Source organism: Equus quagga, chromosome 2, assembly GCF_021613505.1.
Source record: "Equus quagga isolate Etosha38 chromosome 2, UCLA_HA_Equagga_1.0, whole genome shotgun sequence".
Lineage (NCBI taxonomy): Eukaryota > Metazoa > Chordata > Mammalia > Perissodactyla > Equidae > Equus > Equus quagga.
This window is the reverse complement of record NC_060268.1, coordinates 33148496-33632333: the sequence shown is the minus strand read 5'-3', so window position 1 is coordinate 33632333 and position 483838 is coordinate 33148496. Positions and strand designations below refer to the sequence as shown.

The 483838-nt window shown below is 36.8% G+C and overlaps 3 protein-coding genes and 2 long non-coding RNA genes across 7 annotated transcripts; 4 read left to right on the top strand and 1 right to left on the bottom strand.

The window, feature by feature from the left end:
* Positions 1–358: 358 nt before the first annotated feature.
* DPH6 (diphthamine biosynthesis 6) lies at positions 359–170386 on the top strand. 2 transcript variants are annotated; one of them, XM_046653955.1, is made up of 9 exons: positions 363–524; positions 4095–4189; positions 15639–15832; positions 94688–94761; positions 98270–98388; positions 130659–130720; positions 161164–161258; positions 167556–167643; positions 169113–170386. In XM_046653955.1, the coding sequence occupies exons 1-9, from the start codon at positions 502–504 to the stop codon at positions 169164–169166; spliced, it is 804 nt and encodes a 267-aa protein (XP_046509911.1). In that variant the 5' UTR covers positions 363–501; the 3' UTR covers positions 169167–170386. The 2 variants fall into 2 exon arrangements, with proteins under 2 accessions (XP_046509912.1, XP_046509911.1); XM_046653956.1 differs by lacking the exons at positions 161164–161258; positions 167556–167643; positions 169113–170386 and adding an exon at positions 132972–133067 and having other exon boundaries at positions 359–524.
* LOC124235665 (uncharacterized) lies at positions 120840–197927 on the bottom strand. 2 transcript variants are annotated; one of them, XR_006887539.1, is made up of 7 exons: positions 197798–197927; positions 193966–194203; positions 184258–184320; positions 159935–160078; positions 157208–157962; positions 130564–130755; positions 120840–120967 (listed from the first exon to the last, which is right to left on the bottom strand). It is a non-coding gene; the product is annotated as an uncharacterized LOC124235665 (long non-coding RNA). The 2 variants fall into 2 exon arrangements; XR_006887540.1 differs by lacking the exon at positions 193966–194203 and having other exon boundaries at positions 197798–197921.
* Positions 197928–213480: 15553 nt separating this feature from the next.
* LOC124235664 (uncharacterized) lies at positions 213481–255527 on the top strand. The gene is made up of 5 exons (XR_006887538.1): positions 213481–213612; positions 228555–228746; positions 228876–228938; positions 234887–235004; positions 254563–255527. It is a non-coding gene; the product is annotated as an uncharacterized LOC124235664 (long non-coding RNA).
* Positions 255528–315978: 60451 nt separating this feature from the next.
* On the top strand, positions 315979–387893 carry LOC124235121 (uncharacterized). Its single transcript, XM_046652736.1, has 4 exons — positions 315979–316217; positions 319436–319475; positions 322230–322617; positions 387784–387893. The coding sequence occupies exons 1-4, from the start codon at positions 315979–315981 to the stop codon at positions 387846–387848; spliced, it is 732 nt and encodes a 243-aa protein (XP_046508692.1). The 3' UTR covers positions 387849–387893.
* Positions 387894–469797: 81904 nt separating this feature from the next.
* On the top strand, positions 469798–478980 carry ZNF770 (zinc finger protein 770). Its single transcript, XM_046655136.1, has 2 exons — positions 469798–469909; positions 474412–478980. The coding sequence occupies exon 2, from the start codon at positions 474470–474472 to the stop codon at positions 476549–476551; it is 2082 nt and encodes a 693-aa protein (XP_046511092.1). The 5' UTR covers positions 469798–469909; positions 474412–474469; the 3' UTR covers positions 476552–478980.
* The last annotated feature ends 4858 nt before the right edge of the window (positions 478981–483838 follow it).

Below are 483838 nucleotides of genomic sequence, written 5' to 3'. Positions count from 1 at the left end.
TGGAGGACAGAGGAGATAAGAGATAAAAAAACTAAAGGGTGCATTTAGTTTCTGGGGGGGGGGGGGGGGGGGCGGAGATGAGGAAATTAGGGAACACTTCCTCTCCCTTTGCACGTCCACAAGTGTTTCAACTCGCAGCATAAGCAACTTCGAACATTCTCCTACCAAAACAAATCCAGTGCCACGGTGCTTGGGCTCTTCAAGGCGGCCCTTGCCCTTCCCCCGGCAGCTTCAGTGCCCTCACTTAGGTGGTTAGGCCGTGCCTACACAGCATTCTTTCCGGGCCCGGGATGTCCCTGCCACCGTGACGGGGAGCCGGGTGGGCGGACCCGCCTCAGCCAGCGGTCGGCAGGCAGCCACAAGGCCGCAGCGCTGGGCCGGGGACAGGCTGCGGAGCGAACACCCGGCCGAGGCCCCACGGCGCGCCGCGGGGGGCGTGGCGGCGGCGACCTCTCGGCTCCCGCCGCGCCGGCCGCACGCACGCGCACTGCGCCCAGCAAAATGAGGGTCGCGGCTCTGATCAGGTAATGCGGCGCCGGGGCCGCTTTCCTCCTCTCCTGTCGGCCTCCTGTCCCTTCCTCGGAGGGGCGGGAGCTGCCGCCGGCGTCGGCGCCAAAGCGAGGGTGTGTGCAGCCGCGTGTCGGGGGTCGGCGGCTCCTCGCGGCCACAGGAAGAGGCGGAGCTTTCGGGCTTGGCCCGACTCGTCCGCTGTCCTGGGCTCGCGCTTCTCCTCTCTGCCTGTCGCCGCCACTCTGGTCTTCTGGCCCTCATATTTGGGGTCACATTGGATTCACCTGGGGAACTTTAAAAACTGCTGATGCCTGGGCCTCACGCCAGAGCGCTGGTGTAATTCCTCGGACGCGGCCCGGGGTCGGATTCTTAAAAGTTGTAGTGGGCAGTGACGTTTGAGAGCCACAGCTTGACTCTCCTTACTCAGGGCCAAGTCAGCCCCCCCCTTTTCCTCCTCGCTTTCTCCGTCCTCTTCTGTAGTTTGTTCCCTTCAGTCTTTCTGCTCGGTCGTCCGGGTCCTGTCTTCCTCCCTAGGCTGATACTAGCCCCGTCCCCTCCCGCGAAGGACCATCTCTCCCTCACCTGCCGTCCCAGGAGTGTCCGGATTGGTTAAGACATGGATGGGGTTTACCTTTGTGCTCAAGGACGGAGATGGAAATGTACCGCTTTGTTCTAGATCCGGCTGCTGTTGCTTCGAGCAGTTATGGCTTTTAGAGTGATCTTATGGTAACATACTCCATATTCCAAGAGGAGTTTGAAATCTACAGTAACCCATCATATTTAGTTGTCTAAAGTAAGTCCTGTGGCAACCAAAGACAGGCCAATTGAAATGCTTCCATACTCAATCTGTAAACTGAAGCAAAAGGGAACACAATGACGACATTAAAAAATAAATTTAGACTACTTGAATATTTGTTGGATGAGATTTGGATCTGTATAGTGTCTGAGATACATCACAACCATGCATTTTCTTTTCTAAGCCCATTGAAGATTTCATAAACATTTTTGTTCACTTCCCTAGGTAGTTGATGCTGGCTGACAATAGTCTCCTTTTGAGTCCTTTTGAGGACTCGATATAACATTCTAGTCCCTTCTGTAGTTGCTGGAATAATCCAATTTCTTTTACTTCAATGCCAGTTTTAGGAGACGAGACTATAATATCAAAGTCATTATTGTTTTCAGTGAATTTCTTCTCTAAAGTGAATGACTAAGCTTTGACCATTGTGGTCTTCATTTGATCTAGACAGATAAGAGTAAAAAACGTAGTCTAGGAAATGAGTAATTCACATCCACATGCAGTTTGCCAAGAATTTAGCGCTTGAACTGAAGACTCAGAAAACCTGCTGGTGGCCCAGTTGTTAAGGTTGCGTGCTCAGCTTTGGGGGCCTGAGGTTTGGCGGGGTGGGATCTTGGGCGCGATCAGGGCACTGCTCATCAAGCCATGCTGAGGCTGTGTCCCACATAGCACAACTAGAAGGACCTACAACTAGAATATACAACTGTGTTCTGAGGGGCTTTGTGGAAAACAAGAAGAAAAGAAAAGATTGGCAACAGATGTTAGCTCAGGTGCCAGTCTTCAAAAAAAAAGGAATCCTAGAGGAAAGGAGAGAAGAAGATTGATGTAGTCCATTACACTAAATATTCTGTAATGTACATATATTACTTTCATAATGAAAAAGCAAATCACTAATGTTGGAAAATTCTTGAAAAATTGTGAGATATGTCTAAGTGTTGGGAGACATGCTGTTAAGTATGAATACAAAACATATATATGAATATGAATGCGTACATAATACATATATATATACATTTATATGCATATACACTTGAATATATATGAATTTAAACTTAAAACAGTAAATCTATTGGCAGTGTGTGTGTGTATGTGTACTAAAATGAGAGAGGGGATATGTGTGTATGCTTTAGGAAATAAGTGAAATCAAGATTTCACATATCTTTAGACCATAAAGAACATTATTTTCCTAATACACAAAAGATTGAATCATTGAATTTTACAGTTGAATGATACCTTGAGGGTTAGCTAGGCCATTCTCTAATTTTATAATGAAGCGTGTAAACCCAAGCACATTGAGTAACTTAGCTTAGTATCCCAGAGTTGGGAACTAAAATTCTGATCTTATGTAAGACGTCTCACCTAACATGCTTATGTAGTTTGTGATGTTCTAAGAGGTGAGTAAGGTACTCAGCATTACCCAAACTTACTTGACCTTGAAAACCTTTTGTGCTTAAGAGTATTTGTTGGACACTAGTGTTCTACAGAACACAATTTGGGAAATACCATTTTAAAACCATATTTGAAACCTTAGCATATTTTAAAATAAAATATAAGGCAAAGTCCTGATTGTGTATGTATACCTGTTAATCTTTAATATTTTTGATATTCCACAATTAGGGAGATCTTTTTGTCCTGCAGAAACAGAGCAGTGAGGTTCACTAGGGGAAGCTGTGGAAGATGTACTTAGGGGAATATCAGAATCTGAGGAAAGAAAGCATGATATATACCTTTACTTTTCCTCTTGCAGCTTTCCTCCCCTTGAGAAGTTCTGGAATGACAGTTGTTACTGATGGGACTATGGTAGCGGCAGACAAATGTTGGGAGCTCAGAGGGCAAAAGAGCCAGCTCCCAGGATAATCAGTCTCTTAGTTTCTTTGTCTCTGAATAGGTCTAAACATTGCCTGTGGGTACATTTGCAGGTTTTAAGCAAGGATTGGAAAGATGGTTAAACAGGAGGGAAAAAAGGAAGAGAGACAGTGATAAAAGAAAGGAAGAAACATGTATAGTGAGAAGCACTAGCGTATTAAACTAAAAGAACATAGAGGTTGCTGTTTAACCTTGTTATGATGAACTACTACTTGTCTTGACTAAGTGATTTGCCTCTACTTTAGGTGGATTTGGTGACAGCATTTAGAAGTTCCTTTCAATCTGTTTATTAGTTTTATGGCTCAAGCCTTATCCTAGTGAGGGCTGAAAACTTAGTACTGGTAGTACTGATGTTTAACTGTATCAGTGTATTTCAGCATTTTGCTTTCTATCTCTGTAGAATTTCTCCCCCCAAGTATGTCTAACTGTATTATTTGATTGAATCGCAAATCTTAAGTTTGATCCTTTAATTAGTGATGGTGGCCAGTTGTTAGATTTCTTAAAGTGGAACAGAATAGACGTTTTCCTACTTCTTCATAGAGAATTTCACCTAAGGGGTATATGTAATAAATGTTTAACTGGAATGTAAAATTAAATCATTTTTTATTTGCAAAGCACTTTATATATTAAGTAAAGTCACTATCACAAACCAAAGAGTTATTATTTTTTGTTTAGAATGATCTTTGTTATGATGCATATAATTTCAGAAGCTCTTGTGAGCAGCAAGCTTAGACATTCAGATCCATTTGCTCCATTGCTTGTGCTCTGGAAATTACATGTGGTGTTTTGCATTCTAATTATAAAGTAGTACCTCAAATATTCTGAAAAGCTGAAGAAATAATGTGTTCTATTTTGCTATCTAATGATTCTATGTTCAATAATGGTCAGTAGCCTGATATTTATTTGTCTTTTTATTTTTTAGTGGTGGGAAGGACAGCTGTTATAATATGATGCAGTGCATTGCTGCTGGGCATCAGATTGTCGCTTTAGCAAATCTAAGACCAGCTGAAAACCAAGGTAAGTGTATACCTTTTTGGGAAGTTCTCTAAATGACTAAAATTCCAACTTCATAATTGCATTCTATTGTATGCAATATGCAAAGACAAAAAAGAACTAATACATCTTTATCATCTGTTACATGCTAACTTCTATGATACGTGTTTTCGATTATATATCCTTTAATCCTGATAAGAACTCCTAGAGAGTTTTATTAGACAGGGATACTGAGGCTCAGAGTTTTATAAATTTGTCCAAGGTGAAATAGCTGGAACAAACTAGCAGAGCTGAGACTTGAAACCTCTTACTTCAGAGTGCACTGCTGTTGTACCACAGCATGTTTCCAAGTATTGTAGGCAATTCCCAGGTAAGTAAGATACAACCTCTAGGAGCTTGCCAAGTAAGACATATATTGATAAATGATAATATATGAATTTTATTATTAAAAGAATCCATTTTAGCCATCTTAGATGTAAACTGAATATGTCAGACTTGAGAGGCATAAAGAGGTACATTTCCACTTTCTATTTGCCTGTGGTAACAAGGGCAGCCACAAATAATCCACAGACCTCATTTTAGCTACTTTCTCACTTTTCTCCCCACTGAAACGTCCCCAATTAGAACTTACGTATTTCCTCTGTCCATGTCTATGTCCAAACTTCATATTGGATTAAGGGGCCACCCTAATGACCTCATCTTAACTAATTACAACTGCAGTGACCCTATTTCCAAATAAGGTCACATTTTAAGGTACTGGATGTTAGGACTTCAACAAGATTTGGGAGGGACACAATTCAACCTGAACAATATCTTTTTTTTTATTGGGATATAATTGAAATATAACATTGTATTAGTTATAGGTGTACAACATAATGATTTGGTGTATGTATATATTGCAAAATGATTACCACAATAAGTTTAGTTAACATCTATCACCACACATAATTACAATTTTTTTCCCGATTAGAACTTAAAAAAAGAAAAATAGTCACTGATTAGCTTTTTATACTCTTATTATACCCAGATAACTATAGATATTAATTGCTAAATTGTAATAGGGAGACATTAACACTTGTCTAACTTCATTTATTACTACTTCTCCACACGGCTCTTCTTTTTATTTTCCTTTTTTTTAATTTTAGTTTTGTTATTGAAGTAACATTGGATTATAACATTATACAACTTTCAGATGTACATTGTAGTGTATTTCGAATTCTATGTAGATTACGTCATGTTCACCACCCAAACACTAATTACAAGCCATCACCACACACATGTGCCTAATCACCCCTTTGACCCTCCCTCCTCCCCCCTTACCCTCTGATAACAACCAATCCAATCTCTGTCTCTGTGTTTGTTTGTTGTAGTTTTTATCTCTTACTTATGAGTGAGATCATATGGTATTTGACTTTCTCCCTGACTCCTTTCACTTAGCATAATACCCTCAGGGTGCACCCATGTTGTCACAAATGCTTGGATTTCATCATTTCTTATGGCTGAGTAGTATTCCATCGTGTATAAATACCACATCTTCTTTATCCATTAGTCCCTTGATGGGCACCTAGGTTGCTTCCAAATCTTGGCTATTGTGTATAATGCTGCAATGAACATAGGGGTACGTGTATCTTTATGCCTTTGTGTTTTCTTATTCTTTGGATAAATACCCAGCAGTGGAATAGCTGGATCATATTGTAGATCTATTCTTAATTTTCTGAGGAAACTCCATATTGTTTTCCATAGTGGCTGCACCAGTTTACACTCTCACCAGCAGTGTACGAGGGTTCCCTTCTCTCCACATCCTCTCCAACACTTGTTGTTTCCTGTCTTGTTAGTTATAGCTATTCTGACCTGAGTGAGATGATAACTCATGTAGTTTTGATTTGCATTTCCCTGATAGTTAATGATGTTGAGCATCTTTTCATATGCCTGTTGGCCATCTGTATATCTTCTTTGGAGAAATCTCTGTTCAGATCTTTTGCCCATTTTCTAATTGGGTGGTTGGTTTTTCTGTTGTTGAGACGTATGAATTCTTTGTATATTTTGGATATTAACCCCTTATCCGATATGTGGTTTGCAAATATCTTCTCCCAATTGGTAGGTTGTCTTTTTGTTGTTGTTGATTTCCTTTGCTGTGCAGAAGCTTTTTAGTTTGATATAGTCCCATTTGTTTATTTTTTCTTTTGTTTCCCTTGCCTAGTCTGATATGGTACTTGAAGATATACTGCTAAGACTGATGTCAAAGAGTGTGCTGCCTATGTTTTCTTCTAGAAGTTTCATGGTTTTGGGTCTTACATTCAAGTCTTTAATCCATTTTGAGTTGATTTTTGTGCATGGTGTAAGATAATGGTCTAGTTTCATTCTTTTACATGTGGCTGTCCTGGTTTCGCAATACCATTTATTGAAGAGACTCTCCTTTCTCCATTGTAAGCTCTTGATTCTCTTGTCAAAAATTAACTGTCCATATACGTATGGGTTTATTTCTGGGCTCTCAATTCTGTTGCATTGATCTGTGTGTCTGTTTTTGATCCAGTACCATGCTGTCTTGGTTACTATAGTTTTGTAGTATATTTTGAAATTAGGGAGTGTGATACCTCCAGCTTTGTTTTTTCCCCCAGGATTCCTTTGGCTATTTGGGGTTTTTGTTGTTCCACATAAATTTTAGGATTCTTTGTTCTATTTCTGTGAAAAATGTTGTTGAAGATTTGATTGGGATTGCATTGAATCTATAGATTGCTTTAGGAAGTATGGGCATTTTAACTATGTTAATTCTTCCAATCCAAGAGCATTGAATATCTTTCCATTTCTTTGTGTCTCTTCAATTTCTTTCAACAGTGTTTTATAGTTTTCGGTGTACAGATCTTACACCTCTTTGGTTAAGTTTATTCCTAGGTATTTTATTCTTTTGGTTGCAGTTGTAAATGAGATTGTTTTCTTAATTTTTCTCTCCTCTATTTCATTGTTAGTTTATAGAAACACAACTGATTTTTGTATGTTAATTTTGTATCCTGCAACATGACTGTATTTATTTATTATTTCTAAAAGTTTTTTAGTGGATTCTTTAGGGTTTTCTGTGTATAAAGTCAAGTCGTCTGCAAATAGTGACAGTTTCACTTCTTTTTTTCCAATTTGGATCCCTTTTATTTCTTTTTCTTGCCTGATTGCTCTGGCTAGGACTTCCAATACTATGTTAAATAGGAGTGATGACAGTGGCATCCTTGTCTGGTTCCTGTTGTAAGAGGGATAGCTTTCCGTTTTTCTCCATTGAGAATAATATTTGCTGTGGGTTTGTCATATATGGCCTTTATTACATTGGGTGTTTTCCTTCTATACCCATTTTATTTAGAATTTTTATCATAAATGGATGCTGTATCTTGTCAAATGCTTTCTCTGCTTCTATCGAGATGCTCATGTGATTTTTATTCTTCATTTTGTTAAATGTGGTGTATCACGTTGATTGATTTGCAGATGTTGAACCATCTCTGCATCCCTAGAATAAAACCCACTTGATCATGATGTATGATCTTTTTAATGTATTGTTGTATTCGATTGCTAGTATTTTGTTGAGGATTTTTGCATCGATGTTCATCAGTGATAGTGGCCTGTAATTTTCTTTTTTTTATGTTGTCCTTGTCTGGTTTTGGTATCAGAATAATGTTGGCTTCATAGAATGAGTTAAGAAGGCTCCCCTCCTCTTCAGTGTTTTGGAACATGTTGAGAAGGATAGGTATTAAGTCTTCATTGAATGTTTGTTAGAATTCACCAGGGAAGCCATCTGGTCCTGGGCTTTTATTTTTTGGGGTGTTTTTGATTACTATTTTGATCAACTTACTGGTGAATGGTCTATTCAAATTCTCTATTTCTTCTTAATCTGGTTTTGGAAGATTGTATGATTCTAAAAAGTATCCATTTCTTCTAGATTGTCCAATTTGTTGGCGTACAGTTTTTCATAGTATTCTCTTATTATCTTCTGTATTTCTGAGGAGTCCATTGTAATTTCTCCTCTTTCTCTTCTGATTTTATTTATTTGAGCCTTCTCTCTTTTTTTCCTGGTTAGTCTAGTTAAAGGTTTGTCAATTTTGTTTATCTTTTCAAAGAAACAGCTTTTGGTTTCATTGATTTTTTTTCTATTGTTTTTTAGTCTCTATTTCATTTATTTCTGCTCTGATTTTTATTATTTCCTTCCTTCTGCTGCTTTTGGGTTTGTTTTTTTCTTCTTTTTCCAGTTCCTTTAGGTGCACTGTCAGGTTGTTTATTTGAGATTTTTCTTGTTTGTTGAGGTAGGCCTGAATTGCTATAAACTTCCCTCTTAGAACTGCTTTCGCTGTACCCCACAGATTTTGACGTGTTGTATTTTCATTTTCATTTGTCTACAGGAATTTTTTGATTTCTCCTTTGATTTCTTCATTGACCCAATCGTTATGCACTAGCATTTTGTTTAATCTCCACATTTTGGTGCGTTTTCTGAACTTCTTCCTGTAGTTGACTTCTAGTTTCATACCTATGTGGTCAGAAAAGATGCTTGGTATTATTTCGATCTTCTTAAGTTTATTGAGACTTGTTTTGTGGCCTAATATATGATCAATCCTGGAGAATGTTCCATGTGTATTTGAAAAGAATGTATATTCTTTGGTTTTTGGATGGAATGTTTTATATATATCTACTAAGTCCATCTGATGTAATGTGTCGTTTAAGGCCAGTGTTTCCTTATTGATCTTCTGTTTGGATGGTCTCTCCATTGGTGTAAGCAGAGCATTAAAGTCCCCTACTATTATTGTGTTACTGTCTATTTCTCCTTTTATGTCTGTTAATAATTGCTATGTATATATAGGTGCTCCTTTGGTGAGTGCATAGATATTTACAAGTGTTACATGCTCTTGTTGACTTGTTCCCTTTATCATTATGTAGTGTCCTTCTTTGTCTCTTGTACAGTTTTTGTTTTAAAATCTATTTTGTGTGATATAAGTATTGTTACCCCCACTTTCTTTTCTTTGCCATTTGCGTGGACTATCTTTTTCTATCCTTTGACTTTCAGTTTGTGAGTGTCTTTAGGTCTGATGTGTTTTTCTTGTCTGCAGCATATATACGGGTCTTGTTTTTTTATCCAGTCAGCCACCCTGTCTTTTTATTGGAGCATTTAGTCCATTGACATTTCAAGTAGCTATTGATAAAAATGTATTTATTGCCATTTTGTTTTTGTTACTTTTTTTTCTGGGTGTTTTAGTAGTTCTTATCTCTACCTTTCTCCTTCTCTTGCTTTCTTCCCTTGTGATTTGATGGTTTTCTTTAGTAATATGTTTGATTTCTTTCCTCTTACTTATTTGTTTACTTATTATAGGTTTCTGGTTTGTGATTACCATGAGGTTCCTATATAATATTCTATATATAGCAATGTATATTGAGTTGATAGTCTCTTTAGCTTGACCTCTTTCTAAAAGCTCTACTCTTTTACTCCCCTTCTCCCCATTTTATGTTTTTGAAATCATATCTATTCTCTTGTTTTGTGTGTGTCTATCCATTACCCTCTTATCATTGAAATAGGTAATTTTATTACTTTTGTCTTTTACCCTACATACTATCTTCATAGGTGGTTAATCTGCTACCTTTACTGTATTTTGCCCTTGCCAGTGATTTTATTGCTTGTATGGTTTTGTTTTTTGATAATTTTCTTATCCTTATTTGTGTTCTTTCCCACTTAAATAAGTCCCTTCGGCATTTCTTTTAGAACTGGTTTCTTGGTGATAAACTCCTTTAATGTTTGCTTGTCTGGGAAGCTCTTTATCTCTCCTTCAATTTTGAATGATAACCTGGATGGATAGAGTATTCTTGGCTGTAGGTTTTTTCCTCTGAGTACCTTAAATATCTCATGTCACTCTCTTCTAGCCTGTAGGGTTTCGGCTGAGAAGTCCGCTGATAGACTTACGGGCTTTCCTTTGTGTGTCACCTATTACCTTTCTCTTGCCACTTTTAGGATTCTCTTTTTATCTTTAATTTTGGACATTTTAATTATAATGTGTCTTGGTGTGGGCCTGTTGGTGTTCATCTTGTTTAGTGCTCTCTGTGCTCCCTGTACTTGGATGTCTGTCTCCTTCCTTAGGTGAGGAAAGTTTTCAGCTATTATTTTTTCAAATAAATTCTCTGCCCTTTGTCTCTCTCTTCTCCTTCTGGGACACCTACAAAACGAATGTTAGTGCACTTGATATTGTCCCAGAATTCCCTTAAACTGTTCTCATTCTGTGTAATTCTTTTTTCTTTTATCTTTTCAGCTTGGGTGATTTCCTCTAGTCTTTATTCCTGCTCACTGATCCATTCTTCTGTATCATCTACTCTGCTATTGAGTCCCTCTAGTGAATTTTTTATGTCCAGTATTATGTTCTTCATTTCTGATTGATTCTTTTTCATATTTTCCAATTCTTTGTTGACATTCTCACTGTGTTCATCAAGTCTTCTCCCAACATCAGTGAGCATCCTTATGACTTTTTGTTTGAACTCTTTGTGAGGTAGATTGCTTATTTCTGTTTCATTTAGTTCTTTTTCTGGGTTTTTGTCCTATTCCCTTGCTTGGAATATATTCCTTTGCCTCCTCATTATGCCTCTTTCTCTGTGCTTATATCTACATATTATGTGAGTCAGCTGTGTCTCCTCATCTTGGAAAAGTGGTCTTACGTAAGAGATGCTTTTTGAGTCCCAGCAGTGTGCTTCCCTCTCGTCACCAGTCCAGATGATCCAAAAGTGACCCGTTTGTGGGCTACTTGTGTCCTTCTGCTGTGGCGGGGTTTCTCTTACTGCAGGTATCCAGGGAGTCTAGTATTTCCCTCCCTGGCAGGCTCTTTGTAAATTGGGTTCGGGGAGCCCCGGCACCATTGGCTACAAGGTCTAACAGCATGCTTCTGTTGCAGTTTTCCTGATAATTGGGTAGATATCCAGTGTAACTGGTTGTTAGGCTCAGGAGCTTACAGTTGCTGTAGGCCTCAGGCCTGCAGTGCTGTTGTCAGCTCTCTTGGGATTGCAGCTGAGTGGGGCTGGCCCTAAGCATGGGAACACCCAGTTGTTTCAGACTTTGGAAGGTGGGGCTAATCCTCTTTGTGGCTGTTTGTGAAGCACAGGTCTTCTGCCACTGATAAGCCTCACCCCCCACAGGTCCACATATACTGTCAACATAGCCCTGGTCTATGCATACTTCCTGACCCCCTGGAGTATGCCCAGTTGCCCCACTGCAGAGCTCCCACCTCTCCACCAACACCCCTCACAGTTCACCTGGTCTTCACACAGGCCCTGCCCCACAGAGGCAGACACACTCGCCTGCCTGTAGAGGATCAAGGCGCCCAGTCTAGGCAGGCTGACGAGTAGCCTGAGGGCTTGCTGTTGTGTGGGGTCTGTCCCTAGGGTGAGCTGCCTGCCCTGGCTGAACTGGATTAAATCTGTGCTCTAGTGGGTGTGGCAGATCCCTGGGCTCTCAGGCCAGGGGAAGAACTTCAGTGGCGTCTGCCAGCATTGGTGTCAGCATGCCTGTACTAGGTCACAATAATGGCCGCCACCAATGTCTCAATCTCTGGAGAAGTCTCACCCTACACCGAGATGCACCCAGAGCCTACGAGGTGAGTCTCTTTTCACCAAAGGACTGTGCAGCTTTCTTTTTGGAAATTTTAGGTTACTCTTTGACAGAGGTCAATTTGTGGGTTGGCCCTTTAAGAACTGAGTTTTTTCGACTTTCATCAGATAGCTTTTGTGGGGGACTTCCCTTGTGGCAGTTAATAGCCAGTGAAGCCAAATAGCAGGGCACCTTGTCTCAGTTGTGCTGAGTCTGAAGGATGCTTACAGCAGTAATGGGCCCCTGCTAAAATCCCCACTTCTCCAGGGCGGGCTGCGTACCTTAGGGTGGCTCCCACCCAGCTGGCTGTGAAGGTCCGCGGCTCGTGAAGGTGGCTTTTTTCACTCCAGAAGAAATTTCTGCCTCTTCTGCCTCAGGACTGTCCCTTGTTGTGGGGGTTCTTTTTATCAAGTTTTCAGTTTTCTCTCCAGAGTAATGTTTCCAAGAATAGTTGTAACCTGGTTATGTTTGTGGGAGGGGGTGAATTCAGAGTCCGCCTACACTGCCATCTTGACGAGATCTCCACAGGCTCTTTTAGGAAGATCTTTTTATCATCCCCTTCACTCAGTTTCTTTCAAGACTCCATGCTTTGCTCTACTGTTATTTTGGGATGAATTAAACGAGTAGGATATGTGAAAACACTACATAGTTCCTGGCATGAAGTAGGCATCCATAAATTTAGTTGAATCTGAATCTAGCACTAAATATTTTCTTTTTTTTCTTCCTTCCTTTTTTCCTTCCTTCCTTCTTCAAGGCTGCCAGTCTATTGAATTTTTGTTTTTATATCATTTTACAGTTGTTTCCTATTTATTTTATCTTTCATTTTTATCCCCAAATAGATTGCTTGTAAGCTTGAGAGGAGAGGTCCTACCTTCTAGGTTCCTTTAATTGCTCCTCAGCACTTGGGACAACTCTCGGCCTCTGGTAGGCGTTCACTCAGAGTTTACAGGTGGACTGATGAATAATGAACTAACTAGAATTAGCCCTGGAAGAGCCAGCAGTTCTTCTAGTCAGATATTTGGATTTTATTTCCTTCTGTGATTAAGACCGAAGTAATGCTGGAAATGAAGCAGGAAGACATAGATTAGAAATATTTTATAGGAAGAAATAGAACAGGTCCAGTAGAGGGTCACAGGTAAACACACACTCTAGGATTTTGCACTGGGATTCCGATAATGAATAATAACTTTTTAGAAGGAAGGTTTTTTGAAAATGACCTTCTGTTTCTGACTTTAAATAATGAAGAGACTTTATTATCTGACAGTTTGACTAAGGGTGAGTTGGAACTATGCTGTAATTTTTATATTATAATAGAAGAAACAGAATTTACCTGCAGGGTTATGTTTTGTTACCAAAAGAAAGAAATTCCTTTTTCCCTTGTGGGCAGTCAGGCAAGTGGGTTTTTTAAGCTTTCTATCATGAGAGGTCTTGGTAGTTAAAAAGCAGGTGTTTATATAATATATAATACATACCTGATATAATATAATTGTAATTTTCCTCCCTAGAGTTTCTGTCTTGTCTTCAGTGTTTCTCTGTGAATTGTTTACAGTTACTTTGTACTGAGTCATTAATGTGTAATCTTCTATGGGCTCATGGTTCACTGGCAGGGTAGTAAGATGACAAGCAAAGTATATCTTTAAATTATACCTCATTGTGGAATGGAGACATTTATTTAGAACATTGTTAGTTAGAAAAAATTCAGTAGTAAATGGAATTGGAATATTATGTAGTAAAAGCTGGAAAAAAGTGAGCTGAAACTATAGTATTTGTAGCGAAAGAAAATAGATGGCTGTGGGTTGATAGATGGAGAGGGTTTAGCTAATCTTGATTTAAAGTCAGCAGGATGTTGGTGATTATTGAATGATTCACTGATTGACTTTTTTCCCCCTAAACATATTGTAAAAGGAACCTGAAAGAGGAATGACCGGTAGAGATGACTCCAGTACAGAGTGAAGTTGGTTAGAGTGAGTTCAGGGCATGGGGTTTTCAGTGGGTAGTCTGGAAAGGAATTTATCCTCATCAATGGGGATAATGTGAACTTGTCATAAAATTCACAAAACCGTCTCTTTAAATTTGTAGTAGGAACTTTTGTGGCATGTTAATTGAGGTGCTTCAGGCAACAGTGGAGCCTTTTGGTTTTATTTGATCTCATACTATTGTAGCTGTGTAGCTTCCATTAATAAAAGTTGCATTGTGGTTAGGACTAAATGGAGCCTTAAAGGAAAATTGTCTTCTAGGTTTTTGAAGTCAGTAAAATGTTTTAATTATTATACTAACATCAGGAAGTTTCCTGCTAAAAAGCTCAAAGTTCTTTTAAATACATTAATTTGATTGTATCAATATCTGTTAAAACTAATACATTTAAAGATTCAGTCGAAGTTTGAGATGAGGGTAATCTGAAAGGTTTTTTGTTAACTTTGGCTATATCTGTGCTTCCTGCTGGAACCAGGAGTAGATTTATAATAATAATGTGAGTTCCTGGAAGCCAATCTGATCTGTGGGTTCAGAAACCTGATGAGCCAAAAGGTAATGGCATATGGTGATGGCTTTGATTATTGAAGGGGCCCTTACGATATCATTTTTCGTGTCTTTTGATAGGAAACTTCCACATTCATTGGAAAGCCTGGACCTGCTTGACATATATGCATGCATACATACATACATACATATATGTTAAATTGTCTTGTAACCTTTGTTTTTTTAACTTAATAACATATTGTGAACATCTTCCATGTCATTAAGCATTATTCTACCATAGCATTTCCTAGATATCTTCTTTGGAATACAAATACCCCATGAAATATAGGTGTTCTGTGGATAGATAAATTTGAGAGAGAGTTTAACTCTCTCTCCTTATTAGAGCACCTTAAAGCACATCAGCCTAGGAAGAATTGCAGCAAAGACACCTATTTAACATAGTTTATACTCACTTTTTATAGACTTATTTGACCATGAAATCCTTTTTTCACCCAATGCCTATTAATATCTCATGGGATTGCTATTCTGCAGAACATACTTTAGAAAATGCTCTTCAAAATTATGTTAATGGCTGCATAATATTTCATTATATGAATATACTATAATTTTAAATCTATTCTAAATAGTGCTGTGATGAATATCTTTGCAAATAGTTTTATATATATTCATGATTCTTTTTTCTAAAAAGTAAAATTATGAGATCAAAAAGTCTATTCCAATATATTTGTAAGTTCATTTGTATCACCAAAAAGTCTGATGTGATTCATCTGTTTTGATATCTTACTCATATTTTTTTTTGATATTTGTGGAATCTTGTGACAACCGGTGACTGTGTTTCTGATTAGCTGAAGTTATGTTTCTGTACACATCTGTAACTGACCTAACAATATTAAATTTATATATCTTTGTGTGTTTTGTTCAAGTACTGAATATAAAATATATCAAGAACATCTAAATATTTTTCTTACAACTATTTGTCACTTATTGCTAAGCAGATATTTAATTAGGAAAGATTTTCTTCAACTCTAGATGGCTTCATGAATAACCTTGAATGATTTGAAAAAACATTTATGTAATAAAATCTTTAATTGAATAAACTAATCAAAATTTATTGGATACATTACTCTTCTCTTTAAATGTTCATTGTATATAGTTTTAAAAGTTTATATATAATTTTATTTGTAATTAGCGTAGAGGTGACTAGAGCTGATGTGAACTGCATGCAACTATGGAGAAATATGCAACTCATGTTTCATTTCACTTCATTAATGCAGAAAGTTATAGTGTAGTAAGCTTTTAAGTTATGTGTTGACTATTCTCCAAGCAGTATAATCTAGATGTACTTTCAATTTCACTTTTTTCTTCATTCTGTTTTACCTATTATTTCCACTTTAATTCTTGCAGTGGGGTCAGATGAACTGGATAGCTACATGTATCAGACAGTGGGTCATCATGCCATTGATTTGTACGCAGAAGCGATGGCTCTTCCCCTCTATCGCCGCACCATAAGAGGAAGGAGCGTGGATACAAGTCAAGTATATACCAAATGTGAAGGTGACGAGGTTGAAGATCTCTATGAGCTTTTGAAACTTGTTAAGGTACGCAGTGACCAATTACATTTACTAAATTTAGTGTGTAATTTAGTAAATTACATTTACTGAATTTTTTAGTAATAAATAATTTACAACTGCCCAACTAGTCTTTGAAAGGATATTTTGTCCTTTTGGATAGGAAAGAAAACTCTTACTATACCTTTGTATTAAATGGTATTTAAGAATATAACTTTTGGTATAATTTGGCACCCTGGATTGTGAAATAATATTTAATTGTTTTCTTTTCCTTAGGATTTTGGAGCTGATGAGCTTTTCTATCATTTTTTTTAGCAAATACTTTTTGAATGCCTACTATGTGCTTGGTATACAGTTCTAGGCTCTGGGGATAGGACAATGAACAAATTAGTCTTATTCTGTTGGAACTTACTTTCCAGGTAAAGGAAGCAGACAATAAACAAACAAATAAATAATATGCTTGGTGGTGAAGAATGCTATGAAGAAGAATGAAGCAGAGTTAGGCTGATAATGAGTGATGACAGGGGGTGGTCAAGGAAGACCTTTCTGATACGGTGAAATTTAAATAGACCTAAAGAAAGTGAGAAACTGAGCCTTGCTTAAATTTAGTAGAAGAGGTATGAATTAAATACTTAAGTCTCTGCATATAAGAGTTTGGCAGCCATGTGCTCTCGTTAATTTCTCTAGACAGAAAATTTAGGAGAGAAAGTGTGGGTCTCATATATCTAGTAGGTACTATACTCAATAAATGTTAATTAATGGAGATTATTTTATAGTAAGCAATTATCTTTTCTTTCTCATTGATAGCCAACTATTTGAAGAGAATTCAGTATTCTCCTTAAGTATGAATTTTATCCAGTCAGTTACAGTCAGTTCATATAAGGCATATCTAATGAAATAGAGAATTTAAGCCAGTATTTCTTGGAAGGAAGATTTCTGGCCGTTCTTTTACCAAGGGAAATTACATTTCATTTTCTTGTTCTTCAGAGAAGTTCAGCTTTTCAGGAGTTATGTCATGAACGCGTTTCATGAAAATTTGCTAGTCCCAAATAGCTATACTGCATTGCTATACTTTAAATTTGATGCTGATCAAAGCTTAATATCAGTTAAGAATTTTGATTAACAAATATATGAAGCACTTAGATCCTTTTAAAGTTTGCTTCATTAAAATATTTATTATTTTGTATGTCAGAACATTTTCATTTTTGTTTACCCTTTAAAAGGAAGCTGATAGGGGAAGCACTTAAAATAGTTGCATAATTTACTGTTTGGTTTGGATAGCATAAGAAGTAGATACTTTTCAAAGGAAATCACAAGTTTCTGGTTGAAGATCTCAATGAGATCTGGTTTCTTCCCTCTGGGAAGACACATACTAATAACAACTATTTTGATTATCAAACAAGGGAGAAGGCATAAAAGAGTTCCATTTTTAATGGTCATCTTTCCGTACAACTAAGGCAGCTGGGATCTTGATCGTGTTGACTTTGAGGTGTGAAATACTGAATGAAAATTCTGCATGTTCAAAATTTATTTTTCTGGATGCAGAGAAACTGGGTATTAAGTTTTTAGCATAAACCAATATGACAAAATGGTGGGACTCACACTAGAAGTAATTGGATTGCTTAAAAATCACTGATAACTGATAACTTGGGAGAATATGTGATAATAACAGCCTTCCAAGAAAGGGAAAGATAATAAATTACTAATCGATTCAATTAAAAATGGGCAGATTAGTAGTAATTAAGAAGAAATTTCCCTTTCGATCCATGCTGTCTGTGGAGAAATGGATGCTTTGCCATTATCTTTATAGTAACCGTCAGTTATGACATAAATTAATGCTAATGTTAAATCTTGACAACTTCTGCTTTGGAAGTTCGTACATGATAATTATAACTATAGTTGAAAGAGATGTTATCAAGTTGTCTGGGGCTAAATAGTTCCTTCTTTTCCTGTGGAGAAATATTAATTTTACTATAGGATATTTTAAGGACATAAATATCGGAAATGTATTGCTTTTATGGAAGAGATTGTATAACCAGGCTTTTATAGTTAAATCCACTTATGAAACACTGGTATAAAGATTCTGATAGAGGTCCTACATATTCTAATGAATAATTGAGTAATTGTGGAAAAAGACGAATCTAGAAGACCTATCATTCTTCAAGTTAGTCTTTACTTGTTCTAAGAAAAAGATGGAACTGTATTTTTTAATCCTTTGAATATTAATGGAGCATTGAAAGCATTTAGATACATTTTCATTTTCAACATTTATTTATAACATGTTGCAGTTTTGTGACTTTCACACGTAAGTCAGTCTTCTGTTTTTGTAGTTCTTCCCCTGTCCCCAAGTATTAGAGCTAATTTTTGAGTAGGAAATATTCCTTTTTGCGGAGTGTTTAATTAACTAATTGCTGAAAAAAAGCAGGAAAGACTTAGAAGAATTTACAGAGTTAAAAGTTTCCTATTTTGTAGAAGTCATGAAAACTAAGAGAAATGTAATAAACCTTTATATCTCATAGATTACTAGGTGATTTTGACATATGTATGTAGTCTCAAGCTGTTTGCAAAATGCCTAGTTTTCACATAGATAGTCTTTCTTTTATTCTTTAGAATTTCTTTAATGTTGTAATGTCACTTCAGTTCTCATCTGGGTTAGTTTGGTCTATAAATGACCTGTATTATTTCCTGAAAACATAGTAATTTTCAAATTCCACATGTGTTTTCTTTTTAAGTCACATAAGCAATGTCATAGTTACTGAAAGATACATATAAACACCATATCTCTATAGAGAATATATTTAAGGATCAACATATTCTTTCTTTCACCAATGGTTTGGAGCTACTTCTTACTGGATCTGATACCCTCCTCTTTCTTGGGTTTATTCCCTCATTTCAGTGGAGTCCGTCTTTAATAAACTTCATTTGGGAAGGTAATTTCAAATCCTTATATTTTGAAAATGTTCCCATTCTGCCCTCACATTTGATTGATACAGTGGTTAAATTTAAAATTTTAGATTGAAAGTCATTTTTCCTCAAATCATTGAAGGCATTGCTCCGTGGTCCTGTAGCATTTTGCTAATGAGCATTTTGATGCTGATGTGATTTTTGTTCCTTTTTAGCTGACTTGTTTTTCCTCTCTGTTAACTTTTATTATATGTCTTTATGCTTGGTGTACTGAAATGTCACAACAATGTATTGGATATTGAAAGCCGCTTTCCCTACATTCCTTCTGCAACTTCTTATTGAGTAGCAGCTTATCCCTGTCCTCTTTCCACTAATATGGTTCGGGAATGGCCTTAAACTAGATGAAAGCCAGTCATAACATGGCATTCTCTTGGCTATCGTGATTGGATCAGGGAGGTTTTTGTTAACCTACGTTGTACAAATGAAGCCTAGGATGATGGATGGTTAGCAGAAGATAAACTTTTTCTCCTGTACAGAGGGATGTGTGGATGTGAGACCTAGAACTGCTATGGCCTTTTTTGTTTGAGGGAAGAAAACCTCATGTCAGATCTGACACACACAAAATGGCAGAGCGAGTAGATTTGCAGTGTGAGGATGGCTGTGTGCAATCCTCTTCCATTAGTGCTTGATAATTTGTTCTGTCCCCTTTTTCTGATACTCTCGTTGATCAGATGTTAGACCTCCTAGATTGAGTCTTCGTGTCTCTTGTCTTTTCTCACGTTTTCCATCTCTGTGTCTTTTTGTTGTGCATTCTGTGAGATTTCCTTTTTAAATGCACTACTTTCTTGCTGAAACTTTTTTTTATTTTTGCAATCATATTTTCAGTAGCCAAGAACTTACCTGTTTATTGTTACTTTTTGTAATAAGCTGTTTCTCCTTCCATAGATGTAACATCCCTACATCCCTCTTAAAATACAGATTAGAGATTTTAAACATTATTGTTCATTTCCTGACATTAATGTTTTCTTTGCAGTGTTTCTGTCAAGTTTTCTTCTCTTTCATGTTGTAGACTTTTCTCAGTGTCTTGCTTGCTTATTCATATCTACGAATAAAGCAAGAGGAAAGCTGATTGAATGCTTTTGACTTTAGAGTTTTTCTAGTCTCACATCTCACACTTGTTATATTTGGAGTTCAGGATAATATGGCCTAGTTTGATGCCTTTCTTGGCTTTCTTCTCTTCTATGCAAACAGTAGGTCATGGCTTCCTCTTTGATTTATCAGTCATCGTTCCTTCTGCTTTCTGACTCAAGAAATTAATTGAAAATTTTTTTCCATTGGTGTCTCCTCACTGTTCTCTTTGTTTGTTGAAAGTTATATCTTTGTTTTCATTTTAATGGAATCTCTTGATCCAGAAATCGGTGTTAATTTCATTCCAATGGCATTCAATCTTCTTCCCTAAGTTGAATATTGAATTTCAGTTTTCCTCTTCTAATCTCTGATACTTTTCTTCTCTCATATTATTCTTCTCGTTAAGCATTTTATCTTGATGTTGATGACATTAAATTCCTCAATGGACACTTGTGTTGTAATTTGAATACAACAATAGATGAATAATTGTCTTTTTTCTACTTTAAATAGAATATTTACTATTAATAGACTTGTAAATAACTGCTTTTTTTAAACTAGATTTTAATTTAATATTTTTAGAAAACATCAATTGCTACTTTACTCTTTGTCTTGGTTAGAATCCTTTTGATTACAAGGAGCAGAACATCATATTCAAGCTGGTTTAATTAAAAAGAGAATTTGTTCACAACAATCTAAAGATAAGTTTAGCTTCAAGTAGACTAGATATAGGACACAAATTATATAACCAAAGTCATTTTTTCCCCCTATTTGTGTCTCTTGCCTCTTCTTTCCGTTGATTTTATTCTTAGTCTAGACCCTTGTAGTTAAAAGATATCTCCTAAATTACATTCTTCCTGGCTGAAATCTAGTAGGATAAACTCGTCTTCTTAAATAGCTCAAAGGAAAATTCAGTTATGTTTCATTGCCACTCAGTGGCCTGACTTTTATCATCCATGAACCAGTCATTGTTGAGAGAAGCTGATTTCATTTGATTGGGCAGGCCTAGATCATGCACCATTCCTGGAGTGAAAGATGGAGTCATGATTACTGGAACCATGTTTACTGTGGTTCTGTGGGAGGAACAGAACCCACTGTGGGAAGGGTGCATGTTCAGATACAAAGCAGCTTGTTGCTGGTGGGAGGGTGAACTGTGGCAGGGAGGCAAACAGCAACAAGTTTTCTGAAAATAAATAGATGCCAACTGCTTACAGACTTGGGAACCATCCTTGATGGTTCTTTCAATATCTCCCTCTCTCTTCTCTCCTTCCCTCTCTCTTTCCGTTTCTCCCTCATTCCCTCCTTCCCCTCTTCCCTCCTTCTCTTCCTTCCTTCTTATCTTCTTTCAAGAATAGCTGACCACTGGGGCCACAACAGTAAGCTTAGACTCTAGGACCTGTATATTCAGTTGCTTGTGATTTCTCTACCTTGATATCTTATACGTGTGATAAACTCAAGAAGTTCAAAACGTGTTCATTATCTTTCTGCACAACTTGCTCCATTTCCTGTATTTCCCTCTTAGTTAAAAACATCATTTACCCCACCCACCAGCTAAGTCTAACCTGGGCCTCACTACTAGACTTCCACTTTTTCCTTAGTCCCCTCCCACCCCAATCACCACCATTAGATCTCTAGCCTCTGTTGATATTACTTCTGTGACATCTGAAACCTGACCCTTTGACTTCATTTCCACTGTTACCGGTTTTCCGTCTGTATTGTGCAAGAGTCTCCTAATTAGTCAGCTTGCCTTCAGTATAGCTCTGTGCTCCATCCAGCCCTTCTACTACATTGTCATCAGCTGATCTATGTAAATACTTAAATAACCCACTATTAAGATAAAGTCCGGGGCTGGCCCGGTGGCGCAGCGATTATGTTCGCATGTTCTGCTTCTCGGCGGCCACGGGTTCACCGGTTCAGATCCCACGTGTGGACATGGCACCGCTTGGCAAAAGCCATGCTATGGTAGGCATCCCATGTATAAAGTAGAGGAAGATGGGCATGGATGTTAGCTCAGGGCCAGTCTTCCTTAGCAAAAAGAGGAGGATTGGCAGTAGTTAGCACACGGCTAATCTTCCTCAAAAAAAAAAAAAAAAGATAAAATCCAAACACATTAGCCTGATACAAAAGACTCTAAGAAGAGCCCTTGCAATCCCACCTGTCTGACCTTGCCATTCCCACACAAGTTTCTGAGTTCAAGTTATAACGTACTAATTAGGTTTCTAGGAGATTGCTTTTCATATCTGAGTCTCTGCCTGTCCCTTTCTATATCCTTATGTCTTTGTTCTGAAGAACCCCTTCTCATTTCATAGCCTTCTATGAAATTGGTTCTAATTTACCTCCTTCCTGTCTCTTCCTTGGCAGCTTGTCTCTACCTCTGCTGTGCTTCTCAGGAAATTACTAGGATTGTTTATGTGGCTCTCTCTTGCTAGATCGTGAGACCTCAAAGACGTTCTCAGTGCTCTTCATGTTTGTATCTCTAGTGTCCAGCAGTGTTCCTGGCATATGGATGGCTTTTAAAGGATTGTTGAACAAATTAGTCCAAAAGTTAACAAATTATTTTTTGTATAATAATTTAGCTAATGCATGGCAGCCACAACATTGTTACAAAATATGAAGTAAAACCATTGGTAAATTTGTTTTATTTTTGTTTATCCACTTAGAAGCTTAAATGGAATGAGTATCATAGTGAAACTTTTCAAAATAAGGTGCCCTATCAGATTTGGGAATATAACCACTAAGTGTACCAAGAATAATTTCCAGCTGCAAAATATTTTATAAAACTGCTGAGCAGACACTTTTTCAAATTATTTTTGGTGTCTGCATGTTAGAAAACCTGCTTATTATGGTGGAAAATTACTTTGTGCATCTCTTTTCACTTTGGATCTTGGGGAAAAAACCCTAGACTGAGGCAAATCCGAAGTATTTGGAGTGGGAGGAACATGTAAGATGGCCTTAAGATTTTCAGGGAGGACCCAGACATAGTGCTAATTAAACAGGCACATAGCCCTGTGCAGATTGCTCCTGGCTCTTCAGCATTGCACAGCTTGCCTCAAGCCCTGTCAGTTCCCAAGATTTTGGACATTAAACCTGGCCCTCTGGCACAAGAAATGCTTTGCTAGTGTTGATTCTGGACTCCAAATAGGAAGAGCTGGAATTAGCACAGACTAGTGTCATTTTGACTGCAGGTGTGGCTTTACTGAGGCTGCACCATCTCTGGCCCTTTCAGATGATAGATAAAATGAAGCATTCAAGAGAAAATGCATGATGGAAGATGTCTTTATAAATAAAATGTTGAATCGTACTTGTCAGTTATTACAGTTTGGAAACTTACCACAGGTCTAGTCTTCATCTATAGATTCCCCCTAAAGACGGGATTCTCTCATTCTAGCAAACTATCATCCTGTCTCCTCAGCTTCCACCTTTCTCCACTTGGTGTCAGTGATTGTGTGTGTATGTTACACATGCACATATATACTCTTTCTTTTTCTCTTTTGCCTAATTCAGTGCCTCTCCATAAATTCACCAATTGGCTTACTTTTATGTCCTTGTATTCCTTTCTTTTATGAACTATGGATTTCTATCTTATCATCTACTCTGTATATTTTGAAGTGGAATTCTGGAGATGAGTTCAAATTGAAAACTGAGATGCTAAGCTGGCTGTAAGGTTCTGAGGACCTGAATTGGGGGAGTAGCAGTAGGAAAAGTTAAGAACGGACATTGAAGAGGTAGATTGATAGGGCTTGATGGTGATGCTTAAATAAAAAGTGACAGAAAGTCTATGTAAGGTATCTTGTAAACTGACAGTTCCATGGCTAATTTATTGACCTTTTACTAGGCATTGTTGATAATCAGAGAGAATTAGCATAGCTGTATATTACAAATATAGTGAGCCTAGATTTTATAGCACCTTATCTTTGTCGTCTCTTTAATCTGGTATAAGTTGGTATAGAACATGCATCATATCAGTCTGGGTCCATTTAATCATGTTATTCTTTATGGTCCTTTTAATTGAACATTTAACATTTTATTCATAGAATTATATGTTGTACACATCACCTAAAATATATTAACCTTATTTCTTGTCTCTAAATAAAAGCACCTAATGGGGATTCACAGAAGGAAGCAAAATGTATGACATTAGTGTGTTTAACATAAATAATAATGCATGCAGGTGGGATTCAAATTATTGTAGTAATTACATTGAAAAGTTATTTACTGATATTCAAGCAAAATATGTCTTTTTCAGCTTTATTGAGATATAATTGACATACAACAGTAAGTTTAAGGAGTACAACATTTTTACTTAATTCATTTATGTATTACAAAATGACTAACTAAGCATTAGTTAACACCTCCATCCTGTCACTTCATTACCATTTCTTTTTCTGTGGTTAGAACATTAAAGATCTGCTCTCTTAGCAACTTTCAAGTATATAATACAATATTATTATCTATAATCACCATGTTGTACATTAGATTCCCAGAATTTGTTAATCTTATAATTGGAAGCTTATACCCTTTGACCAATATCTCCCGATTTCCCCCACCCCAGCCCCTGGTGACCACCACTCTACTCTCTGTTTCTCCGAGTTTGGCTTTTTTAGATTCCACATGTAAGTGAGATCATAGAGTCTTTCTTTGTCTGACTTATTTCATTTAGCATAATGCCCTCAAAGTTCATCCAAGTTGTTGCAAATGGTAGGATTTCCTTCTTTCTCAAGGCTGAATAATAGCCTATTATAATATTCCATTATCTGTATAATACATATTTTATATATTTTATACATATAAAATATGTATAATATTGCATTATATATAATACATATTATATATAAAATAAATATGTTTTACCTATGTTCTACCTAAACTAGACTATTGTTAGAACTCATTCTTCCCCATATAGTCCATGTCTTTCCTGTATAAGGCTATATTTTAGTCAGAAATAACCTTTCCTCTCCAATTCCTTCTTTTACATAGTATCTTGTTTTTGATATCTTTCTTGATGTGCCCCTACTGAATGTAATATCTCCCTCTCTGGAACCTTCGTATAACATTGTATCTCTCTTATAGTACTTAATCTATCTTCATATACAGAGCTACTAGTTTTCTTTTTTTTTTTTTTTAATATCGTGGTTTTTTGTTTAAAGATTATTAAGTATCTCGAGGGGCGGGGATAGTATTTCATTCTCTTTTTATTTCTTATAGTACTTCATGCAACTTTTGGATGATATAGACATTGTGTTTGACTATACTCCTCTGGAATTCACTTATTCCATCTGTAAAATGTGGATATATATTCCTTGTTGTCTTATTTATCTGTTTGGAGGATAAATGAGAAAATATATGAGAACCTCTTTAGGTTTCTAGAAAGAAAGATTAGTTATTTTTTTTCTTAGCCTACCATCTTCATGTCAGTCTTAAGTCTTGTTTTTCCTTTATTTCTTAGCTTCCAGAATAATCCAGTAAAGCTAAATAAAGGCAGTTCTTTTCACTGAATACAAAGTTCCATTAGTATATTAATATTAAGTAGTAGCTGCAAGTTGGCATTGAGATGGGTGTAATTCCTCTTGACTTTATTAGTACATTAATGCAGAGAAGAAAAAAGAATAATAATCTTTCAAATTGTAAAAGAGATTTTAATGGGGGCAAATTTATATTATATATTGGATTGAATTTATCCTTCTGCATTTGTTGCCTGTAATTTTTGGCTCTCTCTCATCTTTTTCAGACTCTTTCAGTCAGATAATTCAGACTTCCAAGAGACATGTGGAACTAATGTTTTGTATCTAGTTTCCTACATGACTAAACTGAGGCATGGGTTGTTTCAAAAGAAGATAAAGAGGTGAACCCAAAGATGACAAAGGTTCTTATTAAAAGATGCTTTCTTTCCATTAAAAATTATTTTGGCAAGTTCCTTTGGGATTTAACTCTATGTTTATCTTTAAAATCAAAGCAGTGTGTTTTCTATTAACTCATTTGTAAAAAGCCTCAAGCAAGGACTTCGTTGAAGTTACGTGAACTGAGTTTAGAGAATTTAGACTTTTGAAATAGTATGTGAAGAATTAAGAGATTTGAAACATGGCTCATTTTGAATGTTCAGAGGTGGTGGAATGGGGCTATTATGTGCATTCCTGCATCTAAGAGCAATTACCTCTCAAAGCCAGCAGAATTGTACCACACTTATTCTTAGAATCTACAGTACTGGGCCATGTGGTCATTTTGTGTACTTGCACACAGTGGGTGCTCAATGAGCAGTTGTTAAATTAAACTCAGCGAACAAAGTTAAGCCTGTCTAACCTTGACAAAATTCATCTAATGTTGATCCTTGTAGATTTCTATAAAAATTAGAAGAGGTGGAAACTGTGTCTATTTATTCCTCTTCCCTGTGCAGAATTCTTTGCTGCCTACTAAATGATTAGTTCTAGAGACATTGAAATGGCTGATGATCTATTTTAAGACCAGTTCCCTTGTGGATTCTTTTCTATGTGGTGATTTTGCAGACAGGTGAGAAAGGGAGGGAGAATCATCATTTGATAAATAATCCATAGTCTTCCCTTTTTAGCCTTTCACAATTAGCTCCTTTAATAATTTTTATTGGTCTCGTAGTCATTTTTGTGACTTCCTGAACCCTCACCCAAGTTCTGCTCATTCTGAGTGATCATAGGACTTGGAATTGATCACAGAAATCTAATAAGAATCAGGCTAGTGGACTTCAATGCAGGATAATGTGATACTTTAAGACAGGCTTTCTTTTTTTCGTTTTCCTCCCCAAAGCCCCAGTACCTAGTTGTATATTCTAGTTTAAGTCCTTCCAGTTCTTCCAGGAGCTACCACCACAGCATGGCTACTAATAGACGAGTGGCATGGTTCCATGCCCAAGAACTGAACCTGGGCCACAGAAGTGGAGTGCCCTGAACTTTAACCACTAGGCCATCAGGGCTGGCTTAGGATTTCTTAATCTAGAAGGGAGAGGAGTTTTTTAACACAAATTTTGTGCAAATTTTTTGTATGTAAATTTTTCTGGGGAGAAGTCCAAATTTTTATCATAGTCTCACAGTGGTTTGTTTTTTTCAAAAATTTAAGAACTACTGTTTTAACCATCAATTTCAGAAAGCTTTATAGTCTAGGAGTATTCCTGAGTACTCAAGTCAGGAATCAGTTGTCCTCTGAGCCTATAACACCTACTGTGCTGTGTGCTGTGAGGTCAGAGGGGCTTTCTGGGGCTTCCAAAGGGTGAAGAGGAGAGTAGCATGGCAGTAGCACCTGAGAGCAGATGAGGATACCATGCATCTCTCAAGAAAAATATTAAGATCTCAAAGATAATAGAGTGCAAAGTGGCATCTTAAAACTTCAGGTAAGAAGTGATGGGGACCAGAGAAAAGGCAGCAGGCTTGGACCTTATATGTGTTCTGGCTTGTTCTTAATGGGCATTTGGATTTTATATTGAATGAGAGTAGGATAGGGATGCAAAAGGCTTTGTTCCTCGAATGTAGCTTTCTTTTTTTGAATTTCTATTGCATTTATTTACTCTTTGGGGTAGTTATTACATTATGCCTTGTTTTACATAATTATTTGCATATATAATATATCTTCCTTGTTATTTATAACTTCTTGAAGGCAAGGACTTTGTGTTTTTCAACTTTGGATACTCTGTAGCACTCATCATGGTGCTTTTCCGTAAGAGATGCTCACAATTTTTTGGTATGTATTTGCTTTAGGGATGCTTTTGAGGATTTTCACCGTACCACACATTCAATTTTATGACTATCCAAGGGTGAAATTTCTCTCAGGACTTAGTCTTTATAATAGTTTGCCTTATTGTGACTATTGGACAGTTTTTTTTGTATGAACACTGTAAATCATGCAACTTATTTTAGTTTCCTCTTTATATTGATTGTTAGAAAACCCAGAGACGTGATTTTTTTTCAATTATTTTTGTCTTCTTGTAATTTTAACTGCTGTTGTTTATGTAGCATTACCTGCCATGCACTGTTATAAGCTCTATACATTATATTCTGATTTATCCTTACATCAGCCCTGATTTATTATCCCTATTTTGCAGATAAGTAAACTGAGATACAGAGAAGTTAAGTAACTTGTCCAAGGTTATACAACTAGAAAGTGGTAGAACATGTATTCTTAATTACTGCATTCTCCTGCCTCCCAGCATTACATTTGTGTTAATTCATGTAGATGTTACCATATATAGTGCATGTATAAATGAATAAGGCATATGTGAATTAACAGTGAGACAGAGCACAGGCTTGTGATTTGATAACGGGAGGTGGGGTTATTAAGTCAAGGATCAAAGTGATCTATCTGTGTTTGATCTCATCTCATTTTAAAGTTCTCAGATAATTTTAGATCATTGCTACTTAAAGTGTGGTCTGGGGGCTGGTGCTAGTCTATGAAGTGTTTGTTATTGGTCCAAGGTCAGCTCTTTATAGACATTGGAAATAAGCATTTAGAAACTTTTATAGTCATTTGAGAGTAATTTTATATATGTTGAATCTAATAATAAAAAGTTGGCTGTATTTTATCTTTTTTATTTTTTTTTTGTAATTCATTTTACTTGTATTTTACAGAAGTTTCGGTCTTCAAAGATTTGGAAATTTAAAAAAGTGATCTTTAACACAGTTTGAGATACACTATTCTAGGTAACAGCTTTGCAAGTTTTTAAGCTATTGTTTGTTAAAAAAGGAAAGACATGATCTGCAGCTTGAAATTACATTCTGATCTAAACCTGTTTCTGAAGATGAATAGGAATTAGTATATTTGGCTTACTTTGTCAGTTTCTTGGTTCTATGAGAATAGGCCCTAAATTGAATTGACTCTGGAGGAAGCGGGCATTTTTCATTTTTCTTTCTAATACTTAGTACTTTTCTCAAGAATGACACATTTTAATTAAGTTTTTGATCCAAGATAGTAGCATGAGAAACTTGTCCATCATCCATAGTTACAGTCTTCTTCCTTGACTTGTCAAAATAGCTAATAAGGCAATTCAAATTTTTTGTGTTTTCAAATTGTTTACTGGAATAACAGAAAAGTAAAAAAGACGACAACAACAACAACAAAACACTGCTGATGATGCCAGCTTGGTATCATAGATTTTTCCATTTATGGAAAGCAAAGATAGCTTCAATGAAATAATATTTGCAACCTCAGTTTTTAATTTTTTTTTTCTTTTTGAGTGAGTTGGGATGTCTCCTATAATGTAATATGTTGTAACATAGTCTCATGCAAAGTTACCAATGCTAACAGAGTCTTTTCAATGTGCGCACAATTACCATCTCCTCTTTAAAATAATCTCTTTTTGGTGATCCTGTAAGGTAGTATTTGATGAGGAATCCCTTGCTATTTTTGAATGTTTAAAAGCTGGCCTCCAAATAGAGAAATGGGCTCAGGATATGAACAGGCATTTCACAGAAAAAGAAATTCAAATGGCCAAAAATATTCAGCCTCACTAAGTCAAAAATGGAGCTATCGCTTTGGCAGGATTAAGAAATGATACTGGTTTTGGAGAAATGAATACCCTTATGTGCTGCTAGCAGCCCTATAAATGGGTTGAGCCTTTCGGAGGGTAATTTGGTAGAACTCATCCGACACAAAAAATACCCTCTCTATTTACCAAGCACTTCCATTTTGAGGAATTTATTCTAAGGAAATAAAGATGTACTGGAAGGTTTAGAAATGGCTCACAAATTAAATTATGATGTATCCATACAGTGGAATACTGTATAGCATCAAAAATGAAGTTGCAGAAATACCTTTCTATATATTGTCAAGAGAAGGAAGTTGATTACCAAATACTCTGTATGGTATAATTTCATTTTCATAAATATATTTATACAAATATATGCATAGAAAAAGATCTGAAGGATATATTTTAAGTCTGTATGTGGAAAGTATTAAGAGTGTATAATTTTTGTACATTTGAGTTTTTAAATGTTTTTCCTCTACTGAACATGCATTGCTTTTGAAGTTTCTTTGTTGAAAATTTGGCCTCCATTTTAAAATGCACAGAATGGATAGGAGGAAAGGAAACTTGATAATCAACAGGATGTCGCCATTCCCCAGGTCCTTTTCTGAGGGTTCACCAGGAGCCTGTTTTTCTTTCAGAGCTGGTTCTTGAAAGCTGTGTTTGAGTTTTTGGTTTTTTCTTTCCTGTGACAAATGCCTATCATTTTCTAAACAAGAAAGCCAATGTCCCAGTTAGGTGTGTGGAGTTCTTTTCATTCACTCGCAGCCCTGTTGTGTTAATACTGAATAAGCAGAGACAGCCTGACTGGTGGTGAAAGATGGTAAGCCAGCCTCAGGGCTTTTTCTGGTCAACCCTAAACCTCTGATTGCCACGTTTTCCTAATTTCCCATTTCCAGGGCATCACTAGAGTGACCTTGCTTGCTGAATATGATGCTCTGAATCTCCAAGATTTTCACATGCGTTTGGAAGTGGGCAGTCAGGCGATTGTTTACAGGGCTCCAAATGGACTGTGCACTCACAGCAAGTTTGATAAACACACATTTCCTCCTTTTATCAGTGAGATTGCAGAATGTGAAGTATGAGTTTCCAGTTTTACTCATTCCCCTCAACCCTTTTCCTGTTTAAAAACTTAGACATACTAATTGGATGCTGATCTGTCCCTGTTTTTTATTCTGCTTACTGATAGTTGACGGCTTATTCCAATACTTACCTAGGCAAGGTTTGGCAGTTCTTCAAAAATAAACTTTCTATGTATTCAACTTAAAGGAGATTCATCCCAAGGAATGTAATGTGAGCACTAATTAACAGTAATGACTGCTAATCACTTTGCTTTTTATACTCCTTTAGGAGCACTGCTATTATCCAATGTAGTTAAGTAAAATGATTGTATATGAATCAACAGTGCTGCATCCTTTTAGCAGCTATTGCTCACAATCAAGCTTTGCATAAATTAAAGTTAACTAAAATTGGTTTTAATGCTACATTTCTTTCTATAATAGTAAACTAAAATATCTAGTTAAATATCCTGAATATTAAAAAGACATTTCCTGATTTTTTTTGCAGTCATCCTTCTGGTAGACGAGAAGCAATATTGCAAATAAATTTTCTCACAGTTCAGGACATTTTCTCTTAGATTTCTTCAAAATTACATGTGACATACTTTTCATAGTCACAGCAGCACTTTCTGTTGTAAGCATTTTATCAGATCAATGAAAAACAATAGACTTGTGTTTAATTTTTCTGAATTTGTGCATTTACTTGCTAGAGGATCTTACAGTTTCTTTAAATTATATAGTCCATTTATATAAACTCGGCTCATAGGATTGTGCATTCAGTGTTGGTAAAAGGGTTGTTTTATTATGTTTAGTGTATTATTAGACTATTATAAAAGCTTTCTGTTTATTTAAATGCGTTCAACATACCTACAAACTGCCTTGCCTCAGGAGGAGACTGAGCAAAACTCATAAATTAATAATTTAAGGAAGCAATACTCAAGTAGCATTTTGGTTAAGCTAATAAGTTAAAGCCTTACAGTCAGTGCTGGCCACTTTAACAATGCTTTACTTTTGACTTTTATTGGCTGAAAATAACTTGTTAAACTGGGGCTTTTGTAATAAAATGAAATCTACATACCATCTGAAGTCCCTTCCCTTCTTTTTGATTTATAAGTAGGTTGATGTATTATTGAAGAAGTTTTAACACTTTCACAGTTCTGCACTTTGATTTCAGAGAAGGTGCTAATCTCTCTGGAAGTCTGAGAGTGACAAAATGACTTGTATACTGTTTTTCTAGGGAATTTGGGATTCTTTATTAGATGCCGTAGTTTTATGATGATACCTGTATTGCTGTTGATTTATCTAACATGTGATGTGGTGTTGTGATTTGATCTGCATTAATGGAGGATCCTCCTTTCTCATATTATCTCTGGTTGCCTGGTCATGGTGTTATAATTCTTATAGGTAACGTTAGTGTTTCTACAGAGGGTCAGCAATTCAGGGCATTATTTTTAAATTACCAAAATAAAAGAATTTAATTTTCTTTTCACTTTTGTATTATTTGTAGTGTTAAAAATTTAGATTTTTGGTGAATAAACAAGTGGAAAAAATTAAGTGGCAGTGTCATAAGGAGCTTTATATTTTATATACTAGTCTTATTGTAATACATTGCAAATGTATTTTAAAAAAAACTTTGGCACTGTACTTAATTGAATTTAGTTTCAAAGAATTGTAACAGGAATGCTGTGAGAGAACAGAAAATATATAGAAGCTTAATTGAATGCTATCCATATGTAATTCTAAGATTCGTGAATATTGTTGTATGTAACTTATTTTATATGCCAGTACTGTTGCACAATAGCACAAAATGCATGTCAATGAGGAAAAACTTAATTTCTTTATTTTGCTTTGAGTTTGAGTTTTTATGTGTAATAAAATTACATTTAAAAAAGGTGAGGATTCTGATTTCGATCCATATTTTTATTTGTTTTTTTGCAGTGTGTTTACTTTCATGTGAGAGTGATTGATCTATAGCTGTCATTTTACTTAAAGAGGGGACAAATGAAATTGGCCTTTTAGACAAAAGTATGCAAACAGACTGCATTCTTTCTGTTGATAGAATTATGGAAGGATTGCATGAGGCGCCACATTCATTTTCCTATTGATTGTGCAAAGGATTCTGCAATGAGGTGCTGTTTCCATTGGATAAGAAGGTGCTATGATTAGTTACCTTTCTCATGAAAGCACTACAAAGGGAAATGCAAAATGTGTGCAGTGCAGTGTTCTCAATTTGACAGTTGTTTTTGTTAACTTTTTTGCCCCATTGAAGTCCAGCCTATTTTAGAAAAACATACATTTGGTTTTTTCCCTTATATTAGGCTTAGTAGATTTCCATGCATTTGACCCTTTGAGGAAATTACACGTTATAGACAGTTTTTCTAGGCTTCTATTGTAAAGCTTCAAAGCTAATACAACAGTGCCCTCTATAGTCTTTTAGTGAATAGTAGATAAATATAGATCATTTGGAATATTCAGGTAAGAAGCAGGATATTTAAATTTAATTTTTGCTCAGACAAGAGACTCCTTTTTCCTAAGTCCACATTCTTGTTTTTCACTAGCGGCTTTACTTTAAACAAAGGGAACAAAAGACCATTCTGAGTTTTCATTTAGAATTATTGGCTACCTCTTGTTGTTACCCCGTGGTAAATCTCAAGTTTTATCAGACATTCATCAGAGTAATTTGAGATAGAAGGAATCTTACAAGCTGTACTGTCTCTTTATGAAATATCTTTTTGAAGTTGAGTTCCAATAGGAGTATTTTTTAAAATAATTTAGTTCCTTTGTACTCATTTTTTTCTATTTAATTAGAGCCTGAGTGGGCTGTCTAGAACTTAACTTTTACTTGTTCCTGAACTGGATAACCAGGCTTTATACATGATGTTACTTACATTCAAACCAAGGTAGTTACACAATGACTAAAGTATTTGTCATTCATTAGCATTGATTTACATCGTAGATTTCCTTTCCTCCTGTTTATGGGTGCCTGTTTGATTATATGTTGATAGCAAGATTTTTAATTGCAAAACACAACTTTATGTGAAGTTATTAGATGGTGATAAAAGCAGGCATCATATTTAGCTATAATTAGAAGAGAAAAATTCCGTGAGCTAAGTTTATTTTGCTTCTGAAAGTGGTTTGGTAAAGAGAGCATGGGTCCAAATCCTAGCTTCTCCATGTATTCACTGTGTAATTTTGAACACATTTCCTAACCTCTGAGCTTGCTTTCTCATCTGCAAAATGGGATTAAAAATAGTTTATCTTTTGAGGTTTTTGTAAGTGATTAGAGATAATGTATATTAATTGGCCAAGTCATTATAGATGCTCAAATGGTAACTTTATTCTAAGAATCACAGTGTGAAGGTAAATGGTGTTGTTTTGTGTTAGGGAAGTTTTAATATAAATCTAGAACACATTTAATACACTTTAGATTTTAAAAAATTTCCTGTCTCATAACTTCTGATGATTTATGTGAATCAGAAAGCTGCCATGGCATTCCTTGATAATGTGAACTGACAAAGTGAAATGAGCATTTCCTACAGACTTCTCCAAACTTCTTAATAGGCCGTGTTTATAAACTTTAGTTTAGTAGACATTTACCCACAAAGCCAATATTTGGCAAATGTGAAAACAGACGATAAATGAAACTAAAAAAAAGTCTTTTGTTTTTTTCACTTAGGATACTTTTCATTTACCTATGTTCTTAGTAGTAATCTAGAGCCCTTATTCATATTTTGCTTTCTCCACCCAGCTACAAGAAAGACTGGTGTGTAAAAATAGATGAATGTGGAGCTTTTCTAGTCAAAGTGGAGATGTCCTTTGAGGGAACAAAATTTAAAAGCCACTTGGTACTGTACTGCATATGTATGTGTGTGTGTATGCACACACACACACACACACACACTCTTTTTGTTTTGTACAAAGGCTTTGTTCTACATTTGTTTGAATTCACAGTGTCTAATTCTTTATGTGGCACATGAAGGTACTCAAATAATATATACTGAATACAAAATTTTTTGAACATCAGGCCTTCTCTTATTGTTATATAATATTTGAGATACCATATGTATTAAAATGTACAGTTTAATGGGGCAACATAATATTACAGTAGTTGCTTCTCTGGGAACCATCTAACACAAGCATGCTTCCAGTGTAATTTATCAATTTGTTCTTTAAAAGTCTAACAAATTGTTGTAACTAAATGTAATAATGGGAAATGAATGAAAAAAATTCAGAACTTGTCTTTGAGATGATTAAAAGCTGCTGTATTTCACAATGATGAATTTAGCTAAAGATTCAGGCATTTCAAATGACCCAATGATAAAAATAATCTTGCACAAAGAAATTCTGAATTGAATTTTTTCAACTTTCAGTAAAGCAGTTTTTCTCGTAAAGTTCTTATTTGTGCATCATATTGATTTTGAATAACCTTGAACTTAATATTGTAATAAACGACATTGTTTTTAGTATATTATTTGGGTTAAAATTGAGAACTGCAAAACTATCTTTTTTATCATTATAAAGAAGGAACCAATGTTTTAAGCTGATAGAATGCAAATGAACAAGCTCTTAATAAACCAAATATGGTAGTTCTTTTTAAAGTAATGACCAGTTGCAGTAAGAAACATGTTTAGAGTTAAATTCTGGTTTACAAGACTGACAAGATGCTGTCTACCCAAAAAAATATGAATAAGGTATTTTTTCTTTGCAATGAAAGTACAAAATTAAGAATCCGCTTAATTAAAATAATGATAAATGTAGATTACATTACTGAAGACAGTGAAATACAGCTGCTCTGTCTAGTGAGAGCCTGCATAATTTACCAAGACTGTGCAAAGAAGCAATGGAGCAGCCACTGCAGACTGTTAGAGGAAATGTCCTGTTTATTCTACATACATTTCTTTTTTTAATTAAAATGTCAATGATAATTTTATAGCAGTCCTCCAAAAAAAAATCCTTCTTTGAATTTCTTCAAGGTGGTAGAATATGAGACGAGATCATTAATGCTACTGAATGAAACAGATTAAACCTGAGGAAAAAATAGCATTTTATTATTTTTTATTAATTCAGTTTTCTTTATTATGAGTTAACATTGAAGTATATGATGCTATACCTGTTTTTTCACATGAGTCTTGTGGGAGAGAAATCTGGCAAAATCTTTGAATGTACATTTTATTTAAAAACCTTTTGGAGCCACAAGCAAGATTTGGGTAGAGTCATAAGTAGCGTTGTTTACAAATAAAGATGTGGCTGTGTGTACTGTGGAATTCTCAAAGTGGGGCAGACAGGATTAGCTGAGTGGTACTTCCTGCTCAACTGTATCACTGGGTTGTGATGAGAAATGATGCATTGCATATGTCAGTGTCTAGAGACCAAAAAGAGGTTGAGAACCCCAGTTACACTGTATGTTTTCATCTTTAATGATGACCAATGATATATTCATAATTACATGTATATATTTAGGAAAACCAATATTGCATGTAACAAGAAGTGCTGGTTTTTGTTTGTTTGTTTTTTTGCCTATGAGGGATACGTGGGGACTCTGGAGTCAGAGTAGTGTGGGTTCTAGGCTCTACCACATGCTAACTGTATGACCTTGGTTTACTTAACTTCTCTGCATCATGGCTTTCACATGTGTAAAGTGGGGCTAGTGATAGTATCTATATCATAGGGTTTTTGTGAGTATTTAATGGGATAATCCATGTAAAGACACCTCAATATATGTTAACTTACATTTAACTTAATATATTTTTATTATTAATCACTAGATATAACATTTCTCTTGCATTGGAGCAGTAGAGCACCAACTTAATAAGATCATTATTATCTGTTGATCTGGTTCTTAGATAAGTTAACCATGCCCTTCTGTGTTTTCAGATATACTGTGGTAGAAATTCTGCTGCTCTTTATTTTGTCTTTAATTGTCTTTTCTCCTAGCGCTTCATGTATCAGTTGCTTTAGCATTGGTGAAAATGATGTCACAGCTTGTGCATTTCTATATGTCTTTTTGGACTATGCTTTAGCTTGATACTGGCTAGAATTAATTGAATATTTTCCAAGGTTCAGTTTTTTCTAAAGGGTCTTTCAGGTGTCCACCTACTAAAAGTTCTTAACTAGGAAAGCTTTGTAGGCAGAAAATGAACACATCACTAAAGATTTGAAAAGTTTGTATGAGAAAACAATAGGAGCAGGAACTTCAGATGATTTTATTTTGTATGCTTTTTTCCTTAGCTTCAATAAAATGGTAAATGCAAGAGGTGCAAAGATAAGAAGTCAGGCACTGCATAACCATATTCATAATATTTACACATACCATATGAGTTGTAGAATGTTAGCATACATTTATTTTTTTCTCTTGGTTTGTTCCAGACTTAGCTGCTGGAGATGTAGATGATTAAGGGACAATGCTCGTCTCTAGGACTTAGTGCTTTGAGTTTTAAGGAAGAAAGTTACTGCTATATATTCATCAAAATTATTATTTATGATGAATTCTTTGCTCTTTTAAAAATATTTCATGTTATTTGTAGTGTGCTTCTTTGTTCCATGACTTGGCATTCATTCCTCCTTGTCTGGCCATCGTCACTGCGTTTTTCCTAAGAATCCTGTGGTCTTTAAGGCTCAGTGTTGCTCTATCTGTGCCTGTTTGGGAATTATACTTATGATTCTTAATTTAGCTTAATTTTGATTAAGACGTTGAAATAATTTTTCAGTTTATTCTTAACCAATTTAGTCTTAGAATCTTTAGGTTTCTTTCCTGTCTTGGTCCTCGCCAATAGAGAGCAATTACATATTAACATAGTTTTTCAGTGCTTCCACCACGGTACTACCATAAGGTGTTTGCCAAAGTGAAGTATGATTTAGTACTAAAATTATATCAGACTTCCAACTCACTGTATCCTGAGGTCATTAATTAGACAATATTTACTTTCCTATTTTGAATTAGTTGCTTTGGAAAGCCAGAAGCCTCCTCCCAACCCCCTATTTATGGACATCTTCACATTTATTTCAGATATTCTTTAGGGCTATCATAGACTAGATTCTGTTGGAGACTAGGTAATAGTATGTACTTTAATTCTGGGTTAATATCAAAGGGCCTTGTTTTCAGATGGAGTTCTTGAGCATTTATACTTACGTAGAAATTTTATCTTCAGCTTTGAGTCGTCTGATTTCTCCTTCATGCTATTGTGCATATAGTTTCTTCTCTCATTGTTACTTCTGTATGTATTTTAGACAAAACAATGCTATATAATAGGTAAAACTAATCTAGTTTGTGGAGATTTTACATAGTTATAAGATGGCAAACTTATGTTGATGCTGTCTGCTTTATGTTTAATTCATAATTACTGATTCCCTACTGTGTGTAAAATCGCTACATTTACTGAATTCCCTGTATTATATAATGGATTTACCCCATGTATTTATTGACTTGGAATCAATTGATGAGTCAAGCAATCTGAAATGGAAATGATTATGAAGCATTTACAACCAAGAAAAAGTACGGGGAAATATAGTAAGTTACAACTTACTGTTACTAATTAACATAGTAGCTAAAGTATTGTTCTATAAAAAACATAGCTTGTCGATTATACACATATTTGAGTATATATACTTTTTGTTATCTGGACGGTTTAAAGATGTGTTTTAACTGTGTTTGGCAAAAGAAAAGAAAAAAGCTGTCTTTATAGCTATCAACTTTGTAGAAAATAAAATGAGGACCTATAAATTTTGTTTTGTTATGTTTTGATAATAAGTTGTTTCTTTTCTTATATTCAACCCAGGAATTGGAATAAGCCTCCTAAAACTGTGTTGTTATAATTTATTTTCTTAACTTATTTACTGTAACTATTTCATACTTTTGCATAGTAAAAATAACATTGGCATTAATGATATCCCCTTTGCTTTCTGTGTCTAGTTACTAAATTCTAGTAGATCTGACTTTTCTGCATTCTTTTATTTTACTTTTTGTTGTTTTCACATTTAAACTGTCTGTTTTTTTCATCTGTCTTCTACCTCTCCAGTAGTTGGAAGAGCTTCTTCCGAGCAGCTTCTTCTCTTCATGCAGACAAACCCACTTTCTTTCTTGAATGGAATAGCTTCATTGTAACCTTATAGGGTTCTCACCCTTGTTCTTCATGCCTTGTTTTTAATCTAAATTATTACTTAATTTTCTTTGATACTTACAACAATTGTGTTTTTTAAGTTAAAGAAAATACATAAAAGTATTAAAAAATGAAGTTCTTACAATTCAGTCATTCAGAGTTAACATTTTGACATATTTCCACATGCATATATTTAACACACATACATAGATGTATACACACATGTATGTCTATGTATAATCATTTGTATATAACTTTGTAGACTGCTTTTTTTAACTTAGGACATCAGGAGCATTTTTCCCTGCCGTTAAAATCTCTGTATGAACATAATTTAATGGCTACTTAATATTCCATCATGTGACTGTGTAATAGTTTCCTTAATGATTCCCTAATTTTGTAAATTAAGTTGAATCTAATTTTTACTATAAATAATAGCACTTTGATGTGGGTACATCAATTATTGTCTACATTTTAAAAAGTTAATTCCTTAGCATAGATTTCCAGACGTGGAATTAATGAATCAAAGTATATGATTATTTCTAAGGCCATAGATGCATATTGCCTAGTTGATTTCCATAAATAGTATACCTGTTTATGCATGCATTATTTATATTTTGAAATTCTAAGTCTTTGTTTAGTGTATCTGAAACCTTAACTTGGAATTCTATTTTTACATTTCCTGGCATTTGGTGAATACAAGCTGGGAGTAGCATTCTGCCCATCTTTGAATGTGTTTTATTCTTGGAACAAAACCAAAGAGATGTGTGTTAGGGCAGCTCAGTCATGTAATGCAAGGCATAGGGTGATATTTTTCCACCATTATTGTGAAAAGTCAGTTTTCAGTGATTTAACAGGGCTATATTCAATAGGCAACCAGCTGCAAAGTGGGATGCATTTTAGTATATGGTATACTAGTAATGTGCCATGCATTTGAATTCATATACAGATATAGACACATATATGTTATTTTTTAAGCAGTTATAGATATAATGCTAATTATGACACTTTTTTTCTGACAGGTCCTATTTTCTGACTAGCTACTCTGTTCTCCTCCTGGATATCAGCTGGTTTATTTTCTATTGGCATCAATGAGTTTCACAGTATTTGGAAATGATTTCTAATTTTTTCTCATTAAATAAATGATGATAGAATATTGGATTAATCATAGTACATTAATCATTTTAGGTATATATTTTTCATGTCAAACATAATCTTTTAGATGTATTTCTCACTTTACAAATTATTGCTGCAGGTTGAAGCCCTTACTTCATGTCCACTAAATAGCCCATTAAGATATCCATAAATATCTATGGTTTCCTTTTTTTTTCTTTTTTTAAAGAACTTGTGTTATTAATATTGGCTATTTTTATTGTGTCATTATAAACAAGCAAATCTATAGTGCTATTGTTAGCAGATTTAGTATAATAATAACAATGATAACAATAGTACTATAATAATAGTAAGTTCATTTGTAAGAATAAAACAAATACTGTTTATTTTATGATGATTATTACTAAATCATTATTTCAACTTTAGAAAAAGAATATTAGATCACCTTTTTAGTATTGTAGCTACCTTTTGCTGTTGGTCTCTACTTTCTCAGAACTAATTCTTTCCATGTTTACTTGTATTGTTTAATACAGTTAGGGAATACAGGATTCTGTGACATATTTTGCTTTTTAATGCTTATTTCTTGGTGGTTTCTTGTTATTGATATGAAAAGCATTCCACCACACTGGCGTGGGCACTTCCGTGTGAGAGGGAGTAGGTGCGAGGGGGTATTGCTGCTCTTCGCCGAGCTGCTGGGTTCTCACTTTGTTTCTTCCCCCTTCAGCTCCAAACACAGCTCCATAAACACACTGTTTACACTTTTATGGGTCCATTCTCTCCCTGTTGTTTTCCTCTCCTTCTATCATTCCTTTCTGTCTTCGTCTTTCATCTCTCACGTGTATCTGTGCATGCATGTACATATATAGAAGTGAATTTTCAAGTGTTAAAAACAAAGGTTGCAGGATCTAGATCTAATTTAATTGCTTAAGTTTTACTTACATTTTCTTCCTGGTTTCTCTTTCATTATTGAAATTGTGGTCATCTGTAATATTTATGTGTTTTTATGAGTACAAGCTTTTGTGTCCTTCACTGTTTTATATCTCTCAATGAAGAATAAATGGTGGAACTAGAAAAACTTTTAGACAAGAGTTTCTCAGACTTCATGCAGATGAGTCGTCTGGCCATCTTATTGAAACTTCAGGTTCTGATTCAGTTGGTCTGGGTCGAGCCTGAGATTGTTCTAACACATGCTCAGGTGATGCCAATGTTGCTGGTCTGAGCCCATGCTTTGAGTAGTGAGGTTTTAGACGCTGGTTTCCTGCTGAGAGTATCATTTATTTAGAAAAGGAATATTTGAGTTTAAAAGTTAATTTTTTTACACATTAGCCAGAAAAGCCTGATATCTACAAGGATGAGGGGGTACATTTTCTTTTAAAACATAATTTACCGTGTTTCTACACTTGTTCCCCAATTTAGGCAGTTGTAAATCACAGTGATTTAAAAGATCCGTGAGTCTTGGATCTTCTGTGATGGTCTCATATACAGCTTCCCTAATTTAGTTTGCTACTTAATGTAAAGTAATGATGACATGTATCGAAGTTTATTTTTGGTGATTAGATTTTATGGTATATCATCTCCCATTGATATTGGAAAACTTTTCTGCTGGGAGTTTTTGGGGGGGTTGCGCATTGGGAGCTGGGATGGAGGCTCTAGGGTACATGAGAATTTGGTTACTGCAGAGAAATACTTTTATTCTTTCCTATCCCTATGGTTATCACTAGGACAATCATGGACAACTGGATTGAAATGAATTACCTGTTGAAAGTGAGAAAATCACCCGATACATATGCCAGAGTTGTTCCCATATGCTTTTAAATAAGATGTCTTTTATATGAAGAGATCCACACAGTTTCCTATACAAAAATGGGCGGCTTCTAGCAATAAAGACATATCAGAACCCACAGCAGGGTGATTAGAAGATGGGATGATTTAGAAAGGAGATGATATGGCCCAGTTTTGCAGGTTGGCCCATTATTTGCAGTCCAGTAGTCAAATGTGACCACCATCAAAACACCTGCATTTTTAAAGCTAGTAATTATAAAGTATCTTAGTTTACAACATTGTTGAAGAAAAATGATCAAATTACCTAATGTGCTTGGTTTCTGAGGAGGCAGAAGCCACTTACTTTGTTAGAAACTCAAAGAAAGAAAGATGGGAAGCCTTTCCCTTAGCAGTAAGCACTGTGCTTGAAAATTAATTGTATTTTATGGCAAAAAAAAAAATTCATCCAGTGTGGATTTTGCTTTTTCAAACCTTTTCAAACATTATTTTAGATCTAGGTACAAAATTTAAGTTATATTTCCAATCTTATTTGTCTATGTACTTTCAGTGAATATAGATTGCCCTTTCTTTAGTCAGCTTACATTTAAAAAGCTTATGTTTTACCATAATACAGTAGAATTATTTGTAGTAATGTTACAAGTCTCTAAACTGCATGAGCATTATCCTGCTGTTTTATTGTTTTATAATGTAAAAGTAAATGCAAGCATTAAGAAATGTGCAGTGCTGTCAGGCTCCTTCAGGATTTAAGAAAATTGCCTCAACTATTGAAGAACTGAAAATAATCTTTCAGGTCGCAAAGAGCAGTTGTTATAATAGTGCCTAGCATTTTGCTTTCTTTTTACTCTAACCATAGTGGTGATTTGAGTCAATGCTGAAGAAACTCCGATTTTATTTGATTTCAACAAACTGCTATTGCCTTATAAGGATTACATATAAAACAGCATGGTTAAAAACTAGGAAGAAAATAGAGGACTTGTCCTAAACTCTGCACAAGCTTACACCATAAATCTGTTTCTCGTAATAATAAAAATTTTGCAGCCTAACTTCTTGATTCGATTTGTGAATCTGATATAATAGGCACAAAGAGTATGTGTTAATCACAAAACTGTGAAATTATGTCGTACTGCGAGCTTTTCAGGAAAATGAAACAAACATACAAACAAAATCTTAAAGCCATACCTTCCAGAAAAGTTCTCATGAAGCATTTTGGATTTTTAAAATGTAAGGAAGGAGGTATTCCTTATGGTTTTAGCCTTTTGTCCTATCTGTTTTAAAATATTTCCATTTAAATGCAGATTTTGATTTTCCATCTGGGACTAGGTAGAAGCCATTCTATTATACTACTAAAAGAATAATCCACTTTAACACAACATTTCTCCCTAAAGGGATGGTCTTTTCTAGTCATAAGGTATTATTTTTCTCAGAATGATATTAACATTCATGATGTAGCGATTTTATCTTGATTTGAAAGATGTTTTGTTCTGGCAGTAAAAGGGATTAGGAGAATGTCCTTTGTATCCTGTTGCTAAAAAAATAGCCTTACCTTGCTCAAGATTTGGTATTAATAATTTCGAAGTGTTTCAGGCTGAGTGTATGATTTATATTTTTATAACATAAAATCTTTAATCCCAGTGAAATGGAAATTGCCAGATTCATTTAATTGAATTCTTAAACATTGGGTTATACAAATATATATTTTTTGAATGGATCAAGTAGCATGTTTGAAAATTTCTGAACGTGTTATAACATTTTTTTGCTTTCATTTTCTTTATTGGCTTGTAAAGAAGCCTTTTGAGTACATAAGAAAAGTGTTAGAGGAACTAGTTACTGCATTCAGTGGCATAGATGTGTTGATTTTGCCTCACCTTCTAAATTTATTAAAACTTTAAGATAAAGAGGGATTACATTAATTAAATGGAATGTCTTAGACAGAAGAAGAAAGGCTCTGAAGGCCTCTCTGCTATTTGTTGGGCAAAGTCTTGGCGTGCAGAATGTAGCTATCCAAGGCTTAAAGCGCGTTGGGACCCTGTGTGGGATGCCAGCGCTGTGCCCCTAGGCGCGCTGTCATTCAGCCGGCAGATTAATTAACCAGAGGCTGCAGAGCGTCTTGCTTTCAGTCAGCCCATTCTTGAGGCAGAAAATACAAGGTTTTTAAAACCTTGAACATTCAAAAAGTTTTTTCTCTTAACAAAATCAGAGTGTGTAGTGACACTTTTTCTGAGAATAATTTTGCTTACACATATACAAATATATATATATTTTCTCTTTGTACAAGTGAGTGATTTTAATGGATTAAAAACTTTAAAATCCATCCAGAGCATGACATGCATAGTCCCCAAAGAGAAGATTTTTCTAGTGTCACTGTGCATCCTTAAAACTTCCTAATTAATGATTTATTAAATCACACTGGGTAGTGAGCTCTTAATTACAATGAGGAGTTATGAGGTTTCGACAGAATCAACTTTAAAAAAATACGTTTATGTATCTGACTGATCACAAACTATGCTCATTCAAGTTTTCATTAAATCCAGTGTTGGTGGTATAGTGGTGAGCATAGCTGCTTTCCAAATTTTCATTAAGATCACTTTTTATCTTCAGCAAGGACATTTCCATTCATACAGACATGGAAAGTATTTTGAGATGAATGAAGATTTTTATACTCCAGTGATTTGTTTAAACAACACAGTTTTAAAAAATAACTTTGAACATGTCTGTATATTCATCTTTAGAAATAAGTACATTAAATTTGCTTGTTTTCTCTTTGCAGTTTAGCTTGTTTTATACTTACATTAAGCAATCTTAATAGCTTGTGAATAAAATATTGATAACTGATTATTTTCTAAATATAGAGCAAGGTCTGTGTTGTTAAGATAATGTTTTATTTGTGCCTTAAAATTGTGCAAGAACAAGGAGATAGCTAAATGCAAAAAAGACATGTTTTCATTTTAATGTTGTTAGCAGTGTAGAATACAACTCCACTCCCCACCCCCTACCTTTTTTACCTGACGCTGTCAATTTTTTAGCGTTCTCACTGGAATTTATTTTGTTGTAGTAAATAAAAGACAAGTCATTATTAAACAGATTTTGCTGTTAATTCAATGTATGATTACCCTTTGCCATAGGTACTTTTAAGGGCTTTTATCCAAAATAAAATTCATTAAAAATGCAATTAAAAAATCCATTGTTAATGACTGCTTGAGTGAGTGGCTCATAATTGGCTCATTACAATAAAAAAGCAACTGTTTAAAAATCTTGACAATGAGATACAGTACAGAGTGAGCACTTCATTGTAAGGCCCTATGTGATTGCAGGATCCTGGAGGTGAAGCAGAGAAGCGTGCAAATCTGAGACTCCAGCACAACTTTCTCTTTTACACCAGTACAGTGAGTTCAGGTCATGACCTAGCATGGGCTGTCGAAGTCGGAGCCCCTCTTATTTACAGTGTCCCATGCTGAAGAGTAAACTTAGGTAATATATCCCACTTAAATGCTAGCACTCAGACTCCTCTTTGTTTCCTTTCCCCAGAAATCTTTTCAGTTGACTTAGATTACAAAGTTGTAATCAGGAAATCTTTAGTTCTGTTGGGGCTAAACTAACAAAGACAATATTGTCATACAAGCCATCATTATTACCTGCCCTTTTGTTAATGCAGGAAAGCATGTAAATAGCTCTTTTTCAAGCTCCAGAATTTTTGTTTAAGCATTCCTAGAGATTTGTTTTTTGTTCTAGTAGTTTGATGATTTAGTATTTATATTAAATTATTTTTATTTAATTGATTTTAATTCATTTTATTTTTAGGCCCTAAATCCTAAGTAGGATAAAAATATAAACTTGGTGATGCAGGAAGAAAAGTAAACTGTACTTGATAAGATTTTCCTTAACAAATCAAAGTTTTATTTCTCTTTTTGTGTCTTGTACTTGACATTCTATGGTTTTAAGAAAGAACTTTGCAATGTTAAACGTCAGCTGTTCTCTGCAGGGTATAAAACTTTAAAATACTGCCAAGTGTAAATAAGAATGGTCATTAAATCTCTGCTTAGAGTTCCATCTATAAGGCAAAAATCCTAAGTTCCAACAGTAGTTTAAAGGGCTTCTTTAATGAGCCCTATATTTCTAAAATGCTTTTCCTGTTTGAGGCTAGAAAAACAGTAAAAGTTTTAAAGACTGACGACTCCTGCTTTTGTTTAGTCTACAACAGCAATATTAATGTTGCTTTTGTGTTCTGGTGAGTGACTTAGGTGTAATTTTTCATTACACGTATTAAAAGTTGAATTATTTTGAACTCTGAACTTTAGACCAGCCCATCTGTGAACCTTAGCGTATAAGCAAGACAGTAACTTCAGGATCAGAATCACTCAAGACCACTCACATTATTAAATGCAATCAAAGAATGTTGATATTAGAATTTAATATAAATTAGGAAAAACTCTTGGTGAGATACTCAACAGTTTTTAAAGAAATAAGACACATTTAATTGCCTTCATTGTAGCTTAAGTAACCAAGCTGCTTGGATATTTCATCATTACTCTGCTCTGTGCTGCTTTGCATTCCTCTCATCACCTTATTTTGTAACCTTTACATTTTTTTCTCAATAGAATTAAGGCAAAATGGCTGCAGAGGAAACAACCATTTAAAACATATTGGAAATCACATTGCTTTCTGGTTGAATTTTTCTTTAAAAATCTAATGAATGCGGTTTACTTTACTTTTATAAGCAAAACATCAATGCATTTCCCACACTTGAGGCTCAGTGAGACGACCCCAGTCCACCTCACACGTGTATTCAGTTGGGCATGGAAACTGATGCCGTTGTGATTTCTAAATGTAATTTAGTAAACCATTTGGTAAATGTCATGACTGTACCAAAATATTTTTTACATCTAGGAATTAGTGTAGTGGGGAAAACTATTGAGACTCTCCCTTCAGTGTTTGATTCATGGGGAAATTTTGTAATATTTACAATTTGATGTCTATTCATGATCAAGTCTGGTGGCTTGGAGACAGGTCTAACATTTATGACTTCTTTTTTGTCTTCGTGTATTTTATTATTTGCTCAAAGATTGCTTGTGTAGATGGTAGAGATCTTTGTTCACTGGCACTTCAAGAAAGAGAGTCTATATTTGTATTAATATTTGAACAAAAATATCCTCTGCTTTTTGTTACATTTTTAGGCATTTCATAGGCAACTAATGATTAGTTAAGATTATGTCTTCTAGGATGTATTAATTTATCTTCCCATATTCAGGGCACATTGATTCTGAATATTAAAGAAGAGCTACATATATTCATTTATCAAATGTGTTCTGAGCGATACTTTGTTCTGAGTACTAGACACAAATATCAATAAGAGAATGTCCCAGCACTCTAAGAGCTCATGGTCTAGATTACTAATGATAGTACAATATTATATTGTAATAATAGAGTTATTTTTTTTTTAACAAATGTTATGGGAATATAGAAGGAGAAGAGAGAGATTAGCTTTTACCTGGGAAAGGGGCAGGAAGGGCAGTTGGGAAAATACAGATGAGTAGTGAATGATTCATCAAGAGGAGAAGATGAACAATGACTTCCCAAACTGAGAGATTCCATGTGGAGCATGGGATGTGACAAAGTGTAGCACATGCTTCTCAAAGTTAGGTGATTAGAGGATATGTATAAGTAATGACAGGAGTAAGAGTAAGAAGGTAATTTGGGAGCAGGTTGTCAAGAGCCTTGGGTGCCTTACTGAAGAGTTGGGAGACCCCATTGTGTAGGTAATGGACAGTCAGTGAAGTTTTATAAGTTAAGAAGCAAAATGGCTAGATTTGTAGGTTGTAGTGGTGTAGAGGAAACATAGGGAGAGGAGAGATGGAGGATAGGTCTTTTGAGTATATTGAGATTAAGGTATCTCAAAATAGGAGGAAGCGAAACTAAATGGGGAAAAATCAAGACTGGAGAAGTTGATGATAGTGTATATACCATCAGCATATAATTAGTAATCAAAGTCATGTGAGTAAATATGCTCACCCAGGGATGAAGTGTTGCATAGTGGGAAAGAACTTCAGCTCTGATACCTGGTTTCCAAGCTGCCACTTGCTAGCTACGTGGACTTTGGGCAAGTTACTTTACCTCTCTGTGCCTCAGTTTCCTTTACCATAAAATGGAAATAAAAACTGCCTACCTTATAGAGTTGCTGTGAGGATTGAATGAGTTAAACAGTGTTACTTTTTATTATTATTTGTTATACTATTATTTAGAATTGAGATTAGTTTTTTTTTTTTTCATAAAGTGTTTTGATAAGGAGGAAGAAATGGCTAATCAGTAGAAGGAAAGAGTTTTGTAAGTTGAGTGAGATTGGGATGTGTTTATAAACTAAGAAAAAGCAGCCAATAGAGAAGTTATTGAAGGTACAAGTGGTTGAATAAGATCCAAGAAGATAGAGAAATGCTGGTGTGAAGAGCACAGGTTGGTGGATTAGCTCTGGGCGGAAAACTATAGATGTCCTTAGAAAGGAGAAACAGAATGTTAAAGGACTATCCATCCAACAGCTGCTATTTTTCTCTGTGACCTTAGAGGCAAGACCATCTACCTCAAATGGGTGGAGATGATGGAAGTAATTAAGGGATTTGAGAAGAATTTTAAATATTTGAAATGATCTCCTAGGAGAAAAGAAAAGGGGACTGACTGAGGATTCCCAAACTGCCCAGATCCCTTGTTGGTTGTAAATCAGAAATCTGAAGAGGAGACAGTCATTAAAATTTAACTTCAGTTAAATTGAAGAGAAAATTACAGACGTTTGGTAGTAAGATCACTTTTTAGGAAGTTACTTGCTTATATCAAAGGTAAGTAATAGTGTATTTTATTATGGAATATATAAATAAAACATTCCAGAAATCGTTGTAGACAACAAGTGCTAAATAAAATTTCTATGAGAATAACCTTCCATACTTCAGAAGGGAGAATTCAACATTAATATGAATTTAAATGAATACAGCTGCTCAAAGACTGTATTTTTCTGGGCAACAAACAACAGATGCTGCAGTCACTTTGTGATGGTCGTTTAACCGTATCAGTGATGAAAGAATCACATGCCAAAATAGTCCTCCCACACTAGATTCTAGTTCTTAGAATCAAGTGAATAGTCCTCCCACTCTAGTATTAGTAATGATGTTAAGCAGAAATAGGTGCCTAGACTGTCTACTTAAATGAATTAAAAACAAAATGAGATATCCACAAGTAAGTTAAATAAATGTCTGCATTACAACATAGTGTTGCAATTTTACTTTATTACATAAGTTGCTTCTAGAGTTATTCCAACTAGCTTTTTTATTTTTCAAATATTCTGTTGAAATGTGTATCCTATATTTAATTTATAAAGCAGTTTTTCCATTTTTGGAATTGAGAATAATCTTTAAAATACTATCACTTAGTTTATATTAATTTATATTACAAAAGATTAATAAATAGTCCAATGTCCACAACTTACTGTTCTTTAACTGTTGAACCATGAAGTACTTATAGTTTGGATTCATCAATAGAAAACAAATAAAACTCTGAATGGGGGATAATTTGTCAATAGGGGAACACTGATTGGAAATAGTAATGTAGAGATTCTGGTGGTATTTTGTTTTGTTTCCTCTCATGCTGGTAACTAACCAGAATATCATTTAATGCTTAATTTTTCTTTTTTAACTTTTGATTGAGGAAAATTTCAAAGATGTATAAAAGTAGAGAGAATAGCATTATGAATCTTCATGTAGCTATCTCCCAACTTCAATAATTTTCAACCCATGGAATGCTTCATTCAAACTGTACAGATTTGGGGCCACCCCCTTGTCCTAGTGGTTAAAGTTCTGTGCACTCCACTTTGGAAGCCCACGTTTTATGGGTTCAGATCCCGGGTGCAGACCTACTCCGCTCATCAGCCATGCTGTGGAGGCATTCTACATATAAAGTAGAGGAGGATTGGCACAGTTATTAGCTCAGGGCTAATCTTTCTCAAGCAAAAATGGAGGTGGATTGGCAACAGATGTTAGCTTAGGGCAACTCTTCCTCACACACACACACACAAAGTGTACAGATTCTTGTGATGTCTTGGTGCTGATATAATAATTAGCTATATCTTAATTAGAAATATCGAAAAGCCCAGAGTAGCATTTAAAATTAGGCATCAATTTGCATACACAGACTTTGAAGGAATAAGTTTTCCCTCCATACTCTAAATGAGTATTTTAAAGCCATTGTTTTTATTGTTTTCCATTTAGGAAAATTAAAACATCATAATTCTAGGTTATTTATCAAATGAGCGATTAAAGTCAAGAATATCTACCACCTATGTGCTAAGGATTGAATTATCTTGGGATTGCTAAACTTAAATTGGATGAGTTAAGATCTAGCTTGAGAGTGTCATTAAGCCCTGGAATGGTCCTTCTACTAGGAAAGGATTAGCAAAACTGAGAACTATTTTAAGATACAGCCACTCTTAAAAGTATATGAACAAAATTAAAATTAGAATGGCTTCCTACTTTTTCTGTAGAAGATAAATGTAATAACCTGAGTTTCTGAAGTTTCTTTTTTTTTTTTAAAGATGGGCACCTGAGCTAACAACTCTGGCCAATCTTTTTTTTTTCTGCTTTATCTCCCCAAATACTCCCTGGTACAGAGTTATATATCTTAGTTGCAGGTCTTTCTAGCTGTGGCATATGGGATGCCGCCTCAACGTGGCATGACAAGTGGTGCCATGTCTGCGCCCAGGATCCGAACCAGCGAAGCCCCGAGCCACTGCAGCGGAGCGCACAAACTTAACCACTCGGCCACGGGGCCGGCCCCTCTGAAGTTTCTTAATGAAGGCACATAAATATGATCAGAATTTTATTTTAAGGTTAACTTTTCAGGAACTCATTTACTCTATTTGTTTGAAAAAACAAAGAAAGAAACAACTGGGTTCACTTTCCAGTACTCAAATTAACTCAATGGTTCTAAATTTTTTTCTCTGTGTAGAACAGATACTGTGCTTTTGTTTTCCATGAGGAAGTTGAAGGGAAGTTGTAATATGCAACTAAATTTTCAATGGTTTTCATCTTTTATGTGAAACTTGGTAAAGATAACCTAGGCAAAGTTACACTTGTCAGAATTTTAGAGGGCTAATTGAGTTTTTGATTAAGCTAAACATTAATGCTAACAAGAAGGCTCCTCTGGCTTTCATGAGCGTCACTTTGCTCAAAAGTAAAGAAACAAGATATTAATAAGAGGCATGGTTTTCAACAGAAAGTACCAGAAATGTCAAAGTTTCTAATCTTTTTCCATATTTTGGATTATTATTATTATTATTATTAATCATCATTATGGGATTAGAGGAAATATCTTTTGCAAAGAGAATGGGCAATGAGACAAGAGAAAAAAGAGAACAAATAAGTGGATAATCTTCTGAATGGAGAAATTCATACAATACATAATCAAACTAAGCCCCATTTTATTTAATGTTAAAAATTAATTATCATGAAAAGGGGGTACGTGTTAAAACCTACTGGCTTGCAGTTTATTCCTAATAGAAACAAAATGCTAGAAGATATGAGGTTTGACTGGTCATGGTGCCTTGCGCATATTTGGGTACCCCAATTTTTTTGTTAAATGAATAAGTAAATGCCAGTGAACAAACCAGTGGGAGTTTAGTCGTTGGTGAGGTGAACAAGTATGTACTAAAATAACCAAAACTGCTTATAGAACGATAGATTGAGTTATTGTTTAAATCATGACAAGATACCCAAGTCAATAGGTACTTGTTCATAAAAATAGCCCTAGCCCTCTCATTCTCCTTGAGCACCAGATTAAATTGCCATCAGATGCAGTCCTCAGAAAAGGTAGTGAATATCAAATTAAATTGATTGGATCATATTGACCTCCTTGTTAGTATGCTGAGAACATTTGCAAAGTGGAGAGTATAGCCATCAATGACCCATTCATTGACTGTAACAATACGATTCAACTTATGGAAAGTGTAAGGTTCAAGACTGAGAATAGGAAGCTTCTGATCAAGGGAGAGCCCATCACTGTCTTCCCAGGGTATAATCCATCAGCATCATATGGAATGATTACATACTGATTATGTTGTGGCATACACTGATATATTCATTATTCTGGAAAAATAGAGGGCTTAAAGGATAGGACCAAAGTATTCATCATAGTCACGATAAGAGTGAATCTAGAAAAATATGACAACTTCCTTAAAATTATTAGCTTCGCGTCTTATCAACTTCTTGACTTCTTTGCACAGTAGAAAGCAAGCCACATCATTACAGTTTGTAACCTTGTTGACACCTTGAAGACTGAATGGTCCCTTTAGCAAGCTAGTTGTTATGGGTGTGTAAGCTGCCAGGAATATCATTCCTGATCTATTGACATTACTGCAGCTATTGGCAGGGTTCTTCCAAAGTTAAATGGGAAGCTTGCCAGCATGACACCTCTGTACCTATGCCCACCAGACAAACCTGCAAAACATAGTGGCCAGAAAATTGTAAGCAAGCATCTGCTAGACCCATGAACCTTTGATTTCCCCTTGGTGCTGTGACTCATATTCCCTTTAATGCTTAAACAAGTTCACTTATTGTATGACCGTGATTTTGGCCATGACAACCATGCAGTTGACATTAGGGGCTTGGGGCCTCTATCCCTATAGCAATAGCCAGGGGACCATCTCTCTTAACTCTTCCCTCTTTATCTTCCTTCTCCCTGCACAACACACAGTGGAAGAATTCCTATTTCATACCTAAACCTTTTACCAGATTTCCATAGGAGTGGGGTAAGGGACAGAGATATTTCTATATTCTGTGCCATTAATAAAATTTGCACTTGACCCCAATTTGGTAGGTTGGGACAGAGAACGTACAAACATCAGCCTAATATGCATTTGTAACCAGAAAGGCAAATCAAGTCTTATAATCATGAGATAAAGAACTTGGGGGGAAAAGGGGAAGAAAGGGAGGAAAGGAGGGAGAGAGGGAGGACCCACCTTTGTGTAAGTTCGGAAAGTCCTGCCCTTAGACTATTTCATTTGGTTTTCATCATAGCATCTCAAGTAAAGTTTTGTCAAGAGCAAAGGGAATTGGAAAGGAGTATGAGAAAGATGAACAAGTTGATTCTATATTTGGTATTCTAGAACTGGCGAGAGACAAATTTAGTAAAATAGAAAAATATAGAGTCACTGTCTTAAGGAACAGCAAACTAATGGAACTTGCTACCCAACATTGTGGGAATAGCTAAATAAATTATCCCATTAAATAGGATATTTTGTGCAGCCTTAAAGTAAGTGCTAAAGCCTCTATATTAACATGTAAAAGCATATAACAAGATAGAAAGTTACATATATACTTTGACAACATCTATGTAAAAACAACTATTTGAGTAGAGACTCAAAGAGAATGTGACAAAAATGTAATAACTTGGCCTGCATTAGGCAGAGTGGTAAATTATAATGCTAGACTTAGCAGTGTGAAAAAAATTATGACCTATTAGGTAGTGTCTGTTGTTTGGAATTATGTAGAAATCGTTAAGGATCATCTTGTTTACAACTCCGCAGTAGAATGGCCCAGTCTCATCACCAATAAACCTGTACTTCATTCCAATGAAGCCGTTTTTCAACTGTACTTCCTGGGAAGTCGGGAGTATGGAGTGGGATAAGGGGAATGAGTAGAAGATTCCTGGATAACCTTAACCCTATGCTTTGATAACCACATGACAACCTGTGCAAAAATCTGTTTCTTATAGAGGATTCTTTAATTCTTTCCCAAGAAGCAATTTCATTTTTAAAACTAAGAGTAGGAAGGAAAGGGTGAATGAGGGATAGGGAAGAGAGAAACTAGTACCCATGTAAGCTCATGACTTTGCTGTTAAAAATGAGGGACCTGAGACTGAGAGGGTTTTTTGTTGGTTAGTTGATTGGTTTTTAAACATTTTATCATTCTAGATGTATTTGGAACAAGCTTTTCTGAGAGCTTACAAACATCCAGGAGCATGGTTAGAAAGACATTTGAGGTAGTATTAGGGCATGGGTTTAACTCCTGAACCCAGGATGTCTAAACTCAACAAAGAGAAGGTGCTAACTATTAAGATGTGATCTTGCGTGATACTGTGCTTGAGTCTTGTGTCTGCTTATCCTATAGAAAGTGAAGAAGCTAGTTTGCAGAGTGATGAACTAATGTTGCATAGGCTTCCTTCTAGTATTGAAAAAAGAAAAGCACAGGTCCATAACAGTCAGCAATAAAGAATATCATTTTAACAGATGGCATTCTTTGGGTCTTTTATCTTCAATTCCTGTGGTATTTGGTGTTTCTAAACTGTTGTACTCATATTGTTTTTACACTTTTGAGCAATTTTAATAGAATAGCAATTGTTTTTAAATACCTGATACTTTCAGTAAGTGATTTTGGAGTGACATTGAATACTGTTAACTAAGTTTGAATTAGATTCGTTTGTACTTTGGTTTTGTTGCTTTTAACTATAATTTTGAATGATCCTTTTCTCTCCATTTTATTGAAAGTTGATTGAAATTTTGATATATTGACAGATATAGTATTCTTTTTCTTTTTCCCCCCACCCTCCCAGAATATAGAGACTGATTAAAAGAGGGTTTTTTGTTTGTTTGTTTGTGTTTGTTTTACTAGCAGTTAACCATGTTATGGAGTGCTGCTTTCTCAACTTCTGACTGTGGATATAGTTATGAAAAACTAGGAGTACCCGCCCTAGGGCGAGGAAACTTGCTGTGTGAAAAAGGAACACATTTTTGAGGACAGAGTTGATTCCAGCTCTGCTAGCTAACTCTGTATCTTGGTATCAATGATAATCTCCAAAATGTGTAAATAGTTGGAAATTCACTCTTGAACAGCATCAAAAATAAAAATTTCAGGATAAAGAAAGGCTCACTAATATCTATTTCTTGCTTCCATGATATTATTTTATAGTTTGTTCTATTTTTTTTCATTCATTTGCTTATACTGAGTCCTTATTGTGTAACAAGTGCTATGCTTGCTGCTAGGAGTATAATAGTGAGCATCTGCTTAGAGTCTAGTAATTAATGTCTATGTTAGTTACTAATTTATGTTAGTTACTAATTAATTACATAATTAGTTATTAGTGTCTACAGACATTAATCAAATAAACCATCTAAAGCATAAAATTGCAGCTATGTCAAGTGCTACAAAGGAGAAGTACAAGAGGCCATGAGAAGGAATTTAAACTGGTCAAAGATTAGGAAAGGCTTTCTTGAAAAGAGGCTTAAGCGTAAGAGCTTTCTCCAGTTGGACGCTATCTGAGTAAGTGCTGGAAAGGAAGCACGTTTCCATCCCAGAGATGCATGTGGGCAAAGGCCCCTAGCAGGCAGGAGAGCATCCTGGTGAGTGGTGTTAGGCTGAGAGAAAGCCAGTGTGGCTGCAGGACCCAGAGGGAAAGAGACTGGAGAAGCAGGTAGATTTGGTAGCAGTTATATAGGTTGTTTTATTTGTACGTATTCATCAAGCTGTTCTCTTTGGTACAGTTTTCTATGTGTGTATTCTACTTCAATAAAAAAGTTTACTTAAAATTTTTTTGAGTGCACTTCAGTGAATAGTTTAAGGCTCCACTTTAAATAAAAGTGCTCTTTATATGAAAGAGCACTGTTCTACAAAATATATCACATTTTGTTTCTACAATATCATTCTACTGTTGATGGTCATTTGGGCTATTTCCAGTTTGGGGCTTTTACAAAGTGCTGCTATGAATACTTTTGTGTATGTCTTTTAGTGTGTGTATGTCCCCATTTCTGTTAGGAATGTATATAGAAGTCAGAGTGCTAAGTTACAGGGTGTGCGTGTGTTCAGCTTTATTAGATACTATCATATAGTTTTCCAAAGTGGTTATACCAATTTATGCTCCCACCAGCAATGTATGAGAGTTCCAGTTGCTCCACATTTTTGCCAGCACTTGGCATTGACAGTGTTTCAAAAAAATAAATGTTAGTCATTCTGGTGAAATATAATGTTACACATTATGGTTTTAATTTGCATTTATCTGCTGAGACTGAAAATTTTTCTTGTGTTTTTTGGCCGTTTTTTGGGGGTCAGATAGTGCCTTGTCAAGTCTGTTGCCCATTTTTCTGTTTGATTCTCTCTCATATTGATTTAGGACTTCTTTATATTTTTGATACAAGTCCTTTGTCTGATACATGTTTTGCAAATATCTTTTATTCTGTGGTAGAAAAACGTCTTGTACTCTTTGGATTGAAAAAACAATTCAAATTATCAATTTTTTCCTTTTTGACTAGATAAGGTATTTTTATGCCTTATTTAAGGAATCTTTCCCTATCCCAAAGTCATAAAGGTGATATTCTCCTATATTCTTTTTTAGAAGGTATTGTTTACTTACACATTTAAATATACACTTGAAATTGACTTGTATATAGTATGAACTAGGGGTAAAGGTTCATTTTTTTACCCAAAGTGATATCCATTTGTCCCAGTGTTATATATTGAAAAGACCTCACTATACCACATTATCATCTTTGTCCTAAATCAGGTGACCATATATGTGTAGATCTGGTTCTGAATTCTCTATTTTCTTCCATTAGTTCATTAGAACACTTTTTAAACTATTTGCAGCTTTATAATGAGTCTTGCTATCTGGTAGTGTAATTTCTCAAAACTTGTTTTTTAAGAATGCCATGGCTGTTTTCAGCTATTTTATTTAATTAATTAATTTATTTATTTAAAGATTGGCACCTGAACTGACATCTGTTGCCTATCTTCTTTTTTTTCTTTTTCTTCTCCCCAAAGCCCCCTAGTACATAGTTGTATATTCTAATTGTAGCTCCTTCTAGTTCTGCTATGTGGGACACTGCCTGAGCATGGCTTGATGAGTGGTGCTGTCCACGCCCAGGATCTGAACCAGTGAAACCCTGGGCCGAAGAAGCGGAGTGCGCAAATGTAACCACTCAGCCATGGGGCCGGCCCCAATGTTTTCAGCTATTTTAGAATCAAGTTCCCAGTTTCTGCAAAAATAATCTGCTGGGATTTTGATTGGGATTATGCTGAATCTATAGATTAATTTGAGAACTGGAATCATTAAAATTTTGAGTCTTGATTCATGAATATAGTACATCCCTCCATTTATTTGGGTCTTCTTTAATTCCTTTCAATAATGTTTTGAAGTTTGCTGTGTAGAAGTCATGCAGATATTTCTTTAGATTTATATCTGAGTGTTTTTTGATGCTAGTGCCAGTGGGTATTAGTTTCCTGGAGCTGCCGTAACAGTGTACCATAGAGAGGGTGGCTTAAACAACACAAGTTTAGGAGGCTAGAAGTTCAAGATCAAGGTGTCAGGGTTGGTTCGTTCCGAGGCCTCTCCTTGGCTTATAGGTAACCCTCTTCAGCCTCTCTTTACATGGTCTTCCTTCTATGTCTGTGAGTATGTCTGTGTCCTAATCTCTTCTTATAAGGACACCAGTTATGTTGATTAGGGCCCACCCATATGACCTCATTTTACTTTGATTACCTCTTTGAAGTCCCTGTCTCCAAATACAGTCACATTCTGAGGTACTGGGGGTTAGGGCTTCAATATAAGAATTTTGGGGAGATACAATTCAGCCTATAACACAGCGACATCAAATTGTTTGTTGCTGACATATAGAAATAAAAATTTATTTTTCTTTTGAGGAAGATTAGCCCTGAGCTCACATCTGCTGCCAATCCTCCTCCTTTTTTTGCTGAGGAAGACTGACCCTGAGCTAACATCTGTGCCCATCTTCCTCTACTTTATACATGGGATGCCTACCACATCATGGCCTGCCAAGTGGTGCCATGTCCACACCCAGGATCTGAACCGGCGAACCCCAGGCCACTGTGGAACGTGTGAACCTAACCGCTGCACCACTGGGCTGGCCCCTAGAAATAAAATTTTAATTTTGGATATTGGTATTATATATGGTGACCTTGCTAAAATCTCTTATTAATTCTAATTGTGTTTCTGTTAATTGTTTTGGATATTCTACATACACAATCACATCACCTGTGAATAATGACTGTTGTGTTCCTGATCTCGGAGTAAAAGCCTTTAGTATTTCACCATTAAGCAAGATACAGTACTTGCTGTGGGCTTTTTATCAGATTAACATAGCTGTCTTTCTATTGCTCATTTGCTAAGAGCTTTCTTGTTTAATTAAACTAACTTTGAAATTCATAGACCGTTTGAATTTTAATTGTTGCTATAATAGAGAAAAGTTGATAGGATTTATTGATGGATAGTTTTGATATAGAGAATAGTAGAAGAGAGGAGTTTTTGGTTCATGGGAAATTGAAGTTTTGTGGTGTTTCCTACTTTCTGTGAAATTTGAAAGGAATGATATGGAGGAAACTCTGAAAGTTAGTTTGAAGTGTATTTCTTTAAAAAAGTTAAAAACTCAGCTATTTCTAAAGCTCCAGATATTTATAATCATCAACACTTGAGTATTTTAGCACAATTTTTGTTTCTCTAGTTTTTGCCAAATAGGTATCCAATGTTGTTATCAAATTTATTTTCAGTTAATGGAATAACTTCTGTGGTTTCTTGGCTTTGGTATTTTGAAGGTTGGTGCTCCAAAATAGTGAGCGTGTGCAAAAGGTTAAACTGCATTGCACAAATTGTTATCATTTAGAGCCATCTGGAAATCATTAAAAAGTATGCCACAGACTTTACTTTGGGTCATTCAGATAGATGGATGACAAGGAGTAGTCATAATGGTAGTACTAATAATAGTAGTAAGAGTAATAATAACTAAAGGTAATATTTTTTGATCAATTAAAATTTGCCTGTTTCTGTGCAGGTACTGTTCTAAGTGAGTTATGTATATTAATGCAGTCCTTACAATAACTCTCATAATACTATTATATCCTGCCTTTTTACAGGTAAGGAGACTGAGGCACAGAAAGTTAAGTAACTTACTCCAGGTCACAGAACTAGTAAATGGTGAAATTGTGATACAAACCCTGGCAGTTGGCTCCAGAGCATTCTCTAGAAGGCTATGTTATGTTATTTTATTCTGGCGTAGAAATCTTTAATTTTAATCGAAACTTAAAATAGATGTATAATAGTACATTTTAATCTCAGACTCAAAAAATACTGCAGGAGCAACAAAAATGTTTTTAAAATGCTCCCACATGAACTTCGAGTTCTCCACATTATGACTTCATTCTTTGCCCCTGTTGATGTGCTAGGGATGTAATTCCTCTCCCTCCTGTTCTTCCTAAACCGTTTAGTGTAACTTCACCCCAACACTCCCCTTCCTACAGCAAACCACTGCACATTCTCTTGAAAGCAACAAAGCTGTCCTGAAGTGAAATCAGACATAATGAAGAATCTTGGTCTTCAGTTTCCATAGGAATAAAACAGAGTTGAATTATTTAATCTCTAAAATTCAAGAATGGCTAAACTTAACCTTTAAGACTCTTTTAAAAATACCTGTAATGACCCTTCAGAATGTCCCATTCTACTTGCTCTTCTTTCTCCCTTTAAACCTTTTTTTAACGCATTGCGTACATGAATGAGATAAAAGCTTTTTTGTTGTTTTAAATCCAATTATTTTTGTTATTGTTATATCATTATTAAAATTTTAACTAATGCTTTCTACTCTTTTTCATTGTAAGCATATGTATGGGTATATTATTAGTTTAGTAAGTTAGCCTGGGAGTCTAACCGTCATTTAAAATAGATTTGTGAAGCATGATTCCTTTGTGGGTTGAGGTTGGCATACACACTTCACACAACACACACACATTTGATATTTGTGGCTGTTTAATTCATTTATTTAGAAATAGTAAATGAGCCAATTATCTTTGTTTTGTCTATGACTATAATTTCAATTTCTAACCAAGGAGAACCATCTCAAATATGTTTTATTTTGATTGCAGATGAGAGAATGTTGGTGGATCAGTATGAATCCACTACTCTTGGATAAAAAACTTAAAGTTAGTGACCTTCTTATGGTAGGAAATAGAACCATCTTTTTTTTAAGTGTTAAAGATAGCACTAAAAATCAGATCAAAGTGGTTTACACATTTGGATCTATTTTTGTAAAGTTCTGTTTTGTATCTAGTCAACCAAAATAGTGGAATTTGTTATTCATTTCTTTCTATATGTTTGTTCTGATGTTTTAGTGTAGTGATTATAAGCCCAAACTCGGGAGCCAACCTGTCAGGGTTCAGATCCTGGTGCCATATGACACTAGTAGTTATATGTTCTTGAGCAAGTTACTTAATCCCTCTGTGCTTCACTTTTCTTATTTGTAAAATCAAAAATAAAAGAACATACTTTATGATTAAATAAGATAATACATGTAAAACTCTAAGCAGAGAGCGTGCAGTTAATTTAACATCTCAATGATTGTTAGCAATGCTTTCAAACTTAAAAATCTCAGTCAGTGTTGGCCAGTGGAAATAATCCTTTTCAAGAGAAAAATGTTTCTGAATCTTAGGAAATCTTATTCCTATAGATTACTATTACTGATAATGAGCGAGGGAAATTGTATGAATTACCTTCTAGCACCCATATGATAAATAACTTTCATTTGTTAATTGGCAGATATTCTCATGTCTGAATGAAAAACTTGAATAACATAGTAGGTGAATTAATTATCTTCCTTCATTGACTTCATGTTTGATGTTGACCATGGCAGGTTAGATGATTAATTGACATACCACTGAGGAAGTGGTTATAGGAAGAACTTGAAAGAAGTTGGTTTAGGACACTAATTTCAGTAACAGTCTATTTTGTAGAAACTTTTCCTTTCCCTGCGAATCCAGTCATTTCACTTTTAGCAAAGCCAGGTGGTCAGCTAACCTTATGGTGTTCTTGTTTACTCTGCGCCAGGCACTGTGTGTAGCTATCCATTAGTTTTCTCTTCCCTAGTGTTGTACAGCCTTTTATCTGTCTTCAGTCTTCCATTCTTTAAAATAAATATATATATATCTATCTTTAAATTCCCAAAGCAAGCTGAGATGGCACAGCGTGTTTAAGCAATGTGGATTTCGTCAGACATCACATTCTTCCAGATATATTTTTCCAAGTGGAAAGATGGCTCAACATTTTCTATTATTATTTTAGATGAAATGTTCTGCAATATGTTGTTGACATTGTACTGAAGTAAATACTGTATGCTCAAGTCTCTCAGGGACCCTCATGAAAATGAGATGCATGTCCCAGGAGGCTATCTCAGAAAAGAGAAATTCTAAATCAAATAGCATGAATGAAGAGGCACACAAGAATTTATTATGAGAAAATATTCTTTTGTATAATACTGGACCTAAAGAAAATGAAATGTTGGCACAACAGATTGCTAACGTTATGTGGCTCTATGTGGTCACGTACACATAATAATTCATAATTTTTTTTCCTTTTTTTGGTCAAAAAGACTGAAGATATTTTGTTTTACAGTAATGGAGCATAGTTCATTTATTAACTAAATGCCGCATTCATTTGATCTACGACAAATTTCTGTTTATGACTGACAATTCAGGCTGTCTTCTTTTCTGTTATTTTGGTTTTGTTTTTCTTTAAGAGGACTAAAGGGGAGCCACACAAATTTCAGACTTTACTGTTAGTGAAGTGCAGATTAACCCAAGAATAGAGGTGTAGTTGAAAAAGGACTAGTGAGCCTGGAATAGATTTAGCCCAAATAAGGAGATAATGCTCAGTCTTCTTTTAACCTTGAGTGTTTTCTTTAAGTTTGGGTGCCCCTTCCTCACGAAGGACATTCCTTTTGGGCTTATGCATTTCCAATAGTTTTGTCTGTTTGTTTGCCAAAAATAGTTTTTCTTTTCACCACTTTTTAAAAGTAATCATTATTAGGTTTTGTAATTCAGAAATATATTAAAAACATCTTGTAATCCCATAACCCAGAAAACCCTTGTTGACACACTAAAAAAAAAAAAGTGCATTATTAGACAAATAGAACTGCACATGAAGGTGTAGAATTTGTTTTCCATCCTCTCAAAGCAAAACATTGAATAGTTTTTATATATTGCCCCAGAAAAATTATTTTTATATTTGATATTTTATTATGTAGACAATAGGAATCTTGTTCTGTGTACACTGCTCTATGCTTAAGGATTTTTCCCCCCACTTAATATGTTAAGGAGATCTTTCCAAATATTTGCTCTTGAGTAGATATTTTTGATGACTATTCAGAGAAATTTAAACATGAGAAAGATCTAAGTCCTTTCCTGCAACATCTTAGAGAATAAGTTTTGGTTGTAATTCTAGTTAATATTTATTAAATGAGTAATACTCTTTTTATGTAATATATTAGTTGTGTCTCTAGTTACAAGTGATAGAAACCAAGTTAAGCTAGTTTAAGCCAGAAGAAAAATGCTTTAAGGGCAGAAGGGAGTCTCATGAAACTAGGGGTAGGGATTGGGGCACTTTCAAAACTCTTATTTCTCATTTCTGCTTCTCTTTGTTTATCTACTCTGTTTTTTCCAAGTAGACTAGTTTTCTCAGATCCTCACATCATGTGGTAGAAAACATGGCTGCTCATCGTTTCCAAGGTTATAACTGTCTTTCAAGAGTCCATTTTAGCCTGAGATTGAAACCTCTTAGTTCCAATTTCAAATTTCTGAGAAACAAACTATATCCTTGCTTGGAGAGCCCACTGTTGAATCAATTAGTTATTGCCATGGGGACCAAATCATCTTGTAAAACATAGCTGTGGTTACCACAGAGATGGTAGGTGGGAGTTTTGCATAAAAGAGATACTGGACAACTAAGTATATCTTTACCACATTCATTGACTGAAATTACAAGCTGCTAGGTGATTTTATAGCTTGCTATACACAAAGTTGCACCATCAACTTCTATTTTTAGGGAATCTAGTAAAATTCAAGTCTCATTTTTTCTGAATTACAGCATCTTTGGCCCTCAGCTAGATTTCTGAATTCCATTTTCCTGATTATAATTTCCTTTCCTCATCATTTTTATCTGTTTTATAGCCCCATAGGACTTTATTTTACATAAGGTACAATTTATTCCTTTTTTTTCTCTTCAAACTGATAATTTAATTACTCAACTTACTTAGTGATTTGTGGTCTCCTAAACTCAAGAACCGTTTGAAGAAGGACAGTGGGTACCGGGAAGGGCCCCGGACTAAGAAGCAGGAGTCTGAGTGTGAATTTTGAATTCACGACCTACTCATCATAGCGCTTGAATCTAAATATAGCTATACTATAGTAAACTGTCAGGTTCATCACAGGCGTGTTGTGAGAAGGATAAACTAAGATAATGTATATGAAATTACTTCATAAATTCAGAAATATTCCATCCAAACAGGTTATTATTAGACTTTTGACTTTGACACAGAGAGAGTGAAGCATGGGAAAAGGAAGTCTTGCCTTGCCAACTGATCAAAGATTGATGAGGGCACGTGATTTGGTAGAAAAGCAAAAGATAGTTGAAAAGAACAAATGGCCACATTTATGATATGTATAAATGAGAAATTAGATTAGCTGTTAAAGATTGCTTATATCTGAAGATAATCCATGCTGATATATTGAGTGGAGAGTGAACCATAAAATAAACTTATCTTTGTTATGATCTGGTTTTCTAATGGAATTGACAAAAGACAGTAAGACTGTTTAGTTACTTTGACATAATAACGTATTGTGACACATGAATTGTGTAGGAATGATTTAAATGTTAATAAGACAACACAAAAAATCTCAATCCCCTTCACCAAGAATTCCTACTTCCAACCTTTGGATGTGTTCCCTGTGAGTCATCCAATCCCCATTCCCCTCACTACCACCCATGGAACTTTTTGGCTCTACTACTTACTAGCTATGTGACCTTGGACAAGTTATTTAACCTCTCTGTGCCTCGGCTTTCTCTTCTTTAAAACTGAGATAATAGTAATACCCACCACAGAAGATTGTTGTGAAAATTAAATTACATTAATACATGTTAAGTGTTTAGACTAGTGTCTGGTATGTGGCAAATGGCCAATAAATGTTAAAATAATAATTTTATTGTTTTTTCATTAATGACATTTTCATTATTTTGTTACTTTGTAGAAACTTCTGAAATTTTGTTAAGTGTAAGAAATGGTTACTTGCATTAAGTTTCTACAAATGATATCTTCTTTCTCTTTTTGAATTTTTTTATTATAAAAAATTTCAAACATACGTAAAAATAGAAAGAAGAGTGTAAATATTCCAATTACTCATCACCTATTGCATTTGGCAGCCTCTAAGATGGCCCCCAGTGATCTCTGCTTCCTAGTGCCCATGGCAGTTTGTAATCTCCCCTTGCTTATGGTCTGGACCTAAAGACTTACTTCTAACCAACAGAATACAGCCAAAGCAATGGGTTGTCACTTCAAGACTAAGTTACAAAAAGATTGTTTTTTATCTTGGTTGCTTCCTTTCCTCCTCTCTTGGTGAATCTCTCTGAAGGAAGTCAGCTGCCGTGTTGTGATCTGCTCCATGAGGCCCATGTGGCAGGGAACTGAAGAAATGCCTCTGGCTAATGGTCAGTGAGAAACTGACACCCTCAGTTCAACAGTCCACAAGAAACTGAATCTACCAGCAACCATGTAAGTGAGCTTGGAAGCGGATCTTGCCCCAGTTGAATCTTCAGATGAGATCACAGTCCTGGCTGACAGCATGGCTGCAGTTTAATGAGAGATCTTACACCAGAGATCCAGTTAAGCAGCACTTGGATTTCTAAAACACAAAATCCATGAAATAATAAATATTTGTGGTGTTAAGCATTAAGTTTTGGGGTAATTTTTTATGCAGCAATAGATAACTAATGCAATCAGCTTTAAAAATTATCAAGATTTTACCAAATTTGTTTCATCTGTATCTCCCTACCCCTTATTCCTTGTTGATTGGTTGTTTTTTATAGCTTTATTGAGGCATAGTTTTCAGCATGCTATAAAATTCACCCATTCTAAGTGTGTAATTCAATGATTTTAGTAACTTTATAGAATTGTGCAATCACTGCTGCAATTCAACTTTAGAAGATTTCTGCCCCAACCAATTTCTCTGTGCCATTTGCAGTCAATCCTTGCTCCCATACATCAACTCCAGGCAACCACTAATCTGCTTTCTATCTCTATTAATTTGCCTCTTCTGAACATTTCATATACATTAAATAATCTAATATGTAGTCTTCTACATCTGTTTTATTTCACTTAGCATAATGTTTTTTCAGTTCATTCATATCGTACATGGATTAGTATTTCATTTCTTTTTATTGCTGAATAGTATTCCATTATACAAGTATGTCTCATTTTGCTTATCCCTTGACCAATTAATGGAAAATTGAATTGTCTTCCATTTTTGGCTAGTTGATAGAATACTGCTGTGAACATTCACATACAAGTTTTATGTACATGTGTTTTCATTTCTCATTCATAGACACCAGGAATGGAATTGCTGAGTCATATGATAAATGCATGCTTACCTTTTTAAGAAACTGCCAAACTGTTTTCAAACATGATTGCACTATTTTAATTCTCACTTGCAATGAATGAGAGTTTCAGTTTGTCTGCATTCTCACCACCACTTGTTATTACCCGTCCTTTTGATGGTAGATATTTTATGAGTATTTATTGGAATCTCATTGTGGTTTTAATTTTCTGAGCATCATTTTATGTGCTTATTAGCCATTCATATATTTCTTTGGTAGAATATTTATTGAAATCTTTTGCTCACTTTTTAGTTCAGTTGTTTGTATTTTTATCATTCAGTTGTAAGAATTCTTTATATATTCTGTATCCAAGTCTTTTATCAGATATATGATTTACAAATATTTTCTCTCAGTCCATGGCTTATCTTTTTATCTTCTTAATGGTGTTTTTTGAAGTGCAAAATTTTTAAATATGAATAAGTCTGATTTGTCAGTTTTTTTCTTTTATGAATTATGCTTTTGGTGTTGTTTTTAAGCTGTGGCCATTCAGATTTTCTTCTATGTTTTCTTCTATGTGTTTTATAGTTTCAGCTCTTTAAGTTTGTGATATAATATATTTTTAGTTATTTTTTTGTATATGGTGTGAGGTAAGGATCCAAATTATTTTGCATATGGATATCCATTGGTCTCAGTACCATTTGTTGAAAAACTGTCTTTCCTCCATTGAATTACCTTGGTAAGTTTGTCAAAAATCAATTGGCCATAAATGTAAAGTTTTATTTCTAGACTCTCAATTCTGTTTCATTTACCTATATGCGTATTATTACTGCTTTACCATTATCTCGATTGTTCTGGTTTTGTAGTAAATTTAGAGTGTTCATTAACCAGATAGTGCTCCCTCTTGTGTCCTCTCTGCACAGTCTTACCCTCAATCAGGAATGTGTAGCTAACTTGGGCCCTCTCTGGTATCTCCTACATATTTGTGTGTAGAGCTTATCAATTAATTCTATGCTATCTCATTTTCGGGGTCTCCCTGTTAAATATCTGGCTAGTCCGGAAGTCCACTGCCTAACCCAACCAGGACTGCAGCCTCAAGCTGTCTGAGCCACTGGTCTTCTCACTTCATTTGCCAGGGAGATCACAGTTGTTAACTGACAATGCTGCTTGGTGTGGGGGTTTTCCATGTCCCACTCCAAATCTAGTCAGCTTTCTCTGGCAGTAAAACTGCTGGTTTTCACAGCTTGCCCTGCCTTGCTATGGGAATAGCCCCAGGCTAGAAAGCCACAGACTTCCAAAGTTCAGTAAGTTTTCATATATAACCACTTCTTAATTGGTATATACCTTTGGTCAGTTTCCAGATCCCCAAAAGAGTTCTTTTTGATAGTTTGTCCAGATTTATCATTGCTTTTAGGGGGACAGGATTTGCTGATAGTAAATCCTCCATACTGGAAGTCCTGCTTATTTTCTCTTTTTTAACATTTTCTTATTTAATTTTTCCTTTTCAAAAAGTATTAAACATTTAAAAAGAAGGCAAAGTATCATAATGGCCTGCATGTATGTGTTAGACAGCTTCAACATCGATGAAACTATAACCCATCTTTTTCATTTGTGTACCCACTTACTTCCCTTCCTCCGTTATTATTTTGAAGCAAATACCAGTCATCATACATCATTTGTAAATATTTTACAAATATTTCTATCTCTAAGAAATAAGGTTTTCTTTTTAAATATAATGGTAATACCATAATCACATATTAAAATAATTCATAATAATTTCTTAATTCATTATATATCCAGTCAGTATTCAAATTTCTAGTTGTTTCATAAATCTTACATTTTTTACTTTGTTTTGTTTTTACACTTGTTTTGTTTAAATAAGGATCCAAATAGGTTTTATGCGTTGTAATTGGTTGACACATCTTTTAAGTCTCTTATAATCTATGTTTTCTCTCTCTGCCTTCTTTGTTGAATGAGCTAGGTCACTTGCCCAGTAGAGTTTCCCACAGATTGACAAAATCCGCAGTGTAGTGCAATATGTTCCTTTATTCTCTGTGATTTCCTGTAAATTGAGATTTGCATCTAAAGCTGTGCTGTCCAGTATGATAGCTACTACCACATGCCATTATATAAATTTGTTTTAATTAATTAAAACTAAGTAAAGTTTAAAAAATTACTTCCTCAGTCTCGCTAGCCACATTTCAAATGCTGAATGGTCACATGTGGCTAGTAGTTACCTTATTGGACAGTGCAGAGAGAACATTTTCATCATTGCTGAAAGTTCTGTTGGACAGTCCTGATCTAGAAGTTTCATCAAATTAAGGTTTGAATTTTTTTTTAAGAATACCTCACAAATGATTTTATGTTCTTCCATCAGGAGACATATAATATCTAATTATCTCTCTCTTTTCTGTGATGTTGGCAGCTGTTGGTGATTGTTGCTTAGATTTGTTATTTAAAAGGAGGTTGCAAAATGATGATATTAATGATTCTATCATTCCTGCTTCATTTATTAGTTGAAATAGTCTATAAAGAGATAGTTCCCTTCACCTATTATTTGCTTTCCCAGCAGTTACCCACTAATACAGTTCGTATAGACAAAACGGGACAAATTCTTAACTTATTAGGAAATAATATTTTCTTAAAGACAATGCCCAATTTTAACTATAAGGTGGTTTAAATTCTCTTGTTAAATTATTTTAATAGAATTCTTAAGTTAAATATTAGCATGCTATATGTAAAAATGATAGTGCTTGTTTTAAACATTAACGTTTTGTTTAAGAATAAAAATATTAAACTACTATAGGTTTTACAGGCATCCTATGCAAAATCCCAAAATTGCATTTGCTATTTATGTAGTTGATATTGGATGGAAACCTACACAGCCTTTAGATTTAATTGTTGTGGTTGTTTGTTGGTACCTCATTGCTGCAGAATAATTTTAGTTTATTAAATCATAGGAAGCTTGTTTATGCCAAATTCACTTTTAAATATAAGTCATCATCAGTTCTCTGTTGGAGGTGCTCCTTACATAGGGTTTCCTGAAAGAATTGTCTGGAGGCAAGTGTTCTGTGAATATTTTAGCTTTTAAAATGAGAAACCACAAAATGCCTATATGTTTGGCTGCAAATCATTATCTACCAGATATTAGATTTTTTAGCCAATGTTGTTATAAAATCTTCTTGTTGATTTGAACCCACCTTAGGAGCAAAATTTGATTTTTACAATAAAGTCAGAAAGCTATTTAAGATGAACTTTCAGTTTGTTTTCTTCAAAGTTTAATATGATTTGTGTCAGTCATCGCATACCAAAATAAATTTTATCATTAGAATAATTCTTTTGAAGAGTAACATTTTCACTCTTCTGGAAAATACATTTGAAAATATAGTAAATTGTATTTAGAATCCAATAATAAGTACCTTATTTTAATAAATGACATTATTCTTATTTTTCCTTTTAGTTACTTTTAGAGGATGGGCCGAGTGTTGTAATTATAGAGAGTCTCAACTAAAGCTTTTGATAATTTTCTTTTCAATTAGAATCATTAATATCTATAAATCACTGTGCTTTTTATTTAAACAAGCTGTTAACCCATTTGCATAGATTTGAAGTTGTGGAGCTTTCAGAAGGACAGTGTTGTGACCATTAATGTGAAACATGCGGAGGTCAAAGGGAGCATGCATTAACAAACTCTGTGGTATGAGAAGAGACCAGAAAGCCCTGGGGATTGCTTGAAGCAGCTACATTAAGTCACCTCTTGGTGACCAGTTTGAATTTCATCTTGTAACCCTAAGATAATTTTTCAGCTGCTCTTTGGTGAACTCTGAAATGTGTAGAAGTCTTGGAAAAGCGTTAACCTAGTTTTAGGCAGTGCTAGTCCTTGATGGACTCCCATCATCAAAGCATTTCCTGAAAGGTATACATTGCTGCGCGTAGCAGTTAGGAAAACAAAACCACTTCCTCTGCACTTCAGATAATTCTTGACTAAAGCAGTGATTTCAGAGGGTTTGTATTAAGCTTTTCAATGTGCTGAAAATCAATACTTGAAGATACAATGATCCTATATCCGTAAGTGGGTAGTAAGTCTGAAATTCTGTTGGGTAACTTTAATTTATACGAGTCTCTGATATTTAGCCGCTTATATTTGTCTAGAATTGGCCAATTCTCTGCCTGTCTCAGGTTTACTTACTGAAAAGTTGCAGTTGATAAAGAGGAATGAGAATCTTGTCACAGTTGAATATATTATCTGATCATAGTAGAAGAGAAGAATAAAGATGATGGGGTATTAATTTGAAATTTTCTTTGTCAGAGGGTTTGGGACTCTTGTTCTGTTCTATAAATGGATTTTTCATAGCTGCTGCCCATTATGTCTTTCAAGGATAATTTTCTATTCTTTTCAAATTTAGTTTCTTTCTTGCAGTTGTTTCCGATATATTAGTGTATAAGATAGCCGTCTTCTATAGTTAAAGCAATCTTAATTAGAAATCTGAGAATGCTTTGAAAATCATAATATACTCTGAAAGTTTAAGGGTTTGTCAGCCTCTATCTAATAATTGAAGGAACTTTTAAGTCTTCTTATTAAAATAATCAGGCCCCTGATAATATGTATTATTTTAATTGGTAATATTACAAATGACTATTGGTGCTCATTGTTACACGTTAAAAATGATCTGCTTTCTCTCAGTTAATTTAGGATCTTGCTGTAGTTTTAGATTACCCCAGATTAAAAAAAAAAAATTGGTGAAATTGCATCGTTTTAGACACTAGGTAGAACTATATGGACAAATGATCTTGAATTCATATACACCTTTCCTTAACAAACCATTAAATATCTAGTTTACTTGGTATGATTTTTGAAGTATCCTACAAGTAGTATTGATGATGGTAAGCTCTTTTTTCAATAAAATCTCTCTGAAAAATCTAGTTTTAAGAATTCCACTTTCCTAATCCATTGCATACTTTTGTTATTTTTATGTGAGTTTGTTTATATATGCGTGTGTGTGTGTGTTTGTAGACGTGTATGGATAAAATATCTTTAGGCTTTTCTCTAAATTACATTTTTTCCTTTAAAATTTTAGAGTAAGTTGAATGTTGAATTTAGTATTTCTTTCCAGACAGACATCCTTACAGTGGTAAGCAGTTCTGTTTAGTTATAGGCTTATCAGTAACCTTTACACATAATGTGATATTGTCTGAATGTCTTATTTTGTTCGGCTTTCCTTGGCACTGATGAAGCCTAAGGCTGCTGTTTCTTTGAGTTACTGATAATTTTTTATCTGATTAACTGACACATTTAGTTGAAATCAGACACAGCCCTTAGGCTGGGCATGGATTTAATTTAAAAAGTATCAAAGGTTTGCTCTGTGTGCTATTTAATCATCATGTTTATCAGGCAAAGAAAAATTACCGGAAGGACCATAGGGAGAGGGTTATCTTAAGGAGCAGTAGCTTGGGAAATTGATAATAGTTACAAGGTAATTTACTACTAACTTTTACATTCATTAATATAACATTTCCCACTAATAATTACAGTGCATGTAATATACTAATTAAATTGAAAACATTATCACTAATTTTCTTTTTGCTGAACCCTAAGATGGCTAGATAGGAAGTGAGAATGTGAAATTGAAGAAAACTCATGTAGTCACACCAATTTAAACAATTGGTTAGCTGGCCAGTTAAAATATTTTGGAGAGAGAAAATGAAACTACTATGAATGTTCAGAAAAACTCATTTCAGGCTGTGTCAAGGAAATGAAATTTCTAAATGAATGAAATCACTATGTACTGTAAGTTTATAAAATATTACACTGGTCTGACATGTAAAAGTAATACATCTACCAGGAACTGATGTATCACTACTATCCATGTGTATGATGGCACCACTCTAATGAATGAACGTACTGGGCTGATGGAGTACACTGATGCTATGAGGCCTTTGCAGTACCTTTGTTTGTTATATAGCTCTTAACACTTCGTGGTATGATTCATTTTTTACTTGGAAAAATATTTCATGTAGTATAACAAAGCACAGTAACTCCACGTTAATATTTAAGAGAAAATGTACCCCCACAAAGATCCCTTAACAAAACAACCAAAATAATCTAAAAAAGGATTTATTTAAAATTTTATGTAATTTAAACAGTAAATGTTATACTTTGATATATAGTCGTTGTATAACTGTATATTTTAATCTAGCAGTAGGCCTCCAGGGATTTTTCCCCACTTTCATTAATGATATTCATAGGGTATAAAAAAACTAAAATAATATAATCATTTCAGCTTGTATGAAAAATAAAACCTATAATTAAGAAGTTGTATCTTTGTAGATATAATAAAGTTTTGTGCCAACTCTAAATGTCTTTTGTCACAGTTCAAAAATATATTCATTTTTATTTTATTTCGTTTGGTTTAGTTTTTGAAAGTCTTGTGTTCATTTTTAGAACAGGAAAGTTTACTAGTTTCCATGGAAAGAAAAAGTTATAAAAAATGAAAAGCTTTATTAACTGGAAATCTGCATAGTCTTTGCTGCCTATCTTTCATAGATTATTTTTCTTAATACTTAGTCTTCTATAACTGTTTTATAATGAATGTTGTGAAAAGTAAATAGATGCCTTGGGATTTCTCTATAATATACATTGTTACCAGCAAGTGGAATTCAATCTAAAGTCAGTCTGTCTTGTACCTGATTAATCATAGGACGTTGTTTTAAAGAAGTTTCACCTCTGAGTAATCCCATAGGGTAGATCTCGAAGACTCTGTAATCACACACTTTTAGTGTAATTTATTGTTTCTTCTGTACAATGAATATAATGTAGTAGCAATAAACTGAAATCATCAAGTAGAAAAAGTAGAATCTTTGCTTCTATGTCGACTTTTAGAAAAATTAAGGTTTTTTAGGTTGTGTTTAAATTATAGTATTCTCGTTTTCTTGTATTTCAGAATTAGAGATCATTCCTAGCGTTTATTTACACTAATTTCTTTGAAACGCTTTAGAAAAAGTGAGGCTGTGTTTTTTTGTTTGATTTAACTAAGTAGGACCGAGTCACAATGTACCTTCTCAGATCGTCTGTTATTCCATCATCCATCCTAACTTTAGACGTGGCACGTTAATTACTAATCTCAACAGCTCAGTATCAGAATGATAGACGTGTAAAGAAGTCTAAACCTCTTATTTACCACTGAGGGAACTGAGATCCAGAGAAGTTAGGAATCTTGGCTAAAGACCCATAGTTAGTGATTATCAAAAATATATACCCTGTAAGATTCTATTTCTATCATGGGAACTCAATCAGTAAGGAATATTTCTTACTTTTGTAAATTATCCAATGGTTTTTATAATTTAAAATGAATATATAATTTTAAAACTTTTTATTAAAAACTAATAAGCCTTATCTTCTCACAAATTTTTCCTTTTCATTTCTTTTGTACCCGTTATAGCCACTTACAGTGATGTTTTGACGTTTTGTTTCATTAAAATTTATTTTGTTCTTTTCATTTACTGTTTTGTATTATTAATTCTCTATTCATACATCTTTCTTCTAGCTACATGTAAGCTTCTTGAGGGCAGAGACTGTGGCTTATATTGCTTTTTAATCTTCTTCCCAGTTTTTTCCTTTTGTTTATGTTATTACTATTATTTTTGCTCTACCACTCATCCCTCTTCTTAACTGTCTTTTTTATCCAGCCTTTTTACATTAATTTCAGGTTCCTCTGGTGCTTTGTGTCCAGAAATTAATAATATTAGAATGTTAACATAATACAAGTCTGGCAAAATACAAAATGCTTCAAAATAACGTTAAAATTCCCTTTCTAAAGAACAACAACAACATGAGGAAAGTTTGCTTTTCTGTAACTGACCACAGAATATCAAAGACTTGACCTAAGAGTTGCATAATTCAGCTTAATCAATGTGTCCCCAATAGTATTGCATTCTGTTTAATTGTAACCTGATGTCATCTTAGTCAATGCTCTGTCTGGAAAGACCTTGGCTAGTTTGGAATACTGGCTCCTATTAGGTTCTCCAGTTTTATGATTTCTGAGGGCCTTTGATTGCAGAGAGAGTTCAGAGAATCTAAACATTGATGTCTGTAGCTTACTAAATCGTTACGGATCTTTAGGTGTATTTCTAGATCCAGCCTACTGCTATCATGTGACCCTGAAACTAGAAAATCGCACTAGCGATTTCCTGGATGTATGTGCAGTTTCATATATGGAAAGAAGACCTATAAAATAAAAGACCATTTCTATGTTTTGTTTACCTCTCACTCTGTCCTATTTCTATTCTATGCAATATTTAATGTTGGCAGCTGGAACCAGAATAACTGTGCATTTGGATTAAATATACTTTACTATGTCTGCTGATTCAGTGCTTCATTATCCAGATACAGGGGTGAAGCCTGAAGGAAAGAATCCAGAATGGTGGTAGCTATTTTAAGCCTTTTTTTCAATTTTCCCAAGTGTGATAGTTTGCAGGTAGGATGAGGGGCAGTTTTCTATCTCTTCCCTTCATAGATAGGACAGGGCCATTATGTCCCAACTCTTGCTATCAAGCATATTCTGAATGAGGACATTCAGGCATTTACTACTTTTCAGTGCAGTTATGGAGCTGATATTCATTAATTAGATAATTCTGATTTATTGATAACTAATAGTAAACATGAAAAAATTTTAAATTATTTTCATTATTTTCATTTATATAATGTTCCAGTATGGTTTGAAAGAAACACTATTTGGCTGGTGTGAACATTTTTTTTCTTAGGAATGCTACAATGAAGATGATCTACCAAGAAAAATTGGCAAATAGATCTGTATTTTGACTTAATTAGCCTAACCATGTGCAGGCCATCGAGAGGTTAACCTTAAAAGAATTCTGAAAAGTACAGTCTCTGCCTTGAAACTTTGATGTTATGGCTGTTGGCGTTTTTTTATTTGAGTTTATCAAGGGCAAAGAAGAGTTAAGAATGTAACTGGTCTTCAGTATTTTCTTCTCCTTTGTGCAATTCCGTATGTTTATGTGGCAACATTCTGCTAGAGTTTTAAACCTAGTGACTCTCTAGTTGTAACAGCACTTCAGGCAATAATATGTAGATCAGGGCTAATTGGAACTTTTCCCTTGAATTTTTCTGCTCTGAGAGCAGAAAAATTAACTTGGTTTAGAAATCAGTTTCCTGCCAAATTTGCTAAGGGCAAGGATTTAGAGGATTTTGCTGTTGACATTGCTGTTAATTTTATTTGTTTATTGAATAGGCAATGCATTCACCTGGGTCAAAATTCAATGTTCGTGGGGACCTCTGATTTGTAGCTAAGTTGGACAGAAGTTATGGATAACCTGGGAACCTACTTCTTGCAATTGGTGTCTGAAGTTGGGGGTGACAGGCAGTCCTGTGAGACTGAGATGTTACTGTGGGATCTGACGCTATCTCCAGGTGGATAGTGTCAGAATTGAGTTAATTGTGGGATACTCAGCTGGTGTTGCAGAATTGCTTCGTGGGGGAAATCCCCTACACATCTGATGTCAGAAATGTAGTGAGTGTGGTGACAGTGTTGAGAGTAAAGGAGAAACAGGAGAAACTGAGTTTTTCCTAACACAGTAATTATGTTATTTCTGATCTAGGCTTTTATTTTTATTTTCTTAATGAAAGGAACACATAACTGGTTGTTGGAAGACCTGAGTCCTTTTCCTGGTCATGATACCTTTCATTAATTTTGTGAACTTATGTAAATCACAGCACTTGCTCCATTTTCTACGCTGGCACCATGACTTTTTCTTTCCCAGGATTGTTACCAGACTTTACAAAAAAATGAGACAATTCCTGTTTGTTTAGTAATCTATGTGTCATTTATTAATTAGCATATACAAATATGGATTCTCTTGCTACCCCTGACTCTTGGCAAAGTATTCTATAATTTGAAACCGAGCATCTTAAAGACTGCTCCTCCTAGGTTTCCATTTTGGGTATAGTCAGTCAGGTTGCTTCTTTCAGTTTCCAGATTAGTACCTAAGAGAATCAGAAGAAAAGAAAATTTTAAATAGAGCTGGCAGCCCTCAATTCTTAACCATTTTTGTGGTAATGCTGAAAACCATCAAATTTCATGATATAGTACTATGTCTTCTTAATTAAGGTTGATGTATTCTAGAAAGGCTTTGCTAGACAGTAAGCTCCATGATGTCTGCCTGTGTGTTATGCTATATGGAATGCATATAGGAACTCAAATGTTTATTGAATAAGTGAATTGAATAAGTGAGTGAGTGAAAAAAGTTAGGCTGTTAGAATTTGTCTCTTGGTGATTTTTAGACATTTTAGTTTGGTAAGTAATTTTTTCCTCTTCTTTTTTAAGTTTTCTTAAATGACTATGTCCTGTTAAGGATATTGTACTCTTCCAGGCCCTCTTTGCCTTCATATCCATTCTTTGCCCCTTCCAGGCACTGCTTGGTATCCCAAGGGGACTTAGTGGACTTAAATATCCTTGCTCCCATTAATTGGCTTTTCCTTGGATTTGGTGAGTGGAAGCCACTGGGGAGACTGAAGATCAGAAGGAAGGGAGAAACTCTGGTTCTTTCCTTTTTCTGTTTCTGGGTAGAGTCTGCTGTGGCTGACTGGCCTCTTGCTTCAGCTCCCATTGGGCAGGTCCACTGAGATTCTAGCTTCTGCCAGGGTACTTGGTTCCTGGGCTCTAGAAAACTCCTCCTTTATCCCTTCAGCCTATGGATAGTAACTACTTTCTGCTCTTGCTGGTCCCTGGTTATCTCACTGTGCTCTTTTTTTAGCTTCTCAGTTTGTCACCTGTGTTATCAATTCCCTGCACTTCCCTTTAAATTCTTAGAGTGGTTTCTGTTTTTCTAGTTGGACTTTGACTGGTATAGTCATTGAAGTCCTAATCTTATAAAGTATAGCTTTAATATTGCTAAATAATAAATTAAATAGCCATCCCTTTACATTTATTATTTCAGGGTCCATAGAAATGACTGAATTCTTCTCATGCATTTTTTTGATGATTTGAGTATAAGACATTATATGGGTGCTATGTAGTTGCTAACAGAATCTAACAGAACTTAGAACACGTATGTAAAATAACCTATGTAAAGTGCTTCAAGAAGTGTACAGAGTAAGAGGAATAAAGGGTTTAAAGGACGGATCAGATGTGGCTTCATAGGTTGTGAAGAATGAGTAGGATTGTACTTGGTGGAGATTGGGCCAGAGAACGGGTAGAAAATTGCAATAAGAACAAATAAGAATAAGAACAAAGGTATGGAGATGGGAATTAGTGTATTTAGCCTAAATAGTAGATAGGTATATAAAGGATTTATGAAAATAAATGTAGACTAGAGAGAGAAATTTATTTGGGCAGACGGGGAAGTGTGAAGGGATTGATTTTAGGAAAATAAATCTGTTAGTTGGATCGATTGGAGGGAGAAGAAATTAGAGGTGGAGAGAGCAGTGATGGCTCCACTGATATTATTCTGGGGAGAGCTGAGAGGATCTGAACTAGGAATACTGTAGTGAAACGCCTAATTTGCTGTACGTAGTGAGTAGATAGGGAGAGTCGTTGTATCTCAGCATGTATCTGGCTCCAAGTCAGCACCCATAAAGAGTGGAGAGTCTAATGTAAGTTACTTGTACATTTTGAGCCTGGATGATGTTAGTGACAAAAATAGAGAAATGAGGAAATAAATAGTATTTGCATTGCCCTTTATTATTATTGAGCACTTTCCACTGTTATACTAGTTGCCTCACACAATACTATGAACTAGATGTTATTATTTGTGTTTTATAAAGAAGCTGTGCTCATGAGAGTTAAGAGATTTGTACCAGATTTTGTTATTGGGTATGTTGTAAAGCTGAGTATTTTAACTCAGGTCTTCCCTTTCCCTGGTTTTCTTTTTGAAATAATTAACTACATTAACTTTGTTGATTACATATAAAATCAAATATTCTTTTTCCATAAATCACAGGTTCTATAGTAATTATGATAAGTTTAACTTTGGACATGTTTTTAAAAGAAGGTTATAAACTTTTTAAAAAGTTTTTTTCTGAGAGTACAACTGTTGTTTACAATTGAGGTACAGGTAATAGGTTTTCTTTTGTTTTGCTATTTGGAGGACACCCATGGTTTAAGAGATTATGAAGCTAGATACATTTTCTCATGGCTGTGTCATTCTTGAACTGGAAGTGTTTCTGTATTTTAGTAGAAGTAAGACTAAACTGGGAAATGGCATATCAGATTCTATCACGGTGCCATCAACATGTTTTATGAACTTGTAGAACTAAACATGATGCATTCTGCCTTGGTTCTACATTCCCTTCTAGCAATTGCACCATCCCTCTTTACAACAAATTTTTCTGTAATTTTTATTTATATTTTATTTCTCTTTGCCCATTTTCTTATCCTGCTTCAGTTTGTTTCCCTTCAACACCAATTTTTTATAACTTCTCATGTGAAGGTCAGTAACAGCCAAATCCCATGGACGTGTTTTGTTCTTTTTCACCCCAATCTTTCCTTTCTTTGACCTCTTTGTAATACTTGGTACTACAGACTTTCCTTCTTTTAAAAACTTGTTTGACCTTAGCTTCTGTGCTATCTCTCCCTCTTAGTTTTCCATCTGTCTGTCCTTAGTTTTCTTTCATGACCCTTCTGTTTCTGCCCACTTTATAAATGTTATGGTTCCTCATGGCTTCATTCTTCACCCTCTTCTTTCAGTCTACATTTCCTTGCTATTTGATCTCATCTGTTCTCATGGCTTCAGTCACCATTGAGGTGCATATTAACGTCACCCAATTATACTTTTTTTGAGCTCCATACCCAACTGTCTACTGGACAGCTCTCATTGAATGACCAAAGACACATAAGGCTTTATGTCCAAAGTAGTACTCATTATATTCCTCCCCACATTTGTGTATTTCTTATGAAATCAATACCATTGCTCTCCGTCAAATGACCAAGCCCAAAACTAAATAGCATTCTGGTTCATTTCTCAGCTGCATGCCACCAAAATCTGTCAGTCGTTCCTTATATCACAAATCTGCCTTCCCCTTGTCATCATCATAACCACTGCCTTAGTTTGGTCCTTCATAATTTCTCATTTAGATTTCTTTAGGGTTTCCTAAGTAGTTGTTCTGCTTCTAACTTTGTATTTTCATGTTCAGTACTCCTGCATAATCTTTTAAAAATGTAAATCCAATTGTACAACAGTGTTAATGTACTTAACACTCCATGCTTATCAATTGGAAGATTTACTGTTGTTAAAATGTCCATACTACCCAAACTGATTTACAGATTCAATGCAATCATATCAAGATTCCAATGGCAATTTTGATAGAAATAGAAAAAAATCCTAAAATTTGTATGGACCAACAAAAGACCCCAAATAGTTGAAACAATCTTAAGAAAGAAGAACAAAGCTCAAGGCATCACACTTTTTGTTTCAAACTATATGACAAAGCCATAGTAATTGAAACAGTATGATATTGGCATAAAAACGGACACATAGATCAGTGGAACAAAATAAAGAGCCCAGAAATAAACCCATTCATTTATGGTCAATTAATTTTCAACAAGGGAGCCAAGAATCTACAATGAAGAAAGCATGATGTCTTAAATAAATGGTGTTGGGAAAACTAGTTAGCCACATGCAAAAGAATGAAACTGCACCCCTATTTTACACCTTATATAAAAATCAACTGAAAATGGATTAAAGACTTGAATATAAGATCTGAAACTGTAAAACTCCTAGAAGAAGACATAGGGGGTAAACTCTTTGGTATTGGCCTTGGCAATGGTGTTTTGGATTTGACACCAAGCAAAGGCAACAAAAACAAAAATAACCAAGTGGGACTGCATCAAACTAAAAAGCTTCTGTACAGCCTTGGAAACCATCAACAAATGAAAAAGCATCCTACAGAATGGGAGAAAATATTTGCAAACCACATATATTATAAGGATTTAATATCCAAAATACATAAGGAACTCATATACAACTCAATAGCAAAAAAAAAACCCGATTAAAAAATGAGCATAGAACCTGAATAGACATTTTTCCAAAGAAGACATACAAATGGCCAACAGGTACATGAAAAGGTGCTCAAAATCAGGGGAAAATTATCAGGGATATCAAAACCACAATGAGATATCACCTCACATCTGTTAGGATGTGTATTATCAAAAAGACAAGAGATAACAAATGCTAGCAAGGATATGGAGAAAAGGGAACCCTTGTGCACTTTTGACAGAACTGCAAACTGGTAAAGCTGCTATGGAAAACAGTGTGGAATAGAAACTAAAAATAGAGCTATCATATCCAGCAATTCAACTTCTGGGTATATATCCAAAGGAAGCGAAATCATTATCTCAAAGAGATATATGTACTCTCATGTTCATTACAGCATTATTCACAAGCCAAAGTGTGGAAGCAACCTAAGTGTCCATTGACAGATGAATGGGTAAAGAAAATGTGGTATATATATATATATATACAATGTAGTATTATTTAGCCTTAAAAAAGAAGACATCCTGCCATTTGCAAAAACATTGATGAACTTAGAAGGCATCATACTAAGTGAAATAAGCCAGACAGAGAAAGATAAATACTGCATGGTATCACTTATTTGTAGAACCTAAAAAAAAAAAAGAAAAAATTGAATTCATAGAAGCAGAGAGTGGAAATGTTGTTCCCAAGGGCTGTGGGATGTGGGAAATAGGGAGAGGTTGGTAAAGGGGCATAAACTTTCAGTTATAAGATGAATAAGATCTGAAGATTTCATGTTTAACATGGCGACTATAGTTGATAATACTGTATTGTATAATTGAAATGTGCTTTGAGAGTAGAATTTAGATGTTCTCACCAAGAAAAAGGTAAATATGTGAGGAGATGGATGTGCTAATTAACTTGATAGTGAGAATTCCTTCACAACGTATACATATATCAAATCATACCATTGCACATTTTAAATATCTTACAATTTTGTCAATTATACCTCAATAAAGCTGGAATAATTTTAAATACATATAAAAATAATAATCCCCGTTTATATAAGTTGCATTTTAAAAGTCATCTCAAACTAGTGCGAGGAAGTTTCCTTGGGAGCTTGAACAATGAGATCAGAAAGCAGCTTTTAAACAGATTAAACGCTTGCTCAGATTAAACGTTTGCTCCGAACTGATGTTTCCAAATGAAAACGTCTTAATTGTTGCTTTATTTTCCCGACAAGGATTAGCAATTTAATCCTTTGTTTGTTTATTTTGCTGTTGTTAAAGAGTTTCACAGAAGTCTCCAAATGTCTCCGTATCTTTTTAGCAGGAAGAATGTTCTTGGGAAGCTCAAGGAAAACAGCAACTGTAGTTCTAGACTTCTGTTCGGTGTCGTATGTAGGTTGAATTTGATCTAGGGTGACCAGCAATCTCAGAGTTTCTCCACTGAGTTTCGGGTGTGCTATGTAGCAAAGAGCTGATTTATTAAAACTAGGAGTGTCATACTGTGGCAACTAAGATGGAGATTCAAAAGTAAAATAATACATCCCGTTAGTTTTAAATGGAAATAAATGACAAATGATTATGTTTTTCTACAATTTCTTTGTCATTTAATATTCAGCCTTAACAACTTTTTCCCTATTTAATTGAGAAAGCTCACAAAGGGAGACAATAATGCTGCAAATTAGTGACCTAATATTCTGTCATGAGCTCACTGTTTAATGGAAGAACTCCAGATGGTGATCATTTTCCATTTTAGAAATGTTTTATACTGATGATGCTAAGAAAAACAAAAGCCTTTTTAACAAGTCAAATAAAATTTTTAGTCAGATGCGAATATATCACTCGGGAATTTTAAGTCTTACTTTCAGAATTATTTTATTTAAAATAGTATTCATTTCTGTGTTTATTTTTATTAACTTGGACTTGCGTAATTCTACAGAAGTGAAAAATTAAAAGTGTAAGAAAAAAGCATCTATGCTTTACTGGCCATATAAATTTCTTGTTTAGTTATCCAGGCCTTAGAACATGGTTGGCATTCACAAATGTTTCTTATTTAATAATGTCATGTTGCCAAAAGTCCAAATATCGCCACTCAGAGCTATAATGCAAGTGTGCTTCTTTAATGAATGGTTCATATTAAAAATGTTAGAATGGCTTTCGGATGAAAAACACTTTAAATTCAGCAAATCATTTTTTTCTCAACAGGCAGGAACTCATTAACGGAATAATACTGGTAACTGAAGCATTTTTCAAAGAAAATAATATCCTCGATAAATGTAAGCTGCATATCTTCTCATCTTTAGAATAAGTAGGCCTAGTTTTCATTTGTAAAAAAGACAGCTTATTTTCAATTTATCTTGTTGGCTTTGTGAACCAGCTTCGCAGTGTGGAGACAAGTGAATATTGAGTGAACAAATCTAATTTCTAGATTTCTACCTTTAAATCCTCCTTCTAAACTTGTAATTATCACTATTACCATATGGCTGAAGCTTTCATCATCCCATTCTCTGTACTGGGTGCCTTTTAGCTGTGATATGGTAGAGCTTTGCATGTGAATGAGACGACCACATCGGGTACTTTTCATAGTAGAAATCCATTTGTATCCTTGTCTCTCTATGTTCCTGGTACTGTTTGTTGATAGTACTGTCAAATCCAGTTGATTCTGGCTCCTAATGACCCTGTTTAAAACAAAATGAAACCCTGCCCAGTCTTTTGCACCTTCAGTCACTATATCAGACAATGCTCTGCTGCTATTCATAGAGTTTTCATGGCCAGTTTTCTTGGAAGTGGGTGACCAGATCCTTCCTAGTCTGTCTTAGTCTTGAAGCTCCAGTGAAACCTGTCCACCGTGGGTGACCCTCCTGGTATTTGAAATACTGGTGGCATAGCTTTCAGCATCACAGCAACATGTAGTCGCCACAGTGTGACAATTGACAGATGGGTGCTATGGTTCTCTAACTGGAAAGCAAACCTGGGCCACAGCGGTGAGATCACTGAATCTTAACCGCTAGAACACGGGCTGGCTCCTGATACTTTAGGGTACTGATTTTAAGAGTAGTCATGGGGGCTGGCCCTGTGGCCAAGTGGTTAAGTTTGCGCGCTCCACTTGAGCGACCTGGAGTTTCACTGGTTCAGATTCTGGGCGCAGACATGGCACCACTCATCAGGCCATGTTGAGGTGGAGTCCTACATGCCACAACTAGAGGGACCCACAACTAGAATATGCAACTATGTACTGGGGGGATTTGGGGAGAAAAAGCAGGAAAAAAAACCAGAAGATTGGCAACAGTTGTTAGCTCAGGTGCCAATCTTTGAAAAAAGAAAAAGAGTAGTCAGTAAGACTTTAGGACTAGGTTATAAACTCATATGGGCAGGTCCATGTTCTTACTTCTTTTGTTGATTAGAATAGGACTAATGGCATATTAGGCCCCTATTGATTGGTTGTTGAATATGGAACATTCAACCACACAATCAAATACCAAATGGAGCTAGACAATTTGGATTGTGTAGATTTGTTAGCTGATCAATTATATATATTTCTTTTTAAAGCCAGATTTATTTCTTTGAAAAAAAGTATTTGGTGGGTTTTATACATAAAGAGAATGTAGAACGACAGTAGTAGGAGTGGTATCTATTTTCTTATACTCAAAAAGGGCAAAGAATCAACATTTTTGACTGTTTACTATTTGGAGTATAATTTTTTTAAAAAGTATTGCCTAATATCATCGCCCCAGGCAAGGATTCCTTCCTTTGTCGTGCATTATACTCTGTATAGACTTATGTTACTTATTTTACTTCTTTCTTTACTGGTTCATTCTCCTGCATCCTTCACCACTAGATTTTATTCTTAAGGTCAGCAGCTGTACCATTTTCAAATGTATTTTCCCCTTCCTAGTATAGGGCCTGCCATATAATAAGCCTTTATAAATTACTGTTTAGTAAATATATGAATAATTTGCCTGCCAGTTTACTAGCAAATAGGATAAGAGATGAATACATCTATGCGTAGATGTACTTTTAATAACTTCACCCAGTTGAAAAAGTAATACAAATGTTATAAAAATATTTAAGAAAGTATAAAGTTGGAAATAAAATCATAAAATGAAATATTATTTAGAAATAAGCGTTATTACAGTTTGGTCTATTGCTTGTCCTCTTTCCAGCCTATGGATATTTCAAAAAATATCTGTGTATTTTAATATATAATCAGAAATATTTTTCACTTAATCTTATATTATAAATATATCCTGGTATTGCATATCCTTTGAAAATATGCTGTTTAGTGCCTACTTTGTTATCTCTCTTCTAAATGTACCATGATTTAGTCAGTCATCCTATTATTTGGGATTTTAGGATTTTTCAGTTTTTGTTACAGTTTCATGAAAAATATAAGTACGATGAATATCCTTATACAAGACTTGTATACACATTTACAGTTATTTTTATAGACTAAATTGCTGGAAGTAAAATGTGAAACTGCTGAGTCTAAGAGAATAAACATAATAAAGGTTCTTGATACATATTGCAGAATTACTTTTCAGAAAGGAGGCACTAGTAACAGCCCCATCAGTGGTGTATGAGATTATGCAGTTCCCCGTATCCTTATCATCTTTGAGTGTTAATCAGATTTTAATCAAATTACAGACACATACATTTATTTGACAAAAATAATTCTAGCTTGATTTTCCTTTGTTTTTCTGAAGGTTGAAATTAGTCATTTGTATTTTTTCTCTTAAAAATGCCTATTAATATCTTTTCTCATTTTTACTATTGGGTGTTAATCTGTTCCTTATTAATTTGAAATACAAGGATATTAACAGTTTCTCATGTATGTTACAACGTAGTATTTTTATTTTTTTTTATTTCCTTCATTTTGTTTTGGGTGACTGTTGAAGTATAGAAATACTATAATTTTATGTGGTCAACTTCATTCAATTATAAATATTTATTGAATATTGAATATTGTCCCAGGTACTTTTCTAGAGCCAAGGATATAGTGGGAACAGGACCAAATACCTGCCCTCATATAGCTTGAAGACAGACATTAAAAAAGTAAATAAGTAAATATATGATGTAATTTCAAGTAATGCCATGAAGAAAATAAAGCCAGGGCAAGGAAATAGACAGTGATGTTGAGGAGGTAAGAGGACTATTTTAGAAAAAGAAGTTAGAGAAGGCCTTCTGAGGTATTTGAGCAAAGACCCGAAGGAAGTGAGAGCACAAGCCACAAAAGTATCTAGAGGACATCTGTCATATGCACAGGAAAAGGTAAGCCCGGAGATCCTGAGATGGAAACAGCTTAAATGTTTGAGGAACAGCAAGACGTCTAGTGTGGATCATTGGAGTGAACTGGGAGGGTAGTAGTAGGTGGAAATATCAGAGAAGTTAGCAGGGTCCAGGTCCTATAGAACTTTGCATATATTATCTACAAGAAGCTTGGGTATTAATCTTAAGTACTATGGGAAGCCACTGGAGGATTTTTAATCAGAGAGCTACAAGTTATGGTTTGTTTTTTGAAAGATCACCTTGTTACTCTGTGGAGATAAACTGTAGTGAGGAAGAGTGGACTTAGGGAGACCAGTTAGGAAACTACAGTTTTGCATTGCTTAACAACAGGAATAACTTATGAGAAATGTGTTAAGTGGGTTTGTCATTGTGCAAACATCATAGAATGTACTTATACAAACCTAGACAGTATTGCCTAGTACACACCTAGGCTATATAGTACCAATCTTATGGGACCACTGTCAGATATACAGTCCATTGTTGACTGAAATGTCATTATGCAGCACGTGATTGTATTGTAGTAGTCCATTTGAGAGGTGATGGTGGTTTAGGACTAGACGGGTAATGGTGGAGGAGATGAGAAGTTGTTGGATATTTTTGAAAGATGAAGCTAATAGAACTACTTGATTGGTTGTAGGTCATAAGGGAAAGAGAAACCATGGATGACTCTAAGGTTTTTGGCCGAACAATAATATATATGCAGTGTCATTTCCTAAGATGAGGAGCCATGGAAGGATCTCTGGGTGGGATGGGTGTATGTGCCTGAATCAGAAGTTTTATTTTGAATCTCTTCAAGTCTGAGATACTTTGTAGACACCCAGAGGGGTATTAGAGCAGACGTTTGGATTCTAGATTTCAGGGGAGAAGTGGGGATGATTGACTTTGGGATAATATTAAGAACCATACAACCAAATGAAATCACTGGGGAATGAAGGTAGTTAGAAAAGGGAGGAGAGCCAAAGACTGAGCTCTGTGCACTTTAATTTTTAGAAGTTATGAAGAGGACAAGGAGCCAGTAAGGGAGAATGAGGAACAGCCATTGAGATAGGAGAAAGAAATGAAGTACGATAAGGACAGAGAATTGACCACTGAATTTGGAAAACTTAGTGGTCACTAGTTAGCATGATAAGAGGGATTTTAGTAGACTGATTGGAACCCAAGGTTGCCTGGAGTGAGTTTAAAAGAAAATGAGTGTTGAGGAAATGGAGAAGAATATGTCAACTCTTTTGAAGAGTTTTAGTTTAATAGGGAGAAATAGTGGTAACTGGAAGAGGACATGAGTTGTTGAGAGCCATCATAGCATATTATGTAATGATAAACGTGAACCAGCAGTAAAAGTTGATAGTACAGAAGAAAAAAGTTTCTTTCTTTAGCTGTCCAGATGGATTGGGATCCCGTGCAAAGGGACTCTTAGGAGCAGGGTCAGTTTATCCGTTTTCATAGGAAGAGGCAGAGTCTATGGGTACAGATACTGATACATTGATAGAGTTGATGATCCTTAGTCAAGTAAAAGCCTGAAGGAAGGCTTTTATTTTCTTTCTTTCCTAATGTTTAGAATGATTTTCCCAAGAGCAGGAGAAGTTCACCTGTGTATTCTGTATGGTTGTGCTTCTATTTTTACATTTAAATCCTAGCAATAAAATTTCTGAATTTCTATCATTGTAAGTAGTTAGCAAATTGTTCAATATCATATTTTATATAAAGAATCCTTTCCCATCAATTTTCCCTGCTAGTTTTGTCATATGCCACATTTCTATACACACTTAGGTCCTCTGTGTACATTCTGTTCTGTTCCATTGATTTGACTTCCTGAGTCAGCACCACACTGTTTTAATTACAGCATTTTCATAATATGTCTGAATACCTTTTAGTGCATATCTAATCCTTGTCTTTCAAGTTGGGAGATATTAGTGAACTTCTTAGAATTTTCTGCATTTATATGTTACAAGTCTGCACCGGGCTCTTAAGGCAGAGGATTGTGGTTTGACTGAGCATTTCTTCCCTTTTAATACAAATTGTATTTATTTTGGCAACTGTTCTTTATAATTTTTAGTATAGGCTCCTCCCTAAGGTCATTGTAAGTGAAAATTTATTCTTTCTTTTTAGATTTCTTGCTTTTCCCCCTCCTTCAAATTAGTTTCAGACAGGGAGAATTTGTGAACATAGTTATCTATATTTCTTAGAGTTAGTCTTCATTTGTCTCGAAAATGCAGCTTTGGCAGCCTATGTCCAGGGATTGGTCCTTCTTTGTTAATTTTACTAGTTCTCTGTTAAGACTCAGGTCTGTCTTCATCTAGCAATATTTTCTCCTAATATCCTTGATGATTTATTGTATTTCATTCATTCTTTTTCTCCTTTAGCAAGATTAATTACAGTTACTGGATTTCTGCTCTCTCCCCCTTCACCCTTATTTTATCTCTTTGTACAAAATTTTATCTTTTTTTATTGTTTCTTCTGTGATCTGAGCAAGTGTCTTCATTGTATCTTCCACCTTGCTATTTGTTTTCTTGTGTTATACATTCTGGATCTTTGTAATTTCTCATGCCAAAATTATTTTTGTGATTGTATTTTTCCTTTTAAGAGTCCTTTCTAAAAAGTCTAGTTCTCTTGTTATTTTTGCTTGCCTTTCTTTTCAGACTATTTTCTTTTCTCTTCTTTTATTTCACCCGTTTGTTTAAATTCTATTTTGTGTACATGATAGTTTCTAAAACTTCACTTTTTTTCCTGTGATAAATTTCTTTCCAAAATTATCTTCTCCGTATCTTGGCTCCTCTGTTCTCTCCTCTCTCGCCCTCGATGCAGCAGCTTTTCTTAGACCCAGTGTGGTGGTGTTTTTTTTCTGCTTACCAAAACTGGTATTATGGAGCCATATATATTTTGGGTTTGATAGGCACTAGAATCTGTCCAGGGAAAGACATTGATGCTTTTCATGGCTATTGTCAAGCTTCTAGACCTGAAGTCGCCTTCTACTTCCTGTCTTCTTCTCCAGAAACATTTCAACTGAAGTCTTTTTTATCCTTGTTTTTCTGCTGTAATCTAACTCAGAATTCAAAAGTGTTTAACCTAGGATACTCAAATGCTGAAACGTTGGAGGAGAAATATAGCTTTCCTTCTATGTAGAACTGAATAATTTGTTCAAGAATATTTCCTTTTTTCCCTTGTTAATGTAAATTTTTAGAAATTTCCTATTTCATATTCTTGGTTTAAAACAAATCAAGAAATATAAGGTGTAAAAAGCAAAAAGTGGAAGTCCCTACCCCTATCCCTGTTCTTCGCTCAGTCCTGCTTTCCAGGGTAAGTCATCACCGTTAGCGGTGTACTGTATATCTTTCCAAAGAAGGCTTGTCTTTCTCTCCTTAAGAGGAAAGCTTATTACAACTAAATTCCTTGTATTTTCTTTAAAAGGCAAAAGGCTGGGCTCTGTTTATACATGTACAGCATGTATGTGCATGTGCACGCATACTGACACTCCCTGTTTTGAATAAATCAGCTGTTTGCTACGTAGTCCTAGCCTCAATGGAGAAACATTGCTGAGATTCTTCCACATTAACAATTAAAAATGTATTCTGAGAAGCATGGTTGACCATCTGTATTCAGCCCTTGGATTCTTAAAGTGTTGGTATATTGGCTCTTTCTGAATAAATCCTTGGTATAACTGTCCTTTCATGTACAAGTAGGTGTAATAACGAAGCTGTGTGTGTACCAGTTTGTGTGTGTTTGCTTTTGCAAGTGCCCTCTCTAATTGTCACAATTGGCCATGTACTGATAGGACTAGCTTCTCAGCAGTCTTGCATGTGTGTTTCCTGTTGACAAAGATTGGGGAAAGAGGTGATCCATCTAAGCAACAAATGAGCTTGTGATGTCTGCTTGGCTAATATAGTCATAGTCGATTTTGTAAAAATCTCTTTGCATTCCTTACTTGCAAAACAAAGAAGATAATGATAATCTACCTTAGTGCGTTGTTGAGAACAGTAACTAACATAAATGTTTAATGACATTATGCACTGCTGTTTCTAGTGCTCAGTGATGCTGTTGCTGACTTTCTCATTTCCTGAGTTGAACTTACACATCCATCATTGATAATGGTAATGGCCTAAACTGAGTAGTTTGCACTTGTGTTTAAGAGCCCCTGTGGCTTAGCAATGTGCCAGACTGTTTAGGATCCGGTCTTTGTCTCTGACTTCTCTATTACTGACATTATTATTTTTTTGTTTTTATTTTCTTCGCCTTTTGTCTTAACTGCTTGATTACCTTTTGATCATCTTGATCACAGGAATGTAATTTGATATGTGTTCAACTCTCCAAATTTTCTGAATTGTGTTGAATTTAGCATTATATATTTCTTGATTGATTAATAATATTTATTTCACTGAGGATCCGAAATTCATTCTTTGAAGAATTTGGCAATGATATATATCAAATGTTTTGTTCTTGCTTTCATCAAGTGTGACTGAAGCTTTCCCCTCAGTAATCATAACTCACCTCCTAATTCTGAAATACAGTGGTTCTGTTGAACTTTCTACAGCCTATGTTTCTGTGGATATAAGGAAGAGCACAGGTGTAGTTAGCAGACAGGCTTCAATTTAAAGCTGGTTAGTTTACTGACCAGCTATGTCAACTTTAACGGGTTAATCTCCTTGTTTTTTCACATATGAAATCAGTTTAATAGTATTTTGGAGTAACTGGGATAAGATATATGAAGTACCTATCACAAATCTTGGTATATACTAGGCACTTGGGAATATTGTTACTTTATCCTTCCTTCTTATTCATCGAAATTCTCTCCATGTTTGTGCACACACCATTACTGTATCCTGGTTGTGTCTCTTATTATCATGACCACTCTTTTCCAGTGTTTTCACTGAATTCTCCTACTTCTCCCTCTCCTTACATTTTGCCGTACCCTCGCAGTCTTACACTGAGCCCTCTTCCTACTCTATGTGCTGTTCCTTGAGGTCCTCATTTGCTCCTGTGGCTTCAAGTTCTCCTATATGCTGACAACACCACATCTTTCTCTATACTCTGTTGAGTACCAGAGTATTCAATATAAATAGTCTTATCTGTTTTGGATACCTAGCAAACAAACTGAACACAACATATACAAAGCTAAATAAACTCAGTATTTTCTTTTAAGACATGTATGTCCTTTCTTGGCTAATAGTCACATAAACTAGAATCATTAGTCCCACCCTTTATGTATGCTTCTTGTCTCTGTTCACATGGTTCTCAAGTCCTATTAATTTTATCCCTAAATTGTTTTTGGAATTTGGCCTCTTATCTCCATTCTTCAGTTCTTTCAGACTAGGCTCCTTCTTCTCTTTCTCTACTCTCTAGTCTATCCTTCACACTGTCACCAGGTTTATCTTTCTACTTGTAAATATGATCATATCTTACTTCTTAAGATCCTTAGTGACCCAAGAGAAATGAAAACATATGTTCACACAAAGACATATAGGAAATTTCATAGCAGCTTTATTCATAAGAACCCTAAGTGGAAGCAACCCAAATATCCATCAGCAAGTGAATGGATAAACAAATGTGATATATCCATACAGTGAATTAAAATGGAATAAAAAGGAATGAACTGTGGATATACACAACATGGATCAGTCTCAAAATTATTATACCTCGTGAGAGAAGCTAGAAGCAAAAGGATACATATTGTATGATACTATTTATATAACATTTGAGAAAATGCAAACTAATGTATAATGGCATAAAGCAGATGAGTAGTTGCTGAAACCAGGTGTGAAGAGAGGATTGGGCTGCAGAGAGGCACAAAGGGTCTTTTGGGTATAACTGAAATGATTTGTATCTTGGTTGTGGTGGCAGTTTCACTGGTGTATACATTTGTGAAAACTCATTGAATTGTGCACTTTAAATGGATGTAGTTTACTATATGTGAATTGTACCTCAATAGAGTAGATTAAAAAAAATCCTACAGATAGGGGCTCTCGATTGCCTTCAGGATGCACGCTACATTTCAGAACAGTCTAATCTCAACTTACTTTTCCAGACTTTTTCCCTTTCACTTCTTGATGTGTGCTTCAACTGCAGCTACCACACCCGGATGACTATCACGTATGTGCCAAGCCCCTTATTTTATTGCTTTGGCTCGTGTTCTTCACTCTGTCTGAATTGTTTCCCACTACCATTTTTCCCTTTCTCAACAAAATCAAGTGTGTCCTTGATGATTAAGCCCTAAAGCTACCTGCTCTGTGAAACTTTCCCCAGCTTCTCACTTTCATGTCGTTTTCTCGATTACTTCATTTTGGTGCCCAAACCTCCCAACAGTAAGGATAATCTTATTTATGAAACTGGTACATAGCATGGACATATAAAATATTTTTGGTTGTATGTTTTATCATTAAGTGAACAATTAAAGAATGATGACCATGACAGTTAGCATTATTGTTGAAGGGGGTTACATGGCTGGTTAAGCTTGGTGATATTATTTTGGTGAGCACTGTGGTATAGCTCTCCAGGCTGGAGACTTGATTTTGACAATGTACCAAGAAGTTATCAGTCTCTCTAGTATAGACTAATACAAACCAAGTTCATTTAAGACTAATGTGTAAGCCAGAATGCCAATTCATTAATTTATAATGTATACCATATGTGTTAAATAGATGAGAATGCTTGTTTTGATGGAGTAGCATAATCTTTCTGGGTTTGAAAGTAATAAGGCAACCTAAATTAGAGTCTGAAGGTTGCTTAGTGTGTATGGAATTGGATCAGAGGATGTTGGTTTGAATCTGGCCAAATTTCTGGGTCCCGGGTTCGATATTAACTGTTTTCTGCAGCGCATTCATTTTTATTTCAGGTATGTCACAAGGTGACTTCTTTGGCTCTATATTTATGCTGCCTCAGTATATCTTTTATTCTAGCAGTCATTTTCGCTTGTTTCTCTGCTGACACTACCATTGCTGTTATGTTGCTACTATTGTTAATTTACTTTTTCCCCAAAACAATATGGGGCATGGGTCAATGCTTGAGTTTAGCTTTATATTAGCTTGAGTTTAGAGCAGATTGACTATCTGATAGATCTTTATCTTTTTATTTATTTATTTATTTATTTATTTAGAGGAAGATTAGCCCTGAGCTAACATCCCTGCCCACCTTCCTCTACTTTGTATGTGGAACGCCTACCACAGCATGGCGTGCCAAGCTGTACCATGTCCACACCAGGGATCCAAACCGGTGAACCCTGGGCCGCCAAAGCGGAACCTGTGCACTTAACAGCTGCGCCATGGGCCGGCCCTTATCTTTATCTTTTAAAGGTCTGTTTGGCTTTCTTTGAAGTTAGTATGTTCTGAATGGTTAAGGATTCAACAGAAGTCTTTCTTATCCCTGGGTTATTCAGGATTCACTGCGTTGGAAAAGTTTGTTGTAACAGGACTGCAGAGTTGAATGTCAAGGGTGATGTATTAGTCAAGGTTCTCTAGAGAAACAGAACTAATACAATATATAAATATATATAGAAAGAGATTTGTTATGAGGGATTGGCTCCTCTGATTATGGAGGCTGAGAAGTCTCGTGTTCTGCCATTTGCAGGCTGGAGGCCCGGGAATGCTGGTGGTGTAGTTCCAGTCCAAACCCAAAGGCCCAAGAAATAGGGGAGCCAGTGATGTAAATTCCAGTCCAAGTCCAAAGGCCCAAGAACCGGGAATCCCGATGTCTGAGAGTCATAAGGGGTGGATGTCCCAGTTCAAGCAGAGAGCAAATTCGTCCTTCCTCTGCCGTTTTGTTCTATTCAGACCCTCAACAGATTGGATGATGCCCACTCAGACTGATTAGGGCCATCTTCTTTACTTCGCTTGCCAATTCAAATCCTACTCTCTTCTAGAAACATCCTCACAGAAATAATGTTTTACGAGCTATCTGGACATCCCTTAGCCCAGTCAAGTTGATACATAAAATTAACAATCACAGGTTAGTAGGCTAGTGTTGAGAAGTGATAATGAGCAAGAGGTTACCACCCAGGAATGAAGGGCTTTGTATGTCAAGTTAGGCCTTTATCCCATAATAAGTGATAGTGGTGGTGGTAGTAGTCAGAAGTAGTAATAGAAGAATCAGTAACAGAGTAATTATAGAAGTAGTAGTAATAATGAAGAAGATTATGATACTGTCAGAAGAAAATATTTACTGATGACTTAGTAGGTGCTAGACACTGTTATATATCTGGATTATTGTACTCAGTATCACAATAGCCTTAGAAAACAGGAGTTATTATTATCCTCACTTTATGAATAAGGAAACTGAAACACAGAGAAATTATATAACCTGTTTAAAAATCACAGAGCTAGTAGGTGATAGGGCTGGATTTCTATTGGGTGGTAGTAACTGTGATTGGTGAACAAATTGTTAGTTACATCTATATTTAGATTATGGACTCCCAGATGGAGAAGTCTTGGCTGTTTGTTGTCAGCTCCACCATGTACTGTGATTAGCAGCTTTTCTCAGATCAAGAGTAGGCAGGTACAAGTAGTGGACTCACAATGTCTGACTTTGACTGATTTTTCTAAGTTATTTTGTATATTTTTCAGCAGTGAAACCAAACTGAGTCTTTAGCCTTATCGCCACTTCTTACAAGGGAAGAGGCTTTATACAATTGGACACATTTTGTTTTTTCCCCCTTGAGAAATTTAACTCTCTTTTGTATTATTTCTACAATAATTTGTAAATGTATTTATTTTTACTTGGTTTTTTTTTTTTTTTACTTTTCAGGTCAAATTTTTATATTGCACTTATTTGTTGAAATAAAGATTCTCACATTAAAAAAATTAATGATCTATATTTAGGCCTAGTTTTGAAGAATAGTTAGAATTCAGCAGGGTATATAATTCTACAGCTGATTAAATAGGTATTATCAAATAAAATATAAAAGAGAGAGAAATAGAAGAGGATTCCAGAGAATGTGTGTAGACTAAGAAGAATTAAATAGTAATTATTTTAGGGTTGTGGTGAGCATTAAATGAGAATCATAGAATGTTAGCACATTTTAAATGGATAATAAATGCTAATTATTATTTAACAGTGGCTTGACTTAGTTAAGAAAGAAAAACACCAGTAGCTCTCGTCTTTGTTTCCATGATCTATAGAGAAATGCACACACACACATACATACACATACATATATGGTATTCAGTACTTTATATATTCGAACAGCAGAACTTCAGGTAAACAACTATGTGGTATAAGAATATAAGTGAAATTTTCATCTTTTGATAACACTGTTCGCTACTCTGATCTATGCCATATTTGCATTTAATGAGGAACAGTCTGCCTTGATTTTTTCTAATGAATACAGTGTCTTTTATGAAAAGAAAATGGCTAGGAAGGTTAGAGAAAGGTTATAAGCAAGTGTTCTCACAAAGTTGCTGAAATAGGAAAGTAAAGGAAATAGCTCTTTTCCTGGAAACCTTATCTAATAGAAAGAATCATTTTATTTTTGGGAGGTTTGGGCTGATATTTCTCTATCATTTTTGAAGGGAAATTTTTAAGTTGGCTTTATCTCTGAAGATGAGAGATTCCTGTTGTACATGTTTGTTTATTTATTATGGAATCGTTTTAGGACATACTGGGTTATTTCAGTATGTCTTGAAGCATTACGTTTGTTTTTATGTGGAACATTATTGTTGTTCTTTGTAGGTTTCCAAGTTTGGGAAGACCAGAGTATTAATAATGAAGTCATCTCTCTGAAGTAATTTCTTCTGTACTCCATATGCTAGGATGGATTTTCTTTTTATCCCTATTCAGAGAATTTCTGTTCAATTTGTTATTAGTAATTACCCCCTAGTCACTTTCTTCATATCTATTTTCTAGATAACAATTCCCTAGATTTTACCTGTATTGTGTATTATTCTTCCCTAAGTGTATTATCTTATACTTCTTTACATTAAATCTCATCTTAGAGCTGTCCTTTCAAATCCCCAAGTTGTCCATATCCATCTGTATACTTGATTGATCTTCTTTTCTTTCCTTCTTAATCTATCCTAGCTTTGTATCATCTGCAAACTTGATCATATTTGAATTTACATTCTCCTCCAGGTCATTAATGAGCATGCTGGATAGACTAGTCTTCTTTCCTGTGGGACTCTGTTGGATATATTGCTGGATGTTCTCAGTTGTAACTCTGTTGATAATAATTCATTTCTTCCTTCCCATCATAGAATTTGTTATTCATTGTGCTATACTGTTATCCAGGCAATGGCTCTACCATCTCTGCTTCCTGTATGCTCCTATGTCAATCATTATTTTCTATAATACAGCTAAAAATTATATGTTCCCTTATCTACTTATACCATTGCTTGACTTTTTGAAAAAGCTACTTAATCTGGGAAAATATTATCTTAAATAGAAATTTCTCAAAAGTTTCCATCAAACGTTAGTAAGTCTTTAAAAATATGTTAAGTGAGAAAACATTTTGGAAGTGCTGTCTAAGTCTTTGTCTTCTGCATGAAAAATGATCTCTAGATATTTAGATTTTAAGTAAAAAGAACAATTATTTTCCCCACAGCTAAGAGGATGACTTAAATGTAGGTATTTTTTTCCCGAATGTGAAGTGCATTGTCAGTAAATTACTCTGCTTCAAGTTGGTTTTCTAGATGAGACACAGTTCATTTGTAATTTTCAGAGCAGATGCAGAACCGCATGTTCATTTATTTCTAAAGTTAAATCTTTTCCTTTATTTTCAGGAAAAAGAAGAAGTAGAGGGGATATCAGTAGGTGCCATACTTTCTGACTATCAGCGTGTTCGAGTAGAAAATGTGTAAGAGAGCATTAATTTGTCCTATATTTTAAAATTACATGGATTTAAAAATGTGAATAAATGAAAAATATAATTGTATCCAATAATAAATAGATATGATATTCTGTATGCCCCATGGAACTAACTGGATGTATTTACCTAAGTGGCAAATGTTGTACTTTTACTTTCTATCTTTATACCACACATGGAGAAAACCCTAACTTACCATAGGAAAAATAAATTATTTGTAATAAAAAATTGAGACAAAGATTTTTAAAGTCAAAGTATTGTTGTCAATTTTTCCTTATTTGAATCAGTACACCCTTTTAATCTCTTTTAACTCGTCATTATTTGTAGTAAAAATCAGGAGCTAATAGAAGAATTGCAGTAATATTGTAAAGAAAAAAATAACTTATTAAGGAATCTCCCCTTCTTTGATCCTTGGAATTCTGTTTTTGGCCAAAAATATTCATATGATTGAAATACATATAAGTAAAACCATTCAACTTTCAAAGAATTTTTAGACTGTTGCTGGCCCCATCTTCCTCACCCCCAAAGGATGTAGCACTAGTAAGACATTGTCTATATCTACAGATACCAAAACAGTTAGTGCCACTGATCTATTCAAAACCTGTAACGTCAAATGATACTACTGATTATGTAATGTTGACTTGGCGAAACACCACCGGAATAAATTTATTTTGTATTTTTAATGTATTTGGACAAATAATATATTGTACAACAACTTTACACACAATTATATTAGCAAAAAAATGTGGACTCCAATATTAATCTTGAGCACAACTTGACCTGGAAATAAATAATTTTGCCATTCAAAAGAATAGATGGAAATAAGGGCTGTATTTATGTAATAGTTTCATATTCTTGACAAAGAAACATGTTAGTAGACTTGCAAACTTAAGTTTTACTTTTTATTTAATTTATTTTCTAATTCCACGTTGAATTTAAGGCAGTTAAAAATACGGAATTTTAAAAGTAAATAATGGGAATTCAGGGCAAAGTATAATTAAGTGAAAGGGAATATGATAATCTCATATTTGGGGATATATCGGAATCTCTGGAGAACAGAGAGTGGAGGTAGAAGTCAAAGGTGTATTTTAAAAGAAGTTTTCCTTACATTCTGCCTGTCTACATTTTGAAACAACTGATGTATAGATGGAGATGGATTGCATATCCCTAAGCCATATGTTAGAAATAATAGTATTCTCATCAAGTTTTAGGTCACATGGCTTAATGGGTAGCCAAATTGTAGGTAGGGCCGACATCTATTTGTGAAAGTTAAAAAGTCAAATGAAAATATGCTCCTGATTAGGAGGCTGCCTTATATCATTATGGCAGAAAGGCCCAAAGCATACCCATGGAGAGAGGCAAGATTTTCAACACATGGTTAAAAGGCCCAGATTTAATAGCATAAAGCATATCTGCAACAATTTTATCCTCAAAAATTTTAAAGCAATGTAATTGGGAGTCCACTAGTCTACAAGCTTGGTTTCAAATTAGTTTATCTTCAATTTGTAGTTTGTATTGCATCATTATATTTTCCAAATAAAAAACATTTAATAAATGTCACAAGTTCAAATGCAACAATAATTTACAGAGGAAGTGTATGTGAGCCGTGATATTTTGAACTATTAAAAAATTCAAATAGGTAAAGAAGTTTGACGTAAGTCCAAAAATAGTCAAAAGATTGCAGATATCAAAGCAACAACCAAGAACTTTGCAATAAGGGCCGGGAGGAAGAAATAAATTTTTTTTGGTAAAAAGAAAAAATCTTAGCTAAAAAAAGTGGAGAGACTAGTTTGATTAGTGGGCATTAAACATTGGTGAGAAGACAGCAATAACTGTACTGCTTGTGTTATATGGGTAGTTTCAATTTTGTTATTTTTGTGTTTATTAACTGCATCAATATTCCTTTAGATGTTTTGGGACATTTTAAAAGGAAATTTATATAAAGTAGTCTCTGTAGTAAGTAAAGTTTGGTTTCTTTGAAAGTCAGGGTGTATATACATGAAAAAAATAGTGATTTTTTTTGAGGCCATGTATGAGTAAATAACCAAACATATGGTACATTTACTGAGTATTGGGATTTTCTGTGAGAAAAAGAGATTTATCAGTGTGGCTGGAGTAGTCAGCCAGGCAACCTTACAGACACTAGAGATGATAGATTTGAGAGCTATATTTTTTATTTGAAATCTGGTTTCAGCCACTTACTGTGTGACTTGGATGAGTTACTTGGCTTTGACTACCATTTATTGAATAACTGTTTTATCTAGGCATTGTACTGCATTCTTTATATTACTTTTAATCGATTAATCAATTATGTCCTCCTTGAGAAAGTGACATTTACACAAAAGTATAAAGCAAGAGAAGAAGGTAGGGAGCATGGCTGGTATATTAAGGAAGAGTGGACAGGCCAGGGTGGGTGGGTTGGAGGAAGGGAGAGTGTAGATGAGGTATGAGAACTAACCAGGGTGAGATCTGTGTCCATCTATTGCAAGGACTTTTACTAGGAGTGATGGGGAGCATTTTGGGCAGAGGAATGCCATGATCTGTTTTATGTTTTAAAGGGTCATACTGGCTGCTTTATTGAAAACTGATTTTAAAAAGGCAAGGGTGGAAGCAGGAAGAGAAGTTAGGAGGATATTGACATGAAGAGAGAATGGTGGCTCAGACCAGGGTGTTAGCAGTGGTATTGGTGAGGAGTAATCATATTCTACAGTGTGGTAGATTGCATGAAGAATGTGAAGAAGAGAAGAGTAAAGGATGACTTCATTTTCTAATCTCTTAATCTTCTTAAGAACTTTGAAAGGAAATATTTTTGTCCTTATTTATGAACTAGGAAATTAAAGACCTAGAGCTTAGTTGACTTGCCAAAGTCAAGCAGCTGGTGAGTACAGAGGTAGGTTTCAGACTCAGATTTGTCTTGACTCCAAAACCCATATTCTTTCTACTGAACCATAATATAAAATATATAGTACAATGCCTGCAGCATATTAGGTGCTCAATATATTGTACTTTATGTTCTTATTATTTTCTTTTCACTCAGAGTCAAATCCTTAAAAATTTTCCAAGTTAGTAGATCTAAGAATAGTTCATGTAACCATAGGTATTATAAATTTAATCAAAATATTATTTTATTAGGATAAATTTACTTGCCAATTTTGCATATGCTTCACAAGTTTGATACCCAAGGAAGTTCTAAAAACAAGAATAGTCATCCATTGGCATTTGGAAGCTTTTTTGCATAGATTTCTAAACTTAGAGTCTTACTAAAATTAATATTTGTAATCTGCCTGGAGATTTCATTTTTATCTGTTTATACATAGTTCATGGAAATTAAATATGTTTGTGTTGTATATATAAACTTCATTATGCACAACATGCTTTTTAAAGCATTTTAAATGCTAAAATCCTTGAGAGAAGCATTATGTTTAAAATCAAAGTAATTGGTATAGATCCAAGTATCGCACTAAGATATCATCTGATTTGTTTTCTTTTTCTTTTATAGGTGTAAAAGGCTTCATCTCCAGCCTTTAGCGTACCTGTGGCAGAGAAAGCAAGAAGATTTGCTCCGAGAGATGATATCATCTAACATTCAAGCAATCATCATCAAAGTAGCCGCTTTGGGTATGTAGCCAGACTTTCAAGGGAGCTGTCTGTTACCACAAAGATACTCTGAGTTCACTAATAAGAAATTACAGCAAAAAAAGGAAAAATGATTTAGAATATAAAAATGTGGAGTCACAAGCTGAAGAAATTGAGTAAGGAGAAGTTTTAAAATGGGCTTTTGACCATTTACCAAAGTGATTAATGGTGACCTCATCTTTTTTTTTTTTATTATATATATATAACTGCCTCTAAAACTAGTATTGTATTATGGTCCTTCAATTTAAGTTCTTTTTATAGAATTTGGGATTCAGGTTCATAGGAAACAGAAAATATAGGTTGATTTTTTTTTTTTTTGGAAGCTTCTTAAAATCTTGTTTGGCACAACGCATGATATTTTCCTTGCTTTTTTAAAACATATTTTGAATAATGCTAAAATAGAATGATTGGCTTTGTTTGTGGTATCAGAAATAAGCAGGATAGTGAGTTTTTCTTGTGGATGGCGAGTGAATCATGTTTGAGAGAATGTCATTAGATCAGTTAGCACTGACACAACAGGCAGGTAGTAATCTGATTCAAATATGGATATTACATACAAACTCATTTAATTTATTGTTTTAAATTTTTATAGTTATATTCATTTTCAAGAAACCATAGGGTTTGAGCTCAATACATTTATTTCGTGAACTTGTTATAGTAAATGCCCTGGAGGCTCAGAGTTCTCAAAGCCTAAATCTTGTACCTCATTTGAGAGTGTTTACCTTGCTGATCTCTGAGATAACAAGGTCTCTAGCTGTGGAAGATTATATAGACAAATTCACGTTTTAAACAGCATTAAAACAAAGATCCCATAATATTTCTCTGGGGTAAACACCAAGCTATACTCTCTTCTGTTGAAGTCAAGATGTAGTCTTTAGTGGAAAGCCTTATTTAGAGAACCTGCAGTTGATCTCCTTAGCTGGTAAAAAAAGAAAGACTGAGGTGGTGTTGTGTTCTCATTTTTGAGAAAAGGTTGCTCAGCGACTTTTATGGTTGAAGTTGTTGCTATAGATATATTTGTCATATGAGTTTCTATATAGATCTATACAGAGTATGCTTTCTTGCTTTTTTTCCTCGCTCGCTCTCTTTTTTGGATTTTCTAAGATTGCGTAGTTCTGTAATGAAGTTCATGTGACATCTCACTGGACAGTACACATTTTATCCCTTTAGTACTAGAGAATGGAGTGGATAAGAACCCAGAGAGAACCTGCCTCATTAGAAAGACAGAGCCATAGAATATGACCTTATTGACACCTTTATCGTAGTATGTAATTCATATTGCGTGTCTTTGTGTGTGTGTGTGTGTATGCGTGTGCGCCTCTGTGTAGGGGTTAGAGATGGTGATTAACTGTATTAAACTTTTGGGTAAAGAATAAAACTGAGCTAAGTTGTCCTTGGCATCCCGATGACAAAAGTATAGATCTGATTTTAACATTTACAGCACAGTTTTCTATTAATTACCTATAGGTGTGCAAAGATGAAAGTTATTCTTGAGAACAGTGTTAAACAAAGGCTTATTGAATGGCACATTCCTTCTAGAGACACAGAAACATACAAATGATGCAATATAGGTTTTCAAACTTTTTTCCTCCCATTTAAAATTTTCCGAAAAGGTTTTAAACAAAAAATAGGACAATAGAATCTTTCCATAGGGAAAGGGGATGAGCAAAGTTTGTGGCCCATTAGATTACAGAATGGTCTTATAAATGGGTTGGTTCTACATGGATGTATAGAAATATATTTCTAATAATTGTGTTATATAACCTTGATGTCTTACAGGCATCAGTGAACTCTTGAAATTTTTACGTAACAGCTTACTGTTTAAAGGAGTTTCTGGTTTTTAGACTTATTTAAAGACCCATTTGCACATTGGATTAAGAACAAACTTGCCATTTAGAAATATTTATTTTTAGTTATATGAATATTACATGAAAACAATCTTGCTATATAATATTAAATTTTCGTAGATAAAGAAAAGATTCCATCTATTTTTTGTCCTCCTCTCTCCTGCCAACCCCTCACTTTCCCAGAGATATACACCAGAATGATGACTGCTCAGCTTTCTAGATCACTTTTCTTTTGGTGTGTGTGTATGTATGTGTAGAAATGCTATGATTGTTGTATGGGCTTTTAAATGTGACATGAATGGTGTCTTACTCTGTGCATCGATGGACAACTTGCCTTTTTCACTTCACAGTATGTCTTGGAGACTTTTTCCACATCAATAAATGTAGATCTGCTTCGTGTTTCATTTTGTTTTTAGGTAAACTTATTGAATCATAGCATAAATGCCAAAAAGTACACAGATTCTTAGTGTACAACTTGATGAATTTTCACAAAGTGAACATACTTATATAATCAATACCTAACTCTAGATATAGAACATTAGTAATATCTTCCTAGTCAATACTTGTCCTCCTGAAGGTAACAGCTCTCTTGACACTTAAAACTGTAGATAAGTTTTTCCTGTTTTTGAATTTTATATGAGGGAATCATACAGTATATTCTCTATTGTGTCTGTCTTCTTTGGCTAACATTATATTTATGAGATGCATCCACATTATTGAAAGAAGCAATAGTTTCTTTCTATTTATTATTAAATAATATTAATAAATATAATTAAACAATATTAATAAAATAAATAATTTATTATTAAATAATATTAATAATAATTATTATTAAATGATATTAAAAACTATTAAAAAATAGTTTGTTTATTTCTCATTATAGTACAGTGTTCCACTATAGAAATATACCACAATTTAATTGTCCATCCTATCATTGATGACATGTAGGTAGTTTCCAGTTTGGCACTATTATAAATAGTGCTGCTATGAACATATAGCATCATCTTGTACATTTTCTGACCCAGACCTAGAATATCCATTTCTTCAAGAAGCCTTGATTTCTTTTAATGGGAAATGATATGGTTGTATGTGTGTATGTGTATATCTGATACCTCATGAGTTCATGATATTTTAAAATCAAATTCAGGACTATATCAGAAGCAACGCTAGCTGTGTATAGAGATGTTGTAGTGGAGAAAACCAAAGTAGGACTAAGGTTAAGAATTGTAAAATGTAACTGGAGAGCCTCTTCTGCGGTTATTTCACCTTTACCTGAATGCATAATTGGTATGGTTGTTATGGGTGAACAGGGTATGTTGCCCTTACCGTTTTACAGGGGATGTCTACTAAGTCTGGCCCTTCATCTAGTTTTGACTGGCGATGCTAGATGGGAACCTTTGGAATTGTCCAGGCCCTTCTTAGTAGTAAACACTAAGCAATAAAGAATTCCAGGAGGTCACTAGAAGATCACTGCTCATTTTTAACAGTCCTGTCTCTCTAGTTCCTGGAGGTTAATGATAGATTATCCAGGATTATGCAAGGTAGTTCCTCTGATTGCTCTAGCTGTGCCTGCTAGAAAAAGACTATACAGGAAGTGCAAAAGGACCAGGAGGACTAGTATGCCATGAGAGCCGTGGCCAATGCCTACTTTTCAATTTCAGTTTCAGAGTCTAGCCGTGCACAATTTGTTCTGTTCTCACAGAATGGAACCAATATACATTTACTGTGTTGCCACTGTAATGTTTGAATTCATCATCACAATCCAGTGAGGTAAGACTTGGACTTGAAAAACATTAACACCTAGTTAGTGCATTATATTGGTAAAATCATAAGAATTGCCTCTTCAGAGGAAGAAACTCGGAAGGAGTTAAGGACTATATATATATATATATATATATTTTTTTTTTTTTTTAAAGTTTGGCACCTGACCTAACAACTGTTGCCAATCTTGCTTTTTTTTCTGCTTTTCCTCCCCAAATCCCCTAGGTACATAGTTGTATATTTTAGTTGTGTGTCCTTCTAGTTGTGGTATGTGGGACACCGCCTCAATGTGTCAGTGCCATGTCCCCACCCAGGATCCAAACCAATGAAACCCTGGGCCACGGGGCCCGCCCCAAGGACTATATTATCCATTTGAAAAATAGAGGTTGGCTGACAAATGCAGCTAAAATTCAAGGGCTAGCTCAGTCTTTGAAATTACTGAGAATTATATGGGCTGAAGCAACCATGGTGGGCATTCCTCAAAATGTGAGAATTAAGTTAATATTTCTCACAGACTTCACTAATAAGCGAGAATCTCAGAGACTAACAGGGCTTTTTGGGTTTAGGCAAAACTATATTCCTCATGTAGGAATACTGTTTGTGCCTATTCACAGAGTCGCCATAAAGAAATATAAATTTGAGTGGAGATCTGAGCAAAAACAAGCAAATTGTAATCCATAAGAGAAGGAAAATGAATGAGGTCAGTGCTAGCATTGTCTTAGCTAACTGCCTGGAGGTAATTTCTGCTCAGCACAGGGAAGAGAACCCAAACAGAGCCCAGGCAGTTCCACTGAGTTGAGGAGACAGAGATCAGAATTCAGAGAGGCCAAGCGCTGAGATTCTGTGGGAGAGGATACCAGAGAGAAGGGATTTCGTGGAGAGAAACCTCTGCAGACCTGCAGAAAGCTTCCCTCCAGTCTTGGGCTGAGTATGGGTCTGCATATGTGTGAAAGGGACATGCCTCCTGTTGGGGAAAGAACCATGAAAAAGCAGGATGCCGAGTTTCCAGAGTTCACATAAGACTGGAAATGTCCACATTTCCAGCAGTGGAAAGACCTCATCATACGTGAGATACCAGTAGAGTCCTGCAGCAGGTATCACCTTAGCAGTCACCAGTCTTAGACTAAAGGCTACTGCGAACCTGATCTGGTAAAGTTTGAAAGCAAGCCTCAAAAGGACCAAACTGATTTGAAAGAACTTAACTCATACCAGAACAAAATTCAAAACTATTTAAAGGAGAATACAGTAAAATCCAACACACAATAATATAAAACTCATAATGTCTTACATCTAAATTATCAGACATGTAAAGAAGCAAGAACATTTGATTAATGCTGAGAAAATTGATCAAAATAGACCCTGATTTGGAATTAGCAGGCAAGAACAGCTCTTAGAAATATGCTTAGTATGCTCAAAAAACTAGAGGAAAACATGATTATGATAAGGAAAGAAATAAAAGATGTAAAAAGGCCCAAATACAACTTCAAAAATACATTATGTGAAATGAATAATACCCTGCAATTAGACATTGCAGAAGAGATGAGTGAATTTAAAGACAAATAGAAACTGTCAAAAATGAGGCACAGAGGAAAGAAAGAACTGAAAATAACACATAATCCATGAGCTGTAGGACCATAACAAGTTGGCTAACCTAGGTATATTGTCCCAGGAAAGGGGATGGGGTGAATATTTGAAGAAATAATGGGCAGGAGTTTTTCCCATTTGATGTAAACTATAATCTACAGATCCAAAATGTCAATGAAGCCCAAACAGAAGAAACATGAAGAAAATCACGAAGCACATTATAATGGAATTGCTGAAAACCAGTGGTAAACATAAATCTTAAAAGCAGCCACTGTGAAAAGATTAATTCTATACAGAAAGCAAAGATGAAAACATCAACAGACTTTGCTTCAGAAACTGTGTAGACTGGAATACGATGAAGAGACATGTTTAAATACTGAAAATCAATAAAAGTCACCAAGAATTTTATTCCTGGTAAAAATAAGTTTCTGAATGAAGATCATATAAAGGCATTTTCAGATGTACAGAAGTTGAGGGAGTTCGTTACTTGCAGATCTCCATTACAAGTAATATTAAAGGAAGTTTTTGGACAGGAGGAAAATAATAATGAAATTTGAATCTCACAAGGGGACAAAGAGCAATGTAAGTAATAGAGTAGATAAATTTTAAGTCCATTCTAACTTTTTGAATCACTTTAAAAGATAGATTATATAAAGCAAAAATAATGGCAGTTGTGTTGAGCACATGGGAAGTAAAATATATGGTTAAAGTAGTACACATAACAGAAGACGGGAAAGTACAGTGAAATGAAAGTACAGTGTGTAACAGTCTTAAATTGTACATGATGTAGTATAATGTGATTTGACAGTAGAGTGAAAACTTAAAGATGTAAAATGGAAACCGTAAGGCAACTAATAAAAAGATAAAACAAGTGTATAGGTAATAGGGCAGTAGTGGAAAGCAAAGTGAATATTGTAAAATAATCCAGAAGAAGGCAAGAAAGAGGGGAGGGAGAGTACATAGAACAGCTGTGGGATACAAGTAAAGCTCCATATTATAAATTCCATTTACGTGACATATTTAATGGAGAAGTCTACAGACACAGGGTAATCACTGGTTGCCAGGTGCTGGGATTGAAAGAAGGACTGACTGCAAAGCAGGAAGAGGACATCCTGCAACTTCTCTCATGAACTTTCTGGAGCAGTGGAAATGTTCTCTATCATTGTAATGGTGGTTACATGCCTGTATATATTTACTGAAATTTAAAATTGGTGAGTTTTATTGTAAAACTGATTTTAAAAATGAAAATTAATATAGCAGTGAATAACATTCCCCAAAGACAAGGACTGGCATAGAGCTAGCAAGTAGATTCTGTTAGACCTCTAACCAGAAGCCGTAAGGGACTGCAAATGAGTGTTAACTAGAATAATGCCTATTCTACTCGAAGCTTTATTTAACTTGTTAAGGAACAACATTGGAAAGTACAGTTGAAGATTGGAGCAACCAATTCCCTATCCCTTCAATATATTTTGACCATTGGACACATTTCACTGCTACAAATACACAGAAATGAACAAGAAGTATTTCATGGACATGTTGCATTTGTTAACACCCTCAGAACAGTGGCGTCATTGAAAATTGGAATGGTCAGTTGATGCACTAGTTAATTAAAATGGCAAGTAAAAAAAATTAGAGTCTAGCTTAATCAGTTAAATGATTTTGTACTAACATTGACTGTGAAAGGAAATAATGCCAAGACTCTACTGGGAAAATTTCTAGGATTGGAGCACAGGAATGAGATGATGGGGGACGATGTAAGTATACAACTATATATTTTTTCTATTTCACAAAATTTTTCTTTCGTTTTGCCTGATCTATTGGTCCCAGGCCTGCGTTGAAAGTTATGTGTACCAAGGAAAGTATTATCAATGCACAAAACACAGTATTAATACCACCAAAATTGACAGTGCATATTCTTAAAGACCCTTAGGGGTATGTCATAGCTTCACCCATGTAGACACATTAAGGCCTATGTATAAACACAGGGCCACGTGTCCTGTGATTCTTTATCTGTGAAATCCTGTTGCATCAGCCTGGGAGTGAGTCCAAGGAGAAGTGTTAACAAGACTGCTGTTTTTATTGGCCCTGTGGGTTTATAATACATCTATTGAGCCAGAAAGACCAAGCACAAGGTAAAGGATATGGGTCAAAACAGGTAATAAATGGAAATGGAGGGAATCATAGGAGATGGAAAGGCACTTAAAAGTAGATTACAATTCTATGGAGGGGCAAAATCGTGTGACCTACATGCCAGAGCCTCCACTAGAGAATAATACTCCTAGGTATCCTTTTCAGATCTGATGCCGACTACTTAACGACTGTTGAGAGAAAACTTGGACCTGTTTTCTGCAGGGAAGGGAAGTTGCTGATGTACAAGCTCTACCTAAAGATTCCACCTGGATAATTTGGAGCAACAAAGTTACAGAGTGCAATTTGATAACTCAGTGTAAGGGTAGTTTACTATAGTTACCAGTCAATTATTGGTTTATAGGCTGTGGTTACCATTCTCATAATTTTTCTGATGACTTGACTATTACTAATGAATTATATAGGAGAATTCTGAACAATAGGGCTTTTGCACTCTTTGTGGACATAAATCAAAACAATATGTTGCTGAGGCATCTACCTAGGTATAATGGAAAGCAGATTTCTACTGCCAGCCATAGCTTGATTTAGTCCTTCAAATACAGAATATGTGAATGTAAATAGAATTCATTCAGGGAAATTGGAATATCACCCTTGAGGGAGATAGATTTGAGAGAGATGTAATGAATTGATATCACTGATAACTCTTCTCTGGAGTTATGTAAAGTACATTTAGCAAAACATGTGACACCCAGACAGAGCTATATTTGGTGTAATATACTAATTGACAATCTCATGGGACTTAAATTATTTTTGTATGCAAACCGTTTTCCTAAATTGCACAAATCTCACTAATGTACCATGGTAATGACCCGTGTTGTGGCTTGATTACTATTGCCTCTGCTGTGCCAGATGTTCTTTAGGAATTTTTGGTACTGGTCTTAAGGTTCTACATCAGACCAAAATAATGTTCCTGAAAACCTCATCAGGATGAAAAGGACTTGCTAGTCCAAATAGAGACACTAGAGGGAGCCCTCTTCCAGGAGACTGGCTGCATCTAGAACTGGCCCTGGAGGGACAACAAAGCTTTAAATGATTGAACTAATAGAGTATTTACTTTCATAGAACGTCATATCAGTCAACAGTACAGGAAGAGGGCCTGTATCCTTAACCAGGAAAGACTATTGAATTCTAATCATTATGGAAGTTGCTGTTTTTAAAGATCAATGACCAGGAGTATCAGAAGCCAAGCTAAGGATGCCAATTTATGGGAATACTATGGTTATCCTAGATTATGGTAGGACATTACTGGACAGTGTGGCCTTTAAATTTGTTTTCTAATGGCCCGGGTGCAACAGATGTAAAGGGAATTTGTCTTTTCCATGGTGCTTTGGTTGGTATTGGACAGATAAAGGAACAACACTGTGTTGTCCAGAAGAGAGTGTGTTGCATAGTGACATCTGAAAACCAATGACTGTTAAAACCTGTACTGGGATCTAGTTATGTCCTCAAACCAGATGGAATCGAGAACTTACTGAACAGTAATCTCTATCACTACCCCAATCACTCTGAATGTGAATATGCATGAGAAAAGTTCTTTTTGTTGGGCAAGAAATGGAGAATGGTACTATAATTCTAATCCACTTTTTATGCTAACCTGGGCCAGAGTATGTCCAATGTGAGAGAGAAGGACTTGGAAAGCTGTTTTGATGGTCCTGGACCTCTCCCTGATGTGCTGTGCTGTTTGATTACTTCCGTTCTTTAAATTATCAGTAAAACTTCATATTGATTAAGGTCTCAGATTTATTTGAGTCTGATTCGTCAATCCATTCTTTTAGTTTAGCTCAATTTCTCATTTGTTTTGTACCACATTACATGTGTGGCATTGTGGAGAAAATATGTTTATGTTTCTGCACAATTAGGGCTTTCTGAGCAAATTTTACAGAAACTTGGGACCTAGGCTAAAAGACAAGCATTAAAATTTAATGTATGACTGAATGGCCAGTGAGAACACCAGACAGATTTACTTCTCTGGAGGTATGTGTTTACATTTCAAGGGTCGGGGCATGAGACCAGGACCTTGGAGACATCTCCTAGGTTGTAAAGCTGGAGACACAAATTTTATTCCTCCCTAGAGAGATTTTTTTATATTCCAAAGTGTGAAGACACAAGTCCTTCCCTTTACTTTTCCAAGGAAACTCTCAGAAGGAGGGGAAACAACTGTCTCCTTTTTCCCAAATAAACATGCAGATTTATTTTTTCAGGACTCCCTACCTGCAATAGAGGCAATTACTTGAAAGATTATGTCTCATTCTTATCACCTTGCTCCTGGGGTAAGAGCTGGGGCAGAGAAGAGACAAAATGGTATTATCTGCTTGTTGTATGTAAATAGTAGTAATAATCTGTTCTGCTCCAGGAAACTCCTCTTGGCATTCAGCATATTAATAAATAGAGAGATTAAAAGTTAAGCAACATATGAAACAGTCTCAGAATAAGAATGCTAATACTACCACCACCAATATGATTGCTGAGAACAGTTAAAAAGAATTGTTTACAGGTGCTTTCCTGAATTCACCCTCTTGTTTTTTGAGTTCTATATCTGTTTTGTCTGAGCATATAACTATTATATACTGTACACTATTTTTTAACAGTTTTATGGATATCTAATTAAAATACCATGCAGTTCACTAGTTTAAAATATACAGTTCAGTGTTTTTTCATATATTCACAGGGTTGTGCAATCATCACCACAATCAAATTTTAGAACATCTTTTTATCCCCCAAAAGAATCATGTACCCGTTAGCAATCATTCGTCATTTTCCCCTAATCTTTACCTCCCATCCCACTCCTAAGGCCCACGAAGCTACTTTCCATCTTTATATCTTTATAGATTTGCCTATTCTGGACATTTCATATGAATGGAATCCTACAATATGAGGTCTTTTGTGACTGGCTTCTTTCACTTGGAATAAATATTTTTAAGGTTCATCTTTATGATTTCTTTTTATTGTCATGTAATATTCCATGATTAATTGTCTTTTTATTGTATAGTTTGATTCAATTTCCGAGTACCCTGTTTAGGAATTTTGCATGTATGTTCTTAGGAGCAAGTGACCTATAATTTTCTTTCCTAGTAATGACAGGTGTGGGTAATAAGATACCCTGGCCTTATAAAGCTTAGAAGTGTTTCCTCTTTTTCTATTGTCTGAAATTTTCTGTGAGATTGGTATTAAATCTTTCTTCAGTGTTTTGAAGTACTAATTACTTACGCCACCTGGACATGGAGATTTCTTTTTCGGAAAGTTTTCAATTAGAGATTCAATTGCTTTGTTAGATTAAGACTATTCAGATTTTCTATTTCTTATTTTAGTTTGATAAGTTGTTTTTTCTCAGAGTTTGCCCACTTCTTCTAAGTTTTGAAAATTATAGGTATAAAATAGTTCCTAATATCTTCACATTGTCTTTTTGTTATCTGTAGGACTGGTAGTGATGTCATCTTTTTCATTCCAATTGGTAATTTGTTCTTTTCCTTGCTTTTATCAGTCTTTAAGGGATTTGTCGATTTTGTCTTTTGATTTTGTTCATTTTCTCTATTATATGTTGATTCTCTATTTCTTTAATTTCTGCTGCCATCTTTATTATTCCTTCCTTATACTTTCTTTGGGTTAATTTGCTGTTCATCATTTCTAATCTCTTTTTTATTGAGATATAATTGACGTAACATTTTATTAATTTCAAGTGTACAACATAGGGATTTGATATTTGTATATATTGTGAAATATTTTCTATTTTTTTTTTTTTTGAGGAAGATTAGCCCTGAGCTAACTAATGCCAATCCTCCTCTTTTTGCTGAGGAAGACCCATCTTCCTCTGCTTTATATGTGGGACGCCTACCACAGCATGGCTTTTCCCAAGCAGTGCCATGTCTGCACCCAGGATCCGAACCAGCAAAACCCAGGCCACTAAAAAGCGGAATATATGAACTTAACCGCTGCGCCACCAGGCTGGCCCTCTAATTTCTTGATACATACATATTCACTAAATTTCATGCTTGTTTTCTAATATATGTATTTAAGCTTTAATTTTTCCTCTAATTTCAGCTATAGCTGTATTTTCATTACCACTTATTTCAAAATACTTTCTAATTTACATTGGAATTTCTTCTCTAACCCATGGGTTATTTAGAAATGTATTGCTTAATTTCATGCATTGGTTAATTTCCAAACATGAGGATTTTCTATTTATTTAGTGTAATTGATTTCTGGCTCAATCACATTTTGCTCAGATAACATACTCAGGATTATTTCAATTCTTTGAAATTTTGAGGGAATGCTTTAAAACCTAATATATGGTATAATCAGTAAGTTACTTCTTAAATTTTCTTCTTATTTTATGTCATCAATTGTTCATGATTTATTGCTTTCCTTTATTTTTTACCTTTTGCTATATGGAATATTTTAAAATGTTCTCTGTTGTTCTGAGAAGGATCCATTCTACTAGTAGTTACCTTAATCTTTTCAAAAATATTCTTTAAATATTGATACTAAAAATGCAATAACATCTTTTAAGTCCTTCTTAATCAATATAAGGAATTCAAGGGGCTACACCCATGGACAGGCCAGAAACAAAGTCTTATTTGGGATCCTTAGATCCCAGGGATACAAAGGACTGACTTTTGATTCAAACTGGCTTGCTGTATTTTTTCAGAAATATGTTTAATGTGTTGGGTCTCATATGCACCAGCTTATAAATTGATAATAGAGATGAATAGAAACATTTTCAGGGCAAAATGTTCTGCTCCCCTGAGAGTTAATTTCCATATCGTAGAGGACAGCCTATAGGTGTATAGGTGCAGTACATTTGGGACTGTCACAGCCAAATAAAGACATCTCTACGCCTCTTCTATTTTCCTCTCCATAGACACATATAGCAGGAACCCAGGTCAAGTTTCTAAAACTGTGGTTTTCAACCTTGCTGCACATCTGAGTCACCTAGTTGAGCTTTCAGAAAGCTCTGTGCCCAAGCTGCACCCCAGACCAATTAAGTCAGAATATCTAGGGATGGAACGGAGGCACATCTATTCGTTTAGAGCTCTCCAGGTAATTCCAGTATGAAGCCAATATAAAGCCCAGGTAGACAACTACCTTTGTCTAGTGCACAAGTTATCAAACTACCACTTGCAGGCCACGTCTAGACCACCACCTGAATATATAAATAAAGTTTTAATAAACATAGCCATGCTCTTTTGTTTACATATTGTCTATGGATGCTTTCTTGCTACAATGGAAGAGTTTAGTAATTGCCAAAGAGACCATAGGTACCACAAAGCCTAAAATATTTAGTGTCTGACTTTTTATAGAAAATGTTCAATTCTAGTCTAGAGAGACCTAACAGTTTCACTCTAGCCTGGCAGTTCCACTGTTAGCTGGGTGTCTTTGAGGGGATTTAAGACCTGGAATCCTGCCTTTCTGCCTGGGCCACTGATTTCCTGCATTGAAAAGCTATCTTCGTACAGTTCTTAATTCTAATTTAAAGGAATTTGGATCCTTTGCCTGTACCTGTTGGTGTGTATGTCAGTTACTATCATCCTTTACTTTTCCAATCCATTTCTCCCCCATTTTCTAGTCCCTGAAGTTTGAACCCATATTTTTACTAATTATTGTTAGTTATATATATTGCTTCTCTTTCATAAATGAATTTGACATTTGCATTTAATAGTCTGATTTGCAAAACTTATTTGACACAATTATTTATGTGACTGAGTTTTGGTGCTTGTCACTAATTATTTTATGTTACAACTTCCCTATTCTTGAACTATTTATTTATTTTTCTTAATTCATTCAGGTAGATTGTGTCTTCAATATGTGTCTCAGGAGTTGTATGTATTTAAAGAAAAAAGTTTTTTTTTCCTTTAACTGATTATCTTTCTTTGGCCTTAACATATGAAATTGCACATGTTTATGGATAATTTGAGTTTTCTCCTTTCGTAAATAATTTGCCTGTTTGTTTGTTTTTCTCATATGTTTCATCTGCTGTTTCATTTTCCTGTTTGGCAAAAAAGAAACTTGCTGCATCATAAACCCAGTACACCTTTCTTTCTTATCTCTGCCTCTAAAAATCACTGGAAGTGTCCCATGCAACAGATAGAATGTAGGCAAGACTATTAAGGCCTGTGGTTGTCAATGGAACGGGAGGTAGAAGATATGTTTTTCTTTTTTTGACAAGTTCAGAAAAGACAAGTGTTTAAATTGTGGTTAAATCTGGGGGCTTTTCAGCTTCCTATACTGTACTTGTTAATCTCACATTTTCATTTGCATTAAAGATATTTCAGATAAGATATATGTTTTGGGAAACTAAAGCAATATCACAATTTCTAAATTACAGTGTTTTTAAATGACCCTAAAATGTTTAATTTGAAAGATGCAGGATATGAATTCATAACTGGCATTGATGGTGACTTACAATAATTTTTCTAGGAGGAAATGTTTGTGTTAAACGGTTGAAAACATAATTATAATGATTATTGCACAAAGCCCAGCTTTATAGGGTCTTAAAGAACAAATACTACAAAGAGTTTTAGAGAGTTATTAGGTTGAAAATCACTGATTTTATTTCATTTTATTTTTTGGCTACTGGATAAAGAAAGATCTTATAAGAATGATTTTTCACCTGCCTCAGGCAGGAGTAATTAGATGTAAGCAAATTTAATGGAGCCTGTGTGCTCTGGGGCCATTCAGCTGTGCTTCAATAATTGCATTTTTTTTTAAGTATGCAGGTTGTTTAACATATCAAGTGGCTAAAAAGTTAAAGTACAGGTAGGTTATCTATTTATCGTTTAGGTTAATAATTATATGTACTTTATAAACCAAGCAGTAATGAATGCATTAACAAATAATAGACTCCAGTCAGGAGAAGTGAATGCAGCTGATGGTATGCAGTTATTATATGTGTCCCTAATTCAATAGCGATAGCACAACTTCAAACTATTTCCATCCTTTTTTCCCCTTTATTCCACTTACTTTCACTGGAAAAATTCATGGTTCACTTAAACAACATATATTTGAACAAATAAATATTATATTTTGATAATTTCTTTTTTAATTCAATCTTTACAAATTAACCAAGTTAATTTTGTTCCAAGACCCAGATCCACATTAAAAAATTAATTTTTTCCCTTCCTCCACCACCCATCTCCCAGGTTAGGTATAGCTCTTCTGTTCACAATCTCCTAGGATCTAGCATCGATTCAATCACTGTTTTGATGTTGCCTAAAACTACATAACTGATAAAAACTATAAACCAATATACAGTTAAGATAAAATAGTATCACTAAATTATTCATATTAGGGATAGATTTTATTCGTTATAGAAATCCTTTCAATATTGAATTCTGTTCATATTTAAAATGTGATTTAATTTACTTATAGTTTTTCAAAGACACATCTCTTGTGTAAAGACACCATATTTTGTGTGTATGTAAGTAAAGTAATATGAAATGAATTAACAATTCATCTGTAGTTAAATCTAATATGAAGTTGATAATAGGTCAGTATCAACATGCAGGAAGGCCATTGATGGATCACATCATTCTTTTATGCTGCCCTTTTCATTCTTTAAGAAGTTTATTTCAATGAGCATTTGAATGGCATGCTGATTAAATTTCCAGATGGTACAGAGGTTCTTGGAATTGCTAATATTTTGAGTCATAGAATCAAAATACTGATTTATATTAGTTGGCTGGAACTAGGGATTAAATCTGACCAGTTAAAATGTGAAAGGGGTAAATATAAAGAGTTCTGAATGTTAATTCCTAAAACCAACTTCACTATATAGGATGGATAAGATATTGCTTAACACCAGCACTTGAGAGAAAAATCTTTGAGATTTTATGACATTATGCTTCTATGTGTCAGTGGCACACTGTGGCTGGCAAAGCAGCTGAGGAGGTCTGAGGGGTTGCATTACAGAGTTAATGTGGAATATTGTGTTTTCTTATAGCACCTTCATTTAAGAAGGTTACAGCTATAGTAATTTAAGAAAAATACGGGATAAATAATTGGATCTCAACTCTATGCAAAAGGTATTCATAGAAAAAACCCTGAAAATACAAATGATAATGGATTAGCAGCAGATATCCCCAGAAAGTATTAATATGTAAAGTTTAAATTTTCTTTTTGTGTTTTCTGTATTTCTTACAATGGACAGAAATTGCTTTTTTAAACAGAGAGAAAGACCGCATTAACATGGGACACAGAAACAGCTATAATTCAGTGAGTGGAGAGTGACCAGAACAATAAAAGGACAGCAGCGGTGCCATAGGAGGACTAGTTAAAGGAGCTATATATTTAGGCTGAAGTGAAGGCAGCAGGTTACTGGGCCAAAGAGAATGGGGATTTTTATAGCCATTCACAATATGTGAAAGGCTGCTGGTACTTTCTGTGGCTTCAGAGGACAGTTCTAAGAGCAAGTGGAAGTTACATAGTGAAACAGGTCTTGTTTTGGTGTTGGGACTTTCTAACGTTTGGAACTCTCAAATAGTGTCATTGGAGGTTCCCCAGGCCCTTGTGTGGATTTCTTCAAGCGTCTGCTGCATGGTCTTTCTCATTCCCAGACAATACTGCTTCTTAGTGCTGAGATGGAAGAGATAATCAGTGGTTGTAGAATTTGGCTTTTGGAGGGAAATTCCATCCTTCCCTAATGACTTCTGGTTCTACTCTTGAAGGATGAAGGTTTGCCACCATTGGATAATTTCAGAACAGTATGTCACTGCCTCTGAAGGCAGTTCTATATAGAGAATTTCAGAAGTGGTTTGATTAAGGGCAAATATATATCATTGGAATAAGCATTTATTGTGTAAAGGTGACTACTTTGAAGGCAACAGCCTTCATTTAAATAGATGAAAATCAGTCTTATTACTTTATAACTTGTTAGTTTTCATTATAATCTGATGCTTACATAGAGCACAATGATGAGAAACTTAAACTCAGTTATAGCTTTCAGATTCCATTTAATAGGTAAAACTTTTACTACATGCTTATCTTGCCATTGCCTGTTGGTCTCTTGTTTTCTTCTTAGTTTGGAACACATCTTCCTTCCCTACTATTACTCTGTATCTTGTCTGTAGTGAAATTCTTTTTTTTTTTTTTAATTTGAGGGTGATCTATACTTCTGGAAGAGGTAACCCAGTGTTAGGGAAGAAAAGAGAAATTGTCCCTGAAACTTTGTTTTCATTACTTAGCAAGTTTTACAGGTAATGACAGAAGTTTCTCTTGTGGTCTCTCCTCCCAAAGACTTTGATTATTTATTTTCCCCAATAGTCTCATGTGACCTTGTTAAAAGCTTCATGTAATTCCCAAATAAATTACATTTACTGGTTTACTTCTATCTAGTATTTTATTGACATTTCCAGATAAGTTTAATAGGATGGAGAGAAACAGTGTTCTCTTTATAGACTCAGTGGGTGATTTGACCTTAGCAGGTTAACCTTATCCTGATGTTGAAGCAAGCTATTCTTAATTAGACTCTATCAGTGTCTGAATTATCACCAAGAGAGCCACTGGTCTATAATTCTATAAATCTTCATTTGATTGTTTTTCTTTCCTACAGAAAAGCTACCGTATTAGCAAAATCGCAGCATTTGGAAACAGTTGCTGGTTTTCTGGATTCAATGCATATCCTCTTCTGTAGCTCAGCCATTTCACACTTTATTTCCTTCAGAAACTCTCAGTTGAATACCATCTGGTCATGGTGATTTATTGCTGTGGAATTTCTCAAGTTGCTCTATTATTTCCTCCTAGGAGATTGCTCTCTGTTACTGCCCCACTGATTTTCTCAGAAAGTGCCCTTGGAATAGTCATTTCCCCAGTATCCTGTACAGCGAAGGTCAATGCCAAATAAAGCTGAATGAAACTTCTCTGCTGCTTCTCATCCTCTTCCTTGCTGTCCTCATTGCAACTTCTCATTGAGGGGAGAAACTCAGCAGTTAGTCCAACTACTCATATTAACTGTTTAATTCTCATATTACCTTTGTCTTTTTAATTTTATAATTCTTCCTTTCCCTGTTAATATTTTTGATATGTAATTCAGAAAAAAATATCAAGTGTTAAAAGATGTTCTGAATATTTTCAATGTTTTCATAAAGGTTTATATGTAATTGTTTTCTCTTTTGCCCTTTCCAGTAATGGCCCAGTGCATATATCTCTCATAGCCAGTGTCCATATTATCTGTCTTCCAAGCAGCCTGGATAGTTTTTAAACTCCTTAGTTGCCTCTTGGAAAGTGCTAACAATTTTTTCTTCATATTTTTAGCATATGCTATTTTTTTTGAGGAAGATTAGCCCTGAGCTAATATCTGCCAACAATCTTCCTCTTTTTGCTGAGGAAGATTGGCCCTGAGCTAATATCTGTGCCCATCTTCCTGTATTTTATATGTGAGACCCCTGCCACAGCATGGCTTAAAAAGCAGTGTGTAGGGGCTGGCCCCGTGGCTGAGTGGTTAAGTTTGCGTGCTCTGCTGCAGGCGGCCCAGTGTTTCGTTGGTTCGAATCCTGGGCGCGGACATGGCACTGCTCATCAGACCACGCTGAGGCAGCGTCCCACATGCCACAACTAGAAGAACCCACAACGAAGAATATACAACTATGTACCGGGGGGCTTTGGGGAGAAAAAGGAAATAATAAAATCTTTAAAAAAAAAAAGCAGTGTGTAGGTCCATGGCCTGGATCTGAACTGGCGAACCCTCGGCCACCAGAGTGGAGCTCATGAAGTTAACCACTGCACCGCTGGGCCGACCCCAACATAGGCTCTTTAAAGTCTTACCCTTTGGGTTAATTAACATTAAGAGATGCCCATACTAATTAGAACACAAGCTTTAATTGTGCAGCCTTCCCAACTGCCGAGTTCCACTCCTACATGTACTCACCTGTAGTAATAACTGTATTTTACATTAATCTATTTCCTCTTTTATTACTGCCCAAATAAGCCAAGATAAGGCATATTAATTATTGCTTCTACACATTATGCCCTCCTGTCATTCATGTGGATAATAATGGACATAATTTAAAGCATTCATTGCAATAGCCGTCCTAGAAAAGAATGCTGAACAGTAAAGGTCAAGAGCAATTTGCATTATTCTTTCATATTCTGTGGTTAATGTAACATTTTTTTTACACCTGAACTTTTTTCAAATAATTATTTTGTTAAAAAGAGGTTAATTAATGTGCATTCAAGTATAGTTAATTGCTACTAGAAATATATTTCTACTTTTATACAAAGTACTTTAGTACAGAATTTTTAAACTTATAACTCAAGTATTGAAACATCAAATGTTGAGATTTTTAACATTTCCCAAGTGTGTTATAAATTACCTACCATTTTAAGATGAGGGGAAAAAAAATCAAGATTGAAATATCAAAATCTGAGTACATGCGATATAATCTTTCCTTAAGATTCAGATACAAATACTACTAGTCCCACAACCCGCATCTCTGAATCCAGTGCCTTTTGCTCAGTCTACAGAGGGGAGTAACAGATTGTAACAGCAGAGGAAATAAATACTGATTTTGTTCATTTTCTTGCTAGCACATCTTTTCCTTCACTAGGTGGGGCACGCTGTTCTAAAAATAAATTAGGCTGTAACTGTTTGGTACTGTTATGGATCTGTTCTCTGAATTTTTGAATAGATTAAGATTCTATCTATCCCAAAGTTACTTTGTGTGTGTGTGTGTGTGTGTGTGTGTATTGCCTTCCAAGAAATATATACTGTAATTCTAGAACCTTTCTTTCTACTGTCATCTCAATGAATATCTCCAATTCCCTATATTCTTTAAAAATCAAAAATACACAAAATGTAATATTGATGAGTAAATAAGATCTTATTTTAATGCATGCTATTATAAAAGTTAGCCCTCTGTAGTGACATTTATGGCTGTGTCAGGCAGCTTACACTAAAACAACTTTCATGATAATATGTAATAATTAACTGAAAACTCCTGGAAAGGTAAGTCAATGAGTCTTTTTCTATTTTTCTACTTAATTGTAAGACTATTTAATAACTATACTGTCCAAGCAGACATTTGTGTTTAGTACCTTAATACCTATATCATTCTATATTTGCCATAGTTGGAAAGTGAGACTTCCCCGTCTTAGATGAGGGCCTAACATTAATGCATTAAAACTGCTTGGAGCAAGGATACGTTATAAAATTTGTAGGGCTTGTCCTCCAACAAATTATCTTTCAGATAGGTACTATTGTATTGGTTGATATGTCAAACATATGTAGGTAAATGTATATAAATGTATATAGGTCACAGTTAGTATAAACTCACATAAGAATCAGGTGAGGTATTGCATCTCACAATGCAAGATCTGAGGTATAATCACACTTCTCTGGAGTACTGTACTTCTGTACGTCGTTTTCTAGCAAGTTATTCTTTCACTGGAAAAGTCTTAGGACAGACTTTCCCCTGAATTTGATTCCAGATTCACTCAAGCAAGCAGAATTTAGTTCAAGTTCTGGGTAATTTCAGTTGTCATATTTTCTTTTTCTTTTATTGAGTGATCTTTTCAGTGGAGTTAATAAAGGAGAGGGCAAATGTATTAGTCAGGTTTCTCCAGAAAAATAGGAACAACATGATATAAAAGGAGATGTATTGTGAAGAATTAGCTCTCATGATTATGGAGGCTTGAGAAGTCCCACATCTGCTGTCCGCAAGTTGGAGACTCAGTAAAGTCAGTAGTATAATTCAGTCAAGAGAACTAGGAGAGCCAATGATGTAAATCCCAGTCCAAAGGCAGGAGAAGATGAGATATCCCAGTTTAAGCAGGGAGGTAGGAAAAAAGAAGCAAATTCCTCCTTCCTCTGCCCCTTTTTCTATTCGGGCCCTTAAAAGACTGAATGATGCCCATCCACGTTGGGGAGGGCAATTTACTTCACCGAGACCACTAAGTCAAATGCCAATCTCATCCAGAAACACCCTCACAGACGGACCCAGGAACAATGTTTAATCTGGATGCCCCATGGCCTGCTCAAGTTGACACATAAAATTAACCATCACAGGAAGAAAAGGAAGAAATTAGATGCCAGTGGTCATATAAACATCTTACCAAGAATATGAATGAAGGATTTTAAAATAAAAATGACCAGATCAGATTTGCATTTTGGACAGCTCTCTGACTATGGTGTCTATTAAAGTTTGATGTTCCTCAAAGCTCTTTCCTGTATCTTCTTTTCTCGCTTTACATATTCTCCTTGAGTGATTTTATTTCATGGCTTCTATTTCTATATTGGCATCTCCAGGCCAGACTTCTATGGTGGGCTCTATCTCCATATACCTAACTGCCAATTAGATACCTCTTCTTGAGTGATTCACTGGAACCTCTAACATGTGTCTGAAAAGAAGTTCACCCTTATTTTCCTTCCCAAACTTTCTTGTGTTCTATTATTCTCCATCTGAAGTAAATGGTGTTTGATGCCACCATCTTTTAATTTGACTGAAGTCAGAAGCCTAGGAATCATCCTTGCCCTTCCTCTTTCCTGTGTTCCCCATACCCAGGTCATCAGTAAGTACTGTATGTCCTACCTACTGTATGTTGCTCTGAGATCTGTTCTCTTCCTTCCATACCTATTGCCTTGCCTATTACATCCTCTGTTACTAACTATTGCAGCAGCCCCTTTATTTGCCTTCTGACCTTCAGTCTTGTTTACTGCCAAGGAATTAGACTGAAGCCAGAATGGTCTTTCTAAAAGTCAAATTGGATCATATTATTCCTCTGCTAAGAATTTCTCTATCTTCTCTGTGACCTTACATTCAAGTATAAACTCTTTAAAATGAAACACAAGGCCCTATAGGATCTGGCTTTTGTTTACTTCTTTTAACCTAAACTTTCACCCTTTCAAACACTCCCTACTTATACTGAGCTTCTTTCAGTTTCCAGTACTCATCATGTTGAAAACTAATATGAATGATTGGGAAGATATTTCTAAAATAAATGTTACAAATCCCCCTTTTAAAAAAATTTGTTTGTTTGAAACACATATCTTTCACTTTTTGTCCACTTTTTGCATGTTAATACTGTATAGTATTTTTAAAGGGAGAAAAAACGACCATTTGAGCTGTCACCAGCAAGTATTGATTATCATTAACTGCATAATTATACTTACTATGATTTTTTGGTCATTCATTTCATGAATGCCATGGATCTTCAAAGTGAATCCATAAAGTATCTGAGTCTCCTTTATGTTACTTACGCTGAAGTAAAATATGAGTTCATAGACTTCAGAAAGAAGTTACATGTTGAGATGAGTCCTAACACAACCTCTAAGATAGGTAAGGATTTAGTGGTCTAATTGTAGAAATGGAAAATCTGGAAATTGAAATAAGATTCTTTCCCAAATATCAACTTTCAAAATATGTGAGTTCATTTTTACTTTTCGAGATTGTATAATCAGTCTTTCTTATCTATTCTTTTAAACATAAATTTAGCCATTTTATTTCTAAAATGCTCAATTATAGAATAAGAGTGTGCTCAACTGGAGTCTGGGTACAACAAAAATAGTTATATTTGCCAGCAAAACCATTAGAGCTTTTTCAATGGAATCTACTTGTTATGGTGGCCAGTGAACCTGGTGAAATAAGAAGAGATTATTAGATATGTGTGTGTATGTGTGTTTAACTTTGAAGATACATGGGATGCTCCATTCCTGTCTGCATTGAATTTATCAAGAATTATAGGCAGACTAGAAATTGCTTCTCAGAGTGATTATAACTTTTTTAATATCACCTACTGATTTTACAGTAAAAGTCTAGGCTACAAAAGTTGAGATGAGAACACAATTCATTTTACTTGACTCTGTTAAAAATAGCATTATTAAACATTTTGTGATGTTTCTCTCATGTCATATATTGGGCTGTCGTGAAGAAATAAACCTCCACTTGCTTTCGTGACAGTAGATAATAAATTGATTGATATAATTCAGTTGAGAAGTTGAAAAATGCATTGAAAATAATGGGGCATAACATTCTAGGGTTAACATTTATTCATAGATGATGCAATTAAATAAAACAGGCATTAACTTCAAGGTCAGTCAGTAAAGTAATAAAATTGAATATTTTAATTGAATTGTAATTGCTTCCCATTGATACATGCAAGTAAAGTAAAATAGATGTCAGCTCTGCAAATTATGATTCTTCCTCCTAATTAATTTCTTAATTCTGCATAGAGTTATCCAGTGCCTAGGTCTTGTTGTGGGTTTTTTCATCCATCCAGCTTCCATGAAGAAATGTCTATAAGACATGATTAAATGGTTAGGTGTCAGGATTTACAGTAAATTTTTTCTGCACTTTGGAGAAAATTTTGTTAGCAACTCAAAGTAACTTATTTATATATTTGAGTTAAAATGTACGCTAAATATAACATCATCCTGTGTCTAATGGATCATAATCATCTTCTTGATTAATATTGATATTTCTTGATATTGTTATTTATATCAACATTAATAATGTAACCATCTCAATGATTATAAAGGTTTTCATAGGGGAGAGAGATAACATTGAGACTCATATTCCATAGCTGACTGATTCAGGAGGTAAATTGAACAGACTGTTAGGATTTTGGTGAAGGACAGTTTATGTCCATTCATGATTCAGGCTTTACTAGAAAAGAGGGACCTAAATTGAATGAATCTAAAAGAAACATCTTTTTCAAGGCCTAGGATAAATTGAAGCTTTTAGATAAAGTTGAATTGCATTGAAAAAGACCATGAACCATTGTGGCTTTTTCATAGACTTTTCATAGTCCCTCAAAAGGTTTTAACGTAATGCAGTTTTATATAAAATAAAATGGGAATGATGACATTACAAAGGTTAAGAGAGAGATTTTCAAATTATACTGAAATTGTATTGGGTCTTGATACTGGAGTTTTTTTCAAGAAAGAGAAGATTATGCCTTTTGGACTGGCTGCATTTACCAGTTAAATGGCTTCTGCTTAAAAATGAAAATAGAATGAATGTATAACATGGATTTAAGAATTATTGAGGTATAGTTATATTTTCTTATACTTTAAAATGATTCTATGCAATAGAATCATTTGAGAGCAAATATATTGGTATGTTAGCATCTTTCTTTAGTTGTGCTTAGAAATGTAAATGGATTCTTATTACTAAAATGAGTAAGTTAAACTGAGAAATTATTTATGTTGTCTAAGCTTTGTGTTAAATTTTGGTTCAAACATTGACTTCATTATTTTAAATGTTTCTCTCTAAACCATTTAAAACATAAAAATTTAAAAATAAGTCCATTGATAAATATATTTTATTGATGCTGATCTGAACTTGACCTTCCATTCTCAATTATGAAAGATCTTGAATGTCAAAATTCTCTGTGTATATCACCTGGTTAGAAAATAAAACCAAAATATATGAGATAAAGACTAACATCTTTGGGCTTCATAATTATAGATAAGCTAACAGTTTTTTCTTGTTAAGGTGATCTGTTTCTCCTGATCTTTGTTTTAAAATTATTTGAATAATTGTCCTGTTTCACTCAGAGAAATTAAATATTATAAAGACTGTGCATACAATGCTAAGATGTTTCTAAATGAGACTTGTGAAAAAATATGTGAAGTGTAAGAAAATTAAGTAATCATTCAATATATTTATAAAAGTAAGTTAGAAAGAGTTTTCATTTCCATATAGTTTAATATTTATTGAATCATCAGTGTTCTAGACAGTGAAGAATTTCTTGAGGAAAGTTCTGTATCTGAATGTAGTCTGTAGTAGGATGGATAGTCTTCCTCCCACATCCCTGACGAATATCATCCAATGTGTAAAAGTCTCAACGATTTAGAAGAGATTTCAGAGATCGGGTTGGCTTCAGGCCATTGATTTCTCAAGGATAGTAGCTTGGGATCTCTGGATCTTATCCAAAAAAATATTTTATAAAAACAGTTTTAAATGCACGTCATATGGGCCGTGATCATGAGGTGCCCGATGACTGGTCACTTTCTAATAAACAGAAAAATGGAAGCAAAGACAAACTGCACTTGGACCGAGTAACCAGCAAGATATCAGGAGAAAAGGGCTCGAGTAGTCATTATAAACAAGTATGATGGAACATGTTAGCCTGACACAAGTATCGTATTATATACAGTGTTGATTTTAAAGTAGAAAGATCCATTCAGAAGAATATGTAGTGAATATTGAATCTGGACAAGCAGTTTCGTTATTAAATCAGACATTTTTTGGAAAAGAATTATAGTCTATTTAAATAGTATCATATGAGATAAGAACTCCTAAATCATAGTTCATGCCAAAGCAGCCTAGTGAAATCACCAGAGGTAACCTCTGATAAATTTATAATGTGTCAAGATTGTTTATTTTTCAGGTCCTGCCATTTCCTTGGTTTTACATGTCTGTTGAAATCATATGTTGTTTTGGGTATGTGAAAGATTGTTACTAATTGGTCTGCCCTGTGTGAAATGTTGAAAGCATCAGACCATGAATCAGAGCAGCATCTACCACCCTCATTAAACATGGGACAGCCTCTATTACGAAACTGTGAAGACTCACACAGGCAGCTTATTTCATTATTCACTCTGAGAGGAAAGAAAGAGTGTTTTTTTTATTTATTGTCTTTTGTAGCTATTTTATAGTTTTACAATAATCTCCTGCTGTAGTGACATGATCTATAATATGTTTCAGGGAAATATTTGAAAATCTTCTTTGAAGTTTTAAATTTTGATTTATTTCAATTGTTTTGGCTTCATAGAATTTTCAGTGCTTAGCCCAGTAATAAATAATTGAAAATATTTCTATGAATACGGAAAAATCTTGACATAATCAACTAATTTTTACCAAGGTATACCTGTGTGATGATCACAGATTCATGTGGAAAAACTGTGCCCGGTGTGGCTTATGTTTACATATTTTACTGACTGTCTTATCTAAAGGCAAGCCAAATTACTTTATCCATCACGGAAGGTAGCCGTCTCTGAAATGAGATATAACAGCAGTTCCATACTTTAACAGTTCGGAACTGGGGCCTGATGATTCTACAATGAATTAAAAGACTGCAAGAAAAATGGGAAGATCATCAGTTTGATCTTCCATTGCCTACTTGTATAAAACTATATGCTTTTAAATTCCCTTTCATGCCTTTTAGACAGGCATTTATTTGCTCCCAGATCCTTATAGAGAATACAAAACATAAATTCATAGATTCAATCATGAGAGACTTTTAAAATGATTTTAGTGATGTGTAGCCTAGTGCCTGAATGCTGAGTGTGCTGTACGTGTGTTTTATGACATATATATATATATATATATATATATATATATATATATATATATAAATGAGAATCAAGGAATTGGAAGGGAAGCTAAAAAGTAACTTCCAGCCATGCTGGCTTTATACATTCATGCTTTGAGTTTTCCAAATTTCCACCAGTAATAGATGAATAGATAAAGGAAAAGTATGAAAGACGTAGCTATGCTGGAAAACATTATAAACATTGCTGTGAACTAGAGATGAATAGACATACAAAATAGTACAGGACTGAAGCTGTGGGGCTATGACTCAAAGGGTCAGAAAGCAGGCAAAAGCAGTTGGGAGGTCATAATCTTGTGGAGAAACAGAGACTGAGAGTGCCCCCCTATGAGGGAGAAGCTCAAAGAGAAAAGAAAAATAAAATATCCACTCCATAAAAAGAAATCAATTAGAAAAATAAATCACTTGAAATGAAAAAGCAACAGTAAGGTGTGAAAAGTAAGCAATTAGAAATTTTCGAAATGAAACGTACAGTCTTTTAAAAAACCAAAAAACTCCATGGGTAGAATAAACTCTAGGTGAGCCAAGTAGAAGAGAGAATGAGTGAAGCAGAAAAAAATAACTCACCCAGAAGGCAACAAAGAGAGATAGGTAAAAAACATTGAGAGCAATTTAAAATATGGAGGCCAGACTGGGAAACTGCAATATTTATGTAATAGATCTTTCAGAAAAAAAATAGAAGAAATGGTGGGAAAAGAGTTTTGATGGATAAAATGGCTGAAGATTTTCTAGACTTGAAGAAAGATATGAGTTTTGGAATTGCAAGTGCTTATTAGGTGCATATAAATAAAAGTAAACATATGGGGGACAACCCCATGGCGTAGTGGTTAAGTTCATGTGCTCCACTTCAGCGGCCCGGGATTTGCAGATTCAGATCCCATGTGCAGATCTAGCACTGCTCATCAAGCCATGTTGTGTCAGCATCCCACATAAAACAGAGGAAGATTGGCACAGATGTTAGCTCAGTGACAAGCTTCCTCAAACAAAAAGAGGAAGATTGACAACAGATGTTAGCTCAGGGCCAATCTTCCTCACAAAAAAATGAATAATAATAAAAAAATAAACATACACCTAGACAAATTGTATTAAAATTACAAAGTGTCAAAGGTAAAGTGAAAATTGTACAATCTGTCTAGCATAGAGGAAATAAAGATTCCTCATCTGGGAACCACTGTTAGACTGACAGCATAAATCTCATTAGGGACAACAAATGCCTGAAGAACTAATATATTACAACTAAGCTATTATGTAACAATGAGAATGAGATAGAACAATATGAGACATGGAAAAACTAGGAGAGTTTACCACTCACAGATCTTAAGCAAAAAGGAAAACAAGAATGGACTTCAGTTAGAAATAGATTCAGTTCCAGGAGAAATTAATGAGAAACAATGGTGAGCAATGACATTATAAAATATATTGGTAAGCTTAATTTTTCTTGCCAAAAATGGTAGAACTAAAATTTAACACAATAATAAAAACTGAAACAATGGGGCTTATTTAGTGGCTAGTTAAATTCTCTTGGTCAAAAAGATGCTAAACATAAATTCTTAGATTTATGTTCTAAGATTCATGCATTCTTAAATAATTTATTTAGACAAATACTGTGGTTTTGAATGTTTTAAAAAATTACTAGTGATTTCTGAAAAAGTAGAAATCTGTCTACAATTTCCTAATCAGCAGAGAAAACGAATAGACAAAAATCTTTTTCAATCCAGTATAACACAGAAAATAGCAAAGGAAAAAATATATATAAAGCTTAATGTAACAGAAAATCCACATAAGATGATAGAAACACGTGTAGAGTTACAATGTAAAATATAAAAAATGTAACATGGTTAAATTCAGTTTTTATTGTATGTATTATTTTTAAAATTTTTTATTGTGGTAACATTGATTTATAACATTACATAAACGTCAGGTGTACATCATATTTTGATTTCTATATAGACTACATCGTGTTTGCCACCAAAAGTCTAATTGTCATTCGTCACTGTACAAATGTGCCGCTTTACCCCTTTCACCCCTTCCTCACCTCCCTTCCTCTCTGGTAACCACCAATTTGTTCTTTCTATCTGTGTTAAACTCAATTTTTTAGAGTTGTGTTTGTAAGCTAGGGCAAAATTTTTAAAATCCAATTGTATGTAATTTATAAAAGGCATCTAAAACAAAAGCATACAGAAAATTTGAAATAAATGATAGTAAAATATGTATCAGAAAAATACTAACAAAAGAAAGCTGATGTTGTAATGTTGATAAACAGAATATAAGATAAAAATCATACATGGAGATGAAAGAGTCAGTACTACTTAATAAGGGAATAATCCCATCGAGAAGTTTTAAAAATTGTGAATTTGTATACAAATAACAACATAGCTTTAAAATATATAAAGCAAAACTGATAGAATTGTAAGAAATTATTAAAACTAAATCATAATGGGGGATTTTGCCACTCCTTTATTAGAAACTGATGGTTCACAGAAACTGAATATTAAAGGCCATAGCAGATTTGAACAGCAGAATTAACAATTACAATCATGATTTTGTGTGTTTGGATACAGAATCTTGCTTTCAATAGGTGGAGAACATACTTTCCTAGCACAAATGGAACATTCATAAAATTTGACCATGTTCTAGGTCACAAAGGAAATTTACCAGATTTTGAAGAATTATCTCATAAAGACTACAGTTTTGACCACAGTGCAATCAAATTAAAAAACAACAAAAAATAGTAAAAAATAAACGTTTTGACACTTACTAGAGTAATCCTAAATAACTCAATAAAAATGACAAAATATTGAAAACTGAATGACAATAAAAGTACCACTTTTCAAATCTTCTGGAATGTAGCTAAATTGATACTTAAGTCCTTCTGTTTCAAAAATAAGAAATGTGTAAATATAAATGAATTGTGTTCAAATCAAGAAGCTAGAAATAAGCTATTGAATTAACACAAAGAAAGCAAAAGGAAGGTAATGATAAGTGTAAGAGCAAAATTTGTGAAATTGAAAAGTGGGGAAGACATTGAAAACAACAACAAAAAGCTGCCTCTTCGATGAGACTCCCCAAATTGCCAAATATAACAAGATCTATCAAGAGAAAAGACCAATCACCAATAAAGTATTATGCCTTATGTGAATTCATAAAACATATGGGAAACCCTAAAAAAACACATTTGATAAGCAAAAGACTAAGTGGCCTTGGTTTTGAAGAAGTGTTTCAGTATTATTTTTAAAAAGATGAGTAGTCTATTAGAAAAATGGCCAAAAAATATGAATAATCAATTCATAGTAAAACAAAAGCTGCAAATCTGGCCATAAATTTCTGAAAAACGTGTTCTACCTGAATCATACAAAAGTAAAGATATGCAAATAAAAATACCGATAGATAAATATCATTTTTTCTATCATAATGGCGAAAATTTTAAATTTAATAATATCTAGTATTGGTGAATTGAGGAATACATCTCAGTAGATATGGACAAAGTAGTTATAAAATGTGGTTGTCCATGCTCTAAAACAGCAGAATTAACAAGTCTGAGAAAATGACAAAGAAATCTTAGCGAATGAGGTGTAGATGGAAACATCTTTAACCCAGCTTAGAGAAGCAAGGTAACCTGGTAGTTGAAACCAGGGCTCCACAGCCAGACTGCCTAAATTTGATCCTGATTTTCTCTCTTGGTAGTGGGTGACCTTGGAGAGTCACTGTGAACTTCTCTGTGCCTCAATTTTCTCATCTGTTAAGTGGCGACAATAATAGTCCCTACTCATTGGATTGTTATGAGAATCCAATTAGTTAATATTTGTAGAACACTTATAATGGTGCCTTGCACATAGTAAGTACTATGCAATTTATTTTTTAAGTAAATAAATTTCGTAAGGAAAAATCATTTCTAACAGCCATTGTGTTAATTATCAAAACCTTCTCGATGATCTAAGATTAAAAAAATTATATCACTAGACGTTATAGCCTCTGGAGTTATGGGTTCTGATTAGAGTCCTTTGGTTCTCTACTAACTATCTCTAAGAGTAGATTAAAACAGACTTTTGTATGTCGCACTAGTTTTTCTGAAATATTTTAAAGTAAATTGTAGGTGGCATGACACAGACTCAGATATGGATGGAAACTGCGTGTTTAAGCTGAGGTGTCATATACATCAGTAGGGAAGAGATTCCAAAAATAGTACTTATTATCCATAGTGAGAGATACAATTATAACACTCCATATATGATAGCTGCATGTAAATTCTACATGAATTAAAGATCTAAATGTGGACAGCAAAATTTTAAAACTTTGAAAAGAAAATATAAGAGATTAACATTATGACCTTGGGATAAGAAAGAGTTTATTACAATACAAAGAAAAAAATTTTAATAATAATTCTTTTGACTACTATACAATAAAGCTAATGTTTGTTAAAAGACCCTCCCCCAATAAAAAAAAGTGTAATGACAAGCCACTGATTAGGAAGAGATTTACAATGCTCATAATGATGAAGGATTAGTCGTCGGAATGTATCAAAAACTATGCATCATCAAATGAAAGATAAAATTCAGCATTAAAAATGGGCAAATGATTTTAATATGCAACTTACAGAAGTGAAAGCCTGAATGAAGGGGCAATGAAATATGAAAACATGCTTACTTTTAATAGTGATCAGAAAATGAAAATTAAAGCAAGTATCCAAAACAATTATATATATAAATATCTCAGATTGACAAAGATGAAAAAATCAGACAACACTAAATTATTTTCACATTATGTGAAATGGGAATTCTGTTTCCCTGATGGTGAAAGTACAAATTGGTAATACTACTTTGGAGAGCAATTGGCAATATTATATATATATATTCTCCTCTAGCATAATAATTTCGCATTAAAGCATATTCACTGCAGGATAGGAAGTACTAGTGACAAAACAGAAATTAGAAACAAGCTAGTGGCCAAGTTCCCATCTACTGGAGAATGGATAAGCAAATTCTACGTATGCATATAATAGAATATAATATGACACTAAAACTGGATGGATCAGAGCCACAGTAATCAATATAAGTAAATCTCATTAGCACTGTGAATTGAAAAAAATCTAGTAAAAAGTTATACCATTCATGTAAAAATTTAATATACATGAACAATACCAAATATTGTTTTAGATATAAGCATTTGTAGTAAAATTGTAAAAGCATAGTTGGAAGGTAACATGCCAACTTCAGAAGAGCAGTTATCTATGTAGAAAGGCCAGGGGGAATAGATTATAAGGGGTTGATAAACTGTGAAATTCCGTTATGTCGTTGGTGGTGTTTATTTCTTAAAGAAAAGGTTATGGAGGAAATATGGCAAGATGTTAATCCTTGTTAAATCTGGGTGGTGATGACATGGATGTTTGTCTCAAAATATTTTGTTTACTTATTCATTTTAAACACTGAATTGCAAAGTGATTGACAGGAATAGAGGAACAGAACAAAGTCAACGATTAGTTCATCTATGTGTTCACCCAGCCAATTGAAATTTTAATTTTAGTGACTACACCATGAGAATAAGATCACTGTGAAAGGAAGGGAATTGACTCAGATATTCTACCTAGTGCTGCCAGTCTGAGTTGTTTGCTTTGGGTCTGATGTAATTTAATACACAGTGGCAGAAGACTCCTTACTCTACCTGACTTCCCTTTTGTTACTCTGATATGTGATTATAGGAAATATCATGTTACCAAAACTGCCATCCAACTAGAAGCAGAAAATTATTATTCACTTTGTATAGTTAATAAGCTAAATGATTTAAATCAATAATAAATAGAAATAACTTATTTAAATGAACCTAAGCCAATACCTGTATTAGGAATGTGAATATCCAAACTGAATTCTTTCTTTTCACAGCCAACTTGTGGCATGTGAGTTTTTTTTTCCTGTCAGGTTAGTTTTGGAATATGGGAAGAGTTATTGTCTACACTTGTCCACCCACACCCCATCACCCACATAAGCTCTACTATTATATCAATTGAATATCTTTATCAGACATTATGCGTATGCTATTGGTACAAAAATGATTTTTCAGAGTGTTTCTGTCTTTACTTGGAAAACATGTTGTCACACAGTGGTCACTGGAATGAAATGTCATTTAATTTGATAGTTCAATTATTTATGTCCTAATGCTACTAAGTAAGTTAATTATATAGGCATAACACTCTACCTCTCTTCTATTTTCTACTGTTTTTCTCTAAGTAAGAAGTTTGAAGTTTAGACAAACTAGGGATAAATCAGAAAACTCTCACTGTTGTACATACTTAAAAAAGAAAACCATAATAATTAAAATATGAAAGATTTAAATTTCATATCTTTGAAATGATACTTGTTTTTTCCATTCTAATTACAACTCCTCAAAAATGAAAAAAGAATTGAAATAATGCCTCTGGTAGTTGACACAGTGCAATTGAAATGAATTGGAATGAAACGTTTTTCAGGAGCAAGAAAACCAGTTACCCAGGAGGAATGGGAAAGTCAATACTAGCAAAATACGTTTTACTTTAGGATCAGAGCAATTTAAAATAAATACGTACTGGTTTCCTAGGCAAGGAGGAGCCAAGGGAAGGGGGATGTGTCTTTAAACTTCCAATCTGATAGTTTTCTTAAAAAATTGAACTTTTCTTGGCAGGTTTAGATCCCGATAAGCATCTTGGAAAAACCCTGGATCAAATGGAGCCTTATCTTGTCGAGGTAAAAATTTATACTATTTCTCGAAATATAGGCATCTAAAGGAGGAGAAAAATAGTACCATGATATAATGACTGTAAAATTAATTTTATTTAAAAGAAAACTCAAATACATTCATGATATAGTTTTATGAAAAAATTAAACTTCTAATGGATATAAAAATGTTTGTTTAATTATGAAAATTATTACCAGCTTGTTGACCCGAATAAAAGAGTAAGTAAGCTATACTAAGAGGAAATTGTTCTGTCAGAAAGTTTACTTTCATTAAAATGGGCATTGTATTCTACATAAAAATTCCTCTACTTCTAAGGTATCTTATAGTCTCCGTGATCAGATGCTTCTCCATCAGAAATGTGAGTGGAAACTTCCTTTAGAGATTATTGAATCTAACCTCTTCTTTTTTACCAATTAGGAAATTAACTTGCCCAGTAGTAACAAATTATCCCAAGGTTTCAGGTTACAATTGTTTAACCCTTATCATTGTCAAATCCTAAATTTATTCTGAACACTCAAGACTTACTTATTTTCACTCTCTTCTATTAATTATTGTATTTTATTAGAGTCTGAGGACAAATATTTATAAGTGTGGCAAGGCTAAATTAACTAAAATAGTGTGATTATTAGAGGTTTTTTATTCCACAATCTTGAAGGAAAAAAAATCACTCTACTTCTGTGAAAGAACTGAACTCCACTAATAAGTTATCGTTTTCCCCTCCCATGCTTTTAATCCATCAGCATCATCTCTGGACATGGTTAATACCGTTGCTGTGGTATGAACTGTTAGCAGTTACATTCTTCACTAACTTTATCGGTTTCACATTTTCTTTTAGAGTTATTTGTATGTGATTATTTTATGGTTTATCAATATGTACCAAATGCTTAGAAATCCCTGAAATGTTAATTCCTTCTTTCATTAAGCATTATTAAGCGCCTAATATGTGCCAGGCAAATAGTAAAGATTAGAATAAAGATGAAATGATTATATAAATGTGACAAATTATATTTGATTTCTAGATAATTTCGTGTCATTTGTTTAAGTCTATCTAATGAACACAGTTGCTTTCCTTGCCCCTCCGATAGGACTCTTTCCACTGCAATTCGTTCTATGGCCAACATTATTTCTATGTTCACATGTGTTCACTACCGTCAGACTAAATTTTGCTTCTGCAAAAACGGTGTAGATTAATAACGAAATTAAATTTCTGGGGGTGAAAGAAAGAGAGCTTCAGAAATGAGAGACTGGGACTGAGGCAAAATAGCTTTTTGCAAGCTGCTTCTAAAATTTGAAGTGATGAGTTGAGGTTTCAAGCGTGTAGAGATTCTTTGTAGAAAAGGGAAATAAGCTTTTGGAGTTACCATGATGTTGATTATGAATTAATGCGGGTATTATCACGGGATGTTTAAACACAAAAATGCTGAAGTCATTTTATTCAACTCTTGCAAGTTCCTCAACATGACCTGGAAATCTATTTCTCTAGAAAAATTCTCTACCCATTCTCCACAGTGACTATTTCACTGTTTCTCTGCTCTCCTCAGAGAGTGAGTATCCCGCATACCTCCCTGCTCTGCTCCCCTGTTCTGCATGCATTCTCTCTCCTTCATGCAGGTAATCCAGTCTGCCTGGAGTCTTAACTCAGAGCTGAGTCTGTGAGGTTTTCTTGCTGAAATAAGCCTCCTTTGAGTTGCCATTTTCTTCTTTGCCTCCAAATAGGTGACCCTTCTCATGCTATATTTTATTTTTCTCTTAAATAATGTTTATTATAAAAGTAAGGCATGTAGTATGTAAAAAATAAATTTAAACACTATCAAGTAATGAAAAGTCTTGAGTGACTCCAAGCCTCCAGTTTATCTGTCCTTTCTCAGAGCACTCACTCCTTTCTGTTCGAATTTCTCTCTTCAAAAACATTTTTTGCATATGTAAATATACATTCATGTGTTTATCCACTTTTACCTAAATTGGGGCATGCTATGCACATAATTCTCCATTTTCCATTTTAACACATAGAAATCCAGGTCATTTGTTTCCACAGCATCATTGTGTTCTATTACATGATAATAGATTGACCTATTCTTTGCTGATGAACTTTATTCTTTACTGATTTCTTTCATTTTAAAATATTTTGCTATTACAAATAATGCTAGACTTAACGTTATTTACGTGTATTTTGGGGCATGTATGAGTTTATCTGTAGTATAAAATCCTAGAATGGAAATGCTGAGTCAGAGGTATTATGTATATTTTTAATTTTAACAGATATTGAAGATGTCCGTTTCCAGCTATGGTGGAATAACTTGCATCAACTTTCCCAATACAAACAACCAGAAAGTTATATGAAATTAAAACAACAATAATGTTGGAAGGCGTTAAAGAGTTATAAAAACTGATATAATTTGAGGGGCCAGAATTCCAGTGAGAATGGAAGCCCTGAGCATTGGCTCTTTTCGCTTCAAGGTGTTTTCTAGTTCAAAAATTGTACAGAGATGCTAAGAAGCTGAGGAGAAGACTCCAGCACAGATGCTGACTGGGGCTTTCAGCAGCTTCACAGGGCTAGGGAGACAAAAATTCGATTTCAGGACAAACCAAAGTGGAATGGACCTGGTTAACCCTCCCATTTTTCAAGTGGACTCCTGAATGAGCTATTCATTAGGAGTAAAGGTGAACTAGAAATAGCCCACCCCTTGCAAATACTTATATCCAACTTCAAATCTTATCAATCCTAGACTGAATTAAAGTGATTGGATCCTACTCTTTTTGCCTGTTTTTCTCTGGAGAAAGATAACATGATTCAGAGCCTTAGATTATCTCTAAATTATTCTGTATACAATTTTCAGCAGGCAATCAAAAATTATCAAGCATATTAGGCAGACCTGATGAGATAACTGAAACCAAGAGAAAAACACACAATAGAAACAGCCCCAAAGCATATCCATGTAATCAAATTAACAGATTTAGACTTTTAAAGGGCTATGGCATTGGGTGAGCAGGTGAACTATTTTATGGGAGATTTGGATTCTATGTAAAAGAATCCAATAGAATTCTAGAACTTAAAAATATAATACCTGAAATTAAGAACACAATACATGGGTTTACCAGTCAATTTGATACAGCTGTGAAGACAATTAAAGAATTGGAAGATAGGGTGATATAAAGTATCCAGACTGAAACACAAAGAGAACACGATGGAAAAAAGAGAAAAGAATCTAAGAGATTTAAGGGAGAGAAGTTTATTATACAGGTAATTGGAGTTGCAGGGGTGGAGGAGAGAGGAAAGAACAGAAGCAGTGTTTGAAGAGATTTTGCTATAGGACCTAGCTATGGTTATTTTGCTGATTTTGACAAGTAGCTTCTCAGGATGGTAAAATTGCTCTAAAGAGGAAGAATGAATATTAATGGGCACAATATGCACATTTTATAAATTTTTATTTTATTGTTTTTTTGTGAGGAAGATTGTCACTGAGCTACCGTCTGTGCTGATCTTCCTCTACTTTATGTGGGATGCTGCCACAGTGTGGCTTGATGAGCACTGCTAGGTCTGCCCCTAGGATCCGAACCTGTAAACCCCGGGCCACCAAAGCGGAGTGGGTGAACTTAACCACTATGCCACTAGGCCAGCCCCACAATATGTACATTTTAAACAGGAATTCTTTTTTCCTGATAGTTAGATAAAAGTATGCAAATCAATCTGAGTGTCTTTTTCTCTGGCTTTTGCATAGTCTAGTCTGTGTGTACATGAACTCTCCATAAAATGAGTGCTTAATAAATTTTTATACAGTTAGCAATTTGTTTCTCACCTCATTCACAACAGTTATCTGACACAACCGAGATTTTAACTCACACTAACCAAGTTTTTTGCCTTCTTCTTTTTGCCTTTCATTTTTGCATATGCTCATAAAGGAGACTCAAATCTTTGCCTGATGTACTCAGAATACAGTGATTCTAATAGGAAAGCAAATGAATCATCTGTCAAACTCTGTCTTCTTTCTGCATTTAAAGGTTACGTTTGTTTTTTCTTTGGACTCTATCTTCTGCATCATTGCCTAAGACAAATCAGATTTTAAGGAATGCCTGTGTCTGCTTATCTTTATGCGTAATGTGATTAACCTCATTAAGTGAGATAAGCGATCAACCACATATTCATTTTTCAACTTGTTGGCATAACTCTCATGAATAGTCAGGGGATCCAAAAGAAGGGGAGAAAACAGACAAACTTTGAACTTGTAGGGGTGGGAGAGAAAAGGGTTAGCTAGAGGAACCTGTTTTGTTCACCCGTCTCAAAGCCCCTGGGCCACCTCTTGTGTAATGTTGGTGGACGTGACTTGTTAACTGTAGTAAATCAATTTAGCTAATATATTAATCCTTCAATATATTACTGTATCCAAGAGAATAATGTTTATTTTTAAGATGGCACCTGAGCCAACAACTGTTGCCAATCTTCTTTTTTTTTTCTCCCCAAATCCCCCCCATACATGGTTGCATATTTTAGTTGTGGGTCCTTCTAGTTGTGGCATGTGGGACGCCACTTCAGCATCGCCTGACGAACAGTTCCATGTCCACGCCCAGGATCTGAACCAGGGAAACCCTAGGCTGCCGAAGTGGAGAGCGCAAACTTAACCACTCAGCCATAGGGCCGGCCCCTGAGAATATTTTTTAATTAAGGGAATTTTTGCATATTATAATACTTTCCCTTGCAGAAATTAATACTGTGAAAATTACAGAGAGGTTGGTGGCAGAGGTGGTGGAGAGAATATGATATCGTTGGGCAAGAGTCCTTATCATAGTTCGTTCAGATTTCATAGGCTAAGACGCAGTGTAGGACAGCAACCAGCAAGTTACTTCTGTACCCAGGAGCCCACGTGTGAACCCTGACTCTACTGCTTACCTGAAACCTTGATCTAACCAGTTTCCCGTGTATAAAGTGGAAGTAATAACAATGGAATGATACATAGGGTGTTTAACTCAGTATCTGGCACATTCTAAGTGCTCAATAAATATTAGCAATGTCTGCTATTATGAGTAAAATTCGCCATTACTGAAGAATAATTCTGAAACTTTTCTGCTTTATAAAATACACTGGGTAGATTCCAGTCTCCTGTCTTGAAATGAAGGCATGCCGCAGTTTGGTTTTTTTTTTTCTCCCTGGGAATTGAGCAGGAAAAATGGCTTAGAGGTCTCAGAATGTTGTGTGCACACATTAGCTGAATCCCTCTATTTTTATTATATTACCTCTGCCCTCAGCTGTGTCTCATTTCTCCCAGGTCAGTTCCTCTGTTTCACTTCTGTTCACAGAAGAAACTTCCAGTGTTCAGCCAGGGTGGAGGAGAGGCCGTTGCCAGTCTAGAGGGAAGGGATCTGGGGATCTGACGGCTTAGTAAACAGACTGCCAATCAATCCTTTTTATTTTGGTGCCCTTTTCATTTCTCCTTCGCTTCCAGAGGTACCTGGTGTCACCAGTTCCTCACCCTGTTGCTTTAGAGGAAGGGAGTTATTCTACTGTGTACATTGGGTTGGTCCTTAGTACATCCTACCATTGGCCTAGGGCTAAATTCTACTAAATCAGTTACTTCTGTCACCTCCTGTCTTCTATTCTCCATCTAAGTGAGTTTATGCCTTTTTATGAAATACCTTCCATTAAGCTTTTAGAAGGGAGTGAGAATAGGTGCATGAATTCACTCCACGATCTTTACCAGCAATAGTTACTCCTTAATCAAGAGACTTCTTAAGATCATCTAAGTAAAAATTATCTGCTAGATGGAGGAGTGAAACCATATTGTATAAAAAATTGTTAGCATGTAGATTTGGTTGCTTTTTCCAAGTCTGTTCACATGGAATTGGGAAATCTGACTTCTAGCCTTGAGTCAAAGGTAAGCAGATATGTATTGACTATTTAAGAAATATACCACTCTGATGGATCTTATAAGAGCTAAACAGGAAAAGTGTAATGCAGATTTCAAGCTTAAAGCTCTGTTTCAAGCTCTGTTCTGTATGAATAAACTTGTCTTCCTTATGAGTTTGACAGAAGCACAATTTGCAATCCCAGCTACCTATCATTTAAACAAAAAGCAGAAGAGAAAGAGAATTTCACCAGAGTTGATTTGATGTGGTGGTTGAGAGAGACAGAATTTTTTTTTCTGTTGGGGAAGATTAGCCCTGAGCTAACATCTGTGCCAATCTTCCTCCATGATATATATGCGGGTCACCACCACAGCATGGCTGATGAATGGTGTAGGTCCACACCAAGGGTCTGAACCCACGAACCCAGTTCACCGAAGCAAGTACACAAAACTTAATCATTATGTCATGGGGCTGGCCCCGAGAAAGACAGAATCTTAAGCCTTGTTCTCTGCAGTGCCAACTTTATGGAAAAGAACACCTTTAACTCACCTTGAAAGTTAAGAGAAGGCAGAACATCTTTGACAGGAGATTTAGAATTTTGAACATAACAGAGTTGGAAGGATATATGGAATTTTATGGTTGAGATGTCCAAAGACTTATAAATATAAATTACAAAGTATATTAAAATGTACTCTAAGAAAGTAAAAAATATGTACCACAGGATTTCAAAGAAAAAAATTAGATGTTGTTGAGAGACTTCTGAGTAGGTTCAGAGATAAATTGACAGCCATACTGGGCTTAAAAGATAAGATTTTTGGGGCCAGCCCCATGGCCAAGTGGTTAAGTTCGCGCGCTCCGCTGCAGGCGGCCCAGTGTTTCGTCACTTCAAATCCTGGGCACAGACATGGCACCGCTCATCGAGCCACGCTGAGGCAGTGTCCCACATGCCACAACTAGAAGGACCCACAACTAAGAATATACAATTGTGTACCAGGGGGCTTTGGGAAGAAAAAAGGAAAAAACTAAAATCTTTAAAAAAGAAAGATAAGATTTTTGACTGGCTAGGTTGTTTGGAGTATGTTTTGATTTTGAGTATTGGGAGATGAAAAAGGAAGTTGAAGCCAGATAGCAAGGGACGTTGAATACTGAAGTGAGGTTTTAATTATTAAAGTATGAGAAGTAACTGAAAGTTTTAGAGGAAAGGAGTAAAATTCTAAAAGGTATGCTTTCAGTAATTTGACCTGGCAGTAATGTCCATTGATTGTTGTATTAAAAGAGAAGAGTGACGGTCCTCCATAATTAGTGGCTGTTCCAATATATGACCTTGAATGTGTCCCTCACATTTCTCTGAGTGTGTATGATAGATGAACTCTTCATTGCTGGTGTCATGTGCTACTAATTGAATTAAATAATCAGTATTTGTAAGGACTTCTTATGTGTCCAGTTTTATGCTAACTGCTATAAGCGGTACAAAATAAGTCAAAGATTGGGCATTTTCATGGAATATAGAGTCTAGCAAGTCAGGGTGAGGACTGTAATAACTTGGATCAGATAAAGCCAAACTGATATTTACTATAAATGCAACTGGGAACTAAAAGGTAGAAGATGGCCACATGATCTAGGAAAGCTGAGGATGATATCGTGGAAGGGTTAGCACTTCAACTAATTTGAAGGGTAGGTGAAGTTTACGTGGCTGGTGACAAGAAAGTTAATCAAAATGAATGAAGATTCCTTGGTAAGAAGACACGTAGGGACAATGAAGAACTTGGTTTAAATGAAACTAAGAGCTGGTGTTGGTAGATTAATAAGAAACAGATGTGGTGGGAATGTAGGATCCAATCACAAAGGACCTTGAGAAATGGGCCAGGTGATTTGGGGTAAGAAATAATGAGATATAAAAGGCTCATGAGCAGAGATTAATATTATGAAAAGATATCTCAGAAAATTTAGTCTGGCAGCACTATTCATGGATTGAGAGTAGAAGAAATTGGAAATGAAAAAGAGTCTAAGATGCTGTTATAGGAAACAGATGTGAGGGCTTGGAGTATAAAACTGCTGACAGTAGGAATGGAGAGATGGAACAAAACTGAAATAAAGATTTTGATGGAAAAATGAAAAGAAATTGGTGCCAAATTGCCAGAAGCTGGAAAAGAAAGAATCAAAGATTAGTCCACACATAATGATGAGGAGATTGGAAGCACATATTTTTGCAAAGGAGAGAAGAGTTGAGAAAAAAACATGATAAATTTGATCTTAAATATACTAAGTTTAAAATTATAACATAGAAACCAAAGACATATGTTTTTAAACTATGAGATTGGAGCATAATTGAGTTGTTCAGACTAAAGGCTAAGGTTTGTTATTTATCAGCACATTTTAGTGTCAGGATATGACTTTAAATTCTGGTTTTGTTTAGTTCTAAGCTGCATAACCTTTGCAAATCCATCTAGTTTTCACCCCTGGAAAAGGGAAAAAATAAAATTAGTAGCCATTTTATTGAGTGTGTATACACTCATAATGTGCTATACAGTACACTGGGCTTTTCTTTTAGATGATTTTATTCCTGAAAACAGTTCTACTACATGGCAGGTACTGTTGTCATCTCCATTTTACAGATCAGCAATCTGAGGCTCAGTGAGCTTGCATGAGCTAAGATTGAAAAGCTAGAAAGTGACAGGGCTGGATTTGAACCAAGGATTGTCTGTCTCCAAAGCTGCTGCTCTTCACCAATTATGCAGTGCTGCTTCTACTGTGCCTCCCTCCCATATGTGCCTCCCTACCGTAAGTCCTTTACCAACTCTTACAGTTAAGCTGTGTATTTATTAAGTGCTTCCTAAGTGCCTTACTCTGTGCTAAGTACTTTTTATGCATTGTTTTATTTAATCATCTAACAATCCTATGAGGCTGCTACTATTAATGTTTATATTCCTCAGACGAGGAATCACTTAGACAGTGAGTTATTTTTCCAAAGTCACATAGTTAAATAGCAGAACTGCAATTTATGCAGCAATTCTATCTGATTTCAGAGCCTATATTCTTTTTCATTCTTGAAAGTCATTTTGAGGATTAAATAAGATTATTATATCATTTTCTTAACTTTAAGGCATGAAGCAAATAGCCTTTGATTAGTAGTGATAGTGTTAGTATTAGCAACCTCAGAATAGCATGAAGGTGATGGTTGAAGCTGGGGAGTACATGAACTCTCCGAGGGAATAAATTGATAGAAAAGAACCTATTATGGAGAGAATCATGGGAGATATTTGTAATTTAGAACTAGCAGAAGGGAAAGGAGTCAGAAAAGCATAAAAATCGCTTAGAAAATACAGTAGCATGGAAGCCTGAGGAAAAAAATTCACAAAGATTTGAGACATCAGTGGTATCAAATGCCACATAAAATTTGAAAAGGATAGGTCATTGTACTCTCCCAGCAAACTGCTACTCATGCTGAGATACCAGGAAACAGAACCTCCATCCCTCCAGTTTCCCAATGTAGAAAGCTGGGAATTTTCCTTGAATATCTTTTTTAACTTTCTTCTTCCCTCCATTCACCTAATCACTTATTTCAACCTCCTAAAAATCTCTCTCAAAATATCTTCCCTCTCCTCCCCATCCTCACTCTTAATTCCCCAGTTCAGAAAGTCTCACTTCCTGCCTAGATTCCTCCAGCAACTTCTCAGTTGTTTTTGCTTCTTGACTTACTTCCCTCCAGCCCATAGTCTATTGTGCAGCCAAAATGATGTTTTTAAAAGACGCATGCAGTCAGGTCAGTTTTCTGCTTAAAAACTATCCATGGTGACGTCAGCAACATGGCAGAGTAAGCTGTTCTGTTTGTCTCTCCTGCTTCGAACTACATCTAAATGGACATTCGTTACTCAGCGGAGGACACCCAGCACATCAGGACACCTAAGAGACCTGTGCAGATATACATCTGAAGGTGGTTGGACTACCCCTGGGGAGATGGTGGAGATAGGTGAGCACTCTCCGGCCCCCAGCAGCCATGTACATATGTGTGACTGCTGTCCTGGCTGGAGTGTCCATAGCACCAGTGTGGCACCAAGGGTGGCAGCATGCCGTGGCAACCCTGCTGACAGCAACCCTGAGCCCCCATGTGATCACTTTATTATCTGATGGGAGAGCCCATGGTCCCACCACAGTCCCCAGGAGTGGCCCAGGCTTGGACCCAGTGGGGAGTCCCCACCCACCATGCATAATGGTTGGTGCAACCTAGGAGGAGACAGTGGCAAATCTGCAGGCCCAGGCAAATGAGTTCCCAACTGCTGCGAATGCTCATAATTCTGCTGCGGCCCCAAAAGGGGGAGTGCATCTTGGCAAGACTGTGAGAGCAGACAGCGGCAGCCCTGAGCCTTCATGTGATCACCTACTCATCAGGTGGGGGAGCCCACAATACTGCTGCAGTCCCAGGGAGTGGCTCTGGCTTGGACCCAGTGGGGAGGCCCTGCCCACCAAGTATAACAGCTAATGTGACCAACGAGGAGATGGTGGCAGATCTGTGGGCCTGGGTGAATGAGTTCTCGGCTGCTGTGAACACCCATAGTACCACTTCAGCCCCAACGGAGGGAGCGTGTCTGGGCAGGACCATACAAGCAGGCAGCAGCAGCCTGGAGCCCCTGCATGATCACTTTCCCATTCAGTGGGAGAGCCCTCAGGGCTGCAGCAGTCCCAAGGAGTGGCCCAGGCTTAGACAGGCACAGCTGATAGGGATCACAATGGGCTCAGAAAACACAGCTCCTGCACACCACCCCCATGGTGGCAGGTGTAATTTGTGACCAGATACTATCACATGTGAAGGCACAAATCCACCCCATCAAATAGTATGATGGAGTATATTAATACTCCAGACCAGAAGGAAAAATACAAACACCCAGAAATCAATCCTGAAGGCACAGAAATCTACAATCTAAATGAGGGAGAAATCAAAATAGCTGCCAAAAAAACCCTCAACAAGTTAGAAGAGAACTCAGAAAGACAATTCAAGGAAATCAGGAACAAAATTAGTGAACAAAGGGAATTCTTCACAAAGGAGATTGAAATGATAAAGAAAAAACAATCAGAAATGTTGGAATTGAAAAACACCATGAATAAGATAAAGAAAAATCTGGAGTCCTTAAATAATGGAGCTGATTTTATGGAGAATAGAATTAGGAATTCAGAGGGTAGCAATATAGAAATTCTTCAGGTGGAGAGAGAGAACTAAGACTAAAATGAAATGAAGAAATTCTCTGAGAAGTAGCTGACTCAATTAGGAAATACAAAATGAGGATTATAGGTATTTCAGAGGGAGAAAGGAGCAGAGAGCTTGTTCAAAGAAATAATAGCGGAGAATTTCCCAAACCTGAGCAAGGAGCTGGAGCTACAAGTAAAAGAAGTTAATGTAATTCCTAATTACGTCAATGTAAAAACACCTTCTGCAAGGCATATATTATTAAAACCAGCAAAAGTTGCAGGCTGGCCATGTGGCCAAATGGTTAAGTTCACACACTCCCACTTCAGTGGCCTGAGGTTTCCAGGTTTAGATCCTGGGCATGGACCTGCACACCATTCATCAAGCCATGCAGTGGCAACATTCCACATAGAAGAACTAGAATGACCTAAAAGTTGGATATACAACTATGTACTAGCTTTGAGGAGATAAAAAATGAGGAACATTGGCAACAAATGTTAGCTCAGGACCAATTTTCCTCCGAAAAGAAAATTTAAGAAAAGCTGGTAAAAGTCAGTGACAAAGAAAAAATATTAAGGACAGCAAGGCAGAAGAAAATAATTTACACAGGAGCCCCTACAGGCTTTCAGTGGATTTCTCATCAGAAACTTTCCAAGCTAAGGAGAGTAGAATGATATATTCAAAGTTCTAAAAGACAGAAACTTTTAGCAGAGAATACTTTATCCAGTGAAAATATCCTTCAGATATGATGGAGAAATAAAAACTTTCCCAGATAAACAAAGGCTGATGGCGTTCATCACCACAAAATGCCCCCCTACGAGATAGAATTAAGAAGGCCCTCATACCTAAAAAAAAAAAAGAAAAAAAGAAAAAAGAGTTTACAGAGCCTTGAACAAGGAGATAAATAGGCAGACAAAATCAAAAAATTGCAACTCTCTATCAGAACAGATTAGCAAACAATTATATCATTAAAGATAAAGAGAAGGAAAATATAAAAAATAAATATCACTTCATTTTAAGAACAAACTCACAACACAAAATGGAATAAGTTGTGACAAGAATAATTTAGAAGGAGAAAAGAAAGGGATGTAATCTGCTTAGACTAAGGGAATAAGAGGCTGTCAGAAACTGGACTATCTCATCTATGAGATATTATATACAATCCTCACAGTAACCACTAAACAAAAAATCAGAACGGAGACCCAAGTGATAAATAAGGAAAAACCATCATAGAAAACCACCAAACTGAATTACAAAATACACAGGAAAAGAAACAAGGGAAATACAGAACAACCATAAAACGTGATAAAATGGCAACATTAAGCCCTCATATATAAATGATCACTCTAAATGTAAATGAATTGAATTCCCCAATCAAAAGACACAGAGTGGCTGAATGGGTTAAAAAACAAGATCCAACAATATGCTACCTCCAGGAAACGCATGTCAGCTTTACAGACAAACACAGGCTCAGAGTGAAGGGATGGAAGACAATACTCCAAGCTAATGGCAAACAAAAAAAGCAGGTGTTGACATACTTATATCAGACAAAGTAGACCTCAAGAAAAAAAGGCAATGAGAGGCAAAGAAGGACAGTATGTAATGATAAAAGGGACACTCCCATCAAGAGGACATAACGCTTATAAAATATATATGCGCCTAACACAGGAACAGCAAAGTACGTACAGCAACTATTAATTGATCTAAAAGGAGATATTAACAGCAACACAGTAATAGTAGGGGACCTTAACACCCCACTTTCTTTTTTTTCTTTTTTCTTTTTCTTATTGCACTAACATTGGATTATAACATTATAAAGCTTTCAGATGTACATCGTAATATATTTCAAATTCTGTGTAGATTACATCATGTTCACCACACAAAAATTAAGTGTAGTCCATCACCTCACATGTGAGCCAAATCACCCCTTTTGCTGTTCCCGCTCCCCCCTTGCCCTATGGTAACCACCAGTCCAATCTCCATTGCTGTGTGTTTCTTTGTCATTGTTTTTATCTTCTACTTATGAGTGAGATCATACGGTATTTGACTTTCTCCCTTTGACTTATTTCACTCAGCATAATATCCTCAAGGACCATTCATGTTGTCACAAATGGCCGGATTTCATCATTTCCTATGACTGAGTAGTATTCCATTGTGCATATATACCACATCTTCTTTATCCATTTGTCCCTTGATGGGCACCTAGGTTGCTTCCAAGTCTTACCTATTGTGAATAATGCTGCAGTGAACATAGGATTGCATGTATCTTTATGCATTTGTGTTTTCATGTTCTTTGGATAAATACTCAGTGGATAACTGGATCATATGGTAGATCTATTCTTGATTTTCTGAGGATACTCCATACTGTTTTCCATGGTGGCTGCACCAGTTTGCACTCCCACCAGCAGTGTACGAGGGTTCCCTTCTCTCTGCATCCTCTCCAACACTTATTGTTTCCTGTCTTGTTAATTATAGCCATTCTGACTGGAGTGAGGTGATATGTCATTATAGTTTTGATTTGCATTTCCCTGATAGCTAATGATGTTGAGCATCTTTTCATATGCCTGTTGGCCATCTGTGTATCTTCTTTGGAGAAATCTCTGTTCAGCTCTTTTGCCCATTTTTTAATTGGGTTGTTGATTTTTTTGTTGTTGAGATGTATGAGTTCTTTGTATATTTTGGATATTAACCCTTTATCTGATGTATAGTTTGCAAATATCTTCTCCCAATTGTTAGGTTGTCTTTTTGTTTTGTTGATGATTTCTTTTGCTGTGCAGAAGCTTTTTAGTTTGATGTAGACCCATTTGTTCATTTTTTCTTTTGTTTCCCTTGCACTGTCAGTCTTGGTACTTGAAAATATGCTACTAAGACCAATGTCAGAGAGTGTACTGCCTATGTTTTCTTCTAGAAATTTCATGATTCCGGGTCTTACATTCAAGTCTTTAATCCATTTTGAGTTGATTTTAGTGAAAGATGCAAGCTAATAGTCTATTTTCATTCTTTTGCATGTCACTGTCCAGTTTTCCCAACACTATTTATTGAAGAGACTCTCCTGTCTCCATTGTATGGTCTTGGCTCCATTGTCAAATATTAGCTGTCCATAAATATGTGGGTTTATTTCTGGGCTCTTGATTCTGTTCCATTGATCTGTGTGTCTGGTTTTGTGCCAGAACATGCTGTTTTGGTTACTATGGCTTTGCAATATATTGTGAAATCAGGGAGTGTGATACCTCCAGCTTTGTTCTTTTTTCTCAAGAATCCTTTGACTATTCAGGGTCTTTTGTTTTTCTGTATAAATTTTAGGATTCTTTGTTCAATTTCTGTGGAAAATGTTGTTGAAACTTTGAGAGGGATTTCATTGAATCTATAGATTGCTTTAGGAAGTACGGACATTTTAACTATATTAATTCTTCCAATCCAAGAGCACGGAATATCTTTCCATTTCTTTGTGTCTTCTTCGATTTCTTTCAACACTGTTTTATAGTTTTCAGTGTATAGACCTCTCACCTCTTTGGTTAAGTTTATTCCTAGGTATTTTATTCCTTTAGTTGCAATTGTAAATGGGATTATATTTTTAATTTCTCTTTCTGCTACTTCATTGTTAGTGTACCAAAATGCAACTGATTTTTGTATGTTGATTTTGTATCCTGTGACTGACTGTATTCAATTATTGTTTCTAAAAGTTTTTTAGTGGATTCTTTAGGGTTTTGTATATGTAAAATCATGTCGTCTGCAAAGAGTGACAGTTTCACTTCTTTTTCAATATAGATCCATTTTATTTCTTTTCCTTGCCTAATTGCTCTGGCTAGGGCTTCCAATACTATGTTAAATAAGAGTGGTGACAGTGGGCATCCTTGTCCGGTTCCTGTTGTTAGAGGGATAGCTTTCAGTTTTTCTCCATTGAGAGTGATATTTGCTGTGGGGTTGTCATATATGGCCTTTATTATGTTGAGGTATTTTCTTTCTATACCCATTTTATTTAAAGTTTTTATCATAAATGGGTGCCGTATCTCGTCAAATGCTTTTTCTGCATCTATTGAGATGATCATCTGATTTTTATTCTTTGTTTTGTGAATGTGGTGTATCGCATTGACAGATTGCAGATGTTGAACCATCCCTGCATCCCTGGATTGAAACTCACTTGATCATGATGTATGATCTTTTTAATGTATTGTTGTATTCGATTTGCTAGTATTTTGTTGAGGATTTTTGCATCGATGTTCCTCAGTGATATTGGCCTGTAATTTTCTTTTTTGTGTTGTTCTTGTCTGGTTTTGGTATCAGGATAATGTTTGCTTCACAAAATGAGTTAGGAAGCCTCCCCTCCTCTTCAATTTTTTGGAAGAGTTTGAGAATGATAGATATTAAGTCTTCTTTGAATGTTTGGTTGGATTCACCAGGGAAGCCATCTTGTCCTGGACATTTATTTTTTGGGAGGTTTTTGATTGCTGTTTCAATCTCCTTACTGGTGATTGGTCTATTCAAATTCTCTACTTCTTCTTGGTCCAGTTTTGGATGGTTATATGTTTCTAAGGATTTATCCATTTCTTCTAGATTATCCAAGTTGTTGGCGTACAGTTTTTCATAGTATTCTCTTATTATCTTTTGTATTTCTGAGGTGTCCATTGTAATCTCTCCTCTTTCATTTCTGATTTTATTTATTTGAACCTTCTCTCTTTTTTTCTTGGTGAGTTTGGCTAAGGGCTTGACAATTTTGTTTGTCTTTTCAAAGAACCAGCTCTGGGTTTCATTAATTTTTTCTGTTGTTTTTTTAGTCCCTATTTCGTTTATTTCTGCTCTGATTTTTGTTATTTCCTTCCTTCTGCTGATTTGGGGCTTTGTTTGTTCTTCTTTTTCCAGTATCTTTAGATGCGCTTTTAGATTGTTTATTTGGGAGTTTTCTCCTTTGTTGAGGTAAGCCTGAATTGCTATAAACTTCACTCTTAGAACTGCTTTTGCTGTATGCCATAGATTTTGGCATGTTGTATTTTCATTTTCATTTGTCTCCAGGAATTTTTTGATTTCTCCACTGACCCAGTCATTGTTCAGTAGCATTTTGTTTAATCTCCACATTTTTGTGCCTTTTCTGATTTTCTGCCTGTATTTGATTTCTAGTTTCATACCTATGAGGTCAGAAAAGATGCATGGTATTATTTTGATCTTCTTAAATTTATTGAGACTTGTTTTGAGGCCAGTATGTGATCAGTCCTGGAGAATGTTCCATGTGCATTTGAAAAGAATGTGTATTCTGTGGTTTTTGGATGGAATCTTTTATGTATATCCACTAAGTCCATCTGGTCAAATGTGTCGTTTAAAGCCAATGTTTCCTTATTGTTCTTCTCTTTGGATGATCTATCCATTGGTGTAAGTGGAGTGTTGAAGTCCCCTACTATTATTGTGTTACTGTCTATTTCTCCTTTTTGTTTGTTAATAATTGCTTTATATATTTAGGTGTTCCTATGTTGGGTGCATAGAAATTTACAAGTGTTATATCTTCTTGTTGGATTGTTGCCTTTATCATTATGTAGTGCCCTTCTTTGTCTCTTGTTACAGTTCTTGTTTTAAAGTTTGTTTTCTCTGATATGAGTATTGCTACCCCTACTTTCTTTTCTTTCCATTTGCATGGAATATCTTTTTCCATCATTTCACTTTCAGTTTGTGAGTGTCTTTAGGTCTGAAGTGTGTCTCTTGTATGCAGCATATATATGGGTCTTGTTTTTTTTATCCAATTGTCTACCCTCTGCCTTTTGATTGTAGCATTTAAACCATTGACATTTAAGTAGCTATTGGTAAATATGTATTTATTGCCATTTTATTACTTTTTTTCTGGTTGTTTTAGTAGTTCTCTGTTCCTTTCTTTTTCTCTTGCTCTCTTCCCTTGTAATTGGATGGCTTTCTTTAATAATATGTTTGATTTCTTTTGTCTTACTTATTTGCTTATTTATTATAGGTGTCTGATTTGTGATTACCATGAGGATCCTATATAATATTCTATGTATATAACAGTCTATATTGAGTTGATGACTCTTTAGCTTGACCTCTTTCTAAAAGCTCTACTTTTTCACTCCCCTCCTCCCACATTTTATGTTATTGAAGTCATCTTTAATCTCTTGTTTTGTGTCTGTCCTTTACCCTCTTGCCATTGAAATATGTAATTTTAGTACTTTTGTCTTTTAACTTTCATATTATCTTCACAGATGGTTGATCTGCTACCTTTAGTATATTTTTACCTTTACAAGTGGTTTTATTGCCTGGTTTTTTAGGTGGGTTTTTTAAATAATTTTTTATCCCTATTTGTGTCATCGCTTTCCCACTTAAATAAAGTCCCTTGAGCATTTCTTGTAGAAATGGTTTCTTGGTGATAAACTCATTTAATTTTTGCTTGTCTGGGAAGCTCTTTATCTGTCCTTCCATTCTGAATGACAACCTTGATGGATAGAGTATTCTTGGCTGTAGGTTTTTTTCCTTTTAGCACTTTAAATATGTAATGCTATTTTCTTCTCGCCTGTAGGTGTTCAGCTGAGAAGTCCACTGATAGCCTATGGGCTTTCCTTTGTATGTCACTTGTTGCCTTTCTCTTGCCACTTTTAGGATTCTCTCTTTATCTTTAATTTTGGACATTTTAATTATAATGTGTCTTGGTGTGGGCCTCTTTGGGCTTCTCTTGTTTGGAGCTCTCTGTGCTTCCTGTACTTGGATGTCTGTTTCCCTTCTTAAGTTAGGAAAATTTTCATCTATCATTTCTTCAAATAAATTTTCTGCCCCTTTGTCTCTCTCTTCTCTTTCTTGGACACCTATAATATGAATCTTTGTGTGCTTGATATTGTCCCAGAATAGCCTTAGACTGTTCTCATTCTAATTCTTTTTTCTTTTTCCTGTTCAGCTTGGTTGATTTCCTCTAGTCTTTCGTCTAGCTTGCTGATCCATTCTTCTGTATCATCTACTCTGCTATTAAGTCCCTCTAATGAATTTTTCACCTCCAGTATTGTATTCTTCATTTCTGATTGGTTCTTTTTTATATTTTCCAGTTCTTTGTTGATGAGTTCACTGTGTTCATCCAGTCTTCTCCCAATGTCAGTGAGCATTCTTATGAGTTTTTGTTTAAACTCTTTGTTGGGTAAGTCACTTATTTCTGTTTCATTTAGTTCTTTTTCTGGTGTTTTTCCTGTTCCCTTGCTTGGAATGTATTCTTTTGCCTCCTCATCATGCCTCTTTCTCTGTGCTTTTATCTATTAGGTGAGTTGCCTATGTCTCCTGATCTTGGAGAAGTGGCCTTATGTAAGAGATACCTTTTGAGGCCAAGCATAGTGCTTTCCTCTTGCCACCAGTCCAAATGATCCAAGAATGACCCCTGTGTGGGCTACTTATGTCCTTCTGCTGTGGCAAGGTTGCTCTTAATGCAGGTACCTAGGGAATCTAGTCTTACCTTCCCTGGGCAGCTGTCTGTAAGTCCAGTTTGTGAATCCTCAGCACCATTGGCTACAAGGTCTAACAGCACACTCTTGTTGCAGTTTTCCTGTTAATTGGGTAGCTTACCCAGTGTAGCTGGTTGCTAGGTTCAGGGGCTTACAGTTGCTGTAGGCCTCTGGCCTACAAGGCTGTTGTCAGTTCTACTAAGAGTGCAGCTGAGTGGGGCTGGCCCTAGGCACTGGAGCACTCATTTGTTTCAGGTTTTGGAAGGTGAAGCTGATCCTTTTTATGGCTATTTGTGAAGCACAGGTCTTCTGCCACTGAAAAGCCTCACCCCCCACAGGACCACACACACCATCAACACAGTCCTGATGCATGCACACTTCCCAATCCCCTAGAGCGTACTCTGATGCCACACTGCAGTGGCCCCCACCTCTCCACCAGTGCCCCCGACAGTTCACCTTGTCCTCACAGAGGCCCTGCCCCACAGAGGTGGACACACTCGCCTTCCTGTAGAGGATCAAGGCACCCAGTCAGTGCTGGCGAACAAGTAGCCTGAGGGCTTGTTGTTGGGTGGGGCTGGTCCCAAGGTGGGCTGCCTGCCCTGGCTGAACTGGATTAAATCAACGCCCTTGTGGTTGTGGCAGACCCCTGGGCTAACAGGCCAGGGGAAGAATTTCAATGGCGTCTGCTGGGGTCTGTGTCAGCACACCTGGACTAGGTCACAGTAATGGCCACCACCAATGTTTCAGTCTCTGGAGAGGTCCCTTCTCTCATCGAGATGCACCCAGAGCCCACCAGGTGAGTCTCTTTTCACCAAAGGACTGTCAGTCTTCTCTCTCATGATTTTACATTGCTGAGACAGGTGAGTTTGTGCATGGGCCCATTAAGACCTGGGTCTTTTCAGCTTTTTTCCAGTAGCTTTTCTGGAGGTATTCTGCACTGCAGTTAATAACCAGCGAAGCCAGATAGTAAGACCCTCATCTCAGTTGCACTGAGTCTGAAGAATGCTTATAGCAGTATCAGTCCCCCACTCTGGACCTCACTCCTCCAGGGCGGGCTGTATACCTTAGGGTGGCTCCCGCCTGGCCAGCTGAGAAACCCTGCTGCTCCTGAAGGTGGCTGTTTTTCTCTCCAGAAGAAATTTCTGCCTCTTCTGCCTTAGTCAGGAAGTCCCTTGTTATGAGGGTTCTTTTTATCCAGTTTTCAGTTTTCCAGCCAGGGTAATTTTTCCAAAAATAGTTGTAACCTGGTTGTGTTCATGGGAGGAGATGAGTTCAGAGTCTGCTAATGCTGCCATCTTGACGAGATCCCCCACATCCCACTTTCATCAATGGCTAGATCAACCAGACAGAAAGTCAACAAGGAAATAGTGGAACTAAATGAAAAACTAGACCAGATGGACTTAATAGATCTGTATAGAACACTCCATCCAAAATCAGCAGAATACGCATTCTTCTCAAGTGCACATGAGACAGTCTCAAAGACAGACCATATGTTGGGAAACAAGACAAGCCTCAATAAACTTAAGAAGATTGAAATCATATCAAACATCTTTTCTAACCATAATGCTATGAAACTAGAAATCAACTGCAAGAAAAAAGCTGATAAAGTCACAAACATGTGGAGACTAAAGAGCATGCTACTGAACAATCAATGGATCATTGAAGAAATTAAGGATAAATCAAAAACTGTCTGGAGACAAATGAAAACACACCATACAAATTCATTTGAGATGCAGCAAAAATGGTCCTAAGAGTGAAATTCATTACAATACAGGCTCACCTTGAGAAACAAAAAAATCTCAAATAAACCATCTCAAACTTCCCCTAACAGAATTAGAAAAAGAAGAACAAAGCCCAAAGTCAGCAGGAGGGAAATAATAAGAATTACCACAGAAATAAATTAAATTGAAACAAACAAACAAAAAAAACGGTAGAAAGGATCAATGAAACAAAGAGCTGGTTCTTAAGGAGATAAACAGAATTGACAAAAACCTTATCCAGGCTCACGAAGAAAAACAAGAGAGAATCCTCAAATAAATAAAATTATAAATGAAGGAGGAGAAATTACAGTGGATACCACAGAAGTACGAAGGATTATAAGAGAATACTAAGAAAAATTATGTGCCAACAAATTGGACAATCTGGAAGAAATGGATAAATTCCTAGATTCATACAACCTCCCAAAACTGAACAAAGAAGAAATAGAGAATCTGAATAGATCATTCATAAGTAAAGAGATTGAAATGGTAATCAAAACCCTCCCAAAAAATAAAAGTCCAGGACCAGATGGCTTCTCTGGAGAATTCTGCCAAACATTCAAAGAAGATTTAGTACCTCTCCTTCTCAAACTATTCCAAAAATTTGAAGAAGACAGAACACTTCCTAATACATTTTACAAGGCCAGCATCACCCTCATCCCAAAGCCAGACAAGGAGAAAACAAAGAAGGAAAATTACAGGACAATGTTGCTGATGAACATAGATGCAAAAATTCTCAACAAAATATTGGCAAACTGAATACAGCAATACATCAAAAGGATCACATACCTAATGGTTCAACACCCACAAATCAATCAGTGTGATAAACCACAGTAACAAAATGGAATTAAAACCATGTGATCATCTCAATACATGCTGAGAAAACATTTGACAAGATCCGACATCGATTTATGACAAAAATTCTCCATAAAATGGGTGTAGGAGGAAAGTACCTCAATATAGTAAAGGCTATATATGACAAACACACAGTTACCATCATACTCAACAGGGAAAAACTGAAAGCCATCCCTCTGAGAACAGGAGCAAGACAAGGGTGCCCACTCTCACCACTCTTACTCAACATAGTACTGGAGATTTTGGCCAGAGCAATTAGGCAAGAAAAAGAATAAAAAGAATCCAAACAGGCAATGAAGAAGTGAAATGCTCCTGTTTGCAGACTGCATGATTTTATATATAGAAAACCCTAACGAATCCATTGGAAAACTATTAGAAATAATCAACAACGACAACAAGTTGCAGAGTACAAAATCAACTTTCAAAAATCAGTTGCATTTCTATACTCTAATGATGAACTAACAGAAAGAGAACTCAAGAATACAATCCCATTTACAATCGCAGCAAAAATAATAAAATACCTAGGAATAAATTTAGCCAAGGAGGTAAAAGACCTATACAATGAAAACTATAAGACATTATTGAAAGAAATCCATGATGACGTAAAGAAAGGGAAAGATATTCCATGCTCATGGATTGGAAGAATAAACATAGTCAAAATGTCCATGCTACCAAAAGCAATCGACAGATTCATTTCAATCCCAATCAGAATCCCAATGACATTATTCACAGAAATAGAACAAAAAATCCCAAAACTCATGTGAGGCAACAAAAGACACTGAATAGCTAAAGCAATCCTGAGAAAAAAGGACAAAGTGTGAGGCATCACAATCCCTGACCTCAAAATATACTACAGAGCTATAGTAATCAAAACAGCATGATACTGATACAAAAGCAAACACACAGATCAACAGAAGAGAACTGAAAGCCCAGAAATAAAACCACACATGTATGGACAGCTAATCTTTGACAAAGGAGCTGAGAACATACAATGGAGAAAGGAAAGTCTCTTAAATAAATGGTGTTGGGAAGACTGGACAGCCACATACAAAAGAATGAAAGTTCACCATTATCTTTCGCCATAAACAAAAATTAACTCAAAATGGATTAAAGACTTGAAGGTAAGACCTAAAACCATAAAACTCCTAGAAGAAAATATAGGCAGTACACTCTTTGACATCGGTCTTAGAAGAATCTTTTGGCATACCATGTCTACTTGGGCGAGGAAAACAAAAGAAAAAATAAACAAATGGGACTGATCAGGGTAAAGAGCTTGTGCAAGGCAAAGGAAACCAGGAACACAACAAAAAGACAACCAACCAACTGGGAGAAAATATTTGTAAATCATATATATGACAAGGTGTTAATCTCCAAAATATATAAAGAATTCATACAACTCAACAACAAAAAAGCAAGCAACCTGATCAAAAAATGGGCAGGGGATATGAACAGAGTATTTTTCCAAAGAAGATATACAGATGGCCAACAGGCACATGAAAAGATGTTCAACATTTGTAATCATCAGGGAAATGCAAACCAACACTACAGTGAGGTACCAACTTACACCTGTTAGGATGGCTATAATTACCAAAACAAAAATTAACAAATGTTAGAGAGGATGTGGAGAAAAGGGAACCCTCATTCATTGCTGGTGAGAATGCAAACTGGTGCAGCCACTATAGAAAACAGTATGGAGATTTCTCAAAACATTAAAAATAGAAATACCATACAACCCAGCTATTGCACTACTGAGTATCTATCCAAAGAACTTGAAATCAACAATTCAAAGAGACTTATGCACCCCCATGTTCATTGCATCATTATTCACAATAGCCAAGACGTGGAAGCAACCCAACTGCCCATCGACTGATAAATGCATAAAGAAGATGTGGTATACATACATATATATATACACCCACACATACACAATGGAATACTACTTAGCCATAAAAAAGGACAAAATCATCCCATTTGCAACAACATGGATGGAACTTGGGGGTATTACATTAAGTGAAATAAGCCAGGCAAAGACAAACATGGTATGATTTCACTTATATGTGGAAGGTAAATAAATACACTACCAAAGAGAACAGATTAGTGGTTACCAGAGGAGAAGGGGGTTTGGGAGTGGACAAAAGAGGTAAAGGGGCAAATATATATGGTGACTGGCAAACAATAATATATAACTGGAATTTAACAATGTTATAAACTATTATGGCCTCAATAAAAAATGAAAAAACCTACCCATGAGGGGGCCAGCCTCATGACGCAGCAGTTAAGTTCACATGTTCCAGTTTGGCAGCCAGCATTCACCGGTTTGGATCCTGGTGCAGACCTATGCACCACATGTCAAGCCATGCTGTGGCAGGTGTCCCACATATAAAGTAGAGGAAGATGGGCACCGATGTTAGCTCAGGGCCAATCTTGCTCAGCAAAAAAGAGGAAGATGGTGGCAGATGTTAGCTCAGGGCTAATCTTCCTCAAAAAAAAAAAATTTTTTTAAACACCTATCCATGAGTTCTCATTGACCTTAGGATAATGACTTAGCATGGCTTAAGAACCTCCATAAAATCTGTCCTCATTCTAGTTTTTCAGTTTCATCTCACCACTATTACTCATCTAGTTATGCTCTAGCTGAGCCTGACTTTTTCAATTTCTAGTACCCATCATGTGCTCTCGGACTTAACACATTCTCTTCCTTCTGGAACAGTTTTTCCTCTCTCACTCTTTCCCTCCCTTCCTCTCCTGTTCCTGCCTCTCCTGGTTAATTCATCCTTCAGATCTCAGCTTAAGTTTTACTTACTTTGAGACGCTTCCTTAATTCCTTCCTGTTAGGTCCCCTGCTTTACACTCCTACAGCATCTCATGCATCCACCAGAACAGTCACTAGCCTTTATGATAATTGCTTGTTTAACTTTCTGTCTATGCCTTCTACCTTTCTGTCTATACAGTAATTATATTACTGTATATTCTGTAATACACAGTATATTCTATTACTGTATATTACTGTCTGTTCTGTTTACGCAGAATTTATATGTCTGCTCCCATTGTTATTCCAAGCACTTAAAACAATGCCAGACCTATAGTAGATGTTTAATAACTACTTCTGTAATTCCTATGAATGAATATATGCAGCATGAAAATATTTTGAGTGTTAAGCATATCAGTCATAAAATGAAATTGTGGTGGGTTTTATAAACCTCACAGTTTTCTCTAAATGGTGGGGGAGAGGGTGAAGTGCAATTTCGTTTGGCTTTTTTTTTTCAATTTTAAGATAACTAACAGATAAATGAGGCTAATTTTTAAAAAGAAAAATTTGATTTAATAAGAAATTCTCACAATTCATGGTTATTACAATCTTATAAAGGGATAAAAAATTAAACAAGGAAATCATGATCCCCTTAACCTTCTGAGTTCAATAAACAGTAGCGTTCAAATGGAGTTACTATGAATATGAATATTTATCTATATAAATGTCAGAAAGAAATAGAATCATACAAGCAATTTCCTTTCATTTACTAGGAATTCATTTTTTAAATGTTCGGACTCCAAGGCGTTCTTATAAGCCATGAAATGACCCAAGTCAGCCACATCTGTTCATAATGTTTTTTAAAAAGCTATCATAACAGTAATTAGAAGGAAAAGTAATATTCACCTTCCCTGAAAATTGTCTCCAAAAGACAACATGGCACAATATAGACATATGTGAAGCAAGGAGCCAAAAGTAGAGGATTTTATATCCTCTAATTTTATCCTATATGTAAGGCTAGAAAAAAAGAAGTCAGTAACTTTCTCCTCCCTTTTACTTGGTAATTCTGTTTAGAAGTGGCTTTCTTTCTGGCTGAAATTAGAGCCATCAGTACGTGCCAGTCGGGCCCTTTTCAGGGAGCATGCAAGGGTATCTGGAACGTGAGAGGGCTGCCAATTGGTTATTGAGTACTATGTGCTACACTCTGCTAGGAAGGAACTGTGAGAGAGTCTAAGAAATTTAGAAACTTATAGTCTCATGAGAAACTTTTAAATTCAAGAAGTAAATAGTGATGCAATACAGAAATATGTCACAAGGAAGCATAGAATAGTCCCACAAGCAGTAACAGGAGTGATTTCTATAAGCTGAAGAGAAGGTTTATATTTATGCTTGTGTTTATCACTTTATATTTCACTTTGTAAGATTTAGTCTTTTCTATTTTTTCAACCAGTCAAGATTCTTTTGAATTTTTATTTTACTTTATTTTATCTATTGTATTAGCTTTATGTCTTTGTGTTCCTATGAAGGATGGGACCAAAGGGCTGAAGTCTTTGATTGTCAGTTTACAGAGCTTGATTTTTACTGAGTAGGCAATGGTCAGCCACCAAAAGTTTTTAAGCAGATAAGTGCCATGGTTATATATTGTTAAGGAAATTTAGTATGGTGAAAACATGTAGGGTAGATTGGGAGAGGTGAAAACAAAGCAAGAAGACAAGATGATTTTAATAGTTAAAGTGCAGAGTGATCAGGAAGGATGTTAGAATGGAAGGGAATGTCCACTTTGACTTGTTCACTGTCATATCCATAGTGTATAGGGATCTGGCACTTAGTAACTACTGAGTGAATGTTTGTTGATTCAATAAATGAATTAATGAAAATTTTAAAAATGTAGACTGTGTGGCAGAAGGAAAGGAAAGAGTTAAGTTCTCCAATATTTCAAGCTTGATTGAAATATTGCAAAAATAGGGAATTGACCAGGGAGAGGTTTTGAGGAAAAAATTAAGAACTTTGTTTTATTCATGTTGAATTTAAAACAACAACGCTCCCAAGTCAAACACTCAGTAAGCATTTTGGGGGGGAGTAGTATATGGGAGAGAGGTTGGTGGCTAGAGATTTTGCTTTGACAGCCATTTGCATAGAAGTAATAGAAATAGTAGTGATCATGATTCTCAAAGAAGGGACTATATAGATAAAAGAGCAGAAGGTCAATGGAAGGGAAAATTAATGTAATAGAGAAAAGGTAGCATGTGTTGAGTGCTTCCTGTGCACTAGGCACTGGGTTAAGAGCTTTGTACATACCATCTGTTGTAATCCAGCACCCACATAAGGGTGGGTATTACCTTGGAAAATAAAAATTCATAGAAGTTAAACAATTCATCCCAGATCCTGTGCCCAATAAGGATGTTGGAATTACATCTGTCTATTCCCGCTTTTCTATCTCTGCTGAAACTACTCTCTGCTTGTGAATTTTATCTATCTTTTCCAATAAATTCTTTAACATGTTTATGATAGTTTTTTTTAAAGTCCTTGTCTACTGAGTCCAATATTTTCTTAATGTGTGGTCTGTTTCTATTTTCTGTTTTTCTCTTGATTATAGGTGACATTTTTTACTTTTTGACGTCTCTTAATTTTTTAAAATGTATTTTATGGTAGGTATTGAATAAAAAAGAACAATAGAGACTGAAGTAAATAATATTTACCCAGAAGAGCTGCATCCCTTCCTCTGTCTGACGGCCAGTCTGAGGTTTTTATTCTCTTTAATAATCTCCAGTTGAGCTGGGTCTGGTGTGAGTAGCATTTGTTTCAGTTTGATACTTGTTTTAAATATTTTGAGAGCAGAATAAGAGCTGTCCCTTTATCAGAGCTTGTGATCTATGCTCTAGTAAGTCTAGATATCTCTCTCCCCTGACCCCTTGCCCCCAATTTACAGTTCTGCCACCAGTGTTTTATGCCTTTTCAAGGGCTTACTGCTCTCAGCCTCTCCCTGCCTCCTCCCTGGCTTTCCAAGTCTTGGGAGAAATCCCTCAGTCTTTCTACCCTGTCACCAGCCTTTAGTACAGTGAAATCTCAAGAGAAAAGACTTGATGTGCAGGTGTTCCCAAGGGGACCTCTATCCCCTCTGCTGCCCTGGCCCCAACTTTCGGCAGCTAGCCACTGTGTGCACTTGGTTAAGGCTCTGTGGGAAAGAATTGGCAGGCTATGGAAAAGAGTTGACAGGCTCTATAGACTCCCTCAGTCTCCTCAGGACTCTCCTAAGCCATCACAGAAGTCCACATGTGGCCATACGAGTTTGTCTGCCGTCTACATGCAGTGATAGAAGCCCCTCATCTATGAGGTTTACTTCTCCTCTCTCTGTTCCACTAGGAGAATGGCTGTGGACCTTCGCTCACCTAGGGAAAGCTCACCCTGATCTGTAATTCAGTTCATCCAGACTTCTTTGCATTCTCAGCTCTGTCTGTAAAACAAAAAAAGCATGATTTTGTAGCTTATCTGTCATATTTTTGCTGTTTTGATGAGAATAACTGTCTAATTCCACTTCTTACCTACTACCTGAAACTATTAAATGTATTTTAATCATTAATGAATATTAGCCAGTAAAAAAAGAGACAATGTTAAAAATACTTATTTTTTATTTTTCAATATAGATTGCTATTTTACGTGATTGAGTTATGGAAAGAATCACAATTCAGTGAAAAATTAAACTTTAAAAAAACCGTTACCCATTTAGTATTTTCAGTTACAGTGATACTGATAGAGAAACTTATCGAAGAGAACTACAAGAACTGTATTTGGAGCGGCTAAATGCCAGCATACAATAATTTCAATCTTGAGCTGAAACCCCACACAAACCTGAGACGTGTTAGGAATAAAGTTGCTACTTTCTGTGAACAATGTAGATACTAGTAACCCTGACCTACAGGTTTTAGAAAAGTAAATTGAATATTGTGTAATACAAATATGTCTCAGGAATGAGCACATCTGGATTCTCCACTTACCTAAACTGACCCTTTCTATCACGTGGATACGTCTCATGCTTTTGTGCTGCAAAGATGTTGATTCCTAACAGGGTGCTGTGTCTCAGCAGGAGATTCATTAATGAAAGTGGCTAGCATAGGCTTTGCTTCTTGAGGAGGTTCTCTCAGGACATCAAAGGGCCTTGCAGCTGGCTAACAGTCAGCCAATAAAGAGATGAAGATATCTCTGAGTACTTATGTCTATTAGAACTTGAAGCTAGTAGAGTTTGGAGGGGCTGCAAAAGACATCATGAGGATTCATAGTCAGACTACTTCTTGGTTCGTCAGCCGTAAAAACCACTGGGCTCTTTATACACATTACACATTTCTTGACTTGGAATCTGTGTTTATGCTGGTGAATCAGTAATCGAAGGGAAGAGGAGATCCTGCATATTGTTTATAGAAACATCGTCACTGTTTCCTTATTTTGTGGTGTTGAAATATAGGGTGTGGTATATTTGGTAATCTCCAAGAGACCAAGGACATTGTTTTATTTACTTTGGGATCTTCCTCATGTAGCAAGCAAGGCCTGCCTAGTAATCATTGTTCAACAAATATTCGTTAAAGAACTGATTGGATGAATACTATGAAAATATTTTAAGTGAACTGAAAATACCACTGGACACGTCCAAATTTTAGATTTTGTCGCTGGCAGTCATTTTTTTTTTTATTTTTTGAGGAAGATTAGCCCTGAGCTAACATCTGCCACAAATCCTCCTCCTTTTGCTGAGGAAGACTGGCCCTGAGCTAACATCCATGCCCCTCTTTCTCTACTTTATCTGTGGCATGGCTACCACAGCATGGCTTGTCAATTGGTGCCATGTCCACACCTGGGATCCCAACCGGCGAACCCTCTGCCACCGAAGCGGCACATGCGAACTTAACAGCTGCGCCACCACGCCGGCTCCTGGCAGTCTTTTTATAATGATAATACGTTGGTTTAACATAGCAGTGTACATCATTCTTAGTAGGGACTAGTAGAACTACTTTAGTAGGATAACAGCCTTGCCAACTTTAATAAAAAAAATCCAGTTATTCTTTGGTGGTGGATTACATAAATTATGCAAAGCTTCACTAAAACATTTTCTAACAAATAGAAGCTAATAATTGACAAGTATACTCCCACATAAAAAGACTGACCATAAAGGTGAGATTAGAAGCCTCACTGGTGGAAAATTGCAGGAATGGGAGCCCAGTGAACGAGAGACCAGCAAAGAAGGGGATAGGCACTATCTGGCAGTACAAGGAAACACCCTTGAAATCCACATCCCATTGTTATCCCTAGATTTTTATTGCAAAGCAGATATTAATTTAATTTGGTTTAATATAGTAATCTGTCCCTGTTATCTGCTGCCATAATTCTGCCTTGCTGATTCTCTACTTCATGACCCAATGTGGTGAAAATTCACTTACTTTGCTCTGTGAACTCTTGTAGAAGGTAACCACCCAGTTTTCTTTCCCTCACTTTTCTTGCTCTTTGGCTTTGCAGTGTCATCCATGTTACTACAGATCCTTGGAGAAAACAGTGGAGTTCTTATAGATCCATGTTCTAAATCCCTAAGGGCACATAGTCAATAGTTGAAATGTAATGGATTCAGAATGGTAGCGCAACCATAAAAACAAGCAAACAAATGCATAACCATGCAAGTAAAACTGAAGACTTAGGCCACAGTCCCAGCGCTTGCAGGAACAGAGAACATCGGTGGAATCACTCTTCCTTTGAGCTCTGAGGACTCTGGGCTGGGAGAGGGAAAGCTGTGAAATTCAGAATGAAAGAGATGAAATCATAGTGATGAAGCCTCGACACAGGAGCAGAACGATTCTGACACAGAGTGCTCCCCAGCACTGATTCTAGCCATGTGCCAGCCAAATAGGAGATTATGTTACTCTCACTATCAGAATCATTTAAATCATATAGCTTATATTTAATGCAAATCACAGGGTTTTTACATTTCTTTGCTTGCTTGTTTGTTTTTTAATTTCGGGTTTAACTAGACAACATTGTAAGCTATCCCAACCTTTCTTGGAGTTAGAGTTTTCTAAGGCTAGTCTGCAGCTGTGGAAGTTCGCTAGTTCTCAGTACCCTTGGAACTTTACAGTGATAACAACCTCAAGACTAATAACCATGTTTGTGACTTCTTTTTGTTCACAGGCCTAAGGAAAGGGCTTAGATTGCTTTCTCTGTGTCTCTGAGAAATGTTCTAAACACAACATATTTTTTCCCTTCCACATATAGATCAAAGGTCAAGGGGAAAACACAGTTTGGCTGCATGTATTCTCGTTTACCACTTAATGACTTAGTAACTTTCCTCCTTGGTCTCCCTTTGAATCTAAAGCTAGAGTCATTCCTAAAATTTATTGTTTTCTCATTATACACAAAAATGTTGGGCCCTTACACCTTTTTGTAAGGGTTTTGGAATTATTAAAAATCCTATGCTTTGTGATAACATTTTTCAAATGGCTTTAAATATGTGTTTTAAGCAGAAACATAAAATTGTTTTCCTGTAGATTGCAGTCTATTTTGGAATTAAAGTTTCTAACATGGATGTTTTTAAAGACAAAAGAATACGTGAAGTGAGCATTTTTGCTGTCTAATTTTGTTTCCTGTTTCTTTCTTTTTTTCTTTTTCTTCCTATTTTCAGCTTTCTAGCAAGTATGGAGTCCATATTTGTGGAGAAGGTGGAGAATATGAAACATTCACTTTGGATTGCCCTCTATTTAAGAAGAAAATAATTGTGTAAGATTTCATTTCAGCATTTTCTTCCCTTTCCTTAAATTTAAGTGATGGGAGCAACTTAACATTAAGCTTGAGGCAACTTTTGTGGGGAGAAATAGAACATGTCCTCTAAGTTCACAAACACTCAATTTGTTTAATACCAGTGAAGTCGTCTGAATACCTAAATCAATACCTGACAAGACGAGGCCTTCATAGAAGGCTGTAAACTTTTTAGACACTGCACTTTCGTTTACTTGCTGATTATGGCCTGCAGTAAAACTGGTACCTACACACTGACACTTTTATCCTTTCATGAAGTGTGAATTGCCTGTATTATTTATCTTTCATTACAGCTACATTTGATAAACTGCCACATCAGTAGCCTGTGGGTTCCATTAACTCCATCCTCTTTTTCCTTCTTCTTGGCTTTAACAACTTAGAATGGTAATACTAAACATTTCTCTTCAATTATTTGGGGCTATTTTTACATATAAACTTTGTTTTTAAGTGAATTCAGTTTATGGTGAGTAATGTGGTTTCTTTGCCATAAATTTTTAAAATTAGTGTAGCAAAAAGCAGGAACTTTCTTCAGTTTGTTACATTATTACCCATACCCTAATTTGTGTCGCTCTTCTCATTTCCTAAGAGAGCACTTTATCTGCTTTTCCTAAGCTCTTATGCTTCTTGGAAAAGACTGTCAGAATTATGCTTGATTTCAGAAACCTCATCTGATGAAAGGTTAGACTCCTGTATTGAGTGGACAGCTTCAATATTTTCAATGCTATAAGGTGACTTCTTTGTACATATTAATAATGAGGGAGGGAGCAATCTAAGGAATTTAAGACAACTCTAGGTGGATTTTCTGAAAAATACATTTATCTTGTGAAACATGGCCAAGATATTTTCATTACCATATGCAATAGTCACCCACTCTTGCCTCTTTCATGTTCTTCTAACTTCTTTTCCATTAATAATCATCAACATAATGATTATTTATTTGGCAAGTATTTATCAAGTCTCTGTTATGTCTGAAGCTTTCTAGTGGGCACCACTGATATTCAAGTATAGTTCCTGCCTCCAAAGGGCTGGGAGGAAGACACATCTGCATGTAATTACAGCAAAAGATGGTAAAGGATAAGAGTCATAAGAATAAGTTCATAAATGGGAGGTATTTCTTCTAGTTACGGTGATCACAAAACAATTCATGAGTGAACTGGGCATTAGGTATTACTTCTATGAAATAGTACTCTTTGGCTCTTCAAGAAAAACATTTGCATGCTAGGGTGAAATTATAGTATAATGGGAAGTTTGCAACATATTTACTTATTTAAATGGGACTAACCAAATTAGAAAAAAAAAGCGCAATAAGAGAAAAAAATGCTAAAGAATAGTACTTTTCCATTTACTTGACAACTTGAGATCCTACAATACCCAGAATTCTTCATGGACAACCTGGAATTATAAGACATGGACTGCTTTACACTACATCACCAGAAGGTCTGTGTATCATAGAACTTTAGACCTGAAAAGTGAATCTTTTTCACCTCTTCATTTTGTAGACAAGGGAACCTAAGCCTGACTAAGACAATGACACCTAAGCCTGACTAAGAATCGAGTGAGGGGAATTAGTCATGCTATTAAAGAGAGGGAAGTTAGTGCCAAAATGAGCTGTTCATTTCAACTGAATAGTCATTTATTGAGGCAAATTATGTGGGTGGAACTCTGCAAGCTGCCGCCCTGCTCTGTAGGAGTTCTTCCTGTAAGAACAGACAGGCAAGTCAACGATCTGTGATAAGTGCTAACATACGTGCGTACCTTGAAAACACAAGAGGAAGCACTGTCTTTTCATTCTTACTCATTTATCAGTTCATCACTAATCTAATTCTGATGCTTAAGCATATTCTTTGCTTTTATCTTTATAGGCTCTGCCTCACCTCAGCTTCATGACTTTCTTACTTGATTCCTTTTTTCTATATTGTTTTCCCAATTCTCCTCACTTTGCTAACTCCTTCCCTTCTTAAAGGCTTTGGCTAACATTGGCTCTGGTGCTTGTTTTCATACGTGTACTCCCAGAACACACATTTGGCACTAATAAATGTTAAATATTGTTGAATTAATTTGTCGTTTATTGTTGCTTATTTTTACATATCCTATTTCACTTACTTTTATGTATTCCTTTTTAAGTTTATAACTAGAGGTTTAGGTTGGGGCATATGCTAGTTTAATGGAAAATAGAGTGTTTTTCCATTTCCTAAACTATATACAAAATCTTTCCTCCTCTTTAAAATAGAAAATGTCCTTATCACATTTACCTGATAAGTACTAAATGTGATGATGAGTGAATGTGCATTGCAAATCCTAAAACTGCATGTAAATGAAAGTTATTTAGAGATAGTTTTTCATATGATACAATTAAAAGATAAGTTTAGTCCCTGTAACTGTTTGTTAACAATTGACCATTAATATTACTGGATCATGTAACTTGGAATTCATTTTTTGGACAAATTTAACCATTTTTCCTGTTATATTTGATATAATAGAGGTCTTCCACAATTAGCATACAACTAATTGATTATTAGGAATCCCATTTCAAATGTCTCATTCAAATTTTTTTTATAAAAAGGAGATGACTACCTTTAAGAGGAGAAAAAATAAACTTAAATGTAAAATGATTTGATTATAATTAGAGATTGTTTTCAAAAACACAGATTGAATCTTTTTTTGTATAATGAACTAATTTTGAGAAAATAAGTTTATTATGAGATACATTTTGCCCCAAATTCCAACTGAGGTTTCTAAAATCTTGTAAGAAAGACTGATATAACAGTCTTTGTCTGGAAGTAATGTAAAAAATTTCTAACTAGAACATTTTATAGTTCACTCTGCATGTCAAATTAGCATGTCACTACTCTAGATGCAAATTTTTAGATCAGAAAATGAGGTTTTTTTCTGAGAAGGCTTCATCAAAAGAGTTACAGCCTACCCTTTAAGGAAAGTAGACAATTGTAGATCCTAAAATAAAGAACCTATTTTCTTATTACTTCTTACTTTAAAATATATCTTCTAAAAATATATTTTAGAACTGAACTCCTAATGTCCTGTTAATGAAAATGATCATTTTCTTCTCTCTGTTAATGAACACATTTTTTAAGTGTCAGTATTTAATACAACCCCATATTTCCATTTGAATTTTCAACATTACTACTGCTACAGAGTTACTACATATGGAATGGTTGGAGGGATGGATGGAACAATGGGAAGGAAGGAAAGAAGGAAGAATTAAATTCTGTGATTAAAACACTATGCACTCATTTTTCCCACCTACTCCTCTTTTCTACCCATTTAAGTTATAACTCACCACAGAGCACCATAATGTGGCTTTGGGCAGTGAGGATGAATCAAATATTGCTTATCTGCCTTCTCACATCTATTCTTTATCACCTGGGAATTTATTTAAATTTATGAACTATTTTCCTTGTATTTAAATTATTAGACCCATTAAGTTTTACTTTTATTTTGCTAGAGATGCTATATGGTGTTATTGGTATGTACTCCTGCTTATGTACATGTATACATGTAATATGCATGTATGAAAAAGTATGTATTCATGTCAAGATAGGTAATTGAAAAATTAAGGTGACTGTGGTAGTTTCAATAGTATGTAAATGTGAAGATATTTAACAAAGCTTAACTATATACTTATTGATTTATTCAACAAATGTCTAATGAATACCAGGCAGTGTATTCTGTCCTGAGCCAAGTGTAGGGGGAGTCGGGGATAGGCAGGCAAAGATGAACAAAACTTGACCCTCTCTAAGAAGGAAGACACGCACACAGACACCTCACTATAATATAGTGGATGTGTTATGTAGGGGCTATAAACACATGATCAAAGCACATAAAGGAAAACCTAGAACTGTCAGGGTATCAGGGGAGGCTTCACAAAAATGACATTGGAGATGTCCGAGGATGAGTGTGAGTGCACAGGGAATATGTGTATACATTGTCTTTTTAGAGGAGAAGTAGGAACAAAGACCATGGCTGAGTCTTAAAAGACAATACCAGTTTTTTTTGTTTTGAAGTGAGTGGGTAGGGTCTAAGCTCACACCTCAGGAGCCTGGTGTCAGGGAAGAGAGGCTCAGATCTGACTCAGCTACCCCTTTGAAGTTGTAACTAGGGGTCAGGCTAACACAGCAGTAGAGGGAACATGGGCCAGCTCTGGGCTACAGAGGAGCCTCAATTGTGTGAGAAGTGGTGACCACACTGATTACTTATATTAATAGGGAAAGGGGAGGGGGCAGCCAGTTGGAAAGCATTTTTGCTGTGGCACAATGGGTCTTAATTTTCTGGGTTTCTCTGTGGATGTTTAAGCAGATCCTGCTTTGGGTTTCAGAGAAATCCATGAAGCAGGCAGAAACCAGAGACTCTTGAAAGTTGAGTTTCAGGTGATAGTTTATGAAAGAGAAAAGAAGAACAACAGTGACATTTTTCTGTTTGAAGCTAGAAACTGTTCATTTGAGATCTAGTCTCTTCCAGTTGACTTTGGCTTTGTGTAAGTGAATGAAATGGTGTTAGTCAATTAGAGATTAAGTATTCAATAGAATCCATGAAAATCATCCTCTTCTTCATTTAGTGCTCAAAATGTTCTACATTTTCTCTGGATGACAATCTAGATTCAGAATGCAGTAACTACATCAATTGAGTGGACTATTTGTTGTCAACCTTCTGTTTCTAGGGGGGATAACTGGCATGAGAAGGGAGAGCCTGAAACCCTTTCTACCGACATAGCATTTGGTTCGCATTAATTATAGTTTTGGTGCACTATGTCGTCAAGGATATCAAAACCAAGCTTCCTAGATTAGGCATTAATAAGGCTCAGGGTCATTTTCCAAGGCTGGGATCAGGAACAGAGAGATTGAAATTTAGTGTGAAAGTGAGATCATACACAGGATTTGGAATTTGAATCTGATTGGTGAGCCAAGATAGGACCAGAACAGGCAATTTTAGAGTAAATAGAGAACAAGACTAGGACTAACAAGCCAGAGGGGCAGGTAGTAAAAGCAAGAGGGCCTCCTCTTTACTTTCTCTGTCTCCTCCTCCTCTTCGTTATACCTGGAGGCATCTTCTGGTTGTTGTAGATTGTGAAGGCAGGTTATATCTTTCTATCAGGATCCTTACTCTTTAATGATTCTATTTCTATTATAAATTATTTTTCTTTTAATGTCATAGAAGCCCTTTTTAATGTTATTTTTCCTAAGCACTAATAAGATGCATATTTGCTACTAAAGGATCATGATTGGTAGTTGACTTTTTTTATCATCAGACATTTTTTTTTTCCTCTGTCTCTGATCTTTCAAAGGGGAAAGTAAACAGATTTTGTCCGTGAAAATTTAATATTTGGAGCTGAGTATTTTGAGGCTTCTTCTATTGCCACTAAATAACTTCGCATTACAAAAGTTGACTCAAAAAATATTTTACATTAGTGGCATTCAAATAAAGTAACAATTTCTTTTGCTGTACTACAACAGTTAAAATGCTAACAATGTATTAATATAAACAATGGAACTGGTTCCTGAGGCATTAAAGAGATATGAGGAATTTCTATTTTTAAAATTTCAGTTGGAAGGCAAAACACTATTGCGTTCTTAATAAACAATAAAAAATAATTAGTTATTAGAACTTCACACATAATCTTAGTTATTCATGTGTGCTTTACAGGGTATCTTTGATAAAAGTTGAGTTAATTTACATGTATCCATATGGTGCCAGCAAGCAGTTCATACTGTTTCACCTGAATGTGGTAATTACTATGTCAGACAATCAATTTTAATAGCAATGATATTGCAGTGTGAAGAGTTCATCTAGAGCTTAAAACCATCACCAGCACTGCTTTTGTGAAGGATAATTGAGATTTTGTGTGAAACACTGAGTGAATTACCTCTTAAAAATGAAAAGAATAATGAAGACAAAGCACTATTGTTTAATGGTTAGCCCATACCAAGCAAATTTGTGAAAATGAAATTGAAAACGAGTTTTAAGTCTCAAAACTGTTGAGAGAGCTTTGAGTGAACCTGAAAGTTGAACAGTATGTCCTTATAAAGATGAAAAACTTCTTTACTTTTTCTTGGAAGTTTAGTATCCTTGATCCTTTCCCAATTAGACATTGGATTATTAAAAATAAGTGTTAATCACTACATATTGTATACCAGTGGAAATGAATACAAAACAAGGATTTTTGGTCTCTTCTAGTCACTGGCAGGAATGATTTGCCACAGTTTATGTGGTAGGTAAACACAATATAAAATTTTTGTGTTTCAGGGATTCATCAGAAGTCGTCATACATTCAGCTGATGCATTTGCACCTGTGGCTTATCTGCGCCTGTTAGAATTGCACTTGGAGGACAAGGCAAGTAAATCTAAGATTCAAGTGATTTCAAGAGACAATTGAGATATAAGCGTTGGCTCTGTATATAAATTCTATAACAGATGAAAGGGTAAAAAAATTCATCTTATCATTAGTGATTTTTTTTTCAGATCCTCAGTCAAACTAAGAATTTTGCAAATGTTTATAGTTTTGAGAGCTCTATATGATACAAAAGATGCTACATTTCTGAAGAGTTTGCAGTTCCGTTGAAAAGGGAATCATACATACATTAAACAATGAGAAGACAGAACAGTATGTAACCACATATTAAATCATCTAGTAAAATAAGAATTAGGTTTATTGTGCATAAGCCTTAGAGGAAAGGTTTCAGAATGAATCAGGTATTCATTATACAAAGTTTAAGAGGGGAGGAAAAGGAAAAATAAAAGCTTTTCCAAAAATATCCAAGGGAACAGAAGTACAAATGAAAGATGGAAAGTAAGGCAAAAGTGTGATGAAGAGAGGCTGGCCCCAGGGCCAGAGGTTTAGTTTGCACACTCCACTTGGGCAGCACAGGGCTCCTGGTTTGCATCCTGGGCACGAACCTACACACTGCTCATCAGGCCATGCTGTGGCAGCATCCCACATAGAGGAACTGGAATGACCTACAACTAGGATATACAGCTATGTACTGGGGCTTTGGGGAGGGAAAAAAAAATAGAAGATTGGCAACAGATGTTAACTCAGGGCCAATCTTCCTCACCAAAAAAGCATTAAAAAAAAGTGTGATAAAGAGTTCTATTTTAAATACCTTGATTGTCAAGACAGAGCAGAATGTCAATTTAAAGATGTATTGTGGAATAGGAAAGATCTGGATTAGACCCTTGGATGAAAGATCTGCTCCTTGAGATGTAAAGGATTGGAAAAGGTCTTCTGTATCTTCATTGTTCTATCACCAAGTCTTGAAACATACCCACAGTTATATGTGATAGGGAATTTGAAGAATCGAGAGGGTTAATGAGGATTGGAAAAGGAAGGAAAAGAATGATAACTCTAGAAATCTTATGATGAGAGTTTCCAAAAGTAGAGAATAATTATTGGTGTCATTTCTCCAGAAAAATTAGGATAGGCAAGATTGAAAATAGGTCATTAAATTGGGCTAGAAGATGACTATTGGTGACCTTTAGGCATGAAGCTGGTAACCCTTAAGAGAATGAAGCTGTACTGTGCAAACATCCTTCAGATGCACTGAAAGGAACCCGTTACTTCTAGGTCTCTGCTACTATTGCTGCCATGTGCACACACGGAAAAATCAAAACCGCTGAATTCTTGTTTAGACACGTTGGCCGTTGTGTATTCAGCTCTACCTAAATAGCTCATCATTCACCTTGTTTTGATATTTCATTGGTCTTCACAGTTCATTTGCCCTCTTGCAGAAAAGAATGTTATTTCTTTAAGGTAGGATATTCACTGACACTGAATAAATATGATGTTTCCTTCTTTTTTTTTAGGTCTCCCCAGTGCCTGACAACTACAGAGCATCTCATTGTATACATAATTCTTGAAAAGTATTTTTGAACATTGTTTGCTAAGCTGCCATTTCTATATGGAAAAATTACATAACATTTTCTCAATTATTATGTCCAGCTTTTTCTCGTTACTTTTTTTTATTCTAAAAATGTATATTTTTATCAGAAGTTAATAGAACCTTTGATTAATTGAGGAGATGTGAATGCCTTGTTCGTTAATACTGTCAACTTCCTCAATATTCGTTCTTTCTCTGACTTTTGTTAACACATCTTACCGTGACCTCTATGTGATATGTGCACCTTTTTTCCCCTTTTACTTCATCTCCAATCTTCATTTCTGTAACGTTTCTTGGCCTCCAGCACGATGGTTTATTTTCCTCTTTCTCTCTTTCCTTCTCTCATCTCTGCCAATAATATCATGATGCAGAGGCATTTAAAATTGAGGATGAAAAGACAATCACTTTATTTAGCCAATCAAGTTTATTCTACTGAGTGTTACAAAGTGATTTATCATTTTGTTTTGAATATATTCAATGTAGTAACATCATTGGACAATCAGGAAGAATATTGTTAATTCTTACTGGTTGTTTTAGAACATTAAAAACTGCAATTTTGTGTATTACCTGTACTGACCTTAGACAACTTTATTTTGAAATAGACTTTATTTTTTAGAGCAATTTTGGATTCACAACAAAATTGAGCAGAAAGTACAGAGTTCCCGTATACCCCTTACCCCTACACATGCACAGCCTCCCCCACTGTCAACATCAGGCACCAGAGTGATATATTTGTTACAATCAATGAACCTACATTGACACAGCATCACCCAAACTCCATAGACATTACAGTTCACTCTTGATGTTGTACATTCTATGGATTTTGGCAAATGTATAATGACATGTATCTACCATTATAGTATCATACAGAACAGCTTCATTACCCTAAAAAGTCTTCTGTGCTCTGCCTATTCATCCTTCCTTTCCCTCTCACCCCTGGCAACTACTGATCTTTTTACTGTCTATAGTTTTGCCTTTTCTAGAATGTCATGTAGTTGAAATCATACAGCATGTAGCCTTTTCAAATTTTTTTTCCACCTAGTAATATACATTTAAGCTTCTTCCATGCCTTTTCATGAGTTTTTAAGTGCTGAATAATATTCCGGTGTCTAGATATACCACAGTTTATTTATCCATTCACCTACCAAAGGACATCTCGGTTGCTTCCAAGTTTTGGCAATTATGAATAAAGCTGCTATAAACATCTGTCTGCAGGTTTTTGTGTAGACATATGTTTTCAACTCCTTCGGGTAAATACCAAGGAGTGTGATTGCTGGATAAATATGGTAAAAGTATGTTTAGTTTTATAAGAAACCACCAAAGTGGCTGCACCATTTTTCATTCCCACCAACAATGAATGAGAGTTCCACTCACTCTACCTCATCACCAGCATTTAGTGTTGTCTTTAGTAGTTTGGACTGTTGCCATTCTAGTAGGTGTGTAGTGGTATCTCGTTGTTTTAATTTGCATTTCCGTGATGACATATGATGTAGAGCATCTTTTCATATGCTTATTTGCCATCTCTACATCTTCTTTAATAAAGTATCTGTTCAGATCTTTTGCCCATTTTTTAGTTGAGTTGTTTGTTTTCTTATTATTGAGTTTTAAGAGGTCTTTGTATCTTTTGGTTAATAGTTCTTTGTCGGCTATGTCTTTTGCAAATATTTTCTCCTAGTGTGTAGTTTGTCTTGTCATTCTCTTGGCAGTATCTTTCACAAAGTAGAAGTTTTCATTTTAATGAAGTCCAGCCTATCAGTTATTTCTTTCATGAATTATGCCTTGGGTGTTGTATCTAAAAACTCAAAGCCAAACTGAAGGTCATGTAGATTATCTCATGTGTTATCTTCTAGGAGTTTTATAGTTTTGCATTTTACATTTGGGTCTATGATCCATTTTGAGTTAATTTTTGTAAAGAGGTATAAGGACTGTGTCTGGATTCACTTTTTTGTATGCGGATATCTAACTGTTCTAGCACCATTTGTTGAAAAGACTATCATTTTTTCGTTATTTGCCTTATTCTTTTGTCAAAAATCAGTTAACTATATCTCTGTGAATCTATTTCTCTATTTCTCTTTATTCTGTTCCACTGATCTGTCTACCGTTTTGCCAGTACACAACATCTTAATTACTGTAGCTTTCTAGTATGTCTTGAAGTCAGTAATGTCAGTCTTCCACCTTTGTTCTTCTCCAATATTTTGTTGACTATTCTAAGTCTTTTACCTTTTCATATAAACATTAGCATCAGTTTGTTTATATCCACAAAGTAACTTGTTGAGGTTTTGATTGGGATTGTGTTGAAGCTATAGATCAAGTTAGAAAGAGTTGACATGCTTTTTTTTTTGAGGAAGATTACCCTGAGCTAACTACTGCCAGTCCTCTTCTTTTTTTGCTGAGGAAGCCTGGCCCTGAGCTAACATCCATGCCCATCTTCCTCTACTTTATATGTGGGACTCCTACCACATCATGGTGTGCCAAGAGGTGCCATGTCCGCACCCGGGATCCGAACCAGTGAACCCCGGGCCACCAAAAAGTGGCACATGCGAACTTAACCGCTGCATCACCGGGCCAGCCCCAGAACTGACATCTTAACAATATTGATCTCCATGATCATAGAATATCTCTCCATTTATTTAGTTCCTCTTTGATTTCTTTCATTATAGTTTTGCTTAGACGTCTTTTTTATTGTCATTGTTAGAAGTTAATATGTTAAATGTTGCCTCCTCTTTTTTTTTCCTTTTTTTGCAAATAGCAGGCTTTGAGGTGGCATTCTTAGTGTGGGTCCAGAGGGAAATGGTGAGACTGTTTTACCCAGAAATCCCATTGCATCTCCATAGTTTGGGCAAAGCTTTGGCCAAGTCACCAGCTTTATCCCTGAGCCCACCTGGGTAATAGAGAAGAGGATTCTCTAGAAGGAAAATAAAGTGTGAGATTGCCAAAAGAAAGTTGAATTAATGCTAGAGGGCAAAAGTGACAGATACTCTTCCACGTGTTTTATCAAAATCACATTGTCATTTCAAACTCCTATTAATAAATTAATTAACACTCCGCCCCAAATAATAACGACACCTAGAATGTAGTACCTTGAATGCACTCTGAAAATCTGTATCTGTTCCCTGAATTCCTTTAGTTTCTATTCACTCTATAACACATTTGCAATCTAGCTTGACCTGAATTACCTTGATGAACTGCTGTTGGTCTTTTCTGTCTTCATAATCCTTAATTAATCCCTTCTTTGATAATATTGGCCACCATCTACTTGAAAATTTCCCCTATAATGTTTATATGTCACTGTACCATTCTGACTTTTCTTCTACTGGCTCAAGATTTCTTCTCTCTCCTTCAGTAGCTTCCATGTTTCTCATCTTCAACATGGATAATGCTTTAAGTTCTTTTTAAGGCTTCATGTTTTTATTTTTCAATATTTTCTCTTTCTGAGATTTTGTCTTTTCCCACAAGTTTACGTTTCACCTCTATGCAGATGATTCTCAAGTCACTCTCTTTCTGGTCTTTCTACTAGTATCTACTCTGTCTCTTTAACTCTAGATCCTTATGTCTGACTGGCTACTGGACATGACTGCCAATGTGGATCAAGCTCATTATCTACAAACCTTGAACTCATTTTCCCTCCAAGTGTATGTTTTCCCTGTTTTTGTTATTTAACACAACTGTGTTCCCCTTAGTAACTCAGGCACAGTGTGTTGGCCTCATCTCTTACAGCTGTCTCTCCTTTACCACTGACATTCAGTTAGTTATCTATTCCTTTATATGCTGGTTCTAATACATCTCTTAGACCATTCCACCTCCGTGCCTGTCTCTCTAGTTAAAGTTGTATCTTGCCCAAACTCTTGGAGAAGACACAGCTTCTTTAAGTGGACTCCTTCCTTTCATTCTCTCCACATTCTATTCCACTGTTTCTAGTTTTTGTTTCTCTGCACAAAAATCCAAAATACTGTTAAATTGTTTTCTAAATAAACAAGATGTTTAACCATGAACAGAAGGCCATCTGACATATTATCATAACATCCTTTTTCAGTCTTGCTCTCAGGACTCCTCTACCTATATCCTTTGCTGCAGTAATACGGAACAGTTGACGCTTCCTCACTATGCCTCTGCTTCTCTCCTCCCTTGTCTTAGCTTATTCTATCTCATCTGTCTTCCTTTCTTTTCTTTCTTTAACTATTTACATCCTGCCCATGATGCAAGATTGAACTCAAATACTCTTATACATTTAGCCACACCAGATGAACTGCTGTTACACTTTGTTTCTTCCTTTCTTGTGACAAATAACTTAATCAGCTTTATGTTATAGTTGTTTAAGGACTTATACCTTATTATTTCTACTAAATTGGAAATTTTTTGAAGACTGCTCCTTTTTCATCTCTTCATACCCTCTATAACAGCTATTAGTTCTGCAATAAGATTTTTTAATTTAATTGATTATTTGTTATTTTCATACTCAATTTTTCTTCTTACAGAATTTTATAGACATGTGCTTTCATTTCATGTTGCATACCATTTAATGAAAGTTACTTTCTTGTTTATTTTCTTTTATCTTGTTGTTAGATAAAAATGCTCCAAGCAAACTAGACTATAACATATAGCCTTTAGAGAAGCTGATAATGTAAAATTTATCACTCAGATTTTTACTTTATGTGTGATGACCCTTAAACTTTAATATTGAATAATTAATCTATTTAAATTTTACCTTTAAGTTAAAATCTTAAAATTATTTATGTGAGTATAACACTTATATCAACTAAAAATGGGATCCCAAACAAAGTAACTGAATAATGGAAAGCTCCAGGTTAAAAATGGGGAAATATATTAAAATTTCTTTTGGGGCCCTGACTTTATTGCTTATGGCAAACTTGATGCTAAAATGTACCATACATCACTACAGTGACAGGCTTGAGAAAATGAAAACTACAAAGCTTTACATAAATCAGCCAAAAGATCATATTAAAATGCATAACCTTTAACAGAAGAATCAAGACTTTTACTTGTAACTATTCACAAGCTCTTTTCTTCCTTATGTAGTTGTTTTAGATTTTTCAAACAGCTTTATGGGAAATAATATTTCAAATTAATTGTTGGCAAAGCCATTGTATTCATAAAGAGACAAGGCTCCTGGAAACTTAGCCCCAATTTTACTAACGTACCCTACTATCACTTAGTACTTAATTTTGGTTTTTGTTGAAATAATCTCACAAGTACTAATGTGCCCTATTATCACTTAGCACTTAATTTTGTTTTTTGTTGAAATAATCTCATAGGACAATTATATATTTTATATAATTAGAAAAGCTCACATTCCTAGAAGTTGTAACTTTTAAAGACACCATAGTCTATAGCCCATTCTTGGCTCTTTCATTTTATTTTGCTTTATTTCAAAAATATCATCAGATATCTTAAAAACTTTATAACATTAAATTATCTCTGTACTTTTATTTTTCTCTTCAATTCAACAAATACCTGTGAGTACCTAGTCTGTTTAAAAAACTGTTAGGCATACATGGAATTCACTATAAATAAGGGCAAATTACAGAGTAATTCTAATTCTAACTCTAAATTGAAATTATTACAGGTAATAATTAGTCCTAGCATCATGATTGCAGTCATAGATATCACAAGTCTGAACAGAAGTTATGACCATAATGTTGAGTCAAGGTGAAGAGTGATGTGTAGGATATGATGCTGTTTTCTAAAAAATAGCAGTAGAGGCAGAGAGCTTATATATTTATTTATATGTGAATGAGGATAGTAAAAGTTGGGCATATAATAACCTGACATTGGTTTCTTTAGGAGAAGCTTAATTCTTTATCTCTCTGTTTAATGTATGACTTCTTACAATGAGCATATATTTGTAAATTTAAAAATATTTGATTAAGAAAATTAATTGAGGTGGAGGACAAGGTGTAGTGATTTCCATTGCTAAATAAATATTTAAATGTTATTCTACAACATTTTAGTAGTCTAAATTGAAAGAAACATGCTAGGGCCCTTTAAAACTTTCCATAGAACTCAAGTGAAAACAGTACCCACAACGTGGGTTGAAATCGAATTGATCCTATAGTAAAGTCTAAGCAGAGAATCCTGGGGGGGAAGTCTATACATAATCATGACTAAAAGTATTCAAATGGCAGACCTCTTGAGTGTGTTGTGCATGGGAATTTGCTCTCCCTGCTCATAGCAACATGTGTAAGTTCCAAGATCCCCTCTATGGAGATATACTGCCACTGTCTCTATGCCATGTCGAGAATATTTCCTTACAGAAAGGACAAAGGAAGGAGAAAGATAAAGGATGACTTTTATTCACCAACATTCGGTTCAGCACAACTTTCCTACCTCACGCAACCCTCTCCCCATCTTTGCTCTCAGGCTGAAAAGCAGGAAACTGATTTGGTAAGAGAGAGCAAGGCATTTAGCAGGTTTTTAAACCTAATTCTATAAACCTCAATGATTTAACTTAGGATTCAGATGGATTTTGGCCTTTGGTACCGCTGGGTCACTGCTGCTACAAATGGTCATTGGAACAGATTAATAAATTAAGCATCAGATTCACCCAAATTTAGAGAGCTACTTGACTCATTTCTGTCCCTAATGCATGGATTTCAGTAGTGGCAACAATGCACCACTATGTCAAGAAGTCAGGAATCAAACTAAGCAGTGGAAGAATATTTTTGAACCCAAAATCTGTGGTAGACTTATGTTTGGTGGAAGATAATAAAAATAATGAATCAATTGATTTCCTTCTCTGCTTTCAAACTCTAATTGACTATCTTTTTTTCTTTGATGTGTTTTATGGTCTCCCAGGCAGCCTTTTATTGTTGTTGCTTAAAAAAATAAAGTTTCTGGTTGGTGTTTTCATAAAGCTTTACTTTGGTGATTTCTTATAAAAGAGAAGTGGCATACTATTTATTCATTTAACATATTTATTGAGTGCTTACATCTATATGCCTAGCACTTTTCATACAGTGTGGATACAATAATGAATTGAACATCCAAAACTTATTTCCTTCATGGACCTTTTATTTTATGGAATGATACAGACAAACAATGAAATCAAATATATAAAATAGAAGGAATGGTGGGAAAGTTGTCTCACTGCCCATAGAGATGGGGATTGGATTTTATAGAATAAGCATGACTTGAGAATCCTTGGCTTCTCTGGTGACAGATTTAAACCCAGACTGAGGGTAATAATCATCCTTTTGGTGATATGGCAGATAGTGGTCGTGTGCTGTGAGAGTCTGGAGTAGGGTAGGGAAGGGGTAAAGATCTTGCCAGAAGCCTGTAGATACAGCCAAAGAGTGATTCAGTAAATTGGAAGAGAGATCAAAAGAAAGCATTCAGAATGAAGTATGGAGAGAAACAAAGAGAATACACATTAGAGGTTAGGAGAAATAGAAACAGTGAGAAGGTCTGAGATACATGTAATTAGAGTGTCAGAAAGAGAGGAGAGGGATAATGGGAAAGGTGCAATATTTGAAAAGCTATTGTCAGAGAACTTTCCAAAATTGGTGAAACACACCAAGGTACAGATTCAAGGGGTTTATGAACCACAGATGAAACAAAAAGAGCTACATATTTAGGCACATGATGATAAAACTGCTGGAAGCAAAAGCAAAGAAAAAAATTTGAAAACAGCCAAAATGTGTTAAAAACAGGATGCTTTTAAGGAAGCAACTATTAGAATGAAACCTACTTTTCAACAGAAAAAAAGAAGCCAAAACAATGGATTCATATATTTTGCAGTGCTAAATGAAAATAACTGTCATCCTAGAATTCTATACTCAGCAAAAATATTCTTCAAAAATAAAAGTGAGGGAGCATTAAGGATGACAGTAATGCATTTGTCAAATCTTACTGATGATGCACTCATCGTTTGTCTATTTCACTGTAATTTTTATCCTCAAGAAATAAACAACTATTTAACTCTAGTTAATAATATTCATCTTAAGTCCTTAACATCCCTCAGTATCCTTTGGTGTGGGTCTGCTAGTAATAATTTTCCTTAGTTTTTGTTTGAAAATTTCATAACTTCATTTTAGTTTTATTCCATCATTTTATTAAGGAAAATTTTAAAGGAAAGAGAAATAAAGACCTTCCCAGATAAACAAAAGCTGAGGGGGTTCATCCCCACTAGACTTGCCTTCCTTACCAGTATTGCTAAAGGGAGTTCTTCAAGTTGAAAGAACAAGACACTAGACAGCACAACACTAATGTATATGAAAATGTAAAGCTCTCTAATAAAGGTAAATACATAGACAGATACAGAATCTTGTAATATTATAATGATGGTGTATAAATTACTTTTAATTCTGGTATAGAATTTTACAAATGAAATCATAAAAAACTGCAACTATAAAACTATGTTGAAGTATTCAAAATATGCAAAGATATAATTTGTGACATTGATAACATAAACTGGGAAGGAGAAGTGTAAAGGAGTAGAGTTTTATATGTGATTGATGTTAAGTTGTTTTTATTTTAAAACAGATTGTTGTAAGATGATTTATGTAATTCCCATGGTAACCACAAAGATATTACCTATAGAAGATGCACAAAAGAAAATGAGAAAGGAATCAAAGCATGTCACTACAGAAAAATCAACAAAACACAAAGGACAGGTACAAGAGAGAAAAGAGTGACAAAATAGGACATAAAGAAACAACAAAATTACAATAGTAAGTCCTTCTCTATCAGTAATTACTTTAAATAGATTAAACTCCCCAATCAAAAGACATAAAGTGACTGAATGGATAAAAAAAATAAGATACAACTGTATGTTGTCTACAAGAGATACACTTTAGATATAAAGATATACATAGGCTGAATGTGAAAGGATAGAGAAAGATATTCCATGAAAATGGTAACCAAAAGAGAGCAGGGGTGGCCATACTTATATCAGATAGACTTTAAGTCAAAAGCTGTCACAAGAGATAAAGAAGGACATTATATAATGATAAAAGACTCAATTCACCCGGAAGGTATAACAACTATAAATATATATGCACCTAACAGCAGAGCACCCAAATATATGGGGAAAACATTGACAGAATTGAAGTGAGAAATAGACAGTAACACAATAATGGTAGAGATTTCAATATTCCACTTTCAATAATGTATAGATGAACCAGATCAAAGGCAATCAAGGAAACAGAGGATTTCAACCATATTGTAGACTAATTGGACCTAGTAGACATAAAAATAATATTCCACCAAACAGCAGCATACACATTCTTCTCAAGCACACAAGGAACATTCTCCAGGATAGATCATTTGTTAGGCCACAAAACAAGTTTTAGCAAATTGAAGAGGGTTGAAATCATACCAAGTATCTTTTCCAACCCCAGTGGAGTGAAACTAGAAAACAATAGCAAAAGGAAAACTGGAAAATTCACACATATGTTGAAATTAACACAGTCTTGAACAACCAATGAGTCACAGAAAAAAAATCACAAGAGAAATTAGAAATATCTTGAGACAAATGGAAATGAATACAGATAATGAAAATCAAAACTTACAGGATGCAAAAAAAGCAATACCAAGAGAGAAATTAATAGCGGTAAACACATACATTAGAAACAAGAAAGATAGAAAGATTTCAAATCAACAACTTAACTTTACACCTCAAGGAACTAGAAAAAGGGGAACACGCTAAACCCAAAGTTAACAGAAGGAAAGACATCATAAAGATTAAAGCAGAAATACACAAAATAAAGAATAGAAGAACAATAGAAAAAAAAAACAGAGAAACTTAGTGTTGGATTTTTGAAAAGGTCAACAAAATTTAAAACCTTTAGCTAGACTAAGAAAAAGAGAAGACTCAAGTAACAAAAATAAAAAATGATAGAAAAGACATTGCAACTGTGTATCACAGAAATAAAAATGATCATAAGAGACTATTATGAACAATTGTATGCCAAAACATTGATAACATACAAGAAATGAATAATTTTTTAGAAATATTAAACCTATCAAGACTGAATCATGAAGGAATTTAAAATCTGAGAAGACCTATAAATAGTAAGGAGATTGAATCACTAATCAAAAACTTCTCAACAAAACAAAAAGCCCAGGACCAGATGGCTTCACTGAAGAATTCTACCAACATTCAAAGAATTAATACTAATTCTTCTCAAACTCTTCCAAAAAAGTGTAGAGGAGGGACCACTTCCGAACTCATTTTATGAGGCCAGTATTACCTTGATACCAAATCAGGCAAATATACTACAAGAAAAGAAAACTGCAGTCCAATATCCCTGATAAATGTTGATATAAAAGTTCTTAACAACATACAAGCAAACACAACACAAAATATATTAAAAGAAGTATACATCATGACCAAGTGAGATTTATTCACAGAATGCAACAACAGTGGTTCAGCATATGAAGATCAATCAATATAATATACCACATTAACAGAATGTAGGACAAAACCACATGATTATCTCAATTGATGCAGAAAAAGCATGACAAAATTCAACACCCTACATGATGAAAACACTCAACAAACTAAGAATAGAAGGAAATTACTTCAAATAATAATAAAAACCATAGATGAAAGTCCACAGCTATCATTATACTCAATGGTGAAAAACTGAAAGATTTTCTACTAAGATTAGGAACAAGGCAAGTATGCTCTCTCACCACTTCTATTCAACATAGTTCTAGAAGTCCTAGCCAGAGCAATTAGGCAAGAAGAAGCAAAAAGCCATCCAAATCAGAAAAGAAGAAGCAAAATTTTCTCTGTTGGCAGATGACATAATCTTATATACAGAAAACCTAAGGATTCCACAAAAAAAAAATTGTTAGAACTAATGAAAAAATTCAGCAGTTGCAGGATACAAAATCAACAGACAAAAACCAGTTGCATTTCTATACACTAACAACAAACAATCTGAAAGAGAAATTAAGAAAATAGTCCCACTTACAATAGCCTTAAAAAGAACAAAATCTTTAAGAATAAACTTAACCAAGGAGATGAAAGATTTATACACTGAGAGCTACAAACATTGCTGGAAAAAATTAAAGACACAAATATTGCTGAAAAAAAATTAGAGACAAATAAATGAAAGACATCCCATGTTCATAGTTTGGAAGACTTAATATTGTTAAATTATTCATGCTACCCAGAGCAATCCACAAATTCGATGCAGTATCTATCAAAATCCCAATGGCATTTGTTTTTCAAAAATGGAAACAACCAGCCTAAAGTTCATATGGAATCTCATAGGACCCCAAATAACCAAGGCAATCTTGAAAAAGGAAAACAATGCTGGAGGCTTCACACTTGCTAATTTCAAAACATATTACAAAGCTACAGTAATCTAAAAAGTATGATACTGGCATAAAGACAGACATGTAGACTAATGGAACAGAATAGAGAGCCCAGAAATAAACCCTCATGTATATAGTCAAATGATCTTCGACAACAGTGCCAAGATTACACAATGGGGTAAGGTTGGTATTTTCAACAAATGGTGCTGGGAAAACTGGATATCCACATACGAAAGAATAACATATAAAAGAATAAATATGAACCCTTACTTTATATCATATACAAAAATTAACTCAAAATCAATTAAAGACCTAAACATAAGACCTGAAACTATAAAACTCCTAGTAGAAAACATGAAGGGAAAACCTTCATGACATTGGCTCTGGCAATGATTTCTTGGATATGACACCAAAAGCACAAGCACCAAAGGCAAGATAGACAACTGGCACTACATCAAACTTAAAAACTTCTGCACAGCAATGGAATCAATCAACAGAGTGAAAAAGCAACCTACAGAATGGGAGAAAATATTTGCAAACCATATTAGTATCCAGTGTATTTAAAGAACTCCTACAACTCAACAACAACAATAATCCAGTTTAAAAATGGGCAAAGTTCATGAATAGACATCTCTCCAAAGAAGATCTACAAATGGCAAAAAGGGATATAAAAAGATGCTCAGCATCACTAATTGTCAGGGATATGCAAATAAAAACTACAATGAGATATCGCCTCACTTTCGCTAGAATGGCTACTATTAAAAAAAAAAAAAACATAAAAAATACCAAGTGTTGGCAAGGATGCAGAGGAATTGGAACCCTTGTGCACTCTTGGTGGGAATGTAAAATGGTGCAACCACTGTGGAAAACAGTATGGAGGATCAGTATGTAAAAAAAACAGTATGTAACATAAGCTAGACACAAAAAGACAAATGCTGCATGATTCCACTTATATGAGGTATCTAAAGTACTCAACTCTTAGAAACAGAGAATGTTGGTTGCCAGGTACTGGGGGGAGGAGGAAGAGAGAAGTTGTTCAATGGGTATAGAGTATCAGTTTTGCAAGATGAAAAATTTCCAGACATGTTTTTCACAATAAGGTACGTGTAGTTAATACTACTGTACTATATATTGAAAAATGGTTAAGATGGTAAATTTTATGTTACATTTTTTACCAAAATAAAAAAAAGATAGCTAGAAAATCTTCAAATATGTGGAATAAAGCAATAAATTTCTAAATAATGCATGGCACAAAGAATAAATACCAAAGGAAATTAATGAATTTTGAACAAATAGCTAATGAAAAATTTGACATGTCAAAATTGTGAAATAATGTTAAAGCAGTATTTCCAGTGAAATTTATAGCCTCAAATATATATATATATATCAAGTATATGTATTATATAAGGAGAATAGCTGAAAATCAGTGTTAAGCAATCATTATAACAAGTTGGATAAAGAATAGCAATTTAACCCAAAGAAACAAAGAAAGAAACAATGAAGTTAAAAAAGAAATTCACTAAATAGAATATAAACATAAAATAGAGAAGTCGCCAAAGCCAACAACTGGTTCTTGGAAATGACTAAAGTCGATCAATCCTGGGCAACACTCATTGAGATAAAAAGGACCAAGGCATGAATGATCAGTAACAGAAATCTTAAAAGGAGGACATCGTTATGGTTCCTTCATATGTTAAAAAGATAAGAGAGGATATTGCCAACCACTCTATGCTAGTAAACTTGAAAACTTACATGAAATGGAAGAGTTCCTAGAAAACTTTGAAAGCACAAAAATATGGCAAATCTGAATAGTCCTATATATGTGAAAGAAATTAAATTTATTACTAAAAAGCTTCACACATTTCCAGGCCTAAAGGGCTTCCCATGCAAATTTTACCAAGCATTTAAGGGGAAAATTGCCGATTTTACAGAAACTTTTCAAGAAAACAGAATAGGGGACTCGTTTTATGAGGTTAGTATAAGCAAGATTCTGTTAAGTGTACCCGGCATTTCTACTCAAAACGTTTTGGAAAGGATGACTTACTGCACATCCTTTCTGTGTTACTCTGGAGTGCTGTTGAACAAGCCCACTCAAGGAATATTTAATTCTCTAGAAGAGGAATTTTTATTTTACTTAGAATTTACTGGTTAAGGCCTAGACTCAATGAAGTTAGTAATTAGTATATAGATTTTTGTCCAGTAGGGCTGTGAGTGGTTTCTGTGAATTAGAAAAGATAACCTCAAAAGTTACAATTTTATTGCCCTGTAGGACATTAACTAGTTTTGTATATGTGCCCCTCAGTCTTATTTGAGTTCTTTTATTACATGCATATCTTCTCTCAGATCCTCTTGGACCACCTTTACTCAATGGGTTAAATCAATCTTTACTGATATTTGATACATTTTCAATCCGTATTTGCATTAAACTCATGATACTAATTTTTTTTTAAATATACTTGGAAATAAAATCTGATGATGACATTAAGAAATAGGAAAACTAGTTAATCAATCTCACTCATGAACATAGATTTAAAAATCCTTCACAAAATATTGTCAAGTTATACCTGGGATATATAAACTGAATCCTAGATCATGATCAAGTTGGGTTATTCCAGGGATGCAAGACAGATTTAACATCTGAAAATCAGTCAATAATGTCACCATATTAACAGAATAACAAAGACAAAAACACATGAACACTACAGTAGATGCGGCAAACATCATACTTCACTGTGAAATGATGCAATCTTTCCATTCAAGTTTAAGGGCAAGATGAGGATGCCTGAAATCACCACTTCTGTTCAACCAAAGGGGAAGGCAAGAAAAATAAATGAATAGTTAGGGAAAGGAAGAAATAAAACTATCATTTGCAGATTCTAACTGTATAAATAGAAAATGTAAAACAAATCTATGAAAACATTCTTAGAATTAATACTGACCTTTTGTAATGTTTCTGGGTACAAGGTTAATTTAGAAAAACAACTTTATTTATATATACCAAGAAATAGTTAGAAAGTGAACCAGCTGCCTTCCACTTTCATGTTGAGTAACCTTGAACAAATTTTCTAACCTCTCTTTTCTAAATTTCTTTTTCTATAAAATAGGGATGACAATACTGTATTTTACTGATTCTAAGACATACGTTTTTCCCATATTTTAACATCTTTGAAATTATGATGTGTATTACAGCAGATGTCTTAAATTGATGAATATGATAGCACCTCATATGGTTTCGAAGATCAATGTGTAAATATAATAAATTTAAGGTATTTACAATATGCCTGGCACTTAACAAATGTTCAATAAATGTTAGCTATAATTGTGATTTTGTTCCATTATGTTTTCTAACAAGTTACTGTTTGTATAAACAAAGCTTCTGGTGTTTTATAAATTCATTTTATAGAACTATCTTACAAAAGTTTCATTATTTCTAGTATGTTTTTAGTTCTCTTGGATTTCACAAGAATATATACATATCAATTTAATTTGAATATTTTATATTTCATTTTATTCTTTTCATTTCATTTTTCTAGTACTTTAAGAATAATAATAATTACAGAATAATAGCAACGATAATGATAATAATGAGCATAGTGAAAGCCAACACTGACATAGAACTTACTGTGTACCAGGTACTTATCTAGCCATTTTAAATATGGATGCTTTTGCTTTTCTCTTTTTAATAGCAATAGTTAAGTTATAGCACATCAACTAAATGGAACAGTATACACCCGTTTAAAATATTTATTATACAGGGTATACAGTATTGTTAATTGCATATTACATACCTTTAAATGATAAAGGCACCGTTGTGCCCATAGTATGATTGTAGATGTGTAAAACTTATGCATCTGAAAAAAGGACAAGAAGAAACATAGGAAATGCTTTGTTAGTAAGGAATTCTAGATTTTTTGCTTCTGAACTTTTCTTATTTGTGCTAAAATTAGGTAATAATCTTTTAAAAATACGTTAATGGGGAACCAGCCCAGTGATGCAGCATTAAGTTTGCACGTTCCTATTTGGCGGCCCGGGATTCACAGGTTTGGATCCCAGGTGCGGATCTACACACTGCTTGTCAGGCCATGCTGTGGCAGGTGTCCCACATATAAAGTAGAAGAAGACGGGCACGGATGTTAGCTCAGGACCACTCTTCCTCAGCAAAAAAAAGAGGAGGATTGGCAGCAGATGTTAGCTCAAGGCTAATCTTCCTCAAAAAAATAAATAAATAAAAATATGTTAATGGTTTATAATCTAAGGACACAATCTATACTTACATGTTAAAGGGAGGGGGAAACTTCTCAGTCTATTGCAAATACAGAATTTTTGTGAGAAAACAGAAGAATGCTTATTTTTTTCAGTGCAATGCTTTTATTGTTATATTGGCCTTTTCAGTATATTAAAAGTCGGATGAGGAATTGAAGTCTTTGGAAGCAATAAAGTAGTCGTGGACGGAATAGAAAAAAAGTCTTAATAAGAATTAATGATTAAAGCAGTTCCCCCAAAAAGTAGGTCAGTCTCAAATATTAAAAATTAGCTACTTTTTAGTAATACTAACAGTAATAAACAATAATTTTAATATTTAATAATATCTATTAATTATAAATGGCTATTATAATCATAGAAAATGTTTAAGTTGTTCTGTTATTTGAGTGATAGCATTTTCACAATGAATGTTAGGAGTACTTTGGGTGCCACATTATATCAAGAATTCTATCTTTATTGAGCAAATATCATCTAATATGATGCTTTGCAGCCACGTATTTTGACAGTCTCTGTTGATCCTTTTATGTGTGTGTGTGTGTAAGTTCATGGATTGTTGATACAATTGAAACATAAAAATTTTCTTCTCAAAGTGGCTCTTTTTTCGAATAGTTTACTAAAGGCAAAGGATTAAAGGCACTTTAAAAATAAGATTCTCCACTGTTAAAAGTAATTCCTCTGGATTAGGTCCAAAGATAGTTCAAGTTCATCTTGAAATAAGATAGGAACTGGTATCTGCTTATACTTTTGCACATTCTTTAACTGTGACATAATATGTAAACAAAGAATTTTCCATCTTCTTTGTAACTGAATAAAGTTCAGAAGAGAATTATGGAATCCAGTAACCTATTTTTATTTTGTTTATAATTTAGGCTGTGGTGTGCATGTGGGAAAATATTATACTGTATCTTATCTCATATAATATTTAACTGCTTCTTTTTGTTGATTCAATTTGATATCTATCATTTGGTTATTTATTTGCCTAAATAAGTGAATATCGAATGAAAGAATATAAAATCCTTTGAGAATCTAGCATTTTTTAAACTTCCTTTTAAGCCTCTCCTGAATTATGTTTCCTAAAAGAATGAGGAATAGTAATTGAGTCTCCTGAGAACTTTCAAACATACAGCTTTCACTTAACTGGAGATTTTCTTTCCTTATTCAGGTCAAATATTTATGTATATTTCAAATCTCTGGTTTAGACTTTTGACCCAACCCTAGTTATGAGCTAAGATTCAGTTCCATTGCATATAATGGGGCTTTCAACTTGGAACAAATATTTTTCTAAAGATAGAGAACATTTTTAAATGGATTTAGGATTGGCAATTTACATTTTTCTTTCCAGGCTGGCTTCCCTTTATCATCAGTGGTAATCATAAACTTCTAAAAGAGAAAGCTATCTAATAATAAAACATAGACTTGATGTTTCAAACTTATCTTAATTGATTACTTCAGGTTTAATTACAAGTTGTTTAACCTGCCTTAAACACAGCTGTTATTAAACTTGAAAAGTAATGAATGCCTTATCCGGAAAAAACCTAGGTTAAACAGTTTAGCCCCTTTAATGTTGAGGGACCTCCTATATGCAAAGCTTTCTGCCTCTCATTCTTTTCTCTTAGTAAAATTGTATTTTCTACATGAGAAACAAACGTTGTTAGAGATTGTTTTAAATGTCACATTTCCTAATTTTAGAAATAGAGTACATGGGCATTGCTTTAGCATATTTTTACAGTTTTCCTACTACACTAGATTATAAGCTTGATGAGAGGCAGATCGTTTCTCTCTTATTGACTGCTGACATCATAGTACATGTAACATCATGGAACCTAGCATTTAGTAGGCACACAATAAATATTTGTTGAATTAAGTTGAAATGAATTAGCCAACTCTTTAAATTTGTCAGAGGATGAATGATTGACTTAAAAGCCATCTTTTAAAGTAGTCTAGGCTGTACCCATTCATTGCTACCATAGATAATAGTTATTGGAACATGAGGAGGTATCTATAGAAAATGAGGCAGCAATGTAACTAGAAAGACATCATGCACTTTTGTGTAGTGGGCATAGAAATAGCATCATCATTTTTAGTTTGTGTTCACGTGTAAATATAAGTTAGGAAGATCATTGACAGAAAAAAGTGAACACATTGGAGGTAATTCACTGGGAAGTGCTGAATTGTAAAGTCAAAATCCTTCTGTATTGCTTAATGGAGATTTTTAAATTAAATAATATTGCATATTTAAGAACTTTACCTGATAATGATTCATATGAAAACAACATTCAATTAATTACCAAATATATTTTAAAAATCAAAGCACATACAGATTAGGTGTGGGTTTTGCTTTGGCCATGTATTATATTATTTGCTAAGATAGCCTACATTTTGCTGTATTTCATCAAATTTTGATGTCAACACTGACAAGATAGTTGAGATATCAAGGAATTACTATTTTTTTACATGTTGTCATTATATTGTGGTTATATATATATATGTTTTCGAGGAGTTCTCTACCTTCACTTACTGAAATATATACAGATGAAATGCTATGATATCTGAGATTTCCTTCAACTTAATCACTGTGAGGATAAGGAGAAGTGGGTGAAAGTATAGATGAGAAAGATTAGGCTTGAGCTGATAAATGGTAAAGCCAAGTAGCAGGAATACTAGACTGAGTCGTGTTCTCATTTGACTGTATATGAAGGAAGGAAATCAGGTAACTCATGAATTACTAAAACTCCATTCAACATTAATTGAGAAAAACAGATCTGATGGGCATGAATTAATCATCTTTGACTCTTCCAAAATTTGTTGGTTAGTTTCAAAGGAAAAAGTTCAATATTTTTTCTCAGGTTTATATTATGAAAACCCATATAATGTGAACACTATGTTTTGATATGAAAACCCAATTTGAAAAGCCACTTTGAAACCACTTTGAAAAACTGGGAGAAAAAATGTACTTTATTTTCTATTGTGATATACAAATTTACCTTCAAGGTATATTTTGTGCGTATCTACCTATTTTAAACCAAACTTTATTAGGAATTCAATAGTCTGTTAGGATTAGTTGATGAAAGTTGTTCTTTAAGGTAACCTTAGATAGTATTCATCTTTGAAAAAATGAAGTTTTTTTAGAGCTGAAATTACAGAATCTCAAATAAATATTCTTCTCTATTCCACTTTTAAATTCAAAATTAGAGGACTTTGAAGAATTAAAAATGGACATCTACTGCCTATTTGGTGCCATTTACAGTAATGTAGATCCATTGTATCAATATGCAGTGACAAATTTAACCCAGACTGAACATAAATTTAGTTTCTTACAAGTATGCCCAGTGCTTTAAGTTTGTTCGTTTCTATTACTTTGTCCTACTTTAGACGATGGTATTAGTTTATGTATTAATTAATTTATTTAATCAAACTCATTTATTAATGGTGCTAATATATGACTTCCTAACGCTGGCCTGCCACTGCATGATCAGCCTTTTTTCCTATTGGAATTTTTAAATTTTTTAAGTGATGCTTTTTTACTTTGTCTCTTCTGCCTTTAATAGCTGTAAGATATTTTCCCCTTTTCTTTGAGCAATTCACAGCCTAACTCTATGCTGTTGTAGTGTGATGCTTTTGCTCCTTTGTACAATTGCAATACACCAAGTATTTGTGTGACTGTAGTAGGGCTTCTGTTATTCTACATTGGTCATTGACCACATTGTGTCACCAACATCACCTTGTTTGCCGTATTCAGATACTGCATTTTCCTATTAATGGATAAACTTGCTTTTCCTTTTAGTTTTATCTTGAGTAATGTAAATTGCACTTACCTATTCAATTTCCGCTCTTTTTTAGCTTCCTGATTCGTTTCTTATTCTGCTCACTAGTCTTTTTTCTTAGCATTTGGCAACCTCAGACAAGTTGTTTATAAGTAACTGCTCATGTGAGGTGAACTGTACTGGGGATGACATCCTTGTTCTAATGGAGGAGGAAGACCAAAATGAAACTCTGCCTCCCATCTGGAAATCATTGACTCCCCTTCTACAAAAAAGTGAGTTTATATTTTAATCAGTTGAGTTCTGTTTTTCTCCTTCATTGCTTTGCAGTGTAATTGTATATGAATGCGCACATAATTACAGACTTGTCGGTATTACTTTTTACTTCCTAGTTTTTGCAGAATATTAACAATAATAATAATAATTGCTAATGTTACCGAGCAGTTATTATGAAGTGGCTTCATATGTATTATGTAATTTAATCCTAAACTATCAATTGCGGAATATATTTCTAAGTACTGTCACCGTCACCATTTTGCACAACTGGTAAGTTATAGAGTGGGAATTCAAACATAGGCATCTGACCCCAAGGCCTGAGCAATTTTAACCACTAAGATATATGGCCTTTTAAAAAGTACAATTAAGGCAATGTGTTTGTTCATGATGCCAAAACAACCAGTTGAAAAATGTGAAATTAATAGAAACCAGATCGTTCTTTATTGAGATAAAAAATAATAAAACTGATCAAATTACATTATTTTCCATTTAAATAACTTTGTAGTGCAGGCACAATGTGAAAATTAGTTACCATAAATACCTATTTAAGTGATAATTTCTTTTTCCTCTCTTTTAGCATCTTTGGCTCCTTCTCTTTTTCTTTATACTTCAAATTTATCCTTTTCCCTAGTTTAAACATCAATTTCTTCTGAAAGTACACACACATTCACACACCAAAAAAAATGTTAATGGGAAAGGAAATTGGATTGGTTATCTGGACACAAATTATTTTTATAAATTGGATTGTTTTCAGATTCTTTTAAAATTTAGGAATAGCAATGTATTTTAGAATGCAAAAACTTTAGATTTATGAAGAGTCTTACTACTCTCCAGCCTGTGAGCTGATTCAAACTAATGTAGTGATAGCTTTGTAGGTGACCTGGCATCTGAGGCACAGGTTTTTGGTGCCCTTGTCACATGCTGTCGTCCCAACTCTGATCCCGGCTACAGAAGTGCCAAACGGTTCTGGGCACACTGACAATTTTTTTCCATAAGCTTGGGCTGTGCATGTCTCCATTCTTCCGCCTCAGGGCTTTCTCTGAAGCTGGGGGAGGTTACTCAGCCCTTGTGCCAGGAAAGCCTGGAAGAGTGAGGGAGTTACTGCCACCTGCAGCAACCCTCAACTAATGGGAGACAGGATATTCTGAATAAATGCACCAGCCTGACATCCTTCAGATGAGCAATTCTGAGGCACATTCTACAGAGTTCCTCAGAGAATCCCCAGTAGAATTGATCCTTGGTTGCCCAAATCGTTAACCAACTCAATAGCATGATTGGCTTTTCCTTCCCGTCTCACTCCCTAAGCCTCCTCGCTCTACTTCCTGGGGTTTACCTTCCAAGGAAACCACCTACGTCCAAGTTCTTATTTTAGACTCTCTTTTGAGACAACCTAAACTAAGGCAGGAATTTAGAATTGAATTTTCAGATAACTTACTGAACCCAGTGTTCTTTTGAATCCTGCATTTTAATTTCAAATTTTCAATGGTACTCTTTAGAAATCTTTTTAGCCCTATGTACTCGTTACATAGTAGCATGATTTATCTCTTTCAAGGAGATGAGATGTTTACACATACCTGAAATGTACATTTCAGTGCTCCAAATCTATATTTAAAAGTAAAACCTTTTGAAATCATTTGAAAAACATTTGTTACTTTGTGCTTACCCCCTCTAACTATGCACAGTTCAGTTGTTAAAACCCAATGATAAGAGAAGGAATGTTTTCTTTAACTTGACATTTTATTTTCAGGATATTATTTTTCCCAGGAATTCTATTTTACGGGGCTACATTAGGAAAGTGTTGATTTGATATCTGTCATATGTTCCACTTACTGTTTTCTTCTTCTTTGTTTTTTTTTTTTTTTTTTTGAGTTTCTCTTTCAGGTCAAAAATCATCGTGTTCAGGAAAATCTCCAAGTGGTTACCAGTGGATCAGCGGCATCACAGCCCCCTTCTCTCATTCAGTGAAGAAAGTGTTATAAGGGCAGCTGCTCAAGCCTTTTCTTCTCTCCAAGGTGCTAATTTAGTTAGTACTCAGTGAGCAAGGAAACGGATTTTAAAATTCAGGAAAGGAATTAACAGTTTTATTTATTTTTTTTTATTCTAAGCCTCCTCAAACCTGAATCTATGAATATCTGGTATTAAATGACCTTCAGTGATAAGAATCAACTGATAGTATGCATTTATTTGAAAATTCATCAAGATCAAGGTAGTAGGGAGAAAAAGTAAAACCTGTGGATTTGAATTATCTCTGAAATGTATTCTAAAACTTTATGCAAATAACCGTGGCTCTTTTCTGTAGTCAGGTCTCCTAGATGCACGGATGTATGTATGCTGGCTGTGTTGTCAGCTTCCTAAAGTGCTTTTGTTAACACCATAATTTTAAATTAAGTTTTTCAGAAAGCTGTTCCTGCTGTACATTTTGGCATCTAAGATTAGGTCAGTGGCCATAAATCTCATTTATGTACTTAATGCAAAGGAGATACTGCTGTCTTGGGAATCATGTGAACCAGATCCCTTACTTTGCTCCTCTCACGAGATATTGACATATAAAACAAAATGCTCCCATTTTGGTTTGCATCTTTCTTCATTTAAAACTTTAAGTAAAGAATGTTTATGCAGGGTTCTTTTTCATTCATAAAAATGGAAATCACCCTTAGTGTCTGCATGAGTAGGCCTGTATTCTTGTTCACGAATTCACATGATAGATTGCCCCATAAAATCTTTACGTTTGGCTTGTGCAGCTGAGTTCATGGCTGAATACAGAATGATAAAGAAGCTTTAGCATTTTGTGGAAAGAAAAGAAATCATGCCTTCTAGATGGCCCTTAAGCTAGCTTTTAACTGCCTGGAAATCAGCTAGAAATGTATAATCAAATTTGCCATTAAAGGCACAGTGTTTAGCGTAAATCTTTGGGGCATAATCTGTAAATTAATGCAAAGGGATTCTTTAACATTTATTTGGTTTTCATTACATTTGCATGGAAGTCGGCCAATCTAAACATATTTATTCATTTATTTATTTATTATTTTTTTACCTTTCTATCCATCAGAAGTTAAAATAGAAATGATGGATTGTGTCACTGGCTAGTCCAGCAGTCTATTTCTTTCAACACATTACTGTGTATTTACTGTTTTAGCTATATTATTTTCAATTTCTGGCAAAATAGTCAGTTTTTGATCCTGGGTAGAAAATGTCAGTGCTCACATTTCCTGTGGGGTTTTGGCCTTTTTGTGAAAAGGTAGGGGAGAGCTCAATGAATTATGATGCTGTCATCTGAAGAAACCACAGTGTCTTTCTCTGCCAGATTTTCGCAAGAACAGAGCTGACCATCTGCTCACGTAAGCCTTTCCTTGAGCCCTCCCAGCAGCTCAGTCAGGCTCCTGCCTGTTCCCTCTCACGCTGTGAGAACGGAGCCGACAGAAGTCCTTTTAACCTTCCCTTTCCAAGGTTAATTGATTTAATAACCCCCAAAGAAGATGAATTTTACCAGAGGAACTTAGAAATCTAAATTTAGGAATTTAGAATTTCACAACCCAGCTTAAGTAATATTAAAATTAAGACTGAGTTGCCTCTTAAACAGTTTACTGAGAATACATATGTCTCTTATTAATTTCTTGAAAGCTGACACTCCTCCCATCCTTCACAACTCTATTTCACTATATTTTATAAAATAATAAATATTACCAGATGATAGCATTGGTGTATTATGATCTTAGAAATCAATGCATTCTGAATGTAAATAATAGCTGATATACATTGTAATCATCTGATACTATAGTTTGCCATGCTTTAGTGCTCCTCAATAACCATTAATTTATACTTTCTAGTATCTTTCACTGACCCCTAAGGAGGGATCTTTGCCTGAACTAATGGCATTGTATTCCTACCTATTCGAAACAATTCTTAGAAAAAAGTCTCAATATTAAGGATTGTGGTCTGTGAGGATTTTTCAGTTTAATTTTTTTAGCAATCATTTTGTAGCACTAGTTTCAAATGCTTTTTTAGGATTTAACTTTGATTTATTTTTCTTGATAAATAAATTTAAGTCTTTGTCTCCTCTTATGACTTTTTTCTTTTATCACCTTTTCTTCTTTTGGCCAGCCGCAGCCTAGAATTCCTTCTTTCCATGACATTCATTCAGCAAACATCATTTTAGTACCTATTCTGTGCCAAGTACTGTGCTAGATGGTGGGTTTACTAAAGAGAACGAAATAGCCTTATTTTCTGCACTCACAGGATTTAAAGTCTAGTGGGGATAATACCCATAATTATGCAAAATATATGTGAGAGACAGAGAGAGGAATGCACTTAACCTCATATCTATTTTTGGATTCTGTGTGTCTAGGGAAGTACCAGGTAAAGACAGGAGAAAGAAGGAGGAAAATGCTCCCTGTCTGAGGCAACAAATAGCATTTTGAGGCCTAGAAGCAAGGGAGACTATAATGCCACAGGGGGCCAGAAAATAGTGGCATAAAAAGAAGGCAGAAAATTATTAACGTTAAGTCAACCTACAAGTATGTATTGAGTGTGGATTGTTTGTGGTACTATGTTATGCCATTGAGATACAAAAACAACTAAGGAATAGGTGCTGCCCTCAATGAGCTTACAATCTACTGGCAACAGTATATTCAATTTGCATTAAAGGATTAAGATGGAATTTTTTTGCAGGAAAACTAAGCTTTGTAGACTGTTCAAGGAATTGCACTTTTATTCCATGATGACTCTCCCAGCCACCTTACCTACCTTAGCTACATACAAGGCAGCTACTTGCAAACTGTCCCAGATATGTTTCTACCAAGATATGACATCCTCTACCTTTTCACAACGAGGAAATAAGGAGCTCATTATCATTTTTCGCACATACATTTCCCTAACTTTATCCCAGTGCATGGAGGTTTTGATGGTTCATGTTACAGTGAAGATGCGTGAACTAACCAGAGCAGTATCTTAGGAGAGTTTAAATCAACAAGGTACAGTCATAGCATCACACTTTTGTAGCTGGGAAGGCCTGTAAGAATCATTTGGTCAGGAGTCAGGCAGATAACTAAGGACTGAAGTGGTCCGGGTGTCAGATGGTCAGTTTTGATGTTTACTGTGGCAAAGCAGAGAGTTAAACCAGAGAGCTCAATCTAAAGTTATTCAAAATACTCTATTCACCAAACAAAATATGGATTTAAGATCCCTGAATCAACTCACCTGTCTCATTTCATAGATGAGGAAACTGAGGGCTGAAGAAGTTAGAGATCAAAGTCTCACAGCAAGTTAGCAGCAGAGATGGAACGAGAGACCACGTCTCCTGGTTTTCAGGTCAATGACTCTCCACGCTGTTTAAAAAACCCTCTCCGGAGAGTTTAATCAGGTCTTTTTGGGTAGTAAGATTATATTTGATTTCAGAAAGTCAATTTTAGAATGCTTTCACAAGTGCTGGTTATGACTGCAAAGCAAGAACTAAAATGTATAATGCTTCAAAAACTTACAGCATCTTGAATTATAGTACAAAGCAAATGTGTAACCAATATAAGTTCCAAAAGACAGGAGTGAATGATCAAGACAGCTTCCTTATATGAAATTTAAGACATTTTATAGGGCCTTTGCACTTGCAATTTAGCCTGCCAGGAACGTTCCTCTCCCAGATATTGGCATGGCTCACTTCTTCAAGCCCATGGGGGCATGTCACCTTCTCAGAGAGACCTGCCTTGGCCATTCTATCTATGAATGCCACACACCCACTCTAATACTTCCTCTACTGTTTCTTGTCTAAACTGTCTCATTAACTCTCATCTCTATCTAACATGGGATATATTTTACCTCTTTCAGTTTGTTTATTCTCTGTGTTCTTCAGCTAGAATGTAGGTCCTTGGTAGGGTGGGGTGGAGTGGGGAGGGAGTGGTAAAGATTTGGACACGCTGAAGGTACTCAAAATTATTGAATACTACATAAAACACAGACGTTTCTTCACTTATAAGATCATCTTGCAAATTTTAAAGGCAATTAAAAGTCAAACATGATTTGGAAATTATGTATGTAATTTAGTATTTCCATATATATAATTTTCAAAGGCCAGTTGGCTTCAACAGGTAATCATATTTTGTATTTGATAAAAAGAAATCAATTTTTATAGTGCCTGTTTTCAAGAATAAGGATAAAATTTTTAAGCTATTAAATAGCTGAATTACATGCCTAAAACATAATGTTTTATCACATTTTTATGCATAGATATGAAAAAATTCAGTGGTACACAATAAAAAGGTAAAGATGAGGGGTAGTGAAAGTTTACACATGTTCAATCTTAGATGATACTGACAGTTCTCTAAAGTAGTAGTGTCAAATTCCACTTCCACAAGCAGTATATTATTTTTGCTCCACATCTTGCCAACACTTGATATTTTTGGTCTTTTCAGTTTTGTCTATTCTGGTGGATATATTGTGGTGTCTCGTTGTTTTAATTTGCATTTCTCTAGTTACTAATGAGATTGAATCCCTTTTTATGTATTTACTGGCCATTTTGATCTTCTCTTTTATGAAATGCCTGTTTAAATGTCATGTCTATTTTTGTATTTGGGCTATCTGTTCTTTTTATTGATTTGTAAGAGTTCTTTATGTATTCTATATATGTGACCTTTGTCAAATATGTCTATTGCAGATATCTTTTTCCCATTCCGTAGCTTGCCTTTTCATTCTCTTAATGGTATCTTTTGAACAGAATTTGTTAATTAGTGTAGTGGAATTTTTCACTTTTTCCTTTATATTTAATGCTTTCAATGTCCTATTTAAGAGACCATTTCCAAGCCCAAGGCCATGAAGAAATGTTATGTTATCTTCTAGAAGATTTATTGTTTACCTTTCACATTTAGATCTACAATCCCCCGAGAACTGATTTTTGTGTATGGAGTGAGGTGTGGTTCAGATTTTGTTTTCCATAAGGATATACAATTGAACCATCACCACTGCTTGAAAGGACAATTCTTTCTCCAGTGCTCTGTAGCATTATCTTTCTCATAAATTAAGTATTTATATAACTGTGTCCCTGTTTCCAAATTCTTTATTATGTTCTGTTGGTTGATTTGTCTTTCTTTGTTCTAGTACCACACTATCTGAGTTATAGTAGCTTTTAAGTGTATTTTGATATTCAGTGGAATAAATCCTCCAACTTTTTTTTTCAAAATTATTCGGCTCTTCTTAGCCCTATGCATTTCTATGAAAATGGTAGAATCAGTGTGTCATTTTCAACCAAAAATAGTACTAGAATTTAGATCAGGAGTACATTAAATATGTAAACAAATTAGGGAAGAATTGAGATTTCTGCAATACTGAGACATGAACAAGGTATATACCTCATATTAAAGGTTTTTAAAATTGTTTCTTTATCGAATTGCTTTATTTAACATGTAAAGCACATAGCAAGACATTTGTAAACCAAAGATTAGAGGCAGTAGTAAACTGGGAAGGACAGGCTCTGTCTGTGTGGCCAGTTATTTAATTACAGGTAGTAGAACAATTCTATCAGCACCTTGTTCTCACAGCAGCCTAATCTGCCACCTAACCCAGGCCAAAGGCACAAGTATGTGAATCTGACTCTAACGGGGAGATTCTTAGAGGGGGATTTGGTGCCAGAGATGTCGGCTGAGGTGACCTCACAGGAGAAGGAGCAATTGCATCCAAAAGACAAGTGGCCTGCATGAACTGGCCTGGGGACATGGCTGGAGCTCCTATAATCAGAGCCTGTACTCAGAACCAGGAAAGAAAACATTGTCACCGAGACTGTGGCCATATATTGCAGCTAGCAATAACCAGAAATCTAGAAGCTTATCCATAAACATAAACTGATAACCAAGAATCACCAAAATTAGAGGAAAACCAACACTGGCTCAGAAGATAGACATCACATTCAACACACAAAAATAATTTAACCTTTTGGGAATATGAGTTAATGTAAGAAGCAGAAAAAAACTAATTATTATCATCAGTATCTGATGAATTAGGGAAGATATAGCTAACAATAAAAAGGGCTGCTAGAATAGTGAATCAATTCCAAGATAAAATAAAATAAGATCTTAGTGTTGAGGTGAATAGAAGAAAGAACAGGTCTAAACATCAGCTTAGGGAGCTAGAAGGTTAAGCTGAGGAATTTTTACACAGCCCAGTGCAAAATCACAAAGAGATAGAAAAGTATAGGAGTTTGTTGTATTTGGTGCCCTTATTTCTCTTTGGGGCTTTACAGGTTCCTCAGCTTCATGTGATTGTGTGTATATGTTCAGTCCTTGCTAGAGAGGACATAGGAAATGTTTGAAGTTGTAAAGGGAACTGCTAGACAGCAGTGAGATGAACAGAAGTAACAAAATTAGAAGTCACAGTGAGAGGAAGGAGCGATTTGTATTTAACTAATGTGTACACTTATCTTTATTATATTCTTCATCCTACTTCTGTTAGGTTTAAGGAAAATTAGAGATTTATCTTTCCCTCCAATTCCCCTTATTCCTACAGTTAGCAATTGCTATTTATAGATCTTTCGGAAGATAAAATAACTTTTTACAATACACATACCTCTACCGATTTAGCATTGTCAGACATTCTCTATTGTCTCCTCACTATGAAGAGTGAGGGATTAGCTAAATTTCATTTACTATTTATTATATGCCAGACACTGTATTAACTCATTTATCCTCACAACCACCCTATGAGTTAGATACTATTGTCATCCCCATTTTACAGATGGTGAAACTGGGGTACCTAGAAGTTAACTAGGCCAAGTTTACACAGGTGGTCAGTTGGTGGGATACACATAAGCACACTGGCTCTTAGGCTTCTGCTTTTAACCTCTATCCTATACAATCTCTCCATAGGTCAGTGATACACCTATGTTATAAGTCTGTCACTGAAGGATTAAGTAAAAATTTAGGTATTTTTCTCAAGCTCCTTAGCTATGAAATTTTAAGAGAGAAATTTGTCATATGTTATAAAATAAACTACTTCCAATGGAATTCTAATAGCAATGGTTTCTCAGTGCTGAACCAAAGCAAATACTTACTGGATGGATTCTGGTGCTGCATTTCGATTTTCATTAGTGACGGTGAAAATAATTTCTCAGTGTTGTTAAAGCAATTCGATAGTAGAATAACTTTAGATCATTAATCCTTACTTATAAATAAATTCAAATTGTTTGGTTAAACGATACATAAAAATGAAATAACACCACTTACAGTGAACAATAGGCTTTTGTTAAAGTGTCTAAATATGGCAGTGACTAAAGAGGTCAGTTGGCACCGGCACTGTTTTGGAAAGCTACTGACTTTAAGAACAAAGCGATGCTGACAAAGTCACCTCCACTGTTCAGATTTGGAAGTTTGATGGCAGCCCATGTTCACTCTGTAAACAAAAATATCCCAAGAAAAAAAGGAAACAAAATGTTTTCTCCCTCCTTCCCCATTGGCACATTTTCTTGGCTGTTGTCCCACAAATATGTTCATTGAAACAAAACCAAAAAATGTTTAAAGCCAGATATAAAACCAAGATTCTCTGTAAGGAAGCTGATTTAAAGGCATCTATTGGGAAATGACATGTCTAAACATGTTATACCTTGATAACATCATCCTTAAATAGAATGGTTTTAAATGCCGTATTCAGAACTTGACCTGAACGTTTTTAAAAGTTTTTTTATTCAGGTCATAATAGTTTATAACTTTGTGAAATTTCAGTTGTACACTATTGTTTGTCAGTCACCGTATAAACGTGCCCTTTGACTCCTTGTGCCCACCCTCCAATCCCCTTCTCCTCTGGTAACCACTAAACTGTTCTCTTTGTCCGTGTGTTAGTTTGTCTTCCACATGTGAGTAAAATCATGCTAGGTTTGTCTTTCTCTGGCTTATTTCTCTTAACATAATACCCTCAAGGTCCATCCATTTTGTTGCGAATGGGATGATTTTGTCTTTTTTATGGCTAAGTAGTATTCCATTGTGTGTGTATATATATGTGCAACATCTTCTTTATCAAATCATCAATCAATGGGTACTTGGGTTGCTTCCACATCTTGGGTATAGTGAATAGTGCTGCAATGAACATAGGGGTCCATAAGTTTCTTTGAATTGTTGATCTCAAGTTCTTTGGATAAATACCCAGTAATGGGATAGCGGGGTTCTATGGTATTTCTATTTTCAATTTTTTGAGAAATCTCCATACTGTTTTCTATAGTGGCTGCACCAGTTTGAATTCTCACCAGCAATGAATGAGGGTTCCCTTTTCTCCACATCCTCTCTAACATTTGCTAATTTTTGTTTTGGTAATTATAGCCATCCTAACTGGTGTAAGGTGGTATCTCATTGTAGTGTTGGTTTGCATTTTCCTAATGATTACAAACGTTGAACATCTTTTCATGTGCCTGTTGGCCATCTGTATATCTTCTTTGGAAAAATGTCTGTTCATATCCTCTGCCCCTTTTTTGATAGGGTTGTTTATTTTTTTGTTGTTGAATTGTGTGTCTTTATATATTTTGGAGATTAACCCCTTGTCAGATATATGATTTGCAAATACTTTCTCCAAGTTTGTGGGTTGTCTTTTCCTTTTGTTCCTGGTGTCCTTTGCCTTACAGAAGCTCGTTAGTCTGATGAAGTCCCACTTGTTTATTTTTTCTTTTGTTTCCGTTGCCTGAATAGACACAGTATTCAGTAAGATCCTTCTAAAACGGATGTCAAAGCATGCACTGCTTATATTTTCTTCTAGGAGTTTCATGGTTTTAGGTCTTACCTTCAAGTCTTTGATCCATTTTGAGTTAATTTTTGTGTATGGTGAAAGATAATGGTCTACTTTCATTCTTTTGCATGTGGCTGCCTGGTTTTCCCAACACCATTTATTGAAGAGACTTTCCTTTCTCCATTATATGTTCTTAGCTCCTTTGTTGAAGATTAGCTGTCCATATATGTGTGGTTTTATTTTTGGGCTTTCAATTCTGTTCCATTGATCTGTGTGTCTTTTTTTGTACCAGTACCATGCTGTTTTGATTACTATGGCTTTGTAGTATATTTTGAAGTCAGGGATTGTGATGCCTCCAGCTTTCTTCTTTTTTCTCAGGATTGCTTTAGCTATTTGGCATCTTTTGTTGCCCAATATGAATTTTACGATTCTTTATTCTGTTTCCATGAAGAATGTCATTGGGGTTCTGATTGGGATTGCATTGAATCTGTAGATTGCTTTAGGTAGTATGAACATTTTAAATATATTTACAAAACCATGTGAATGGAATATTTTTCCATTTCTTTATGTCATCATCAATTTCTTTCAATAATGTCTTAAAGTCTTCATTGTGCTTCTTTATTTAACCAATGCTTTACTTCTTTATTTCACCTTCTTGGTTAAATTTATTCCTAGATATTTTATTATTTTGTTGTGATTGTAAATGTGATTGTATCCTTGTGTTCTCTTTCTGTTAGTTCGTTATGAGAGTATAGAAGTGCAACTGATTTTTTTTAAGTTGATTTTGTATCCTGTAACTTCTCTCTAGTTGTTGATTATTTCTAATAGTTTTCCAATGGATTCTTTAGGGTTTTCTGTATATAAAATCATGTCATCTGCAAACAATGAAAGTTTTACTTCTTCATTGCCTATTTGGATTCCTTTTATTTCTTTTTCTTGCCTAATTGCTCTGGCCAAAACCTCCAATACTATGTTGAATAAGAGTGGTGAGAGTGGGCACCTGTATCTTGTTCCTGTTCTCAGAGGCATGGTGTTCAGTTTTTCCCTGTTGAGTGTGATGGTAACTGTGGGTTTGTCATATATGGCCTTTATTATGTTGAGGTACTTTACATCTCTACCCATTTTATTGAGAGTTTTTATCATAAATGGATGTTGGAGCTTGTCAAATGCTTTCTCTGCATCTATTGAGATGATCATGTGGCTTTTATTCCTCATTTTGATTGATTTGCAGATGTTGAACCATCCCTATGTCCCTGTTATAAATCCCACTTGATCATGGTGTATGATCTTTTTAATGTATTGCTGTATTCAATTCACTAGTATTTTGTTGAGGATTTTTGCATCTGCATTCATCAGCAATGTTGGACTGTAATTTTCCTTCTTTGCGTTATCCTTCTCTGGCTTTGGAATCAGGGTGATGTTGGCCTTGTAAAATGTGTTAGGAAGTGTGCCATCTTCTTCAAGTTTTTGGAATAGTTTGAGAAGGATAGGTACTAAATCTTCTTTGGATATTTGTCAAAATTATCCAGAGAAGGCATCTGGTCCTGGACTTTTATTTTTTGGGAGGCTTTTGATTACTGTTTCAATCTCTTTACTTGTCATTGGCCTATTCAGAGTCTCCATTTCCTCTTGATTCAGTTTTGGGAGGTTGTATGAATCTAGGAATTTATCCATTTCTTCTAGATTGTCCAATTTGTTGACATGTAGTTCTTCATAGTATTCTCTTATAATCCATTTTATTTCTGTGGTGTCCATTGTAATTTCTCCTCTTTCATTTATAATTTTATTTATTTGAGGCTTCTCTCTTTTTTTCTTGGTGAGTCTGGCTAAGGGTTTGTCAATTTTGTTTATCTTCTCAAAGAACCAGCTCTTCATTTCATTCATCCTTTCTACTGTTTTTTTTTTTTTTCCTCCCAATTTCATTTATTTCTGCTCTAATTTTTATTATTTCCCTCCTTCTGCTGACTTTGGGCCTTGGCTGTTCTTTTTCTAATTCTGTTAGGTGTAGCTTAAGGTTGCTTATCTGAGATTATTTTTATTAGTTAAGGTGGGCCTGTATGGCTATGAATTTTCCTCTTAGGACCAATTTTGCTGCATTCTATATGAGTTGGTATGGTATATTTTCATTTTCATTTGTCTTCAGATATTTTTCCTTTAATTTCTTCAGTGATCATTTTGTTGTTCAGCAGTATGTTGTTTAGTCTCCACATATTTGTTTCCCAGCTTTTTTCTTGTAGTTGATTTCTAGTTCCACAGCATTATGTTTGGGAAAGAAGCTTGATATGATTTCAATCCTCTTAAATTTATTTAGGCTTGCCTTGTTTCCAAACATATGGTCTATCCTTGAGTATGTTCCATGTGCATTTGAGAAGAATGTGTATTCTGCTGTTTTGGAGTGGAGTATTCTATATATATCTATTAAGTCCACCTGGTTTAGTTTTTTGTTTAAATCAACTATTTCCTTGTTGACTTTCTTTCTGGATGATCTATCCATTGATGTAAGTGGGGTGTTAAGGTACCCTACTATTATCGTCTTGTTATTAATATCTCCTTTTAGGTTTGTTAATAGTTGCTTTATGTACTTTGGTGCTTCTGTGTTGGGTGCATGGATATTTATAAGTGTTATATCTTCTTGGTGGAGTGTCCCTTTTATCATTATATACTACTGCTATTTGTCTCTCATTACCTGTTTTATCTTGAAATCTACTTTGTCTGATATAAGTATGGCAACACCTGCTTTCTTTTGTTTGCCACTAGTTTGGAGTATCATCTTCCATCCCTTCACTCTGAGCCTATGTTTTTTCTTTACAAAACAAAGGCTGAGATGTGTTTCCTGGAGGCAGCATATTGTTGGGTCTTGTTTTTTAGTCCAGCCCACCACTCTGTCGTTTGATTCGAGAATTCAATCCATTTACATTTAGAGTGACTATTGATATATATGGGCTTCATAGTGCCATTTTATCACTAATTTTCTGGTTGTTCTGCATTTCCCTTTTTTCCCATCCTGTGTATTTCGGACTACCAATTCAGTTTGGTAGCTGTCTATGATGATTTTCTCAGTTTTCAGTTTATTTATCATTTGTGTCTCTGTTCTGATTATTTGATTATTGGTTACCATGAGGTTAGTTTAAAAAATCTCATAGATGAGATAATCCATTTTCTGATAGCCTCTTATTCCCTTAGTCTAAGCAGGTCCCACCCCTTACCTCTTCCCCATCTAAGTTATTATGGTCACAACTTATTCTATCTTGTGTTGTGAGTTGTGTTTAAAATGACAAGATTATATTTATTTTTCATGTTTTCCTTCCCTTTATCTTTAATGTTATAATTAGGTGTTTGCTAACTGTTCTGATAGACAGTTGCAATTTTCTGATTTTGTCTACCTATTTATCTCCTTTCTCAATTCTTTATAACTCCCTTTTTTTTTTTGTCAGTCATGAGGGCCTTCTTGAGCATTTCTTGGGGGTGGGGGAGGTCTTGTGACAATAAACTCCCTTAGCTTTTCTTTATCTGGAAAACTTTTGTTTCTTCATTGTATCTGAAGCATATTTTTGCCAGACAGAGTATTTTTGGCTGAAAGTTGTCTTCCAGAATTTTGACTATATCATTCCACTCTCTCCTAGCCTGTAAAGTTTCTGCTGAGAAATCAGCTGAGAGCCTGATGGGGGTTCTTGTGTAAGTTATTTTATTTTGCATTGCTGCCCTTAATGTTTTTTCTTTGTTGTTGACCTTTCCCAGCTTTACTACTATATACCTTAGAGAATATCTTTTTGCATTGATGTAATTGGGAGTTTTATTAGCTTCTTTTACTTGTATTTCCAGCTCCTTCCCCAGGTTTGGGAAGTTCTCAGCTATTATTTCTTTGAACAAGCTTTCTGCTCCATTCTCCTTCTCTTCTCCCTCTTGAAGACCTGTAATCCTTATGTTGCATTTCCTAGTTGAGTTGGATATTTCTCACAGAATTTCTTCATTTCTTTTTAGTCTTCATTCTCTCTGCTCCTTGATCTGAAGCATTTCTATATGTCTGTCCTCCAGACTGCTAGTTCTCTCCTCTATAATATCAGCTCTGTTAGTCAGGGAGTCCATGTTTTTCTTTATCTCATGTGTTGTGTTTTCATCTCCAACATTTCTGATTGGCTTTTCTTTATAGTTTCAATCTCTTTTGTGAAGAATTCCCTCAGTTCATTAATTTTGATCCTGATTTCATTGAACTGTCTTTCTGTATTTTCTTGTAATTCATTGATTTTTTTTTTTTTTTTATGGGAGCTCTTTTGAATTCTCTGTCATTTAGATTATAAATTTCCATGACTTCAGGATTGATTTCTGGGTGCCTGCCATTTTCCTTCTAGTCTGGAGAATTAATATATTTCTTCATACTGTTTGATGACATGGATTTGTGCCTCCACATAGTGATAGTATCTGGTCACAGGTTCCACCTGCTGCCACTGGGTGGGGGTCAAGACCTCTGTATCCTGAGCCATCCCCAATCCCTGGCTCCCTGGCTCACAGCTGCTGCTTTTCTAACGTATGTGTGGGTGCCCTGACCAAGCAGCTAAACTAGAGTGCTGGGAGGGGAGAGGGGCACTTTCTTTTGCCTGTGCAATCCTGGGGTCATTCTCGCTCTGCCCTCCCTATCTGCTCTCCTCATGTGTTAATTTGATGAAGACAACTCTGCAGTAGCTTAGCCACCTCAATGTGGGGCTTTCCCATGGGCTGTGAGGGAGCATGGAGAGCGAAGGTGTTCCCCTGGAAAGCCGCCCCTCCCTTCTCAGCACCATGCATGGTCCCATGCCCTAGGTCACTGCCATTGGGGGAGAGAGAGGAGGTCCTCTTACCTCCTTCCACTTCCTCTGAGGGGTTGAACACAACATCTCCCCATTCAGACGTTTGGCTACATGAGTCTCTCAGATGTCTTTTGAATTGTGTGAGTGTCCTCTGTTGGTTTATGAAGGTCTTTCTCATTGTATCTTATGGAGGAGAGTTTAAGGGAAAAGCTCACTTTGCCATGATGCTGATGTCACCCAGAACTTGATCTTAACTTTTTAAAAATCCAATTTAATTACTTTATGTCTGTACTATATAAGACTTGAGGAGGGAGAGTTTAAAATCCTTCTCAAACTCACCCATGAGCATTGTCTTCATTATTTTTCCTCTATTCTGACATTAACTATGTTTAACTCATATATTTGAGTGAAAATTTTAAAAGTTTCATGAAAATCCATATTTCCCAAAGACATTGATAAATTCATCAGAAAATTATTTCAATTTCTGTAATCAAGTATACATAACCTAAGATTAGCATAATGTTCAGAAGCATATAATATAGTTCAAAACAGAAGAACAAGTTAATAATCAGATAATTTCCTGCCAGTCAAGGATATGTCCCAGAATATATCACGAACACTTTGGAAAATATGGGAGAAAAATCGAGAGACATGGGAGAAAAATCTGAAAGCTCTCACTTTCAAATAAACAGAACAAAAACAAGTGGTGGAAGAGAGGTAATTTTTGAAAATAGAAGAAAACTGTCCTTAGGATTAAAACCCCCACCCAAAATGACACTTGGATGTTATCAGGGTTATGTTCTACCACTCCAAGGAAAAACAGAAATGCAGTAATACAGAAAGGGCAGTGAGAGAAAATGTTAAATAATGGACGTATGACATGACCAAAACTCATTAAGAGATGGTGGCAGTGCACATTGTGAAGCGGGAAGAAATGCGTCTGTTCAGAGTCAACTCTGGATGAATGAAATTATATTGGGAGGATCTCTTTTAGGAAATCCATGCAACTGCCGTTTTACTTACCTTCTTATTAAAGTATGAAAACACAGAAAACAGCACAAGTCAAATATATAAATTAATGAATTTTCAGAAAATGTTCACAGCTGTGTAGCTGCTACCCAGGTCAAGAAATAAAACATCAGGAAGACTTCAGAAGTCCTCCTCTCAGCTTTGTGCCCTTCCCAGTCACTGTTCCTTCCCCTTTTCCTGAACATAAACATCATTCTCACAATTAATATCACAGACAATTAGTTTTGCTTGTTTCTGAACTCTATATAAATGAAAATATTTTGTATTTATTCTTATGTATTCTGTTGTGCGTAGCTTCTTTCACTTTATTTCACTCAACATTATGGTTTTGAAATTCACCCATGTAGTTGTATAAACAGTTTTGTTTTTCCTTCCTTTTTAATTTTTTTCAAAGAGCATTTCATTGTATTGGTATGCTACAATTTATTTATCCATTCTGTGATGGACATTGGGTATTTTATGGCTATTACAAATAATCATGCTATGAACATCCTTGTATGAATCTTTGGTTCAAATATGTTTGCATTTTTATTGAGTAGAATTGCTGTGTTTTCTAAAGTGTTTTAAACAATTTGCACTCCCATCAGCACTGTATTAAAGTTCCATTTGCTCCATAGTCTTACCAACACTTTGTATTGTCAGTTGTTTTAATATTTGCCATCCTAACAAGTGTGTGGTGGTATCTCATTGTATTTCTAATTTGTAGTTTTCTAATCATGTTGTCTAGGCATTTGGACATCCTCTTTTGTAAAGTGCCTGTTTATGTGTCTTGTACATTCTCTTACAAGATTATCTGTCATAGTTTTTAATTAATTGATGAGTCCTTTTACTATTTTAGATGTGAGCCCTTCATCAGATATGTGTGTTGCAATATCATCTTCTGTACCTGGCTTCCCTTTTCATTCTCTTAATAGTATCTTTTGATGAACAATTTATTCCTTTTCTTGTCTTTTGAGGTTAATGCTTTCTGTGTCTCTTTTAAGAAAAATCCTTCCCTACCTCAAGGTCATGAAGACCATGTTATCTTCCAAAAGCTGTATTATTTTATTTTTCACATTCCAAACATGGACTATAAACATTTTGTTAAATTACTATTCAAAAAGCTTTAGTTAATTTATATGCCTATTAAAATGTGCATGAGTGTTCCAGCTTAGTCACATACTTGCCAAAACTTGCCAAAACTGTCTATTATTAATGTCTTTTATTTTTGCCAATATGGTAAGAGAGGTATAGCTTTTTATTGTTATTGAAATTTATGAGGTATTCAAGACATACAAAAATGATCAAAAACGTATTTTTAAAAAACACCCCCAAGTATCCAAAACCCAGATTTTTCTTTTTTAAGTATAGGCTAGTTGAAATCGAGTCTTCTAAACTTGAGACCAAGCACTTTGAGAGTCATGGCCAATTATCTCTTGTTTATAAAGTTAGTCTGAGAACAAATTCTAACAAAGTTACTGGCAAGGCAAATTTTCACAAGTAGATGTCTCAAATCGTTTTGGGAATGAGAGGTTTACATGTGCGTGAATAAGTAAAATTTCTCTTATGAATTAATTTCTAGGATGAAAATGTTTCTAGTGGAAATCCCCCAGTTTAAAACTCTTGGCATTAAAGTGTCATGAACAATGGAGTAATTGGAAGGCTAATGTCTGAAGAATTAGAAAACAACAGAGTGTAACTTGACGCTCCCAGAGTGGCATTCCTTGGCACACTTACCCAGTATAGACTTGTTCAGAAAGAAAAACAGATTGGCCACAGTAATAGATGATCTTCAACTTCTGGGAAACTATGGATAATGATGGGGCCTTTCAGCCCATCTCTTATCTACTACTGTTTGCAGGTAGCTTCAGGTAAGCAGGACACCTGGTATACCCAGCATGGTAGTACAAAGACATCAGTGCCCTCAGAGCATCAGAAGTGGAAGCAACTCCATCCCAAGTAGGCAAGCAAATCAGCCAAGTGTTGCCAGAAAATAGAGCAGGAAACCCTTATAATCTGCACATCCTCCTCAGGGAGTAGCTTTTGGTTGGGAACCCCAAGACCCCTAAGTAGACACATTTTCTGTAATACAAGTGTTCTAATTCAAGATCTCTCTTCAGCTATCAGACACTCGTTAAAGCACAGATGTGAGTGAGGGAAGTTTCTAATTTTCTTTGTTATTTCTAGACCAGGAGAAGTTGTAGAAGGATACTGACATGGGAGCTTTAAGTCCCTTGCCTCATAGAGGTATTCTCCATCTCCTAGGTGGAAATACTGTTGGGTGACATATTTATCAAGGATCACCAAACAAAAAAGAAGGGCAAGAGTTCATGCTCATTTGGGCCAAATCTCTGCTCTTCAGCAGAATTATACTGAAACTTGGAAAAGTAGCAGTCTATTTTTCTTTGAAATATACAAAGAATAAAAATCAAAAATCTTTCCAGTAGTCAAATATTTCATTGCTCTTGCAGCAAGAAGTTCTTTATAAATGGAATTTCATTTTAACACTAAATTGTTAATACTTGCTTAGGAATTTCCTCTTTAACCCTTTGTCTTTGGTTCACTTTTAAGTACGTATTAACTTGCATGTCAAGCTATAACACTTAAGAGTAATTGTCATTCATTTTCTTAGTACTTTAAGAAAGAATATAGCCAATAAATGTGGAATAAGTGAATTTAGTGGCGTGCAAAAGAAATGGATCTGTCAAGAAAAGAAAGACTGTTTGCTGGCACAAGAAGCAAATTGCTTGTTATATTTGTCTTAATTTTTCAGTGTGTAAGAATGAAATAATATTAATTTAGAAAGCAGCTTAAAATGCTCAAATGGAACTCTCTGTGAGTTATTATTTTGTTTTCCAGCTATTTTCTTCTATTCAGAATATGTAATACATATTAAATCCTATTCCTTTTATCTACTTTATTGATGACTAGCTGCTCAGTTACCTTCTAAGCATTCTTTGTCTGTATTCTCAGTTCTAACTGGAGATCCTTAAAGAGGGATACTTTCTCTCAAGTTCCTTAATAATTGAGTTCTATAAAGTCAATAATGATCCCAGGATTAAGTTCATCTCAAGAATTTTACTGACCTTTTCTGTCTTATTAGTACTCTTTAGTCTCATCAGATGTGGTTCTGGCTTCTTGCTTCTTTAGCATGTTAAATCCTTTTGGTTTCTTGGCTTAATGAAGGTTTATCTCATTATTTTCTAGAGCTTTGGAGAAAGTAAGGAATAACAATTTATGAGAACAATCAGCAACCTAAAGAAAAGGGTATTTATCTTAACTTTTCAGTATTTACAATCTGTCATCTAAAGTGGATCTAACTGGGAAGTGTGCAAATCTCAGATCTAGTGTAGGGCACATTAAAAGCAATTTTAGAGATCAAAAATAAGATCAACTTGTTTTAATTGAAATTTGGGTAAAAGTTTCTTTCCTTACTCTGGCTATTGTTCACTAAGGTCTGAGGTATTAAAATCATTGAGATCGCTTATTGGTAGTGTTCAAAAATAAAAGCCAATGGATTGTTTTTTCCATAAAGCAACATTTAAAAATGTATTCATTGATTTAGTCTTACAAACATGAAGTTAACAAATAAAAAACCTGGGTGATTACAGTTGATTGATTTTTTAAAACCTAAAATTTAAAGTCACACTTCATTTTTCATAAAAGGCCAAGTTATGATAGCTTTAAATTCCTTTATAGCCGAAGTCAATACACTAAGACCCACAGACCACAGTCAGCTTGCTCCCATTTTGATACTACTCACAAACTAACAATGATTTTTAAAAATGACCATTTGCAATCATTTTGGTGTCAGGGTATACTGACTTTGAACATGCAAGTGAAATGTTATCCCAAAAGAAGAAAAAAGAGAACTCCGTTCTTCTCATTAGTAGACAGGCATTTTTTTTAATTTTTTCAATTATTATTATTATATTTTAAATTTTAATAAGGCAATTTATTTTCTAAATTTTGTTAAATTTTCTATAATTTATTATGTTCTCTCTAATACTCTCAATTTTACCTCTTGTCCTGCAAAGCCTAAAATGTTTACTGTCTGATCCTTTACAGGAAAAGTGTCCCAACCTCTGCATTATTCCATCAGTAAGTGTTAAAAACACACTAATCTATTATCAAGAATATATTCAATATATATGGAATATATTTTGTGTAAAGCCTACTCAAGATATCTCAATTTTCTTAGCAGAGTTATAATTTTCCTAAATGTATGAATATATCTTTTCTTCTGCAGCTTCTATTAAATCTAAGGAATTGGAATTGAAAGATATCATTTTGGTCCATCTCTATCTGAAAAACATGAAAGATTTCTCAGCTACTAACTCAGCATATGTGACCACGTTCAAGCTCTGCCTGCCTGCAAGGTAGATAGCTATTACTGTCATGTGAAGGCAAAGTTGCCTGAATGCCTGATACCAGGCATTTTTCTGGTTATCTCCTTTAATCCTCATTCCATGTTCATGCTCTGATATCTCTGGTTCTGAAACGTGCTCTTTATCATGCCCTCTTTCATTGGGTTAGTGGTTGTATTATTTTTCCAATTTATGTGGCTTTCATGTTTCTTAATATGGATTATTACCATTTCTTTTATATTCCTCTGTTATGTACCTATTCTTACTATTCCTTAACATCCATTGCCAGTAATCCACAAATGGGGACACATTTGGTGTGTCCCCATTCATGATACGGCTTGAGAAGTAAAGGGATTCTGAGATGTAGGAAGAGGAAAATTAATATCGAGGAGTGACATTGGCAGTGAGGTGAAAAAGGAATGTTCATGAAACTAGTACATTCTTCCTCTTATTCCCTCAACTCGCCTCTATACCTCCAGTGTATGTTCGTTTTCAAAGGGCCTAATTGTGCCTTGTTTTCCTTATTCTTAAAATAAATGTTTTCAGAGGGCCAGCCTGGTGGCGTAGTGGTTAAGTTTGCACATTCTGCTTCGATGGCCCAGGGTTCACAGGTTCAGATCCCAGGTGCAGACCTACAGACTGCTTATCAAGCCAGGCTGTGGAGGCATAGAGGAAGATTGACACAGATGTTAGCTCAGGGACAGTCTTCCTTACAAAAAGAAAAGAAAAGAAATGGTTTTAGACATAATCTTAAACAACTGAATACAAGATTTTTGTTGATTTGCCTACACAAAGCTAACCAAAGAAATTTACTAATATTTAATTATCTCTTCCAATTAGTTTGAAATATGTAAACTTCAAATTAAAAAAAAAGAAGAGGAAAATGGCTTTGATTGTGTGATAGAAAGTGCTTTAAGAAAATTCAAGTAATTTGACTGAAAAGTCAATTTTTATAGGAAGTTTTCTAGAAATTGCTATTCACTTAATTTTGATGCAGAACACTATACTAGAAGCTACATTTTTAAAAAGAAAGAAAGCAAAAAGACTTTTTCCTTGACAAATTTACAGATTCTAATTCTCTAAGAATTAGATAATATAATTTTCCAATAAAACAACCCAAGGCCCATCACAAGTAAATAAGCAGAAAATGCTTTACTGATTAGAGAGTGCTTTAACATTTAGTAAGCAGGAGGTAAAGAACAGTCCGAATATTGTGATATTAACCAGGGAAATTGGTACTTTCTCCAGGATCTTCTACCTTGCCCCAGATCCATTCCAGGTAGCCGTAGCGAGCAGCATCTAACCATGAGCAGACGACCCCTTCTGCCCCAAGAACCAGTGTAGGATAATGACCAAGGATATGAGAAGCTCTTTTCCCATTAGGCAGAAGGGATCAGAAATTCTGCTCTGGTGCGTTACACTTGAGGCGTCAAGCACCTGACATTTGCCACTCATTCCACAATATAGGCCACACTAAGATTACAACTTCCCTCATAGACCTCGGTGACTCTGAAGCCATGTTATTTCTGCTTTGTTCCTCAACTGACCAGCTAGATCCACCTTTCACTTCATATTGCTTCTAGCCTGTTTTCTCAGGCTTTGTCTTGTTTCCCATCTTTTCCTTCCAAGTTCTTATGAATTTCAAGGAATTTTTTTTTATTCTTTAACACTCCTACAGTTTACAATCCATATTGTAGAAACCTCCCCCACTATATGACTCCCTTCAGACAGAAGGAATTGTCAAAGAGGTAGGAAGAGAACCAAGTTCAATTAGGATCATGGAATTCTAGAGAGGGTATCTTTAGAGAGAGAATTAAGGTTCAGTAGCATTCATTGCTGCAGATGAAGACTAAGAAAAGAACATAGGCTTTGATTTACAAAGCCCTCAGCATTGTTTTCCATCCTTTTCTTCCCATTCCTGATCAGATTCCACAACTCTTCTCTGTCTATGGCATGAGTACTCTTTCCACTCCACAGTGAGAAAATCCACTCTATTCCACTGCCTTCAGACTAAGCAATTGTTAAAGAGGTAGAACAAAGACCACCATGAAGTGGGATCATAGAACTCCAAGGATGACTTCCTCAGGAGTGAGTCTTTGGCAATGTTTATTGCTATTTGGGCTTAGGAGTTAATGTGAGGGCTGTAGAGAATAGAAGGAAGGTGAAATGGAGGCAGTATTTCGGGGATAGCAAAGATTTATTTCCCACTGTAGGAGAAAAGAGTCCACAGGAGAAAGATTGGAGATACACGAGAGGGAAAGAGTGAGGGAGGGGGAGAGTTCCCTTCTTATGCTGAAGCAAGATTGGAAAAGCAGAGTCTGAAAGAATTTACTAAAACATTAGTGGAGAGCTAGAATCAAGACAGATGGCTCCCATTTCAGTAGACTAGGAAGTGCTATCAGATTACATTTGTTTAATTGCTCAGTTAATTCAAGTGAATCGACATAGAAATGTATATCCTGGTTCAGGAGAGCTGACTGAACACTTTGACAGCTTTTATCTTTTCTCCCTACCAAAATTCCATTGAAATGACAGAAGAAATATAAAGCAGTAATAAAACCATAGTGACTTTAGAAAGCAGGGAGGGGTGCCATCAGAAGTGCAAATTTCTGGAAGATATAAAATAAGTAGGATAAGATTGATGGCATATCCCAACAAAACTGAACCTGCAACTCCATAGGAATGGAAAGGATCCTCCAAAACAAAAGGAATATGTAAATAAGCCCAAGATTAAAGGCTGCAGGGAACTGAGAGGAATATGCTATGTCTGGTTGACCAGCTAATTACAGGGTGGTACAGCAATTGCACCAGTGCTCTGCTGGAAAAGCAACTGACTCTAATATGTACAGGATAAATCTACAAATTTGGAAATCTGAATGTGAGGTGAGAGAGTCCAAAAGGAGATTTTGTTGGGATAGGGTCTCCCCTGATTAACGGGCCCCGAAAGACAAGGAAGTGTGCTCACGCAGAAAACATGCTGTACACAAGCCAGTCTGACAGTGTGGCCAGCACCATGTAGCCATCTTTGTTCTCAACCAGGTAAACGTTGTCACTTGAAATACAGTCCAGGAAACAATACTCAGTAATCAAGATCCTTGCTTATAAATATGAATAGATAACCAACAACCAAACATGCAAGAATAACCAACACAAGCACAAACAGGCACATCAAACTAAACAAATACAACAAAGTAACCTTTGTGGTAACAAAGTTAATTTGGGAAATAAAGAAACCTTCAAAATTATTTTCTTTAATATCTTTAGTGACATTCAGATTGATAATAGCTTTTAAAAAAAATGCTATGAAAATGAAATGGTTAGTGATTTTTTAAAAAAGTCGCTCAGGCTGAATAGTAGAAAGGGCAGGCCAAAGATGAGTTTAGTGAACTGGAAGGCTGAATGCACTAATTTTCACATAACTCTATGTAAAATGGCAAGGAGGTGAAAAGTGTAAGAATTTGTTGTAGGTAATGTCCTTTATTTTCTCTTTTAGGGTTTGCAGATTCTCAGCTTTGTTACAATTTTTTCTCAATATTTCTTTCCCACTCTTGGCTTTATACCTTCCAAGAAATTCCTTCCTGTTCTTGTATGCTGATTGCCCTCCTCTAATTTTGCAGCATTGCTACAGATAAATTTCTAGATTTGTGTTTCTGTTGTCACTTAAGAAGAATTTGGAGAAGGATGAGAAATGAAAGTTGAGATTCCATCAGTTATCTTGAACCACAACATTGAGAGAAGATCCTTTTCATATTGATTACCTTGTTTTTTGATTTTGGTCTTTTTGTTTTACCTTGTTCCTTTAAATTTGGTTTATTTTTCAGAGTTTTTGTGTAGAAACTATGTTGCCAGAAGAAGTACTTTTCTTGAAAGATTGCCTTGTCCACCAGAGTGACACAGAGATTAGTGGTGGTCTCTGTCATCCCAAAGAGATCCTACATGTTCAGGGTATTTCTCATTGGGCACCTGCTAGCATTGGACCATGTAGTCAGTCTATCAAGGTTAGTAGAAACACTTAATGTTTTCTTGTTTTTGTGGCAGTTGAGTAAATATGTGAGGTAAGTTGACAAGTTGGCTCTTTTTTAACAATAAAGTTTACAATCCAACCATATTCTTTATCACATTAGTGATCCCAGATATGTATGGTGACATCTTTAAAAGGGGGAACTTGATTTACAGGCAAAAGCAATTAAGAAAACCAATTTGATATATTATTTCATCTATAAAAAGTTAATCAAAATACATGCTATGCAGATATTTTGGTAATTAATGGAAAATAAATATAAATTTGTTTTACAGTACAGTTTTAAATGTTTAAAAATAATTCCCAGATCAGTTTCTGCAGTGGAAAACTTCTGGTGGTTCTTATTTGTTGTAGTCTTAGTTTTAGGATAGAAAATGAAGATATTTGTTATTTTTTGGTTATTGATTTTTAGCTTAATTAAATGATGATCAGACGATGTACTCTAGATGATTTTAGTCTCATGCCATTTGTTTAGGCTTGCTTTATGGCCCAGGAAATGATCAGTTTTGGTAAATGATCCATATGCACTTATAAATATTCTGTCATTGTTGAGTGTAGTGTTGTATATATGCCAATTAAGGATGGTTTTTTGAAAGTACCCTTTAGATTTTCTGTATCTTTCCTGATTTTTTTGTTTCCTTTCTTTACCAGTAATTGAGAGAGGTGATTGTATGGCTTTGTCTTTCCCTTTAAGTTTTGTCAATTTTTGCTTCAGATATTTGAAGGTATGTGAAAGCAAATTTAGAATTTTTTTAGCCTTCTAATGGATTTCCTTTTATCCTACATGCACTTTAAAAGTAGAGTAACTGCACCAACTTTTTTGGTTTGTGTTTCCATGGCATATATTTTTCCATCCTTTCTCTATCTTTATATTTAAACAATATCAATTGTAAGTAGCATCTAATTGTATATTTTAATCCAGTTTGAAAATATTTGCCTTTTGATTGAAGCAATTACTTTTAATGTAATTACTCATGTATTTGTGTTTATACTTATCTCTTTTCTGCTTTTCTCACTTGTTTCATGTTCCTTTTTTCCTTATTTACATTATGCAAGGTTAATCAGACTTCTTTCATTATGCTGTCCCCCTCCCTTTATTGGTTTGTTAGTTATACATTCTTTTACAACGTTTTAGTGCATATCCTAAAGAATACATCATACAGTCTGAACTTATTATGACCTAATGTAATTTCATGCATATAAAACTTTTTGGACAATGCTAAAACCTAAGAATATTTTACGTCTGTATAGCACCACCCTTTGCGTTATTATATCAATCATTTTAGTCCTACATGTGTTGCTCCCCACAAGACATCATAATTACTGTTTTGTATAGTCAGTATTCATTTATATTTACCCACGTTTTTGCTCTTCCTCTTGAATTTCTCTGTTTTCATTTGGAATTATTTGGGATCATTGTCCTTTTGCCAGGAGAACTCACTTTGGTATTTATTTTAGTGAGGATATATGCTGGCAACAATTTCACTTGCTTTTTGTTTTCTGCTAATGTCTTTATTCCACCTTCACTTTTGGAGGACATTTTGAAGAGTATAAAATCCTAGGATGACAGTTTTCTTTCAGCAGCTTGAAAATGTCATTCCAGAATCTGTCTTTCATTATTTCCATTGAGAAGTTAGCTATCATTCTTATTTATGTAACTTTGAAGGTAAGGTATATTTTTTTCTGTTTGGCTATTTGGTTATGTTCAAGGGGTTTTTTCTCTTTTAGTTTTGAGCGGTTTCAGTATGATGTGTCTTAGTGTGGTTTTCTTTGCCTTGATGTCTTTCATTTGGAAAGTCTTCGCTGTTAGTTCTTTAATTGTTTCTTTTCCTATTTTTCTCCCCTCTCCCCCTCTAGGGCACCAATTTTTACCAGTCATATTACAGTTACAAAAATTTTAGTATTTCCGTCTCTTGTATTCATCAGATTTCATCCCATTATAGCTCTTTTTATCCAACCTGATAGCTCAAATAAATAGGTCATCTGTTGCTCTCTTTTTTTCTCCTGTACTGTTTTGTATCACGTCTGTTTTTTATTTTTTTCATAATGCCAAATATTATATTTGCTAAACTGTAGTGACTCTAGATAATATTGCCTTGCTCTGTGGATCTGGTTGGACCACAGCATGTTGGCAGATTACCTTATCCTAATTCTAGGACTCAACTGCAGATTTGGTAATGCTCAGTCTACAACTTGTCTGTCTCTGCTTCTCTAGCAGGTGGACACCTGAGTTCCCAATTGAGATCCTGGAATTTTTAATCAGGATCTCTGCCCCTTGGACGTTTCTGAGCTGTAGTTTTGGCCTCCTTGGGACTGTGAGGCAGTGGAAAACCTTGCTCAGTCCTTCATTGGCTTTCTGCCCAGCTTCTTATCCTCCTGTGTTGTGTAATTCAGTAATTCAGCAAATGATTTCTTATTTTTCAGTTCATTTATCTTTTAGAAATGCATACTTTATTGTTTGTACTAAATTTTCTAAAATAATTGCATACATCATAAAGCATATACTTTTAGAATGTAGTAACTTTCCTTATCTGAGCACTTAGGGAAAAAAGGCTTCTTCATATAGTCTGTTTTCCCTGGAACACAACTAGAGTTTGTTGGTTTGTTTTTCTTCTTTTTTATTTTCTTAACCAGGCCTCAGAGTTTGTATCATTAAAGTAGTTATTCTTGTTTGGAATAGTCATAAGATTATAAAATTTAGCGTTGGAAGGAACCTAAGACATCATCTTCTCTTGGCTAACCTCCCACACAGTGCAGAAATGTTTCCTGCAGCATCCTTGGCATATGCTCATCCGGTCTCAATTTGGATATCTTCAGCAAAGGAGCTCATCATTTCCTGAAACAATCCATTCTGTTGGACAACTCTATTTTAAAAATCCTTATGTTGAGCTAAAATATGCCTCTTTGTAACTTATACTCATTTACTCATTGTTTCAAGTTTTCCTTCTGGAATAAGTCAAAACAAGAGAACGTTTCAGATAGCTGTACTTAAAGCAGCTCTAAATGCCATCCCTGCTTTTTATTTTTAATTTAACTTTTCTTGTTTTGCTTTCTTATCCCAAAGCATTGAACATTAATTGCTAAGCTTGGATTATAATCATGAGGAAGGCCATCTATTTGGTAAAGATTAAAAAAATATCTTTACATTATACAAATCCCTCTGATATTTTAAAGCAAAATTATTTTTATAGTTATCTTGAATTACGTTTTTGTATGCAAATAATAAGAAGAAGACTGCCGCCTATTTTCAGAGATGACACTACATAACCATTGTGGCAATGTAGAGAAAACCAATCTTCAGTTTTAGAAATATGTTGAAATCTAGGGGTGTGCATTTTTGTTTTCTTTTCATATTTGTAGACTGTCTTTAAAACTTGTTGTTTGTGAATTAATAATAATGACAATAATGTTATAGCAGCTAATTTTTATTGAGTACTTACTATGTATAATTCATGTATCTTGTCTCTACTTTGAGACTGAATTCTCTGCTCAATAAGAGCTCTCTAATCTCTTATAGTATAATTTATGACCCAAAGAGGACACTCTTAGAGTCAAAGAAGGTACTATTAGTAATTACACTGAGACAATGGGTATAAACTTAAACAGTTCAGGCAGAGCAGGACTTATAGTCGCTCTTCTTTTTCTTTTTTGAGGAAGATTAGCCCTGAGCTAACATCTGCTGCCAATCTTCCTCTTTTTGCTGAGGAAGACTGGCCCTGAGCTAACATCCATGCCCATCTTCCTCCACTTTATATATGGGACACCTGCCACAGTATGGCTTGGCAAGTGGTGCGTAGGTCCGCATCCAGGATCGGAGCTGGCGAACCCCAGGCCGCAGAAGCAGAACATGCGAACTTAACCACTGTGCCACTGGGCTGGCCCCATAATCACTCTTCTTAAAGCTGAATTCTAGGTTATTCTATCAGTTAATACCATTGCCTACAAATTTACATATGTATGCCACAGTGTTTCAAATAGCTCTAAAAGCCATCTTTAAAAGGTTATTATGTTCTGCCCTGCTTATGCTTTAAGCTCCCACTTGAATCCCACCCTCTCCTTCACATTCATGATTGCACAATGTAGTTTGGTAGGCAGAATTTGCTACATTTTTCATAAATTGTCAAAAATGAAAAAAAAATCCGTGGTTCTTGTTCTACCCTTCTTCAGCTAAAATAGGGGAAGCCGTAGGGCTTGGAATGCTAGACGCTATCCCTGACAGTCCCTTATTGGTCTTTAAGGCGTTCCCAAGATGTGGGAAGAGGTGGAGTTTGAAGAGTCAGAGCTGTTGTGTTTATGACTACCAGATTTCCAGACTTAATTAAAGACAGAGCATGGGGAACACCTGGTGCTTCCAAATTATTTTGCAAAAATGACATTTTTGCAAAACAAATCCCATGATCCCTAAAGAATGCCTGTCTTCATTCTAAGCAGTGTTCTCAACCTTGGCTGCACAATCTGGTGGGACTGATATCTGGGTTTCACTCTGATTTAATTGATCTGGGATGAGGCCTGGGTTTGGGACTTTTAAAATTTCCCCAGGTCATTCTAATATATATCTAAGGTTGAAAGCAACTATTCTAAAGTTACACAGGACCAAAAAAAAGGTCGGGGGGGAGACATTTCTAGGTCCAAGATTTGTGATTGCAAGTACTGGCATAAGTAAAGGCATGTAGGAGGACCACATAGACTACAGTATTCACACCTCAAGTTCTAGGAATCACTCTGAAATATCTGGTTAATTCCAAAAGAAACTTTCAGAATTCTGCCGGTCAGATAGAGGGTGGATGGGATTCTTATTTTCCCCCGAAAATATATCTTTTTAGACTCAACCTAACAAAAATCATGTTAAGATCTTCTGTTCATAAAATAAGAACTTGGTGAGTTAGTTCCTTTTTTGCAATATCAAATACTCCAGAAATTGGATCAAAGCAATGATCAGGCAAACTTTGGAAAAATAATGGCTATCTGCTTCCTTTTATTAGTAGAAGAGAAAGATAGAGTATAGAAATAGTTTCTTCCCTCTGCTCTTGCCTTTTTACCCTTTAAAATGGGTTTTAAGGTAGTGACTATTGTGTCTCTAAGGAGGTGAGTTTCACACAACTAATTTTCGTTAGGAGTAGTATTAGATGTTCATCATACAAAGGTGCCTCGTCTTTTTGTGCTCTCTTTTCTAATGTGTGCATGGCCACAGTCAGCCAGACTCCCTGTGCTGCTTCTAGTAGTGCTGAGGAAAATAGTTTTTCACTTTAGTATCAAATACTCTTTTTCTTAATGACTTTACATCATCATTTCCTTTGCTCTATTTTTTTTTAAATGTGTATACAATTTTCTTTCCTGAGTGAGTTATCTCCAAAAGGGTGGCTGCCAAATCATGGTTTTGACCCATTGATTAGATATTTCTGATTCTATCTCCTAGGATAAAACAAATCTCACCTGAGCCAGCAGCTCAGCTCTCATGGCAAACCCTGGTCCACAACTCTGCCAGGAGGCCGTACTGCAATCACACTTCAGTTCTGAGAGTTAATAGTTTCCTCACGCTCCTCCCTCTGTCAAGGATATTTAGCTGAGTTTGAGCATATGACTTCAGTTCATAAAAAGTTTACAAGTGCAGCTGGAATGCTTAGCATTTGATCGTTATATAAATAAGTATTTGAGAACATATGTAAACTTGACAGTGTTAGTACCACATGTTCCAGTAACACAATAATGTACATTGAATGTCCGTTCTCACTTTCGGCTTGTTTATTTTGGCAGTATCTCTTTATCTGCTGAGTTTCAGATAAGCGTGTTTTAACTCTATCCATAGTGTTGATCCTCTTGTTGTTACATTTATTACATTTAGTGTATAGAAGTAAAAATAACATAGACATTAATACATAGAGTCATTTTTTACATGTCTCTATAAAATACAAATATTTCAACTCCTAAATGTTTATAGTATATAGAGAATAAAGAACTCTTCTCTGGGCATATGTATGTACTCTCATCACTATAGGAATTGCCTTTCCAATTATGGCTTGTCCAAGTATTTTCTTTTTCTTTCTGACCACTAGACACTTACATTAAGAGACTTCTGTTTATTGCACAAACTCTTCTGCCTTCCTCCGATCTTCCCCGCCCCCTCACCATAACTGGCTATATCTTGATATGGTAGATGCTATTGGCATTCTAAAGCACAATTTTTTTTCTTTACGGTTTTATTTTGTAATTATTTCAAAATTACAGAAAAATTGCAAGAAGAAGAATAGTACACATAACATTCATATATCTTCTACCCAGATTCACCTGTTGTATACATTTTGCCCCATTCCCTTTTCCTTTATCAGATGGGTGTACCCTCTCACTCTCTCGCTCCCTCTCTTTTTGCATATGTATATTGTGTGTGCATGTATATATATAAACATGTGTATATTTTGCATCTGTTTATGTGAGTGTGTATACATGTGTACACACATTTTTTCTGAACCTTTTGAAAGTTAGTTGCATGGTCTGTGACTCTTAAATACTTTAGTGTGTAGTTTTTCTAAGAATAGGAATATTATCTTACATACAAGTACATTTAAAATTGGTGTGTTTTTCTAATCTTCCGTCTGTATTCCAATTTTGTTAGTTGACCAAATGATATTCTTTATAGAATATCCAGGTCTTACTTTTTGAGTCAGGTTAACATGTTTGGATGTGTTTCCTTCAGGGGTCCATGCTGAGGTAGTTATAGGGTCCTGGGAACCATTGTGGCCCAGTGGTTTCCTGAAGGAGGTAACTTATTCGGATGAAAAATCCAAATATAGTCAAGAATGAAAGCAAATGGTTGAAGCCAGAAACTCAGTTCTAAGCCTCAGTATGAGAAGATATGTAAGGCCCAACAAGGACAATCAATCATGAGACTGGTTGCAAAACGTGGTACAATAGGTGTTAAGCAAGAGGCTTAGAACGAATGCCCTGAGGCTGATGGAGGTCTGTTTTTATGTGAAGACATCTCTATAGCAAGGAAGCAAACTTGACAGCCTGAAAGAGCCAGATTCTGCCTTGCTTGGGCTTTGAGTGATGGAAGACCATGACACGGTTTGGGGCATGGCTTATGTGAGGTGAGAGTTCCCATCAGTGATCCTCTGGAGCAGAACCTGAAATGGCCTTGAGAGACGAGGAGTCCAGGACCTCCAATACTTGCTACCTCTGATTTTGAGGGATGGGGTAGAGAAATAAAAGTAAGTATAGTAAGGATTAGTAGGAAAAAAGGAGTAAAAGGCAAGTGGATAAATGATTTCTGATTTTCAGAGTGGACCTAAGAATCATGCTTCAGGTTTCCAGAAAGGATTCATGACACAGTTTTAGAAGAAAGAAAGTCAACTGAGTTCAGTGCTTGAATTGTTTCCCTTGGTGGGAAATGTGTTCTCTTTATATGTAATACTGTAAAAAATTATTTTAGAAGCACACAGTGTTATAAACTTCAAGCTTGTGTCCAAAAATACAGGAAAACAAGAAAAATGTGCATGAAGTTAAGTAAGAGTAGATCTAATTAGCATTCTTATAGAATGAGCTGGAGATTTACTGGAGATTTACTAAAGGGAAAAATACCAGAACACCAGACTAGCACATCAATCATTTGAAATTGTCTGACAGTCTTGAAGAGGATATCCTGGCTGCAAAAAGCACGTAGCTGTCTTAAGGCTAGGGGCCCAGGTCAGAACATAGTAAGAACAAAAGATGAGCAATTTTGAGAGGAACCAGCTGGCTTAAGGTGATCCAAAGTGCACAGATGTTAAAGGCTTACTGTTCCAACAATACCATTACCTAACACAAGAATAACAGAATAACCATTAAAAAAATTACAAAGCTTGATTTACCATGTTGACCCTTGAGGTCTAACTATATGTATGTTTCTTTTCCATCATGCTAATTTTCTATTTCTATTTTAATGTTATTTCATTTTGTATCTTCTGGTTGATGGCTATAAGAAAGAACAGAATTTCTTATAAAAGTTGAAAAATAAAATGTAACTGATCTTTCTTAGAACTATGTATAAAATTCTGTTGATATGAGATATTTAGTAGGTTTTTTAAAAGGTCTAATCACAATAGCCAAGAATCTAGTAATTTCCGCTATGCTTACATCAAAATTCTCCAAACTCTCAGACAGGTGGTTTTGTGGCAAGTAGAGAAATGTTAGATCTCAAATCAATTACGAACCTTCTGATGTGGTAATTGAGTATAAAAGGGAATAATCTAAACCTTAAGACCTAAGTGGTTTGAGTCATGGGAGTAATCAGGGACTGAAAACAAAAGTGGTTTGGAAAATGTTAATTTAGTTGTTGGGGATATGTTGCAGTTCAAGTCATGAAAAAGAGTTCTACGTTCTTTAAGACTGTGGTCATTGTTTTCTATTCAGTGCTATGGAACACTTTGTGAGTGTAAGGAATGTTCCTGATAATTATTTGGAGGTATTCCATACCCTAGAAAGGAGTCACTGTGTGCCCTTTAAAGGTATTTAAAGTGAAGCACCCACCATGTATGGTAGAATCCACTGCATGCTCCCTGACTGGGAGGTATCCAAGTTATTTATTCAGCAAGTATTAAGTCCTGAATAAAAACCTTTATGCATATCCCTGTAGCATTACTGAGCACATGAGGGGGCCATGTGAAAATTCTCTGCTGCATGCACCATGCCGTGAAAAGAGACTTCCCCATTTGCTCTTATACAACAGTGTGAAAACAATACTATTAAAAGTGCTCCTCTGTGACTAGTTGTCTCCATTTTCAATTCTAGGACATAGTAACTGTATAAATAAGCAGAATTTCAAATTTGATTATCAAACTCTGTAAGTACATCACGTTCATTTGTTATTTGTATTCAGAGACTGTGAGAGTGAGACTCTCTAGCTGCAGCTTGCTTCCTTTTTTATAAAACCATCAAAATAGCTTCATGGAGATTGCTTTGAAGAATGGCTTAAATATACTCTTTTTTTTCTTTCTTCTCAGGTTAGTGTCACTTCAAAAATAAAAATAAAAATAGGCACTCTTATTGGAACTTTAGGAGTAAAGCTGGGTATAAACAGGCTTAGAATATACTTAACTGTGGTAATCCTTCCCAACACACATAGAGATGAATTGATAACCGGATTTGGCATTTCAAATATTTTTTACCCGAGGCAAGGGCTTTAAGGTGTTTTCTTGGTATTAGAGAGTTTAGAGATGAAAAAGGTGCCATTTATTATTTTCTCTTCCTGTCAGCTTAAGACTTCTCTTTGCAATCATGTTTATAATACTGGGCCTATCTGTTCTTAAATGTTTTACCTGTTGAAGAATGTTCCATCAGAGTATGTGCTAAAATCTTAGATTGTGTGTACCCAAGCCGTTAACTGAATAATAAGTCTGATAAAATCAAATAAGGTAACTTATTGGAAGAGGACCTTGGACTTGGAATCAGAAGTAATGAGTTCTAATTAGGAATCCGTGATATAATTTGTATATGATCATGAGCAAATCGCTTAGTGTCTCTTGATTCTCTATTTCCTCATGTGAGATGTGAGCAGTTTTGGCTAGCCTAGATTCCTCCAGTGTGAAATACATTTCATCAGCTACACATCAAATAAATAAGTCATTTCATCATGTTAACCACATTAACTGATCAGTTCATCCAAAATATTTAAACCATTTATAATAAGACTATGAACAATCAGAAAACTACATTGTTATGTCTTGAGAACATTGAATGTTGATACCTGCTCTCTTAATACTGGGATTACTTTGCCAAGTAATGGCAGTTAAAAAGATCTGTCTCTTGAATATGGTAGTAGTATACCATTTTGCTGCAGTATTATCTTCCAGAGTATAATCACTGCTTACCTAATGCCGAGGCCACAGACTATAAATGAAAAAAATCGTTAACTTTCACAATCTCCCTTCTCATGGGACTCAAGGAAGAAAAAGCTGTCCTCCTTTAAAAAGACAACTATATTCCCACTGATTTGAATAATTTTCTATTCACCAAAACTGATAGAATATTTTACTATCAACAGATTTTTTCTGATTGCAAAGACGTGACCTTATAGCATACTTATTGAAAAAAGCATAGGATTTCAAGTCAGGAGATCTCGCTTCAAGAATCTGTTCTATCACGTATTATGTAGATATGATTAGGGTAATTCATTGAACATCTCTGAGCCTCAGTTTCTTTATTTTTAACGAGGCAGTAGTAGTAATACTTGTCTTTGGAGCTGTTGTCTGAATGAGATGAAATAATGAATGTGGATCATAAAGGCTAGTATGCATTATTATTAACATTACTGTTAGAAAAATATTCTGAAATATTTTATATTTAATAAATTGTATTTTTTCCATCTAACTACAGATAGATAACATCATACATTCACAGAAAGTATTATTTGGGTCAGCCTCAGTGGCCTAGTGGTTAAGTTCAGTGTGCTCCACTTCGGCAGCCTGGGATGGGTTCCCAGGCATGGACTGACACTGCTTTGTTAGTGGCCATGCTGTGCTGGTGGCCCACATACTAAAAAAAAAAAAAAAAAAGAGGGAGATTGGCATGGATGTTAGCTCAGGGCAAATCTTCCTCAGCAAAAAAAAAAAAAAAAAGTATTATTAAACTCACATATTAAAGGTAGAAGGAAGGAATGGGAATGGAATGAACGTTTCTTGAGTACTCTGCCACAGCATCAGGAAAAGCCAGACAATAGCTTTATTTTCTAACTCCTACGTAACGTACTTTCTAACTCCTATATAAGAGACAGGGCCTCACCATATTATCACCTCCATAAGAGAAGGGAACTCTGTACCTTTCTGGATGCTATAAACTGTGGAACAAAGAACAGTTGCTCGAAATTGGAGAAACTCTAGGTTTTCCTCCACCACCTCAGTCCTGTACGATTTCTCCAAATTTTATTTTCTTACTATATAAACCATTCGTAAGTATGTGGCTTGCAAGTCTAATGGATGTGGCCCCACCCCAAGCTGTGAACTGATTTGTGTATCAGAAGACTGCTATTCCAATTTGAATCAAGGTGGATTTTTAGCTGAAATGCCATGAGAAAAAAAACTGAGAAAAGAAAAACCTTCTTCATTATGAATATGAGATAATTACTTTTCAAAAATCATTGCAGCCCCAATCCAAGACCGGGCCACAAGGTTTAATTGTGGGTGTGCTATTTACAGATTAATTAGGACATTTAACTTCATTTTTTATACCACAGAATTAATCCCATAAAAATTAGTGATCTCGAAGGAGTCAGTTGTCAACTCTGACAGGATCTCTTTGCCATAATCTATTAAAATGCTGCTTTTATCTTGTCTTGCCTGTGTCATATTTTATGGATTTTTTCATAAACACTGCCTATACTTCATAAATGTCTCAATTTTCTAGTCTATTAACATTACTTCAAAAGCAATTGATAAAAGAGTAGGGCATGCATGAAATAATACACCAATAATGTGAAGTGCTGGAGGCAAGAACAGTGGGTAGGATCTGCACAGCTTGTGAACTGAAACAATGAAAGGATGTTTTATCTACTACAATAAGGAAACAAATGATCATTTTTGATAGTAGGAAAAAGATTGCTAGTAATTGGGCAGATGAAAAATGGGTTACACGAAAAATACGGCATATTTTGAAAATGAAACTGAAATGAGAAAATAAACATCCCCAAGTATTTATTTACATTACGGGGAACCTTTTCCCTTTGGTTACTAAAGATTTGGTATTCAGCTTGATTTCGCTTAGACGTGATAGTCTTATTCTGTCTGTAAACAATATTTCCTTTGTATGCATATATTTAACAAACCTATTAATATGGGTATTTTTATGTATTAACTACAATAAATATTGAATGTTGAGATTAGTTTTTTTAATTTTTATAATTTTAATTTTTGAAATCAGTTGAATTTTTCTTTCCAGGTTTAGATGATATGTCTATAGCATGTTCTTTTGTATTTTTAAAGCACTAACATATGATGTAGGTTGATATAATGAAATGAGAAGCTTATCTGGATTTGTATGACAAATATAATTCACAGAAATGTAAACAAACTGACTTTTCAAAACTTAGTCATTTATTATATATTTAAATCAACCAAATAAAAAACAAAGAAGAGAAAAACATTAAGTAGATATGGAGTTCCTGATTTTTCCTTTCATTTTATTCTCTATATTGCACCACGTGATTTAGCTAAATGAAACCAGATGCTGTTCTAGACATTCATTCTTAAGATATCATGCTTTATAAAATGAATGACCATAGGTCCCATTATGCCTAGACAGTCCTAGTGTTTACCCTTATCAATAACTCCTTTCACTCTCAAAATGTGCTGGCTTGGATGACAAAGTATAAGGTCACCCATTAAACTATGTGGTCAAATGAATGTTAGAAGGAATGTTTTAGTAATACACTTAAGTTTAAATTTCTTTAAACCTATATAGTACTATCTGAAAGAATTAATGTGATTTAGTGTTAAATTCAGAAAAGTTTTTGGTTCTTGAGTCATGTTCTTTTTTTAAGTTGGAAACAAGACCATCTTGTTGTTGCTCAGGTCAAGAATTAATCTCGAATAACTCCATGGTGATTATTCAGTTCTAAGACTTGAAAGTGGATGATTTTTCTCATGTCCTGAGAGGTGGTGATAGAGTAGGTTGTTGAGTTCTATTAGTGGTACTCTGTGAAGCAGGTGATGCAGTTGAATAAAGTACAGGACCCAGCATAACGATACTGTATGTACCTGTGACCTTACAGGGATCAAGGAGATTCTTTAGTCCTCAGATGTTGCAAAGAACATTTGAGAACCCTGGTCCTCAGTACTAACCAAAGGAAGCAGCCACCAGAGTGTTGTGAGGAATATCCAGGCTTACCATGTGGATGAAATACAATAAGCAACATATAGTTTATTAATGTGACCTAATTTCCACGCCTCTCTCAAACTCACTTCTCCTTCAATCTTCCTCACCACAGAAAACATCTTAAATATTCACGCAGTTGCTTAAGCCAAAAACATAGAGATTTTCCATGTTCCCTCTTTCGTTCACTATATGTATCAACAAATTCCGCCACTTCTACTCCTAGAATCCAGTCAGAATCTACCTGCTTGTTTTCATCCCCGCTCTTACAATACAAGTGCAAGCTACCTTCGTCCTTCTCCATGGTTTTGTAATAGCCATATTATCTGATCTCCCCACTTCTCTTCTTGCCTCCTCCCCCACAATTCCTTCTAAACATGGTACTCAAAATGACCTTTTAAGAATGTAAATCTGCAAAAACTGACAAATGAGACTTCATTAAACTGAAAAGCTACTACGCAGCATAGGAAGCAATCCACAGAAAGAAAAGGAAAACAATGGAATGGGAGAAAATATTTGCAAACCATAGATCTGTTAAGGGGTTAATTTCCAAAATATATAAAGAAGTCCTACAACTCAATAGCAAAAAAACTAATAATATGATCTTAAAAATAGTCTAAGAACTTGAATAGACATTTTCCAAAGAAGATATACAAATAGGCACCAGGTATGTGAAAAAATGCTTAGCGTCACTAATCAGTGAAATGCAAATCAAAACCAAAATGAGATATGTCACCTTGCAGCTACTAAGATGGCCATTATCAAAAAAACAAAAGACAAGTGTTGGAGAGAATGTGGAGAAAATAGAACCCTTGTAAACTGTTACTGGGAGTGCAAAATGGTGCAGCTGCTATGGAAAACAGTATGGAGATTCCTCAAAAAATTAAAAATAGAGCTATCATATGATCCAACAAACCTACTTCTGGGTATTTATCCAAAAGAATAAAAATCAGGGTCTTGAAGAGATGTTAGTACTCCTATATTCATTGCAGCACTATTCACAATAGCCAAGGTGTGGAGTCAACCAAAATGTCCATTGACAGATGAATAGATAACAAAAATGTGGTATATACATATAGTGGATTATTATACAGCCCTAAAAAAAGAAGGAAATCCTCCAATATGTGACAACATGGGTGAACCTTGAGGACATTATACTAAGTGAAATAAATCACACAGAGAAGGACAAATACTACATGATTCTACTTATATAAGGTATCTGAAATAGTCAAACTCATTAGAAATAGAATGTTGGTTGCCAGGGGCTCGGGGGAGGGAGAAATGGGCTGTTGCTAATCAACAGATAGAAAGTTTCAATTGTACAAGATGAATAAGTTCTAAAGGTCTGCTGTGCAATATTTTGGCTATAGATAACACTACTGTATTGTACACTTAAAAATCTGTTAAGAAGTTAGATCTCATGTTACGTGGTCTTACCACAATACAATAAAACTAAAAGTTTTTTTTAAAAAAATATAAATCTGATCACATAATTTAGTAGTTTACATTAAAAGTAGGATAAAATCCAAGCTCTTCACTGTAGCCTATGAGCACTACATGATAGAACCCCTGCCTTCCCCATCTCCTACCATTCTCTCCCTTTTCACCGTACTCCAGCCCACTCTCTCTTATTTATGCTCCCCACCCAGCATGCCAAGCTTATTCTCACTTGATGTTGCCTCTGCTTGTCTGGCTCCTCTTTGTCATCAGATTATCTTTTATGGGGCCTTCCCTGACTATCCTATTGAATACTGTTTCAACTCACCCCTCATTCCAGCCCCTATTTTACCCCCTCTAGTTCTAGACCAGCAATGATGACTTGAAGCTAGCTTTGCCAAATATCATCATAGAAGCTAACATTTATTGAGCACTTACTATGTATGTGCCAGAACTATTCTAAGGGTTTTACATGAATTCTACTTCCCACAACAATCCTATGAGATAGATGCTATTATTAATCTCTCTTTTTAGATGAGAAAACCAAAGCACAGAGAAGATAACTCAGTAGGAAGTGGCAGAACCAAAATATGAACCCAGACTTTTCTGGCTCTTTACCACAACACTGTGCTGCTTTTTTTGTAGTTGGGTGAACCATGCCACATAGTCGGGAGAGTCTTTTGGGGATTTGAAGGCCAACATGGGTACAGAAAAGATAAAACCAGGTCAGCACTCGAGGACAAAGACCAGAAGCAGCTTGGTGAATTACCACTACTCAGTATGGACAGAGCAAATGCAGAGCCTGGCACCAGCCAAGATGCAAAGCTGAGTCAACTGGTGAGTTGCCATGTGAGTGCAGGTAGGAGGATGAAAGCAGAGGCAGACATGCAAGCTGCCCACGTACTGAGCTCTTGTTTGTTTGTGTCCCTCATCTCACTGGCTGTTTCTTCTCTGTCTCCTTTGCAGGCTCATCCTCTCTACCTTCTGTGAGTTCAGCTCTAGGCCCTCTTTTCATGCCATACTTCCTTCGTAAGTAATCTCATCCATATGTATGACCTCAGTCACCACCTATGTACACACAAAAAGCTCACAAATTTATATCCTTAGTCTAGAGCATTCCTCAGTGCTCCTGACTTTTATATCTAACTGTATTTTGCCATGTTTTCATAAATGTGTGAAGAGAGATCAAACTTAGGATGCCCAAACTAAAATTCATGATTTATCCCTTAAATCTTGGCCTCTACCAAAGTCCCTAGGTCAGTGGTGGGTAAACACAAAACCTTGATGACATCCTTCAAATCTCCTTTTCCCTTCCCCTCATTTTTCATATCCAAATGTGATAAGACATCAAGTGATCTTCTTTCAAAATATCTCTGGAATCCATTCACTTCTCACCACCTCTGCCCTTACAGTCTGAGTACAAACTCCCATCATCACTCACCCAGACTGTTCTAGCAGCTTCCTCACTGGTCTTGGTATCAACTCTGGCTCTCCAGCCAGAGTGATGTTCTCTTAATAGTGCATATTTGATTGTGTTGACCCCTTTGTTTCTTCTCCAGTACTACTCTTTCCACCTGGTCCACACTTTCAGCTTCCATTCATTCATTCATTCAACTACATTCTACGAGATGAACATACAGCCCGGACCTTAAAATATTTATATTTTAGTGGAGAAGCAGACACTAAATACACAAACAAGTAGAATAATTTCAGATTCGGCTAAGTACTGTGAGGGAAATAAATTAAGACACAGAGATAGAGAATAATTAGGAGAGGTATCCACTTTTAGATTAGATTGTCAAGGATGTCTTTCTCCCAAGGATTAGCTATGTGAAGATCTGGGAAAGAGGCAGGAAGGAGCTAGAGTTGGGGGAGCATAGTGAATGAGAAAGAAAATCTTTGGAGAGATAGGAGTTGGTGATAGGAAGTAAAAGTGGATGGTTTGGCACACACTCTGGAGATAGAGCTAACAGAATTTACCATTGATTGGTAAAAGAAAGGTGGGAATTAAGGATGGTGCCTAGATATTTGGCTTGACCATCAAATGAATGGTAGTCCTCTAAATTGAGATGGAGAAGAGTAGGGAGGGTTTGGTGAGCATAGGGGAAAATCAGGTTTTTCTTTTGGCCAGGGCGGGTTAAATTTACAGTACCTGATAGACATCCAAGTGGCTGTGTGAAGCAGGTAGATGATTGTATGAGTCTGGAACTCAAGGAGAGGTCAGGCCTTAGGTATAAAATTGAAAGTCATAGCATATAGATGGGGTTAAAATCTAGGAACTGAATAAAGTCACCTATAGTGAAAAGATAAAGAAATGAAGCGGAGAGGGATCGAGTCCTGTAGCACTCTTAATAAAATCAGTTAATCTCCTTTTGTGTATTCCTATCTGTTAGAGATAAAAAGAAAACCAAGAAAATGTGGTATCTCGGAAGTGACAGAAGTGCTTAAAGAATGAGGGAATGGGAAAAAAATAAAGAAGAATTGGGTAGTGGAACAAATGCTGCTCTGAATGGAATAAGATGAGGACAGGGAACTTACCTCTGGATTTGGCAAAGTGGGCGTTGTTGAGAACTTAGACAAGACTACATTTAACAGACTGGTAGAGATAAACGCCTGATACCTATTGGTTAAAGTGCAAGTGGGAGAAGAGACAGTGGATATGGACTGCGCTTCCAAGGAGTTTTGCTATGTAGGGGAACAGAAATAGGGCAGTTGCAAATTGGGGTCAAGAGATTATTGTTTTTAAGGTGGAAGTTACTACAGCATATTTTTATGTTAATGGGTATATCCAAATGAAAGGATAAAACCACACATAGGACAGCAAAATAGTAATTTTAGACTCTAAGTCCTTGTATTGGCAAAATGGATGGGAACTTTAATTGGAATGATTAATGTTAAATAGGAGCAGGGATGATTCGATTGTCATCTGAGAGAAGGTGCAGAATGGCTCATCTGTTTGTAGATTTGGCACTAGGAAAATGAAATAAGACGCCAGGATATCAGCTTAGAGAAGATGAGGTATAACATGGTTGTCAGGAGAATGAGGAAGTTAAAATACTAAGGAAATATAGGAGGACTGAGCGACATTAGAGGCCTGTTTGAAATTTGTGATCATAAATTTAATGTGGTATCTGTCTGCATAGTTAGGTGTTTTTCTCCAGAGATAATCAGCAGTTTGGATGGTGGCACCAAGTAGTTGGAGAGTTGCATGTAGTTTTTGGGATTTTAACAAGAAAATACAATAGAGTAGCAAGGGACAAAGAAGTTAAAGGTATGATTAAAGGATCGAGCCCAGAATCTGAGCAGATGAGGAGGGAGATGAGCATGTGAGGGGGAGGTGCGAGTATAGTAAAGAGTCGTGGCATCAATGAGTTGGAAGTCTGAATGAGATTAAAAAATTTTAGAGAGAGGAGACTAGAACAAGTAGGCTCTAAGGTTAGAAGATAGTAGTTAGAAAATGGGATGTTTAAAATCAAAATTTTGGAAGTAATTTGGTTATTGGTGATGACATAGTTGGCCAATGTTTCTCACACTTTTTGGACTGGACCCAGTAAGTAGTATAATTTTCAAAACAACTTAGTATGCCCATATATGTGTGATATGTAACTGAAAGCAATTTTCGTGAAACAATGTTTACCTTGCTTAATGTAATAAACGTATTTTAAAATCTATTCTATGTTGCTTAAAAGAACAAAGCCTGGTTTTAACTCATTAAATCAAATCAAAATTCACTGATTTTTGTGATTACCAATGGACCAAAACTTGCAGTTTGAAAACACAGCTCTGACAACTATGGGAATGGGTAACTGAGGCAGGCTGAGGGAAAAGGTTGTAGGAAATGGAGAATTCAGACACCTGAGAGTCCACAGCGTCAGATGGATTATCTATCTAGCTGTGGAAGCCACCAAGGCTGACAGGAGTAATGGCATGGTGGGAGACGGTGACATAGATGGTAACTTAGTCCGTGAATGAGTGTGGTGCCAAGTCATAGGTGCTTGACGATATCCAGTAGGGGAAGGGTGGTGTAGTCTGGCGGTTTTCCGCTTCTAAGAGGTTGTAGCTTTTAAGGAACTAGAAAGGACACAGCAGCCCCAGCTACTAGGATGTGAAGTGGGAAAGAAAAAAAGAGCCTCTGTTTTGATGGCCTTGGGGGAAGATGTGGGCTTGGAATATAGCCTGGTTTCACTGAGCAAAAAGATGAAAAGAGAGTTGAGAGAAGGGATTGTGGATATGGAGAATTTTTTTGCTGTGGGATTAAGTTTGGGCTTTCTGTGGGGCCCAGGGAAAGGCTATGGGCAGTCGGAGATGGGTGGGAGATGGGGTCAAATGGAAACAACTTGGGAAGCTTGGACTGAGATAACACGGATCTGATTAGTCTCAATGGTAACAGGGAAAGTGGGTGGTCAGTCCATATGAGCCTTCTTCACAGACTTGGTTTCTCAGCTACTTTGTAGAGGTGAGATGGTGGTGTTTCAGTTGAGGAAGAGCGACCTCATTGGGAGCAAGGCAATTCCAAGGACTTCCGTTCAATCCTGAGGTAGCTGATGTAGCAATAGGAGGGGTTTGGGGGCTGTGAGGAGAGGCAGTTTCACTGAGCCCCTTGAACTCACCACGCTCCTTCCTGCAACAGGACATTTGCACATACCTCAGTCTGTGCCTGGAAACTAGCTAACTATCTGTCTTCTCTCAGATCTCTGCACAAGCCTCACATCCTCAGGAAAACTTTTTCTGACTCCCTTGCCTCCCTGACCAGGCTCTTACAGCACCTTGCACTTCACCTTTGAATCTATTTACCACATGTCACGGTTGCCATTTTACACCTATCTGTGGGATTGTTTTGATCAGATTTGACTTCTTTACTAAAATAAGCTCCATTGAAAGGGGCCTATACCTGCTTTTGTTCACTGCTGTATCTCAGGCACAGTGTATGGCATATAGTAGGTGCTCAATCAGAGCTGGCAGATGTTGATGACCAAAAAAAGAGGGTTGACACGGGGGAGGCAGTGCAAAGGGAGCTAAAGAGAACCAACAGGAGACATTGTTGAAATTGCGAGGGAGACATCTTGCTGCAATTAGTGGGGCTCCTTTTGCAGGTCTACAGCTCAATCCTGGTGCACATGACCTAGCTGATCTTGAGCGAGCAATACAGTGAACCTAACGTCTGGAAGCAAAAAACTATTCAAAGACTGTATTAATTGCAACAGCAATCACCAGAGGAAGTGCTGATTTGGGGGACAACAAAACTCTGGAGGCAACTTCAAACATAGCTCCTGTGAGAACCTAGTCCTGACTAAGGAGATAACAACTGTTACAGTTCTATAAGTGTCTGAGGGAGCATGGTGGACCCAGGAGAGAAAAGGTGCTTTTGGGGTGGAATTGGGCAGGAAGGAGGAGAGGAGAAGAGGATAGAAAGTAGCATTGCAACAGTTTGAAGCAGGGAAGCAGTTGGCCATATTTGCAGTAGTGTCAGGAACTGAGGCTCTTTGGGGAATGTGGCCATGCCAAAGATAGTTATTGGGGAAAGGCAGAGTTAGTCAGAGTTGGAGCAAACGACTTAACTAGCTGAGATGTGGGACTCTCTCCCAGCTGAGTAGGACTTGGAGTCTAGAGGCTGGAATGCGAAAGGTTTTATGGAAACTGTGCTCATCTCATGCTAAAAGTGTCACCCAAGACAAAATAAGATAGTAGTACAGAGTTAGGTCCTCTTGGGCAAAAGTCATAACAAATTTGAAGGATTATCTCTAAGGAAGATTTCCTTCTGTTTCCATTGTAATTTCGTGCCAGTCAGGAACACCATTACATTCCTCTCACACCCACCTCTTCTGTGCATTTACAGTGCATACTCTCCATCTGTCTTGTTAAGACCTGTGTGTAAGAAGTGATTTTTTTGCCTTACTGGATCATCATTCAATAGCGGAGTAGGACACCTCTGAGCAATCACTGAGTTTCATCTTTCTGTCACAAAGGAATTCAGTGACTCACCTCTTGCAACTGCATTAACTCCTTCAGGCCAAGAGGCCAATGGCCAGCATTTGGGAGGAAGTAATTTACTAAATGGTGCCCTTGTGGCCAGAAAGGCTTAACACAAATAAAAGAGAGAAACCACAGATTCCATTTTTCCTCTTCAGAGTGTTGGAAACAATTAGGATTAATTATGTGTTTTTGTGTGAAAGTGACGATATGAATTTCAATGGCATATAGAAAAAGGAGATAAGCCTATTTTTTAAGAGAAATAGTTCCAGTTTAGGTGCATTATAGCTAAACAATGTCTTTATGAGATATGAGAAGGAGATAACTAAATTATTCATATTATAATTTTATTTGTATTCTATTCTTTATTTTTTCTGTAAAATGTCCCTATTTGTTATTAAAACTAGCACGTTTTGTAAAGAGATTTATGTTAATTACAAAGAAAGATGCCTTAGTCAGAATAGCAAATTCTATAGTGAATTTCATGGTTTTTTATGTGTGATCTCTATAGTGTAGAATATTTCTTGCTAATGGTTCATGCCATCTATATATCTAGTGATCTTTGAACCCCGCATTCATTATTATGGTTATAACTATACCCAAATGGCAACGTATTATTAAAATATGAGGCACTGATTGAAGAAACTAGATATAATTATGCTTGTAAAGGAAAACAAACCTTCTCAGAGTTTTCAGAAGACAAAATAATACCTTTAAAATGTTAGACTCTGAGTAAACACGTTATGACAGATGACAAATGCCAGGTTTTCTAACAAAGAGGGAGAGAGACTGAACATCATATCAAAGGACGTCTCCAAAAGGTGCTTACTTCAAAAATCTGCACTTCTTTTTCTAAAAGGAAGTTTCTCAGAATTTCCTTTTGATAGACTTGAAATTTTTTATTATCCAGATGAATAAATATAAAATTGTTTTTATTTCAACAGACTCTGAAGTCTTACCAATGGGTAGTGTCATCACTAACTTTGCACTATTAACTTCTGGCCCAGGAGGTCTATTTCTGTGTCGTGAGGCCAGGAGCCTGAAAAAATAACGAAAACGAGTCCCTGTCACAGCTGAACCAGTTCCATGATCATATTAGTCCTACCAGTGCGGGCGGAAACACAGGTATCAAAAACTCTCATATCAAGATGCAAAAATATCATGTCTGTCAAGAGAAACCTAGACTTGGAGGGCTCATCTTAAGCTAGGTGTCTTGCTCACTGACCAAGAGTTGATCGTTGGTCTATTGAACTTCTCTCTAGAAGGGGATATATTCATTATCGGTCAAGACCAGTAGACAATTTATATTTATAGTATTTTTTAATGTACTAATAGCTTAATAACACTGCCAGATGTTTGGAAAGTGTGTTTACTTTGGTTACAACTATAAGGAATATATTTTTTAGCACGATAACCTGTTTTCCTAAATACATTTTTTGTCAAAAAAATTATTTATCTATGAAAATGTGTTTTGGGATTGCCTGAACGTTTAGATGTTTGTACTGATAATTCTTTTAACACTAGCACTCCTTTTAGGGCTCAGTTCTGAAAGCTTTCCTGAGAAGGGCAGAAAGTTCTTATAGGAGGAAGCAAGAAAGCTGGTAATGAATCAAGTATTAAGAGAAAGGAGTGGCAATGGCTAAGGTCAGAAAAAAAAGAGTGAGCAAGGAGACATGAACAAGATTACAAAAAAGAGAACAGTGGTATGTGAGATAAGAAATAAAGAAGCAAAAACTCTCGCAGAAGAAAAGGAAAAATAAGACCTAGAATAAAAATGTATATATTGTAAGAAGTTACCACCCTGACAACATGATTCCCATTAATCTCTACCCAAACACCTTTCTTCATATCTGCCTGGTCATTCATAAGCAGACCAGGCTGAGCTCTCTGCCTTAAGCCCTAAGGTATCACAACATCATCTTTTGTAGCTGAGATGCTAGAGTAAATCCTGGAAAATTGAGAGGGGATGGGAACGTTAAGAGACTACAAGAAAATTTATGCCATTTACCATCTATTAAGTCAGTTTCTCCTTCATAAGAATATCTTATCCAAAAGAGCAGAAAATATGGAAGAAGAACCAAAAATTAAATTATAGGGTTTATACATAAAAACAATTTAAGAGTGTGATACTGTGGCATTTTATCATAACATGAAAGTCTGTAGGCTGTGTTAGAAGATCATGCTTTCCTTGTTATTTTTTACCTGGATTGCTAACCAGTGTTTAACATATTTTTGGTACTTATTGTTGATTGTCTGGTTAGAGGCATGTAGGTTTTTATTTTAAATAAACTATCAAATTGTAAAGACCAAAAAAAAAAAAAAATGGCAGTGAGATTATTTTCTGTAATGCTCCAGCTTTCACTTCTTTGAGGATTAGGTGAATTTTCTGCTAATGCTTTTGGAGCATAGTCCCTTATTGCCTGTGAGTAGCTTACACGGTGGACATTGTTTCTTTTAGACAAAATTGACTTGTGCTGGGAACTTTTAATGTTAACTACGTGAGAAAGGGATGAGTTTAATTATTTATTTTGCCTCCTAAAATCCATTGTAGTTAATTAGTTGGGATTATATGTGCAGCCAGAAAAAAAGGTATCACATAAACCAAAAGTGAAAAATACCCTAACCTTCTAGTAACAAACACTCTGGCATGCACAAAGGGCGGATGCATTAAGTGGTGGAGGGAGGGACGGAAGTGGATAATTATTTGTAGCAATGCTTTTACTGTTGTTCGAATGAGACAGACTAACAGTGGCAGCAGTCATTTTGCTGAATCAAAGTCCATGTTAGTCGCATTATACACTGCCACAAAAGGTTGTTAAGGCTGGCATTAGCATGTACCACTGAGGACATTGGAAGGACTCGATCTGTCACACTAAATCGCCTTCTTGCCCTCAACCATTGAAGTCTCCAGCTCCTCTGACATGTTCTTTCATTAATGGCCTGGCCTTGACAACTGATCCTAATTGCCTCTGAACCGCACTTCATGTATTATTGGTGTCTGCCTGCCCTGGTTCATGTCAACAAGCCACAGCATGCACAGGGTGTGCCCAGTGCCTTTGCTGAAGCCATGCTCACGTTGTCGTATTCCTCTGAGGGGCTTGGGTGTCCCTGGGAGTAAAGTAGAAAGCTAAAGATCTTCCTGTATCTTCTTAGTAGTATTTTAATGTCGATTTGTGCTGTGTACTTATCAAGCTTATATAAGGACTCAGCAAAACGTGAAAGCAATTATGCAACCTTCCCTTCAGCACTGATGTCAATGCTGACTTAAATTTGCCCTTATTTTAGTAACTAGTAAAATGTGTGTTTAATGTAAAATCCTTTTTCAACTTTAGATAGTACAGTTTGCCTTCCTTTTCCCCTGATTATGCATAACAATTTCAATTTCATGTATGATAATAGCCAAAAAAGGGTCTATAATATTGTGTAGTTTCCAGGTAGAAGTATGCATTAGACCAGAATTCCCCAAAAGTAAATTATTAGAGGTTTGAATAGGATATTTTACTCCTAACGCTTCTCAACAGATTTATATTTACTACATTTTCTAGAAGTAGTTAAAATAATCAATTTTAGTGCATTACATATATTTAGAAGTCTTTATTTTCTTCTGACGTTTCAGAAGACACTCATAAAGGACACATTTTACTATCTTATAAGGTGAGTTATTTGCTTACAGCAAAATATTTTAAAACCTAAAACATAACATTTGAAATGTTCAAAATATCTACCTCTTTTTTTTGGACGTGTCCCTGAGATTTAAAATTTACCTCATTCCTATGACAATTTTTTACAATCACATCTCTGAACAATAACACGAGATCCCTTCAATATTTTCATCCTTTTTTATTTATTGAAGGCAGTTTTCTGGTGAGCCTTTTAAGCATGCAAGTTCTACCCGTGATCATAAAAAATAAATCATAGAAGCTCTCCGGTGCTAGGTATCATTTAGCCTAATCTAGACAGTGACATTTGGGCCACTAACAGCATAATCATGGTTATTGCTACAAATTGCTCCATGTTTGAGTTTTAATGTTATAAGTAAATTATGCCACCGGATAAAATATATGTTTCTTTGAGAATTAAACATGTTTATTTCAGCAATGTGGCCATGGAATATCACGTAGACTTTAGGCTTCTTTCATGTAGTAATACTGCCACCTTCTGAAGCACAGCGGGATTGTCCTCAAGGTTAGCAGTCTTACTCTTAAGACTTCTCAGGTGGCCATTTGCAGTGATCCAGCAGAAAAAAAACTGCCAATCAAAAGCACTCAAGTCTAAAAACTGTCCGTTTTTTTTTTTATCATATAAATGATACATTTGATCTTAACTCTTCATTTTAAATAGCTAAAAATGAATAAGGGTATCCAGCAGTCAGTAAAAATGCTATTTACTCCTTGCATTTTCCCACGGAATGCCTTTTATTTTCTGGACTTGAGAACAGTCTTGATTGGTGATCTGTAGTTTCCTGTCAGACGGCTCAATTGATGTAAAGTTAATTCTGCTGTGGAAGTTACACAGCAAGAGCAGTTGCCTCGCAGAAGTGGGGCAGTGGTGGCCACAGCTGGGATTGCGAGAAGGGGGAGGCAAATGTTGTTTTCCTATCATTCAATCAGACAGTATGCCCTTCAGCAGAACAGCAAGCCCTCCTGATTCTTTAGAATTAGTGAGATTAGCATGAACCACATAATGCAGGATGATGGAATTTGTCATAATTTGCATTGTCCTGGAAAAATGCGGGTTGATAGAGCGATGCATCTTGGAGCATGTCATGTCCCACGGGCAGGTCACAGAGGAAGCTTGGCAGAAATAATTTTATATGTGCATCAGTAGCAAATGCATCATAAACAATTTGTCAAAACAAAAGAATATAAATCAGAAGAGGTTAGGAAGGTAGAGAAAGTAGAGTCATTGAGGAAGCATCTCAAAGAACTGGATATGCCATCCTCTGATATTGCATTTTCAGAGAATAAATGAAAATACATAGAATGAGTGACTTCATTCTCCTTTCGGTTTTGAATTCCCAAATCCTTACTATAAGTCGTTCCTTTCTCCATGGTCTATGAGTCAAATCTTGGAAAATACGTGTGTGTTTCTACAAAGTTTATTTATGGAAGCCCCTTACAGAAATTATCAAATACAGCCACATTAGGAAAGGTTTTCTGAGAGATTGCTTCTTCCCTTGATAATATTCCCAAACTGCAGATAGGAGAAGATAATCGGCATGTAGTTGACAAAACAAATATGACAGTGTTACTTATCTGCAGCAGCATTTCTGGAAATGGGCATGTAGAATTCAGACAGGCAAGAAGAGCATGCTTATTTAGCATTGCATTGCAAGAATGAAAGGTCCAATGTCAGGAATTGTCCATGGTTTATTTATGGAGCACCTGACAGTGATGCCCCTGTCTTTGATATTTAGGCATTTCTTCTACCCAAGAACATTAGTACTAGTTTTTGCAGGTTATGTTATTTATCATTTCAATATCTGCTTCTACTCCACAAAGACGTTTTGCAATGTCTCCTTTATTTGTCTTTCTTTATACATTTCAAACAAAAGATTAATACTGGCAGTTCAGTAACACTGATCTTTTATGACAGTTGAACATTTGTGGGTTGAGGGTTTAATAAGAAAAAGTTTTTAAGTAAGGAGTTTAAGGAAAATGAAAAAAATCACTTGTGAGGATCAGGCTTATGATAAAAATATTTCTTCTTACTACAGTGTTAGATAGGAAGAATACTCATTTTCTCAGATGGTTATAATTGTAGAATTAGGTTTTATGAAAACTAAAATTACCTTAGGGCACAGCTCAACATGAATAAATCTTTCAACACCCAGTATCTGGAAACATGATACACATGAAACTAATAATGCCCCACAATTACAAGTAGATCGAGGAGAACTGTGTGAAGTGTTTAAAAAGTATTATTTATAGACGTCTATAACATGAAAGTGACTCTGAATAATTGTTAGTTCAGACCATTTTAAATCATTTGTTGTTTGTCAAATAATAGCCCTCTCTATAAACCTCATAGATTTTTAAACTTGCCCTCCTCTCTGTATTCTTCAAAACTGATTGCTTTCAAACAAACTGTTTCACTAATCAGAGATAATAACTGCTTTATGGTGCCAATTGTCAAAAACTAGGGTTTTTATGGATATTATTTCCCTAATATATCATCTCTTGACTCATAAAAAGGTTTTTTAATGAACCCTGTTTGTGGGTTGTAACATTTCAGCCCAATTTCAGCATTGTGGCTGTAAGTGGATATCCTGTACAATATTTGTTGCATTAAGAGTTGGGATTGTAGGCTCCACTTTTACTGCCTATGCCACATTTTAACTAGTTTTTCCATTGTCTTCTTTTAGATGGATAGGACTGTGGGGAAAAAAAAAAGGCACCTGTTACTTCTGTGAAACTTCTTTCCTCCCACGCAATGTCCTTGCAATGCCAGACAGTCTGCCTTGGTTAGAACTTTTTTAGTCTTTTCCCCTAAACAGCAAAGCCTTAGTACCCTTAGATCATCTTCAGGGGAGAAACCAACAAACGAAAAATTTGTTAGCTTTCTTTGCAGAAGATTATGTTGAATGATGAAAAACTTTTTCAAATAAGTATACATCTCACCACCGACCTTCCAGAATTTTTAATGAAATAAGAGTTTAAATTATACTTTTCATATAAAGTTTTCTGAATTGGATGAACAGGGTAATGTAGTAGCCAGATCAACTTTTTCGGTGTCTTTAAGCTTCATTCTTCTGTTATTCTATCTGGCAACCACTAACCTAGCAATGCTGGTTTGACTCGTGAGGTCTTATGAACAGCTTATTCAGTCATTTGTTCGCTCAGTCAGTATATGTTCCTGCTGTTTCTAATGCCTCTTCTGTGTCCTATGAAGGATACCGTGCAAGAGTTTATTTCCCATAGGGATAGAGAGTGAAGTGAGCACAGAAGGCCCAATCAGCAAATTTAATCACGAGTATTTATTGGGCAAAACACCTCATCCAGAGTTAATGGTATTGCCACTCTGCGAATGAGCCTCAGAAAATAAGAGGTAGCTAAAGGAATTAGCTTATTAACATGCTATCATCACATCTGGGCTGGATCCAGTTCTTGGTGCTTGCCTGAGAAATTCATTGCATTATCAGAGTATCTGGTAATCTTCATGCTAACAGAAGGGTATCCAGGTTCTGGTTCTTTGTCCACCTAGTCTGTGACGCAATCCAAATCACTAAGTTATCTGAGAATAAAATGATGTTTTTTGCCCAGTACAGGTGACTTGAGGAAGTAAACTATACTTGTTTTGCATTCTTTTTTCACTTATCTGTCTTCTTTAATAAACTTAATGCATCGAAGATTATTCATGGTGTTTGGATGCATTTTCCATTTTGCCCTAGCTTCAATAGCTGCCTCTGTTAACTCTATCATTTAGAGTTGTTCTTTAGGATTCTCTATGGTGGACAAGTAGTCTCAAGGGAGAAAATCAAAGAAAAAATGATGATTGAGGGGCTGGCCTGGTGGTATAGTGGTTAAGTTCATGTGCTCCACTTTGGCAGCCCAGGGTTCGGATCCTGGACACAGACCTACACACCACTCATCAAGATGTGCTGTGGTGGCATCCCATGTACAAAATAGAGGAAGACTGGCACAGATGTTAGCTCAGGGACAATCTTCCCCAAGAAAAAAGAGGAAGATTGCCAACAGATGTTACCTCAGGGCCAATCCTCCTCACCAAAAACAAACAAACAAAAAAGATTGAATTAGCCAAGAATGTCATAAAGACAATATAGCTTAAGGAAGCATGTGTCATAGAGATATCTGTTGTAGATATTTCAGAGTAGACAGGTAAATTCCTTGAGCAAATGAGAATGTTAGCTAAACCGCTATCCATGAAATTTAATATTAAGAAGTATTTGTTTCCAAACATAAAGGAAACAGATTGAGTAATTGTTTAATTAATATTTATGAAAATTTTAATTTAAAAGCTATCATTTTAAAGAAAAATATTTGGTTACTCTAAAATATTTGAAGAATTGTTGGTAATGGAAAGTAATTAAAAAGAACTCAAGGCAAGGAACAGAATATGCTTATTTTAAATACAGTTTTATTTTAACCCACCAGAGTAGGTGTCTCTAATACACCTCAATGTACATAAGTTTTGGAGGTTCACCCATTAATTTTCCTTTTACATCTGTCGTAGATTTTCCTCTTTTAATGCAAAAGTTATTGTACTTGTTTCTGGCTCAAACTTACCTTATAAGCTCTGATGTCCTTTACTAGGACTATGGAGGAAAGCAAGTGTTCCTTCTCTCTTCCATTCTTACTTTTCCAACCTCACCATTTCCCCCCTCAAAAAGTAGGGGTCCATTGGCTGTTATAAAATAATTTATATAAAGTATGTATAATTTATATTATAAAATATTTCTGAACTTATGAAACAAATAAAACAATGAATTCTCTCACATTTTTTCTTTTCATTAATTTTTAAACCACTGTTTTTATTACCCAGAAAATTTTTGCAGTGTATTAGTCCATGATGTAGGCAAGGCTCCTTGGAGAATTTCGTGATAAGAATTTAGCCGAATGATAGTCATTTTACCTTAAAAAAATAAGCATCACTTCATTTCCTTCACACACATGGTAATTTTATTCCTCACAGATGATTCAGAGGATTTCTTCTTGCATACATTATATGGGAAATATATTATTTTAAATGTGTGGTAAGATCATACTGTACAACTATTAGGGTGGGATGTCATCAAGCTCTCAAAGTTTCTGAAAGTGCATGGCAGTTAATGAGCGAGAATAGATGATGAAAGAAAACAGCCACTAGTCTGACTGTGGAGGAGAATCAGATCACACTTAAAATGGAAAGCCTCCCTGATGACAGAACAGAACTGTGTCCAGAAAAGAAATAGTGTTCTTATGTCCTGTTGGCTCCTTGGAACTGAATTAAAACTAATGAATTCTAAAATTTATGCTTGATGAAAGAATAAAACATCTGAAATTACTACAGTAAAAGTATAGAGAGCCAAAAGAATCACTAATGTGACTCTTGGAGAACCAGTCCTCCTCGCTATCAATTTATATTACTATGGCATATATCTTACACATAGGTCATCGAAACTAGCTTTCCAAGGCATTCAGAAGTTGTCTGAGACCGTGTGTGCACATCCGAAGGTAAACCATCTTTCTTGCTAGAAATGGTGGCCGTTGTTTTTACTTTCGGTTGAAAGTGTTTTGGCATTGATGACGGGACTCTATAGGATCTTTCCCTGGAGTTGGAGGAGATGGAAGGACCATAGGAGTAATGAGTCATTTAGGAGCACCAAGAGAAGTGGGGTGAGCTGGTAACAGGAAAACACATAAAGCTTGCTTCTGGCTAGGAAAGGGAGGTAATGTGATAGAGTCAAGAGCCAGGAAAAGCAGACATTCCCCCCAAGGCCATATGACTTTTATGAGTGAACACCCAGAATGCAAATGAGAACAATAAGTGAAGGAGCTGGCTCCACTGAATAGCGGGATCATTCTTAACTGCAAGTTAGTTCAGACCTAATAAAGAAACTGGGCAGGGGCCAGAGGCAAAGGCATACGGTCTCAGTATATTCCTCATGCCAAACTAAGTATTTATTACTTAGTTTATTTAATTTATTTAGTCCTCATAGCCATCCATTTAGATGAATAATATTATCCCCATTTTCAGGTATGGAAACTAAGCTTCAGAGAGGTTGTGTAACTTGTCCAGAAGCACACACCTAGTAACCGGTGGAATAAGGGTATGAACCTCAGTTCTTCTCACTTCAAACCTTTGTTCTTATCATACATTATTTTTCAAGTTTGGGAAAGAAGGAACCCAATAAAAAAGTAAAGACTAAACTCTTTTAAAATCTATGTGCAGAAACTGAATCATGCCTTACGAGTAACAAAGGCAAGTAAAGATCTGCAGTATTATTTTTCCATGAGGAGAGAACAGAAGAATTCAGGATTGTCTTGGAGAAGCAAGGACTAGTAAGATGAACTGAATATTATTATACTCTTGAATATCGTCATGTTGTCTAAATCATTACGCATCCTCATGAGAATAATGCCAAAGTTGTTCTTTTACTAATTGAAGACAATATATAAGGAAATTAATTTAAGTGAAAACAAGCAAACAAACAATAAAAAACCAATTTGTTGCATCTCGACCAGAGGTTTTGAAAGGCTGACCTAGGCCACCTGCGATATCTACGATAGATGTCTCTATGGCACATTCCTCCTTAGGCTGTATTGGCTCTATGAGATTCTTGGCTTAGAATCTTTGCCTGACACATACGAGATAGTCAATAAATGTCTTAGGAATGGACAAATGACTGACTGAATGAGTACTTTTCCTACCCAGCCTGGGAATTCATGAATGCCTTTCTAAAAGGGATGACACCTGAACAGTGGGCCAATTTTTTGGAAAGAAGAATGGATATTGAGAGGTCATGACTTTGTTAAAAGCCATGGCAAAGAAAATGAGTTCCCTCCCTTCCAGCTGCCTACTCAGGTCAAAAGGCATGTCTCCTCTCGATCATTTTAAGTGACACTAAAAAATGTATTATGAGCACTTGTTTTCCAAACTAAAAAAAATATATATTTGTGGTCAAAATATGTCAATGCATATTTAAATGACAATATTTAAATAATAGTTTTCAGACAATATCTTTCTTGGGTCTTTAATTTTATGAGCTGTTTGAGGGAATATACCTGATAATTTTGTTTTAGGATGGGTTGATTGTCTAAAGTTTTAAGAGGAAGTAGTGATGAAATTCACCCTTAAGATCTCCTATAAACAAGAGTTTGCTTGAGGGAGCAAGACTTCAGATGCCCTTTGGATTTTTACAGGATAGTTCCCTCAGAATTGTAAATGAAGTGGTTCTAAAGGACAGATAGGCAATTATTTGTCTATTTCAATATTACATTTGAAGAAGCATTCATCAGTAGAAGGTATAGAATTACATGACCCACAAAGAGCTAGAAGAGCTAACAAATTTGCTGTAACATCTGAGAGAACTTGAACTTTTAAAAACTGATTCTTTGCAATGAGAACTATAAATCGAATTGAGAGAATTCATAGGATTTACCTTCTCACTGGACATAACATAAAAGAGAAAAATGACTTTTTACCTTCCCTATTTAACAATGCTTTAGGTTTTATGAAAGCATCTAGATATTTAAATTTGAAATTTGTACCTTTATTTAATATGTTTAAGATATATTGGTAAATAGTTCTCTGTAGCTATGAAAACTTCATATAGACTAATTCAAATTTCATATTTGGATTATTTTACCATTGAGCCTGATGGACACTGTTGTGATGTGCACAACACACAACTCTATGCTGTGGTCTTGGTGATCAGTGCCTTTTTCCTCTCTCTCTACCTTTTAAAAGTCTAGCCATTTTTAAGTTCCAGCTTAAATGACATCTCTTCCGTGATACTTTCATCCCAGCCACCAGCTACAAATGACTTTTGTCCCTCCTAACGTCCAATATCGTTTATTGATAAGACTCTGGTTATCAATTACAGAAGCCTACTTATTTAAGCAAACAGTAGGAAATTTATTATTGTGATGCTGCTCTACTGTCTCATAGAACTGCAAGGGAGGAACTGGCTAGCCTTCAGAAAGTCACTGGGAACTAGCACTAGAACCAGGAACTAAAATCAGGATAATAAGGATAGCAAAGTTTTGTGTCATGTGTGCTTGTCTGCTCAGGCTGCCATAACAAAATACCATAGACTGGGTGGCTGAAACACCAGAAATTTATTTCTTACACTTCTGGAGGCTGGGAAGTTCAAGATCTTGGTGCCAGACAATTTGGTTTCTGGTGAGGTAGCTCTTCCTGGCTTGTAGACAGCTGCCTTCTCATTGTGTCCTGACTTGGCCTTTCCTCAGTGCATGTACATGAAGAGGAAGAGAAAGGGAAGAGAGAGAAATCTCTCTTCCTCTTCTTTAAGGCTTCAACATATTAAGTCAGGGGGAACACAAGTCAGTCCATAGCATCATAGTTCCTAGACGCCAGGCCTTATGAGCACTTTACACATATATTAAATCATTCAATACTCACAAGGGTTCCAGAAAGTAGATACTATTTTATCACCATTTCACAGATGAGGAAAAGAAAGCAGAAGAAGGTTAATTAAGTAATTTGCCAAAGGTCACATGGCTTATAAATGATGAAGCCACGTTGAAACACATCTTTCTGGCTATGTAGTCCATGCCCTTGAACACTGAGCTGAACTGCCCCTCTGGAAGCCAACAAGACTCCCTCTGTCATCTCTGCTTCTGTCTCAGTGTTGGCTCTATCTTGTGTCCTAGCTTCTGCTGCTCCTTCAGTCCACGTAGAAGAATATGGCCAGCCCTCAGCCCCAGAGTTTCCATATTACAATTCTTTCAGTCCCCATCCCATATGTCTGAGCAAAAGAATTCTACTACCAATATGGATCAGCTTTGTCCTGCATGTACGTAACGCTATTGATTACAGAAGTGGAAGAATAATTACTATGTATTACTATAACTGTTTATATGTGTTACTCTAATAGCCAAAATGGGTGAATCCTGCTCTCCTTGTGTTCACTCCTCTTGTTTTACTGTTCTTCTCCCCTGCAGTGGCACCTTGATTCAGATACTTTCCTTTGAAACAAGTTTAATGGTTGAGGGTGTTTTCATCAAATGCTTGTTTTATCTTCTTGTCTAGGGAAATATTTGCAAAGGATGTATTTTCTTCCTACTTTTCCTTGAATTGTGAAAAGAAAGGTATCCATTTGGAAAAAGAAAAACTAGAAAGGATGGATAATGTTTATTTGTGTGTTTGTTGAACTCAATCGACTTCTATTTGAGTCCCTCTATTCTTAAGGGAACTGACTGTGCTTTTGGCAACATAGCAGCTTTCTGGGTAAGAAGTTTGGCTGAACTTTTGTACAGAAGCCGTATTTTTGGCTATCAGTGGCTTCATAGGCATGTTCATACCCTACCTTAACTTTAACCCCTTCTCTGTATCTGATTAGCATTTTGTTACTGAATGAAAGAACAAGGGATTTGTAGTTTGATCGTCTTGGCTTCTGCACCTGCTTCTGCCATTTTACAAGCAATGTGACCTTTGGCAAGTTACTAAACTTCTATGAGTCTGTTTACTGAGCTACAAAATGGAAGTGACCCTTATATCATAAAACTGCAATGAAAATGTATCTAAGTATCTTGTCTGTGTTAGAGGCTGGACAATATTGGCTTTGTTTCCCAGTTTCTTTATTAAGAAAATGTGACCATATAAAAATATGTGGTGGGCTGGATCCTTCCAGGCAGTTACTACTCTCTACACAAACAAGAGCATTTTGAAGGAGCATTTAGTACTTCAGGATATCAAAGGGTATTGGAGAAATAACAGACTTTGCCTAGATGGCCTTATAAAATAGACAAAGTTTCCACTATTGTGGACAAAATGCATTAATTAAGTCCAAAAACTGTATAGAAATAACTACTTAAAAATAGCCATAACTGTATTACATGCATAATAGTATTTGAGGTACAATTTATGAGGGCTGGAAAAAATTTGTAACATTCAGCCCTGTATACTTCTGTGCGGGATTTGGGAACCAAAGCCCAGGTGTTTCTGTTGACCATTGAAATTGTCTTACCTTTAACTTACAATACAAATAACAAAATAGCTGACAAGATTAGCAGAACTGAATCTGCTCTATTCACAATACTGTGTCTCTGAAAATGACTTTCCACTTCAACATAGCACAGACTGAAGATTATAGCAAGTGCTTTCATTTCCATTGTTTCTTTCTATTTCTTATTTTCCCAGTTAGTGCCAATGAACACCATTCTTTTGGTTTCTAAGAGACAGCAGTTCCAGCTCTATGGATTGCATCTTGATTTTCAATATTTCATTTTTAAGAATTTAGAAACATAGCCTTAATATTATAAGAAAAAAACACAGAAAATAAGGCCCTGATATCCTTCAAATAAGTTTATTCTTACTGACTGAAACTCCTAATAAATCTTAACATCTCATTTTGTTCAAAGATTTATGGGGTTGCATAAATTCTCCCTATTCCTATAGATTTAGACAGCCCTTCTAATCAGATATTTTATCCTAGGATCAATCAATAGCTAATAAATTTGGGAGAGTTCATAGGACAGCAGTGAAGAAAAAAAAAGGAGTATGGATCTTAAGAAATTGGAATCATTTAACTTAGAAAGGAATAACTTTAAGAATAACATGTGAAAGGATATTATTTAGGTGATCCTTACAGTATGCTTTCTGCTTTTCTAGGATACAGGGAATTAGTCTGAATAGCAGCAAAGAAGTTAGGGACTGATATTAAGGAGTTATTTTAAATGATCCATCAATACACCTATTTGCTCAGAGATTTATATGATCACTATAAAACCACTAATCTTCCAGGCTTCCAAAATAGGAGGCTCAAGTCATCTTTGAATATTTCATCATCACCTCTGTGTCGAGTTTTCACCAAGTCCCATCACTTTTTCCTTAATAATACCTTTCAGATCTTTCTTTCGTCATCTTTCCTACCATTGCTACAGTATCCTTATCACCTTATGTCTAGACTACTGCTTTTGTCTTCCATCTGGTCTGCTTATCTCCATCTTCTTCCTCCTTCCTAATTCTTCCTGCAACTATGGCTACAACACTATTTTATTATTGTTACTCTACTGTTTAAAGTCCTTCAGTATCCTTTAATGTGCTACATGAAGTTCTAATTATTTTGCCTGGTTTCCATTAGGTTATACTGGTAGCATTAGGATCCTGGTTCAGCATTGACCAAAGAGAACCAGGAGTTCCCATATCCTGTGCCACCATTCACTGCTTGTCCTCATGAGGTTCTCAAGGGAGATGAATACACAAAGAGCAAAGGCAAACGAGAATTTGAGTTATAGAATATTACCAGGATAACTGAAAACTTCAGATTATTCTAGAAAACTGATGAGCAATTGCAGGTTTAGGCCTAAACACAGCTTCTCCATCCTGCAAAGGCCAGATAATGACATAAACAAATCAGCAAGCCTGAGCTAATAAAAACTCCTGGGAAGCTAAGTGCTGGTAGGATCAGGGAAGACGGATAGAGACAGACAGACTGAGAGACAGGCAATAAGTAGGTAAGAATAAGTACCTGCCTTGAGAAGGGCTTATCCCTCAGCCTGATGGGTGAGAAAATGGCAGCAGCAGCAGAGAGAGAAGAGCTAGTTTATCCAAGAAGAAGGCCTAATTCTTTTACAGATCCAGTTTCAAGAGTCGAGGAAAAGCCGGAGAGAGCATCTACCCTTGTGAGCTTTTGGCATGCATGGGTAAAAGTGGCCCAGTTCAGGTCAAAGCATCTCACCCAATCTGATTAGCAGCTCCTCCTTGCCCATTCCCCACAGTTTATGGGGCTTTTGGGAAGGAAGCCCCTGGCAGTCTTATTTTCCACTGTTCTCAGTTTGGTTTTGGTTTTCACTGCACTTTATACTGTCCATGTACATTTCCACTTCCTGGACTGTAACATTTCCTTCATCTCATCTTTCATTTATCCAAATCCTTACAGTCTTTCAAGACTAATTTATGACTGGCCTCTTCATTGAAATCTTCTACTATTGCTTCCCAGAATGATTATAAATTCTTCCGAATATTTGTGATTTTCATAATGATTTCTACCCAGTTTGGCACTTAATTGTCCTCGAGTCATTTTATGTATCTTAGTAAACTGCTTGAGTTCATGAAGCATGTCCTTCTTTTCTTTCAAGCAAAGCTCCTAGAATAGTACCTATTACATTGTAGAAGTACAGAGCTAGAGAACAATTACAAAGGATTATTAGTTGATTAAATATTATCTTTTTGATGCTTAAGCTATGGGTATATGGTACAGTTAAGTAAAATTATAATGAAAGTATGTAGCCTGTTCTACCCGCTTTGGATATTTGATACCAACAAGGAATAATGTTCAAAGTATTCAGCAAGCATTATTGAACAGGCACTCAGCAATCAGAATGGATTCTGACGGGCCAGTACCAAATATATATTAGGCAATTGAAAGTACAAACTCCAACTAGTTCAGAACTAAAATAAACTAAAACTTTAATCCTTGCTTTGCCAGAGATAAACAGTGGTCTGTAGCCATATCTTATATACTGATTTATTATTAGATCTACCTATAAAGCCAATAAAAGTCATTCAAGCTAATTTAACACTTAATCTGACCATGCTTCTTTCCCCCCTCCTGCTACCAGAGCCCTCCTGTGTATATATACTATAGCAGGATTGCCTATTCCATACAGTGTCTATTTCAAATATTTCTATAAGCATCATATTTGGAATGTCATGGTCCACTGTATATAATAAACGTCTCCATTGTCTACTTCCATAACTCTGCAGTTGGTGCAGTAGCAAACACTAGCAAATAGTAGCCCACACCTTTCATGATATAATGAAGTCTTTTCAGATTAATTCTTATATAGAAATTACTTTGGGCCTAGATGTTTTTATATTGCAAGACTTTTGCAAAAATATATTCCATACATGTATGCTGAAGTACTTGTATTCAGAGTCAACCAGTTGAAACCATAAACAAAATTGTTTGACTACAAAAGTAGCCATCTACACTCTTCAACATTAACAAGGCAATTTAGGTGTTTTGTTACAGAGTCAGTCACACGTAAATATTACTCAAAATATTGATAACGCCACAACATAAAAGAGAGACTATGTTTTTTTTTAACTTATCGATTTACTTTTTTTTTTTTTTGGTTTGTTTTTTGTATTAGTTCCATATTTTCCCTGTCAAATGGTGAAAATTAGTATTTTTAAACTGAACTCTAACATATTATGGGGATAAGTGTGTGTGCTTTTAAGGACAATAGATTAGTCTCAATCCAAAAGTAAAAGCTATGTGATTTTTTTAAAAGACAGAGATGTCTGGATGGTGCTAACACCTTCAGAAGCTATTATTACAGTGTAGCAGAGAAAGACTATCTTGCAGATGGAGAGAGTAATGTTAAGATTCCCACCAGACCTTGTCCTTCTATGCCTTTTCCCCCTGTGCAAAGGAATCTGTCAGATCTTATTCCTTTCTTTGAAGAAATGCCTAAAGAATGTCACTTCAGTCTGGCTACACTTAGGCATCATGTGGAAGATTGTGGATGCCTTCAAGAAAAAGAGACACATTCTGAAAAATGTAATTTAATTTAAGGATTATCAAAAGGAAGTTTTTTGGCTTTCTATGACTGGGTTGAAAGTTTACTCCTTTTTTTATAATAATGGTTTTTTACATTTGTATTATGCTTTTTCCTTTTCAAGGCACTTTAGCATTAAATATCTTATTTGACTCTCATTATCTTCAACATTTAATTTAAAGTTATCTTTATATGTTTATAATCAAAAATAGTTCTGAAATTTTGTTTTCTGATCACTATAGCTGTAGCTTATGTTTGGTTATTTTTCTAGTAGCCGTGATGGAGTGTTTTTCACTGTGGACCACAGACAGAAGGACCCAATCTAGAAGGGCATAATTATTTCTCTCAATAATAATTATGAACATTGGAGTATAATATACTTTCATTCAATCATTTCTGAATGTCCAAGAGGATTCTCAAAACTCTGCTTTTCACGATACACTCATAATTTTCCTATGCAAGCCAAATATCTCATCAACGGGGTCTTCTCTGACCCCCAGCAGAGTTAGCTACTCTGCCTTTCTGCCCCCAGAACCCCTTTCACACTGTATTGACATTGGATTGGGAATCCCACTACAATCTTGCCTATGTCGTATTTATCTGTGTTCTCAGTACCTACCTCAGTAAATCTTTGTCGAATTAATACATGCACAAATGAATGTGCATGTTATGCTTTGTCGTGTTAAACTGATACCTCATTGAAAGGCCATTCCACATGATTACTGCTCGGTTCCCACCTATAGAGTCTGAGGGTAAGTTCAGCAACATGATTGGGAAATGCAGGAACTACTAAAGGAATTTCTTTATTAACTACAGTTAGAATTAAAAATAGAAAGCCCCTTGGTTTTTCAAACACTTGTATACCTATATTTCCAGAAGAGAGGTCTAAGAATCAAAGAGTCCATTATGGTTTATTCATGGACACAGGATAATATAGAAGCGATATTAAAGCGTTGTGTCAGGTCAGAGTGGAAACTTTAAATGCTGTTTTAAGCAAAGCTTTGAAAATATTAAAGGGGAAGAGTGGCATTGCCTGTAGTAGAAAAAAGAAAAATTTAGGTGAAATGAATGTCAAATGGAATCTAATTCCTAAGGATCAGATAGTACTGAAGAAAGCAAACAAAACCTCATTCTTTGTTTTTATAAAGCATTTGAGAAACACACTGCATAAATTCTCGAAATAAATTTTGCTCTTTGCTCTAGAGGAAAAAAGAAACTATAATGTTTAAGAAATACTTATTTTAATACTTTGTCCTTCCTTTTGTGCTAAATTTAAAAATGAGGCTTGATCCATATGAGCGAAAAGTCAGCACGGACCAGAAAAAGGTCATTAACAAAATTATAAACTATTATGTTCCATTTAAAATATTTTCTGGGTATTATCCTCCTTTGAATTTAGAGACAATATGGAAGGATCTTCCTGGAGTAAATTTATACCTGTAATATTCCCGGGTACCATAGTCTCACTGGGGTTTTGTGAAGTGTAATGAGACATTTGTGAAATGTCTGAGATCTCTGGATGAAAGGTGATATGTAGATAGAATGTTATTATTAGTTGGTATGATAAACTAGTGAATAAAACATCTTCTTTGGTTATCAAAAGTAATAAGTTCAGGGGGCTGAACCCACGGCCGAGTGGTTAAAGTTCCATGAGCTCTGCTTTGGTGGCCCTGAGTTCTCGGGTTCAGATCCTGGGTACGGACCTTCTGCACTCATCAGCCATGCTGTGGAGGCATCCTACGTACAAAGTAGAGGAAGCCTGGCACAGATGTTAGCTCATGGCTAATCTTGTTCAAGCAAAAAAAAAAAAACGGAGGATTGGCAACAGATGTTAGCTCAGGGTGAATCTTCCTCACACACACACAAAAGTAATCAGTTCAATTGAGATGTATCTCTTCATTAAAAAGTTTTCATGTCTTTTTTCTTTAACGTGTCAAATAGAGACCTTACTTTGGCACTTGATTATCCACATCAAGCTAAAATTTCCCAAGACTCAGATAAATAAAGCATATTCCTTATTCAAAGGTAAATTTTTAATTTTCTAATCATTTGTAAGGGCAAAATTTTGCATGGTTCTCCCATTTTAGTTTTCCACTTTAAGACACGTAGGCATGAGAGTAATCTAGTGGCAGACTCCTAGAAGGTATCTTGGAAAAGATGTCTTTACAGAGTCTGGTAAGAAAACAAAGAGATAATTATACAATTAGGAAGTAAAGAAAATCTTGCATAAATGGCTGTTCATTAAGATTTCTTTAAAAATCGCTTACAAAATATTTCATTAAAGACTCAGGAAAAGTTAGTTAATGTGGATTAAGTGTATTCTGAGTCTAAATTATTAAAATTAGGAATTTTAATGAGATGTGTTTATCCTATGTTTGAAGTGCTTTGAAGAGTACATGAAAAATTTTAATATCACTTCTCAAGTAGGACATTTTAAGGGACTCTAGTAATAAGTGTAACTTAAATCTGTAATGAAATGGAAAAAATGGTACAAATGTATATAAACTTATTGGCTGTTATGGAATCTTGGGTTATAAGTAGTCTCTCTAATACTTTCATTAGTTGTATTACATGAAATACTCAGGACAGTGAACACGGAGAAAAGTACAAGGGTCTTACACAGTCGTTCTCAAGAAGACCCTTTTTCATATGACTCCACCCCATATCACCTTTTAAATAAACGTGAGAGTCACTTCTTTTTCACTACTATAAGTTCATTTAAAACTATTTTTTCCACTAATTTTCTAAATTTACATTCCTACTCCATCCTAAGACTTCAGTTTACCTCAGCATTTCCACTATATATGTAAAGTTTATATCTAATAATTTGGAGAAATCAAATCTATATTTGTGACTATATTAGTGATCAGCGTAGAACTCTTAAATACAGAGGAATTATGCAGCAGCATCTGCGCAAGAGAGTCAACCTGAGAAACAATCATCGTGAAAAGAATTAAGTTCAACTTGAACTAAAAGACGGAGCAAAAAAGGTCTTCAGAGAAGGAGGGGGGAAACCCTTAAAGCCAACAAAGACGTCTAGATAATACTGGATTTCAGATTACCTGAATGCTCCTAGTTCTGCCTGACAGCAACGAGAGTGGTGTGATTACAGGCACCGTGCTCGGAGACGCGCTATTGCTGTGCTGCATCAGGAAGGATAAAATCTCTCTATAAAAGCCAAGTGAACCTGAGTAAGGAACGTATTGGGGGCATCCCATTAAAGAAAAAAACTAAGTCATCTGGATAGGAGATGGGGCAAGAAGGACCTAGGGAGGCAGAGGTGACTTCCAAGAGGAAATGATTTAATAGATTGTAGGCATTAACTTCTGGGAATTTCTTTTCATAAATCAATAGTCAAGACATGAGTAACTGTAAGGATGAGTAGGTGTTAAAATGTTATATAGAAAATATATAAAGTGAAAGCGATGACTTAGAGTTCTTCCAGAAAATTAATGAATATCACTAAGTAACAATTTTGCTGGAATCCTCTACAGATCATATTGATGTCCTGAGGCCCAGTGCATCTGGAAACAGAAAAGGATACTCTGAAGGAATTGAGAGGCTTTCTGAATGGATTGCCTGAGGTCAGAGGCTGAAAAATAAGAACCAGAAGACAACACAGTTGTTATAAAAGAACTCTCCTCTTGAGATAGGGAAGGAGAAAAAAAGGAACTAGGGAAAATAAATGAAAATTAATATCTGAATTTTCATCAGAGCTGACGTGAGTTGTGAAACCATTGGACAAAACTGCTTCATTTATTCAAAAGTCACAGGGGAAAAAATGTTTTATATAAGTGAAGTATTAAGATTACTTATGTTATTAAATATTTTGAATAAAAATCTTTCTAAAATATATTTCACTTTATCCTGCATGTTAAAAGGAATATACAGAAGCAGATTTTATGTGTTCTTAAAGATTGTCACATTATGAACATTAATTATTTTACTCTAGGGTAGTAATTCTCCCTAAGGCTATAGAGGTTCTTAGGACTATTTATCCCTGCTTGGATCTCTAGTATTTGTACTTGCTTTCTGTAGTCGTCATGTCTCCTCCCTGCCTACTAGCTGACCTGCTGTCACTTTGGTATCATCCATGAGCCTGAGTCTAGTGACTCCCTCCCTGCTTCTTTCCAATTTATGGCATCTACCTTATCTTAGGCAGGAAAACCAGACAAGAAGCTTGGTGTAACCATAGCCATAACCGAAGTGAATTTTGAGAAGACATCTGAGGAACTAAGATCATGTGAGCTTAAGCATGTGGCTGTTTTAGGACCGAGATTGGCTGCTCATTGACTTTATTTTGGAGAATAAGGTGGGAAGGAGCTTGCTTTGAGGCTCTGGACTGCATTCTGGATAGTAAACATCGTGACATTACTTATTTCTGTATGTCAGTTAACGTGTTTGAGATTGTGTCTTCACTTTTACAAATATAAAAGGGAGCTGTAGAGCATGTTTCAGAAGCCAATCCTGTGATGCTGTGCTTTATAATTGAAATCTTATTGTCCATTTTATATTACTTGTGAATAAATACTTTCATTAATTACAGGAATGTATTCTTTCTTCATATGATAGGTTATGTGTCAAAGACAATTCTCTTTGTGGGAAGTGTAGTAGACATGCATAGTCATAGTTATATTTGCATCAAAATCTACACTTTGAATAATGTACAGTTAAGCCAATAATTCTCTTCTTTCAGTTCCCCATAAGGCTTTGAGAGAAGTGAGGCAAAAAGTGCTGGTTTTAGGGACTGGCCCCATGGCCTAGTGGTTAAGTTCAGCGCACTCTGTGTCAGCGGTCCAGGTTCATGGGTTCACATCCTGGGGGTGGACCTATACCACTTGTCAGCCATGCTGTGGTGGTGACCCACATATAAAATAGAGGAAGATTGGCACAGCTATTAGCTCAGGGCTAATCTTCCTCAGCAAAAAAAAAAAAAAAATTGTTGGCTTTAAGTAGCCTCTACAAATATATGATGAAAATTAGAATATGCCTAATAGAATTCAAGAGGGGAAAGAGGAGGGATGATCATGTAGGAGGATCTTAAGGAGAAGAAGACTGTGGAGTACGAGAGGCAGTAAACATGTATGGGAAGGAGAAGGGATTTGGAAACTAAAGTAAGTGTAGATGTGTATCTCACAAACTACTGAAAACCGAGGAGTCCTTATGAAACCGTGTAAAAGATAAATGTCCAAGTATTGGGGGGAAAAAAAAAAGAGTGAGCATGTTTCAAAGAAAATTGAGTTCCTATCTCCATAAAGATTTCTTGCTGTATTAACATATGTCTAAGCTTCCCAAGACAGCTTGGGGTAGAAGAAAGGACTTTAACCTCTAAGCCTCGCTCTGTTCTGAAGAGCCTTCTGAACTATAGCAGACACTTAACCCAGACTTTAGTTTTCTCATTGAAAATTGTGAAATGAAAAGTTCATATGATAAAAAATTATATATTATATAATTATATATTTCATTATATAGCTGTATAATGAAAAATTATGAAATGAAAAGTTTAGACCAGATGATTTCTACTATCTTTTCCAACTCTAAAATTCTATGATTTTTTTTTTTTTTTGGAGGAAGATTAGCCCTGAGCTAACTGCTGCCAATCCACCTCTTGTTTGCTGAGGAAGACTGGCCCTGAGCTAACATCCATGCCCATCTTCCTCTACTTTATATACGGGACGCCTACCACAGCATGGCTTTTGTCAAGCAGTGCCATGTTCGCACCCGGGATCAGAACCGGTGAACCCTGGGCTGCCGAGAAGCGGAACATGTGAACTTAACCACTGTGCCACTGGGCCAGCCCCTATGATTTTCTGATGAGTAGGTTTTAAAGTATTGGTTTAGAATATGTACAGCCAACTAATATCACAATCAAAGTGGGTTTTTTTCATGTCCCACACTAGTCTTGACTATCCTGGAGGCTGCTATGCTCATCGTTTCCCTCTAAGAGAAACCATCTTGTTCCTCTCCTTTATAGAGGAAAACAGTTCCAGGCTGCTCCTTGTGCAGGGGATGACCCTCACCCCCAACTCTCGTAGCATCGGTGGCTTTTTGTCCAAGCAAAGCTCAAGGACAGTCATTTCATTAGTCATCCAGTGGCCTTATCAAATGACTTGGCACAAACTAAAAAGCAAGAAGAATAACATCCTGCCCAAAAAGATAAAGGTTGGGCTAGTATCAGGCTGCTAAGGTGAAAAGAATGCATAGCAAGATGTCATAAAATAGGAGGGACCATGGTGTTCCATAAGAAGCTGAAGTTGTAGTTGATGAGAAACCAGAACCCAACAGGGAAAGAAGCTCTATGGAATGGGGGGTTGCATAGCCCTTTGTTGGAGTTCCCTTTATTGCTTGCATTTGTGTTCTAAGGATAACACATTTAAACAGTTTACAGGTGCCATCAGTCAATCAATAGATGCACTGTAATTATAGAAGTAAGAGAGTACACACACAGAAAAAGCTGAGATTAAGAAAATACCTGTTATATTGTTTGAATGCTAGAATGGAGATTCCTGAACAACTGCTGTTGAGGTTCTTGTAACCACCTTCAATCCAGAACAAGATTTTAGTTCCAGTACTCATGAGGCATTTTTCTGAAGTTCCATTTCCTATGGAGTCATGTACTGCATAACAACATTTCAGTCAGCAATGGACTGCATATACGACAGTGGTCCCATAAGATTAGTACCATAGAGGCTAGATGGATAGTAGGCTATACCATCTAAGTTTGTGTAAGTACACTCTAGGATGTGCACACAAGGACAAAATCACCTAACAATGTATTTCTCAGAACATATTCCCGTCTTTAAGTGACACATGACTGTAATGCCCCTTGTATCCCTGAGTGAATCCCCATTTGTTGAACCTGAGTTCCATATAACCCAAAGACCCTACTTAAGAAGTTGTTATACTTTTCAAATAACTCCCACATCTACAAAGTCTTGCAACATTTTGAAGTAACTTAGATCCCATTTCGTGGTTATGGAAACTCAGAGAATATAAGTGACCTTCTGTGGCCTTTCGGCTATAACCTATGTTTTTCAGGCCTATAGGTGAGCAACTGTCTAATCTGGTATATCTCTAACTAGATCCTCTACCCTCTCTGAGAAAAATCCAGCCCTATAATTTTTTCCCAAAGATGTTACGTGTTCCTAAGAAATAGTTGAAGTTTACGTAAACATGAAAAACTAATGCCCTTGGCTATTTATGGAGCTTCTACTCTTTTCTTTCCTTTCCTGGTTTGCTATACTGATGTCATCTTTAGCAGGTGCTACCTGCCCATGTCATTGCTGACACCAAATGAGGGCACTAAATTTTATGCTAATGGTATCCAATCTTTTCCCAAGTCACAAACTCTCTTCTGTGTCATTACCAAACCACAGACACCCAGTCAGTGCTGAGGTAGCTGGCACCACTCCCTCTAATGTCTATCAACAGACTCTTTAATTTTTCTTTATGCTCTCTTTGCATATTTCTTGCCCTAAAATTCAGAAATGATATAGTCAAATTCACCTCTCCTCCATTCTCCCTCCTACCCACCCCCTACACACACACAAACACACACACATACACAAACAAAAGTGCCCATCCACCCTGAACCAAAGTCTTAAACTTCTCTCTTTTCCCTTAGGTCAGGATATGTGTTTTTCCGCTCCCATCTCTAGCCTCCTGACTCCTTCTCTTGTAAATGGATCTCTGGTGGACCCAAACTCCCAGTCCTGCAGACATGCCCGGACATGGCTGAATCCCACAGTGAGCACAGCTCTTGACATCTACTACACCACTAATTAGTAACAGAGCGCCTTTCTGTCATAGCCACACAGCCTCTTTTGTAGATTATTACTTATTTAAATAACTTGCCTTTTATTTATGAATAAACAAAATACTATATTTTAAGTACATTGAGTATCCTGAGAAACTTCTAAGATAAAAATATGTCACTTATGAGAATGGCACTTTACTTCTGTGGTCTTCCTCCCCAAAATCCATAACCTCAGTCTAACCATGAGAAAAACATCAGACAAACCCAAATTGAAGAACAATTTGTAAAATACCTAATGAGTACTTCACAAAACTGTCAAGGTCATCAAAAATAAGGAAAGTCTGAGAAACTGTCACAGTCAAAGGAGCTTAAGGAGACATGATGACAGATGTAATGTGGTGTCCTGGATGGGATCCTGCAACAGAAAAAGGACGTTAGGTAAAAGCTAAAGAAATCCAAATAAAATATGGATTTTACTTAATAATGATGTATCAATATTGGTCCATTAGTTATGACAAAGGTACTATGATAATGTAAGATGTTAACAATGAGGGAAACTGGTTACAGGTTATGCAAGAACTCTCTGTACTACCTTTGCAACATTTCTGTAAATCTAAAATTATCCTAAAATAAAAAATTTATTAAATGTATATATTATGTGTTTACATATACACACACATTAAATATTGTGTGTGTATATTACTTACTTTTTGGGATATGTATTACTGCTTAGTTGGACAAAGATTTTTTAAAAATCCTGATTGATAGGATGAGTGATCCTCATTGCATTCAAATTATTTAGGAGTATCCCCACTCAACTAATAAACTCATTTGGTCAGTTATTTAGCAATAAGCTATGATTTGAAAAGTCAACAAAAAATTTTAATGCAATTTTTACTGAAGCTAATGAGAGTAAATTGGCACGCCAGAATCGTGAAGATACATTCAAATTCTCCAGGATTGTTCCACAAAGTTTGAGCAACTTCTAGTGGCTGGAGAAGAGATGCCTAGATAATGACCAGGGAAAAATATTAGAGACAAAAGCGTTTACCTGTGTAACAGCTTTTTAAAAATATCAGTGATAATACTTGAAGAGGTCTGAGAAGCATTTGAAAGGAATATTTCCGTGCTGGTAACTGTTGAATTTCAGATCATTTCTCATGAAGCCTCCTGTTAGGCATAATCTTTAGCCCTCATTTATCTTCACTTTACTCTATTGATTCCCAAACTGATGGATGGTTGAGGATTTTGAAGTATGGCTTCCGAACAGCAGGTCTGTTTAAATAGATTTGAGGAAGCTCCAGTGCAGGACTAATATGTAACCTTCTTTTCCTTATGTTAATGTTTATTTGTTAAATATCTTGTCATAGTGGATCATTTGGCTGTCACCTCAGGAAGTATGATACTGTCTTGTTTCATATTTCTGTTCCAAAAACCCCCAGTGAGGCAAGAACAATTTTCAACACCTTTTATACCTAGTATTTTCTAGACTCTTGATGCTTCTAGAGTGCAACTGTAAACCATAATTGCAAATTGGGTTGCAAACAAATTTTGCTTAAGGCACAAATCATAAATGAAAGTAATGATCTCTTCAAGATGAAACTTTTCTCTGTCTTTTAAAATGAGAATGAAAGTAGGTCAATGAAATTTAGGATATTTTAGAATATGTACAGTATTGTATTGTTTGCCAGTACCTAATTTACAATTACAGAGCTCCATGAATATTGAAATGATTCAGCTTCCCATTATAAATGTATGTGGCAGTTTGGTTGTTGATCAGTTTATGAAGTTAATGCAAATGGAACTGTCTTCCTGTCAGCATTTGAAATCTATAATGCAGTCATGTTGTATATTCAGGGACAGGCCATTGACAGTCAATTAACAAGTTTGATTGGTATGTCAACTCATTCTTTTGAATTGTTAATAGTATGTTAATAGCATTCATTTCTTTGTGCAGTCCCATTTGCAGCTTCACAGTTACAGCTATTTTTTATAATTCTGACTAACCTAAAATAGTGCCTTAATAATAGATTATTAAACACCTGTCTAGTGTAGCTTAGGGAGGTTTTTCTAGACTGGGAGTTTGCAGTGGATCCCTTTGATATTCAAATCAACAAATGATAGCCTTTTTATTCAAAACGTAAATTCTTTTGATGGTTAGCTTGTTAAGAAATATTCAGCTCTAGTCTGACCTGATCTGGTTTCCCATGGAAAAGATCTGATGCCGTTTGAAGGTTCATAAATGGAATGCCAATGACAATTTGTTGTTGACGTTCTGCCGCCTCAGCCCTCAGATGCTGCTGGTCGATGTGCTGCTGTAGCTTCACCAAATAATCCTCGCAGGTAAATGATCTATGGACTGATCAGATGGTTTCAAAGCAGAGAGGGCTCTTCTGTGGTCTGGATTTTAGGCTTGGAGGGATACTTAAAAAGATGCATCAAAGTTGACAGATGAATCTTCAGGCATCGAATGATGGGAGAAAGCAGAAATGTGGGAATATTTTTAAGTGACTAGCATATTACTTAGAGTTTTGAAAACCTTCAAATGTCGATCAAGTCTGTTCCCCATAGCAGATTTATTTCTACCTTGGTTTTTGTTATGGTTGTTTTGTCTGTGTGCACAGGTTTACTCTCACTTTTCTGGGGAAGTTGATGAGACATTAAACGTATTATTCCCGAATGGTGCTTTGGAATAAGGTTGCGAGTTCATTTGCACAGCCATGTTTTATTCATATAGTTCCTGTACACCAGAATATAAGAATCTGCCATTTCTCCAGCCTAAAAAAATTGTCTTTACCAAGGAAGCAGTAAAAATTTTATTCCTTTTACCTCCTGTTCTTCACTTCTCTTGATGATGCTTTCCACGACCTACTATTTATATTTAATTTCATCGGCAGAAGTTTCTTTATAATATGGGGAAAAAACACCCACCAATGTAGTTCGGATATTTAGTTAATATTTTTCTGTTCTATGCTTCGGTGAATATAGAGGAGCAATTTGCATGTATTTGAGTTTTAGAATTAGATGACACTTGAGAGATTGCAACTCAAATATCCTTAATATACAGATAAGGAAACTGAGGCATATGGTAAGACCTCACAGCTAGTTGGTGCAGACCCAGATCTTTTTATTTCTACCCTGTACACATCCTGCTTGCTGCCTTTAGAAACACATAGAAACTCAATTGAAGGTTGATACAATTATAATGTACATTTCCTAACTGGCATAGAGAGTTGCTCAAGTTTTCCAGCTGTAATATAAAAATCTTTATACTATAGTTTAAGATTAAGAGCTATACTCGACACCAGTAAAAATGTATATATATATATATATAAAGAGTATGTATTTTTTAATATGTAAGCATCTGTAAATCGGAAGGAGAGAAGGAAGGAAATTAACCACCGTCTTTGATGGTTTATTTGTTCATCGCTGCCCTTAGGCAGGACGACAGAACTTATGACCTATCTCAAGATTGCAGGAGGGGAGGAAAAGAAAGAGACATGCAAATATTAATTGATAACAGATTTTATTGTGTCACCTTAAATGATCCTCCAGCAGTATTTTTTTTCAAAGTGTGTTTCATGGATCACTTGTTCCACAAGATACTTGGCCACCAAAAGGTTCTGTATCTAGAGAATCAGGGCATATATGCCCTTCGTGGAGTTTCACATTGTCACAATGCTTGTTGGCAAAGACTGTAAAGTCCTGCAATAAAATACTTGTTTATCTCTATTTAACCCAGGATTTCCAAAAATAATTTGAACACGAAAGCTTTGTTTGTTTATATGTTTGGGTTTTTTTAAAAACCAATGAACATCTTTGCTGGAAATTTGGAGAATGCTTGAACATCCTTGGGCAAATTATTTAATTTTTCCATGGTTCAGTTTGCTCTTCTATATAAATGGAGGTAATAATAGTACCTATTGGCATGAGGATTAAATGGGCTATTATGCGTCAAGCATTTAGAACAGTGTTTGTCACATTGTGTTCTATAAGTATTTGCTATTGGTATTATTTATTGATATTAATATTGTTCATGTTATTATTGAGACCAGTGTCATAGTGTTATTTGCTTCAGTTTACTGGATGTACATATGTAGTAAACTGTGTACAAGGCACTGGGTTGGAGCTAGAGATTTTATGAGTCAATAGGATAAGGTAGAAATAAGGGGAAGCAGACGTGCAAGCTGATAAATTACTGAGCAGAAGGATAAGGGCAGTTACAAAGTTAAGAGCCAAAGCACTACGGCCAACTCTAGGAGACCCCAAAGGTTTTACTTAGTAGCTGATAAGCTACTGGATGTCTCGGAAACTGCCGGAGGAAGAAGTAGGGAAATCCCAGAGGGAGAACACCCTTTTACTTTCTGTGAAAGAGACTAGTGTATCTGGGGAATGAGGATAAATATACGATCTCGGATGTGGCAAGAGCATGTGGCACACTGGCAGGGTAGATTGGAGCCCAAGTATGAAGGACTTTGTATCCAAGCTCAGAAGTTTGAGTTTTAGCCTACAGACGACAAAGCAAATAGAGAATTTTTATGTATGAGAATGACACGATCAGCTTTGTCTTTTAGAAAGAAAACTTGACAGCTGGGGCTGGAAAGATAAGAGAGAAGGGAGGCAGGAAAACATGGTGGGCATCTGGACTGAGGCAGTGGGAATGGGAATGGAGAGGACTACATAGATTAAAGAGACATTTCTGAGGTAGAATTGACAGGAATCCATGACCGATTACTTGGGGGAGGGGGAATACAAAAATGGAGGAATGAAGGATGTGTAAGTTGTGTAAATGGTGATTCAGTTTAGTTTTATAGAGACACTGAGCTTTTCAGAAAGAAACTTCCGTATCTCCCCAGCTTGCTGTCAGTTTTATAACAATGACCCTCTTCTCGAGGGGGACTAATTGGACATATGTTTGGGTTGCTTGATACAACTCATGAAAACTACCGGTAACACAAATCAAAAGTGACTAACTCACTAAATAATTTACTGGAAGTATATATGAAAATAGACATTTAAAAATTAAATGTAAAATGCCATATACAAAGTTAAAAATCATAGTGAAAAGTTGCTTCCTTATCTGCGTGCTCACAAAGTTTTACACATGGCACTGCTAAAACACTTCTAATATGTTTATTATATTTCTTATTTCAATGCTTTCCTCTACTCTTCTTTTCTCCTTTCTCATTCTGAGTTTCTTGGATCCCAGATCTTGTTTATATTTGTGTTTCCAGATCCATCCACAAATGATACACACTAAACGCCTAATGAACAGTTTAGGTATATAATACTTGAAACACCATTCCTCTAATTTCATTTTGAAAATAGAAATTAAAAAAATATTCAGCAATATTAGTTATAAATTATTATATAAGAAATTTTGCTTAATATATTTCTTATTCCTTCAAAACCTTGAGATTATATTGGCCTGGACCTACTACATATATTTAAATGGCCATGTTACATGAACATTAGGGAAAAAGTAAGCCCAAACTCTTAGTTTGAGGTTTATTCAATGTCAGTTTCTCTGATATTTACAACATCTCATGTTGTAGTGGGGCCATTTTAAGTCATCTCATAACAATAAGCCTCTCTTCCCTGTTGTGGGACTCTGTGGGCGTGGTCTCCTGTTTGAAGACACAGGAAGCTCTTGTCTTCTGGAGATGTTGAGCTGCTAGATGATATCTTATCCAATTTTATCAGAAGGTGGTAGGCTGCTCTTCCTGTTACCTCATGCTATGCTCATAAGTGTTTTAATATAATTTTATGCTGTGCCGCCTTTCTCCATTCTCTAACACATCACACAAACTTAAGTGCTAGCAGAAAAGACATTATCAGCCCCAAATTCAGAACGAATATGCTATTTTTAAGTTGTTCTGAATGCCCAAATTGGAGCAGCATATTACTTTCTACTCTCTACTCTATTTAAGCAGTACCCAGATCATAAATCTGTCCTGCAAAGAGACAAGAAGTAAAAAATAACCAATATGAAGACTGTGGAAGGTCTTAGAAGTTTTAATAATTGTTCATTCCACCATAAAGAATTCTACATTAAATAATTTAATCCATGCCTTTCTTACCTCTGGGAATGCAGATTTATACCATGTAACTCTTTTTAGTATTTTTAAATTTCTTTTTATTTTTAGAAAAGGAATTTAAGCTTTGAAAAGGGAATGGGGCCGTGAAAAATTATCTCATTCCCAAACCTCGTTTAATCTAAATGTCCAACTCTTTCGATCTAGGTATTTTCCTCTAGACACAAGTCTTTCCTAATTCCCTGTAATATGCTAGGTTTTCTCCAAGTTGTGGAGTAATTTATTCCACAGGAATCATATGGTTCATAAGAGGCTGCTTTCTGGCTGGGCAAGTTTACAGACTGTAGTTCTCGAAAGTACATAGGCCATTCTGTTGTTCAGTAAAAGGAGCACGTTCCTGAGTTCAGCCACTGTATTAACCTTTGTCTTGATATGGACCACTTCTTCAAGTAATTATAAAATGTTGCAAAGGTCTGGGATTTTGTAATATAGTTCTAAAGTTTCCTCTAGTCCTACTAGCTCCCGTTCTTTATTCATTATTAATGCTGATAACTTTAGCAGGTTTTCATTAGAAATATTATTAGAGCAAGGAAAAAAAAACTATAATGCATAAAGCTTTAAGTATTACTTGCCCTTTAATTATATAACCATTCTTGAGAATTATATCCACAGCTCCTCTTGATTGGGTAAAATTCTAATTTCGTTGGTATATATTGTTTATGTGACAAAACTCTTGCCATTTAAATGTCAAAGATAGTTTGTTACTTGCACAGCATATACTTTCAGTTACACATGGATTTCTAATGGATTTACTTTGTATGTAGGGATTGCACAACAGACAAACTAAGATGTTATGCCCTTTGCACTGTTTACCATCAATTTTATACTGTCATCCACACATTTCCCCTTAAAAATCCTAAAATTTAACTGTGAGACAGTTAAATCGGGTTTCAGGTTTGGGTCTCTGACAGGTGAAGCAAAATGATCTATGCAGCAATCAAACCTGTCCACTTTGACCTTCACCTGGTTTTTTGGGTTTTTTTTTTTTTTTTTGGTGTGGAAGATTGGCCCTGAGCTAACATGTGTTGCCAATCTTCCTCTTTTTGCTTGAGGAAGATTAGCCCTGAGCTAACATCTCTGCCAATCTTCCTCTATTTTGTGTGTGGGACTCCACCACAGCATGGCTTTCACAGTGGTATGTAGGTCTGTGCCTGGGATCTGAACCCGTGAACCCCGGGCTGCCAAAGCAGAGCAAGTGAATTTAACCACTACACACCAGACTGGCCCCCACCTGGTTTTTCTTTCTTGTTTTCATGCACAGTTTTTAGCTTTTATTATTACTGTTTTTTAAACTAGCACAGTGAAAGCAGTTAAAAGAACCAGAAACAGTATGTCAAGGGGGCAAAGAGATACAGTAAAGATTCAGACGTTGCATGCACGCAACTTTATCTTTGGTATGGGAATAATTGCATATTGGAGAAATAGTATCAGATCCACATTCAGGTATTTTCCCTTCTCTCCCAATTGAAGCAGATCTACTGTAGTCCTGAAGTTCCTGTTAATTACTCGGGGCTAAAGAGATTCATTTTCAGTAAGTTAAGAAATCCAGATTTATTTTGTGACTTGGTAGAAGTTACTTGGTGACAAGAAAGTGAGTTCCAGTAATGAAAGCTGGCAGGCCAGGATTTGTGCTCCACTCTGTTGGCGTTTGAAATTACAGCACATCATTCAAACAAAATCAATAATCCAACTTTATGTCTTTTGCTAGGTACAGTGAAAATTTTATTGTTCTGTGATCATTTTATTCTTCCTGGATTAGGTCATGTGCTGTGGCAGTAAGAAGCAGCTCAAGTAGACAGAATAGGCAAGAGCAAAACTTGTGTTTTTACCCACATACCATAATGATCATATAATATACAAGGAAAGATGCTATAAAAGTCAGACTCTTATTTTCTTAAATCATCCCTGTAATACCCTGAATGATATTTAGAGATTCAATTTACCTAAAGAAAGGAATTTTGCCCCTTGATGTGGAATGAGGTTTATAAGCTGTGGTATTCCTTAATTGAGGCAAACAGAACAGCAAGAGATAGCTTGTTTCAACATCAAATTTGCACTCCATGAACAAGAAGAGAAAATCTGGTCATATTCTTGCTCCCTTGATTTAGCTGCTTCTGCATCACTCTTTTTCTAAGGAACAGGAGTATTTTTATAGAAAAGACAGATTGCTCTTAGGGAAGGTCTACACAGCCATAAAAGCCAGGTAATAAATTTATTTTAAAGCATCGGATCCTAAAGTATGTTTGCATAGTAAAGTATGGACCAGGCCAAAATCCAGGCTTAAACATTTTCTCCTTGTTATCACCTCGTTAAGCTCCCCACGTCTGAGCCATGCCTCCTACAGTCACAGGTATGGTGCCACTAATTAAGAAGAAGGGGCTCATTACCGATTCTCATTAACATCAATTGGAGTTTTAAAGCCGAATCCCTGGACTGAAAATTTACCCCCTTAATGTTCAACACAGGTGAACGAATAAAATCGTTTAAATGCCTGTATCATGGGGCAGCGCAAATGTGCTCTCCAAGGATGAACAAATTGCTTACTGCGGTCTGGTGCTAATCCCATTGCTCAGTAAAAGGCAGGCAGAGCTTCGAAAAAAAATACTATTCAAGAGGGAGACACTGACAGGGAAACGGGTGGGATATGGGAACTGGTATGGCAATATACAAATTCTCATCTGAATATGTATCATCTCCAGTAAGGATATATAGATGAACAAAATTGACAAGAGATTGTGCCTGACAATTAAGTGCTCAACCCATATTATCTGAATTAATGAATAAAGAAATAAATGTCCACCAGTATGTTTTAACCTGCTAAGGAAATTTATTTCGCAGATTTTTTTAGCATTTGCTTCAGAATGTCCTAGATCATATTCCTTAAGCTTTCTTCTATGATTGCAATTTCTAATAGATGACACAGGAAGCTTTTGAATTAAGACAATTCAAAATGCTTAATTTCATGAAAAATTAAAATGTGTTGATTTGGTTGATTTGAAAGGGCTGTTCTGCAGTTCACTGAAGTGATAAGCCACATGGAAATAAGTCTTCTTGGAAAATAAAAGCAACCTTCCCCTGCATCCAATAAAGCTTTCTCTCCTTTGTAAACCCAAAGGCTAACAATTTTTAAACTAAATTTCTACTTTCCCTCATTATTTCTCCTTCCTTACCCCAATGTAAACAATGACCCAGAAATATTCATAAGATTAATATTTGCCCCTAAACTATATGTAGATTGGAGAATTTTTTCTAGTTTTATAGACTCTTGAGTTAGATGATAGATACCTTTATAAGTTGTCCATATTTTTCCTGAGTGGGCATGTTGTTCGTATTTAAATCATGTTAACAATATACACCATGATTAGCCTACCCCCAAAAGCGTAGTGCCTGTGATCTAAATTTCTTGAGTCAGATTTCTTAGTGATGCTACTACCTGTCAGCGACAGTTGTAGAATCATAAAACATTGTAGCTAGAAAGGGCCTTCGGAGGCATCTAGTTCAAGCCTCACATTTTACAGATAAGGAAGCTAAACTCCGAATTTAATTGCCTTTCCTGAACTCACGGGCAATGATAGGACCCTGACTAGAGTTCGGTTTCCTGATCCCCATTTTAGTCCTGGGGTTAATAGCTGACTCACCCCAAGTTGAAGTAGTTGAAGTGTGTAGCTTCACTCCCCCGTCTCAGGCTATCTTCTTTCACAATTCCAAAGTTGTTTTAAATTTGTAATTAATCAGAATAACAGAAACCCTTGAGGAAACGTTCTTCTGGATATATGGAAGATCAAATATTTTACTTAAGAGAGGCTGCCTTATAAGCCTTATAACCTTATAAGCGTTAAGTTTTCATCTTTTCACCTGCTTAAAAATTGAAAGACAGCGATAATAGATGCATAAATGCATCATGGGATGAATAAATTGTGTGAGTTAGAGAAGAGAAAATGAATGTGTTCGTGAAAGAGCGAGCACATCAATCAGTGGTTACATGGTGTTTGCACCAGTGTGTCCAGGGGACATCTCACCGATCAATCATTCAGGAAGCTCCCTCCAGCTTTCAGAAGGAGAAAAAGATTTCACACTAAAGTGCTATCGAGAAAGCTTAGCATTTAAGGAGGTCATTCCAGGGACTCTTCCAGTCCCTAGAGGGGAGGAAAAAGTGGGAAGGGGGCAAAATGCCATAGAAAGCCTCTAATTTGGAACTTTTTAAAAATGCTGATTGTACGATGAATCATTCTTATCTCATATCGATTCAAAGGCATTAATTAAACATCGTTCGGTTTATCTCACTCTTACCTGAGCATTAAAAACATTGACATTTGTGTATAGCTTCTGCCTTCAAGGAACTTAAAAGCTAAAAAATATTACTCTTAAAGCTTTCATTGCTGTGCTGAATTATAATCCAATACGACTGTTTGTCTTGAGCATTAAACATACAAACATTTACTGGAAATATTCTGGTTTTATGAATCATTCATCCAATAATTATTGGTCATGTGCAAGACACTACATTAGCTGTTGCCTTGAAGTTACTTATACATTGGTTAGGAAAATAACCAGTTTGTAAATAATTATGATGCAAAATAGAAATGAAATTAGTGAGAGAATGTATAGGCAACATTGTCTATTCCCAAATTTCCAAAGAGATAAAGGGAACCACAGAAATATGAAAAAGTTTGCCCAAGATAATCTCATTATTGAGTTGCAGATCTGGGAATTTGCACCCCAAGTGGCTCAGTTCTCAGGAGTACTCGCTCCTGAAGGTAGTGTACCATTGGCATAGCTAAATAAAGCAGGAAACATATTGAAATATCTTAATAAAATGTTGCCCAGTAGCGAGGAAAGGCAGCTACTGCCAATAAAGTGATTTTGTACGCCGAAAGTAATTCTTGCCACACAGTCCTGATAGCATGACTTCATTTACTGCTTTGGTCATTCTTTCTATGCTGACTTTTCAATTCAAGAAACTGGAGAAATTCTATATAAGGATGACCATCAAAGTGGAATTGTAGAGGAAAACCCAAGCAGCCAAACAATACCTAAGTGTATCCATTCCAACCCGAGAAAACCAGTATCAATCATGATACACAATGGGAACACTACAGCATCTAAGACAGTGTATGGTGTTTAGTAGAGAAGTTGAAAGCATCAACTTGGGGACTGGGCAGGTAGGGTTTGAATTCTGCTTCTGCCATTTGTTAGCTGCATGACCAAAGATTTCCCTTTCTCACAAGAAAAGATGGCAGTGGTTGCTGCTTTCTTTCATTTTCCTCGTTTATCACTCTTAAAACAGAGAACAACCATTTCTTTAAAAACTTGAGCCTTTATCATACTTTGTTTTATATTACAGTTTGCTCTAGGCTCACCTGTTGCCCTGCTTACTTGTAAACTATTTGGGGCAAGAATCTCTTGAATTCTGTTAGTGCCTAAGCACTACCATACCCATAAGAGGCACTGAAAAAGAATGACTACTGATTTGAATTTTATGGATGATGACAAAGAAGCCAACTGCATCTAAGGCCGTGTGAATAAACCATAAATCTTTACCAACCATCCCAATTTGATTAGTATCATAATGGATCAAGAGTAGCATTCAACCTGTAGGTAATCTAATCTCGTGAGTTTTCTCCAACTAACAACAATAATAATAGTTATCATTTACTGAGGGCCAATTATAAATCTGCTGTTTTCCATACATTAACTCACACAGTCTTCATAATCACCCTCCACAGAAGATATTTAATCCCATTTTTTAGTATCATCAAAGTAAGATTTAGAAGGATGTTAACTGGGTGGTCCAAGGTCACACAGCTTGAAAGTAGAAAAAAAAACCTGAATTTTAACTCAGGTCTAACCCTAAAGGCCATGACTTTTCTTATTATTCATATTGTATTCACAACATTATGTGTCTTAAATTGAAAACTTTCCTAATTGTATTTTATTGGAAGTGTGAAATCCACTAGTGAAATTCAGAGGTGAGTAAAAAACATTTATACTGCTTACAAGCAGCATTTCCTTTAAATCTTCCTAAGACTTACTTAATCACTTAACTATTAATTTCGAAATTCTCAGGTCCAGTGTCCTCAATGACTCATTTGATGATTTAATTTGGGTGAACCAACTTGTCATCTACCCATCAATTTTGTCCACTCTGCGCTACAAATAGTGTTTATTAAGAGAATACATTAAATGTGTCACGGAAAGCAGTATGTAAGAACTACAAATTAGGCAAAAGAGAAACTTCTCATGTTTTATTGGCCTTTTTCCGCCAGTGATTGACTCTTGCACACACCTTGAGGGGGCGCTGTCTTAGAATCAGACCTCAAGAGGAAGATTTGTACGCAGGTGATTTATAAGGGCAACGTAGGACAGGAAACAAGGAGGTCTGGCATGGTGCAGCCTCAGGCGAGTGTCGTCGTTCAGGGGACTCTGGAGTATACATTATGCCACAGACTGTCGCAGCCAAGGCAAGGGAACTGGACTTTCCTACCATGTACTAGACAGTCACTGGGAAACTCTCAGGCTCTCTGCTACTTGTGGACCAAGTGGCTCCAGTAGCCCAAGAGGATGTGGCTGTTACACCAAAGGGAGGTGAGTGCACAGAAACAGACACCATTAAAGGGCTTCTGGGCAAGCACTGACATTGTTTGCAACAGGTTGTACCCCAGATACCAGAGATAGAAATAGAGCCTGACTTAAGATCTATGTTTTCCTTGATATCCGTTAAGAATATTTTGATTTCAGGATACAGAAATTGAATAGATCTCACTTCAGATGTAGTTTGATCTGCTGTCCGCACACTATCATGAGGTTCCATCTCTCAGCTGTCCTTCCTCTGGGTTAATTCCATCATGATATGACCTCCTAGCAGCTCCAATCTCTCTCCTCACTGCCATTGCAGTTCCAAGCTTTCTATCTTCATACACCAAGCACAAGTAGAATTGAGGGACTCCATATCTCGATTTTCACAACAAAAATACTGGATTATTTTCATTGATCCAGTTTAGATCACATAGTCAATCCTATTCCAATTGATAAGGCCAATGTGCTCATTGGCTGAAGGCTATGTTACATGCCCATTCCTAAATCTGGCTTAAGTCCATGAGTGGAGTCAATATGATTCAAATGTCATAGTTTGGTCATTCAGAATAATTAATCCTAGAAAAGAAGAAAGAAGAAAGTGCATGCTAGGAACTAGATTAATAAATAGCCACTGGTCATCTGTTCTTACTGTAAATTTGGATTGGCTGTGTTCTAAATGTAACCAATTTCAAGCTGTAGATGTGGCAGTGTTTCAGCCAAGTTGTGAACGCAATTGAAATGAGCAGAATTGGTTTGAGTGGAACGAGAGACAAGGAATTCCAGAAGATAAGCTATGGTAAGTGAAGCATGGGCTATACCACCTGTGTTATCACCACCACCATCACTATTACCTCATCACCACACTCCTGCAAACCACAAACAAAGAAGCCCTACTGCCATACTTGTTCAGTTGGAACAGAGGTTTGCCCTTAATTACAACTTTTTAACTGGATGTCCCAGGAGTTTCTTGTAGGCCCAATCTGGGGCAAGCCAAAAGAGTAAGTCTTAATCACTTAGATGTATGACTATCTTCTAACCAGTCCTTCATTCATTCACTCAATAAATGTTAAGCATCTACTATATACCAGGTACTCTTCTAAATACTAGAAACATAGTGGTGAGCAAAGCATAGTGGGTGCCTGCTGTCAGCATGGGGTTACAGACAAATGAAATAGGAAAACAAATAAATATCTTTAGAGAGTGATAAATACTATGAAGGAAATAAAAGGGAATGAAGTTGAGGTCAGGTAAATGGAACATTCGTCTGAAGAGGTGATGTTTGAGCAAAGACTTGATTGACAAGAAGAAGCCAGCCATGCAAAGATATCTTAGAACTTTAAAGGCAGTGGAAATAGCAAGCACAAAAGCATGAAGTAGGAATAAATTTGGCATGTTAAAAAACAGAGGAAAAAAAACAGTGGCTGGAATGTGCTGAGCGATGAGGGGAGAGGTGGGTGCAGTCAGAGTGGACCTCGGGCCAGATCAGTATATGAGTCCTGAGGGTCTGTCTCTAAGGGCTATTGGTGTTCAGCTGGAGATGTATTTCAAATTCCTACTGTCTTCATTCTTCAACTCTGTTCCCAAGTCACTGGAGTATTCCACAAAACCCTCATGAAGTCTCAATGGTTCCTTCTGTACAACACTAGCATCTTTATCTTTTATTGATTTTATATTAGAATATTTTTACTTTTTTATGTTAGAAACTGTACAAGCTTATAAAATCCAAGAATTTTAAAATTCTTTTTAACAACAAAAAAACCTTATCTTGTGCATACCATTTTGTACCTACCCCCCTTAATGAAATACCATGGACACTATTTCATGTCTGTACATGTACCACCCCCTTCATTCTTTTTCTTGGTTGCATGATTTTTCATTAATGAGTGTATGGTCACTTATTTCACCAATTGTCTATTGATGGACATCTAGGTTATTTACAGTTCTTTGCTATTGTAAACATTTCTGCAGTTGAACGTTCTTGTACAAATGTCTTTACTTTCTTGTGCAAGCATTTATGTAAGATGAATTCCCCATAATGACATTGCTGAGTGGAAGTATGAGAATTAAGATAAATATTGCCAGACTGCCTATGAAAATGTTGTACCATACTCCTCTCACACTTGGCCAATACTATAACCTATCAATATTTTTCTTTTTTTTGCAAATCTAATAGAAGAAAAATGTCAAAGAAGTTCTTATTTTAGTCATCTACACACTCTCAGATTATTCCCCTCATTTCTTACATATTTTTAACTTCAGGTTCTCTGTCAATTCTTGGTGATTACAGTATCCTTCCAGGGTAGACAAGGTAGTCCTTGCAATACCTACCTACTCTTCTGTATCCGTAGACAGTAAATCTCATGGTCATACACTGAGTCTTGTCATTTTGCCAATAACAGCAAGCCCTCTGTAATCTCATTTTGACCATCTCACTCTCTGAATGCCACCTCCTATCTTTCCAGTTCACTCCCTGTTTACTTTGGTTCCACTGGATCCTACAATCATTAATCCTACCATCTCTTAATGCTTCTCAGTCCCATCTTGTCCTCCTTTCTTAGCCCCCTGTCATCCTTCCTTTCTTTGTTTCCCTGGATGGACGTAATGGCCTATCATTATGATCACTCCATGCATTTACCCTCATCTTCCTTGCCCCTTTCTCCCTCCCTTCATTACATTCACCTGACAAAAAAACAACCCTGGTTAAATGCAGTTCACTGCCTACTCTTTACCTGCACCTGGGCACCCAAACATGGATAAAGAAAAACCACAGTCATGCTGACTGGGTCTACTTTAAATCTGTGAGCATTTACTCTAACTGAGCACTTTGTGCTAACCCAGCAATCCTAATATTTTCTCTAATTCATTCACTCTCTGACACTCCTTGATGACTAGTTCACAATTTCTCCTCGCATCCCAGACCTCCAACAATTCCTCCTTCCTCTTGACTCTCTGATGATGACCTTAATTCACAGAGATAATGGAAGCAATCAGAGGAAAATTTCCAACCCGTCCCCCTCCACACTTAATATTCTATCTACATCTGCCTTCCTCCTGTTACTGCAGATGAACTGTCTGTGCATGTGTCCAAGGACAATTTTCAGGCAAGGGAACTTGAAGTCATAAATAGGAATACTGACTATGGAGTAAACTAATCTTTGCATATGGACTAGGCAAGGTAGAGAGTGCCAGACTTGTTGTTCAGCTCTTTTTGTATGTTGACATCACAGTGAACATACTCCAATGATTCTTGTCATCGTGAAAATGGACAGGACTCCATAAGTCATTTGCCTACTCCTTCATTTTACAAGTTGAGACCTAAAGAAGTAAAAATGACATTCCCAAGGACATATATATATCTATATACATATTATATATATATATATTAAGGGAAAATTAGAGGAAAGATGGCAGGCAACATAAAGGTAGCTTCACAATTTTTTTTCTTTTGAACTTAGCAAAAATTAACAAAGAAGCAAAAATTAAACAAGAAAATCTATGACCAATGCTATGATTGTGGAAAGATCAAAATGCGTTATCTAAGTACAGAACAATTTAAATCAAATTGGAATAAGATGGTAGGAATCTACACAGAATTCCTCTTCTAGAGAACATTATAATGAGATAACGTGAATAAAGTTGTTTAAAGAAAACCTCACGGATAGTCTTCCAATATCACCCTAAATTCAAAAGGGTAGAATTTAGGAGTAAAAATACGACAAATAAAAATATGTTGAGGGGCTGGCCCCGTGGCTGAGTAGTTAAGTTTGTGCCCTCTGCTTCGGTGGCCCAGGGTTTCTCTGGTTCGGATCCTGGGCACGGACGTAGCACCACTCATCAGGTCATGCCGAGGTGGCATCCCACATGCCACAACTAGAAGGACCCACAACTAAAATATACAACTATGTGCTGGGGGGCTTTAGGGAAAAGAAGGAAAAATAAAAAATTTAAAAAAAATATGTTGACTGTTCCCTTTAGGAGTACCTGTCCCTTATTGTTTCAGTACAATAACCTGGAGCCCTGACTTGAAGAGCTGCTAAGCTTGGTCATTTCTGTTCTGGGTCCAGGAGGAGAGAAGGAGAGAAATGGGGAATGATATCTAGGGAGCAATTGGCTTGATCAAGACCAGCAAGCAGCAGCAAACAAAGTCAGGGATGCAGGGGAGAAATATGTTGTCAAACCATATAGACCACACAGGAAAATATCTGGGTTATGCCAACATAGGAGAACAAAGTGAAGCCCAGAGTGCTTACCCACATATGAACTCTACTGATGTGTAAGGAGAATGAAGGAGGGGCTCTCAAAACAGAATTCCCTCACTCTTCCTCCCATCCCCTCTGATATCTGAGAGACAAAACAAATAATCTTGAACATTAGCTTATGCGCACTGCATATGTTACAACAGAGAATTTACTGAGTGCCCAGGTGTTTAAGAAAAAAAAAAAGCAAGAGGAATATGCCTACACTATTTTGGAATGAGGGTGGCTTGGATAGAATGGTCCCATTCAGAAATGAGAGCTGTCAAATAAATTTTGCTCCCACCAAAAAGAAAAAAAGGAAGCAAAGAAATGGAACATATAAAATTCAGATAGAGGAGATACTATGGAAGAAAATGCACTTCAAAAATGGTATAAAAATTTTGCAACTGCTTTGCACACTCAAGAAAATTGAAAAGAACTTGCACTTTATGAGATAATAGATCAAATGTGGGAGAAGACAAGGAATAAGTGAAAAGGAGCCTGCTTGAACAAAGGAAAGAAATCAAGAGGAAAATAGCACCACAAGAAGAAAATTTTTGACGTATTGAAAATAGCAAAGAAGGGGCCAGCCCAGTGGTGTAGTGATTAAGTTCTTGCGCTCCACTTCAGTGGCCAGTTCAGTTCAGTGTCAGTTCGGATCCTGGGCACAGACCTAACACAGTTCGTCAAGCTACACTGTGGTGGCATCCCACATAAAATAGAGGAAGATTGGCACAGATGTTAGCTCAGTGACAATCTTCCTCACATACACACACACACACAAAACAGCAGAGGCTCAATAACATGGAAAAGCCAGACAGGATTGTGGAAAGTCACACAAAAATAAGAAGTCATAAAGAGTCAAGTGCTTAAAAATATCAGAGTAGATGTGAAGAAAAATGGAAAGCTAACATATGGTTATAATATGCTGGGAGGAGGGATGGGGAACAGGATAAATGAAACTCACAAAATTTCAAAGAAAAGTCTCCAGGAATGAAAAAAAAAAAAAAAACAAGCTGAATTGATAGATCAAAAAGCTTCAATTTGTTTTAGAAAATGCTTGTAAAGAATGGCCAATATCAAGATATGTTTTCAAGCTTCTAAACTGCAAGGATAAAGGAAGCATTTGGAAACAAGAAGGTCGCTTAAAAGTAGGGAGGAAGACTTAGGGACTCCAATTTTTTGAAATAACAGATGTGAAGTCAATGGAACATTGTCTATAGAATTTTCAGGTTAAAACTATGTGCATCAGCCAAACTGATAGAATATTTAAGAAAAAAGTATATTCTCAAATGTGTAATGACTCAAAAAAAGTGTCACCCATGTCTGATTTCTCAAAATTGTGCTTAAAATAAAACCCAGACTTCTATTTCCAACAGATTCTAGCATTGTCAGATACAGTGAATAAAAATACAGAGTGCCAAGTCAAATTTAAATTTCAGATAAATAACGAATAATCCTTTAGTATAAGTATTGCCCATGCAATATTTGGGATATACTTACACTAGAAAAATATTCCTCCTGTATCTGAAATCACTCTTAAATGTGCATCTTGAATTTCTTGCAACACTAGGCAGTCTGAAAAATATACCAAAACGTACAACTGGAAATGCTGGATTTAAAAAAAAAAAAAAAAACAGACAAAAATAACCTTTAAATTGTATGTCTGTGCTCATAAGAAGGTAAAAGAAATCTCTAGGGGAACAAATGAAGAGGAAATTGGTAAACTGAAGATGAAATGATGGGAATTATTTGCTAATCGTGGTGACCAAAATGCTGGTGTTTGAATGGCCATTTAGGGACAGAAAAGAGTACTTTGGAGCTGCATAAAGTGGAGAGTAGGACCTGAGGTCTCTCTGTAAACCAGCACTCTTAAAGGGCTGTAATCTCCATGAAAGAATGGACTTAAGAAAATATGTTTACTAGCAACAGGAGACAACAAGGAGCTTGTCTGTCTGGGCTTAGGCTCAGAGTAGGAAACAAAACACATTCCCCTAGGCATTCAACCACATAGGTCTTCCCTCAAACAAATTTGGAGTTGAAACTGCATCATCAGTGTGGTCCTGGAAGGCTTAAGCAGATAAATTAATTTCAAGTAATCCCAAATTAGTAAATTGGAAGTGTGGAGCAACTGGCAGAATCAACCAGAAATTCCTCTGAAGAAATGCCTTACAGGAGTTCCACAGATGAAGCCACGCCAAACATGAGTGCACCATCTAAAGTAACAGAATGCCTCCAGAAAAAAGCCACTACAGAGAAGAGTCATCAGGACAATAAATGAATAAACAAAAAAAGAAATACAAAAGAAAACAAACGAAACAGCAGAATTAGAACCCTAGGGACTTTCTATGTTAGAATTATTGGATACGTAACGTGAAGTACTTGAAAAAATAGAGACTACTAAAAGTAAGCAAATTTTTAAAAGAAAAAAATTGAACATTTAGAAATAAAAACTATAATCTTTAAAATTTAAAATTCTGGGAATGGATTAAGCAGAAAATCAGACTCAGCTGAAAGAGAGAATGAATAAACTGGAATATAGAGGGGAAATAATTATCCAGAATGCAGCACAGCAAGCCTAAGTCGTGGATAGTATGAGACGGAGGTTAAATAACGTGAGAGGAGAAAGAGGGTCTAACATATGTCCAGTTGTGCTCTGGAAGAAGAAGATAGGGGAAATGGGGTAAAATTGATGCTCAAAGAGATCATGAGTGAGGAGGTTCTAGAATTGAGGAAAGACTTCTCATGCAGGACAAATTAGAAATCCTCACTTTAACATACAGTGTTTTAAACTCAGAAACAGAGATAACAAGAAGGTCCTAAGAGAATATTCTGCTGAGGAGCATGTGCATTGATCAACCTTCCCAAAGGACCGTTAGCAGCATTTATCCATGACTAAAACGTCCATATCCTTTTGCCCTGTGATCATATTCCTAGGAGTTTACCTCAAGGTGATAAGCTGACAACAAAGATGTTGATCTCTGTATAATTTATAACAACAGTACTTGGGATGCAATTCAAATTTCCAGCAGTAGGAAAGTTAATAAATAAATCATAGCATAATAGTGCCTTGGTATATTATACAGCATTAAAATGGCCAGTATGTATATATCTCTCCACATAAATTGATAAGAGCAGGTCTCCATTCTTATCAATGAATAAAGCAGACAGCAGAACAGCATACATCATATTGTCCCATTCATGTAAAGTTACATATGCATTTATGTTTATATTTAAGCTGTCTTAGTATATTGCCCAATGTGGGTATATATAAATAAAAAGAAGTCTAATGGAACATGGGAATGGTCTAAGAAATTAAAAGTGGTTATCTCTGAGTTTTGGGATTTCAGGGAATTTGGCTTTCCTTACTACACATTTCTACAGTGTTTGATTTTTCTTTTTTCTTAAGAAGCATGTTAAATATACATACACACATAGGGAATATCCCACATTTCTTGATTCTCAAGAAAGTTTTCTTTCCTCTAAACATGAGACCATTTTGATGATGTGCCATTTTGACTGGTTCTAATAGGGCTATCTATACAACCATAATTGTGCCATACTCTTCTTTACCTTTTTTAATGTCTATAGGATCTTTCCTCCATTGCCACTCCCAAATATCAGGTAATTAGTGAATGTGTTCATTTTGGTTATTTTATGTATGCAAAGACTGAGGAAGGGTATTCAGAGGTACAAGGGGAAGAAAAGTACAGAGAAATATGTCAAGAGACCATAGTATTTTAGCTAAAAAAAACAAAACAACTATGACTATGCAAAACTAATATGTTTGATCCAGACTGCGTAAAACTGAATAGATACATGAGCATTTACAACTATTCCTGATATTTCTGTCATTTTTTAAATAAGTCATTTTTATAAAGGTCCAAATTGGGCTAAGAAAATCACAAATAAAATTATTATTGAGGGTAATATAGTTTTTCCAAGACATCAGATAAAATAGAACAATTAATGGTAGTTTTCTTCCTTAATTTTTCTCAAGTATTTACATTTAGGAAAATTTGAATTTTCAAATTGTGCCTCCTCATGTTACATTCTTAGTTTAAAAAAAATCATCGTGGGGTTGGCCCAGTGGCATAGTGGTTAAGTTTGCGCGCTCTGCTTTGGCAGCCTGGGGTTCACAGGTTTGGACTTTGGACGCAGACTTAGCCACGCTCATCAGGCCATGCTGTTTCAGTTTCCCACATAAAATAGAGGGAGATTGGCACAGATGTTAGCTCAGCAACAATCTTCCTCAAGCAAAAAGAGGAAGACTGGCAATCGATGTTATCCCAGGGTCAATTTTCCTCACACACGTATACACACAAATCATATGATAACACCTCAGTGGCAGTGAGCACACTGGCACTGGAACCTTGGTTTCTAAATACCATTCTTCAATAAAAAGAACAAGGACTCCCTGAAGAAATGGCTGACTCTACAGCTGAGGCAGGGAGGATATAAGATAAGCCTGGAGTGCCTTATAATCAGAAAGTGAGGAAGCGCTCAAAAAACAGAAGGATGGAGACATATCAGTAGACAAGGGAGCCATCCTGAATAAGCCCCCAAGGGCCAAAGCTAGAAAAATTTTGGCAAGAAAATCCAAAGTATAAGATAAATATACAAGTCCATACTGATATCGATAATTCCCTACCTTCAAGTATGCACTGGTCTTAGTGATTCTTTTCCAAAGAATAGATTATGAAAATGAAGGAATAGTAATGTCACAATGAACAACTCTGGCAAACACCCACCTAAATCAAATCATCAAGGAACCAAAGATAAGTTATATTCATTGCATGCACCCTATCATATGATGTAATGAGAAGGATGCTTCACCTCTGTGATACTCTTCCAAAAAACCCATAACCTCAGTCTAATTCTGAGTAAACATCACATAAACCCCAATTGAAAGGCATTGTACAAAATGCCTGACCAGTGTTTCCCAAAACTGTCAGGTTTATGGAAAATAGGAAAGAGTAAGAAACTGTCACAACCTTAATCTCCTCAGATTAAGGAGATATGATGACTGAATGCGATGTGGTATCCTGGATGAGATCCTGGAATAAAATGGTGACATTAGTGCAAAGACTGATAAAATCTGAATAAAGCCTGGAGTTTAGTTACTAGTAATGCATCAATGTTGGTATCTTCATTTTGACAAATATACCATGGTAATTTAAGGCGTTAACATTGGAGAAGCCTGTGTGAGGTATATAGAGGAAATCTCTGTATTATCTTTGTAAATTTTCTCTAAATCTAAAATTATTCCAAAATAAAAAATTTCTTTAAAAATAAATTAACTCCACTGCACAACTATCAGAATAACTAAATTCAAAACTCTGACAACACCAAATGCTAGTGAGGATGTGGAGCAACAGGAACTCTCATTTATTATTCATGGGAATGTGAAATGGTACAGCCACTTTGGAAGATAGCTTGGCGGTTCCTTACAAAACTAAACATACTCTTATCACATAATCCAGCAATTGTATTCCTTGGTATTTACCCGAGTGAGTTGAAAACTTACATCCACACAAAAACCTGAACACAAATGTTTATAGCAGCTATGTTCATGGTTGCTAAAAATTATAAGCAACAAAGATATCCTTCTGTGAATGGGTAAATGAATTGTGATACATTCAGACAATGGAATATTTTTCAGCACTCAAAAGAAATGAGCTAATAAGCTACAAAAAGACCTGGATGAACCTTAAATGCACATTGCTAAGTGAAAGAAGGCAATGTGAAAAGGCTACAGAGTGTATCATTCCAACTATAAGACATTCAGGAAAAGGTAAAACTATGAAGACAGTAAAAAGATAAGTGGTTGCCTCCTCCTGGGGAGGGAGGAAGGGAGGAATGAATAGGTGGAGTACAGGGGATTTTTAGGGCAGTGAAACTCTTCTATAAGATACTGTAATGGTAAGTACATGTCATAATACATTTGTCAAAACGCATAGAACATATAATACCAAGAGTGGACTCTAATGTACCCTATAGACTGTAGTTAATGATATATATCAGTACTGTTTCATCAGTTGTAACAAGTGTAACACACTAATTCTAATTGTTAATAGAGGAAAATAGGGAAGAGGACTTGAGGGGGGATGCGGGCACTGTGCACTTTCTCCTCACTTTTTCTGTAAACCTAAAACTGCCTCGTCAAAAGAAAGTCTATTTAAAAAAAATAAAAACAGTCGAAATCTAAAAGAAAAAATTGGTGGTAGATGGAAAGATATGTGTTACAGCAGGTATAGTAAAATGTTAGCAGTGGTGGTGTATATGAATATTCACTGATAACTCTTTTTACTTTGACATTTTTCACAATAAGTGTGGAAAAAAGTCATTGTGGGTAATATTAGGAGAAAGTGTAGCATGATAAGATCAAAATGAGCCTGTGGGACTTAATTCTAACTCCGTTATGGGTTCTCATGATTCTGTACAAAAAAACATAACTTGATTTAACGATCTGAATTACTAATCTGAATTTTGAAAGCTAATCACTCCTGTCTTCAAAATCCAGAGTCTAGATTAAATTTCCTTATTGCTTGAGAAATACAACTAGATATTAACTAGTTAATATTTTTTGAGAAGTACAACTAGTTACTGTTGTTTGAGAAATAGAACTAGATATTAATTGTGTATCTCATCAGCGGAAGAGATGAGCAGTGCTTTGTAGTTTGGTGAACAATACTGATGACATTGTAGTGGAATCTACGCAGCTACTGCTGTGGACTTTGTCAGTGTTCTTGTTATGATTTAACACTGTTTTATTTACCATCCAAAAACATATTTTTTATTACTCGCTACGATACAACAATAACTCCAGTTTTGAATGGTGCGTATTTCTCATTATGAATCTAAATACACAGAATGTTTGCTCTGTTTTCAGTCACTCCACTGTGTAAAAATGGTGTATTAAAAACAGTATGACATATTTGCATATTTATCTGTATTAAAAGCCTCATGAAACAGTTATTGAAGATACACAGCTGTTGCTTTTTAAGTATTTTTTAAAGGAACCGTATCTCCTCTTCTATATAAATTACGTACATTTTCAAATGTATCATCTGAGCCAAATGTGTTGCAAAGCTTTAAACAGGAAAACTTATTCTCAGAGCAGAAAAATGTTAAAGGAGAGGAATATAAATTTTTAGTCATTGTGTCCAAATGATATATTTTTAACCTAAAATGATAAAGTTGTTCCTTTGCCAAGTCAGATATTATACATTGTAAGCAGAAAGTAATTCTGGATGCTCCTACAAATTATGGGCTCATTTCAGCATAGACACTGTTTACCTAGTCTACAGAGCTCATAAAGAGATGCTGCTACATAACAATCAAGTGACAGAAGACAAGACTTCACGTTGTGGCTTAAAAGTGACAATTTCTGTTATAATGTAAAGAACATTTTCCTTTTAAGAGTGTTTCCATATCTTCATGAAAGCCAATAGTAGCATTTTTCTTTTTAATTAAAAAGGAAACTCTATGCCCCTGGAATGCGACCTACTCTCAGTAGTTCCTGGAAAAAAGACCAAAATTGAAAAGCGATTCTATTAAATTTCATTATTTTCTCTAGAATTTTAATACGGACTCTTCTGTTTTTAAGAAAATATGTACTTTTTTTCAACTCTATGACCACATTTAGTTGATTAACATATAATTCAAATGCACACCAGAAGTTACCATTTTAGTATCGAAATTACAGTTTGTTTTTTAAAAAGGCTTTTAAACCTAAATAGTTGAATCAAAGATTTCACATTTCATAGTTCCGTTTCACCATCTTAGCAAAATAAGAGGGTTCTAAGAAGAGAGGATTATCATATATTAAATTCAAAGTTTGCCACTTTGCAGCTCTAATCCTGTTGGAAAAAGATGATTTCTGTCCAACTTAATCAGCAAGAGGTCTTTGTTGCCTTAAGTATTAATTGATTAGGTTCTCATTAAGGTCAAAAGTACACTTGGCTGACCAGAAGCAGCCAATTAGCACATTGGCAGCCATGCTTATTTACATTGACTGAACATAATGGTAGTTATTTGACTGTCAAGTCACAAGGTCACTGAATCTTTTGTGCACTTTGCCCTCAAAAAGGGCAACATTCATTCAGACACCAGGAAACATTCAAAACAAAGATTTAGTTTATTACTTATTGACTTAAATCACTCTTAGAAACAGGTGTTTCATTCTCTTTGGACAAATGATATATCATTTCTTTGTGAAATACTTGAGGTCTGTTTGAAATCCTGTGGTTGATTGTGTCTGAGGATTTTTGTTCAGCAAGCAGCTTACCCTTGAAACTCTAAATAGCCTTTTTAAAGAGCAGACCAAGCCAATGACAATATCTCTTTGTAATATAGACTTTTCTCCTGCTAAGTGATTGCAGCGAGTTGGAACAAGGTGGGCACGCAGGTGCTGAAATGCCTCTGGGGCACCATTCTCAAAGTTGAGGCTTACAACCACATTTGAGTCTCACCTTAATGAGGACATTGGTATGCTTTTTAAATACATTGCTGCTGACATGGGATATTGGATATTTGCTATAGAACAAAAGAGAAATGAAAATTCAAGGTTATTCATGAACCAGTCATCTAAAAGTGCTGCCTATAGTCCCAGTGATTTTTGTCATCATAAATCATTACACCTAAATTATATGGTGGTGATGTAACTGGTTGCATTTGTTAGCATTTCATTTTTTTCTATTTATCCCTTTCTACTTAAATTTAACATCATTATCCCTTACATTTTCTTGTATTGCTTCAAATATCACTGATGATTCCATGAGTTAAATTTTAAGGAGAAGATATTTTTGCTTAGCACATCACTTTTACAATCTGTGCCTCTAGGTCGAACTGGCAACCCAGGCGTCAGCCTAGATTCTTTCCTTTACACTCTGCCCTCCCCAAATACACATCCTCTCAAGCATCACATTCCATCAGTTCTAGTTACTGAATCTCACCAACAGATCCAGGTACCCTCCACTTCAACCCTCTGCCACTGCCTCAGTTCAGCAACTTGTTGTCTCTTGATGAAACTGTTGTAATACCTTTTTACTGGTCTTCCAAATGATTCAGTGGCCCTCTGAAGGAGGTGAAAAGCCAAGCAGATTACTGGCATAGGGCAATCCAGGCAAAAGAAACAGCCAGTGGAAATGTGATCAAGTGGAAGTATCGAAGGTTTGAGGCTTGTTTGAGAAATAGCAAGGAGACTGATGCGGCTAGAGCAAAGTGAGTTTACAAGAGAATGATAATAACAGAAGGCAAGGCCATAGAAGTAAGAGGAGAGGGCCAGTAACTGTGCTGGGCCTCACAGGCCAGGGGAGGGACTTTGGCTTCTACACTGAGTATAATGGGAAGTCATGAGGGTTTTGAGCAGAGGACAGACCTGATATGTCTTATATGTTAAGAGTGTTGCTTGGGCACTGGCTTGAGCACAGACTCTGTCAAGGGTAGAAGCAGATGGTAAGAAAGTAAGAAATTTCTCAATAATCCAGGTGACAAATGATAGTGGCTTAGGTCAGGACGGTAACATTGAATTTGATGAGAAGTGGTTGGATTTTGCATATATTTTGAAGGTATAACTGACTGGATTTCCTGGCAGATAGAAGGTGAGGAGTAAAAAAAAGGATTCAGGGAAGATTCCAAGGTTTGTGGCCTGAGCAACAGAAGAACATAAGAAGGTGAAAATCCTTTCCTATACTCTCTGGCTCCTAATGATCCTATATGTCAATTCTATTCATAAAACTATTTTAACTTTTCTATGTTAACTCTGATAACATAGAAAGTAGAAACCCAACCAACCCAAAAGTTATAACAGCACTCGGTAAATTCGGAATAGCCCTATGTAAATCACTGTACTAGCTGTCGCTTCCGAGGCTAACACCACCTCTAGTATTTACTGGACAACGTAATATCAACATGAGGATACTTGGAACACACAGAAGACTTAGAAGGCCTGGCTCTTGTCTTCTTGAAGCTTATTGTCTGTCTTACCACCTAGGTAAACAGAGATCCAAGTCTCCACCTGGGCTTGGATCTTAGGCACAGGGCCTGGATGTGGAGGTAGGTGCTTTCAGTTAGCCCTGGATCTCTGTGTGATGTAAAGGACAGTCCAGGTGAGAAGTTCCAGGAGAGATGTCTTTGGGGGAAGCGAGACCAAGTATGAAATATTAAGTCTCAAGTCAGGGGGTCAGGCCAACCCTAACAACCAATCAGGAGGAAAAGACCTGCCCCAGGAAATTGTGCATATTTTTTCTGGTTAACTCAGAAGGCATTCTCATACTTCTTTTTTCGTAAGTATTTAGGAAAAGCCTTGCTGTAGCCTTCAAACACTAACGACAGGTCTACTGGGGTGGGGGTGGGGATTAATATATATAAAGAGACATATGAATAAATGTAAACAAGCAAAAAGGTGTGGTATCATAAAAATTCATATCCACAATGAATTCTCTTTATTATGCTTCTTCCTTTTTTATTTTATGGACATAATTACTTCACTGTCGTTTTAGGCATCTACTGTTAACAGCATTTCATTTGATAATTACAAATTTGTTGACCTCTCTTTTTTCTAGATTTAGTTGAATGGAAAGAAAAACTTTGCAATGCAAATAATTGATCATTTCTCTTGCCCCCAAGTGGGTTTGGAACATGCCAAACCTTGAGTCAGTCCTGGACAGAATCATCTAATTCCAGAAAAGTGGAGGAATTCCAGGCGTAATCCTCAGACAGATAAGGACTTGCTGAACATGAGATAGACTATGGCCAACTTTAATTCTTTCCCAAATCAGATTTTCATGAAACATTTTCATTTCTTTGAGTGAGACAAATGAATTTCTCCAATACTTTATACATCCATTGTTAAAATTCAATTCAAAAACAGCTTTAAGGTCAAATATAAGTTATTTTGTTGTTATGTTTAATTTTTGATAATGCTCTTCTTTTCTTTGGCATGAGAACAAATTGCAGTTACTGAAGTCTAAAGATATTAAAGGACTATTTATGCATTCATGTTAGATATCAGGATCAGAGGAGAATACAAAGATTAGAGTGTTAAAGGATGAAGTTTCTGAGACCAGATGGGGCAAGTTAGAAAGGTTTTAAGGAGAAAGTACAATCTTCAATTTTAGATGGAAAGGAAGGGAGATAAAACGTTTTGGCAGGAGCTTAGGCTTTGACTACACAGGATATTATTTTAATTGTCTTCATAATTGAATCTAATAATATGCTTTGCCCTTTAACAGAAAATTATATTTTTCCTATCTCTGTGGGTACACTTCTCTGAGACTAAGCAAACTATTTGTAAAACAAGAATTGAAGAGGGATCGTATTCTTTTAAAGGACTTCTCCCAGCCCTTCCCAGATTGGCTTTGGGCACTCTGCACTGGGTCAGACCCAGCTTGGTAGTATTTCTTTTGCTGCAGAGCATAGACCCATAATGCTGGATTGAACATGTTAGAATCTCATTCTTCCATCTACTCAAGTTGACCTCTAACAAAATTCTGACTGCTTTTCTCTCCAGTGGTCTGCGAAGAGAGTTTTCATTTTAAAGCCTTCCAATTTAATAGAAAGAAAAGGTTACAAAGAAAGTCAAACTCCCCCCTTCCAAAAAAGATAAAAAAAGTCGTCCACAGTTTCCCACTGAATTGGAGCCAAAAACTCTGCCAATTTTGCTCTCATATCTCCAATATGACCCTTCATATGACCAGTGGGGCTTGTTGCATAAGATCTATCTGGGCACCTTCTTAAAAGTGCCATCTTTGTCCATATTTCAAAACACTCACAGATATTTTATCATTAATTAGTATTCATATTATGTCTCAAACAATCTGTTCAAGAATAGGGGAAGTGAACTGGTTGAACAGCTCTCGTGTTTGTCTAGTGATTAATGTGGATGATGTACGTAGAGCTGAAGCCCTTATAAAAGGAGGAGGTGGTCAAACATCGGGTAGGTAACTCCTGGAACATTTAGAAGCTCACCTATTTTGGAGGCTGGACTTCTCCAGAAAAACTATACTTGGCAAACAGGGTGGGGAGACACAGGCCTCTGTAAAAATAGATCCATGCCTCTGATTCACAGCCTCCTGGATTTGCTTTTCATCATGTTAACATGCCACTTAGGAGCTGGCTGGACTCCCTTGTTCAGTGACATATATTTCATAGTGTTTTTTTTAAAAAAAACCATTTGTTCTTTCAACCACAACATGCTTTGCATTTCTCTTTCAAATTTGAGGGTGTATATATAGATTGATCAAAACAATATTTTTAACATTCCAAACAATTTAGAAAGATAGTGGATGGGTGTCAGTTAATCTATTATGCTCCTCTCTTCCTCCTCCCCCTCTTCAGCTGCTAATCTTAGAACTTGTGTGCCAAATTGTGTAAGATATTCTTCCAATAGCTACATGTGTGACTCTTTTGTGAGCTCTACAGACAGTTATGAGGACAGATTTGGAGTTGCATATGGGACTGTCACATGGTTTGATTGCCTTGTCTTCCAGGCACTGAGATTTCTTTTCACTGAGCTTTAATACCGAGGAATTTTCAGTTGTGATAAAAGTTGAACAAAGTCTCTATTAAAGAATTTACACCCCCCAGGAGTGGGGAATAAAAAAGTTTTCACTCGCCACCACTCCGTATTTGGCATCTATATATACTGAACAGTTCATATGTTTACTTTTTCCAAAAGTGAAAAAAATTCAAGGCTTTACCACAGATTTTTTATGAAAATCAAAAGAGAGTTAAGAAACTTTATTATCTTCCTTGCTCTTTTGGAGCAAGTTCTAGTAGATGTCTCAAAAGGAAAAGGAAGCAGATGCTTTGTACAAAGGTCTCACATAATTCATGTCCAATTATAGAGGATGATTCGCAGGAAAATGTGATCTATCAACTGTTAGGAGCCAAAAATCCTATGTCTTTAGTCTCTGAAAAGGTAAGGTACAAATCTATTTTCAACGTTACAGATACATATTCAAAACCCTCTTTCAGAACCCAAACACCACAGCCATTGAACCACAGTGCTACCCTTCAGGGACACACAGCCTTGAAACAAGGTCTTTCTCCTACTAATCTTATTTCAAATGTTTCTTGAGGATAAAGAATGTCCTGGTGATATCTATGTCTAATGAATTAGGACTTAGATTCTGATACTGTAAAAGTGTTAATCGCATATTCTCAAAGCTTTTTTTTTCTTTTAATGCCCAACATGTGTGATTATTCATCCTCATGTTAATTTCATCCTGTAAAACAAATACAGTGGTTAATTATCCAGAGCTGCAACTTTATTTGGTTCAAAGTCTTAATTCAGAAATAATAACAATGGCTATTGTATATTGTTTGCCTGCTCTGAGCCTAAACTCTGTAGAGTAGATATTTTATATACATTACTTCAAATCCTCAAAATAACCCACCAAAGTCGGTAGTATTATTATCTCCTTTTTCCCTGTTGAGGAAGAATTCAGAAATAGCTTGAATGAGGAGAGAAGTGTATTTTCTTGTTTCAGACCTTAATTTCCCTTTCCTGTTTTAGGTTGGAGAAGTCCTGTACCTTGCTCGACAAATTGTACTAGTACTTTGCACAATGGAATTTGTGAGTGGTGGAATACAAACAGAAACTTCCGTGGCCTTAAGCCACACCCTGAAAATTCTGGAGGCTACACATAGCGGTGCCGGACTTCACCACATTCTCATGGCTCACTGTTACCTAACAAGCAGCAAGTTCATTGCAACTGCTCTGGATATCGGGCAGAAGAACTTTTAGAACGCAGAAAAAGGTGCCTACAGTGTATGTTTTATTTCTAGTCTGCAAAAGAGCAATTTATGTAAAGGTTTTCCTCAGAAAAGATCAAGTCTTTCTCAGTGCATTTCATAACTAAATCTGGCATAATAAGGCTTGATTGAGCTGTTATGTTCTGCCTCATAAGTGGCTGTGCACAAGAAAATTGCTTAATGGAAAGTTATAGTCATCACTAACTTTACCCTAATTCTCCAAAGCAGTAATTTAAGAGTTCTTTAAGAGCATCTTACAGCTCTTAGAAAATGTTGAAAAATACTCTGTTTAGAAACATTTCTGGCCATATGTCACAATGTACTTTCTGAGAATAGGGTTTAGCTTTCTGATATTTTGTTCACTTGGGGTTTTACCTTACTTCTTCAAGGACGTTTAAAAAGGGCCTTATCCATCCCTTCTCCTAAAATAAACAGAGATTGGGTTTTTCAGCATGGGATCTGCACCCTGGTTTGGGGTTGTGACTCCTAGTTCTTCCACGGACATCAAAAGCAGTTCCGGAAATATATTGAGTTTAGATATACCATTATTTATATTCCTGTGTCCTCAAAAATTACAGATTTTTTAAATGAGTTATATATTAAGTTAATTATCCAAATTTGCTCTAGGAATAACTTACAAGAATCTGTTATTTGTTAATATTAAAAGCGATAATGGCAATACTGTCACTATTTGCAGATGATATTATTATCTGCCTAGTAAACTCATGAGACACGTGAACAACCAATAAAACTTATAGGAGTCATAGAAAACTTAGAATTTAGTAAGATTTAGAGTTTAGTAAGATTGTTAGGTATAAAGGAAATATGAAAAAAATCTTTCACTTTCTAAACAGCAGTAACCAATTAAAATAAGAAAATGAGGGAAAAAAGACTCCATGCACAGTAGCATCGAAAAACTATAAGGAATTTCAGGACCTCTATAAAGAAAACCATAAATCTTTATGACAGGATGAAGCTTTAAAAAATTGAAAAGGTATACCATGTTCCTGAAGGGAAATGATTTAAAGCTAACTGTTTTTTATAATTTTATTTTTTTTTAATTTCATTTCGTTAGAATCAAGTCTCATAGGGAATGTGCTTAATGCAGTGATTCTAAAGTAGATACGGAAGAACAAAGCAGGTAAAGATAGCCTGGAAACTTTTACCAAAAGAAGAACCTGGAGGAGGAAGAGGGGCATAGAGAAGGAGAGAAGAAAGAATAAGAAAGCTTTACACTGCCAGATATTAAAATATAATGTAAAGATACAATTAAAATTAGGTGGCATTGGTACAGCTTCAGATCATAATTAGTGACTCAAACTTGAAATTTCCCTTGAAATGGTGTGCTTTCATAGTGGTAGAGGTGGGACTGTTTCTTCAGATGCCGCCTGTTGCTGATTTGGCAAACCCTGTTCTGGAGATGCCGTGTTTTCCATGAATGAGCCTGCTCCTTCCCGCACCTGCTAAGAAGGCCGAGTTTGCCAGCAGTCAGCACTAACTGCCTCTTACTTTGGGTATTACACTTGCAATTTCTCTGAATCCAGTAGGCTCTAAGGTTTGCATGTCTGAAAGCCTTTCCTTGCCCCATGGTTCCTGGGGTGGGTAGAACTCCTGTAAAAGTTGCTTTTTTCTGTTAATAAGGAAAATAGTTCCTGGATTTGTGCTTTATTTTAATTTATTTTTGCTGTGGCTGACACATTTGGATTTGAGCTACTTCACAGATTTTTCCCCCAATGTCTTCATTTGGTATTCAATGCAAGCTAAAAATAAGATGATATAAAAATTTAAATTATTTAAGCTAAACTTAAGTTTTAATATAGAGTAAACATATTTATTCAGAATGTATTTCTTCTCACTTATCCACAGATGTGGGTCCCAGTTTGGAAAGAGTTTCACCAAGGAAACCTTGTAGAATATTTTCAGTGGGGCTAAGGGGTGAAATAAATGCCGGGCATCTTTCTAGATCTTGAAAAATAAAGGTAATTTCTAGGCACGCCAACCATACCCACCTTACAACACGTATAATGCAAATTAACACATCAAACAGAAAATTTGAGCGTCCCATTTAGTGGTATTTAGTTTTCTGCTTAGTTAACGTCAATTTAGATACTGCTTATAGTAATATGCTGCAGAATCATTGTATTTCATTATTTTGCTGTTGTAAGAGAATACATTTATAGCAAGAAGAAAATGAGTTTGGGAAAGATCATTTTGCCGAGCTGAAATTTATAGCCAGTATTATAAGGTATGAGGAATGTATCTAGTTTTGCTTTAAAAATGACTTGCTATCAGAAGTTAAATGACCATTTTATAATTTTCTATAAAGTAACAAAAGGTGTTTTTAATTTAATTATACCTAAAAGGATATTTGAGTATATTCTTATTGGAATAATTAGTAATTCGAACATATCACAATAAGCTCTTAGACTCTTTCCAGAAATGTTTTGGTTCTTTGGTTTTCTTTGAAGGTGCTAGGAGAGTACAGACCGACATAATATTATTCAACATGCTGATACTTTTTAGGACTATAATGTTCGTTGTTAAAACTTCACTAAATTGACTTGACAGTTTCAAATTAGGTATCATCTTGTGTTTTTCCTTCTCCATATCTTTTTAATGACAGTGTCATATAGTATGATGGTTTTATGCGTGGTTTTGCTATCTCATTCATCAGAGTAATCAATGGGGAAAGGAGCCATATGGGTTGTAGTCCATTTGTATTGGATAGGACAGATGGCATTATTGATAGATGGAAATATTCCAAATATTTATTGTATAATGATATCACAGGACTCTGACTTCTGAATTTTAATAGTTTCATTTCTACAGTAACTGGCAAATTAGGTAATCTACTCAGTTACCATGTATCCATTTAATCATATCAATGTGTGAATTGTAGCATTAATTACTTTTCAGTTAATACTTTGTTTTACTTAATGGGCATTGCTCTTTGTCTCATTTCTGACCAAGCAATCAGTTTGGTCTTGAGGATTTTAAAGCTGAAAACAATATTTGGAGCAGACAGTAAGCTAAAGATAGGATCCCAGAAGTGAACGAAGTGAAGATTCCGTAACAGTTCTCCCAAATGTCACCTTTGTCCTGTGCGAGGCAGAGAGGGAACGGGTACCCTTAAAGACTCTCTATACATTGGTCGCTTGCAGAAATTTCTATTCCTCAATAGATTTCCTAAAATTATGTTCTAATATAACTGTGGACAGAAGGACATAATGATACGATTCAACTTCTAATTATATTTTATTTTCTCAATTTGAGATTGAGTCATTCGAGGAAGGGTTACTGCTGGTGTAGTAGTTAATGCACTGTTCTCCCAAATGATTGACATCATCCCCAAAATCACATTTGCGCCAGTAGAAATAAATGAAATCCAGTGGGAAAGAGGTCTTCACTTTTTACTGTGTATACTTTTGTATTGTTTAAATGCTTAGTGAATGCATATAGTCACGCCTTACTTTTGCAATTGCAAAGTTAAACATAATAGTTTGAGTCATTTCAAAACTTCTAATACCACTATTTTATGTTTAAAATGCTATCTACCCATATTATTGAAGCCTTACTATGTATTTAATCACTGCTAGGACCTCTCTGATGGTACCTCCAGGTTGCTGACTCTTTTATTTGGAAAGTAATATAATTTCTTTAAGAGTAGTGACCATTTTTTTCCAAACTAAAAATCAAGACATAGTCCAACAGTGTTTTTTTTTCATTTGTGAATTTGTTTCTGTGAACAAATTGCAAAGTCATGAAAACTAAAGGTTTTTACATTTAATTATAAATTTATCAAGTTATCTTCATTATTGACTGACACTACTACATTCCCAGCATCTAGCTCACTGCCTTGCACAGTCAAGAGCTCAGTGTTGATCGTGATACTGATAAACAAAATAGGATAGTGTGCATCCACAGAGACAATTGGAAATATCAAGAGTTTAGTTATATGCTTTCAAAATGATAGTGTGATCCCACTAATCAAAGAGAAACTTTCCACTAAATTTTGATAAGATCAATCTTTTGAAAAAGTTGTTAAAGAAATAGATTATGTAGGATATTGAAAGAGTAAGCTGACCAAGTTTATGTAGTCAAAAATATCTAATAATGTTCAGTGGGCCAAGAGGACAAGGTAACTTAGACCTATCCAGGGGCATCACATTCAAAATAAACTCTCTACTGTATCATTGAGAGCAAAACAGCACTACTTGCATTCCTGCTGCTCTGGCAAATGGACCATACACCCCAAAGATTCCAGATTTCTCCAACACTCTAGCACAATTTCAGAAGCATTGATTAAAATGGCATGGATAACATTCTGATACAAATCTCAAGACTGATAATAAGCCAAGAAAAAGACTAGCACTAATGCAAGCGATACGGAATTCAAAACATTCTACGTATATTTATTGTTTCTTTAAAAAAACTTCAAAGTCTAAGTAATACACAAGTCACTTGTATATCGTATATTATAAAATAAAAGGTCAGTAGGCCTTTTATTTCCTTCCTTTGTGGAATCATATATACGAGTGCTCTCCAATCAAATGTGGGAATGATTTTTACTCTGAACTCTGTATCTACACTTGCATTTAGCCTTCCCTACTCTTTTCTCAGTTTTCTCATTTCTCATCTGTCTGTCTCCCTCCCACTCTCTTTCTCCTTTTGGTACTCTCTCACACACTAAGAGACAGAGAATTAAAGACAGACAGACAATGTCTGTTCCTCTGGAGGACCAAACAGGAAAACTTCCACTCAGGCAACACTGAAATGTAGTTTTGTGGTTATGTAGTTGGTATTTTTAAGAAGGTTTTATCTTAAATTTTGATGGAAAGAAGAAAAATGTCTAGAACTGAGTAGCTTGATTACACTTATAATCAATGAATGACTCTTTTCACAGTATTTTGCTAGAGTTTTTCTCATGAAAGTTCTTATCCAGAGTTTTAAAGATTTTATTTTTATCCTTTTTCTCCCCAAAACCCCCCGGTACATAGTTGTATATTCTTCGTTGTGGATCCTTCTAGTTGTGGCATGTGGGACGCTGCCTCAGTGTGGTTTGATGAGCAGTGCCATGTCCGCGCCCAGGATTGGAACTAACGAAACACTGGGCTGCCTGCAGCGGAGCACGCGAACTTAACCACTCAGCCACGGAGCCAGCCCCGTTATCCAGAGTTTTAGATATGACCCATCTCCTCCCCTGCAAAAAAGATCATACATTCCTAAAAGTAAGACAAGAAGGCTAAACCTCTATTTAATTTGTGTTTCAAGAATTTCATATGGCCTCAAATTATTTAAAGACAAACAAAAGATATTAAAATTGTGTTTTAAATAAGCAAGGACTTTGTGGAAGCAAATTTTCTTTCCAATATTTTAAGAGCACTGGAATATTTATCCAACTAATCTTCTTTAAAGATGTAATGCTCTTACAGAAGAAAGAACACAAAGGTGCTCAATAATAAATTTCTAAATTTAGTCCTGAGTCATTCAGACATTGATGTAATCAAATTTATCAGAAAACAAATTTTTTCCAGGCCACCTACTTAATTTCTGTAGACAGGATGATAATTTCCGAAGACAGGAACTGATCATGCTAGTGAATAAAGAAAAAATTTTTGGCATACTAAGGCACTATATAAGCTGAGGTTCTTGAACAAGAGCAGCTTGTCAACTATGGTGCATTTAAGTACAGGAAAGATTGATGTTTGCCAAATGTCAAATCAGAGAGAAGAAAAATGTTTTCAAGCTTAGGGGATTGCCAACAATGAAAGGGAAAATAAATAAAATTTAGATGCACAATATTGTTATACCTTGTCAAGGAAATGTTAATTGAAGTCAGGCCTCCTTTTTGAAAACATAACGTAAAATTTCTACCAAAAGACTACTCGAAAGTCTGACAATGAACGCAAAAGTGGAATTTTAAAAGGTATAAAGTGATGGCTGACATTAACAAAAATTATGCTGTTGGATTACCAAAATACCATACCCTAGATTTTATTGTCAATCATCTCCTACCGATTAATTAATATAGTCGGTTATGTTCTAAGAGAAGGCTAAGAGTTTTGAAAAATATCGACAGGAACCATGTGGGATTCCATCATGGATTCAATAGTTAAAATATGCAGGTTTCTGTTTGTTTCTTCTGCATTATCAGGTTTATGACATTTATTTGGTAGCTAGATGTTGTTTTGAATGTGCAATGATTTGAGTTATTAAAATACAGCTCGCTTATGATCCGTGTTAAGAACATGCAGCGCATTCAAATAACTAGGTAACATTAGGCCTTTCATCTCAGAGCGGTATGTTTCATTTCCCTAGGGTTGGGACTAAATTGAGATTTTGTATTCATCTGAAGTAATTGTAATGAGAATATTTAACACGGGTCAAATGGAGAATAGTGGCACCCTGGAAGTGCTTAGAAATAATTTGCTTTTTTTGTACTTTGTTCCACAATGGGATTGAAAAGGATTACCACGCCTTGTTTAACGATGTTATATTGTTCTATTTGTGAATCTAATGAAATCTTTGGCAGAAAAGAGCACAAACTGCTCAAATGAATTTCATAAAATAAGAAGGCATCTGAATCAAATAATTATACTTTTGGAACACAGGAGATACTGTTAACAAATCTTTACCCACAGAAAATCAGAGAGAGAGATATATATATATTTTAAAAACCTCTTAATGTTTCCTTTTTATTCCCATAATGGAAAGTGGGGAAAAAATTGTATTTTATTTGCCCACAGACATGGGAAAGAATTACCCAGCAGAGCTTTGTACCTACAACAGATTTTTCCAGACTCCTTTCACCTCGAAGCAGTCTTTTTATTTGAGCACCATAAGTGATTTTCCATCTTTTTCACTGAAGTGCTCAGGTATATTGGCACCACTCTCCCTCTCAGGACATTGACTGTGTTAAAGCCAAGAGGAAATAAATTATTTCTTTGTGCTGGTCGTTTGTGACTGCTAAACTGGATCAGACTGTGAGTAAAACCTGGCCTGTCACTGAATGGCCAGCTACTGAAAACCACGTAAAAATTATATTAGAGTGGATGATATCACATGATCTTAGCAGAAGTTTCTTTGCAAAAGAATGCAGATTTTGATAAAATTCACTGAGCTCTAAATGATATGCAGAAACTGTTTTATCACTAAAACATACCCAGTGATCGCTCAAGGCTAGATTACTCTGTCTCAGAAGAATATGATAAGTTGGGTCAATATAACAGGCTAAAATAATACAACGTTTTCTATGACAATTACAGGCTTTTGCCCTAAGTGGAAATGTATTTATGTTGAGCACACCCAGTTGGGAAACTTGTTTGAACGTTCCTGATAAATCCAGCAATTACTTCAGGAAAGGAAGAAGTGTGCCTTACCCAAGAATTATTAAAGAAGGGCAATCTTCCATTTGGTAAACTCCCTGTGGAAACATGGAACTTCTCCTGTATGACCACCATCCTCGGTCTTCCCGATAGCACTAGGAGTAAATATATTAATACCGCCAGGAATCATTCTTTATGCCTGATGAAGGCCTTTCAAATATGCCTAGAAAACAGCCACTATATTGTACGTAGCACGGACAGCCCACATCAGTATCTGGAACAAGGCAAAGATGCCTAACAATAGCACTACAATTTAAGATTATTGTGGAAGTTCTAGCAATTAGTAAGGCAATGAACCGATATAAGATTTATTAGAAAAAAGGAGAGCAAATTTTCATTTTCGTGAAATGCATAATCACATACAATATAATTTTGATCAAACATACCTAAAATTGCCCAGGGCTTACTCATCCGGTTTCAGAAGTATATGATAAATTGGAATAATGAGAAGGTACTAACATAATATGACTTTTTGTAATTCATTTTCGGACTCCTCCCTTGAGTAAATGTATTTTTAAGTTGAGCACGTTCTAACATGGAGAAACCCAAATGAATCAACTGGAAAACTACTTGAACTAAACAGATTTAATTAAGATGCAGGATATGAAATAAATAATATATTTTTAAATTTTCCATCCATCAATAATATCTTGATTTAGAGATAGGGAAAAGGGAACATAGATTCATGGTAATAATCACAATTACAAAATATCTGGTAATATTCTTAATAAGAATTGCATAAGACTTCTGTCTAGAAGGAATTACAAAGCTTTGCTAAGCAACATACAAGAAGACAAATGTCAAGAATTATGCTTCTGAATGGGAATATTGTAAAGATGGCAATTAATGTACAGGTGTAACGTGAGCACATCAGTGAAAATTCTAGTGGGGTTATTTTAGGAACATGAAGAACTTATTCTAAAATAGTTAGGATTCAGAGTAGCAGAGGACAATTTTTAAAATATTAGTAATGAGAAACATGATCTATTAAATATGAAAATATTTTCTAGCACTGCAATACATATTTAAAATGGTATGACTGCAGCCAGGATCTACACACACATCAGTAAAATGGAACAGATTAACATAAAATGAACCCTAGCACTTTTATGAACCAAATATGACAAAAGTTCCTAATAATGTAGATTAGATTGTAGATAATAATTATGCAGATAGATTATTCAGTGAATGATAGTAAAAGATTTGGCTAGAATTTGGGGAGAAAGAAAGAGTGATATGATGGAATTCAGACACTAAATATAATTTTTGAAGAATTTTAATTACATGGAAATGCTCATAAAATAGAAAAAATATGAAAACATTCATACACTATGAGCCTAGGCTTATAAACTATATGTGTGTGTGTCTGCAAGGAATTATACCAAAATGACATAAATGGTAAAAAAAAAAAGAAAGAAAAAAAGGGAGGGGGAATGTTGGTATGAATGCAGGTGATGTTAATTTTCTTTTCTATACTTTTTTGTAATTCCCAGCTTTTTCCTTCAATTTTGGTGTATTACCTAATCAGGAAAAGAAAAGCTTTGTCTTCGGTTTTTAAAGTAGGAGTCATGTTATCCAAGTCCGTAACAAACATTATATATTTCCTAGCATAAAATACTTACAGACATCCTTCAAGAAGATACAGTTGTGTTCTTGCTGTTTTAGTCTCTAAAATTGAAAGACTTTTATTTTCTTTTCCTTTTGTGATGTACAATTAGAATAAGAAATATAAGCAGGGAGCATACAACAATGCCCACCATATGTTTCCAACACCCAGCATAATGCCTGACACATAGTAGGCATACAATAAATATTTGACTAAAGAAATAACTAATTCATCAATACAAAAATCCCTATATCCCCAAAATATTAATGAACTGTTTCTTTCAAATAATCTTTTTTATGTTAGGCATTTTTTTAGGATACAGTCTAACCAAAAAATGCCAGTCCTGGGGCTGGCCCTGTGGCAGAGTGGTTAAGTTCACGCGCCCTGCTGCAAGCGGCCCAGTGTTTCGTTGGTTCGAATCCTGGGCGCGCACATGGCACTGCTCATCAAGCCACTCTGAGCCAGCGTCCCACATGCCACAACTAGAAGGACCCACAACGAAGAATATACAACTATGTACGGGGGGCTTTGGGGAGAAAAAGGAAAAGATAAAATCTTTAAAAAAGAAACAGCCAATCCTTTGATTATCTAGTATCTAATTTGTAGTAATTAAAAATTTTCCTTTTTCATTTAACCTAAGTGTTGTATAGTAGACTAGGCAAGAATTGAGAAGACCAAAGAAAAATCTTACCACTTTCTGTTTTGCCATGCTAGCCCGAGAATTCTGTAATACTCCTGGAGAACTTTTGGTTTGGAAACCTAACTCCTCTCTTAAAGTATAACACCACGCCATGTATTATTCCAAACCTATCTCCTCTATTCTTTCTCTCTCTGTTTTCTAGAGAATCTCTGGGCATTTGGCATAGGTTCTCCATTTCTTGGGATCTAACATTTCTTTTGGGGAGCAAAGGCTTCTCCCATGGGAGAAACCACTCTACTTCACCTTTCCTTTGAAGAGCTCAGCTTTCAATTCCTAGGGAACCATTTGGCATTAAAACAGCTCCCTGGAATCTACATTGAAGTGACATCACAATGTTGGATCATTACTTTCTCCAAGTCCTGGTTCCCTCATCTTGAGGAATGTATTTTTCTTCTCTTTCTTCTATTGTGTACCCGCTCTCCTCATGGCCCTGTTCTGCTCAGAGAGGCTCTCCTTTACCACTGTCATTTGTATTCAGCCATTGTGCTGAATTACATTCAGACATTGTGTTGTAAGTGAATTTCTCTATTCTTTTTTATGACACAATGACTCTCCAAACAAAAGCTCGGTAATTTGTCATCCATGATTTACATAAAAAAATTAAAAAATAATGCAAAAAAATTCATCTAGAGGTCAAGAAACTTGGGTTCTTAGTCCTTATTGTTTTTCTCTCAGCCACAAGTTACAATGAATTTCTTAAAAAATATTTTAATATTATCTTCTGTCTCAACCAATGTTCTGTCTCAACCATTTATTGAATTCTTACTAATTTCCTGACATTGTGCCAGGTATTTATTTGGGATATAAAAATAATTCAGAGATAGTTCTCATCTCCATGGTACAAGTTGCATTGCTTTCTTCCTGAAACTGTGAGGGAGACAATTATTCTATAACTGAGATGTTGAATCCTGATTTCTGACTGAGCTTCCTAGGCAAAGATTTTTAAAACTGGAGCATTAAATTTTGATATATCATTCTATCAAAAGGACAACAAATTATTTTTAAAATAATTTCTATATTTAAAAATATTTAAAGTGTTATTTTATTAGAATGCCTCTATATTTTTATAATCTCTTCCTGGTTGTCCTTAAGGTAGTGTACTACCTATATTCAACTTCTAAGAATTACTTTTGAGCAGGCAACTTTCTTCCATGACAACTTTTCGAATAAAGATTTGTGATCCTGCATGTTTGCTATTACTTTCAAAACATAGGAAAGTGCACCTTTGATATCCTTCAAGAAAAACTTAACACATTTCATATTTGTTCACCTGAAGAAATTGCTTTTAAAAGAAAGAATAGCCAGATGGCTTCCCAAGATGGAAAGCGCTTCCTGACTTGCACTTGACTCAAAGGGTAGAAGAAGTGAATAATTTTACATGCAAGTTTCTTGGTTTGCTTACAACTTTCTGCTAAGACTTCAGAGACCTTTAAGCAAAGGATTCCACCAATTACATTTGTTGTATGTGTATGTGTGTGTACATTTTTTTCAGAAAGCATATGTTAGTAGGGCTATTAAGCAATTAGCTTCATGCATATAGATAGTTCATTTTGCACCAAACCATATGATGTGATTGGAATTTATAGAAAACCATCTTTCTTGCCAGGAATTGAAGCGAGTTAATTCTCTAGTTTGGAGAAATGTGGTCTTATGGCTGCAATCTGTACCCTTAAAAATTAGGAGCCTAGTATTCACCATTTGCTAGCTTAGAAAAGTACATCAAATATAAAAGTTTTCCCTTTATTAAACACAGAAATTGGAAAAAGAAAACCCAGGTAGAGTACCTGACTCATATTGTATGCTCACTAAATGTTTGTTAACTTACAAGAAAGTGAAACGAGCAGGGGTTGAGATATAAAACATGTGCCATGAGGTCTTCTGTCCTTGTCAGATTTGGCTCTGAGCTTTCTAGCAGTCTATGCGAAAAGAGAAATGCAGTCAGCAGAAGAATCTGTCATGTCAATGAGATAAAAACAAACTGGCTGCTCAGGAGAAGCCCAGCTATTTCTAGAGAGTTAATAACCACTTGCAGAATGAAGGAATGATGCTGAAATCTGAGAAAAATCTCTCCACTTGCATTTTTAGGAGGTCACTTGGCTCTTCATCATCTTCAAAGCAAACAGCAGAGCACTTCCCGTGGCCATTTCCCAGATCAGTGCGCAAGAGCAGTTCAGGAAAACCGCTTTTATGGGAGTGAAACACCGCCCCTGCCTGATAATGTGCCTTAATTCAAAAAATATCCTGAAATATCTAGAACTCCTGAAGTAGAGAGAGATCGATTACACACACTTCAGGCATGTATGCATTTTCCATGTGTAAAATAAGATTCATTGCTGCCTTTTGAAGCTTTAGTTGCACTTTACAAAAGGAATGTGTAACCGTCTTGTCTCATTGTTATAGCAGTCATATCCCTGGCCACAACCATTAATCAATTTCTTTTTCTCTTTTAGGGGGTGGAGATTAAACCAAAAATCCATGGAATGTCTCCTACAGGATGTAAAATTCTACATGATTGGCCTTGTGTAAATATTAAGCAAAACCAGTAAATCAAAATTATCAGATTAACATATTTTAGCAAGCAACATCCGTATGAAAGGAAATGTTGACATTCTTTATGAAAGCTGCTTTTTCCCTTTACTGCTGCCATTTTTATTGTGAATTTCCCTGTTCAGCACTTAGTTCCAATTTTTTAAATGATCCATTTCAACACCAGACAGCAATATTCTTCCAGTCATATGAGTTTTTGGTTGCATTTTATTACATTAAAGATTGCAAAGCTCTACTGTGAATTACAGTATTAACATTCCTTGTATTTTGGAGGACTATGTTCACAAGAATTATTATGACTGGGTCCAGGGATTCTTTGTTTGGGCCTTTGAAGAGAGAAGTCCAATGCACTTTAACCTTTGGTGGTAACTAAGTTATAAGTTCATTGTATAATTTCAAAAAATTTAAAGTACAAAAACAATGGATAACTCATTTAAGAATCCCAAAGAGATGTTGGATTTAAAGGAGGTACGCAGTTGAAGATGGTAATACTTTCAAGTAATAATCAATTTACCTGAAAATAGTTTCCCAGAACTTTGCTTATAACTTAGTTGCTTGAACTCAAAATGCAGTTTTCTTAGAAACAATGCTATAAATTCAAGTCCATCCAATGGATGCTTAAGTGCCAATGCTATCTCCACCCTTTAGAACTTGCTTGCTGGTGGTGTGGAAAAAAAGGCAAGGACACAAATAACTTGGCAAACCTCTTTTCAACACATTGTCAAGTGCCTTATAAAGCAAGCTCAGACATGGCAGAAAGCCACCATCAAATTTCAGAGTCAAAGAATGCATAAATTGTTACAAATTTATTCTAAAGATCAACTACCCAGAATTTGGGAGGTTTGTGCTAATATTTTACTCTCAACGCCTTGTCATTTCTTCTTCTCCCAGCATAAGTACCTCACTATCCACTGCCTCCTCAAAAACGGTTGGGGCAGGGGGCAGGCCGGGTGGCGCAGCAGTTAAGTTCGCACGTTCTGCTACAGCGGCGGCCCGGGGTTCACCAGCCTGGATCCCTGGGGCAAACTATGCACCATGTGTCAAGCCATGCTGTGGCAGGCGTCCCACATATAAAGTAGAGGAAGATGGGCACAGACGTTAGGTCAGGTGCAGCCTTCCTCAGCAAAAGGAGGAGGATTGGCAGCAGATGTTAGCTCAGGGTTAATCTTCCTCAAAAAAAAAAAAAAAAAAAAACGGATGGGGCAGGTAGAAAGCTGTTTCTGCTAAAGAGTATTTGGAACTTTACTGGATTTAAGAACTTTACCCTTTTTACTAAGCTTAGAATCTCTACCAAGGATGCCCCATCACTTAAGTAAATGATTAATATTGGTCTGAAAATGACAAATTGCCAAAGCTTTAGGGATTTTTATCTCTTCACTAGAAGTGGCAGAGTTTCTGACACTATAATCTATTTTCGCTTGTGATAATCTTATTTTCTGATCTATTTAGCATAGCACAGTATTCTTGTTAATGTTTTGAGAATTGTTTTTACTGTTTTACCTTAAAGTTCATGTTTGCATTTAGAGACCAGTTTTTTTCTTCCTGTGGATCCCATTATAAACGTGATTGAGAACCCTACTCTATTAAATGAAGAATACCTCATGGTGTCAATAGTTACATTTCTCTCAGGTCTCCCAATCAAAGTGATATTTAAAACATTTAACATCTACTACAGCACCCACTGCTGGTCCACCAGCCTGCTCACACTTCCAGATTCTTCTGTCTCTCCCTGGCTCCCTCAGAACCAGAGTCCCATGGAGACTGAAGTTCCCACACCTACAAAAGGGACAAGGGGCAGCCAGTCTGCAGGGCTCCCTGTGGGAGCCACTAACAGCACCCAGGAGGCAAGGCTTTGAGAGACTGACTGGCACGGGCATCAGCTAGTCAGAGTTAGAGCAGGTTTCTGGAATCCTGGACATTCGCCCTTTAGTTGCTATGCCAAGCACATCCTGGGTGAGAAGCCAGTGTGGCCAGGGTACTTTTACCAACCTATAGGGGAGTTTTTAAATATTTTGTTAATCTCTGGAGCCTTACCTGTAAATACTGGCTGAGTATCAAACCTGTACACAACCCATCATAAGAAACTGGATGTATAGACTCAAGGCAGTTGTGTGGGGATAAGAGGGCATTTTAGCCTCTATCTGAATGTTTCCTTGTCTCCCTTGCTTGAATCTGACCTTCTTCTGCTTTGAATGTGGGTTCAATGCCTGAAAAATTTTTGGTGTCTGTTTTCCCAAACTTTTGACTTTTTCCTTCTAAGCCTCAGTTTCCTCTTCCGTAAAATGGTTGTATTAATAGTTTGAACATACTGTGGCTGTGAAGTTTAAATGAAATAATAGAAGTGAAATAAAGTTTGCACTGGCCATTAGCGACTTTTCACAAGATCTGAAATTAATGGGTTTTATGATCCTGTATGCAGGTACATAAATGGTGGGTACGTTTGACTACATGAACACATGCTGGGCATTGTGTTAGAACAAAAGGATGACCAGAAAAATAGGTTACTGTTGGATATGAGAAATTTTCATGCTTTCAAACACTATAGGGCTATTGTGTGTTTTGACGACTTGAAGAATTCTGGGGTTGCAGGGGCTAATGTCAGCTTGTGGCTTCTGGGCTTTTATTCCTAATGAGGAGGAAGTATTTTCACTCTCTAGAAAGAAGGAGATCCTTTGTCAAGCTTCAGGTCTCCCTGTACTCATCATATATTATCTTTTCCTTTGACTTTTGCTCAAAACCAGGGAATAGAGCATATCTTAAAAGCACCAATGTCAGGAAACCCCAGGCTCTTTCATTTCTGGGCAACATGAATAAGAAGACTGTCATAAAGGACATGGAACCTTAGGAGGAAATAAATAAAAATGAATCCTAGAGGGCAGCATAAAAAAGTGTATAGGAAAACTCTGCTAACAAGTAAATGAGTATTTTTAACAAGGTTTTCTTGTCATCCTCTTTGACTGGCATCAGAGTCTTCACTTGAACTGTGTCATATTAGGTGCTCTGAGCAAAAGTCAATTATAATCTAGACTCCTGATGAAGACTAAACATCAAAATGAGAGTATGAAGAAAGCGTGTGGCTCGCCATTTGCTGAGAGCTCCTTTGAACCATGTCTATTTGTTTCCTGTTTCTTCTTGGTGTTTTATCATATTCACAATATGCTTTGTTTGTGTTCTGATTTCCCTTCTTGAAAGTCTTATTCACAAATACGTGTCATTGTTCTAGTCACATACTGGTTTAACATTGACTAATTACTTAACCTTTCTTGATGTTTTCTTCATTATCCATGAGGTGGAAAAAAATTCCTCAGATGCATTTTGAAAACTCCCAGCTAATTCTCTAGCTGTGATTTCTAAACCAAAACTGTTTGCATTATTCTAACCCTAAAATTTCTTAGTCTGAAAAATATGTATATGATAATGGTCCTTCTTTGAAGAGTCTTATTTAAAACACTTTCCTCATATTCTTTTCATGAAACCACCTGCATCACTGCCAAAGAACCACTGCCATGACCGTCTAGATTAATAAGTGAAAGCCAAAAATAAAAGGGAGAGAAAAATGTGAAGCTGAATTTATATGAGAGAAATTGTTAAATAATAATTGCAGAAGTTAAATAGTATCCAAATATTATTAATTCTTAGGTTTACATGTCTGTTGATATTATTTTCTTTGTTAAATGAAAAATCCCTGTTCTTTTTAATAAAATTGGGATCATTTAACAAAACCAAATATAGTGGGGGTCCCAAATTCTCTGTCTTTGCATTGTTCTTAGAAATGGGAGATTTCAATAATGTTATTTTATGCAAATATTTTACTATTCAGATATTAATCATAGATGTTATAAGTTTATTTTTTCAACACATGCATTATATTTGTCCTTGTTATTAATATTAATTTTGAGATGGAAGATAAGAATTTAGTGTTATAAATGTGTGAAGCATTTTCTTTGATCTAGTAGAACTTTTCATATTAGTCAAAATAGCATATATCATTTTGAGGTATGAGCATTAACTTACATCTTTGTCTCCTTCTCCTCTTCCAGATTGGCAGTTTCTGGAAAGCAGCAACCTTGCCTGCCTTATATTCATTCCTATGTTTGTCACATAGGTTCTTGGCATGGTGCCCGGCATGTATGGGTGCTCAATAAATGCTCTGTGAATAAACAAATCAATGATATTGATGTTACAGATGTATACAAATTGTGTAGGATTGCTATAAATGTTTAAATTCAGTAGCCTTATAGAATAGTGTCAATTAATTATCTGTATCTTAGTATATGTCAAGAAGCAGCAAAGAACTCTATAAAGATCAATACTCAAGCTCACTCCCAAGGAAGTTATATGGCCCATCCTATGCAGCAAAAAGAATATGGTCACTGAAACCCTTTCCTAAACCTTGGAGTGGAACTAACAGTTGTTCATACCTGGGGGAAATGATAGTTAAACTTGAGAGTAATTGTCAACAGGGAAATAGAGCTGTTCTGCTTTCAAATGGGACTGCCACCTAAAGAGAGGCAAGTCACAACCAAAGGGTAGGGTGGAATGAAGAGTGAACTGATTATTATGGTCTCTACTTTGTACCAGCCACTGTACCAGGAGCTTTACGTGTTGCTTCCTGTAGTTCTCACAATAGTGCTGAGAGTTAGGTAATATTATTCCCTTTTATTAATGAGGAAGCAGATTTCTCACAGCTATCAAGTAGGGTCCTGGGATTTAAATGGGCTGTATGATCCACAACCCATTCTTTTGCATCATAGCAGAGAACATGATTGTGTTTCATCCCCGTCCTAAATCCTTTCTAGAATAAGGGAGGGCATAAATCAATTATACAAATTATTCCCACTAGCTTTTTCAGAAGTCACATCCATCCCAGCAGTGGGGAGAGTGAGTGTCCAGGAGGGACTCCCTAGTGGAAGAGCACAGATTTTGACTTGAGATGAACTTTGATCTCTGTGCTGCCTCTTAGTGATCTTGTGCAAGTTACTTAACCATGCTAATCTTTAATTATATCATTTATGAAATGAAAACGTTCATAGAATTTCAAAATGACAAGTACAATTGCTTAAGCAGAGAAGGCCTTTAAAAATGGTGGTTGGTTGATCACCATTTAGGTAGAATGATGCTTCATTCTTCTTCCTGGGGATGCTTCTTATAGAAGGACTTGGCTATTAGAGTGGAAGAGAAAAGGAAAAAGGATTATCTCCAGGTGGGGCTTAGTTGATTTTATGACAAGGGGATATACCTCAAGGTATGGGTCAGTTTGATGTAAACTGCCTTTGACACACAATGAAATACAGCTTATTACATTGAATTTACATTTTTGCTTGTTATTTGCTTCATTAAAAAGTGATTGATGACACATCTTGAAATTCATCAAAATTTTGAACAAACTATGTTTGGGAAAAATATTATAAAGATACCGTCAAGGAATTTGAAAATATAATATACTGTAAATCATAGTCAATGCCGCAAAGTACAATGGAGAAGTCAAAACAAGGAGAGATAATGCCAGGTTTAAAAGATAATTCCAGCTTTGAGGCTTTCCTGGGTCTTAAATCATAGCATGCACTCTCAGAAGCTAAAGGAATGTGTGAAAAATGGAGAAAGGGAAATTAAGACAAATACCTTTGTTGTACAAACATGAGAATAGTGATAGAAAAACTCAAGTGTAGCATGAACTGAAACTGGTGACAATACTAAAATATTTAATCATGACAAGCCATTTAAATGCAGCTTTTAGAGTAAAAATTAGAGCAAAGAAGTGATCATCTCCTTGCTTGAGAAGCTGCTGTGAAGTTAAAAGCTGAAGGAAAAGGATGTCATTGTCCACATCCTATTCTGTTTCTATGCTCTCCAGCCATGACAGTGATCTTCAGATTGGTAAATCAGAACAATAAAGACCCTAATAAGAATAGCACTTTGTTATTAACACCAGGCTTTCAATGCTTCTTCAAATCTCCTGAAATCAGAGCGGACAGAAATCATGAATTCCAATTCTAGCTACTGAAAAGGAGAACTGTGTCCTTGCCACACCTTTCTTTTAAACTTTTAATTAAATTATCTTGTATGACTACTCCTTCAATCATAAAATATAATAAATCAAAAATCATAATAAAAGAAGCAGACCCATTAAACAGCTGGATAACCCGAGTATTTATTGCCCTCTCCCCCAAAAAAGCAGCTAGACATAAACATTAGACACTAATGAAATTTAAACCATTGCATCTGGCAGCTATCCCCCAAATTATAGATGGATACCACTAAGCAATTCCGTCCAGTTCGTTTTTAGCAGATATATCAAGCATTCGGCTATTGGCAGTACATTTGCAACTCAACCAGGCTAAATCATTCAGAATGGAATCCTACTCAAAATTAGAACATAATGTAAGAGTGTCCTGTAGTGGGAAGAACACAGGCTTTAGACAGACTTGGGTTTGTATGCAGGATCTCCAAGTTATTAGCTGTGTATTATAAAATGAGGATAATGGTACCCACCTGTCAGTTATCATGGTAAGTCAATGCAGTGATACATTTGGGGAAACTGATATTTACTGAGCACCTATTATGAGTCAGGTAGCTACTATTTAATCTTCTAGGAAACTTAATAAGGTAGATATTATAGTACCAGACTTTGAACCCAAGTTTTAGTCAAAATTTCATGTGGCTTCCACACCACATAATGAGATGCCTGTCATGGTACCTAGCACAAAGCAGGCCCTCAATTACTGAACTGAAGAAACAGCTTGACTATAGTGGAAGTGACCAAATCATCAAACTTATTCTTTACTTTTTAGGCCAAAATCATCTTTTATGCATTATAAATGAAGATTTCTGATATCTTAACTAATAACTTAGGCACAGGACCTATAGTTAAGCTATTGATTGAAAAAGTTATTTAAATCAGTAAATCATTAAGAAATAAACTACACATGGCCTAAAACACTTTACTTTAAACAAATAAGTGTACATTAATGCACTGATCTTTTGGTGTAGGCCTTAAACCTTGTCTTGGCATATCTTGTCCAAGTTGCATATTATCTTTCTTGCATAAGTCTTACAATGTATTATCTATAATTTCTGTTTTCCTTTTTCTATAAAGAGGAGCAAAAACTTAAAGACACTTATGAAATAATCTGAGTGCAGAATATTTCCAGATTTTAACAACTTCTCCAATCTTTTACACCTAAATTGACAGGATTTTTTTTTATTGTGCTAAAAAACACATAACATGAGATCTACCCTCTTAACAGATGTACATTACAGTATTGTTAAATATGAGCGCCATGTTTTACATCAGATCTCTAGAACTTTTTCATCTTGCTTGACTGACACTTTATACCCATTGAACAGCAACTTCCCACTTCCTCCTCCCCCTAGTCCCTGGGAACCACTATTCTGTTTTCTGCTTTGATGAGTTTGAATACTCTAGGTACCTCATATAAGTGGAATCATGCAGTATTTGTCATTCTGTGACTTGCTTATTTTACTTAGCATGATGTCCTTAAGATTCATCCATACTGTAGCATATGACAGAATTTCCTTCTTTTCTAAGGCTGAATAATACTCCATTGTATGTGTACACCATGTTTTCTTTACCTATTAGTCTGTCGATGAACATTTAGGTTGTTATCACCTTTTGGCTATTGTGAACAATGCTACAATGAACATGAAAATGCAGGTATGTCTTCGAGATCCTGATTTCAATTTTTTTGGATAAATATCCCAAAGTAGGATTTCTGGATCATATGGTACTTATTCGTTTAATTTTTTGAAGAACCCTCATACAGTTCTCCACAGCAACTGCGCAATTTTATATTCCCGCCAACAGTGAAAAAGCGTTCTAATTTCTCTATATCCTCACCAACACTGACAGCATGTTTTTAATAACAGCTGACTTTTGTAAAGCCTATCCAAAATACTCAACTGAAGTTTTATAGAAACAACTCTACTTTGTCTCACATTCATATTCCATAGGATTAAAAGTACATAATGTCAATAACAATTCCAGCCAAGCATATTCCAAGCAAGATTGGAATAATGACAACTGATAATTTGTAAATGCACCACTCAACTGAGAGGAGCAGAGTGGTGGGAATTCTAGAGAAGAGCTAGCTGCCTAAATTATTCTTCCTGCCATGAGTACCAGTGAATGTCTTTATAGAGAGAGTAGAAAGGTCTACATATGTGGAAATGAGCTGAGAGCTCCTCCTCCTTGAAATGAAAGAATTGGACAATATGACCTCTGAGTTCACTTCGAGACCAAAATAGGGCTTTGCGGTGGACTAAAAATCATAAAGCTGGATTAGAAATTCAAGTCAGGGTCAGATATTTAATAATCCCTTGAGGATTTTAATTGAGTGTACAGATTTCCCACCTTGTACACTGCCTCCTCCCCAGATTTTCTTTGAAGATATAAAGGAATTGGTACAGGCTTTCTTCTAGTTTAAGAGGTTGCACCTCTATTTTAAAGCTGGGGCTTCTAAAATGTATTGTGGGTAGGGTTTGTGGCTAGACCAGGCATCCAGAGACATGGACTCAAGTGCTAACTCTGCTTCTGACTGGTGGGCAAGGCAGACCTTTCTAGAACTCAGTTTCCCTTCTACAAAATGAGAGGATTGAACAGATAATGACTGGCTTTGTCCAATCCCGCGTTTTTATAATTCTATGATCTTTAATACTTTCTGCACTCAGAATTTTTCATGTGAAAGTTGTCATTTATATGGGAGCAGTTACTACCTGAAAGGTTCATCTCTATTTGCGACTCTACCTTCTAGGCAATAATCGGCCTGATATTTTTTACTAAAGAACAACTCTATTCCTTGTAGCTACATACCAGGCTGCTCTGTCACCTAATGTCAGAGTCCTCCACCGTTAATTCCAGATTGCTCTAGGCCCTGCTTCAATAGGAATTTAAAGCATTTCTCTGCCCTCTCTGTTTGGAAATATCACACTTCAGGACACTGTCCTCCAGTTTGTTGAGTATCCTGCTGTTGTCTCTTCCTCACACATGACCAGTCAGCAGAACTGTGTGTTGATGAGCATCTCTTCAATCCTGGTGGTCTGGCTGCTTTCATGGACTTCGTAGTTATTGCTCTTTTCTTGTCACTTGATTTTCAATTAGGGTGACAGGTAACCCAGATGAAATTATCCCAAAAGGTAGATACAATGTGAGCAATTGTCCATGTTTTATAGACCTATAGAATAGTAGAGAGCACTATTTTTTGAGTCACTTGTTGTGGATTGGGTTTTTCTGCCCCATTAGAGCAGTATTTTCTGTGCATTTTTCTACATATTTATCTTCTCTTTCAGTTCAATTCTATTACTCTTAGTCAATTTCTAAGGAAACCTAAAAGCAGAATCCCCTGGAAGTTTTCAGTTCCATGCTTCCAATGGAAAACCTTACATTGCCCACAGGATCTATGCTGGAGATTTCTAAGGGAGCTCCGTTGTTTCTAGAGCTATTGAAACTGCATGGTAAAGTAATGATAACACAAAGTGACTCACTGTCTTGTGTACACTTCAAGGACACACAAGTCCTGGGTGGCTGTTATCATGACTTCAAATGTTGTCTCCAGCCTACTGAGTCTGAAGAATTAAGCCGGGTTTCCCAAGGCATGGTCTAATTGATATAAGCTCTCGAGACCTAGTTGCCTCTGAAGATACACACGAATGTTTGCATTAGAGGAGACATGTCAGGAAACACAATTTTCCTCCTTTTACAGTGGAAATGGGTCAAGCAATTCAGAGCAATCAACCAACCTTAGTATATGGATGATTCTTTTTTTAGGTTAACTTCTTCATACTGTTATGATCCTCTTGACCTTGCCATTTGGATTTTCATGAAATGGGGAAGTTTAACCCTTGCTTGTAGGTTTAGATCCGCTCCAGGCTTTGAGGCCAATACTATTACTTTTCAGGGGGAGGATTGAGATTACTTTGGTAGCCTAGAAGACTCAGAATGTGCATTCCCACTCTCCCAGTAAGTGTACTTCTAAGTTTCTTTTTCTTTTTTGAAAGATTTAGAGTAGCTTTCCTGGAACACCGTTAACGTCATTCTTCTGAAAGCGTCCTGTCTATCAGACTTGGCTGAATGAATCCATTGCAAAAATTAAATCTACACAAACACAGCAAACACAGAGCATCAGCTTTTAGAGTAATTTACAGAGTTGTAAGAATATGTAGATAAATTTATAGATTGTTGCATTTACATCTGTTGCATTTTGATTTACTAGAAATTCTGTGGAATTGGATTCTACAGGAGATCATCATTTTTCTGAACAAATTGTGTCCTAACAATCCAGAATCCAGCAGGTGAATCATATTGATGATTCATCTCTCCAACAGTGTTTTGGCCCATGTAAGTACTACTTTTAGCTCAGGAAACAGTTCTAATCTCTAGGAAAATTTTTTTTAATAAAACCTTGCTAATATTCACCTCCATAGGTACCTTAGTTTGGTTGATATTGCTATGTTTCCTAAAAGATCGTTCTCTTTTAACATTGCACATGAAGGAAGAAAGCCTAGCTTAATAATTTGAGATTGTGCTTTCTCTAACAACTGATTTGCTTTTAGTTTATATCATAATCAATGTATTGCTTTGGTCCTTACATGGTTATCTTTTGTCAGTTGTGTAACAATCATTATCCCGAACGTTAGTTATTGCATGATATTTCGAGGAAGTTTAACTTGAGCAATTACTGATTTCATCCAAACTGTGGAGCCTCTCTTTGTCAAGAAGTTAATATTTTTAAAGATAATCTATAATTATTTTCTTATCAATTACATTCTTATATTCTCCTGATTAGCTGGCACTTGGTGCTTAACTTCACATTCTGAGCTCTGCAGGGTCCTTTTAGACATTATTATTGCAAAGAAAAATCAAAAATCAAAGTGAATTCTTGGTATTACACTTGAAGCCATAGAGGTGCAATTGCTGAAACAGCAGCCAAGCATTGTGCTATAGAACTGACTCACAGCTTGGTGCCCGGCCCCACTGAGAAGGAAATGTAGGGGAACTGGAAGAGTTTTACTACATCTGCTCCCTGCTGCTAATGAGCTTTAACCTGTTTCCTTCTTATTATGCTTACTGGTTAGATATTTTGCTTGCAAAATTAATTCTTTAGCCAGGAGAACACATGAAAGAGGCTATGATTTGTAAAGTGGGGCTGTTTAAAAATTAAAAGCTATCGGCAAGGGAGATTAAAGGCTATAATGAGTAATATGGTTACTTAATATCAATTCAAGAGCAGAAGCTCAGGTGGTAAAGCTGGAGTTTCAGCTCCTTCTGTAATGTGGGCTACATCTTTAGGAGGCAGAGTCTTCATTTTGCATTGCGCATCTGCACCAATACACTCTATGTGTATCAATCAAAGAGGTGTAACAGTATTTCTTGCTTTGAAAGCTTCTTTGCTCCTCTAATGGGTGCCAAAGTTTTAGTGATATGTAGCCTCTGAAAACAAACAGGTTTTAGCAACAGTATCTTTTTTAGCCAAGAACTAATGTACTACATACACACAACTGCTTATAACCTATACCTGATCACCTAAACACAAACAACAAGAACCCAAAGAGTAAATAGGCCCTGAGATTATTTTTAATGTTATAATCATCATGTCATTTGTATAGCCATAGGATTTAGCTATTTAAGTACTTTCACACATTCCTTTGTTCTCCACCTTAACTTTCTAAGATAATCATATAGGTATTGTCTATTTAATAGATGTAAAAATGGAAACTTGCAAATGAATGTCATTTATCATAACTGGATGAAAATGGTCAATGGGCCAGTATAAATCAGTGCGCATCCCATTGATGGGGGTAGGATCATCATCTTTAGATCTGCGGAGTCATCCTCACCACTCTCGTCATCTTAGTCAATAATAAGCCCACAAAGCTATCCTGCTTCTTGAGTAGAAGCCAAATGTATTAGGTTTTCAGCCAAAATTGCACATTATTTTTGGTAATGATATGATTTGGAACATTTTGCAGAGAAAAGCAGTTTATTCTACGACAGCATTTCTCAAACTTTTTGCTCTTGAAAGTAGGAAAAAATTCTTGCAGATGTCCAGTTTGGGCCTGCATTATTTTGTTATAATGTTACTTTTACATATAAACCTATAAAACTAGCTATGAACTCCTTTACGTATAGCTTTTATCAACTATACAACTGAAACAAATGTGAAAGTTAAATAAAAATAAACCTACAAAACTAATGCAACTATAATTAAAAGCATCACTTTATTGTAAAACATGCTATAATTAATTTTAGTCACAAATATATACAGTTTTATTTCAAAGGACAATCATTTTATTTATTTATTTTTACTTTTATTTGTTTATTTTTTTGAGGAAGATTAGCCCTGAGCTAACATCTGCTACTAATCCTCCTCTTTTTGCTGAGGAAGATTGGTTCTGAGCTAACAACCGTGCTTATCTTCCTCTACTTTATATGTAGGATGCCTGCCATAGCATGGCTTGCTAAGTGGGTGTGTAGGTCCGCACCCAGGATGCAAACTGGCGAACCCCGGGCCACCAAAGCAGAACTTGCAAACTTAACTGCTGCGCCACTGGCCCAGCCCCTCAAAGGGCAATCATTTTAATAATCCTAACATTGATTAATAAAGAAATATCACTGAACAAAGATATCTTATTATGTATTTACTTCTACACAACTACTAATGAGCTACTGCAAATTAATACCCAAAAAGTAGGACTCCTGTGATGTATCTCCTAACCAAAGAAATGCTGACTCCTATGGTATGACTTCTTTTCCAGCCGGTGTAGCTATTCTGCAATGTGACATGTGATGACTCATTTCTCGCACTATTTCTCTTTACATGAACTACTGTAAAACCTTCTTTTGAGCAGAATGTCGTGTTATCATTTGTCCTCTACTTGGCACGAGGGCATCATTTATATATTAAGTCCACCTAATTCTTTCCCTATTAGCGTAAGACAAAGTAGTACATTACTCCACTGCAATATAATTTCCTAATGTCAAATCATAATCTCAATAAGTTAGGAAACTAAAGTCTTGCTCTATTACTTTAATGGTGAATTTTGACTACAAAACCGAGTTTTGTCTTTGTAGCTGACAGAAAGACTCCAAGGGCAAGAATAGTGAACACCAGAAGAATGACTGCAATATTTAGTGTCCACGTTTGCATACGTTGGTGCCAAATGACCACTTTAACCAGTAGGTACTTCAGATGTTAGCTAGCATCAACACAAACGTAAACATGATCCTAAATACATGTGGCAGTACCCGAATATAAAGTGATCATCTAGATCAATCTAAAAATGCTTATATTTTTCTCATAGTGACACTGAGATGGGAATTAGTGTTATCTCCATTTTACAAATGAGGAAATTAAGAAGTTAAATGACTGCCCAAAGAACATACAGCCAGTAAGTGGTGGAGCCATGATTTGAGCCCTACTTTGGCTCATGTCAGGGTTCTTAATCGCTGCAAGTGACAACTTGGAGAAGAGCAATGCTAACACAACTGCATCCATTAGTCACTTAAATGCACGTGTGTATTTTGCTATGTTCCCTTTTTTAATGGGAAACATATAGGAATGGAATTTTTAAAATTACTTTCAATGTCTACTTCATCGTGAACACAAGTAATACATAAATTTTTTGCTAAAATATTGATTTGAAAGGATGAGATTCATCTTTTTCTTTTTTCAAGGAAACAAAGTAGACAAGTTTATTATTTGACTAATTAAGCATTCTAAAACTCATTCAGCAAAAATATATGTTTGTGTGTGTGTGTGTGTGTGTGTGTGTGTGTATTCTAAAACCAAGTGTCTTATTTCAAAGGGCAGCCAAAGACAGAATGGAGACCCTGAGGCTTCTTATAGTAATTGTAAATTAGAGCAATTTCCGTTTGAATATGCTTTAAAGTCTTCCTCAAAGCTACTACTTTTTAAATTTATTCATTTGTGGCTTATTCACTTAAATCATTTACTCTACATCAGTTTGTTTTTTTAAATAACATTTTTTCTGATTATAATAGTAATATGCATGCATTACAGAAATTTGGAAAATCCATTAAAGTACAAAGAAGGAAATGAAAATCTTCCCTCTCTCCCCAAAGCGAATGACGGTTTAATATTTGGGTGCATTTTCTTTCATAAAGATATCCCAGATGCGACTGGGCCTCACACAACTGCTCCTTGCCCCTGAGCAGGAGTCAGCACTTAGTCACCTGCTCAAAGCAAAGCTCCCTTTCAAAGTATAAGAGAAAAATGGAGATTTTGCTGGAGTTTCCAGGAGGAGGCAAAGGAGAAAGATACAATACACATTCCACAGAAAAACTTAATAAAAAATCTCCATTAGACATCTGGGTTCTTTGCCAGGCCCCTAATTCCTGTGGACTGCCAACTGCCTCAACTCCTTGCCTCTCATCGGTCCTTCCACCCAGAGCCAGTCCTGTTCTCAGCTCCAGCCTCTCCTCTCTGTGCCCGCACATGGATCTCTCCATTGAGTAAGTAAAGGAACCATCTTAGCATCCTCTAGCTTTACGAGCCAGCAGAGGCTTGCAAGAAACCTGTGTTTTTTTTCCCCTTGTAACAGATAATTTTGTTCTGTCTCATTCAGATATGTATGCATATGTGTATATATGTGCAAATAAATACATGCGCCCTTACATTATCTATCCACTTCATTAAAATTGTACCTGTTAGTCTTTGAACTGATTTTTCTCCCACATAATATATTTTATTTTCCCTTACAACTAAATGTTCTTTGAAAACATGGTTTTTCGTAGTCGTATAGTATTTCATTATATTATATACTATAAAGTATTTGACTAGTACTCTATTTTGTGTGTATGTTTTTGAGGAAGATTGGTCCTGAGCTAACATCTTTTTGCTTGAGGAAGATTGTCGCTGAGGTAACCTCTGTGCCAGTCTTCCTCTATTTTGTGTGGGATGCCACCACAGCCCGGCTTGACAAGCAGCACTAGGTCCACACCTGGGATCTGAACCTACGAACCCCGGGCCACCAAAGTAGAGTGCACAAACTCAACCACTATGCCACTGGGTCAGCCCCTTGACTAATACTCTATTGTTGGGTATTTTGGTTGCTACCAATTTTTGCTATTATATGTAACACTGTGATAAACATCCAATATATCCCCAATTATTTACTTTGTGAACGTTTCTAGTTATTTTCTTAGAATAAATTTCTAAACTTGGAATTTTGGGGTCAAATTGAACAAGCATTTGGAAATTTGATATAAATTGCCTCAGAAAAGTGTTAGCATGAAACATTTATTGAGCGCTCATTGGGTACTAGGCACTATGCTGGCTGCTGAGGCTTCAAAAATATGTAGAATGTATTCTCTCTTATTAAAGAACTTATAGTTGAGTATTTGCTTTAATTAGATGGTTGGGCCCTACTACTTTCTCTAAAGTCCATTTGAGTTTACACTCAATGATATGATTGAGAAGCTGCTGGCTCTGACCCTAAATTTATTTTTAAAATATATATATATCACACACAAAAAAACCTTTCTAAGTCTTGAAACCAACTAAAAACTTCCATATGCAGGGGCCGGCCCAGTGGCGCAGCATTTAAGTGCACACGTTCCGCTTTGGCAGCCCGGGGTTCGCTGGTTTGGATCCTGGGTGTGGACATGGCACTGCTTGTCAAGCCATGCTGTGGCAGGCGTCCCACATATAAAGTAGAGGAAGATGGACACTATGTTAGCTAAGGGCCAGTCTTCCTCAGTGAAAAAAAGATGATTGGCAGCAGTTAACTCAGGGCTAATCTTCCTCAAAAAAAAAAAAAAACTTCCATATACAATATTTGCCAGTATATAAAATTGCAAACATATACGATAGTTTTCATTTTACCCAAAAAATTATGTTGTGGTTTTCTTTAAAGAAAAAGATAATTACTTCATAATTATGGATTGAAAATTATTTTAATTTGGTCTTGAAGAGGAAGCTGCTGTTTTGTTCATTATCAATGGTATATATTGAAACTACCATTTTAAAATTGGGTTACAAATGGACATCGGCTAAGCCCACGACTTTGAAGTCTCAGCAGAAATGTACTTAACGCTCCTTTTCTCCTTCAGTCTGGCCACAGTGAACATTTGCAGACCATTTTCAGGACTACCAGAATGCAGGGGATATAAGGAGGGCTGGATGGAAATGTGTCAACCTTCTGGGAAAGGCTGAATGACAGTGACTTCCCAGATTAATAGAATAGTAACATTAATTGGCAAATACAAACACATTCAACCTTATGAATATAACTTTAAGCCAGACAGTTCTCATCACCAACATTTTTAGGGAGAATCGTATATGTTGTTTCTCTACTTGTGTGTTTTACAAATGAAGAGGGACAATAGTCACTTTTACATTTCCTCTGTCACCTGAAAATCATGATGGTCTGAATTCAGTGGTTAAAATAGACTATTTTGTGTAATTAAGCCTGCTAAATAATCCAAATGACAATTGACTCCTTAAAAGACCTTAAAACTATTGAATAATGGTGTGATAAAGAGCTTTGAAAGGCTAGGAAAGAAGACGGACAATGGCAGAGGGGGGCCTAGCAACAGCCAAGCTTTTAGATGCCCCTCACTTCCTTTTTCCACGTTAGATGACTGAACAGCCCTCATTTCTGTAAGTGTGACAGCACTTTTCTTAGGCCTGAATTGGATGTAGTTATTTTAAGAGTATCTAAAAGACATAGTAGTAAGAGTAAGGATTTAATTTTAACAGCTCCACCACAACGATATACACAATACTTTACGTTTTAAAAGGGCTTACCGTACTCAAAAAAAAAAAGAAAGAAAGAAACACGTGAGTGTTGTGTGCACAGTGGTTTACACAGAATGATTATCATTTGCTCTCGGGAAATGAACTCCCTCTTGGCCTTAAATTCCTATACTTCTTCACAGAGTTGAAATGACAGTTAAAGGCATTCAGAAATTTAAAGTAACTGATTTAACAACCTCGGACAAAGAGAACATGTCTAAAAGTTTGTCTCAATGTTTGACTTGACCTAAGAGAGTTTTCCTGAGACTTATTTTCTAAACAGTACCCTAGCACCTTGGGCCAGCAAAATGGCCTTTAAGCTTGAATGAACAAGGTATTTCTTTCCTCTATTGTAAAGCTTCACTATTTCATCTTTTCAAACTCTTTTACTGCACTCAGTGAGGAATTATATTGACAAGGGTAGAATTTATCTCCTAGAGGAGAATGCTATGCTTCTGTTAAGTGCTAATATAACATTTATGTGCTGGTACCTTAATAACAGCCCCAGCTTACCTAATGAAAGTTGAAAGCAAACAGTACTCTCTGAGATTTTATTATGACTGAAGTGACTGCAATTTGAGGCAAATTATCCCTATTTTTGTTCCCATATCAAAAACAGAGATGCTAAAGCAATTGCTGCATGCTTGGTATGGAATTAGGTTCCACTCTCATTAATCTACACGGAAGAGCATTTTTCATGTAAACAGCTCACGAGGGTCAGAGAGAAGAGCTGTTTCTGTGAAAAATGCTTGTCAATAACTTTGTGAGTGAATTTTGAAATAAAGTGCCTGTAACCTGTCATTATTCCTTCCTCTCAAAGTCAAGAGTGAGTGGCTGAAAATTGAGCACGTGAATTGAAAGCAGGGTGAGTGTTATGGCCTCATCGACTTCAGGTAAAATGACTGTTTTAACTTGTTATTATTTTTCCATTCAGAGGTCAGGCGCTGTACAGTATTACCAGCATGGACTGCAGTGTAAGCAAATTGGTGTACAAAAAGGCTATTACCCACACTCACAAAGCAGAGGAAAGTATGTCACTAATACCAAGTGGACTTGTGATCGCTACAAAAGCGAAACAACCAACAATGCTTTGGAAAAGAATAGTGTGGATGTGTAGACATAAAGCACCTAGGAGGCAGAAAAAATAAACCTGTTTATATAAGGATGCATATGTTTAGAAGGCAGCTAAGAAAATTTTAGTGAACATTTTTCTTAAATCACCTATTAATCATACTTCATTTGCAAAGGAATTACGAGATCTGAATACTGAATGTTAGACACCCAAACTCTACATGTCACCTTAACATTTCTTCCTACCTCAGATCATCTTAAAAGTAATTAACTGTTGAATTTTCAAGTCCATCTGATAGATTCTTATCAAATGCAAAATACTGCTGTGGTCTTCCTGTTCCCTAGAGAAAAAGAAAATCAGTGAGACTTCAAAACATCAAAAAACCCTTTCCTTGTCTTTGAGATATTTTTTTCCAATTCTGAAGAACAGCTTAAGAATTTAGTGTGGCTGTTTTAGATTTGCAAGAAAAATATCTTGTCTCTAAGTAATCTCAGGTCCATGGAAAGTGTATATGTAATACTATTATTCAAATACTTTTATTTTTCCTTTTAGAAGACCATCTAGTGATGTGTCTTTGATACTGATTTTTCCATTATAGACTGTGTTGATCAGAAAATGAGCAGATTGGACTAGAACTCAAAAGAGGTTATATAAGGACTAGATAACAGTGATTGAAAGCAAGTTTAAGGGGAGAGAAGGGTACATATAATTTTGGAGACATGTTCATATGTTTATTCACCAAATTTTCACATAATGTAAAAGGTTTGGGTTCTCTTACTTCTAAACAAGTTTTCCTGGCTTCAAAGTAATTATAACGACCTAAGATTAAAAGAAATACATTGGCATTTCTTTGCTCTGCATTTGCTAGTTTATTCATTTCTTTAAACAAATATTTACTGATTGGACACTGTGCCAATCATGATAATACAGTAACTTCAGGAGAAGTTACCTTTATCTAGTGAAGAAGAGAGGAAAATAGTAAGGTAAGTTGCCATGATGCTACGAGAAGAATGCAATCTCCATGGAGGTAAGGATCTTTATCTGCTTCTGCTCTGTTCAGGGAAATATCCCAACCTGGCATACAGCAGACACCAGACAGATATTTGTTGAATGCTGAATGGACATGATTGGGGCGTGTACAGTGCATTTAAGAGACCATGAGAGAGTCAGAGAAGACTTTCTCAGTGAAACGTAGGTCTAACCTCCAGGAATGTTGACATGATTAAACCAAGCAGAGTTGGAACAGTATCTTCTGTATCAAGGGAGCAGAGAATTCCAAAACTGAAGTTAGGGAGACCAGAGAGTTGGATGAATTGCTGTTAATTCTTCTTGGCTCCAGCAATGAGTGAGGGGTGGGGCACGCAGAGTTGGTTGAAGTAAATAGAGGCCAGACCTAAAAGACCATGTAAGCCAAGCCATGAAGTTTGAGCATTAGATCAAAAGCTATTGAATGATATTAAGCATGCAGGGCTTAAAAAAAAGGGAGTGGGGGACAGACATATCTTAGAAAAAGACTACGCTGACTGGAATATAGCAAATGGATTGAAGAAGACTGGAATTGAGGTGCCCAGTTGGAAAGCTTTACAGAAATCCAAGCAACATATAAATGACAGTGGCCTAAATTAAGGTAGAAGTAAAGGGACAGAAAGAAATAGGTATATTGAAATGATATTAAGGAGTTAGAAATGACAAGACTTGGTGGCTGCTTGGATGAGGTGGGGAGAAGTTGGTAAGGAAGACGGAAGAGACAAGGACAAGACTTAGTTCTCCAGCCTTGGACAACTGAGTGGATGGATGACATTTCCCAAGTTGAGGAAGGTATGTTTGGTAGGGAAGGTGGCCAGTTTACTTTTAGATGGGCTGAGTTGCTTAAAGCGTCATGTTGTTATAGCCCAGGTTTCCATACTGGTCCCCTCCTTCCTATACTCACAGACTAGATTTTCATGAATCCATTACAAATGGATGAAACAAATCTAGGTACCTACTATGGTAGTTATGGGCATACTTTTCTTACATACAATACAAATTGCATTCTTCAACATAAAAACATTCTTCTTCCTTCATAAAAGTCTTTCTGAAATGCAGAGGTATACAAGAGTAAACTGTTTCTAAGAGCTAAGTTATTGTAATTATCCTGAATTGTGACTAGTCAATGAAAAGCATGACACCACAAACTAAGTCACCACAAATCATGTGCTGTACCCTTTAGGAGTTAATTATGAGTAATTATGAGGTAAATAAACTTCAATATTTTTGCATTTCAGTTGTGTGACATGTAAGGACTAAAGTAATGAGTTGAATTGCATATATCTGCCCACATATGTTTATAATGTAATTTTAAAATTTTTTAGATCTCTTGGTTTTTACCAAAGACATTAAACTAGAGATACAAAACCTATTCAAAGTGAAAACATAAATAATAGGACTCCTACTTTATATAGGTAATTATGAGCAACAATTATTAATTAATTAGTTAATTAATAGCTAGCAAACTAAAATTCTTTGTCACCTGTATTTCAACCTGTTTCCATTTATTACGTAATTATTTAATTTATTAAAAATTTACTAAAATGTGTATATGCAAACTAATAAGTTTTCTGAAATATAGCAGATCCATCCCAACATCAACATCCTGATTATTTTCTTTTATTTCTAGGAAGAACGTGCCAATGACACAGGTAGTATCCTGGTGGTAGAGAGAGTTCCCCATCTCTCCAGAGATGCTGCGACTGAGTGGTACATCACTGCAGTGGCAGATGAACCATTCAGCAGGAGGCATTTGGCTTTGAAGAAGATATCCGAGGGTTTTCAAATCGAATGTGGAGCTGTGGCATCCAGTTCTACTTCCAGCGCATCTATCTCCATTTCTCTAAAATGGGCCTCACCTTCTATTTCTTCACCTGATTTAAACAGGACTCTAGAAGTCCTGATGACCAGGCTTGTACAAGCAAGGCGAAGACTCTCTGAAGACAACCAAGCTGCGCCATTGTGTTTTAGGATATTCTATATAAAAGACAGCATTAATGCTGAAGTCCTGCAAGCAGGTAAGGGAACCATTAGAAAAGTGAGGGGAAAGCACAGACTGTGGAATCATATCATATATGCTTGTCAAAGAGAGAGAGAGAATAACATAAGCAGCATAGGAGATTTTTGCCCCCAGCCCAGTTAGTGAGAGTGAACATGAGATGGGAGATGTGAATGTACTGTTCCCTCTGTTGATCTCAGTTCTCTTAGCCTTTTGTATGAACCTCTCATTCTCCTACACATGATTCCAGTGTTTAAAGAAATGTATTTTTCCTACTATATAACCCTCTTTATTATATTCCAAACCATGTTGTACACAATATACATTTTTACATACGTATTAATGAATAGGTTTGTGTACAAAGTACCAAAAATACTATACTTTAGAGATGACTTGTAGGGTTTAGACCAACCCGATGTAATTCTGACTTCATGGCACATAAGCGAGAGCCAAAATCTCATCCCCAAAAGCAGCTCTGACACAAAAGGGAGCTTCACTATTCATGTTCCAAACGCATTTTACTAAAAGGGCTTTGATTCATCTTCTAAGAGACAGAAACAGGCCAGTGTGCACTAGGCATATTTCTCCGTGTGGCTGGCTACCAAAGCAAGAGGTTTGAACCAAAAGGCACACTTCATTCTCATCAAACAAGTCATGCTCAGGAGTCAGAACTTTCAGCCTACCAACTGGTTCGTTTCCAATTTGAATAGCAGCGGGACGTTCTCACTCCTTCACAGGCTGATGCGAGTTTTGATTTTCATTGGACCAGCCTCATGTAAATAGGATTCACTGACTGAATTTGATTCAGAACAATCAATCCCGATTTGATGTACTATTCCTTTATCACATTAACCTAAATTGCCTGTAAAGCCCCTCTGTGGGTTTTAAAATGTTCTTGTACCTCAGGCCTTACTATAGGTGCATTTGAATGCAATATTTGCAGATTGAATTGTACTTTGGACATTTTATGGAAGTTAGCTTTTAAAATGCATTATTTCCCATATTGGATATTTCTAAAGTAAAGTGAATACCTATTTGCTCATTCATCTTTTGTTTAAATACAGATTTTAAAGTATTGAATCTGTTTAAAGCAAGAAACTTTCTGTCGCTAACATCTCTTCTTTAGGTCTTTTGGTGATTGTTTCTTTGCAGACTAAACAGAATAATAGCAATTATGTCACGCCAACCCAGTGGTATGATTATCTTTGTATTACAGGGAAGAGAGCAAGTCACAGGTGGTTCTGGTCCTCATCCCAAGATCAGTCACCTGGCTCCTTAGTGGGTAGTTAGGTACAGAATCCTCATTATCTGAGTTCTGGTTCAGTGTCCTTTTCATTGCTCCACCGTCTGCTGCAAGAAGAAAATAGGTGTATGGAAAACAGGGAAGTGGCTACTTCACATGTCATTAGAAAGCCTATCAATGGCTTTGAAATTGGCTCATAAAGGGAAAGCAGAGACTATACTAATAAACTCAGTGCCTAATGAGCATAGCTAAGTCTTTTTGCAGCCTTGGATTTTCCATAGTTTAATCCTTTGTGAAATAAAATGCACTGTAATGGCCATAACATAGCACCCCGGGACAACTTTAGTTTTGGGGAAATACTTATTACATATGTCTTCATAAAAATAATTGTAGACATATCTTTGTGCCTGTATGCTAGTATTTAAGGGCAGGGTCTACACATTCACATTTTTATGACTATGACTATGAAATATTGATTTGTATTAATTTAATAATGTGGAAGATGGTACTCTAAGATCCAGTGTCCTATTTTTCCTACTTAACCTGAAGCAATATTAGACGGAAATTCAACTTGGCATTCTTTAATATATTTAAAACATAAAATAAAAAAGCAATGAAAATATAGCAAAGAACAAGCTCCCCTCAGTCAGGGAGGAAGGGATAAACGGAGAGCCTGACACATTCTGGTTATGTTCTCTGAGAACTAGATTTAGAGAAAAAGATTAATCTGGTAAAATGTATTTTGTTTTTGCAGCGTACCTACTTGATTCCTGACATTCCACAACCTCATGCTATTCTTTGAATAAATTATACTCATTTTGTTTGAAAAAGAAATTTAACATATATTAAATAGTGCAGTTTTGTGGGGAGGGGAACTGTGCTGAGCTACGTGTTATACTAAAGGCTTTGGGTGCAGAATGAGTCATCGTGGTTTTTATTTATTCATTCATCCTTGGATCCTTTTAAAGCTCTCTAAGGCCCTAATGACCATCATCATTATCATCACTAAAAACTGCTTTCTGGTGAAAAGGCAATAGGCATTAAATTTAGAGGCAGCATTAAATTATCAGTAAAGAGGACGTGGAATAGTATTACACACATATTCCTGGACACAATGTACTGAAAGTTCCTATGGCCCCAGTCAGGCAATCTTCTTTATAAAGTTTGCCGTTACGTTGTTCTCTTCTCCTTTACAAGGCAGTATCATTTAGCTCAGGAGAAAATAAAGTACAGGCCAGTTCCTATGCACCAGTGTTAAAGATCGGAAGTCACAAGAAAGTTCTTAATTATAAGTAAAATTTTAAGAATTCACAGTATCAGAACTTTACTGCAAGCCTTTCCCTTACCTCCTATGGTTCCTTGCATGTCTTAAATAAACACCTTCCAGTGAGTGGGTGAAAAAAATCAGTCAGAAGTGTTTTGAACTAAATCTTATTAAGTCCTTTCTGTCTCCGAGGTACTTTAAATATTCCATTGTCATTCAGCAAACATAAAAGAGGCTTTACTTCTCTGTGTCATCCCCAGCAACAGAATTAGAACTAGATTTGCAGGGCCAAATCCCCTGATTTGGGGATGAATTTAGTGTGGCATCTGAAAGTATGGGAAAGTTAGTACCTTGTGATCAATCCAGAGGGTCATTCCACCTGGCAGCGCTCGCCAGTCTCCTTCCTTCCCCACAACTCCACCACAATTTGGGCAACTGATGCAGTTTAGAAAGTTACCAGGAAGAGAGCAGACCAGAGATGATGACTTTCTTCTTTTGTCGAAACATTGTAAGTTAGCGCAAAGTGTTCTGAGCTTGGAACAAGGCTATTAGAGATCGTTCTCTGCTATAAATGGTCCATTCTCTTAAGCTCTCTATTTAAGCCTGGAGGTTGCCAGATTTCTGATTTTGAATGAGACGACCAGGTATTTGAACTTTCTGCCTGATAAAAACAAAAGCAAAAGCAAAAAACCAAACATAAGATCCCAGTGTGGAACAAAATGAGTACCATATAATGTAAAATGTAACTTTTAATACAGGCTATTGTTGACAAATTTTCCATATCTGTTAATGTGGTTCTTTTTCAGTTTGGTCAAACATATTTTTACCGAGAGTGACAGATATCTTTTTGGAAACAGCTGGCAATTTCTTTAAAGCCTCTTTTTCTGTAAAATGGAAATGCCGAGCCTTGTCCACATTTAGGGTGCTAATGTTGATCGATTGAGATAATATACGTGAAAGCATTCTTGTTCTTGGTTAAATTTTGAACCAATGCAAGTAGTTGCTGTCGTGTTTGCTGCTATTCTCCTGAGACTCCTAGAGGATATATCTAGTTTTATTGTTGATCTTTGTAAATAGATTTCCCTAATCCAGGCATATAGTGAAGTAGAGGCCATCGAAGGGAATTCACTTCCGCTGACACTCTTAACTCTTCTGGCTCCTCACTACTTCTAAAAAACAGAAAATATTTCCTATGTTGATCAGAACCTTTCTTTCTATTGCCTTTTGTAAAGTGCTTATTTCCTTCAGCAACTCTTTCCCACTGCTTGAGAGTGACAGGACTGTCAACCTCCAACGTGTCTGGCCTCCCTTTCCAGAACAGATTGACCAGTGCCTCACCCCAGGTAGTAGACTTACCATGGGATCCCCTTTGGGAAAAGAGTTCTGCAATTTGACGTTTTTCAATATTCTTTTCATTCTGAACCTTAGCATCAGAATCCAAGCATTCCTCATTTTTTTAAGAACTTTGGACAGAAGGGAAGTAAGGTTTCTTTTTGCATTCTTCCTGTTTCACTGCAGCATCATTATCATCTCTTTTTTCTGTTTTTTGTTTTGTTTGTTTGGTTGGTTGTTTTTTTTTGGTGCTGAAACCCAGGAAGGAACCATTATTGTCTTTTTAACTATATAAAATGTTAATGGAGGCCTAAGGGGGATGTTGTATTTCTGTAATTAATGGTTTTGAGCTGGAAAAATCATTCTTAATTATTGCTTTCAAAAGTGAAATAATGGTCTGCATTGCCATCATTTCTAGCATGTATGTTTAGAAATCCAATATATAGAAGTTCTTTTAATGATTACTGCTTTCACAGTTACTTGATTGTTTTTGTCACTATTAGACCCAAAATTACTTGATATGAATTATATAGTAGTTAAACTCTGTAGATGTGTGGAATTTTACCAATCCCTGTGAGTTCTGAACAATTCAAAGCTTTCTGAATCTTGGTGTTTTTTTTTTTTCCTAAATCTCTACAGACTTCTGAAGTGAAGTTGTAGTTCTGAAATGTATGTGGTTCAGAATTATAGACTAAGATGCACTGGCTAAGTAGACTTGAGTCTTCTAATTACTGGCCACAATGACTTAACTAAACATGTTAAGCTGATTAAAAGTTTAAGCAGTGTTTGCAGTTAAAATAATTTCTAGGTGAGCATTTGCTGCATTTCACCACACTAGGGGCAAAGGATTCTAATCCTCAAAACAGATTGAGTGCTGGCAAGTTCAATTTCATACAGCATTTACAAGTATATTTATATGGAACTGAAATTAATTATGCAGAACAATTTGTTTCAATACCTGTAATTATGAAACACGCAACTGTAAAAAACAGAGAGCCTTTATTGTTATTGATACACTTGAAGGGTTTCCCACTAATGCTCCCCTCCTTGGCAAATTTTTATATGGTTTTAAAAAAATTCTTCTCTACAAAATTAATTTTAATTTTCTGTAAGTCAATCAAAGGGTGTTTTCTGCCAGAGTGAGCCATATAATTAGATGAGGTATTGTTTCAACTGCACAAAACTGAGAATTCAATTTTACAAATATTTACTGGGGTACAAAGATCAATAAGACCAAATCCCTGCCCACTTGCAATATAAGTCTTAGAATAAAGAGGGGATATGTAACAAAGGTCTTAGATTGAGGGCTCAACTCATTTTGTGTGACTGCTGTATTTGGGTGAGCCTAAGAGTCCTAAATATTAATCTGGGAGAAGGCCAATGGAGCATTTCTTTACCACCCACTCTTCTACCCACAGTTGGGATAGGCCCCTCTCTTAGGAGAAAATGTTATATATGTAAATTTACCAAATAGGTAAATTTTGGGGAAAAGGATAGGCTTATTCCATTATAAAACAGAGGGGTCAAGCCTATTTCTTTTTTCTTTTTTTTTTAGGAAGATTAGCCCTGAACTAATTGCTGCCAATCCTCCTCTTTTTGCAGAGGAAGGCTGGCCCTGAGCTAACATCCATGCCCATCTTCCTCTACTTTATATGTGGGACGCCTACCACAGCATGGTGTGCCAAGCAGTGCTGTGTCCTCACCTGGGAACCGATGAACCCCGGGCCACCGAAGCAGAACGTGTGCACTTAACCGCTGCACCACTGGGCCGGCCCCCTCAAGCCTAGCTCTAAATGATTTATTGTAAAGATCACTTAAATAGCAAATGCCTATGGTGACATTAGCATTGAATCACTTTTGCAAAAATTCAATTTTCCAAAGGTGACAACCCGTAAGACCAAAGCCTAAGATGGTGATGATTATAGAGTGAACGTTTTGTAATAAGAGGACATCTTTCAAAAGCTGACATATTTGGTTGGCATTATTAGCTGTTAAATTGACAATGTACCTGATCACCTCAGCCAAGGCCAAAAGATGGACATAAGGCACAGGGTGAAAATATGAGGTGTGACCCCTCTAAAATTTGGCTTTTCTCCCTGCCCACAAAAATACTATATTATAATTGAAAACAGAATATGGGCAATGAACCATTTTTACACCAAACTGTTAATTTAAAACGAATATGTTTAAAAGAAAAAACTGGGAAACAGTTGCTGACTGCATAGAGGAGGAAATTTCACTGCTGATTCCTACAGTTTTTTGTTAAGAAAGCAATGATTTTGCCAAGTTTCATAGTTCAGGCATCAGAACTCTCTTGCTGTTCCAAAAAATAAAAATAAATAATAACTAGTTAAATTAGTGTTCGGGGAAATGGATTAGATTGTAATGTATGCAAGCAATTAAGCAACACTGACTTGATTCACTGTGATGTCTAAAATGGCATTTTAAAAAATGAAAGTAGCTAAATTTGGCCCTGATAAAATATATAGCAGCAATGGGTTAGGAATTTTGCAGTTTTGCCCAAAGAGTCCAATCAAACAACCCATATATTAGGTGGCTGTTAACATGCTGGCAGCTGAATTTTTTACATCAGTTTCCAAGGTTGCACGGTAATTACATCTACTGTGAGTCATTTTTGCAGCATATTTTATAAAACTTTTACAGGTTTGCTGGGAAAGGATTATTCAAAGTCACCTTTTATAAATTCTGCCATGAATATTAGACAGTTCTTTGAAAATGTTAGTGTTTACCACTTGCATTGCTTCTGGTTTAAGCGTAGCTGGCATTTGAGGGTTTAGTATAGTATATGAGGAGAGCTTCCTATTCTGTGTAGACCTTCTGTTCCCTAGCATTGCTAGTTTATGTTCCCACTGAGCTGCTGCCAGAACAAAATAAATCCAGTTGCCTTTTGCTGCTCAAGGCCAACCTAGCAACCATGGAAAGAATTAGCTGTTCTGAGCATTTGTCCTAGGATGTCATTGGAGGGTGGTGATGACCAATATAGTCCACAAAGGGCTTGCTCATTTGAACGGCTGACTAATTTAGATTTAATCTTTTGGTGCTTGCTCTTTATTATTATTCCCAATTATATCCAGTCAGTGCCCAGAGATGTATTTAAGACTGTGATTGGATAAACTACTTAGCATAACCTTTAGATCCACTGCTTATTAAATCAATAGTGCTTTGGTTTATTCTCTTTACATCAGTACATTTTCACACCTGAGTGAAAAGTCCTGGTTGTTTCTTCACATTAATATTCTAAACAGTTCTTACTGTTTTATTTCAGGGATGGCATTGTATTCACTTTAGAATATAAAGGCCAGGTAAAAATTATGATAAGATGTTACGTTTTGGGGGATGGTGCAGAATCTTACCAGGGGCAATATCGGTGTTGGAATTTGGGATGGAGGAAAATAAATGGCAGGAAAGCTGGGGCTCTTTGGAGAGCTGGAAGTCAAGAGAGAAGAGAGCAGACTGGTCTTCTCTGCTGGAGTCCTTAGCAGCCTCAACACGGTCTTTAGTAAAGCCCAAATAAGATGTGACAATTGTAGTTCAAAAGACGTGAGGTGGGAAGATTATGGTCATCACAGTAGAAGCAAACCCCTTTCACCCTCATGCTCACTCAAAGATCCAAAAAGCACATGTCATTTTGTTTCCTCCACTTACTTTACTTTCTAACTGTTGTTGTAACCGAGGTGGTAAACTCTGCTGATACCTCCACCTTTGCCACTTTGAAATCTTCTTGGTTTACAAAGAATTAGCCTTGGCTATTGTGCCATGTGTTTGTTTGTTTGTTTTTGTTCCTCAATCAAAAGAGAACACATTTTTCAAAATAGGTTTCATACCTTAAAATTCATAAATAGCAATTTCTTTATCTTTGGAAAAACATTTGAAAACTTGACTCATTCATTCAACACATAGTTATTGAATAGCTGCTTGTTAATGAGGGCTCTTCAAGGTATTGGAGATTCAATGGTAAACAAGACAAACATCTTGTCCTCATGGAGCTTACATTCTCATAGAAGAGATAACTGATAAAGAAATAAATTATTGTAAGTTCAATGCAGAGAAATAGAGCAGGGAAAGGGAGAGAGAAAGGCAAGGTAGTGGCAAAAGTTTATGTTAAAAATGCAAGTGTCTTGGGTGGTGTTGGTAATAGTTGAGGTGGCAAGAAATGGTCAAGAATCAGGATATATTTTGAAAGAAGACCTGACAGGATCTGTTGGTGAATTTGGATGGGGAATGTAGGGAAGAAAGTCAAGGATGCCTCCTGGTTCACACACCTGAGCAAGTGGATACATACTAGTGCCTCTTATCAAGAAGGGGTAGCCTGGGACGAGCAGGTTGGAAGACAAAGGGGAGTGTATTAATCAGCTCGGGATGCCATAGCAAAATACTATAGATTGGACCTAAACAACAGAAATTTATTTCTCACAGTTCTGGAGGACTGGGAAGTGCCAGCCAATTCAGTTTCTGGGGAAGGCCCTCCTCCTGGCTAGACCTTCTCACTGTGTCCTCACACGGTAAAGAGAGAGAGAGCAAGCTCTCTCATGTCTCTTCTTATAAGGTCACTAATCCCATCAGACTAGGGCCCCACCCTCATGACCTCATCTAGCCCTAATTACTTCCACAAAGGCTGTCTCCCAACACCATTACAATGGGTTTAGAATTTCAATGCATTAATTTAGGGAGGACACAAACATTCAGTCCATAATAGGGAGGTATAATTTCGGCCATTTTTCTGCTTTACTTTACTGCAGATGCAGACATATGTATCAATTGTTCAAGTGAAGATGAGTAGACAGATACATGAGTGTGGAACTCAGGGAGAGTTCGAGGATGGAGATGTAAATTTGGAAGGCATCAGCATTTAGATGTTAAACCACAAAAGAGTTGAAAACACCGAGGGAAGCGAATTGAAGGCAAAAAAAAAAAGGACTGGGACTTCATGTGGAAGTGATGGAGTTGTAGGATTCAGCAAAGCAGACTATGAAGGAGAGTTCTCTGAGGTCAGAGGAACACCAGCAGAGCATGGTGTCTCAAAAAGCAAAGAAAGAAGAATGTGTTTCAAGAAAAAGAGCTTCACTGTGTCAAATTTTGTTGATTAGTCAAGTAAGATGAAAACTAAGAACTGACCATTGGATTTAGCTACAAGGAGAATGCTGAGGGTCTTGACAAGAATGGTTTCTGTGGAGCAATGGGGAAAACAGCCTGAATGGAGTGGGTTTGGGAGAAAAGGGAGTGAAGAGGTGGATATGGAGATTATAGACACAGAAGGCTTTTGAAGGTTTTACTGCAAGGAAAAACAAAGAAATGAGACAATAGATAGAGAGGATGTGGAGTCTAGAGAGAAGTATTTTATTAACGAGAGATATTACAGGCTGTGTATGCTGATTGAGGATGATCCAGGAGAAAAGTAAAACAAGATAAGTGAGTAAGGCAGGATAATTGTAGCGGTGAAGCCCTGGCATGGTCCAGAGGGAACGGGATCCTTGTGCAAGTGGAGGGGTTGGCCTTACATAGGAACGTGATTCACCAATATAAAGGAGGAGAAGACAGGGTACGTGGAGGTGGATGTGGTATGGGAAGATGAAGTAATTCTCTTCTGATTTCTCAACTTTGAATTGAAATGAGAGGCAAGATCATTAGCTAAGAATGAAGAGGAGAGAAAACTGTTAGAAATTGGAGGAAAAAGGAAAGAGTGTGGGTGTGAAAGTGTTAGCCTAGAAAATAGAAGAATAATTTGACTAGGTAAATGTAGTAGGTTTGTGAGGCCTGTGAATATAAATCTAAGATGAGACAAATGAGCACTTCAGTATTGAAACGGAGTCAGCCTGTGTTTTTTGCTAGCTATCTTTACTGTTTGGTGCAGGCAGGGAGTAGGTGGGGAGCTGGGTTTTAAGAGGATTAGAGTTTTGCTCAGTAAGTAAGATAGAAGTAGGGAAAGGATTTTTTAAAAATCATTTCCAGTTGTCTTTTGCTAAAACCAATTTCCCTAACTAAAACCCATTGTGTATGCTGGTATGTAGGCGTTCAGTTTTTTTAGTTATGCCATAACTAACAAACTCAAAAGCTGAAAAATAGCTTTCCCAACATAAGTACTATAATTTCTTCTATCTCTCACTTATTTAATTCAAGTCGAGGACTCTAATTTTTTAAATCCTTTTTACCGGTTTTTCTCACATAATACATAACAGCATAAGTTGCAGAGAAGTAATTATGGATGTTATTAACATTGGTACTTTTGAGTTTCAAAACAACTTATAAGTATGTTCAGAAAAATAGGCTATTCATACAAGGAATATTTTTTATGATTCAGATTATTTTAAATAATGTTTATTTTAAATGATTCAGATTGTATTTAGTGGATGCATATAACTATAATTCCCTGAAAACCATAAGTTTATTTAGTTTTATTGAAAGCCACGATGAAGGTAGCAATTCAAATACTGATCAAGCAAATTCAAGAAAAAAAAGTCTATAGAGCCCAATCAAGATATAAAAAGCAAAGATCTTAGTCCGTTCGAAATGTAGCCTTTTGGTCTCACCTCTTAATTTTTCCTCATTTCTGCCCTTCCAGCCCCTATACAGAGGGGCCAGGATGCAAACTGGAAACATATAAATAAAAGAATTGGGCACTATAGAAATACAAAGGTCAGGAAGGTGTCATGACTGGAGCCTAGGCAATGTCAGATACCGTGTTCCCCTCCTGGCTGGTTGGAATAGGGTGGTATTTTAAGTATTACTTAGAGGTCCTAAGACTTAAAGTAGAAGGGTTTTTTATAGGAAAAGCAAAGAGATGATAAATCTAGAAAACTTGGTAAGTAGTTTTTTGTTGGTTAGATTTGGTGTCCTGCTTAGTAAGTACCTTTGACTTTTGATTGCTATAGCTCAATGTCCAGGCCTAAAATTCAGGAAAGTGGCTTGCTCTAGGCTCTTAGCTTAAGAAGGAGAGAGAAGAAGAAACTTTTCAATTCCTTTCTTCATTGTCTAACTGCTTCACAAGAGCAGGAATGGCAACTAAGATTCAGGTGGATACTTTATACAGAATTGAAAAGGAGGCATTCTCTATGCCTCTCCTTATGAACTTTATTATGCATGTATAGGAACATTAGACCAAGAATGGACCTCAACACTTAGCATAGTGTACAGGATTGAATGAAGAGCCAAGAAATAAAGGAAAGAAAGGAGTACGAAAACAGAGTCTCTAAGACCTTGTGTTTGAATAGTCTCATGCAGATTTGTCTGACTTATTTATTATCAGTGGTTCTTAACTTCCGGGATGTAGGGGTGCTCACAGACTCATGGATTCCTTTGAGAATCTAATGAAGGCTGTGGTCCTGCTCTATTTCCTCCCTAGTTCCTGGACATCTGAGGAGCTGGGAGGAGCCGCAGCAGTGGCAACCTGTGCCTCTGGACAGGAAAGGAACACCCTCAGACTTCCCTCTGCTTTGTCTTTTGAGGCCTGTAGCTGCCCAGCTCACCTGTGCCCAAGCTTCCCAGGGAAGGGGGCAGGGGTGTGGCTGTGTCGTCTTGTTCCAAAAAAAACACACACATATACTCCCACCCCCAAACTTTACACATATAAATCAAATTTTGAAAAAAAGTCAGAAGTTTATGAATTCAAGATAAGGAATCCCTGTATTATATGATCTTAAAAATGTCAGCAGCCAATAAGTTATTTATGATGTGAAGCTGTGAATTTGATGTGAGGGTGTAATGATGTCTTGGATACATGTTTTTTTGTGAATCATTTTGATTCTCTTCATTAATTTGAAAGGTTTCTATGCTGAAACACAAAAATTAGAGCAACCACTAACTGAAAAGTTGATAGCATGGTAAAAGAATATTATCAGAAACATTCCCAGATATTTTTAAGGCCTAACAATCTGTATTCACCCTTCGCACCTCAGTCCCATCTCATGCTATAGAAACTGCTTTTCTGAAACGGACTGTGTAACGATCCTGGCTAATCAAGATGCAATCTACAAACTCCACATCACAGTCTGTCTGTCAGATACTTCAGAAGATAATGTTTTGAAATCTCCAAAATATAGTTAAAAGACGCCTTTTCTCCAGTGAAATATACCTATTCAGGTTCTTTAAACTGGATATTATTTCTAAGCTGTGATACTCAGAATGTTCCAACTCTGGGATAGACATCTCCCTTATAAATGTTTAGGTTAACGCCTATTTTTGACAAACACAGAGCACCTATAAACTGCCTTTCTCTGTTCATGGTCCATTGGGGTTTGCCTGTGTGTCGGACTTCAAACAGCAACAGGATTGTTGAGGCAAAGAGGGAAAAGAATAATCAGATCAAGACAGATAATCCGTGTCTCCAAGTCAAAACAAAGGTAAAAACAGAGCCTTTCTCAACCAGCTTGAATGAATTTGTATTCCCTAGTCTTTATGTCCACCTTTCGATCCCCTCAAATAAGTGTACCCCACTCCATCTTGTAGCTCTAGCCCCCAGCCATGCAGACACACAGACTGAAAGTTGAATAGTGGTGTTTTAACCTTAAACTATAAAATTACAGCTCTTTTCTCACGTACCATACTGCTTCAGATAAAAGACTTTAAATGTTAACATTCCAGATGTTTAAAAAAGGAAATGTGTAGTTGATGCTTTCAAATGTTTCTCATCCTCTAAAAATAGCTTCCCAAGATGTATTCAATTTGGCCATTCATATGTTCTGCTTCCTTTTGTACAACATATGACAAAAACAAGTCTAAAACTTCAGCCCCACAAATCAATTTTTGTGTGTTTTAATTGTAAAAAGAAGTCTTGATATATATCATATGTTCCATATTTAAATGAGAAAAAATGTTATGGTTTCCTTAAATCTGGGCTGGGTTTCTCTTAGAGAGAATCCAAGAGTCATTAAGCATTCAGGATTCTCTTCATTTTTCAAATGTGAATCTCATTAGAGGTGAAAGAAGATAAAGTTAAGTGTTATCTGTGGAGGGGATCTTGGTCAGACAATGTTTGCTCTATATCTCTCAAAAAGGTAAGTGACTCTATAATATAATAACTTTCGAGATAAATTTTATTTAAGGTATTTCACCCTATGCCCAGAAAATATAAACATTTAAAAATTGGTCCGGGTCTAATTTATTTTCAATGAAATAAATATGATGTCCTTCCAAGTAATCATACTAACATTTCACAGAATAGTGCCTTTCCCATGGAGGAACACATGATTCAGACAACATTGAACTTCTTCTGTGGTTACCTTTTTCATGAATGTGACCTAATATCCTTCAAGCTGAGTGTCATTTTACATTCACATTCGAACATGATAAATGTCATCTTCGCATGTGCAGGGCCTGGAGATGCAAAGTCTCCCTGTGCCCTTTACCCTGGGGATTCATGGACCAAGACAGTGTGATGTGGTCAAAAGAGCAGTGGACCAAGAGTTGAAAGGCCTCTCTGGCACTTTCTAACCACGTGAAAGTGGATGAAACCTTTACTTTCTCTGAGTTTCAATATGCTTCTCTATAAAATGGAGGGCAGTTATGCCTGCTTACCTTGTAGAGTTGTCATGAGAATTGAATGAGATAGTGTACGTGAACACGCTTCCAAAACCGCACCATGCACACAAGGCAAAAGAGAATCTGGATTCAAATTTTATGGTTCTCTGGCTCTTGTTTGAATTATGAGGAGTTTTATAAATTCAGTCCTTTTTAATGGTTAGCTCTAATACTTTATAATGATACAAAAAGGGATGGGAATGTGCACTATAATCATGCAGGAGAAGATTTGGTACTTTTTCTTTTCCATCTCAATTAACCTCTGCTGAAGGTCATAGACAGGCCAGAGCTGAAGGTCCATTTTCCTTTTTGATCTTGTCATGGCTTCAAATGTAAAGGGAAGAAGTAGCCAGTTGTAAAATGCACAGTTTTCTGAAATGCTCTGAGGAAAAAAGAACATTTTCCTCATATGACTCCCTTATTCGCATTTTTCTAAAATGAATAGATTTTTTTTTTCTGCTGTCTTCTTTGCCTCTTTGTCTCAATCAAACTTGTGAGTATCTGATTATAATCATCAATGGTCTGTGATATTTCTGCGTGGTATGTTACAACAGTGTAGGGCCAATGTGTCTCCAGGGCCTCATAGGTTTGATAATGTTAAGGCTACTGTAAGAAAAAGGAACTTACTACTATAATAATCCCAGTTTCATAACAGTTCCGGCAAGTTGTTGCATTGGTGTTCCTTTCAGTCATAATCAAAATGTAAAAGCGAGGCACTTTTTAAAAGGTATATATTGTTTCACACTGGGCTAACATTTGACATGGAGAGAAAATTTTTCTATTTTGTATGTAACAAATACTGTTTGAGGACCTACTATGTGCTTGACACTACGCCGAGAATGATGAAATAAGAGAAGTGATAATAATAATATTAACCACTTGTGGAGACCCTACTGTGTACCAAATATAGGGCTACCAGCTTTGCATGAATGACCTCATTTAATCCTCACAAAAACCCTGAGAAGTAAGTGTTCTTGTCCCCACTTACCACTTACCCCATTCTTGTACCGTTTACCCCATTTGAAGAAATGAGGCTCAACAAAGTTAAGTAACTTGTGCAAGCTCACCATTCCACAAATATTTATTGGTCATACAATCAGATATCAGCTGCCCCTTCCTGCCTCTGGAGACCGAGGCAAGGTTGTCTTGAACCGCTCAACTATGCAGCTTTTGAATCCCAGGGCCTTCCCAGAGTTTTCTGTTAATTCCCCTGTCTTTCTTTGTCTCTTGGGGTCCAGCTATGCCTCACCTCAAATGTGAAACTCCACCCTCTCCAGGTTTTCACAACAAATCCTCTGCATCAAGCATTCATGCCATGTGCAGACTTTGGGAAGGTTTTGAGGACACCTCTGAAGGGGCTAAAATTGTGCTTAGCCCTCATAATCTTCTGTTTGTCCATATTCTCTCTCTCTCTGTCTCTCTCTCTGCCTCCCTACAGGACTGCCCAAATTTTTCTTCCTTTCTTTTACAGAGCTCTTCTCCTCTCCACAAATCCTGAATCCAATTAAGAACCAGAGATCTTCCATGTCACCAGCTCTATACTTCTTAGAAGGACATTGTAATTACACAAACAATGTGGATTCCTGATATAAATTCACACCGTGAGAAATAGTTATATACATATAATACCAACTATGCATTTATTTTTTCCGTTCACCAGCATTACTAAACAAAAGACGGGGCCTAATTCTACTGATTCTTAGACAATAAACTGTTTCTAATTTAAATGGTGGGAGGAAGGGGAAAATAATATAGCAAATATACCCATATGCCCTCTACTCTTCTTAAACGTATATTTTTTAGGTCCATTATGGCAGGAGTTGGCAAATTTTTTTTCTGTAAAGGGCCAAGTAGTAAATATTTTTTTACTTTGCAGGCCAGTCTCGGTTGCAATTACTTACCCTTCTTTCATATAATGACAGCAGCCATAGACAACATATAAATGAATGGGCAGGGCCGTTTTCAATAAACCTTTACTTATGAACACTGAAATTTGAATTTCACATAATTTTCCCACATCATTAAATATTCTTCTTCTTTTGGGTCTTTTCAACCATTTGAAATATAAAAATTTAAATATCAAATTCATTAAATTCATATTTTTTCTCTTTCTCTCCCTTATTACATTAATTATAAATATAATACATTTATATTTAAATGTAAAAACCATTCTTAGCTTCATACAAAAACTGGCCATGAGGGCTGTAGTTGCGAACCTGTATATCATGATATCTTTTATAGTTGTGAAAGACACATACTAACTAAATTGTTACATGTTTTTCTGCCCCGCCCAAGCTAAATCCAAGTTAATGTACATTCTAGAAAAAAAAAGATACTCTTTCCACTAAGTACAACTAAGCCCATCATTTCTTACTCCTTTTTCTCATCTCACAAATACAGTATAACAATTTTTCTGAGGAAATCAATTTTGGAGTCATGGGTTAAAAACGGGGTACTTCTCCTTGGGCCAGGGTCTCCTAAAGTGTGTACCATGGAACTCAAACTCCCATAGCTTTTAATGTGTTACCAAAAGAAAAAAGTGGAGGGAAAGATTTATGCTATTTACTGTTTAAGTCACTCACTGGAGTCAAGCTAAACATATTTTCTTTTTATAGAACCTTAGGTTTTTCAGAACGTTTAATATGTTAAGGCAGTCATCCAAGAGGATGATATAGTATTTAGTGATTTTTATCTTACTAGCTACAGAACTCTTATTTCTTGAAACATTTCAAAGAACTAATGTTCTCAAATCCAGATGCCTGCTGTGCAAAATGTGGTCCACAGAGCAGCAGCAGCAGCTATACCTGGGAACTTGTTAAAAATAAAGACTCAGGCCACACCCCAGACCTGCTGAATCAGAATCTTTATTTTAATACGATCTCCAGGTGTTTTGAATGCACGTTAAATTTTAAAACCACTGCTGTGGGCCATAGTTTTGTAAATAATGCTTTAATTTAAGTTAAAAGAATAGCACAGATTCCGAAACTAAAATAAATCATAATATAAATTACTAGAATTTTGGTTACAATGAAGTAAAATTCATTTTCATGAGTGAAAGTTGAATAACTCAACTGGTTACCCATATTGTTTTTCTTTCTGCTTTTTCTTCCCAAATCCCCCCAGTACATAGTTGTATATTTTAGCTGTGGTTCCTCCTAGTTGTGGCATGTGGGACGCCACCTCAGCATGGCCTGACGAGCGGTGCCACGGCCGCGCCCAGGATCCGAACCAGCAAAACACTGGGCCACTGAAGCGGAGCGTGTGAACTTAACCACTTGGCCATGGGGCCAGCCCCATACATTTTTTACTTCTTCGTTTCTCATCACATTCTGACATTTGTCTTTATTTCTCTTTTGTTTTTGAGGGTTTGGGTGAGGAGAGAGACAAGGCAATTGAAAAATAAACTTATGAAAGGTACATTAATTGATTCCATGTTCTGAAAGTCTTAAAGTCTTAAAAGAAAAAAATTATCATTCTGGAGCCATAAATGGAAACTAGAAAAAAATCCTCTGTTTTTGTTTCTGATTCTTAATAAGAACACTAATCTCCGTAATCATCATCTCTTAATATATGCACGATTCTCTCCAGGAGTCTCTCAATCTTTGTGATGTCCCAGGTGAAGGGCGTGCTGCAGGTTCTACACCACAAACTTGCGTATTTAGGTAGGAGGACCAGCGAACTTTGACTGCTGTTTACTGCAAGTAGATTTCAGAAAGCCCTGTGTAAAATTTACAACACAAGTTCTGCCTTCCAGACATATATTTGTTTAAAACTCTCATGATCCGTGAGCAAATAGTTTTCTTATATTTTTAAGTGCTCACTATGAGTAACAGCTGTGAAGTTGTTCTGTACTTTGCTGTTGGCACATACTGTTTGGAAACCAAATGAAATTCTTAAATTGGTTCATATAAATTTTCATTGTGTACCGCTGGTTCAAATAGCTAAGTAACTTCTCTCTTGCTCTTCTCAAGCCCCCTTTTGTTGTTACTGTTATTAAGTTGCACCATATGATAAGAAATATGTTCCTGATTTTATTCTCCAGTTATAACTCTGGATCTATCATTCTGTCTCTCTCTGACACCTCAGAAAGAGTAACCTGATTTTAAAAGATGGACATCAGGCACAGTTGTAAACAACATTCACATTGTCTCTGTTTGCAAAAATCTTCCCAGTTTCCAATTTGCTAATCCCTTTTGTAAAACAGTTCAGCATATAAGATTAAAAAGTCATAAGACTCCCAGCGGACCAGATTCTCATTCTCCTCAGAGAAAGCCATTGAGAGTATTCTGCTATTCTGCATTAAAGAGATGTGTGGGCCATGGAGCAGAACAAGCATCTGGGCCACATATGTAGTTAACAAGGATGGATATATGTAATAAAAATATTTCTGCACGCACCATGCAGTAGTTGCACTGGGAAGACCCTAACTCCAGCAATAATTCTTTTACACAACTCAAGGGCAGTGATAGCCTGTGACCAATTGACCCTAGTTGTGGTCTATTGCAGAACACAAAAGTGATGCTTGTTCTTGTATACATTCCCTGAAGTTCAAGGCTTTTTTGTTATAAAACTCATCTGCTCAAATATGTCAGCCTAATTTCCTTTAAAACTGAAACTTTGGGATGATATTTGATCATTCCAAAATAGTCAATAACCCGCTATCTTTCAGGCATCTTAAGTATAAGGTAACAAAGCTGAATTAGACCTCAAGTTCTTAAAGGGCTAACATGTGACCCATGTTGATTGAATTAGGATTTATACAATATTTCCATCCTGTGACTACTCACCTTCCATCTTTCTGGATCTACCTTAGATTCTGCTGTTTCCATTAAATCATTTTTTATTTCCCCAATCTGATAGCTCTTCCTCTTTTGAATCTCTAAAGTATGTTGTGTCTCCTTAGGGGCACACGTAATGCTGTTCTGCCTTGTCCTATGTTTACGTTCACATGCAGGTAATAATAGTACCTACCTCATATGGTTGTTATCAAGATTAAGTAAATATATTTAAAGCTCTTAGAACTCTGTCTGCACATGGTACATGCTATGGAAGTGTTAGCTGCTAACATCATCATTATTTGTAATATTTAGATGACCTCTCATATCTCAAGTTTATAAAGGAATTTCCCTGTGTTTTCTTCTAGAACTTTTATGGGGTTTTGTTTTACATTTAAATATTTGATCCATTTGGTATTTTATTCTGATAAACAGGGTAAAGTATACAACTTCATACTTCTCCACATGACTACTACATAATCTATCATCTATTGTCTTCCATTTCTCCCCCACTGATTTGAGATTCCACTTTTATCATATATGAAATTCCCGTAGGTATTTTGAGTCCCTTTCATATGGCAGAACGACACAACTCTTAAAGCTTTACAGTTTGTGTCAATATCTGATAGGTCTAGTCACCCTTTCATTGCTCTTCCTCTGACAACCCTTGCTTATTTGTTTTCCCAAAGAACATCAAAACCTGCCGGTATTTTGTTAGGTGGTGTGGATGTTGCTAAATTTACAAACCAACATCTATGAGTTGTTGAGCTTTCTGAAGTACGTGGTTTGTCTTTACATTTGTTTCAAGTGTACTTTTGTGTATAGCAAGAGTGTTTCCTCATATGAGTCTCCCACATTTTGGTACAGTTTATTCCTAAATACTTTACCTTTTTTTGTTACAATTGTAATGTCTTTTTTTCAATTATATCTTCTAACTGGATATTTGTATGCATGAAGGCTTTTTTCCCCAGTATATTAATTTAATATCAACTATTTTCCTAAATTATTATATTGTGTATAGTGGTTTTTCAGCTAAATTTCTTGGGTTTTCAAGGTATAATCATATCATCTGCAAATAGTACAGCTCTATACTCTCCTTTAGAATTTTTATACTTATCTCTTATATAATCTTATCTTTCTCTTACAGATCAATTGCATAATCTTTTATATAATATTATATAGTATATTATTATAATCTTATATAGTATAATATTATCATAATCTTCTATAATCACTTTCCCTTATATAATTGTGTTGCCTAACATCCCTGGTCATTGTTATAAAGTACTATGATGGCAGGCATCTTTGTCTTGGATTTGACTTTAGGAAACATCTTCAGCATTTTCTCATTTAGTTAGTTGTCGGCTTTTAGGCTGAGATATATTTATTTTATTAAATTAGTGAAGTGTCTATTGATTCCTTTTGTTTTTAAATAACGTTTTTTAAAGTGGTTTTAAAAGAATAGATGTTTAATTTTGTCAAATGCCTTTTCAGAGTTTCTGGAGATGATCATGATTTTTCTCCTTAGATTTATGATATGATGAATAGTAGGAACCTATTTCCTAGTATTGAACTATTCTGCATTTCTGGCATAAATCTCTTAGAGACAAACATGATTTTTAATTAACAATTGGATTCTGTTTGCTAAAATTTTATTCTTTGCGGTGGTATTTATAAGTGAGCTTGTTCTGTAGATTTTTTCCCACAATCTTTGCCTAGACCCATTATTTCCTAAAGGATTAGCAAAACAGTGATATTATAATTCCATCATTTATTTATTTATAAATCATTAATTCTATTAATTACTAGATGGAATACTTCTATAAGGAGAAACTTTCCTTCATCAACTATTTGGTTGCACTGAGGTCTAGCTTGTACTGAAAAAGTAGATTAAATGCTCCACTTACCGTTTATGAGAATAATGAGTTGGTTTCCCAGTATTCTCCAAAGATAACTAGAGGAGTTTTGTGGATTTCCTTCAATATTTCTCTGAACTCGTGAATTTTTAATGTACCTGATGTGTTTTAACAATTGCCATTATTTTTATTATTATTAAAACTCAAATTGTCCCATTTTGGCCAGTGGAAGTCTCTTCAGCCTGGCTTCACAGTCTTTGATGGTGTCTCTGCTTTCTTGTGCTTCAAGGTTTCCAGATTTGTCTTGTACAACATCCCTCTTAGTCCAGAACAGCAAGATCTTCACACCCCTCTTCACTCAGTCGTTGGATTTGGTCTTACAAAAAAGGCATGAGCTTGGGGAAGGCAGCTCAGCTCAGGCTGACCCTGAAGAACTGGCAATTGGAGGCTCTGTGTGGCTGTGTGGCCTGTACTTGCCACAGCTGGGTCTTCAGTCCTTCCTGGAAGGAGATCTGGGCAAAGCATTCCTCTATTCACTACACATGGAAATGTTTAGTCATGTGAGTGAGGCCACCAGGAAGAGTGCATAATGTTTAGCCAACATTGATTATGCGTTACAGTGACATTGAAAAGGTAAGCAGAAGTGTTGCCCACAGAGGGAGTGGTAAAAAGACCAAACAGGTAGAAAGAAAACCGGAAAACATAGTGTTACTGAAATCTATTTCTTTATTTTATTTTCCCACCATCATTTCTCCTGTGCACCTAGAACGATGCCATAGAAAGAATTAAATAGCTGTTCATTAAATAAAAGAATGGTCAACTGTGTCAAATTCTATAAAAGGCCCAGCTAAATCATGGAAAAGTATTCATTTGCTTTCTCAAAACAAAGGTGACAATAATCATGGAGATAGTAGGTCAGAAGGTGCTATGGGTTGAGGAGTGCAGTGGTGGCCGAGCAGGGAAGAGAGCCCCTGCTGTGGTCTGTTCTGGAAGTAGCTTGACTAAAGGTGTGAGACTTAATGGTGGTGAGAAACTGCTGGGTGGGGGAGGAGGGGTTAGCATTAAATTTTCTTAGTTTAGAGTTTTTGTTGGTTTGGTTTCTTTTGCTGTGTTTCTTAAGTTGAAAGAAACCTAAGGATATTTACAGGTTGAAGGGAAAGATCAAGTCGCGTGGGGGTGTTGCATACTGGAGAGACAGGGGAGAATTTGTGAAGCAAGACTCCTGAGGAGGCAAAAGCAAGTCAGATCCATAGCACAGGTGGAGAAATCAACCTGAGCAGAAGGAAGGCCAAGGTTTCTACTGAGACAGGAGGAAAAAGAGGGCAGCATGGTGAACATTCAGCAAGAAGTTCTTCAGTAAGGCATAAGAATGACAAACTCAGAGCTCGGTGTCACAGGTAATATTAATAGTCTTTTATACACACTAATACTAGCTGGTATTTTGGTGCCCTCTTTTCTAATGTTTGCAAGGAGCTTGTGTTTCTATTTTATTCCATAGCTACATATTAAGACAGATTAGAATTAAAATAAAGCCCCTTTTCTAACAGCATCATAGTAGATCAGAGCGGGGCTGAACCAAGGACTGGAAGACCCAGGTTCTAGTCTCAGCAGGACAATATATGCCTCTGGGTACATAGAAATAATTAGCTTTTATGAATTGTAACGTTTGTGAGATATTTAAGAGAGAGAATCAAGAGCACATGTTGATTAGATACGAAATGGGAAGGGAGAGGAAAGAATCAAGAATGACTCCCAAGTTTCTAATTTTGAATAACTGGATGGTAGAAATACTAGAGAGAAAATAATAATACCAAATTATTAGGATCCATTGAGATGATGTATGTGCTCAAACCTCAGTCATGCACCGGCACCACGTAGTGATGTTTCTGTCAACAACGGACCGCATGTATGACAGTGGTCCCATAAGATTAGTGTGTATAGCCTAGTGCATATTAGGTTTGTGTAGTATACTTTGTGATGTCCACACAATGAAATCACCTAATGATATAGTTCTCAAAACATATCCTGTCGTTAAGGGACGCATGACTGTATACCCAAATTAAACACATTCCACAGAAGACATTAATGTTAAGAAACTGACACATAATGTTCACTGAAAATATGGAATGTATAGAATAAACTATAAGAAGGTAAAATGGGGAACCAAACTGTAGTACAATCTTATAGCATGCAAGTGAAAGAAAAATAAAATAATCTCACTGTTAATTTATAAGAGATGGCAGGAATAGATATAGAGAATTTTTAACAATTTAAATTTTCCTATGTTCTTATTTATCCTGAGGTGCCATTGGTCTTGTTCTTTAACTTCCCCATTATTTCTTCTGAAACAATTGCATTACAGTAAGAATAGATAAATATAACCCTGAAGTACTGTAGATCACTGAAATGTTGGTTGCTTTAAACAAAAAGAAGTATCAAATCAAGTCAGTTTCTAGATTGCTGTTCTCCTGGGCACTGGTTCATCGTTCAGAGCTGTCAAAGGGTCTTGTCACTCCCAAGCTTCTGTGACATGCAGGACTAATTGTTTGCAGCCCAAGGCGTTGCATGTCCCACTTTTAAAGGCATCAAGACAAGCATCCTCTGAATTATCCAATCACTCCAATTCTTCTATATTAATGATCCAATAATGGTGTTTTAAATTCCTTTGTTTTATGTTAGTAATTCTCACTTGCCTGCTGGGGTTTAATCAAGTATTCACTCTACCCACAGATGATTCAAATTATTTCAGACCACCTGTCTCAGAGAGTTTCAAAGGCATTTTTAAGCTACTCATATTTCAAATAACTTTCTTTAAAGAGCATAAAAAGCATCTTGATCTTTGGCCTGAACTCCTCAATATATATATGAGGTCTTCAGATACATGAAGTCTTTCCAAATTTCTCCAGCCTTTACCAACTGGCCAGCTTCAAAATCCTAGAGAACGTGTCTGAATGACTCCTTTATGACAGCTTCTGCTGCCTGGTATTGTTTACAATTTTATGTTGTTTGCCCTGTTTTTCTAACTCAGTTGAAGACTTCTGAGGGCAGAAACTGTCTCATGCCTTTTGTTTTTACGTTCCCTGTGTATAGCATAATGTTCCATATATTTTTTTAAATAATCAAATATTTACTGAAAATATAATAAGGTAGGACAGCATTGTGGTTAAGAAAGCTGCCTGGTTTGAAATGCCAGCTCTGCTATAGGAGCTCCATGACTCTGTACACTTCTCCAGTGTCCTTGCTCCTCAGTTTCCTCATCTGTTAAACAGGCATAATATTGTACCTATTCATAGTATGGTTAGAGGAAGAAACGGGCTAGATTAATGCTTGCCATATAGAAAGTACCATATCAATGTTTGCCTAATGGTGATAATGATCTCTATTTAGCACTTGAGAGCTTAATTTATTTAATAACTTGACACTGCTCTATGTACTATACCTTAACCAGTGTTTCCTCCAGAAAAAAAAAAATCAGGAGCACTATTCCCACTTTTATTTTTCTAGAGTTAACTACCCTGTCCCCAAGACATCTATGAACAGACTAATGCTAGATGGGCAGGACGGTCTCTTAGCTGCTTGGTGACATTAGGTGTTAAAGTAATGGTGGACATTCACCATATGAATACCATTTTGAACAAAGGAACCTAACCAGTTTAGAGGCTCAATATACCACTAATGTGCACAGCTAAGCAGTGCCAGGACAAGGCGCGGTGATGACAAACACTGCAAAGTCTTTCAATTCACCTTTAGCAGCACCAGTAGAGGTACTTCTGGAATATGGCAGATCTACATGATAATTCCAGGAAAGAGGGGAAAAGGGGCAGGGAAGAGAAGGGAAAGAAGATACAGAAGGGCAAAGAATGGCAAGAAGAACTGTGGGAGATCCTGCTGAAATAATACAGAGGTAAAAACAAAATATTGATTTTTTTTCTCCCACTCTCCATAGCATCCCACAGAAAAGATAATGTTTAGAGATATGAATATGAGAGTATTCACAAAGAAAAGAAAGAGAAAATAAGGATAAATTAGAAGTGAGAAAAGAAAATATTGAATACATCTGGGGCACCCATAACATTTAAGCATATAAATGGTCTTGACAGTCATACATTTTGGTACCGCATTTTTTGATGCATTCTGTGGTTGAATATATTTTTAAGAACCAAAAATGGAAAATTATTCCAGTGGAAACTTTTAAAATTTTTCTTCAGGAACTTTCTTTGTTTTGTCCATCACAAAAGTAATATATATTCAAGGAATAAAACTGAATAAAGTGTTCAGGCATGTGTATACACATACATATGTTTATGTACACACACAACTATAAGCCTGTTACATTCATCTAAGCTTTAAATACATTTTCATGTTTGCCTTTCAGTGTTTTGGATTTTTGCTTGTTTTTTTTTAATTAGGTATGCATGTATGAAATGTTACAGAAAAGCCATTGCAAAGGGGCTTTAAATGTTTCAATATGCAATGTTTTTTAATCATTCCTTATTTTTTTAAATGAAGCTATTTAGCAAAAGTGTTCTTTGTGCCTCAAAAAAATTACATAGATAGGTAGATGGATGCATCGATGGAGAGAAGGATAGATAGATAGATGGAGAAAGAGATGGGTGAATAAATAGATAGAGTTATTTCCAGTAATCCTTTTCACAGTGCATAAATAAAACGTTTCTTTGATTGCTGGCCAAGGTCACAATTTCATAACTTGAATTTATTTTCATCTCTGTGTGTTCCAGTGAAGTTAATAATTGTTCATTAAGTGTTTGGGACTATATTGCGGCAACGGGAGAAATGGCAGAAGAATTTTGACAAACTGAAGGGATCTACCACATGCAGGCAGGAACAGGGAACACGTGTTTCTGAGCAAGTGCATTCCGACCTTTCTAGAGGAGGTTTCAGCTCAAAGAACACAGCAAGAGCTGGCTCCCCAGAATGCTCACATTGTATCAGCTAACCAGCTCCCAAGCCGTATGTCCACCTTCTACCTCCTCTGATGGAGAGTAGTTGTCGATCGTTGGTCTTCCTGAACTCCAAGACAGTGTGTTTTATATAGAGAGGAAGTTTAGTTAAAGGAACTAGGAAAGCAAAAAACAATGCCAAACATATAAAACATAGCACCCCTATGCTATGAAACCTAAAATGAGTCATCTGGAAATGCACGGAGGTACGCAAGACTGAAAGGAAATTCGCCAAGATGTTAAAAGAGCTTGTCTCTAGATGGCGGGATTACAGATGCTTTTGATTTTCCTCTTTCTACATTTCTGTATATTGCCGAATGTACATATTGTAGAAAAGCAAAATAATAATAATTTTAATGAAACCTAGAGGAGAAAGGAGATTAAGACAAATTAACCATAAGGTTGGGGTTATTTCCCTATATTTAGATCTCAACAAAAGTCTTTGCCTGAGAATCTTTAAAATTCAAATTTCTTACCAAGAAAAGAAAAAGGGCAAACCAAAATTCATTAAAAATAGTATACCATCATTATAGAAAAAAGCATTTTTCAGTGCTTTGTTTTCTTTATGTTACCCATTTTAGGCAGGTTCTAACTAAGCTGATAACTCAATTCCTAAAGTTCTGGGTTTGTTAGTATGGTCCACCTAGCCTAGATTAACAATTGTGCAAAATTTTATTTATCACCACTGGTTTGAAATAAGTTGACTTGGATTTTTGAGAGAAAAGGGACAGGGAGGAAAAATCTAATTCCTAGGGTAGATGAAAGAGATATCCAACAAAAGATATCTTTCCAGTAAAATACTAGTCATTTACTGGAGGAGATAAAAAGCAATGCTTTTTGGGGAATGGCCTTCAAAATAAGAAAAAAATTAAATTAATATTAAAAAATTTAAATTAAAGATACCTAAGGAAATTTCTAACCTGAAAAATCATTAGGAATTTAACAGCTTGATAAAGTTACTGTTAATAAAATAGAGTCCAGTCTTTCAGAAGAGTTTACACTTTTTTGAATAGGATCTTGCAGCCTGTGTACAGTAATTTCCAACTACATTAAGTCTGTTAGAGTTATCAGTGTTTAGGGGCTTTTCTCTATTATCCTGTTTTTTGTTGTTGTCTTTTGTTTGCTTTTTGGCCCAGTGTATATCAAATTTAAGTTAAAGTAGTTCTTCAATGGTTCTCAAAATGAGCCTTCTTCAGGGAAGAATGAGAGGAAGACCTAATCACGTTCTCCTTCTATCGCTGTGATAAGAGTTATATTGAGTCCTGTTATATTTTAAGTCTCAGTTTATTTAAAGTTGAATGTAGATAGGTTTAGCAGGCATGTGTGAATCAACCCTGAGTGCCTTCATTTTGAATTTTCGTTTACACCTTTCATTTTGCCTGTGAAACGTCATAGTAAGAAAAAAATCCCAAGGCTCATACAAACAAAGGGAGCACAGTAAGGTTAGAAGATCCAGTTGTGAGGTCTTAGACCAGGGAGAGAGTGAGGTCCCCAAAGGCAATGAAGCAGGCAGTAAAAAGGGCCTAGCAGTCGGAGAGAGAGTCTGTCCAGCGTCCACTCCCCTTACTCTCAGAAATCAGAATTTCCTCCACTCTTTGAGGGATTTTTAGAATATGATTTATGGTCTGGATTAAAGATGGTCTCTATAAACTGTTGTTCTGCTAATCCTCACAAGGATCACATTTTCTTTGAGAAACCAAGGAAAACAATTACAAAGTTGCTATGAAACGCTGACTCCGAAGTCTGTCCTGAGGGCTCTGAGGCATTTGCCCCGTGATGTCTGCCCCACCATGGCTTTCCGTGTCCTCATTCCTCTTTGCGTTCATTCTGTGAGGGCAGTTCCCACATCCATAAGAGACTACCAGCCCTGAGGGTTTCATAACAGAGGCAAGCTCTGTCCGCACGTGCCCCACACCCGGGGGCAGGACCCTGCAGTCGCAGCCTCCCTGAGGAGGGGTGGCCAGCTGGAAAGTGGACACATTCAGCAAGCACGATGCCACATTATCCGACCCGGTTTCCCTCCTTGTTTCAAACAGATTTCAGGCATCTCTGTCTGGGTCCCAATCTCTTTAAACTCACACTAGCATTTCAGCAAAACTGTCGTATCTTTATAACACTTTTAAAATGTAGAGTTTTCAAGGATTTTTTTTTCTTTGAGTAGTGCATATATTGAAATAGCTGTGTAGCTTTGCCCAGTAATAAATAACTCTCTGGAAAAAAAAAGAAATGCTTAAGATGGATAGTCTGCAAAACTCCAGAATTATTGTGAAATCACATTTTTATCTACCATTTTTAGAGCCCATTTGATTTATCCCAGCTTGGCATATTAGAATAGACATGGGGATACAAACAGCCTGATAGTTAAAATTTTGTCTGCATATGAATCTCCTCTGGCTTCCTTCTCTGCCAGGAAAATTTTTCCTGTTGTCAGTCAACTGATCCTAATATCTTCTTGGAACAGAGCAAACATTTTAAAGTGCAAAGCAAAAGTCCTCCCCAGCCCTGGAGAGAAAACTTCTTTTCCTTGAGCTGTTGATGTCATTAAGAGAAATGACTTTAGTTGTTCAGTCAGATGACAGAGGACACAATTAACTCCATATAAAAGACAATGTTTGAAGACCAATACCATTGATTTCAAGTAAGGTTTATTTGGGAAACATTGTTTAAGAAGATAATTTGAATCATAAATTGCATAGGTAAATCCCTCTTAAGCTACAGCAGAAGAGTAGTTTTGAATTTTTATCTTTGCTTTGAAAAAGTCCCATATAAATATGCATTTTGAAATATGTTTATAAACTTGAGAAAGGAACTCAGGCCTCCTGACCATGGACTGCGTTGTTTTAATTAACTGATTATTTCCAGTTCTTTTTAGAGTTTTGGTCATAATTAGTTACTCTGAACCTAAAGAAGAAAATGAAGTCACAGCTTTATCATAAACACTAGTAAAGGGTCTTGTTTTAAGGCAGACAAAGCAAGTCTTCCTAAGACAGCCTTACCGTAGTTCATCCAGAGACTTTGAGCATATTTCAAAAATTACCCCAGCACATTATTTTAACTGTTAGCTTAACATAAATTGTTAACAGGATAGAAAATAGTCATCAGGGAGAATACTTACCAACCAGAACACAGTAGTGATGATCACTGAAAAGAGAGATTTAAACCCAAAAAAATCACGTTAGAATGTGTATAAAGCTCTTTACTGATCTTGTATTTTGCAAAAATGAAGTGTTTATTAGAGCTGATTCGTGGGCTGGCTAGGAAAGTGGTGGGGCACTGGGTGGAGGTGGAGAAAGAAATCTAGGAAACAGAAATATTGGGTAGAAAGAATAAATCCTTTTCAGCTTTTAAAGTTTTTGTTATCAATTTGGGCTAAGAGGAATAAAATGTTTTGGATCAAATTAAATAAAGCAAGTGAAATGTACCTAAAACAAGAATATAGAATTACTATTTCAGAAGGAATCAAAGTAATGTCTTATTTGAAAGGTGTTTGGGCAATAATAGCTGTATTAGGCAGGGCTCTCTTGACAAACAGAACAATAGAGGTATAGCTAGCTAGCTATCAATTGATTGATTGATTGAGAGAGAGAGAGATTTTAAGGAATTGACTCACACAATTGTGAGGGCTAGAAAGTCTGAAATCCATAGGGCAAACCAGATGGCTTAGAGTTGATGTTGCAGTCTTGAGTCCTAAATCTGTAATGCAGGCCAGCAGGTGGGAAACTCAGGCAGCGTTCCTATGTTGCAGTTTTGAGGGCAGAATTGCTTTTTCCTCAGGAAACTTGTCTTTGCTCTTAAGGCCTTCCACTAATTAGATGATGCCCACCCACATTATAGCAGGTAATCTGCTTCATTCCAAGTCTACTGATTGTAAATATTAATCACATCTAAAAACTATCTTCCTAACAACATCTAGACTGGTATCTGACCAAACAACTGGGCACCATAGCCTAGCCAAGTGGACACATCACAATAGCTTTAGAGACTACTCTGGATTTTGTACATTTCAGTTTCTCATAGCATCTAGGAAGAATGAGATGATGCATTATTAAGTAGAACATCAAATTTTATATGTATTTCTGAGATTTTGGAGTTTGGTGTGCATCTGTGTGGCTATGTGTTAAAGTTTTTGCCATATGTTCAATATTATTGGTGTGTGCTTCTAACTTACACTTTCAAAACAAATATATGCTGCTATAGCATTTCCCCCTCAACTTTCCAAAGGAATATAATCTGTACATTTCAAACACTGCAGTTGAGTATACTTCTAATGACAATATTGAATAAAACTCCACTCCAGATTCTGAATCATGTGGCTGATATCTTTGAAGAAGGCCTTAAACATGAACGAAATAAATGGTCCATTAGGATACATGACTTCAGTTATGTAGACATTAATCTTTTGTCCTTTGTTTTGACACTAGTTAGATAAAAAAATATACATGAGAGGTTTCATTCAAGCCATTTGCATCGATTTTCAAAAGTGATGCTTATAAAATTTAAATGCTTTGTTTTGAGTTCATTTTAATTTTTGTTTTTGCTTATGTTTCTGTTTGCAGAGTGAGTCATCTTGGTAGGTTTTTGGACTCAAATTAAACACTTTATTTGTCAAGACTATAAAAAAATGACCTATGAATATAAATGGTAATTTAGAGAATGATTTTGAAGAAAACAATCATAGATTTTAGTTGGTTTTATTGAAAGTACCATATCTTAATAAGTATAAATAAGTTTACTAGCTTCTATAAAATAATGCATTTTTCTCTATCCAATATTTGCCTTTGAATTGAAATTGGATGATCAATAGCATATAAAGGAAAATCATCAAGAGAAATCATAATATATACATGTAAGTAAGCCAGAGTATCTAATTTGCACTTGATGAAATGGAGATAAGTAGTTTAACAAAAACAGTACAAAAAGATCAGAGTAATGGGTTTAAATAATTTAAGTGATTAATAAAACTAACCAAATTAGCAAGTTAAATACCTAACTTTTGATAGCATATATTCAAATCTCTTTTATAGGTATTCAGACTTATCTCCTTCCCTATTATAGTCAAAGCCCACAAACAAAAGCATTGTCTTTCTTTGCTAAATTTGTAAATACTTGTTTTACTTTAAAATCCATACAAAGACATTTCTAGCTTTATCCTGAAGGATTATTTTATTCTCTTCATATTCTGACAGTCTTTATCTTTTCTTTTTTTTTTTAGAAATCTGTTTTTTATAGCTGCTATAAAAAATTACCACAAACTTAGTAGCTTAAAACAATGGCAGCCATGCTGTGGCAGTGGCTCACACAGAAGAACCAGAAAGACTTACAACTGGAATATACAACTATGTACTGGGGCATTAGGGAGAAAAAAAATAACAGGAAGATTGGGAACAAATGTTAGCTCAGGGAGAGTCTTTCTCAGAAAAAAAAAAAAAAAAAAGCCAGTAGAAATCTATCATCTTACAGTTCTGCAGATAATCTGAAATCCGTCTCACTAGGCTAAAATCAAGGTGTCAACAGGCCTGCAATTCCTTCAAGGGGCATTGGGGGAGTATCTGTTGCCTTGCCTTTTGTGCCTTCTAGAGGCATCCACATTCCTTGGCTCAGGGCCCCATTACTCCATATCCATGCAGCAATCTCAGTCCAAGACTTTCTCAAACAGCCATCAATCTGGGTCTCTCTCCTCTGCTTCCATCTTGCACTTATAAGGACACCTGTCATTAGATTGGTCCCACGTGGAGAATCAGGATAATCTCCCCATGGCAAGGTCAATTGATTAGCAACCTTAATTCCATCTGCAACCATCATTCTTGTTCACCATGTAACCTAATACATTCACAAGTTCCAAGCTTCAGGACATGGATGTCTTTGCAGGGGCTGTAATTCCGCCCTGTAAGTTAAGAATTCTTATATCTATGTGATGGGCACATAAAGGTTTGTTATACTAATCTATCAATTTTTATAGGTTTTAACTTTTCCAAAACAAAAAAGTGAAAAATAAACTTAAGATCTTATATCACCCAAGGAATTGTTTCTAGAAGAGAAAAGTTAATATTCCAAGTTCAGTTACAACCTCATTAGTATTCAGCCTCTTAGGAAATTTCCATATTTATTTCCAGTGAGCTATCTGAAAAACAGATAAAATAATGCAACAATTTTAAAACTTAAAAGTATAAAAACATAGGCATACATATTGCCTCCAGCAAACAGCCCTTCCTCAGATTTCACGCCAAAAAAAAAATAATTTTTTTAAAATACTCATTACAGATTCTTAGAACTTTCAGGTTTGAGAGCTCTTCCATATCATCTGATCCAAGTACTCTCTGAAGCATGAGTTTCCTGCCAAATGCTCATCCATACCTTTATTGAACATCTCCAGGGGAAGGATACGGAGGCAGGAGGGCACACCTTCTGACATAGTCTATTTCATCTTTGGACAATTATGATCATTAAGATTTTGTTCCACCTATATGGCTTTCGAGAATAAGTATGCTACTACTTCTACATAACAATCTAGAAATATTTGAAAGTAGCTCATGTGTCACCTTGAGGCTAAATATCTTTAGTTCCCCTAGATACCAGTGGCAACCTGAAATCAGTAAAGAATGAAGACTATGTCCGTGTGGAACATTCTATTGGAGGTAAATTTGTCAATGGAAATGGAAATTTCCCAACAACTCATTTATCTGACAAATTGAATCACAACCCATTGGGAAAATCTAGTGAAATTTTACCCCTGGCTCTATTCCACAAGCCAGCCCCACAGACTTTCCAAGATTCTTACCCTCCATAGAAAGGATATTTCAACAGGGTTTAAGTAATCATTTTTGTCCTGGGTTAGTCCTGGACATAGCTATCCAACACACCTATGATCTGTGAGCATTGGACTAGGGAGGTCAGAGGAGCTCAAAGTGATACGATTGACCTGAAATGTTTTCAACTTTCACTGAAGACATTTCACTCAGTAAAGACCAGTTGAGTCCTTGTCTCTGTAACTTGAGGGAGAAGCTGATCCCTTTCCACCGATTTGAAAAACAATTTCACTTGAAAAGTAAACTTTCACAGAAAATGCACATTCCACTTTTCACTATTCTAGTACCTTGTTTGACAAGATTTGCTGAGAAGCTTAAAATAATAAAACAAAGCAAGAAGCCATGGCCTGGTAAAATTTAAAGCTTTTAAAGGTTATTTAGCACATTTTATTACTTCAGGAAAACTTTGGTCCTAATAAGGCTGGTAGGAGGATGAGAGCCATGCCATTAGATTCTAGACAGAGCTAACATAGGTATGAAATGTGTAGGGGGAAAAAAGCTGTAGAGGCCCAAATGATAGGTACGAGGCTCATTTCTCACCACCTTACAACACAATTAACTCCCTCAACTTTTGTCAATCGTAGCCTCATCCTGTCCAGCTGACTAGAAATATAAACCAATGCAGGCCCAGGTTAAGACATTTTGTCTTCAAAGCTATTCAGTGACATTTCTGAACTGAGATCTTCCCTCTTCGATGGCTTGTTTGATGCTTTTATTGACTCTGGGCATTGTAGCTTCTGGTGGGAGTCTATCACTTATTCCATTTTCAGAAGGGATCACCTCTGTTCCCCCAAATCATAGACTTACCAGACCCACTGACTGTTCACCCGAATCATACACAACATTACCCACATGCCTGACCAATTATTAGCTTTAGTTACTCAAAACAACTTCCTCATGAGGAACCAGTGGCCTTTAGACCTAACTATTGTTCCACAAACTGCCACCACACTATCATTACCACTTCATGGAGCACTTTCAGATTATGTGCGGCTCTTATGAACTTTGGCCTCTGTGGACAGGAATCCGTACGGGCCAAGAAACATGAGCTCAGCTTAGACCATGCTTCTCACCCTATCCCTGTAATGTGTACCCCCAAAATAGAGTCAGATTACGGACACTAGAGTTAGCGTTGGTCGAAATGATCTTATAACATGGCACAGTAATTTTTTCATAGTTTCTCTTCTGGCCCCTCTTCTTTTGAATTTGCTTCCAAACAATCTTATAAGCATGTTTGGATATACTCAATTAAAACTCCCTTATAATAGAGACTATTTGGCTGATGACAATTTAAGTCTTGCAAACTCAGAATAGCGTGAACAGGCAACTCCTCCTGCGAGATAATCACTGTCAAAAGGAAGGGTGACATGTCAATCATTCTAAAACCAAAGTCAGTATATTTGTTAGGTGTCTGCATCTTTTACTTGGTTTAAAAATAACAAGCCAATAAGCAAGTTAACTTATTTATTTGGATTGGTATAAATGTCACAAATAAGTCATCTTGGCAAATATTCAGGCAGTAGAATTATTAAAGGCAGACCTTCCACGAGGGCTTTATTAAGATTGTGTTTTCATGAAGGAAGCATCTGGTTATACCTCCTTTAAAAATTACTTTCAAGTGGAAATCATGTCAACTATGCTACAAGAAATAAGACATCAGGGGCTCTATCACCCATCTGTCCATCTGATTAAATTACTTAAAAATCATTAGTTTGAAAACTCCTGGCTTTTCCAGTGGGTACAATTTCAGCTCACTCAGAGTAGCTCACTCCTCAGTTGGTTATTTAACTTCCACACAAAGATGTAAAATAGCTTCAATGTCTGCCAAGATTCACTGACGTCTACTCAGTCAGCCTTATTCCTAACACCGTTACGTCCTCTCCCTCATCTTTTCTCTCCTTTCATTCTCATTTTTACTCATTCTATGTATGATTTTGTGTACTGCTTAAAATCCTTTGTGTAAATATATTTGATAAGTGAATAGATAGACAGATAGAGGGATAGCTGGACGAATTTGTCCTGCCTAAGAATGACCCTGAGCCCTTTTCTGTAATACTGCCTAGTGTCTATCAACACTCCTGGTGATCTTTCCAGCCTCATCTTTGGACATTTGCCACCATACTCCTCACATACCAACACACTGAAGTGGTTACAACTCCATAAACATACCAGTTCTTCTTTGGGACAAATTTCTTACCCATTTGGGACCTCAAATTCTTATCAGAAAAATGGGAATAATACCTACCTTATAGAGTGTTCATAAGGATTAAAAGCATTATTTTATGAAAAGCTCATAGCATGACGCCTGGCACAGGCACACAGTAAATGTTGGTTGTTATTGTGGTTATTATGGTAGTGATGATCATATTTTTCCCCACATCCATGGCATTGCACGTATTTTTTTTCTTATGCCTACAATACTGCATTGTCTACCTGGCAAATTCATGTTTATTTTCCTCAGCAAGGCCCTTCCTAACCCCCATAGGGCAAGTTAGGGTCTTCCTTCTCTGCACTTTAAAACATTTTTATAGACCTTTATTATTGTACTTAGTACATTGTACTCTAATAATGTCTGATATCTTCACGTATTTCTTTTCCCCATTCGATGGTTAAAGCTGGGGGACATGGTCTCCTTAAGGATATCCCTGATACTTAGCACAGAATAGATCATCAATATATAGGAAGGAAGTGGAGGGGAGCAAGGGAGAGAGGGAGGGAGGAAAGAAAGAAGAAAGGAAGGAAGGGGAAAGGAAGGTTAAGGTTGAGGAGGGAAGGAGGAAGGGAAGAAAAAAAGGAAGGAGAGCAAGGAAGGAGCAAGCAAACGAATGAATTGTCTTCTGGCGGCTAGCCTGTCCTCCATCATTCCTGGAAGATCCCCAACAGTGATGCTTTGATCTCATTTACAAATTTTGTCAGTATGCTGATTACAGTTCCCAAGTTTATCACTCAGGACATAAATAACTCTGGTTCTGCAAGATATTAATTCATTTGCAGTGACTAATTTACCTCCTATTTGATGATAATGCCAACTATTGACTAAGGCAAAATCCCTCAGCTTGGCAACCAAAAAAATCACTTATTCAGAAAATGGCTCATATAGGAAAGAAGCAGCTGCTTTTGAAATTGACACAAATGAGCCAAAATTTGTTTCTTTAGAAAAAAAAATTACTCCAGTGATTCATTTAGCTTCAATGGTGAGGTTTTGGCAAAGACAAGAGAAGTGGAAAATGAAGACTAAGGGAACACAGGGTAGGTAAGCATATCAATTTTCTTCATCATTTGCTTTCTCTTTGATGATTTTTCCCTGTCTAGATTTCCCAGCTTATAGATGCAGGGTTCTTATTGATCTAGCCTGTTATATTAGAGAAAGAAAATACATTCAGAAAAATAAAATTAATTGTGACCTGAAAACATTTTCTCATAAAGAGCAACAGTTTTTCTCCCCCGATGTGACAAAGATCCTCTTTACAAACATCCTATTTTAGAGAAACAGTTCATTGCCAATAGAACTCATAAAGTGGGTGAGTTTTCTGATTTTCTGAACCAATATTTCAAGCTCTTAAAATGCTACAATATATGAGTTTATACTATAAACTTTATGATAAACAGCCAGTTAGATGATCCTAATAGTAATAGGGTTTGCCAAATTTTTTGTATAGTGAAAAGATGTGTGATAACTAAAATGTTGATGAGGTTGCTATTCACACACACACACACACACACACACACACACCCCAATTCTCTCGCCACTAATGGAGAGAATGATGAGATGTAGATCACAAAGTCTGCTCTCTTCTTTCGACCCAGGTTTTTCCCCACACCAGTTTGTTGGTGGGACCCAACCATAGCTGATAAATTCCTCCCTTGGAGCAGACTTAGTCCTTTTCTTAGGAGATTTTTGTACCCCCTCCTTTCTACCCTCTGCATCCTCTTCTCAAAACTCCCAACCAAGAAGCCGACTATGATTAATCTTACTCCTCCCTTAATCTCTTTCCATGTTCAAATAAACACTTTTATTTTCTATTTTCATTTTTGTTTGACCTCTTTTCCTAATTCTTTTTGGCTCTTCTATGAATATTCTTGTGTCTATTGACTCTCTTTCTCTCATTTCCCACCCTCCAGTCTTACTCCCCAAAACCTATTGCAGGCGCACAGTTTCTACCCCTTCCAGTCCATCCTACACACCAATGTATAGTATTTTTCCTAAGTCACAATTTGGAAAAAGTTCAATGTTCTTAATCTCTTACTGTAAGCCTTTTGCAGTCTGGCCACAGTAGCCTATCTTTTCAGCCACATCATCTACCGTTTGAACTTTTGATTACCACTCTCCTCACCCAAACCTGTTCCCTCTCCAGTCTTCCCCAGATCAGTAAATGATGTGACCAGCCAGCCAGTTACTGAAGTCAGAAATCTATGAATTTTCTTTGAGTCTTCTCTTATACCCCCCACACCCAATCGATCACCAAGCCCTTTGACACTACTCCATCACATACGTCCAATCTGCCCATTTGTACTACTACCTATCCAAAGCACCGTTAGCGCTCAACTGGTAATTCCTATTTGGTTTCCACTTGCCTTTCTACAATCCAGCTTCCACACAACATCTGAAGAGAGCTTTGTTAAAATATCAATCAGATCATCTCACACTCCTGCTTAAAACCCTCCAGTGACATTTCATTCTACTTAGAATAAAATCCCTACTTCTGCCCCTGAGTCATCTGGCTCATGTGGACCTCTTTGACCCCAGCCTTTACTACTTTATCATCTCCCACTATGCACCAGCCACACTGGCCTTCTTTATATTCTTCTTACACAAACTTTCACCTGAAAGCCTTATCACTGGCTGTTCCTTCTGTCTGTAATGCTTCTCCCCCTAAAGTTTCATGGCCTAAACTTTCTTTGTCATTTAGCTCTCAACCTAAATGTCACTACATTCTTTAACTACCCAGTATAAAGTAGCTGCCACGGCACTGTCACCACACCCTCCATGGCATTTATCTGATATTTCTTTTTGTTTTTTCTTTGTATATTTATTCACTGCTAAATTTCCCCATATCTAGAACAGTGCTTGGCTCTCAATTAATATGTGTTTCATGAATGAATGAACCTTGCTTTCCCATCTGTACACCTTGTCCACAACACTGGACAATATTCCTGGTGGAGAATAATAGGACCAACAACCAGAGGTGGATTGAGTTGGTATGGAAAGAGGAAGGCTGAGGAACAGTAAGAGAGAGTGACTCGACTAGAAGGGAGTATCTTTATTGAATACTAGTTAAGAGACAAGGTCAATTAAGATCTTCAACATCAGACTAAGAAAATTTGGATCAAATCTGATAGAGACCTCTTCTTAAACCTGGGGAAACATAGACTATGAACTCCATGAGGTCAGTGATACTTGTTTTGGTCACTACCATAAGCCCAATACCTAGAACAAAACTTGAAACACATTGGGTGCTCAATTAATAGCTGAAGGCATGAATGAATGAATGAATGAACATGATATAACCTTTAGGATTCTTTGTTTGGAAATAGTTTGTGAGACCCAAGAGAGATATGAAGACTGTAGAATAGAATTTCTCAAAATCTGGACAATGGATTATATTTAAGTGATTTATTAAAATTCACTTTCCTGTGTATTTCCTAAGACCTACTAAATCATCTAAGACTAGGATCAAGAATCCGAATGTTATAAGTTTCCTATGTGTTTCTTACATACACACTAAAGTTTGGATGACTGCCCTAGAAGAGGTAAGATGATAAAAGACCTAAAATAAGGTCTATATTTGAGACAATTAGTGAAAGACAAGTTGCCCAAATTTTGCACAGGAAAGGAAAGAGTCAAAATGACTGTTTCCAACCTGGCACGCAGAGAGAATGACACCACCATTGGTGGAATAGAGGAGACTTGGGCAGCACTTTGAAAAAGGGTTTTCGTTTAAAAAATGTATAAGGTAATAGATTTTCACCTTTTGGAAGACAATGTAAAGGCATGTGTAAGGTGAAATGTGAGACTAAGCTAAGAAAATTATGTGTTCCCAAAACCACGGAAAGTGCTGCGCTATAATAAACGGCAAAGGTATTGCCACTGCGTTCCATAGCATGAGAGTGCTAGGGACAAATGAGTCTCATTTCTTATTGTCGAAACCTACATTAAAGGCACGTTACTCCTGTTTATTTCATAGCGAAAGCATTGCATATGTCTCAGTAAATAGCTCTTTGTGCAATACATCCTCAAAATTGGCTTCCTCCCAGCCAAGAAACAGATATAACATTGGAGCAATGCTAGAAAGTAAGAAAGGAATGCCAGAAATCTAATTTGAGGAAGTATCTGAATGCAAATGTCCCCAGTAAATAGTAACATTTTAGAAAGTTGTTCAGTTTTCCATAGTTCACATTTTATTCATAATTCGTAGGCTTTAGAATCTAGAGTCCATACTTAGAATCAGATTTTTTTAATGTAAAGATGGGCTGAGGCCAGTGAATCCTACTCAAGAGAAGAAATCTTAAAATATGGAACTACTTTTAGCGCATGTTAGCCTTTGTACTTTTATGTTATGAGGAAACTGACATTTAGAATACCCAGTAAATTGAATACCCAGAAGTAAATTAGCCCTTCCCATCATGATGGATAGATGTTTAATATATACTTGTGGAATGATGGTCATAAAACTCCAAGTTCCTCTTGTCAGTTTCCAATTAATCATTATCATATGAAAGAAGAAGTAGAAGAAGGAAGGTCAGCTGATGGAAGCAGTATTAGTTCATCCCTATAACTATACTCATGAGACTTCTTGCTTCACTGTAGCCATTTTGGAGGCTCTGATTTTTATTTGACTTAGTTGCAAAAGTAAAGGCAATTCTATTAAGAGACTCTATGTGAATTGCTCTGCAGATAAGACTGCCTGTTTTTTCTCTTAAGTTGAACAAGAAATAATGCTGACCCTAATTTAAAAAAATGAAATTACTGGTTGAAAATTTATGCCACAAATTTTAGATCACACATGAGTTAGGTGTGGGATACAATAACTAATCATGTCATTGTTCCTGCCAAGGGAGCTATGAGTCTCTCTTGCCAAAAAAAAGCCAAAAGGCAAGTAAGGCAACATACCTGACAACAGTAATTTCCCCACCACCATTCCCCAAAACATGTCTGGTGAAATCAACACATCAATGAAGAGGACATATTTAAACATAAAAGAGGACCAGAATTTGCTTCATAGATTTCTTTGCTTCATAGGTGACCATTCCTACGGCATCTTTCAGATAGGAATTCTAGGTCAAGCAATTGACACCTGATGAGGGAAATAAACTCATTAAAGCATGCTAATAATTACTACTGAACAAATCCCAATTCAAATATTGAAAGAAGGATATTGAGGTTATTTATGCATTCAGTCAATAAATATTTGTGTATACCTGTATATCTGCATGATATAATCATGGTTCAGTGCCAACTATCAGAACCTTGCTCAGTTTGCTCCAGCAATAGTAAGGAAGTAAGTGATTCTAGAAGATCCTCAGATTGTCTCAGGCCTAGAGCACCAATTAACATACAGCCAGTGACTCCTTTTGCTTCATGCCCTCAGTGCCCAAGCTGTGTAAAGGATGTCCAATGCAGAAGCAGAAGAAAAGGAAAGAAGTGCTCCTTGTCCAGAGGCTCAGAGCATTGCACGTCAATGTCAAGTCAAATGTTCCAAAAGAGAAAGAACTTCTCTGTGTCCTTGGCTTGTTGTGAAATGACTAACTTAAAAAATATGAAGACTCTCTCCCTTCATCTTAATACTGTAATACTTCTATCATTTTTATCACTTTCTCCCACATGGATAAAGATCTAGTCATACACTAGAAGGAAAAAGTGTTTTCTTTCTGAAGAGAGATATGTTTTTGTAGTTTTCTATGTGTCAAGGACAACTGAGCTCAGAAGGCATAAATTAGATTTATTTAGAGTTTGAATTTATACAAGAGTAAATCGTGACATTTTATTTCACTCAAGTTTGACCTTAAAACCGTGCCACTTTGTTCTGAAGGTGTATTTTTATTTTTGTAGATATTAGATTTATAGACCTTTTGTAAATGATAGATAATACTGTTTAGGTATAATTTAATCATTTAGCAAAGTGCTAATAACCGATTACATTTAGGAATGAACGTTTAGAAAAAACTTCAAAGTCCAAGTCTCTTTAAACCTACTGTGTTAGTGTTTACACGTATTCATCCACGGTGATTGTGCTACAATTACCTGGAAATAAATAGCCCCTAACTAACTCTGCCTGGTGTCTAGTCCTCTTTTCAACAATAGCTAATCAAATATGTTTAGAATGTAAAAATTAAAAGTAAATCTCATTCATTGTAGTCAACAATTCCAAAAGGTTTTTGTTGTTTTAGGGTTTTTTTTTTTTTTTGCAGAATATTATAATGCTTTCTGTAAGGCATAAAAACGTGTAGCACCAGAGACGTAAATATAAGAGAAATAAGTCACTTTCAATAATTTAGTTTAAAAACAATTAACTCTGGGTCATTTCTCAAAGTCAGTCTTCTATGTCAGGAAAATTGAGAGTAATTTAGAGAAGCATAATACCTTTTACTAAATATTTCAAATCCTTCATCTTTGTTATAAGTAGGTGAAGACAGAATTATTTAATAATAGCTCGGGCAATTCCAAGCTAGAACACCCACCTTGCAAACATCAATAACGGGTGAGTAAAGGGCTGCACACTTTCGCCACCCCACCACAACAAAGCTAAATTGGTGCCAGTTATGGACACTTCCTAGCTCTCATCTCTTCTCTATCCCTCCCATTCTTTATCTTCACGAAGATTGTGCACAAACCACACACACCAGGTTAGCAGACTTCTCCAAGATTGAGAGGGACACAGCTCCCTTCCATTTAATGAGGCTCCCAGTATACTAAAATTCCTAAATGTGTTAAAAGGAGTTACAAAATTTGTAGCATATCCTAAAAGTTCAGTCCTGACCATGAATCTCAGGGACAGTGTAGATGACCTCCTTAGGAGACAACATCAAGAATCTAAATTTGAGGCCCTTCATGAAGATGCCAACAGACCAAATGACTCTCCTGACTCTCTCTATCATTAGTCCTGCTATTGACTCCCAGCTTTCGTTCTCTTGCAGTTCTCTAACAGGTTGCCCTGCCACCAGTATTTCACACCTCCAGTCCCTCTTCCAGGAATGCTGCCAGAGTGATCTGTCTAAAAGGCCTGTTTGATCTTGTCATTCCCCTCATTAAGTCCCTCCTCAGATTCCCATTCATCTGTGCATAAGTCAGGCTGCTTCACAAGAGGACCACAGAAGTCGTTCTTGCTCCAGCCCAGCGCTGGCTTGCCCCTCCATTTCTGTCTCCCAGTGCACCCTTTCTCTCCCAGTCAGCCCCTGCACTCTGCATATTCTATTTGCTCACGCTGTTCCCTGAGCCTGGATTGTTCTCGCTCTCTCCCTCTGCCTACAGGATTCACCACAGCCTTTGCTGACCCCCTCAGGAGGTTCTGGCCACCTTCCTCTTTGGGCCCCCTTGTAGCCCAATTACCTTTCTCAAAGTCTTTATCACAATTGTGCTTAGCTGCTGATGAGTTTGACTCACCATACTACGCTTGGAGGCTCTTGAGGGCAGGACTGTGTTTTATCCATTTTTGCATCCTCAGTGCCTGGGGCACAGGGCATGCTAGATTAATACGTGTTACAGTATTTTCATCTTTGTTGTTGCTCTTCAGTTTACTTGACTTTTCCTCACTTGTTTCTTTCTTTTCCCCTTTCACCGTTCCATTTTTGAATTTTAAAAAGCACTTTAATGTTGGCTGATAAGATTTAAAATAATGTTATTCAAAGACTTTTATCATGGATAAGTAGAATTATGTTTTGAAGGGGAATTCCACATAATTTTTAAAAAGCCATCAGCTTCTAAATTCCTTGAGAAGACAAGCCTCTCCATGACAATTTCCCTACATCTCATCTTCCTGTACCAAAATTTGCTTCTCTTCAAGCACTAAGAGACAAGAAAATTTTAAGTTTTTATTCAATTTTATTATTTCTCTCTTTGGTTTTATTGCTGCAGTATTTTTTTCTGCTACTTGTTCATTTCAAAGATATAAAGTTTCTGCTACATTGTATTTTAAGTGACTTGCATGGGCTGGCCTGCTAACCCCCATACCATCCGTAATAGCTTTTTCTGCAGGGAAAAGTATTTTAAATGGCAGAAAATCTGCCTCAAAATTCTTTTGGAATTTAGCACATTTGTAGGTTGTGGATTCTCCACTGAGATTAGGAAACTGATATGTATTAATTTGAGTTGTTCATTCAACAATTATTTATTGATTAACAACATTTATCAGAATGAACCTTAGGCCCTGAGAACAGGCAGTGAGATGAATCAGGTCCCTACCTTCAAGGGGCTTACAATCTACAAGTAAATTTTGCTAAATATTGGCATTTTTCTCTTTCTACCTCTCCAGTATTTATTGCCCCTCATGAGAACAGATAAATTCTATTTATGATCTTTATGACATAGAAAATAGCTATTATGAGAATAATAAATTAAACTTTCATCCTTTTGAGAAACACTTCATAGATGTAAGAAACATTTTGTCATGTTTGTTTCCTTAAACCCTCATTTGAGATCATAATCATCTAAGAATGTTTTCCTTTTTTAGTGAGCTTCCCTCTGTCTCCAAGAGATTTGTGATATTTTGTTATTTCATAATATCTACATTGATTCTTGAACATCCTTTTGGAAGGATTCCTCAAACTATATGCTTATTTCTGCAGCCCTCTTTTTCTTCGGTTTAGACAAAAGAAGATGCACCCACCAGTTGAGACTGTCATTTATTGTCTTCCACCAAGAGAAAAAAGATAATGGGCCTGCAGATGTAAGGTCTTTAACAATGTACAATCCTAAGCATTTAATATGTGAATTAGTGGTCTTAAATGGTTATCCTTTAATCAGATCAGAATTATTCTTGGCAACTAATGGATGTATCTGTAAAATGGAATTTGTCCATTAATGATAGAAAGGTTTCTAAAGATCTTTTAACATGAGATAAATAAAGCAATAGATCAACAGAAGATAGGTACATTTCATGATAATCATTCTGTAAGAGCTATTTGAAGTAATAATTACCCACTCAAGAATGATGGGGGAATTTCTAATGGCTATCACTGTAAGAATCACTTACTATGTGGCAAGACAAACCTGCTATTTCCCCAAGCTTAAAATGAAAACATTCTTTAATGGGAAAATAATGTCTTAATTCACCATCTTAAAATTTTTAAATTAAATTAATAAAATGTAATGTTTTCCTGTCTACAGTTTTACTCATTATTTTCCTAAGGATAAGATTTTTTAAAATCTATCCTTCCTTGCATAAAAAGCTAGCAAAACACTGTATTCTTTTTCTGTTCCCATGAAAGCCCTCCTTCCATAAGACATACCTGATGTTTCCTGACGAAGTTATTTCTTTAACCATTTCAACTTTTGGCGGTCTTTTCCCCTAAATCTCCAGTTTCAGTTAGTTTATATTTTATGGCTTTTCCAATTGTGGAACCCCCTCTATGAAACAGGTCACACCACCCAGAAAACACAAAGAATGCAGTTTGCTAGTGCCACTCTGAGAGGAACAAAGAAGTCAGCTCCTACTGTTTAGAGTTGTATAAAGGGAAGGAAAATTGGCAGCATCTTTCTTGCCAGTTTATTCATTTGTTGGCTTATTTATTCAACTAGTATTTACTGAGTATCTATTGCTAGCTCAGGAAGCTGAAGTAAAGCCAGGGAATGTCAATGCACAACAAAAATTACTGTACAATGCAGGATGAAACACCAAAAGTTTATAGGTGGTGCTCCGGAAGCCTCAGGAAAAAGCACTAAGCCCTCACAACACTGTTGCAATTACAGTTAAACAGTTTTTGTCCTCTTAGTAAATTCTACTCTTCCTAAGATTTCATGGCTTCTCTTACAAGGGAACTTCTTAATTATACAAGTCTGTCAAAAGATAGAGCTGACTTCAGAGACTCTCATGGAAAGCTTCTAAAAATAACCCTTCATATGATTTTTAGAGCATCTTTAAACCTACTTTCCACTGTTACCCTGTCATCACTTTTATTGCCCCCAAAATGCATAGATCCTCAGCAATCATAGATTCAATGTTAATGATTTTTACAATTCTCAGGTGACTTCTGTTGTAAAAAACCCGCTGAATTTCAAGCATGCACGTATGCTTAAGACATCCATTGAATGAACCTAGGTAGGCCCCCTGGAATCTTATGCAACTAACTCAGCGAGACTTGTTTGAAACTAGATTTCTCAGTATGGGCTCCACGAAACCTAAAAGATATTCATCACAAGAAGAATTGATCCACCTCATGGGCCAATCAGACACCGGAACTCAGAATCTTGCCCTATTTGTTGTACTTACTCCTTTTGCCCTACTGTGGTCAGGAAGAAGATCCTAACTTGCATCTTAGTGACGTAGCTCCTCCTTGCTTGTCCAGCAATGGACTCAGCTTCTGTATTTTTCAGCTCTGATGGTCTTTATATATTGATTTTGACATGCCACAGACCCATAATGTGCCTTTTTTAATTTAAAAATTATATAATGTTTACTGTGTGTCAGACACTGTTCTTAGAACTTTGCAAATATAAACCCATTTAAGTAGTGATTTGTAGTTTTTCTGAAGCAAGAATTGGAATCACAGATACTTTTAAGAAGCATCACTTAACCAGTGAATGAACCAGCTGACTGCTCAGTATTCCTATCTCACCACCTAGCACCTTCATTACTATTCAGCTCTGTGTTTTACTTATCTTCAACAGTAACCATCATGAAGACTTTTTAAAAAAAATGCCTCAAAAAAGAAGGCCTACTGCTGGGGTTGTTGATAGAAATAAACAGGAAGCAAAGTAATTTGGAGAAATAATGTTTCTCAGCCAGAAAATAGAAGCTTTCAATAGATTAAATAGTGGAACGTTGAATTTGACAGTGGATCAGATGTGTAACATGCCACCATTCACAGAACCTCCTATGCAAAGCAAACAAAACCATTTCAGGGAGAAGTTTCATGTCCCAACCAATGTAATAGCTGCACGTCACGGGGAAGCAAAGTCAGTGAAAGTTGAATGTCACTGACTCGTGTTGGGAGGATACGTACCAGAAAGAACTATCCATGGGAAAATAACTGGGGAGAAAGCCAGAAGTCAGAATAAAACCAGAACAAACATTCCCATACACACAAAATCGGGCATTTGTAAAGGTTTCCCAATCTACCTTTGTAAATATTAAGGGTCTACCACACTGTTTGAGATGCTTGAATATGACATAATTTTTGTTACTCAATATGAATATTTCTTATTTTTTATTTTGGTAAAATATAACCAAACTTACCATTTTTAAGAGTCTGCTTCAGTGGTATTAGTGCATTCACATTGTTGGGCAACCATCACCACTGTACATCTCCAAAACTTTTTCATTATCCCAGACTGAAACTTTGATTCCGTTAAACAATAATTCCCATTCCTCTCTCCCCGCAGCCTCCGGAAACCACTATTCTGCTCTCTGTCTCTATGAATTTGATGACTCTAAGTACCTCATATAAGTGAACTCATACAATATTTGTCCTTTTGCATGTGGCTTCTTTCACTTAGCATAATATCTTCAAAGGTTCGTCCATACTGTAGCCTGTGTCAGAATTTCATTCCTTTTTAAGGCTGAATAATATTCCATCGTATGTATATACCACATTCTGTTTATCCATTTATCCATCTATGAAAATTTGAGTTATTTCTACCTTTTGGCTATTGAGTAACACTTTTGTGATCACTGGGTACAAATATCTGTTTGAGTCCCTGTTTTCCATTCTTTAGGGTACCCAGAAGTGGAATTGCTGGATCAATGCTAATTGCATGTTTAATTTTTTGAGGAACCACCATCCTTCAGCACAGTTTTAATGGAACTAATGCAGTTAGTATAATGGTAGCAAAGCTTAAGTGCAAATAATAATTATCCTCACTGTTGGTTTTAATAAAATAATTAAAACAAAAATCACACCCACCCTTTAATAGCTCTTATTTGCTGGTGCAAATATCTTGCACAAACTCCATTGCTTCTAATCTAGGATATCTATAGCCATATGTGCTCTGCTCTCTCTCTGGAAGCTGTCCATTGATTTTTATTGGTGATTCATGGCCTCTGAGCCTTAATTACTAATTCTATTTTGGTGGCAGAAACCCAAAAGCAGAAGAATTATCTACTGTGAAGTTTGTTCATCAGAATTTAGGTTCACATTTTCCTTTGCCTGTAGTTTTTACTTATTTTCTCATACAAGTCAGAAATAAATGATAGTTACGATCATGGTCTGTTGCCTTTTGATTTTGTAGATTATTATGCAATGTTTTTCTGTCCACATTTGTAAGGAAATAACGTACTTAAATTGGGGATCTTTTATCCTCCTTTGATTATAGCACTGTCAATTGTATTTTCAGTTGATTTCCTGAGTGTTTTAATGTAACAATACAAATATTGTCCATCATAAAGGTTTTTCAGAATCCTTTCAGATCAAAAGCTAGCTTGAATATTCAATATCCACTAAAATTATACATTTGTGAGAAATAACTTTTGATCTCAAAGTTTGTCTAAGAATCAAATGCCAGACAAGCTACTTTGTGTGTCTCTCATTAAAAGCAAAACCGTGGTGTGCTTTAATACAGTAATGTCAGTGATAAAATATGCAGGGAAAGCAAGGAATCGAAACAAAATTTAGGGAAACTTTTTTTCTAACTTATTTTATTTATGCATTACACTGCAGCCAGTAATGACCCAGATTTCTGTAGTAATATTTACTTAACTCTGAAAAAATGTGTAGCGAGCCAATCCTGATGGCCTAGTGGTCAAATTTCAGCACACTCTGTTTTGGTGGCCCAGGTTCGGTTCCCAGGTGCAGAACCACACCACTTGTCTGTCAGTAGCCATGCTGTGGTGGCATCTCATATAGAACTAGAAGGACTTACAACTAGAATATACAACTAGGTATTGGGAATTTGGAGAGGGGAAAAGAAAAAAGAGGGATTAGCAACAGATGTTAGCTTAGGGCAAATCCTTCCCAGCCAAAAAAAAAAAAAAATATATATATATATATATATATATATACGTGTGTGTGTGTAGCATTACATGTTGTAATAGCATAATCAAATTAGATATAATATTCTTATTCTGGGGCTATGACAATGTATTGCTCCAAATTGAAATCTGCTTAAGTTTATTTGCTTTAGAGCCTCAAATCACCTCAGATCTTTAAGTGTGTAGCTTTGTTTACTCTGAACCAAATATAATTTCCCTTTTAAGGATGGAGTGTCTTTAAAAGGCTCATTAATAAAATCCTAATGAGGTATCTTGGACTTTGGAGAATACTCATGTCATTTTTATGAGTTAAGTTCAAAAAGTTATAAGATATACAGATAAGATTTCCTATCAAATACACAACAGCAAAATGTTCCTGATAAAGTCAGAACATTCTAAAATAGTTGAAAACTTATCTAATGTCTTCGTAAAACACTGAAGCAATTACGCTGATACCTCATGCACCAAAGGTCTTATTTTCTCATTGTGACTTGGGTTCAGCTGACACACCTTTAGAAGAGAAATTGGCGCTCCTTGTTAGATTGTAGCCCAAATGGCCTTGCTATGTTAACTTTGAGGATGCAAATGGTCTATTTCTGGAACTGTGTAAATACACAAATAAAATGTATGCTGTTACAAAATGAAAGGACTAGTTGAAGAAATGTAAATATAAGAACATTAATAGGGATCCAAGATCTATAATAAGTTAAAGCTGAAACTGAAAAAAGAAAATCAGACAGTGCATAAATAATCATTGTAACAAAAGCAGAACTTGAACCCAACAACAATAAAATTTTACCTAAAGCTGTTAGTTGGCACAAATAGAGGATCAGTGATAATGGGAAGCATAAGAGGGGAGAGAAATTGTGGAGGCTGTTAAAATCGTCAAAGGTCAAAATACTTTTTTAAATTTAGCAGTAAATCCATTCTCCAACTAGGCTCACATGTGGCCTTATGCCCACTGCAGCTTCAAATTGGCAGCTTACTGTTTATTATTGGCATCTGAAATATTGATGGATACAAATCACAGACTCACTGATCCGCAAAGAACCTCAAAAAATTATCTGATCAGCACCCCCAAACACAGAGACACCGAAACCAGTTAAGGCAAAGTATCAAGTCTCTAATTTTAGAGGTCTTCAGGAAAATGGCTGCCGCCGTTCTTTCTGTTCAAAGATGACTGAAGACATTTACCTGTTTTGTTTTGTGGCCCCCAAGTTCAGAGCATAAACTACAATTCTGTTTAAATTAAACCAGCTTAGAAACTTTTTCCTCCTGCAAATTTCTCTTTTCTTTATTTGACCCTCAAAACTGCTGAGCTGATTTTAATTAAAAAGAAAAAAAAGCTTACTTTTTAGGCTATAACCCTGCGTGACGAATTCCAGCCCAAAGCAACATTTTATGATCCAGTGTCAAGTTCTTGAGAAATGAAAAATGAGAGGAAAGAGAGGTTTAACTGTAACATGGATATATTTTGAACTGGATATTAACCACTTGAATAAGGTGTGTGTGTTTAAGCATAAACACTGACTGTATTTTCCTTTTCTGATTTGAACACGCAAAGCCTTTTCTTTTCAGAATCAGCGGTCAAATGTATTTTGTACTGTGGACTTGAACTAGAACTCAAAAGTGGGGTGAAAGAGCATTAACCAGAAAGGAATTGATTTGAGGCTAGTTTTAATTAAAAAGAAAAATCCCACCGTCTATTCATTTTTAAAGCATGAATTGCGTTCCACACACAAATCCTTCATTATTCACATGTGGAAGTATGTGTTTAATGACTAAGTCTCCAAGGATTTATTTGATAGACTAATCTAAATTTCTTTCTTAAAAAGGCAAATGAAACGTGGTTTTTAATTCTTTAAAGGACCACTTACAAAGCATGTAAAAATATAACACAGGCTCTTAGTTTTTAAAACTCTATCTACAATTTGCCTATCCATTGGCTTGTTCATCTGGGTATCAGTAACGTACAGACTTGATCTAATAATGGCTAATTATGCAGTTGTTTATCAGCTCATTTGAAACATTTTGAGATTCAGTCTAGCTCAGCAAATTACTGTGCTTAAGGCAGTTCTATATTCTAGAAAATTATAATATCCCCAGAAGGCAAAGAATTAATAATAAAAATCCTCTTTTGTAAAAGATTATCATTGCAGAGCAAATGGAGCAGATCTTCCCTATCCTCCTGCATTTAATATTCTCATTTTTTCCCTGAAACTTTGATGGAGAGGCAATGAGAATATCTTTGTTTTATTAACTTATTAAGAGGCACATTTATAGAACTCGTGCACTATATTGATTCCGAAAGCTGCGGTGCGGCTAAGAGCCAATAATCACAGAAGAGCAGGACGATTCAATTTGTTATCCCAGAATGTTTCTGAAACTCAGTGGAGCCCAAATTTCCACCCAATTCAGAAAGCCTGGTTATTTAACTTTTCTAAGCCTCAATTTATTCATCTGTAAAATAGAGGTAATAACCAAAGTCTGACTCTGGATGTTGTGAGGAGCTCAGGAGCTGATGCAAACATTGCACCTCACACAATGCCTGCCTATAGTAGAGAGAGTGAGTTTGGGTTAGTATTATGGTTATTATTATCATTACCTCTTGTGGTGCAGGACTCAAATAAAGATGTATGCATTTAATTAGTCCTTTGCCTAACTGGTTATGCAACTTTTCAATAAAAATATTTTCATATCAGCTGAAAGTGGAACATGAACTTACTGCTCAAGCACTTTTTAGCCCAAAACTGCCTCACCAAGCTACCATCAAACCAGCTAGAATAGGTGGGCTACTACCATACAAGATAAAGCACCCAGACTCTAGCCTGGAGTCACGCCAAGCTCATAGCAGCTGGGCTTGACGACAGCATTTACAAAAGCACTTGGCGCCGCTTCTGTTGAACCGTGCCAAAGCATTTTGAACTTTTTCTTCATAATTCAGATTTTGTCATAGATTTTGCCACCTTCATTTCCTCCACATTGGATCATTGCATCATATTTTAAGAAGAAAAAAAATCTTTAAAAACTATCCACATACCTTAGCTGGAACATACGAGACTATTTGCTTTATAGCATTATTTGCACAGAATATATGTAGCATTTTATTTATTTTGTCAACCAGGACTACTTTTTGATTTCCCAAGAAAATTGAATGTGCTACCTTTAGTTTATAAATATGGTTGAAGCCTTTGTATATATATGTATACAAACTACATCTTCATTTGTATATTTGAAGAGTTCGGTTAATAGGTGCTCCTCAAAAACCAACTCTAAAGCTAAACTTTGGGGCTGATGGTGGCTCAGTTTCTTCTTGCAATTCTTGGCTTCTTAATATCTCCGCCACCCTTGGTTCAGGAAAACAATTGACATTATAGGGCATTTCAACTTGGTGGACAATGGACACACTGTTAAGCTTTTTCTGCCCTAAAATGTGAAAAGCAAACTATCTAAACAATAGGGATTAACTACACAAGTTAGCTGCTCTTCACTTCACTCTATCCCCAGTTCCCTTTCCTGATTTTAAAACATGCAAGCAATTTTTCTTCAATTTAAAAACACTCAGGAATAGCCTCTTCTCCTTCATTATTTCTCAAATTTTCCAAGGGAAAATGAAATCCATTCCAGGGGTTACATATGTAGAAGAGTAAAATAAGACCCGACAAATTAAAAGTCCCCGTAGGGTGCAGAAGCTAACAGCTGTAAGGAGCAGAGGCCTGCTAGAAGGCAGTGACTCCGGAATGCATTCTTATTCTGTAGACTAAAGGCACTTCAGCAGACTGGAGGAGAGTGTTTTGAGCCCTTTCCATCACTAGAAACTGTTAAAATGGGTTATTGTCTCTCTAGTTATTATAGAGGTGGTTTAGAAAAAGCTAACCTGGAAGGGGCAAGATGTCTTTCACCAAAGGTTTCCAGCATCCCAATCAAACCCATTACCACGGGGCTGTGAAAGCACCACCTTTTCATCACTACCTTCGCAGCTGTAGTTGTGCTGTTGTTATTGTTTAATCTCTCTGTATTCAGCCTGCTATAATCACCATAATTCACCCTAATGTTATGTGATTAGCAACCTCTGTTGTGGTGAGAATTAAACACCACTCACATAGCGCCTGTGACCTTTCACCCTTGGTGGAATGGGCCAGGGTTGCTTGGCTGAGAGACAAAAGGCAGAAACTCACACAGTGCCACCTGCACTCTCTCAGGCTGGGGGAATGAATGGAAAATTTCACTTTCCAACTGTTGTGTTGATCCCTCAGCAGTCGTATTACGAAAGTGCAATTCCTCCACCGCCCTCAAGAAGCCAATTTATTCTCATCCTGGGAAGATTTCAAGAGGATTTTGTAAAGTATTGCTGTAGTACCTTAACGCAGAAGGCAAAGTAATGTTTTTAATAGAAAGATAGTAGTTCTTAAATTTCATTTGCAACATCATCAGTAGATTAACTGCAATGTTGAACATATTAAGAAGAGGTTTGGGGAATTTGATGCCTCTTTGTCTTAGACTAAAGTCAGTACAGATACAACAAGTCATCTCAATGACAACAATTGGCAAGAATGTACAAATAACTAACCATCCTCTTTATCTAAAAGGACTACGTTTCCTTTGATGCTGGCGTCCTAAGTCATGTCGAACATTGTTAATCGTAGACACTGTAGCAAACTGTTATTTAATTCACCCATCTTTCAGATCTTAGAAAGAATTAGTCAGAATTAGAAAATTACTTCCTGACAACTAATATGGCAGGGTGAAAAGTGGTAAATTTTAAAATATATGAAAAAATAGGCATTTATAGAATGTTGCTATTTACCACGGCTATACCTTTAACCAGATTGACAATACGTAGCATGACAAGTTTAATTTTCTTTAGCACAGTGCAAATTCTCCGCATTTTTCCTAATTACCACTTCCTACAAGTCAGCGCAAATAGAAATAGACTCAGTTGGTTCAGCTCAATTTCCACAGCTTGACAGGCATTGATATCAAAATTAATTCTAAAATGAAACTTCATAAAAGAAAATTCTATTTGACAAAAGAACGATTGGGTTTGAATCACAGTTGCATTTGCATTGTGAAGTCCCATTTTTATTTTTATTGTATATAAAATAATGCCGAAGGAGAGATTGAATATCCAGAGAGAGTTCATTTGAGGCATCCTGATAGTATCTGCCATATGCAATGAGAGCAGAAGCCGTTTTTATGACATCTTCAGAACTTGAAGATTGAATTACAGTTTTAGTAATCATCAGTTCCCCTTCCCCGGTGTCGCTTTTTGGTAATATATTGCATAGAAAAGACTTATGGTTCCAGTTTTATAAGCTTGCAATAAAAATATAACAACTGTTGTATTAAATTATTTAAGTTGTAAACCATTGTGAAAAAGGAGAAAAAGTTTTCTCGACATGGAGGCTGAAAACCTGATTATAATGGAGAGCAAAACGTATTATGCTGATTATCCCAAGTTATTCCCAAGTTTAGCATATTGTAAATCTTCAAGCTATCTTTCGAATCAAGGTCTGGGTATATAGCATTCTTTTATTTGTTGCTTATTTAGAACTAGCCATGGCAAGAGAAAAATGGAACCTATGTGGTTCCGGGTTACCAATTTATTTTAGCAGAGCCAAGAGCACAAAGAAAGGAATAAGAGTAATATAGAAAGACTTAAGGTTAAGTAAAAGATGCTAACTGAAAGAAACCTAAATATGCAATGACTACAATCTTCCAGAGCAATATAGACTCTAGAGATTATCTAGTCTTTCCAGAAATTTTTTTCTATTTTATGTTGGTTTTATGGTCACTCAGGACCTCTACTTTCTAGCATACTATGCGATTCTGCTGTGGTGTACAAATTTTGCTGTGGGTTAAGATATATTCTCTTCTCCAGTATTCCTCCAGGGGTGTATTAGGTCTTCCCTTCCCAATGCCAGACTTCTTGCAAAACTTTCTGTCCATCAGTACCTGCTTTCCCTTGCTTTTATAAGCCCCACCCAGAAATCTAGGAGCATTCTCTGTCTTGGTCAGAATGTTGGCATTCCATGCTTTTGCACTCCCACACTCCTCTGCCTCCACAATTGCTGGATTGAAACATAGCTCAAATCAGTCTCACACACGCACACTTTTTGGCCACCCAGAAGAAAAAAGGGGTCCACTTGACTAAATAATCAGATTTTATTTCTCTAAAGGCAATTAGAATAAAGAAGCCATATATTTCCACCTGGTAAATCAAACTACACAGAGGATGCACAGTAACTGTGGGTTGATTGAACCTTATTGTTGTTCATATCAATAATTCTGGCATGCTTACCTGCTCTCTCTCACCTAGACTCAAAAGCAGCAAGCTGGCCATATTCTCACTTTGACGGTGATGATAATAATAATGTAACTTACATGTCCCGGGCACTATTGTTAACTTGTTTAATCCTCACAACATCCCAATTATTATTCTGATTCTACAGGTGAAGACATTTAAGTCTTGATCAAAATCACATAGCTAAAAAGTATCAGAATCATGATTCAAATTAAGCACATGGCATTCACGTGCTTACCAACTATACTAAGCTGGAATGATTCAATCTCTGTCATCATCACCAAAAGGAAAGAGTAGGATTGAAAAGAAGTGTGAGAGACCAGGTGTACCTCTCTTGTTTCTACTGTTCACTCATTCGTCATACATTTGTTGAGTGCAGGTAATGTGCCAGAGTCTATCCTTGGTCTGAGGATGCAAAGATGAACAACATATGGTCACTACCTTCACTCACCATTGGAAAGAAAACCCAGGTAAACAACTGCAGTTCAGTATGATGTTGTAATTGAAATGCATACAAGATACTGTGAGAGCACTGGGAAGAAAATAAAGCCCAAGGAATTCAATGCTTTCACTTGACTTATTGACAGCCTATCTCCAGGAGAAGAGTAGATCCTCTAGGGGAGAATCCAGAACAGCTTCATCTTCACTAAAGAAGTTTTATGAAAGTAACTGTCTGCTTTTCCCTCCCTGGACTAAGAAAGAAAACACTTAGCTAGGTCAACTCCATTCATTTACTTGAAATCAGAGGATCTTCCTTATTCCTTTCACACCTACAGCTATATGAGCCAGGAGCTCTCAGATCAATTTGGAGCAACTTGTGTCAGCAATCTGGAATTAGAAGATAACTCTCTTGGGCTACTTCCCTGACATCTGGAATCCCTGAAGATATATTGCTTCGTTTAATTAGAACCTTATATACCTTCGCTTCCAGCTCCACAGCAGTGAGATTTGAAATTAAGGAGCCATAGACATATGGATAACTAGTAACAAAACTACCAATACCTTTGGCCACCCCTAATGCATGATATCTATCATCAAGACATTCTACCAAGTTGGCTTCACTGCCAGTACATGGCCCAGTAGTAGAGAACCATGCTATTACCTCCACAACATCCAAAGATAACTGTAAGCTCCCTCTGAGAATACTTCAGAAAGTACAGATACTTCCCATTCTTTATATTATTAAGATACTTGAACTTGAGTTCACAGTATAGCAGTCAGTATAGGTACTAGTCACTATGTTTGGCTTCCTCGACATATGGTTTTATAGGAGAACCAGAATTTGAAAACACCCTAGTAACAAAGGCAGCAAAACTTCATGAATGATCCAGGATAGCTAAAATCTCTCTCGTTTTATTCTGAATAACCAAGGTTCTTTCCCCTTTAGCTGAGAGTGGCTACTATCTTTGTAATAAAAGTCTATTAATTTTTCTACCAAGACAGGAAAGAAACAAGGTGTTTGGCCCCTGGCAACAAAATCTATGGGACTACAACTCAAAAGATCTTAAAAACAAAGTTACCTTATTGACCTTGAATAAAGGAAGTTATTAGGAGCTTCAGCCAGATTGAGGGCTTAAGGGACGAGGATCTTCAGAGGGTTTCTTTGAGCCAGTGATGAGATCAGGGAGCCAAAGACGAGGGCATAAGTACTACCCAGCAGATTACTGTGGACGCCCAGGTTGGGGTTCAAAGCCTCCTAAAGACTATGAGCAAGTGAAGGATAGTCATCTAACCAAGAACTGCAGGGAACAGTATTTCTTCAGGAAAGCCTTCTCACTGTTGAGGACCTGGACCTGGAGCTTTTCTGTCATGAGAAAAGATAACATTATAACCTGCACTTTAGAAAAGACCTGAAAGGCAAACAAAGGAAGGAGATACACATACGTATAATCTCTAGAAAAGAAACATTTTCACAGTTTATTGTACAAAGAAAAGAATATATAATAGCTTGGGGCAACCAATCAGAGATCAACTAGTTTAGTTTGTAGGAAAATGTCATGCAGAGATAAATATTCGATCACTAGATACAGCAGCCCTGAAGATAGCAGCCGTTATTTCTTACCATAGGAGATTATAAATATGCACATATCTATGAATAATAACTAGGACTGCTGATGGTACAATAACCTCTCCCCTTACATATACCCTTAGACAGTAAGTGATAGAGTCTTTGACTATAAGGGACAATGAATCTATGCAAGGGACTTAGTTGAAAGTACTGGTTTGTTGCCCATCAGCTGTCAAATAGGCCTCTCAAAACTCTTCTGAGTATTGGAAACAGTGACCTGGGGGTGAAAGGCTCGTAGCCAGAAACTGATCCCTTGAGTCATCTAGGTCTCAATCCCCGATGATTTTGATTAATCCATGCTGACAAACCAGATTTGGATCAATAGAAATTATCTGTAACAAGAAACTAATTGTGTATTTAGTAAGTTCAGTGCAATTTTTGGTGGCTTTAAATTTATATGGAAAAGACCCTATTGACTTTTCAAATCAAAATTCATGCCACTTTAAGGTAATGTTGCCTTGGGTTATAAGAAAATATGATGTTCTACCTTCTCTCTTGGGTAATGTATGGTCCGAGGGCATCTAATCTCTTTACTCTTAAACTGTGAATTTTCTTTAATTGTTATTTATGGCGGCTTTAGATCTATTTACATAATGTAAAAAAGTGCAGAACATGTGGCTCTCATATTACTTTCATACACCATCCCTGTTTAAATGAAGCAGCAAATCACAGCCAATTTCAAGCCACGTTACTATCTCAGCTTAAATTATGCAGTGGCTTAGAATAGTAAAAAGATGTCCCTAAAGTTGCATCATCTTCAGGAGACAGGAGACCTCAGGTGTTCGAGAGCTGCTGAGAGGCCAAGTAGATGAACCAACGAACCAGTGTGGAATTTATATTGCACTTTTCACACAGGAAGATTATCTCGGCCTTCAGTACACCTATACGTGAATCCATGTGTGACGTCTAACTCTTTTCACTTAATTTCCTTACGGACCATTTTTCTGGAAAGGAAGATGAGAAATTTCAGCCAACCACAAATGGACTGAGACCCGCCAATCTCATTTCACATTGAGAGAGTGTCCCAGACAGAGTTTGAAACCAAGCTACAAAGGTGAAAAAAGAAAATGCTGTTAGAGCTAAACAGATGGTCCTTCATAGGAGCTATGTCATCAGCTAAACTGGGTTTGTCTTGGTAGCTAGGAGCAAGCCTTGCCTCATAATTCTTTGCAACTTAATATTACTAAAATCCTCTTTTTTAGCAGAAACTGCTAATATATCTAATAGAAGGGCCTTACTAATGATTTCACTCTCAAGGAGGAAAAAAGTCTAAAGGCCACAGCTTGAGGTCACAGGTCTGTGAGGGAATGCTAAAAGGTGTGTACTTTATCAAATGCAGGAACTACAAGAAGCCTTCACCTCTTAACCAGGTTGCTCTTTTTGAGGCCAAAAACAGAACTGTTCAAACCATTCTTTGCCTTAAATGGATACAAACCCTTCTGAGTATTCACTATAATCCTCTAGCATTCCTGCATTAGTTATATTAAGGATTTTAAATAGACTATTAATGTTCATTCTGAATAGTTGTACCGCTGTCCCAAGCATACGTAGGGCAATAGGTGAAAGGGCAAAGAGCCCTTGTTTAATAGAATTTACATGCTGTGTGAGTCTAAATTGTTTAGCTGCCTGGTAGAATTTTTGTAAAGCCTAGAATAAATATCCATAAACTTAACAGATACGAAGGAGAACTAAAAAGCTGCTTGTTTTATTTCTTCAAAGGTCACACTTTTTTTCCCATGACACAACAGTAAATAGCATGATAAAATGCCTTCGATATATCATAAATTATGGAAAATAACCATTGGCTTTTAAGGATAGTTTGAGATATAAATACTTTGAGATTAATGTTGTAGATGCTCTTCAAATATGAGTGAAAAATAGTGCCAAACTCATCATTGTTCAAATAAACCATGAATGTGATATAAGTTAAAAATTATAATGATGTTAGTCAGACTTAGGAAAAAGTAGTGCTAGAACAGTCCAATTTGCTCATAAAATAGATTGGGTTGAGATCGTACAAATTTGAAAACCACTAGTGGTGGACCCAATACCACTATTAATATATCTGAAAATCTGTTCGATTTTGTCCTCTGGATGTCTCCAGATTATAAATTGCCTGGTTCAATGGCCCCACCTTATAGATTCAAGTAACCCCTCAGCTCACTAATGTATTTAACAACTATCCTATATCATTTAAAAGAAATAAAGGAGTAGAAGCAACTTTAAAAAGACAAAAGACAGTATCCTAGACCCTGTTCAAGAATAAATACCTATTCTCCAATCTACACGTCCAGCCCTGACTCGTCACAAAGCCCCATTCTTGTGTGTCATCTATGTATAGCGTCTCTCCAGGTGAATTTTCCTCAGTGTCTCAAACATTATAAACCAGGAGTAAGCAATCTATGATCTACAGCCAACTCTTGCCAGCTGCCTGTTTTTGTAAGTTTTATTGAAACTCAGCTACACATATTCACTTACATATTGTCTGTGGCTCCTTTTGCCCTACAATGACAGAGTTGCATAGTAGCAACAGAGACCATGCAGCCCACAAAGCAAAAAATATTTACTACCTGGCCCTTTACAGAAAAAAATTGTCAACCCATTTTAAACACAAAAGAGAACTGAGGATCTTTTCCCAAAAATGTGTGCCGCTTCTCAGTTCCTACTATTACAACGCTAATTTGGGAGCTTATCATGACACGTTCATACTATTGCAGAGCCTCCATTCTACTTATATATTACTGCATAACAGAATACTCCAAAACTTAGTGACTTAAAACAACCATCGTTGCATTATGTTTCATGATTTTGTGGATGAGAAATGTGAGCAAGGCTCAGCTGAGTGATTGTTCTGCTCCGTATGGCATTAATGAGAGTCACTCAACTGGAATTTATCTGGCAGCTGGCCTGTCTGGAGGGCTCAAGGCAGCTCACTCACATGTCTGGTGCCTTGGTGAGGACAGTTCAACAACTGGATTCACCTGGGCCCTTTGTCTGCCCTGTAGTTCAGGGTCTTTCCACATGACCACTTCAGCAGGATGGTTGAACTACTTACATGGCAATTCAGGGTGTCAAGGTGGAAACTGCCAGTCTTCTTTTTTTGTTTTGAGGAAGATTAGCCCTGAGCTAACAACCGCCACCAATCCTCCTCTTTTTGCTGAGGAAGACCAGCCCTGAGCTAACATCTGCACATACCTTCCTCCACTTTATATGTAGGACACCTGCCACAGCATGGCTTGACAGGTTGTGTGTAGGTCTGCACCTGGGATCCGAACTGGCGAACCCCGGACCACTGAAGCGGTACATGCGAACTTAACCACTGGGCCGGCCCCCTGCCAGTCTTCTTAAAGTCTAGTCCTGGAACTGGCACAGCATCACTTCTTCCACAGGCCAGCCCCAATTCAAGGGGAGGAATGTCCAGAAGTTGGGGCCACCTTTAATCACCTACCACCTCCTAACTTGTCTCCCTGCCTGAAATCTTTTTCCACATCTGGCCAGCTATTCCTAAAATACCAATTTTATTATGTCTGTTCTCTTCCCCAAAACCTAAAATGGCTTCCTTTTGCCTGTTTGGTCTAAACTCCTCTCCCCGGCACTAAAAACCTATTATATAATAGGGTCCTGCTGTAACAATCTCACTTTATTTTGTATTAGTCCCTTTGCTGATTATTAGCCTGCTTGCTCTTATAAATATTCCTTGCTTTCACCTACTCTGTTCTGTATCATAAGGAGATTGACCACTGCAGACTGTTTTTCCTAGCTCATTGTCAGCTTCTGTCTGGGTCAATGGGAGACACTTCCAGGAGGTTGCAGGGTAGCAGGCAGGGAGAAGCCAGGATATTTCTCTTCTTCTCTCTGCTCCATTTAGATCTCTGGCAGTAATTGCATTTTTATTCTTCCATTGTTCTAGCACCCACTGGGTAGGCCTTCTCTAGTTCCATCTCCATGGGCTGGCCCTGGTCCCTGAGCTCCAGAAAATCTTCTCCCTTGTCCTTCCAACCCAAGGATTGTTGGCATCTTCCTGAGGTTGTTAATCTCTAAATTAGCCACAAGATCTCCTGTTTGTCATTTCGGGTCTTCATCACCAGTAATATTAATTCCCTCTGTTAAATTCCTCCTGTGCTAAACTCTTAATATGGCTTCTATTCTCCTGATTAGACCCCAAGTGATACAGCCCTCAACACAAAGCATCCACTCAAGGCAGGGCATTTTCCTACCTGGACCTCAGCCCCCATGCGCCTGTCATGATATTTTTGACCTGGACATCTGGCCTCATTCTTAAAAGCCCAGCTCAAGCTCCATCTTCCTTAGAAAGCCTTTCAACATCACCCATCCATCCTTCCTTGGTGACTTCCACTGTGTATATCTTTCCAGTTCGTGACTTCACTGAGGATGCCTGTGCTTGTTTCCTGTTCCCCAGAGTTTCCAGCACAGTGTCAGTGCACTCTAAGCACTCAATAAATGTTTAATAGGCTTTAACTTATGACTTCTTTGTTTCAATATAATATCTCCTAGGTCTGACTAATTTCTGTTAGTCAGACAGTCTGCACTCCTGAACAGCTTCCCAAGTGAATTTAGGAGTGCTTTCTGTCTAGTGCTACTATTACCTTTCAGCAGCCTGGATGAACATGTTATTATAACGGACAGAGAGAGACAGAGTCATTGGAGTTGGGGCGAGGACACGGTATAACTCAGTATCCTATATGAAGTAGATATCAAATAAATATTAAATGAAGAGGATAAGCCCACATCATGACTGATGGATTTGTGTGGAGAGGCCAATGAATGATATTTTTAAACATGACTCAGTCCTGCAGACATTTTTATAAAGTATAATTAATTCTGGTATTAAAGAACAAATATAATTGACTTCATATCTCTTTAAATAAAATCGTAATAAGGGGGGGGAAGTTCCATAGAAAAGATGAAGTATAATTAGCTAATTTAAGATTTAATCTCTTAACTGTCTCACGTTTCTTATACCCTGCGTCCATATTTTGTTTACTTTGTTTCCCTGGCACCTTAACAATGCCGAAGCATGAAGCGTGTTCAATAAATGTCTTAATTGTTTGAAGCTACCTACCTGCCATGCTAGTACTCATCTGCTGTAAAAGTATTTCAAACAGATGATGTTCCTGCCTTCTAGTTGCGAAATTGTCTTAAGAAAGATACTGTTTTAGGGCCGGCCCCGTGGTCGAGTGGTTAAGTTAGCGCACTCCGCTTCAGCGGCCCAGGGTTTTGCTGGTTCGGATCCTGGGCACAGATATGACACCGCTAGTCAGGCCACGCTGAGGCAGCGTCCCACATAGCACAACCAGAAGGATCCACAACTAGAATATACAACTATGTACTGAGGGGATTTGGGGAGAAAAAAGCAGAAAGAAAAAAAAAAGAAGATTGGCAACAGTTGTTAGCTCACGTACCAAACTTTAAAAAAAAGAGAGAGAGACTATTTTAGGCAAAATTGTTCCAATTAAGGGGTTATATTTTGCAAAAAGAATTAAAAATAAGAAAGTTTGCTGTGGTATTTACTGCTTTTGAGCCAAAAAAGTGTATGTATTTTGGACTGGAACATGGCCCAGTTTGTGTTCTTAAGATCCAGTATTACCTAACTCAGCTTCTGGTATCCAATATGACATCAGAAGGAGCCTTGCCTTCTCTTGCAGAGAAACCTAATGGCTGGCTAATTTTGAAAATGCATTTCTTCCCTGCTGCTGTTCTTAAGCACAGAGACAGTCATGTGAATGCTTTGCGAAAAAGGCCTCAAGCCTCCTCGTTTCACCTTTTCACTGCACTGCCAATCATTTAGAGGGCAGACTTGACCTAGACAGCTTTAATTAAACTGTACCAAGGATGCAGATAGATGTCAATGGAAATGATCCATAACATGAGGCTAAGCATGTATTTAACAGTGTTCCGTCCACTTCAATCACCTTCTAGCATTTCAGGGGCTTTATATTCATGTAGCAAAGACTGAATGTGTGTATGTGTTTTTTTTTAATCCATCCCATTAGTGGCCATATGCTTGAGCTTCAGTGGATACAAGAACTGTCTGCAATCTGCCAGGGATTTAGGGACATCAATAATTTGTGAATAGTCATGTTGGTACTGGTCGAAGGGTTAAGTGCTCTGCACACCAGGGGCACCTCTTTTGGGATTTGAACTCTTAGTTGACTGTTAGGAACCTTATCCCCTGTGAGGCTTCCTGCTACATGCTGCTTGTCAGATGCATCCAGCTGTAGCTGGGAAGCATTATTAGCTGTGGGATTTAAAGATCTGTGTTAAGTACTGATAGAATGGTGTCTTTGAGTTAAAAGGCAGGGAGAGGATATTGTGGCAACCTCAAGGAGGTTTTACTGTTCCATGTTAAGCATATGTTCTTTCCTTTTTCCTATTCTTTCATATGTTCCTTGCAAATAGATAACACAATAGCCTTTTGAAAAAGAGTTTATATTTAACATTTGTTCCTACAACTTGCTGATAGATTAGATTGCCTCAGCCAAAGTGAAAAGATAAATGTCTCCTTAAAATAAGAGCAATTTTGGCATGAAAAGCTTTTCTTCCCATTCCCCTACCCAGAGGCTGAGGAACAGCTAACATGAATGATTTTCGAAGTTTAACTCATTTTACTGGTTGCATAAAGATTTCTCTAATATAGTTGTTTTAATACCAACAGCAACAGAGATCATATAAAAACTTCTGCTTTATGTGCTAGCCTATAACTTCATGTACACCCGAGCTTTGTCTGCCTTGCTCACTATTGTAGTCCTTGCACTTGCACAGTGCCTGGCAGATAGTACTTGATAAATGCTTGCTGGATGAATGGATGGAGGGATGGATGGATGGATGGAGGGAAGAAAGCGGAGAGGGGGAATTTGAGGTGGGGGCGGGGACATGGGAAAACAGTTTTGTCAGTCTGAACTGCATGCAAGTAGTTGCTCTCTAGTATTTTCTAGAAGCTGTTTTTGGATCTGGGAGTGGATGTTTAGCAATAAAATGTGTTTCAACAGTTTTAATGGGTATGGATTTCAGAGCTAACTTACATTATTATGACCTCTTAGTAATAGTAGCACTTAGTTTCCTTGTTGGATAAATGATAGGAATAATTATGTTGTGATGACAGGTTTCCATGAGATTACTTTTTTCTACCACATATCTAGACGTGGTTTTGTTTTAATATGACTGAATACTCCCGTAGTAAGTGTACTGTGGTTTCATTAAGGAGGGTAATGATTATTAAGCAGAGGGATCTTTAGTCTTTCTCTCTTTGAATATCTAACTGATCTTAAAGATAAAGACAGCTTGTCTAGTTGGCAGTTGATAGTCTATATGTGTTTGTTTCCAGTAATTCCAGCCTTGTTACCCTGGAGTAGTTTTACCCATCCCTTAATTGTCCCTAGCTGATGTCTAGAAGGTCTTTTTAAACTTCTTAACCGCACAATGAGGCCTCAGTGGACACCTAGATTGTGTCTGCTTGGGAAAATGCCAAGCACTAATGAGTATTTTGTTTAATGTAATGGAAACTGAAAGCGCACGGCTTCTTCCTTGACTGATCAATGCCGACTTCTGTTGTTTGAATGTATCTATACATTCTAAATTCTAGAAGAAAGGTCACAAGAGGGCAGAGCACTTAGTGTCTGCCCAGGAAGAACTTGAAGACTCAGAAGTTGTGTTTATATGGGGCTCAGCATAGTAGAAGTACCTGAGTGCATACTTTCGTCCCTCCCCGCTATGTTAGATATGGCATCCTTTCTTTCAAATCCCGTAATCTTAAGCTTTTTCATGTCAATTTGAAAAAATAACAATAAGGGAATGAATTATGTTGTTAAATTCTAGGCCAGGCAATATATACTTCTATGTAATTATTTATTTCGCCATGATTTTATTATTATAAAATATTTGGTATATATTATATTTACTTTACTATTTGCTTTTTTCCAAGTTCAAATCCAAAGTGTCCAACACAAAGTTTAAAATAAATAATTAAAACCCTATTTCTTAGTTACAATAAAAAGTCAGATTTGCTGAAAAGACAAACCTTAAGCAATTCAGTAGGCCAACATGATCAAGTATGTTTGAGTGAAGAATAATGAGTTCCATGTGGTACTAATGCTCTACACGCAGCTAAGTGGAAAGGGTAGAGGGTGTTTCTGAGATTTCATTGAACCATATCTGGTTGAATAGATACAGAGCTCTGTTTAGTAGTACTTATAATTTATAGCCTACTTGAATGTGCTAGGTAATTTTCAAAAGTAAAGATTTCAAGCCATTTTAAAACTCAAAAGAGATTTACCTCTCATCTAGAGCTTCCTGGGTTTAGAAATTTCATAAAAGGTCTGTGTAGATTGTAAGAAAAGATGGGGTTTGAAGCAGGAGAACAGAAATAATTTAATTTCTCGACTTTGAGTATAATGACTCACTTTCTCTTCATTTATTTCCAAGCCATCCCCTCCTTCAATCATAATATCTCATGCCTTTGGAGACTCTGGAACTATGCAAGCCTCCCCAAATTAGAGTTTATAAAAGAAACCTTGCCTGACCCTTAATAGCTGCTACTTCACCGAAACACTGCAAGACCTAAACTAAGTTGCTTATTACACCAAACATGAAGTCCCTTGACCCTTAAGGTTCAATATTGATCAGCCCTACTTCTGTCAATACTCACCTCTAGTGTCAACGATTTACAATGTGGAATAAATTCAGGAAGGGATAGTCTTCTTAACTCACAGACGTTCAAAATATTTAATTCATATGCATTAAAATTTTTATCCAGTTAAATAATTTGCTTATTTCTTCCATATTCTTAATTAGCTATCGGAGATTAGACATCATTGTGAGTAGATCATTAAATGTCCTCACAATAGGAAGTTAGCTATAAATGATCACTACATTGGGTATAGAATTCTGGTAAAAAATCTTCACTGATAAAATGTTACTCTAAAGGAGACTTTTAAAGCAAATGTACTTCAAATTCAAGAAAAGTGGCTGAGCTATTTTTTAATCCTGAGACCATGGGGAGAAGGAGGGAATGCTTTTAAAAAGAATATTCAAGTGCTGCTTTGCCCTTGGATAATGCAATAACAGGTTCATTTTTTAAGCTGTGGTATTTTTCAGATTGTCAAATATGTATCAAAGAGTTATTCTCTTGGCAAATTTTATGAATTTCAGCTCTGTTTTCTTGACAATTTAAAATTCAATTATCCAATTATAACTAAAGGTCATTAGTCTAATGTGGCAACTTTGTGACAGTTTTAGTTAGAAGAGAATTTCTCGGTTTAGAGAGGAAATTCTACCATATGAGAAATTTTCATTGTACTTAGAAGTTGGATGATATTTGAAAAGATTTATGTTTTCTTCTTGTGCGTTTATTATTTATTAATAAAAATATACACTTAATATTTCTTCCAACCCCATATTTATAATGTACAGCAGTATCCCATGCTTCACTTCTATGATTAACATCATCAAATTAACAGCAAATGCCTTCTGATATTGCTGGGTTTTATCATCATTAAATTTTGTCTTAAATGTTTCTTTAGGGTTGCTTTCATTTGTTTTATCTTAAATAACCTTAACCTGATCATCATTTCCAGATCTAGGGAAAGGCATTTTCATTTCAATCATGTTACAAGTAGAATTTCTGCTAAGATGAAAAATTGGAGACCTGGAAAATATTTTAACGTTAGTCCCATTTGGTGTGATAACAGAGAACTTCTCAGGCAAAACATACCACAGAACCAGACACAATGGGTGCTAGATATCAGACCCGTACAAGATACAAGAGTCCTTATGCCTGTCTCACCCCCAAAGAAATGGACTTTGCAGTGGTAGATAAATATATTCAACAACTATTGCTTGTGCATCTGCTCTGTGCAAGGTCAACACTGAAAACTCACCATTGTTCTATTTTTGCCTTTTAGAGTTCCAGACATTGCTGGAAACAAAGGTGGACAAGATGGCACCCACACTGGTTCTGGTACCGTGACCCATTTACCTAGAGGAGAAATCCTCCCTGTGGCATGCTGGCTGAGAACTTAGACCACCAAACAAGAACTCCACCACTCTGCTTGAGGAGTAAGCTCTTCACACTGTTCTCAGCAACGTTCTGAAGTGTCTTGTCTCACTTGTACAAAGCTGGCCTCAGGATTTTCATACTGCAGTTCACTTGCTAAGCAATGAGATCCAAAATAAACTTTTCTACCCAGATATAAGCATATGTTTTGCTTCAAGGGTTCAAAAATATTCCCTATCAACACAAACTCCCTGAACTTTTAGCTCCCTGTTAGATCTGTCTTCTGAGCCACTGGCTGAAACTTGTAAATGGATTGGTTTTTCTGATACTGTGGTTTATCAGTTATGTAAGTATCATCATTTCTTATCCACTGACCAGAGAGGTTGTACTTGTAGATGAGAGTTGTATCTGGCATTCTATATAGCGTCCCTATCGACTCACTTTTGAGGCCCAGCATTTAGCAGAGGTGTTCTTTTCTACATAGCAGGTTGTTATTTTCATCCACTATTGTGCTAAGCATGCATTTTACCTGCGTGATCTCATTTAATCCTCATGGGGGTCCTCTAACCTGGACAAGGTCATTACAAACTGGAGAACCAAGACTTGAACCGTGGTGACCTGACACCAGAGCTCTTGTTCTTAACTACCCTGTTTATACTGCTTCTCCAAGAATGGCCTTTCTATAATTGAAATTATATCGTGGATTTTTTTTTAACCAATTAGAAGAGTGAATTCTAAGAACATGTAAACTAACTCTTGGTCAAAATGGAAGCTTTTTATTAGTGACCTAAAGATGGAGCTAGAGATCAGAGGCATGGGCATTTACTTCCAATCCTCAAGTGGGTAAACAGGAGCAGAAAATGTGTTGGTAAAAGACTATTTCTGCCCTTTTAGACATTTAGCCCATTCTTCCACCACCTATTTGTTCGCATGCATATTCTGCAGTGTCCTTCAGCTTCCTCACCATAATCAATAGGTTTTGTGCAGCTATTTGAGTATATGTGATGAGGTTTATTTTGAATAAAGGGTGAATGTGACTTTCATTTTCCATTGTAATATATAAACGTGAATCAATAAAGTTTCCTCTTGAAACTTCTCCCAGGAATGGTATGCATTCCCAATTAATCTCATAACATGTATTTAACTATTTGGCCATATTCCATAATTGATAGACGTTATTTTCATCCAGGTACAAAAAAGGAGAGAACGGTCAGGCCAGAGAATAGGGTATACATCAACTTTTAGACACATTTTACTCACCCAGCCAATCGATGTTTTTTGAGACCCCAATACACTTTGGCTGATCTCTGTGAGTGACCATTATTGTCAGTTCTTAATAAAATTGCAAAAATGACTTGCCCTAAAAGATCCATCAAATCCTGACAAAGCTCACACAGGGTCTAGGACAGCTGGGCTACCAATTACCTTTCAAGGGTGGAGGTCAGTGGAAAATCACGTAAGCCTCTGGAAAAGATGGCTTTTAAGGAGTAGTTTGGCTGATGGGACCAGGTAGACTGGGAGAGAGGAGACACGAAGTCTGGGTACATGTGTGTGATGAAAGTGAGAAAAACAGGTAAGAGCAGGAAGCAAAGAAATGTTGAGAGAATAAAAAACAACACACTTTCCTTCACTATTGCCTCCGTGATGGCATCGGAACCCCTTCACACAGCACTCAAGGCTCTCTGCAAGTTGATGCCAACCTTTCAAGTCTTATCTCCCAGCACTTTCCAGCCGTCACACTGTGTGCTTTTTCCCAGCGACATGTCACACTTTCATGTATCAATGCCCTTCAGTGTGTTTCCTCCTCTGCCCCCACCTCATCTGCTTGGCAAAGTCTTAGTCAGTTTTTGGATCTTTAAATGCAATTCTCTTTCCGTGAAAACTTTGCAAACTCTCCTCTCCCCACCTCTACTCACCACACGTAACAAGCGGAAGTAATTGCTTCCTACCTGAGCCTCTCTAGTTCTTTCAGTATCTTTCTTATCATGTTCACATTTACTAGGGGTCAAAAAGCGTATCTGATTCATCTTGGTACATCAAGCACTTCGTCAGCATCCAATACATTTTTACTGTGCTGTGTTTGTCTGTGAAGGCTGCTTTCTACTCCCCAGCTCCTCCTTGAAACCCCTCCGCCCTCCTTCTTATTTTTAGAATGTTCTCCATAATAATAACGATAACTGGTATTTGTATAACATTCCTTAAATTACCAAGCACTCTTGACTCTGTGTTAGTTTTCTAGGGCTGCCATAACAAAATACCACAGACTGGGTGCCCTAAACAATAGAAATTTGTTTTCTTACAGTTCTGGAGGCTAGAAGTCCAAGATCAAGATGTCAGCACGTTGGTTTCTTTGAGGTCTCACCCACATGACTTCATTTTACCTTAATGACCTCTTTAAGGGGTCTGTCTCCAAATACAGTCACCTTCAAAGGTACTAGAGGTTAGGATTTCAACATATGAACTTGGCAGGGACAGAACTGAGCCCATAACAATATCTATTATCTCATGTTTCCTCGCAAGAAATAGCTGTAGCCACTCGGTACCTCTGCACTGTTTTCATGGTGAATTTCTTCAGAAGACAGCTTTCCTATGCTTAACTTTATGCCTCAGGCTTTCGCAGTCTAGACCTCAGGTCTATTTATTTTGGAAAGGGGCTTTGTTTTTTAATGAGTGAATAAAAACAATGCTTCAAAATTCTAGGGTTTCTTAGAGAGTTTAAAATGTCAAAAGCTGAGCCCCAATGTCAATATAAGAATAAATTTTTAAAAACTGCTCCTTTTCTAGAGCTGAGGAAATCCAAAAACAATGTAATACTTTTTTTGGTTTTTGCAGTCATAAAAAGCCTGAGTAAGGTGTTTGAAGGTACAAGTATTAGTCACTTCAGCTGGACGAATGCTAGCCTAGTCAAGAAGCAAGACGAGTACTTGCTACAATATGTAAGCCTACATTCTGATCCTGGGACCCATGAAACAACCATCAACATGAGTGACTCTTTTCATGTGAAGAAAAGTGCTGACTTTTCAAGAGAGTCTTAATCCCAGGTCAAAGTGGGGAGCATTGCGTGTATGACAGTATGTTAACTAGGAGCTTCTTTAGAACTCCGCGAACTTCCCCTGTTTCCATGTTAGTCAGGAGTGAGCAGGGGGTTCTTGGGCAGGATGAAGACACTGGGTTTGCAGGTCTCACCCATTTCTGTTGCCTTCTTCATAAACCACTCTCATACTGTGCAGAAAAAGCAGTCACATGCAATTCAATGTATCATTCCAGCACTGCATGTGAGCTCCAAGTGGAAGACACAGTGGATGTGACATTGACCATGACCTGGACGCGGAGCTGGCCCAGCCCAGGCCTGCCTTACTTCAGAAGGGGTGTCTATCCCCCATCCTCTTTTCACTCATGTGCTGAAAAGTGGGAAATAATGCAAAGGTTCAAGACACGGTCATAAGATAACTTCTCTCCAATCAAGAATTATTTCCTTTCCTTAGGGGCTGGCCTGGTGGGATAGTGGTTAACTTCGTGCGCTCTGCTTCAGTGTCTTGGGGTTCCCAGGTTCAGATCCCAGGTGTAGACCTACACACTGCTCATCAAGCCACTCTGTAGTGGCATCCCACATACATTATAGAGGAAGATTGACACGGATGTTAGCTTGGTGACAATCTTCCTCAAGCAAAAAGAGGAAGATTGGCAACAGATGTTAGCTCAGGGCCAATCTTCCCCACCAAAAATAAAACAGAAGAATTATTTCCCTTCCTTTTATGAGGTGGGAAAATTTGAAATCATCCCTATGGGAAGGGTCGTTGAATTTTTGGAGGGTGAGGGGCTGCTGATTCTGCCCTTACCAAGCCACTGCTTCTTTTCTCTCCCCTTTTCTTGTCCCTTTCACTTCCTCAGGCTTTTAACAGAAACAGCTTATGTCAATATGGTGATGTGACCTATGTGTGTAAATAAATGCAAGTAGCTATTAAATGTTTAGGAAGTAGCATAATCATCTTTTTACACAGCTTGTGCTAGTGAGTCTTTTTTCATTATAGTTTCCCAGATCTGATCTTTGTAGCAATGTATGCATCCAGATTACAGCTGGGAGAAATCCAGGATGCTACATGGGTGGGAACACCTTTAAGACTTGATATTTAAGAAATTTTTGCCATTAGGTGATAGATCCTCACATCAATATTTAACTAGCAAGGTTTTGATCTTGGGATACACAAATGTATATTTGATTTTTGGTTCTGGAATCATTTAAAAAAATAAATGTGGAATAATTTCATTCTGTTTCCTCAATTTTATTAACCATGCCCTCTTGCCAGAAGAGTTTAGGATTTAGTGATTGCATCAAACTTAGTCTATGCTGATGACTATTCCAGCATCCAAAACACAAAGGTGTGTTAGAAGACTCTATTAGTGCACGAAGAAAGTTATAGGCAGTTATGGGAAAGAGCATTTTTTAATGAGCCTTGATTTCCCTCTCGCTTATGTGTATCAGGCTGTGAAAATACCTATTAGTGTTTTTTTCCAGGTCTGTGTTGTGGTATGTGCATGTCTGCCTAGTAGATCTCATCCTCTCTCCTCTCTGTCTCCTAAGAGCTCTTCCTGCTCTTTCTCTAATTGTGGGCAGTAAGGGAGATGGACAGATCAGGCTAAGCGAGTAGCGCCTGCAGAGAGCAGAAACAGATTTACTAACTTTGATGATGGCTTCTAGTGAGTCCTTAGCATACACATGGCTGGGTTGCTGTAAAGCCAGCTGAGCCCATCGCTCTAAATAGGTTAAAAGATGACATGGAGCGATTCTAAGCAGGAATGATTTCATTCTTTCCTCTCACCAGTTACATGGTTAGCTGGTTCGTGCGCTGATTTGTTATACCACGTAGGGCTGGTTCACAGTCCCTGCCAGACTCCTGAAGTCTTGACGGTGTCAGAAACTGACTGTCTCTTGTGACTGTGTAGGAAAGGAGGTCTGAGCTCCTCTCCTTCAAGGACATGCTTCTCAATCCATTATCTCCTACCTGTGTGCAATAGTCTCGTCGGTCAAAGTACAGGGATTGAATAAAAGTTTTATTTCAGATAACGAGTGCATTGATTTAATAAAGGGTTTGTACTGCATGGTATTATAGTTTCCCAAATGAACACAGAAATCCTAGAATGGGAAACTCATCGTTGGTCCAAGTTAAATCATAGCCACTTCTTTTAAACTGCATACCCTAGTAGGATACCAACCCACTTGATCCTTTTTTAAAAAATCTGTTATCTTCTATAAATATTTAACATTTTCCAGCTATTTTAAAGTCACCTGTTTTTCCTATCATAAGTACATCTGGCATCAGGCAAACAGATTACAGCCATGGACACCTGACTAATTTACGATGTTTTTATATTTTTATACTTTTGGCAGCCTGATCCAGGTTGATATATTAGCCCAGCTTTCAGAGATGATCTTGAAATCTTGCTCTCTTGCAGCCCTTTTACCTTTTTCTCTTCCAGCCTCTAGAATATTTTTAGCATGTCCTAACATTTAATTAGAAAACAGACACAGGGAGAGCAAATCGAACCCTTATGTTCCGTCCATCTAGTGCCCCTTCTACAGGTGACTTCCCAGAAGGAATTGTGGATCCGTGTCCCTAATGGGGATTTTGAAGGATCTTTGTATCTTTGATCGTTCTTCCTTCCTAACTTCATTGGGCACACTGGCACTCGTGTTTGCATCCTAAGGTGAGAAGTGCATTTTGTCCAAAGGTAACAGGAGTTTGACAAGTCAAACCAAGCAGGAGAAGAATCAGTTGCCCACCTTTGCAAAAGAAATTTGAAGTTTTGAGCCACAGAGAATGGAGGCAAGACTATATCCTGGGGTGGTGCTGCTTCTGCATCTTGAGTGAGAGAGGCCAAGTCCACTCACCTTCTCAGAGCATCTTTTTGATCTGACATTCCCTGGTGGGCCATCCCTTAGCTATTCCTGGCTAATCTTAACTGTTGGGTTGAATATGCGATATTCTTCCTTTAAACATCTACCCAAAGCCCCAAAGTAATGGATGTGTTTTTAATAGATCTAATATATAAATCATTCATCAGATATACTTCAAAACAGAGCAGCTATCAGAACAACCTGAAAGATTCATTAGAACACTTTTTTTGTAGACATGTCACCAAGAAAAATAAATGTGTGTCAGCTCAAAACTGAGATGAAAAATGGCAGAGTGCTTTATGGATTGAGAGTCAAGAAGATGAGAATTCTAGTCTTGTCCCTATTGCTGACTTCTTGAATGGCTGTAGTAATGTTTATGACTTACTCCTAATTACTCTTCCCTCTGGCCAAAAACCAGAACAATGTCTAGAGAGGATTTTGAACTTCTAAGAGAATAGCCCTAAGTAGGTTCCGATGGCACTAATAAAGCCTTGCATTTACAAGCATGGAGTTAGCTTGCCTGGATTCAAGTCTCAGGCCCACCACAGCTTGGTGCTTACCCTTGGGTTAATCCCCTATTGAAGAGCATTATATGGTCTTTTTCTATTATACATAACATTGCAATGAGCATCTTTTTTTTTTTAACATTTTATTTTTCCTTTTTCTCCCCATACATAGCTGTGTATTTTTAGTTGTGGGTCCTTCTAGTTGTTGTATGTGGGACGCCACCTCAGCATGGCTTCATGAGAGGTGCCATGTCTGTGTCCAGGATCCGAACCAGCGAAACCCTGGGCCACTTAGGAGCACGCAAACTTAACCACTCAGCCAAGGGGCCGGCCCCAACAATGAACATCTTTTAACATATAGATATGTTTGTGCATTTATATGATTACATCTGTAGGGAGAATTCCTAAAAGTGGACTTCTTCACTCTAAGGTAAGGTAAATTTAAAATGTTCGTACATATTGCTGAATAGCCCTCCACAGAGGTTATACCTAATTGTACTCCGGACAGTGATGTGGGTTCCTATTTCCCCACATCTTTGCCCACACTGTTCAAAGGCAATTTTCATTTTTTATCCTTATCAGTCTCAGAAGTGAAAGATGGAATTTCATTTCAATTTGCACTTCTTTAATTTTGAGTAAAGATGCACATCCTTTCATATTTTAGTAGCCATTCATTAGCTTATGCATGCCCCATTCCCAATTTTCTATTGGGTATTTGGTGTTTTCCTTATTGCTTTCTAATGTTCTTGGTAGATTAAGTTAAGGTTTTTGCAAAAACAGAAAATTTGGAAAGCAATTCTGATTAATTTCTGTCATGAAAGATATTTATAAATTTGAAAATTTTATGGTAATTGGCATTACTAACTGAAAAAGGACAAAGCCTCCCCAGGTGTGAACATTGAAGGGCCTTAGCTGTGTATCGCCTGAGTTCTTACCATATTAATCACTGAAATAATCCACATTATATGTAAAGAAAAATGCAAAGAAATTGAAGATGTGATCTCTGCTCTTAAGGAGTTCATAGTAAAGAATATAAGACACACATGAAATGATAATCTGAGACAATAAAAGAACCAGCAATGTAGACCATAAATGCTATAGGAATTGAGGAAGGAAAGCTCAGCCTCCGTTGGAGTGGTTAAAGAATATTGCTTAAAAGAAAACACAGGCTTGAACCAACAGAGAGAAAGATTCAGAAGTACAAGAGTGAGAAGCTAGAAAGAGGAAACAGTAAATAGACCAAGGTGAATGGAATGGAGGCTTGGCTGGGGGAACAGTGGGAAAGCTTACATATGGAAAGATGAGTTGAGGTCCAATTACTGAAGGCCTTGGCTGTCTGGTTTAGCTTGGATTTTATGCTGTAGGAGCAACTGACATAATAAAAATAATTCTTTAGTATGACAATTGCCACCTGTGAAGAATGAATGAATGAGTGGAAAATGTTGAGTTGGGAAAGGGGATGACTATTATATTAATACTTGCTGTGGGAGAGAATCAACTAGTTTAAGGAAAACTGATTTGTGTTTTCTTTAATTTATAATACATAAAGCAGATATAGAACTAACGCTACATAATTTTACATAAGAAAATAAAACTGACCCAAACCCAGAATTCTTTGTGTATAGACTGAACATTCCAAAGCAGTGCCTCTTTCTAAATCTGTGATTCAGCTTTCACACTCCCCCACTCACTCATTCTGATGACGGTAGGCCTTTCCTTGTTGGGTCTGGAATACATAGCAGTCTTCTCACAGACCTAAAAATTCCAAACATGCTATTGTCATTACACCTAATCTGTCATCCTAAGGAATGGCTTTATTTATTCTTGTGATTTGGAGAAATGAGGTGATGGTAGAAAGGGCTCAGAATAATGGGAGGAAGGTGTTGGCTTCATAGAACCAGCAATTCCTCTCTTACTTCATTTCCTTTACATGTTGGTAATGGTTAGGTAATTCAGCTAAGCCTGCTGCACTGTAACATACAGTGTTCATTCAATAAGGATTCATTGAGCACCTACCACGTGTCAGGCACTATGCAAAGAACTGGGAACAGTGTTTAAAAAATAGAGCCAGGGGGCCGGCCCCGTGGCTGAGTTGTTAAGTTCGAGCGCTCTGCTGCAGGCAGCCCAGTGTTTCATCAGTTTGAATCCTGGGAGCAGACATGGCACCGCTCATCGTGCCACGCTGAGGCGGCGTCCCACATGCCACAACTAGAAGGACCCAAACTAAGAATGTACAACTATGTACCGGGGGGCTTTGGGGAGAAAAAGGAAAAAAATAAAAAATCTTTAAAAAAAAAAAATTAGAGCCAGTCCTTGGTCTGATGAAGCTCACAGCCTGGTGGGAAGCACATAAACAAGTCCACATTCCACTGCGCTCCTCACACATGACAAAAGGCTGGGCTCTTCCCTTGAAATTGTCCTACATGTAACAACCCTATTCTCCCCCATCTCCACTTTACATCATGTATTCCTACGCTTACAGTCCTTTGTGTACTGAGCTACAGAATCCACTTCTGATGAATATAAGAGGATAAAAGGAATTCTAGTAATAAATAACTGGTAAGCTTGCTGCAAAATACCAGATGTGCTAGTGGCTATGGAGATCACCAAAGAGTAAAACACGGAACCGATCCAGAAAATTGGAGAGATGCAGTAAATGCATTTGCAAAGCTAAATTTCTAATGTTGGGTGATAAATATTAATTAGATGGCACAGACAGAAGGTGCTATAGGAACTTAGAAAAGGAGGCATCACTTCCAGAGGTGTGAGCTGTGCACTGTGCCTGCAGGATGGATCTGATTTGAACAGGTACAGGATATAGGTGATGTTGTTGTGTGGGAGCCTGAGTTAGTGATGGCTCTTTCAATTGCCAAGGAGAGAAGCCCAATATAAACTGAGTCATGCAGAAAGAGTGGTCCTGGGGCTTCTGTGTGGCTGAAGTCGTGGGGTCCTACTATTTGAATTGGTTTCTCTTTCTCCCTCCCTCTCTTGGCTCTGCTTTCCTCCGCACTGGCTTCAGTCTCAGGCTGAATGACTCCACCTGGTAGCTGCCAGACTTACATCTTATTCCATTAATGACCCAACACAAAAGACAACTTCTCTTTCCCAACAGTTCTAAACAAACTCCTATGATTTACCCTGATTGGCCTAACATATCATTTTCCCATCCCTGAGTCAATCATTGTAGCTAAGAGGATGGAATTCACTGATTGGGTAAGTCTGAGTTATGTCTCCACCCACAGGACAGAAGCATGTGGGGTCAGCCCTATCTGAGCCGTATCAGAACAAGATTAAGGGAAGTGGTGGTTCCCCAGAGGAAAGAACTATAGAGCTGTTACCAGAAAAATAAAAACAACCATCATCAGTAAAACTCCCTATAATAAAGAACTTACTATGTACAACTAAACAAATTTCATATATTACTTATTTACTCCTCCTAATATCCCTGTGAGGTAGGTGATCTAATCCCCATTTTCAGATGGGGAAATTGAGGCATGAGGATGTTTAAGTAATTTATCACATGGCTATCAAATGGCAGACCAGGGAGTTGAACCCAGGCTGTCAGACTGATGAGTTCATGGTCTTACCCACTATCCTATACTAAAATTGATTTCTATACACACACACAACTAACTAATGCTCAGACTCAGAAAGGAGCAAAGTAGATCTGAAGAACAGTAAGAAGACCAGCAATTCAGAAAGGTGGTTATTTTGGTTTATTCTCACAGCTATGGAAACAACATCTAGAAAGCTTATAGGCAGTGCTATCCTCACCAAAAGGTCAAGTTCTGACCAGACCCAGGTGACCGTCGACCGAACTCCCAAGGGAAATGAAATGGTCACCACAGAAACCTGAATTCTTCTTCCCCAAAGGCAACCCCAGGCCAACCCTCTTAACAGCCTGTGGTTCATACTTTTATACAATTTACCAAGGGCTGATTTCATATCTACGTCTGATTCTCATTCTCTCTCTCCTGCTTTGAAATATCATTCACAGAACATACATAGATCTTAGTTAAAACTAACAATGCATTTAAAAACACACACAAAACCAAACGATCGCTATTTTGGCATTGAGAAACAGCAGACCCCGGCTCGAGTCTGTTTACTGAGCATTTCCTGATGCAAAGAAAAGCAAGCACAGTTGAGAAAACACCACAAAGCCTTGTACGGAGACAGCTCGTGTACTTCAGAAGAGAAATGGATACATTAGGAAAAGTTTTTCTCCCTTTGATGTAGAATATGCTATCTTTTTTTTTGTATTAAAATGGGAGTTAACTTTAAATAAATAAAATTCAGCCTGTAGGCTTCAGAAAACTAATGTTGTATTTTGACAGCGTCATTTCTCTGATGCCTGGAAGCATTATGGGAGTTAACTTGGGTCTTCATCATGATTTCCCTTTATGGCACGGAGAGCACATTATTTTTTCATCTCTGTTTTATTGATTTCTTCTCACTTCCTCCCACATTTTCTCTTTGCCAGCTGTTACCTCTGCCCATTCTGCTCCCCCATACGCTAGGAGGGCAGGTAGAGAGTTTCTCCTGTGTCTTTGGCTCTGGGCCGTCCAGGCACTGCTCCCTTACTGCTCCATCCTCAGGTGAAAATCTCTTTTCTGCCTGGTTTTTGAATGAAGATAAGCCAAGGGCCCTAGACCTGACTTCAAGGAGATATCAGAATGAACCCCATGTTCCTACAATGAACCGGCGGGAGAATGTGTAATATGTAGTTAGCCCGTCTTGATTGAACTTGGAGATGCGCCCCCTCCGTTCAGGAGAGAGTGCATGAGCCCGGAAGATGAAGAAACTGGCATGAGCCTGGGAGATGAAGACACTGTTGCTTTCTTTTGTGGTTTTGATTTTCCCGAAAGAACCCTGAATAGTCAAATATCAGGTGATTTGAGCCTCCTAGAATTTGGTAATAAAATGAAGCCTTTTTTCTTTTAAACAAAATCACTTTTCGGTAAATGAATATGTAGGATTCTCAAATAAGATAATGCTGTGCAAGATGACAAAAAACATTGATAGCAAATGTTTTTACCCTTGAAACTGTCCATTTTGACCATTCTTAGTGTTCCAGGAACTGCTTCTAAAACTGATTGTATTTGAAACATAGAAGACTACAATAGAAGAAAGAAAATTCTTTACCATAAAATAGTGCTATGATTAAAGAGTTTTTCAGAATTTCCTGGTTATTAATAAAATTTGGAAACTTATAGCTCCTAGAGTTTAAGTTTTTAAAGTAAGAGATGTGTTTGTGCGTTAGGAAGGTGGCGATTCATGAAAATATATGCAAAATGGTGTGCGATATGCATATGTTTGTCTGGAGAAAGGCTTCGTAGCTTTAATCCATTCTCAAGAGGGTTCGTAACAGGAAGAAGTCCCAGTTTGTCTCACTTTCCTTCCAGCACCAACCCTCCCTTGCTTCTCAGTAGTCAACAGCTCTCTGTCTCACTGCCAGCTTCCTATTCATCCCTTCGCAGATGAATTGGTCTTTTTGTTTTCTGACCAAATGAGGCTGCACCAGGGGAACTCAGGAGTTGGTGCCCTGGTGGTGGCGGCGGCAGGCAAATGGCAAGACTGTTGGGAGCATCGCAGTGAGTGAGCTCTGGATGAGCTGTTAGGAAGATGGACGGTGCCACCTTGATCTGCCCTGAAAAGCATCTCCTAGGAGGGAAATGGGGCATCCAAGATGCCACCCATGTGGTCAAACTTCCACTACATTGAGGAGACACTGAAACCGCCTGTCAAAAGTTACACTCTCGGACTATGTAGCAGCTTAACCCCACATAGAAATGCCTTCCCTGAAATACAACTCAATACTATATGGCTTCATTTCATGAAGGGCTGATGATTTTCAAACAGTCATTTGAAGAATATTTCATCGTCCGTCCATGTCCACAACATAAGGACTCATATGATCATTTCTTCAATAAATTCTTGGCCCCCAAAAGAAGTTTCCCTTCCCAACCTATTCTCTTTCCTTGTATCAAGCACTCAAAGCTAAGTAACCCAGGGTGTCTTCTAATTTGCTTAAAGCAGATTTTAATGCTCAGATGAACTAATCATTTCATCTCTGGATCAGTCACAATATTTCTGAGCCACCATTTCCTCATCTATAAAATGAAGTGTATTGGAGATGATGATCTTTAAGATCCTTCCAGCTCTGAACCAGCCCCCAGCACACACACACACACACACACTTTCTCATGATTTCTGATCTCATTCACATCCTTATCAATTACAATAGAAGCTGCAGAAGAGCAGGGCCCATGTCTGTCTTGTTCACCTGTGCACCTTGGTTCCTAGCACATAAATGGAGTGCACTAAATATCTCTTGAATGAAAAATGACCCCATGTTCATAGCAATATGTGTTTTGCTGTATGATGTCTCAAATCCTTCTTTGGAGGGAAGCAGAATCCATATCATACATTTTCATGTTTTATTTGCATATAATTTTGACATCGTATCTAAAATTGTTACATTTACTCTGCCTGTGTAGCTACAGCTAAAATTCTGTCACCTTTTTCTCCTATTGAACTTATTCACGTGCATACTTTGTCGTAAAAGGCCCCAATTAAAAAATAAAACAAAAACTTGAAACATGAAATTTGCCTGCGTGTGGCCCGAGCTTGAACTGCTTAGAAGGAAGCGGGCAAGTTCCCCGCGGTCTGCTGCCACCAAACCCACAGCTGCCAGCTGATCTAACGACACACGAGGGAACAAAGCTCCTTGCTCCCTAGGCTAAAAATGTTCAACTGTTCCCCTTAACAACCCATCTGATCCTGAAGAACTGGGCAGAAGGAGCCAGCCGCTGCCCCGGAGGCCCCAGACACACCCGCTGTTGCCCATTGAGAGTCCGCGGCGAGGCGTAGGGTCAAAACTCCTTCAATAAGGTTAAATGGGCTGATTTTATTTTGTCCTAACGAGTCAGAGGTTTTTCTCTAAACATAAAGCTTACCCAGAACGCTGAGACTGTGTTCGTGGATAGGAGGACGGCAGGGAGTTAGGAGTGGATTATGGGGAAGATAAAGGAGGAACGGGTAGCAGAGACAGGAGAAGAGATGTACCTGCGGGGTTGACTTTCTTCCTCTGCACCCCAGTCCGCCGCGGTCCTTCCGGTACATTTCATAGGCAATGCTGCCCTCTAGTGGCCAAATGGGATGAGCACAGGTTCCAATTAAATTCCCATAAAACTTGGGGCATTTTTTTGTTGTTTGGGATTTCCTATCCAGTTTTAAAATTACTTTATTCTTAAATCTTAAAATGAAAAAGTAGACATTTTACAGAAATGCATCACTTTTCTAAAAGAACTCATGTGATTCTTTTCTCCTCTTGCTTTCTTTACTTACCTTTCCATGATGTCCCCTTATATCTAGGTGGTTTGGGGCTTCCAAACAAAACAGTTGGCCTTGTTCCAGGAAGCTTGGCATCTTTCTTACACCTTACGCACTGGCTACTTGAGGACTATCGAGAAAGACGTGGGGTGGAAATTTGCCCTCACTGCTCCCTCCAGTTGGAAAGATCTCCCTTATTTCCTCACATGGCTGGCTCCTTCCCACCACTTATCTCAGCTCAGAGGCCACGTGGCTAGAGCAGCCCACTCCACCTCCACCCTCCCAGGCTGTCAATCCCCAGCACATTGTCGTTCTTCTGGCTTCATACAGCTCATCAGTTTTCAAAATTATATTGTTTACTTGTTTACTGTCTCTCTCTCCTCTGTCACAATTTAAGCTTATAACAGCATGGACCTTATATATTCTTCCTATTGATATATCTCCAAATACTAGAAAATGTTACAGGTGCTTGGCACACAGTAGGCTCTCAACAAATATTTTTGAATGAATAAATGAATGATAGAGAATACTTATCTCCTAACCCTTCTGTTCCAAAGGCAATATTTTTGTCGAAAGTCGTCTTACCATGTCCAAAGTTAGAAAAGTGGGACACGGAGAGGCAGGTAGAATTTCACTAGGGAGCTGTAAGGTACGCGGCCTCTGTCCATCTATCACCCACGGTAGCGGACTAGGACTGCAAATTACCAGTACTAGGTTTAATTTAATTTCTTAATGTCTGATTATATATGTTTCTCCTTGTCTACTCAGCAAAAAGTCCTGTTGTATGTGGGTACAGTTTTCTAAAACAAGAGAAATACTCAGAAAAGAACAAGATGATAAAGAAAATTCTCACCATCTTGTTAATAATCAAATGTCAGTTGGTAGTATGATCTAATTTAACTGATTTTAAGAAGAGATATAAACTTATGAGTACACAACCCCATTGCACCAGGACAGTTTTTAAAAGCACTCTACCCTTTTTGGTAACAGCAGTATATACTATGTTGTAGTGACCACAGTATCTACTTCCATTATAGCTTTTAAAGCAAACATTTCAGAGCTTCCGTACTTCATTCCAAAACCATCTTTATAAGACCTGTTTTGATAGTCTATTTGTATCAGGGCTTTTTTCTTTTTGTTTCATTTTTCCTTTCTTTTTTTTCCCCATATAAAATATAATATGCCACCCCAGGGCACAAAACAAAAAAATCCTGAGCTGCTCTGGTTAAAGCTATATTAGGGACCCAGAGTCCTGTCCAGTGCGCCTCTTCCACCATTCTGTTCCCTCTGTCCCCTCCTCTCACTGCGAAAGTCAGTGAGTTCCCACTGTGGGGCTGCAGAGCTTCTGAACACAGGTCATACCCACAGCAACCCCAATACTTTAAATATTCTAATATCTTGTTATTAATTCTGGCTAAAGAGCGGCACTTATTAAACAAGTTGCTGTGTGATTTCCATACATTTATTCATTCTGTAAACATTTGTGGATTGTGGTGTTGCTATGTGTCAGGCTCTGCTAAGTACAAGAAATACCTGTGAAACAATCAGGGCCCGCCTTCACAGAGTTTAGAATAGTGGGAGATACTGATAGATAAACAGGTGATTATAACACAATGTGGCAAATGTAATAATAGAGTAAATACAGAAGGGAACGTGTAGGGAGTATACCCTGCAGGAGCTTCAGGGATGAGGGAAGGCTTTTTGGAAGTGGAGATATGGATATGGTTGGGGGAAGAGTTTGGGGAGCAGTTCTCCAGCTAGGAGGACAACACGTGTACACAGCTCCAGGGTGGGAAAGAGCGTGGCTTTTCTGAGGAATTGAGGAAACTCTGTTTCAATGGAGCATCAAATGCGTGAGACAGAACAGGGAGAAGAGGGAAAGGTAAGGCTGGAGAGGCGAGCAGAGTCCACATCACAAAGGATCTTATAAGTCATTGTAAAAAGTCCGGACTTTAGCTGGAAGGCGATATAAACCTGTTGAAAGATTGTAATCAGGGAAATGGTGTGATCAATTCAGCTGTAGTACGAAGAATGGCAGCAAAACTGATCAATGAGATTGATGAGGAGAATGTTGTAGTAATTGAGATGAGAGATGATGGTGGTCTGAGTCAGAAAATGGCCACTGAGATGGAGAAGACAGATTCAAGAGATACACAAGAGGTAGAATCAATGAGACTTGCCCCGTTGAATATGGGGGATGAGGGTAAAGGATGATTCCTAGGTTTCTGGCTTGAGTCACTGAGTGGCTAGAGATTCCAGCACCAATATAGGGGAACTAGTATGGGCAGAAAGATGGATTTTATTTGGATATGTTGTAGACATGCAGAGTCAAAAGCCTATATGACAGGTGATACTTGAAGATGTGAAAGTATGTAAGATATCCAGAAGATTTTGTAGAGAAAGAAAGAAAGAATCTGGAATAGTACCTTGTGAGACAACACAAGTAGAAGAGGTGCCCACACGAAGCAGAGAAGGAGGAGACAAGGTGGCAGGAGAAAAGTTCTTAGAAGCCAAAGAGTGTTTCAAGAAGGAGAGAGTGGTTGATTATGTTGGATTTTGCTGAGATAACTGAGTAATGTTCTTTGCATTTAGTGACCTAGTGAAAATAGTATCTCTGGAAGTCACAAAAGTAGAAGTCACGCAGTTATAGGGTCAAAGGCAGATGGGAAAGTAGGGACAATCCTGAGACAATGCTTAGGGATCTTTGCTATAAAAGGGAATCAAGAAATATGGTGATAACAGAATAGAAATGTGAGATCAAAGGAGGGTTGTTTGTTTCTGAATGGAGGAGACTTGAACATGTAGAAATACAGATGGAAAGGAAAGTGCTATCATTTCCATTTTATAGAGACTCAAAGAGGTTAAGCAATTTTCCCAAAGTCATACAACCAGCAGAGCTAGGGTTCAAATCCAAGTCTGTCCATCCTTATTCTTAACTATAAGTATAAGGAGTATACTACTCAATTCTAAGTACTGGCTTCCCAGCAGAATTTACTGGATCAGAATCACAGTCCAACTAGTACTGGGGGAAAAAAGCATATATTGTGTACCCCAGCCCTATTTAATAGACCAGGAAACTGAAGCTGAGTGTCTGGCATAAGCTTGCACAGCTCACTAGTGGCAAATCTCAGCTCTGGAAGAGTTCAGTGCTCTTTGTCTTCTTTTATCCTAACTCTCGTAGCATTTCCACTTGGTTTAGAAACAGATTTGGAGTTGCAGAATAAAGTGTAAAATATTTTGGTATGACAACCGACTGAGTCACGCTATTTAGATTTGCCATATGAATATCTGTGTCACTCTTTGCAAGGCTAAAGTGGTGTCTAAAAACTTGGCTTAGCATGCTAACATGTAAATAAGTAGGATTCTGAAGACATACACTGAACCTCCCGTATATTGTATTTCTAGTAAAAATTATCAAAATCATCACTTTTCAACTCAGTCTCAGTTGGTGTTATTCACCTGGTTGAACAAATGTATAACTATTGCCAAAGTTATCCCAGGGAAATAAATGTATCATTTTTGCATTCCTTGTTTGGTTTACCCAAAAGTTGAATAAGTACAAATTGCATAATTAAGGGAAGTTTTGAAAATGGAAGATGTAAAACCATAATGAAATAGAAAATAACTGTATAAAAATTGCACAGTAGACGTGGTCAACCTCAAGTCTGTGCCTGTGTCAGATTCAGTTCAGTGACATAATGGTTTAGAACATGGAAATGAATGAGTAGGCAAGGGGTGCCATCCAGACAGGGTAAGCCCTCTGTGCCTCCCAAGTACCTCCTAAATAACCCACCTGCACCCAAGTCCTTATTGCAGGTTCAGCTTTCAGGTGATCTAAACTAAAACACTAGCCAGGCAGAGCATGTGCTCTGGAACCAGATTGCTTAGCTCAAATGCTAATTTCACATGGACTAAGTTTGTGGCCTTAGGCAAGTTACTTAACTTCCCTAAGTCTCAGTTTATTCATTATAATATGAAGATAATCACAGTATCTATATTGGGAGATACTTCTCCATGAGTCTCTCATGTTTCTGCATATCTTGTAAGACACTGACTGCCCTTTGTTTCAGACTACCTTCTCAAGGGTATTGTATAACAAACAGCCTTGGAAGATAGAAATAGTGTCTCTCCCCAGAGCGAAGGGCAGACAAGTCTACTGACCCTTTTAAAAGATTTATGTTTATTAAGTTTAGGGCTCCTTTCCTATAACACAGTCTATTGCGTGTGCTGGAACTCCCAAGGAACATCAGGGTGTAGGGGAGGAGGACATCTCCTCTTCCCAAATGTGGGTTCGTCTGGCCAGAGAACGAATTAAATTCACATGAGACAGAATAGCAAGAGAAAATTAAACAAAGCTTTATGGGGAACCATGACCCAGGGCCTTTCTTCCCAAAGGAAGAAAGGGCACCGAAGAAGTGGGGTACACATAGTGGTTATATACCCCCAAACAGGGTGTTTCACATGTGATTGAAATGTCCCTCCCACAATGGTCACAAGATTGCCCTGTCAGCACAGCGCTTGCTGGACACAGCAGGTAGCGGTCTGCTGTCTCAGAGGGCGTAGCCGGAGGCAAGTCTGTTGTCTGGAGCTGGGCAGTCACAGGTAAGCGCAGCAATCAGTTCCTAGCCTAAGGAAAGATGCTTAATCCTTAAAGAAATGCCAACTTTGGGAGGGGGAGGGAAGTCAGTTACAGGAGGTTACCAGACAAGCACAATAAAATGCAGATTTAAGTCCTTGCCTTTGGTATTGATTAAGAGTTTTTGGAGAGAAGGTCATCTCCTTTCTTCTTCCTGGTACAGAGAGGGAGGCACCTTTTACAGATAGAGATTTACCTTACAAATGTAAATGTCTCCTAAGGAAGGGCAAATTCCATTCCTCAGAGCCTCCTTCCCTGTCCCAGTTTATCAAAAGCAATCAGCCTCAAATAATCCTGATGCCAAAGAGACATATCTTGGGGTGGCCAATTCCAGGTCCCCACAAGGGCCAGAGGAACTATACAAATATGCTGATGCTCATGCTGCTGGCTGAGCTGTGAGTAGTAAAGTCCTTTGTCTCTGACCTAGGAGTCTCATGTCTTCTGCCAGCATTCAGAAGCGTGCAAATAGCGTAAAATCTCAGGTCCTTCATAGTTCTTAACACCTTATAGAACTTAAAGATGAAATGAGTTTGTTCATTTCAAATGCTTAGCTCACTTCTTGATACTTGGTAAGCACTTGATAAATGCTAATGCTAATTATATTATAACCATCAAAATATATGTATGCCCTTGGGAGTGCCACATAAATAAAAGTGTGTATAAGCTTGAAATCCCACTAGCAGAAATTCAGTCCTGTATGGTAAGGCTTTATATATTTCCAGGTGTATCCTTTTATATATTCCAGGTACCAAGGCCCAGGGAGGTGACTTATGTAACTGATCTTTGCCATCGACACCTCATAACTAGCAATACTTACTTCTCATAGCAGAGACTGGCAGGGAAGTCTTATAAAGTGTACAGTTTATGTACTTTGGAGAGAGATTTTGAACATGAGGTATTGCCCAGATAAACAGACTTGAGTAGCAGCCAAGGGTCTCATCATGAGAGTAGGGTCTGTATGTATCTTGCTCAGTACTGTATTTCCAACAAATAGCATGAGGCCTAGCACATGGTAGAGGCTCAGAAAATCTTTGTTGAATGAATGAATGCTATTCCAGAGAAAAGCCTTCCTTTGTAGATTTCTGAGTCATTGAAGTGTCCCCATCCTCAAATTATCCCCACCAAACTTGGCAACCATTTTACCTATTAAAAAGAAACTCCATCAAAAGTCTAAGATAAAAAGAAACAATAAAAGAACAAAACAAACTTTTGACCTACTTTGTTATGTGTTGAAAGGCACACTTTGGCAGACAAAAAGCCTCAGCGCTATGTAATTGTCATCAGTGTTTCACTTAATATTCTAATGAGCTGAGCAACTGGCATCCTGTCTGAATACATGCCTTTCATGCGTCTTGTTGTTAAGCAAAAAAGTGTATAAAAAGCTTGTTGCCCTTTTTTTTAAAAAAAGATAATTCCTTAAAATGCAAATATACCCCAACTGGCAATGAATTTATACAAAGATGATGGCTGTCATCCTTCCTCCTTCTTTCCCAAGCGAGCTCTTATTTTCCTTTTCCTCCCTCAGAGTTGCTGAGTTGGGTGGATTCTAGACTCCTATGCTGGTTCCTGAATTCAGAGCTGATCCTTCTGAGCCAGGACATTTCTGCTACACGCAGCGCCATTTTTAGCTGTTGGTCTCCTCTCTTCTCCCCACCTCTCCCCAGAACAACACTGATACATTTATTTAAATATTCCTTCTTTCCCTCCAGCTGGCAAAGTTTTCTCTATATCTGATGCTTTTCTCTATTGGCTCCATGCTCTTCCTTTTTCTCTTCTCTCTTTGTTTCCCCTTTCGTTTTTCTCTCTCTGGGAAGAGGTGATTCATGGGAAACCCTGGATGATCAAGAGACAATTTAGAGAAACAGAGGAGGCTGGTAATGTGGTTCTAATCTGGGAAGGAGCAGCAAAAACTGAATACTCTTGAAGCAACACAGTACTTACATTCCTTCTTTGCCAGCCCTTGAAGATAAGCATCAAAATTCTTCCTATCATACAGATGTAAAAACTAAGACCTGAGAGGTCAGGCCTAACAGAGGGTAAATGGCAGCACCAAGATTTGGGCCCACACAGTGTGACTCTACGGCTCACTCTCCCCCTGTGCTGCTCTGACTCCCCATGAGCTCAGACTGGAGGGGTGAATACGAGTTACCTAAACAAATCAATAAAGGGGAGGACAAGTTCTTCTAGGCAGAGGGTACAGCATTACCCGGAGGCCTAATGGTGTGAACCACCTTCACAAGTTTGGGGAACACCAATGTCCACAGAGAAGTAAACAGGAAACAAAAAACTTCGCAACCTTCAGAGACTCATTATGACCTCGTTTGGGAATGGAAAAACACACAGGGTTCCCATTTAGGAGACTCAGGTTGGAATGACAGCTCCATTCCTGGTTAATGTGTTGTTTAAGGTCTCTAAGCCTCTATTTCCTCAGCGCTGAAACTGGGATAACACACATTTCACAGTTTAATGGCAAAGATTGAAGAAAGATAACATATGAGAAAGCTATGTGAACTGTAGGTCCTATGCAAATAGCTCTCTTCCTCTTAGCTTCCCTCCCTCTGTAAGGGAAAGTAGGTTCAGAAAAAGGACTCAGGAAGCAAGTAGAGAATAAAGGACATTCCAGGGGCCTGGGGAAATCTTGCAGGCAGCCTTCGTCCAGGAGTGACTCTTTGTAGCCTGAAGTCTGGGAGGTTTATGAGGCCCATCCAACCCAGCAACACAGAGAAAACGGTTTTGCCAAAGGCATTAGTCAAGCATTTTTCTACTAGAGGAAAGTCGTACCTTTGACCTCCAGGATTTTATGGATTTTATGAAATATGGTAAGAACAGAAATGACTAAAACAAAGGAATACCAGACTCTATATCTTAAAAACTGAACTTTGAGAAAATGCAAAGAACCTCAGGAATTCGTATATCCACTCTAATCCAACAAGCTAGTGGGGGACTCGTGGTCAGCATGGGACACGGACTTGGGTGGCCGCAGGGGCTGATTAGTAGCTGAGGAAGTGGCCTGTGAAAGAAGAAAATCCCAAGCCCAACAGAAAAGCCACCTCCCCCAGCCACCACTGGGTTTCAGTACATGGAATTTGGAGCTATTTGCAAGTCGGGCGATACCAGCTGGCAGAAAATTCAGTTTTGAGGGCTCCTTTCTGTCCCTAAGCTCCATTCTAGGTGCTGAAGATAAAGCAATAACCAGCATAAGCAACGTCACTGCTGTCTAGGAGCTTACATCCTAGGGCCCAGTTGGGTGGCAGTGGGGAGTATAAATGAGCTAGATAATTTCAGATAAAGTCCTAAGTGACACACAGGAAGTGCTCAGTAGTATGTGTTAACTCAGTGGATAGATTCATGAGGCCTACGGTTCTCTGAAAAGACCACCTTTGTGCAGCGAGGCAGTCAAGCCAACTGTCTTCATTGGCAATACCATTTAAAGCAGCCATTCAAATTCATTCAGTCATTCAGCAAACCGTTCTTAAGTATCTATTCCATGCCAGGCACTATGCTAGGCTCTAGGGATATAAAGACAAAACATATCCCAGACTCTCAATAACCCCTTTATTGAGAAATCAGCTTCTGTTAACTCTCTTTGTTCTATCTTCTATTGATTTTGCCCACTTTCAGATTCATCCTGAATGGACTTCCTGCCACGAGGGACATTGAAGGCTTAGTGCCAAAAGGCCTGCAGAGCCTGGATGGCCCAGACTTCCCATCCAGAAGTAACAAGTGATGCTTTCACAAGGCAGGTGGCTCCCCACTGGAGTTTCCCATCACCCTCAGAATCTCATGTCAAACTAGCAGTGACAATGAAAGTTAAGCATCAAGCAAGGCAGTGACCAATTCTCTCAGAAGCATTAGCACACATGCTGTTTAATTTGTAGATGAGTGACCCACAAAATGTTCTAGAAGCCTAAACATCTTGAAGTCTACAAGTTTACCTTCTGTGAGGAGGAGTGGGAAGTTGTCACAAAGGAAGAGTCTTACTGGCTGCTATTTCCACCTGTGACTGGAACACAGGTCCCCAACCACCGACTCTCTCTTGGCCCACAAACATGAACAGACACACACAAATAATTAGGACGGCTTTGGCCATCTTACCATTAATATTTAAGATACGTGAGGAAACAAATTTGGCCAGTTCTGTAGTCTCTTTTCTTCTCTAAATCCCATGATGCCTTTGGGAAAAGCCTAATCTTTCTTGCCAAGATATAGAGCTTTTTTCCAGGTGCCTGTTAATCCTTTATTTTCTTTTATTTTTTTAACAGAAGAGAGTACATTGAGCTGACAAAACTGTTTAATTTGTGATTTCCAAATTGTGACCAGAGAAGGTCAAATTTGTGAGTTGTTTAAAGGTTTGGAAAGTGGAAAACAGCCCAGATGAGCAGCCAGAAAGGCGAAGGGGGAAACACAGGTGATGAGAAAGGAGAATAATCTACCCCCAGAGGCCGAGCAAGGAGCAAATGGAAAAAACACAAGAGAGAAAAAGAAAGGGCACATTGTGTCTTCCTGAAAATTGTTGTCAATCTCTTTTCTCCAAGAAAAGGTGATTTAACATGCAAGAATAAATGCATGCGTCAAATGGGTTGCAAACACTCTATTATTGTTGCACAGCAGGACCACACGGCTCTCTCTTTTGAGCTAGGTGATGATGACAGGAAGAAGAGATCTAAAGCATGTTTAAATTTTAGCAGAGAGGGCTTCTGGAGGAAAGTTGATCCATAAATCCAAGACATAAATAAACAAGCCACCATCTTAGACAATGTTCTTGAAAACCTGACAAGGCAAATCTGCTTTAAGTTGATAGACTGAGGTTGGAAAAGTGGCCCTGGATTCTGTTTGCTTTCCCCTGACTTGATAAAGGACTATAATTGCTGGTCTCCCTACCCTTCAGCCCCTCCTCCCTCCACTCATACACATGCACCCTCCTAGAGATTAATGTGACTATCTTTGCAGTATATTGCAATACCATGTTGACATATCACATTGGCCTCTTGTGGATCCTAAGAGTAAGCAGATCGGTTTTCCCAGATACACTTTGGTTTGATTTCTTACTATTCCTTTGCTTTAAGTGGTGGAAAGCTATTTTTTATTTGAAATTCACATAATCATCATAGGCCACGAGTGAGAACAGTAACACTACTAATGCAAATTTTATATTCTGTGATATAGTTAGCATGGACTTTGATAACGCTGTAGGTTAATTTTTATTTTGTTTTGTTTTAGCTATGGAGGAGCCCTGACTATGTCTTAAGGTCTTCTTCAAGATGGAAAATTCTATCACGAACCCTAGATTCAGTCGTCTGCTTGGCCTATTTTTGGATACTTGGGGAAGTTGATGTATTCCTGGATAGATGGGGGGAGAGGATCCTATGAAGACAGTCATACCTCCAGATCTGTAGCTCTTCATCAGGCCTTAAGTGACAGAACTCAATTGCAGACGGCTTGTTCTGAAAAATTCAACTGAATATTGTGCTAAAGAAAGAAGCCTGGAGGAGATGAAACAGACTATGAGGGCAAAAGCTAGCTTATCTTCAGTGCTTAATGCAGTGCCTGGTGTGGAGGACTGTTCTACCAATGATATTTTGAATGAGAGGATGTGCCCTTATCCTCATTGGTATATTCATCAAGCATCTGAGAAAACACCAAAAATTGAAATTACACTTTATTCAAATTTTTCAGCTTCCCTCACTAATGAATATTTTGCCAGTGTTCTCAACGGACGGCAGAATGAACTGACTGGACTCTTCTACGCTGGGACTTCTCTCTCATCTTTAAAAGCTGAAGGACCCCCCCACTTGTAAGACCTGTACTGGCTGTGGCTTGGGTTGACCCTTTTCTGTCCCACAGCCTATCACCACATCTTTACTTTCTATGGAACAGCAAGGACATGTCTGAAGGCCAGAGAAACAAAGGTCTGGAAAATTAACAGACCACCTAATAATGCCCTGAATTATAAAGTGTCCAAGACAAAGTACGGGTCAAGGGGAAAGAAGGGTTTTCTATTGGTTTCTCTTCACTACTTTTCTTTAGAATACCCTGTTTGGAAGCTGGGTGCTGTGCTTTTAGTCCACCCAGAAAAGAGGCTTCTGTACTTGGAAAGATTTTTCTACTTGATAGAAGCAACGAAAGGGACAAAGCCTCTAATAGCTGATATTCACTTATGGCCCTCCTAACCCTCTCCTCTCTTTGTTTCTTTGCAGCTGTCAAGTATGTTTACCTGAGTGTCACCAAGACACTGAGCCCACACTCTCCCACCCCACGCCCACCTTGAGGCCAGACTTGATACTTCACTGCATTAACAAAAATGACAAATTAACATTTCATAAAAGCATTAATGACTAGTCTAGATTTTCTGAAGAAGATTCTAAGAAGGCATTCATGTTCAATGGCGCAGGAAAATTTCATCAAAAAACAGCAACCACTAGGTCTTCCTTTCTATATACCAGTTGTTCTCAAAAATACACAGGTAGGGCCCACCCAGACTAATTGAGTTTGGATCTCTGGGAATGAGATCGAGGTTTCCTGGTTTTAAAAACTCCCCAGGTGATTCCAATGTGAATTCAAGGTTGAAAACCACTCTAGCCTCCTCACATCTTTTTTCTTATCCAAACTATTTAGCTATCTTGTCCCCCAAAAATTATATCCTCATCCACTTTATCCCACTCTGCAAACCAAGATTCGTCATTAAGATCCGTCCTCCTTGAAAGGGTATAGGTAAGTGGAAAGCAGTTTTCCCCATGACAAATAATTTCCTTCTGGTCATGTGTGGAATCAGTATCTTTTAACATGAGCAAGGCATGTCCCCTTTTATTGGATCCAGGAGGCAGAATTTGCACTTGCAGCAAGGAACGTGGTGTGGTATTTTACAAACAACACCCTTGGACTAGACTAGAAAGAGGCACTCATTGATTCTCAGGCAAAAGGATTTGGGTCCTGCTAATAGGTGGCTATATATCCACTTTGCAAATATCCAAGAAAAGAGATTTCGCTTTCCTTCAGCAAACTGTGATAGAGTTGAACAAAAATATCTGCAAAAGTCTGGCAGGAGGGCGGCCATCAGATCAGATTCCTTCTTTGCATTCTGCTTCTGTTTGTTGTCTTTCTCCTGAATTGACAATCTTAGTTCTATGCTTAGGAAAGGCAATGAGCTGTAGTAGAAAGGACAAGGGGCCAGTCAGAGTCAGGGATTGTAAGATGGCAAGGAACAGAATCCTCAACCTCAAGCTGGTGCAGGATTCTCAACTCTTGCATAGCAGAATCACCTGGGGAGCTCTGAAAAATTCCTGGACGTTTTCATTCAGTGGGTCTAGTGGTGGTGGTGGAAAAGAGAGGGGTCCATGCATCTGTAGTTCCAAATGCTCCACACATACCTGTCCCTCAGTGGCCTCTCCTTCTCTCAGCATGTGCTTCATTCCTGCCTTAGAGATCTGACTCCTTGGCTCTACACCATGGATGTCAGAAGGCCTGTGGCTTTGGCTTTGGCTTTCCAGGACACCAATTCTGGCCCCTACTCTGAAGAACCTTTCAGAAGTGTCTCAGTTCAAATTTGGCAGCAAGTATGCCTGCTCGCTGCACGACAAATACATTGGTTCTCCTTTGATCTTTCTTCAAATGTTGGTCCGGCCACTTCTTGATGTGTGACTGTGACCATGACACTTAGAACTCTAGTTTCTTCTTCTGTAAAACAGAGATACAAATTTCCATTTCTTTGAGCTGCTGTGAGGATTAAATGTAAATTTATATATTGCAACTATCATAGTGCCTGGCACCTACCAAGTTAGTCTCCGTCTCCCTTCAAACAAAGTGGTAAAGCTAAGAGCCTACTGTGCTATTTCTCTCACATTAACACCAGTGTCACCCCCACCCATAAAGACTCTTTCCACAGACACCCACGATGTGGTCAAATGAGTCTTCTTTCTCCCTTTCCTCACTTTTGCCAATAGCCACTTTCATAACTCATAAGTACAGAGATAGGGAAGAAAGCTTCTGAAACTCAGAGTGGTTTGGTTTACTTTTGTTAGAGTCTCTGGTTGAGAGGAAAATTATAACCAAAGGCCAAAATGAAGCTCTTGTTTTAGGTATCTGTGGATTTAATTTATCTGTGTCTCAGTTCTGTCTACTATAAAAAATTACCACAGAATGGATGGCTTAAACAGCAAACATTTATTTCTCACAGTTCTTGAGGCTGGAAGTTAAAGATCAAGGTGCCAACAGATCCAGTGTTTGATGAAAACCTGCTTCCTGGCTTGCAGATGACTGTCTTCTTGCTGTGCCCTTATGCAGCAAGCTCTCATGCTTCTTCTTTCAAGGCCACTAACACCATTCATGAGGGCTCCACCCTCATGACCTCATCACCTCCCAAAGGTTCCACCTCCTTCTACCACCACATTGGGGGGTAAGGTTTTAGCATATAAATTTGGGGGACACAAACATTCAGTCCATAAGAGTACCATCCGTCACTCCTGTGGCCCTTAAAAATAGAGACTTTGTACTAAATAGGCATGTGGTAACCACATACTAACCTCTATTTTCATTTTTACTTTGAACTTTGTAAGTCTTCTGGATGTTGACATCATTAAACATGGATAATAAGTCTTAAATTATTTTTCCTTTTTTGTCCCCTCTGTCTCCCGACATGTTTCCTATTTCTTTGTTGGGCAGGATTAGCATCTTCCCTTAGTCTTTAAGAGCTGCATGAAGTCTCCGACCCCCCCAGCCCAACGTTGAGTTAGTCTGCCTTGTCGCTTTTTGCCCTCGGTCAGTGGAGAGATCTACAGCTCGTCAGGATGTGCCTCTGTTGGATGGGAACTAGAAAGAAAATTCTGACAAGTAGAGTTTTTTATTTGATAAGCTTTCTCACGTGAAGTCAAGTCCTCTCTTTGCCGTACCAGGACAGGTGGTGGAGAAGCTTTGTAGATCTTTTTTTCTTCTAGGAAATTTGGCACATCTGGAGCGAAAGCCTCCTTTCTTGTCTTTTGTCATATTGTTCAAAGCTTTTAAGAAAAAAAAAAACAGCAAAGAGAAAATGAGTTTTCATCCAGAGATGGCCCCTTTTGGAAGCCCTGGACTACAGAGAGATTTTTAGGAGGGAGGAGGTCACCTTCTTTTGAGGTCAGACAGCTGTCTCTTTATGATACTGACACTTTCTGGCCAGGAAGAACATCTGAAAAACATATTTCCAAACATAAAAGTCAAGGCAGCTCTTTACCCTGCCATCTGCTGCCCCGGTCTCTACGGGGGGGTCCCTCCAAACACACCTCAGGTTCCAAGAGTGGCAGGCCCACTCCTTCCACCTCATTCTGCTTTGCAGCCTTTTGAAGTACCGCTCGCATCCTCCCATCTCTCACAACCCCACTTCTAGAGGTGTTTTGAATTTTATACTTTAGAGACTGGAATAAAGTCTAATGTCTCAATGACAACATTCGAATGGCATTTTGGCCCCTGCAGAAATGAATAAATCATTAAATGCACTTTGAAATGGGGAACTGAGGAGGACTGTAGACTATGTGGACTATGGGGACCTCACTTGGAACCCTCGGTGATGTTCTGAGTGATGCTTCAGGAAGGCATTTGGTGTAGATATGCCATGGTCCTGCCTATGACCTTGAAAGGACATAGGTCACCCTTTCCACTAGTCAGAAGGCCCAGGGATGAGCCTCTCTGAGAGAAGTGAAAATAATTTATGGAATCAATAATATTCAAATAATAATAATAACAGCCGATTTATTGGATGTTTACTCTGTTCCAGGTTCTATATTAAGTGCTTTTATAAGCATTATCTCATTTAATCCTCTCATCAATCCCATAATTTCTTCATTTGCAGAAGAGGAAACAGAAATAAATAAGCCAGAGGGATATATGGATATGCATTGTTTATAGTGGCCATAAACTGGAACCAACCTGACCGTTAACTAAAAACAAATCCTTAAATATGTTTTTTAGTAAAAAAGCAGTTTACAGTAGAATATGGATTTAAAAAACAACCTGTTTTTAGTCTGAAGGAAAGAAGAGAAAGAAGGATCAAAAGAAATTTGGATATGATTAAAATTGAACACGTAGTAGGAACTAGGAAACCCACTGCCTCTTAAGGCAAACTCTTGCCCAAGTCTAGATCAGTTTCTTGGTCCTTAAGCAGCTTTATGTACATATTTTCCTGGCCTGTCAAGCATAGCATCCTCTTGGCACACTGACAGAATATCTAGTGAGGTGAAGAGGTAGGGTGACATTATAAATTCTCATCCACATCAGGACTCGAAAGAGTGAAAAGGGAGTGCGATGAATAACTACCCTGAGCAACGGGCATAACCCAGGAGCAACCTGAGCAGACCAGGACACACGGTCGCCTGTTCACAGGAGACCCTACAGCGAGAAGCCCCTGACAGTCCACATATGGCTGTCACTCTAATCCAGGTTCCACCCTCCCTTGGCTCCAGGTCTCTGTCCTGACCCAACATCCTATTACTTCATCTATGTTTTCAAATGTTGTGTCTCGTTCCTTTTCATCCTGTGGGGGACTGAAATTGGCCACCCCAAGATATGTCTCTTTGGCATCAGGATTATTTGAGGCTGATTGCTTTTGATAAACTGGGACAGGGAAGGAGGCTCTGAGGAATGGAACTTGCCCTTTGTTAGGACACATTTACGTTTGTAAGGTAAATCTCTATCTGTAAAAGGTGCCTCCCTCTCTGTACCAGGAAGAAGAAAGGAGATGACCTTCTCTCTAGAAACTCTTAGTCAATGCCAAAGGCAAGGACTTAAATCTGCATTTTATTGTGCTTGTCTGGTAACCTCCTGTAACTAACTTCCCTCCCCCTCCCAATGCTGGCATTTCTTTAAGGATTAAGCATCTTTCCTTAGGCTAGGAACTGATTGCTGTGCTCACCTGTGACCGCCCAGCTCAAGACAATCGACTTGCCTCCTGCTACGCCCACCGAGATAGCCGACCACTACCTGCTGTGTCCAGCAAGCGCTGCGCCGACAGGGCAATCTTGTGACCATTGTGGGAGGGACATTTCAATCATATGTGAAACACCCTGTTTGGGGGTATATAACCACTCTGTGCACCCCACTTCTTCGGTGCCCCTTCTTCCTTCGGGAAGAAAGGCCCCGGGCCATGGTTCCTCATAAAGCTTTGTTTAATTTTCTCTTGCTATTCTGTCTCACGTGAATTTAATTCGTTCTCCGGGCAGACGAACCCCCATTTGGGAAGAGGAAATGTCTTTCTCCCCTACAATCCCCTGCCTGACCTCAGGTACCTCTGCCGCAACAAACTCCCTGGGGTTAATAGCTTCCACTCATGTCTCCAAGGGGATGAGATCATCCTCCATCGAGGACAGTAGAACCACAGACACTGTCTCACCCTCATCCTGTATGACTCGCTACCTGACCACTTCCATCTGCATAGACTAACGGCTGGGCAGAACAAAGCAGACTCTCAGGCACCCAGGAGGAGGAGCCTGGCTCACAATCTCCTCGGTGTTGCTCAAGAAGACCAGACAGTCCTAAGCTCCAGGGGACCAAAGAGAAGATGAAAAGAGACTGAGGAAATCCAGAAGGTAAAATGCCAAACTCTATTCCCCTCAAATTGTCTCAGTCATTTGTCAGGAAGAAAGCGCAGAGCCCTGACCCTAAAATAAAGCAAATCCTCATATTATCCTCTTCAAAATGAAATAGAGTGCAGACGGGAGATTCATCCTCTCCCCTCCTTGCTCACCCACTGCTACCCACATCACACTAGTCACCAGAAGCCTTTTTTGTCACATAAAATACAGCCCAGGAGAGGCCAGGCCCATCAATTCATGAACATCTATTTGTATCCATTTTATGGGGTTCGAAGGAACCCTGTTTTCATGGAGTGCAAAATGTCATTTAAAAAATATTACAACAATGATTTATTAAACCATCTTCCCTCACCTTTTCAATGGTCATTTCTTCTGCTTTGAGTAGCTTGCCTGAGTTTTAACAGAGGCTAAACGTTTAGTCCCAAACAGCAAGATATGACAAAAGCCCTCTCTTACTCAGTTGGTTGTTACCCAAGTCAACATGCAAGTCAAATCGTGTCCCACAGAAAAGAACAGCTTCCTGTGGAAAATGCCCCACATGACAGCTTTCAACAGGTGTTTGTCATGAGTTCCCATCCTGGTTGAGGCAGAGCAGGAGGGCGAGACATTGGAAGGACCACAAGAACTTGGCTGTTCTACACAGAGTCTCTGGTTCCGTGGTGATATTCCCACTGCAAGGCTGAGAGTAGATGCCGTGTAAAGGGTCAAATTTGAGGAAAGTCGCACACACTGACACACATAGACACACATGTGCCAGGTGCCTCACTCAGCCCTCAAGGCGTGGCAAGCCTGCCAGACATGGCCCTCAACATTGTCAGTGTTCCTCCCAGATACACAGGCATCCTTGGATGCTTTCAGGGTATCATGGAAGCTGGGCAAGACCCCAGGGACTGAATTCAGGCGCTCCTTCTCTGTCCACCTGACCCTTGCCCCTACTTTTACTCCGATGTGACTGTCCCCTTCTCAAACATCAGCATAGAATATTCAATGAATTCTTTGGACTTCTGCACCCACTCTCAGGTTTATTCAGTGGCATGGCAAGCCCTAGCAAACGTGGGTCTTCATATTTTTACGCAAGACAAAAATGAACATCAAGAGAGCCCTTAAAAGGTGTGTGCATGCGTGGGAAGAATGGGAGTAGGGACTGACCTCAAAAAAGGCCATCTACTGGGGCCGGCTCCGTGGCTGAGTGGTTAAGTTTGCGCGCTCCACTGCGGCGGCCCAGGGTTAGGATCCTGGGCACAGACATGGCACTGCTCGTCACGCCACGTTGAGGCGGCGTCCCACATCCCACAACTAGAAGGACCTGCAACTAAGATGTACAACTATATACCCGGTGGGGTTTGGGGAATAAAGCAGGAAAAAAAAAAAAAGATTGTCAACACTTGTTAGCTCAGGTGCCAATCCTGAAAAAAAGAAAAAAAAGGCAATCTATAGGTTGTAAGATTGCTGGAAAGGGAGAAGGGGAAAGGATCCCCTGGATTTTGCCTTCATGATAGATTAACAAAAGGGGCTCGAGGGAGGGCAGAGACACGCATTGCTTCTACTTATGTATGAGAGTGGCTTTTGTTTTCCACTTATATTTTTATCCTTTTCTTGGTGCCAACTAAAATAGCCACTTCCTTCTATGAGTCCTGCAATAGTCTGCAATACCCACCATCTCTCTTCGACAATTATCAACTCCAGCTGATTTTATTTCATCTATATCCCCACCCACTTCGCTTCCTTTTGTATCATATTGAAGCATATCTAGACATCATATCATTTTCCCTACATATCTCTAAACCATAAGGATGATTTTTAAGTGTAAACTCAATATCATTGCCACAATTTAAAAATTAACAATAAATCCTTAATATCAAGCTTCCAGTAAGAGTTCAAATTTTCAACTGCAAAAGAAATTTGCATATGATTAAAATTGAACACGTAGTAGGAACTAGGAAACCCACTGCCTCTTAAGGCAAACTCTTGCCCAAGTCTAGATCAGTTTCTTGGTCCTTAAGCAGCTTTATGTACATATTTTCCTGGCCTGTCAAGCATAGCATCCTCTTGGGACACTGACAGAATATCTAGTGAGGTGAAGAGGTAGGGCGACATTATAAATTCTCATCCACATCAGGACTCGAAAGAGTGAAAAGGGAGTGCTATGAATAACTACCCTGAGCAACGGGCATAACCCAGGAGCAACCTGAGCAGACCAGGACACACGGTCGCCTGTTCACTGGGCCAACATAGAAATAAGCCTTATCCTGGGCTGGCCTGGACCTCCCATCACAGCTTCCTGCACTTCTGTCACCAGGACCTCCTCTCCTGCTCCATCGGCTCCCAGAGCCCCAGAGAAGGGTCAATGCACCAGGCATGCTCCTCTCTGCCCAGCCCCCCCTACACTCCTACAGCTTCCACATCGGAGGTTGTGTTTTGTGCCTGGTGGATCTGGAATAGAGCCTTGATTGTCTTCGATTTTCCCGTTTAAGCTGACAGATGTCTAATGTCAAATATTTAAACCTTTTTCTGAGAAACAAATTGTGAAAAATAACAGACATATAAATGTCCAGTTTTCGAAAATATCTCTCTTTTCTCAAACTATAACTTTAAATATTATTAAAGTAACCAAAGGTTCCCAAGTCTTTCCAACCTTCCATGACTGCCTTTGTTTAAATATGCAAATAAAATTGTTCAGGCTTAATCTTGGAAAGGTCAGAAGGGTTCTTCCCAGGGGCTCAAGTTCCATTGTCACTTCTCACTCGAAATGTCTGTTCCCACTAAATTCTTGGCGTTACTAGCTCGGCATCTGGTCCCTTGAAACCAGTGCAGGTCTCCCCTGCACTCAGGTGCTTGGCTTCATTCCCTCAAAGCACTACTCACACGAGAATGTTGTAAAAACAAGGTGTTATTAGCTGGGGAATTCATTCATTCATTTAACAAATCTTTATTGAGTACCTACTACAGTCTAGGCCCTATTTAGGCCCTGGGGATTCAGCAGCAAGTGAGAGACAAAAACCTCTGCCCTCATGAAGCTGACCTTCCAGGGGAAACATAAGATAATCAATACAATAAACAGGACAGTGTGAAATGTGTCCAGTAATAATAAATATGCAGAGAAAAATAAAGCAGAGAAAGGAGATGCAGAGTGTGGGCAGGAGAGTGACAAATAAAAATGGCAAGCAATAGGATATACTGGAGTATATGAGGAAGCCATTTGGTATAAACCTAATTCGGCCTGACCTTGTCTTTCCAAAAGGGCCTGACCGAGGCCGTTGAGCATGCATTGTATATCTGCTTTAGAGATTCCCTATGGCAGGAACAAAGGCCCTTGAGATAAAGGTGCAACTTCTCTCCCCATCCCAACATTGGCATCTCCTTAAGGATTAAGTATCTTTCCTTAGGCTAGAAACTGATTGCTGCGCTCACCTGTGACCACCTAGCTTGAGACAATAGACTTGCCTTCTGCTACACCCACCGAGATAGCAGACCCACTACCTGCTGTGTCCATCAAGCTCTGTGCTGACAGGGCGATCTTGTGACTATTGTGGAGGGACATTTCAATCATATGTGAAACACCCTCTTTGAGGGTATATAACCACCCTGTGTACCCCCACTTCTTTGGAGTGCTCTGTTCCTTTGTGGAAAGACTCTCCCGGGTTATAATCCTAAGATTTAAGCTCAGAATAAACTCACCCAAATTTTCATTTATAGATTGGTTATGGATTATTTTCGTCGACAAGAGTGTTGACTTTTTAAATAGAAGAATCAAGAAGGCTTCACTAAGGATTCTTTACATTAAATAAAGTCACCCTAGGAGGTGCTGGAAAAAGCCATGGCCACATCTGGAGGAAGGACATATTAGCAGAGGGAGCATATTCCCTGAGGGAGAAACAGCAGGAGGCCAAGGTGGCTGCAATGGGAATCAATGAGGGAGGAGCCAAGATTTGATCAGAGAAGTTGGAAGCAGATGGTGCAAAAGGATAACCAGTGGGACAGCATTAGTTTTTACTCCGAGTGAATTGGGAAGCCGTCGCAGGCTTTGGAGTAGAAGAGTGATATAATACAACTTGCATTTTGGGAGGATCTTCTGGCTCCTGGGTTGGGATGAGACAGAAAGAGGCAAAGGTGGAAGCTAGATGACGAATTTGGAAGCTATTATAACAATAACCCAGGTTGGAGCTGGGGCCTGGAACCATGGTCCCAGCAGTGTGGTGGTGAGGTGCGCTTGTGGGTTATGGGTATATATTGAAGGTCTGCCGACAGGGCTTGCTGATGAACCAAATGTCGATGTGAAGGAATGAGAGGAAGCAAGGAGGAAACCCAGGGTTTAGCCCACACAACCAGAAGGACGGGCTTGGCATTTACTGAGATGGGGGAGGAGAGTAGTAAAAACAACGCAGTTCAGGAAAGACTGTCAAGTTGAATGTCAGGCATGGGAATTTCTCCCTGGCTGTGTCCCTCTAGAATCCCAGCCTCTGGCCTTGTTGCTGGGCTCCTTTCTCTCAGTATTCTTTATCTCCGCCCCCTCTTCCAGGGTTCCAACCTCCTGCCTTTAGCTGTTGGACGAGAAGCTTCAAGATTCCTGTTTTTTATTATGTACAATTTAGTTCTTTCAATGTGATGAAAAAACTGAAGAAAACAAGTTCAGAGGGACAAACTGATCACAAAAAATGTCAGAGTTTTATTTCAAGCTTGCTGCAAAGGCTGAGACGCTTAAGTAAGCCAAGCCAAAGAGTTGTCTCTTGGGAGAAACTTGGAAAAGAAGAAAAAGAAAAGGAAAAAAAGGAAGAAGAGGGTGCAAAGGAGGAAGAAGGAGAAGTTATAAGAAAGAAAATAAGGAGGAAGATGAATAAATAAAAGCCCGATTGAAGACTGTTGGCTCTGCACCGTCAGTAGATGGGTGGTTAACTGACTTTCCAGAAGAGGTCTGGGTCTCAGACCCAGCATTTGTTAGGAATGCTAATTGCTTTCCATAAGAGGCCCAGAACCTTTTAAACTATGTAAGAACAGTTCTGTCCCAATTGGATTTGGGACCATGTCCTTTCTCACTTGTTTCCCTTCTGTCTATCCACAACCAATAAACCTCATCAAGTTTTTTTATTTTCTAAGGAGAGATGAGTGCTACCCCTTCACTACAATGCACAGAAAGATGATGATTTCTTCATGTCTAGCCATGATTTCTTTCTTCTGTTATATTATACTCTAAAGGAAAGCTTTTCACTGATGTCATATTATGATATGACTTCCACACATGTACTGTTATTGACATTACTGCCCTCCAAACTGCTTTTTGTGCACAGGGCGCCATGGGCTGTGGGCTCTAGAATAGGAGTTTGACCAGTAAAGCAATGAAAGCACCAACAGCTCAGAAAACCAATCTTGCTGGCATCATTTTACTTAAACTTTCTATTGCCCAGAGTTTCTAACATATGCAGAAAGTAGGTAGACTTAGACTATGAACCTCCACATACCCACCATCTCTCTTCAACAATTATCAACTCCGGCTGATTGTATTTCATCTATATCCCCACCCACTTTGCTTCCTTTTGTATCATATTGAAGCATATCTAGATATCATATCATTTTCACTGTGTATCTCTAAACCATAAGGATGATTTTTATGTGTAAACTCAATATCATTGCCACAATTTAAAAATTAACAATAAATCCTTAATATCAAGCTTCCAGTAAGAGTTCAAATTTTCAACTGCCTCATGAATGTCGTAATTTTATTTTATACTCTGTTCATTTGGATTGGGATCCAAATAAGGTCTACGTGTTGTGATTGATTGGTAAATCTTTAAGTGTTTTTTACAGGTTCCCGATTTCTCTCTCTCTCTCTCTCTCCTTGCAATTTGTTTGTTGAATAAACCATTTGGGGTCCTGTAGAATTTCCCATGGTCTGGATATTACTCACTGCCCCTCCATGGTGCAGTTTACCACGTATTTCCTATAAACTGGTAGATAGAGCTAGACACTCCTAACTTGTTTTAAAATCACATTTGCAGCTTACTTTAATACTATTTCTGTTATGAAATCTTACTATGTCTCAGAAGTGTTACATTTGTCTAACTTTCATGTTTTCCAAATCTTGCAGCATTCTTTTAAAGTAAGAAATATTTGATAGTTTTATTCCTAAAGGGCTAACTACCTTAAATCAAATACTAAGAAAAAATTATTATTTTAGAACAGAAAACTGATGATAACATTTTTGGTGAAAAAGTTATATTCACTATGAGAATAAAAACGGTCCCAAACCTGGTCTGGGGCGGAACTTTTTTGCACGATGTAATTCACCACCTCCTCTGGGAAGTAACTGGCATTGCTGTAAAAATTGCTTGAGCAATTTTCTGATAGAACTAAATGAGATTAAGGACTTCTGGGAAGTCAGGGTTACCCACCCAGCTGACTGGCCAGCCTAATAACCTTTAACCAGACATTATTTTTGCTTCTATCCAGTTTAACAATGATTAACCATTCACTTTGCCTATAAAATCCCTAAAGGGAATCTTAAATTGGCACACTTAGAGGTCCCATCCCTTGAGGCCAGCTTAAAATAAGAGTTTGGTCCGGGCTTGTAATCCATTTGTCTAAAAGTTGTTTTAATAATATTTAGGAAGAAGTACTGTAATTTTTTTATTACTTTGTGTGGCTAAGAAATTTCATTGAAAGGTATTAAATGTACACACAAGAGCCTTTAAATATATGGAAAATTGGTTTCTTTGAAAGCACTGAGCACTTTGATTTGACTAATGGAGAGAAATTTCTTCTTTGGATAACATAATTCAAACATAGCTGCTATCACAGAGTAAAAAATCTTCCTTAAGATTCTTTCTGTGGGCAAATTGGTGCCTTGAACATGGTGCCAAGTGCCTTGAGAACTTGATGTTGAGAAAACAACATCTCTTGATAAGTGGAAACTGATAAGTTGATACTTATCAAGAAACTTATCAATTTGATAATTGGATTTAATTGTTTATCAAATGGATCCTGAATAATCTATGAGGTATGGACTTTAATGAATCTAAGAGGGGAAGAATGAGTTGATAAAAAGTGAACTCCACTTCTGATTTTTAAAAATACATTTAACTCAATGGGAAATATAAGATGAATACTTGGATAAATTTTTAAACTAGGTCATAAATAAATAAAAATTGAATGAAAATATAATAAGAGGATAGATTGTATATATAATGTGCATTTTGTAAAATCATTTTTATCATGTCTGTGCAATAATTTTGTTGACATTATCTGGAAATTTTTAGTTACCTAGGAAAAATATAGGTATATGTATATTTCAAATGTATATATTACAATGGAGTTTAGCCCGTGCTCCTGTGCCTTTCAGGATACTACATTGTGCCAAATGGCTCAAGATGGCTCTCCATTAGACCTGCAGACTTCAAGGTCTGAGCAGTGCCACCAAGAGCAGGTTCAGGGCTCACCTGAGCCTGAAGGATATATCAGCTAAAAGTCTTCACACAGGTTTATATTGATATGCAAGCCCCATCCTGGGAGCCAGCCCAGGAAATTTATACTGGTTCACCTGCCTTCATCAGCCCTGGGTCTACACCAAGGAAGAACAGGGCTCTCATATTAAGGAAATCAACTCAAGGGCAATAGGGAGTAATAACAACTATTTCATAAAAATTTTAGAAGGATAAAAAGCAATGATATATATAAACTACTTAGCACAATGTTCAGTGAACAAGGAGATACTTAATATTTATTATTTTTAGTATATTAAATTATTACTTAACATACAAAATTAGTAATATTTATTAGCTCCTTCTCTTTCCCAAAGTCGGGAGACTCACACGTGCTCAGGGTCAGAGACTGTCAATGAAGAAGGCAGGATGTAACAAAAATAATTATGTCTGTGTAGTCCTTTATAATCTACAAAAGCTTTAACATGCATTGCTGCACTTGAATCTCAGCTCACCCACAGCCCCCCAAAGTGCTCTGTGGGGCAGGAGTCAGTGCATCCAGTTTATGGATCCCCAGGAACCTGGTGAAAAAGGATGTGATGTCACAGCCACACTCCTAATGGAGAACTGACCTCTGTGGGTTCTGATGCTCAGATATATCCTACTCACAGTCCAAGCCTTCTCCCACATCACAGTCACAAGATTCCAAGTAGAGTTACCAAGTGAAAGGATTCTCTGGACACCAGACTTCCAGTGCTAAAACCTGCAAAGTTCCAGGCAAACCAAGATGAATTGTTCAGCCTAGTTCCAAGGGAAATGAACACCAAGCTCCATAGAATAAGAGTGCAAAACACCTCAGCCCTCCGAGCCAGGAGAAACCTGCCGCTTAGCACGCAGTGTGGAACGCCAAGGTTTCATGGTGTGAGCAACTTACATGTCACTTGGCCTGGGAAGACAGCTTCTCAAGGCTCTTATTCTCCAAAGAAGGACGGGAAAGGGTTACAAAGCATCTCTCACCCGCCCCTGTCGAGGGTCAACGTTGGTGCTACCCTCCCTCTGTAGTTTAATCGTACTCTTTCTGAGGTTTGTAGGTGTGTCCCAGGATGAACTGGGCAATCACTCAATTCGGGTTTCCCCTCCCAGAAGCAGATGTCTGCAGGAGGGCCCAGCAGCCCTGCTACAGCTCCTATAGAACAGCAGCGGCAAGAAATTGTTTCACACTATAAAGGAGAGGGCACCACCTCCAAGCTTCTCCTTGAGAGAGGTCTAAAAACTCCCATTTGACACAGAAGGACAGAAATTTATGCATAAAAATGGTAATATCGTTTGTTTTCAATGCTGTCCTTCCCACCCCCATATTCATTAAAAGGTTCTTGCATAAGTCATCATTTCACTGATCCTGAAAAAGTTGATTAAACCTCTCTTTTCCAATAGAGGAGCGCAACTGTGTTTCTCTGACTGTGTTAAACAAAACTGCGTGAGGCAACCAGACAAACTGAGAAAGCTGAAACCATCTGGGAAAAATTGAGACTTTCAGGGTCTGGGGGGAGTCAGAGATCCACACAGGAACTCATCATGGCCAGAGGACGATTGTTTTAAGAAAGGAGATATGGTCTAGGAATTAGGACTGAAACGAAATATCAGCCCAAAGGAGAAAGGACAAGGAAGACAAGTGAGGACCCCTGAGGACTAGAGAACAGGTGTCTGTCCAGGCAGGCACAGAGCAGGCAGTTAGCAGAGATCCTCACTAGAGGCAATTGGTGAGTTTGGTGCAGACACACAGTCAGCAGTGGGGAGGGTCAGAAGCTGATGTCATTTTCCCATAGGGCACCCAGCCCCTGGGAAACAGTAGAGAAATGACTAAATCTCATGCTAGTAGAGCCAACAAAGAAACCAACACAGAGATGGCCTGAGGCTCCTCATGGACACCATGATTAAGGCACACATGATGTCCCCATTCTCAAACAAGGAAAGACCAGAGCTGTGAGTAAGGAGGCCAACTGCCAAGACCAGAGGAATAGAAAAGAAGCAAACATTGCGTCTAAATTGATGTGTCATGAATAAAGTTCGTGTTGAAATCTGTTCTTCTCCCCTAGCTAGATAAAAGGCCATATGACAAAAGAGCTCTTTAGGCAGAGTCTTTACAAAAAGGAACAGCATTCTCATCCTGCTTTCAGCATTTAGGTAAAAGTACATAAAAGCCAACATTTCTCCAAATACAACATATCAAAGAGCAAAGGAAAGCAAAGAATCTCTGTTAGAAATTGGGCTGGGTATTTTCCATGCAACTTACAGATGAGAAAGCAAGGTTCTGAGCTCATATTTTCTTCCTTACGTCAAATAACTCTTCCTTTGTCCCCCCAAATTGGCAATCAAATACGGTTAGAATGATGGTCAGCAAGCCATCGAAGTTGAAGCAGTGAGCAGTTGAAGAAAATACACACAAAACAGGAATGTGGCACCTAATTAACAAGTCAGAAGTATTTACTAAATGAAGATAGAAGATAATATAGGCTTCTAAACGAGATATGAATTTTAGTCATCTTGGAAAAAAAGAGCAAGAACAAGAGGCCTAAAGGATCTCACTCCTGAAAACAAAAGGAAATTTGGGAATTTGATCTTTCTTAGGAATCTGACCATAACCATCACAGTTATATCATCACAAGGAGTTGAAAACTAATATAGCAACCTATTGTATATTGACTTTGTAAAACCACAAAGACAGTACTTCTATTGACCAAAAAACAATTCTTTTTCCATATTACATAAAAGATCTTCTTTCTTGAAATTCTTAATTTAAACATATATATGTTAAATATATATTTTTATATATAACATATGTTTATACATAAATATATAGTATATAAATGAATGTATAATATCTATATATCTGTACATATATTTATAATATATAAAATGAATGTCTATATCTATATATGATATAGATGTATATCCATTCCATATACATGCATCAATTCATTGAAGAGTATCATTGGCTATTATGCTCAAGGCCCTGTGTTAGATGCTGAGAATGCAAAGATGAATAAGATGTCTTCTCTATCACAATTTAGTGGAGAAGTTTATTGATTCAATATGTGAAATTAAAATATGTGATAAATGCTATCAGTAAACAATGTAATTAATAATTAGGTACCCAGTGACTGTGTAGTACCTCAAAATACAATTATTCAAACCCATAATACATTATTCTGCCTGGAATTATTCTGTGTGCCCCCATCGTCTCTCCCCTAGCTGTGGAACATTTTCACCTGGACCACAATGCCTGTCATATGCTCAGTAAGTATTTGGCATTTTAATGAGGATTAAATAGATAATGCTATGAAAGTTCTCTGAAAAATATAAAATGTGACACAAATACAGACAGCCGTCATTGTTTATTCAATAGAGCTGAAAATAGAGAAACTCATTTTTAAAAACTCTATTAAAACACATAAGAGTGCCAACTCTTTTTCTTTTTTTGAATAATAGTAGCACTGAGAAGAAGGTAGATAGTATATTAACATGTCCAGACAAAATGAATCAAAATGGACCAAAGTCTACTGGAGATCTGATGGTCAGATATAAATAGTCACTCCCTTTGAAACCCAACCTCATCCCCAAGAAAATCGTGAAATTTTCATTATTCTAATAATTGTATTATGATTTTTAAAAATAAAGAAATCACCACATTCCAGCTTGCTTAATATTTCCACAGTGGAAATAAATGATAATAGGGGTTTTACTGAGAATTTCCATTTGCTGAACACAGCAGGCAAGTTGGTGGCAGCTGAGTTCTGTCAATGAGAAACCAATTTGGGTTGGTCTGATATGAAAATTAAACTACTGCAGTGTATCAGAATGTGGTAAAGTGCTTTTAAATCTTAGCCTTAGTGATTTATTGAAAAGAAGGTAGTGACTTATTGGCAAGGAAGAAGTAAAGAAGAGGAGAGTAGTGAGGGGAGTTAATGGTGATGAAAGATGGAAGAAATGATCATGAAACCAGCCAATTACTTCCTTCATTTTTTGCATCTGTGTTTTATTGCACTAAAATGGAGAGCACAAGAGCCAGATTTATTTTATTTTTTTCTCTTTTTCAGGCATAAGAAAAAAGCAGGGGGATACAAGTAAGAGTGATGGTAAGATAGAAATAAGAAGAGAGAATAGTGAGTAAAAATAAAAGAATCGGTAAAGGAAGAGTAGGGGAAAGACACAGAAACCTGAGAACTTAAAAAAAGAGGGAGAAAAGTAAGACAACTGACCAGAAAACAGGCAGAATTGGTCCCTTTGTGTGAAGTATTTTTGCCCCTTAAAATCATAAAATAAATATCTTGATAAAGTTTAATGTTTTCTTTTTTCTTCTGCTGCTGCATTATACTCATCATCCTACTTCTTGTTCTAAAATGTCAGACACTAACCATTATTCCTTCCTTCCTTCTCTGTCTTTCAATGTTTTGACAGTTCTCTTTAGGCAAGAATTTCCAGATCCATTTATCTTGAAGTTTAGAGCAACAAGGTTGAGATTATTTTTTCTGGAACAAAAACAAGCAATTCTATGTCTTGCGACAGATGACCAAAAATTGAGAGTGATCCATACTGTTGGAATCCAAGTCATTCTAAGATTTTGGAAATGGCTGACTTGTAGGCATCATCCCTAATTTTGGGATAGATAAATCTGTAGGTGACAGAGTCCTTGTAAGGATATAATGACACCGGCAGGAGCTAGGCGCACAGTAAGAGCTGAGTAGTCGCATTTTGAATGAAGATTTGTGCTTGAATTGTTTTAGTAACAGAAGCAGTAAAAACTTAAATTTTGTTTAATTTGGAGAAATGCTTATTTTTTAACATCTCCCTATTCCTTAACAGCTTTGAGATGTAAAATCCACAAAATAAAAGATGCTCAAAGAAGGTGTGATGGGAACTTCCCTCCTAATGAAAATCTGGTCCTCGGGTCGGCCGATGGCAGATGCCCTCAGCTTCGATGGCCCTGGGTTTGTGGGTTTGGATCTCAGGCACAACCTATGCACCACCTAGCAAGCCATGCTGCGGCAGGTGTCCCATATATAAAATAGAGGAAGATGGGCACAGATGTTAGCTAGGGGCTAATCTTCCTCAAAAAAAAAAAAAAGAAAGGAAGAAAACCTGGTCCAAGATTTCTTCCTTTTCCAAAGGAAAATCTGTCCTTGCACTCATTTTCTGGCATCATGACTTTGTAATCTTTCCTGTCAAGAAAAGATGTCCAACTTTATACTTTGTAACATTCATTTAGACAGAACAGGCGTGATGGCAGCTCTCCAACTTTCTCCCATCATTCAGCTTTTCTCTTTCAGTTTTCCTATAAGCACATGGAATGGAGATAGCACAGGTAGATGCCTATGCATCTAGCTGTCTTTCTGGAGAAACATTGTAAAAATAAATTCATGATGGCAATTTCCTCAAGGGAAAGGGTCAAAAATGTGCCAAGTAATTTAATTTTAAAAGTGACTTTAGGACAGGACATCAGGAGCTAGTTGGCGGGTAACTCAGGGAAGGTTGAGGGTTGTGGTGAAGGCCCGGATCCTACACAACCCGAAACTTAGTGGGGTCGACCCTTGCAAAGAAAGCCTTGTAAGCCTTTTGTAGAACAGTATCTCACTTTCAGGTGTCTGACTGTCAGTCTTCCGCCCTGGTTAATATCATCAAGGGAATCCTTGCCTGACAGAATGTAATTTAGGATCTATTAAATATGATTACTTGGCCTTGAAAATGATGGATATTGGACAGAATTATAGAATCACTTTACAAAAGAAAGGTCTCTTTTACATTCTTTCTTGTGGAGCCTAAAATGAAGCCTGAGGAAATCCCTTAGAGGGGTTGTGGCATTTATAGGTTAGGTTTATGAAAAAGGGAATTGGTATTCATATTAAAAACTGTAAAAATTGAGCAAGGTGAAGATAGTGAGCATGCAGACAGCTATGACGTGTGTCTGAAGGGTGAGTGGCACGCTGCCCAACTGATTTACTTGCTTTAATTATATTAGTAATGTGAAAGTCGACATGATTCGAAACAAGCTCTTTGGGTTCTCCATTCAAATACTAGCCCCCAGTGACTACTTTTTATGGTCCTCCCAATTTCCAATTACTTAAATGTTCATAGCTGAAATACTTCAGAGTTCATTGCTGGGTTTGCTTTGGAGGTGGCCTATGCTTGAGTTTTTATTTAATTACATTTTGTTCCTGGTTATAAAAGTAATATACGGGTCATTGAAAAAATTGTGAACCATAAAAAATTGCAAAGAAGAAATTAAAATCACTAATAATTCTGTCACCCAGAGATTGCCGTTAACATTTTGCTGTATACCTACTAGGCTTTCCTTTTATATATATATACATATATTTTTTATTACTTAATTGATGTAATATCATACATAATGTTTTCTAAAATTTTTAACATTATAGCATGACTATACTCCCATTTTTTAAATATCATTATATGATAAGATATTTAGTGATTATATACTATCCATTGTATATATGTATCATCAATTTTTAAACTGATCTACAATTGATGAGGATTTAGGATTTCTTTTTAAATTTTTTAACCATTATCAGATAACATTTGTACACATCCCTAGTTTTTCCTTAGGTTACATTTCCAGAAGTATTACTATGTCCCAAAGTTTGCAAAATATTCAGCCTTTTTACATGTGGCTGAATTGCAAATTTCTCCCATCATGCAAAGTCTACATTATAGTGTTTCTTCACCACATCTTCTGACCATTTATCTTGCCTGGATCTAAACAATGGAGGTAGCAGAAAGGATTGAAATTATCACCATTATATTTCTGGTTGGCAGTGAATTTTGTGTTAGGGATATGGTGGGAGCAGCATTAGAATTCTAAATTATCTCAAAAAACAAGGAAGAAGGAGGGGGAGAATGAGAGTTACTGGTCAATGGGTGCAGAGTTTCAGTTTTGCAAGATGAAAGAGTTCTGAAGATGGATGGTGGTGATGGTTGCACAACAATGCAAATGTACTTAACACCACTGAACTGAACACTTAACAACAGCTAAGATAGTAAATTTTACCACAATTTTAAAAATTGGGGGTAAAAATGAGGAAACGAGGAAAAAAATCTCGATTACAGCTATGCGCCACATAGTGACGTTTCTGCCAACAACAGACTGCATGTATGATGGTGGTCCCATAAGATTATAATGGAGCTGAAAAATTCCTATCTCCTAGTGCTTCTGGAAGAAGACCCTCAGGAGCTTCATCCATGACTTCAAAAGATTTGCCAAGAATGAGGAGTTTGCAAAAATGAACAAGCCCGTGGCTAAGATGGCAAACAACTTTAACCTGGGTGTGGATAAGAATGACCTTGAGGTGGTTCCTCAGGAGTTGACTAACGAGGAGTTGGAACTGGAACAAGAATGCATAGCAGAAGAAGCAAGACAAAAGAAAACTGCAGGAGAAGAAATAGAAGAATATCCAAGAAATTCACATTGAAGAGTTTAGCAGAAGCTTTTGCAGACCTCAACAAGCTCCTTAAAAAGTCTGAAAATGTGGGACCCAACACCAAAAGGCTTTCATTAATAGAGAGGAATGTTCATGGTGCATTATCTGCTTATAAGCAAATCTATGATGAAAAAAGAAACAAACCAAGCAAACTTTCATGGACATATTTCTGAAAAGAGTGACACTTCCTCAAGAGAACCTCAGGCAGGTCCTTCAGGAGGTGTTCCAGAAGAAGGCATTGCTGTCATAGGAGATGACAGCTCCATGTGTGTTATTGCCCCTGAAGACCTTCCAGTGGGACAAGAAGTGGAGGTGGAAGACCGTGATATTGATGATCCTGACTCTGTGTAGGCCTAGGCTAATGTATGTGTTTGTGTATTAGTTTTTAACAAAAAAATTTAAAAACTAAAAAAAAAATAAATAATTTTAATAATAGAAAAAAGAGTATAGCATAAGGATATTAAAAAAGAAAATATTTTAGTACAGCTGCACAATGTGTTTGTATTTTAAGCTGTGTTATTACAAAAGAGTGAAAAAGCTAAAATAATTTAAAAGTTCATTTAGTAAAAAAGTTACAATAAGCTAAGGTTAATTTATTATTGAAGAAAAACATTTTTTTATAAACCGAGTGTTGCCTAAGTGTACCGTGTTTATAGAGTCTACAGCATGCTGCAGTAATGTCCTAGGCCTTCACGGTCACTCACCACTCACTCGCTGACTCACCCAGAGAAGCTTCCAGTCCTGCAAGCTCCATTCATGGTCAGTGCCCTATACAGGTGTATCATTTATCTTTTATACTGTATTTTTACTGTACCTTTTCTAGGTTTAGATATGTTTAGGTATACAAATACCATTGTGTTAAAGCTGCCTACAGTATTCAGTACAGTAACATGCCATACAGGTTTGTAGCCTAGGACCAAAGGGCTAAACCATAGAGCCTAGGTGTGTAGGAGGCCATACCATCTGGGTTTGTGTAAGTGCACTCTATGATGTTTGCACAATGAAATCACCTAATGATGCATCTCTCAGAATGTATCCCTGTCGTTAAGTGACATGTGACTACTTGAGTTGCAGAGGAGCCCATCTGGATAAAAGAAATAAGCTCCCATATTCCATGATGTTTTCCTGATGTTTTGGTAGATGAAGCCATAGTCATAACTAACATTTATATGGTGCTTTCTAATTTACAAGTGCCTTCGTACACGAGTCCGTTGACATAAGAGCCTTGTGAAATAGTTGATTATCCTCATTTTGTATATGAGAGTTCTGAGTCTAAGGTCAAATAACTGCACAAGGTGATATAGCTGACATCCTTCCAGGGCCCCAACCCCTTGCCCAAACTGTCTCCTATGAAATATACTACCAAGATGGTGGCAAGGCTCTTGTGCGGGCAAACCATCAAGTGTTTTCACTTGACAAGTCAAATGTTTCATATATAAACTGAAAAGGGCAAATATTTAAATTGCACTTAAAGAAAGGATTTAACTTAGGAAAACAACTTCTTTCTGTAACAGTTTTAGATAGTTTAATAAAATATTAACTTTACTAATAATAGTAACAAATAATTCCCCACTGTTTGAATTCTTATTTTGTGTTTTTTGCACTTTCCAATATAGCTTTAATTTTTAAAATTTTCCCTCCATAACATATTTCTTATCCTAAAGGGGGAAACACACAATGTTACCAGTTATCAGTGTGGCCAGTCCGGGTGGTAGGGAAGGGAACTGAGGAAGTTTACAATAAATTAGAGATACTGGTCACCCTCTTCACTACCTCTTATCCTGTTAAAATACAAAGAGAAAATTTACATATTTCCAAATTAAATATTAGCATAAACATAGATTGTTTTTAAATGTAGATTTTCCCTCGTTCCCCAAGTTTTCTTTGTCTATTTTTGGATGCAAGATCTGATCAATGATTAAAAAGTTGTCATTGGCTCTTATTTCTATTCAATATCATCTTCAGTTGTAATAGATGATTTCCCCAACTTTTCAAGATCTCTTAGAGTTTTGTCTTTGAATGATTCCCAAATAATTTAATCTGACAAGCAGATGTTTTTGGTAAACAGAAATCTGGTCTGTGAGACTTATTCTGCCTGTCAGATCATTTATCTTTGGAATTACAAGCATCATGGACATCATGAATATTTCTTGCTCTCATATATTGACTAACTACATGCATTCAATACCCATTATTATGAAGCTGCCATGTGCCCAGTACTGAAAAAATAAATAAAACACAGTCCTAAGGGGACTCCCACCACATTAATAAATAGAGAAACTAATACATACATAAATTATTAGGATGAAATGGAATAAGCACAATACTAGAAGTATATGCACATGCTCTGGGGGTCACAGATGTATTATTTTTGCCTCTGTAAGAAAAAGCCCTCACAGAAGAATCATCTGAGTTGGGACTAAAAAGATGAAAAGGTTTTCCTGAATTAAGAGATGGGAAGGTTGATGCACATATATTACCTTGTCCCTTGCTTTACACTTAGATATTTTTCTTCAGTTAATAGTATAGAGCCATACAATGTCAGATGCTCTGACTGTAACATTAAAAACATCTTTAGATCTCATAGCCAGTTCATCATTCTTTCGTAAAGTCTACATTCTTTTTAAATTCACCAAATTGTCTACCATCTTATACTGTGCCTGCCACTGAGTGGACTGATCAATTCATTGTTGATCAATAAATATTAAACTTAACTATTAAGCTCCTTGATTAATTTACCACTGCACTGGTAAAGTGAGGATGCCTAGCTCCGGGGGTGCCATTCACATGAACAGGAACTATGAGGGCCCTGGACCGTCTTCTGCAAATCTATTTGTTTGAAGGGATTTATCTCCATCTTCTTTGTACACAATTCTATTTTAACTACTGCATTTTCCTTTCCAGTTGAACTATAGTTACAGTAGGATTTTAAGAAAAAAAATTGCTGCCAATTATTTATGCTGACCACTTCTCCAGTTAATTTGGTTAAATAGAATTTCTAGAACAGTAATAACGACCTTCTAAGATACTGTATCATCACCTGCCCTAATCTCTTACTGGTATTGATATAACATGGATCACTGGACAATGTAATCTCCACCATATAGTTGATATTGATGGCTTCTGGTCAATTGACATATGCCAGATTTATTCAAAAATCATGCCAGGTTTGAGATTCCTAATCAACTATGCTGTGTATTCTCTTTTAACCATTAACTGAATTTTGAAAAGGAATTTGACATAATGCTAACTTCCTTTTTGATGGTAAATCAAGTCATAAATGGTCTATTCTCTAGAATCCAGAATGGCCTCCACCTTGTTTATTCTTTGCTAATAAATATTTCAGGTTATTTTAAGCTATGGCTGGATTTTTTTATATTTGAAACAAATGTGGTTCTTCTGTACAACTTCACTTCATTCTACAAAGGTTTATTTTATATTTCCTCTATACTATTAGATTCCTCTAACTTTGATGAGTCTGCCCAGCAAGGGCTTTCAATAATGTTTTCCCTAATTTAGATTTTTGCCCATCAGAAACTAAGGACTTTTTCTAAGAAAAAGAAATTCATGTGAATGGAGTGGTTTGAACATCCAATATTCACTTATAAAAATGAGTTCTGCAGGACTTTCCAGCTCTAGGATTTTGTTTGTGTAATGGCAGAGTGAAAACAACAGACTGTAGTTGCATGAATGTCAACTGTGTTATGTCAAGGAGAAAAACATCAAATTCATCCTGAATCAGATCAAATAGAACAGTCCAAGGAATTTTAACAGAAGTAAAAACTCTAGTCAATTAATTGAATTGAGAATTATAATTTTCAGTGGTTAGACATCATATCTTGAAATGAAAGTTTCTGAAAAACATTAATTAAAATCTTTCCAAGGGCTTTTGAAGTCCATCATGTTTATTTTATATTATTTTTATTCTTATTTTTTTTGGTGAGGAAGATTAACTCTCAGCTAATGTCTGTTGCCAACTGTCCTCTCTTTGCTTAAGGAAGATTGTGGCTGAGCTAACATCTATGTCAATCTTCCTCTATTTTTTTTTTTATACAGGATGCCACCATAGCATGGCTTGAGTGGTGTGTGTAGGCCTGCACCTAGGATCTGAACCTGGGAACCCTGGGCTGCCAAAGCAGAACACATGAATTTAACCACTATGCCATGGGGCCGGCCCCTATTTTATTTGTTGAAATCTCTTGCAGTGTGGCACATCAGTGCTGAGGTGTCTGTGCAGTCACATGTAATCACCTTGCTGTAAGGCATCATGTGGGGTCTCTTACATAGTGACCTGTCTCCTGCCAAAACAGAAGTTCATGAGAACTAAGAAACCAGTGATTCTGCTGTGAGTATAGACAGAGGAAAACAGGTTTTTCTGTCAATAGATCAATCTCTTTCCAACTTTTGCAAGAGAATCTCTCTGCAGGTTATTTGGTCAAGCACTTGGCAAGGCAAAATCAAATCTATCAGTGAATTATTTTTTGTTAAAGTCAGTAAAGGAGTGGTTTTTTTCCTGCACCCAGGAAAATATGTCCATCTTCTTGTCACTTAAATGCAGCTTCATGGAGCTGCCTAGAGTGTTTCATTAGAAACACACACAGTAGGGGCTGGCCCTGTGGCCGAGTGGTTAAGTTCGCGCACTCCGCTGCAGGCGGCCCAGTGTTTCGTTAGTTCGACTCCTGGGCGCGGACATGGCACTGCTCATCAGACCACGCTGAGGCAGCGTCCCACGTGCCACAACTAGAAGAACCCACAACGAAGAATACACAACTATGTACCGGGGGGCTTTGGGGAGAAAAAGGAAAAAATAAAAAAAATCTTTAAAAAAAAAAAAAGAAAGAAACACACACAGTAATGTTTTAACAATGCGGGGCCAATAACCCACCTAATACGATCTTGTTCTCTTTCTAAGCAAATCTGGGAATGAACAACAAAAGTAACAATTTCTAAAGAAAAAAACTGTTTCTTGACATCAGGATGATGAGCTCACAGCCATAGCCTCTTCCATACCTCTCAGCAAATGGCAGATCTCACCTCAGTAGCCCGTTCGTTCCAGATATTTCTCTGAAGTTGAAAGACTCATACCAAATCTCATATCTAATAATAATAAAAGCTAACCTTTGTTGAGCAATTAACATGCATTGTCCCAAACACATGCGTTTGGTCATTTAATCCTCACTACAACTCTATGAGGTGCTGTTACAGATGAGTAAATTGAGGCACAAAGTGGCTAAATGACACCTGGAGGCTGCACAACCAAGTAGTAGAGAGTGTGTTAAAAGCCAGTTTCTTCGAGAGATGACTGTCACTCGCAAGGAAGAAACACTTAGTCTTATAAAGTGAACAGTTAGACAAGTTAGAGATTTTTCCTTCTTCCATATGAGGACTATAATGGAATTTTTCCTGAAAGATTATTTTAGAAAGCAGGAGATGTACCATAAAATTATATATACTAAATTTGGGGGAAAAAAATTCCCCCAGGCAGTGACCTTTATTACCAAGATTTGATATGGAAGCCAATTTTTATAGCTCAGTTAAAAACTGCTAAACCCATGCACTTATATAATAGAAATGCTGACATGACCTTAATTCCAGAGGTGCAAAGGGTATAATTGAATTGAAGAACAATGTATCTCATCCATTAAGTCATTAAATAGATCGTAATAATCTGACACATTTGGTAAGTACTACAAGAAAGTGGTTAACAATGGTATGCAAATAAAATGAGCTTGCACTATTAGCTACTGTATTTTAGGTTGTGTTTGCCAAATACAACATTAAATTACAATATAGTCATTTAGAAAATGTTATGGCAATATATTTTAAATGTTCCTGAACGTGATGCCAACACAGAGAAAGAGAATGTTAGGATCTACAGGATACTGCCAAGTACCTATGTGTAATTCAGATAGCTTATATTTACAGTTTGTAGAATTAAACTTAATCAGAATTACACCGTTTTGACCCAAACTTCTGGAGTTGCCATGGTGGCGCAGTGCATCTGCTCAACGAGCATATATAAAGATGCGAACTAAATGCCAAAATCAGACCATTCCTCCACACAGATGTATATTTGGCACTGCTGAAAAAAACACCCAGATGTTTGGCATCATACAACCAAATGCCTAAATCCAAGTGAAATCATGAGTTAAACATACATTCAGGGAATTTAATCAATGTAGACATCCAGTCGGGCTCATTCTAGCTCAAACAAAATAAAACAAATCCAAAACCCTCCGCTTCTTTCTCAAGGGCAGGACTAGAGACCTGAATTTTCAATTTATGTTGTCTCAAGTCTTCCTTTAATCTGACTGTTTATAGGACCAGTAATGAAGCATACTAATCATTTCAGTGTAACCGAGACTCCAGTAGTGCAAAACATATTGGCCATCAGAATTCCAACAATTATTTTAATTAGATCTTCTGCTTGTTTTATTTCCTTATGCAAATGCTAACAGAACAAATAGGAGTTAATAAATAAGAATATACCTAACAGATTTTCCAGGTAAGAGTTGGTCAAAATAATTGCAAATATATTCAAATGTCTTATTTTAGATTTATACATAGGCAGCAAGCCCTGGATATGGATATGGGCATTTATATAAAATATATATAACACAGTGATTTAAAAATTGAAAATGTCAAAAATACTGCCATAGTGAAATAAATCATCAAGGGTTTAGATTGAAAATAAGTGACTCAATTAGTGTGATAGATCAATTGCAAAAATGGCATCAGTTTCTCTGCTTCCTTACACTGTGTCTATACAGCTCCTCCCATCACAATGTGGCATTTATTTGTCCCACACTCTTACCATTGAACTGGACTGTCTTGCAACTTGCTTCCGCCTTTGGAAGGTGGTGGAGGTGATGGGGTGCCATACGTAGCCGAGGCCCCAGAAGGCATTATGGACACTCGCTCACTCTCTTGCTCCTCTTCCTTTGCCATGAGAACAACTCTGGGCTAGCCTGCTAAAGAATGAGAGACCATGTGAAAGAGAGTCAAATTGTCCCAGCTGGGGCCATCCTAGACCAGCCAGCCCCCAGCTGACCCACCAGCTGATCACAGATGCATAAGCAAGCCCAAGAACAGCTAAGTCTGGCACAAACCAGCAGAACCCACCCAACTGATTTGCAGGCTTGTGAGAAATAAGAAACAGTTGTTTTAAGTCAATATGTTTTGAGGTAGTTTCCTATGCAGCAGTAGATAACTGATACAATTAATGTCAGACAATATTCTTATAGCAAAATAACGCAAATATCATAGTTATCTCTGAATATTAATGATCTTTGAATTTACATACATTTTATATTTTTTAATGCACTGTCACAGACTTGGCTTGTCTGATAGGTAAGATAACTGTGATTATCCTCATTTTAAAGATGAGAAAAGTGAGACACAGAAAATTTAAATCATGCAGCCAGCTGTTATTGAGGAAAGGAGTGAGAATAAGGGTAGATCGAAGAGTAGAAGCCAGTTCTCTTCTCTCTAAATCCATATCACTTCCAATAATCTTTATGATCTCAACTGGTTTTGCTGTGATTTTGACTTAAGGATTAAAATATCAGCATCCTGGTACCCCAGCTAATATGGCAAGTTCTATCCTCACCGTCAGGAAAATTGGGTAGAATGGCCTCCAATAAATCCACTAAAACAAAAAATGAGAAAATCTCCCAAAAACCTACCATAATTCAAAATTAATTGTTGTCTTTGCTATTGTTGTTTTTGTTGTTAAGTGTCTTAGGCTTCCACAGGGTTTACTTTTCATTGAGAAGAAAAGGGAGCAGGGGGAAAATTCGCCTCTTACTTTGGTGTCAACCTTTGGACTACTTAATAAACCAATTAAATTAAAGATTCAGAAAGTACCAGTCTTTACACTGAGATAACCACTGAGTAATCAATGATAATTAAAAAAATCAATTGCTCTTCTGTAGTAATTAAATTTGTCCACTTAGATATAATTGATATAGTTCGCAACTAATTATCCAAGTAAAGGCTCTGAGGGACTTTTAGAGACTAAAGGATTGAGCCAAAGATTCTTCCTAATTTGAAGTTGGACTGAATGCCATGTTTTCTCAAAAACTGATTAAGTCTTCCCTAGAAACACAATATTGAACAAACTCAACTACAGTCAGGAAATCAGTATTTCATTAGAGGCTGTTTGGCATACTATCTAGTACTCTCTGTATGACCATGGGCTAATCACTTAACTCCTGTGTTTGAGTTCCTTCATCCATAAAACGGAGATAATAACAGTATCTACCTTATGGAGTTGTTGAGCGCATTAAGTTATTATTAGTAAAGTGTTTAGAACAGTAAGCCCTGTGTTAATCTCATTATTATTAGTTGTCTCTTGGTACCATTTTTTAGAAAGAATGGTAAGATAGTCACTAATCACAAGTTCACCCCATTGTTTCATTCTCACTTGCATCTAATTCCTGTAGGTAGCTTACATTCAAGGGTTACTACTGCCCTTTCCCATATTTGAGATCCAGTTGCTCCTCTTTGGGACAAAAGATGGCTAAAATAGGGAAATGGGAAGTTCACATTTGCTGTGTGGCATATCTGATTACAAGTTATTAAGCGAATCCTCCCTTCCCTCTCATAAGCAATTCATTTCCCAGGACCAGAGGGGAGGAATAATAATAAAATAAAGCACAGGATGATCTTATCACTGATGCTTAGCATTTGTATATTCACTTAAAAAGGTGGCAGAGCAATTTACTGCAGCCCTCAGGCAGCCTAAATGACACGTTAGCAAGTTATATGGATATGCTATTACCTATTTATTCTGATAGTCAATGCAAAAATGTCATGGAGATCCCTACTTAAGAACACTAAATTAGTGACTCCTGGGGCTGGAAAGTACCCTGAGAAGCTATTAGCTATTGAACCCATCCCCCAGATAAGAATCTATGGCCCGTACAGTGCTAACCTTTCCAAATTCTAGCGAAAGCTATTAAACTATCTTCTACATTTAAGATCCTCACTCTTCCAGGAAATTATTGCCAAGGTATTCCAGCTTCAGTTTAAGCACACGTGCATTTGTTCTATCATTCGATGGAATGGAAACAGCTGGCGAGCCTTCTGACCCAGGCAGCATTTCCTTGAATTCTCTCCTTCGTTCCAGACCTGTATTTCTCAGCACTAACATGAGAGCTTTGTCTGAATATCATCCACTTATCCTATAACCTGTCTTCTCATATGAGATTAAGTTCAGAATATCCTATGCACTCTGATTCTGAAAATGCAGGAATCATGACTTGAGCTTTGCAGTCCAGCTATGCCTTCTCCAACTTTCTGAGATACCCATCAGTCAAATAAGGGTTAAGGAAAAAGAACAGCCTTAAGGTCAGACACTTCTCTATTGTTACTTCCAATAGTGGGTTAAGCTATACAGCCAAGGATCAGCAATAGCTGATCATAATAGCACAGTCCGCGGCACATTATAACTCCTAAGTAAATGTAGAACTGAAAACAAATAGACATATGAATGAAATACAATAAAAAAATAAGTTCCTAGATTTCTAAATTTCTTTCTTTCCTTCTTTCTTTTCTTTTTTCATGAGGAATATTGGCCCTGAGCTAACATCTGTCTCCAATCTTTCTCTTTTTCTTTTTTAAGAATTTTTTATTTTTTCCTTTTTTCTCCCCAAAGCCCCCAGTACACAGTTGTATATTCTTCGTTGTGGGTCCTTCTAGTTGTGGCATGTGGGACGCAGCCTCAGCATGGTTTGATGAGCAGTACGCGCCCAGGATTCAAACCAACGAAACATTGGGCCGCCTGCAGCAGAGTGCGCGAACTTAACCACTCAGCCACGGGGCCAGCCCCCAATCTTTCTCTTTTTGCTTGAAGAAGATTGTAGCCAAGCTAACATCTGTGCCAATCTTCCTCTATTTTGTATGTGGGACGTCACCACAGCACGGCTTGATGAGTGGCATATAGGTCTGTGCCTGGGATCCAACCCTGAGAACCCTGGGCTGCCAAAGGAAAGCACACAAACTTAACCACTACACCACCAGGCCAGCCCCAAAAATATATTTCTTAATTAAGGAATTCTGGTATTAGGCAATTGGAAACAACCTAAGGTGTCATGTAAAGGAAACCAGATTTTGCTTTTTGACGGTATTAAGAAAGCTTTGTAAAGATTCTGTTTCAAAACGGCAGACTGGGCACATGCATCTACCTCTATTTCTTCCCAACGTTATTAAAATTCATATTCACTAATACACATCATGCTAGAAAACCAGAAAAGGAGCCAGTATCAGGACAGAAAGTCACATAAAATATTAGAAGAAAAAGTAGAATGAGACTAATAGAGAAAACAGAATAGGGAAATCTGTAGCCCAATCACCGAAAGGTATGAAAAGTCCTTCCCTAGGAAGCCCTGAAGCAGCCCAATTTGGAATCAAGATTAAGCCTTGAGACACTAATCAAGGCCGTTAGTTTAAAAACCTCATTCAGAACAACAGGGCAGGTTGGATTTCTGCTCTTCCTCTTTCTCCATCTCTGCATACGCAGAATATAGAAGGCTGACAACTGGCTTTTCTTTAAAAAAAAAACCCAAACTTTCAAGAGATCACTCTAACTTTCAAAAGGCAGAAAGATAATTCAGGCAACAAAAAATATATTTAAAAATTTGAATTAGAAGGTGGTAATGCAAATCCATACATGTGATTACATTGCATAGAGACGCACACACAAGTGCATGTATATCTGGTGAAATCCGAGTAAGCTTTATAGATTGTACTGATGTCAGTTTCTTGATTTTGATATTGAAGGGGTTCAGAACATGCCACCCCAAAGTATATCATTTTGGCATAATGATTATTTTGAGCTGAAGGCACTTGAGAAATAGCAGATGCAGGAAGGGCTCTCTGACCTCCCCCTTTCTACCTAAACGCAAGTTGTAAAATTTCTCATGAGAAAGACACCCTCTCTGTGTCAGGAAGAGGAGAACATTCTATCACCAGAGACGGAGAATCAAAGCTGACCTGTATAAACAAACCTGCCAAGATAACTCTCATCTTCCACTCATTTTCCCCACATATTAGCTAGTCACTTTCCCACAAATTACCACCCCTAGAAGCTTAAACGCCTTTTCCTTTATTTTGTCGCTTTTCCACAAGTTTATCATTATTTATTAAAATGACATATATGCTCTCAGTTCTATCCTCTTTTTTGAGTTTTCATTTCTTTTCTATGAAGACTCCTGTGCCATGTAAAAATATTACTATCTAATAAAATTTGCATGCTTTTCTCCCATCAATCTGTCTTTTATCAGTTTAATTCATAGACCCCAGTCACAGAACCTAAGAGAGTAAAGTTCTCTTTACTTCCCTACAATGTTATAATGTGTATAAGATGTTAACACTGGCGGAGATTTGGGGGAGAGTGCACAGGATTTACCTGTACATTTCTTGGAAATATTTTTTGAATCGAAAATGATTTAAAAATAAAAAGTAACAAACAAAAATCTGATTACCATTATCAGAGAGAGTCAAGAAATCATTGAATCTATCAAACAAGAACTGGCTGCTATGAAAAAAGAGTAATTAAGGGATAATAACGTAATGCCAGAAAATCAGAAAAACGGTTTTTGAAATTTAAAAATTGAACAAATACTAAAAATAACTAGCTCAAATTAAAAATGAATTGGACAGTAATGAAAAGACAGTATGAAGAATAAATTGCAAAGTACTGAAGATCAAGCTAATTATCAGGAATATAAATGCAAGGACATTTTCTATCATATAAAACAGAAAGCTAAAGAAATAAAATATATGAGACAAAATTGCAAGACAATTGAGATACAGGGGAACGATCCAGGAATTTCAACATCTTTTGGCTCAGAGATAATGGAGGAGGAGCTAATAGAAGGAGGAGGAGGAGAGGACGAAGAGTAGAAAAAAGAAAGAGAAGGAGAAATTCTTCTGAGCTCAAAAAAAAGTGACTCTTCAGGATAAAGAGATCTACTGAGATAACTGGATAAACCTATGAGAAAAAAAATAAAATTGGATCCACTTCTCACACAAAGAGAAAATCCAAACAGATCAGAGATTTAAATGTAAAAAGTGAAACTATAACATGTATTAGATGAATATATAGATAAATTTCTCTATAACCAGGAGTGAGGGGAAATTTTTTTAACTATGACTCAAAATCTAGAAGCATTAAAAGAAAAGGTGGATAAATTTGATTACATATGAATTTAAAACAATGTGGGTTTTTTTTGTTTTTGTTTTTGTTTTTTAAATATTGGCAGTTGCGCTAACATCTGTTGCCAATCTTCTTTCTTTTCCTTTTTTTTTTTCTTCTCCCCGAAGCCCCCCCCCCCGGTACACAGTTGTATTTTCTAGTTGCGAGTGCCTCTGGTTGCGCTATGTGGGATGTTGCCTCAGTGTGGCCTGACGAGCCATGCCATGTCTGTGCTCAGGATCCGAACCAGTGAAACCCCGGGCCGCCAAAGCAGAGCACGCAAACCTAACCACTTGGCCATGGGGCCAGCTCCAATATGGGGTTTGGGGTTTTTTTTTTTTTTTTGATGGCCAAAAAATATACCATAAGCAAAGTAAAGGGCAAAGGACATATTGAGAAAAAAAAAAGTATCACAGACAACGGGTTAAAATCCTACAACTCATATAGGGTTAAAATTCCCAGTACATATAAAGCTCCTAAAAGTATTTTCTGAGGCTATATAGACAACTATCATGGTAAAAGAGAAAAAGAACTAGAGATATGAGCATATATTTCACAGGAAATAAAAGGCAAGTTGCTTTTAGAAGAAGAAAGGATATTCAATTTCAGAAGAAAGGATATTCAATTTCAGTTATTATAAAACAAATGCAAATTAAAACTACAATGGAATACCATTTCTTATCTTTGCTTTTGGCAAAAATCCAAATGAAAATCCAAACTCTTGACAACAAATTTTGGAGAAGTTATGAGAAAACAGGTATATATGTTGTTGGTGGGAATACAAAATAGTACAACCCTTTATACGGGGAAATTTGGCAATATCTAGTCAAAATACATATTCATTTATCCTTTAACTCAGCAATCTCCTTTCAATGAACCTATCCTGAATATACACTCTCAAAAATACAAAAAAGTAATGTATGCACAAGGCTATTCATTGCACCATTATTTATGACAGCAAAAGATTGGAATCAATCTAAATGTCCACCAACGGACTGATTAAATCAAGCAAACATCCACATAAGGGAACACAATGCAGCTGCAAAACAAGTGAAGACTATCTCTATGTACTGTTATAGAAAGATCTCCAAATTACAATATAACTTGAAAAAAAAGCAAAGTAAAAAATGTAATAAAGAGGGGGAATACAACTACATATTTTTATATTTACTTAACTAAAAGCAAAAAACTGGAAGGATAAACCATAAAGAAATGTCTATTTATAGGGAGAAGGAGGAGAAAATGATAAAAGAACAAGGATAGAAGCTGAACTTCTCTGAATATACCTTGTTAAATAGATTTGACTTTGGAACCATGGAAAAGATTTACACAGTAATAAAACAAAACATATCAAAAATTTAAAAGGAATTCTTAACACTCAAAAGTAAAATGAAACAAATGAACCCGAATGTATATCAAGTTGGTGACCCAAGAGTGCAGAGAAAAAATATTCCAAATGACTTTAAAACACAATAATGGGGGCTGGACTGGTGGTGTAGTGGTTAAGTTTGCGTGGTCCTCTTTGACGGCCTGGGGTTCACAAGTTCAGATGCCAGGCGTGGACCTACACACCACTCATCAAGCCAAGCTGTGGCAGCATCCCACATACAAAATAGAGGAAGATTGGCAACAGATGTTAGCTCAGGGCCAATCTTCCTCACCAAAAAATCCAACCCCCCCCCCCCCCCCGCAAAAAAACCCCACAATGATTTGATTGCATATCTCTGGTGAGATCTGATCTATGGTGAGGGAAAAACCTGCAAAAGTCCTAAACTTTTCTCAGTAGCCACATTGTTAGCATTGAAATTTAGGAACCATTACACAGAGAGAAGGACAAAGTGAGTAGGTAATCGTATTAAAGTCTGAAGAACAAGGATTTCTAGAGGAAGAGAAGACATGCTAGCACAAAATCAAAGAAGTTTAACCCCTGTAATCCTAAATTCAAGCTGGAAAGACCAGTGAAGAATTCATGAAGCATTTCTCTTTTTAGAATGTGTGTATTTCCTAGCTCTCTCTGATGGCAAGGCTAAGCAATAACCAACCCAACAGTGATGAGCACCACTCCCAATCAGGTTGTGGCCTCTAAATAGGATTTCTTTCTGAAAGCAGCCAGGAGTCCTTGGAGAAATGGTGATTTACAGGTCTGGGAGAGGAACTGTAGCAGCTGAGCCTGGACACCAAGAAAGTAAGGAAGCCATTGAAAACTATTGGGGGCCATGTCAAAGGGTTCATGAACCAACTTGAGGCAGTTTCCCCCGGATATACATGGAAATCAATAGACATAATTGCTGCAATGGATTGCAAACACATCAAATAGGTTCAAATCCATGAGTTTATGACACTTTAAAAAATCTCATTGGTTACCTTTGGAAAACGCTAAAGAACCAGCTTATAATTCTTAAATCTGGTAAATAAAGAGAAAACATCAAGCATTTAATCTGCCTTTTGGTATTGAATACTTGTGTGCACACCCAACTCCCCACTTCAGGACTGAGACTCCCATTCAGCTGCCAGGAGCATCTATTGCTAAGGGTTCTCAGTTGAGCGCTCCCCAGGAATTGGGTAGGTAAAGGGAGCTGTCTGACCCAAGATTACACTCTCAACCCAGGGGCAACCCACAAATAAGGGTTAGTCAATGCAAGGGTGGGCTGGGGGTACAAGGGCACAGCCTCAACTTTGAAGGGCTATCCCAGCTTAAAGCTCCCTCTGGGATTGGCTAGTCCTCCTTTGCAACTTCATAGCAGTTCAACTGCTCCCTCACCCGGTCCCTGCTTGCCTCACTCTCTTACGGGTGTTGTTCCCTAGAGCATTCCCCTTGAAGCCTCTAACACGCAACCTCCATCTCAGGGTCTGTTTCCCAGGGAACCGACCTACAATACTTTCCCATATTTACTGCATTTCCCATGTCATCTCAAGGTAACAAAGTAATTAATGAGGGAAAGTTCTCTCAATAATAAATAGAAAAAGAATGACATCATAAAACTAACATCATTTTTGCAGATTTCTAATTAAATAATGGATCTTGGCAATGATCATCAATTGCTGCTGATATCACAAAAGGAGAGACAACTAGATATTATATACCTTCTGATGGAAGTCCACACCACCGCCTATGAGATACTCCTGCAAAACACTTTAACCTGAATTAAACTAAATCTCTAGATCCAACTACCAGTTTATAAGACACACAGAGACAGAGGGTCATGTTAAATGTACTATGCGGATACAACAAAAAAATTCAGAATGTAGGATACTTGACTGGATAATCAAATTTCTTCAATAAATAGCTTACAGGGGAAAACAAAAGGGAGAAAAGGAGAAACCTATCAACAAACTACAACAAAGGGGCTTTGGGTTCTGGCCTCTGATTCAAAAAAAAATAAAAATAAAAAAATTACGAGACAATCAGAGAAATTTGAACACTTAGATATTTGATAATATTAAAGAAGTGCTGTTAATTTTTTTTAGGTGTGATTATAGTATTGTGTTTTTTTTTTAAAAAAGATCTTTATCTCCTTAGAGATATATACTAAAATAATTACCAATGAAATGATTTGATGTCTGGGATTTGCTCTAAAATAATGGGAATGGTAGTGAGGAAGAGGAGTGGATAGAGGTATAGATAAAACAATATTGGCCAAGAGGTGATTGTTGAAGCCGGCTGATGATACATGGAGGTTCATAAAAATATTCCTTCTACATTGGTACACGTTTGAAAATTTCAATAAAAAATAAAATAATATAAAAAACAATCTCACTGAGTGCTGAGCAGAATGAAATGCAGCGCTCAAGATTTTCCACCGTGTAAAGTGGTGATTTCTTTTATTTGTCTTCAAATAATACATGGTAATGGATGGTATTGAACTATATAATACAATAAAAGGACCATGATTATAAAAGTCCTTATTGATTTAAGGTTAAAACACACAAGAGCCCAAGAAATACATGAAATAATTGAAAAGGTAAATTAAATCCTAATTTCCCAAAAGAAAAGATGAGTGAAAAAGAACAGCTATTTTGGAGGCAAATGTAATTTTAAAGTCACTAAATGATAGTCAGCTCATTTAAGCAATAATACTACAGAATTAACATTTCATTCTTTCTTTTTTTTTATTTTTGAGGAAGATTAGCCTTGAGCTAACAACATCTGAGGCCAATCCTCCTCTTTTTGGTGAGGAAGACTGGCCCTGAGCTAACATCCGTGCCCATCTTCCTCTACTTTATATGTGGGACGCTTACCACAGCTTGGCTTGCCAAACGGTGCCATGTCTGCACCTGGGATCTGAACCAGCGAACCCTGGGCCACTGAAGCAGAACGTGCTAACTTAACCACTGTGCCACTGGGTCGGCTGTGTGAAAATTTCTATAGAACATTTTATTTTACACTATGAAATAATCAGAACAGAACCAAAAGAAAAAAAGAGGCCTTCCATTAAAAGCTGCCTAGTAAAATACAGGATACTTAGTAAAATTCGGATTTCATATAAATGAATAATTGTTTGCTCTATGTCCCAAATATTATTATTTGCTATATCTTGCAGCCTTACTTCTAAGTCTTTAGTTTGCTTTTTTCCCCCAGCTTTATTGAGATACAATTGACACGTAACATTGTATAAATTTAAGGTGTACAAAGTGATGACTTGGTACACGTATATATTGTGAAATGCTTTTGCTTGTTTTTACAGTTGATTTTTCTTTCTTACCACCATTCAACTGCCCGTCCTAAAATGTTATCCATATGGTGCTTCATTAAGGCAACTATTATTTAAAACCTCTCATGTTAAGAAGCCAAGGGAGATTTCTAGCACTGTCACCTTGGAGATGGCAGTTCTGGTACAGGTATTTAATTTTAAGATCTCAAAATACCAGCAGAAAAATTATCCTCTAGAGAATGAGGAATCTGGAAAGTGTTTTTGACAGATCCACCACATTCTTACACTAGCAAATGCTGCCACTTTGTTCTCTCTCCCCTCCCCTTTCCCTTGCAATAACACACCAACTGTATTAATCAACCAGATAATGGCGGTGGTGAGTGGGGGTTGATGAGGGCTCTGCTGAACTGACTGCGCTAACTCAACCAGACGAATAGCTTGAGGTGGGAAAAATGGGAACCAGAATGCAGCCCCTTAGTCCCAACCACAGCCCTTTAGAGATGCCCCCATCTCTTCTATGTCTCCATGATTGTGCACTCATACTTGTGTTGTTTTCAAAGTACTTTCCTACACTTTCCTTTGCTACTCAGAAAAGCTCTGAGAGATAAAGAGGTTAAGCAACTTGCCAAAGGTCACACTCCTAGGTGAACTTTGTTCTCCTGATTCTCATCTTGGGATTCTCGGCACCATAATTTGGATAAGGTTGAACTTTGATAAAATTGAGGATTCTACCCACTGGAGTTCCTGTGAACTGATCACAGTTCCAGTCCCAGTCTTTGATCCTTCTAAGTGAGGGGCTCACCATGCACACAGCCTCAGACTCTCAGCTCACTCAGTCCTCAATACATATTTAATGAACATTGGACTAGCTATGAGGAAACTGTGGTGGACAAGAGGAAAAAGGCCTCTGCCTTCGTTGATCTCACAGTTTAGAGGGAAATGGACAATTAGATATGTAATAACAATGAAATGTGATGGGTGCTTATGACAGAGAGTTGTCAGAACATATACTAAGAGTCTCACACCTTTATGTTGGGGAAGCCTCCCGAGAAAGGGATGCTTAAGCTAAGACCTGAAAGGCTAATAAGAATAATATAAATGAAGGGAAAGAGTGAGAGAGAGCAGAAGAGTATTCCAAGCAAGGGGACTAGATGTGCAAACACCTGGAGGAAAGAGGAAGTGATGTGGGGATGGTGTGAGAGACAGGGCAGGACCAAAACATGGGGATGCATGAGCCCAGTCAATGATTTTGTGCCTCTTCAAACCAACATGGTTAATATATTTCTTAAATATTTACTTAAAGAAGAAGTTGATTAGCCTGGAGAAAAAGTAGTGGGGAGAACAGTGGTGGCCCCTAAGCTACTCCTCTGCGGTCCTAAACAGGGACATGTTTTGGCTCCAAACCTGCAATGCCTCTCAGCCAAATAAAAGGTCTGCACCTAGCAGGACGTGCCTTCCTTAGAAGCAGTTTAATGACTGTCTATTGCTACTGAATTAAACCCCTTAGGTGGCTTGTGCCCTCCCTCACTCACTACCCCAAAAGGCTTCTTTTTTCAACTATAAACACAGTTCAGTTCTCACTGAAGAGTTCTACTAAAAACAATTTCCTCTATGTTGGCACATGTACATGTTTTGTTTCAGCACCCTTTCTGATTGGCTAGCTTTCCCCAATTCAGGCCTTGTAAGAGAGAGAGAGAGAGATGAGGCTGAGGAATCAACAGGGTCTGAGAGTAGGGGGGTTTATACAGGGTGTGAAGTTCTCACGTAGCTTCTCCAGCATGGAGCACTCACTGGGCTGGGTCTTCCTTCCCCTGCACAAGAACATATCCTGCCCTCAATGCTGATAGAGGAGCAGCAATGTCTTCACACCTCCCTGACTAGCAAATCAACGAGGCTTTTAATATGGATTCCTTGGTTCTGTTCTTGACCTACTAAATCAGAATTTCTAGGGACAGGATGTAGGAATTTGTATTTCCAAAATTCTGTTACACAGTTCTGGGACTCATTGATCTTTATTGTAAAAGGCACAAATTTCAGAGCTGGTAAAACCTGAATTCAAACTCTTGCTCTAGCACTTATTAGCTATGAGATCTTGGACAAAATTATTTTTCCCTTGAGCTTCAGTTTCTCCAAGTTAAAAAAAAAGTGGGGGTGGGAGGACAGCCTGGTAGCCTAGTGGTTAAGTTTGCATGCTCCACTTTGGCGGCCTGAGGTTCGCGGGTTCGGATCCTGGGTGCGGACCTAGTACCGTTCTCAAGTCATGCTGTGGTGGCATCCCACGTAGAGGAAATTGGCACAGACGTTAGCTCAGGGCCAATCTTCCTCACAAAAAAAAAAAGAAGGAGGAGAAGGAAGAAGAGAAAGAACATGACTGACATCATATTTTGAGAGGATTAAATGAGATCATGATTAGCAAGTACTTGACACGGTAGTCCATAAATGGTAGAATCACCTACCTTACCTGATCTTACCAGGATGCCAAGCTGATTCTGGTACCAGCTCCACCTACAGCCCTACTTGCTGCCTGCTTTTATTTCCCAAGAACCTACCTTAACCCCGCTCCAACTTTCCAGCAGCTTCCATGGGGAATGACATGAGATAGTGGTCATTGCATACTGAGAAGAGGGGCTGAAATTGAAGCCACAGAAAGAGGAGTGTGTCTACACACTTCCCACCCCTACCTGAGTCCCCACCTCAGGCACAAAGACTTTCCCAAAGAGCTGGCCATCCCTCCTCATGACTGACGAAGGTTACTGCATAATGATCCAGGTCGATTTGACTTTTTCTTAGACACCAGGGTCAGTACACAGAACTAGTTCTAAAGTGGAGTGGCACGTATACTGGGCTCTTCTAACGACTGGGATGATTACTTCCAGGCACATCCATTCACTATTAATTCATTATTAAGACAAAAGCTGTACCTGGAAACACACATCAAATTCGTCCTTGAATATAGATGGTTGGATTGTTTAGCACATGTTTGTCAGAATTCAGAATTTTTAAACTTATATTATTTCCATTTTCCTCAAAACATCCTTATGAATTAGGCCAGAGCACATTGTTTTTATTAAAAACAACATCTTTTCATGATGGTAAAATTAGTATATGTTCATTAAACACAATTTGGAAAATAGTAAAAACAAGGTTTAAGGAAAAAAATTAAAACTATCTCTACCACCTAAAGATAATAAAATTAATATTTTGATGTATTTGTTTCAAATACTTTATAGTCGTATATTTTATAAAATTAGCATAACAATATACATAGTTTCTGAGTCATGCTTTTTCACTTAACATTTATTGTGACTTTTTAGTACGTTGCTAAAAATTTTCAAAGCTGTAATTTTAATGTTGACAACATTGTAGCATATTCCATAACCTATTTCCTTGTGGCTGGACATTTGGGCTTTTCCTCCTCATTTTTTTTGCCACAAATATTAAGAACTAACTTTCTTATGAACAGCTTATCTTTGGGAAAACAGAACTACTGAGGTTAAATGGGGTTTTCTGCAAGGCTAGGACTAGACCACAAATTCTGTACTCCAGTCTAATTCTCTTTTTCATTACCACAAATATTAATTTTTATAAAACTATCAATCAATGCTTAGACCATATTTGCCACTTCAATACATTTTATATCCTGGACTTCATTTCTAAAACAAACATTACTACAGTGTACGAAGATATGAATGGAGATGAGATATAGTCCCAAAGTGAGGGTAAATGAGAGTGAGGGGGTAATTCAGAGTCCCTACAGCTCCTTCATCATTTCAACCTTTTCTTTTATCTGCTATCAACTTCCCCAGTTGGATGCCTAATACTTGTAACATCACTTTTTGGTTTTGATCCATAAGAAAAGATAAAGTTTCTCTGATGCTCAGTATCCCACCAAGTCATCTGCCCCTACTTTATAGTGCTTCCTCACTCTTTCTTCACCCAGTTTCCCACCTCTCTCTGTCTCTACCTTTGTCTCTCTCTTTCTCTCTGTCTCTGCCACACACACAGTCTGACTGGTCTTTGATTTTCAGTAGAAACCATTGGTATTCGCAGTCTGCTCTGTCACATCATTGAGAAGATATACTTACAATATAAGAGATACCCTGTGACCATCCTTTTTCCATGTTGCTTAAAGTTGTACTTCAAAGGGGTTCAGCACAAGGTGTGGAAAAAACCCAGTCCTGAGAACCTGGAAGCCCAAGTTCCTCGTTTTTGGCCAAGCTGTATTGCTAACTTGCAGTCTGACCCTGGGCAAGTTGCTTGTCTCTGTGGCCTCATTGCATCTTTATTAGATGATCTCAAAGACTCCTTCCAGCTCTGACATGACATACTTATGAACAGTCTCATTCTTTTAGATGCTTTTTTCAAATATTTCTTGAACCTTCCCTGTTTAAAAAATAACTTGTGTAAGGTGACTTCTTTCTGGACATCAAATGTCTTTGCTTCCATTCCTTCTACGAGTCCAACCCAAAGAGACAGAGGGCTCCATCTCAGGGTTTTCTTGTCAGCAGTACCGCTCTTGATCCACTCAACCAGGTGTTCCTTCTTGAGTCCTGTGCTTTTGAGGCTCCTATTCTTGCCCTCCTCCTCCCCACACGATAGTGGGTCTGTCAGGCCAAGGAGATTTGCCCACCTGCAATCTTCTTTCTCTCTTCTAGACTAAGCTCTTCCTTCTCAAGAAATGCAGAATTCCCTGTTCTTGAGGCCCCGAATTTGCTTCCAGGACCTCCTTGGGCTTCTGCTTCTCTCTGTCCTCTTAAGGGCAAACTGTATTCCCCAAAGTGTGGTCAACAGGTGGCTATTTGTGGAATTTCTGTTTAGAGTCATGAACAGAGCTTGGATATATAGGGCAGAAGCTATACATCTGTACACAAGTCTCTGAGGTTAGTATGGACAGAAGGGTGGATGGTCCATTGGAGGGGGTGGGGTTGGAGACAACCATTTGCACATTCACCTCAGGCTTGCAATGTTAAGGATGGACCTGCTTGTAAGATATGCTGTCTTGTAAAGAGATACACAGAGCAGTCAAGAAGAGAGGCTTTTAAAAGATTCTATGAATTATTTGTGGCCACAAAGGAGGACTCATAACTGGAATGAGTGGGCAATATAAAGAGCATAGGGAAGCCACAAACTTTTCATCTTTGGCTCAAGTTAAATGCAAGTTATGGACACAAAGGTAATTTATAATTTTTTGTCTGGTCTTCATATTGCCAAATTAGAGTTATGCTCTCATGGGTACAAAGTGTGATTTTATATTAACAGTAATGACAATAGATTATTGAACCTAACCTGATTCCTTTGCTGACATTATTTCTCTCTAATTGTGTTGATCTATTTTTCTTCAACTCCCTTCCCTACCAAAATAAAAGTCACTAGGTAAAGCAAAACAATCTCTTTAGGCTGATCTAGCCAACCCTCAATGAACTAATACATCTGAGACCAGAGTTGTAATAAATGGTTTGTTTAAAAGCATGTTAATCCCAAACCTCATTTATCTAATTCTCACAACATAGTGTTTTTTGGGATTAGGAGTCATGATTTTGTAAATTTGGTTCTGTAACTTATATCCATATGATATTTCAAAAGGACCAAGATGGAAAAGTATGTGCCCTTTAAAATGGTTTTAGTTGTATTTCTACCCAAGTCAAAAAATTAGCTTGGGAAAATTCCACCCAGTTTACAAATTAGCTGGATGACATCGAACAAGTTATTTACCCTCTTAGGGACTCAATTTCTTTAACTGTAAAATGAGGAGGTTGAATTAAATGGTCTCCAAGTTTCCTTAAATATCTAAGATTTTATGATTGCCTATGATTTTATAAGCAGTTATGCCTGGAGCTATTTAGCAGGGAAAATTGCAGAATGTGAAAACCTTTAGGACTTAGCAAAGAAATGAAAAGACCATTCATCAGGAAATGGGGTCAAGCTAGAGAGCAAAGACTGTAGTTGCCTGAGCAACTTGAGTTTGAAAAGAAATTATTACAGCGTTAAACACAGGCCTCTGTAGGCCAAGGAGAAAGAAAAGAAACGAGAGCTCCATCTTTTCCTGTTGCTGTCTTGGAAGAGAAATCATATGATAACTGCTTAACTTTCCGGAACAAGGTGAAGTATAAAAGAAACAAACACATACATAGAATACCTAATGATAAGGTGGCTATCGTTGTATCTGCTACAGCTTCTTTCCTAGTGTTTTAATCAAAGCCTGAAAGTATGAATACTAACTCTCCATGGGTACTTCAGTGGCTACCCCCAGCATGCGAATTTTCCCTCCTTCTTTCAGTATCAGAAATTCCCCCCAGTCCTACAACTACAAATCTATGCTGAAGCTGGGTTTGAAAGCTATTGTCAAGCCCCCCAGTTCTATTAATGATAAAATGAGAAAGTAAGATGTTCATCTTTGTTGTGAAACTACATCATGATACAGCAGACAAGACTATGAAACTACTTGCTCAGAGTGTTCAACCCAAAGCTACAGTCAAACTACTCTTGAGAATGCAGAGGCTCCCAGAAGGACTGGCCCTTTAGCCCTGTATCTTCCTGCTAGAGGAAGTGAGGAAATACACAGTTTGCCTTGGAAGTCTAACCATATTAAGAGAAACCAATTTCATAGCTGACTCCACATGCTTTGTAATTGATCAAAATGCAGGAAACATCAGGGGTAGGGTGGGAAGGAAATAGTAACAAGAGACCTGTAAAATCTCAGATCTGGCTAATCAGCTCTCGTATAAATAAAAATTGGCTGTATTTCTAATATTAAATTTGAAAATGTGAGGCATAAATATATGCGGTCAATGAATTTCATATCATTTTCTTGGGTTCAGAAAGTCACAAATTTCCTGAACGTCAGACAGTTTTCACTGTACTTATGTTTCTGAAATCTGACTCAATGTCCTCTATGATGTGTTTTTGCAAATCTCCTCTTCTTGTTAGAATATTTTGTTGAACACAAAGAATGTGCTAACAACCGTCTAGGAAACAGACACCCATATCTATTAATTTTCTTTGTAACCTAAATAAAATATCATTTCTCGTTAGAAGTTTAGAATCCAGAACAGACCACTGAATATAGGGCTTCTGTGAGCACCGAGTAGAGAAACCCCCACAGCGAAGGAGCTGGTGAGGAGGAGAAGGGAGAGTTTTCACATGCAACATCAGCAATATTTGAACTTTGGGAAAATTTCACGAACAGCTGCTTCTGCAGGAGACTAAGAACAACCACAGTGCCCGTAACATTGTGTTATTTTATCCAACAAACACTGGTAGAGAGCTACTTATGTGGCAGACCCTGTAAATGCTTTACAAATATTTATCTTTGATTTTTCAAAATAACGTTACAGAGTAGGTGATATCATCATCAACATCATCATCACTATCCCCATTTTAACAGATGAAGAAACTGAGGCACAGAGAGGTTAAGTCATTTGCTCAAGGCCCAGAAATAATGAGCGACAAAACCCAGGGAGTGTGGTTTCAGAGTCCGTGCTCCTAACCACTAGGCTCTGCTGCTCCCAGAATAGGTCATTATTTGAGGCGGAGGTAGAGGCAGAGAGTTAGAAAGTGTCCTGGATGCCACAGCCCTTTAGCATCTCACTTCTGTAGTGTGGAAATACTGCCTTTAACTTTAGTAACTTCCACCTCTTTAACCTGGAGACTTTTTCTCAGGTCTGTGCCTCTAAGATGTTCTTAGGATAAAAGATAGGATGAAGTGAACACCAAAAAAGAATTTTAAAAGTGATCTCCAGAGTAACCTTGCTTAAGAAGCTGAGATCAGTGAGCCAAAGGAGAAAATAGCAAGATATGAATGGTTTCTACCAGATCAGAACCCTCTTAGTCACCTTTATAATTTGCATAAAAATCAATAAAATGCTTTTTCTTGCTGTATTTACAGGTTAATATGAATGACTTGTCTTTAGTTTAGGAGAAAAGAAGGTATCAGCTTCTATAAAATATACACTTTGGCCAAAGACCTTGGAGAGTGAGGTCCTTTAAGTATGGCTAAGAAGTAGTACAGAGAAGTTAATCTGAAGGATTATTTGTCAAAATAAAAACTTAAAGAGAATCTATTTACCCATCAGTAGGAGAACAGTTAAATTAAAGAACATCCACGCAATAGAACACAAAGCAATCATTAAAAAGAATAAGATCGATCTATGCATATTTACATGAAAAGATACATGTAACATATTAAGTGAAAAGGGCAAGTTGTAGAACACTTTCATAGCATTATGCCATTTTTGTGAGAAAATGACACAACAAATACTTGTTTTTGTATGTCTTTAACACTTAGGCATGTTTGGATATAAATAGAAAAAGTCTGAAAATAGATGCAAACTCTTAAGAGTGATTACCTTTGGAGAATGTGCTGGGGTGGGGGTGAAAAGGAGATAAATTTTTACTTTATAGACTTCCACTTGCTTGCGGTAGGTAAAAGTCACCAAATGCACATGAGTTAAAGCATAATCAAGCACATGGAAATCATTAACAATTGGAGAAATATTAAGAAATAATCAATTATAAATAAGCTGTGTATAAGTTTGACAAATTGACTCATGAGATACATCATATAACCACTTTATACACAAGTTCTTTCATAATTATGCATAAATTACTGTGCTAGCTCTACTAAACTTCTATTTTGCCAATGCTATGGATTTTGAGGTATGATCATTAAAACTTAAAGAGAAAAAAAATAATGCTTTCTAAAGACTAAGTCAATAGTTAATGCACCAGTCTTTTACAATTATATATTCTTTTTAGAAACTCAAATACACATTTATGTGCACACTCACCATATTTCAGACTGATTGTTTGGCAGTGTGGTATGATAAAAACACAGTGCAGTATTAGAAAACCAATCCAGGGTCTATCACTGACTCGCTGTGTAACTTCTGCCACTTAACACCTATGGGTCCCTATTTGATCCTCTTTAAAAACAAACTATGATTCAAAAAAGCAAGAGAATGTTACCTCTCTTGGTTGACTGACAACAGATTACATCTCCAACACTGGCAAAGCCTTGTTAAGCAGCTTACTAAGCAATGCCGAAGATGCCATCTGAAACAGTTATCAGTGTCTGCTCCTTGCCCCTAGCATGCTTCCCCTGCTTCCTCCATGATCCGTTCAAGTGTCATCTTGTGCGGTTGTGGGAGTCAGTAGGGCCAGGCGTTCACCCCTCGCTGACCTCCTCCCCTGCTCCTTCTCCACTTTGAGGTGTGAGAGAAATCCCCAACCCAGGCTGTCCCATGCTCTGCTGCCTAGGAGAGCCCAGCCCAATCTGCGCACTGTAGCCAGAGCTACAGATCTCTTTAAAACATATGTGTAACTATGTCATCCCCTTTAAAAGTCTTGATCACGGATTTTCATCATTTACAACCAAGTCCATACTGTTGGCCCACCATGAAAGCCTCTTTCTGCCATGGTCCCAGTCCATTTCTCTAGCCTCCTCTCCTGCCGTCCAACTCCCACCCAATTCCTCGTATGCAAAATCTTCTAGCCATACGGAAATGTCTCCAGTTTACTATATGCAGGACCATATTCTCTTAGCAAAACCCTCGAGGCCAGAGATGTTTCAGAATTCATAACTGTTTAGATTTTCAGCAGGTAATCCCACACTTATATGTATATTACGTAACACCCCAGAGAGTCCCAGGCATCAACTCTTTAAGCACCAATTTATGCACCAGTTCTTCACACACAGTTCTTCAAACACAAATATTTCTGCAGCAAACCTAGAATAGTCACATTAAATGAATGTGATATGGTCGCAAAAGGCCTCAGTCACTTCAGGTCTGGTTTTGTCACCAAGCTACTTCCCTTGGCCCCTACAGATCTATTACCCATCCCTTCCCACCTGCTCTGTGTCCAGGAAACTGATCTATTTGGGCTTCAGTTCCACCCTCCATTGCCCACAGGCTTCTGACGGGGTCCAGCCAATGGGGAGCTCAGCACACTATCTGGGAAGCCTGGTATATTTCCTTCTCCTAAAGGACAGCCATCTGTGGGCAGTTGACCTTTAGGCAGTTGTATTCCCACACTTCTTTCCTTCTGGCTTCCAAGAACCACCCCCTCCTCTCATCTCCTTGTATCTAGGGATCATAACTGTTCCCACTAGTATCAGGGTACCATCCCACCATCACACTGCTATCCTTCCATCACATTCCCATCCCTTGTGCCAGCACTCTACCCACACCTTTGTAAGTGGTCTTTTTTATAAATCCTCTTCAGATGATCCCAATTTGAGAATGCCGTCTGTTTCTTGAAGGGTTCCTGACAAAGGCAGCACACAAATGAGTTCTAATGGAGTCAAGTTTCCCTACCTAATGGGTTAAGAAAAAGCTTCCAGCTTTTAGAACTTTTTGGATTTCAGAATTCCATCTAAGATATTGTGAACCCATACAGCTACTGTTTCTTTCTTCTGTTTAATACATACTGCTCCTTCTGTCTGTAATGCCCTTCTCCAATTGGCTAACTTAAATTTAGTCTTTAAACACCATCTGTACAGTGAACTTCAAGGGTAAACTGACCACTCCCCTGTAGACAGCCCCCATCCAACAGTCCTGGACACCTGTAAAGTCTTTGGAACAGCCTTGGAAAATGTATGTGAGTATGGGGCTTGAAGAGAAAACTCCACCAGGGAAGTGACGGACTCACAAGTACTGTTAACGTTCAACATATGTCAAATATATAGTGAATGAAAGACTTTAAATTTCTTAATATTGCTGTATTCAAGAAACAATGGATGAGTGTCTTCGTAAATGACTAAAATTTTGTGGTCTTTAAACTTCTTTGGATCACCCTCTTGCACCAAAGACTCACAGAAAAAGCATAAGCAGAAATTTTTGAAAAATACTCATCCTTAGTAGGTGCAATGCATTTCTGCATTTCCTAGCCTATTTTCATCAATACAACTATTTAAAAATACGATCACACTCCAGAAATGGATCATGCCATGCCCAGCGCAAAAGACCCAAACTAAACAATATTTGTTGACAAATGCTTCCAAACATTGTCAAACAAAGAACCAAATTAACTAAAATTGTAACTGCAGTTTAGTTAGTTTTTTACCATTTACACTTTCATGTTGTTTCTCCCATTTTCAGTAACTTGCTCTCCTGAGCAGGGGCAGGAATTCCTGTCCTAAAGTTGGATGACATCTGGCCAGAACCAGGACGTGTGCCGAGACAGAAACCAGAGCAGCCAGCAGTCTGGGAGTTGGGACTGTCTTAGCCAATTTTGGATATTTAGTCACCTTATCTGAGATTACATGGAAACTCAACTTTTTTTCAGTCTCTCAGAAGGCAGCTTTCATTGTGTAATTTAAAAGAACTTTTTTCTGTGTTGTTTAATGGTTTGGGTTAATTTTAAACAAGGGTTTATGAAATGTGAGCTGGTGCCAGGAAAATGTGGATCAATTGTTGCTTCCCTAGAGAAAGTAGTGGTGCTTTTAATAATAGATCCTAGAATAGTGTCTATATTTCTTTTAGGACTTAAAAGGCAAAGTAAAATACAGGTTAGATAGGGGTTTTTTGGTGTGTATGTAGACTAAATTACAGGAGATCTGAGTAAGAAAAAAATTCTTCTAATTAGACTCTTGTTTATACCAAGAAGATAATCATTTAAGTGCCCTTGAAAGAAAAGGAGTTAATTATATGACTACTGTATCGTTTAGGACTAACATTGGCTGCATGTGACAGAAATCCAAGATAGTGCTAGATAATAGTCTTATCTTAAATAAGATAGTATTTAGCTAACTAGGAAAAGACAAGAGGTAGGTAACCCAGAACTGGCATGGCTCCAGGATGTCAAGAGACCAGGATTCTTTCCTGCTGTTTACTACTGGGATTTCTGTCAATGCATTCAAATTCTAGATAGCTGGAAGGAGGAATGACGGAGGAATAGCATGCCCCTTTCCTTTAAAGACATGTCCAGCAAATTGCACAGACCTTGTCCTTTTATAGCCCCCTAAACAGAATATAAATACATGGCTGTACTTAGCTGCACTGAAGGCTGGGAAATGTAGTCTGTATACCAGAAGGCCATTTGCCTAGCTAAAGAATAGTTCTCTTACATAGGAAGATGGAAAGGATGGATATGGGGGAAAATGAGCAATATCTCCCGCAAATATACATGGCCTGGGATTGATAAACCTTTAGGCTTGATTTCTGCGGCCTTTGCCTGTCCTTCTCAAACAGCCAATCTTCTCCTTATTCTTTAATCTAGGGTTAAAGGGAATTACAAAGAGCACTAGTCTACTTAGCTTAGTTGATTACTTTGCCTCTGTAGGCAGAGCCTGCCATGCCAAGACAGCCTGTGGATGGCTCAATCTAGAGTCAATCAGGGGCCAGCCAGGTGGCTATAGTGGTTAAGTTCACATGCTCTACTTTGATGGCCCAGGGTTCGCCAGTTTGGATCTCAGGCGAGGACCTACTCACCACTTATCAAGCCAGGCTGTGGCAGGCATCCCACAAGTAAAATAGAGGAAGATGGGCACAGATGTTAGCTCAGGGCCAATCTCCCTCAGCAAAAAGAGGATTGATGGCGGATGTTTGCTCAGGGCTAATCTTCCTCAAAAAAAATTTAAAATAAATAAATAAAAAATGTAGAGCCAATTAAACCCTAACCACAAGGTTGGGAAACAAGGTCTAGCTAGAAGTGGGAAGAGAGAAATGAATGCTGCGGAGGCAATCAACAAATATCTTTCCACAATGTCTAAAAGGCAGCTCTAAATTAACATGTTCAAATAAAACATGACTTCTCTCTCAAATTGCACCCCGAAATGAACTACCATCCACCCAGTTGTTTAAGCCAAAAACCTAAGTATAACCCTCAAACCTCTTTTTTTCTCACTGCTAACAGCCAATCAGGATTAGCTACGTAATTTGTGGGGCCCAATGAAAAATGAAAATACAGGACCCCTGTTGAAAATTACCAGGAATTTCAAGGCGGCAACAGCAGACCATTAAACCAGTCATGGAGTCCTAAGTATAAGGCCTGGTGCAACTGCACACAAAGCTAGACCTGCATCCAGTATACATATACACATTGTGTAAGTTCTACCTCTGTGATAATTAATTTTAAGGGTCAACTTGACTGGGCCACAGAGTGCCCAGACATTTCCTCAAACATTATTCTGGGTGTGTCTGTGAGGGTGTTTCTGGATGAGATTAACATTTGAGTCCATAAACTGAGCAAAGTATAGAGATGTTTATATAGAGATATTTAATAAATATATAACTAAATTCATATATATATATATATATATCTCAATTTGTTATAGGACTTTGCCCTTATACAACTGTGGGAGCTGATTAAACAGTGTATGTGTCTGCTGGCAGAACTTGGGGCTGGCACTTAGAAGGGATGCTGCACATGAAGAGAGAGATGCGAGGATCAACTGGAACCTGTGAGGATAAATTTGAACCTACAAGGATGGACTAGAATCACTGTCAGGCTCTCACCACCTCTGAGCCTCCAACTTTGATGAGGGTATGCGCCACACAGGAGATGCTGACGCCCTTAGTCATGGAGCTAAATATGCTCCTGGTCCAGGATTTAGAGAAGCTGAAGGAGGAAATGCGGCCAGAGTTGAAGGAGCTGTGGGCTGGATGTTGCCTAGACCAGCCAGGTGAGCCTGCAGATTACAACAGTGTGGGTGCGCTGCAATGGTGCCTTGTGCCCTGCTCCGACCTTCTAACTGTAAAAAATGATAGAATACTATTTTCTTTCTGCCTTCCAAATGGCATACAAAATGCTCCTTATGAGGCTTGCTGACCCTGAGCCATGCAGAGAAGGGAATTCTGGGAAACATAATTCTGGTTTAACTAAATTGACTCCACACTCCCTCAATTAACTCCAACATGGCAGCAGTAGATATCATTTAAAAATCCAAATCAGACCATTTTTCCTTCTTAAAGCCTTCCAAATGCTTCCCCTCGCATCTAGAATAAACCCCAAACTTTTGACAATAGTTTACAAGGCTGCACAGGATGCAACCCCTGCCCTCCTCTGTGCTCATTTCATTTTGTACCACTTTCTCCTTGAGCGCCATTCCTGAGCCACCAGCCTTCTACCTGTTCCTCAAGCGATGAGGTCATTCCTATCTGAGGGCCTTCCCACCAGCTGCAGCATCTGCCTGCAACTCTCTTCCCATTGATCCAGCTTCACATCACCAGCTCTCTTTTTGTTCACATTTCTGCTCTTATGTCACCACCTCAGAGACCTTCCCTGACTGATGAATCTAAAGACGTCCTCACACATCTCAATTCTCGCTCACATCACCCTGTCCCAATAGTCTCAATTATCTTGTTTAATTATTGTTTACTTGTTTATTTTCTGCCTTTCCCACCACCCTCTCTATCACAACGTAGGTTCTATAAGAGCAAAGACTTTGCCTCTCTTGTTTCTCTGCCTGGCACGTGACAGTACATTTTAAAATACCAGAAATTTATTTTCTCATGTTCTGGAGGATAAAAGACTGAAATCAAAGTGTCAGCAGGGCTATGTTCCCTCTGCAGGCTCTAGGGAAGAATTCTTTCTTACTTCTTCCAGCTTCTAGGGGCCCCAAACATTCCTCGACTTATGGTAGCATAAGTCCAACCTCTGCCTCCGTTTTCACATGGGCTTCTCTCCCATGTGTCTATGTGTCTTTCTGTGTCCTTTCCTTTTCTTATAAGGATATCAGTCCTTGGTATTAGGGCTCACCTTAAACCCAGGGTGTTTGTGTATCAAAATCATCAATATCGTTTGCAAAGACCCTATTTCCAAATAAAGTCACATTCACAGGTACCCGGGGTTAGGACTTGAGCATATCTTTTTTGGTGACGTAAGACAACTCATTACAGGATTGATTAAAGATTCCTATTATGCCTGCTGCTTCTACTGAGACAGGGTCCCTCGTAGACCTGAAATTGAGATCACCTTTTAGAACCCACAGTGAACGCTATATGCTACAAGAAATATAAACATTTCCAGCTGATAGAGAAAGGGAGATTTTTACATTCCCCTGAAAAATTAGAGGAGTGGCAGTCAGGACATGGACAACAGCTAATTAAAAGTTTTCAGGATCCAGAATTAGGAATTTACGTGATTGCAAAGCTGCCAATGTGTCCCTCGTGGTACACGGGGTAGCCTAATGCTTAATAATACTCAGAAAGTGGTAAATTGCCTGGATTTGGAAGTCAGATTTTTGACAATGTAACAGCTGAAAGGAGAAATGACCTTTGCATTTGTGTTCAAACTTAAGAGGCTTTTGCCACAGAGCATTCTACAACACTGCTGGAAAGCAGTTTGGAAAAAATCAGGCTTGTTAGAGCAAGTTGCTGTAGGACCAATTTAAAGCAAAGCACTACAGGAGAAGGTCAGAACTTCTGTGAAAATTTAAATTATCCTCCCCACTCCTTGCTTTTAAAAAAGTTAATTCAAGGGGAGGAAGAGAGAAGACTGACTATTCAGGGAACTGTTAAGGGTTAGAATTCAAGTCACCAGTCCAGCCGTACATAGCTCAGCCACCTGAGTTCAGATTCCTAACTCCCAAAGCCCCATGACTACAGAATAAGTGGCTTCCTTACTTTGGACCAGAGAGCACACTGGAAAAAGCCCTGGGTCTTAAACAGGAATGATCACTACTGAATTTTTATCTAATTGGGAAGCCAGGCCCTAAACAGAGGATGAGTAACATCTCACATATTTGCCCCTGGAATCTAGCGGCCACCAGAGACAGATTTAAAACCCACAGCACTAAAGGGGTGGGAGCTGAGAAGAGAAATGCCTCTGTCTGTTCTTGCTCTTGTCAGATGGGTGTTTTTTGGTAGAATGCATGTTTTTGGATAGAATGCACCTGTGAGAAGAGCCCTACCACTGTCCTCCAGAAATTAAGATCCAGAAACAGGAGAGGGGTCACACAGTCACACTCTCCTGACTCCATAAGCAAAGGAGCTTGGTAGATACTACAGCTCCACCCTCCCTCCTTGGTTGGCATAGGAGCTGGTATTAAAGTAGTCAGAGGGCCCATCGGTGAGGGTCCAGAGGTTGGCCATGACCAAATGTGGTCAAAGCTGCCTGCTTTTGGGGTAACTGTGGAACCCCAGTGAACCAACACATGTGGAGTCGGGGTAGGATGCTGCTACCTAACTAGACCCAGAAATCCATAGGTATTCTTGCCAATAGAGCTTTAGAGAATATCTCCAGCAATGCTTTAGGAGACTGGGACTAGCCTGTGAGTCGGAGGTGGTCCAACTGCCTTAAGGAAAGTACAGCTTTACTGTGTTTTACCTTCTGATCCCAACTCACCTCTCCACCTCCAGCCCCTGATACACTGCCCTTGGAAGTCATGGAGCAAAATATGCAAGAGGCTGCAAATATTTTTTTCTCAAGGAAATATATGATGGGAAAGAGGATTTATTCACATATCTTCTTAGAAAGGGAGACGTTTGTTGGAAAAATTCTTTGATAATTGCTTGGGGGGAGAAACTGACACCTGAGGGGAGCAGATTTTGGTGGATTGTCTGCAGGAGGCAAGTGGATGGTTTTATTGGTTGTTCCACAGAAGGGGAAGAGAAGAGAGGAAAGATAAGAGGTGGGATGAAACAGAAGATGTGAGGTCTCTGCTAGGCTGCTCACTTGGGGGCAGGAAGAGGCTTTAAAAAGCATGAAAACAGTTTCAAAATTTCTGCCTTTAAAATTCTCCAAAAGGCACATGAAAGATTCTGAAAGTGTGAACTCTTTTCAAGTGCAATTATCTTGGGAGCACGTGGTACTGGCTGAGTTGCTCCCAGGTCCCACATCCTTTCAGTGGAAGCCCTATCCCCTGGTGACTCCTTTACTGACTTCAATAAAGTATTTAAACACACACACACAACTTAAAGTGAATGGATGTTTTTCCAGAAACTGATGACAAAGCTAGGTTCCATATTCAAAGTGTTATTGCTAAAAAGGAGATACATAGCCCTGGAGGTTAAGACTACAGAGGAGGACAGACACACACTATAGTGGAGCAAACTGCAAGAACTCACAGGTGTCATGAAGATTGTTACAGGCCACAGAATTGAATTTTCATCCAAGTTAACCAGAGATTCCAGGAGTAGGAAGCCCCCAGCTGAGAGTATGGTTATTCTAACTTTGCCTCCTCCCTTTCATTACCCATATTACTTCTGAGAGAGTTTTCTAAGACACAAATCTAAGCATGCCATACCTGTGATCAAAATTCTTCAATAATTTTCCATTGTCTACTGGATTAAAAGAAAGAAGAATAACAGAAAATCTTTGCAAGGCATTTAAGGCCTTTCCTAGCTTCTTGCAAAGTGTTTGGTGAGCAGTAGGTGCTCTAAATGTGGAGCATCAATGAGCAGGGCAGGCTCTCTCGTTTCTATCAGGTCTCAACTCAAAGATCACAGAACTCCTCAGTAAGGTCATCCCTGGCCATCTGCTAAAATGCCAATGAGCCCTCCTCCCCAAATTTTCATAGCCCCCTTCTGTGCTTATTTTTTCTCCTCAGTTCTTATCAATATTTCACAAATTATATATTTTACTTATTTAATTTATTGTTTGTCTCCCTCAGTGGGCATATAAATATATAAAGTATCAACATAATAAATATAAAATCTATGAAGACCTGGATTTTTGACTTTTAAATTTGTCCACTGCTCTATTTTCAGTACCTAGAACAGGACTCGGCACGTAGCTAGTGCTTAATAAAATATATGGAGGATGGATGGATAAGTGCATGGATCATTAAAGCCTCAGCTCAAAGGCCATCTCCACCCGAGGCTACCAGACAGACTGAGATATTCCTTCTCCCCACTCCTGCCCCATGCACTTTTTTTCTCATCATACTGTACTTCTTTGTCTGCATGTTGTTCTGAGCTGAAAACCACAGCTGAAGGCAAGGGCCTCACTGCTTTATCTTTATATATTTAGAAGTGAATCCCTTGTGCTTGGGACACGATATATCACTGAATAAACGTATTATTGATCATGTCCCCATTTTAAAGATGAGAAATCTGAGGTTCAGAAAGGTTAAATAACTTTTAAGGACACACAGTAGTTGTAGAAGTAAGATACTAACCCAAACATATGCCCTGCCATTCCTTTACTTTTCCTTGTACTATTACCATCTCTCCCTACAATGTTCTATCCTGCCCCAATTTCTCTTTATCCATATTGTACTTATCATTAAGTTCCATTCAAATCTCACCTATTCAATGAAATCTTCCTGACGACTCTTGTTCACAGTAATTTCTCCGTTTTTCTCCAGAAGGATCTTGAGATAGCTCTCAGGATAAATGGGGGAGGTTATGAGGTATGGTATGTGGCCTTGGAGAACAGCTTATCCATGTCCCATCTGTGTTCCACACTCCACATTCAGGCTTTTGGTGCAAAGTCCTATTTATTTTACAGGTAATGCACCCTCCATTGGTCCCCAACCTCAGGTAATATTCTCTCATGGTCTGCACACCTCTCCTAAGGATTTATGTGGCTGGTGATGGATGCAATTGTTTGCATGGTTTGGCTGAGCTGAGCTCCCAGGAGAAGCTGCAGAATGGAGCAAGTCTCCAAGGGTTATCTGAACAAACAGCATCCCACTCTGGGATTAGCACTCAGGACACCTAAAGCTTTTCCCCTCCTCTCTCCATCTCTGCTTCTATTGGAAGCAGGGGCTTCAATCTTACTCAAAGGTGACTCCTCCAAGTTTGCTAAATGAGAAGCAAAAGCCTATTTCCTATTAGCCATTTCCTCATGTTACCGCATCAAAAACAGAGACTTAATGGCCCTATTTCTCCCTTTTTAAACAGAGGAACATATACCAACATTAGAAATAATTTTGGCTGTCAATGATCCCTGAAAAGTAATGCAAAAAGTTATTCACAGTCGAAAAAATATGCTTGTTACTTGTTCTCATTTTCTCATCTCTCAAGCTGAGACAGTTATAATCAGAACCTGCAAAAATCCACAATAAATTCTTCTCTAATGTCTTTTGTACTTAAAATCCTCAGTACATACCTAAGCATCTGAATCATTAATAATGTGTCATCCTAGTCTGTAACTGTACTACAACATTTAACCCTTAATTGTGTCTACATAAAATGTTGAGTTATCTACAATTTGGGAAGTAGTGAATTAAAAATGCAGGTCTGTCGGGGCTGGCCCCGTGGCCGAGTGGTTAAGTTCGCGCGCTCTGCAGCAGGCGGCCCAGTGTTTCGTTAGTTCGAATCCTGGGCGCGGACATGGCACTGCTCATCAGACCACGCTGAGGCAGCGTCCCACATGCCACAACTAGAAGAACCCACAACGAAGAATACACAACTATGTACCGGGGGCTACAACTAGAAGAACCCACAACGAAGAATACACAACTATGTACCGGGGGCTTTGGGGAGAAAAAGGAAAAAATAAAATCTTTAAAAAAAAAAAATGCAGGTCTGATATTAGACTACCTGTGTTCAAACCCTACCTCCATCGTTTATCAGCTGTGTGACATTGAGTCATTCCTTAATTTCCTCATTTTAAAACAGGATCCTATCACTTCATAAAGTTGTTATATTTACTATAAAAATATCATTAATAAAGGATAACAGCTATTTGAGGGTTTGCTATGTACTAGGCATTATGTTGAGCCCTTTACAACCACTTCATCTAATTGTCAGAGCGATTTGAAGAAACTAAGACGCTGAACGCAGGGGTCTGTACATTGTAGACAACCATATAGCTCAAATGAATGAGGCTCAGAAACTAACAAGGTCCCTGCTGGCAGGTCATTGGTAGAGGGAGGAGAGGAGCCCAGTTATGTCTGTCCACAGAGCCACGACCATGGCCCCTATACTATTCTGACAATGCACAGAGTGCCGAGCACTATGCTGGCACAGAAACGCCCTAGTCCAAGGCGTTTTATCACTGGCCCTCCGCCTGAGAGAGGACTAGCCCAGTGGGCTTTGAACCCGGGCTCGCCAGTTTCCAGTGGGGCCTTGAGTCCACTGCTTGGGGCTACAGGGTTTCCCTAGCCGAGGTTTAGGAGTGAGATGGAAAAATACATCCTTCTTCACTCCTCTATTTTCTTCCCCCGGCAACTAGGGCGCGAGGTGAGCAGCGCAAGGCTTGGGGACGCCCCTCTGGAGGCCCCTTTCCCACAGACTAGCAGGCGGCGCCCAAGCAAGGGCGGCCCTGGGGTAGGGGGAGCCTGTTTCCAGCCGGACGGCGTCCCTGAGCGCTCCCGAACGCCGCGCCTGCGCGCTCAGCGCGTCGCCCCGCCGACCCCGCAGACGTGCGCTCGCTGCCTTCGCGGCGCCCGGGTCCTGAGATGTGGTGCTGCAGGGCCCGCGCCAGCGCCGGGTGCGTGAGGAGGACTTCAGGAACCCGGGTATGAGGTGGAGCGACCCCCGGGAAGGGGTGGGCCTGCCTCGATCCCTCCAAGGTGCCCGGGGACCCAGAACGGGGACGCCACGACCTCAGCTCCTTTTCCTTTCCCACCTCCACGCCTCCCGCCTGCGTCTCGCGGGGAGCGGGAATCTCGCGGAGGCAGGCGCAGGAAGGATGCTTTCCCCGTGGGGTGGTATCACAGATAGCGTTTTCCCTCCGGCTGCGGCCGAGGCTGTGTTTATCCTTGCTCTTCCTTTCCTGGTGTGGGATTTTGCCGTCTGTGCCCTCGGGTCGACCCCTAGGTGCTTATTGGTTGTGGCCATTAGGGCGACGGCCAGATGTCAGGGTCCTCTGAGGGTTCAAGGCCAAGAGAGGGGGCCGGGGGAAGTGTGGCAGAAGAAGCTACAAAGAGGGAAAGGTTGTGATTAATGTCCCCAGGGAGTATTCCCCAGCTGAAAGTTGTCCAGGTTTCTCGCAGTTCTTTCGTTTCTGGTTCATTTACCTTTCTGATGTCCTCAGTTTGAATGGTGTTCGTTAAGACCAGAAAACCAACAGGCTTTCAGCCTTGAAGCATCGTTAGAATTTTTTGAGATCAGTTTTTACAGTCTTCCCACGGAATGGATCTTGCTGTTGTCGAGATAATCTTCGGGTTGAACCATTGAGATTTACTATTTCATTTTTTATTTTCCGTTTGACATACGAAAAATGACACAGTCTTGGGTTTGTTTTTGAAAATATCACCGACAAAAAAAAAAATGAATCGAGAGCAAAGAGAATCAGTCGAAGTGATTTTTGGAGCTCTATCAGGTTAATGCGCACCCTGGATAAGTACATATGGGACTGCACTTGGAGCGTTGGGGCTCCCTGAGCTGTCACTTATAAATAGCAGCTGAGATCACCGCTTGCCACCAGTGGTTCTAACAATATAGGGCTCCCAGTTAAGCGTTTTTTCCCACATGGTGTGGAGGCAAGTGACAATAGTATCCAGGCTTAGTGCTAGTGGTAGGTGATCAGCTATAGACTTTTTGACATGGGAGCTGTAGGTAGTGAATTCCTGTTATCATTAGAGATGCTTGTCATGTATGTGGTTCTCGTGTGGGAGTTTTTTTCAGGAGCGTTCTACAGAAACTCGTAAAGGGAAGGAGAAATATACAATAGGAATTGAGGAGTCCAGCTCCAGGTGAAAACCCTGCGTGTGATTTTTCGGGCCCACCATAGACAATTGCATGGCTTTGCCTGGCTGGCCTCATCCGGGGAGGCTGCCCTCCCCACACCAGACTTGTGCGTGGCCAGTGCCTTGTAGTTTTCTGTAGGGAGTTGCAATCAAGGACTCACCCCTTCCTTCCCACAAGCCATACTCCTACTGTGCTGCCTTCCTGGCTCAGGTACCTCCATTCTGAGGGCCTTGGCTGAGGTGCTCTGCATGCATCTCCACAAGACCTCCTTACTGGGGAGAGGGGGCTTGACTGAGGTGCTTTTCTCCTATTTGACATAGGATCCTTCCACTCCTTGCCCTTACTTCTTTTCCCCTGGCCCACAGGCCTGTAAAGAGCAGAAGCCTTTTGTCCCGGCCTCCTCTGTAGGGATGGTTGTGTGCACTGCATCTACCTGACCCTCACCTACTGTTGCTTTGTTTAGCGGACCACTGGGAATCCAGTACTTCTTTTGCCTCCTGCTTGCACTGTCGCAGTAGGTAAATAAAGCCTTGATTATTACTTTCAGTTGGCTCATTGTCCTAATTGGCTACCTTGATACCTGATTACTTGACAGGATTTAAATAAATTGCCAAATTCTTGGCAGTTCGTTGGATTCATAACTTAATTTTAAGCCTCATCACTGCTATTGTGTTAACGTGCTTGGGGATTTGGAGGGTTTTCACCTGTAATTTCTCTAATTCAGTGTTTTGAAAAACATATTAATAGCACCAACAACTGATTGTCGCTAATGTGAATATCTAGGTTATATGGTGTATTTTTAAAATTAATATAGTGGCTTGCAGTCGTGTTATTTTATTTTGCATAGATTTGTGTAGCATATTCCATTTGACCTCCAGTTAGATTTTTTTTGATAAATATTTCGGGGTTATATGGGCTAATTAAAGAGAACCAGATACTGTTGCTTTCCTTAGCAATCCTGTCTCATCCTGTGGGCCCCAATCTTACCTAATCGATTACTTGGCCACTTGGAATAAAGTGATTGATGTGAGTTCCTCTGTCTAGTGTTGTGTGAAGAGGTATCCCAGGAGCAACTTTCACAAACTTTCTTACCTCTTCCCACAGAAGTTTCACAAAACAGTATCTATCCTTAGTATATGTTATGCAGGCTGATATTTTCTACTTTATTTTATTAAATGAAAATGCTGGTCATGGCCCAAGCTGATTTCGCAATCTGTTAATGGGTAGTGACATAGTGTTTGAAAGACACTGTGATAAAGCAACTAGTCGAAGATATTTGCTCGATAAATGAATTTTTTTTCTGTTTCTTACTCAGATTGCTGAAGAGAATCACAGCAGGTGTGTTTGTGATGTTGTGTTTAAGGTGTCTTCTAGGAGAAGACAGTAAATGGCAAATAGCATTTATGTTGGGTGTTTGCTAAATCAGCTGACAAAAGAACACTGAGTTTCTGGTAGATTTGTCTACTCTTTGATCTCAACTAGAAGGTACAATATTAGACTGAAAGAGTTAGAACAACATTTTTTTTTCTTTTATATCTCTGACTCCCTCATTTAAGGAAAATGCGGTAGTAGAAGAAAGATGAAAAGAAAACGGACTTTTCTGATAGAGAAGACAGGGTATAGGATGGTTGTGAAAATGCCTGGTAAACTTTTGCGTGTGTCCTCCAGAGGCATATTGTGGAAAGCATTTTTTATCATTAGATTAACTGTAAGACCAAAATGACCCTTTTATCATATTGCCTGAAAAGTGAACCATACTCAACCTTCAATTGCTGAGCTATAGATAAGTATATAGGTAGCCACTTTGTCTAGCTCATTGCCTCTGTACTTGTCTTTTAGGAACTCCACAAAAAAGTGGAAAGGAGAAATAAAAAGAACTATGAATTTAGTTATTGTGTTTATCTCTTAGAAACCCTAAAAATGATATTAAGCAGATAAGGATAAAGTTTTAAATTTGATTAGTGTTGAGTTAAGTAATACCTTACATTTATATTTCACTTCACAGTTTTCTAGCATGTTCAGATGCATTTTCTCCTTAGTTCTCACAATTCGGTGTGATAGGCATGCCAAGAGGGGTTCTCCCTGTTTTAGAGATGAGGAATCTGTATTTCCTTCTTCCTGCCACCAAGATCGTACAGTGACAAATCCAGAACTAGAATCCAAGTTTTCTGGGACATTTTCTTTCAGTTGTCCATGTTGTCTTTGTTGGTCCAAAGAAGTATTTGAGAATAAATAATGTTAATGATGTGGCTAAGAAATCTGGCTGTCATAACTGAAACATTCCATTCTCAGATCATATCTATGGTATTCTATAATTGAATGCAAATACATCTTAGTTTTATTATTATGTTTTAATTCTTACACTCTACCTTTCCAGCCCAATTTTTAAAAAATGACAAAGCAACTAAATATTGACAAATTTACTTAACAACGAACTAGGAAAATTGGAATTAAAAGGTCTATTTAGGGACAGCCCTGTGGCCTAATGGTTAAGTTCGGTGTGCTCCACTTTGGCAGCCTGGGTTGGGTTCCCAGGTGCGGACCTATACCACTCCTCAGCGGCCATGCTGTGGCAACATCCCGCATACAAAATAGAGGAAGATTGGCACAGATGTTAGCTCAGGGTGAATCTTCCTCAAGCAAAAAGAGGAATATTGGCAACAGATGTTAGCTCAGGGCAAATCTTCCTCAGCAAGAAAAAAAAGTCGGCCAGCCTGATGGCACAATGGTTAAGTGCTCACGTTCCGCTTTGGCAGCCTCAGCAAAAAGAGGAGGATGGGTGGCAGATGTTAGCTCAGGGCTGATCTTCCTCAAAAAAAAAAAATATAGACTGCTGAGGAAGACTAGTCCTGAGCTAACATCCATGCCCACCTTCCTCTTATATGTGGGACGCCTACCACAGCATGGCTTGATGAGCAGTGCCATGTCTGCGCCTGGGATCCGAACCAGCAAACCCTGGGCCGCCAAAGTGGAACGTGTGCACTTAACCGCTGTGCCACTGGGCCGGCCCAAAAAATGTCTATTTAATATTAAGAAATTCAACTCAATCCTCTTTTAATATATCATCTCAATTAATTAGAAATACAGCTTAAAATTATATAGATTGTTAGAGATGTCTTTTAAAGAGTCATCTTTTCTCTATATGTGTGAAATTAGTTTTGTGATTCTAAAGTATTCATCTAAAATGGTTATTAACTTTTAAACACAGGAAAAGTCCAGATTACCCTTTATTAAACCCTTAATATCTTTAGCCAAAGGACAACTTAAATTATTTCTTTTCATATTAGTAAATAATTTTTAAATTAACATTTTTATTTTTAATTTTTAGGCATCTGTGGAGCTTAAGAACACTATGGAGCTCATCAGAGTTTACCACTGAAGAGAATATGATGGCTGAAAACAATTTAAAAATGCTAAAGATTCAACAGTGTGTAGTAGCCAACAAACTACCTAGAAACAGGCCATATATTTGCAATATTTGCTTCAAGCACTTTGAAACACCATCAAAATTAGCTAGGCATTATCTCATTCATACTGGACAAAAGCCATTTGAGTGTGATGTGTGCCATAAAACCTTTAGGCAACTAGTTCATCTGGAGAGACATCAACTAACTCATAATCTGCCTTTTAAATGTAGTATTTGTCAACGCCACTTTAAAAATCTGAAGACGTTTGTGAAGCACCAACAACTTCACAATGAAACCTACCAGAATGATGTTAAACAGGTCAGAAGATTGTTGGAGGCCAAGCAAGAGAAGCCACTATATGGAATGTATCATACTTTTTCCCCAGAGGAGAGATGGGCCTTACACCCATGCTCTAAGTCTGATCCTGCATACAACCCCACGAAGAAAAGAAAGAATATTCATGCATGTACAATCTGTGGCAAGATGTTTCCGTCACAATCAAAACTTGATAGGCACGCACTTATTCATACTGGTCAGAGGCCTTTTAAATGTGTCCTCTGCAGTAAATCTTTCCGACAGTCAACTCATTTGAAAATCCACCAACTCACACATTCGGAAGAAAGACCTTTTCAGTGTTGTTTCTGTCAAAAAGGATTTAAGATTCAAAGCAAACTTCTGAAGCATAAACAAATCCATACCAGGAATAAGACTTTTCAGACTCTTACATTAAAGGTGAAGAGTCCAGAATCATGTCCCCTGCCTAATAAATTAAATGCAAAGCAGGATGGTTTTGAAAATGATGATATAGGTGAATCTGAGGAGAATAATCAACTTGATGTCCACTCTATTTATATCGTCCCTTTTCAATGTCCAGAGTGTGAAGAGTGTTTTGAATCAGAACAGATTTTCAATGGACACAAGTGTTTTCCTGCCAGAGGTGGCAAAATTCCAAGTAGGCTCAAAAGAAGCTACAACTATAAAACCATTGTTAAAAAAATCTTGGCTAAGCTAAAACGTGCTGGGGGTAAGAAATTAGATAATTTTCGATCTGAGAAAAAAGTATTTAAAAACAGTTTGTTGAAAAATTGTGATCTTATTTCTGGCGAGCAGAGCCCTGAACAAACCCAGAGAACGTTTATGGGTTCTCTTGGCAAACATGGAACGTATAAGACTGTTGGCAATAAAAAGAAGAAAACATTGACTTTGCCATTTTCTTGGCAAAAGCACTTCCAGAGCCAAAATATGGGAAAAAACTTGAAAGGCATCCTTTCAACAGAAAACGTGTTAACTATGGATAATTCAGTGAATAATAAAGACGTGTCTGTTTATGGGTCATCAGGTGAGGAATTCTATGATAACTGTGAAGTGCTTCAGTGTGGTTTTTCACTTCCAAGTGAAAACATACATGCTGGACATAAGATGTGTCCCTGTGACAAATGTGAGAAAGTGTTTCCTTCTATATCCAAACTACAAAGACACTATTTAATTCATACTGGACAGAGGCCTTTTGGCTGTAATGTTTGTGGGAAATCTTTTAGACAGTCAGCTCACTTAAAAAGACATAAATTAACTCATATTGATAAGATTCCTTATAGAAGGTCTCTTTGCCAAGTAGAATTTGAAAATTTGAACAAACTTTTCATTCATCCAGGCGATAATGTTAACTATAATGCTTCCCAACAATGTCAGCCTCTTGGTTTTCAAAAATATGAGATGTCAGAACCAGATCAAATATCAGAAATAAAAGTTAAGGCAGAATCAGAGGATTTCATTCTCGGTACTCCCTTTAGGAACAGGCAGCCCTATCTCTCCAGTGCCCTTCTGGAATCAGAGCAGAGCCATCACAGTCATTGTTGTAGTTATCCAGGGCGTACTGAGAGGAATGATGGCCTTCTTTACCAATGCAGTGTGTGTTCTAAAAGTTTTAGATCTCCGTCTAAACTGGAAAGACACTATCTAATTCATGCAGGGCAGAAGCCATTTGAATGCTCAGTTTGTGGCAAAACATTCAGACAGGCTCCTCACTGGAAGAGACATCAACTTACTCACTTTAAGGAATGACCACAAGAGAAAGTGGTTGTCTTAAATTCAGTTATGTAACTGACAGAACCACTAACACCTTTGTGATCTCTCTGGTGATCTTGTTCCTAAAGCCTGTAAAATGTATTTATCAAAAGGCCTTCGTTAGGTTGAGTGATTTCGTAGGCAGTTGCTTGTCCTGCATAGTAGGAGGTAAGATACATAGAAAATCACTATGTTTTAGGAACAGCCAAGTTAATTCTTAAAGGGAAGAACATGATTTGATGCCATAAAGTAAACATTTATTTTATTTAAATATATTCTTTGGCCGTATTGAAAATGTTATAAATCCATGATGTGTTACAAATAATTCTGCCTCATTCATTAAAAGGAATTATTCCTTAAGACATGCCATCTCCTTTTAGATACACTCAAAAGACTGAGAGGCAAAAATTGGTTTTTAGCTGCAGCAATAACCCTACTGTATTTCATTTATTTTACATTTCACATGAAAGCGTAATTTTGTCCACCTACGGCTCAAATTCCATTGCAGAATTTTTTCTAATTTACAAAATACAAAGGCAATAAAAATGAAAATGGATGAGAAAATTATCCATTTTCATTGGTCTTTTCCAAGCTATTCTTAGGACTGTGTGGTAGCATCACCTCCTTTTCCACAGGTGATTAGAATTGTTTTTTGCCCAGCCTGCTGTTGTCTTTCCCAAAAGAATTTAAAAGTAGGAGAGAGGCCAGGATGCACCTCTATACATTTACCATGTTTACGTATGAGGAATATTGTCCAAGTGCCATAATCTTTTTGATGATATGTATGCAGTGTTATCTTCTCAGAGAAATAAATGCAGTTCATCTATTTGCATATTAATGATTGATAGCTGTAGTTGTAGACTTAAGACTCACCTATAGATCTGATTTCCGCAAGACTTTTACATTTACTTTAGTAAAATTTTCTTTTAATGCCTCTTTACTTGAGTGGTCCTATGACAACTATCTTTTGAGTTTGATCAAATGGCAATGACTGAGTCTAGTTCTAATTTTTATTCCTGTGTTTTTTGCAGGACTCTAATGCTACAGAATGTTATTTGATCCTTTGTAAATTGTTATTTTAATTAGCAAGGTAATTATTCCTGTATAGGAATAAAATGCTTATAGAATTGAGGGTATCGTTTTTCTAAACAGTACTGTCATGATCTGGGAAATATTTAATCTTAAAGTATAGAAGACTTACAATCATAAATTGTCCTTCATATTTGCCATTTTTTATAAAATCTTTAATAATGACATTTCCTAACAATAAAAGAAAATAACCATTATCTTTCTAAGGTGGAAAGAACAGGTGGATATTTATGTTAGCACACTTAAATCTAGTGACAAGCCGTCTACTGAGAATGGATAAATGAACCATTGTGAGTTTTGCATCGTACTCTAAGAACTACCTTTGGGGGGGTCTGGGGGAGGGGCGTGGAGAGGGGAGGTTGGTCTGCTTCTTTTACAAGTGAATTTTGAGAAACTTGAGTTTAATTTACAGAGATGAAACATAACAGTATAGATAAAATTCCCATGATGTACAAATGTGCAGAAGAATCATGTTTTAAAGATAATTTCTCTTAGATTTCCTTGAGATATGTTCCTCCAGTGCAAGCAAGATGATGGTTTAGAGTTTGCTTTACACAAAACTTTTCAAGAACACACCTATTACATAAAAGCAAGGAATAACTAGTTCATATTTTCCAGAATAAAGGTTCAAGGGTTTTTTCCTTAATATGTCTGAAATTATGTTTTTGAGGATTTTCCTAAGCTATTTATGTAATTTTATTTGAAGTAAATGTCTCATATACTCTCTTTCCAAACCAAACAGGGAGAGGCCTCACAGTGTTGTGCTTGTATGATGAATAGACTTCATTTGCCTAAGTAATACTACTAGACTTTGTTTTTGACCCATGCCTTTTAAAACTGTTTCATATTGAAAGTTGGAATATTGTAAAATTTTGTCAAAGATGTACTGTAGTGCTATTTGAAGTACCTGTAACAAAATACTTATTTACCTTTATTATCACTGCAAGCTGCTTGTGGAAACTTTATAGGAATGAAAATAAACTGTATACATCCATTGTAAGAAGAGTAAACATTAGACGTTAAGAGATGATTTGCTGCATGCTAGAACTGTTAGTATTGTCAAATCAATTACTTTGGTTTTCTGAAAAAATAAACTTTATAAATATCTTCAAAGAGAATTAGAAGAATTTTTTGTTTGGGTGATCCTAGGCTTTTGCATGGTTGTTTACTGAAGTAGTTTGGCTGAGTTAGTGGGATTGTTGATTCTTGTTGTGTACTGCAGTAGGGCCTACGATTTTAGGACACAATGTGTGTGTGTTGAAGGAAAGTAGATGGTGGTTAAGATTCTTGAAAAATCCTAATTTCAGATTATTTTTAAAATAAAGTTTCAAATTACACAGTTTGGACTTTTTTTTTAAGGAAAAATCACATAATACTGGAAAAATGTACTGATTGCCAAACACTTTCCTGGACCCACTCCAATCCACCTTGTACACTGAACTTCCTGACATGGATACTTAATCATTTACTTCCTTGTTTATTACATTCCTTTGAGAGCTCCCTAACACCTACAAAAGAATATGTTAACTCCATTGCACGTCACATGATCTACCTGCCTACCCATTTATCCTTCTCTTTGGGCTTCCTCTCCAGATATGTACCTAGGAAATATAGAATCACTTCCTTCTATGCGTATTCTTGTTTTTCTTGCCTCCATCTTGTCTACCTAGTATTAATTTAAATTAATTTAAATATCCTTACATCCTCAAATGTATAGTGAACGTAGGAAGGAAGAAATGAACATTATTACAAACTGTTACATTCTCTTTAAAACTATAACTTCACTTAGAGCATTTCATTTACTCTTGGAACGTGTTTGTCTTCTGATGTGTTGAGATCAAAGCCAATTAACGTGTACTCTCCAAATTTCCCTCCTCTTCAAAAAATAGCTCTTTACTCCCTCCTTTTCTCACTATATATCTCAGAATAATGATGTTCCTCCACCTTTCTGAAGCTATCTTTTCCTTGCTCTCTTTTTCTGGGAAGTTCATCAGTAATCCCTTCTTTTTTCTGGTATCTTTCATTTTTTGCTCTCCATTGGTTCCTTTCCCTTTGCCTAAATTCTATGTGTTCCCTATTCAGTTAGAACGGTTTCGACTGAAAGTGACAGAACACCTGACTCAAACTACTTTAACAATGGAGACCCTTCTTGGCTTACGTGACTTGAAGCGCAGCGACTAGAGAAGCTATAGAGTTGTTGAATCGTATAGATGAATTGACTGATTCCTTGCATCTGCTCTGCCTTTCACAACGACAAGGCTATTTCCCTTTTGGTTTGAGGATGTTTTGTTTGCAATCGCAACTTCATTCTTCCTTTACGTGGGTAGGGAGTGAGTGAGAGGCCAGAAACTCCCACGAAAGCAGGGAACAACTTTCCCAGAAGCCTACAGCAAACCTTACCTGTCTCACCTGCCGGAATTGCTTCATAGGCACATTCCTGAACCAACCACTGATGACAGAGAATTACTTGGAGCTGGAGCTGGGGCTTAGCTTCCTTCTTTCAGGCACAAGGTTGCCGGAAGATGATATGGATACTGGTCAAATTTGAAGTTGTGTTTGGAAAGAAGGGAAGAATAGATAGGTTATCAACTATTTCCACTGCACCTAGCTTAAAAAGAGATAGAGGTTAGTTTTACCTGTTATTCTGGTTACTATTATATTTTACTCTGCCTTCAATGGTCAGAGTTGTTGAAAATTCGTTCTATACCTACTTCCTCCATTGCCTCTTCACTCACTGACTTCTTAGCCCTTTTTTACCTAGTGTTTTCCTCACCACCTCTTGGGAGCTGCTGTATCAATGATCATAGTGGGCATTGTTAGTTGCAACCATATCTTCTATCTTTCACTGTATCACCCAGGTAGTTTGGGTAGGAGTGACCTTAATTACAGCTCGAGCAATGGGTCATGATCAGTCGAAGTCTATCAGAACATTCATATCTCCCTTTGCATCATGACTGTTCACAGATGGGTAACCCAAGTCTAAGCCAGTCAATGCACAGCGTTACCTTGCCCAGAGTAATTAGTTTGGGAGGGAGCACTGACCTAAGTTGATCTGATCACAGTGAAAGCTTGTACTTATTTCAGTGATTGAGGAAGGAGGAGTGAGTGTAGAGAATCTTTCTTCATTTTGATAGCATAAGGGATGCTAGTCTGGTGATGAAAAAACAGAGCAGCGTGGGGCGGGAAGGTAGAGGGAGCAGAGCTTAAAGAATCAGAGAAGTAGAGCCAATCTCTAGACTTTTATATATACTTATAGATTTCCTTTATTTTAAAGCCAATTTGAATTAAATTTTCTTTTTCTTGCAAGAAAAAATCTCAACTAATAATGGTCACCAATAATCTCCTAATTGTCAAACCCAGGGACTTTTTGAAGTTCTTGTCCTGTTAGATTTCTTTGAAGCATTTGACACTATTGACAGTCTTGGCTTTTGAAACTCTTCTTTCTTGATGACCTGGTTCTTTTGCTTGCTCCCTTCCTTATTTGCAAAACACATTATAGAAAGCTTGCAAAATAAACGAAAAATCATAAAATACACATAAGTTTAGAATGTCCAAACTCAACAGTCAAAAACTTGGCTCACAGAAGTGATAGGAAAAGAAGAGAGAGCAAGAGAAAAGAGAGGGAGAGCTTGAGAGAGAAAAAGAAAGATATTATGATACTGTATTTTGTTATAAATCCACTAGGTGTTGTAATTAGAACCTTTCACACAGTTAAATCACTAGAAAGCTACCTATGATCTCAAGCTTATTAGCTTAATATATTTTTGACCACAAAATCATAAGATAAGTTATGAATTTAATAAATATGTAAATTGGCAAATAAACTGCTCATCACCACCTGAATCTTGTTCTGTGCCTCATACTGTGTCTGTAATGGAAACATCTTTCCTTTTAAGAGCTACTCTGCTCTTTGTCTTCTCTATTGTGCTTTATGGTCCGACTATTCTTTAAATTATTTAGGATGAATTTCTCTTTATTTTATCTTTTCGGTGTCTTCCATGTTTATTCCTTCCTCTTCGTTTTTATTGCCAGAACCCTAATTTAGGCCTTTATACTTCTGCCTTAGGTTTGCAATGGCCTCCCAGCTGGTATTTTCATCCCCATGTTACCTACTTCAACCCGTCTAACATACTACTGAAAAGTATCTTCCAATAGTAGATTTCCAACCAATGGTTTACCATGGCCTTCCACAATAAATACTACATCCTTTCCCTAACTTTCGAGGCTTTTGACATGTTAAGCCTTTCAAGGCTTTTGACGTGTTATGCCTTATCGCTCACTCATAACATTCTGCCAGCATGACCTACTTCTGTGCTGTGCTGTGACTATACTAGAAATATTGTCCCTGCTGTTTTCACTTGTCAAAATCTTATCTACCTTTGAAGACTCATCATAAAAGCTATTCAGAAAATCTTATTCTACCTCTTCTTTTATAGACTATATTTTTAAATAAAATGCCAATAGATATTATGATGTATTCCAAAACTGTTGCATTTAAAATTGTGATCATGCAAATTTTCATCTCGATCTCTACACACAAACTTTATACAATAGGGTGCAGAAGGAAGAAAAGGACACCACATTTAATTTCCATATCTATGGTCCACTTTTTTGTTTTTTTCACAACTTTATTTTCAAACAAGTTATAGATATTAACAAAATTTAAAAGCTACCAAAGGATATAAAATGTGAAATAAACTTTCCCTCACTCCTACTCTCCTGTCCCCCAGTTCCTTTTCCCTGGAGGTGACAGTGTTACCAATTTCTTGCCTGTGATCAGCCCGAAAGTTTACTAGGGAGACATATTTAATTTATGAAAGGATTTTTGAATAGTAGAGGTGTGCATTCTAATTCAGTAATAAAAAGATAAGCAGCCTAATTTTAAAATGAGCAAAAAATCTGAACAGAGGCTTCCCCAAAGATGATATATGGATGGAAAATAAGGACATGAACAGATGCTCAACATCATTAGTCATTAGGGAAATACAAATTACATCCACAATAAGATATACCACATAACTATTAAAATGGCTAAAATTTAAAAAGACTGACCATACTAAGTGTTGGTGAGGAAGAGAAGGAACTTGAACTCTCCAATGTTACTGGTGTAAATGCAAAACGGTACAACTATCTTGGAAAACTGGCGGTTTCCTAAAAGTTAAACAATTACCTATCATATGACCCATCCCTTCCACTCCTAGGTATTTGCTTAAGAGAAAGGGAAATATATGTCTACATTAAGACACTGTAGGGGCACTAGCCAGCGTGCCCTATTAATGGCCATGTGTCCTTGAGACTTGTTATCTGGGCTATGCGCCAACATTCACCATGATAGCAGTCCTGGGCTTGGCCGACTCAGCTGCTCTCTCGTGGGATAATTGGCACAAACACCCTCAAGGTCCGGGTGGAGGGGGGGCTCTGGTCCTTGGAGTACAGGTCATACAGGGATGATCCCCCTTGGCAAGCACACAGCATTTGTTCCTCTGCCTGCTTAAGCAAGCTTCTCTCAGGGGATGATAGCAGGTGCGCATTGCTGTCTGGCCAGCTGCCACTGGACCTTCCCTGTAAGTAACTCCCAATAAACCCCTATGTCTTATTTGCTGTCTCCTGGACTTTTCTTTGGTCTCTTCTTTGGTCTCTCAGCAACCTGTCCCACACTGCTCGCCCAGCTGGGCGTGTGGCAGAACATATACATACACAAATGATCATAGCAGCTTTATTTATAACAGACAAAAGCTGGAAACAATCCAAATGTTCATCCAGAGATGACTAGATTAATAAACTGTGGTATATCTGTCAAATAGAATGCTACTCAGCAATAAAAAAGAGTGAATTACTAATACGTGCATCCACATGGATGAATCTCAAAATCATGTCGAGTGAAAGAAGAAAAAAAAGCACACCCTGTACTATTTCGTCTATATAAAATTCTATAAAAGGTAAAGTAATCTCTACATCTACAGTGTCAGAAAGCAGATCTGTGATTGCCTGAGAATGGGTGGTAGGAGTGGCGATGGGGATGGCTTGCAAAAGAACACCAGGAAACTTTTAGTTGAATATGCTTATTATCACGATTTGGGCGATGGTTTCACGGACGTATGATTACGTGAAAACGGATTAAATTTTATACTCTAAACATGTGCAGTTCGTTGTACATCAACATACCTCTATGAATCTGTTAACAAAAGTTAAAAC

Bases quoted from the DNA above. Each gene is read 5' to 3' on its own strand.
- LOC124235121 (XM_046652736.1), top strand. From the start codon at position 315,979: ATGGAGATTTTGCTGGAGTTTCCAGGAGGAGGCAAAGGAGAAAGATAC. The intron at 316,218-319,435 runs GTAAGTAAAGGA...TTTTCCATTCAG, and splicing joins CACATGGATCTCTCCATTGA to AGGTCAGGCGCTGTACAGTA. The intron at 319,476-322,229 runs GTAAGCAAATTG...TTTTATTTCTAG, and splicing joins TTACCAGCATGGACTGCAGT to GAAGAACGTGCCAATGACAC.
- ZNF770 (XM_046655136.1), top strand. From the start codon at position 474,470: ATGATGGCTGAAAACAATTTAAAAATGCTAAAGATTCAACAGTGTGTA.
- DPH6 (XM_046653955.1), top strand. From the start codon at position 502: ATGAGGGTCGCGGCTCTGATCAG. The intron at 525-4,094 runs GTAATGCGGCGC...TTTATTTTTTAG, and splicing joins AGGGTCGCGGCTCTGATCAG to TGGTGGGAAGGACAGCTGTT. The intron at 98,389-130,658 runs GTATGTAGCCAG...TTTTCTTGGCAG, and splicing joins CATCAAAGTAGCCGCTTTGG to GTTTAGATCCCGATAAGCAT.